A 527,500-nucleotide genomic window follows, 5' to 3' on the forward strand; every position below is an offset into this window, starting at 1 on the left:
AACTGAAATGATCCGAACCTCAATTTTCTTTTTCTTATTTGTGCCCCCTGCCAAGACATAATTCCAGCATCTAACCCTTTGTGAAAAGATTTTTTTTTTTTACAACAACTTAATTAGTAACTAATAGTAATTAATAACTGATCCAGGCTATTATTTTTCCAATTTACAGACGTTATGCTAAGCTAAGCTAACCATCTTCGTACACTGTGCTGAGTGAGTTGACTGTTTCCTGTCATATACACATGGTCAAATCCTACATACCAGAGTACCCTTTTAATATCTAACAGAAGCTTGTTTAGAACTTAAAGTGAATTTGAATTCACTCTTGTTTCTATGCATGTTTTGGCAGTTTATTTTTCTCCTACATTGTTCTTCAGTTGGCCATTAGCTCTCAGTCGTATAAGCCACTAAGGATTTTTCCACTTTATCATTTGGTTTTCTTTTTTATATATAATTTTAGGCTGGTAAAAATCTGAGCTGCGGACTTTAGAGGAGGCTTGCAGTTGAAATCTGCCAAAGGTGAAAAAAACATTAGCTTTCAGTGTAAATGGGTAAGACTGGGTTGGACCAGCTAAACCCTTTTCCTTGATTGTGTAAAATCCTTCATAATTTCTTCTATAATTATTTGAAACCCAAGTAGTTTACTAAATTAGGTTGCACCAGTGAAACATAAGGAAGGTCTTACCTAGTGAAGACCTCAGTAATGATTAAGCATTTGCTAGGAAACAATTTGCTTCATCCAATCAAAAGCAATCGACTGTGTAAACAAGAAGTCGCCTAAATAGTTTTACGGGAAAATGTAACTGCCAATCATTTATAAATGTTATGAGTTGTTTTAATTATGTCTGCATAAGTGGAAACGTTTTTTTGAGTAAGTAGTATTCATGCAGTAGTCTGTATAGTTCACTTTCTCTCCGCAGGGAAATTCAGCGTTTTTCAATATTTTTCATCCATCAGAATAAATATTTCTGTAAAATCAGTGTCAGTCTTGGATGTAACGCAGGCAGAAATGTTGTGAGGCTGTTTTTCCAGTTAAATTGTTTGTAAAAAACCTCACTTAATGACTTCTCCTGTCCTGTAGGAACGTACTACACATTCCAGACTGTTTTTAAAATGAGAACATCTTAAGAAAAAAAACATGTCCTCGACTGTTTCCAGAGTGTCAACAAATAAAATGTTCCTTCTTTACTCCTTGTTATCATTTAACAGCTCACTCCAGAAATGTAACACTACAAATTAATTAAAAAAACACGTCTAATAAAAACATCTAAAAAAAGAAAAATCACAATGCTACATCTTCATGTCCCTCATTATCACTGACAACCTCAATTTGATGAAGGGTGTCATTTGAGACAAATCAACAATCGAAACGGAAACGCAGAGGCGTTCCCGTGCAAATATCGCCTCAGCAGCTCTGAGAAAAACGTCCCATTAAGAGACACTTCTGTGTGAGCTGGACGACATTTCACCACACGCATTCAAAGGGAAGAACAATCTGAGGTAAAAGCTGTGCTCAACTGACCTTACTTCAAACCTATTTTAAAAAATTATAAAATGACAGCTTAAAATGTCAGCTCAGACAAAAACACATTAAACAGGGCGGACCGTCCACGGCTTTTGTGATGAGCTCATCGAAATTGAAATGTTCCATGAAGAATTGTTTGTCTTCACTCCTCAGTGTCTCACAGCAGTAGTTGAATAAGAAAACTAGGCTGCAGGTGAACGTTTAGAGATTGTTTGAAGTTGGCATTTGACAGCCAAGCAAGGAGCAAACTATAAAAAAAGTTTCACCACGGGAGCTGAGGGAAACTCAGATCTCAGCGCTGTGCAGAGCGAGTCAGCTCCAGCGTTTAAGGGGGGGAGCTGTGCGAGGAGGTGGACATCCTCCTGCCGTTCTTGCGCTCATAATTCACCAGACGCTGCCCCACCAGGTATCTGGAGAAACAGGAAAAGTTGTGAGCAAATGCTTTTTTAACATCATTAGTAAAGTACATGCACGTCTTCGCTGGTTGTAAAGCTGAAATGTTGTTTTATTCTTGTTAGAGGGCTTTTTTATTTTCAGATTTTATAGACTGGTAAGATCCCTTTATTTATATTTTTCCCATGGGCCACTCATTTGTTGCCCACATGCCACTTAAAGTTCAACAAAACAGTGTGCTCTGTTGCGTATGCATTATGCAGGGAAAAACTATTTTTCACATCTTCCTATCATAAATGAGCCAAGAGATTCTGCTTCGCAAAAACCAGCAATTAGACCCATCCCCTGCTCTGTCTGGGGAAGGGTCTAATTGCCAGCCCAATAAATACATCCTACGTGCTGATGCTTTTTAGTAACTGATTTTCATTTGGCAACTCCAGATTCCAGGTCATTTGTTCCCTTTTTTTTAACTCGGCCTGACTCGGGAGTCTTTATGGTCAAGAGCAATGCTGACTTTCCCTACATCACGATATATACAAATATGTTGCCATATCACATAGCCTTATTGGCGGAAAATCGTGAATCAAACAGCTCCTTGAGCTTCTTTGCCTTCACTGTTTTTTATATGTTATAAAAAATATACTGACTTGTCGTTCTTAATGTGCTCGTAGAGACGTTTGAACTGTCGTATCTGGAAGAACAGGACGGCCAACAGAATGACCACCATCATCAGGAGGGGATAGATCCTCCGCTCCACCAGCGTCTGCATCTCTGGTGTCACACCTACAGAGGAGGGGAGGGGGGGAGGAATACGAGACGCGTCATTACTCTAGGAACTCATGTTATACAGTAAATGAAAGACAAAACAAATACGAATTAGACTTTAGCTCGTACAGTGGATCAACACAGACGCGTGTACATAAATATAGACTCACCAAGAAGTGGTGTGATGCCTATAGAGATGGTGTAGGGAACACTGAGAGACAGCAGCAGGACGCAGATGACGGGGGCCGCCAGACCCCGCACGATGAAGTGGAGGTCGATGTTGCGGATACCGTTAGCGTACACCTGTAGGAAAAAGTAACGTGATTGGTTGCTTGACTTCATTCCGATGCCAGTTAAAATACTCCTGTGCTTGAAAGTGACATTTCCATCTTAGAATCTGCTTCTATCGACAGTTTTAAACATCTTTGATTAAACAGTGGACTAAATGGATCATGAAAATAAATATTTCCTTTTTTATAATCTGCATAGTGTTTTTAAAGGTCAGTGTTTCAGTTTGTTTCACAATTGAATAAAGCTGAAAGGATGTGAGACGGACCTGCTCGATGACGGTTTTGAGCCACCACTGGGGGCCCATCAGTGTGATGGCAGCGATGATTTTAGCATGAAGCACGCCCAGGGCCCAGTCCTGTCACACACAGACACACAATCAATGAAGCAAGACACAATGAGGGTTGTCCGAACAGTATAGCCTCAGGGCAGTAACACTGCGACTGAGGCCGTCTGAAATGAGCCTAACAGCCTTAAGAAAAAAAAGGTGTCAAACTGGAATGTATTAGGAACATTTTGAAAAAATGAGATCTAGCCTGACATTCATTCACAAATTTGAAGTTTCCATACTCCATACATTGAATTTGAAATGCCAAGATGAGAAAGCAGGAAAAATATAAAATTGATACTATCAGGTGGTTTCATTCCACATATTTAAATGCATACAGACTCCAGCCGTACCTGCCAGGGGTAGAAGAGAGGCGTCTGGTCCAGCTGCACTCTGAGAGGAGCGACGATGACCAGTTCGAACAGCAGACCCAGCAGCAGAGGAATCACCCCGGCCAACAGCACGGCCACAACGAGGGTCTTTAGGATCTGTTTGCACCAAGACATCACATTCAAATAACATCCATTTGCCACATTAGGCCCTGTGTCCACAGAGCGACATTAGCTGGCACAAAGAAAACGACTCGTTGAAAACAGTAAAAGTACAACCAATGCCTGCCCGGCCAATCTCCCCACAAAACAGCTTCTTTGTCTTTGTTACAAAACTCTGTCTAAAAGCAAGTTTGTCCTCCAATTTGTAACGTGACGTCACCAGCACTTTTCTTAATGTTGCGTAGGAACACTCAAAAAAAAGACGCAGGGTGTAACGCTTTTTTTGTGAGACGGCTGCATGTGAGGGCATTCGCTCTCTCCTCATTAAACATGTTTGAAGAGGCGAAGAAAAAGGGCGCTTTGTAGACCCAGCCCCTAATACCGGCAGAGCTTATTTTTTGACATTTTTACCATGAGGCTCCACTCGTGGACCTTGACCAGGATGATGGTGCGCCCCTGGGGCATCCAGGACAGCACCACGGTGGCGGCTCGGATGGACAGCCAGCAGATGTACAGGCCACTGGCCGCCGTGTACAGCTCGTGAACCATGGCGCTGCCCATCCAGAACGACATCAGCCAGCGGCCAGCAAACACTGGGAGAGAGGGGGGGGGGAGACGTGTTAGATAGGAGCTGTGAGGAATTACTTGGAAATGAAATAAAAAAAGGTGGAAGGCAGAGAAACGAACCCGGCAGTGTGAGGCAGAGCAGACTAGCCAGCAGCAGTGTCACACACATGAAGACGACCAGGAGGACGATCTAACAACACAAAGGAACAATGCAAGTCAGAATAGAATTCTGACTATTTATCCAAATGAAGGCCATATTTTTAGATTGATTAATTTTATTTATTTTAAAGGCCTTTTAAGGTTCTGCTGGTATTTGATATTAAATAGTGCTGTGAGTCACCTTGAGGGAGAAGTCAACGGGCCGGTGGTACGCCTGGAAGCCGATAGGACCGCCCTGCTGCAGAATAGCCTGATGGGCAGCGTGAAGCCCCTCCCCCAGGCCAGGGAACCTGTTGTTATGGCGATCGGGAGGGTTGTTGTTTGGATTATCATCTTCATCATCATCTTCATGGTCTCCCAGCAGGTAGGAGTGAAGGTCACTGTGGGGAGCCATTAGATTCTTATTACTATTGGATGTCTTGATTTGCCCCTGTTATATGAACACTGATTGTTCCTCTGTGGCCAATATGTTGTTAACAATTATGGTACACAGAATATAAAGCAAAACTAAAACTAATCACTTTTCTTTATTCAGGCAAAGTCATATTTACTTTCTTCAATGTATTAATCAGAGCAGGCTCCCATTACATGCCATTGTTCTGATTTGTTCCTAAACTACAGTGTGTGTGACCTACAGCATGTATCCAGTTGTGAAGGTCCAGGCGTGGACGAGGCGTTTGAGCCACTGGCGGGTGTGGCCCTGCTCCAGCAGCGCCGGCAGCACCACCTGAAGCAGCAGCAGCTCCAACGACAGCTCGCTGACGGGGGCGTCGCTGTGGAGACGACACATAAACCAAACTTCAGTTTCTCATACACTGTCAATATAACCAGTAACAGCAGAAGCTTATTTCTTCCAGCAGCTTCCTGTTCTTGTTAAGCCTGAATAGACAGGAAATACAACTGTAGCTTTGCAATATTGTGAGTTAAACGACAATGTAGCGTTGTACCTGTAAAGCATGACGTTGTAGGGCAGGAAGTTTGGGAAGAGCAGTTTAATGATTCGTATAGGAAGCCAAAGCATCAGCAGAACTATGGAGCCAAACACCACCTAGGGAAATACACACAGAAAAAACACACATTAATGTTTGCTCATTCTATTCTATTGCACAGAAAACAGAGGAACCAGTCACATTAGGCTGCATTCGTTGCGCGAATCCTATCCTATTTTCATGCTTACTGAGGATGCGTCACATCAATGGATTTTCATTTCTATAGTTTCTGTCAGTCAACCTCAATAAACATCATTTTACACTTTAAATCGATTGCTCCTCTTTGAAATGTGCTTGATTTTGGTCATTTTTGCACTTTAAGTATATTTTGATGGCAATTATTTCCAAATCAAGTAATAAGCGTTATTGGCATTACATTTGTTATCGATTTCAATGTGACTAGAATTGAACAATGCAGACAAAACAAAAACAATGCAGGTGTTGACTACTACTTCCGATTATAACCAAGATACAGTATGTAAGAAGGAATAATACAAGATATCAAATATTGTATGAATAACTTCTACTGATACCATTTTTAATTTTAAATATTTTGTTTTTAAAATGTTCTACTCTATTACAGCATATCAGAGTAAACATAGATCTGGGCCTGGTTAGCCCTCAGTAGGTTTGAGAGTGAGCAGAGCAGGAGGATACTACACTGACCACAGAGAGGATGAACCTGCGCAGGTGTCGGTAGATGGGCAGGTGAATCATCTCCTGCACCGGGTTGAAGTCTGGATCGTTCAGGTTCCTCAGGAACCACAGCACGCCGGGCCGAAGCACCTGCAGCCAAAAAGAAATGTCAAAACATTTCATAAGATATAAAAGGGGTTTTACAGTTAAGACAAGTTGCAACACATGGCCAAGTCCTCCACTGACCTCTCGGAGCAGCAGGATGAAAGAGGCGAAGTAGAAGACGTAGACCATGCCCACCAGCCAGTGGAGGAACATGGTGGTACCGGGGGCCGAGTCGAAACTCTGCTTCCTGTCTTTCAGAGTCGCATCAAACATTTCCTGCAATGAACATAGGTTTAATTATGCTTTCATTACCAAAAGAAAAGTCTGGTATTTGCCAAACAAATGTGATATTGTGAGGTGTTTGTGATCACATTTGTTAAGAGTGCCATGATTGCATTTAATTAGTTTGACTAGTCATCACGGGCCAGCACATATCACGGGGTGTGCTCTGCATGATTGTCTTACCAGTGAGCAAATGTCGAGCCACCAGCCACAAATCAGCGGGAACAAGCCTATCTCCATGACAACCAGCAAGGATACCTGCAACATGAAACAAAAAACTAGGCAATTAAGTTTCTGTTTTCATGATTTGGTTGTGTAATCATAATTATAAATTATGTTTTTTGCCTGAAAGCTTTCCAAATTTCATTAAAAAAGAAGATGTTTGTAAACATCCCAATCTTGCATCTTTAATCTACCTTGACGACGATATAGAAGACACCAACGAGACGTCTGCATCGCTGGAACCTTACTAATGAAGCAAACGCCTGAAGAGGGCGAGTTAAGGTCTAACACCACCATCTTAAGTTAATAACATTTTGTTTATATATCAGACATTCTAATAAGTAAGTATTTTATACAAACTCCTGGAGACAAAACAGACACCTGACATTAGCTGTTGCCTTCCTGTATGGCAACACTCACATTAGAAAGTAGATCAAATAAAGAAATATTGAACAAATATGCACTAAAATCAAACAACAGTTTACCGATCATAAAGTACCTAAAGTGTCTGAGGAATACTTTTGGGTCATTTCCTGAACAAAAGTTATCGTTGTGTTTGAAGAGGATACATGGAAGAGTATGAGATTTCCAGCCAGGAGGATGTACCCCAGTATGGTGGTGACGAGTCCATCGAAGTGTGAAGCTTTGATCTGGAACCATATATCATCATTTTAAAAGAATTCATCACTGCATAGAAAACCTAGTTTCTAGTAGTTCATTTGAATAATATAAATACCCCCCAGATGCACTTACATAATCTTCAAAGCCCAGTCCAACCACGGAGAAATGGCCAATGTGATACGGGCAAAAAGCTAGAGGGAAATACGAAGGCTTTGTTAGGATCTGTGGTTTAGTGGAGAGACAATAAAATCATATTTATTTTTCTTTATAAATACATTTAAGAACAGTACAACATTAATATGATGAATCAGAATGAGAGCATTTGTTATCCCTGTTGAAATTGGTTTTGTGAAAGTATAGGTATAACGAAGTCTCACCAAAAACGAGGATGACGAGGGTGTTGAGAGACACCACCCAGAACACATGCTCCTACAGGAGAAACACACACACAAGCGTCTCAGTCAATGTTAAACAATTCAAACACACAATGAAACCTGTGTATATCAAAATATAATTCCATTGAGGTTGTTGAAAGGAAATTCCAGTATACAGTATTTCAGCTTGGCATGTATGTGGCTAGTGTTACTCTATGGGTTGGTACATGGGTATTTTCAAACTTCTCTGTCCAAGTCCGACCCAAAGTATGAATAGAAAGTAGTTTCCTGGAAAAGGAATTCGAACTTCTAGTATGGCAGTTTTTGAAATATTCATTATAAACACTTTTTGTATTTCTTTCTATATAAATATATTTTTGTTTACTGTATATTGGTATTTCAACATGCATATTTTGTAACTTTTTTTTAAATGCTTTTTTATTTCTATTTTGGTTTTTACATTTTAGAATTCCATATTTCTACTCTTTCAATTTCTCTTGTGTGCAATGCCTTGTCTTTTATGCTGCTCTAACGCAAACATTTCCCAATCGATAAAGTACATCTTATCTTATCTTAAATCTTAAATCAAATCACGATAGACAAAATATTGAGGCAGACTAATTTTATGACTACAATATGTGAAACGAATCAACAATAAAAACTAGCATGTGTTTAAACATTTCCGTAGACCTGATGCTAGAAATAACTATGGTAATGATAATTTGCCTAGACGTGGCAAGTCATGTGGCTACTTCAGGGTGCTACATTTATGGGAAATATTTTAGGTAAAAATGTACCAGAATCTGCCTCTAAGGGTCACTTTAAACTGTGTGTGGAAGAAGAAAGAAAGGGTGAGCACTTACCAAAAAAACTAAAGAGCCATCCAGCCCAAGCATCTGGTACACAAACAGAAAATAATGTCATAATGATGCTTTGAAATACATATACAGTACATAAACATGCTACTAGTTTAACTAACTGCTGCTATTTCTAAAACACTTCTAAACTCTCTCTCAACTTTTTTGTGAAAGAAGACAGCTAAAGACAACATTCCTGGAAGTGGCCAAAATCTGCGAAAGTGCTGCTTAACTGCTCAAGGTTCATATTTCCTGTTACAGAACGTCTTTTTTTATTACGCTAAAATAATTTTGCATAATAAAAGTGTGTGTGGTCCTGCGTCTAGTATAAATTATTCGGTGTGTACATTCTTACGGTTAAAATATAAAAAAACCTGTCTTTCAGGCTGTGGTGCTCAACGCTATTTAACTACCGGTATATTTTATTATAGTGTCCTTAAAGATTTTTTGTTTGATATTAGATTTTTTGTTTTATAATTTATGTATGCACCATGACATCAAGTCAAATTCCTCGTATGTGTGAACCTACCTGGCAATAAACTCGTTTCTGATTCTTTTAATATCATTTAGGATTTGAAAGTCCTGTAGCGCACCAGGCATTATACTTTGCTTTTGTAGTTTTGCTACATTACACAATTTTTTGGGAAGGTGGCTGGAGACATACAGTATGGACAAACAATAGTCTCCCACCCTCTCCCAGGTCAGCTCCTCTGCTGCGCGGTCCCACTCCAGGGCATTCCAGTTCAAATCTTCTGCGAAAGATAATCAGAAACAACTGAAACAGTAAGCAACACCTGTGATGTGCAGTTAAAACAGGTCTGTCAAAAACACTGGTTCCGACATAGTTTACATGTACTCAATCTTAAAACCATGGTTTAGAAGCATTTATCTATTTTCTATCTATTTAAACTGGCCATACAGCTGCATAACATTTCATAAGTTTTACATCTTCTGGGCCTAGTCTATGTTTTTACATCCACACCGACCTTGTCCTCCGTTATTGGCATCAGCAGCGTCCTCCTCCCTGCCTTCCTCATCGTCCTCCTCTTCGTCTTCCTCCCCATCATCGTCCTCATCCTCGTCGTCAAGTTCGGCTTCATCTCTGCCAGCTTCAGGTGGGTCGGCGGGAGGCAGCCCGTCTGGGGCGGGGTCTGCAGGGGCCGGGGCTTCTGCGGCAGCCTCTGCGTTGACGCCAGCGTTCGCACCAGGAACCTGAAGAATCATGAGATAACAAGCAACATTTTTGCTGAGAGGCTGAGGTTGGCTTTATCTGACGCGATCAAATAAGGTTAATAACTAACTCAAACTGACTTATTAAATACAGAAATGAAACTTTCTTTGCCATTGCGTACATCAGCAGTAAACACTAATGATATTAATGTCAATAACAATTTTGTTTTCTCACAAAAAATGCTTAATTAATTTCCGACAAAGCAAATAGTGCCAGTGTTTCCCCTACCATTGTCCTGGCGGGGGACGCTGCACCACCCTAACGGAAACCCGCGCCCCCCCTGAAATTCAAGGTGCTTAATTAATTTGTTTATATATATATAGCGCCAAATCGAAACTGAAATAATCTATCTACGGTCACTTTTCACATTGAACATGTGTTCTTTTATTAAATAAACTAAATGCTTATGTTATTTATCCAATTTATGTGCATGTTTCAGTGTCCACTGCATTGCTTTGCGCATTCTGTCCTCCGTTCTGTTTCTGAAGGGCGGGGCTCCGCTCCTGATTGATTGATTGATTGAAAAGTTTATTAACAGCTTGTATATTGGGTACAGTACAGTACAGCTCAAAACATACAATTGTTAAGGGGATGCAGACCAGAGAAAGACTTTCGTCTTGTTTACATCAGGGTCCCCCATTTCCAATTCATCATATCATTTAAGACATACAAGACATATTTGACATACAGATGGCTTATTTACAATTTACATACAGGTGTTTTTTTACATACAGATGGCTTATTTACAAATTTCATTTTAGATTTCGTTCTAATACATCCTAACCGGACATTCCTCACACTCACGGAGGAAAACAACAAAGTGTAAAAAAGTCAAACAAATCTGCATTATAGCTCCGAGCTCTGCTGTTGGTCATGTAAATCCGGGGCGTAATTTCCACTTGTCCCCCCCACTGTTCAAAATTATGTTTGTGTCCCCCCCACTTTCAAATTCTATTATTATTTTATTTTTTAACGTCAAGCCGTCATCGTCACGGAGGAGCACACAGCCTCTGTGTGTGTGGCACGAGCACATGTTGTGTGAGCGAGCGAGAGAGAGAGAGTTGGAGATAGTTGCAGTGCTTGAATTTGGCCGGTACTCACCGGTACGCAGTACCGGCACTTCTGATTTTTACCCATGTGGTACCGGCACTTCTTACTGAGTACCGGCAAGGTGCCGGTACTCAGTAAAATGCCGGTACTCAGCCGCCGGCAATATACGTACATATTGTAAACGCAACGCAGCGCAAATGTGGGTCTGACTCTGCCTCACAGAGGGTGACTGGCTGTCTACATGACGTGGCCTGCCGACATTGCCACTTTCATACAGATCATACTAATGCCCTCGATTGGTCTCTGTGTGTCATTCAAGCTCGGGAGGGTGTGTGTTGGTGTATGTGTGGCGCGAGCGAGCGAGAAAGCGCGCGCACCGGTTACGTGTATTGGTGTTAGCATCTGGTGCTAGCTAGCTGCGCTAACAGATATAAGGAGCTTTTTCAACAACAAGGTGGAGGGAGAGTCCTTTCTGTCAGACTGAGAGGCTGATAACTACAGCTCTGGTGAGGTAAATTACTCTCTGAGTCTTTAGATAGTTAACTTAGTTTAAGTTATCTCAGTGGGTCTCAAACGGTTCGGTCACCATTTATGTAAACACATATTTCCATTTGAGGGGGTAGTGATTAGTAAAATATGCATGAATAATACAAAAAAAATGTTAACTAGGTGAAAAAAGGTAAGATAAACTTGTTGAGAGCTAAAACTAGTCTTTGCTGTTGCCTCAAAGAGGAGCAGGGGGGAGAGGAGGGAGACAGGAGAGGCCGATTCAGGAGCCCAGACACACTCACAACTATAAATGAACCAAAAACAAATAAATAAACAAGTTTCAATGTTTTTTCATATTGGATATTGTATGTTATTGGTTATGGCCATGTACTTATGATTTTATGATTATTTAAATGTATACATTTTTGTTTCATATGGGTGTAGTCTCTTTATTTCCCCTCAAAATGCACCAGATTGATGCATTTAAGTCCAACATTTAAAAAAAAATCTTACCGGGGGAGCATGCCCCCAGACCCCCCTATAGGATTTGAGGCCCGGCCCCACTGTTCCCAAATAGATTTGCAATTTTTTTGAAATAGTAACCCATCTCCATATGTTTCTTTTTGGGTAGTAGATTTAAACTAGAGGGCTATCACTTTGTGCAGCAACGCTATTGACAAATAAATCCAGCAAAATGGCACAAAAAACTGGTAGTGGCCTCAGGGACGAGGAGTCATTTAACCAGCCAGTAGGAGTCAAGCTTTACTTTCTTTTATATCCATAAAGAAAAAGTAAATCTGTTTACAGTTGTTTCATTATGGATGTTGAGAGGTATCCATATATCTCTTCATTTTGCTCTCAAAGTGCACCAGATTGATGCATCTACCTTCAATATTTTAAAAAAAATGTTCCCGGGGGAGCATGCCCCCGGACCCCCCTAGACTAGAGGGTGTCAGGTCCAATCCCCACTTATAAAAATAGCACTTTACCACTGCACCCCCTCTAATCTCAGATGCACCCTGAGTCATTTTGTTTAATTACAGTGAGCCTTTCTAAAATATACAGTAAAGAGACAAACCCACCAGCATTATAGGATATACTATGACTTTGTGCCAAATACTTGTTGCTGATTTAGAGTACTGGCACCTTTTTTATTCCAATTCAAGCACTGGATAGTTGTACAAAACAAAGTAATAAATCATTCCAATGTGTACTATAGGACAGTAAAAAAAAAAATACAGTTTAAAAACTGACCAGGCACTCCGTCAGAGGAAAAAGGAACATCCCTCCTATAAGAGGGGAAAAGGGCCGCTCTCCGCGTGCCGAGAGGCAGGAGAGAGGCGCACAGCTGGCTCCCTGACGTCACTCACTCCGACAGGACACCCAGTACAGGGTGTGCCAGAGAGGAATGGGAGACATCCCTCAAATAAAAATGAATAAACGAACAGTGGGAAGACCAAGATGCAGCAGTGCAAATATCTTCCACTCCACATTCCTCCGTGCAAAGCCGTGGAGGAGGAAATTCCTCTGGTGGAGTGTGCATTGATGTTCAGCGGGGGCTCCACCCCAGAGGAGACATGCCTGTGACACAGCCTCACACAACCTGTGTGACAGCCGTTGTGCAGACAGAGGCTGCCCGATCGAGCGCTCTCTATAGTGCACAAACAGGCGCTGAGAATGGCGCAAGGCAGCTGTGCGCGCCACTAGCAGGACAGCGCGCGCACAGGACAGAGGAGATTTAGAAAAATAGCGGGGGTAAAAACCGCGCAAGACACTGTTCCTGGGATGACAGGAGTGTTTCTTGTATCCCATGGAACTGCTGGGGGGAGAGGCTTCTCTGTGAAGTGCCGTAATGGTCGTCATGGTGACGAGCCACGCCATCGCCGCCGCTGCCCGTGAGGCAAAAGGGCTGCGAGGGAGTTTCCACACGCTGCCTTTCACTCCGTCTCTCATCATGAGGCGCGTACACGCCCAGGGGATGAGAGGTGTGTGAATGCTGTCCACACGAGGCGTTATAACGGTGCTCGTGGGTTATTATGACCGTGTGTAGGAGGCATATCTGAGACAGAGGAATGCCGCGAGTTCTGCAGTTTATAAACCAATAGGTTAAAACAGCAGGCTTCTGCAGCAAATGAACCACCTCTGGAGTGTCCCCCTGTTGGAAGAGACTCAGGGGGATCATCATGTGACCAGCTGACGCCAACGCAGAGCAGCTGCGTCACGGAGAGGGCTGTGTGAGTTGTGACACGCCGGAGGAGAGCTGTCAGTTCCTCCACTCGCTGCCGCGAGAGCCGCGCTCTCATGCTGGCTGAGTTTAACTCCACTCCCAGATAAACGATTGTCTGAGAGGGAAGAGGACAGCTCTTCTTTCAATTTATTATGAAACCCAGGCTTTGACAGATGCGATACGAGATGTACCGTCTGTAAAGCGACTTCCTCTCTGGAGCGAGCCAGCAAATAGCAGGTCGTCCAGAGAAAACCACACTCTCATCCCTCCTCTGTGTAGTGGCTCCAGCCTTCTCTACACAAAAATGCCAGGAGCCAGGAAATATCTGAACGGCAGACTATTGTCCGGTCTGATATTCCCTGAATGGAAAACGCAGGAATTTCCTGTGTTTCGGGATGATGGGTACGTGGAAGTATGCATCCTTCAGGTGGAAGTGAACCAGTCGTCCTGGTGAAAACATTCCAGCAACTGTTTGATCGTCAGCATGTGGAATACTGACAGATCCAGGATGACTCATTCCCCCAGTCTTTTTCGGGATTAGAAAAATAACGGGAGTGAAAACCCCTGATTTTCCTCCCTTTGAGGAACCCTGGAAATATCCTCTTTCAACAGGAGTTCCAGCAGCTCGGATTGGAGCGCAAGACATAGCTTCTGGGAGGACAGGAGTGTTACCTGTATCCCATTGAACTGTGTGGGGGGGGGGGAGAGAGAGAGAGAGGCGAACTGCAGGACGTATCCTCTGCTGATCAGCCTGCTCATCCATCTGTCCATCAGACACACGCGCTGCTACTCTGAGAAACACTCTAAGAGCGGGCGCACATGCTCGAGATGTTCTGTGATCGTCATGGCAACGAGCCACGCCAGGGAGCCTCCACACGCTGCGTTTCACTCCGGCTCTCATCATGAGGCGTGTACACGCTCAGGGGATGAAAGGAGGTGTGTGCAGTGCTGTCCACACGAGGCGTTATAACAGCGCTCATGGGTTTATTATGACCGTGTGTAGGAGGCGTATCTCGGACAGAGGAATGCCGCGAGCTCTGCAGGTTATTAACCGAGGTTAAAACGGGCAGGCTTCTGCAGCGAGCCCTGCTGTCTACTTAATCAACAGATTAGTGGCAGCCGGCTTAATTAGCGAGCTCTGCAGGTTATTAACCGATAGGTTAAAACCAGCAGGCTTCTTGCAGCGAGCCCTGGCGCCGTGGCGCTGCGGGCGCTTCCGCTGGGGGCACTCAGCCTGGAATACTGCTCATTCCCCCGTTCTGGCTTCTCTGTGATGCCATTGCCCTCGCCGCCACTGTGAGGCGAAAGGGCTGCGAGGAAGCCTCCACACGCTGCGTTTCACTCCGACTCTCATCATGAGGCGTGTACACGCTCAGGGGATGGATGGAGGTGTGTGCAGTGCTGCCCACATGAGGCGTTATAACGGCGCTCATGGGTTTATTAAGGCCGTGTGTACGAGGCGTATCTCGGACAGAGGAATGCCGCGAGCTCTGTAGTTTATTAACCAACAGGTTAAAACCAGGCTTCTGCAGCGAGCCCTGTTGTCTACTAATCAACAGATTAGTGGCAGCTGGCTTAATTAGCGCGCTCTGAAACTTATTAACCCACAGGTTAAAACCAGGCTTTAGCAACAAGACCTGCTGGCTATTAACCGACCGTTATAGGCAGCTGGTTTACACAGGGCGTGAGGCAACCCCAGGTGGGCTTGGACCGAACGGGCTGCGCGGGGGCCTCCACACGCTGCGTCTCACTCCGACTCTCATGAGGCGCGTACACGCTCAGGGGATGGATGGAGGTGTGCTGTCCACATGAGGCGTTATAACGGCGCTCATGGGTTTATTATGACCGTGTGTAGGAGGCGTATCTCAGACAGAGGAATGCCGCAAGCTCTGCAAGTTATTAACCGAGGTTAAAACGGGCAGGCTTCTGCAGCGAGCCCTGCTGGTAATCAACAGATTAGTGGCAGCTGGCTTAATTAGCGAGCTCTGCAGTTAATTAACCGATAGGTTAAAACCAGCAGGCTTCTGCAGCGAGCCCTGGCGACGTGGCGCTGCGGGCGCTTCCGCTGGGGGCACTCAGCCTGGAATACTGTTCATTCCCCCGTTCTGGCTTCTCTGTGATGTGCTGTAATGGTCGTCATGGCGACGAGCCACGCCATTGCCCTCGCCGCCGCTGCCCGTGAGGCGAAAGGGCTGCGAGGAAACCTCCACACGCTGCGTTTCACTCCGGCTGTCATCATGAGGCGTGTACACGCTCAGGGGATGAGTGGAGGTGTGTGCAGTGCTGTCCACATGAGGCGTTACACCGGCGCTCATGGGTTATTATGACCGTGTGTAGGAGGCGTATCTCGGACAGGGGAATGCCGCGAGCTCTGCAGGTTTATTAACCGATAGGTTAAAACCAGCAGGTTTCTGCAGGGAGTCCTGCTGTCTACTTAATCAACAGATTAGTGGCAGCCGGCTTAATTACCGGCTCCGCTTCCTCGGAGGCTCTCGCGGAGCAGACCAGGAGCGGGGGAGCCTCACTCCCCTTTGACTCGCCGCTGGGAGACCCTTTCTCTGGGGTGGCGGGGGAGCGGAGACGTGGGACGGAGCCCCTGCAGCCGTCGGGGCGGTTGCTGTGGGCGTCTCTCCGCTTGCGGCCTCCTGTGGCTGGCGTGAACGCCGCGGCTGCTGCAGGCGTTGGTGCCGCTGTGGCAGCTCAGCCGACTGGAGCCAGCTGTACATGCTGGCGAATGCTGTCCACCTGTTCCGCAGCCGTCTTCATGGACTCCACCATGGTGTGGAACGGGGGTCCGAACAGCCCGTCCGGGCTGATTGGAGCGTCCAGTAGCACTTTTCTGGCCGTCTCCGTAACAGACGCCGCCGCGCTGTGGTGACGGAGAGGGGGAAAGCATGTTCGGCCGCCAAGCTGGCACCCTGCTCCGACTCTGTCTCCCCCGTCCGGGGGAGAGGAGGGAGGGGAGAACCGAACGGTGAACCGTGGAGGGAGGCGGGGCAGGAGTTGCTTCAGACTCCTGCCCGGCACTCTGCCCCAGGGACACGAGGCCCCGTCCGTGGGCTCGCAAGCCTGGACGGGCCAATCGTCCTCCTCGGCCACAGCAGCAAGAGTGTCCGCTCTCCGCTTCCTGTCGCCCGAGGGGAGACGAGCGCAGTGTGTGCATGCTACCTGCTGGTTTAGAGCCGCGTACGCGTGCTCTGACCCCCGGCAGGATTCGCATACTGCTTTTATCTCTGCAGGTCATAACTCATTATGAACCCAGAGCCACATGAGGGACAATCACGGACGCAGTTGTTGCTCATGATGATTCTCAATTGCTGTGCTTCAGTAAAAAAAGAGGGAGCAGATTGCCGGGCCTCCTTCCTATTTATACCGGAAGGAGGCCCGAGGGTGGGGCCCACCTTGCGGGTGGGCGTGGACTACAAGTGTTTCAGTGCTGCGCGGGGGCGCAGGGGGATTACCCAATAGCGATAGCCTTAGAGGGCGAAGCCATATACGAAATAGAACAAGATTTGAACATGATATGGCAATTGCTCCCCCTCGTGTTTTCTCTCTCTCCTCTCCTCTCCTCTCCTCTTTGCTCCCTTAGCCCAGCTGCTCCTGATCTGTTCCTGGCTCTGGCTTGATCAGATGTTCCAGATCTGCCATTATCTCTGATACTAAAGGAAGGCTGGAGGAGAACACGCCCTTTCAGCTTTGAATCAGTATAAAAGGGCCCAGGCTATAGTAAGGAGAACAATAAGAACGCAAAAACGCACTTTTTGGAGGCAATATTGCAATAGTATTGGAAGAGAAGTACAGCTTGCAGATCTTTGGGGCATGATTAGGAGAATGGGGGGAATTCGAAGGAATTATGAGTTGCCAGTTTTGAGCAGAGGGGACAAAATGGCTGTCACAAATTTAGGAAAGGCGGAACTTCTAGCTCAAACATTTAGGAAAGTTCATAGTTCAGATAACCTTACAGAGGAAGCCAGGCAGTGCAGAAATAATACACTCATGGAAAACCCGAGAATATTGGATAGAGTAGAAGTGTTAGGGGATCAGTTGGACCTGCATTTTAGTATGTTTGAGTTGAGAAGAGCAATTATTAGTGCTCATCAAACCACTCCTGGGAAAGATGGTGTTTGTTACAAAATGTTGGAACACATGACAGATAACACTCTAGTCATTGTGTTAAGGTTGTTTAATAGGGTGTGGGATTCTGGCCAACTTCCTTCAGTGTGGAAACAAGCGATAATAGTGCCCATCTTAAAGCCAGGGAAAGACACTTCAGATCCATCTAGCTACAGGCCTATTGCCCTGACATCTCATTTATGCAAAATCATGGAAAGAATGGTTACAGAAAGGTTAACATTAGACTTGGGCGGTATCATTTTTTTCATACCGCCATACCTTGCTGACATCATACCGTGTTATACGGTAAATGACGGTATGACTTGGGTCGACTTGAGCGAGGTGGCGTTCGGCGGCAAATAGATGTTTCGAACGGTATATTATATGTTCGGTGTAAAATGCAGCCCGAGCCGGTAGACGCTCGCAAAGTGCCGCGACATGCGCGCAAGTGCAAAACAAGGACTGCATACATGACACATTGTGCAAATGGCACATTTTGAGATCGGATACAGGACGCGTTTGTAGATGTCCGACGTTGTTTCCATTGTGAGCTAAGTTAACAATATATCATCATACATAAACATTTTCCGGGAGTAAATACTTGACTTATTGAATAAAGTTTGCTATATTCACTAACTAGTTTGGCAATATTATTCCGTGCATGTGTTAAAAACCTTATTTCCATTTGATTCATTGGATTACTTGCGTGAATGTTTAGCACGTTAATACTTTCGTTTTTAAAACCGTCCGACCTCCACTACAAAACCATCAACCAGTTGCATAGGATTAAAAAATGTCAACACTCACTCACCCCGTCTTAAACATTCCCAAAGAAGTGCCTCTGTCTCTCGTTGTGCTGGATGAAGTCACTGGCGACGAGTAAACCCAAAATAGTCCCAAACAGGCGCAGAGGCATTTTTCTTTTTTACTAGTTGTCCGAGTTCGGGGCCGGCAAATGCTGCCGCCATCTTGCTCAGCTCAGCTCTGTGCTGAGCTCTGAGAGCGGGAAAGACGGACTGCCCTCCCCTGCCCTTTGCTGGCGCGTGCTGTGCATTACAACCAATGTCGTCCCTATCAAAACTCCGTGTCAGTGTAATAGAATGAAACGCATCTGTGATTTGGCGCACAATCTGTGACATCACGGTATTGAAAATCATACCGACGGTATTTCGAAATACCCTGGTATACCGTAATACCGTCATACCGCCCAAGCCTAGTTAACATATATCTTAGAAAGTAAAGCTCTGTTGTCCCCATGTCAAAGTGGGTTCCATAGGGGTCAGAATACAATGGATTCTATATTGTGCTTAGAATCAGACATCAGACCAACAAGGAAGTAGTGATTGCAGTCTTCTTTGATATTGAAAAGGCTTATGACATGCTCTGGAAGGAAGGACTACTAATCAAGTTAAAATCATTGGGAATTGGTGGCAATGCATATAATTGGGTTATGAATTTTTTACTGGACAGAAAAATACAAGTAAGAGTAGGTGCAGAATATTCAAGTGTTTATGCTGTGGAAAATGGTACTCCGCAAGGTAGTGTAGTCCGTTGCTGTTCAATATAATGATACATGACATTTTTAATCAAGTTAATCCAAGTATGGGAAAATCTTAGTATGCAGATGATGGGGCTTTGTGGGCAAAAGGCCGCAATGTAGCACATGTTGGAAAGAAAATACAAGCTGCAATAGTGGAAGTGGAGAAATGGACAAATAAATGGGGATTCAAACTGTCAGTAGCTAAGACACAGGTCATTTGTTTTACAAAACGGCATAACATTGCTCCTATATCGTTAAAATTGTATGAGCAACCTCTTGAACAGGTTAATACAATAAGATTTCTTGGTGTTTGGTTTGACAGAAAGCTAACATGGAGCAATCATATAGGAAAAGTTCAAAATAAATGTAAAAAAGTCAACAATGTACTTCGGTGTTTGGCGGGACAGGAGTGGGGAGCAAGTAGGTCATCACCTCTGAATATGTATTGGGCACTCATGAGACCTGTATTCGATTATGGGTGTATAGCGTTCATGGCAGCAGCAGAATCAAACCTTAAAAACTGGATGTCCTACAAGCTCAGGCCCTGAGAATTTGTAGTGGAGCTTTTAAAACATCTCCAGTATCAGCAATACAGGTGGAAATGGGAGAAATGCCTTTAAGGATAAGAAGAGTGAAGTTAATGTTGGCATATTGGGTAAACCTTCTGGGGCACAGTGATAGTCATCCTGCGAAAAATATTTTTGAAAGACTGCTGGGAGCACAATGAGTCACATTTAATACGTTTTGGATGGATTGGCGATGTTAAAGCAGCAAGTATAGGTTTGAATCAAATACAGTATTGCCCCACAGTTCCAATCTCGTCCATTCCATCCTGGTTATTCCCATTGCCAAGTGTAGACCTCAATATACAAAGGGAGTTAAAGGAAAAGAAAGAACTACCAGTATGGCGCATAGTCCAGAATTATTTTTGCAAGATATCACTCAGACTCAACAATCATATTTACAGATGGTTCCAAAGATCCAGAGACAGGGCGTGCAGGGGCAGCAGTTTATATCCCAGTGAGTAATACACATATCAAGAAAAGGGTAACAGACCATGTGTCAGTATACACCACAGAGTTGTTGGCATTGGTACTTTCATTGAAATGGATAGAGGAGAAAGAAATACATAATAGTGTAATTGCATCTGACAGCTTTTCAGCATTATCGAGTATACGATCAGGTAGATCTTCATCTAGAATCGACATAATAAATGAAATATATCTAATTTTATATCAAATGCAAATCAAAGGCATAGCAACTCGTTTCATCTGGGTTCCTGCTCATGTTGGTGTGGAGGGTAATGAACAGGTGGATATTCTGGCCAAACAAACACTCAGAAGTATGAACATAGACATAGAAGTTCCACTCAGTAAAGCGGAGGTTAAAACATTCATACAGAAATATGCACAAACAACATGGCAAGATCATTGGGACCTTAGTGATACAGGAAGACATCTTTATAAAATTCAAAAGGTATGTGGGGGATGGAAGGAAGGTGGGGTTTAAAAGAAGGGAGGAAAATGTCATTTCTCAGATGAGAATAGGTCATACAGGTCTTAATCATACATTAAGTATAATAGGAAAGCATCCAACCGGAAAGTGTATACACTGTAGCCAGCCAGAAACTGTTGAGCATGTTTTAGTGCTTTGCAGGAAATATACAGGACTGTCTCAGAAAATTAGAATATTGTGATAAAGTTCTTTATTTTCTGTAATGCAATTAAAAAAACAAAAATGTCATACATTCTGGATTCATTACAAATCAACTGAAATATTGCAAGCCTTTTATTATTTTAATATTGCTGATTATGGCATACAGCTTAAGAAAACTCAAATATCCTATCTCTGAATATTAGAATATCATGAAAAAGTATACTAGTAGGGTGTTCAACGAATCACTTGAATCGTCTAATTAACTCGAAACACCTGCAAGGGTTTCCTGAGCCTTGAAAAACACTCAGCTTGGTTCAGTAAACTAAATCACAAGTATGGGGAAGACTGCTGATCTGACTGCTGTCCAGAGGACCGTCATTGACACCCTCCATCAGGAGGGTAAGACACAAAAAGAAATTTCTCAAAGAGCAAGCTGTTCACAGAGTGCAGTTTCAAAGCACATCCACAAAAAGTCTGTTGGAAGGGGGAAATGTGGCAGGAAACGCTGCACAACCAAGAGAGATGACCGCAGCCTTAACAGCATTGTGAAGAAGAGTCGCTTCCAGAATTTGGGGGAGCTTCAAAGACAGTGGACTGAAGCTGGAGTCCAGGTATCAAAAGTCACTGTTCACAGACGTGTCCGGGAAATGGGCTACAATAGCCGTATTCCCATGGTCAAGCCACTTCTGAACTCAAGACAACGGAAGAGGCGTCTGACTTGGGCTAAGGAAAAGAAGCACTGGACAGTTGCACAGTGGTCCAAAGTCCTCTTTTCAGACGAAAGCAAGTTTTGTATTTCATTTGGAAGTCAAGGCGCCAGAGTCTGGAGAAAGGCTGGAGAGGAGCAAAATCCAAGTTGCTTGAAATCCAGTGTGAAGTTCCCACAGTCAGCGATGGTTTGGGGAGCCATGTCAGCTGCTGGTGTTGGTCCACTGTGTTTCATCAAGCCCAGAGTAAATGCAGCTGTGTACCAAGAGATTTTAGAGCACTACATGCTTCCGTCTTCTGAAAAGCTCTATGGAGATGAGGAATTCATTTTCCAGCATGATCTGGCACCTGCCCACAGTGCCAAAACCACCAGTAACTGGTGTACTGACCATGGCATTACTGTCCTCGATTGGCCTGCAAATTCCCCTGACCTGAACCCCATAGAGAATATGTGGGGTATTGTGAAGAAGAAGTTGAAAGACACCAGACCCAACAATGCTAATGAGCTAAAGGCCGCTATTGAAGCATCCTGGGCATCCATAACACCTCAGCAATGCCACAGGCTGATTGCCTCCATGCCACGCCGCATTGATGCAGTAATCCGTGCAAAAGGATTCCCAACCAAGTACTGAGTGCATTAATGGACATTTTCAAATGTTTGATTGTGTTTTGCTGTTATAAATCTTTTTTTTTTACTTGGTCTGAGGAACTATTCTAATTTTTTGAGATAGGATTTTTGAGTTTTCTTAAGCTGTATGCCATAATCAGCAATATTAAAATAATAAAAGGCTTGCAATATTTCAGTTGATTTGTAATGAATCCAGAATGTATGACATTTTTGTTTTTTTAATTGCATTACAGAAAATAAAGCACTTTATCACAATATTCTAATTTTCTGAGACAGTCCTGTAGTACTCAGAGAAATGTGTTTTTCCAGACACTGAAGAAAGAATAATTCCATGAGTTGTCGCTATCAGGACTGTTAGGGAAAACATCAGGCAATATATATTGTGAGATTATTAAGTTTCTAAGAGAAATTGATACATTTAAAATAATCTAGAGTTTTGGTTCTTTGTTTTGTTTCTTTTGTTTATTGTTTTCTGCTTAGTCTCTTGTCCACACTCCAGTCCAGTTGGTGGCGGTAATGCACCTACAAGTTGGTTTGCCAACGCCAATAAACATGAAAGAAGAAGAAGAAGAAGAACACGCCCTTTCTTGTTTTGCTGCCAGACACAGTGGAGCTCAGTCGTCCTTAGGTTAGGATCTTTCTCTTTATTTCACCCTTATTTCTTACTGTGGTCCAGTTTTCGTGGCTTTGTTTTTGTATTTCTCTTTAGTTCAGAGGGGGAAGCTTTGGGTCTGACGGCCCCTGGTGTGGCTGGCCTGGACTTCCCTAATGTTGTTACACTAGGAGACGAAACGGGTGTTATCCGCTATAGTTCTTTATCGTATGGACGGTTCGTCTACACGAGGCCGTAACGGAACCGCGGAAACGGAACCCTCAAACGATAACGCATCCCAAAGTGGGAAGGTCTGGTAACTTAACGCTTGCGGTACCGTGCGTGTATGCCCTAAACGATCATAGCCCCGCCTCTCCTCACCTCTCCTGCTCACCCCCGCGTCATTGCTGATGTGTTTCGCCAACAACAACAACAACAACAACAACAAAGGGCGGATCACAGGGTTGCGTTCGTGCTCCAGACACTACTGACCATGATACAGATGTTATCGCAAAATCTACAACTCCTCTACCACAACCATCAGCAACAAGTGAACATGGAGAACTACATGAACTACATGTTGCTAAATCCACCACAGAGAATAAACAGAAGTGCAAACAGGCAACCATACTCGGGGGGTCTTATTCGCTGCTTTTGGTGTATTTTGTGGCGCCACTTACAGGCCCGGCATATGTACTACAGCTGATCGAGCGGTCTCGTGTGGACGGACACGTTTCTTGAGCCGTTTCCGTGTGGACGGAAGAGTTTTTTGATATCGACTTCGGTTCGTTTTCGTCTCCGTGTGGAAGGGGCCTGATATATTTGGTTAAGTTTGTCTCTCAAGTGTAGCGTCTCAAATATATGTTGCGGGTGGCAAACTGAGCCTCTGGCCGTTTCTCAATCGCGAGGATGCTTGCTTGGTGGCACATGTCTTCCGAGTCACTTGCTTCAGAAGCTAGGTAAGAATCCTTCCTGGCATTCGGAAATCGAAGAGTGGAACAGGCTAGCAAGTGTGCAGGTGTGCGTCATATGAGAGGCACCGCCTTACATTTTCCGCCACAGTTTTGGGGAAATTGGTCCGTGCGCAAAGCATTGTGGGGATTTTAAGGACGCGAAGTCTACCCATGTGCAGCCTCGAAATTACCCCCAAACCAAGGACGCGGCCTCGGTGGAATTCCAAGTATGCTGGAGATTGGAACAGTCCTTCGGCGGCACTCGGTGACATAGCATCCTTGAAATATTGGCTTGGAAGCCAGTTTCCTCGAGATTGGGAAATGGCCACTGAGTTTTTGTTGTCTTGTGGCTGTAACACTATAAACTCCGTGCAGCACATCCATGCCAAGCTCTGTGGAACAATGTTCAATTGCATATTCCCTATCAAATAAAAATAAATTAAACATTTTGGAAAGCAGTCCTGAAGCTTAACAATCTGCCTGCAGCAGCAACTGCTAAAAATGAATGTTGCAGCTGCAAATCCAGCATAGAAGAGCTAAATACAACACAGGCGGATTAAAATTCTGTGTATTCAGGTGAAGAACCTTATCTTAAGTCCTATTTTGCTGCAAAGATTTTATAACAAAACTGCATTTTGTCCATAAATGCAATTAATAGTAGTGATAAAATAACAGCGACTCAACACTGAATATAGTAATGATTACCAATTTGGCAATTATTGTGCAACTGAACTCACCTCATTAGCTGCTGCAGGGCCGTTCTGCTGGTTAGGAACCAGAGGCGGTTGATTCTGCTCTAACCACTGAGGAGCGCCACCATGGACAATTTGCTCTCTAAGCCACACCAGGCTGATGAAGGCGCACAGCGTGCAAGTGACCACAAAACAGCCCTGGAGGCAGTCAGCAAGCAGGTTTTGCCTGCAAGGAAGAGAAAAAACATTATGATTTGACCAGTGATATCAAAACTATTTAACAGATTACTTTGTTAGAGTTGAACAAAATAAAATATGGGGGATTGAGTATAGGGAAACTAAGGAAACACCAATCAGATCTTAATCTTCTTGATGGAACTCCATTGTACAAAATATATGGAGACTTACAACATACAGAATACAGTTTTAGAGAGAAGGGGAAAGAAAACGCAAACTTACGTTGAAAGCATATCTAATGGCAGCGTAAGGAGAGAGCTCACAGAGCCGGTAAATAAACACTTGTAGATACGACCTGTTAGAAAGGCAAACGTATACAAAACAACAATCAGAAAAGTATTTCTTACGGTGACATCTACTGTAAAAACTCAAAACTATGATCCAAATTCTCAAATGTTATTGGAATTATCTGTTTGTTTAACACTGAATAAAACCTAAAAAACACAACACAAACAACAAAAAGGAGTCCATTGTTTTTACAATGGACTGGTGTGACTTACATGCTGTCAGAGGCACCACCCCTAGCCAGGCAAAGGCCACCAGTGTATAATGGAACCAGTATCTGATGGCTGTTCCAATACTGGTGACCAGCCCTGCAAAGATGTCCTGGACAGGCAAGCGGGATGGCATGTCTGGAGAGTAAACTGGAGAAAGACAACAGGAGAGGTAAAAGACAGATGGTGAAAGTGAGGGGGAAAAATTTTCATTGTCAAAACCAGAAGTTAATACATGTTTTGTGTAATGATCCAATTCACCACCAAACAACTTACTTGGTGTAAATGCAAACCTGTGTTTGCATAATTCACAGTATTCTTTTCTGCTGTGTTTCAACCACTGCAGTAAGCTGTGAAAAGAAGGAGACATATTGAGTTAACTCGCTTAATCCTATAGAAACAAGAGTGTTGATCACTGCATTAAAGGTGGGGTAGGTAAGTTTGAGAAACCGGCTCGAGATACACTTTTTGTTATATTCCATGAAATGCTCTTCACATCCCAATAGCAATGAATATCTTAAGTGCTTTGACAAAAGATCCATTAAAAAATGTCATCTGTGGAAGCCGTAGTACTGTAAAAAGCACGACCAATCATTTTTGCCGGCCCGGCTAAAATAACTGGATGGCCTACCTGCCTGTCAGCCTTCCATCTGTGCACAAACTTATCTCGTGCCCTCATTGGTCATGTGCACGTTCGTGTGTGTTGGAGGAGGGGCTCTGTAAGGAAGTGGCAGATTTTTTCCGGCTGTGTATTTTCTAATTCTAGCGCACTCAAGCTGGTTTCTCCAAAATTACCTACCCCACCTTTAAAGTCCAACAACTTTTTCATGTTCTTGTGAATATGGTAGTTAATATTGTTTTCAGTTGTGTAACTACTTCTCAATTGTATTCCGGTACATTCCAGTAGAGTTATGTCTTTGTTTGAGTCCCTGCTTATTTCTAACTTGGAGAATGATTTCCTCATGTTGGAATACACTACAACAACATTTTAACAGATTGACAGCTTGGAAATCTAAACAGATAGCAACCTACCTCTAACCTTAAAAAGGTATTTTAGGCAGAGAAAAGGCAAAGGAAAATAAACAAACAATACACTTTTAAATGTAACTTGGGTCACTGGACATACCATTCTTGATGGATAAACTTGATGCTGCCAGTACAGACACAGGGGTGGAAGAGGGGTTTGTCCTGACTACCCTCCGACCGACATACCCGACAGATGTCCGCTGTAGGTACACAACATCATAACATGAAATCATACTCCTGAAATATTTCATTCCATTAACTTGGCATGTTGCATTTTTATCTACAGATGAAGATTTAAAGTTTTTACAGTCATAGGCACATAGCTACAGTGTAGTTGTAATGATAATATTAACGTTTTTACAGTCAAACGCACATAGCTACAGCCAGAGCCATATAATAGAAGAGTTACGACATCTTCGTTCACTCCAGTGGACAAGTTTTTTTACAGCAATGGCGGATCGTGGAGCCCTCAATAGTTCCCTGGAAGTTAGCTTGCCGCTGACTATTGAGGCTATCTGCGGCTAGCAGCGCAGTAGAGTTGTAGCATAATAGACCGTTCGTGTTGGACTTTTAAAGGTAAGAAGACGTTTAAAGATTTATATTGCGGATATTATTGGATTATCCCTAAATCAATATATTTAGGGAACGTTTACAGATAACAGATTAGGCTAGGATACCGGATAAAGTTAGCAACACACTATAACCATGAACAGCCTATTAATCCGTTCTCCTAATGTTATTTCAACCCAACGTTGTGGAATTAGAGAAAAGGGGCTTCTTAACGTGCTTTTATCCGGGATGGAGGGAGTTAAATATTAGTTAAATATAACATTGGGGCGTGTGATTGTAGTGGGTAGAGCTGGTGAAATGAGGATATCCATCTTGGAGTTCAAGCTAGTATAATATAGTTAACGTTACACAATAATAAGGAAGAGAGCTATTTTTGTGATACATCGCTATTGATATGGATTTATAGTGCATATTTGAGACTTCCAAACAGTAAACAAAAACGTAACTTATGGGTGAGTGTTTTTAGCAGAGTCATATAATGTCCTTGTGATTCTGTTTATTATTAGCCTACCTGTCTGTATTATGCTGCAGCTCAGCTGATTTTGGATTGATGGCAAAGGGAGAGGGACTTAAGTGAGAGTGAAAACACAAGGTAAGTTTAAAATAGGTCAGCAATTTCCTATCCTATAGGTTGCTATATAGATGTATCCAACCCTTTCTGCTGTCTTTGTCTCCCTCTTTCATCACAAGAACCCCAGGGGGATTCAATGGAGCCTGAAGACCTGCAATGAGATCCTCACCCTGCACCTGAGTCTCAACTCCCAGAGTTTTGCAAGCCTCTCCCTGTTCCTTATTTTTGATTAAACAGACGTTAAGCTTCCAAATGGTGTGGTCTTCGTTTTGTGAAAAATATGATTATAGATATGTTGTTGTTGCTGTTGCTGTCTTTTGTGATAGTTAAATTGCTCCTGCTGACTTGAGCCAGACATTCTTTCCTCCTCTCTGTGTCAGTGGGGAAGCCGAACATTTGTACTCCTTTCTCTGAGCGATTGGAGCATCCCCCGGCAGCACAGCAAACCATGGGGGAGACGATATGCCAGGACAACACAGAGGAAAAGGCACAGACAACCTGCATGCACGCTATTCAATGTTTATTGAATTCCATTTATTTACAATGGATGTTCCTAAAACAACACATTTAACATCATCATGCTGCTGCTGCTAGTCCTTTGACTCATTGTGCTGTCAGTTGACAATCATTGATAGGCACCTGTCGGTCTCCTGTCCTTTCTGAAAGTCATAGATGACATTACTCATTTTGATTACTTATGTCCTCAATTACCAGGGGATTACTGAAACCACCATGAATTAAAGAAATGGTAGAAATGAATCTAATCTGAATTTTGAAACCTTCCTTCCCATCCCCTCCCTCTAAATATATCAATAAACATTAGGATGTGATGCTCCTGACTACCATACAGGTTTAAGAAGATAATATTTGTTTTAAAGAATTCAAAGCAATAAACAACAGGCTCTTTAACCAAGGCAATGTTAGCCTAACATTTATATGTTAACAGGTAAGATAGCTGTTCACACTTTCTATTTTCTACTTTTTGTAATGCTATTTTATTTCTATTTAAGATGTTTACATTTTCGATTGTTTGATTCTTGTCTTTTAACTGTCTAATATACTATGCCTGCTCTTTTGCTGCTGCAGCGTAAACATTTCCCCAATTGGTATCAATTTCTTTTTTTATCTTAAACCTCAAATATTAGCAAATGTTACTTTAAAAAAAAAATTGATGTAACTACATACACATATCAATATGTTGTATAAATATTGCAAATCAAAACCTTTATTGACCAGTAATTACCAAAAATGCGTTTCTATCCTGTTATTTATGCATTCAAATCGTGATTCAAATTGCCCGCCACGAACTTCCGGGGAACTATTGAGTCTTCCTGAACCACGTGACGATCAAGCATTTTGGACTTCCGCTGTCGCAACTCTTATATCTATATGGCGCCGGCTATAGTATAGTTGTAAGGACAATCTTAAGTCCCAGGCTAACAGTGCCATATGCAATACGCTTAGAACAAAGAAATAAGCAAAATAGTACAATGAATAAAGTGCAAGTGATACCATAGTGCAAGTAAATGTAGTAGTAATTTGCCTTAAACTAAACTCATGACACACCTTTAATGCCAAAAGTTGAAAATAATTTTAAGACCATGCAAGCTTTCTGCATAAACTTTTCTCTCTCAATGGTTTCAGGAGTTGCAACTAAAAACATTTGTGATTGCATTTGTAGGTCAATGACAGTAGGGCAAACTGCAATTCTTGGATTACCTGTGTCACTGGATGACCAAAATAAAATGACTATAATTAGCCCAGGGTAAAGAGCATACGACATGTGGGGATACCCTGAGTATGTACTGACTGACTTATTAAGCTATACTCATATTAACTAGAACACTATATCACAAAGTGTGAGCGCAGAAACGAATGGCTGTAATGCATTTAAAGCATAAATAGTGCTCAGAGTAAATGTGTTGTTTAAAAGTACCAGGAACGACAATAGTAAGATTACAATTGTATGTTTTAGAATGTCAATTACATTGTATTCTACATTGTAACACGAGCATTGGTCAACGTGGCAGGTCAACCCAGTGTGTGAATGTAACGTTAGTTATTATACTGTACGTAATAACGGTTGTTTTTAAACTATACTAATGTGTTGCCGACGTTAATAATAAGCTATTAATTACTTTAATGCAAAACTGCTGTCTTCTAAGATGTCACATCATATATTTGTGGACAATACAACGTAAGTTTAAGTGAACGCAAACAGAAACCTAACGTTGCTGACTTTACAACAGCTGATAGCTAACGGGAGTAAGTTGAAGCTAGTTAGCTGGCTAGCTAATGCTAATTGGCTAGCGGTTTCTAGAATTCTAGTGAACCTCGGTCAAAGTGAAAGGAAATGTAGGAGCATGCATTCCCACTGGCAGCAGTGACATGGTGGTTTGAGTGTGATACAGACAATGTTAGTATCTTTATTGACTAGTTAAAGCGTACATGTTAATCAAGTTTTAACATAGCTACCTTCCTCAGCGGTGTCCATCTTGACTGGCTAATAATGCAGCCCTGCTCCACAAGTCAGGCCAGTCAGTCAGTAAAAAGAAAGCGACAACCGCCTGCTATCTTCATGTAAACATCTTAAGTTATTGTTCAGTTCAAGCTCCGAAGGTCTCGACGAGACCATACGTTTCGTAATTAAATAAAGCTTTTTCTCTTCATAGTACTTCAGCTAGCGGTCAGGACATGTCCAACTCCACATCGTGCTGTTATGTGGTGTTTACACCATTAGGTGGCAGTCAAACGCAGTCCACCAGCTTGGTAATGACCGACTGTATATAATTACATCACTTTATTTCATAAATAAACATGTATAAACATATGACAGTTCAAGAGGTTTTCTGGTTATCATGCAAAATAATGTTTGTACAATACAAACAAAGTTCTACCAGACAGGGTTGCTTTTATTTTCAATCCACTTGACAATATTAGAACTTTGTCTTTCTCTAAAGGAATTACACTTTCTATAAGTAATCAAAGTTACGCAATTAAACATTGCTTAACATAACTTATACTTTCTCATTAATCATAGTTTATGTTATCTTTAATCCAGCACGTATACAAAATTAAAAGCCCAGTTGATCATTCACCCCAAAAGTGAACATGGGAGTAAAATAATCCTGTTATAACTGTAAAATAAGATAATAAATACTTTATTGATCCCAATTTGGGAAATCTTTGCATAGACAACTGACTTTGAGTAAGTGTAACCACCCACCAAGGGCAGTGTCAACCAGTCTTATTTCCTACTTTGCCCAATATCGTACTCTGACATGTGGTGTAAAGACATAACACTTTGTAGCACTTTTTTTTTAATCAGTCCTTCCCAGCATCTTCAGGCCGACCCCACAGTAGTGGATTTAAAATAAAATAAAAGAGATTGTCCCAGTGTTGAAAAGCATGATGACATTTTTCAACAAGATAAGAGTTACATTTATGTGGGTGAATCTGGTTTATCTTTGGGTTCTGGTGTCATTTCCCTTGTCATGCCATTTTGCAACTGTGTTTTAAATGTCTTGGCATCGTACACCCAAACAGTGTCTATGCCCTCTCCGGCGGTGCATTCAGGGACCCAAGTAGGAAAGGGAAAGCGGCATGCCACCACCTTGGCTGTACTAGGTAACTCGCTTGCAAGCTTCACCTCCAGCTGGTCCATCTGCAGATACAGACAGCAACAATTAAAATATCAAGTATAAGAATATCAAGAGTCATACAGGGATTTTAAATATTTATTTGTCAATTCAAATGCAAAGCTTATAGGCGGTAGAGTTATAACTTGGGGTCTTGATAACATTAAAGTAGGGGGAAAATGGGGACTCACCATTTGAGGGACTCCAAATATGACAACATTGGAGTATTGAGCAAAACTGACCTAGAAAAAGAAAGAAAGAATTATGTAGTCAAAATAAATGAATTGTGGTGACGAGTCACAACATAGTATGTTCAAATCATGTCTCACTGACCTTCCATAAGTCAGAGATGTGGAAGGAGGTGGAGCGGTGGACTCCCTCTCTAAAGGCCTTGTAGCGAGAATACCACACCAGCCAGGGGTTCAGCTCAAAGCCTGACGCCTTAAAGCCATGCTTAGCTGCTGCTATCACCTGCAAGAGGAAGGAGGGTGAAGGGAAATTCAATACATCACTAACAATATACAGCAACTGCAGCATCAGTTGGATGTAAAGCAAGTATGGTATTCATTTTGAGAGTATTATCTGATGTATCTTAAATTTGAATTTGCAAGAGGTGGATTTTTTTTTTTTTAAATATATATTAAGATTTCACTGGTTTTTAATGTGAAAACAACTAAACATAAACCAGAAAATATAAGCTTAATATGAACTTTAGGAGAGATATAAAATATGTTTAATAGACATATTTTAGGCTAAAATGGCTCTGGAATAAGGAGATTCCTGCTTTTGTTTGTTTTCATATTAAAAATGAATACATTTGGATTTAGGCCTGACAAAACAAGACATTTAACTTCACCAACTTGGATGGACCTTTGTTATGTATTTCTTTTAATCATTTTCTTGCTTTTATTTGCAGTTGTTTTGCTTCTTTTTGTAGTCTTTATGCATATGTTCCTGTTTGGTATTGTGGGAGTAACACTTTGTAGGTTATTGCTGGTGAGAATGGGGAGATATCTTCAGCACAGTCATCCATGCTGACTAAATCTCACGTTGCCACAGGTTTGCCACTGGTTTACCACAGGTTAAGACAACAAAGCACTTACTATCCTTCCATCTCCACTCCCTATGTCCACCAAGCGACCTGTTCTGACTCGCAGCACCCTGAGGACATTCTCCACCTGAGCCGTGGTGGCAGGGACGAACGGGAGGCAGACTTTCCTCAGGGCAGGGGTGACAAACGGAGTCGCTACTGCATACAGGGCGACCAGTGACCCTCCTAACAACCCAGTGACGATGAGACCAAGGTTACTCCTGCTCTTTTTCTCCGTTACCTGTCCTGCTGCTACTGAGTCCAAAAAAAGCTCCTCTTGTGACATCTTATTGGAAACGCAGTACGTTTAAATCCGTAACTTTAGCCGCACTTGGACTGTATGAATGACAGCTCGGATTCGCCTTAATGTTAGCTGACAATGCTAGCTACCTAACATACATGTCATATATAAAATATATAATTTGTCGTGTCAAAAGCGAAAAACAAATGATTATTTGCCAAAGAATAAGCTAAAGAGAAAGTCCCACAAGTCTTAAAAGATGACCTGTGCGTCGCTCTAATGAGTCCGAGAGGAAGACAAAGATAATCGGACGAAGGTTCCTTTCTGCTTTCGTTCCCTGGTAAGTGCATAAATACAAATAATTGCAAATAAATGCACACACATGCACACATTAAATGACAATGCCATGGTGCCATGCACTGTAAAGGAAAAAGCTGATGTTTAATTAAATAAATAAATAGAGACAGCCATTTAACCAACATGGATAATTCATCCAGAAATAAAACGAGATTACATTTTGAAAAACAAATACACATGAATAATATCAATAAATACTCACAAACAAACACAACTAAATGGCTGTCAAATGAATGAATGTATGACGTATCAATTTCCACAGAAGCGTTTCTAGAACACTGTATATTGGATTTGCAAAACAATATTTTGCTACAGGTTTCTTTGAGTGTAGACTTGACAGTAATGACTAGATAGAATGTTTCCATGAATTGCTGTCCCTGATAATTACAGGCTTTTCCTTTATGGTTCTAAAAATGTTCTTAATTTGGTGGTGCAATGATGTCATCCATGCAAAAAGATGTTCTCATATACAATGCAGTCATTCATATATCCTATTCCAGACTTGAAACAAGGAACAAATAAGGAACAAAAGTGAAGTAGTATTTATATTATAGTACTAGTGTGTTTTTCACAAACTTAAGTCCACTCTACTCATGTTGCAAACTATGTAAAACTTCCGGTTATTCCACTAGAGGGCCATAATGCATTATAAACACAGAGTATACAATAATAATAAATACTATACATTACCCTTGCAAAACATTGTCAGTGATTGACCACGAAGTATTATAATATTTTGCCATAAAATTAATTATAACATGCTTTATAATATGTTTTGATAACTGTTAAAAATAAATAGAAATATATATAGAGCAATAGGCAGACAATAAAACATAATAACTATGTTTATAATGCATTATAGACATGTGCATCTTATGTGCTACCGCACTTCCATTTAATTTGAAGTATGAAAGCCAATAACATTAACAGAAGCTGTTAAGAGGAGCATTAGGTTCTATAAATAAAACTGAAATGTAATTGAACAAAACAAATGTTCCCATCACCAGACTACAAATAAAGGGGGCGGGTTATTTTTTGCCCTTTTTCTTACATTAGAAGTCATTAGACAGTGTACGGTGGACGGTATGGTCCTGCTCTGAAGTGCCATGGTGCATATGATTGTGGTACATGCGTTGCCGGCTGGTGGTGGGACCATCATCCATCATAAAGTCCTCGTCCTCTTCTGCCCTGTAGCCCTCTGCCCCATCCTGAGAGTAGCTATGCTTCATCATCAGGATGCTCCTGTGTCCTGCGGGTGTGGTATGTTGGGAGAGGTGCGGTGACTGTTGGCTGCCCATCCCTGGAGGCAGTGGTGGTGGCAGGAGGCCCCCCCCATCAGCCACTATGGTTGCGTCCCTCATGCTCAGGTTGCTGCGACTACCGTGGACACTGCCATGCATGCTCCCCGGGAAAGAGCCACAATGGTGGTCACGGATGCATTTGGAGGAGGAGCGTCGGAGCTTGTGAAATTTCTCATAGTCCTCGGCCATGGCGGAATCGTTCACGTCGCCAGAGGGGGTGCGGCGCAGAGTGCAGAGCTCGTAATGAGGAGGCTCAAAACCAGGGTGGAGGAGGGCAGGGTCAAAGTCATCTCTGTTAAGATAGTTAAAGGAAAGAACACACACACACACACACACACACACACACACACACACACACACACACACACACACACACACACACACATACACACACATACACAAGTTAATATAGTTAATGTTCAGAAAAGCATTACAAACTGAGAGTATTTCTCAGAACAGCAACAGAAATCTGAATATTAAAGCCAGGTTTAAAATGTTGGCTTCTTTTTCCTAGGGTGCAGGTTTTAAGGGTCAAAGTGTTTTTCTACATAAATAAAAATGTAGGCCACGAATGATTTATCAACAAACCCCTCTGTAAAAATCATTAGAATAGAGATACCTATAAAAACAATCGTTTATAAATATTGAATTTTGAAATAAGATATATGAAAATGTAACCTGCGAATTATGTATTTCTTGCGAGGCTGTTTGACCTGGATGATGACAGAGATGATGAGCAGGATAAGAACCAGGCCACAGGTGACGCCGATAATAGCCATGTTAGTGCCATCCAGTGTGTCCAGAATACTGGCCTGCCTTTTCTCTAGTTAGGAAAATAACATACAAAATAATGACTTTATGTTCAGCTAGAGCCAACGTATAGCTGTATGGCAGCCATTGTGTCAGGGTACCTTTGCAGTGATTCTCGTCCCATGGGAAAACACAGTTCTGGATACCGTTGCAGACCAGCGTTTGGTTGATGCACATGTTGCTATGGCAAAAGAAAGTTTCTCCTTCACATGGAGCTGAAAAAACGGAGGCAGGAGTCATGCCATGGCGCACATAATATTGAAACATAGTCATTTTTAAATGTAGATAATTCTATTATATGCTTGGTCACTTGGGGGAAGGACAACAAGCTAAAAGACAACCTATTATAACCATTTACTGAACAATTGCCTATTGATTTAAACAAACTATAAAAACTGAGCCACATTAATTTGGTTTGGTTAATAAATGAATGCTTGGATCCCTATTTTTCTCGATTCAATAGGCCTTGATCAGATTTTTCTATTCATCATATCCTATTTCATCATTTGTCTTGGTGTAAACATTTATCTTTGTGATTTGGACTAAAACACCTTTTCAATAAATTACAAAAATATTCCGGGGTTGCGATGTTTACTGAATTGGAAGATGGAATCGTTCATCGGGCAACCCAACCCCCAAATAATATTGAGATAAGTATAACCAAAAACGCCACTAGAGAAGCTACAATTAGATTTGTGTGATCATTGTCAAGCATAGCCGGTGCACCGGTAAAAAGAGAGCGTGCAGGTATATAGATTCACTCACGCTCATGGAAAGTTGTAAAGAGGATCCTGAATTTGCTCTTCCTGCTACCCTCATCTGCCCACAGCCTCACCACACCCACAGAAGACACCAGCATGACATCGTTGGCCACCGTGGAGCAGAACTTATTCTTCAGGTGCTCAACCGAACTGCTGCCGTCGTAGATGGCAACGAAGTTACGCTTGCACTCGTTCGAGTTGTGCATCTCATATTCCAGGAAACGCAAGTAGATCTGTGGGCAAAGAGCTTTGATGTCAGTTACTGCTGCTGGCTTCCCAGCTAGCAGGGACCGTTCTCACAACTTTGGCTATAACGTTACCTACAGGTTCTACACCGTTTTAATCTGATGTTCAGAGAACCTTTTGAGGATGTTTATTATTTTTAAATAATGTTCCTATAAGGTTTAAGGTTAACTAAGACATAACGTTTTAACTGCAACATTCAGAGGATGTTTTGAAGATGTAATTGAGGCCTGAGATGACAGAAAGTTTTTTATAATATGTTCTTTTAATGTGATATGTTAACAAAATTGGAGCGTTTTACCTGCAACATTCGGAGGATGTTTTTTGGACGTTGTTGGGGTAACATATTATAGATGTTCTTTTATAAAACATTCTCTCAATGTTACATGATAACAAAAGAAGAACATTTTCAAAGCAACATTCAGAAAATGTTTTCAGGAGGTTATTCTTTTTTATAAAACGTTCCTGTGATGGTATATAAACACGGTCATGGTCAACGTCAGATTTATTTGTAGAGCGCTTTAAAAAACAAAATTGTTGCATTTGTTTGAAAAGGATGTTTTAAAAAATCTGATGTCACCACATTTTCCTTTTGAAAAAAACAAACAAGCACGTAATTCATGATAAGCTGTAAGCAGATATTGCATGTTGGCGGTGGCATGTGTGAGTTCCCAGCTAGACATTTTTGGTTCTCAAAAGATTCTGAGAATGTTACCATTCATTGTTCTAGGAATGTTTTCAGCGGGACATTTTTGTTTGGTTCCCAGAATGTTCTTCTGAAAGGTAGGATAACGTTCTTTCAAAACATTCTTGAAATGTTTGGTGATAACCTTCTTAAGATGTTTTTGATAACATTGTTAGAACATTATGCCCTACTATTCTTAAAATGTTTTCAGCGGGATGTTTTATTTTGGTTACCAGAATGTTCTTCTGAAAGGTAGGATAACGTTCTCTAAAAACATTCTTAACATTTTTGGTGATAACTTTCTTAAGATGTATGAGCGCATTGAGACAATGAATAGGAAGTATAAAAACGAATTTGCATGCCAATATTCACTCACATGCACTTACAATCACACTAAAGGTATGTAGGCCCACAGTATTCATAATATCATATGTGTAAAACATCAGAAAATAATCACACTTTTTTTCTAACTATAAAGGTTGTGTCTCGTATGTACGTTCTAACTGTTGGATAAGCTATCTGGCCGTGTGTGGTTTGGGAGGGTTGCGCATAAATATTGTCCGCTGTTTATGCATAGTGGAGAAAAATCGTTATTGCACCCTTTAGATTTGAGACCGACAGACATATAGAAGAACGGACCGACTGTCACTGCCCGTCCCTGAAACCCCTGTTAGTGTTTGTAACCCCCACCCCCCCCCGCCTGCTGGTCTGCTCTACACGGCTGGGAGCAATCTCCAATCAACCACACCTGCAACCTGCTCATCAGCCACACTATGAAGGCCTGCAGCCTGCACTCATTCCCTGCCGGATTGTTGCCGTGAAAGGTTTGTTGCGTGCCGCTCTAGCTTTTTGCCAGCATATTCTTTGACAACTTTGCCTGCTTTTGCCTCACACTGATTTGTGTGTCTCTCCCAGGAGGAATCCAAGGCCTTCCACACTCCCAAGACCAGCAAGGCCTCTCTACCCACCCTGGAACAACTGTTTCCCACTGCTGCCATAACCAACCTCCACTCCCAGCTCCCCTTTTCTAATAAACAAATGTTAGGCTCACCAGCTGATTCTGAGTCATCCTTTTACATGTGTTAGTAGTCCAATTCCAACAGTAAGTAAACTATCAAAATCATCTTAGTGACAACAATGGTCAGTCCACTTACCCAGGAATTTTGAGTTGAGAAATTAAAGGAATATTATGTCTTTATGTTCTAATAATGTTAAAATATTTCAGTAAATTGTTACCACAGAACATTTGCATAATGTTTTAAAAGTAAAGCACGTTATCCTACTCTAAAATAATAACATTCTGGCAACATAAAAAAATCTAACTTGCAGATGAAAACATTTCATAAAAACAAGAACAGTCCGGCATAATGTTCTAACAATGTTAACAAAAACATTTTAAGAAGGTTATCACCGAATATTTTAAGAATCTTTTTAGAGAACGTTATCCTACCTTTCAGAAGAACATTCTGGGAAGCAAAATAAAACCTCCCGCTGAAAACGCTTTAAGAATAGTAAGGCATAATGTTCTAACAATGTTATCAAAAACATTTTAAGAAGGTTATCACCAAACATTTTAAGAATGTTTTTAGAGAACGTTATCCTACCTTTCAGAAGAAAATTCTGGGAACCAAAAGAAAACATTCATAGAACAGTGAATGGTAACATTTTCAGAATGTTTTTAGAACAAAACATTTCTAGCTGGGTTATCCCTCATAATTTGTTTTTCCACATTTCTAGCAAAAGCTTTGATGATGGACTGATTTTAAAGAATTATAAGACATTTTAACAACGGCCAATCGACATTTACTCTATTACGTTCATCTAGTTCATCTCGAAATCCTTCGCTTCGTGGCTTATGCTAACACTTACGCAAATAAAAACTAGGTTAAGGGCTAAAACTAAATGGAAAAGTTAAATGTTGTAAACAAATAAGAGTTATCAAGAAATGACATGTTCCAGCAATACCATCACCAGCACCACCACATAGCAAGACCAAAACAGTTCAAGACAGATACGGACCCTAGCTCTTGGTGGAGCCTTGATGAACCACCTGCAGTCTACAGCCTCAGTCTGCAGCGCTCGGCTCTCCCCGGCTATCTGGCCTGATTCTACAAAGCCTTCTGGACCGCTCAGCTCAAACTCACAAACTGTGGAATACAATATTTAAAGTAATGTTAGTTTTAAGGCCTAAAAAATAAGGACTCAATCACAAAAAATGTATGCATTTGTATGAACTTATAGTAAGCAGTGTCTATTAAAGCTCTAATTATGTTGTGACTTAATAATACAAGTAAAATCCTTACATGGCAGAGCTGGCAGTTCCCCAGCTCCAGTAAACTCTGGATCTAAAAGCAGAAGATAAACGTGTTAGAAATAAATAAATATTTGGGACATTAATGGAAGTCTTTGAACAGTTAGGGGCAACCTTTAGAAAAAGAGTTGCATGGAAAAAATTGAAACAATTTCACACATTACCTCAAAATGCTTTTTTGATGTATAACGTAATGTCCCAAATCAAACGTATTACTAACTCATTGTTGTTTTAATTTTAAACTAAACATGGAGAAACGATTCATTCAATTAATAATGTATTTTTATCCACATTCCTAGTACAATTAAACCTGATTGAGAATTACCATGTAGATATAATCCATTTATTCCATTTGTTATCTCAAATTATGAAACTTTGTATTTGCAACATGTGAATAGTATACGCAACGAATAGTATCTAAGAATAGACCAACAAAAAGAAATACACAAAACAAAACTGATGAATATATAAAGAAATATTGCAGAGAAAAATAAAAACATCTGGCCAAGGTTTACATAATATACCAGTACATTCCCTCTGCCCCCCACCCCCCCTCCGATGCCCTTCTTTGAAAAGAAAAACACACACTTGGCCTCGGACAGGCAAGAGAAATTGTTTTAAACCTTTGTGCTGATGAATCTACTTGCTAGGTGGATTATAAACCCTGATATACAGGCTTAGTCCAGGACAGATTAGGCCCCGCCAGCAGTGACAACCTGGTAAAAAAATTCTACTCTCTTTATTTTGTTTTCCAAATTCTTCTGGAAGTACAGTTTGCATGTACACCTCAGCAAGCAAATGTGTCAGTCAGTAGGTATAATCTAAAAAAGAAAACAGGTGATGGAGTCCACTGAGGCTCACATCAAGAAGGACTTTTATTAATCCCCACATGTTTACTCCTGACTCTGCTCCAGGCTTGTCCAGATCATTCCCATTCATTCCTCTGTGTGTGTGTGTGTGTGTGTGTGTGTGTGTGTGTGTGTGTGTGTGTGTGTGTGTGTGTGTGTGTGTGTGTGTGTGTGTGTGTGTGTGTGTGTGTGTGTGTGTGTGTGTGTGTGTGTGTGTGTGTGTGTGTGTGTGTGTGTGTGTATGTTGCAATAATGCATTCCCAGAGGATTTATACCCAATATGAGAAAAACATGTAAGATCAGATGAAGGCACAATATAGGATGGTTTGTGTTAATCCTCCCTTAATATAATTCAGCTAGAAGGTATGTGGCACAAACCAGAACATTGTGGATTAAAACAACATGTATACTAAACAAACATGGAATCATATCAAATGGTGTGAACCAAAACCAGACGCCAACAGATGAAACAATTGCAGGCCAAAACAATCAACTGAAAGAAGCTAACATGCTCCGAACTGCAGTTAGATTAAATTAAATGCGTGAGTACACGCACTACAAATAAACCTTTCACGGACAATAGTCATGTGATCCATTGTTTGACACTACTTTACATACAAGGAGGAAAAGATTCTGGACTGATTTATTGAATGAAGCTGAAAAAACACATGACAACAGATATCAAAGATACTGATGAAGTTTAGTTAGTTTACCTCTCGCAACATACATTAACTTAAAAAAACTTCACAGCATACCTTTAAGTTTGGCTTAAATTCTTGTAAACTCACAAAAGTCAGCATAAACAAGAAAAGCATGCAATAACAATACAGTCTCTGCTAAAAGCAAGACACTGTTTGTGACTGCATTGTGTAACTATAATTCACAGAGCCACTGAAAGGTGATATTTTTACTTCTCTTGTGCACACAATGCAATGCCCCTTTCAAATACTACAGTCCTAAATAATGTGTGCAAGCATGTGTATATATCGAATGATGTAATTCTCTCCTGCCAGTAATGAGTAGAATAAGATGGGAGATTAGCACTTGGCAATGGGGACTCATTACATATGATGTAAACGGATAGAAATCAGCTTATCCTGATCTGCCAATAATGAAACAAATCTTCTTAAAGGGGAAATAGTATTTCCTTTAGATTTTCAGCTTCCGAAAAATATAAATGCTTATTCATGATTATAACTTTATAAACACTGGAATGTAGGATGACCTGTAAATTGTGTGAAAAGAATGAGGAAAGTGTGTATGATATTTGCCGAACAATAGCACTGAGTCCCAACATGCACAGACAAACAATATCATTACCAAACAACTTAAAAAGGGAGAGTGCCTGGAAAGGACACCCTTGTTAACACTGGAAGAGTCCTTGCCGAACAAAAAAGATAACGAATAACGGCTCAAGAAAGAAACATAACAAAACAAACAAAGAAATAAATAAACATACGGGTGTAGAAGGATGGACAGAGGGATGCTGATTCATCTTTGCCACCCCTCCCCATTCCATCAGTGTAGGTGGCCTATAAAATCTGCTGCTAATGAAGCCTCTGCCTTAGACTCCCTTAAGCTGCTACTGCGGCTCAGCACTGACAAGCTGTATTCCCCTGAAGACAAGCTTTCATTAACGTGTGTGTGTGTGTGTGTGTGTGTGTCTGTGTGTGTGTGTGTGTGTGTGTGTGTGTGTGTGTGTGTGTGTGTGTGTGTGTGTGTGTGTGTGTGTGTGTGTGTTTGTGTGTGTTTGTGTGTGTGTGTGTGTGTGTGTGTGTGTGTGTGTGTGTGTGTGTGTGTGTGTGTGTGTGAATAAATGCTCCACTCCTCTTCCCTGATCAGCTGGTGTGCTTACACTACAAATGGAAATGGAGGAACATCCCCAGCAGCCAACAAACCACTTTTAAAGTTGCAATATCTACGCACAATTTAAAAAAATTCCAACAACCTTTAATACAATTTAATTATAACAGGCTAAGTGTCCAGTGTCCATCGGTGTCAATGTCTGTTTTAATGGGACTGAAAGGGAAGATCTGTGTCAAAGAGGTTGCAGCCAACAACGTTAAAATTATAGCAGGGTCGGGAGAGCGTGCCAAATAAGGAGTGGAAGGCTTAGAGCAGTATTAATACTCGAAACATGAACCCTGCCAGCCAGACAGAGCGCCAGCTGGCATGATATAAAAACAATAATAAAACAGACAAACAAAATAAATAAACAGAATAATATAATCAATTATTTTCCACTTTTTTCCACTGTGACCTGACTAGGATGTCCTCCCATGAAAAAACATTCATTTGAGAAAATCCTGTTATTCTGCACAGATTACCACTGTTGTCCTTCGTAACCATGAAAACGAAGCTCCTTTAAGACTAACAAAGTAATCATACCCAAACTATGATGTTTTCCAAAATGCATCCCTGTGAGGAAGGGGCCATTCGGTGTGACTGTTAACCTGGACGGATTGTCTTCCATGCTAGGGGAATCCATCGATGTTGAACATGGACCCGTCTCGTCAACAAGGCTTTTTGGGGATAATTTTTCGCGGCCATGAACATTCATAGCTACCAATGTTCATTAAACAAAGTTTATCATTTGCTAACTTTCTTCTGAAAATATACGCATTGAGCTTTTGCCGAGATAAGTTTACCTTAGCTAAGTCATCATGATTGTTAGTTAGGATTCACATTTTAGTGTCAACATTTAAATACTCACGTCAAACTATTAAAGAGTGTTTAAGACACACAGTTGGTGAAGGGATCAGAACAAGGGCTCGCTAACGCCCTAATGCTAACACATGCTAACTGCTATCAATCAAAAAAAACACTGCATCCCTAGCATTATGGGAATATACGAAATGACTCAATATAAAGAGTTTTCAAAACTTAAATTAACACTTTGTACTATCCACCCTCATTAATTTCAATAAGAACACTTAGATAAAGTGCCACAGGTGTCAATGCTAAACTTTTGCCGCAATGGGCCTCACCTGGCAACACTTAATTTACGTATAAGCGTGCATTCCTGTTAGTTCTGTTAACCTTATCACCCATCACTCACCTTGTGTGAAGTTATAATGGGCAGAGAAACCCATGGCCTCCAGTTCCCCATCAGCCACAAACTTGATGTACAGGTACCTCCCACTGGAGCGGACATATGAAGGGCTTTCCGGCCCACAGAAGCGCCCGAGGATTGGAGAGAACACGAATGGCCCATCCCGTACCTCGATGTGGTCGAATTTACACTCCCAGGATGGCTCGATTGAATACTTCTCATCGAAAAACAAGTCGATGCACTGTCGTGGAGAGGCTTGAGAAAGAAGAGGGGTAGAGAAAAAGTGAGATAAAGATGGGACTGTCGGAAATGTCTTAAAAAACAAATATGGAAGCCTCACCTTCAATAATATAGACACATTCTCTCTCAGGAGGGTATTTCTCTGGGTAGTTGGGTGAGGTGAAATACCCTCCCTCAGGCTCCTTAATCCAGGTCCCACACTGCCCAGCTGGTGTCACACCCGAGTTGTTCTTCACTGCAAACACAAGAAAGAAGTGAAAAGACAGCAGGCAGAAGAAAGTGTTTAGCACACCACTATTTTGTCATAATTGATCTTCTTTTAAAGATCTTGTAGTGCAATAGGGGTTTTTAATTGATGGTAAACCTCCACTGGTTGCAAAGAGTAACCTGATTGTATAAAAGTCTATGAGAAATTCATCCTTTGTTAGTAATTGTATCGCTCGAAGTGGAGTCGAAAGAGATGAGTTTTCAGTCTGCGCCGGAAGATGCGGTTTTTATTTTATTTTCAAATCTTATCAAGCATGTTCTTTTTAAAACATGAAATAATGTATTTTAATGTCCCTAAAGCTCCCTTGATGAAAACATTTCGTACTGCACACTTGAGTTTTGTTTTTTACTTTTGCCAAGGATGTTAGATTTGGCCTCGGTTTTCGTCTATCTTTGTTTGTCTTTCTAGAAACTTCTGGAACAATGTTCATGAAACTAATGACGCCTCCCAAGATGACAGCACGTTGATTTGTTTTCTGTCTCTGTTAGTGTTCTAACTAACATCCTCGTTCTTCTTGTGCATACTGACATTTTATCATTTTTATTTAGCTTTTTAGACCCGTTTTTAAATTGGTCTGCTGCGCTTTTAAAAACGTTTTAAAAGCTTGAGTTTTTGGGCTGTTTTGTGCCGGTGCCTCGCTGTGACTGGATTGTTTGCTCTCTGCCTGAGCTTTCGCTCCTTCGGACTCTGGATTGCTGTCTGTCCTGCCGTGCTGTCGGGGGCTGATGCACCTGAGCTGCGGATTCACCTGAGCTGCGGATCCTGAATTGGGTGTGTTAAGGCACTATGTTGCCTAAAGCTACCCTTGTGTTCGCTTTCTTCCTGGGATTAATTGTCAGACCGCATGTCGGCAAAACTGACGGGTTGCCTCCCAGCAATATCTCTATTCACTTCGGACTTTCAGATGGTGGAACCTCTGGAGCGCTGACTCCATCGGATAGTTTTTACCAAAAGCTGATGTTTCATGGCACGAAATGCGCTCTCCCGTTTGCCCTATTTACTCTGGACTAACTAATATCGAAGGATTGGAGCAGCCCCGCCCCCCCGAGGAGCGACGCGTCCAGAGCCCATGTGAAAAAATCATCTTCCAGACTGTTAATATTGTTACTGCTACTACTCTCTGGTAACGTTAACATTAACCCTGGTCCTGAGTGTTTCTCTGCTTCCTTGCATAATTTGCCAACTCCGAATGAGTTTAGCTGTAGGCAAGGATTGGGTTTTCTGCATGTTAATGCTAGAAGCCTAGTGCCCAAATTAGATGTTTTCAAGACCTGGTTTTTAGTTGCTAAACCTGATATTGTTGTAGTTTCTGAAACCTGGTTAAAACCGTCTGTCACTGACACTGTTATTCACATTGATGGATATAATGTATTCAGAACGGATCGTAAGGGCAGAGCTGGTGGTGTTGCAATATACACTGCTGAGAAACTACAGTGCTCAGTCCTTCACTCAATTTCAATTCCAAGGCAATTTGAGTTGCTAGCAGTCCAAATAACTATAGCAAATGCTCCTCTCACTGTTATTGGCTGTTATAGGCCTCCATCGGCCATCATGGATGCAACTACTAGCCTTACTGAATTGTTGTCTATGTTTTCTTCTGAAATCATATTAATTGGTGATTTAAATTGGGACTGGTTGAGTGATAAATCTTCACAGTTTAAGCAGGTTTGTGATTCTTTGAACTTAACTCAGCTTATTGATAGTCCCACTAGAATAAACCCTGCCAAACCCAATAACGATACCCTTATAGATGTCATTCTAACAAATGCAGCTCATAAGTATGTGTCTGTTGGTGTTTTTCCTAATGATATCAGTGACCATTGCACTATTGCTTGCATTAGGAGCACTAAGTTGCCCAAAGCCAAGGGCCTTATTGTCCTCAGGCGCTGCTTCAAACACTTCTCTGAGCAGGCTTTCCTACACGATCTGGCGGAGGTTAAATGGCACTTCATAGCGTTAATTCCATCTGTTGATGTTGCCGTCTAATTTTTTATTGATCACTTTTTATCGATTATTAATAGACATGCCCCCCTTAGAAAATTCAGAGTCAAGAATAGGAACACTCCATGGTTTACTAGAGAACTATCTGATCTAATTCATGATCGAAATAAGCGATGGTCTTTAGCTAGAAAGTCTAACACTAGTGATGACTGGCTTCTTTTTCGTGTCCTCAGAAATAAATGTTCAGCCCTTATTAAAAAAGCTAAAACTGATTACTATCTGAGCTTAACCACTGATTGTTTTAATGACCATTCTAAGTTCTGGAAAACAATTAAATCACTTCAGAACAAGAAAGTTTCTAGTTTCCCACAAAAACTGAAGGTCAGTGATTATTTTATTTCAGATTCAGATGGTATGTCTAATGCTTTCAATGCTCACTTCAAAAAGGCTGGTCACATTTTTGATGAGCAAAGTCATGACTCTCTAAATGGTCGTACTCACAGCCCTAGTCAAGAGATGAGCTCCCCTGTTTTTGATTTTGCTTCTTTCTCGGTCTCTGAAGTCTTACAGGGTTTGCACTCAATTGATCTTAAAAAGTCTGCCGGGCCTGACGGCCTCGACCCATTCTTTTTAAAAATTGCAGCTCAGATTATAGCACAACCAGTAACTGATATTTTTAATCTCTCCCTGTCCACTCACACACTGCCAGCTCTGTGGAAGCAAGCTCTGGTATCGCCCCTCTTGAAAGCTGGTGATCCCACTGAGTTAAATAATTATCGTCCTATCTCAAATCTTTCTGTGTTATCAAAGATTCTTGAGTCCCTAGTTTCTACTCAGCTAAAACTTTTTTTAAATTCACACAACATCCTTAACCCTATGCAATCTGGATTCAGATCAAAGCACAGTACTGTGACTGCCAGTCTGAAAGTCTTAGATGATATCAAGGCTGCTTTGGATAACAAATCTGTTTGTGTTGCATTGTTTATTGACCTAGCCAAAGCATTTGATACTGTAGATCACCACATTATGTCTAATGTTATGTTGGTGTCTCGTTTCGGTCATAATGCCATTTGTTGGTTTCAGAGTTATCTAACCGACCGTACTCAATGCGTCAGGTTGGGTAGCACTGTCTCTGACCCTGTCACCTTGGAGAAGGGCGTTCCACAGGGCTCTATTTTGGGGCCTTTGCTCTTTTTATTATATGTAAACAATATTTGTAATCAGATGCAATTTTCTACCTATCATATGTATGCTGATGACACTATTGTATATTCATGTGCTCCTTCTCTGGACATGGCCGTTTCCAATTTAAAATCTGATTTTATCACGCTGCAGCATGCACTTCTTGATTCCAAACTGCTTTTGAACAGTAAGAAAACCAAAGCAATGCTTTTTGCTCCCAAGTCAGCGTCCTCTTGCCTCTCCATTGACACCCTTGATGGCGTCTCTGTTGAGTTTGTTGATATCTACAAATATCTTGGCTTTTGGTTGGACAGTAATCTGAACTTCAAACACCATATCGAAGTTCTAACAAAGAAATTGAAATTCAGTCTTGGCTTCCTTTACAGACTTAAATGTTGTTTTTCAACTTCATCCCGTAAAAGGTTGGTCTCTGGCTTATTCCTGTCCCAGCTGGACTACGGTGACACCATTTATAGATTTGCCTGTCCCACTGTCTTGGCCAAACTTGACCCACTCTACCATGCTGCACTGCGTTATATATCAAATGCACCCTATAGGACTCATCATTGCACACTGTATAGCCTAACTGGATGGTCCTCACTCACTATGCGTAGGATGCAGCATTGGTTTTTATTAATGTATAAAGCCATTTTAGGAAATCTTCCACTCTACATATGTGCCAGATTTGCTCCAGTTTGTGACTTTTACAACCTCAGATCCAGTGCCTTGATACGGTTCCAGGTTCCTGCTGTGCGGACTGAGGCTGGAAAAAGGAGTCTCTTTTATTATGGTCCTTGGTCTTGGAATGACCTTCAATCACGCCTCAAACTGACGTCACTTGTTTCTATAGCCTGTTTTAAATTGAAGTTGTCAGAAGTCCTTACCACCAGCTGCCCTTGCAGTAATAAGTAGTGCCTTTCTTACTGTCCTAATGTGCACAATGTAGTAACTGCTTTTTTTCGTCTTTTGTTTTCTTAGTTATGTTCTCTGTATTTTATATGTTTGTGTTATGTGTTATGTGTAACGTTGCTGCCTTCTTGGCCAGGTCAGCATTGTAAATGAGATTTTATCTCAATGCTTTTTATCTGGTTAAATAAAGGTTAAATAAAAAAAATAAAAAAAATCCCTTTCCCCCACGTGATTGTCTTAGAACTTGAATCCACTCGCAGGGTATTTATTTGTACAAGTTTTTACATACCTCTTACAAAGTGGTGGTGGCGTTAAGTCATGTGGCTGTGGTGTAGTTGTTTTCAGCCTTACTTTTTTTTACTTTTAGGCAATTCAATTCATCCTTCAAAAATCTTAAAAACACTGTTAAATTACTCTGCTGAACAAGTATCTTGTGAGAAAATAATAAATTAATACCGATTACGAGTTCAGAATGTCTACACATTGTTTGTTTTGTCGGATTAATTAAATTGTATTTAATTTCTCACAAATTCCATTTTAAGTCATTATAATAAATATAATTAAGATATTTATGTTTAAAAATGTACTTCATATTTCTATTCCGCACTTCTCTTCTTTAAGGGGCTTTAGCAGAAAATAGGCCTTTGAATGGTGAATAGTAGGCTACAGAACGATCGGTGTGTCGGGGTGATACCTTGAGTTTTTGTTTTGGTAGCTGAGGCCCCCGGAAGCTCACGTGAGAGGAGACTTGCTGCCAAAGCTGTAAGAAAACAAGAGATTACAAATAAAGTTGCAATGTGTCAGAAATGCACTTAAATGTCCAGTTGTTATAAATACAAAGTGTTTACAACAGAGCAGTTATAACCAGAGGTGGGAGAACTCAGATCTTGTACTTACATGGTGTGGGGTCTTAAAAAGTATTAAAAGTTGATAAATCAATTTAGCGAAAATTAAGGCTATTAAAAAGTATTAAAAAGTATTAAACGGTATTTTCCAAGGTAGGCTATTACATTTTGTAGCTTGTTTTCAATAAGTATATCAATTGTCCAAAGAGGCTGTATTCTACAGTCTGCCTGAATGTAATCATTGCGTAGACCGTGTAGTGCAGTGGTCACCAACTTTTTTAAGCCCAAGATCACCGACCTCTGCCTTGGTGAAAGGCGAGATCTACCTATTGCAAAATTGAGTGGAAAAGACGGCCCAGACAATGCTTCCAATTTGAGGCCTTTTATATAGGCTAATTGCATCTGAATTACTGTTACAATGAAGGCTCCATAATCAGCTCACGGCATATAGGCAGGGGTAAAGTGCTATTGGGGGGCGGACCTCACCTCCTCAAGGGGGGTCCGGGGGATGCTCCCCCGGGAAGATTTTTTTTTAAATATTGAAGTTCAAAGCATCAATCTGGTGCACTTTGAGAGCAACATGAAGAGATCTATGGATACCTCTCTCAGCACCCAGATGAAACAGAACTGTAAACAGATTTACTTTATCTTTATGGATATTTTACAAATCACATTAAACTGTATTCTTGTTTTACTGCCATATAGTAGGCTATGTCATACCTGTTTTTCATTTATTCTCTTATTGTTTGTATAACTATAATGATCATATGAAGGTGTGCCGCGGAAATAATCTTTTGAATAATTTGTGACAAAACTGTTCTAAACACTCAAGAGTCCTTTAGCTCACCTGAGCCCCTCAGTCTGACAGGAGAGGACTCTCTTCCAGCTTGTTGTGGAAACAGCTCCTTATGTCCGTTAGTGCAGCTAGCTAACCAGATGCTAACATCACGGTCCCCGCTAGCACCGGTCCCTCTCTCTCCCTCACTCCCTCTCTATCACACTAAATGCGCTATCGCCACAAACACACAGAGCCGAGTTTGAATGACACAAGCACACGTGTATTTCCATGCAACTCTCTGATTGGTCTGGTGTGTTGCCTCTGTTGCGTTCACTGAACACGGGAAATTACAGTCCTGCCGTCGTCTCTTGTGTCATGATGAGGTTCACGTAAAGCACGGTTAATGTGTTATATTATTGAGGTGTCTCAAATATACGTCAATCAAGTGGCACCTGCTAACGGGGTGGTGGATGATAGGTTTACATCTAAAAACGTATTTTTCGAACATTATTATTTTAATTTGATTTTTCTTTCTTTTGTTACTTTTTTTTTTACGGTCAACGATCTACCCGCAGCACACTCGCGATCGACCGGTCGATCGCGATCGACTGGTTGGCGACCACTGGTGTAGTGTGATTCTGTGTAGTTATGGCATCCCGTGTAGTGTGATTCTGTGTAGTTATGGCATCCCGTTGGATTTGACGTCATCTGAACAGTATATCGCACGCTCACTGCTTGGTAGCGCACGAAGGTCCGTTTACGCCGGTTGTTACACAACATCGTTATGGGGAAATGCAAGTTTGCGTCCAAATGGTTGGAAGATAAGGAGAAAGGACAATCAATACTGGATAGTAAATGTGAGGTAAAACTGTAAATGTAACCGGTTAAAACTCCAAGTGGCGGTGAGGTCTTAAAATGTATGGAAAGGGTCTTAAAACAAGTTCTTAAAAGGTATTACATTTGACTTCAGGATTCCTGCATATACCCGGACTTAAGCAGCACCGGAGTGTAGGAATACTCTGTTACAAGTAAAAAGCCCTACAATCAAAATGTTACTCAAGTAAAAGTAGAAAAGTATTGGCATCAAAATATACTTAAAGTAGGCCTACCAAAAGTGAAAGTACTCTGTATGCAGATTGGCCCATTTCTGAATATTATATAGCGATTCGATTATAATTATTGACGTGGTTATCAAAGCTGGTAAATGTGCAGCTAATATAATGACTTTGTACTGCAGGGTAGCTTTTGATTTGTTGATTTTATTTCACATTATTTATCAAAATCTGCAAAATCTGCAAAGTAACTAGGCTATACATAAATGTTGTGGAGTAAAAGTGCACAATTAACCTCTGAATGGGGTAGAAGTACAAGTATGTTGAAATACTCAAGTAAAGTAAAATTACCTCAAACTTGTAGTTCAGTACAGTACTTCAGTAGATCTACTCAGTTACTTTACACCACTGGTTATAACCATAGACTGTATATATAAAGGTTATAACACAAAAAAACGCAACCAATCGTGTTGAAGTATTTGAGGCACAACATGATGCACATATATAGCCTATACTAACAGGTTTTGAAACGTGTGCAGCTGTAAACTTACCGATGTGCAGCAGAAGTTTGTGCACCATTTCTGTTCCCTGAGGATGAGCAGCTCTGTTACAAATGTTTCAATTAAATAAAGTTGATCAAACGTCCATTCTTTGGGGAAAAATATCCCTCAGTCCGTCGTCCATCAGCTCCTCACAATAAGCGAATAATCCGAGAGCCAATCGACATTTCCATCGCTCTGTCATTCTCCCCGAGAACTCAAAGGATTATTCCCCCGTCCCCTCCAGCACAAACCTTCATGATTTTCGCTCCACCTTTAGGATGCAGTCGCATAATCTTCTCAAAACGTATAGACTCATTGACAATGCTGCGAGTGCGACCCGCAGTGCGTGTGCACGTGCGTATGTGTGTATGCCGGTTTGGGGAGTAACGTATGTAATCAGGAAGGAAGGATACAAAAAAGGTAACAATATTCTTGGTTGGGTGATTTAGCCTATTGTGGGACAATTTTTGCGTTTCAGACTTCTGGAATATTGCGATATGAAGCCAATAAATCCACACCCAGTAGCCTATTCTGAAATCCCCAGGATGTGTCCTAATCAAACTAAAAGAGAAAATGCAGATATCACACTCATAAAAGAAATGGTAGACATATCAGTCTCTTAGTGCCAAGTTGTCTCAGACAATCTGCATTTCCTAATGTGGGACAGTTCTGTCCAAAATGTGGGACAGTGAACAGTCTATTTTGAAAAGCCTCTTTCACCTTCATGTAATAAAAACATCTCACGTCAGTAACACTCAAAGCTAAATGTGCAATACCATGTTCAGCTATTTTACTATTTATAATGTTATTGTTGTTACAAAATCTAGGCTTATAGGTGTGAATGTTACATGGAGAATCAAACATCATCAAACAAACAATAGATTCTAATAGTGTTGATGTATTTATTACAAAGACATTAAGTAGCTATGAATTGCAAAGTTAAAATGTTTAAAATCTATGTTTAAAGTAAAAGATAATTGAAATGTATTTTACAGGGAACACATACAACTGCAGGTGTATTTGAAGGCAACATATCAAACATTGAGGCAGCTCATAAAACCTAAGCTGCGTAAAACAATTGCTTACAACAACATGCTGCTGTGAATTGCAAAGTTAATGTTATTCAAATCTAAAATCTTTCAAATGTATTTCACAGGGAACACATACACCTTTAACAGGTATATTAGGCAACACATACCCACACAACACACACAAATATGAACCTGCCTAAAACAATTGCTTACAACATTACATGTCTGGAAACAAGCAGTCCTTGCATGTCAAGGAGCCATCATTGTTCATAACCCCATTATCCTCTGCACAGCTTTCATGGAACCACTGGACACAGACTGCACACGAAAGCTATTCCTCTGTGGACTTGGGGTTCTTTCTGTCTCCATATGAATGCTGGCAGATTGCACAAGCTTCTTGGACCACTTGTGCAGTTTTCTTCTGCTTAGTTCTTTGCTTTTTCTCCTTTTTCTTTCCCCCTTTCTCTTTGAAGAAAGAAAAATGTCTGTCGCTAGTCAAACTATAGGAAGGAGGGTTGGCCCTCTGGCGGCTGGTGGTTTATGGGATTAGTTTTGTATCATAAAGATAAAGCAACACTTTCTCAGAATAAAGCAAAACTATGAGTTTAAAAGTGAAAAAAAACTGAGTCAAGCAAAATAAAATACATTTCAAAAATAAAACTATAAATTGCAAACAAATCATTTATGTAATCATGTAAACTATAGTCTTTTTTCCTTGTTTTAACATAGGTTTTTGTTTGCAGTTCTTGTTTCTTCTTTCTCAATGATCAGACTTTTGCTCTCGCTGCAGTTCTTCTCTTTTGCGCTCCCTCATTTTTTGTTTTCGACATGAAACATCCCAGATAGGCGGGACTTTCAGGGGTGTGTCCCCATTGGCTACTCCGTTGTTGACCTATCATGCAAAATGCACTTTTGTACATCTTTTATACATGAATATGTGTCCCCGGTGTTCCAGGGAACTCACCAAGTGTCAGAAAACACAACCCTCTCTCCTCCATACCCAAATCTCTTAAAAAGGGTCTGCAACGGATCTGATACAGACTGATACAGATTTGAACACTTCTGTGACGTCACAGAAGTTGCGCTACGGCTATTGGGCCAACTCCACCAATCAGGAGGAGACAGTCACTGACATTGCCGTTTGAAAGCGCTGGAGACGCTGTAGTACATATGCCAGGCCTGTAGATGGTGCTGTTCTCACATAATCAGCCCATGCAAAGACAGTGCCTTATATAGGTATGGTCCTACACTATATTATTCAAATATAGCATGATAGGTCCACTATATACCAAACAGATCACCCATTGTAGCCATACCTCATACTGCTCATCATCATACCCCTCTTTTGCAGCCCTGCTCAAACCTTTCTCTCTCGCAGCGTTTACCACAAGGATATCATGTCACACATATTCTTGCCAACTCTCACGCGTCTGGCGTGTGACACACGCTTTCACTCTCAATCTCACGCTCTCACGCTGCCCAAACTATTCTCAAGCCAAAAACAAGATGAACCGGCGATCGTTTTTGGTTGGTTGTTTACAATGTTGAGTTGACAGCTGCTCAAGCAGATACATTGCTTATCCAGTGATCGCTTTTCGGCGCCTCCCGTTTTTTTAACGCTGATTTGGGTGACTTGTGTAATTCGCGGAGAACCGAAGAGTTTTCGTTCGCTCCAGCTCTTCAAATATTGCAGTACCCATAAGGATACGTACACACCGCAGTGTTTGCGTGGCTGTGTCTTTAGTTGTAAGCACAGTGGCGATCTGTTGTTATTAGCATCTGGTTAGCTAACTATGCTAACGAATTTAAAGAGCTAAAAAAGCCCGAGATTATGGAAATAAACCAATAAATAAACACAAGGATAATTGTGTGTTATTGTTGAGTAAATAACAGTGTGTTATTTTGAAAAGAATAAAATTAGAAGGAAAAAAATATTTTAAAAATACAGATTTCAGTATCCTGAGGCTCTCAGCCCCATTTATTTTCCTCTCAGACGGCAACAAAAGTCGATTATACGATTTAAAATAGTGATAGTATTACTAACAGAGAACTGCTAACAGAGCACTTACATATACTAATAAAGGACCGGCTTATCTATAGCCAGTTGAGTAGCACTTGAAATGTTTGGCTCTATGAAACCTGATGTACTTATATGATTCTGTTTTCTTCAAGGTTGTATCTTTCTGGTCGAATGTACTTATTGTAAGTCGCTTTGGATAAAAGCGTCAGCTAAATGCAATGTAATGTAATAGTCAGGTGGCACGGCTATCTGCATAGTAACATAATGGCACAGCCAGTACAGAGCGGTGTTGGCTGATTGTTTCTTGATTACCAAAGATCTTGATCCTCCTTTAACATTACCATTAGAGCGACAGTGGCTGCGAGGTAGTGCAACCGTCGTCCTTAAATTGGAATGTTTTGCGTTCGAACCTAGTCAACATGTCTTATATTTAACCCCAAGTTGCTTGCAATGGCAACGTTGTGTGTGATTGTGTTCTATGAATGTTAGCATATGAGCAAATGGCACATTACTCTGTATGCATGGAGTATGAATGGGTGAATGATGACTGATGATGAGGGGTCATAAAGACGCTTTAAAAGTACAGTCCATTTACCATTGACTAGAAATGGTCTTAAATTTGTTAATTATCTTTTATTTAAATTTAAATTGGATTTTGTGGATATTTGTCTGGCATTTCAGAGAGCCTTAAAGGTCCCCTATCATGCAAAATGCACTTTTAGATTTTCTAATTTTCTCTTCTTTTTTTTAAGATACGGACCCAGTATAAGCACTTCTCTAACAGGGCTGAAATAGAGGGGTATGAGCAGGGTATGAGGCATGGCTACAATGGTGATCTGTCTGGTGTTTTGAGCAAAACACTTCATAGACATTTTTTTTTAATCTGAGACCTATAATGTGGGCCTATGCCTAAAAATAGTATAATAGGAGACATTTAATTTGAACTGCAGTAGTGCAGCAACATGATACGTTTATGGTCTTATTGCCATGAATCACTTCATGTATTAAAGCTGTCTTAGTCTAAAGTCTACGTAGTTGTAAAGCTGAGGAAACCACAGCAGGCCTGCTTGGGCGGCTGTGGCTCAGTGAATAGAGTGTTGGACTTCCAATCAGGGGGTAGCAAGTTCAAATCAGGAGATAGCAAGTTTGAGTCCCACTGCATTCAGCATGTCGTTGTGTCCCTGGGCAAGACACTTCACCCCAAATTGTTCCTGTGGGGATTGTCCACAGTACTTAATGTATGTAAGTCGCTTTGGATAAAAGCATCTAACAAATGACATGTAATGTAATGTAATGCTTGGTTCAGCTCAAACCACTGATGCATGAATAGCTTGAACTGAAATGATAGTTGACATCCACGAGGTGGCAGCAGATGCTTGTGGAAGAGTTCAAAAATATTGAGGTGCCTTTTTCATTCATGTTGAAAATATCGTCATGTTCATCAAAAGCATATCAATGTCGACTTGAAGTGCACAGAATAATTGCTAAAGATCACTTGAAACAATGAACTGCGGCATTACGTAATTATTAACTAAGTGGAATTCGGGTGTCTAAAACAAGCAGCTAAAACATGGCATGTATATGTACATTTAAGTTACTTATTTGACAAGGAATATTTAAAATTCAAGTTCTGTTAAAATCAACAGGATACAAATATAAAGTATAAAATATGTTAAGACCAGGGGGAAAAAAGGGCTGTTTTTCTTAGTGTTGTTTAAGGTCTTAAAAAGTCTGCAGGTTTTAAACCTTTGTGAAGGACATTGTACAACAAAAATAAGACACTCTACATTCGCTCAGAGACAACAAGAAAGAGGAAAGAAAGGCGAAATAATAATAAAAATAAATATATATATATATATACTATATGCTGTAGTCTGTGCATGTGCTGCCAAACTATAATACTGCAACCAGGAGCACAATTTTCATGTTGCATATATCAAATATGTTTAAAATGAGAATTATAATAGATCAAACTCAGCTGGCAAGACTGCAAGACTACAGTCAGAGAGGAGCAGACAATGGCTGACCATCTGGCTGAACAATAAGCAGTATCCACGCTTAATAAATTGTTAGCATGCTGCCCGTTTTTGACAATGTGCTGACCAATTCCATTCATGACATGTTAGGAGCAAAACTGCAAAACTTTCTCCTGTATCTCACTTTGAATTATTTGGTCAGAATTTGCTCTGGAAAATTTGGATGTACCTTTACTTAATAACAAATTGATGCTTAAAGATTAGTTTAAATATAAATGTTTAACCTATACAATCAAAAGCTACAGATATTTTTGCTAAATAATTAATTATCATTATTATCACTGCTATATACACTATGTTCTGTGTTCACATCGATTTCAGCATGAAAATCCTGTTGGTGTGCAAATTCATTCGTTATTTATTAGCTCTTATTTGCAGTGTTTTTATATATTTCCCCTTTTTTGCGTTACTTTGCAAAACCCATTTTTAAAGGGGCCTTATTATGCTTTTTGGGTTTTTACTTTTCCTTTATTGTGTTTTATAGGTTTTTGTGCATTTAAATGGTCTGCAAAGGCTAAAATCCAAAACTCCCCTACAGAGGGATTTTCTTCCCCACACACTCCCCCCCTGCCTTAAACAGTCTCTTTGTTTACTTCTGTTACATAATGATATCACTATGTAAAACTTGCGCTTCTATTGGCAAGCGCTCCAACCCATTGTACGTGATAGGCCAAGGGATTGGACATCTCTTAGTGGTTGACCAATCACAACAGAGCCGGTCAGCTTACCAATCACAGAAGACTGAGCTCTGGTTTCAGACAGAGGGTGAAAAGAGGTGCATGACGAGTATGAGAAAAACAAGGAGCTTTTTTAACATGAAAGCATGGAAATATGTTATAGTAGAGGCACAAAATACAAATATTAACCTGAAAATGAGCATGATTATGTCCTCTTTAAATAAACTATCTTCTTTATGCTGAAAGACAGTCAGAACAGAGTATGTTGGAGTTGAGGAAGCTTAGAGAGAGAGTAAGAGAGAGCACACACAAAAACACAGCCCCCAAACTTAGCTTCTTAATCTAAAGACTTTGTATTGGCTTTGTAATGTTCTCACCAAGGGGCTTTATAAGGCCCCATAGTTTTTTACCCTGTAGCCTTTTTTCTGGTGCCAATAAGGGCCATGTCTTCCTGTCAAACAAACACAAAATTGAAAAAGCAACATTTGCAATATTTATGACAGGAGTGGGCTGCTCTCATAACATAACACGTTTACCTTCACGTCACATCTAGTGGCGATCAGGTGCCTCCTCAAATAGATCAACACCCAAACAGTGTGTGTCTTAGGTGTGTGAGTGAGTGTGTGTGTGTGTGTGTGTGTGTGTGTGTGTGTGTGTGTGTGTGTGTGTGTGTGTGTGTGTGTGTGTGTGTGTGTGTGTGTGTGTGTGTGTGTGTGTGTGTGTGTGTGTGTGTGTGTGTGTGTGTGTGTGTGTGTGTGTGTGTGTGTGTGTGTGTGTGTGTGTGTGTGTGTGTGTGTGTGTGTGTGTGTGTGTTAGGAGAGAGTTTGTAAGGTGGGGGTGCGGTAAGGCAGTGGGAGCAGCAGCGCTTGAGGAGGCGTGGTCCTCTGCGTTGGACGTTGCTAAACGCGAATTTGGCATATAAACGCAAAATGAGAAGCAGTCCCATGCAGCCAGTAGCGCACTGAGCCAGCTGAGGAATTCAACAGGTACCTATAGACATTTCTGAGCTCTCTCTCTCCCCGCGTGGATGTACCGACTGCCTGCCCTTATGTTGCTTGTTGAATGGAATTAAAGGCTCCATGGTTTGGAAAACTGCAACCCTCTGCCCTAATCTCAGGGAGCTCTTGCATCTGGAGTATCGCACCTGAGATACTCGATTTGAGGGAATTTAAAGGTAAAAGTGCAGTACTGCACTATGAAATTATTTGTATTGTTATGGATATGTGTGTTTTTATTGCTACAGAAATATGTGGTTCTTATCTAACGTTTTTTTTTTTAAATCATTTGTGCAGTATTATCTTTAGTGGAACCTCGTTTTTGTATCAAACAATGACTACGTTTAGTTAATAAAGGGGTTAATAAAGGGAAATATAAAATGAAATGTCTTTTAATAATTAGCTCCAATAGCTGCACCATACCTTCAGTAAATGTTACGGTACAGTACGGAACTGGTCCTACTGTGTGTACTGATGCGTGACCTGTGCACACATACTGCTGAAAGCTGTATCACCCTTACTGTTTGAGGTCCCCTATGATTACAGCATTATTTAAAAAGAGACTGAGGATGGATTTAAGGTGCGTTTGGGGCTATTTTATAAAAATGCTGTAGTGTGAAAAAGCTTGTTTAGAAGAGGGTAAATTAATACCACCAGTGTACACTTATGTGAATTAAGCCATGCATTTGTCAATATTCTCCTATGTTTTACTTCAATTCAAACAAAAGCTATTCTACTCTAAAGAGTTGTGGACTCAAGTCACAAATTCGATTAAGACTCAACATTATAAACATTTACTTGGAATCGAACACCAATGCTTGCGTATTTAGTTGGACTTTAGCCTTTTATCTTTAAAATACCTTTCCAGAGCCAAAACATTGTTTAATATTTAATTAAAAGTCACAAATCGATTCATTTAATGAATTGACTAATGTCAATCCTATTAATTCCAAGCAAATGTACTCTTAATTCACCTGATTTACTTTGTTTGAACCAGTCTGACAGCAAGTTGAAGGAGAGAACCATCAAGGTTTGAGTGGATATAAAATAAATATATATAATTGATTTTGTTTACGTATTAAAACTACACAAGGTCAACAAAAAACGAATTCAATATGCATAATTTGTAGGTAAAAAAAGCATGACATGTTCAAGAGGCAGTCAGTGAAGGACTCAAAATGCAAAGGCTTTTTGGCTTGGTACTTGTGACTTCGGACCTTGACTTGCAACTTGAGACATACTCGTGACCTGCAAATTCCATCTCTGATTCTTTACTACCCTTTTTGTTTTGCAGAAATTAAAAAGTATTCTGGATTCAGCAGTGGGATTAACTCGGTCATGAAGAAGTCTATTCCTCTCCTGGGCTGGGTTAGAGTAGCGAGCCTGTTCCTGTGCTTATCCCAGACTGTCCTGGCTGTGGTCCTCAACAACTCTACAAATCTCGAGTCCATCCTCGACAATTACAGGGACAAGGATGAGGAGTGGTGGAAGGTCAGGTCCAGAGGGAAGAGGGCCATCAGCGAAGGAGACATGCACCTGATCCTGGACCTTCACAACAAGCTGAGGGGTCAGGTCCACCCTCCTGCCTCCAACATGGAGTTCATGGTAGGTCCTAGGGGAAAGCTGCGCCTTATAAACTGTAGGTCAATTTCCTCAAAATCGAATACAAATATTAATTTCATCATGTTTTTATTCAAAGGAAAATGGCACTATCTTACAATGTTAAATGAAACATAAACCATGATTTGTATGCGATCCAGAATCCAATGGGTTCTTTTTTGGCCCTTCCACCAAGTTTCATGAAAATCGGCTAGTATTTATTTTCCGTAATCCAGTTGACAGACAAACATACAATCACACAGACAGAGGTGGCAGGGGTAATGAATAAACCCTACCAGTATTATTCAAACAAAGTGTCAGAATAAAACGGATACAAATTCAGTTCATTTTGATTGACCCTTTACTGAATTCCCGTCCAACCATAAAGGGCCACAGCAGGCTTCTGGCACTGTAGCTGTGTCAGCATAATAGGGAAGGCAATAAGGACAGAACAAGATCTGCATCCAAAGCCCCCATCACGCTAGCTCCTTCCTCCTGCTTGCCCGCCCTTGCTGACCCTGGCCTACATCCAGCTTTCACCCCCGCAGTGTTGTCCTGCCCTCTGCCTCAACCATCCTGCCCTCCCTCCTTCCCTTCCTGCCCCGCGTCTCCTTACTCTATCGCTCCGTTTCTCCTCCAGCTGACTCTATTTCTCCCTGCCTTCTAGATCTTTAGCCTCACATGCTTTCCCTGAGGCTTTTCTTCACCCTGCTCTGCTTTCACGCTTTCCCTTCGCCTCCTCTCTCCTCATCCATTGCAGCTCACTCAAACCCTGGCCGAGACCCATGTTATCTTTTGTTTGATCCTCCACGCATCTCATTTCGGTGCCACAGCGGTGAATCTATTTCAAACATGTTGAGCCTCGCCGTTTGAAGTGCAGGGCATGTTCGTGTAAATGTATGTTATGTACACTTATCTAGTGTTTCTGAAGCGAGGGATACTATTACTGATTATAATGATGTGGTGAGGCAGGAGAATGATGAGGGCCAAGTGTTTGGTTTTCAGATTGCAGGATTTGAAGGCCAGGAGGACTGCAGTTTATTTGCAGCTCTGACTTCTTTATTTCGTTAAAAAAAAAGCCACTCAGCAATTCCTTTAAAGCACTGTTGCATCTTAATCTAAGTCTGTCCCTTCTTGCAAAGCAGATTTTCCAGAAAAACAGAACTCTCTAAAGGTAACCATTACAATAATCTTAAATTATAAGCATTTATGTTAAGCAATTTGCACCTTTTAAATTTCCAAAGGATGGCTCTTGTTTTATTGAGTATTCCCACTGCTGTAAGACATGTGCTTCCCTCTGTAGCAGAGGTGGTCCTCCTGGCAGATGGCTGGAAACAGCTCTGTATTTTTGGAAAATGAATGCTCTTTGGAATGCAAATGGCGACTGTTAGTTGTTACAGTGGCCGTTCCCCAAAGGCCAGCGGGCAGTCCATCTTCCTCTGTGATGGATAATTGAGGATGAAGAATAACAAGATCACAGGAAGAATAATGAGCTGACAGTGATCATTAGTATCCACTGTCGATTCTTTGTAGTAAACTCTATCGTCATTATAACCTGCAGGAGTAGTGACACATGGCCTGTGCAGGTGGGTAATATTTAATTACAAGTAATCTAAGTTATAATGGGTGCTTCAAACATTTCTAATGGCGAAGTTTTTCAATCTGTTCCAAGCGGATTTGTTAAGGTTAAAGGTGGGTTAGGTAATTTTGGAGAAACCAGCTTGAGTGCGCTAGAATTTGAAAATACACAGCCGGAAAAATCTGCCACTTCCTTACAGAGCCCCTCCTCCAACACACACAAACGTGCACATGACCAATGAGGGCACGAGATAAGTTTGTGCACAGATGGAAGGCTGACAGGCAGGTCGGCCATCCAGTTATTTTAGCCGGGCCGGCTAAAATGATTGGTCGTGCTTTTTAAAGTACTACGGCTTCCACAGATGACATTTTTTAATGGATTTTTTGTCAAAGCACTTAAGATATTCATTGCTATCGGGATGTGAAGAGCATTTCATGGAATATAACAAAAAGTGTATCTCGAGCCGGTTTCTCAAACTTACCTACCCCACCTTTAAGTTCTGCTTTTGCATTTATACCTCTCATGCTTCTCGTATGGTTCAATTTCTCTAGCTAGCTTTCTCTAACTTTGATGTGTTAGTGAGCTTTACATCGTAATGTTATAAGATGTGTTGCATCTTATTGCTTAGAGCATTTAAAGAACACGTTGTCTTCCTTTTATCATACATACATTAGTTTTATTATTCGATGACATGAATATACTGTAGCACCAATGCCCTTATAGCAATGTTGGAGAAAGTGACACATCATTACATTTTGTGTTTCCCCGCAGATATTTGGATCCAAACCAAAATGTAATGGATATTCTCTGCAAATTTTAGACGTTCCAATGAAATTCCTAAAAAAACAAACAATTTCTTCCGTAATCCTACAGAGGGAAAAACCAAGACGAAAACGTAACCTCCTTGGCGAAGGTGGAAAAAATTGGAATGATCCAAATTTGACCAAACACTTTAAATATTATGTAATGATCTTGGAAGCATATTGTAAGAAGGGCAAAGCAGAAAACACACAACAACAGTGTTGGCATCTCAGCCACAGCTGGACCATGGCCAAAGGAGTAAAGAGCCAAAGAGTCAAAATGTCTCTTCTCCAATCAGACCTGAACAGTAAGCAGCACCACAGTGAATGAGCAACACTGTGCACAGTGTGCTAGCCTTGCCAAGCATATGGAACACATTATAGTGGTAAATCACAGCAGTTGCAACTCCACACTTGAGCATTATCCTGTTAGTTTTGACGTGTGATAGCTGTAATGCAACCAAACAGTTCAACGACAGAGCACACTGCACCTTTTCTTCTCCCTCACAAACAAAGTCACCATTAAAATACGGTACATTGGAGTACATACTGAATACTCTGCTTTCCTGCTTTGTGGGAAGTTTTTACAGTAAAAATGGCTTCAAGCCCCCAAAACAGAGAGTCTCTGTTTTAGGTAGCTTTTATTTGTCATATTTTTCTGCCTCAGCTTGTTTTATGAGACCAAAACTTACTGGAAACAACCGCAATGAATAGTAGCACAACACTGCAAGTTGATGTGGTGGTAGTGATACCTCTCTGTGTTCCTTCCCTCTCATGTATGTGTCTGTGCGTAGGAGAGTACATGTGTGTGCCTAATAGGAGGGGCCTAGTTTTGACTATACTGTGTTAAATTTGCGAGAGACATACATACAGCCCCTTTACCCTAAAGTAAAGAGCAGGTTCATCTTTCAGGTTCACTTTCACTCAGGTTACTTTCAGATTAAGTACAATGGAATTTAAAGTAGTTTAGTTTACTCGATATCTTAAAAAATGCAATGAGTAGCAATTACAGCCTCAACTATGGTAAGTGGCCACTTAGCCCACTTAAATCATGAAGGTAATCCAGGAGTTCCAGGTCTGCAAACATCAATTGGAGGCAAATAAGCTCTGACCTCAAACAAACTCATTGAGTTTAACCTGGAGCCCAAAAGAAAACTAATATTACTGAACCTAATGCTTTATGTACCAGCTGACAAAAATATGAGCTACCTACCCTAGCGGACCTTTAGAGTAGGGTTATGTTCATCTTTCCAAAGGCACGTAACAACTTAACCCTGGACCTTTTGTGTGTTCGTGTGTGTTCTCCCCAGATATGGGATCATGAATTAGAGAGGAGCGCAGAGCACTGGGCACATACCTGCCGATGGGAACACGGGCCGAGCCACATGTTGACACAAATAGGCCAAAACCTTGGAGCGCATTGGGGCAGGTGTGTATGTACAAAGTGGAGAGAATTTGGACAGTTATATGATTTTTTTATACAGCAGTATTTTAATGATAATGTCTCTTACTCAGGATACCACTGTTCCTGTCTCATGTTTAATTAAACAACTACAGAGAGACTGAATATTGGACTTACCTTAGTAACGGGGTCAGGAACACAACTTCGCATACAGGCTAATGTTGTGCCAGGTCTGCCATCTAAACAATTGTTTGCTTACACATTTGCCTTCATACGGTAATAATATGTAACAGTTTTCTTCAGCCTGTTTTGTTGCCCCCAAATGGGTAAACAAATATAAATGCAACTTTAATGAACCCGACATATTTTCACTAACTGTATGAATGCTTGGTACAAGGAGGCTGGAAATGGCCCATCTCATTCAGAGCAACCTTCTTTAATGTCATCAATAACCCCTGTGTATATTTGTTTTAAAATGTCTTCATTGAAAATGTTAAAAAAGGGAAGACTTTTTCCTTGTAATGCTCCATGATGGCCTTTCATTTTGTTACAGGTGAATTGCCTTGCTAACGGAAACCTAAAACAATGCAGTGTGTCTTTACCAACAAATGAGATGAGAATACGTTCATGGACGTTCGTTCTTCAATATAGTTTTTTGTCACATGTCTTTTTGTTGACGTTATAAAAAGATGCAGTGTAACACTTTTTCTGGGACTTTAGGGACCGTCCCCCTACCTATCATGTGCAGGCATGGTACGATGAGGTGAGGCACTACAGCTATCCCTACTCCCAGGAGTGTAACCCACACTGCCCATTGAGATGTTCAGGACCTGTTTGTACCCACTACACTCAGGTAAGGGCTTTTTTACTTCCATGTATCTATAGTCAGAGTTGCTTTTGGAATACTTTAGGCTTTTTAATTAACAACATTTTTATTTAGAATTAAATATTTGCAAAAAGTTGTTTGTTTTGGCTGAATAGACCTCCTATTTTACCCTCTTTGTCAGCCTTTTTTGTCACAAACACCTCTCTTATCAACCTGTCATATTGGAGGACATTTCTTACCGATTCCTTTATCTGCTTATACTAGTTCAATGTCAATATCATTGTATATCTGTAGTAATTTTCTTTTTTGGTTCCATTGGATTAGCTGAAACCTATCGATTTACCATGTATTCTCATGTGATTGTGAGACCCAGATGTATTATGTAAAATCCTGCTCTACTGCAGATAGTAGAGTACTTGACATCTGCCTTTGGAAAATTCAGTTACAAGCTCCACCAAAGGTGAGAGCACTACTGAACTTTTGACTTTGTTTCTGTGTGTATTTACATTTTTCAGTTGGTGTGGGCAACAAGCAATCGTATTGGTTGTGCCATTAATGTGTGTTACAACATGAACGTGTGGGGAATGATCTGGACTAAAGCTGTCTATCTGGTCTGCAACTACTCTCCACCGTACGTTTTGGCATGTTTCAGCATCCGCAAAATAACTGAGATCAAAACTTAAACCATTAATGTTGTATCTCATTATCATATATATATTTCTTTCCCTTTTTTAACTACGACAAAAACTCTTTTTTTCAGAGGCAACTGGTGGGGTCATGCTCCGTACAAATATGGATCACCCTGTTCTGCATGTCCAGCTAGCTATGCTGGAGGCTGCAGGGACAATCTCTGCTACAAAGGTGAGTTAGGATCAAGAGTCTTACTAATTTTGCCTTATCTTATCACCTTACATACCTTTATACCTACCCTTAAAGTTAATAATAGTTTAACCAAGAGAAAATGGGCTCAAATTAAATACAATACAGTGACAATCTTGTATCCATGTTTTTAGATGGGGGTGTTGACAGGCGTCCAGCTCCTGAGCTTGAGGAGACCAACTACATTGAACCTGAAACAGAACCAGTGAGGGACAGGGAGCCGCAGCCCAGGGCCCAGACACCAGACCCCTCACCCAACGACAACCTGGAGAGAAACCAGGTTCTCAACACAGAGCAGATGTGTAAGCAATGCTCTGAAAATACTACATTTCTCTCTGTGAAGCCGTTTTGAGAGTGTACATCATTACTGGTATTAAAATGAGGTTGTAAAAGCTATTTTTTATTTTGTATTGTAGGTCAACAGGTCGACTGTGAGACTAAACTGAGAGATCGGTGCAAGGGAACAACCTGTAACAGGTAAATGCTTTGGAATATAGTGACACTTGATGCAAATTCTGGAAAATATCATGTGATAAGGTAGGTGGGAATTATCAGGACAACTCAGATGGGAGTAGATCCTAAATAATGTAAAGTAAAATAGTCAACTATAATGTGTTCACTATACTCTTGTTCCTTTCCTTAGATATGAGTGTCCACCTGGCTGCCTCGACAGCCCTGGAAGAGTCATTGGGAGTGGACATTATGACATGGTAAAGGATCACCAGAGACAACTTACATTTTCAATACTTTTTTTAAACCTGCAATTACATTTATGTATCCATGGACAATTAATTGGGGTTGTTTATTTGCAAAAATCTGGGGATACGATACGTATTTTGATCCATGCAGTTATTTTAGATACAGTATCACAAAACATATACACTGAACAAAAATATAAACGCAACACTTTTGTCTTTGCTCCCATTTTTCATGAGATGAACTCAAAGATCTAAAACATTTTCGACATACACAAAATAACCATTTCTCTCAAATATTGTTCACAAATCTGAAAAAATCTGTGATAGTGAGCACTTCTCCTTTGCCGAGATAAACCATCCCACCTCACAGGTGTGGCATATCAAGATGCTGATTACACAGCATGATTATTGCACAGGTGTGCCTTAGGCTGGCCACAATAAAAGGCCACTCTGAAACGTGCAGTTTTGCTTTATTGGGGGGGTCTGGGGGGGTCCGAAAACCAGTCAGTATCTGGTGTGACCACCATTTGCCTCACGCAGTGCAACACATCTCCTTCGCATAGAGTTGATCAGGTTGTTGATTGTGGCCTGTGGAATGTTGGTCCACTCCTCTTCAATGGCTGTGCGAAGTTGCTGGATATTGGCAGGAACTGGAACACGCTGTCGTATACGCCGATCCAGAGCATCCCAAACATGCTCAATGGGTGACATGTTAGGGTTAGGGTTAAACCTGACTGGTTTTCGGACCCCCCCAGACCCCCTCAATAAAGCAAAACTGCACGTTTCAGAGTGGCCTTTTATTGTGGCCAGCCTAAGGCACACCTGTGCAATAATCATGCTGTCTAATCAGCATCTTGATATGCCACACCTGTGAGGTGGGATGGATTATCTCGGCAAAGGAGAAGTGCTCACTATCACAGATTTTTTCAGATTTGTGAACAATATTTGAGATAAATGGTTATTTTGTGTATATAGAAAATGTTTTAGATCTTTGAGTTCATCTCATGAAAAATGGGAGCAAAAACAAAAGTGTTGCATTTATATTTTTGTTCAGTGTATTTATACTTGAGTATCACTATTGTGTTAGTCAAGTGTTTTGATATTTTCTTAAAGCCCTAAAATGTAGGTTGATTTAAAGTTATATTTTGACTTTGTCTTTTATGGCAGCAATCCAGTGTGTGTGGAGCTGGTTTGCACGCTGGTGTTATTGACAATGATGGAGGATGGCTGGATGTGACAAGACTGGGTAGAAAACAACAATTCAGCAAGTCATACAAGAATGGTATCCAATCAATAGGGTATGAAGCAGTCTATTTATTTAGTCTTTTTCTATTCTAGTATTAAGTAAACTTGGAATGATGGATCATGCCCTTTTCTTAAATTTGCAGGAAAAACCGAAGTGCAAATTCCTTCAAAATAGAGACAGTTCCTGGTAAGGAGCATACACTATTTGTATCTCATTGAAGATATATAACAACATGTCATCTGCATACAGAAACACATTCATTGTACGTTGCCTTTTTTTCTTTCAGTCAAGGCAGTAAGATGTGACACCACTGTTGCACTTTTCTGCCCTTACAAGAAACCTGTGCGACACTGTGCCAGGTAACATTCTGCTTTAGATGTATTCCTTAAGGAGACTGAAAATATCTCACTCAATTTAACCACAATCGACTAGACCAATGAGTCACAGTTATTCTAGGTAATAGTAGCTATTTGGCCCATGTGGCATGTAAGATTCAGATCAAAGTATCACCATTAGCCTATAGCCAGAGTATGCTAATATACCATTAGCTAACCTGCTAACGCTTCAGTAACGTCAACGATCAATCCAACAATGACCTATAATTATCAGGCTCTGCATTTAAAACAATAACATACATTAAATCCTGTGTATGCACTGACATTATTTCAGGTACTAAATAAACCTCTGTCTTTTTCTTCAGGTTGTATTGTCCCAGGAACTGTGTGCGGGAGAGTGGAGCACGAGTCATTGGGACAACATACTTCTCAGATGTAAGTTCTTGCATCATTGTCATAAATTGAGTCTTTCATTGACTTCATGTTGACATAATAGTCAGTAAAGCAAATATATAGTATTTAATAACATGAATAGTGTCTTAAATTACTGCAGAGTATCAATAATTTGTTTATTTCTCTTTCAGAAATCCAGTATCTGCAGGGCAGCCATTCATTCTGGAGTTATCCAGAATGAGGCAGGAGGGTACCTCGACGTGATGCCTGTGGAGAAAAGGAGGCAGTACAGCGGCAGCTACCAGAATAGCATCTCCTCAGAGAGGTACTGCAGGGTTCAAAACAAAAGTACACATATATACAGTAAACCCACAATGTTCAAAATACAGTAATGGTAATTCCAGTCAGATTATCCACCAACATTTTCAGAGGGGTTAAACATACAAACCTAGAATTGAGAAGGAGGGTTCTATTTCCCATTTTTTTGTTTTAGATTATGTTAGAAAAATGCCAACCAGAGGGATGCAGTCAATTTCTTAGCCTATTCAAAGGAAAATGTAATAGATCAGTAGATCAGCTGACCTTTGAAAATGTTGCTGTTCCTGGTGCATTCTGGACGGACTAAATTCATTTATAAATATTCAGAAATCATAGTTTAAAAGCAAAGGGGGATGGGGGGGTTCACTGTTGACATCTTTGTTCACTCCTTGTTGTTTTTTTTCCAGCTTAGTGAACCCGACAGTTGGAAAAGCCTTCAGAGTGTTTGCAATCATCTGAAGAACCGCTCCCAATGGACAGAGTACCATCAGACAAGGCCGCTTCACATCCAGAAAGCCCACTCATTATCATCTTTCAACCTGTAATTACATCCAGTCATACAGTAAATTCAGGTTTTCACCTTTTGACCCAAAATATGTAAGAGAGTTGTACTCAATGCTTCTCCTCCAAGTTTGGTGAGAATGATGATCCTGGATGTCTTTTGCCATAATATTATGTCTTACCAAAATATTGATAATAATTACATTGGGGCTGCCGTATATCTTGCTGTTTTTTTTATCACGTTGTATCAAGTTGATGTTGCACCCTACAAAATCCAGTAGAATACAATTGTATATATTTGTAAATAATAATGTAAATAATACTGAACACATTTTGATTAAATGTTTGCTACTGTTATCTTTTGTTTATTCATATTTCTAACACATTACCAAAGAGCAATACCAGCAATAAACAGTAGATGCTGAAACTGATTCTGCATGCGTAACATATATTTGTCACACAAGCTTTTTATTTTATTTTTATAAAGGACAAGCAATAACTATAATAAGTATATTCATGTGTTTGTAAATATTGTGTATGTAACATATTGTTTTATTGTGTGCTGCATTTCCCAGCCTTTGTTTACAGATTTATATGATTGGATCCTGGCTGGCCAGGAATGCGCATCAAAATTAAAACATACAGAGATTACATTCAAATGTTTTTTGTGTAATTTCTCATTGTTATAAAATCAATAAACTATACTTTCCAAAGTCTGCAAACCCCAATTCACAGGCTCGACTGTGCTCCTCAGTTTACATTGTATTATGTAATACTTGTTTTCATCTTTAGCGGACATATGGTTACAGACATATGGTTTGAGTGGCCACACTTTTTAATATCAGTCCCTACAGCGTCCGGATAGCCTGAGGAATCTGGGCATTTCAACAGCGTCTCAAATTCAGCTGCGGGTGAAAGTTTTGAGAGAAATTTCTTTCTAGAAAGCTGTGGGTGTTTCCAGAAACTGTAGGGAACACAGGAAGAGAAAGCTGCTTGTTTCAGGTCCAGGAAGGAGATCTTATTTAGCAGTTGGCTTTGCTCTCTTCAACTTAAGTGCAAAGAAATGCCACTGGTTCAGGCAAAGGTTTTGCCTGAACCAGTTTACATCCTGTCAATTCAATTTGAGATTAAATTTTTGCTAATGCTGTACCCAAATGCCTAAAATATAAGTTGACAACCAGTTTTTATTTGCTTTCTTTTTTTATCAACATTACTCTGTGTGTACATGTTCATGCAGTGTTTTCTATCACTCCTCTTTTCAGCTCAATGTCAGTTAAGAGAGATGTTAAAGGCTGTGCCAAAAGCTGCAGAGACAAAGACCAGCTTTGTGTTTCGCTGATCTCAACTTCCCAGGATGCATTTCCGTTTCCCTCATCTGGATGGGCACAGATGTGTATTCCAGCTAAACATTCCCTGTCAGTCACCTCTCAACTCTCATGAAGAGCCACACACACTCACAGAGTACACACGGACATTAGACACACATCCACATACAGTAAGGCAGACACGCTCTGTTACTTTGCAAGTAAATGGCAAGTAAAAAATTTCCTTTGGAAGCTATTGATATTTTACCTGATCTTTTGTGTACATTTTAAAAGTCTTTGAGCATTTCTATAAGATTCAATTTTTGGAGACGTTACAAAAAGGTGTCTTAAAACACTATCTTCCGACAACAGGTAATTCAAATGTCAACAGAACAAATTACTTGAAAAGTCCAATATTGGTCAATGTTTATACAGTATGTCCAGTCTAACCGTCACATGAGGCAAGTGATGTTGCTCTGAAATAGACATGACCCTTTACATACCACATCAAGAAAATAGAAACCAAGAAAACATATGCTAACTGGGTTTGTGCCAGGTCGCCTGGAGAAAGAAGTCAAGCATCGCAGTGCTGTCAAAATTCACAGGATCTTGTTGCAGAGGCGGCCTTTGGCACAGGACCCCTGTGAACTGCTCCGGGCAGTTGGCCAGCCTGTCAGTCAGAAATTAGTCATTCCGCCATCATGGCAGTCAATTAGAGGCTTTCTCAAGCATTAAGAGTAGGCAAGCAGCATGGAATTTAGTTTGTGCATCATGACTCAATCAGTCAGACAGACAGCTGGTTTGGTCAGATGTGAAGCCACCCACTAAGCCAAGCAGTCCATTACAGTGGGTCGGTAAACCAGGATGCCCTAAAGGCTCTACAGTGGTTTACAGGATACTTATTTAAAATGAGTAGTTTTACATTTTGGGAAATGTGCTATTGGATATCATGCTGAGAGTTATGAGATCTCCTAAAACATACCACTCTCCATATTTACCGTGTAATCCATCCTCAAATCTCATTAATGCCAATGCCGCTGGCAGACATCTACCTTTGTTTGTTTATTTGAAACTGCTTGGTTTGGTGGTCTTGCTATTGCATATGATTTTTACTAACTTTTTTTAAGATGGTGATGCTAAATGAGGGAATTCTTTGATATTTAGCTCATTGCAGACTATTAAATGCACATTTGTCTGGATTAAACGGTAGCCTATTAGCTTGTGTTGTTTAAAGGCCTGTTGGCTGGTTTCTAAATTGTCTTGTTTACGTTAGTGCATCAGTAAAATTAATCAATTGTTCTCTCTCTTACTGGTTTACTGAAAATAATTCATATGCACGTTTTGGAACATTAAAGCTCTCAAAGAGGGAGTTCTATGAAATAAAATCCTCACAGGACCACTGTTTTAGAAAGTGTTAAACTTTTCCTTGGAAGTAGTTTTTCAACTTTATAGTTACAATCTAAGCAGTGTAATAGCTCATACAGATACTCTCTGTATAAGAGAGATCTAACTGTGAACCTTGGACTAGCGTCTTTGTCGTGCCATGACGTTTAGCCTGCAAACATCTTTTAAGAAACAGAAATCATGCCTCACAAAAAATGCCTTTGCAATGAATGATGATAAAGTGGATGAAAGCTATTTCAACACATACAATGAAGACAGTATCAAACAATGTATAACTCTTCCAAAATGTTCTCTAAAACATGACAGAGTGTGCAGTATTTAAAAGGGGCCCAGGTGCACTGCTAGGAATTCTGAGCCCCTGGAGAAAGGAAACATGGCCCCTTGAACTTGATGTGTTGAACTCAGCAGAGTATAACTTGGCATCTTTGAGAGGGCCCCCAACAAGTTCGAGGACCTACTCTCCCCTCTGTGGGCCACACTTCTCAGCAAGCCACTGCATACGTTGAATGCTTCAGTAAATCAGGGCCAAAGCCTTCAAAATGTTCTCTCTAAGACCAAACTAAACCTAGTCACCCTACTTTGGTCCTATATTTTTTAACTTAAAGTCGTAAGTGTCATCTTTTGATTCTGTAAATAGCTCTAGATAGAGGCCTTGAACACTTAATCCATGACATTTAGCTGTAAGGGAAAGTTTAAGTCTTTTCATAGCAAATAGATAAATAGTCGTGACTGATATTTGTGTAAGTCTAACAACACACTCCTGAGTTGCCAGTTATAGCAATTAAACCTTTTTGATTGTTTGTGTTGGTCACTAAAATACCGAAACGTCAAACGGACATGGCAATTATGAGGTTTTTGGAGATATGTTTGAAATTTTGACACAGAAAAACACTGTATGTGTGCGTGTGTTCGTGTGTTCGTGAATACACTTCCGTGAATGAATGTGTAGTTCTGCATGTGTAAAAGTTAGGCACTTTCTAAATGCATCTCATTCAACCACTCTCATGCTATGTAGCCGGCTCCTCAAGCGGTTAGCTCCTGGGTGGACACACACCGTGCATGTGGGCGAACAATCACTGTGGGCAGACTGAGAAGTAACGTGTGTGTGAGTGCTGGTGTTCGAGTGTGTGGTTGGACTTCCTCCTCTCAGCCCTTTTGCTACTCATAGATTTAGACATTGTTATTATTTTAACATAGTTAGCAGCTGTGTTTTGGTGGCGAAACATGGTAATCATCTCCCCATTGCTGGCTTTTCTGTCGGTTGATGTGTATTTATATCTGTCGACTGTTTCACTAAACTTTCTCAGGACTCTACACAGATCTGGAAGCTTCTCAAAGTCACACATTCATATTGAATTAGTCTTTATGTCTGTTCACTTGCGCTAATGTAATCAGACGGTTTTACTCATTCTTTTTGAGGGAATCGATCTATAAGGAGATTTTACGAGTTTATTTATTAACTCACAAACCAGATTAAAAGTAGGCACAGTACCATGACTGCCCTTACTGTACAACCCAGTCTCACGGCATTTCGTGTTATAGTCACAACATTTAATCTATTGATTTGTGTTCACCAACACGATTTTAAAAGCAATGTATTTCTATTGGTAGTGTGTTTTGTGCCTGCACCACATATTTTTGTCTTTTTGAAGACAGGAAGCTGTGTGGTTCATAAAAACATGTTCTTACTCAATATCAAGCCACGATTATTGTAAATGTAAGGGAGGGCCTCTCATATCCTCCTGGGACCCGAGGAAAAAAAGTGTCTTCCAATTTCCTTTTTTTTGTGATTTCCTACCTATTTAGGGTTAAAAAAACATCTTGCAATTTACACTTTTTTTATTTTATTTTATTTTAAAATGTTACAGTATGTCCTCTGTAGAGAACGTCAGGACCATATTAGTTTGAAAAGACAGCCAAAATTAACTGGGCTGGGTCCAAGGAGAATATGACGCACACCTGCACACTTGCTATGTTCCACTCTTCGTTTTCCGAATGCCAGGAAGGATTCTTGCCTAGCTTCTGAAGGAAGTGACTCGGAAGACATGTGCTACCAAGCAAGCATCCTCGCGATTGAGAAACGGCCTTCGTTTTCCGAATGCCAGGAAGGATTCTTGCCTAGCTTCTGAAGCAAGTGACTCGGAAGACATGTGCTACCAAGCAAGCATCCTCGCGATTGAGAAACGGCCACCACTGAACTGATTACCCAAGATCCTCAGCTATGTTTGAAGGTCAGCAATTGGATGTTTTAGCCGCAATGCAAGTTGGTATATGGTGTTTATGCGATATGAAATCCGAAAAACATTTACAAAAAAATAAATAATACTTTAATCCGAGTGTGCTTGCTTTTCTCTTTGAAAGTCATCACATAAATGCATTTTAATACAGGGTTCGGCTGCACTAAATATTACACATCTGCCGTAGTTCTTTATTTATAGAGCCCTGATTAGAAGACTTCTAGACAAACAGGAAGAACTGCCACCAAAACTGAATATGTGACTTGGATCATAAATATATCAGCAATTAAACAACATCTTCAATTTCTCTTCACACAATACGTCACCTTGCAGAATCAACACTAATTCGCCTGACTTTTACATTTCATCCAATTGTTAAATAGGCTATATTTACACCATAACGGTGCACAGCTGATAGACAGGGACTTGTAGTTTTTAAAGATATTGCTTTTCTTCTTATAAGAATGTAAACACTGAGTTGAGAGAATAGTCAGGGGTTTTGGGTGATGGGAGACACATCTATGGATTCAGAATTTCAATAGCTTACCATCAAATGACGGATGTACCTTTCTGTCTGTGATGTTTTACAAAACAGATATTAATGTGTAGACGTAAAACATGTGAAATAGAGCAGTATCCTGTAAAATTATGTGAAAACATGAATAAAACTACACATCTTCAGATGTTATACATACATAAGTGTCCTACAGTAATAATACAAAGTTATTATGGCATTGTATGCTGTGTGTACCTTATTTCTAACATCTTCAGACCTTTCTAACTCCTCAACAGTTGCCTGTCTTTAACTGTTGCAGGTGTAGGTTCAAATATCAAAAAAATACATGTGTGGATAACAAAATACATCCGTCATGAACTAAGCTGGAAACTTACACTGGAAAGTATAATTTATTGTGTTAACACTCAATGTAAACTTGACAGTTTTTTTAACCCGCACCGCCTAGTGTTTAAAGCACCTTATTGAATTTTGTTGTTGAATATGTTATATTTACATACAAAATGGGGGGAAAGTAGAAGATCAATGATAGAAATATAGAATATAAAAAATCAAGAAGATACTGTAAGTGATCTCTACAATAAAACTGTTTAGTGCCGGATGTACAAAGATATTAATAGGAGGATGTGAAAAACAGAAAAACTAATGAACCTTTATTAACACATTAAAGAATACTTAGGTTAAGGTCTTCTTTTAAATAAGAAAAAAACGTTGGAGGTATATACAGATAAATATTAAGCCTGGCAAAGTACTTAACGTCTAATTGCTTTCCTGCAATGTTAACTATGTTGAAGCACTTCTTTTAACTGATAGTATACATATGAATTATACTCTTATGTATGTAGATATTTTTAAGAAATGGGCAGAATATGACAGTTTAATGTTGGAGGTATACACACATATTGATAGATGTCTTGCACTGTTGAGGAACCTGCGACCCAAGTTTTTCCTTGCAAAACTACACCGTAGTTGTGTATATGACAGGTAAATAAACATTAGAAAATCTTGAAATCTTGAAAGGGATGTGCAAAATAGCCATTATATACAGTTTTTAATTAACGAGTAATGAATACTTTATAGGGATCTGCAGATAAATGGATCAAGCACCAACTATCAAATATCTTGCGTGATTGTTGGCATTTGACAATCACCTTCCCTAAATTTTACTCAGGTGTAACTAAAGTCTGATTTAAGTGTTGTTTATATTTCACATCATTAATCCGAATCTGCAAAGTAACTCAAATAAATGTAGTGGAGTAAAAATACCAGGTTAACCTCTGAATTGTAGTGGAGTAGAATTACAAAGAAACAATGAGCTGTCATGTGGGTATATATTAATGCTGCCCATTATGGACACAAGCAATTTTCACCCATTTATTAATTATATGTTTAAGCAATAGCTCATGCCTAAGGGGCGTGGTTCGGCCCGACGCGAAGCGGTTACCAAGTTACCAAGTTACCAAGTGTGGTAATATGAAAGAAAAATACACACTCCAATTTAAATAGTTTTTATTAATAAATAATGATGTTCAAAATAAAATAGTCCCTCCGTTACCTTCTGCATAGTGCGAGGTGGTTACATTTGATAACACCAATGTGTTTCCTATCCCCTAAACCTCCAGGGATGTACACAGTTTAATACTGGCAACTTCTAATTGTGGGAAAAACGTCTTTTAAAACTACAATTCCCAGTAGAGACTTGCCATAGAACATGTTGCGAAACACAATAGCCAGCATGTGTAGTTCTTGGTGGGGGGGGGGCTGGACCCGTTCGAGTCCAGTTTTGGATAGTCTGCCGTAGGTTTCATTCCATTTCAAAGAGCTGTCTGACGCTCAGCGCAATCTTGGCACACTGCCACTCCAACATCCAATCCAAGAGCTTGAAGATTAATCACAGGGTTTATCAAGCAACGGGACTGTAGTCCCACACAATAGCTGAGGATTATGGGTAGTGTCGTGTCTTCGGCCATCCTAAACTCCTAAATGTTTTTTGGATTTCATATCGCATTAACACCATATCCCAACGTGCATTGCGGCTAAAACATCCAACCACAGAGCTTCAACCATAGCTGAGGATCTTGGGTAATTAGTTCAGTGACACAGGCTGTTTCTCAGGCCGTTTCTCAATCTCGAGGAAACTGGCTTCCAAGCCAATATTTCAAGGATGCTACGTCATCGAGTGCCGCCGAAGGACTGTTCCAATATCCAGCATACTTGGAATTCCACCGAGGCCGCGTCCTTGGTTTGGGGGTAATTTCGAGGCTGCACATGGGTAGACTTCGAGTCCTTAAAATCCCCACAATGCTTTGCACACGGACCAATTTCCCCAAATCTGTGGCGGAAAATGTAAGGCGGGGCCTCTCATATGACGCACACCTGCACACTTGCTAGCCTGTTCCACTCTTCGTTTTCCGAATGCCAGGAATGTTTCTAGCCTAGCTTCTGAAGGAAGTGACTCTGAAGACATGTGCTACCAAGCAAGCATCCTCGCGATTGAGAAACGGCCTTTGTATCGCAATGATGCTCGAAATATCCCATATAGTCCTACGTCTGTTTCCTGTGAAAAGAACACACTTATTTAGCTAAATTGTTGACGTTGCCAAAGTCTATTATTTTTCAACACATTCAGATTTGTGAAAAGGTCTACAATTTAGCAATTCAAATGATGGGGCCCAAATTTTCTCCCATTCTTACCATTTTCAACACTTGATACTCAAAACTAAGGATGGAAATTAGCCCAAAGCTAAAATCTGGCATGCTTACGTTTTAAAGCATTATTTGTTTTAAATGTTCATCAATGTGCATTGTCCCTCTTCAAATAAACGATTAAATGAAATAAAAACAAATTTCTGCTCCTTAATTCCCAAACTTATGATGAATATAAATATGCTATCTATTAATTCATTGTAAAACTGCATGAGAGCCTAAAGTGATGTTATTTTATGTGTAGGTGTGTGTTCATGATTCACAGATGATTGTCATTATATATTTAGCTATTTTTATTTTACTTACATAAGTGTACTGAGACATCCATTTACTTTAGTTGAATCAGTATCCAAAACACCATGAGTGTTTTCATTTTGCGCCTGCATGTCGTACCGCACCAGGAAACAGCGTTGCTGCCAATGCTCTGCCCACTCGCCAGGTGAGTGGGTGATGACAGGTGAGATAAATACATTCAAGATACATATTTCACTTAGTTGTATGGTTTCTAAATTTCCCAAAAATTATGATATGAATAATAACAGATAGCCTTTGACACTTTGAGTTGTAATCCCCAAAATTCACCCCTTCCTTTAAAACTTTAAGAATTATTTAATGGTGAAGTACATTGGTGTGTGTTTTATTATAGGAAGAACTGGAGAAAAGTAACCCCTTTTTTACTCCCCATTCGTCATTTTCTACCTACAGACTACATTTGCCTCCATCCTTCATACCCTTTTCCAGCAACCTGTCTTTTCTCCCCTATCCACCCTTTTCAAGGGACAGTGTTTGATACAAGAGTGTTACATGGCATCTGTTTTATTTCCAGAATCTGTGATAAAGAAGATCATTGAAATGATTTCGCCATGATTGCTCAGACACATTTAAAGGATAGTAAATGTTGCCTTCACCAGAGCTCCACAACTTCTGTCCACCAAACACACTAACACACATACAGTACACTCATCCCAAACTCAAATGATGGGCTTGGCAGCTCTCCCTCTCCTCCTGTTTGGTTGGTTTCCCACATGCAGACCTCCATTGCCAGCAGAGTGTGGCAGAGGGTCACTGTTTCCCACAGTCCCACAACATTTACAGATTTTCTTCAAAACCCCCCGCTCCTCTGCTGTTGGTCCCCGGCCACCACCATAGAATGCCCATAGAAATGTTCCACTTGTACCAAAAATAGTTGTCTGACTGCTTGCCACGCTCGCCTGGTGCCCTCCTGTCGCTTACGGCAGACTGAGTACACACATCGTCGACCAGAATTTTTTCATCTTAATAGTGAAATTCATTAATTTGTTGTATTTATTTTTTCAATATGACGAAAAAAGACATCCAATTTTTTTGCAAAAAGGATTGAGAGTTCGAAGAAGAGGGAGATTAAATAAATAAAAATACTACTGGGTGTTCTGGGTATTTAGAGTGGGCATGTCCCTAAAAAAAGAAGACAAGGTAGGCACTGTATATGATCTTCAATGCTACTATACAGTATACCACTTGGCCAACATACCCAATTTATTATTAAATGAAAGGCCAACATTTTAAATTATATGGTTTAAGGATTATATGCCCACAGTGGTGTCTTGCACTCAAGGCGCTGTATCCCAAATACACTCTCATGACATATTTTAATAAGGAACCCCTGGCTTCTGGTCCCTAAAACAAATCATCTCTTGCCAAAAATATGTCCTATATTAGATTTGTAGACAGCCTTTTGTGATTTTTTTGCCGTCCGTGAGGAAAAGAAATGGGGCACAGAGCCTCAGAATACTGAAATCTGTATTTTTTAAATGTTTTTTTCCTTCTAATTTGTTATTCTTTTCTAAATAACACACTGTTAATTACTCAACAATAACAAACAATTATCCTCGTTTTTATTTATTTGTTTGATTCTATAATATCGGGCTTTTTTGCCGTCCGTCAGAAACTGAATTTCAAAATAAAGTCACCGAAAACAGACGTGAGATACACACCCGATAACTGATTACCCAAGATCCTCAGCTATGGTTGAAGCTCTGTAATTGGATGTTTTAGCCGCAATGCACGTTGGGATATGGTGTTAATGCGATATGAAATAACTATCACAGAATTGCGTTGCCAGGCAACAGCTTGGGGTGAAAACAGTATTTCCGGTCTAGAAGTTTGCATAGTAATCTGCAGTACTCATCAACTAAACACATCGGTTTATCATTATTGATTACACAACATTTATTGGTTTAAATCATGGGTGCCCAATACGTCAATCGCGATCGACCGGTCGATCGCAAAGGTAGTGTGGGTAGATCGCACGGCAAAGAAAAAAAAAAAAAAAACATTTATTTATTTTTTTCATCTATCCTTACTAGGGATGTAACGATATACCGAATACCGCGGTATCGCGGTAATGAAACGGCTCAATACCGTCGTGAGACTGAAAAGATCTACCGCGATATTACCGTTCATTCATTTATATCTCGCCCTGTAAATAAAAACTGTAATGTTTTTGTTTGAACAGCAGAGGACGCCATAATACTAATCAAGAATACTCCCATCATCCTTTGCGTGCAAGCCCGCCCTCACACTCAGACCCAACGAGAAAATGGCGAATGGAGTAGACGAACGTGCTGACCAACTAAATAGAAATTGTGAAATTGAGGATGCTCCATCGACTTTTAAAGCTGTTGTGTGGCAGCATTTTGGTTTTCCCGTTTCAAGAAATGACAAAGGTGAAAAGCAAACTAACAAACGCCAAACTATTTGCAAATCCTGCCGGGCGACGGTCGCCTACAATTCGGGAAACACATCGAACATGAGAAGTCATTTGTCACATCACCACCCAGAAAAGCTCCGAACACAACAACCTACTGTGAGGAAAATGCCTAAGCCAGGCCAACTGACTCTGACAGAAATATTTGGAGCGCCACTTCCCCCTAACAGTCCAAGAGCTCAGGAAATAACAAGGTGCATCGGCGAGTACATGGCCAAAGACTTAAGGCCGTTTTCTGTGGTCGACAACAGTGGATTTCGGAGGTTAGTAAACACGCTGGAGCCCAAGTATGCCATTCCATCACGGCCATACTTTAGTCGAACAGTGCTACCCGCTCTGTACCAAGAGACAAAAGCTAAAGTGACACAGAGCCTCAAAGAAGCAGAGTGCATCTCAATAACAACAGATGGGTGGACTTCACGAGCTACACAGAGCTATATTACAGTCACGGCTCATGTTATGACCAGCGAATGGGAAATTAAAAGTTTTGTTTTACAGACGCGGCCTCTTTTCACATCACACACTGGACTAAACATTGCTAAGGTGTTAAAATCTGCTGTTTTGGAGTGGGGACTCGACAATAATCAAGGCATTGCTGTCGTAACAGACAACGCAAGGAATATGGATGTAGCGGTGAGAGAGGCCGGTCTTTCCCCACACATAAAGTGTTTTGCACACACTTTAAACCTCGCTTCAAATGCGGGTTTGAACGTAAACCGGGCAAGTCGTCTGCTTGGTAGAGTGAGGCGTGTAGCTGCGTTTTTTCACCGCAGTTCAACTGCCACAGCTGTGCTGGCCACCAAACAGGGAATGTTAAACCTGCCTGCGCATAAACTCATCATGGATGTGGTCACAAGATGGAACAGCTCGCTTGACATGCTCGAGCGCTACCTGGAGCAACAACAAGCTATCGCTGCAACGCTACTCAGTGCTGAAGTCAGGCGCAACGCACGCGAGATAGACACTCTTGAACCAGCTGACATCACGGACGCCGAGGACATGGTTCGGCTTCTCTCACCGCTGAAAAAAGCAACCACCGTGCTGTGCGATGAGTCTCGACCTACAGTCTCTCTCATTGTGCCCCTCAAGCACATGATAGAGCAAAGCATGGCACAGTGCGATGAGGACTCCTCCACCATCGCCCAAATGAAGAGAGCCATACTGAAGGACTTTACAGACAGATACCAAGGGGAGCAAAACAAGTTTCTGCAAGAGAGCACTGCGTTGGACCCCCGGTTCCGGAGCTTGCACCAGCTAAATGACAGTCAGAGGGAGGACGTTTTCGACAGGCTGAAGTTGAAAGCCACACAGATGCAGAACCAGGTACATATTTAAATATTCTTTTTGTGTCTGTGTAACTTTTTCAGATAACGTAAGGTGGGTTTGCCTCTGTTGTTTTTGTGAAAAGAAAGATAAGACGTTTTTTTTCTACCTCTGCTTGCTTGCATAGAACCCTAGTGAAACAGAAGGGGAAAGAGCACATGACGCTGAGGAACAATCTCCTCCTTCCAAAAAGACAGCACTCGAAGATCTCCTTGGGGAGTCTTTCAGTGAAGAAGTGCACGTCGCACAGCACAACACTGGTATCCAGGCTGAAATTGACTTGTACCGCAAAGCGACCTCTATTTTACTCTCTGACTGTCCTCTCAAGTGGTGGAGAGACAATGCAAAGTGTTACCCACTGCTGTCCCCCATGGCCAAAGCATATCTCTCTGTCCCAGCCACATCAGTGCCGAGTGAGAGAGTTTTTTCCACAGCAGGGGATATTGTAAACGCCCAAAGATCCCAGCTTCTACCTGGAAATGTTGACATGCTCATCTTCCTGAAAAGAAACCTGTCTGATGAGTGAGTGAGAGAGAGTTTGAGTTGAGTTACTTCAAATCTATTTTATTGCAGGGTCTGATTATTGAATGTTCTTGTTTATTTGCACAAAGAAAATGCATACTTTTGTTTGGTAGTACTTGTTCTTGTTCCAGTCTGTTACTGTTTTGACAATTTAAATGTACTACTATACTAAATGCTGTACAAATCAGATTTATTATTTAATAAAGAAAACATTTTGGAGTAAAAAAAAAAAATTTGTATTTTTTTTTTGAATTTTTTTTCCTTCAATATATCTCGATAAATATCGTACCGTGGACTTGTTATCGCGGTATTACCGTACCGTGAGTTTTTGGTATCGTTACATCCCTAATCCTTACTATGGCATATGCCACTTGATTGACGTACAGGTAAGCCAGTCTGAGTTGTATTGTGCCATACGGGTTCATGCAGTTATGAGGGGGCCTCACCTCCTCATCTGAAGCGCAAATGCGGCACACAATTATGCGCTTATGCGGCGCAATTAGTGTAAGTGCGCCACAGTTTATCCGACGTTTAGCGTGGTCATTTTAGAAGTAGCTCCCAAGCTGAAAAAGTGTGGGCACCCCTGATTTAAATTGTGTACAATGCTTTTGTGTTTTCCCCATTCGATTCGGAGAAACAAATAGTTTTTCTGAGTTTAGGACACTACACTACCCATAATCCTCAACTATCATTTGAGACTACAGTCCTTTTGCTTGACAAACCCCGTGATTAATCTTCAAGCTCTGTGATTGGATGTTGGAGTGGCAGTGTGCCAAGGTTACGCTGAGCGTCAAACGGCTCTATGAAATGGAATGAAACCACGGCAGACTATCCAAAACTGGACTCGAACGGGTCCAGCCCCGCCCCAGCCCCCCAAAGAGAAAAGCAAGCACACTCGGAATGAAGTATTATGTTCTTCTTTTTTTTTAAAATGTTTTCGGATTTCATATCGCATAAACACCATATCTCAACGTGCATTGCGGCTAAATCATCCATTCACTAAGCTTCAACCATAGCTGAGGATCTTGGGTAATCAGTTCAGTTGGTGTGCATTGTATGTTTCTGGTGACTTTATTTTGAAATTCAGTTCCTGACTGACGTCAAAAAAGCCCGATTATATAGAGTTAAACAAATAAATAAAAACAAGGATAATTGTGTGTTATTGTTGAGTAAATAACAGTGTGTTATTTAGAAAAGAATAACAAATTAGAAGGAATAAAACATTTAAAAAATACAGATTTCAGTATTCTGAGGCTCTGAGCACCATTTATTTTCCTCACGGACGGCACATAAAGTCCGACATTATACGATTTAAAATAAAAACAATAATCGTGGCTTGATATTGAGTAAGAAAATGTTTTTATGAACCACACAGCTTCCGGTCTTCCAAGACCTGACCGGACAAAAAGACGTGGTCTAGTACCAATAGAAAGCAGCTACGGATAGGTAAGTGAGATTAGCTAGCTTGCTAGCTCTTGTGTTGTTGAATTTGCTTGATATGTGGCTGTGATGCAAGATGGTTGATGATGACTAGCTAGTATTTTTGATTATAAGTATGTAATCATAGCAAATGTTTGTGTACAGTTGTCCATGTTTTAGAGAGAGGTCCATGTGACTTGCTAAATCGGAAAAGTAGCCTACCACATCTGTTTCTTTAGCTTGGAGGGTCACATGGCAAGATATTAGGCTCGTTTAAATGGCTACACAGTTCTCTCTTCATGAAATATATTTTAATTTAAGGAAGTATAGCTTGGCTAACGTGAATGCTACCCAACATTAGCCAAAGTTGTAGGCCAGTTAAACTGAATGTTATTTGGGGTTTCTTTTCTTTTACTAAGATAGCCTAAAGGGTGTAACATTACTTAAAGAGCATCTTGCAGGTTTTTTTTTTCTACATTTATGCTTAAACTTGCTTGAAAATTACAATTAAAAAAAAAGTGAATGTAGGATTTGATATGTTTTACGAGACATAAGGGCAGGAATTCAGAGGGAAAGGAGCAATTTTGAGCTCTGCTCTTAAAAACCGGCTTTTTTTTAAGGTCATACGTCAAACGCTCATATTACATAACAAAGGGGAAACATCTCCGCTCTCTGACCGTGGGTAGAGTTAGTAGTTGCGTTGAGTCGAGCGGTTGTGTTTTAGTGAGCTGGTATTTTTCGGTATTTTTACATTGTATTTCACCATTTCTAATCATGGTGCAGTATTGTGTTTGTGCAGGTTGCACAAATACCAGCCTGTCAGGACATCGACTCCACAGTAAAAAGGACCGGAGCTAGCGTTTGTTCCTGGGTGCGTTGTGCATCCACCTCCCTGCAGCATATACTCTCCACAGCTTTATCAGGAAACCGTATTACTTCTCTCTCCCCCCCCTTCGCTGCTCTCTCTCTCTCTCCCCTCCGGTACACGGCACCGTAAGACGTAGTGTGGAGTTGCATTAGATAACGCTGTGGTGGCTGTACTGCTCCAGCCGTCTCCTTTATGTTTGTTTGTTTCCCCCTGTCTGTGTTGTGTGTGCGTGGTGGCTGTCACTCCTGGCTCCCGGCTCAACCTCCACTCACCTGCTGCAATCAGCTGTGCACCCTCCCCGACTACACACCTGCTTTCCATCAAGCCATTTACAACGGCATATCAACAGAGGCTCCACAACCTTTCTCCGCCAGATCGTCAAGTATCAGCCGTATCTCGCGTCTCTCCTCTGGTACACAGCACCGTAGTGTGGATTTGCATTAGGTAACACGAGATACGGCTGATACTTGCGCATTAGTTTCTGTTATGGATTAGTATCGACAGTCCTGCAAGTAACGTTACTATATTATCAATGCTACGTTAGTTATAGCCTGATACATGATAGCTAACTTCAAAATGTTGTGATGTGACGTTAGCTAACATCCTGTAGCTAAAGGCCCAGATACACCGGCCCGAAATCGGCAGTAAATGGGAGTCGGGCAGAACATGAGCGCGGGCACGCCCTATTCGGAGTGGCGTGCGCCGCACCTTCGGGTCTTTTCTGCCGACCTGACGCCTTTTCTTGCCGATTCAACATGTTGAATCGGTGTCGGGAACACCACCGGAAGTCGGACAAAGGGATAACACTGATTGGCTGTTCAGCTAGCGAATCAGTGCATGAGAAGCGTTAACGGAAGTGAGGGAGGTAAACAAATGATTTAAAATGGAAGATGGAACACACACGGACGGCTATTTCACCTCATCGGTTTATAGAGCTCCTGTTCGTTCATGTTTTCAATGGACGAGAGTGAAAATGGAAAGAAAAACGCTATTTGTTGTTTGTTTATATCACGGAGTCTGTTCTTCTTCTCTGTCTTCCGGTTGTTGCCTCTTTTGAATGATGAATACACACTACCGCCGCCTGCTGGTAAGGAGAGTTATTGCCACTCACGCATACGCAGTTCATACGTGTTCGGCTCGGATTTGCGGTGTGTTCCAGTGCGCAAAGTCGACAAATACGCAGGAGAGTCCGGCGACGCAACAGTCGGCATCGGCGACTTCTCTGGTGACTGGCCGGTGTATCTGGGCCTTAACGCAGGTCACTCACCAAGATAGCTGCCCAGTTCTCCACTGGTTCTCCTCACACCACAGCTCAATTTCTCTCCGATGGCCGTTATTTCTTCTAATCCTTGGCTGCTCCTGGTCTCTTGGACGCCTAGCAGGCTCATAATTATAAGGTTGTGGTCCGTCATATGAATTTGAATATTCATGTTCAACTTCTTCTGTGTCTTCTGTGTCGAAACTAGCATTGGGATCCATGTTTATTAATACGTTAGACCGGCCGCTCTCCCCCTTGTTTCCCCCATGTTACGTCACACGCGGGAGGTCACGTGCCGAGGCTTTTTTATGCGGAAGTGAACATTTCTTACAAAAACAACGCCAGATGTCACTGCAGTGTATATTTCTGTATATTTTTTTGAAAATCTAGTGTATTCATCATTTTCCGACACATTTATTCACAGGTGTCTTTAACCTGGAAGTTGCTCTTTAATTTAGGTAAATGTAGTATTTAATTAATTTGACTGACTTCTGCAATGATATATGGTTAAAGCTTTAAATCAGATGTTGACAAAACTAACATTCAGCCTATAAACAGCAACTAAAATGGTTTGGTGAAGAATCAGCTGTTTTAATTACTTGTAAAGTATCCTACAAAACATTTAAATATTGCTTTATCTAGAACAAACTACAAGGAATTCACTATCTGTATTACAAATTCAAAGTTGTATTTGAATTCTCATAATTATGAGGTTAGGATACTGAAGCCAATCTTCTGAGTGAATAAAATGTACAGCCAAGCCATGATAAACATGAAGCCTTTTGCTCAGATATTGCGTTTTGCAGCAGCACAGTTCAGGCAGTTGAAATGTATTCCCTGTGTGATGACACAAGAGTTCGTCCAAACCCTCCAGTATGTTTGCACAGCTACCTGGTTTTGGACTGGGGGAGTCAGTAAACAGGTAAAAATGCTACAAATAGAATCTACCCACTTAAGAATATAGTCTTGAGGGAGGGCAACCTGTCCCTGAGTCTGCGTCAGCACTGACCTTTTTGCTGTTTGCTAAAGGGATTTGATTTCAACTCGAGCTCTTTCGCTTACCCTTTTTTTTCCTTCAACATTTACACTTAAGCCATTTGAGGAGTATAAAATGGCAAGTTTTTCCGTGAAGGCAAAGCTGAGGTAGTTCAGTCTTGGGCCAAGTGATATCAGGGCAGTGATAAGCTTATTCCAGCTATGAAATGCATTTTGAAGTTTGGATGTTTAAAGGTCTTGCCAAACATAAAATCAAGCTTGAATACAATTCTGACCTCTTAGATATTCATGTCTTTTATTGGGAGGACAGAGGTCAGGGTCAGTACAAAATACTGATTGAGTGACTTCAACAGTGCTTACCTGTTGTCACAAGTCCTCAAGCCACTAATGGATGTATTTCTACTCTTTACTACCTCCTGCTGTGAACCCTTACTAAAAACCATTTGCAGTCATCTCCCCTTGGTTGCTTACAGACTCAAAATATCCATTCCTGTGAGTTGGACATTGACCGAACATCTCTACAACATAAACGTTCAGCCCCCATGAGCCTGCAGCACCCTCTGCTGGCATTACACTGGCACTTGCTGTTGGTATGGGATCAAAATGATTGATATTTTCTGAAGATTATAATAAGAGTCAAAGCAAAACCTAGCACAAACGAAATTGTGGTTACAATCAGAATTGAAACTTAATGCACATTTTTCTATAGCTCAGCTCTTTTCCACTAAACTGAGAAAATAAAAACAATATGTAAAGCTCCACCATGCATTACTTTCTAAACAAAGCTGAACAAATAGCAGATTTCCTTTGTGGGATCCAGTGTGGTTTTTGTGGTTGGGATATCATCTGATATCAGGCCAGCTGTAGAATGGGTGTCTGCAGGTTCAACAAGAGCCATGTTTGCTTTCACTGCTGTTCCAATCCAGTTCTGTTTATTAAGGTCTACATTTCATGGCACACTATATTTCATATTAACTATTACGTGGCTCAGCAGTTTTGATATAAGCCATAGGGACGAACACTCAGTCTTCAAAGACACACATCTGGTCAAACATCTGGGAAGCCTGTATTTTCAAAATGCATGAGACAGTCAGCTGCATTCCAGTTTTTCAAGATCACTCGGCATAATGGACTTTAGTGAAGTTTAGTTAGAAAAACGTGAAGAACAGCGTGCTTGACCCTTTTAAACTGTGTCTTCATTACTCTGTCAAACAAATAAGTATATAAACAAAAAATACATATCCCATCATGAAAGTCACAACAAAAGAGCAGTTTTTTTAGTTACCATCACTTTATTGTAATTGGTCATCCTACTGTATTCTAATGGAATGTCCAACAGAAATGCTAAGGAAAACATATTGTCTGATAAAATACAAAGAAACATACAGTAGACTGCTTACTTTCTACATGTTGCGCTATCATTCTTAAAGAAGTTTTCTGCTAAACTTACAGTTACATTACATCAAGATAAAGGTCCCAACTCCTTAAGTAAAACAACAGTGTGTAAGAGTGCCAATGAAATGATCATTCCCACAATCTGTAAACAATGCATGTTTATTTGAGCCCATTGTTATTTAAAGCTAAATCCTTTCCCCCTGTGACAGTCCATTGTAATCTGCACCGGAGGAAAGTTAAAGTCCAAGGTTTCCATGGTGTTTCCTTTGCTGGGACAATGTCTGTGTGCGCATGTGGTGCTTTGCTATGCTGTACAACAGCATTTCGCACCAATACCCATAATGCACTGTGGGAAAAGGTAACTCCCATTTTGTGTACCTGAAGGAAACCAGAGACGGAAACTACCAGGGAAGGCAGAAGAGGAAACAAAACCACAGCAAGAAGAACAAGAACGTTAAGACTGTGTGTTTGGATTGTCCTTGTTTATAAGGAGCAAGTTGTTTTGTTTTATGGTAAAGTGGATTTTCTGAGATCAATTCAAGACTTTTATAGGTACTTTTAGAGTTTGTTTCTCTACCTTTCTGGCACTTCAAAGGTGAGAGTGAGAGAAGTGGGACAGTCCGAGCAATGGGAGGAGCTGCAGGGTTCACCATGTTTGGAATCCAGCTCTGTTCACATGGTAAATAGAGGGTCACATGGGGCCATAGTCTTGCAGAGTGGGGGGAAACGGGAGGGAAAGGAACAAGGAGAGAGTGAAGAGATACTCTGCAGGACTTTGGCCTGCCTCATGTGCAAGAGGCAGCACTTTCAACCTGAGTTTAGAGGATACTAGATCCTACTACAAAGAGGAATGAACGAAAGATTTAAGAGTGCCATGTTGAGGTCAAACTAAAACTTTGCCTCTACTGGGCCTGGATTTGACTTCCTTTGGATACTTTTCCTCTTCCCTGTGGGGGTGAAAGTTCAACAACTAATGCAATTTTGGTTGATGTAACTGAACACCCCTTACACACTTTATTCCATACGATTGAAGAGCCAAGATGCCCATCAACTTTACAGTAGTACCAGTGGAGGATGCAGAGGGTGACGGCAACAGTGCGGCTGCAGCTGTAAGCAGCAAACCTGTCAGTTTGGGCAACATTTTTGCGAAGGAAGATGACGAAGACAACTTACAAGGACCTCACTCAGGTAAGAATACATTGTAAACATGCTCATTCAGCTACACTAAGGGAGGACAGCTTTTAGCCGGAACTTATCACACCATACACTGGGTAAAAGAGAGGTGTGTATGTGCTTGATCAACTGTATGCTTCATTGGATAATGGAACATGTAAAGAACTGATGAACGCTGACACAAGTTTCAGGATACATGTTTTGGCAGGCACATGATGCACACATAACTGTTAAGTGTGACGTCGTTCAACTAGCAACAACTTGCAGGGCAGCTTGATTGGTGTGGTAGGAAGAGGGGGATTGACTGTTGTTTTTACCTTCTGGTGTTCCTTCTTGTTCTTTATTGGATTTAGCCAAAGTCAATTTAGTTTAAGCTTCAGCTAAAGCTAGGGGACGGTTTGAAACATTGTTATAGAAGATAATATAGGAAATAAAGACAACAACATTATACAGATGATGACACAACACACATGTCAAGGCCCCCCACCTGTTATTTATAAGAGTCACATAAACAGACAGAAAGAGATAAAAAGATCGACAGGGCATAACTTCATCTTCTGTATTTGTTTTGCATCTTGATTTGTGTTTATGTTCAATTTACATCACTCTATTTTTCATACATATTTGTCTGTTTTGCTGTGGTCATTTGGCATCTCTTGTATTTGTTGTATGCCTTGCTCAGCCTCTTGTTTTGCCACTGTTTCGTTATTCTTTCACTTTGAGATATATATTTTTTTGTTATAGATTTGGGACAGTCTCATTCCTTGCCCACTTATTCACTACCTCTTATATTTTAATTTGAAGTATTATTAAAGGAAAGGCACAAAAGCTCTGTGGCTATAAAACATGTCGAACCAAGAACACACATTTTATTTGGAGAAGCACAACATTTTAATACTACAACTTTTATTTTGAAATGTTTCTGTAACTTTCAAGAGGAGACCCATGCTCACACTAAAACATTGATCTTGATTCAGCAGCTTAGCCCACTTGTTGGAACCTAACGCCTAACGCTGTCAGTTTGAAGGTCATAGTCCTGGTAGTCTGTCTCAGATTTACTATTTTGGTTGCTATCAATGGCCTTACAGTTGTCTCTGTTCAAACTTGTCAGTCTTTCTAAGTATTGTGGCACCTGTTGAGTTGCCTAAAATAAAAGGATTATGTCTATAAAAACTGCTGATGTCATAGAAAGTCACATTTCCCAATTATTTCTGCATGGTCACACTCACTTTACATGGACTTTATTACAGGTGGTTATGTATAATAATTTGTTTCAGTAGTATGGTGCATCACTTTGACCATAACTAATTAATAATGACTCACTAACTAACCAAGCACAAACCATAAACAGTCAGAAAACATGATAAAACCAGTTACTAATTTTACAATTATGTTAAATGTGAAAAAAGGTCATACTGACATTATTTCGCAAAATGTTGCTCAAATGCAAAGCCCTGGTTTTTAGCAAATGATACACTGTTCATTTTTATAAATATTTCTTTCAGTGTGATAAATGAAAGGCAAATACTCTATACTGATATATAATACCATCTAGCTTTGTATAGCCTACAATCATGGACATTATGAGGGGGCCCCTGACACAGACATGTAAAAGGCCTGACATCTCAGTCTAATATATATCTGTCTCTCACACACACACACACACACACACACACACACACACAAAAACTGACCCCATTGACCTTCAGTCACTATGGTAATATTGGTGGTAGAAATACCTTCAACGTTCTGCTTGCAGAGACACGCTGTATTTAATGCAGCAGATACAAAGGTATCCTGACGCTTCAAAAGCTCTGGAACCTATACTTTTCCCATAATGCAACTTATCAATAGTTATTTTTCTCAAGATATAGTAAACCCCAGATGAACACCACAGCTGGTTTCATAGCCCTGTAATACTATTTTCTTCATAATGAGTGAGCTGATGGGAAATCTGTAGGATAAACTGACATGTTTTTTCCCACAAATTCCTTAAATCAACCTTTAATGCGACAATAATGCAATCCTTTATCCGTGGCAGTACATTGGGTACTTTCACTTTTGATGTGTTTCATTGTAAAGGTCGAAGTCACAGAACGTTCAGCGCTCAAAAGGTCACAAAGACCCACGTATGCAGACACAGTGCTGATTAGACAAGATGTCATCAAGTAAACAATAACATCTCAGAACCATCATTTTCCAAAGCAGTGTCGTATGACGGGTGTCATGATTTGGGGCATTCAACTATCTGCCTGAAGTAGGATTCACAGGATGCACAACACATTTGTTTCAAGTTCTAAGAAACCGTTTTTTAAAATGCATTTATAGATTTTAATCGAAGTCAAAGATTTGATGTTGGTAAAATATGCTTCATACAATGTTTCCTACCTCAAGATTGCTGTCTTTGACAATGATAGCTGCTTGACAATAAAGGTTCATCGCCATCATCTGAGATCAAATATAGGTAAAAAAATGCAAAAGAAAAAAAGCATACTGACAACTACATAGATGACAACATGTAACAATCAAAGTTATAGTTAAAGGGGACCTTTTGTGCAAAATCCACTTTTTCATGTGAAACTATTCTGAAAGTTTCAGGAAAAAAGCTTCTCTCACTTTTTGTTCTGATCCATTTATATAAAAACCTGTCTGAAAATGAGCTGATCAGATTTTGGCCACTTTGTGATGTCATAACATATTTTTGGGTTGTGTAACCATTAGCCAATCAGCAACCAAGGTAACCCCCCCCCCCCCCCCCCCCCCCCCACACACACACACACACTTTATCACCTGAATCTCCTCCTAGAGCACCATTGTGTTCTTTTTAACCAAATATCTCTCAGAGGAGCGTGGGGGGTGGCTCCTTATTTTCATTCTAAAGTAACAGAATCAGCACTTTGGAAACAGGGGGGATTATGGGATGCTACAATGATCTGTTTGGTATTTGGAGCCAAACACTTCGGAGACATGTTTTGTATATATCTGAGACCTATAATATATTGATGTAAAACGGTATAATAGGGGACCTTTAACAGAGAGGACGGAGTAAAACGTAGAGTAGGTTTATTCATTGTTTTTGGAATATGCTTATCTGCCAGAGAGTGACATGAGCTAACAGTTCTTCATGTTAGCCTCTTAATTTTGTCTCCAAAGTGCACTAGATTGTGGCATTTACTTCATATATGATGTTTCCAAAGTCAATAAGTAATTGCCTTGGATAATTCTCATGTAAATATTGACTAAAATAATAATGATTCTGTCGTTACCATGTGTGATCAGCCCCATGTTAAGGGCCAGTCACTGGGTATTAATCACAGGACTTCTAGCAACAATAGCAAAGTGAGGAAAAGGATGTTGAATAGCATTGATGTCCATGTGTAAACCTGGTAGGGGTGGGCTTACTGCCAAGGGTTGATTGTCTCGAATGGAAGTTTACTTTTAGCCAAAACCCTTGTGACGTTTGTTTTGTTTTCAGTTGTGGAGTGCCAATAAAATGGTATGAATCTCACTCACTCCAAGATGTGCCTGGTTAGCGTATTGGTTTGGTATAATCTTTGACTTCATTATGAAATCTATAATACCCATTTTGCAGCTTTGACTCTTTGCTGCAACATAGTTTTGACACTACTCTCATAATTCAAAATTGCAGCTGGCAGCAGTAACACATTTTTCAGACTATCTTTGGCTCATTATGTTAACCAACCCAATCCAACGTCTTTTGTGCTTTACATAAAAGATGCTGAAAAAAAAAAAAAAAACTAAATCTTCACGGGAAGGAAACACCCTCATAGCAAATGTCTAAAATAGTGCTGGTAAACTAGATTAATCACTTAACTTAATCTTGGCAAATAAAGTTAATCCGAAGCATCTCAATCGGGCTTAAACATTCAGTGATGCCATACCCGTCGACCAAATTCATCTTAGTAATGTATCAACACATGCCAATCAATTTTCAGCATGTTCAAGAATTATTTAGCGTACATGTTGTGATGTGCTTGATTAAACTTAGCATCTTGAACACCCTGCTGTTGGATACAGAGAAAGTTGGACATCTGCTGGTTAACACAATTACTGCATCTGAAGCTTTTCATGATGTTAGATTTTGTGTAAAGCACATTAAAAAAAAAACTGTATGTGAGTAAGAGAGAGATACTCACACCTTTTTTTTATAGCCTATTGTGAATTAATGTAATTGCTGCAAACATTAATAAAGGAAAACCTCTTTCCGGAGCATTAAACAGAAAGATTAGGATGCGACTGAAGTTACAAGTAGATTATGTTAGGGTAGTTAGTTAGTTTGGAAGGTTAATGTTAGCGCTAGGCAATGAATGTTCAATAAAGGTCCACAGTCCAACAGACTGTTCGGAAATATCATGACATTGTTACAAGGAACATGACAATGAACCCACTATACACATTACTATTGACTGAAGATTGTTAACTACATTTTTATGTGTTTGAAAGACCTTCACGCCTAGCGTAGTCAGCCTATGATTCACCAGAAGGCATAAGCATGTATTAATCCATCAAATGACATAGTTTACAACATCTGACTTGACATTAATCAGGTGTTTCTAAATGTTTTTTTCTATTGTATTGCCAATATCTGTCTCAGTGTTCAGTCCTATATGTATATGACCCCCTGCCCCAGGAAGCCCCAGCTGACTTTTGAATTATGCAAATAAGATTTTCTCAGAAGTATCTTGTTCTTTTTAAATAAATACATTGATGAGTGTAACAAACAGTGAGTGACATAGATACAAAATACAACAATTCCCTGTGAGGCAGAGAAGTTGACCTACTTCCTTTGTTCAACCAAATATATTGTATTCTTTCATGGGTACAGAGTAAGTGCAGAATGACACCAAGCTAGCACTGATTACAGAACTAACACTGACATGTCCTTAACCTAATTCACACTGGGGTTTTAGATTTTACATAAAGCTCCTTTCAGTGTGTTTAAAGGACAAACATTTTGGCTTGGAGCCCACCGAGGGACTTCCCAACTAAACATTGCATGCTAGATTTAGTTACAATGCTCACATGTCAGGTGCATCCACAGTACACTATTCTTCTTATAAAATGCCTTTCATTGATTTCTTAACCATTGACAGTTGAGGCAATGAAAATGTGCCATCAACAGTCACAGTGTCATCTAGTGTGATAAAATACCAAACTTAATAAACTTAGACCAATGCATGACGATCGGGGCAAAATATACCAAATTGAGAAGCAGTTGTCTTTACAACATTACATTGCATTTAGCTGATTGTAGCAAAAAATTATAAACTTTGGGAAGAGGCTCCATTTCTCTGTCTTGACTTTGTAATAAAAATGATTTACAAAAAATAGCTAATATAAAATGGATGATACAGGTGTGTAGAGCCAGATGATTAATGCTCATTGGTCCTATTCCTCATGCTGCTTTTCACAAACAAAAATTGCAGATACATGGCTAACACGGGCAAGGGAAATGGTATCTTATGACAGCATCAGAAGAGTTCAAAATAGTAGCTGGATTTATTAACACATTTGCATAGCAAAACACTACATTATCAACGGTACTGATGATTTTTCTTTAGGTTGATATTCTGGTAAAGGTGAAACAAAATGAGTCAAAAGTGCTGGTGTCTCCCTCAAAACGTTATTGAGAATGGGAAAACAATCTACGCAGTGCGCATTTTATAAATATGGCTAATATACAGAAATAACCCCACTGTATGTACTGCTAAAATGCATTTTAATAACACGGACAAATACAACATTTCTGAACTAAAGTTAACTGACATATCTGTACATATACTTTATATCTAATTATTATGTTTTATCTAACGTTAGCTTAATATGTTGTGCTGAGTGACTCACAGCTTTTGTTTCTGGTTTGCTTTGGTTTATTGACAAATTTGCATAGTGTATAAAAGTTAAACATGGAGATTTTGAAACATCTTATTACAGTTTGTATTTATCTGCTGCCAGTTATATGCATTTGAAATGTTAACACTGCCTTGCTAGCGGAAACTAGCTTTAGCTGTGTGAAAATGAGGTAACATTTCTAGCAAATAGCAGGATATTTTTCAACAAAACCATCGGCTCAAAATGGTCTTACCAGACAACAGCAATGACTTTCATTTTTCATGCATGTTTTACCAAACCTCCACAACTTTTCCAGATACAACACAAGAACTGATGATCCTGCCGCTTTTCCTTCGCTGCTCCATCAAAAGACCATCAATCTTACATTTTCCCCATGTTTCCTACTAGGTGATAACAGTCAAAAAGAGTCCACTCCCTTCATCAACTCAGACGATGACGGAGAACAATATTATGATGGAAAGAACATGGCCCTGTTTGAGGTAAGACAAAAAACGTGTTTCTCCATATGTAGTTTCACAGTGTTTAAAAATGTCAAAACATTGGATGTTGTTCAAAATAGTTTTCATTCCATGCATTGTCCACTAAGCTGCTATTTCTAAAGCAAATTCATGTTGCATTTTATCTATGGTATAGGCACAGTATGACACCTGTCCATTTGTGCTTTAATATTTCATTCATGCATGTCCCTCTGTCTCTCCGCAGGAGGAAATGGAGAGTAATCCCATGGTATCATCTCTTCTCAGCAGGCTGGCCAACTACACCAACCTGACCCAGGGTGTTCGGGAGCACGAGGAGTACGATAACGAGGATGGGGTCAGGAGGGTCGCGGTCACGGTATGGACCTGACTTTTGTGCTGGGATAAATTTGAATATTGAAAATGACAGGTGTAACTTTTTTTAAATCCAGACTAGTCTTCCTGTAGTTATACCTGAAAAACATGTCTGATGTAGTTTACATGAGTATCCTTGTTGAGAGTTGTTTTTATTTCCATCTCTGATTTATTGTCTTTACATTGAAATTGGAGTATCTTAGATGCTTTAGTAAAGCGGCATTGGAAAATGTATGGTATTGAACTATTAGTTATCTAATTTTCAGCAATTGTTAAAATTGGCAGTGACTTTAGGTTAAGGAAATAGAATAAGTTTCAGCTAAAATAATTCCTTCTTTTTAGTTTTGCTGACTATCAGAAGTTTGAGAACAGTTAACTGCATACTTGGATCCTGGGGAGGATATCACGAGGAGACGAGGCAGCTCCTTAATATCTTCAAAGAATGGACTTTATTGTGAGAAAGTCGCGCAATGTCCCATAAATATTTCATCTTGTAAGATTTATAGATTTTGTATTGCCTACAAGTACAAAGGGGGCAGCAGAATATCTAACGGGTTAATCTTTATGGTACTAATGTTTACGTATGTCATGGCTGTATGGTAAAAACACAACCTTACAAACTGCTAAAAACATTAAAAAGAGCTTATAGGAGGGTTTTTTTAGTATTTAAGGAAAGTTTTCTTTTAAAAGTCTAGTTCTTTAATAAGCAACCATAAATGATGTTGGCCCTGAACTTTTTGATGATATCAGTAGGCTCCTGCATAAAACCATGTTAATGATTCATCAAATAGAACCAAAAAAAAGCTAATAAGGGGCAAAACTGGGTTACATAGCAAGATAAAGGGGAGGCCGATAGCAAGAGATAAGAGATTCTGCCCTTTTTTAAATATATCCTTTTTGAATCACTTGAGGTTCATGTGACACACTCAGGATCTTTCAGAAAGTGAGAGTGGTTAGCATAACAAAAACAGAATACATTACTAGTTAAACCAAACATACATGAATTAATGTGACACTTTCTTCGAGCCCCAGAACTGTATCCTTATTCACTTTCCGTAGTTTTCTCAAACGTTCGAATCTTGTTTCTTTGATGATACCTCGATAAGGGTAAATCAACCTCTAGCGAAGTCACAAGATTAGTTACACCCCCTTTGTCCTGAGACTGCTATGTGGAGCGAATTGCCCCGCTCTGTGTGGGAAAAAATCCTAGAATTACCAACATTTGACCAGTAATTATGTCAAGGTCATGACCAGGAAGGACACTTTTCTTTTGCTCAAACTTGACTCATCTCAAAGAGAGTGTAACAGAATCTGTCCTCACCTCTAGATTTGTAAAGCAGAAGTTCAGACTGGACAGTAAACTTACCCTCAGCTTAGAGAGGCAAGCTAAGTTTAAACCTTTGTTCCCATTAGACAAAACACCCACTAACACCCACTTACGTCCGTTTTTTTGTCTTCTGTGGGAAATGTTAGAATCTTCCTTTATTCCACCTACTTCAGTTGTCACAGCTACAGTATTTATCTGTTCAAGGAGAAAACTCATTTTCACCCATTTTCAAGCGCAATGCTTTGTGACATTTGTTGTGGATATATAGTAAATAAAATGAAAGAAACTTGGCCAATTATTATCCTTTATTGACATACAAAACATATGATTAATATATTCTGCTTAAATCCACCAGGCTTCTTTGACCGTAACAGTAATTTACATTACTGATCAATGTCAAACACACTTTCACAGAAACAAAATAGACTAATCCAAAACATCTTCAGAACGAAAGACTGAATAAGTAACCACTATAAAAATTGAGTAACCGCTGTTAATCCTGTTTTCCAGCATGTTCACAAAAACAAAAGGCATACTCATCTACTGGCCTACTTTAATTAAAACCTGCACATATCCACTTATTTTGTTGGATAAAGGTTTGTCTGTGGTGTGCATGGAAGAACTGATGATGTTTTAGTGAAACCCGCCCCCTGATTAATAGCTGTGACAGAGATCCGAGACCAAAAGGAAAAAGACAGACCATGCAGGGAGAGTGAGGGGGAGAGAAACAGACACAAGAGGAAGATAGACTTTCTCAAGGGAGAAGATGTGGGATATCTGGAGATCTACATCAGGCACTTCACAGTATTTAGGCACACAACTGAGCGCAGTTGAGAAAGCACAGGACAAAGTATTTGTATCTCGGAAAATGGTATGTACTCTTACGTTTGTTTCAAGTAGTATAGATATATATATGTATGTGATTGTGCAGTGTAATGCACACTTTACTTATTTAAGAATCTAGGGTTAAAGATATTTAAACCGTAGGAGGTTAAACAGTGACTTTATACTTTGAGATGCTCTTTGGACAATATTTCTCTGGAAAGCTGTGGCTCAGTAGCATAGTGTGCTGGTTCAAATCCCGCTGCAGTCGGCATGCCGCTGTGTCCTTGAACAAGACGCTTCAACCCAAATTGCTCTTGTGGGGAGCGCCCGCGGTATTGAATGTGTGTATGTCGCTTTGGATGATAACAAGTGACATGTAATGATTATATTTCATTTCTTATTTTATTTCACAGGAAAAAGTAATATTGTGTCTATTTGTGATTAGATGCGATAATGTGCAAGAAAACTTCAAAGTAATAGTTTGAATGCCAAAATATCAGGCGGCCAGTGGATACAATTGCAGTAGTAAAGGTATTGCAATATATTAATTGATAAAAACTGTATCACAATACATACATTATTGTATTAAAAGATTCGATCTTTTCTTCTTATCAAGTTTGACTTCCATCTTTCCCCCCCACTTTAGTTGAGAGAGCTTGTGGAAATGTAATATTTTTGTCCAGCAGATCAACTTTTTAAAGGGTTACATTTATGTTATTTATAACATCAGTCTTTTTCTTATGTATCTATCCCCAGGTCCCTCAAATGGGAACCTTCATTGGAGTTTACCTGCCCTGCATGCAGAACATCCTGGGCGTGATTCTCTTTCTGCGTCTCACCTGGATCGTCGGCACCGCAGGAATTCTAGGATCCTTCGCCATCGTCTCCATGTGCTGCATCTGTGTAAGTTATTTATAAATAGTTAAACATTGACTTCCTGCTGAAAGTGTTGCAGGAAGTTGGAAGAAATATTGTGTCAAACTTGGGAAAGTTTGAGAAAAGAGCAACCCCCCCCCCCTTCACGGAGAACACAGCAAGCACTAAGAAGTCTTACCAGCTGTGAGAAGGGCTGCGGAGTGCCACTTTCATGTGGCACAGCATATTGTTTGGGTCTATTATCGATGGAAACCAAAATCGGAATCAATTCAGATTTTGTTGCACTAACTACAAAGATGTTTGTAACATACAGTACTCAACGTAAGTTATTAATACTTAATAACGTACTTATTTTAACCATTGCAAATATAATCTTTTCTTAAACGTCAAAAAGGAAGGTTCCCACGGTCATGTACGTAACTCACAGCTGATCTTGTGGAGTCTATTTCACTTCCATGCACATTGACATTTTAAGTTAAGATATGTAAACAGTGATGCCAAAGGTTTCTGATGAACCATCCCTATATGATGGATATGAGAATGTGCTTTCCTTTTCACAGTTTTTCCTCAAAATGTGGCATTACTGTGAATGAAGGAAAGACAAACTAGCAGAGTCTCTCTTGGCCATAAGTGCCTGAACCGGGTAGCGATATACGTCGGAGTTTAAGTCTGAAATTGACGAATGGCTCACCAACTGAAAGCCAATCAATACCCCCTCCTCCGAATGTATGGTGTTGATTTATAACGGCTTTACAGTAATCTGTATGCTTAAACTCAAACGAGGGTCCTCATACAAGCAGGAAATGTGTGTCTTATTTACAACCGAGGTTCGTACGTCAGTAGCTCCACTGCCAAACAGAGAGTTGACTGTTTGCAAAGTTTGAACTTCAAATGCTCAGCACTCATGTGATGTGAACAGTCTGCACTTAACACACTCCTACAATATATATTATATATAGCCACTCTGACTGGCTCTGATGACTTAGACCAGAGACACTGACGGAGGCTATGTGATGTTGGTGCTGCTGTTAGATTTGGCTTCTGGTTAAGGCTGGGTATTTAACAGCAATATTTAGACATATAATGCCTAAAATGAGTTTATTGCACTAGCATTTTGTTCTTGTTCTGGAAAAAATGTGTGATTTTTAAAATTTAAATAGCATAATGAAAACCTTATTTTGAATATAGACATTCAAATAAACTTTCATTTAATTACTTTTATCAAATAATGCTGTTATAAACCATAGTTGTATATAGCATTTTATTCAAACAAATGTCTCGAACAGTAATATTAACTTTTGAAAAGTCCTTCTGTCTCTCCTCTACCTCAGTCATTTATAAAATGACTCAAAGTTAGGTCACCAAACCATAAAAACATAAAATCGCACCCAAAACTATGCTGTAATCAGTGATAAAAATAGACTTTAAAGTGTGAAAAAATAAAAATGTTAATTTTGTAGCAAGTTTAAATAAAGTTATGGCAGTATAAGATCATAATATTCAATGTAAAAACCCAGCTTTTTAAAAGCATGTTCTTCTTGCACAATTAGTACAGGTCATTCTGTACACTAATCTCTTTTGCTTCACCCATTACTTAACGTCGCTCGTCTTTCTTTCCACACAGACCTTGCTTACGGCCATATCAATGAGCGCCATAGCAACCAATGGAGTTGTCCCAGGTACATTTTGAATTCTTACACTCATGATCTTTTACTATTCCACTGCAATTTTTCAAATGCAATGGCTTGCAACTGCAGATGCATACAACGATGCCCTATTTTCCTGTACTGTAATTTATTTGAAAAATGCAAACCCCATAAAAATCTCTTGCATTGCATTCTACCCAGAGTAATTTTTGCCATCAGCCTCTGTAGGCATCACAGAGCTCCAACAACCTTTATCTGTAAGATAACATAACGTGTCGGTTGAGTGAGAGACAAACACAGGACAAAAAGTCTGTCATTCACTCCTAGTTCTGTCACGCTAAATGTATCTGAGAATACAAAATAAAATAAAAATATCAAGGAAAATCTTTTGTAGTAACTAACCAGGATTTATTTTTCCAAAGCCGGTGGCTCGTACTACATGATCTCCAGATCGTTGGGTCCGGAGTTTGGAGGGGCTGTGGGTCTCTGCTTCTATCTGGGAACCACCTTCGCTGGATCTATGTACATACTGGGCACCATAGAGATTCTGCTGGTATGATCAATACTCCACTTCCACACGCTTCCACATATGAAAATCAGTCACATCAGTTATATTGAAATTACATTGACACTCTCTTTCTTCTGTCTTCTGCTGCCAGACATACATTATTCCAACAGCAACGGTGTTTAAAGAGGGCGAAAGTGCAGCGATGTCCAACAACATGCGTGTCTACGGCACGTGCTGCCTGCTCCTCATGGCTCTGGTAGTGTTTGTCGGAGTGAAGTAAGTATTCACTTACACAAATTACGTAGGTTTTATTTCAGTTGACAATTCAAAGAGATGTAATGGCATATTCCGTAAGACTCTCATGCATTCTTTATTCATTTCAATTATTTATGTTCCTATAATATGGCCTTAAAACACAGACTGATGTGTTTCCCTTCTTTTTGCAGGTATGTGAACAAACTGGCTCTGGTGTTTCTGGCCTGTGTCGTTCTTTCCATCATGGCCACTTATGCAGGAGTCATCAAGACATTAATCGAACCACCAGAGTTCAAGTGAGTTCCTGAAATCTAAATAAAAATGTCTCATTAAACACTGACATGTTTTCATGGTGCTGTTTTAATGTCTTTGAAGAGAACAAAGATAAGTGGTGAAGATATCCTGAAAATCAGTAGATTGAATTTGTTTAGGTAGGCGTTTAGTTTGGTTTCTATATTATGCATTTCGCTGCACATTGCTTAGATCGTATAACTCCAGCCTGTTTCTCCAAAACGGAATCGTGCCATCTACTGTAGTTGATACATTAAAGGTAGGGTAGGTAAGAATGGAGAAACCAGCTCGAGTAAGCTAGAATTTTGAAAGTACACAACCGAAAAAAATCTGCCCCTTCCTTCAGACTTCCTTACAGAGCCCCTCCTCCAACACACACACAAATGCGCACATGACCAATGAGGGCACGAGATAAGTTTGTGCACGAGATGGAAGGCTGACAGGCAGGTACTGTAGGCCATCCAGTTATCTGCCGCGGGCCGAGGCAGATAATTGGACTTGCTTTTTACAGCGCCACGGCTTCCACAGATGAAATATTTGTATACATTTATTGTCAACGCATTTAATTTATTCATTGCTATCGGGATGTTAAGAGCATTCCATGGAATATAACAAAGTCTTTCTGAAGTGAATTACCTACCCCACCTTTAACAATAGATTCATACCTAATACAACCCCTTTTGAAGACATCTAACATTTCCCTATAACGCTTACTGTCTAATACATCTTTCATATCATTGCCAAAACTCAAGTATGTGAGGTGCTCTAGAAAAAATATATGTATTAAGTATTCCACATTTCAATGTAGGTCAATTTGTTATTTAATAACACAATAATTTAGGATTTGTTTTACTCTCTGGAAAAATAAAAAAAACAATCTGAGATTTTGGATCATGGTTATTTTTTATCCAATCAAATGTTCTAAATAGCAGCGTTTCATTGTCTGTCCATACTAGGTTCATAGGTACATCAACCTTTTTGAAACCACTCTCAAATGAAAAAAATCCACTTTATCTATTTACACTTCTCAGTAGTTCTAATGCATCTATGTCCCAGAAATGTACCTCAAGATATACAGCTGCTTTTATCTAACTCCACTACACTGTCCTCTCTTCATCAGTGTCTGTCTGCTTGGAAACCGATCTCTGAAGAACGAAATGATTGAAACATGCGCCAAGACAGAGGTTATTAAAAACATCACGGTGATCACTGAGGTGTGGAGCCTCTTCTGTGACAGTGAATATTCAAACGCGACCTGTGACGAATACTTCACCTTAAACAACCTGACGGAGCTACGGGCCATACCCGGGCTCCTGAGCGGAGTCATTAAAGGTGAGGAGGTGGAGAGGAAGGAGCCTCAAGATATGTATTGCCCCTAGAGAAAAAAAGGAACTCTGATGTTCATATGGCTAAAGATATGTTTTCTTTCCATCAGACAACCTGTGGGGCGACTATGGGCCAGCTGGTACATACATAGAGAAGAAAAGCCAGCCTTCCATAGAGGAAACCCAGGACACCACCGATGATGTGTATAAGCCCTACGTCTTCAATGACATCAGCACCTACTTCACTCTGCTGGTGGGAATATACTTCCCCTCTGTGACAGGTACATCAAAAAAGAATAATTAACTAATTATCAATAAGAAATGATTGTGATACAACATTCTATAATATGACCATACTCTGAAATAAGACGTAAAGGATGATGAGCATTTCTATGACATGCATTACATTTTTCTTTTAGTACTCAAGTACATTAACACCTTTCCTTACGTTAATTAAAAAACGTTAACGCCTAGGTGCCATGCATGCACATATGCTGCGTACCCCATCCTCAGTACTCCTTTTGGTAATTGTCTCAAAAGAAACATAGATTTCATCATGTACAAAACACACAACTTGATTTTTATCTTACATATTCTGCTTCATTTCATACTTTTTGCTGTTGAGCCATTCAAAAACAAATCCAAAATTGCTTTTATTGCCGCATACAAAGGGATGCATGCATCTGCATTAATAGGGCTTAGTAACAACATAAGTTATATTCATATGCCAAAAAAAATAAAAATCCCATTTCTTAAATTTTAGGATGATGACAGAGATTTGAAGCTTAACACATAAAAAAACTTGTAACCATCAGTGAAGCTCTGTTTGATTGATGCCTCTGCTTTTTTCCTCTTCCTACTGTGTATTGATACTGTTTTTTTTGTAGGTATAATGGCTGGTTCTAACCGGTCTGGTGATCTCAGAGATGCTCAGAGGTCCATCCCAATCGGAACCATTATGGCTATTCTCACCACCTCTTTCATCTGTATCCTCTTTCTGCACGTGTGCAGCTGATACAGTTTATACAAACTGTAGTGTCAGTTGATGATGGAGAGCAGCCACACGTGTATTTTTCAGCTTTATTTGTATGAATGTGTATTGTAATGTCACAGGTCAGGTTTGATACTGCAAAATGAATAAAACATTTTTTATTTCCATCTTAACTTCATGCTCAGACATCTCCTGTGTGGTCTTGTTTGGAGCATGTATTGAAGGAGTGGTGCTGAGAGACAAGTATGATTTATGTGTTGGTTTTTTTTATGAACTTCTACTTCTATAGTGAAACAAATGATGGCTAGACACTTTGAATCAAATTCAGTCTAAACCTGTCGTCCAAAATGAGCTCTGTAAATACATTCGATTGATTGATTTTGGGTGATTCAGGTTTGGTTACTCCGTAAAGAAGAACCCAGTGATTGGCATTCTGGCCTGGCCGTCACCCTGGGTGATTGTGATTGGCTCGTTTTTCTCCTGCTGTGGGGCGGGGCTTCAGAGCCTCACCGGCGCCCCCCGTCTGCTGCAGGCCATCGCTCGGGACGGCATCATCCCGTTCTTACAGGTCAGTGTTTGAAAGATCTTTGTTTTTCACATGATGCTGTCCTGTGGGCTTTCAAAATTAAGCATCACCCAGACACAAAGAGCGTTTGTTTGACTATTTTTAATTTTAAGCCGTTTACACACTTTCAAATACAGATTTAGACCAATTTCTAACCTCAATTAAAACCTTAAAAAGCTGAAAGAAAGAGGATGTTGTATGCTGTTCAGATTTTAAAGTCCCCTGAAGCAATATTATATGTGATATTGAGCTACACTGAACAAAAATATAAACGCAACACTTTTGTTTTTGCTCCCATTTTTCATGAGATGAACTCAAAGATCTAAAACATTTTCTATATACACAAAATAACCATTTCTCTCAAATATTGTTCACAAATCTGAAAAAATCTGTGATAGTGAGCACTTCTCCTTTGCCGAGATAATCCATCCCACCTCACAGGTGTGGCATATCAAGATGCTGATTAGACAGCATGATTATTGCACAGGTGTGCCTTAGGCTGGCCACAATAAAAGGCCACTCTGAAACGTGCATTTTTGCTTTATTGGGGGGGGGGTCCGAAAACTAGTCAGTATCTGGTGTGAGGGTTAGGGTTAGGGTTAGGGTAATGTTGTGAATCGAGTGGCCTGTGTTCATCGTCCATAACATACGCCTGCCCATACCATAACCACACCACCACCATGGGCCACTCGATTCACAACATTACCCTAAACCTAACCCTAACCCTCACACCAGATACTGACTGGTTTTCGGACCCCCCCAGACCCCCCCCAATAAAGCAAAAATGCACGTTTCAGAGTGGCCTTTTATTGTGGCCAGCCTAAGGCATACCTGTGCAATAATCATGCTGTCTAATCAGCATCTTGGTATGCCACACCTGTGAGGTGGGATGGATTATCTTGGTAAAGGAGAAGTGCTCACTATCACAGATTTTTTTCAGATTTGTGAACAATATTTGAGAGAAATTGTTATTTTGTGTACGTAGAAAATGTTTTAGATCTTTGACTTCATCTCATGAAAAATGGGAGCAAAAACAAAAGTGTTGCGTTTATATTTTTGTTCATTGTATAAAATAAAACGACTTGACTTCATGTGACTACTCTCCAGTTAAAATGTTACATTTGACCTTAAAGTGCAACGTTGAGTTTTCTTGTAAACAAATTACATTCAGTGTTTCTCAGGAGCACACATTGGGCTTCATTCAAGAACCGCTCGTACAAACAGCTGCAGTTGGTAATGTTATTAAAAGTTCCCTCACTTTTTGTCATGTTTGCTGAACCTATCCTGGCAGTATTGCATTCCACAAATGATCTGTAAAATGTAATGTTCCTCTGAGTCTTTAAAGGAACCCTATTATAGTCATTTTCAGATTTCATAATTGTATTTCGTGCCTCTACTGTGACATGTTTACATGCTTTAATGTTCAAAAAGTGCTTTATTTTATGTTATTGCCGTGCTCTGTTGTGATTGGTCAAGCGCTTAAAGATGCCACGCACAATGCATTGGAGCACTAGCCAATAAAAGTGTGAATGTCGCGTAGTGATAAGACAATGTCGCGGAAGTAAATCCGTATTTAGCTTCAATAATTACGCATTTTATATATTTGATCAAATTTAAACTGCATCTTGCAGCTACTATACTGTTTAGAGTGCCAGGGGAGCCCATTACGTCGCAAAGGTAGTGTGGGTAGATCACATGGCATTGAAAAAAAAGTTGGCCTATCATCCATCCTTACTATGGTATTTTTCACTTGATTGACGTACAGGTAAGCCAGTCTCAGTTGTATTGTGCCATACAGGTTCATGCAGTTATGAGGGGGCCTCACCTCCTCATCTGAAGCGCAAATGCGGCGCACTATTCTGCGCTTATGCGGCGAAATTAGTGTAAGCGCGCCACAGTTTATCTGCCATTTACTCCACTAGCATCCCCCCCCCCCCCCCCCCCCTCGCGCTCGTGACACAGATTGGGCCTGTAGGTACATCTTTTGGGCTTGGTCATTTTAAAAGTAGCTCCCAAGCTGAAAAAGTGTGGGCACCCCTGGTTTAGACCATTCTTCTTTCTCTGTCTTCCTCAGGTCTTTGGTCATGGGAAGGATAATGGGGAGCCAACCTGGGCTCTGCTGCTGACCGTTGGGATCTGTGAGATAGGAATCCTCATCGCCTCTCTGGACGCTGTGGCCCCCATCCTCTCCATGTATGTTGTTTAATAATGTAAAACACACTTATAACTGATCTTCTTTCAATGGATTTAGTGACAGACCTATCTCTCTTTGTGTGTGTGTGTGTGTGTGTGTGTGTGTGTGTGTGTGTGTGTGTGTGTGTGTGTGTGTGTGTGTGTGTGTGTGTGTGTGTGTGTGTGTGTGTGTGTGTGTGTGTGTGTGTGTGTGTGTGTGTGTGTGTGTGTGTGTGTGTGTGTGTGTGTGTGTGTGTGTGTGTGTGTGTGTGTGTGTGTGTGTGTGTGTGTGTGTGTGTGTGTGTGTGTGTGTGTGTGTGTGTGTGTGTGTGTGTGTGTGTGTGTGTGTGTGTGTGTGTGTGTGTGTGTGTGTGTGTGTGTACGTGCGCTCAGGTTCTTCCTAATGTGCTACCTGTTTGTGAACCTGGCCTGTGCTGTTCAGACTTTGCTCCGGACCCCCAACTGGAGACCTCGCTTCAAGTTCTATCACTGGTAAAAGCAGCCTCCAACAAAAACCTAATCTAATATTAATCCTGCGCTTTTGATGAAAGATTTAAGCTCTCTAAAGCTTTGATTGAAAACACAGATGTTGGTCCTTATACTTGTACCAATATGTACTGTTTGTGTTCAGGACCCTGTCCTTCTTAGGGATGAGTCTGTGTCTCTCCCTCATGTTCATCTCCTCCTGGTACTACGCCCTGGTTGCCATGGTGATAGCCGGCTGTATCTATAAGTACATTGAGTACAGAGGGTGAGTTAAATAAAAACTGATTTAAACACTCCATTGAAGGCAGTCTTCCAGAACAACTGTGTGTATTTGTTGTTATGTGAAATATAATATAGCTTCATATCTCGCATGCTACCGAGACTGTATGATTAAATATTTAAATGTTACTTTTTTAAATGTCTGGAAAGAGGTATAACTTTTCTATTTGGTTGCAGGGCGGTGAAGGAATGGGGGGACGGGATCAGAGGTCTGTCCTTGAATGCAGCACGATACGCTCTCATCCGGCTAGAGGAAGTACCACTACACACCAAAAATTGGAGGTAAGCCTGTGTGTGTGTATGTTGTGATTAGCTACGGTGAAGGGTTAGGGCAGGGGTCGGCAACCCGCGGCCCACAGGCCGCATGCGGCCCTTTAAGCCCTCTGCTCTGGCTCCCTTGAGTTAAGACAAAAATAAGAAGGAAATAAAATAAAAATATTTGTAGGACTACTTATATTTTGTTGCACGGTTGAAAACGTTTCATATCTTGTATTTTGAGGTGATACTGTGACACATAAATAAAAAACAAAACGGTTTTAATTAGATCAACTAAAATATGCGTCACATCCTGCTACGGTCCCGTGCGAGCGCCTTTCCTTGGAGGCGAATAACCTGACCCCCGGCTCGATGAGCGAACTATGGATAAATCAAAGAAAAGTACCGGAGGAACACAGGATTTAATTCTGTGTGGACAGAGTTATATGCTTTCACAGCAAACGATGCTGGTTTACCGGTATGTTTGATATGTAGAGAGAAGTTGTCAACGGTGCTGCAGCCTTTACGTATCGAGGAACAACAAGGGAGAGGAAGACAGCTGACAATCTTCAGTCATAATTCAATGGGGTATGTAATTTATTTCAGAAAACACTTTTTGTTATATTCCATGTAATGCTCTTAACGTCCCGATAGCAATGAATATATTAAATGCTTTGACAATAAATACATACAAAAATTAATCTCTGGAAGCCGTAGCGCTGTAAAAAGCACGACCAATCATCTGAGCCGGCCCGGCTAAAATAACTGGATGGCCTACCTGCCTGTCAGCCTTCCATCTGTGCACAAATTTATCTCGTGGCCTCATTGATGATGCACGTTCGTCTATGTTGGAGGAGGGACTCTGTAAGAAAGTCTGAAGGAAGAGGCATATTTTTTCCGGTTGTGTATTTTCAAACTCTTGCGCACTCAAGCTGGTTTCTCCATTCTTACCTACCCTACCTTTAACTCTGTTTAGGGTGCAGCTATATGTTTTATTTATTTCAAAGTGGGCCCATTTTAATAATTTTTTTTCCTTCAAATGTGCAGAGGACTCCCCAAGTGCTGTGTTTAATTTATTTTAAGGTAGGCCTGTGTATTATTTTTTAATTCTCCTTATAGGAGTTCTTTGTTTCTTATTAGAGGTTAACAGTTTTATATAATGTTATAAATAGCCTAATAAATGCAAAAAAAACTGTAGTTTTTGTCTGACACAACAATAAATACAACTTTATTAGCTATGAAATATGTTTTGCGGCTCCAGACAAAAAAAGGTTTTGGAAAAAGGAGCAAAATGGCTCTTTTGGTCAAAAAGGTTGCAGACCCCTGGGTTAGGGGATAGTTCTGAAGACATATCATTCAAATTAAAATGTACCTCGGGGGAAATAGGGAGAATATAAATCTAAAAAAACTAATTTTAATTACATTTTTCATTGACGAACAACGCCAGAAAAAAGGATCAAAATAGTTGCAGCTGAAGAAAAGCAGCTGTTTATTTGATGTATGCTTCTTCCTTGACGAAACCTGGCACCTACATTACCCACAATGCAGCTCCAACGCATTTAAATCTGAAATTAAGGTGTGTTTTGGTAGTAATGAATAATGTAATAAGATCTGTTAAGCTCTTAAATCATCTGAACTCTGCACACTCATTTAATACATCGTTTTATTCCAACTTGTTTAATCATATTTTTACAAACAACATACTTTAATTGTTTATATGTCATTCTTAATGTGTCTCTTAAATGTTATTTTCTCTCTCTTAAGGCCCCAGCTGTTGGTGTTGTGTAAGTTGGATTCCGACCTGACGGTGAAGCACCCTCGTCTTATGTCCTTCACCACGCAGCTCAAAGCTGGAAAAGGACTGACCATCGTGTGCTCGGTGCTGGAGGGAACCTTCATGACCCGGGGGAACGAAGCCAAGACTGGAGAGCAGGTCTGTCCTGTGTATTTCTCAGGTGTACTGTGTGTTAAATATTAATGGCTACCCATTTGGAAGGGCCAAAAATAGCTGCACCTATTCACATGGTAAACATATATGCCTGTTCAATCATTATCAATCAGACATTAATGTACAGTATTGTAAAAAGAACATTACACATTATTAAAGTTTGTTGTGCAATACTCACATGGCTAAAGCTTATGACTCTTCAACACAATTCTCTAAATTGCTCTTTCTTTTTATCTTATATAATCCAGCTGTGTAGATGTATCATTTGTTTTCTCATCTTTTTTTACCATAAGCTCTAAATAAGTATATATATATATTTTTTAAAATCTGCATTAATGTATATTTTTTGGACACTTGGGGTAAAGCAGAACATGCTGTAAACATAAAGTGTATTAGCATATCATCAATTTATAAAGGTGTCAAAAGTTAGGATGGTTTGTTATGTGTCATCATTGGTCATGCTTGAGTTTGAGTTTAAGATAAATGATATATAAGTGACGTTGAAGCCAGTGTCAGTTATAACCAGAGTGCTGCTTTTGCTCTCCTTACATTTTCCAGGATTACTTTTATACAGGAAGTTCATTACACAAGTAGAACAATGGCTGCCAGCATGTGATTCAAGCAATGATTCACTCGTAGTATTGCGTAAAATTCTAAATTTAAAGCCTGTTTTACATTCCTCTCCTTTGCACCTCTCACAGAACCTGAAAGCAACGATGGCTGTGGAAAAGATGAAGGGTTTCTCCCATGTGGTGGTGTCGTCCAACCTGAGAGACGGTTTCTCCCTTCTCATCCAGTCAGCCGGCCTGGGAGGAATGAAACACAACGCTGTGCTGATGGCCTGGCCCACAGGCTGGACGCAAGCCCGGGACCCCTCTGCAAGGAGGAACTTCATAGGTAAACTACACAGGAGCGTGTGCCAGGATAAAGTCAAAGGGGAGGATTCTACAGTATTCCAAAAATGACACAAATTTGATATGTATACATGTTAAATATTTAATTCCTTAGGTTCACTTACATTTTATTGAATCTAACAAAAAAACATAATTATGCGCACAATGTAAGTATTTCTATGAAATGTTTCTTGCATCTTATTTTATTCCATAAGTTCAATTTATAGTGTCTCATTAGATGTTTGTCTATCATGTCAGTGTGAATGGCAGTGTCCATAAGGTATTAAGTAAGTGACTTTTTTAAATTCAGTTTATACTAAGCATATCCACTTAATCTTTATTGTTTAACATTTTCCTAATGAACTATTTTTTTCAGATATTTAAAACTTTACCGATCTGGGTTATGTAAAAAAATGATTTAAGCTGTTTAAAGACACACAAAAGCCTTTTTGAGCAACGAGTACAGGGACCTTTGATCTTTTCAAGAGAAAAGAAAGTAAAGACTGAATCAGGGAGATGCACAACTTATGTGGCTGATCCCCACAACCGTGAAAATAAAAGATCTGAAATGCAATTTCTCTCACTATATTTCTCTCTCTCTGAATAGAAACTGTAAGGGAGACCACGTCAGCTCATCTGGCTCTGATGGTTGCCAAGAACATCGACCATTTCCCTAACAACCAGGAGCGTCTGGAGGAGGGAACCATTGATGTGTGGTGGATCGTTCATGACGGAGGACTCCTCATGCTGCTGCCATTTTTACTCAGTCAACACAAGGTGCCCCATCCAAATTCTATTTCCTTCTTTTAATCATCTATTGTGTTTTTATGAACTGCATCACATTTTGACCCTTCTCATAGCTGACTAATTCCTGAGTTTCCTGCTCACATTTCCCTCTTAGATCCAAGATAGATGTAAGTGCTCTTAAATTGACATCCTTATTCCTGCTGATACTGATTCATCTCCTTCCTCTGCAGGTATGGAGGAAGTGTAAAATGCGTATTTTCACGGTGGCCCAGATGGACGACAACTCCATCCAGATGAAAAAAGACCTCCAGATGTTTCTCTACCACCTACGCCTGGATGCAGAGGTGGAGGTAGTGGAATTGGTGAGACTCAGTCGATTCTATTTTGTATCAAATGATGATACCTGCCCTTGAGCAGGATACCGAAAGGCTGAATACTTTAAACTGCTTTAAATTGGAACAAACCCTGCATCAAATGCCTCAAATGTGCAGGTGCTCGAAGACACTTCACAGAGATAAAGAAATAGAATATGTCAAATTTAGAATCAAGCTAATAAAACAAGTTTCTGTTTGAATGACAATCTGTGGTTGCAAATGTTCTTTGTGTCCCCCTAGCATGACAGTGACATCTCCGCTTTCACCTATGAGAAGACGCTGGTGATGGAGCAGCGGTCTCAGATGCTGAAACAGATGCAGCTGTCCCGCACTGAGAGGGAGAGAGAGGTACTGTGACACTCATTATAAATGTAAATATTTGTTGTATCTTACCTCTATTAATCTTTTGGTGTGAGTATGTTAGAGATATCGGCCATAGAAACGCCCTGCTTATGTTGACCTTTAAACTCTCCCCCAACCGGGTTTTATGATTGGACAACGGCTTCAGATTCAGAGCATCACAGATTTATCACGCAGCTCCATAAAGAGGAAGAAGTCTCCAGGTGTGCCTTCCCTCATCACCCAGTGCATACCTGAGGATGAGGTAGCCACAGGACGGCTTGTTATAGCCAACCATTGTTCCAACCATTCATCACGCCATCCTTTATCATATAATAATCCATTCATAACAACTGCAATGCTCGAGGCAGTGCTGTCATCAGGAGCTCAACTCAGGGATTCATCGTTTTCTCTCCTCCCTTTTTTCACTGTCCTGTAAATGCTGACTGGGTAAAGACACAGGCACCACAAGTGGCCACTAGAGGAAGACAACCTGCTCACTGAGAGCCACACTCACATTACTTGAAATTGACATGTTAGTAGTTTTTAGAAACAGGGATCCTGAAGGAACCAAAACTGTCATGTTGTTACTAGCCAATAGTTATTGAGATAAGGGGAACTAAACCCCTGTACAAAATCTTTACATGTTATTCCCATGGATGAAGACAGTCCAACATGTATTAATAAACATGAACATCTCTCTCCTTAATCCAAAAACTCTAATTTAATTTGTAACATCAACAAGTATAATGTCTCGCTGGCACTTTGAGCTTTGATTTTTCTCTGTATATGGGAACATTAGATTATGTTCCACTTTCAGTATGGTTTGGATTGCATTCCCTCTTTTCTCTTAGAGGTATTCATAGAGCCAAATAGACGTCTGTTTAGGAGTTCCGGACAAATGCCACATTTATCCCCCTTGATGTCATTGTGGTCAATATTGACCCACGGAAGGCATGGTCAAATGAGGTGCTAGATATCAGTGATATGGTTAGCTGGTTATCGTTACTCATAGCAACGTCAGGCACAACCTGCCTCAGCGCCGTAGAAAGTTGGCGACCCGGTGCCCTACTCATCGCTTGACTGCAACAACATATAACATCACTGACAACCGATGGAGATCACGTACACAGAGCAGGAGGTTTACTAAGAAAAGACACTCAGTTTGTGTTTCTGTGGTATTTCCTGCATGTACTCTCATCACTATAAGCCTGTCTACCTCACTGCCTTTAAAGTAACAACATCTAAATCATTACTTTGTTTTAACCTCCTCTTCTGATCATAATTTTATATAACAACTTTAAGCAATTACATATTTGCCAAGTTGTGTTGCTTTGTGATTTGGCTAGAGAGTTTGAACATTTTAATTTAGGCCTTTAATAGAAAGGATTTATTTGGAAATCCAATGTTTTATTAAAGGTCCCATGTCATGCTTTTCCGCTTATTACCCGTCCCCTTGTGTGTTATGAAGGTTTTTCTGCATGTAAATGGTCTGCAGAGTCACAAACCCTCAGTACCCTCAAGTACACCCTGTAGTAAAACTCTAACACAGAAAAGACGTGTCTATGCTGCCCCAGAACGCCTCGTTGGAGATTTCTCTTTTTCAATTGTTTTCTTTCTGGGTACAGTAACGTGCCCATACCCAAATGGACCAACCCGTGGAGCCGTTATGTTACTTCCTCGCACACGCACGCTCAATCTTTTCTCAGCTGCAGCTCCGCCGATTTCTCCTCCCTGAGACGGCGGGACGTGGCGAGGCTGTGAGTCGGTGTGTGAGCATACACACAAACTCCCAGCCAGGGTGTGTGTGTGAGTCCGGGCTGGTTTTGCTGTGTCTCGCAGACGGCCATTGGGCTCATAGGAGGGGGGAGGGGCAGGAGCTCCAACAAGCCGTGTAGGACAGAGAGTGAATACACATACTATACAGAGATGCTGTATGAGAAACCAATGCGATTTTGGAACATTGAACAATGTAAATCTATTCTAGTAGACCTCAACAATGGAATTATGATCAGTAGAAACGGCCGTGACATGGGACCTTTAAAATAAATGACACAATAAATATGTTTGTTACATTGCTGAAAAAATCTGATTTGTTATGATCTGACATGTTAAGGCCCAGTTGATCCACGACCGCAACACAGCGTCTCATGCTGCAATGAACGACAAACCTGCAGGTGCCCCTCCAGATCGGGTCCACATGACCTGGACCAAAGACAAACTGGTCAACGAGAGGAACAGACAACGAGAGACCATGGGAGTTAAGGACATGTTCAACATGAAACCGTAAGTTGATTTGAAAGAAAATAAAAAATAAATGCTGTTATAGCGCCCAACACGTCAAACATTCAGTTTTTATTCAACTAAGGGCAAACATAATACATTTTTGAGTCGTATGATTTGACTTATTGTTTTAATATATCGTACTCGTATCAATGTTGTTGAAATCATAAATAAATTCACATATGCTGCTAGTGTGCAACACAGGACCTTCATTTAAAGACATCTGTTTGTGTCCTGTAGTGATATCAAATTCAATAATTACTTATTTTCATTAACATATATAGGCAGACTTGCATAACAGTCTTAACATAACCTGACAAAGTAGTTTTGTTTAAAACTGTGATCATGTGTGGATTGATGTCATTCGCTCATTTCACAGTCGCTTTAATGGGCTGATAACATTAAAAATGGGTTAAACTCTTTTTTCTTTTTTTATGGCTGCTCTTCATCATATTGCCTTTTGTGTCATTCAAGGTTTGCCTTCGATAATGTTGATCTTTTTTTGTATGTTTATACTGCATCAGGACAAACAAGCCCTATTTAATCCATATCTCAAGGTTTAGCCCTTATTATTATGCATTGATGTTGGACATGTTTTGTTTTTTTGCACCTTTTTTTCTAGTGAGTGGGAAAACCTGTAAGTCACTTCTTCAACTTTCGATTCTTTTTTATAAACGTGCATGAGCTATCTGTGAATGTACAGTGTGATGATCAATTGCGTATTGGCATGCCATCAGATCTTTAGTCCACTTTGCATGAGAGTCAGAGTGCATGATCACAACTATGGAGGCTGCATGTGACTGAGTAATGTATTTGCCTTCATGATCACCAGATTTTCAATCACTCATACTGCTGATTGAGAAAATCATACTCACTTAGCTGTGAAAGATATGTGATCCAATGTTGTTATTAACATCTCTGCTCTGATGTAGCAACCAGTCCAACGTACGGAGGATGCACACGGCTGTGAAGCTGAACGGCGTGGTGCTCAAGAAATCCAAAGATTCCCAGCTGGTGTTGCTAAACATGCCGGGCCCCCCGAAGAACAAGAAAGGGGACGAGAACTGTATCCTTTTGGGCAAAATCAGTACATTTATTTTAATTAGCAATGCCATTATTTGGACAGTAAATTGGTCAAAGGATAATGATATTGATATTGTTAAGATATTGAAGGAATAGTTCAAGGCTAGCTGTTTATCCCTACTTTCAGTCCTAATGCTAAGCTAAGCTAACTAGCTGCTGACTGTAGCTGTTACCATACTAAAAAGTGCAATTAATCTTCTTGTCTAACCCTCAGCAAGAATGCAAAGGAGGGTATTACTTAAATTAGTACAACTTTTTAGGATATGCAAGTTGCAAATACTGTATTCACCACTGATCAGAGTACTTTCCAGATGAAGAAATTGAGTTTAAAAGTATACAAATCTGAAAATGGCAGCTTGTGTTGCTGTAATGTACAGTTTGTCTTTAACCAAACTGACTCTCAGATATGGAGTTTCTGGAGGTCCTGATGGACGGCCTAGACCGTGTCCTGTTGGTTCGTGGAGGCGGTCGGGAAGTCATTACCATCTACTCCTAGCACCCAGCTGTTCCTCATTGTTTGAAAGGAATGTATGGACAGTAAGGTCCCAGAAGGATCAATGGGAAATGGACAAAGATGTCGGACAAAGGAAGGACAGTCCATTCCTTCACAGGACAGAAAAGGAGGACCAAGGTCGGTGAAGAACAGGGGAGTGTAGCTGCAGCACAGCCTGATCTCAGTTAATCGTCTGGGGGCACAGCCGGCTTGCTACTCCCCCTTCTCTTGGGGCTTCAACATATTATACACACTAAAAGTGACAACTGTGGGGCGGACCTTCCTTCTCTGAAAAATTGTTTTGTGGATGAGCTGTCATTTTTCATAATCTTTTTGCATTTCTCTGATTGTGGTAGCTGGTTGGAACGAATGATGCTAACATACAGTAGTGCCTTTATTTATTTCAATGCTGTCGATGAAACTTTTCAGTGATCCCTGACATTTTTTTAAGCCATTTTTACAGAGTACAATGTTTGCCCCAAATCACTGTATCAGAAGTGTAAGCCCTTGATTACTATCAGGACAGTTTAAGGGAAAATGTGGCGTTTTGATTGTAATCCAGAGATTGTCTTGTCAACTGTTTGTCACAGAAAACATTAGTGTGTAAAACGATGAGATAGTTTAGATAGCATTTAAGTTGAGTTAATTTGTATTTTATTGACTTGTTGTATTGGAGCAACATTTTAAGGTCCATATGTAGGTTCATGAATATAGGATGCATTGATGAGGGAGTTTTATTAGGTTTTATTATTCTTTTTAAATATAAGTCTGGAAGTCTCATTTTGCAGTTTTTTCTTTTTGTATCGGATACACTTAAAGCCAGTCATGGAATGCCTGTGAGAGAAACCGTACATTATGGTATACTATCTCAGTCTGTCTCTGCTGTTGGTGTCAGACTCTAAAAGAATATGGCAGGAAGTCTAGCTGAGAATAAAATATGTCAAATGTCTGGCTGTGAAAACCCTGAAGACAGCAATTTCCCTGTAACTGCATGAGGCATCTGAGTTTTGCATATTGGGCTGTATTTGCAATGAACAAAAAAATAGCAGAGCAAAAACATTACAAAGAAAGTGGGCAATTTTGCGCCAAATGCATATTATCACATTTAAACATTTGCCAATAGCACAGGACATAAATTGGCCTCAGTCTTTTGTCTGCTTAAAACAGGGGCACCAATGTGATTTGTTTCCTGTGCTCCTGTAAGGACTAATTATGATGGTGCAACATGAACAAATATCAAAAAAAGTTCTTAATGTACTGTTGTACTCAACACGCAGTCCGCTGTCTTTAATTACATTTTATGTAGGCCTATAGTCATATTTATTTCATTCAAGATTCCAGATTTAAAATAACAAGTCAAGTTCTTAAAGTTTCTGTGTGTTGTAAAGTTTTTATTTTCAAGTATAGGGTCACCACTATGATAAGGTTGGATTTCATTCAGAGCTAAACAAAAGTGCACAGTTGTCTTTGTGATTAAAGGCTGAGATAAATAAGAATATTGCTTCATTAATACAAGGTCACTGTATTCTCAGAAGTCAAAAATTACTTTTATTGTGGGTGTTGTGAAAAGTATTTTCTGCATGTCTTAATGTGAGTAATACTTTTAGTTTTTTCTAGTTAAGTTAATTTCTGTATGTGTAGAAATAACTATTTGAATCATACCCCTGATCATTTTACCAGATATGAGATTCTGGATTCTGCCATTGATTATTTAGCAAATGAACAGCATCAACAATAAACTAAAATGTACATATTTAACATAGTTGTCATGTCCTCTATGGACAGATTTTTCCATACTGAGAGTTTTGGTCCAAACTTAGGAAAAATTTAGGAACAATTTGAGCCTATAAAAAATGTCCCACATAATGGGCTGGCCCACAGTCAGAAGTGTTTCTCCAGACTTGGATGGAAACTCCCATAACATGAAATGAAACATCTATGGACATACAAAAGGCAGGAAAAATCAAAGCAGGAAGTCCGTATTCAAGGAAAATAAAAAAGGAAATGAAGCTGACCGACTTGTTACTCAGATGTTGATCGCTGTGATATCTCTGATTGCCCTCATCTCATCAAAGAGAGGGACTTCAGGCACACACTTTCTTATTTTTGAGTGTCGGCTATTTTGCTTCCATAACATGTAGACTGGCAGAAAGAAAACACATAAAATACTTATCAAAGTGTTTATTGTATCATACTTTTTCTATTTGTGGATGGGATCTTTCCAAAATTCACCAAAACAAGCACATATTCAATGTGGCTCATTTGCATATTTGAACATTACATCAGCAAACTTAAAAATAAAAAATAAAGGTGAAATTTAGAGATCTCTTTTAACCCAATTCACCTGTGGTATTTTGTCTCAACATTTGATCGGTTTCATTAACTTAACTTTGGTTAAATGTGTAATTAAATCTCTCATTAAAGATCATTGATATTCTATTGTTATATACACAAGAAGCTGATACATCCTGTCCCACATGAGAGCTGAGCAGGATTGTCGTCATTTCTTACATAACTGGACCGGGCTCAGTATCCAAATACCAAATTAATCCTGGAACATCATTGTCGCTTGGCTCATAAAAGAACAAAGACAATTTTGGAGCTTCAGAAGGAAGCTTTTGGAAGAAAAAAAAACTTGGCCCTGGATGAATGGTTTCCTGTTTGTTCAGTTGTTCAGTTTTCAGATTGGTTAGCTGGGTCAGCGTGCACAAAACAACAACAACAATGATCTCGATCAGATGCTCATATCACTGTCTGAACTACAACTCTGATACATTCTGTGCTGTCTGTAATCCCTACTTTCCCTCACATTAAACATGCTGTATTTGTCCATGATTCAGGACAGTAAACCATATCTGAAACGTTATTGTTTCCCCAATGATAATCTTATATGGTGGTATGGTGGACAATGACCACAAGTGACACTCTATAAAACAATTTAGAGAACTTTTAAAACAAAATAAGTGAAAATGATGGGTTCACAATTCGCTTTCTGAAAATGTAAGAGGTTTTATTATCCAATTGTTTGCCATGTTAGAGCCAAATTGCCTTTGTTGTGTAAGTTAAGTCAAAGTTGCATAAAAGTAAAGCATGCATTTATAATCCTGCATGAGACGTATCTTACATTGGCTCATATACAGTCTATCTATAAATATCTATATCTATATGCAGTATAAATATTATGGTTTTATTAAAGGCACAAGCAATTGTATGCACATGTTGATACATTATTGCGTTCCAGTGTTTTCGCTCTAAAACATGTAGCAACACAAGCAAATATGTATTCAGTTTTGTATGGCATCTTTAAACAATAACAAGGAGGACCATGCATGCATGTGGTGTAACATTTCGAAACAAACATTTAAACAGCCAAAAGCTACCAATGGCACTACATATTAAACAAAACAGGACATTTAATTTAGCAATTAACATAAGCACTACCAAACCTCCCAACTATAAATCCCCAATGCCCCCCATTATTGGGCATGCACTTCGTACAATCCGTTTTGCAAATTCCTATGTTTACAAGCTCTGGCATCTTTTGCTTCTGCCTGCCAAGATGTCCCTCCAGTAGCAGCAACTAGCAGTGAAACCACAGGCAATGGTAACTTAAAGAAACATTTAATAGATTGTCAGAGTCATGTAGAGACAAAGTGTGACTTTTCAGAACTTAAGTTACTACAGAAATGAGTAACGTGACAGGTGTTTGTTTGTTTATCTGTCTGTCACTGATAGTTGTAACCATGCAAAATGAGGTCTAGAAACTTGAGAGTTGTGTGGCTGACACCAAAATGAGGATTGTGTGCAAAGATGGGTTTGGTCTGAGCAAGAGCTCCGGAAGTAGGTTTGATAAGAAGCAGGGAAGAGGCCATGTGCTAGAAATCGAGAAATAGTTTCATAATAATAGGTCCCCTATTATACTCTTTTTCAACAATATATTATAGGTATCAGATATATAAAAACATGTCTCTGAAGTGTTTGGCTTGAAATACTAAACAGATAATTGTAGCATGCCATAAACCGCTTCACATTCTAGCCCAGCTGCAAATTTGGGGCGGGACACAATAAATAAAGCTTCGCCAGTTTGGGTCCTTAGCACAACTGATCAAGATGGCCAAACAATTCTCTGCTCAGAGGGTCTTGCAATTGATTTTGGAAGAGATAGAACAATTTGATGGTGATGTAGAGGAAGAGGAAGAGGTTTCAGAATGTGAGGATCACATTTCTGAAAATTCTGAGTCTGACAGTGACTTTGAAGAAGAGGATGAGATTGAGCATCAGCTAGTTACAAAAAAAAGACGAGTCACAGGACCGGCCGGTCAGCAGGCAAAAAAACCCTGTAGCACTTTAATTCATTAATGTGATCTAACAAATGTAAAAGGGCAAATCATTTTAATATTAAAAAGTGCTGATTCTGCTTTAAATGCAAATGAGCTGCTGCTGGCCACGCCCCACTGCGATATCCATCCATCCATCCATCTTCTCCCGCTTATCCGTGGTCGGGTCGCGGAGGTAGCAGTTCCAGCAGAGAGCCCCAAACTTTATTTTCCCTGGCTACATCAACCAGCTCTGACTGGGGGATCCCAAGGCGCTCCCAGGCCAGCGAAGAGATATAATCCCTCCATCTGGTTCTAGGTCTACCCCTTGGTGTCTTCCCAGCTGGACGTGCCTGGAACACCTCCCTAGGGAGGCGCCCAGGTGGCATCCTAACTAGGTGTCCGAACCACCTCAACTGGCTCCTTTCGATGCGAAGGAGGAGCGGTTCAACTCCGAGTCCCTCCCGGATGACCGAACTTCTCCCCTTATCCCTAAGGGAGACACCAGCCACCCTGCGGAGAAAACCCATCTCGGCCGCTTGTACCCGCGATCTCGTTCTTTCGGTCATGACCCATCCTTCATGACCATAGGTGAGGGTAGGAAAAAAAATGGCGCGGTAGACAGAGAGCTTTGCCTTCTGGCTCAGCTCCCTTTTCGTCACAACGGTGCGGTAAAGCGACTGCAGTACCGCTCCCGCTGCTCCGATTTTCCGACCCATCTCACGCTCCATTGTTCCCTCACTCGAGAACAAGACCCCGAGATACTTGAACTCCTTCACTTGGGGTAAAGACTCATTCCCTACTTGGAGTGGACAGTCCGGTTTCCTGCTGAGAACCATGGCCTCAGATTTGGAGGTGCTGATCCTCATCCCAGCCGCTTCACACTCGGTTGCGAACCGATCCAGTGAGTGCTGAAGGTCGCAGACCGATGAAGCCATCAGAACCACATCATCTGCAAAAAGCAGTGGTACAATCCTTAGTCCACCGAACTGCAGACCCCCTCCCCCACGACTACGCCTCCAAATCCGATCCATGTATATTACAAACAGGATTGGTGACAAAGCGCAGCCCTGGCGGAGGCCAACCCTCACTTGAAATGGGTCCGACTTACTGCCGAGGAACCGGACACAGCTCTCGCTTTGGGAGTACAGAGATTGGATGGCCCTGAGTAGAGACCCCCTCACCCCATACTCCGGCAGCACCTCCCAAAGTGACTCCCTGGGAACCCGGTCATACGCCGTCTCCAAGTCTACAAAACACATGTAGACTGGTAAAGCGTACTCCCAGGCCCCCTCCAGGATCCTTGCGAGAGTAAAAAGCTGATCCGTCGTTCCACGACCAGGACGGAATCCGCATTGTTCCTCCTCAATCTGAGGTTCGACAATCGGCCTGACCCTCCTTTCCAGTACCTTAGAGTAAACTTTCCCGGGTAGGCTGAGTAGTGTGATGCCTCTGTAATTGGCACACACCCTCTGATCCCCCTTTTTAAAAAGGGGAACCACCACCCCGGTCTGCCACTCCTTCGGTACTGTTTCCGACTTCCACACAACGTTGATGAGACGTGTCAACCATGACAGTCCCTCAACACCCAGAGCCTTCAGCATTTCTGGGCGGATCTCATCCACCCCCGGGCTTTGCCACTGTGAAGTTGTTTGACGACCTCAGTGACCTCCCCCCGGGAGATTGGTGTCGATCCCCCGTCATACTCCAGCTCTGCCTCTAACATAGAGGGTGGCGATATGTTTGGTTTAAAAAAAATCACAATGATGCTCAAGTAGGAGATTCAGGTGATAAGGTGGACGGGTCTTACCTTAGTTGGTTATTGGATAATGGTTACACAACCCAAAAAAACATCACAACATGGCCAAAATCTGATCAGCTAATTTTCAGACAGGTTTTTAACTTTTTATATAAATGGATCAAGCTTTTTGGCTGAAACTTTCCGAATCTCTTAACACAGAGGGGACACATATTTATGTATAAAAGACATGAACAATTGGATTTTGCATAATACTGTAGGTTTAGGCGCCTTCCTAGGGAGGTGTTCCAGGCACGTCCAGCTGGGAAGAGACCAAGGGGTAGACCTAGGACCAGGTGGAGGGATTATATCTCTTCGCTGGCCTGGGAGCGCCTTGGAATCCCCCAGTCACAGCTGGTTGATGTGGCCAGGGAAAAGAAAGTTTGGGGCTCTCTGCTGGAACTGTTACCTCCGCGACCCGACCACGGATAAGCGGGAGAAGATGGATGGATGGATGGATGGATGTAGGTTTAGGTGACCTTTAATTTCTAATTTATTTCCCCTTCTAACCCCAACCCAATTGTATGTCTTGCTGAAGATTCTGCCTTGTAATGTACCCTCTGAACAAATACCTGCTTAACGATTGGCATTTCCATCAGCCTCAAGTCTTCTACTTTCATGCTTATTAAGTGTTAGCAAGCATACAGCTAAACAAAGAACATACTGTTAAGTTCAAACTGATAAAGTTCCTTTTTCTTTTACCAAGTGTTATGTTAGTAGTTCTTTATTTATATACTACTAATGTTCTAATATATTGTACTAATATTTTGTGTTCTTAAATATATGCAGCTTTTGTTCACTCGGTCTGACGTTGTCCTATCTTGTTAAGCCATTCTCTTCCCACAGCTTCCAACAATCTTCCAGTAAAATGTGGACATTTCCTCTTTACTTCTCTTATCTGAGAGCTAAAGGAGGAAGGCACAAGTGGCTTAAGGAAAGGAATGTTGTCATTATGGACAAAAAGGGAAAGAGAATGAGGGGGGAAGTTAAGGAAAGGGTGGGTACCTTTATTTTTCTTCAAGCCTTTATCATTCCAGCATCTGCTAATAGTGGGGTATTAACATCACAACATGCATAATTTCACAGAAACACCCTCACATCTTGACCCCTGAAGCCATGTCTCTGCTGACTTGGGACCAGCACTAACTGGACCAGCTGTTTCAGTGTGTTGCTGTGAAATGCGTAATGAAATAAATGTTTGTTTTTAGTGAAGGCGCCTATTTAAAAAAAAAAGTATATATTTTTTTAGGGAATAATGTTAAACTTCTTAAGCAAACAGTCACTATGGCAATGGTGTACCCAAACAACAGCAACAGTCTCCTTTCTAAAAAGCATTACTGTAAGAACTGTAAATCAGAATTGTTATCTTAAAAATCATCACGTCAATCAAAAAAATGCCATCAAAGAATAATCTGATGGTTGCTATCTGGTAGCGTGCTGCCTTGAATTAGGTTTCTGCTCCAGAAAAACCAGCTAACCAAATGTATTTTAAAATGAAGGTCACCAACAGGAACACACGTTTTTCAGTCTTCTGGTCTTAAATATACTTTTGATTTTAATTTTTATTATGGGATTGTCTTTTTTCTTTCTACTCTCGGAAACTGGTAAATCAGTAAGTCCCAACACTAAATACCAGAATTAGACTAATGGGTGTTTTGCTTTTTAAAACATCAGTGTTCATGGCCAGTATGGAATTATCAGGGTGTGACTATAATGATATGAACAATATTTTGTTCTGACTGATTAAAGGGTTACAAACAATGAGAGCAACCAGACAACAATTAGTGAGGCATGGAGTACATGTTTGAGTAAAATGAGCAAATAGTCTTTTTAAGCCATGAATGATTTTGTTCTTGAAAATCAGTATTTCTTTTTAGTTTTGAAAACCATATTATACCTATGAATTTGAGCACATACTGTTGAGAATGTTGTTCAGCTGGCAGGTAGTGTGATTATTTAAGCCAATTATTGTGTGGACAAAATCATATCTCTTTCGCCCAAGGCAGGCTGAATTCTTATTTTAATTTCTTTAAAGAATGATTCACTCTTATTTTCAGCAGGAAGCCACTGGTTGCCAGAAGAAGTCCTCATGTATAGAAGTCTATGAAAAAAGTATCATATTTCAACTTGATTAATTATCTCATACCTCAACATTTAAAAAAAACAAGTTTTGCGAGTCTGATTTAATTTGTTAAATTAAGGTACCATTAAGAGAAAACTGAAAAAGAAAACAGGGTATGATTTAGGGCGTGATATGGTCTGGATGCTCCTTGTTTTTTGTCTTAAACTTTAACACTTTCCAGTGTGTTTTCATGTGAGGAAAGTCAACTTTTACCTCTTGGTCACCTAAACATTTCTTAGTCAGCGCAACTTTGAAAAAATCAGAAGGCAGATTTTGAAAACATTGAAATGCAGAAATCCAAGCCCCTCCCTTTCGGCCTCCCCCAAAGCCACTCCCCCCAACACACATGGACCCTGCTAAAGGAACAGAGAGGAGCCCCATTTGGTTGTATTGGGCCTGATAAACTGTATATTAAAAAAAATCAGGATTACACATTTTATTCAAATATTACCAGAAATGAACTGACACACAGATAAAATGTAGGACTAATATTACTCAACCATAAGTTGTGATGGTTGTTTTCTGGATCTTGAGGCAAATAATGAGGCTGCCATGAGAAATGTCCTGCTTGCACCATACCCAATGGGAACTTAAGGGCTACACAGGGTGCATACATAATACTAATACATGGGAAGTGTCAGCCGTTCCAACAGCATTTATTTGGACCAAGGCTATCTTACACTTTAATTCACCCATGCCATATTTGCTATAAATCACTGTTCATTATTTTTGAATAACTAATTGATAAGCATGTGTTTTTGAAATATTTGTTCTCAGTCTGATATTAGCTACACACAAAACAGTCTGAAAATAGTTTTTTTTTTAAGTAAAAAAATATTATCATAATAAAAATGGATTCAAAGATGGAAACATGTTCCTTATATGATGGTCATCATATTGTCATTATTGAAAATAACTTAACTAAAGCTGCAGGTTAGGAGAGAGGGTCCACCGAGTGAGTAAGGGGGGAGTTGTCTTTCCTCCAAGGGAGTCACATTTCCAACTCTGTGGGTCTGAGAGTCACCCAGCTCAGAACTGAGAGAGCCTTTGTACTGAGAGGGAGGGAGAGAGAGAGCAGCATTAGTGTGACTTCAGGTCTGCACAGTGAGGCAGAGGGATCACGGACTTTGACGGAATTCCATCACACACATGCACTTGAAGTTCACTTCCAAACCTGGATGTGTATTCTTTTACTCACTAAAATGTTTCACGGGTAAGGCAATTAAACATTACTTTACCTTTTCTGAGTGTATGAAAGCATCCTATCTTAAATGTAAGTTGCACCTCAGAGGAGACCTGTGATGTAGCAACACTTCTTCTATGGATAGCCTACTTGCCTCTTCATTTAAACACTTTCCCTCTCTACATCAGCCATTAACGTTATGATAATTGTATTTAACCTTTTTTTATTTGCCTGAACAAAACTTGATTTTGTGAATGATGTGTTTCCTCAGGTGGTCTCTTGCCCTGCATCTACTCCTGCTGTGCTGGCTGGCCACTGCCCTGCAGGTTATAGAAGGTAAGATTCATGCTGCTGTTGCTCTTTCTGCCCTAACACTGTAACTGTAAATAAACACACAAATATAATGGATCAATTTGGCATTGACCAAGCAAATGCTTAATTAAAGGAACTTTTCCTTTTATTGATGATATGGTCCTAACTAATCTATGAACCCTACTAGCAAGGTAAAGACCATGGGAAACAATTAAGTGTGTGTTGTATCATTAAGCAGTAAATACCAGTTTCCATGCAAAGGTAAAAGCTATAGTGTTAACTATGAATAAGTATCTGGGAAAGCTCTAATAAACTAAATGCTTTAGTTTCTCATGTACAACACAGTCACAGCAATTTTGGATAATTTTGATCAGATTCATGGCATCCTGTCCTTTTTACTGTATGCTTTATAATGTGTGTCACAAGGTTAGGTTCCTTTGGCCATTTTGCTACATTACTTTTCTAAGTGCAGGTGTGCATTCCTCTCCAATTACCAAACAACTTATGAAGCTAATGTTCACGTGATTAGCCATCTAGCTAGTGGATAAAATGTGCACGATTCAGTGTTCATTTTAGTAGATGGAGAAATGAGAATCATGCTTTTGTTTATCTCAACCTGAAATCTTGGAGACCTTCTTGCGACATTTACAAATATAATTTGTTAAATCTGAAACTGTTACCATTCTAATCTGCTTATTTGCAACTAAACAGGGCTTCGAAGCTTGTATTACGTATAGGTGTAGTTTATTGGGGTCATAGGTCACACCTATGTGTTTAGGGTCCTCATTGTAAGATATTAGTAAAAGCCATCTTTACAGCTCAAATAGCAGAACAACAAAGGGAGATAGAGCTTTAACATTATGTTTGAATGGTCATGATGCACATAATAATGTCAAATGTCAAGTCTTGCCCGCACACTTGAGGTAATACTGTAGGTTCCCCGGAACATTAGCTGACTTTAAATTGTACGTGGCTGATTTCAAGATATTGATCCCGGGAAAACTATAAAAATAAATAATTGCTATGAACAAAGGTGATCAATTTAGATGAGGAACAAAAGACCCTGAGAACTCTCCTGTTTTTTATCCCATTAATCCCAATGTCTTAGTTATAATCAAGGCTGTTTTGACTTCTTAATCTTTAAAACAAATACAGAGACATGGTGAATATTTGGGAAGAGATGTCGAAATCACTGTTTTGTCGTATTATGTGAAAGAAAATGTTACACGTAGAACTTCACTGAAGACCCATTTGACTTAATGGACTTAGATGACTACATGTAAAAGGTAGAAGCCAACTAGTGATCTGGAGTCATCTACATGTTGTTGGCAGTAAAAACTAAATAATGATTGGGTTTAAGGATATGAGGCATACAATGGGCCTTAATACCTGGCCAAGATTAAAAAAAAAACGGACCAAAAGGTTGCAGTTAAGCAACAATTCTAATGTAAAAGATTAACAGTCAGGAAAGCTTCTAGAGTCAAATTTCACCAGTCATCCACTCTTCATTACAAACCAATAATATGCAGTCAGCCCCTTTCAATTACCATGTTCACACCTTTGTCAGCTGCTGTGGTTTCCGTAGTTACTCCCTGTTGTGAGGATCTTCTTATAGAGCTCTGTAGGAGAGAGACTGTTTGTTTGTTTGTTTGTTTGGTAATAGGCTGGGCTTCCTCTGCCCCCTTTATCCTGAAAGTGTGTGTTTGTCTGTGTACAATGAGGTAGCTGGAAGTGGCAGACGAGTCAAACGCTGCACCAGGGTGAGAAATGAACTGTATAGTTTGTATGGTAATGTTGTGTGAGGGGTTTCATCTGCACTTGCTGTTTGTGTGCTGGAGAACATCAGAGGGGTCGGTGTGGGTTGGTTCACACGGAGCTTTGAAAAGCAATGTTGAGAACACACTTGTCCCTGGGCCAGATTAATGTCAGCACGTTTAAGTATGTGGGTGGTTGATTTTTGACAATGGATGAAGGAAAATAAAATGTTTTTTAACATTTACAGAAGTTCAGAAAGAATCCAGGTTACAGTGTGTCTGCATGATTTAGAAGAAGTACTTTATATACACTGAACACAGCTCATAACATTGCGGAATGCCACAGGCTTGCTGGATAGAAGGACTGTCTTGTGATCATAAAAATATCCACAAACCTGTGTCCCAATTGCACACAATGTCATGACTATATATCAGAGTCCTTCAATGCTTATGCCTGCATACTATTCCGGAGCAACAGTTAATATGAACCCAGTTGAAAAGAGACTGTCAGACAGAATCCACACTTAGGTTGGTCAACACAGGACTTATTTTTCTGTTTTCCAGACTCCAAATTTCACCCTGTCCTCCAAAAAACATTCTTATTCCTGCCTCCAGGAACCTTCACTTTCCATTTAGCATTGGTTGAGTTGCTCTGAAAGGGTTCCATGTTTAGCCAATATAAATGATTGTGAGGTGAACCCAGTGGGAGTCCTTTTTGTACGAGCCGCCCCTCTGTACTGTAAAACCAAATCCCATCATTTACTGTTGAGATCCTCTCTTACAAGCCATACTTTGGTTCCTTTGGTTGTTGTATGTTTTCTGTACGTTTTCTGCTGTCAAAAACATGTTTTCCCCCAACTCCCACCTTTAAGTCTTTGCTTCTTCCGCTCTTGACCTTATTTGGTCTCTGCTGTTCCTGGAATAAAACTCCCAGCAAGCTCCATTTAGTGTTTTATGAGTCTGAAAACCTGGCAGAGAGTGTCATAGCTGTATGAAAGAGCCTATACCTAAATGTCCTCAGTATATTAGAGAACTGAACACCCTCACTGCAGCGGCGTCCTGTCTGGAATGTGCTCAATGAGGCAGATTAACTTTGATTTGAACACAGTTGGGCACAATGGGCCAACTGTAAAAGGTGTCATTGCCGTATGTGTTTCTGAAACTTGAAAATAAGAATGGCTGTTTCTTTTAGGGTCTTATGACTTTCCGTTGAACATGGTCTTGTGTTTTCCATGATGTGATGCACACTGAGATGATGTAGTTACTGACGTTGGTTCCCATTACAGCATAGAGGAAAAGAGTGCTTTGATTTCAAATAAAGACAGAAAAATATGTTTTTGGACGTTAAACTAATAAATGAAGCATTTTTTTGATTGACGTGATGATTTTTAAGATAACAATTCTGATTTACAGCTCTTACAGTAATGCTTTTTAGAAAGGAGACTGTTGCTGTTGTTTGGGTACACCGTTGCCATAGTGACTGTTGAGCATGAATCCTTATCATTGTTCCGCGCTATCTATGCTTCAGGGATAGAAATATACAATGAAGGCTTTTAACTAAGAGTGATACAATCCAAAACTTCTGAGTATTGCCTGCTCTAGGTGTGAATAAGCAAAAACATTTCTACTTAGTAAAACTTAATATCTTTTTGGAGTAGATATATATCGTTCAATTAAGTGAGAATTTTAATCACCAATTCATTTGCCCAATAATTTATCAATTCATCTTTTTCTTTTGTAAAAATGTAAACCCCAGAGCCAAAGGAATGTCCTCAAATGACTTGTTTTGTGCCAAAATCAAAAGGATTCAGCACACTTTTGGATAAGACAAACAAAAGCAGCATTTAGTAATTGTTGTTTTTAACTATAATTGAAATTAAGCCTTGAATTAACCAATTTTTTCAGATTTAGTTTAAAGTTTTTATTTTTAAATTTCAAAGCAACAAATATCATGTTACACATTTTTACCAGTCGTATTTTTACAACATATTTTCTCCTTCTACCTTTACCTGTTTTAAAATAACAGAGATGCTATCGGTAAGTAGTTTGCTCAGTGACAAAAATAAACCTGAACGGCACTCAGGTTCATTTTATGTAGGGCAGATGTTATACCTGTCTTGCTTTGTTTAGTCAGATTGTTTTGGTTTGAACTAAAATAAAGTCACAACCAGAGCCATGTCCTGAATAAAAAATGAATGTGTGACAGAAAAAATCACAAACTCCCACAAAGACTGCTCTGCCTTTTAGAAAGTTGTCATGCTGGTCACTCTAGTCAAATGTAATAAGAGAAATTTAAAATGGCATGTTCACCTTCTTATTTTGAGTTAACTTGCAATACCTTGTTTGAGAGAGGAAGTACAACATTCTTCTGTGTGCCTGTTTATGCTCAGGTATGCTTTTGCATATTTGGGTCAGTGGCTACTAAAATGATGGCCATGTAGCTGTTTGCAGATGGAGAGCACTATAATTAAACACACACATCAACACACTCTTCCTGAAGGACAAATCTGTCAGTCACAAAACTAAATTACTAACATGATAATTGTTTCCTCTGCTCTGTCCTCTTTAAGTAGACTTCAGGAGGAGTATGACAACATTCCATGCGTATTCCCAATTCCTGTGTAATGTATTGAAGAATCAATTGGAAACTGAAATCCTGCACGAACCTGGTGTTTTAGATTGGAAAGAATTGTTATTTGCCCTTGTATTAGACACAACAACATAAATCCTTCTTCTTCTTCACTTCTTTCCCCGAGGCTTTGTGGATGTGCTTCTATTGTTGCTGAACATACCTGTGAAAAAGATGTTGGTCAAACATTGACAATACTATAATATCTCATTCCTTTTCTTATGTATCACTTTAACTGACTGGAGCTTTTTACAAAGGATTACAAATTACTTTTTACAACCTTAAAAATACGCTAATTGCTAAAAAGGTACTTCTGAAATTACACTTCTTTCTGTGGACTTAGTCTCCTTCCACTACCCGGCCTTTGATGAAACATGTTTTTTTATATAAAACATATTCCTTTGTGCATTCAACATCATCTATGATTCCTTAGGACTCCTAGCGGGGCAGGACATTTCTGAAACATTTGTACTCCTATGACTAAAGGAGGACAGAATGTGCCTAGGGAACTTAAGACAAATTGACCACTAGATAAATGTCCCAGGTCCTTCTAGGGGTTTGAGGGGAAATCCAATTTCGGACCAGTTATATAAGCTTTTGAGAAATCAGCCTGAAACCCATGTAAATAAATGACTTGATCCCGTGCCTTATCCAGAATACACTGGGTATTGCAAGAGGGGATGATGGGAAGTGTTTTGCACTCTAACAATACTTCATCTTTGTCTAGTGCTGACATCACATGTGCATTCACCTGCACTTGTCTATAAAAAGTCTTTACAGAGACAGGAATACAAAAATGTAGTTTACTTCCGCAGCTCCAAACAATAGTGAACTTTGTGCTGCGACTTCAGTGGGTGGACGTCAATAGATGGTACTCTGCCAGGGGGGGCTTTAGAGGGAAGATGAGATAATATTTTCCTATCACATTTCTCTAAAGGTTGTCTTTCATTCCAGCCATTTCTCATCACATTTGTCAAAGAATTCCCCCATTACTGTGCCTCCCATGTGTTTCATTAGCATTCGTATTGGAGGAGGAGAAGGGTCGATGCGAGAAGCTCTAAGAGGTTGTTTGCTCTGAGAACAACACTCGCAGCTGAGCAAACACCCGCCAACAAACACAAACACACACTGAGAGTTTTACATTCAATGAACTGTGCCCCATACATGCATAAGCAGGTCATAAACGGATGTAAACAGTCCAGACCAGCTTGTATCTATGATACCGTATCTTTGAAGAAATAGCTCGACTGGCTTGGTTCGTTTGATACTTAACAGCTTATCAGAATTTTCTGCTCCCAGCAGTTCAAATAATGATTACAAGATTGTTTCATAATACATGTACAAATGATTAAATTAAGATTGTTTGAAGACACTCTATGCAATGAATTGTACAGAAACTTTTCTGGAAAATGTTTCTTTAGATGTAAGTGCTTTTTTCTGACATATTTACTTGTTTTTATGAAGTTAAGTTCTTGGAATCTGTTTCCTTGTCTGAGAATAATAACTTTATTGTTAATATGATGTTAATATTATAATAATTATAGCAAGTGTAAATGCAGTTTTTCATGATACAATACAACAAATATTTTGTATCAAATTGTATTACCACAAAAGCAAAAGCAGGCAAAGACACAAAAGCAAATGTTTATCAGAGGTGTGGAGCAAAGTGATTGGGGTCTGTACACCAAATCACACCAGATTTTGCCGCCAATGTAATACCTACCTGTCTTGCTCATGGCACTGTCCTTCTGTCTCAAGCAGTCTATAGGTGCGTTCACACCAAGTACTTTTCCCACAAAGGTTCCTGAGAACTACGATTTAGTTGCGTTCACACCAAAAAGTCCCAGGAACTAAATTAGTTCTAGAGAACCTTTTTTACCCCCTTCGTGGGAGAAAAAGGTTCCTGTGTCTGATTGGCTGGGCAGAATGCAAACCACGCCCGTAAAACTCCCAAAAACTTTTGTGAAGCCGCCATTTTATTATCCTCGCATTGCATTATTAGCATTAGCATTAGCCCAGCGCAGAAACGCAGAGATACTAACTTATAACAACACAAAATAAAACATGGGAGCGGTGGAGATGAGGAGGTGTCGGCGTTCTGGCCGTTTACTCGGAAGGCTTCAGTAGAAGCTGCTGAGAGTCCCAGCAGCTTCTACTGAAGCCAGTCCCCAACTCCGGGGACTTCCGGCCGGGGATTTTGGGCGGCAGTATACGCCGTGAAGTTGTTTGCGGCCTGCCAGTAAACCCAAAGCAGAAGAAGTGACGTCAGCGGCTTCATTTGCCTTATCCAACCCCAGGAGCTAATTTCCGGTGTGAACGCGATCTGTACTTAGTTCATGAGAACTAAAGAGTTCGCAGGAACCTTTGTGGGAAAAGTACTTGGTAAAGTACGTGCCTTATGGTCTCAAGCTGCATCTCAGCTGGCAGTAGCTTTTGGAAGAAAAAAAATACATTGATGAGCTGCAAACTAGAGAGAAGGCTGGTGGGTGGGGGGTAAGGGTGAAAGCCAGGCCACTGGGTGTAATGGAAACAGCCCCTCTGCAGATGTCCGCCGCTGACCTCATAGCAACTCCAAACAGTGCATTCTTTATCATACAGTGTGGCATTGAGAGAACTTCTGTGTATTTGTAATGTGTGTGAGTGTCCAATGTCAGAAGTTCATCCAGATTTGAGTCTTGGTTATTGCTTTAATTACCTGTGGAACGGCAGGCAGCTTGTAAGCCAATAAACTAATCAGCTCCCATGTTGCAAGTCGTGCTGCAATCACATGCCTCCATAGGATTAACTTAACCTTTCTTTTTTATGAAATAATAAAAAATATGCTATTTGCATTGCTTACAGCCACCAAACTAAACAGTTGTATTTTATGATATTTAGAATTGACTTTATGCTGCACAAAAATATGTTTTTACATTAAGAATGGATTCACTGACTTAAACGTGAAAAGTGATGCTGCAGTAACAAACTTTCATAAAAAAGGTTTATAGGGCTTTCATGTTGCAGTGTCTATTGTTTTGGTTTCATGACCCACAATTTGACTCTCGATGCTCTCGTTTGGTTTTCCAGCTGGATGCTCTTTACAGCTTAAAGACATACATAACTTGTATGTGGCCCGCTCAGCAGTTAGCATTGAGCTAACTTTGTCTGTTGTCTGTCGCACAATTAGCGTTTAGCTAGATATTTGGCAGATATTTCTTCCCAGGAGTCGATGGAGACCAAAACAGAGTCAACAGGCAAGTGAATATTGGACTGAAATGTCTGCATCCTGGATGTATAATGAAAATGTTTGCTTACATGCTAATCATAACAACATATGACATGGTGTTTTGTGAGCTTAACATTGCTCTAAAGTCTCAACAAATGTAACTTGAAGGTGGTAACAAAATCTTCCTTTAAAAAAAGAAAAGTTATGTTCCCTAAGACACCTTTGCTCTGTGCATTACATCAAATGCTAAGGCCTTTCTGTGTAGTATATGACAAGTAAGTTATGGTAGCTAATGTTAGTAAACCTTGATTTATAGGCTAACTGAGATCAGTGGCTTACTGCTGACTTGGTAATTGTGACTCCTTTTCTATCATGCAATACAGTTAGATTCATAATGCTGTTGTAATTGTCAGCCACATACGGCTAGTATAATGCTTAGCTGATCAAAGTGAGTGCTGAAATTATACTTTTTTAAATGGGTGTTAAGGGGATTTTATTCCATGCACCACAAAGGAAACATAGTAGCCTATTTGGCTCTGCCTTTTATTCTGCACATGCTTGTGTTGAGCACAATCTGTCCAATAAGTAAGATTTAGACAATCTGTTAACACGTAATGAGAGTAAATACGTGAATTTAATTTAGACTCCTTAAGTGACTTGTCTATTCCGCAGTGTTTCTATGTGAGACTGTGTGATGTTGGCCCCATGACTTCTCTAATGCAATTGGATGGATGTCTGCCCTGGTCATTATCCTAAACTATCCTAATAATAGTTGTCTGCCATCAGTAAGACCAAGCCTGGTTTTTTATTTGATTATTTGATAGGATCTAGCCAACACACAGAACAACATGATTTGTCATTCAGCACGATGCAATCTAAATTCTACTTACATATGCTTCAATGGGTTTAAATGGGATCTCTGACTGGCAAGGGGACACACACAAACACATTCACAAAAGTTTCGATAAGATTGGTGCACACACATTTTTATCCATAACATTAGATCCTGGTTAAAAAGAGTTGAGGTAGCTATAGGATACCAAAGTTTAAGTGCACAGCATTTGTGTCTAGATTTTGTGTGTGTGTGTGTGCGTGCGCGTGTGTGTGTGTGTGTGTGTGTGTGTGTGTGTGTGTGTGTGTGTGTGTGTGTGTGTGTGTGTGTGTGTGTGTGTGTGTGTGTGTGTGTGTGTGTGTGTGTGTGTGTGTGTGTGTGTGTGTGTGTGTGTGTGTGTGTGTGTGTGTGTGTGTGTGTGTGTGTGTTGGCAGGTCAGTTCAGGTTAATCTTACCCTGGGGGTCAACCTCTCCTTCTGATAACCTCTTTGACTCCTAATTCCCTTCTTTTCTTCTCGTCTTATCTTTCTTATTTTCTTTTCTTTTCCTAAAGAAGCTGCTTTCTGGATCGTTTTTCTTTTTCAGTTCATCCCTTCCTCTGCCCATCCTCCCCCTCTTTTCCCGTGCTTAGGAATAATTTGTCACTAGGGTTGTCACAATGTGAGCTATAACTATGGGATTATCAAGGCCGAAGGAATTCACACAAATACCATCATAATATGTATTTATAATTGCTTTCAGTTAATCTTTTACTTTGTTTAGTTTGGGTTTTCTCTCTTTTGAGTGTTGGGAGATAGAGAAACCACAACTGTATAAAAGCGTACAAAATGAAAGAAACTGAAATAGGCACTGGATTATACTCATATTATTATAATATGTGTATAATTCACTTTAGGCATAATAAAGGACTATGTTCCAGGGCTATTTCTATTTATAGTAAGCATAAAAATGACAGGGATGATAAGCATAATTATTGCTCCTATTCCTGCTACCACCCCCGCTGTTTCTACTGCGGACACTTATTAAGCAGAACACTGATGGAGACTGATAGACTGTAACTCACTCCCAGGCCACCTCGCCCCTTTGCCTGCAGGTAGTCCCTTTGTCTTCACTGAATGGTAGGAGGTTGAGTTAGAGGTTCAAAGAGTGTGAGAATGTGTGCGTGCGTGCGTGCGTGCGTGCGTGCGTGCGTGCGTGCGTGTGTGCGTGTGTGCGTGTGTGTGTGTGTGTGTGTGTGTGTGTGTGTGTGTGTGTGTGTGTGTGTGTGTGTGTGTGTGTGTGTGTGTGTGTGTGTGTGTGTGTGTGTGTGTGTACATCTCAAATCATCTCTGACATTCCAGGCATTTTTATGTCTGCCACCTGCAGTCCTGGACACAAAAGGGGATTGGATGAGACGGCCTGGTCCTGTCCCACTTATGCAATCATCACTGAACCTAAATGTTTTCAAACCAACAGCTTACACTGCCTCTCAGTGATGTAGCTGTAAATTACAAGCTAAGATCACCATTTGGTAAACCATTTCTAAAAACTTTAATGTGACAAAAAACAAAAAAAATTGTGATTTCATTTCCTAAGACAAATTAGATAACTTATAATTAAAATATATGATATTTATTTAGTTATTTCTCGCATCATTTATGTCCTTACCTCAAAAATTATTTATTAAGGTAAAAGGATGTAGAACACTTTATTTTCACTAAATCTGGGTCGGCACACTTTCCACTGTATTCATGCTCACAGATATATCTCCCTTCTACCTTCTGTTTCTGGAAATATTCAGAAATGTTTATCTTTTTATATATAAATACATATATATATATATTTCTTCTCAATATTATTTACTATTACTATTATTTATTCCTGTCGGTATCATTCTTCCTTTCCTTTTCAGCATTAGTCACAGATCTATAACACATTGCAGTACATTCCTGAAGCATTTTCTTTAAAGTTCCTGAAGCAGTTTGTTTAAAGAAAGAGCAACCACTTCCAAAAACATTTAACAACTTTATTCTGGTTTTGCTGATGTTTTAGCTTAATAAATTATGTAATGCATATCACTGAATAAATTATATACATTTGATTTCATAATAATAATAATGACTCACCACTCAAAATGATGATAGTGTTTGATTTAGTGATTTTCTTGGCAGGCCTTTACAATCAGAGCTTATAAATGTAGTCCAACATTTCCTGGCTGAACATGGCCTGGAAATATGAAATGAAAACACATCGTAGGCGGAGCGGAAGATGGGGGAGAGGAAAGGAGGTAGGTGCAACACTAGCTTCATTGACTGCTTGCCTAGTGGCTACAGTGAGCATGTGCGTGACTGTCTGAAAATGTGCATGTGTGGTATACCATTACCTGAAAACAGGTCCTCTCTGTTGAGCTGTTGAGCCCGCCCACCGACATTTATTTCGCTTTAGGGTTGGCTTAGAGGATGTTTCAATCAAGACCTACTTGGGTATAGTTAAATAAAAAACACAGTCACACACATAGACAAAACAAAAACAAAGTCCCTTTGAGCAGTCATGCAAAGATGTATGAGCTTAATTAGTCATGAAGAGTTAAACATTCGATACCATCTGTAGTGCTCCATAAATGAGTTCTTGTGTTGTTCTGGCACAAAAACACTAGCGCAGTGAGCCAGAACCTCTTTCGCTCTAATTGGCAGAGATTGTACACTCAAACTCACACGTAGGACTTGTGAACACACAAAAACAGGAAGGAAATTATCCTTGTGTGTCAGCTTCGACCATCGTGAGCCTCGTTTAATTGGACAGCTATCCAGACTGTTGCAGTAATATTTTAAGCTAAATATTTTCAGGTATTAGTTACCAGATTTTTCTATCTGATGTGCCTCTACAGCCCTTTTATGAGTTTGAATAGGTAATTATAAATGTATGCAGTTTATTTATTTTTGTGCAGTGTCAATGAAAGAAACACACAGTATTCTTAAAGGACAACATTGTCCTCTCCCTAAAAGTGTTTTTAAAATACTATATCGTTTTATTATAATTCTTTGACTTCATGAGTTAAATTAGTAAACAAACATCTGCCTTTGTCATAAACAAACCCAATCTTGGTTAATTTTGGAAAATCATGAGGTCATGGAAACTTCTATTTTCAGGTTTGATCTCACTTTTTTTTGTATTTTCATTTATTTGGATCAACTCTTCATTTATACTTCTATTTTATCTATATACTTCTAATTTTAAGCTCTCTCGAAACATGGTTGTTAGACGCTCTTAGTTTAAAGTTAATAAATATGCTGCATATTCAACCAAATTGTATTAAACAAAAACGTTTAAAATGTAAAACATTTTAGTGCGGCAAGTTTTCTAAACATGGACCTAGAAACAGATGTGATAGGAAGATCATTTTTTAACCTACTTTTACTTTTAACTTTTTATTAAGGTAACATGACCGGTATGCCATTTGGATTTACTCAGGTCTGCATTTATTACTGTGTATGACCACTAGGTGCTGCCAGAGTGCCAGTATTTATGAGCAAGGCTATGTTAGAGGTTCCCTTTTTTAAGTCCCCTTTATTGTTATTTGTTGTTAAGTTGTTCATTGTTTATTGAGCTAAGATTGACCATTAAGCCTGACTATTGGACACGTTTCTGATAATAATGTGACACATCACAAAGTTTCCAGCATTTTAAGTGTTCTTGTCCACGTGGTTTCTTCTCTGTCTCCTAAAGAAACCTTAATGTTTCTATGTAAATAAATTCATATAATCTCCATGTGATTGAATTTGACAGTAAACCAATTAGAGTTTATTGTTGGGGAGGTTGCTAGGTAGAGCGGGAACTGAGAGAGAGAGAGGGGTGAAGGGTGATAAGGGTGACTCTTCCAGGAATCCAGAGGCCCTAAACAGGGTCACCATGTTTAGAGAAAAAAGGATAACACACATAAGAATGGGGCAGCAGCTATTGCACATGAACGTTTACACTTTCTTTTTGTCATTTGTTAACACCATAATGCCATAGAGAGGCCATGTTCACCATCCTACGGCACTTGTATTTACATATTATTTACTTGAGGAAGCTGGTTAAAGCTCCACTATTCAAGATTTATTTTTACCAATGGATCAAATGACTATGTGTAATGTAACAGGGGTTCTTTGTAGTGAAGAACCCACATTAAATGCTGTTTGCCAACCGGTGTCTTTAGGGTCTTTTAGCATATTGTTTCACTAACTTTACCGTTTACTCTTATTACTCTCAAAAAGCCTCTAGGAATTCAACAGCAAAAGTTGCTGGAGACCAAAACTAAACTAAAAGGAGGATAAATAATGGACTGACATTTATCAATGGGCCATCTCCCAATGAATACTAATGTTGCTCCATGTCTTCTGGATGTTTTAAAAGCCAGCTGTGTACTAACAATATTGCCAAAACTACTTTATAAGGTTGTAGTATGTTGTACTTTATAACCTGCTGCCCCCTAGTGGCCCACAAAAACAACACATGATACTGCTTTAATTAATATGTTATCCAGGTCTGAAAAGTGAATGCAATGTGGAAGTGCACTACACGTATATTATTTCAGCATGGGGAGACTCCACTGGTTGCAGAAAGAAGTCAGATTGTCTAGAAGTCTAACCACAGAAAATGTTTTCCTAATTTGTTTGTGGTCTCAATTGTTATTTTCAAGTCTTCTTTAACCTGTACATCATTTTAAATATTATGGACCCATTTAGACTCAAATCATTAATAAAGCAGCTTATGCTTTATGAAATGGCTATCTTGTGATTGACAGGTATCTACCACAGTGTGACCTGGTCTTGGTGTTATTCTTATTTTCATCCTAAAACTTCAATCGGTTTTCTGTTCATGAAAGTTAATTTAACCTTTTGGTCGTTTGGAAATCTCTTGTTCAAAGTTCAGATGTACTTTGCTCCACCCTCTTGGTTCGAAAAACCTATATGGCGACGGCTGGTGCCAAACTCAAGTCTTCATATCACATGTTGAACAAATCATTTCTTACAGTTCATAGTTATAGTATGTAAATGTAATTATTACAGTTTGTATTGCTGCCCCCAAGTGGGTAAAACATTGATTGATACGGTTTTAAAAACGTATTTCCCCCTTGATAAAACCTGTATAATTGCCAACCATTATAGTCAGAACACCTCAGCTTAATAGGGTTAGACTAACCCTAACCATAACCCCAGAACTTGGTCCCCCCTTTCTTCCTGACCCCCTCTAACCCATCCTCACCCCTTCCCATTCCACACCACCTTATCCCTGGCTAATCCATGACTAATCAAGCATCTTCCCCTGGGGGGTCTCCTCACTCACCCTCTCTTTAAATCTTAAACCTATCATCTGCTCCGTTAGAGACCGACCCTTTCCCTCCCACAACAGTCTTTATGTCAGTGTGCTCTGACCGGCATGGCTCCCAGGGTCTGATCAAATGTATCAACACCTACAACCCACCACCCCCAGGTAAGGCAGTTAGGAGAAAGAACAAGGATGATGTCACATGGGTAAGAATAAAAAGTGGGAGTGCAACAAATATATAGCATATAAAAGTGCGTTAATCAATGTGTCCAACCCTAAATAGCCTAAATGTGCCATATGCAATGAGTAAAAGCATCTCTGATATCGATGGATACCAAATTGTTATGAGTCTCGTGGTGTTTCCATCATATAAACATGATGGTATTTTTTGTAACGCAAATTGTAAATATGAATACAAATTATTGGAACGCCAAATGCTAGAAATGCCGGTCTACCCTTCCTTCTCTTATGTTATACATTGCCTATATTATGCTGATGTCATCATCTTCATCTATATCCGGCACCCATAAACCCTTGCATATTTCAGTTGTTTCCTGTATTTAGTACAGGTTGCAATTTGATTCCTCCTTAAAAGTGAGGTATTAAAATATAGTCCATCACATATAGTGTTACCCCACCCCTCTTCAGCCTAAACAAACACCTCCACCCAATGATCCTCAGAAGCACTCCATCCCTCGTCCTGGTCCTAACCCAACATGTAGAGAAGCACAATACGACAGAACAGGCATCTCTTTGTCATCACCAATACGGGGCCTCTCTGCCTCTCTCCTTGATCAGTGAGCTGCAGCAGAGAGAAAGTCTACACTTATAAATGCTTCCATTCAACCTTTTGTGTTTATTTTCGAATTTTAGTCATGTGACTTTTGTATTTTATGCCATCAAGGCTTTTTTGTTATTGCTCTGCCATTCAAAGGGGGAGGGTTAGGGTTCTCATTCTTCAATAAAACAAAACAAATCTCTGTTTATAAGCAACTTAAGAACAGTCTCAATATAGAAGTATAGAAAATATATAGAAAATTAGCATTTTCTCTGAAATATGACTAGGTCTTAAGGAAGGAAATTGATGGGATTTCTCTGATATTGGTCTATATATTCCCATTAACACTTGACCCCATTAAAAATAGACTGAATACGTGAAAGTGAATCAAGTTGCATTGTACTGTAAAACCCAGAATAATGAAGGGAAGCTTAATTGTTTGTCTTAGAAACAGTAAGAAATATAAATGCACAAACATGCTTGATACATAAATGAAATGTCAATAGGAAAGAAAAATGTTCTAATATGTAAAAGACAGAGTTTTTAATTTATTAAAGGATATACTAAGCATAATGCATTGCAAAGCTCCAAACCCCACTTTACTACAGAGCTATTTGGCTATGACAAGTTTTTCTTATTTTTTTTTAATGTTTTGAATTTATTTATAAAATGTTACATCTAGCTAGGAAGGAATGCTTTGCCCTAATGTCCTTATAAAGACATCTCCCTGATAATGCTCCTCGAGTGTATTTTAGACTAATTTCAGTTTTGATATGGCCTTTTGTTATCTCACCACATCCTCAGTCCCAAGTACCTCATCCCAAGTTTGTGTGCATGTTTATTAGACTTGACATGCTGTACTGTACATGTAGTGTGAGGGATAGGCTGAAAAAGACCCCAAGTATGACCCAGAGAACACACACACACACACACACACACACACACACACACACACACACACACACACACACACACACACACACACACACACACACACACACACACACACACACACACACACACACACACACACACACACACACACACAGATGGGAAAGTAGGAGGAAGAGGAGGAGGAGGATGGACTAACTAACTCTCTAATCTGCCTGTCTGAGTAAAAAAGGAGAGAAGATGAAGTCTGCTGTGTTGTGTGTGCCAGAGGAGGGGGAGTCGGTAATTACAAAGAGGGAGAGAAGAGGGGCGGGAGGGGGGAAAAAGACAGAGATGTCAGGGAGTCACAAACGACCAAGAGACACAGACGGAGTGAGAAAAAAAGGGCATAACGAAAGGAGAAAAGAAAGGAGCTGTAAGGCCGTTCCTTGAATATTTCTTGCAGCACTGGACCTCGTGGAATACTCAGAGTTACTTAAACACACTCTGCAGGTATTTGCAAGTGCATCCTCTATAGCTGGTGACATAGCACTGTATTGCTTTCATCCCTGTTGGCACGTGGGTTGCAGTTTATAGATGCAGTTAACAGGACCGGCTTATTATTCATGTGAGACAAAGTGAGAGGATGGGAGCCCTTCGCCTCTCTTTTGCTCTGTTCTTCCTCTCATTCTCTCCCGCTCAAGCCCAATGGTGGAATTTCATCTGGGCAAAACCTAAAACCACCACAATTTCTATGACTTCTCCCATTCCTTCCTACATCACTTCTCCATCCATCACCTCCCTGGGTTCTTCTGACACCCCAGGGACAGCAGAATGGATGTTAAAGGAGGACGGGGTGACAAAGAAAGCCCCGGAGATAAGCACTCTGACAGAGGGGTCTGTACTGCCCCCCACACCCACCCCTGGAGTGGAAATCTTTGGTCAAAGCACTGCAGTACCTGGGACTTTACCTCCAAAGGAGAATGCAGGTGCTGGCAGCAAAGCTAGGGCCCAATGCAAACCCCTGAAACACTGGAAAAGTGGTGAGTTTCACTGATGAGTTTAAGAGTGCAATAGTTTATTTTCCCAAGAGTTCCCATTGGCAGATTTCTAGCTAAGAGTGGCTTCATATTTTGGTATTAGAACTTTTATTTAAGGTGACGTATGCCTTTGAGTTACCAGCAATTTAGTCAATGTCTGATTTAAACAATAAAAATAAATAATTTAATAAAAAGTTGTTGGAGAAATGTCTTGTTCAACAGTTGAACAGTTACTATGTAAGACCATTCTGCCCATTCAAAGTGAATGGGCAGAAGCGTTGAAGCTTCAACCCACGCCGCCGTGTGGACGGGCCGTTAGTGTACCCTGATGTGCTTAGCATTAAAACTGTTGGAATCTTTCAAATCTAGAGAAAGAGTGGGGCAGGGAGCTTTTGTCTGTGCCACATCAGGGTCAAGGAGGGTTTAAAAGGTTATACATGGAAACGCTAGGGGTTTTGTTAATATTGGCTTTATAAGTCTCCTCAAGCTGATCAAGCGTCCATGCGGCCAACGTGATGAGGATTAGGTTCTTGAGGAGGGAGTTAGAGTTGAAAAATGTGACGCAAAACTAAGGAGAGATCAGATGACTGAAGTGTTTGATTTGGTGACTGAAGAATTGTATGCAATTAACTTAATGATTGTTTGACGCATGACTGACCACTTAACTTGTCTTTTATTAATAGTTTGCTTAAATAATAAGTGCGGCTGAGTGTTTGCAGATTAAACATTTGTATAAAATATATTTACAATACAATTTTAATTATTACAAAGTCTATTATTTTAAATCCATACCACATGATGTCATGAGAATGCGATTGGACCAATGGCTGTCATGTTCGTTGTTACTAGGTATAGGGGGCATTCTACCGAATTGGACCAAAGTCAGGTCGGAAATGTTTGGACATTTTGTATGTTTTTTTCCAAAAAACTTTGTCCATATATATTTTGTACAATATCTGAATTACACATATCTAGTAAAAGAACCGTATCTTTGCATATCGTATTGTCAGACTGTATTGGAATGTTCTTCCTCTACCAAAAATGGTCACTACCGAAACATAGTACAGTAGTAAAAAAATAATAAAAGTGAATTTTTAATCAAAATTCAAAGTTCAATTTATACAATTCATAAAAATCTCAATGCAATTTCTCTTTGTAAAATGCATAATACTGATCATATTGATTCCAGAGTTGATGATTGTTGAAATTGAACATGTACATTAAACCAATCAGTATCATATCATTTTAGTTGATAACATCTAGTGTTTCGGTAGTGACCACAGTATTTTGTTCTCAAGGTTGTATCATATTCCCTCAACCTTATTGCTTAATCTTAACTCATAACATGCTTTATGTTGAAGTGTGAATGTTTACACACATAAAAACCTAATACTTTGCATAAAACCCCAAAAAAGTTTACTTAATTGAAGATAATATGTGTAAAAAATATTTTTACAAAGGTTTAACATCAGTTTTCCAATCACAAATCATTCACACGATATTTGGTGGATCTTTATCTGTTTTGTTTGTTCATGGGCAGTGAAGGCCTAGATTTGGCTCATCAGCTGCTTAATATGTGTTTTAACATCTAAATGTTTTCATGCCAACTAAAAAAGACAATCACAACTTAATTAAGGAAGCTAAATCCAGTTGTAGCTAATAACATTGGTTAAATATAGTCGCAGCTAGCCTTGGCTAAGGCTAAACTTACTGACTTTCTGCCCCTAGCTTTTTCCTAGAATTTAATTAAATAAATGTTGATCACTGTGTTGGTCATTCAGTTTGTTGTTACATTAGATGAGTGTGCAGTGGAAAAATATGGTCATGAAGAATAAAAACAGTTGGAACTTATCAAACTCGTAGCCTACTGAGAAAAGGTAACTAGCTTAGCAAAGTAATAGTAGCTTAACTGCTATATCAGCTTTGGCTTGAAGTGTAGTTACTTTAAAGTTTAAAATTGATCTAGCTATTATACAATCTGTATTAAATGTAAGTTGTTTATTCAGTTGAGGTATAACAAGACTAGCATATTGTTCCCAAAATGTGCTGATAGAAATTCCTTTCCTTTTTTCTCACAGTCACAAACCAATATTTGGCCCTTCTTTCCTCTTCTTTGTCTGGCCAAAGTGGCTGAGAACTCTTGACAGTAGCAACAATGTGAAATGGCTGCTTTCCAAGTCATGACTGGTAATCACCAACATGTTGCTGCCATCATGTCACTATCAGACCGGATTCACTAAGTTGTATCAAGCGGTACATTCAAATGTGTCTCACAGTCACAGTCAGGGATAAAAAGCTAAACCTTGCAGTCAGTGGCTACCGGACAGCCTGCTGGTTGTATCATGAGCTCCCTCACAGAAGTCTGTTCCTCTCAGTCATTACACAGATAACTAATGACTTCACATCTGGACTAGAGGTGTGTTACCACTTTGGTGTGTGTTTGTGAGTGTTTAATTTGCACCTCTTGAGTGCCCACCTGTTGCAACATTAAGTGTTTAAATGTGCAGAGCTTTACTTGTGTGTGTGCTTCTGTGCTGCACACACATACACACACAGGTGCTTTCAGTGGGCCAGGTTGATGAACAGACCCCAAGATGTTGGCCTTTCTTGTCTATGTGTATGCGTGTATGTTAACGTGGGTGAGGTGTGTATTTGATGTGTGCACAATGTATGCAAAATACTTTCTATCTGTGTGTGTACATATTTTATGTGTGCATGACAGTGGTATAGGTAGCAGGGGTGCTCTCGCCCGGAATGCTAAGGTGAGAGTTAGTCGCCACGGGAGACATAGGCCTACTCTTAGTGGGGGGAATCAAGACAATGTGAAGCCATCTCTTCACATACACACAAAATACTCTAATTACCTGCCATTTCTTTTTCGGAGGATTATGTCCATGTGAGGCAGAGCAGCGAGGCGTGGGCACTGTCTGAATCAAATCAAGTCAAATTAAAGTCATGTCAAGATGATTCCGGTAGCTAGCTCTTTTTTTTTGCTTGTATGAAACAGCAACACACAGGTTGCAGACAAAGAAGACCCGTTTTAATTGGGGTTCAGACACCCGCCAAAGAAGTTTATCTGCATCTTGGTCCACTTATTGAAGGATGTTGAAGTGAAATTATCCCATGTCAAGAAAAACAGGATGCTACATGTTACTCCTTTGTTTCCACTTACACATTTTCTCCTTCTGTGATAGAGCGAGGCTCAGGAGGTCATCTGGACCTGACGGAGTTAATTGGCGTGCCGCTCCCTCCCTCCGTCTCCTTTACTCCTGGCCATGAGGGTTTTCCAGCCTACAACCTCGGGCCTGATGCCAACATCGGTCGGCTCACCAAGACCTTCGTGCCAGGCTCATTCTACAGAGACTTTGCCATCATTGTTACGGTAAGACTAAAAAACTGAATACTTTTCAACCTTTTCAAACCCTATGTATGCCGCATTCTGTTTTAAGGGGTCATACAGTGAGTTACACACAAATTGAACTAAGTATACTATAAGCAACTGTTTACATTGCATGACTTTTCTTCTGAACAATTTTCATGGTAAATATATGTTATGTTGCCACCTTGTGACTGCGGTCAAGCCAGCCTCCACTCGGAAAAACCTAGTCAAGCCAGCCCTCACGTGATATTGCGGTGCGCGAATATCCTATGCATTACGGTAGAGTCCAAAAAAATCATCCCTCTGTGTTTAGATGAGAATAAAACAAAAACTCTCCAGTATCAAAGACTAATTTCACTTCAGGGTGATAGCAGGACATCCCATCTAGTCACTCAGAAAAAATCAGGACATTCTGATGTAGAGTTTCAAAATAAAAGACCTTTGAAATCTCTATTGTATGAGTTATCATCCCTGTTTTTAAATGAGAATAAAACAAAAACTGTCCAGTATCATAGATCCATCTCACTCCAGGGTGATAGCAGGACACCCCATGTAGTCACTCAGAAAAAATCAGGACATTCTGATGTAGAGTTTCAAAATAAAAGACCTTTGGGGACAGGGATGATAGCTCATATATGAGACTTCAAAGGTCTTTTATTTTGAAACTGTACATCAAAATGTCCTGATTTTTTCTGAGTGACGACATGGGGTGTCCTGCTATCACCCTGGAGTGAGATGGATCTATGATACTGGACAGTTTTTGTTTTATTCTCATCTAAAAACAGGGATGATAGCTCATATATGAGACTTCAAAGGTCTTTTATTTTGAAACTGTACATCAGAATGTCCTGATTTTTTCTAAGTGACTACATGGGATGTCCTGCTATCACCCTGAAGTGAAATGAGTCTTTGATACTGGACAGTTTTTGTTTTATTCTCATGTAAACACAGAGGGACGATGTTTTTTTTAGGGCTGGCTTGACTAGGTTTTCCCGAGTGGAGGCTGACTTGACCGCAATCACCTTCTGGCAGTTTGACGATAAAGCAAGAGTCCTATATTTTCAGTGCTAAAAAGTTTCTATTTTCCCCAAACATTTTCTAAATATATGTGTACTGGAATGTCTGTCAATTTCAGTATTGTAAATGACTGTATTTATATGTTAAATGGTACGTCTATAATGTTCCTATAATGTGGGAAAGATGACTCTGAATCCTGCCTTGCGCTTACTCCAGGTGCGTCCAGCCTCTCAGAGAGGAGGGGTCCTCTTCGCCATCACAGATGCCCGTCAGAAGGTGGTGGAGCTGGGTTTGGCCCTCACTCCGGTACGGGGGGGCCTCCAGAGCATCTTACTATACTACACTGATGAGGAACAAGCTTCACACAGCCAAAAAGCTGCTTCCTTTAGTGTCCCTGATATGACCGAGCAGTGGACACGATTCACGGTGAGCATCATGTGCTGTCTGTGTTAATGATAATGTATAAGATCAGGGAGACGTTTTCAGTTGCTTCAAACCTTTAACTCAAACTTTTTATGGTATACCTTCACACCAAAACAGTTAAATGTGCAATTAATGGATTGGTATTATTTTGAAATGTATTTTTTTTTTTGGTTGATTTAAGGATTGTTTTTTTTAGATGATAACAAATTAAGGCATCACATTCATTGAATCCTTACATCCTCACCAATCCATTTTTTACAAAATATTAGAATAATATTTTATCAACAACAATGAACATTTAAATGACTAAACAATTGGTGTATTTTATATAATCCTCCATCAGGTGGTGGTGGAGCAAGATGAGGTCCGTCTCTACATGGACTGTGGCGAGGCAGAGAGGACGACATTCCATCGCAGACCAGAACGACTCAACTTCTCGCACAATTCAGGAGTTTTCGTAGCTAATGCAGGAGGCACGGGGCTCAACAAGTTTGTGGTAGGTTGCAAAATCCTTTAAATGTAGAAATGTCACTGAGTCAGGACAAGAATGCATAAAGGGCAAGGAGAAGGAGGAAGATTGATGCCTGCCTTTGTCAATATCAGTGTGCAGTTTGTCAGTGTAGGCTTCAGATCACATGTGTTCCTGTAGGTGTGTGCCTGTGTGTTCTGGCCTCTCATCAAAAGAGCTGAAATGTCATCTGCCTACAGTCTGTGTCTTCTGAAAAATGTCCAGCATTTTAGAAAAACAGAAATAATTTATGTTTTAACTAAATCCTTGAAGAAAATACTATTTTGCTTTTACAATAAGTATATTTTGTAAGCAACATGCAGAACAACTAAAAACCTTGTCCCTTGTAAAAAAAAAATCTACTATTATACTGTGTCGTAACACTTTATAGTATGGACTATTATGTGATTATAAATTATAAGAAATAACTTTTTAGAAAAATGGTTACAAGTCAATATAAGTGATCAGGGTTGGCTTTATGTGAAGTTGAAAAATATTCAATTAAAAATGATATTAAGGTATTGTGATAATTAACTTTATTGTTCTCTTTAAAAAATAAATTATAATTGTACAGTGCTATTAACCAGTTATAAGGAAACAAGTGCTTATAAAACTTAGTAGCCAGTCTCTGCAAGGTATTTCTTTATAATAAGAACATGCTTACTTGAGGGATCTGTTTTATATTTTATTCTATACAACTATAAAGATCAGAGAGGAAGCAAGAAGAGGAGTACAGCAAAGAGATGGTAAAGAAGGAAGGGAGGGGAGTGAGATGAGGATGGGAGGAGAGGACGGGGGAGTAAGTTGATGGCAGATGAGGAAGTCTGAGATGTCAACAAAGCTTAGTTGTGGTCAGATCAAGGGCTTTTTCTCGGGCCTTTGAGTCTGCCGCCAATTGGGATTGTGTAGTAAGGTCCTCTAAATGAAGCTCTGCTAGTCAATGGGGTGACAGCATAATGTACACCTACAATAAAGTAAACTCTCTTCAAACTGACATTATTACTGGAATCACCCTTGGACCATCGTTAACGACACTTACAAAAGATAAACCCAAGCTGCCAGTCACTTGTTGCCATGGTGAGGGGAAGGCTTTGTTCAGTGTGGCCTGACTTATTGAACGGGTTATCTGAAGCAGGACGACACAATATGTGCATGCTCAGAATTGCTAACATCCAATCGGAAGTGTGTGTGTGTGTGTGTGTGTGTGTGTGTGTGTGTGTGTGTGTGTGTGTGTGTGTGTGTGTGTGTGTGTGTGTGTGTGTGTGTGTGTGTGTGTGTGTGTGTGTGTGTGTGTGTGTGTGTGTGTGTGTGTGTGTGTGTGTGTGTGTGTGTGTGTGTGTGTGTGTGTGTGTGTGTGTGTGTGTGTGTGTGTGTGTGTGTGTCCTTGGTTTGTTGTCATGGGCTTCAAAGTGGAGCAGTCATGGCATGGGGCCCTTTTTAATCAGCATGTGTGTGTATGTGTGAATGTTGTAAATGTAGGACATCTCTCTCCATGTTACCATATAAACTTTATAAACTTGCGCTTTTATCACCATGCTGCGAGTATTAATGTTGTTTAGGTACATTTTTGGAAATCCGGTCTCTTAGGTGATGGCATTACGGAAATGTACTTCATTGTGTGTGCAGTGCTCCTCTGTTCAAACTATATAAAGAGAGAAAGAGAGCACTTGTTTAGGTCACAACACTAAAATGTTCATACAATTTCGGTGCAATGTAAACAGTTGCTTATAGTATACTTAGTTCAATTTGTGTGTAACTCACTGTATGACCCCTTAAAACAGAATGCGGCATACATAGGGTTTGAAAAGGTTGAAAAGTATTCAGTTCTTTAGTCTTACCGTAACATTCTTTTACGAAAGAAGAGTGAGTATTATGGGCAAAATGTACATTCTTATTAACTTTAAAGAGGCCCTATTATGCCTTTTGGGGTTTGGGTGCGTTATATAGGTTTTTGTGCATGTAATTAGTCTGCAAAGGCTAAAATCCCAAAGTTTACACAAGAAGGAGTTTATCCCAGAAACACTCCCCCATGCATGAAACGCATCGTTAGACTCCTTAGTTTATTTCTGTAACATAGTGACATCACTATGCAACACTTGCGCTTCTATTGGCTAGCGCTCCAACCCATTGAGCGCGATAGGCTAAGGGGCGGGACATCTCTGAACCAGGCCTCTGGTTTCACACAGAGGGTGAAAAGAGGGGCTGCAGCACAGGCAGTATGAGAAAAATAAAGCACATTTGAATATTAATGCATGTAAAGATGTCAAAGTACTGTAGAGGCGCAAAATACAATTATGGTTACTAATATGGTTCCTTTAAACGTAAAGTAGTCAATATGCAGAACATTGGCTCCTTTGTTAGGTATTACATATTTTTATATTATGATTAAATTACTATTATGTTGCTTTGATGTGTAAGTCGTATTTAATTGTTGCAGCTGTTGGAGGTAAAGCCAGCATTTAATGTTTAAGATATTGTTGATAGGTTTAAAAAAGTTAATCATTGAACTTTCTGCTCATTCTCATTTCCATAATGTCTGTGTAACGAATGACATGATTGATATTCCGAGGTAAAAGTTTACATTTTCGCTCGTTGATTTTGGGTCCTGTTTTTTTTGTTTTACTTTTCCTCCATGTAACCTGAGTGAATATACATGTAGTATGTAGTTAAGGTGTCAAGATGGCAGTTTTTGAAGGTTTTTCCTAATCCACTCGCTCTCTGTCTCTCCCTTCAGGGATCCATTCAGCAGCTGGTGATAAAAGATGATCCTAGAGCAGCTGAGGAGCAGTGTGAAGATGATGATCCTTATGTGAGAAATGCACACATAAACACAATATAGGTGTTTGACACACAGGAACGTACTATTCATAAGTTATAGTTTAAAATTCTGTACACAAATCACAAATGTATCGACGTTACCCCCTAGTGGTCAGAGATCTTCCCTCAACAAAGTACCTATTAGCTGGATTAATGATCATGAGTAAACCTTTGCTGTAATCAGACAACTATTTGGTTTTTCCTCCTACATGATTGCAATAGGAAGCACTTTATACTTTTTTAACTTATTGTCTGTAACATTATCTTTAACTGGCAAAACGTGGGACACTGCCTAATTATTTGTTTGTCATTTACCTAATTTTTCCCCAAACTAACACACCATGTGATGTTTGATAAAGGCCTCGGGATTCACCAGTGGAGATGATGCATTGGATGACAGAGAGTCAGAGGAGGAAATGATGAAGAACACACACGAGAGAAAACAAGGCACAAAGAAGGTAAGTTAGCTGGATTGGCTGCTGGATAATGAGAACCTGAAAAAGGTCTTGTTGAGTAAATATTTTGTTTTGTTTTGGAGATATCATATCTTTCGAAAGTTTTAGATCTTCATTTGACTGGAAGACATGTCCTGTAAATGAGAACAACTGCGAGAAAGAGTTCTGGTTTCTTTAGAAGCCCACACTTAAGCAGGAAGGGCTCTAAATGCAGTATTTGCTGTTTGAAAAATACACTCGAGTGTGTGTTAGAGTCCCCCCCCCCCCCCTTTCTTATCATCATGACCCTAAACAGCACTCCTCCTGTGCAAGTTGATTTGTGTGTTACTTATTTGTTCCGGGACCACCTTTCATTCCCCCTCAACCAGGAAGTCAGGCTGACCCCAAATATCCCATAATCAACATTGACTTTGAAGCTTCAAAGACACCAGTCCCTCAGAAGCTAAATAATTGTTATGTATGGTTAATGACATGGTAGAGACTTGCATAAACAACAGGGGCACCAAAAGCACAAAATGTCAAATGATTTGGTATTTCTCTCAAATTTCTCTTTTTTCTTTTATTCGAATGACCTTTTGACCTTGTCCTCTTCTTCATCCCTCTGAGGAGGAGGACAGTGTTCCAGTCAGAGCTCCACCCACTGAGGCCCCGGAGATGGAGCTGGAGGAGTTCTCCGGTCAGCAGACTACAACAGAGGCCACTAAAGACATGCTGCTAAAAGGTCAGAATAAAACTGAATATACATTATTATTATTTTCTGTAGGAATTGTACAGAAGCTTAAAGAAGGCAAAAGAGTTTTGCCAGGACCTTTTTTGCAAGTTATTTTTTTTCATCCACTGCTTGAACTGAGAAGCTTAATATAATTACAGGATTTTATTTTGGAGCTCTCCATTATTCAATATTATAACAACAAATACATAACATTTCACAGAGCAAAACTGTTTTCCCCCCTAATTTACAGATGTTTTTTTTGTTATATAGGCTTAGAAACATCAAAAAAGTAAAAAGAATAATTAAGATTATAATGAATAACTGAATCACTTGATTTCTTTTCATTTTCCTTTCAAGGTTTTGATAGATAGAGAATTTATTTATCCCAACATTTTAATTAAATTAAATTTAACAATAAACAACAGCACGTGTATTATATCTACAGTAGAAATGACATGAACCACAAATAATACTAAATATAGAGTGTTCTAGATAAGTTAGACAGTTCTATGAAAGACCAATATATTAACTGTAGTCTTTAAAGTTAATTGAACCTAATCTTTTGACATTGCTTTTACATTTGAACAGTTAATTGGTTGTGTCCATTACTAAAATACTAGATATTTTTGTAGGATTTTGTTCTACTGAAGACCACTATCTAATGTTTTCAATAGCTGCCTCAACAGGGGCAGCGGTGGCCCAAAGCTTAAGGAAAGCAGGCTTGCGATTCTGTCCTTACGGGACTAGCATGATAAATGTTGGTTGGGAAAATGAAAAAGTGGCCCTTATGTCAAGCTACAGCCTAGACAGTGTTACCTTGCCAGACTCTGATTGGTCACACCTGTTGATGATGTCATATGCTGTTTACAGGGCCACACATGACACAGGAGCCAGGGGAGGGACCCAGAGATGTGAGTTGACGTTTTATATTATATTTTTCAAAATGATGACAAATCCAAATTATTTTTGCACAGCAGTATCTTTTTTATAAAAACTTCTCTGCTCTCTACTCATAGACGTTATATTTTGTATGGATGTTTAGGGTCATGTCAGACATGGGATAAAAGGAGAGCGTGGAAGTCCTGGACCCAGAGGCCCACCTGGACACCCAGGCCCCAGCCATCTACCTGTGCAAGCTCAACCCGGGCCGAGAGGGACACAAGGACCAGCCGGAGCCCCCGGGTCCCCAGGACAGCAAGGGAGAGACGGACAGGCGGTGTGTGTGCCAGCGAGATAGGGAGTGTGTGTGTGTGTGTGTGTGTGTGTGTGTGTGTGTGCGTGCGTGCGTGCGTGCGTGCGTGCGTGCGTGTGCCTTTTCATTAAATGTAATACTGATCCTAAATCTTGCTCTACTCTTTACAGGGACACAAGGGTGATAAGGGAGATGCAGTAAGTTGTTTATCTCTTCTGTTTAACGCATGCCATCATTGCTATGCTATATATAACGTGTGATTACTTAAATGTGTGCAGGGTCAAAGAGGAACTCAGGGATTATCAGGTTCTGACGGAGAAGTTGGATCTAAAGGAGAGAAGGTATGACAAAAGCACACAACTTGCAAATAACAACTTATTGCGACTCTTAAAGGTGGGGTAGGTAATTCACTTCAGAAACACTTTTTGTTATATTCCATGGAATGCTCTTAACATCCCGATAGCAATGAATACATTAAATGCTTTGACAATAAATACATAAAAAAAATCCATCTGTGGAAGCCGTGGCGCTGTAAAAAGCACGACCAATCATCTGAGCTGGCCCGGCTTAAATAACTGGATGGCCTACCTGCCTGTCAGCCTTCCATCTCTGCACAAACTTATCTCGTGCCCTCATAGAGTGGCGAAGTCCCTCCCCTTCCGGTGGACCTCCATGGGACCTTATATCGGAAAAATAATGTATTGAAGTCAATGGGGAGAGAAAGATTATCTTTCGATCCCGTTTGAATTGTGCCATGAATTACACATATGATGTTTGTCAATTTAAAAGATAATTTTGCAAGTCAAAAAAGTTAAAATGTGTCGTAAAACTGTGAAGTTACACATTTCTTTGTGTGAAGCGCTCAATGAACTACAACTCTGGTCTTGCACACGTCACCAACACCAAGATGGCCGTCACGTTGGTACATTTCACCTCTTTTTTTCAGATTGAGGCGAAAAGTATTAAAAGAGGTGAAAATCACTACAAGTCTGGGCATGTTGAGAGCTGTACATACGAAAAAGGGGAGTTAGTCGGTTCCGTAAGAGCCAGCATGCGGGACCGGCTTTACAAGGTTTCGGTGAGTAACACGAGTGTAATTTGTAACGTTAATGTCAGCTAGCTAACATTAGCTAACAAGGTACACTCTCGTGTTTTGTTTTAGTTGCTCTTCGAGAACGAGCAAGAGGTACTATTACTGGTATGATAACAACCTGGTACAAGGCACACAGGCATCTTGTTAAAGTAAGTAAGTACAGTAAGTAAATGTATTTTTAGCTATCTGGAGGGAATACATCAGTTATGACAGCACTTACGCGACTCTGGAATTTGTAGTCTTTCTAGTTGCGTATTTTTCATAGTCTTATATTTCAACAGTTTTAAGACAAACTTTGAATGGAAATTATTTTTTAAGATTGACAAACAATTTATGTGTAATTCATGGCACAATTCAAACGGGATCAAAAGATACGTTTTCTCTCTCCATTGACTTCAATTTATTATTTTTTCGGAATAAGGTCCCAAGATGCGGAAGTAAGTGGGCGTGACTTCGCCACTCTATATAGGTCATGTGCGCGTTCGTGTGTTGAAGGAGGAGCTCTGTAAGGAAGTCTGAAGGAAGCGGCTGCGTACTTTCAAATTCTAGCGCACTCGAGCTGGTTTCTCCATTCGTACCTACCCTACCTTTAACTCAAAAATAATATAAATAAATTAAAGTAAACTAATTGAAAGTATCAGTTTTTTATGATTCCTTAGATATGTCAAATATAATATTTGCAATAAAAATAGATAGCAGTTGGATGAGCCATCTTTTCAGGACAAACCTATTCAATATGAACAGTAGCAGCCATACAGCTGAAAGCACATTGTATAAAAGGTGAAAAAAGAGGTGAAAATTAAGCCAATATTTCATCTTTCAATACAACCACGTCTTAGTGTTATTACTTAATGACAAACAATTGGATGCTATGAATTAAGCGGAAAGGCTGTTGTTCAGTAAATCCAATACACATTTTACACCACCTTGTTACTCCTCTTTATATAGACTTTGTTTTCTACCAAACAAATGTTGAGCTGTACTTTGCAAAAACAAATATTTCAAAGTCGGGAAAATCATTGAAATAAAGCTTTCCTCATACTCTCTTGCCTAACAGGGAGACCAAGGAGTTGGTGCTCCAGGCCTCCCTGGGCCTCCTGGACCGCCCAGATCACGCAGTGTGTCGGTCAGTATCATGGTCCATGCTTTTCCTCTGTCTAATTGTTGTTACACATAAAACATACTGTCTTTGGAGATAAGGGTCAAGCCTATAAGCAACCAGAGTGAAGGACAAGATGTCTGTAGCCTCATGTGTTAGACTCTGTGTTGTATCTTTAGTATGGAGCAGATGCCCTGGGTTCTGGCTTTGAAGACCTAGACAGTGACACTGAGCTCATCAGGGTAAGACAGAAGACACATATACTGTACATAATCTAATAGTTTAATTTACTGAAATGAAAACAAATGAAAACATCTCTTTCAACTAGGGTCATCCTGGTCTACCCGGGCCTCCAGGGCCCCCGGGTCCCCCTGGACCCTTACCATCATCCTCAGCTGAGGGCTTCTCTTCAGGATATGCTGGTCTACCCGGCAAAGACGGACCGCAAGGGAAACCTGGATTACCAGTAAGTAACAAAAAAAGATATACTGCGATCTACTTTTAGCAAAATGTTGTTAGAAAAAAAAGCAAGACCTCAATGCATGTGGGTTGATTTTCAACCCCCACTCAAATAATGTTGAAGGGCAGGCACTGAATACTTCATCTAACATTGTGAATATGGCAATAGTCAAATTATATATATTTGTATATTAAATATCAGTTCAGTATCACATTTGCATACTGTATCTTCCAATCTGTATTTGCTTACCAAAGGCATTGTATTTTGGCTAAACCCTTATATTTAAAACTTAAAGGTGACCTATCATGTAAAATGCACTTTTGTACGTATTTTATACATGAATATGTGTCCCCGGTGTTCCAGGGAACTCACCAAGTGTCAGAAAACACAACCCTCTCTATTTTCCTCCATACCTAAATCTCTTAAAAAGGGGCTGCAACGGATCTGATACAGACTGATCCAGATGTGAACACTTCTATGACGTCACAGAAGTGGCGCTACGGCTATTGGGCAAGCTCCACAAATCAGGAGGAGACAGCCACGGACATTGCCGTTCGAAAGCGCTGGAGACGCTGTAGTACATATGCCAGGCCTGTAGATGGTGCTGTTCTCTCAGAATCAGCCCATGCAAAGACAGTGTTGAATTGAGCGAAATGAGGAATGGCTAAAATGCATGATCTGTTTGGTATTTTGAAAAATAAAAAGTATAAATATGCCTTTATATAGGTATGGTCCTACACTATATCATTATTATATAGCATGATAGGTCCACTTTAAGGTTACACTGACTGGTATCTAACATCTATCACTTGTCAAGTTTGACAAGACTGAATTGACCTCACTAGGTCACTCATATATTTCTTATGATTGCCAAATGAATAGCGTGATTTAAAAGTTTGAATCCATAACACATGCTGACATGCTTTGTAAGGCTGCTGTATCTCTGTCTCTATTATCAATGATTTGTCTTTCTTCTTAATGTGTATGTGTGTCCTGGCCAATGATGTGATGAGAGTATCTTTTATCCTCCCTCTGCCTCTGTTCCTGTCACCTCCCTGATATCACCCTCTACCTTCCTCTTATATCTCCTCACCTATATTTCTTCCTCAATCTTCTTCTCCACCTTCTTCCTCCTCTTCCTCCTCTCCACCCTTGTTCCAGATGTATGAGGATTGGTTTAGTGGCTCTGGGTCTGATGCTTCAGGACTGAGCTCAGAGTTTTCCTCTGACCTCGGCTCTGGGTTCAGCTCCGGGTTCAGCTCTGATCCCGGCTTTGCGTCCGGTTCTGGGCTTGACTTTGGGTCTGCTTGGGGTTCAGGCGAGGTATTTGTTTGCAAACGATAAAAGGCAGAACTACAATCAAAAGCCTGAGAATTGAGGAAGGATGTATGATATGAATGTAGACTACATTAAAGGGGGGGCAATTATGGGGCTCTTTTTCAATTGTGCCTCTCAAGAACAATGACGCCATGTTTAATGACAACTTTAGCTGACTGCCTCAATGCTCAGGCTAATGATTATGCAATATCTCCAACCATGTTGTCTTTATTGCTTTCTGGCAGCTGGCTAAATGGATGTTGTTTTCACCTGGCTGAGGTGTGTGTGTGTGTGTGTGTGTGTGTGTGTGTGTGTGTGTGTGTGTGTGTGTGTGTGTGTGTGTGTGTGTGTGTGTGTGTGTGTGTGTGTGTGTGTGTGTGTGTGTGTGTGTGTGTGTGTGTGTGTGTGTGTGTGTGTGTGTGTGTGTGTGTGTGTGTGTGTGTGTGTGTGTGTGTGTGTGTGTGTGTGTGTGTGTGTGTGTGTGTGTGTGTGTGTGCGCGCATGTCACTGCTTCCTTTGCCCCTTGAAATTCCCACTGGCAGCCACTGCTGAAAAACCTGTGTGACCTGCTTTGGAAATTGGTCAATTGCCTCCTATTCATTTCCTTTCAGTTCAAATGTTGTCATTATCACATGGAACATTTCGGCGTTGTATCATTCTGAACTGAAAGGAACTGATCTCAAATGTGCTGTATAACCTGAGCTTGAGCTGCCATTTTTTTTGTGACAACATGGTGTTGGAGCAAATCTGCCTTTTCACTGATCTGTGTTATTTCCCCTTTTTGTATATTGCTGTACGTATATTAGCTATTCTCAGTCAATTACCAAGGTACACTGATGTGCTCAGATCTTGCAAAAATATCTAAAACTGAGTTGGTAAAATTAACTAATAACTTAATTGTATATGGCTCAAACCGTGTGCCCCATGCACGTTTTTGATGAGCAAAACATTGCTGTACTTTGGTTTGATGCTGCTTACTTAAAGGAATACATTGCATTTTTATCAATATCAACTTTCCTTAAGTGATGAGAAATACAGACATCATCCTTCCCTCTAAAGTTGCTGACTCCACCGATTAATACCTTCTCTATCTTTAATATGCTAAGAAAAATTGGATAAATGATACAGTTGGTCTAACTTGACTGTGACTCGAGTAAGTCAACAATCTCCTAATACTCTCTATACTAAAGTGTGAGCGAGGTATATTGAAGTCAACAATGTCTCCTGAAACGATTTTCTCAATAATTAAAATGTAAACAATGTCATAACATAATTTCTCACAGACTACAGTAGCAGTTTTAAATGTGATTAAAGTTGTAAATCAAAACGAAACCTTAAAAAATCCCTATAAAGTTGGGTCTAGGCAAAGATCATGGTATGGGTTAAAATAAGTATGTTTGTTACATTTAACTCACGGACATACATTTCAATAATTGAACTTGACTATTGGTTTAACACAGTCAAATTCCTTTGTTTGTTTCACCCATCCTTCCAACAAAGCCTCCTCTCAAAAGACTTGTATGCACTTTGATTAAAACTGTATTTGTTATCCATAAAAATGTTATTCAGAACCAAATTAGTTCCCATTGAATTCAAATTACAGTTCTCTGTACGAGAATCACAGTTTAAGGAGACAAGGCTGATTCTGCTGAGTCAGACAGATGTTGGCATGGATGATCTCATCACTAAAGGAAAGTTACCCAGTACTCCTTTACAGTGACAGGCTGTATTATTTGGATTTGGCGTTGGTCCCTTTTGGAATGGCTAAAGGGTCAACAATCAGCTTGGCATCATATCACTCTTTCATATACTGCCATACTTTCTCTGACTTATCGCTGCTTTTTACCTCTTCTCGTGTCTGTCTGTATTCCTATGTCCAGGGTCTAGCAGGAAAAGATGGCAGTCCAGGCCTATCAGGAGCTTTGGGAGAGAAGGTATGTTTTATAGGAGCTCAGTGCGCCGTATCATATCAAAGTAAGAAACTATTTTTACCAAATGAAGGCACTGCTGGACCAAAATCACCATGACTTTGAGATGATATAATTAGGTAGATAGTCAGATATTTGGAAGACATACAATTCTGATTACAAGCATTTTTCTTATAATGTACTATACTGTACACAGTACAGTCAAAAGCCTGAGAATTGATGAAGGATATATGAAATGAATGTAAACTACAATAAAGGCCAAGGGAATTATGAGGCTCTTTTTCAATTGTGCCTCTCAAAAACAATGACTTTAGCTAACTGCCTCAATGCTCAGGCTAATGATTGTACATGATCTCTAACCATGTTGTCTTTATTGCTTCAGAAGCTATTTTAACAAATGAAGGCACTGCTGGACTCAGCCAATTGACCATGGTTTTGATAGTTTTTATTAGGTGGATAGTCCGATATTTGACATACAATTCTGAATACAAGAATTTCTCTTATAATGTACGGTAATATACTGGCTCTACAACACACATCTAACAGTTTTGTTTACGTCTATATGTTATGATAAATGGACGGCCTCTACTAATGATGCTATGATATCAGAATAAGTTATACTTTATTTCTTTCTTTTTTTCTTCCTCAGGGTGAACAAGGGTTAGCTGGTCAACCTGGACCAAAGGTAATACACGACTATACACAGAGTACATAGAGACAAAATAAATTCTTTGCTGTGGTTGTTTCTATTTTATTTTATTCCCAACATATATTTTTCTCTCTGCAGGGTGAATGCGGGTCTCTGGGGACAAATGGATCTTCAGGGGCTCCAGGACCTAGTGGACCACCGGGGCAGAGGGGCCCATCTGGTCCCCCAGGACCCCCTGGCCCTCCCTGGCCAACCAAATTCTTTGTAGAGGTGACCCTATTTCAAATCAAAGATCTAAGCATACAATTCATATAGATCGACTTTGTCGTGAACTGAGGAACAGGACACAGGACCCAAATGCATGACTCGGAGACAGTTGTCCAAAAACAGAAAGTAGTTTAATAACGGATAATAAGTCTCACTACACGTGGGAAAAAAAATATTTTCTACAAAATCAAAATCACACATCCAGTGGGAAAAAGGTTTTCCAAAAATCAAAACTCACTTGACAAAAGGTATTTTCTAAATATAAAGTTCAGGAGTCAAAGGGCCAGGTTCTCACAGCATGGAACATAACAAACTGACAAGGGACAAAGAAACACAAGGGCTATTTATAGGTGAGGGGGATGGGCACAGGTGAAAACTATCAGGGCAAGGCCAAGCAATCTCAAGGGCGGGAAACACACAAAGGCAGTGTTTTGATTGATTGAAAAGTTTATTAACAGCTTGTATATTGGGTACAGTACAGTACAGCTCAAAACATACAATTGTTAAGGGGATGCAGACCAGAGAAAGACTTTCGTCTTGTTTACATCAGGGTCCCCAATTTCCAATTCATCATATCATTTAAGACATACAAGACATATTTGACATACAGATGGCTTATTTACAATTTACATACAGGTGTTTTTTTACATACAGATGGCTTACTTACAAATTTCATTTTAGATTTCGTTCTAATACATCCTAACCGGACATTTAAGACATACCAAGTCTACAGATATACAGTTAGTAACAGAGTCTAAAATGCGAGTATACATAGATGGGGGGGGAAGCTGTCCATTGTACGACAGGTTGAGATTTGTACCATTACCGGAGCCAGTTTTGCAATGCTCTCCCCCGAAGGTGCTCTTTAAGAGAGGTTTTGAAGGTAAGTATAGTTTTACTTTCCTTTACAGTAGTGGGAAGAGCGTTCCACCTTGATGTGGCATAATTGCGAAACATGTATTCCCCTTTTTTTGTGCCAAATCTGGGTTTTACATGATTTGTGGAGCTCCCTCTGGTGTTATGATCATGATATTCCTTGACCTTGGGGAAGAATTTTGACATGTACATGGGTACCATAGAGGTGTATTGGATCTTGTAGACCAGGCCCATTGCAAGTAGCTGTACTCTGTCGTCTACTCTAAGCCATCCTAGGTTGTCAAAGTGGGCAGAGGTGAGGTGGGTTCTAGATGAAAGGTCAAGCAGTAGTCTGACCAGTTTATTTTGTGATGTTTGAAGTTTTATTTTTAGCGCCTTGGAGGTGCTATGGTACCATGACGTGCAAGCATAGTCATAGTACCCTTGAATGAGTGCTCCTGCCAGAGTTTTCAGGGTGTTTTTGTTTACCAGAGAGGAGATCCGGTATAGGAATCTAGTTCTTTGATTGACTTTTTTTATTACATTGGATACCATTTTGTCACAGGAGAGGTTTTCCTCAAGAATAGATCCTAGGTATGTAATTTCCTTCTTACTTGTGACAATAATGTCACCCACTGCAACTGAGAAGTCGTCGGATTTGCTGAGATTATGTTTCGAACCGAAGAGAATGGACTCTGTTTTACCCAGGTGTAATGATAATTTATTATCGGCGAGCCAGGTGCAGATTCTGCCAAGCTCGGAGCTGAGGGTTTTTTCAACCTGCAATCTGCTCCTGTCAGAGACCAGCAGGGCTGAGTCGTCCGCGAACAGGAACAAGTTGCAGTCACATGCTGATGACATGTCATTTGCATAAATTAGGAACAGTAACGGACCTAATATGCTTCCTTGTGGAACACCACAGCTCACTGGGAGGGGGGGGGACAGAGTACCGTTTACCTCCACCATCTGTTCTCTCCCCTCCAGGTAGGATTGCATCCAGCTCACCGATAGTTTATCAAAACCAATTGCTTTTAGCTTGTCAATCAGAATGGAGTGATTGACAGTGTCGAAAGCCTTTTGCAGGTCCAGCATCACCATGCCGCAGTATTTTTCCTCGTCCACCTCTTGTTTGATGTGGTCGTTTAAATAAAGAAGGCATGTGTCAGTGGAGTGGGATGTTCTAAAGCCAGATTGAAATTCATAGATTAGTTTCTTGTCCGCGAGGTACTTTTCGACCTGTTCATATACTATTTTTTCCATGACTTTCGAGATGGAGGTAAGTATAGAAACAGGGCGGTAGTTGCCTGGGTCCAATTTGCTGCCCTTTTTGTGCAGGGGGGTTACTCTTGCAATTTTGAAGTCTTTGGGTACTTTTCCCTGTTTTATGGAGAGGTTAATTATGTGAGCTATGACTGGTGAGATGGCGGTTGCTGTGTCTCTGAGGAATTTGGAGGGGATATTGTCGTGGCCAGTGGCCTTGTTAGGTTGGAGGGCGCTCAGTTTAATGAGTACCTCTGCTGATGTTACCCTTGCTAGACTGAAATCATCTTGGCGTACCCCTAGGTTTTTGTAGTAGGTCATGATGTGATCTACTCCAAAAAGCCCTGAGTGGGAGGGTAATTTATTTACAAGAGTTGTGGCTATGTTTGTGAAAAAAATGTTCAAGTACTTGGCCACGTCCAGTTTGTCTGTGATGAGCCTGTTATCTGTCTTTATGTTTAAGTTCGAAAATCTCGTTTTTAGTTTTTTACTGCAGCCAATCTGGAATGAGAGGGAAGGATTACTTTCAAAATAAAAACAGGAAGTGACAAGATCAAAAACACAGGACTAGACTAGAAAACATAACTTAACTTAACATAAAATAACTGTCGAGCCACAACATACTTTAACTAATAAGACAATGAAGAGACAACGCCTCATGTAGGTCAGAGAAGAGCCACATGGGTCGATAAAGAATTCAGTTAAATTGATGTTTAACATCAGACTGTGTTTCTGTTTCAGGATATGGAAGGATCTGGGAAGAGTGACATGCTCATTGGAACCGGAGTCAGAGGCACACAGGTAAGAGATTCCTTACAGATGCTTAAAAAGTCCTAAAATAAATAAAATTCATTATGGTAAAAAAAAAAAAAGGCATTGTTCGGTATTAAAATGTCTTGATTCAATCTTCAAAAAGTCTTAAAATGGGAAGACATGGGAAGTATGAATATTTGTTTATTTTGTTGCATTAGTCATTTTTTTTATTAAATGGTAACATGTATTATTTAAATCATTTAAAAAGATCTAGACTTTTATCTAGATTATGTATATTGTTTCATATACAATAAGTATTTTCTTTTTTTCTTTTTTCAGGGTCCACCTGGTATACATGGTCCAACAGGACCTAAGGTAATATATTCCTTAAAATGGATTGTCTGCTCGCTTTATGCATGCTAAGGGAATTTAGATTTTGAACAGCCAATAATATTTAACGCCTGATTCCTCTGTGAATATTTTTGCCCTTGCTTACTCTCTGCAATATATTCTTTTGCGCTGGAGTTGAACAGTACCTCTTGTTTTTCCTGTAGGGTGAGGATGGAGCCACAGGAGCACCAGGGCTCTCCGTCAAGGTAATTTGATTCTGAAATGGCACTGCTTCAGAAATATTTACCTTTGTTCTTAGTCTTTTTATTGTTTGAGTATGATGATACAGTGAAAAATGCCATTGGAAAGCATTTGATCTATTCTATGAGAGAAACAAGTATAGTATCTAGTTGTTAACGTCACTAAGAAGAAGTGTTGCCTTGCTGTGATTTCAGGGTGAACCCGGGGACAAAGGACCAGAGGGCCGCCAGGGTCCTGCTGGACTACCAGGAGCCAGAGTAAGTAGCGGATGTTTTTACAAACGTGTTTTTTAAAGTTATAATAAAACATAATCATTACAAATCCAAATACTGTTTTGCTTTTCTGAGCTTTTGTAATTTTGTGTGTTTTGGACTTCTAGTCATCAGTTAATTTTCTGAAGCCTAATTCAACAATAACAATATCTTGTTCATCCTACTACTGTCAGTCCTATATTTCATCCATATTCATTGTAAATATTGCTATATTATAATGTTATTATAGTTTTCTTTAAATCGTTTTTTATCACTGTTTTATTTTTATGTATGCACCAAAAACTCTTCGTCTGTTAACCAGGGCCGGCCCTGACCAATTTGCTGACCTAGGCAAGATTTTAGCTGGCGTCCCCCCCCCCCCAAAAAAAACGCAGGCACTCACTATGACTTGCGCATGCATGCATGTGCACGGTTGTGGCATGACCACCAAAACAGAAAGATATGGACACAAGATGTGTGAAAATGTATTTAGTATCCTATCCATTTGAACATGATTTAAGTGGGGGGTGGACCTAACCTCCCCTAGGGGGGTCCGGGGCATGCTCCCCCGGGAAGATTTTTTTTTTTTTATGTTGAAGTTAAAACCATCAATCTGGTGCACTTTGAGAGCAACATGAAGAGATCTATGGATACATCTCTCAACATCAATATGAAACAGAACTGTAAGCAGATTTATTTTTCTTTATGGATATTCCCCATTTAAACTGTATTCTTGTTTATTAATAACATTTTTTTTTACTGTCATATAGTATTTTATACTTTAAGAGAATAGATGAAAATCTATTCTCATATTTTTTATAACTATAATGATCATGTAAACACAAATACAAAATGAAAACCTATAATTGCACACTAAAACCATTATTTCAAAAAAAGAACTATTTCACATAAACCTCTGGTTTATACCGGGGCTGGGGCAGTTCAACTTGATTTTGGGGGGGGGAGGGGAGTGCGCCATAGTTTATTGCCGCTGTATGCAATATAGGCGTAGTTCTGTTAGTATAAGATAATAAGATGTACTTTGTTGATCCAAAATCGAGAAATGGTGTTGTTATGAAATAAAAAAAAAAAATTTTTTAATTTCTAACTTTTTTTATTTATTTATTTTATTTCTGGCGCCCCCCATAGATTGATGCGCCCTTAGCAATTGCCTATACTGCCTATGCCAAGGGCCGGCCCTGGTGTTAACCCACTTGGCAATACAAATGTTTCTGATTCATAAAAGATGTCCAGGCCGTGTTTAGCGTTAGCTTAGCATACAAACGCAAAGTAAAGGTAAACAGCTAGCCCCCACCATTCAAGGACTGAAGAGTCAAAATGATTTAAATACATTCAAACTATCACCCTTAAGCATGATGCACTGCAGTTTGTTGATAACCCATTTATACATTTGTTTTATTTATTTATCTTTATTCTACAAACAGGGGGCTAAAGGAGAAAAAGGAAATCTAGGATCCAAGGTAGAGTTGCTGAAAAAACAAAATGTCAAACTGGTCTAGTTTTATTTCACAATTACATTTCGATAACAGACTGATAACCGTCTGTTTTGTCTTATGAAGGGTGATCAAGGTGTTGATGGACTCAGTATCCCAGGAGCCCCTGGGCCTCCTGGACCTCCTGGACCAACCATTAATCTGCCGGATGTACGCACATACACACACACGCACGCACGCACGCACGCACGCACGCACGCACGCACGCACGCACACACACACACACACACACACACACACACACACACACTGTACTGAAATTACCAAAAGTAGATTTTGCCATACCATTTCTGAATAATTTATATTTTATCATTGGATTAAGATGATAAAGGTTGAGCTAATTATAACTTTTGCTTGCGAGTTGAATCTAAAATTAAGTAACAAAATATATTAATTTAATTATATTTTGTATGTATAATATAGAGCTGTCAGATAAATATATTGGAGTAAAAAGTACAATATTTATTTTGAGATGTAGCAAAATAAAAGTGTAAAGTAGCATAAAATGAAGAAATAAAATTAACTACCTCGAAATTGTATTTAAGTACAGTCTTTTTAGGAGTAAATATAATTTCTGCCACTGTATAGTTATATGTACTATGTAGTGTCATCATCTTTATTTTCTATCTGCAGGGTGTTTTTCTAAACTGTTAATTGTTAACTTAATGCTATTGAACAAAACATTTATTGTACCCACTTGACCCTTGGGCTCCATAGTTTTGAAACTATACTGGTGTAAAGTTGTTGGTGTGGTCCTTCATAAAGAACCTATTGAATGACTTTTACAAATCTCTAAATGTGTTCAACATGCCCACTTTTACTTAATATGTATGTTCTGTCTACAGCTGCTGCTCAACATGACAGATGGGATCTTCAACTTCACAGATATCAGAGGACCACCAGGGCCCGTGGTGCGTAGAACTGAGCTATTTCTTTAAGATGTTACCTTCTGCACAAATGTTTAAATGCTAAACAGAAAACAGCTATTACATTAATAGATAACAAACACACATTTGCAACATGAACAAACTACATTATTAAAGACAAGGAGATAGAACTTAACCGTAACATCATTGATGCAGTCTGAAGTGCTTTGGCTGCTTTTCTGTTTTGTACTGAATGAGCATGTTGTTAACCCAGCCTTACTGGTTTTGCTTGGCTCTGTGTTAATGTTTGTGCATGTTGCTTGTTTGTTTGTTTGTGTTTCGTCTGCGTGTTGCAGGGCCCTGAAGGCTTGCCTGGCAGAGCAGGATTTCCTGTAAGACCATTTTGCAACTTTCTTCTGAATGTCTAAAATTAATGTCTTCATGGGTATTTTGCAATTCATAAACAAAGATGTTAAAATTATAGGATAGTAATGTAACATGTTTTTCTACCAATTTGGTTTTTGCTGTCTTTGGGCTAAACAGGGTAGGTACCCAAAGTATTGCAAATGTTATTGCCTCAGAGGGTGGGTTTTCCTTTGAGGACACAAAGACACATCATTTAGAATACATATCAGAAGGTTTTAGCACTTCGGTAATAAAAAAAAATCATGACACTTATTTTAACAACTGTACAATTCATAAAGCTTCACACCAAGGACCTTACTTTAAAACGGTATCATCATCATCATCACTCAACCTCCTAACTCACTCACCACTCTTTCTTCCTTCTCCAGGGCCCCAGGGGACCAAAGGGAGACGTAGGCCCTGCAGGTGTACAGGGGCCATTAGGGCTCAAGGTGAGAACTATACAGAATGTGGATTAAGATATATGAGTAAATATCTCAAAATGTTGAAAAGGTGTGAACATTTTATGCAGAAACATAATGGACTGGAAAACATTTTGTGTTTGTTTCTTTGCTCAAACAGGGGGAGAAAGGGGAGCCAGGGGTGACCATTGCTGCTGATGGATCCCTCATATCAGCACTAAGAGGTCCCCATGGGCCGAAAGGCCTCAAGGTACCATACAGGAGACCCCTGACCCCTATCTGTTAAAACCATACCTTACTCAGTAACTAACAGTGGTCAAAGACATAGGATGATGAAGTTGTTTTTATGCTGTAGCTGCTCATGCTAGCCCTACACGCTTATCCCTACTATACATATATTTGGTCGAAGTCTAACTAAACAGCACTATATCAACAGCAGTCCATCAGCCAGTCAACACACACATTGAAAGAGGTACACTGGCGATTTGATGTCAATTTTCTACTGATCAGCAGCACAGTCAATTAGCAAGACATGGTAGCGTTTGTGTGGTTGTCGTAAGTCCTTAAACTTCAGAGGCCATCAAAAATGTAATCAACACCGATTGCCTCCAATTTTCTTGCTTTTTAAAGACACTGCAACTTAACTCCTTTTTAGATCTTCAGACCAAATAACTACAATGCATCTCGGGGGTTTGGGTTGATGGGAGTAATCCTTTCACTTATTCTAGATACCTACAGTCAGTGAAACCAATGATGTAAACACAATGCCAATTCCTCATTTCACATTTTGCTGTTCTGCTTTGTGAATTCATAGGGTGACCGTGGTTTCTCTGGACCTGCTGGACTAATGGTGAGTTGACAATGTATCACGTGACACATTTTAATTAAGGACAAGCTACAGTATACACACGTCCATTTATTTCTGTTGTTATAAACGTCTGTGCTTAGTGATATATTTAATTTTTGTTTACATCACTTTGTCTGTTTGTTTCAGGGCCCGATAGGACCAAATGGACAAAAAGGAGAATATGGCTTTCCTGGTCGCCCAGTAAGTACCTTTCAATGCTTGAATAAAGGAAAATGACCATCCAACCAGAAGAGTGATGTTCCCCTAGTCTTCTATATAGTCTGTAAAGAGTTCTTACCTGGAGGATGTCATCAACTCATGCTTTGCAGCTCAAACTGTGCACAATCTTTGTGTGTATGTGTGTGTGTGTGTGTGTGTGTGTGTGTGTGTGTGTGTGTGTGTGTGTGTGTGTGTGTGTGTGTGTGTGTGTGTGTGTGTGTGTGTGTGTGTGTGTGTGTGTGTGTGTGTGTGTGTGTGTGTGTGTGTGTGTGTGTGTGTGTGTGTGTGTGTGTGTGTGTGTGTGTGTGTGTGTGTGTGTGTGGGTGGGTGGGTGGGTGGGTGGGTGGGTGGGTGTGTTTGTGTGTTTCAAAAGTACTGACAAGTTTTCTTTTCTATTCACGTAGGGACGATCTGGTATGCCTGGGAGGAAAGGTGACAAAGGAGATGCTGTGGGTCTATCGGTAAGAGGAAAGGATAGAAAATATCAGATTTGTCTTGTTGTTGAATCCATAAAGCATTTGAACATTTGATAAACAGATACCTAATGTATTACTGAGATGGGTCAGTATCACAAATGTGATAATATTCTCTCTCTCTTTCAGGGACCTCCGGGTCCTCCGGGCCCGCCTGGACTTCCAGGAAGAGTAGTTGGGCTGAAAGGAGTAAGTTTCCAATTTGAGCTTTTTATTTCTCTAATTTGCCGTTTTGAGTTGGATGATTGGGACAATAAAGATGCACAGTCAACAATTTACATTTCAATTTGTTTTTAAAAGGCTTGTTTCACAGATACATGTTAGGCTTATTCCAAAGAACCTGTGTGTAGGATATATGGGGATTTATGAAATAGAACAAATATTTATAAAAAAATATTTTTTTGAGTTAAATATGCATAAGATAACAAAAAAGTAAAGACGTTGGAACCTTTTTGCTTTGGGTCAGCCATTATATTGTTACAATTTGGTTTGCATGTTGCACATTGAAGACCATTAACAGTAATAACAGCAATACAATTCAATCCCATGCAAAGAAGCCGAAGTGAACTCACAAAACACGACTAAGACATGCTATGACAACACTTGAATTATTAAGCTATGCAGCCCCGCAATGGCTTTACATTCAAGCCTTTACTATGTTTACATTAGTGAATAATCACCTTTAGCATTTCTGCGTTACATGGAAATACACTGTAAATTCTATAACACGTTAAGGGAGGGGGGAGCAGAGGATTATTTTGTAGGTTACAATCTGCAACCTGACCACTAGATGCAACTAAATCCTTCCCACTGGTCCTTAAAAACAAGTGCAAAAAATGTGTTTGATTGGTAGAAATCCACTACACTTTTTGTTATTGATGCTTTCATAAAAACACCAGGTTTGGCTTCCAAAGAGACCGTGAATGTGTACTAGAATTAAAGAAATTAGGACCTTGGTTCACTGGAATTTCTCTAAAAGCAATGGGTATCATTTGAGTGTTTGTGTATGTGTTTACTTTTTTGTAATCCTTTCTTTAAAGCTAATCTTTAGCACAGTATTGGACCTGACTAATTTAGTCTGTTGACGCTGCTCTTCTTTGAATTTTAAAGACAGTGTTTCCGGTGCGCCCCAGACCGCACTGCAAAATGGGACGAGTAAGTCTGAATCGGACCATCTGATTGGTCTGTTTCATTTCAAAATGAGGTGGTTCTATTGTTGTGTGGGTGTAGCAGCATGGCAGCTCTCTGCCCCATTCCTCCCCCCTTACTTTACCTCCCTTCATGTGCTCCTCTCCTTTCTCTGTCCTAATGGTCCTTAAAAGGGATAAATGTCTGTGGTTCTGTCCTCATTTCATCAGGCGTTAACATTCCTCTCATAGGAAGTTTGACATGTATTTCACTGTCTTACCTACAGTACACGCATTTGTTGTTGGATGCTAATATTGGATGTTACATGCAACAAATGCTAGATTAAAGTGCACAATCTTTGGTGCATCTTGGGTTCATTAAGATTTTTGGTGAAATCCAAAATGAAAAATGTTAATGCCGGGTTTCAAAGTGGGTCTGACTCTAAATCCTTCTTGCCTTGTCTGTCCTTTCCGGAGAGACAAGGCAAACAAAGAGGGAACTTGGTGAATGGCGTCCTTTTTGAGGTTTTTGGTGTGGTGACGGTTTCCTTCATAACTGTATGAACATTCATTTCAAAATGTTGACCTGACTGATGAGTTTATGTTGTAACAGAATCATGCTGCTAAAAATATTAAATGTATTCTATACATTTAGAATCTCAATAACATTTTATTGACTGATTATTTGAATTTAAAAAGCAACAGTCATGAACAAATAAAATCTCTCACTTCCTATCATTGTCACTCTTCCTATCAAAACAGAGAGAGTTACAAAAGTTTATCTGTAAATTAATCATGATTAACCTACTGTTAAAAACAGTCTCCCCTGATAAAACATGAAAAGTTCACCATCATTTATAAATGTAGAACTTTGTCATAAATAAACCTGATTTAACCCTGTTCCCTAACTTTGTTGTATCTTAACTGCCACTGCAGAGGGTTGTTTGTGCTGCTGTCTCAAGCATGCATCCCCTGATCCCTTGTGTTGTTGCCGTGTTGACAGCAAAGTTTTAACTATTGACATCAGTGTTTTGTCTTTTTTTGCTTTGATTAAGGCCTATATTTTACCTCCCTAAGCATTCTTTACAGATGTTAAAAAAAGTTGAAATGTCGTCACTGGTATCCTTGTTATGTTAAGGGTGTATGTTTGTGTGTGTAGCAGTCAGGTACAGCGAGAGACTCAGTCGGAGCTAAAGGAAACAAAGGAGATATAGGAATACCTGGAGAACCAGGGACACCTGGTAAGAACTTCGCAACAGAAATCTCATTTAAAAAATATATTTTAATGTTAAATGACTACCTGAATGTGTATCACTTATGTTTCATAATTTCTCTTCTCAGCACCCGAGTTTCCAGATGGAGTTGTGGTGAGTGCTGATTCATCATACAATCTGGAGCTATGTTAGAAGACTAAATGATCATGTCATGAATATGTTCATATTAACAATGAATTTAATAAATGGGAATTGGAATCCTAGCAGTGCCAAACCACAGATAATTATAACCTGACTCTACAATAATTCTCAGCATTTCTGACTATTTGAGCTTGTATTTTTATTTATGGCCATCCTCATAACTAATGAAATACACTAAGGTGTTTTCTTATAGATTTCTATCCAACAGATATACAGGCTATTAGAGATAATGTAGGTGAAAGGAACTGGCTTTTTATATCTTGCTAACCTGGGTGAACCCTGGATTTTGATGTAATGTACGTTTGTCTCTCAGGGTGCTAGAGGTGATAAGGGATACCAAGGTCAGAAGGGAGACAAGGGTGACGGCGGTCTGCCTGGTCCTCCTGGACTGCCTGGCAGGTCAGGACTTGTGGTGAGTTCTATTTGCATTAAACTACATCCTGAAAATAAGGTTCCAATAAGTTATTATTTAAGTATTGGGATAATTGGTTATAATCGACACGGATGAACTTTGCTAATGTTGCGAGTTCACTCCCGTTGAATATATTTTAGTTAAAATCTTGTTTCAAATGTTTCTGTAGGGTCCCAAAGGTGAGTCTATCGTGGGAACTCATGGACCTGTTGGTCCTGTGGGCGAGCCTGGAGCTCCTGGTTTTGGACGACCTGGCCCCGGAGGGCCCCCTGGCCCTGCTGGACCCCCAGGACCTGCATCTGGATATGGATCAGGTATGTGTATATGTAAAGGCGAGAGAAAGATGGTGACCTCGGCTTGTTTCCATCAAATTAATCATTGTCAGTTATTACAGGAGGCTGAATGTTGTTGTTGTATCTGTTAATGCATTTCTGACATGTCATGATCAGGTGCCAGTGTCCCTGGCCCCCCCGGTCCCCAAGGCCCGACAGGATCTCCAGGAAATGCCAACGCGGTACGACACCTAAACAAGCCATTTGTGCCTTATCTATAATGAAATGTCTAAATATGGCAGGATATGATAAATGTCCAGAAAAAGGTATCTGTATTGTAAAAAAAGAAAATAATATTGCCAGGTTTATGCTGTGATTTTGTGAATTTCAGATGACTGTTTATAAGACCAGCAACGCTCTAGGCAGAGAGACTCATCGCGCTGCAGAGGGAACATTGGCCTATGTGTCTGAGAAAGGAGGAGAGCTGTTCATCAGAGCACGCAACGGCTGGCGCAAGATCCAGGTGTGTTATTTATTATAGAAATCCAGACATCTACCATGAACGCCTTTTAATTAGAAGATCAAATATGTCAAAAATATCACCTCCTCATAAGACATATGAAGTATTAAAAAAAGCGATATAGGACAGTATAGTATGTTGAACATATCATAAAAACCACAAAGTATGTCGAAAATATTGGAAAAAAACAACTTAATATGTCGAAAATATGTAAAAGAAACGACATGTCAGAAAATACGACAAAGTATAGTATTTTGAAAATATTTAAAAGACGACATAGAATAATATGTCGAAAATATGTTTTAAAAAAAGACATAATATAGTTTATCAAACATATCCGAAAAAATGACATAGTATACTTTAGTATGTCGAAAATATCAGAGAAAATGACATAGTATTTGCCATAGTACTTACTGTACACATGGCATAAACATATCCTCCTGGGACCCGAGGAAAAAGAAGTCTCTTCCAATTTCCTTTTTTTGGTGATTTCCTACCTGTTTAGGGTTAAAAAAACATCTTGCAATTTAGACTTTCTTTATTTTATTTTATTTGTAAATGTTACCGTATGTCCACTGTAGAGGACGTTGGGACCATATTAGTTTGAAAAGACAGCCAAAATTAACAAATAGACTATGTAACGTATTATGGTTATAGAGTGATATTAATACAAGAATACATTCACCTTTATTTAAAACATGAATAAGTTATTGATCTGAACATTGCTGTTTATTTGGTCACTAAAAAACTAGTTTGGTTTTTGGTGAATCTTTCCAGATCTTCAAAGACTTTGTAGTCAATGTAGTGGGAAAAGTACCTAATTGACTCCAGTCGGCACGGGCTGTAGGGTCATCTTGACTAGTTTTATGGATGTGGTCTCCATTTGACCTGCTCATAGAAACAAAGCTCACATTCCTGAGGCAATTCTCATTTTTCATGGCTCCACTTCAAAAATAAAAACAACAATAAGACATACTCTTGGCCCACAGAGGGCCATGTCTTTCCCGCTCGTCCCTATCTGTCTCTATGTCTGTATCTGTGCGCTCATGGAGCCTCCTGCATCTTCCCCCCCCTTCCTATGGACCCTCTTCTATCCCAGGTGTGAAATCCTCATCTCTCTCATCATCTGAGAGCTCAACGTCGTAATCTCCCTTAACTATCTGGTACAGAAAATGTCTGCTTCAGTTCCGTCTCCTGCAACAATATTGAGTCATAAAGTCCATGAAGACGGTCCTGACGTCCACTAGAATGGACATTTATAAAAGGGCTGTTACTTGAATTATTTAATTGCTTCCAGAACTAATTATATAGTTCCTCACATGTTAATAAACAAGAATATATATGATTTTCATGGTAAAAATTACACTTATTCAACAATATTTAACTTCTCCTCCTGCTTCTATAACATTTTGTTTTTGGTATGCCAGCCATTTTGGATGAAAAGAAAGAGGAACTTCCCAGCATGCAATTTTAACCAATGACATATCACTGGAAAGACCAGGATGTCCTCTGTACGGTACATCAGGGATTGATAGAGTAGCTGAAAAGAGTAAAAGGAGATGCATGTTAACAAAATGTCCACTACAGTGGACATTTTGTTCACAGTTCACAGTTCACAGTTGAAACATACATATATAGACACAGCTACTGATAATGGTGAGCCTCATGACCAACATTTACATCCACATTGCATTTGAGTGTTGAGAAGCTAAATGGACATAAGCAGGATGAGTGTGTGTAGTGGTTTCGTAACATCAGATCAGACGAATAAATAAAGAACTATAATTTCACTTTTTTCCTATTTTACGACATACTACTACACTATTACTTTTTTTCTTCAAATTGTTTGGTTTCGCACTCCACTAGGAAATCAACATGGCAGCATAGCACCTAACGGCATTGTTCATGTCTTTCAGCTCGGAGAGTTGATCCAATCTGGACCCTCCTCATCAGTGACGTCTCAGTCCCTCAGCAGAACTGCAGAGAGGAGCCGCCCACACAGAATCCACAGCCAGGTAAACACACAAACACACAGCAACGCATAACAGAAGACCCATAGCAGGAAACTCAGATCCACACAACAAAAAACAATCTGATAAGACCAGCTACAAATGTGTGGAAATGCATTATTTATTATGATTCTACAAGTACTGAAACACAACTACAAAAAAAAAATTAAAAAATCTGGTGATCCATTTTTGTATTCACATCTTAATTGTTTTCTCTTATGTCAAGAAAACCCTGGATCATATTTCTATATTTTTTTTTAATGTTGTAATACTTCCCTTCGTATATTGAGAACAGAGGTGCATTTTAGCCTCTTTTAGCTGAAAAGGTTATCACAACAACAACCCGTATTATAATTTCCCTGAAGAAAATAATGTAACTATCAAAAATGTTTCATATCCAGAGTTAATTTAAAGTGACTTAAATACATATTTATTTGATTATGTTTTTGTTTAACAGGAGCTTCAAGAGAGCAGTAGAGGATATCAGCCCAGCTATAATGTATTACCTCAGACCTTCAACACTGTACCGGGGGTGAGTGTAACAATATGTATGCACTTACACACACCAACTGACAGCCTACCTGCTTGAACCGCCGCTGAGCTCCACATACTTACATGCATACATGTAAAACCAGTTAGTTAAAATACACTGAACAAAAATATAAAAGCAACACTTTTGTTTTTGCTCCCATTTTCATGATATGAACTCAAAGATCTAAAACATTTTCTAACTACACAAAATAACCATTTCTCTCAAATATTGTTCAGAAATCTTAAAAAATCTGTGATAGTGAGCACTTCTCCTTTGCCGAGATAATCCATCCCACCTCACAGGTGCGGCATATCAAGATGCTGATTAGACAGCATGATTATTACACAGGTGTGCCTTAGGCTGGCCACAATAAAAGGCCACTCTGAAACGTGCATTTTTGCTTTATTGGGGGGGTCTGGGGGGGTCCGAAAACCAGTCAGTATCTGGTGTGAGGGTTAGGGTTAGGGTTAGGGTAATGTTGTGAATCGAATGGCCTGTGTTCGTCGTCCATAACATACGCCTGCCCATACCATAACCACACCACCACCATGGGCCACTCGATTCACAACATTACCCTAACCCTAACTCTAACCCTAATCCTAACCCTCACACCAGATACTGACTGGTTTTCGGACCCCCCCAGACCCCCCCAATAAAGCAAAAATGCACGTTTCAGAGTGGCCTTTTATTGTGGCCAGCCTAAGGCACACCTGTGCAATAATCATGCTGTCTAATCAGCATCTTGATATGCCACACCTGTGAGGTGGGATGGATTATCTCGGCAAAGGAGAAGTGCTCACTATCACAGATTTTTTTCAGATTTGTGGACAATATTTGAGAGAAATCATTATTTTGTGTATGTAGAAAATGTTTTAGATCTTTGAGTTCATCTCATGAAAAATGGGAGCAAAAACAAAAGTTTTGCGTTTATATTTTTGTTCAGTGTATTTTGCCGAACACCAGCCCCAATCAGGTGTGGACCAAGTATAACTTCTCCTCATATCTGTGTTTTCACTCTTTCCCAGCTCCATCTGGTGGCCCTGAACGCCCCGCTGAAGGGGGACATGCGTGGCATCCGGGGGGCCGACTTCCAGTGCTACCAGCAGGCCCGCTCCATGGGGCTGACCACCACCTACCGGGCCTTCCTGTCCTCACACCTGCAGGACCTGGCGACCATCGTGAGGAAGGCCGATCGCACTGACATGCCCGTGGTTAACCTCAGGGTGAGGACACTTTTATAGATACAATTATATTTTAGCAACTATAATAGATATTGTTTTTTACCATCAACATCTTCTTTTATATAACATCTCTCCTCTCTTCTCAGGGTGAGGTGTTGTTCAGTAGTTGGATGTCCATCTTCTCTGGGAATGGAGGCACTTTTACCCCGTCCACACCCATCTACTCCTTCGATGGACGCGATGTGATGACTGACTCAGCATGGTGAGTATGTTTCTGTCTGTTGTAGTAAAGTCACCAATTTTCGAGTCCGAGTCACTCTCGAGTCCCCACTCTTAGAATCCAATTCCAAATCTGGGTCACCTAGCAAGAGTCCGAGTTAAGTACGAGTCTGAGTCATCATTACCTGTGCTCGAGTCTGTTTAGAACATTGAGCAGTCATCAGTGTGCGAGTTGGAGTCCGAGTCCATCACTGCGCGCGTCCGAGTCCGAGTCTTCGTGCGCTAGAATTCCCAAGTACGTGTTCGAGCCGATAACTGCGCAAGTCTGAGCCAAGTCCCGAAAATTGGCACTCAAGTCCGACCCAAGACCGATTCCAGAACTCGAGTACTGCAAGTCTGGTGTGAGTAAGTAAGGAAAAGTAATTGTGTGGAGGCAATCATTATCATGTTTGAGTCCGAGTCCATCAGTGCGCGCACCCGAGTCGTAGTCCGAGTCGTAGTCCGAGTCAGAGTCTGAGTCTTCGGGCGCTAGAATTCCCAAGTACGAGTTCAAGCCCATTACTGCGCGAGTCCGAGTCAAGTCACGAATCCGAATCCGAGTCCGGGACTCGAGTACTCCCCTCACTAACCCACCCTGTCTCCCCCCAGGCCAGAGAAGCAGGTTTGGCACGGCTCCAACACGGTGGGCATCCGCCTCACCTCCAACTACTGCGAGGCGTGGAGGACGGGAGATATTGCGGTGACGGGCCAGGCTGCTCTGCTGCAGACGGGACGCCTGCTGGGGCAGCACACGCGCTCCTGCTCCAACCACTACATTGTGCTGTGCATAGAGAACACATACGTGGGGAACACGCATCAAAAGAGGACCTGAAGAACACACACATGCAGGCGTGCTGAAAGTGAAGAGTAGAACATGTGACTAAGTTCACATGCATTTGAATTGAAATGGAAAACACATGCAGGCACATACGTGAAGACATATCACTGCATATAAATGACAGACAGAAGGCACTTTTTGTTAATGCGTTCAGAAAATATACACCCACGTTGACACGCAGCAGGCGCCTAATGAAAACACACATTTGAGTTTCTTTCACTATGTTTAGGTTTGTCTTTAGTGCCGATGTTTAACCCAACATGCGTCCGTCCCAAGTTAGATTTTAATTAACTAAACTTTTTTTAATGACAGCATCACACAGGACATTGATATTAACAGTATGTGTTGTTAAAGTGAGGAATGACTCGGGATATCAGGCACTGACACAGACTGATCTGAGCACAGCTGAATAACAGAACCATTACTGTGCAGGTTCTGTTTTAATAATAATAATAATAATACATTACATTTATAAAGCACTTTTTTTAAGGAATACTTCACCCACAAACTGTCTACTTGTATATCAGTTACTCACCCTGTTAATTAAAATTCTTGAAGAAAATAAATCTTACATGCCTACATGGTGAACAAAGAATAAGAAAACAAAAACAATTCTTGATGAATGGAATTAAATGTGGGCGGCATTTAACAAAAATTATTCAAGGTAACACAGGGTGAGTTACAGATGAAGAAATGGCCATTTTGTGGCTGAGGTACTCCTTTAACTAAAAAATTATAATTGTTGCTTATCATTTTCAGAATTGTAGATCTTTTTTTGTATTTTCCCTACAGTTCAATACAGTCAACAAACCCCATGAATGAAAATATCAACAACAGCTGGTCCCTTTAGTTTTTAGCAAACTTCATGCGAACAAGAGGAAATAGTGCATTTGTTTGGGACTATTTTCAGTGGTGGATTTACACACATTTGACTATCTACCGTCTAATTGTTGGCAGCAGGACAGCGTAAATGGGATTGAGTTGAAATAAACTACAGTGTGTGTGTTCATGGTAATATAGAAACCCAGTGAAAGTTCATGATTAATAAGATCAATCAATTGTTAGTGTTGGTCTTTAAATAGGATGTGGTAACACAGAGAAAAATATAGATTATCACCAGATTTACAGTATAAATATGATGAGCACAATGTGAACCGTTTGAGAAACATACTGCACACATCTAATGACATATTTCTTTGTGTGTGAACCTCTAATGTCAGTGACCATGTCTTCCTGTCGTATTTTAAATGTTAATTCACTGTATGAAAATGACTTCCTGCTAGCAAAGTCAACCAATCACAGCATCACTTCTTATTCATCCATTTTATTTTCAGGCCAAAAAACACTGGCTGGATTTTGCCAAAAACATTTTACCACTAGGATCATCTCTATTTGTTAAAGCTGCGGATTATTAAAGCAACATTCAAGACACTATAAAACAGCCTACGGAAAAGGATTAGAAAAGGTGGGGATTTTTTGTTCTGAGAAAAAAGTCAGAATTCTGATAAACAGAGTCAGAATTCTGACTTTTTTCTCAGATTTTTTGACATCCCCACATTTTTTCACATCTGGCCCTTATCCTCTTCCGTAAAAGCCTAATAGGAAGTTGAGAACAAATATTCTGAAGAAAAAACTAAATAGTTTAAAAAAAAAATGTTTCATCAGGATGTTTAATTAAGTTAGGGTTTTTTGTTTTGTCCGCATTGTGGTTGACAGCGTAGTTGTAATACTTAATTTGCCCACTAAAGGCAGAAGCGCATCACTACCTAATGTTCTAAGCAAGTCTAAAAGCGTCAGATTAGCATCAATTAAAATACATTTCTAGCCGAAAGAAAGACATGAAGGTAATCACTTGCTGACACTATTTAAACAGTTATATTCTGAGGCCAAATTTATTCAAAAGATGTGAGTTTATTTAGAATTTCGAAAGATCATCTTTTTTTTACCCATTTTGAAATCCTGATCACAGGCTAGAGAACTTTCTTTTGCATCTCATGGCTTCCGTAGAATAAGTCGAAATTTGTTATCTAGACTAAAATGTAGGCGAGTACACAAATAATATCAGAGACCTAATCCCCCCTCCCCCCCCCCCCCCCCCACCCAGGAAAAACTTGTTGACTTACTTTGAATTGATCAGTTAATGCATTACCATTTAGCATCTCAATGCAAGTATTAAAGCTTGATTGTCTTTTACAAATTCAAGTCCAAAGCAGCAATTTTTTCTTCCTGTTTTATTTCGTCCTGCTGCTTGCAATAACTCATTAAAAAGTAGTGTCAACACTATCAGAGCTTTAGAGTCAAAATCATCAATGTGTGATTTTTGTATTAATTTATACAGTAGCAGGACACAGTGGGAAAATCTTGCGAGTTCACTTTCAGATTTGTATGAACTTGGAACATGTGTATGTACAGTATATATATATGTGTCTTTGTTATTGTTGTCTTAATGTCTTTGTTTTTTACTCTGTAGAGGTAGGTTTTGTATGACACACACTAAATGAAGTATTTCTCCCACCAAGCTTTAGATGTAGTTCAAGAGTTTTGCCTGTAAAGATGAAGTGTTTGATATGAAATGAAAAGTCCTATTACTGATGTCTGATTTATGATTACAGTGCAAACAAAACTTGAGTCTCTGAGGAAAGCGAACAACTGTACTGCCTGGTGCTCACTGAATAAATGTTTCTTTTTTTTATGTTGTGACTCCTTCACCTTTGTGTTAAGTGCCGTAATTTATTGGCCACGAGGCTGAAGTGCATGAAGCTTTCTCATTTCACTAATTCCCCTCCTCGACTCCCCTACCCTCCTATCCTCGTGTCTTAGTCCCGCCCACAAGAGATGCGAGTGGAGGAGTCGAGGAGGGGAACCGAGGAGAGAGGAGGGGAAGCAGCAGGCGTTTAGAGAAACGAGAAATCCTCTCCTCTGAGCGGTCATTTTAAAGAGACGTCCATTAATGATGACAGTCCGGCACAGCAGCACTCTGTCTGATGGACAGATGTGTTCATGACAACTTATATATTTACTTTAAATTCATTGACAGTGCGGTATAATGAGACAATAACAGGCTACAGATACGGACATATACACACATATATATATATATATATTTATATAAATATATACCATAATAACGTACCACTATCAGAGACTGGATATCCCCCCCTCCCCCCCACACACACACACACAATATATCAGGATACAGCCGTTGTGTATTTTATTATATGAAGCACTAAATCGTTTTAGAAAAATATCGACTCTGTTTGTAGATATCTACTAAACCAAAGCATACAAATAAAGAGAGTAATATAGGCCTGTCATTCTACAGAAAAGGTGGAATCTGGGTGATACAAATCTGCTGAAATGCATTCCTTCTTACACATCTAAAAAGTGTTAAATAGCAATAACTAGCTTCTTAACTTGATGAATCCACAACAAGTAGAGCTTAAAGTATTTTTATTATTATTATTATTTGTATACATTGTACAACGCTTTATATAGGAACGTCACTAGTGTTACTGGTGTTGCCAGGAAGAAGAGTAACACCAGTGACGGTAACACCAGTGACAATTTGGAGAAAGCACTACCATTTTAACAAAATGGCTGCCATGTGTTAGACCACATATGGCTTCAGTCAATATCAAAATTGTTTAACTCTTCAATGCAATACATTTTCCCGTTCAAATGTTCACCCCTAGGGCTATGAAATGAGTAACACTAATGACAGACTTAAAAGCTGCATGTAAAATTCGAAGATAAAATGACATCTTTAACAAACAAAGTAGCCTAAAGTATCTGACTTTCCCTGTCTTAGTCCACTGCACTGCCTCAAATGATCTCTTGTTACAGGAAGCTCTTCAGAAATTTCAAAAATATTTCAAAAATAAAAGCGTTTTTGTAGCAGTAACACCAATGACGTAATTTTGGGTGACTGACATTTATTTGGTATTATTAATAATAATTCACGTTTTATTTTACCATTTCAGTGTTATATTTAATGTAGGTAATGTTATGTAAATGTGACTGAGATTTATTTATAGAAAAATAAATCTTTTAAATGAAAACTATATATTTTGTTTAAATATATTTTTTGTTGTATTTGTCATTAGTTTTACCAAAATAACTTCATTTAATTGTATTTAAAATAAATAATATTTCCAAAGACATAAATCCTTCGAATCTGCCTATTCAGTTTCTGTTTGAATTTGAAGGGTTAAATGAAAGAAGCTCGTCTCTGCGAGTTACTTCTTCTTCTTCGAGTCCGTAGCAATCTCAGATGTCGTTCTGCAAAGGCCACAGCTGATGGGGTAGGTTCTGTCAGGTCTTCTGGACTGCACCGGGGGGCATCGGCACATTCCAGTAGGTGGGACATTGTCTGCACTGATCCACAGCTGCATGTGTCTTCTGTGGTGTAGTTCCACACTTTCATCAGTGCTTTGCACCTCCCCTGTTCCACACGCAGTCTATTAAGTGACTTCGAGGTTGTCCAGCCAAGGTCGTGGCCACTAGCGAGGCTTTCCGTTGGTGTGATTCCTCTGTCCAGCCATTCAAGAGCTTGTGTGTCATTTATTTGCCATTCATCTTCCCAGATGTTGGTCTTTGCTGCTTGTTTGGTTGTCTGCAGGGGCAGGACTGTCTGCAGAAAACTGGCTCTGGATCGGAGCCTGCGTGGGGGTGCTACGTGTCTGATGTCTGTCTCCTGTGTTCTCCGTTCATCTTGAGCGATACCTAGTCGTCTGATGTGCGGGGGAGAGATGCCGGCTAGCGCGTAGGCACAGGAAAGGTGTTGTCTTAACGCATCCCGTGATGATGCAGCAGGTGTCATTTAAGGCTGTGTCGACCAGTTTGGTGTGACGTGATCGGCTCCAGCTTGAGCAGGCATACTCTGCTGTAGAGAAACACAGGGCCATGGCAGTTGCACGGATTGTTGGCGGATCTGCGCCCCACTTGGAGTTCACTAGTTTGCGAAGGATGTTGTTGCGGTTGTTGACCTTGGCTTTGGTGTTCTCCAGGTGTTTCTTGAAAGAGAGTGTCCTATCCAGTGTAACACCAAGATACATGGGATGCGTGTGGTTGGACAGTTTGTGGCCATCCCAGGTGACACTCAGTTCTTTTTTAGCGTCTCGGTTCCTCCGGTGGAAGCTGCATAGTTGGGTTTTTGATGGGTTGGGTTTCAGGTGGTTGTTATTGTAGTAGCTTGACATTTCTTGGAGGGCACTTTCAAGGACAGGCTCAATCTTCTGGAGGTCTACTTGTTGGGTGGTGATGCAGAGGTCATCTGCGTAGATGAAACGCTGGCATTCTGGGGGTAATGGCTGGTCGTTTGTGTATATGTTGAACAGGAGCGGGGCCAGTACGCTACCTTGTGGGAGGCCGTTCTTTTGGGCTTTCCATTTGCTCCTCTGGTCATTTAACTGGACGTAGAAGCGCCTGTTGTTGAAGAGGCTTTTGATGACTTGACAAAGATTCAGGTCATCAGTCATGTCCAGTAGTTTCCTGACCATTGTACGGTGTTGGACAGTGTCATAGGCAGCAGAAAGATCTATGAAGGCTGCTCCAGTTATTTGTTTTCCTTCAAACCCATCCTCAATGTGTTGGGTGAGGTTGAGTAGCTGTCCAGCACAGGAGCGGCCAGGACGGAAACCAGCTTGGTCTTTAGTCAGCTTGGTGTCTATGAGTGGCATGAGGCGTTGGAGTAGCAGCCTCTCGTAGAGCTTGTAAGTGATGCAGAGGAGGGAAATGGGTCGGTAGCTCTTTGGGGATGATGGGTCTTTGCCGGGTTTGGGGATTGCAACAACTTTGGCCTTTCTCCAGACAGAAGGGATGGTTTTTTGTGCCATACATGTGTTCAGCATCTCCAGGAGTCAGGTCTTTGTGTTAGGTCCCAGGTGCTGTATCATTTCTGCTAGTATGTCATCAATCCCTGCTGCTTTTCCGGGTTTCAGCTTATCCATTGCAGTTTTGAGTTCTTCTATATCGAAGGGTTTGGTCAGAGGGCTGGCTGGTTGTGGATGGTCTGATACCACTGTGCGATGGTGTTCTCCTGTGGGTTGGCGGCGGTGTTGGTTACGGCTGTTGACCACCAGCTGTGATGCAACCAAGTTTGCTGTGACCGTGATTATGGGTGGTGTGGTTCAGTCCTCGCCAAGACGGCGGATTGTAGCCCGGGCCTTCCTGCTGTTATTTTTCATATTGGTGTTCTCTATCATTTCCTTCCAGACTTTCATTCGTTCTTCCCCAACTTCACTGATCAGGGTCTCTCCAAGTTCCATGGTGGTAGAGGCGAAAGGATACTTATTATATTCCAGGTCGCTGGATGTTTCTGACGAGTTACTGTGAAGATAGGAGCTGATTGGTGGTCCAGCAATGAATTCACAGAGGGCCCAGCTAGAGGCATAGAGATACTAGCTATAGGCCCAATCCCAAACGACGCCCTACCCCTACACACGACCCCTCCGTTTGCGCGTTCGCGCGGAGGGTCCGCCACATTAAATGCTGTTCCAAACCAACAAGTGTGGAGCGGTTTGGAGGGGGAGTGGGCTATCAAGCCATCAAACGGCGAGTCTGCATCGGTGCTGACTTGAGACCGGTCTCTACCTGACCGGTCTCAACGCTGTGTGTGTCCGTCAGGAAACACGCTGTTTACAAGTTCCAGCAAACATCCACTGATAAATTGTTAACAACCTCATGATAACCTCATATTTGTTTAACTTATACTCATACCTGTGTTTAGTCTAGAACAGCGGTTTTCAAAGTGTGAGGCGCGCCTCCCCTGGGGGGCGCCAGAGAGCTTCAGGGGAGGCGCAGCGTGAGACACAAAAGAACGAGAAAGAGACGAGTAAAGTGACACTTGCCCACTTGTGGCTGTCTGTGGAGACCGAGTTCCCCCACCTAGCCAAAAAGGCTGTAAAAGTGCTCATTCCCTTCACCTCCCCCTATCTGTGTGAGTGCAGGTTTTCCGCATTGACTTTGATCAAAAGCAAGTACCGGTCAAGGCTGCAGCGAGAGGATGATCTGCGTTTTTTCCTCTGTGCATCAAAGACGCAGACTCATTGTTCCCACTAAAGTAGGGGTGAGTGTAATAAGGAGGCAAAGTTGACGTTCAGCGTGTTACCGGGAGCATATAAGGATTTATCCACCATGTTGAAAATGTTAAAAAAAAATATGTCTTGAGAACACGGCGTGCGGAAATATACGGGTCGTGCTGCAGCTAGATGTGCCTGTCCTCTGTAAGAAGGTGTCGGCGACTGACATGCAAGGAAGAACGGCTTTCCACAGGCTGTTCCAACTTTAACAACTGTATTAACTTCCAGGGTAGTGAATTGAACATGCAATTGTAATTGGGTGTGTGGTATTGTTGACAGAGTCACATGTATAGCAATAAACTGGTCATGACGACGAGGTATTCTTTAGCCTTAACTGGCGTGGTTTATTTTCATATGTGCATTGCACCACTTGACCTGCTCTCCATGAGAGCTAGAGAGAGAGAGAGAGATAGAAGGGCAGGGAACAATCCCTTATATCTGATATCTGACGTCAGCTACAATAGCTGCGCCTCCTTACGCCTATAGCGCCCTCTTACTGTGGAACAGTTATAATGCAGTTACATGCAGACATATTAATACTTACACTTAACAGGTATATTTTCATGCACGGACACGCATGTTCCACAACACACAAACTGAACAACACTCAATTTTCCGATCGCGACCAGCGTCCTTGCGATCTTGCTATAATAACAAGTGCACGTTACTGATGCAATATGGTTGAGACCATTCGGGCTTATTCTAGAGGAGTGCAAGGAATAGTCCAAGTAGTGGGGGAGTTTTATACAATATGTTTAAAACATAAAAATAAAAAGGTTTAAAAAAGTTATTGTTTAATGTTTTAAGGAGGTGACGCTACTCAGCCAATCAAATCGGTGCAGTCAGCACGATAGATTCAAACACACACACAGAGACACGACAAGAGGAGAGAAACAGTCGGAGTAATTTCTAATGGCGGAAGGTAGACAGCGAAAACAGAGCATTTAATTACATTTTCTCTTACTGGACCTCTTTGAAATGCAATTGAATACCCCTGCATTAGCAACAACAACAATAATAATAATAATAATAACAGCAATAATAATTGGGAGGGGGGGGCGCGGCTGTTCAATCAATCAATGTTTATTTATATAGCCCAATATCACAAATGTTACATTTGTCTCAGTGGACTTCACAGTTTGTACAGAATATCAGTATGACAATACGACACCCTCTGTCCTTAGACCCTCACATCGTACAAGGAAAAACTTCCAGAGAAAACCCCACAGTTTAAAGGGAAAAATGGGAGAAACCTCAGGGAGAGCAACAGAGGAGGGATCCCTCTCCCAGGACGGACAGACGTGCAATAGATGCCGTGTATAAATTCTGTTCTTATGTTCTCTGAGGGGAGGCTCACCTACCCAAACTTTGAAAACCCCTGGTCTAGAAAAAGGTAAATGTGTGCATTTTATTATAAAGTTGTGTATATTTACAGATTGTTGCAAAAACTAAGAAGCTTAGGTTTAAAACTTAAAGAGCACAATTAAAGATGTTTGGAGTTTCATTTGAGTTATTAATTTAAAAATCTTTGTCTAAGAGATGCTGATTTGAAACCCTTGTTACAAACGGCATTTCGTGTTTCTGCCGGAGAGAGGGGAGTTTGTCCCAAAGCTTGCGGCTGTATTTACTCCCTCCATCTGACAGGAGGGAGCCTCATTGAGCCACGACTCATTGAGTCACTCCACGGAGTTCACTCCGTCACGGAAGGGTAGTGTGTAGGGGTAGGGTGTAGGGCGTGGTTTGGGATTGGGCCATAGAATTTTCTAATCATAAATCTAATCGATAGATTAAGAAGTCAATGGCGATAGAAAGATGATCTTTTGATCCCGTTTAAATTGTGCCACGAATTACTCATATGATGTTTGCCAATTGAAAAGATAATTATGCAACAAAAAAAAAAAACTGTGTCGTAAAACACTTTTTTTTGTGTGAAACCGCTCAATGAACTACATCTCCCGTCTCGCACCACACACCAAGACGGCCGTCACGTTGGCACATTTCACTTCTTTCTTTCAGAATGAGGCGAAAAGTATTAAAAGAGGTGAAAATCACTACAAGTCTGGGCATGTTGATAGCCGTACATACACACAAGGAGAGTTAATCGGTTCCGTAAGAGCCAGCATGCAGGACCGGGATTCTGGGATTTGTAGTCTTTCTATAGTTGCGTATTTTTCATAGTCTTATATTTCAACGGTTTTACGACAAACTGTGACTTTTTTGACATGGAAATTATTTCTTATTATTGACAAACATGATATGTATAATTCTTGGCACAATTCAAACGAGATCGAAAGATAATCTTTCTCTCCCCATTGACTTCAATACATAATTTTTCTGAAATAAGGTCCCATGGGTCGGAAGTAGATGGGCGGGACTCCGCCTCTCTATAGTAACTGAACGAGAGAGTAATGTCAAATGACAGTACAATTGGCCAATCATATCATCCCTCTAAATGGGTGGGTTTTATTATCGCTGACTTTATGACAAGTTCCGCCCGCTGTGAAGCTTTTCTTGTTTCCATAGAGAGGCAAAGTCCCGCCCATCTACTTCCGACCCATGGGACCTTATTTCAGAAGAATTAAAGTGGACCTATCATGCTATATTTGAATAATATAGTGTAGGACCATACCTATATAAGGCATATTTATACTTTTTATTTTTCAAAATACCAAACAGATCATGCATTTTAGCCATTCCTCATTTCGCTCAATTTAACACTGTCTTTGCATGGGCTGATTCTGTGAGAACAGCACCATCTACAGGCCTGGCATATGTACTAGAGCGTCTCCAGCGCTTTCGAACGGCAATGTCCGTGGCTGTCTCCTCCTGATTGGTGGAGTTGGCCCAATCGCCGTAGCACCACTTCTGTGACGTCACAGAAGTGTTCAAATCTGGATCAGTCTGTATCAGATCCGATGCAGCCCCTTTTTAAGAGATTTGGGTATGGAGGAAAATAGAGAGGGTTGTGATTTCTGACACTCGGTGAGTTCCCTGGAACACCGGGGACACATATTCATGTATAAAATGCGTACAAAAGTGTATTTTGCATGATAGGTCACCTTTAAGTATTGAAGTCAATGGGGAGAGAAAACATATCTTTCAATCCCGTTTGAATTGCCATGAGTTACACATATGTTTGTCAATCTTAAAAAATCATTTCCATGTCAAAAAAGTCAGTTTGTCTATGAAAATAAAATACGCAACTAGAAAGACTACAAATCCCAGTCGTGTAAATGAGCACGTTAGTTAGCATTACAGCCTTAGCTTTGTCATTTTTATTAGCCTTAACGTGAAGTAACATTAAGTAACCCAAAAATATTAAACAGTAAGAGTAGTAGTCATATTTCGTGAACCCTTTGAAGAGTACTGTCACACCGGTGTGATCATTCTTAATACACAGTTTAAGCCCGGATGCCCCCGGGGAGACATGCTAACGCTAACGCTACATTAGCATCGGCGATCTTTTCTACTTCATGCTATCTGCACAAATGGTTAACATTGAACAGATCAGGCAGTTCAGGGAGAATTGAAGGAAGGCAGGCAGGCAGGCAGCTTTGCATGACATTCTTCTGGACGTGTTTCATTTGGTGATAGTGAGGGTAGTCAATCCCTTGTTTGGCAAGACAGTATTGACGGCCATCTTGGTGACGTGTGTTGTTGTGCGAGACCAGCGATGTAGTTCATTTCACACAAAAAAAGTCTTACTTCAAAGTTTTACGGCAACCTTTTTTTTAAATTATCTTTTAATTTGACAAACATCATAGTGTAATTCACAGCACAATTCAAACTGACCTTATTTCAGAAAAATTATGTATTGAAGTGAATGGGGAGAGAAAGATTATCTTTCAATCCCGTTTGAATTGTGCCACAAATATGACGTTTGTCAATCTTAAAAAGTAATTTCCATGTCAAAAGAGTCACAGTTTGTCGTAAAACTGTTGAAATATAAGACTATGAAAAATACGCAACTAGAAAGACTATAAATCCCAGAATCCCGGTCCCGCATGCTGGCTCTTACGGAACCGACTAACTCTCCTTTTGTGTATGTACAGCTCTCAACATGCCCAGAATTGTAGTGATTTTCACCTCTTTTATACTTTTCGCCTCATTCTGAAAGAAAGAAGTGAAATGTGCCAACGTGACGGCCGTCTTGGTGTGTGGTGCGAGACGGGAGATGTAGTTAATTGAGCGGTTTCACACAAAAAAAAGTGTTACTTCACAGTTTTACGACACATCTTTTATTTTTTGACTTGCAAAATTATCTTTTAAATTGACAAACATCAAAATGTGTAATTCGTGGCACAATTCAAACGGGATTGAAAGATAATCTTTCTCTCTCCATTGACTTCAATACATACTTTTTCCGAAATAAGGTCCCCCGGAGCCCCGTTCATTCCTATGAGAGTTGCTCATTGGCGCATGAAGACAAAATGGCCCAACTTTTGAGAGAGCGAAACGTCACGACAGTATTCATATAATCATATAATCCGTTCTTATTGTGCATCCATGGGTAAAGGTAAAACTCATGTAGTACTGAACACGTCACATGAACGAGCTGGGCGGCGCGGTCCCGTGTTGGATCCGCGTTCATAATGCAGAGGAAAATAACTCAGAATAACGTTATTAGCACATTTTACAACTTGAGGACGGAATGTTTTAATAAGGGCTATACAAGTGTACTGGGTAGCTTATTTAGTTTTTTTTTTTAAATCAAACGATTTACAGACGTCTCTTTCCCAATGTTAGTCAATGGGAAAAAGTATTTCCGGGCCCAGCGACTGATACGGAAGTGTAGTACCGCCGTTTGGCCACAACGAATATTTTCCTCAGAGTCCGGCGCACATCCGGGTGGCTTGCTTCACTTGGGTAATCTTCCCTCAGGGACTTATTCCGGTGTGAACGCGATCTATTCTTTAGTTCCATGGGGGAACTAAGTGCTGGGAACTAAGTACGACAAAGTACTTGGTTTGAAAGCAGCTATATATACAACTGCAACGAAAGTAACAAACACAATGCAATATCCTTTTCAATTTCAAAGAACACAAATTGGGTTATTTACAGGTGTTGTTTTGTGTGGTAGAGGGTCGCTTTCATTGATGAGTTTTGCACCCCGGGCCGTTGTTTTTGATATTCCGCTGAAGTATACGCTGTGGCGTAATAACTTCTTCTTTTTTTTTTCGAGGGAAGGGGTGGGTCAGAGGGCCTAGGTATAAAAGTCACGGCTCGCTACTGGGTCAACAAAATGTATTTTGGTGTCTGCAAAAGTAAGTGACAGTACTTCCACCATTTTTGTAGAATGACTCAGGCCTGTTATACTGAGAAACACTGTATATATTATACACACTGCTCTGCTTTCTGCACGGACCTCACAGCTGTTCTCACTGTAAAAATCGCGTCTCAATTAAAGCAGTTACTAAAATAATATCCAGGGGATGCATGCAGAGCTGTCATTGGCTGAGATAAATCCGGCCGTGCATCACAACTCTTTTAAACATCACTGTTGCCGGAAATACATTGGCGGAGGACCCATCAGTGTATCCTCGATTATTATCTCCTCGATGCTCGATCCTCGATGTGCATTTAGATAAATGAGATGTGCTTCAACATGGCGCCCTGAAATCTATTTCCGGGTCACTACATACATCCATGGTCACTAGGACCAAGAATTCGAGGAGGGTAAATTAGAGAAATTAGAAAGGCCCCATGACTTCTCAATGTTCTAATCTAAACAAGCCTAAAAGCGTCAATAATAGATTCTCCGTGGTAATGCACTTCAGCCTCTTGTGGTCAATTTAAGTATTACAACTATAATATCTGAGGACAAAAACTGTTTTTTATTTTTGAGGATTAAAAGGACATATTCTTAAATCTTAACACATTTAAAAAAAATGTTAAAACAAAATACATAACCCCTAATAATCAAATACCAAACGTTAGGTAGACTTGTCCAAGGTTTAGAGAGATATCCCATTTTGAAACACACACAAGTGAACTTAACATTCACATTTGGAGTTTTAGTAATGGTCATTTTTATTTTTCTGTGCAAAAAAGAAGCAGTCAAAATGTAACAAAAAAAAGTAATTTATTAAATGGATATGTACAGCACATTCCTAGATCAAAAAAAGCAAATTATTAGCTCTTCATGTTGAAATTTACGTACTTTGTTTCACTTTTTAAAGAGAAATTACATATACAACAGGTGTGCCTTAATTTCCAAATGTTTTAAAACACCCCCTATTGCATCAGAGCCCTACAAACCTTGTAGAGACCTCGGGTCGGCGTAAGGATATCAGATTTAGAATGGCATTCTCACCACATTCACGCCTGTGTGCCTCCATACAAGGACAACGTAAAGACACTTAATTTAAGTAGCTACAGCTGCTTCCAGCACTGCATTTCCAACTCAAACATTATTGAAACAATAACTTCCTTAGAAAAGACCCCAAGACTGTCTTGAAAAAGAGTATCCATAAAATCTGAAGAAAAAAAAAAAGAGATTTCATATGTGTACGTCCCAGAATTTTAAATATCCAAACAGCTTTTAAAAAAACAACAACCAAGCATCGTTTCTAACATTAATCTCAAAGAGAAATTAAGTAGGGACGTATTGTTTTTAATCTATCAATCAGATAACAAGGCTGCATTTACACAGATACAAAAATAATAAGAACTGTAATAACTCAAGTATCTTCATTTTTGGACAAATACTAAAATCTTCCACAATCCATCAAATCCTAACCGTTGTCTTTTATTACCATTTAAGATGTGAAAAGTACATGGAATTATAAACTACGGAAGCTCCCAAATTTACAAGAAAAGTTGTCGGATCTCTTTAAAAAATACACTAGTGGAAGCTAAAAATATATTTTCCCTCTTTTTTTGCACCTGTGTAAAATCTGCCACAATAATCTGCCACTAAATGGAGGTCCAAAAGAGCTTGAGACATCTGACAGACTGCAACATTCAAATAAAAAAGGACTCCATTTATAAAAAAATGTAATTGACAAAAAAGAAAAAGCCTTACATTTTCAACAGTTGGAATCTGACTATGTGCTGCAGTGGCCGTATAATCGGAACATTTTTTTTTTTATTCCAATAATTTATCATGTCATAATTTTGCACTCTACATTTTTACTTTGGCGCTTTACAAACCATTAATAAAAAAGTATAAAAATGCAGCAAAGCTTCAGGAGTCTGAAGGAAATAAAAGACTTGATGGGAGAGGATTACAAAACAACATTAAAACACACCGCTGATCCAAACCTCAAACAACATAAATACCCCCCCTAAAAAGTATCGTATGCAAGTAGTTTTCTCAAGACTTACATGCGGATAACTAAGTATTAGGAAGCAGGAAGTAGTTGACACTTGAGTGCAAGTCTGAAGCTTCAGTGTGCAGAGTAAATGTCCCTGAGAATCCAAAACTAAGGCAAAAGCAACTCAAGTCTGTGAATCCCCCCCGCCTCTCAGCTGTTCAGAGCAGGGTTACACTCACGTAAGGATCTCAGGGGGGGGGGGTTATGTTAGATTGAAGTGGGAATAATGTTGTTTGTGAACTACATACGACTATAAAGTAACACTTTCTTTTACACCAGGTCTATAATGTTATATAACCATACTTGTCATTATAGCATTATATAGCACTGTAGAGTTATAAGGAATTATAAATATCCATAATTTTTCTAATGATAATCAAAACACATTATAAATGATTTCATAATGACTTAAAGGTCATAACTGCTCATTCGAGGGATCATAGTATTTTTTTTGTATTATGGATATTCATAAGTGCTTGTTACTATGATATAGTGCTATAAACAGATTCAATCCCCATACTGAAACATTATAAGTATGTTCATAGACATAGCAAGTGGGAAAAATCTTTCACATTGATGAGGTTTTGATCAGAGATGGTGAGTCAGGCTTTAAAACAGCAGCTTAAAAACACCAGGCACACTTCTCTCTCCTCACACACTCACACACACCAGCTCATCACTCGGACACTTTCGCCGCCTCAAAGTTGACTGCCAGTTTCCTGTGCTTCTTCTTGGAGGAGGAGCTGGGGGTGTGGCCTGTCACCGGGATGTTTTGTCGAGGAGGGGTGTGTGGGACTGCTGTTGTCGTGGAGACGAGGTCTGCTACTTGGCCGACGTTAACGCCCTGGGGTTCGCACTGAGCGAGCTGATCGCCGAAGGGCTGGTTCTGGGGTTTCTGTGATTGGTTCCTGGTCACAGTGTGGGCGGCGCTGTAAAACTCCCGAGTGTCCTGGTTCTTCTTGTTGGCGGAGACTCGCTTCTTGGTCACCTGAAGTGTCAGAGGACGGTCGAGAAGCTGGGTTAAAAAGACTCTACTTTGTCTAAACGAGAACAGAAGGAATTGTGGTTGATCCGTTTTCTAACACTAGGATATAACACAATAAAGTGGTGCAGGAATGAGTCCTGAAACCTGGGAATTAGTCGGCATTTTAAAACTTTGGTTCCCTTGTCTCCAAGTAAAAAGAAAAGTGGCAAGATGCCTGAAATAAGGTCTGTGGTTGGCAGAGGCTTAAGAGTCTTTACATGTTGTTCTACGACAAAAAATAATAGTAAATACCCCACTAATACATGACAGTAGCTTCTATGTATCGTTAAACACAAGCTGCTAACAAGCGCCTGAATAAACTACTCATCATTGCGACATCATGCCGAGCATTAGCCACATTTAACTTAGCGGTTGCGACGCGTAGCCATGCGACCACGGTGTCGTTTATAGCCTAATTTAGGTTTTTGAGTTCTGCAGGGTGGTGTTAATGTGTGGAGAATAAACGTGGGTTTGGGAAATTCTTATTTTCTGCAATATAACAAAATTAAAAAAGGGAAAAATCTTATTTTTATGGAGGGAACCCTAACAATGCTAACGTCCAGGCTCACTTACAAAAAGACATCCTCACTGCCCCACTCTTTGGAAACACAGGGACACTGGTAATTCAAGTGAATGACCCTTCTTGTTGCACAGCAGTGTAATAGTCACAATACGAGTCTTTCTGGAGCCTGTGTGTGAAGACTCAGAGAGTATTACAGTTTTTTATATCACCCACAGTAAAAATGTATTAGACAACGTAGCAACGGACGTTAAATGTTGACTACATGTTTATGTTATGCGAGCGACCCTTAACATATATCAATAGGATTTAGCAGACTCAACAGGAACCAAAACCATAGCATAAAAACAACATCATGGTACAAAGGTTAACCTACATAAACAGATTATTACAGACACAGTAAAGCTCATTCACACAGAATCAGCACAGGAATTAGAAATACAGCAACATTATTTCAAACATATCTCAATCGTTTTCGTACCTGCAGCGGGACAAACTGGTTGTGTGAGCCAATGGGCATTGATGCAGGGTTCTGGTGGCGGGGGGCCCCAGGGAAGGGTCCTGGTGCTCCGAAGAACTGCTGGTTCGGGTGGTGGTGGGGGGGCAGCGGCATCCCCCAGAGGGGGCCGGGGCCGAAGCCCTGGGGAGGCAGCAGCATACCGCCTGGAGGACACGAGGACGCACATGAGATAACAGCCAGAGAAAGGGTCAAATTAATGTATTCATATTTACGATAAAGATTTTGAATTGACTTAGCAGACCGTGAAATATGGTTATTACTAGCCATTCATAAAAACAATGGAAAATAAATCAAATCATAAGTTGAATAATCAATAGGTTGATGGGAATAAAATCATCAACAGGTTATATTTCAAAAGTTTATATTCAAGAAATTAATTTTTAGTTGAATTTGAATGAAAGAAAATGCTGTTGATATCCTTCTTTCCTCACAGACTCGTCATGTAAGATGTAAGGAGAGAAGACAGACCTTGTTGGCTGAAGACGGGGTTCATGCCTAAGGGTGGGGGTCGTATCTGACCCACTCCTGGGAAGAGAGCAGGTGGGAGGGGGAAGCCCGACCCCAAAGAGTTCTACAGGAGAGGACAGAGAGAGAAGCTCTAACTGGAAATCTGAACAACACCAACGTATTCACATTTACACTCCTTTACAGTTTGGATGGCAAGTGATGCTCTCAGTAGACATAAATGACTTGTTTTTCTCTTGTATGGTAAATACCAATAAAACACAGGGTTAACCACCAAAGATGTTGAACACAGCTCAACTTAAACGTAATAAATCATCTGGCTAAATGCTGCTGTGATAAAATCAAATGCACGTTCCCATTGCAATGTGTTAAACGATATGAGGAAAATAATTGCCACTGGAATAACTGGACTTCCCAGATCCTGCGAAAAATAAAATGGCTACTGCATCCAACTAACTACTGCAAGCACATTTAAACCCTTGCGTGCGTGTGTGTGTGCGTGCGTGTGAGATGTACCAGTCTCTGGAGGGCAAAGAAGGCAGCTTTTTCCTTGGCATCATTTTCTGATTGGCACTGGGGACCGTGAACCATGAGCCCATTGGACAGCTTCACCTGACACACTACAGTCTGGGGAGAGAGGACAAAGTTAGTGCAACACAAACAGACCCACTCCTGTAGACTAGGGGGCCATATATCTGCAGCTATTACGCTTTGATATTTAGCAAAACAACAGACCAAATGAGAATACAGAAACGTTACTACTAGGTGTCACACTTCACTTAGCAGCCACTCCCTGATGGAACATAGTGAATCAAGAGAACGCTCATTGTTTTTAGCTCAGCAGTTTAAAGCTTTCATCTTGGCTTCAAATCCTAAATGTTACCTATTGGTGCAGTTTAATCTGTCTTTGAGTTTGTTTCATCAGATAAAATATAATAAAATGACATTTCCAGTAAACTAATAAAGTGCACAGCTCCCTCTCGTGACGATGCCAGCTCCTTCTGGAGTTAATTGGTGAAGGTGAAGGTGTGTAATATGCAGTAAAGCATGAGAGCAAAAACATTCAAACATGAATTCCATGTATGTTTCAAAGCGTCGACTTACCTGTCTGTTGCTTATGAAGCTGAAATCGGGCGGGGCCATCCCTAACCCCACACAGATGCACGCCAGCTCCGACACCTTACTGTTCAGAACGGCGTTGGAGAGATTTGGAGGGGGTAAAACAGGACCGTCACCGTGGGGGGAGGTCATATTGGCTGCTGGAGGGAGTGAACATTGGATGAAAAGGAAAAAACACATTTAAAAAAAGGTCAATAAAGGACAAAGTGGCACAAAGACCCTGATAGTGTGATGTGACCCTGCCTTTGTTAGCCCTCCATGCCTACATATGTATACACGTATGCACATACTGTTGGAGCCTCTAAGGAGAGAAATGTGTATACGATTGTATAGATGTGTGTGAAAGTACGTATTGTATGTATGTATATTATGTATAATATTTTCTACAACATAGTAAGCATTTATTTTGACCCAGGATGACCCTGTCTGCTCTCATATTGTTTGTCTGTTCATTATTGTAACAAAAACGAAAACAAATCTTTAAAGAAAAACATCTGGGTCTATAAATGTGCTCACAGAACATTTGCGTGTGGTGTAGCGACGGTTTTGTACCCAGTTTCTTGTTGGACCGTCTCCTGTTCTGCTGCTGGCCCCCGGCGGCCTCCTGAGGGGGGGGACTTCCTGTTCCAGCGCCGTCAATCTTCAGCATCTCCTTCAGCATCAGGGTTCCCTTCTGCAACAAGAGAGAACACACAGACCCAGTTTAGTTATCCTGAGCTGTCCAAGCAAAGAATGGCTGGATTGAAATAAAAGAAAGGAACACAATACATATGAAAAATGATTAAGACTATTCCAATCTAAAAATAATGATGGAAACAACTTATGGCCACATACGTTTTAAAGGGGTATAAAAGAAAGATCTCATCAAGTCTCCATCAAAATACTAAATATTTGAACCAAACCTTTTTCAGCAACACTCACCATTGCAAAGGACTGAGGGGACAGCGGGCCATCTGATTGGCAGGTGGTTACTTGTTGGGGAGCAGGCGGCGGTGGAGTTTGCTGGTTGCCCTTGGAGATCTGCAGGCTGGCTATCAGGTCCTCGAACTCAGTGGTAGACTAAGCGAGAGGAATATGTAAGGACATGCAAGCCTTTGTCTCTTACAGCTCAAAAATATAATAGATAGAAAATGGGAAAAGGAGATTAAAAGTGTGTGTGTTCGTGCATGTACCTTATTGGCTGTGTTCTGGGGGGGGAAAAGGGAGTTGACGTCTTCATTTTTCTTCAACAGTCTGATGCAACCAACTGGGGCCTGTAAAGTACACATAATATTTAAACCACATATTCACAAAAGTATAAATATAGCAACAAAAAAGCAATGAGAATAACGGTTTACAAATAAATAAACATAACCATCTGTTGATCTTTCCCTTGACCCAAAGCTTCCTTTATATGTTATTATTACTGATATATTCTTCCACATGTCCCTGCTCAGATAAATAAACTGCTTTAAGGATCATTTGTACAAATGCTGCACTCCTGCTGATGACCCGGTATCTTGCAGTGTTGCAAGCTGGGAGAGCATGCATGTGTGTTCAGAGCATGTGTGTACTTACAGCTTTGTTAGCGTGCTGGTTCTTCCCCTGTTGGTTAAGTCCTTCCTAGAGTTGGAAACAGACAATGTTGTTTTTATTAGTCAAAGTTCTCGCTTTAAGATACCGTAAGTTCAATATTAGTCTGTTTCAAAGAATTCTCATACCATGCATACTTTGCCATGTATTAGCTCCGTTGTATTTCGATGTGAAACTGCAACTCTTGAATATGTTTTGGCGTCTTAAGTATCAACATCTTTTTTCATTTTCGTATAAGAGAGCTGTGCCTTACCCTATGCCACTATGAATCTCTAAACTCACATGGAAACTTTAATGTAAAATAACGTACAAAAGGTTGAAAAGCCGCCAGCCCCAAGGTGCCACACTAGACTTTTCCAATCAATGACATTTTAAAAAGCGCCCAAACACACGCTTTCCCAAACAGACGTACATTGTGCCAGTGAGCAGGAGGTTGGAGAGGAGGGCCAGCAGAGTTCTGCAGAGACTGCCACACATTGTTGTACTCCTGAAGAAGAAGAAGAGAGACAGACACAAAGATGCAAAATGTTTAAGAATTCAAGATGCGAGTGCACCGGCTGAAAGAGAGCACATCGGCTACAGTTTGGGTTGAACTCGTGATGCACCGATTGTAGCGTCTTTGCATCGGTAAAAAAACGATTCATTCATATAAAATCCCCTCATCCTGTCAGCACTCAGCAGAGACGATCCTTGATCTCTGCTTCGCACTACGGAGGCTGAGAGTCTCAGTTATCAACACACACGGAAGTTGAGGAGAAAGAGAAACACAGCGCACCGAAAAATACCTACAAATCAAACGCTTGGCAACACTTCGGATTGTTCAAGAAAGACGGTCAACTTGAAACATCGCTCGCAAATTGTTAACGATGCCGAGCCGCTTTAAAGTACACAAATAGTTCGAGGAACTTAGCGACGCACATAAAGAGGCGACGTGGGGTCTGCGGCTGAAAAGAGAAACCTGAAAGTTAGACATGAGTTAAATCACTCAGTGAGGTGTTCTGTCAGAGAGAGGTGTTTAGCTTACAGCAGCCTGTGACGGCCAATAATAATTGAAATGTCTTCCTTACTGTAAGCAGTTATGAAATACCTGTTTGTGAAAGGTTATTTGTTTTCTTTATTGTTCAGATAGAAACCAATGCTTTCTGCTCACTGGTGTGTTAGCCTCTGAGTGTTAAGCACATCAGGCTGGCAGCTGTATGGGCATTGCTCTATGGTAGCTGTTATTTGCACATTGTTAATCATGAGCAATGCATCCTTACATTGTTTAACTGTGAGGTGTTATACAATTGTACTCTGGAGAGCTTTTAAAGGTAAAAAAGGTAAAAAAAATAAACAGCATGATGGGATGCACAGTACTAGTAGAGAGAACCAAATATGTAAAGCACTTTTTGGTTAATGTATGATTTGCTGCATATAAGGAATAAAACAAAAATCCTCTGTCGTACCATATGTGACCTGCTCTATCGAAATCAGTCGCATTGACCCGAAGACACATTTTGAGTTGTATACACTGCTGGAAAGAGGAGATTCCTAGCTTTCTAATGATATCAGGATTGTTTTTGTACTCAAAATATTAAGCGAAATATGTCACATTATATAATGACTGTCACCGAGTCATCATTTTGAGAAAAAGGCCTTCAAAGTTTCCTCTTCTCTGGAATCCATCGATCTGATTGATTATTAGCGGAGCAAATGATCAAAGTAGTACGGAGGGAAGATAATTTCGTTTGGATTACTGGTCTGGGGGAAGCTCGCGAGTGTGTGTGTGTGTGTGTGTGTGTGTGTGTTTGTGTATTTTTGTGTTTGTGTGTATTGCGTTTGTTTTCCGGGGAAAACCCTCACGAGAAACACCGGCTGTTGTTATGCCTGCTGTGACGTTAAGTTACTCCGTTCTCCGCTTGTAATCATGCCGTTACAAGCTTCAAAGTTCTATTTATCATCTGAATTTGCCGAAACAAGTTTAATATTCTGAAAGCCAAGACTTTGTTTGATTGAAATCAGATGAAAACAAACTGTAACGGACCCTGCCATGTTATTTATGATTACTCTACGCTTACATTCATAATGTCAGCCAGAGGGAGGGGGGGCGGCGCTGCGGAAGAGCAGATTGCCTGTCATCTTCCCTTTACAAGCTTAAAGAATGTATTTATCGTGTGAGTTTGGAAATAAAAGTTTCATATTCTGAAAGCCAAGACTTTGTTTATTTAAAATCAAACAAAACCCCCGAAAAAATATTTTTTTACGCAAATCCACGTTTATTTTGAAATGAGCCGTTGCGACTTCCGACTGATTTCGATAGAGCGGGTCACATATTGAAGTATCATTATTTTTCGCATCGTGTTGAATCGCATCGTATCGCCCCGAATCGCATATTGTTGAATCAAATCGTCTCGAACTGTATCCCAACAGGGGTGAATCGTATCGTATCGCATCGCCTGGTGTTTCAAATGTATCGTTAATGTCTGGCATCGTGGCGACGTATGGAGATGCGCATGGCATCGGCCTCAGTGATGGAGATGCACATCCCTATTAAGAATACGTGGTTAAAGCGCCTGGTAAGTTGAGAGAGGGCTTCACTAAGTAACACATGTAACCCAGGTACACTCTGCTTACATTGGCCTGTTGTTTCTGCCCGAGACCTTGGGAGGGAGAGCTCCTGCTGCCCTGGGAGGCTGCTTTCACCACGCCGTGTTTACTGTTATGCTGCAGGGGAGGAGACATGGAATACAGAGAAGAGTTTGAGTGAAAGGGAAGAAGACGGATGTGGAAGTTTTACAATAACAGCTTTTATTTCCTGTCAGAATCTTTCATTTTGGAACTTTGTGTTGGACTCCACCATAACTTCATGTAAATAGTATCCTACTTTTATATTGTGTTAGCTGTAAATGGGCCTTTCAATAGTGTTCTGTTTGTCAGATAGTTTACAGATTGTTATCTTCACGGTCAACCTGTATATTTTCTACTCTTTAGTTCCGTTTTAGTTTAGAAATGTTTATATTTTACAATTGTTTATTTTCTACACTTTTTAATTTCTAATTATGTGCATTGCCTTGTTTTTCTTTATGCTGCTGTCATGAAAAAAAATCAAACATTTTGGGATCAATACAATATATCCTATCTTATCTTTACCTGTGTGGGGGTGAAAGGGGATCGGGGGGAGTGGTTGAGGCTGGACCCCTGGCGTTGGGAGTTGAAGTTGGCGGCGGGCTGAGGTTTGACGATGGCGGTGAGCTTGTGGCAGCTTTGATCCACCCTCAGTCCGTGGGTGAGGTTGATGAGGGCGCAGGGGGGGAGGCGGTAACCACGGGGAGACTTAGTCCTGGGGACACAGGACCATTCAACCGTCAGCACTCACATGTCCGCTCTTAAAACATTCTGGTGAGGAGTGGGAGGCTTTTCCCTACTGTATATTTTACAATTAGATTCTGTGATCACCTGATGTTGAGACCTCCAGCAAACTCATCGTCAAAAAGCACCTCGTAGAGAACCTCGGCCTCACGCTCCGCTGGAAGACAGTCACAATATAAACTTTGAGTATTATAGTTTATATGTATATTCTCTCCTTTATATTCTGGACATGCAGGATTCCCTTAAAAAGGTGAAATGTGTTACATATGACCAGAGTTTTAGCTTAAATAAATGAACCAACATTATTTACAGAATGTGAAGATGTTGACGTTATGTCAAAGACTTCAATGTATTGTGTTGCAGAGATTAATTTAAAAAAAAAATCCTGTTTATCCATTTATAATAGGCATGTTTTTAAAGTCAAACTACAAATGCTACTATTACTTACTATGCTACTACTAAGTATCTGTACCCGAACACAAGTCAAGATCTCAATATTTATCACAGCCAACAATAGACTTGGCCTTTTAAAAGTGCCTTATAAGGTTGATGAAGACAGTGATTGGAGCAAAATCTCCTATATCAGTGATGATGTCGATTGATGATCCCATCGGGCACAGCACAGCTCCTTGTAAAATGCCCAATGTACTCGATAACAACGGTGTGGTCTGACTTTATTAACCTGGGGCAAAATGTCTTTATCGGTGTCATTTCCTTCCCATTTTGCAGGACTAAATCGAGCATTGCCCACCTTTTGTTGATAGCGAGGTGAAAGAAACAATAACATGAGAAGCATGAAAGAAATGACAGTGTGTCCTCACCTCCTTGAATGCCGATGATGGTCCCTCTGCATCCCAGGGGGACGGAGAAGCCCTCCCTGGTGTTGATGATGCGGTCAAACAGGCGGTACTCTGAGTCAGGGTCTGGCACCACACCCTGGTGTTGCTCCATGGGCTACACACAAACACACACATTCATATGTTCAATACAAAACCAACTGGCATTTATATTCACAACTTTCTTTATATTACATTTATTGTTTAGTCAATAATAAGTCATAAAATTGCCTTTGCCATTTCCAGATGCTAAATAAAGCTAAACGCTACATGTGCATTTTTCTAGGAAATTGAGCAATAAGCACATATGCCTTTGAATAATGACACATTCAGACAAAATGCACTCACCCTGAAGAGCAGATGAGGCTTGACTGTCACTCTGACTTTCTTGGTGCTCTTCTTCACCTGAGAGCGGGACGGTGAGAGAGAGGAAGAGAGGAAGAATGTGTGAGTTCACAAAGAGAGCTTCTGATACAGTAACTGTAGGAAGAGAGTGTGTGTGTGTGTGTGTGTGTGTGTGTGTGTGTGTGTGTGTGTGTGTGTGTGTGTGTGTGTGTCACCTTGGCTTTCTCCACCGCCTCCTCGATCCTCTCCACGATGGCGGAGTCCAGCACCTGCAGGTCACATGACGACCTGCTGATGGAGCTCACTGGGTGACTTTTCAGCCATGAGGTGATTTCAGAGACCTTCTCCGCCCTGTGTCCATAGACATAAGAGATTATCAGTAAATACTCCATCAATCCAATTCATTCATGAGATGTGGTCAAACTGTGACTGGGGTTGGGCTGCAACAAACGAGTAATTTTATAATCGATTAATGAAACGATTAATCGATTATTCGGATCGTTAAGGTTTTAACTGTACTACTACTTATATCAATACTGCTTATCGATCCGGTCCTTTTAACGATAGTATTAACGGTTCTTTTGACAAGAAATAAGGTCAACTAACTCAACAAATTGTGAACAAAACTAACATTGCTTTTTATTTTAATTAAATGCATAATATTTCACATCAAAAGAAACAACAATGTTTTAACAAATCACATTAAATAATGTGATGACAGAACTGTAAACAGAATAGCTGAAACTTTAACAAAATAAATAACTCAGTTACCTCTAATCATTAACCCATGTTTGTATAATTGAGTTAACTCCGTGTGTTGCTGCTAGCATACAGTACATAACACCTGACGTGGAAACGTTACTAGTGGACGGGGCTACAGAGCTACTAGAAAGACAGTCGAACCCGGTGCATTCCTCCGTCTGAATGTGGTGCACTTTTGCTAAATGTTTAGACAAATTGCTCGTGTGGCCGCCCTTACATGATAAACTCTTATTGCACTTTTGGTAACGAGCATTGTCCACATCGAGACGGGTAAAGTTTAACCACACCTCGGAGCGCGTTCTCTCCGCCATCTCCTCAGTGTGTGTGTTGCATGCATGTAGCAGCTGCGTGTGTGTAAACTTCACCGCCCCCTCGCAAGCAGGAGGGGGAGAGATCTCTCGTCTGAATTGGGAAGATCGAAAATACATTATCGACGCATTTTGTAGTCATATTGCATATTAGAAACGGAGTTGGCGACACTAAGAGTGCGATATAGTGTTTATGTAGCAATTAGACCCTCCAGAAAAACGCGGGCTAAAATCCTTGATTATGCGATTAAACATGCGGGGTTTTTATGTGATTTTATGCGGTGAAATGGTGGGAAGTTGCGAAATATGCGGGAAAAAAGAATAACAATTTTTTTTTAAATATTGGGCTGTCTTATTTATTCTCTCTCACACACAACCTGCCACTGACGTTAAACCCCTTTACTATTCAATTAAACACATTCAATGTTTATTTATTGTAAAAGCAATTGGGCGCACACACACACACACACACACACACACACACACACACACACACACAGTGTTTTCATTTACTCGTTCGTTATCTGCAGCTTCAATCTTGTAGGCTACTCACTTCGTTTCTTGAAGCCCTCGAAAGGGTTTTGGAGGTTGATGCCTCGGTGAACGTGAGTTGTTTGGCTTTCTTGTCCGCAGCAGCAGAAAGCATTTTCGAATGTTTGAATGAATCAAAGTGGGTCGTCACCGTCGATTTTCTCTTATGCTCCAACACACAGTTGCACGGGGTGCAGAATAGTTTCCCCCCACGTTTTGCCCGGTCTTTAGTATAAATGTTCTTCGGTAAATGAGATGGGTTAGATTTTTTCATCTTGGTGTTTTCTCTATCGTGTGAGCTCCACACGTTCACTCTATACAGTGTTGTTTACATTCTGTGATGCGCGAGCTGATGACGTCACGTCAAGACGAGTTAACTTTTTTTTCTTCTCAACTTTGTTTGGAAAAATGCAGGGATTATGCGGCCTTTTGATAAATATGCGGCCTTTTAAAAAATCTGCGCCATTTTGCTGATTATGCGGTAAATTCTGCGATCGCAGAATCGCGTTTTTCTGGAGGGTCTAAGCAATAATACATATGACCAGTGGTGGCTGGTGGAAAATATTTTTGGTGGGGCTGTTGATATAGTGAGTTAAAACTTTTTTTTGGGAGAAATTACCCCTTAAATCGGGACTTCTGGTGATGTAATGGCCCCATAAAATCGTGGTTCTAGGGCCAGGAACAACCAGGCTGAGTCGGGAATGCTAAACTAACTGCGGTCAAGCCAGCCTCCACTCGGGAAAACCTAGTCAAGCCAGCCCTCACGTGATATTGCGGTGCGCGAATATCCTATGCATTACGGTAGAGTAAAAAAAAATCATCCCTCTGTGTTTAGATGAGAATAAAACAAAAACTGTCCAGTATCAAAGACTCATTTCACTTCAGGGTGATAGCAGGACATCCCATCTAGTCACTCAGAAAAAACCAGGACATTCTGATGTAGAGTTTCAAAATAAAAGACCTTTGAAATCTCTATTGTATGAGCTATCATCCCTGTTTTTAGATGAGAATAAAACCAAAACTATCCAGTATCATAGATCCATCTCACTCCAGGGTGATAGCAGGACACCCCATGAAGTCACTCAGAGAAAATCAGGACATTCTGATGTATAGTTTCAAAATAAAAGACCTTTGAAGTCTCATATATGAGCTATCATCCCTGTCCCCAAAGGTCTTTTATTTTGAAACTGTACATCAGAATGTCCTTTATGAGGGCTGGCTTGACTAGGTTTTTCCGAGTGGAGGCTGGCTTGACCGCAGTCTAAACTAGAGAGAGAATCGCTGTCAAGGGGGCTACAACTACAACAAGATGAACATATTTGACCGTGATTTAATTGTAATACACGTTTCAAAATGATGCCGAAGTACAACATACTGATACCGCTAAGTAAAAACCATGAATTAAGGCTTTGACAAGTCTGCAGACAGACGGCAGGCGAAAAACATTTTAAAATGCGTGTTTTCCAATGGAGATTTGGCTAAGCTAACGTTGTAAATGCTCCGACCGTCCACACTCAAAACAACGGCCTATACAGACATAAATAAACCAGCGACTGTATTTGCCATGACACAGACAGTATGTGGTTTGTACTTGTTTAACTTTTATCTAGTTTCTGAACAGATATGAAGAGCTGTGAGCTCTGAGTGCTAAGAGCTAACAGCTGTGTTGTTTTTCTGGGGAGCTCACTGAAGATGACGTCACGGCTCCCCCTAGACTGCGTTACAGTTCCTCACGAGTCTAAAAAACAACTCACGTCAACGCACGTAAGCAACGTGGGCGCCGAGTGAGCGCCCTCGTGACCAAAATATTTGACGGCGCTGATTGGCTGAAATTATGTTTCGGCGGCACAGTTTACTATTGAGACTTTTGCAACGTGCTGGTTGCTGCTGTTTGGCTCGGGGGCAACGCCCCATAATGATAAACTAATGCCAAGGGCAAGGCCAGGCCGGAAACATGTGACTTATCAGTAACTTTAGACATCGTAACACAATTTTAAACAAGATTTTATTGTAGATTATAGATTTTACTAATACCAATTGTATGATATTTACCTTGTTCATTAAAAATAAAAAATAAATTTTTTAATTTAATATTTTTTTTAATATTTCTTTTTGTTTGTGGGAAGAGGTGGGGCGGCGCCCCTAGCGCCCCTATGGGCCGGCCGCCACTGCATATGACATGTTTTAAATGTCTCCTGTACCGATAAAAAAAGAGCGATAACGTTGGAGCTTAACGGGGTGTAGAATACATGTGATGATGGCCATTTCTTAGTTTTCCATCTGACAGGGCAGACAAACATTCCTCAAGTACTCTGTATGTGCATGTGTATGTGCGTGTGTGTGTGTGCGCACGCGCGTGTGCGTGTGTGCATTTACCCATTGTGGTCCTCTCCAGACCAGATGTCGTCTTCATAGAAAACGTCATCATGACTGTTCCTGGACACCAAGTTGAATACCTCAGAAAATCTAGAAAGACACAAAAAACAACAATAAAAAGTATGAAATAGTAAAAAAAATGTAACCGTTTGAGTCACACTACAATTTCCTTTTATTTTAAACGTATGCTATTTTGAACACTCCCTCTGGAGGGATCTTTGGGATTGTTTGCACACCATAACACCATGAGTGCATAACACACTACAGGAAAGGGAAAACCCCAAAAAGCATAGGTGACCTTTAATCTAGATCTGTAGCAAAAACCCTTTGAAATCTGCCTGCATGTTTTAAGATGTACTTTTTAAACCCATTTCCAATCGATAGGAGTTTTTCAGAGTTTCTAACACAACTGAAGAATGGAGGATTCATGTAACGGCAGCATGGTGATAGATGAATAGGGATGGAACAGTATTCTTTTTCTCACACAGGATTTGTTTGAATGTTTTTTTACCTGTCCAGGTATTCGGCCAGCAGTTCCTCCACAGCATTAGAGTAGAGCCACTCCTTCTCCGTCTTCTTGGTGTACCCAGGAACCTCCTCGTTCTTCTTGTTGAACTTCAGGTTCAGGCCAACGTTTGCTTTCTGCTCGCCACAGGGACTGCAAACAAGGAAGTAGAAAGATATTGGTGCACAGAAAGAGAGAAAGTTATCCTCAATAGAACAAATCTACTTTTAGATTCAGAGTTTGAAGAAGTTAACAGCAGGAGTGGGCGATGTGGAATGGGCTGCTGGGATTTTTATTTTCAGAGATAAGCAGGCCATTGGAGTTTCAATTCTAAACATATTTTCAAGAAAGAACATTGACATTTCAGAATAGCAAAACGTGTGAAAACTACCGTGTATGGTCCATTTCTCCACTTACTTCCTCTTAGAGCCTCGGCCAATGAAGATGCTTCCCGAGAAGCGGGAGACGAGGTAGCTGGTGATGCCGAGACGAGAAGCCAGAATGTATCCGGGACTGTACTTCACACAGTACTTCTACAGAATACAATAGTGCACACGTGAGGAAAGTATTCTTGACACTACATCTCATTTCTTTGGCTTTGCAGGAGTGAAGGTGTTTCTTACATGCTGATTCTGTATTAAGGGCTCCAGCTGTGGTTCGTGTGGCACGTTGAAGACCACTCGTACACGGCCTTCGTTGATGACATCACTAGAGTCCTGCACCTGTTGGATAGTAATAAAAGAGATTTGGGACTTGATATTGAATATTCCTGTACATTTTGTAATCTACAAGAAGAAACTATTGGCCATTAATTTATGAATGTGTATTGTAGAATATTGTGGTATGATGTAGAATGTTTTATTAGAAGAAAGACGGGACAAACGGTTCATACAATTAAATTAAAAAATGTTTTAAAGTAATAAAAGAGATGGCGTGATTCAGGAGGAGACATTGTCAACATGTTGCCTTCCAAAAAGAATTGACGTTACCAAAAGAACATGTTGCAAGATTAAAAGCTATACGATTGGAGTATCACATCATTATCTGAGAGAGGACGTACTTTCTCTACTGACTGAAGCTGAGAAGTGATCACATACCTCGCCCATGGCTCCGTAGTAAGGGTTCCCCACCATGAAGACATTTGTTGCTGGAGGGAAAAGCTCGTCTAGGCTCCTGAAGCAGCTCTCAGACGAGCAAAATGCCTCGATGTCCTGAGGAGAGAAACGCAAGTGAGGAATATGAGTGAGAAAGCAAGAGTATTCAGCATTATCACTTAATAAGATGACAATGTCACTCTAAATTATTCTACCACGTCCGTACATTAAATATCAGGGTTCATACATTTTTACACCAATGATTTTCAATGACTTCTCCATCTTTACCGAATTTTCCATGACCGAAAAAGATGACTCTTTCTCAGCGGTACCACTGAAAATGGTTTATTTGAACATGGAACAGGAAAATAAGGTCTGCATATGAAACATGTTGTGCCTATCTAAAACAAATCAAATAGTAGGCTTACTAGCTTCTACACGCTAAAGCCACTGTAGTCAGGGATGCAAACTCATCAGGTATGAAAAAGGTGACAAGGATCCGAGCCCCCGGCTCCCCCACCCCACGGAATGACAGAGGATTTTAGCAGTCAGAACAACTAAAGCAGCAGTGTTAATAATAACAGAAACACCAAAGAGTCACATCTAATAGAAATATATAAAAGCATTTATTTTAAATTGTGTAGCAGTCAGTTTATAATTTTGGCAGCACTGTTTAGCATTTATAAAATGTATTTTCATGCCTCTGTGCAAGGCTTAAGTCTTTCTATCTTTATAGCCACATGGTGTAAAGTAACTAAGTTCATAAACTCAAGTACTATACTTAAGTAAAGTCAAAAGTATGTCAACATTTTACCCAAGTATTTCAATGTTTTGCTACTTTGTTCTTCTACTCCACTCCAGTTCAGAGGTACATGCTGTACTTTTCCTCCACTCCATGTATTTAATACCTTTAGTTACTTCACAGATCTGGATTAATTAAGTGAAATATAATCAAGTGTTAAATCAGACTTTAGTTCCACCTGGAGTAAATCCACAAGCTACCCTGCAGTATACAAAGTCATTCAAACTAGCTGCACCTTTAGCAGCTTTGAGAACACTTTCATGATCAATCATTATAAAACATATCATATATATTATTCTGAAATGGACCAATCTGCACAATGACTACTTTTACTGTCGCTACTTTCACTATATTTTGATGATAATACTTTTCTACTTTCACTTGAGGAACATTTTGAATGCAGGACTTTTACTGTAACAGAGTATTCCTACACTCTGGTACTTCTACTTTTACTCAAGTACAACCTGAGTACTTCTACTTTTACTCAAGTACAAGACCTGTGTGCTTCTACTTTTACTCAAGTACAAGACCTGTGTGCTTCTACTTTTACTCTAGTACAAGATCTGAGTACTTCTACTTTTTCTCTAGTACAATATATATATATATATATATATATATATATATATATATACTTATACCACCTCTGTTTATAGCCTATGAAAAAAAACTATTAGAAAACAAAGGCTAAAGCTAACGTTAGCAGATAGTGACAATGTATGCTAGCTAGCTAGCTCAAAGATTCCTTAAATAATATTGGGACAGAAAAACTTTTCAGTTCACATCACGCTCTGCCGCTCCGACAGTGAGCTCTGCTCTGAACACCTGAACAGCCCGTTCTAACAGCTGTTCACCAGCGGTCCAGTCTGTGCCACAGTGACTCCGGACCACACAGTTACTGTTAACGAACGCACCCGTAGGTAATGTAGCTGCTGGAGTTAGACCCTTATCGCGGAGCAGCAGAGTTCAGCCGACAGGCAGGAAGACTCGAGCATACAGCTCGCGCTTCATATATTAAAAAATAACACCATGCGCGTCATGATGGCACATAACAGCTCGCCACCGCAGATTATTTCGGCGATTAGATTAAATGTAAATTATATATGACGCAACTTTAGTTATATTTCCATGACTTTGGGAAAAATATTGTTTTCCATAACTTTTCATGGGCCTGGAATTTACATTTTGAATTTCCATGACTTTTCCAGGTTTTCAATGACCGTACGAACCCTGAAATATGCTAGCAAATCACTGCTCACATAACACACACTTGTTCTCATTTTATTTATTTGAAAGTGAAATGTGCTTGTCTGCACTCCTCAGCTCAGGCAGATCTTTCCGCAGTCTCGTCTCCCTGCTGGGAATCACCACATCTCAGCTTAACATCTCACCCTGGCTATCTTTCAAATATCACCTGAGTATTCTTTTCTTGTATGTTTCGGCATGTACCTTAACCACGGTCTGGAAGGCGAAGGGGAGGACCTGCTTGGCCCACTGCTTCTCCAGCTCCACCACCCCGTTGGCTTTGGGGACGTATTTCCTTCCCGCCAGCGTCTGGCCGTACAAAACCACAGATGTCTCGTTCACTATGATGCCTTTCCTCTTATTGAAACTGGAACAAAGAAAATACATTTTAAGAGAGGATTTGGACAATAAGAGAGGAGAGGCCACACGTTATCATAATTTAGGGATGGATAGCTCTTTGACGGTCTATGATGCTGTTTGGTTTAACACTTAGGAGACGTTTAGAAATATCTTAACCACCTAGGCAACATCCAGATCAATGGTGTTTCTCAAATAAGATCTTTAAGGTTATTTACATTCATATTTTCCAGTGATCAGATTGAATTTGAGTGCCAAGACATATTCAACGCATCTGTATGGGCTGTTCTGGAAGCTACATGGCTACAAAGGTTTGTAGCCATGTAGCTTCCAGAACAGCCCACATCATCATATCATCATTGTGGCTTTGCAATGTGGAAGAATAATCCTTGCAGTGTCGAGTCATGGTGCAAATCAGGCAGGTATACATTGTTAGTTTCCATAATATCTTTATGTAATTGTTTATTTTCATTGCACAGTATTGCTATTGTTTATATATTTGTTTAGCTTTTATTTATTTCATTCTAAAATGCAGCAACAGGATGAATACAAAGATATGAGTACTATTAAAACGGTTGTGCTTTGTCTATTCATTCTAAAGTGTCTGTTGTTCACTGTGCCTTACTATTCAGTGAGTCCCTGCACATCCTTCACCCAGTCCTTCTGCTCCTTGTCAGACATGCAGTTGACTTTAGAGGGAGGGGGGGTGGAGGGCCTGTCGTACAGTCTCTGGACACCAGGCGGTTCCTCTAGACAGAACCTGCAAAGCAGAGGGAGAAATTTCACGTGTCAGAGCTTGACTCTTCTTACAGACAGAACTCTCAGCATGCTAACGGGAGAGGAAACACACCCAGTTACGAGAAACAGAAACTTAGCAATGTAATACTGTGGAGCACTAAAGCATATTCTAACCAGATAACTAGGCCCAACTAAAACATATCTGTTCAAGTTAAGAGCGTTTACTTAAAAATATAGTACTTATTTTTAGGTGTGCTTCTTCAAAATGGCTGAAATGTGTGTTGTTGCCGTCATACTTTTATTATTCAAACTCCCTTTGAGAAAAGTCACATGCATGCTACATTAGGTAATTCAGCATGTGTCTCGTTATCACAGGATGTGTCTTTTCCATCAACATAATTATTTGATTTAAGTTGTGATTGGCTGATAAAGGCTTTCCTTCAAAATCACACAGATTCTCCTGAAACACAGCTATACCTACATTCTACTCTATGTTTTTAATAATGTATCCATGTGAAGAATTAGCCAGAGTGTGAAAATGGTGATGAATTAAATAAAGATATACATATTTGAGACATTCAGCCCAGTACTAAATCTTACTTGACGTCTCCATCTGACACTGCGATGATGCGTGCTTCCTCTAGATGCGGCCAGTTGACAAACACAGACTTCCCAAGAACCTTTGCAGACACAGCATCACATAACTAAAGAGGAACAAACAGAAAAGACACAGGGGTCAGTAGGTTTCAGTGGAACGTTTATATACACAGTGTTTAAAAGAGTACGAGCAAAAGTAACTAGCAGAAAAACTAAATATTATATCTGGGTGTTTTAGTATTTATGAAAAATGCCTAAACCAGAACCCTGTTCTCCGACATATTACACCTACACAGTGCAGACACGAGAAGGTCAAGATGACAATACAAAACACTTTTTGTATCCCATTCATCGACCAGAGGAAACCGGCTTCATTGCATTTCTTAGTCAGCACCTATGGCAATAACTAGCAATACATGTGTTCTATTATAAAGCTACGTCTGTCCAAAAAAACATCACTTCATTATTTTTAACCTATTAGACATTTGTGTGCCTGGTATTCTACTAATTATTTTTTTTAATGCTAAAGTCTTTATTTTCAGCAGTGTCTTTATGAAATGAGATTAGTAAATAGCTTACCGCCTCGCTTTCCTCGGTGTGCAGGATCTCCAGTATCATGTTCTCCCCTCGGCTGCTCTGCTGGAACACCATCACTCCACTCTTCTTCTTGAAAAACTAAAAGTGAGCCATGGACAGGAACAGTTAGAGGGGTGAGAGACCATTTCTTAATATTCAATGATAACAAGCTATTAACGCAATGCTAACTTCCGGGTGAGCCTACAACAATACGTCATTCCTTTCTTTTCTAGAAAAGGTGTCCACACACACACACACACACACACACACACACACACACACACACACACACACACACACACACACACACACACACACACACACACACACACACACACACACACACACACACACACACACACACACACACACACACACACACACACACACACACACACACACACACACACACACACACACACACACACACACACACACACACACACACACACACACACACACACACACACACACACACACACACACACACACACACACACCTTGTGCTTGATGTGCTGCAGGGTGGGGAAGCCGCAGAAGTACAGAGCTGAGCGGTCAAGGCGTCTGCTGACGTGGTCCAGAGGAACATACCAAGCATCCATAGGGATGTTTGATTTCCTGTAACAAACAGTAAATGTCATAGGAATGGAGTCTCTCTGAACACTTTAACCAACATTTGATAACCTATTTGTTTCATTATCCGTTTACTCTTGTTCAAGTGAGGTGCAATTGTATTTATAAAAAGGATGTTGACCTGAATCTCTAGTATTATTTTTCATTATTCTGAAAGATAATTCTTTATTAAGCTTTTGTGACAGTCGCAGCATAAACAAACAAATAAAAATATTTATATAGACATAAGAAAAAGGCATTATATATATATGACATTATTATTATTTATACTACTTTCTTCTTATTGTAGCGGGCTATGAAAGATTGTTAGAGAAAGACAACTGTATTTCATGTGTGTGAGTGTGAGTGTGTGTGTGTGCGTGTGTACCCACCTGACTTTGCAGTGCATGATGTCGGGGAAGAGCTGCGGCAGGCTGGAGTTTAAGGGGAAGTCGACCTCTGAGTCGTACGAGTAAACGGCACAATCTGTGTGACAGTTCCTGTCCTTCTCTGCTTTCGTCATCTTGTCGTTATAGGGCTCCATGGCTCCCAGTAAGCACCTCTGTTCAATAAAAACACATACGAGTACGCTTTTTAATAAATGTAGAAGTTTGTCCTCCGTGTGTGTGTGTGTGTGTGTGTGTGTGTGTGTGTGTGTGTGTGTGTGTGTGTGTGTGTGTGTGTGTGTGTGTGTGTGTGTGTGTGTGTACCTCATCTATGAAGGGGATCAGAACCACAGCCTCCCACTCCTGCTGCTTGCCGTTGAGGTCCGTTTTGAAGTCAACAGGGTAGTACTCAATGATGGGCGAGTTTTCACTGCTCATCAGGTGCTGAAACATCAAAAACGATTCATTATCTTTTTTTTATTTTATGTTTATCTTGCATATACGTATATGTGTTTTTAAATTATTCCGAGAGTGCAGACTTAATATTATTGTACATATGATATAGAATCCCTACAATGTTTATATATTTACAGTGGGAAGAAGAGAAAGAAAGAAAGAAACATAAATATTTCAAAAGATATACTGTGTATTTTTACCCCTTAGAGCTGGGCAATATGCTTTACAAATAACATCACAATACTTAAATGCTAAATGCTATATTTAAAAAATATATCTTGATATTTTCTCTAAAATAACACAAATGTTCAATTTAATCTGTGTGTCTAGTAAACTTGTTCTGATCACTCGGAGGTGATGTATTGTTCTGAAGTCAGATTGATCTTCTAAAATGGTACTTAATACTGAGTTTTAGTATACTTGTACAAAGTGAAAACCAATCAGATTAACTCACTGTAAATATTCTGTGCATACTAACTGTTGTATGTGTGTGAGAGTGTGTGCTTGGACAGGAGTGTGTTACCCTGTAACTCTCAGGCAGCAGCTCCATGCTGGCAGCAGGCAGGACGGCCAGCAGCTGCTGGAAGGGCATGAAGGGTCTCCCAAAGTCAAAGGTCAACTTCAACCCGGCTATCTTCCTGATGTCCGACAGGAAGGGAGCGTAGTGGAAGGGGTAGTACCTGAAGGGACATGCACACCATATTAAAACACTGATTTCAATAAAGATCATTTAAAGAGACGAGATGTAAGGAAGGCGAGTCAGGGAAATATGTTGCCATTATTTTTGTGTGCATTACATCATGTTGGCAACATTTGTGGACATTTGTTTTTCTTATTTGTGTATCTTATTAAAAGGCATGGTTGTGAAAGTGTAGATTTAGTTTCTGTACAGAATAATAGGAACAGTCTGAGATATTATACGATAATTCTACATGTTTCAAGATCCTTCAATACATCATCAGACTTCTCCTCAGACCACAGGAAGGTGAAAAAGTGACTTAAGAGAAGAAGCTCACCAGCTCCAGGACTGAACCCCGTGGTAATAGTAGTGAAGAATCCACTGGATACCTTCCACATAACACTTAGCCTGGTTGGCCAGAAAATCACTGCAGATGAGAATACAAACAGATGTTAGGGTGACATAAGAATTAAAGATTGATGTAGGGCATGAAATATGTAAAAGCTGACGAGCTACGGAGGAAAAAACTAAAAAAAAGTACCTGCAAAAAATATGTTTTCAACATTACTAAAACTGAGACAGTGTTACGATACCAATTTACAACAACTTTTAGTTGATTACATCAGGTAGTGTGCAAACCATTACAGGAAACAGCAATCATTCAAAGTAGTAGTGATAAAACCGCTTCTTAAAAAGCACAACCTCAATCCAGAGGTTTTAGCCAACTATAGACCTATTTCTAATCTTCCGTTCTTCTCAAAAATTCTTGAGAAAGCAGTCGCAAAACAGCTGTGTGATTACTTAAAAAACTATGATTTATTTGAAGATTTTCAGTCTGGCTTTAGAACACATCATAGCACAGAGACAGCTCTGGTTAAAGTCACAAATGACATTCTAATAGCCTCAGAAAAGGGACATGTCTCTATTCTTGTCTTGCTCGATCTTAGTGCTGCATTTGATACTATCGACCATGATATCCTATTGCAAAGACTAGAGCACTTAGTTGGCATACAGGGAACTGCTTTAGGGTGGTTTAGGTCCTATCTATCTGAACGCTCTCAGTTTGTACGTGTCAACGATGAATCTTCCATGCAAACCAAAGTTAGCCATGGAGTGCCACAGGGCTCAGTGCTTGGACCTATTTTGTTCACACTATATATGCTTCCGTTAGGCAATATTATAAGGAATCATTCTGTAAACTTTCATTGTTATGCGGATGATACTCAACTATATTTATCAATCAAGCCTGATGAAATTAATCATCTAAATAAAATTCAAGACTGCCTCAAGGACTTAAAAACGTGGATGACCTTAAACGTTTTGATGTTAAACACGACCAAAACTGAAGTTATTGTACTTGGCCCGAAGAATCTACGAAACAAATTATCTAAAGATATACTAACTATGGATGGCATTAATTTGGCCTCCAGTGAGACTGTAAGGAATCTTGGTGTTATATTTGATCAGGATTTATCCAATTTCAAGGCCCGTCTACTTCCATCTACGTAACATTGCAAAAATCAGGCATATCTTGCCTCAAAACGATGCAGAGAAACTAGTCCATGCATTTGTTACTTCAAGGCTGGATTATTGTAACTCCTTATTATCAGGGTGTACAAAGAAGTCAGTCAAGTCGCTTCAGTTGATTCAAAATGCTGCAGCTCGTGTACTAACCAGAGTTAGGAAAAGGGACCACATTACTCCTGTTCTGGCTGCCTTACACTGGCTCCCTATAGAACACAGGATAGAAATGTAAAATTCTTCTTCTCGCCTACAAAGCCCTTAATGGACAGGCTCCATCTTACCTTAAAGAACTCATTATACCCTATTGTCCTACTAGGGCATTGCGTTCCAAGAATGCAGGGTTGTTGGTTGTTCCTAGAGTCTCTAAAAGTACAATGGGAGCCAGAGCCTTTTCTTATCAAGCTCCACTTTTGTGGAATCAGCTTCCAGTTTGTGTTCGGGCGGCAGACACCCTATCCGTTTTTAAGAGTGCGCTTAAGACCTTCCTTTTTGATAAAGCTTATAGTTAGGGCTGATTAGATTCAGCCCCTAGTTTTGCTGATATAGGCTTAGTTTGTCGGGGGACATCTTACTTCTTCCTTCTCTCTGTCTATACCTGTGTACTCTCATGTTCCGATTAACCCAGCTTCCCCAAATGTCTTTCTTTTTGGTGTCTATATACTCCGGGATCCGGAGTCATGGATGAACCTGCGGTCCTGTGTCATGGATTGCGAGTCCTGGATCTTGAGTCGTGGCTGTGGTCCTGGATCATAAGTCCTGGATGGATATCCTCGTGGATTCATCTTCCTATTATACACACATGCATTTCCAAACATTTGGACTACCTATGTTGCAAATGTATTATCTTTTCAATTTACACACGGCATCTATTGCACGTCTGTCCGTCCTGGGAGAGGGATCCCTCCTCTGTTGCTCTCCCTGAGGTTTCTCCCATTTTTCCCTTAAACTGTGGGTTTTCTCTGGAAGTTTTTCCTTGTACGATGTGAGGGTCTAAGGACAGAGGGTGTCGTATTGTCATACTGATATTCTGTACAAACTGTGAAGTCCACTGAGACAAATGTAACATTTGTGATATTGGGCTATATAAATAAACATTGATTGATTGATTGCTGTTCCATGCCCTGTATTTGTGTGCACTCACTCTGACACCACATCCACTTCCATCTTGGTCATATAGTACGTGCGCTTGTACTGTCTGAACTCTGTTTCAAACATATCATCCTCCTCTTCCTCATCGTCGCCTCCCTTTCCTTCTCCGACCAGCCTTCCAGATGAGACAGAGTCCTGAACAAAAAACACACGTTATTAAATTACAAGAATATAAACTCTTTGCATAAGAAATGAAGAAAATATTGGGTTTAATGCCAAAGTGTGTATAGATATATAACGAAAAATATTTGGACATAAGCAGACCTGATTCTTGTCGTTGTCTCTGCTGGCGGCTTCCTCCTCTGCTGCCTTACCGGCCGCCTCGTTCAGATACTTGTTAGCAACTTTACTCTCAAACCACTTCAAGTCCACGAAGACCTCATTGAAATGCTCTCGATCGAACTAGAGAAAAAAGAAGGAGAGAAAGTTAGCAACATATTTAAAATATATTTGTGTGTGTTTTTTCAAATAAATGCTATCATATACCAAATAGTTTCTACTCTGTGTTGCATGCCTACTCGTTGTGTTTAACCCAATATTCCGGCACAGTTGCAGATAAAGATGAGGCTACAGCTATACATAAGATAATTATCATACATATCATATCATGCTATTTGTAGAACTGAATTCCAGCCGTGGCTTCGTAGGATTGTTCAAGACGTGTGTGATCCAAGCATTTTGAATTTGAATTGAGTGTTTTAAAGTTTTGGTCAAAAAACACAGTGCAGTCCGGAACACCATACATATAAATATCAACAAATAGATATATTTTACACATTTGTTAGGGGGATGACATCAGATATTCAAAACTCATTTTGCAAACCTTCATAGAAGTTTTAAATGTAAAATAAAACACAACCATAATAACAGTTACTACTACAATAAATAAAGTATTGTCAAAAACTAAGTATCATAAGCGAATCAGCTTTTGTTGTCTCACCTCAGCGAGCTTCTCCAAGTATTTCTCAAAGTTTCGGAGGTTCAGATGGCCGTTCTCGTTGAGATAGCCTGAGGTAGAAAACAGGATATTTGTATCGATGATATACATCAAATTCACACAAATACTATATATTCTAGTAAAGTAAAGTAACTACCCACACAATTACAAAAAAAACACGTCTAGAGCACGAGAAACTTCTGATATTGCTCGATATTTACATCCAACATCAAATCTCTCCAAGAAAAGCATGTTATGACTGTGTGTGTGTGTGTGTGTGTGTGTGTGTGTGTGTGTGTGTGTGTGTGTGTGTGTGTGTGTGTGTGTGTGTCTCTCACCCCCTATGGTGGGCAGAGCACAGATGTAGGTCCTGTACAGCAGCGGCAAAGCATCATGACTGATGTGAAGATTTGGGAGGTGGGGGATGAAATCGTTCCCCACTAGGAAGCCCATTAGAATCCAGTCGTCTATTATTCGCTCCAGGTCATACTTAGAACCGAGGTGACTCTGTAAGAAAACACACAGAAACATCATCAGAATATAGAGCACAGATAATATGATAAAGCCACATTAAAATGTATTTTAAAACCTGCCCTGTGCATTTGTTTGCAGAATTAGAGTGGGATTTTTCCATGAGGGAAACTGTGTGTGTGTGTGCCAGTGTGTGTGTGTGCGCCAGTGTGTGTGTGTGTGTGTGTGTGTGTGTGCCAGTGTGTGTGTGTGTGCGCCAGTGTGTGTGTGTGTGTGTGTGTGTGTGCCAGTGTGTGTGTGTGTGTGTGCCAGTGTGTGTGTGTGCGCCAGTGTGTGTGTGTGTGTGTGTGTGCCAGTGTGTGTGTGCCAGTGTGTGTGCCAGTGTGTGTGTGTGTGTGTGTGTGTGTGTGTGTGTGTGTGTGTGTGTGTGTGTGTGTGTGTGTGTGTGTGTGTGTGTGTGTGTGCCAGTGTGTGTGCCAGTGTGTGTGTGCCAGTGTGTGTGTGCGCGCGCGTGTGTGCATGTCTCACCCTGAGCCCAGAAAACTCATAATCGATGTATTCCCTCATCAGAGACAAGTGAAGCAAATGAAAGGTAGTCTCCTCTGGAGCCGTTATCCTACAGGAGAGGAAGAGAGAAGCGTTCAGAGTGTGACAGAACTGACAGATGACACGCCACTAGAAAAAACATGGAATACAATTGTGAGCACTTTATTTATCCCAGGGGAAATTGGGTTTTGGTGACGGTGCAGCATTTTAGAATCACATTTAAAATATTTATAAATAAAAGAAACATATAGAATACTCGTATACAGACATTAGAAGTTAAAGTAAAAATATGTAAACAAATACTATTCAAAACTTAGGAAGGAAGTGAACCTTTTCTGGTTTTTCTTTCCTCCAAAGCGGACCTCTTCTCTGAGCAGGGAGAAGTTTGGCTCGTGGCTGGTCAAACCCAACATGATCTAAAACACAGGAGAGCAGGACAGTGTGAGTATCAAACAAATGGTAAGAGGAGGGAAAATATCTTCATCCAAGGGCACAGAAACCGTACCAGGTCAGCATCCAGGCCGTACAGGCAGTGTCGGGTGTTGGGGTTGTGACTTGGCTTTCTGTTCTCAGAGCGAATAAACTCCATGATCTTATGCTCGCCCTCGCCTGGGGTCTGTAAGGGGAGGAAAACTAAATATTAGAATCAAAAAAACTTTATTTATTCCAGGGAAAATGTTGTTTTGTGAGAGTTGCTTGATGTTTGTATACAATTAAAATAAAAGTATGTATCTAAACATAAGAGGTTAAAGTAAGAATGTGCAATAACAAAGTAAAACAATTTAAATAAAATATATGACAATCATCATAAGAAGTTAAAGTAAAAATGTCAAATAAAAGATTAAATAAAATAGAATAAAAATGGGTTTGTAAACATAAGTTAAAGTAAAATAAAAAACGTATATAAACATTAAAAGTTAAAGTGAACATGTCCAATAAAAGATCAGATAAATAGCCTTAAGATATTAATATAAGATAATAAATGAGAGTACACATTTTTACATTGTATTAAGGTAAATAACCAGTACAATCACTGGTGTATGAGTATTAATGAGATATTGATGCTGAATTGCAGTTTAAGGTACTATGGCTGCAGGTGGTAAAGTATGTAGACAACCACTTATTGAAGCAGTGGTCGAATCACAGAGTCTGAAAAGTGTGAAAACAGCTGTTGCCGTACCTCGTGACCCGACAGGTAGACGTTGACGTTCTGCCACAGCTTGTCGGTGGACAGCTTGTTGTGGACAAAATACTTGAGCTGCTCCTGGAGTCTGGCCATAAAGTCAGTGCCTGGAAGAAGGATGCGTGGTTAAAGAGAGCGGCTGACAACCTCTCAGAACTAGGGATGGGAATTTGAAGGCAAATGTATATTCGAATATTCGTCCCCCAAAAAACGGTTAACCGATTAACCGAAATGTAGATATCCCATAAAAAAAAATAAAAAAAATGTGGGAAACATTTTTACAAAAGAAAAGAAAAAATAAATAAAAAAATGTTCAAATAAGTATAGAAACCAAGTCGAATTTGTCAAATGTATTGAGCTGGTGATCACAGTTTGAACAGTTGACAGCTATAGGCCTACAGCTTTCATGCTTAAAACATAACTTGGTTTTCAGATGGATTTGGACATAAACGCGAGTGAACTCTAACCGGACACAAGAGAGAGAGAGAGAGAGAGAGAGAGAGAGCGAGCATCTGCAGCTCTGTCCGCTGTGAGGGACCGGTGAGCGGAGCAAAACACACCTTTAGACCTAACACACTTAGCTATGGCACTGTCGTATACATTTAATTATTCCATTTCATAATATGTAATCAACTTAGGCACCCCTCCCAAAAACAAATTATTTAAAAAGAAAAAAATTACAATAAAGATATTCATAACTCATATTCTCATATTCGAATAACTGAATAATTTCGAATATTCGATTAATCGTTCCCATCACTACTCAGAACTGATACCTCTGACATGTTAGCGTTGTCCAAAATATGTATGAATAATTGATTAATTGTGCCAGTGGTTGCATTGCATTTTCTTGTTGTGGTATTATCTATTATTATTCAGCCAAAGTTTTGAAGCCCCCAAAGATTTCTCCTGGGGAAGTGATCAAAGTCAGCAGGACTCTCAGAACATAGACATTGTCATGTGGCATCAACACATTTTTTATCTTGTTATTTCTGGCTAATTGTCAGATTGACCATGAAAATATGAAGAAACCCTTTCACTTTAAATATGAATGTAGATTGATAAGTACTCAAATATCTCCCTACCCTGAAATGAAGAGGTATCTTTACATGTTCTGCTACAGCTCAATTTAACTGTGTGACGTTTGTCGAGTGTCAAACTGAGGGGCATGCATGCCTACCAGGGGTGATACAGTTGGAGTCGAAGCGAGCCTCTGTGGGAAGCACCTCTCCCTTTTCCAGAGCTTTTTTTATCTTGTCCTCTGCTTCTTTGGCAGACCTATACACAGACAGACACACATATAAAAGAGAGAAGGTCAAACTCACAGTCTGTGTCTCCCTGTAGTCGGGTTTCTGAAATGTTTACTAAGCCAATGTTGCATTTCAGTTCTGTTTGAGCTTCATTCTGCCTTATTATGCAGTACATCAGACAAAGAACTATAACAGTGAATGTATACAAATAAATGTGCAAAAAGACTTTGCGCCTTGATCAGATAACATTAAGAAAACATGCTGTTATTTACACACAGAATCAAGGTGCAGACCTAGGATTCTCATTCTTTACTCTGTATTTTAATTTTTTACGTAGCATCTTTAAAATGTTGAACAATATGGTATCCACACCCTTACACACTCAGTCAAAAAAATTATATATAATAAAAAATAAGATAAGAAACTGAAAATATATTTGTTTTACCACGGTTAGAAGTGTGTTAATACTAAGGGAAAAACATCCCATGCCAAAAAATTATAAAAGTAATTAAATTCTGTAGTTACAAAAGGGGAATGTTTTCCCGATAGCATAACAAAGTCAGCTGCATTGATTTCAGGACGTGTAGCCCATTCTGTGTGTCAGCTACACAACCACAGGAGAAAAGGAGATTCTCCATGTTTCTTCTCATCCATCTCTACCTGAATCTCCGTCCTCTCTGCTGGTTCATCTTCGCCCTTGGTGCCACGCCGTCCACCGCCATGAAGAACACCTTGCGGGGCTTGATGATCCTGAACAGCACCTCCAAGTAATGGAAGATGTCGGCAAAAATCTTCTCCTCGGAAATGCGGAAGTGGACATCCTCATCGTTCGGGTGGGAACATTGGTGGATAATCCCATTCATATCCAGATAGAGATTGTCAAACTCTGGAATCTGAGGAGAGAAAGAAACAAAACTGAGCATAAACTTTTGATATTATACAAAAAAGTTACCAATATTCAAAAATATTTTTATATTTCTTGAATCCTGGAAAACAGCTGTTGGCAACAAAGATATTGTAAGTTGTTTGGTTTTATTTTCAGGTACATTTAATTTGGAAAAAGGGAAAATGTTAGGCATAAGGATAAGGGATAACCTATGGGGATAACAATGTTTCAGTCTCTACTGCTGTTACGTCTGTATTTACAGTTTATTATTATTTATTATTGTATTGTTGTCCATGTGCAATGCCTTGTAAAAATGCTTATGCCGTTACAAAAAAAGGTCAATTTTGTATCAATAAAGTAAAATGGATCTTATGAAATACAATCAAAAGGAGAATATGTATTTTATGTTTTTGAAATCATTAACAGATAATTCCCAGAAAATGAAAACAACAACATATGTTTCGTATCCATTGTCATCCAATATAAAGATGCTAGCATTAATCTACCTTTGTATTGTTTTAACACACATTTCAGAGCTGGCTTACGCAATGAGAGTGACACTAATCAACGTCCAGCTGATGAAACCCTATCTGCCCTACGACACAAGGAACTAGGTCTCTAAAGTCAATTCCAGTGCCGCTAAAGTAGACTAAATAACTTGAATTCATATCACATAAAACGTGGCCATATATGTATTGCATTTTAAACCCCTTCTAGACAACGTGACACAAAGTATATGTAAACCAAATAACTAGCTACATTTAGTTAGCATAAAGTTGGTTAGCCTGACTGTGAGGGGGTTTATTGTTTTTCAAAATCTCAACGAAGACCTAAACAAGTCGGTGGTAACATGTGTATTACTAAGATGTATTTTTGCACTGGTAAATGTGTACACGTAGAACATATACAATGGTAAGCGAGTAAGTGTTGGAATTTGGTATGACGCCAATTTGACTAGCAATATGTTGTATGTTATCAAATGTAAGAGTCAGTCAGAAGTGGCCGGGCAAACACATTGGTGAGCTAACGTAAATGGAATAAAAGTTCCAAGGCCCACTGACGGTGTACTTTGCTGATAGCAAACAGCTAGCTAAGCTAATGCTGCGGCTATGAGCAACAGTGGCTTGCGAAGCTAACGATGTTTCCTACCTGATGTTCCTTGACAACTTCACTAAGGCAGGGATATCGCTCTGAAATCCATCGATAAAATTTCGGTACTCCCATCTTCACCACGAAAGTCTAAATCCCCTGGAGGAAAACAGTTCAATCTGAAATGTGGTTTAGCTAGGTATTTAACTGAATACAGCCAAGGCTTCGCTCGATAACATGAGAACTTGCTTTGAGTGGAGTCTGGTTTTGTTTCCAACGGCCGCTAACTAGCTAGTTGTCCGTAGTCCGTCTGTTAAAACATTCCGCCGCTACTGTGAAAACAGTAGTTCCGTTTTGTTTTCAGTTGTATTTGTGAAGAGCCCATTCCCGCCAGAAAATAGATACATAAACACATTTATAAATAATAATATTTAAATGTACATTCTATTTTTAGTTCAGCTAATTTCATTTCACATGAATACGCATTTACCTACACATTAGTCACTTGCAACAATCTCATTCTCACATTTCTATTTAATTTCTGTTCTGTTTCTATTTGTCATTTTTGTTGCACTGATGAAGGAGCATTAATTGGACTTATGATGTTGCCCTAAACACACTGTAGCTATTGTACATTATGACAATAAAACCTATCAACTTAAAATCAAAGCCGCAGTAGCTCAGTGTGTAACCGGAGGGTCACCGGTTCAAGTCCTGGGCACTGCCAAGGTGCCCTTGAGCAAGACACCGGAACCCCATTTGCCTCCTGGAGCTTGACAGACTGAGTATTTGTGCTGTGTGTTTACTATGTATACAAAAACATATAAACAGAGTAGAGTGGACAAATGAATCCTCTTAACCTTCATCTTAATTAGCAAACCCAGAAGTCATACTTGGGGTAGGCTAGTCATGTTTTGACAGGGCCCTCTCATACAGCCAACAGCTCCTCAGAGCTCCAAACATTGTTGTAAATTGTCAAATATATGTTTTTTTTAATAAAATGATCACATATCGGTAATCAAAATAGTTTATTCAAAAGCGTATAAACCTCATCAAATCAATAGCAATCGTGCTTAAATGGGAGTGTGCCCTAAAGCCAGCAAAGTATAAGGTGAATACGTGCAAAACACATTTATGACACCTACTACTGTCACAAACCCCTTTCCCCTTCTGTCTATTTGGGAGGATTCATATAAAGCATGCCGGGCCCCAAAAATTATTGTTTGTTTTTTTCTTATTGAATTGCAGGACATTTTGCAATTGCTAACTAGTTCGAGTTGTTCGGTGACTAAATAATGGTCCATAACTGTCAGGGTTTGTTAGGCAGGTATTGCGCACCATGCATACTTCAACTAAAAAGTGGTGCGCAGGGTGTGCAACCAAGTCAAGGCAAACTGAAAACTAGTCTTCATGTCTGATTTGTTTTCATTGTCACGACACACATTACTAAAAATACTGATAGAAGATGGTTCTATCTGGTGGTATCTTTTAATATCAATATAAGTATTATCTGGGGAAAATCCGCCTGCCAGTGTCCAGTGCGCGCGCGCGCGTGTGCGCACACACACCCCCCCACCACACCCACACACCCACACACACACACACACACTTAACTTTGCTAAGTCTCCCTGTTCCTGTCAGTACACCTATTCCTTTGTTTTCATCGTTTAACTTGATTTTACAGCCAGATTTTTCCGGATTAAGAGATCTGGAATAGAAAGTGTCTTGCCATAAAAAAAATGTTTAGAGATGGAGAAAGAAGATGTAATGTATTATTTTTACACACAAGATCAAAACATCCCATCTCAAGAATGCTTGAAAGCCAAATAAAAATGACCGAACGCAACAGTATTGTTTTGAAATAATTTATTCAGTTATACAAATACAAAACACCTCTCACTCAATTATCATAAAATAGGTAGGTATTGGCGGTGTTTACCAAATCCTCTCTGTGTCAATGTTGTCAACATGGATCACCCATTAACAGAAACTCACAGGAGTTTGCATTAAAATGCAGATGTTTCAACCCTACAGTACGCGAACAGTAATTCCATTGCTACATTAAAAATAGAACAAAATCAGATACTGCGAGGTTCTCATTTTCAACAAGCAACAAACAGCTGACATACGTGGAAAATAATCCAGTTTGATGTAGCACTGCAGGTCAATGCCTTAAGTTATACAAGTTTCACTGTGATCACAAACAGGTTGTGTCAATAGCAACATAAACAATTGGTCTTCCTTGACTTCTGTACACTACCTCATTCTGCACTCCAATGCCAGAAAAGGAACTGACGATACGCTTGACAGAATGAAATTCAAGTTATATTTATTAAAACTGGTTTCTTCCAATCTGAAAAACTACACATAAAGGGGAAAGAAAACAGGCGGTTGACAAACAATGAGGGCGGGAGAGGGTTTAAAAGCTTCATGTGTAGACATCATTCTTGCATGTCCTCTTGTCTTGTGCTTTGGCCTTTAAAAGGTGAAATGCATCACACAAGTAGCATTTGGCTGGATGTACCCTTGAGAGCAATAGCTTGATTAAAAAGGTACATGTTTTAAATTGACCTAAAACCATAAGGAGGCATTGTATTTTAGTCGATATAACTTTACTGAAAAGAAACAAAAATGCTTTCTGAAGGCTCTTGTTCCGTTGCGTGCCTCGGCCGGGTCCTCGTCTCTGGGCTGTGAAATGACAGTACATCTTCTCCTGCTATGCCGATGTATCCGTCCAAAGTCTTTCTGCAGTAGCTCATTAAAATAAGACGGATTCAATTTATTTCAGCTCTCCGAGGCAGCCTTGGTCTGCATCAGACTGATCCACTGCCCAACGAAGAGAGGCTCATGGGAGTTCTATCACACTGGAGACATGGTGGGCCTTCAGACGAGCTCCAGCACCTGCGAGGAGAGAAGATATAGCTGTTTTGTTATCTGCAGCTCACTGTTACTGGAAAGCAAGATGAACGCAGTCCTTGGGTAACAATGAATGCGCCATATGGAAGTCAATTTATACACAGACTAGGTTAAGACACACTGCTGAAAGATGTCTTATCCGTATACTACATAGACTGGACATATAACCCCGGCAGACGGTGAAACTTTAATACATTACTTTAAAATACATTATTTTCCACTGCAAATTACGACCATTATAGGTAAAATAAATTAATAACAATAAATACAGAACCAGTGGAAGAGAGGTTATAATCAGAGAAACACAAGTTGCACATTTAGAAAAATAATCTGAATTTCAGGATGATTTGAGTTGCAGAATTACGTGGGGAAAAAGCTGAACAGAAGAAAAATAATTGACGTTAATGTTAATCTCGGATCTGTGATTTGAAAGAAAAAAAAAACATATTTTTCTAACACCTTCCTTGTGGTATTTGTTTCAGTCATGCAGATCAGTTATTATTATCCAAAAAGTAGCTAGTTTTCTGTGAATTTACTGATGGATCTCAAACTAAGCATGAGTTTTTGATTAAAATCGCCCGACGATAAAGTTGGACTGTAGTTAAAAGCATGATTTATGTATATTTCAAAACACAAACCTTGATGGTTCCTTGACTGTTTGCAGCAATCAGTACATTTGACTCCTAAAAAAGAAAGCATCATTGTTAAAACCTTATCAGTTACTCATGGATATTTATTCACTTACAGGACAACATCAAACAAAAACAAACAAAATGTGTTGACACCACAAGAGATTTGCATTAACGTGATCTGTTCAGGAAGAGCCGACAGCAATCTTTATTCTAGAACAGAATATGTAAAAAGAACAGAGTAATGAGGTGAACTCACTCCGTCGGGCAGAGCTCTCCAGCAGACAGCACTGACAAACTCATTGGTGTCGTCTTCCTTCTTGTCTTTGTCCAGAACGCTCTTCACCGTGTCAAACTTGAATGTTAACAGTGTCTTGGAAAGGCCTTTGTAGTACAGGTACAGGGAGTTGTTTTCACTGCCTGTACACACAAATAAATAAAAAGGTTACATTGTGATTGTTATTATATCATTTTTAGTTTTGTCACAAGTTTCCAACATGGCCAAGAGTAATAAATATTCAAAACTTTCAGATTTGGTCCTAGAATTTCTTGCAGTAATGCCGCTTCATGGCTGAGCAAATATCAAGGAAATGCCGCATCACAAATACATCTCTTGTTTATCGATGCCTTTTTATTAATTTTTTTAAAGCAAATGACGATTAATATCTTACATTGCAAGTTTGATTCTTGTATTTTCTTACTGTATTTAAAGGTGACCTATCATGCAAAATGCACTTTTGTACGTCTTTGATACATGAATATGTGTCCCCGGTGTTCCAGGGAACTCACCAAGTGTCAGAAAACACAACCCTCTCTATTTTCCTCCATACCCAAATCTCTTAAAAAGGGGCTGCAACGGATCTGATACAGACTGATCCAGATTTGAACACTTCTATGACGTCACAGAAGTGGCGCTACGGCGATTGGGCCAACTCCACCAATCAGGAGGAGACAGCCACGGACATTGCCGTTCCAAAGCGCTGGAGACGCTGTAGTACATATGCCAGGCCTGTAGATGGTGCTGTTCTCAAAGAATCAGCCCATGCAAAGACAGTGTTAAATTGAGTGAAATGAGGAATGGCTAAAATGCATGATCTGTTTGGTATTTTGAAAAATAAAAAGTATAAATATGCCTTTATATAGGTATGGTCCTACACTATATTATTCAAATATAGCATGATAGGTCCACTTTAAGCTTGTTCTAACATGTATAATTTTTGCTTTTTAAATATTATATAATGTATTTCTTTTGCACTGTCTCAATGTTATATGTAAAGCACTTACTGTCAAAATGTGCCATATAAATCAGAGACGTTAAGATTCACCGATTCGCGAATCTCCTTCAGACTATCGCTCCTGATATTCTACCGTTTCTCACCAATCTCATCAACACTTCTCTAACTTCTGGTCAATTTCCAAACAGTCTCAAGGAGGCAAGAGTAAACCCTCTCCTAAAGAAAACCCACTCTCAACCCGTCTGATGTTATAAACTACAGGCCTGTCTCTCTCCTCCCGTTCCTGTCTAAAACACTTGAACGCGCTGTCTTTAAACAACTCTCCTGTTATCTCCATCAGAACAACCTTCTGGATCCGCACCAGTCTGGATTCAAGGTCACTCAACAGAAACTGCTCTCCTTGCTGTCTCTGAGGAACTGCACACTGCTAAAGCAGCATCCCTCTCCTCTGTCATCATCCTTCTGGACCTGTCTGCTGCATTCGACACGGTGAACCATCAGATCTTCCTTCGCACTCGCCAGACCCAGGTCGTCGCACGCATCTCTGCTTATCCAGCAGACATCTCTCAGTGGATGTCTGCTCACCACCTCAAGCTCAACCTTGACAAGACTGAACTGCTTTTCCTTCCGGGAAAAGATTGTCCCACTCCTGACCTAACAATCAACATCGTCCCCTCTATTGTTTCCCCGAGTCAGACTGCAAGGAATCTGGGTGTGACCCTAGATAACAAACTGTCCTTCACTGCAAACATAGCTGCTACAACCCGCTGCTGCAGATACACGCTTTACAACATCAGGAGAATACGTCCCCAGCTGACCCAGAAAGCGACGCAGGTTCTGGTCCAGACTCTTGTCATCACACGCCTAGACTACTGCAACTCCCTCCTGGCTGGTCTACCTGCATGTGCCATCCGACCTCTGCAGCTCATCCAGAATGCAGCGGCTCGTCTGGTCTTCAACCTTCCTAAATTCTCCCACACAACTCCGCTCCTCCGCTCCCTTCACTGGCTTCCAGTAACTGCTAGAATCCACTTCAAGACAATGGTACTTGCGTACCATGCTGCGAATGGTTCTGGCCCTTCCTACATCCAGGACATGGTTAAACCGTACACCCCAGCACGTGCACTCCGCTCTGCATCAGCCAAACAGCTCGCTGCACCCGCACTGCGAGGGGGACCCAAGTTCCCATCAGTAAAAGCACGTGGGTTTGCTATCCTGGCTCCAAAATGGTGGAATGAGCTCCCCATTGAAATCAGGACAGCAGAAAGCTTACTCATCTTCCGGCGCAGACTGAAAACTCATCTCTTTTGACTCCACTTCGAGCGATAGAATCAGTAACAGAGCACTTATATACTAATAAAGGACTGGCTTTTCTAAAGCCAGTTGAGTAGCCCTTGAAATGTTTGGCTCTATGAAACCTGATGTACTTATATGATTCTGTTTTCTTCAAGGTTGTATCTTCTTGGTCGAATGCACTTATTGTAAGTCGCTTTGGATAAAAGCGTCAGCTAAATGCAATGTAATCGCAACAGGGGTGAATCGCATCATATCGCCTGGTGCTTCAAATGTATCGTTAATGTATCGTATCGTTGGCAACCTATCGAGATGCGCATCGCACTCAATGATGGAGATGCACATCCTTAATATAAATACATGTGCCGTGCTTTGCCTAACAACATGGTCAGTATAGGCTTTTTATTTGTCTTACCACAGGCAACATAGTCTCCGTTGGAGGCCAGGCCTACGAAGTTCTTCTCGTTGATGTGACCCTTGAAGGAGCGCAGGCAGTGAGGTTTGTTGACGTTCCACAGCTTCAGCTGACTGTCTGTTGAACTGTTGATTAAAGGGTGTAGATACACGATGACTCAATGCAAAGGTAGGGCACTTTGTAACATGACCTGATAAAACTGCTTTGGAAGGGATAATATTATCAATGTTCAGACACAAAGACAACAACAAAACAAGCCATAAATCAGTGTAAGCATATGTATTTTTGTCAAAGGTAAGAACCACGGTATATGTTTAGTTACAGAGGTTTTCACACATTTCTTGGTCTTATATATTGTAGTACAATGTGCACATTTTTGCTTCACTTCTTTTTGCACCTTATCACTTTTATTGATTGGATTTTAGCTTTGTATTTTATTCTTAAATGGAGCAACAGTCCCAAACCCACATTTTCCTGAGGATGAATGAAGTATTGTGGTTCTGATTTAGATTTTTGTCCACAATGCATGTAATGTGGTTGGTAGAAGGGTTCATTTTGTCAGCTAATCTTTTATGAAGTATTTGTTTAGTCTTGGCTTCTCTAATCTTATATTAGTTGAAGTAAACCATTTTATATCATTTCAGTCAAGGAAACTAACCAAATATCACCTTGTTTTTCCTAAACCACGCTGTTATCATTTATTTTAGCACTCATAATGCACGGCAGCAGCAGAAATAGACTCGGTTTAGCACTAGGCTTTGTTCAATTTTAATAACTTTAATTAATTATGTAAGTTACTCCTGTCTGCTGTGTCTGTATTCATTATATTGATTAACAAAAACAGTCCATTATAAACAATAATATCTTGTCTCCTTATTCGTCAATGGACATAGAGAAACTCGTTTTTATATTCCAAGGTAAATTTGACTCTTGACTTTTCTCGACAGTCAGGGATTAATGACGTGGTCGAAGTCTGGTCTTTGTCTCAGTTATGTCAAGGACACAGGTATAGTTTAACAACACTGCTGGGTACATAGACTACAGTATATATAAATACTACATGGCACAAGAGTATCTTTGCCGAAGAAAAATACATTGGAATGAAAAATAAATAAATACTAGCTGTTTTATACATACACACAGGCTTTTAGCACAATACTACTACAAATAGGCTAGAGTGACTTACGCAGAAACAATTTCCTCTCCATTGACGAACTTAGCGTAAGACACCGCCTTCCTGTGGCCTTTGAACACCATGATTGGCTGCTTAGTGTTGCGTAGATCGTAGTAGTGGACACAGTGGTCTGCGAGCGGAAAAACAAAAAGGGGTGCATTCAGTTAGTATTTTCTTTTTGTACAACCTTTATTTTCTACTGTACTTCGTTTTGGACGTCAATATCATACTTTTAACTGAACTACATTGATTTGACAGCTTAAGTTACAATACAGATTTGTAGCCAAAACAAGATAAAAACTGAGTGACCTAATTATAGGTTAATTCATCGGGCAGCAATTTACAAAGGAAGTCAAATCAAAATCCACCATTACCAGCGGAAAACCCATGGTCACAAATCTGGGCGTCAAAATCAACAGTGCTTTTAAATGAGATAAACAAAAACTCTGTGGTTTAGTCCAGTTTGTATCAACTGAGGCTCCTGTCCAAAATTAAACCGGTTTTATCCTTTTTAGACTTTGAGCGTGTAATTCATGCCTTTGTTTCTACGCGTCTAGATTACTGTAATGCACTCTATGCCGGCCTAAACAAGACCTCGCTGGCACGCCTGCAGCTGGTACAAAACGCTGCGGCTCAGCTGCTTACAGGAACACGCAAGCATGAGCACATCAAACCAATTATGGCTTCCCTCCACTGGGTTCCTGTCCATTTTAGAGTTCATTTTAAGATGTTATTGTTTGTTTTTAAATCACTTAATGGGCTGGCCCCTCGGCTGATCAGCTGCAGCTAGTAGTCCCTAAAACCAAGAAAAAGACCAGGGGAGACAGAGCCTTCTCAACGGTAGCTCCCAGGCTCTGGAACGACCTGCCCCCCCATGTCAAATTGTCGCCCACCCTCCAAACTTTTAAGTCCCGCCTAAAGACCCACCTCTCTTCCGAGTCAGTTTGAGCTATGTGTTTTATCGATGTTATGCTTTTATTGTCTGTCCATAGCATAGGTGTGTATATGTATGTGTGCATATATGTATATCAGTGTATGTATATGTCAATCAACAGATAAAGCCGATTAATAATACTAATAATATCAATAATAATGCGTAAAAATGATAATTATTGCAGATTACAAATGATAAATAAATCATTTAGGGACAAGGGGGTGAGATTAAATAAGTTCTACTTCTTCTCAATCCTTTTCGAACATTAGATGTGGCACTGTTTATGTTGCTAATGCTGCTGTTGTTGTTGTAAATGTCATTTTTTTGTTTTGATTTGTTTTACATGACTATGCACTGCAACATTTGTTTTGTTTTTGTAATTTTACTTGTTCGAAATAAAATGTATCAATCAATCAATAGCCTTTGTGTACCTTGTATTAATTCTTATGTGTGCCTTTTATCTTTTCTTATGTATGCCTTTTATCTATTATAGCATTATATTACAATCATTTATTGTAATATTATATTATGTTATGTTATGTTTGCTGTGAAGCACTTTGGTAAACCCTCTGTTATTAATATGTGCTATAGGAAGTGGATTGGATTGGAGATAAACACATTAATTCATCGCTAATCATAATCCAGTAATTTCATACAAGTGATTTTGAAATGTGCCACATAACTGCTATACATTGTACTGTTCTTGTGTTGCTTGAAGAATACTGAGTACTTCAATTGTAGCTGTATAACAAAAACAGTGGACAAACTGAATCTTCTATTCGGGGATTAATAAAGTAAGTCCTCTTCTTAAATAGGATTTAGAATGCAGCACTTTACTTTGATCTCTGGTTGTTTGGTGAGGTGCGAGACTACGCGTCATTCATATCCCATAACAACCAAGACAGTCAGCCAAGGTGAAACGATGTTGTAAAAGACTGACAGTTTTGTGTTTCATACAAGCTCTGTTTTAAGAAACACTACGCCTACTGGCTTTTACTTCAATGTTCTAGCTTTACTGCAGGCGCTCAACCAACACCTTCAAGGTCAAGGAGGGGCTCGGGGGACTTGGACCTTGGAGACAAAGGGAATGGAGAATATAAGCCAGGGCAATTCACCGCTCGATAAAACGCAGTTTGCTATTTTATCCAATGCTAGGTACTTGAAAGGTTGTTTTGGTGCACAAAATAATTGTTCAGACTCTTATTACTCCCTTGGGAGAAACAGCAGATCAAGTTGTTAGACTGGACCACCTGTGTGTGTGAAACCACAACATAAATATCGTGGTCCACGAGGACGGACTGCTGACTGTGTGAGGTGTTTGCACCCCGTCAGAGTGCAACAATAATAATAAATCACAATGATCTATGAGAATGTTTTTGCCTGGGATTTTAAGCACGGGGAATTCTCATCTTCTTGTTCCCCCCTATGGACTTTTAAAGTGTGAAATAAAACAGATAAACTGCACTCATTGGAGTCTGACCAGATACTGTAACCTGCTTCTAAAATAAACTGCAAGGGAATATTTACGAAAACATGTTTGTGATTGTCTATGTTAGACAGATATTTATTACAATAATTCACAAGAAAAGGAACAATGCGAAGAAAAACCAGATCAAGAAGAAGGAGAAGAATACAAAAAAATGATGAGGAAGAAGAACAAGCAGGAAAAAGATCACGAACAAGGTTTTTTTTAAACCTTCAAGGGTCAATTCTGCTCAATGCTGTTCAAATGCAGTTCTAGAGAAATCGATCCTGATCTCACCTGCGCAGCCGAAGGCCAGATGATACCTGGAGGTCGGACTGAACTTCACACAGCAGACGTTGGCCTTGGCCTCGATGCTGGCCACAGAGTTGTCCAGATTGGTCGACCATAACTTCACTGAAACACAAGAACAAACAAAAACAATTCACCATGACCTGGAAGATGTAAGTCTTGAAAACTGTCAGAAAAAAAGCATTTCTCAGTTACCTTTAGCATCATCAGAACCGGAGGCTAACAGCTTGGGGTCCATCAGATTAAAGTCGACACTCCAACACCTTTTTTCATGTTCCTGGAGAACAAGAGAAAAGAAACCGTATACAAGGGACATGACAGATTGGAAACAGATCAAAAACAAAGGAAATCTATATGATATAATTATCATACCTGGTAGACTTTGGACCTCTGGCCTGTGAACCCGTCCCACAGGATCACAGTCCCCTCATAGTCACTGCTGGCCAGAAGGTTCTTGTGATAGCTGCTCCAGCTGATACAGCTACAACCAAACAAGGTCGGGATTACTTTCACTTTAAGATGTAAGCTCATAACTTGTCACCTTCTTAATAAGGGCTCCATTTCATATTTCTTTAGACTAGGGCCTTGGTTTTTAGAACAACGGGGATTTGGATATTTTAAGTGGGCTTGCATCAGTCTGTCAATGAAGTAAAACAACATTAATCTTATCCCCTTAAAGCCCACCGTAAAATAAAAATATGACATATTGAAAATCAGTACATTTGAGAGCCTGTTTGTGTCGGATTAACCAAACAAATGATCAAATCAGAAGACCAGTATTCATAGTGTTCTGCAATGCAAAATGACCATTCTTGTCCAAAAGGAAGTCCAATAGCTTTGAAGAGACCATAGATAATGGTTTCAGTTGTTCTGTCGGAATAAATGAACATTATCTATAAATAGAAAATACTTAAACGGATATGAGTTTATCACAATATAGGGACATTCTTTTACTTCTATGGGTTATTATTGAAATACAACTCTTTGACATCGTCGAATAGAAAATAACACCATATTTGCAATATGTGTTTACAACCAGAACATCTAAAACATTGTAGGACATTTATTTCCTCTACCTGATTTTGGAATTGCAGGTCATTTCATTAACAGGGTAGTGGATGTCCACGGCGTCCTGGATCACTGTGCCGTACTCAAACACCTTGATCTTCTTGGTCACACCGGCGATGGCAAAGTAGTCACAGTCACGGTCAAACTCAATACTGAAACACAGGATAGAATACTTGTCAGGATGGATAAAAAAAACAGCATAACAACTCTAATATCACACATTGAGCCTTCAAAGATCAAGGCCACAAAGTGCGTCGGACTCGTGTTCAAGGCCATTTTATGTATTTTTTGTACCTGGAGACAATACTGGAGCCGTTGTACAGGTCGCTGGCGTACGAGAGGGTGGCGAGCGGCCGCACAGAGTTGTAGCGGGTGAACTTTGACAGGCACTCCATGAAGTCATCCAGCTGGTTCAGGTTCCTGCCTTCATCTGAACACAGATTATTAAAAAAATTGTTCGATAAGAGCAATAGCCGCATTCACACCGCAGGACTTTCCCTGGTACTTTGGTTCTTTAGTTCCGTTAGTACCAATAATGTTGCGTTCACACCGCCGGGACTACTCAGTGCCGGGAACTCTTTTGGCCATTTTCAGTCCCTCCTAGAGAGGTGGTACGAACCTGGTGATAACGAGTGCCAATTTCTATTCTATTTCTATTGGCTGGTGGAATTGCAAACCACGCCCCGTTAGACTCTGTTTTTTTTTTGTTAGGCAGCCATTTTTTTCCTCGCTACAAAACCACATCCACACCTGAGCGAGTAGTTTTTTTGTACTTTAAAGCAGTTATGACCACACGTACTACAACACCGGAGCGGTGGAATGAGGAGGAAGTGTGGGCGCTTCTGGCAATTTACTCTGAGGAAGGGATGCAGCAGCTTCTACAGAAAGCAGTTCCCAACTCCAAATGTTTTGAGCGATGTTCGCAAAAGCTACTTGAGCTGCGTGATGCATTTATTGTTATGTCTTGACTGTGCAATAAAACAAACAAACTGGTGAAGCTTTATTTATTGTGTCCCACCCCAAATTTGCAGAATAGAAGAATGTGAGAGCAGACAGGTGTCGGTGGTTGAATTTATCTACAATGTTGCAACCTTGTGCAGCAATGGCAGGGGCAGAAACACAAGTCTTACACACATAAACACAAGTCATTTATCATGTCATTTGTTTTATATAAATAAGGGAAAAACACCAAACAACAGTTAATGTCCTTTTCCAAAATCAGCCTGAGGAGGTAATATATAATAAATACATAAAGATAAAGTCCATTGTTATAATGGGGTATTTTATTTGTAAATGACCCTTATAACCCAGCCTCATGGTGCACATGATTCTTTGCTTGGACATTTTGTTGGTTTGAGTCATTTGAGCTCGGATTCTAGTAGGGACATAAAGTAACACGTATCTTAGGAAGATATGAACTTCATCTTGGTGAAGTTGATGCTGAATTCACTATTTAGCAGATAATCATGTGACACTTTATCTTTGCACTACGGTCTGTCTGCTGAGCCTACCTATTATATATATATATATATATATATATATATATATATATATATATATATATATATATATATATATATATATATATATATATATCATGTACAGCGGGTGGGCTTTATACCCCCTCCCCCGTGTAGTTCTTCTTCTCTCGTATTTTTTTTTGTACTCGCCATGAAGTGGTTTTGCAGCCTGCCAGTAAACCCAGAGAAGAAGAAGACGAAGTGACGTCAGCGTAATCTTGCCTCAGGGAAAGTACTGCGGTGTGAATGCGATTGGCACTAGCCCCCTGGCGGATTCAGTGCCGTGGTACTTTAGTGCCGGCACTAAAGTACGGCAAGTCCTGCGGTGTGAAAGCGGCTAATGGCTACATGACCTAAGTACTTTATGCTATAGAAAAGAGGATAAATATAACTAAATCTAAATTGCTAGAGGAGATGTGTCACATGTGTGATATATTGACCAAAAATAATGCAATTTTTGTATTGTGTGACCGCATTTCGTAATTTGTTTACGTTACAAACACTCACTCTGTGACAGCCAGAAGACATGTTTGTGGCAAATGTGGTCTTCAATTTAGCAAAAAGCTACTTAAGGCACTGCCACTCATCCTTTAACAACTGAAGCTTCACTCTGGTTCTTCCTTCATGCAAATATAGTCCAGTTTGTGCAGAATCAAGACATTAGATACATTTCTAGCGATGTTTCTACACTAACTGCATTTGTACTGTGAGAGAAAGATACCCCCTCTACTAAGGACATTTACCTGTGATACGTGACATTTTGTTGGAGAAGTAGCACTGTTCCAGATCCTCAAAATGAGCAGTCAGCCTCTTCCTCCGTGACGCCAGGGTGCTGTTGTACCAGGTCTGTCTCTTGCCCTGGTAAAAACAATTTCAAGTGTTTAAGAGTACAGTCGAGTCAAAGTCATTCTGACATTTATTCTGTTGAAACTCATCCATCAATTGACTGAGCATTTACGAGATGAGCCTACGAATGCATTTTGACCGGTTACATGTGGTAGTTAGTCATCAATTGCCAGAGGAGATTTCTCTTCCAATAATTACATTTGTTAGATTATATGTAGTGGTTAAGGCTAATACAGGGGCAGGATCAGCAAATAAAATGACTAAATCATTGACAGAAGGAACAAAAAAGGCCTGAACAAGTATCAACCTTGTTCGGTCTTTCAGCAGATGGGAAGGATTGTGGGATTTAAAAGAATATAAAAAGACAATCCTGAATTGTCACTTTTCCACATAGACTGTGGTGTGATATGACTTTGTAATTCAAAATATACTTTTTCAGACCGGGTTTTACATCAAGATACACAGTTACGTTGGTGGCTAGAACAAAGCTAGCTAACGTCTTGGCTGTTGCTAGTTAAATGCTTACAATACCTTGGTTTGTCAAGACAAATAACCACAGCAAAGCTTTATCTGATTAGAAGCAACATAAATCAGGCAACCGACAGGTTTTGGAATAAAAGAGAGAGTTGTGTTTTTCTTTCATTTGCTTCTAAAACAAACAAAGGTATTGGCCATGCGGATGAAATCGCTGCTTAAAGAGGCGGTGGTGCTCATGGGAAATGCAGTCTTCATTCCGGTAAAAACCGAAGCATTTTGTCAAGGGGCCGTCAAAATCAACGTGTAATAAAAAGGTCCTTGTATTTGCCATAACAGATTCCAAGCGAGTCTAAATCCAACACAAATAATGATGATAACAGACATAAATATCAAACGAGGGTTTCTAATGGATTTAAAAGCCACTATCCAAACAGCATGTGTTTCTCTCACTCACCTGGGTCGTTCCACCAAATCCTGGAGGCTGGCTGTAGTCTGGTGCCTCAATAATACTGCTGCAGCTACTCGAGAAACAAACAAAAACATAAACAGGCGTGTAAGGCTCTGTGGGGTTGTACAGGAATTAGATACTTGATTCAATTAGATGTGTTTAACAATAGAAAGATATACGTGTCTATAGAGTATCTGTAAAAAACACTGTAAAATATACTCTAATATACGGTGGGTGTAAGTTAGAATACACTATAACAGATGACCAAAAAACAAACATTGAATATCAACCAACTGCTATAAAATAAAAAAGAGAGTCTTAACCAACAGCTAAACAAATTATAAAATTATACTTAGCAACTGCCAAAAAATACAAACAAATATACTGTTTGTTTGTGATGACGAATCCTTTCTTTTACTGATAGCATTTGTAAATAAATCCAGCTGTACCTGGGTGCTGGTGATGGAGCCTCCACATTAGGCACCGTACACTCCGCCTCCATCATTGGACAGTACAGGCCGCTCATTTCCTGGGAAAATGACACAAAGAAACATGTTTTTCTTTTTCAGCTGCTGATGAAAAAGCCCCCGTTGTTGCCATTTCCAAAATATAATATGATTTCATAAACAGATGTGCACAATCTCTACATTCCCATTTACTATGAATGACAGTTATAGATTCTCTGTTTACCTCAACACGTTTAATGTCCTCCTCGAGAAAGTTGAGCTCTTTCTGCAGTTGCTCAAGTTGCTGTTGACAGAGCCAGAAACACAGATAAATATGACGGCATGTGAAAAGCTTTCAGGATCATTTCATGACAGCAGTATAATATTATAAGTATATTAAAACTAAAGTACTTCTCTCTTGTTTCTCCTGGCTTCTTTGAGGAACTCCATAAGGATCTGTCTCTGAGCGGCTTGGGATTCCTAGTGAAGGGACGGAGGGCATACATGATATCGCATAGTAAAAAAAGTGATCGTAAAACAAGCAAAGCTGCAGAGAATAGAATTTTAAAAACATTTTTAGTTGCCAGACAATTGACCAATACAGTTGTTCCTTTGACATGTTTATACTTGTAGAATGTTTATTTATACTGCAATGTTTAGTTGACTAATCAATTGATTGATACAAAATTATAATCACAGACTATTTTGAAAGTCGCAATTGTTATCCATGTTCGTTAAAGTAATTTCATGCAAGCATTCTGTTGTCAGTCTCTCAAATAGGGATATCTCCAGCTCTTATTGTTCATCTTAATAATTATCACAGTTAACGTTAATTACAGATGCTAAGCAGGCTAGCTGTGCTAACAGGACCCAGGCCCATCTCCCATCTCGTCCAAATATGGTCACTTTGGGCTTAAAAAACCAAGATGTCGACTGACAAAAATGCCAAACTCAAGGCTTTCAAATGGTAATCCACCAAACAATGGTCTTATATACAGTCTCTGGTTTGAATTGCCTCTAAGGCAGGAAGGAGAGAACTGAGATCAATGCTTTTTCAGACTTTCAATTGCAGATACCCTGGGCAGGGCTCGAGCTTAAGGACGTCCCGTCGTCGAAAAAAATAGTGTCAGGGAGGATAAAAAATAATTTTGGGACGAATTTGGGACGAGAGTTAAAATAAAAATGCCCTGCTAACTCTACTCCAAACGGCGATGAAAATGAAATCGACTGCACGTTGTGTGTAGCACACAATTATTAAACCTCCTTGTCAACATAAACACACAAAACATTTAGCAACCCGCAAAACACACACACACACTCACTCACTCACACACACACACACAGACAGACAGACAGACAGACAGACAGACAGACAGACAGACAGACAGACAGACAGACAGACAGACAGACAGACAGATACATAAGCTGTGCCCATGTGCTGTCAGCCAGCCGCAAAGCTGGCTGTGCCCGCGAATTCCTGGCCCGCAAATTCGCGGGTCTATCTACAGTAGGCTATGTACTGAGTGTGTGTATTTCGCGGGTTGAGTGATGTAAAATGACAATGGTATCCCGTGGAGGAATTCTGAAATGTTTTGCCGTTACATCACAAAAACGCACAGCAGAACCAGACCCTGGAGCGCCGGCCTCTTTATTTACTTACTCCACTTCATCCCCTATGGGTAATAAGGCTGAGATGAGAACCCTCTATCGTATTTAGTCCTTAGCAATATGCTGCGCCTCTCCCCATGTATGGATGGGTACCGAGCCCCGGTATGAAACGGGCTCCGCCCGGGCCGGAATTATTAAAGACAGTGGTAACGTTAAGCTCCGACGTTATCTGACTTTTTATCGGTACTGGAGACATTTAAAAAATATATGTCATATGTAGTATTGCTACATAAACATTATATCGCAGTTTTAGTTTATCCAACTCTGTTTCTAATATGCAATAAGACTATAACTTGCGTCTATGATGTATTTTCGAGCTTTCCAATCCAGATGAGATCTCTCTCTCCCGTCTGTGTGCGAGGGGGCGGGGCAGTTTGTAAAGGTCTCCTGACTGTGTTACAGACTGTCCTCCTGGTTAGTGGTTACTCTGGGTTCTGTCTTCAGGACAGAGTGTTGGATTTTTTTTGTTAATTGGATGGGACTTGATTTGATTCAATATTAGTAATTTTCTCGTTTGTGTGTTTGTTTAAATATATTTGGCCTTTGTCATGTGATTGACTGATTTACTCAAATAAAAAGGTTGATGAATTATCATCTAATGATTTGTATGATGTTTTATTTATGTTAAAGGTCACTTTGAATGATTTTAACTAATGATAAGTAGTAGAAAAACTAATATTTTAAATTCGGGACGGTCCACATTAATTTCGGGACGGCTTAGATTGTATTTCGGGACGGTTCCGGGAGGATGGTGAAAAAAGTTAGTCGAGAGCCCTGACCCTGGGTTCATTGTGCTGCCCATTTGTCAGTGTAACCAATCAGCATCGATTTGACAGAATCATGTAGTCCCTTCATCGTGGTCAGACGTATCTGTCATGCATTGTTAACTACCACAACTCTGTGTGGATACTGCATTTGGCAAGTGACTTTGTATCCTACTCCCTTGAAGTTACACATCCTACTGGGAAGTATTGTCCAGTACTACGTTTATTATTAGCAGCCAAAAACGGATTCAGAATGCAAGAAAAAGTTGGCACCAAAGAAAAATAAACAACATTTCTGATGCCTGTTAAACTTTTACTCACCGCCTCCAGCTGCTTCTTTTTCTGGACTAGGAGCTCCAGCATCAGGTTGACGTTTGCCAGGTCCAAGTTCTCCTGGTCAGGACTCAAAACATCCTGGAACACCTGCCACCGAGACCCATTCTGTAGTCAGACACACCGATCAGTTGCATGCTTTCTAAAAAAACTAAACTAAAAGTAAAATAGTGTGCAGGAGTTTAACGGGATTCACAGGTAGACAAAAAAGCTAAGCGGTGTGCGTGTTTTGTACTTACAGGATGATCTAGTTTTAGTCTCTTCTCTTCCGACCTCTGTTTCTGTTTAAGAATCAGTTCATTTACTGAAAGAAGAAGAAATGGGGTGGAGCAGGTGGTTGGGATGGGGGGAAAGGAAAGAGTTAGGAAGGCTAGGTACTCAAAAACAGCTGTATATATATGAATGTTTCTTAAATGTATTGTAACAAACACTACGCAAAACGTCAAATCAAGCAATAATGACTATCTTTTATTCTATAATGCATATGCTAAGTGTGACTTGACATGTAAATGTAAACACTCTATAACAGCTCTTGCATTATTGAATTGTTTACTGATCAATGAAAGCAGGATGAACCCAAGCAATACGGTGTTAAGACACAAACAAACATCCACTTTCTTACTCAAAATACCTACCAAGAAAGTTTGGGTAAAGCTGATCAACGTTATCGACAATATAATTACACTTGGGACATCTATTGCTGTCCTCCAGACTCTGGCGGATACACTTGAAACTGCAGAAGGGAGAAATAACAAAATGATGATATGTGGGAATACCTTGCAAATGTATGAGTTGTATACAATTCAGATATACAAGTGTTGAAATGCCAGTATAAAACTGTGCCATGCCAATAAGTTTGGCTTCTCTATTCTCATGTTGCTTTCGTCCATGTTTTTTTCTATTGTTAGACTTTTATGTTTAAATTCCTGATTGATTGTCACTCAGTCTTCCAAAGTCTTTTTTTTCAGAATCTTGCTAAGAACCTTACAAAAGTAAAAGCAAGTGTCTTCTCCCAATGATACAAAGATTGCTCTTGGTTTGTTGAAGTTGGAAACTATAAACCAAACATATTTTAGTTTTTATGAGGTTGAAGTTTTTTAGGTGTTGACTAAACTGGTGGACAGGGGACAAAGAATAACGCATTTGTTATTTTTTTACATGTTGCTCTGCCGTGCGTTTTAACAGCCCAACGGGTGTGTCGTTATTCTAGAACAAAATGGGACACCTGTATCACACTGCCTCATCTACACCTGACAACTTACCAAAAACTGTGCCCACATTTTGTCATGTGTGCCTCTTCTATCATCTCGAAGCAAATTGGGCTGGAAAAAAAGTACAGAAAAAGTGATGTCAAAGTTTAGCTTTCAAACTATTTAAACACTGACAGTGACAAATGAAAACACAACTGCATACTGAAAAAGAACACGTTCTGAAAAAGGTCGTTGCGAAAACTAACCAGACAAAATCGTTGCTTTTATCTTCGTAGGAATTCAAGAGGCCGTTGTAGAGGGGTGCTTGGTGGTGGGATTTCTTTCGGCTGCCTGAAGAGGCAGAGGGTCTGCTCAGGGAAGCAAAGCCGCCCCGAGACGAGGGTACGGCGGCCAAAGTTGGCACTGCCAAGCCGCCCTCGGTGGCTGCTGGTAGGGTCCGGGAGGGCACAACATTTGCAGAATTGTTCCCATTACTTGTGACGGCGTTGCTCCCACCGCTACTGTTTGAGTTACCCGTGCTACTGCTGCTGCTGGTGCTGGGCACTGAGCTCGCCCCACCGGGGCTCTGCTGTGGCCGGTTGCCTGACATCATGCGAGTCCGACTAGAAACTCCCCGAAATCCGCTGCGTTGCTCTTCAAAGCATCCGGACAGTGCTGCTATTTGACTACCTTAGCAGGTTGGCTAGCTAGTTGGCTTGCTTATGTGCTAGCATCCTGGGAGAAAGCAACAGTGGACAAACATCCAGCGTATTTTAAACTTGTCCCTCCGTGTGTGCCTAACTTTTGACACTGACGGCCTATTAGAAACACACTGAAATATAAAGGACAGAAGACATAGGCATTGAAATGGCCAAAAAACAACCCAACTGCGTTGTTCAGGAGATTAGTCGGCTAGCTAGAGTTAGCTACGGAGAGGAATCTCTTGAGTTTCCTCGATTATTTCCCCAGGTACCCGGTGAGCTCCCGGCTTTCAACTACCTCCCTCTAGCGACAGGGAGTTGAACTGCGAGGATGGAAATCAATAGCGTAGTTAATGTGGCTATTTAAAATGTGATTTAAAGTCACTCCAATAGTTTTGTGATGCAGTATTTTGTGGTTATATATTTTTGCATACTTATTGATGCAGTAATGTACTCTTTTGGTCTTTCATTAACATCTGCATCCGATTCAGAGATGAGACGATAGCCTTCCCTAATATTGAGTAGGCCTACACAAGCAAACATTTAAAAAAAGTAGTATCTACAAAATAATTTAAAGTATGGAAGCATTGACATGATTAGCAAAAATATTTTTGGATTGAAAACAAATTATGTACAGTTCCTATTGTGTTGGCTATGTACAGTAACGGATAGTCATTCAACTGTGATTCTCAGCTGAAAACCAGAATGGAAAAAGAAAATGGCATAAATAAACTGTAAAGAACTGTACTTATTTGATCAAAATGTATCCTACTTTAATTATATTGCATGTTCATAAAAGGCCAATATATCAGCAAACTGAAAAGATCAACAGAAAAACACCGGAATATTGAGCTTGAGCTTTACAAGTCTGTAGCTTTATTGGAATTAATGTCATACTTCAGAGTGATGATTTTGCAGTTACATCAAAAACAAGCAGGTAGGTCACTTCCATAAAGTGCAGCCAGCAACCAAGCCAAGAAAAACAGTGTAGTGTCATCCAAGTATCCACCTGCAGCTCCGCAAATAAAACCTAAGGAGCCCTAACTTATTCACACTCACAGTTTATCCAGCCTGCTACTTGCTTTTCCAATTTGACTTCCACGTGGACAAATAAGGGGTCCTCCATGTAGGCACGCACAACATGGATTTTCCCATGTTTTTGTTTGCAGAAGGAGTTTATGAAGCTCAGTTAGGATGTGTATAAGGTTTTTTAGCAAGGGGAAAATTACTGGATACATTGAAAAGTAGATTAATTTCCCTAAAAAGGACCACCATGTACAGTAGGAGGATTTTCTCTGTGTTGGTCAATATAAAAGAAGTATGAGTCTACTTGTATCAGTAATACATATATTTGAGCAGATCTTATTGGATTAAATACATTACATTAAAATCATATACTTCAAAAAAGCTAACACTGTAATTTGGGAAATGTTTTTCTGTGCTGGAAAGTAAATGTATACATTTACTCAATTTAAGTACAATTGTACTTTTCTTTATTTCAATGTTCTGCACTGTTCCACTTCTACTTCATCCTAATTAATTTGAAAATGATGTTGTGTCTTTCATTCATTCAATACCTTAAATTACTTTGAAGATTTATATTTACGATTCAAAATTATAACTATAATACAAATTACCAAACCTTTTTTCAAATTAAAACATTACCTTATTGATCCATTGTTGGAAGAACAATAAAAGAAACAATCCATTAGTATTTATAATCCAATATAATATCTATGCATCTACAATAGTCTGTTGTCATGAATAAGTACCTTTACTTCTTGTATGTTGATACTAACACTTTTGAACCTGTAATTAAGTATTATTTGAATGAAGGACTTTATTGCTACTTAAGTAGCCTAAAAGATCTGAGAACGTTGTCCACCATACTTTGTTTTTTTAAATGATCTTTCCGTATAAAGGATAACAAACTTTTAAGGATAACACAATGCAGATTGATTGGTAAGATTTAAAATAAAAAAATAATGATAAGTGTCTATAAAGTCGGACAGAAATATCAGTAATAGCTTATGATTTGAACACCTGAATTACCCCATGCAACAACGGACTCTGAATAAGACCCTTTGAGCCAAACACCTGCAGTACTGTATGTACATCGTGTTGCATTTGTCCCCCTCAAGCCCTCTCCCTCCCCCCTTTCTATTTTATACCAGTGGTGGTGAAAAGCTTTCCGTCTTTCTTTCCCCCTTTTCTTCTTTCTTCCCCTCCTCATTTGTCCTGCACATCAGCCTGGATTTTCTCACATTGGGTCCCCCTCTTTTGCATGAGGTGTGTGTGTGTGTGCACGCGCGTATTTGGGGAATGTGTGTGTGTGTGGTGGTTGTGGTGGATAGACGGCAATGTTGGTGCGTTGGGAGGTTAGTGAGTGGCAGAGACGTAAAAAAAAGAGAAAGAGTGAGTGACACTTAGAAAATAATGAGGGTGTGTGGAGGAAAGAGAGTGTGTGTGTGTGTGTGTGTGTGTGTGTGTGTGTGTGTGTGTGTGTGTGTGTGTGTGTGTGTGTGTGTGTGTGTGTGTGTGTGTGTGTGTGTGTGTGTGTGTGTGTGTGTGTGTGTGTGTGTGTGTGTGTGTGAGAGTGAGTGAGTGATTGAGTTAGTGGGGAAAACGTGTGTGTGAAACAGAGAGGGGAAGACAGAGAGCGGGCCTCAGGTTCGGTGGGGTCAAGACCGACAAGCTCAGATGAGGGATAATCTGTGGAGGTCTCTTACAGCGGGGGGTGAGGCCCCGGTGGAGCACGCTCATTCAGAGTCTCTCTCAGACACACACACCCCACACCACACACACACACACACACACACACACACACACACACACACACACACACACACACACACACACACACACACACACACACACACACACACACACACACACACACACACACACACACACACACACACACACACACACACACACACACACACACACACACACACACACACACTCACACACACTATGCACATCGCTCTCTTCCTCTCTTTCTCTTCTCCTTCATCCTCCCTTTCTTGTTGCTTTCTCTAAAACCCACCCCTCCTTTTTCTCTTCTTTCGTTTTTTTTCTTCTTCCAACACAGTTGCAGCTGGATTTCAAAGGGCACTTGGCCAGCAGAAAAAGCTGAATGTTTAGCAGGCAGATCCCTCTCAGTCAGGCAGGCTAGGATTGTGGAATTCCTGCCTCCCACTCTTTAGGAACCGTTTTTGCCCCTTCGGGGGCCCCTGCCATAACTGCCAGCGGCCTCCTCCATCTCCATCTCCATTCTAGAGCCAGGCCTCTGTTTGCAAATTGAGTCTGACAAAAATAGTGGGGTCTGGGGGAGAAGAAGGGGCAGCATTTAAAAGGTGTGGAACAACAACAGCTGCCTATAGTGGTCACTTTCTTTCTTAATTATCTCTTAAATAAAGAGTGATTGCATCAAGATGAAATGTGTAAATTATATTTGACATCAACATCCACACAATTGTTTAATTAAACTCGCAAAAGGACACTTAAAAAATCTTCAAGTGGCATAAGTCTACAAACAGCCGATTGCAAATTAAAGCTCTACAGTTTTAAAGCCCCTTCAATATGAGTATAGATTTTGTTAGCAGTGTCTGGAAACCTCACTGTAAGTGCACCTGTCTTTTGAGTTAGGAGGGCCTGCACACATTGCCAAAAGCTATTTTTTTACCCATTTGCATGTTATTGTTCATGAGTCCAAATATTAATCCGTATATCATCTGTTACAAAAACAGAGTTTTTGGTTTGAAGAGACAAAAAGACATACAATGATGGGGTTCCGCAACTTTTTCAGTAAAATGCACTTTTTTTTCCCGCTTGAAAAAGTGGATGAAACAATGGTAGCAAATTAGTGCACACAACTACTGAAGTTAGATTCTCTTATAAAGTGCTCTATACAGCGTTGCCTCTTCTGCTGTATAAACATGACTTAATAGAGAAATAGAGTATTTCTCTCTTAAAAAATCCAATACAAAACGGTGAACAGACTGTTACTGATTGTGAGATTCCAAAATGAGTGGAATCAAACAAACTATTTCTTAGTAGGTAAAAGGAACCAGAATCATTTTCAGACCTTGGAAAAGTTAGTTTGACAGAAGACAATAAAAAGTACCTCAAGGGCTACTAATTTGTTAAATGTATGTTTCAGTGTATCTTGTCTTAAATATTTGTCCTTGTTGATGTTGCAAAAGAAAAATGTCAGACTGGATCTGACAATAAAGTATTATTGCATCTTATTGCATCGTATTATATTGTATCACATTTCGTAGTATCGTATAGTATATTTCATATTATCGTATCATATCTTATTTTGGGAGCTTTTAACCACTTCTCTCAGCCTTCTACAGCAAGGGAGAACATATTGGAGCTACTGAGAACACGAGGAATTCTTTTTAATTTCCGTAAGAGCTACTAAACGAGTTGCATATAATCTGTGGTATTTTTACCTTCAGTTTTGCCATTAATGTCTAAAATCCCTCCATAGTTATCCTGACATTTCCCCTGTTTTTATCCCCTCCCCTCAGCCGATGCTTCCTCACCCTGTTGTTCAGTCAACTTGAGCAGAACAGTACGGCATAAACAGGTAGCATATTTTGATGATAAAAAAGCTTGCAAAAAACCTTTTCATGTGCGAGACAGATGTTGTGCCTGTCCGTGTTGTACTACTGAAGGGTGCCGGAGCATGAGTGAGTGAGAGGGTTTGATCAAGAGAAGAGGGGCGGGAGAAAAAGGAAGAGAAAAAGAGAAACAGGGGTGGAAAAGGGGGAGAGGGAAGAGGGGTTACTCAAATCTCACCTCCTTTACTTTAGAGGGAATATGTGTGTGTGTGTGTGTGTGTGTGTGTGTGTGTGTGTGTGTGTGTGTGTGTGTGTGTGTTTTTGTGTGTGTGTGTGTGTGTGTGTGAGAAAGAGAGAGAGTGAGAGAGTGTGTGTGTGTGTGAGAGAGTGTCAGCCACATCCACCTTCATTCATCTGTTGCCAGCTTGACAGTAGAGCCTCCCATTAAGAAGACATGACACAGTGGTGGAAAGTAACTTAGAACATTTAGTTGAGTACTGTTCTATGTTTTTTTTTTTTTTAAAGTAAGACTTATTTACTACATTTTAGAGGAAAAAAATGTCACATACATTTACTATATTATACATTAATATTTTATACTTAAAACCAATAATGAACTATAACCCCCAATATCTACAAACAGATACACAGATATAAAGAACCATTGAAAAATATATATATTTAAAAAAACACTATATGCTATGTTGTTTACCTTGACTTTTGTTGTGTACATAACTTACTGTACACTATTATGTTTATGCTTAACAGTATTTGACCAATTTTAGGAAGTATTCAAAGTTAAAAGTATAGGTAAAAGTGGGTACTGCAATTTAAAGATAATTCGTTACAAGTAAAAGTCCTCCACTGTAAATGACAAACCAGAAATGTATCATAGTGGTTTAATAGTAGTTGGTTTAATTGAAGCTTAATTTAGCTATATTTTATTCTGTTTAATTTAATCCTAGAAGTGGATATAGTATACATCCTTATGCATGCAGACTCTGCATGTGCAAAGTAACCAAAGCTGTCATGAATGAATTTAAGTTAAAAAAAACAATATCCCTAGTACCTCAAAATTGTAGGTTTCTTGGTTAAAACTTGCCACTGCAGGTTGCTGTTAATAACATTTTAAATGGAAGTTACTTTAATGAAGGTGTTTACGTTCATGTGCTGCTACTTTTACTAAAGTAAGGAAACATCCACTAGAGGTGGATGGATGGATGGATGGATGGATGAGATCAGGACAAGAATAATATACATAAAGTTGATAGCCTCCTTCCTGTGTTGCCCCTATGCAACAAGAGGGATGTTCAGCACAGGACTGGGCAGGGGAAAGAGGAGAGGATTTCCCTTGTAAAACACAAGTGTGAGCCCCCCCCTTGCAACCCTCTCCTCCCTCAACCACCTCCACCGCACTTCCCCTACCGGTGATGTCAGGGCGGGCAGGGGCTCCCTGATAATAAAAAAAACCTTTGGACTCGAGAGAATGAGAGAGAGAGAGAGAGAGAGAGAGAGAGAGAGAGAGAGAGAGAGAGATGGAGGAGTGAATGGAGGAGGATATTACTACTACTGCACGGACCGATGCAGAGGAGCAGCAAGTCACTCTGAGGCGCACACAGACGCACAACAAAAACCAAGAGGAGCTGACGCGCAGACGCCGAGCTATGATTTAATGGACTAATATTAGTGTCCCCTCTTTCAGAAATTATAGGAAAAAGCTTCTGCTCAACAAGTATGGTAGCTAGTTAAGGACTGGCACTTTGCATTGAGTTTGGAGTGACTTTTCTTTTTTCATTATTCTGGTTCACCTTGCAGCCATATTTTGGATCAGGACGCACTGAATGATCCCGCTGTGGTCAGGTAAAAAAGAGGCTTTATTCAAAGTCAGTGTGGATTTAAATGATCATATTTCACCTGATTTATTCCTGGAATTGAAATCAGCCCTCTTAGGTTATAAAAAAAACAATTCTGTTTCTGTTTATTTCAGATTTAAAATCAGCCTGACGTTTAAACATAATTGTTTTGCTTACTAAAACGCAGAAAGGAGTTTTATAAACTAATGGTTTTTTTTCTAGAAGTAAACGGAAACTTAAACACGCTACAGATATTTTGCGGAATACACAGATGTAAAGAAGGCTCGTGCAAAGTGCAGAACTGTGCTGCAGCTGCGTGAAGAAAGGATTTGGATGAACTCAGAATCAGAGAAAAATAATCAGATCTTCAGTTGTTAAACGTCTGCTTTATTCAAAAATCAACACAAAACATACAGAACCTCAATATCCAATAAGTTCAAGAATGTGACAACCTCTTTCTTTAATTGATTCATTTCGAATGCACTGATTTATGTTACATTTGATTATTTTTATAATTTGTTTACCACAATAAATACATTTTCTAATTCGGTAGCCTAAACAGATGTTTCTTTATTACTTAGTAAATATACACAAACAAATCGAATAACCACAGTTTGGCGAATTGGCGTGAGACCTCTTCCTGCTGACCTGGAAACAAGAGGCTGACTTTTTAAGAGCTAAAACGTCCCGTCCCCCCCCCACAATTTGTCTTCAATAAAACAACGACAAAAACCGGTTCCTAACCTGACACAATGTTGTTCATCAGACTACTGGCTATATTCCTTGTTTTCATCACTAACACGTGGCTGCTCAGCCCGGTTCGCTCCGATGCAATGAGCCGGAACAAGCGCAGCATGGCCCGGCGGGCAGACAGTGAGCTCTCCAGGCTAGCAGGTGAACCCTGCACCTCGTCCGGCGTCTGGAGGTCCCTGCGGCAACCCCGCTCCCTCTCCCCGTCCCAATACCGCCCTCCAGCGGTCCGTCCGAGGACACACACGAGCCGGAGAGAGCCGTACAGTGTTAAGAGCGCTCCTTCTGTTTGTGAGGGAGGGTGCAGCAGGTTTGACACCGGGGTCCACCGGGTCGCTGCCGCGGGGAAGGATGTGGCGGAGAGTGCTGGGGACGGATATGATACGGTTACCGGACGGCACTTTGAGAACAGCCACACAAACGACAAGCAAAAGATAAATTATGCCAGTGAAAGCACCACGCAGCAGCCCGGAAAGCCTCTCCTTAAAGACCCCGGGAAAACCGTGTCCTCCTCGGGCCACACGAAGCCCTCCCGCAACACTCGCTCGAGGGTCATTCGCAGCCTCCTCGGCGCGTCTACGTACGAGGAAGACGGTAACTCCAGCTGGGAGAAAGTTTTCCCTGACAGCTCAACAGATTCCAGGGGTCTCCTGGTACTCTCTAGGCTGCAGCAGGAAGATGGAGACCAGCAGTCCTCCACCGGTAACATTGAGGATAGTACCGAGGACTACTCCGGGGAAGTGGTGGAGGAGGAACAGCCCGCGAACATGCCTGTTGGGAGTTCCCTTCCCTGGGGGAGTCCCTTGCCAAGGGTGCCCCCTTCCTGGATGACTGCCCTGTACTTCAGTGGACGCAGGGAGCAGCTGAAGGTGAAACCGGCTGCAGGGGTGGAGCTGCCGAGGGCCAAGTTCAGCCTGGAGCTTTGGGTGAAGCCTGAGGGAGGGCAGAGCAACCCTGCAGTCATAGCAGGTGGGTGAAAACTGAGCATGAGCTGCATGATAGACACGAACTGATGTGGAATGTACAAGTAGCACCAAATTACTCAAATAGACCCACTGTACTTACATACTATACACATTCAAGTTACTTGTAGGCTACTTGTATAGGCATATCTCAATTGTATGCAATTGTATTCCTATTATCCACTACATCACAGAAGCCAATATGAAATGTTGTAGTTTATTACTCTGACAGCTTTAGTTACTTTCCATATTACAATTTTACCTACCCTTTTAGTCCAGTGAATAACAAGTATCTCTATTTGGTATGTCTCCCCTAAACTGAAAGATTTTTAAGTAAGCAATAGTTAAAATTAGCAGAACTTTAAACATCCTTAAACATATAAGGCAACAGTAAAATGAGTCCCAAAATACATCCTTTTAGTAGCCTAGTCACTGTCAGGGAACATTCTACTTTTCTTTTGGTACTTTGGCACATTTGCCTTGTAATATATTTGATACTACGAAAACTAATAACTAAGGTTTGAAAAGTAAGATGTTGACTTTTACTGGGTGTGTTCACACTCTGGTTTTACTACTTAAAATATCTTAAAACTTGTCTGTGTTAGTAAAACTCATATCTTCTTACTAAAGTTCCCCCCTGGAAGATGTAAGCAGAGTCTCATGACCGCACACTGGGTCGGGGATATATGCCCCATGACAGAATTTGGGAGATATATTCATTTATTTTTCTCCAAGAACACTTTCCCAGTCTGAGAACTATACTGATCCAGTATCAGAACTTTTTTCTCCTTGTCTGCTTGTTCTTTCCCAGTTCTCAAGAATCCTAGATTATATTCTGACACTTAATGGTGCTGTATATTATTGCAAATAATTTGTGACAGCTATACTATATCTACTAACCCTAATAACATTTGGGTTTTCTTTTTTAACAGCAATGACTTGTGCTGTGTGACGTTAGTGTTGAATGGCTTCCAAGAAAAAATGAGCCTACTTTTCACCAGAAAGGTCAAACAGAGTTCAACCAGGGTTTAGGGTTTTATTTATATGATTGTCAATTCAATGTGTTTCGGTTTAGGAATCTGACAGGGACAAATCAAGACTTTATAGGGTCGTATTGGTATCTGGGAAATAGTCATCGACTTCTTTTACTCTTTGCTGCAAAAAAACCAATTGTATTTAATTGTGTACAAAAAGGCTTATACTTTCAATTGAACACAGAGCCAGGCTCCAAATGGTTATCCTTTATTAGAAGAATAATATCTGATCACATAACATTATTTTTAAACCAGTTTTTATCATAACATACAATTACATTTTTATTCTTCACTCAAAACTGGAAATTACTGTTTTTCGACATCAAAAGTGAATGTCACATTTGAAAAGCTGCACATTTGACAGGACAACACCTACATCAAACAAATTCAAAAGGATAAAAGCACGACGGTGCAGCATCACAGCTGTCCAGATAGTGAGGGAGACCCCAAACCGTTACGTCGGCTCACATTTACTCTGATCAAAGATCCCAGTCCATTACTCAACTACATTTCCCCCCTCATTGCTTCCTTATGTGAGGGTGGAATTCTGTGGCATGGGCCTTTCTCTTTGTAGTGTTCTGAAGGAATCTGACAAATACAGTGAAAAACAAACTCCTATTGTTTCTGCTAGACATGACATTGATATCGGTTAGACTTCTAAAGGTCACTTGTTGTCTTGTTGTTTGTACATTGCATTCTTTTTTTGTCATGTTATTGTATATGTTACAGTGAGTGCTTGAGAAACAATGATATTAACGAATTTCCTCAGTACTATGTATTAATTAATGTACTTTATTTTGGCCAACATTTATGCTAATGTCTTAAATTATATTATTCGAAAACTGGATTAAAATGAAGGCCCTTGTTGTGATGGGGCGACACATGCTGAGAAAGTAAATAGTCTTAAAAAAGGATTGGTTTTTCAAATGTTGATAAAGGTTAAAACATTTGACAACTTTCCTCAATGTAGAAAATGTTAGAATTCAAACGCATTTCATGCATTAAAATACAGTTATTGTTCAAATATAATATATTTTACTGAGGGCTTCCTGGTAGTGACCAACCTCAGAAAATGATTGCTTAACTCTGGAGTTTTTTTAGCTTTACAAAATATTTGCCTTCAAGCCCATTGTTTTGGTTTTCTGGCCTTGAAATTGGCTTAAGAGGTTTTCTCGATGACTTTCATCAACCTTGTTTCAAGGAAAGAAAAGAAAATCTCTGATACCGCCAAGCGCCAAACTGCAGAAATATTAGCGCCATGCTAATAGCGGAGCAGCTTGACAGCCAGAGGTTTCCCTCCCCTGTTGGGAACAGAAAGAGTCAATATTGGACTTGCATTGGCAGAAACATGGCGCCAAGTGAATGCTAATGTTGCTTCCAGACTGCTTAAGGTGTAACTAGCCAATTGTTTGCTGACATATTTGCAATAACAGTTTTAGAAAGATATTTTATGTTAATATTGTGTTTTCTGCTATTTACGCTGCCCCTAACTGGCCCCCCCAAAAATGTAATGCAGCTTTAAAACATTAGTTCCTAATGGATACCAGGAGAGAGATGAATAGTATCCTCAAACTAATATTTGTGGTATTGCAAATGTCTCACAACCTAAACACCACATCTTCCCATAACCTTGATGTTTCCTCTTGCAAACGCAGTGTTGTCACTTTTTTGGCAGTTTCCCCACGACCATCTGCTGTTGCATGAAACACAGAAAACTTTAGCTCAATTTTGTTTCATTTAAACAACGCCCTCCTCCTGGTTTGTGCCAAACTTCAACAGATTTCCAAGGAGATTAAATTGTGAGACACGTATCACCAAGAAGTGTATGTAACTGTATTTGTGAATTTGTCACCATTGGATGATTGATGGTTTATTAATGACTTACAGTAGTCCAATATTTTAACGTTTAGCATTTTGTGAGTTACTGTGGATTAGTGATGTTGCATGATAAGTCGATTTTAAACGTTGGTACCCTTGCTCGTCTGTGACCCAAATAGAAGTAAGTTATTGGTAGAATTATTATTACTTAATGAATGTACACATTTAAATAACATATTGGCTTAATTTGCACTGAAAAATAAACAATTCTTCATTCAGTTAGCTAGTTAAGATGAACAAAGACGTTTTCAAATGGCTAATACAATTGGCGCAACATTTTAAGTTTATCCTTATATATTATATTGTGCTCAATGTTTCTGAGTATGTATGGATAGATTGGTATACATATATTTGTTTGATTACATTTGGTAGTACAATGTAATCTAATTAACTTGGCCCAGCTACTGTTTAGCCTCCCAACGACAGCTTTCTTTAACTGAATGAATTGCTTAACCATGATCCTGGCTCACTTCAGAAAGGATATTTTGCTTTAGTTTTCCCACTTCTCACACTCGCACACACATAGTCATGTAAACATATACACATGCTCATACAGTAGAGCATTAAGGAGGGTGAAGGGGTTCCCTGACCCCACGCTGTCCCAGTGAAACACATCTGGGGAGCAGATGTGGATCTGTGTGTGTCTGTTGCAACAGCAAATGAAAACACAAGGGCCTTGCCCTGGCTGAGAGAAATACCTCCGTCCTCCCTTCCCTCTCTGTTCTCTCTTACTATATCTGGCTCTGTCTATTCTCTGTATGTCTCAGCCTCTCCTACTCTGGGGTCCCAAGTCCTCAGGACCGCAAACACTTCGAAAGATTGCTTGTTTGTGGGTTTATTTATGTGTTTTCGTAAAGGCTATGAGCTCATTGTGAATTAGTCCTTGGACCCTGCCAGATAATAATTGCTTTATTGATTTTTTTTACTGGTATTCTTATTAAATAATACACATTATAATATATTTTACTTTCCCCCTTTCCCATAGGTGTATTTGACAACTGTTCCCATTCACTAAGTGAGAAGGGCTGGTCGGTAGGTGTCCGCACTGTGGAACCCGCCAGTTCCAAAGACGCACGGTTTTACTTCACGCTTCGCACAGACCGAGCTTTAAAATCCACCACTGTCTTAAGCCACCAGCGTTACCGAGCCAACGCCTGGACTCACCTGATGGCTACTTACAACGGCCACAACATGACCCTGTATGTTGATGGAGCTAAGGTGTGTGATTTGAGTGTTTTGGTGGTCGAACTTTGGCTTACATTTTGGTCATTCACCTCTTAAGTTTCAACTCAACGATCATTGACATCACAATCCAAGCCCAAGGTCCACCTACTAGATTTCTCTGAGTCTTTCACCAACATCACATGGTCTTTATTTTGTTTCCCAAGCTACATAATCGTCTTTATGCTTAAACGTGACATAGATGTATAGAGAACAGCTACTTAGTTTGCTTGTCAACAGATCAGTCTCCATGACAACTGAGCAAACTCAAACTCATGAAGACATAGTTACTTGGTTGAAAGCCTAGAAAAACTAGTATGCAGATCTTTAGTTTGGATTATTTTGTCAAACATGTCTGAGGTCAAGATGACCTTTTTTCTTAAATGCTTATTTATTCATCATCCAATTTATTTCATGCCAGTTTCAGAAAAATTGAAATAGGAGAGCAAGAGACTATATTAGCTTCTAATTTGGCCATTCTCAATTGATCAATAATTTCATTTCATTGTTTTTTGGATAGCTAATCTTATTAATAGCAGGCTGTTGTAGTGTTAACCAATCGGAGCATTAAAGGAATAGAGAAAAAATGTAAAAAGCCTTAACTTTGTTGACAATCAGATGGAGAGCTTCACAAGTGACATGCAAAATCAGCAGCTGCAAACCCTGGGTTATTTAATGCTAAATGTGTACTTTTTAGGAAGTCAAATCATTTTAGGAACTTTTGATTAGAACATAACTCATGGTATTATGTTTGTAACAATGCAAGGGAGAGACATTTATTTTCTGCCCCTTTTGAATTGTTTGGCTGTCATTTCTCCCCTGCTTGTCCTTTCAGGTGGGAGAGAGCAGTCATCAGTCGGGGAATCTCTACAGTCCTTACATGAAGACATGCAGAACCCTATTCCTCGGCAGTAACCAATCGGATCAGGGAAACAGCTTCAGGGGCCACATAGGGGGTGTGGTGCTGTGGGGCTATGACCGCTCCCATGAGGACCTGCTAAAGCGGCCACTTCAAACTGATAAAAGCGAGCCATTGGTGGCAATGTGGGCTGACTTCACTAATGTAATAAACTATATCTCTTTTTTTGCAAAAAAACATTTTCCTCTCAAACTTTTTCCGTGTTTAGTTGTTGCATATTAAAACTGGTCTGGTTTTAGTAATACAATTAATTTATTTTACTTCTTACTTTGAGGTGGAACAGCTATGGACTCCTAACAAAGTTGGCCTCCATCCAACAATCATCACCACTCCTGTCCCTGAACAAGAACTCGTATCCCCATTCCTGCCGCCACCCTGTGGCCTGACACCCTGCGACAACACCGACATCATCTCCGGCTACAACAACAACTGGCAGCTCCGTGCTAACAAGCAAGTTCGCTACCAGATCGTCAACCTCTGCAATGACTCTGGCGGAAATCCCACCGTGTCTGAAGCCCAGATCCAGCTCCAGCACCTGGCTCTAACTGAGGCATTCCGCCCTTACAACATCACCCTGGATCTGAGCGTGCACACTGTCAGAAACTCCAGCTTCAGAGAGCGGTTTATCCTCAGCAACTGTCGGATTGGGAAGATTGGGAACCGCAAATGTGACCCTGAGTGCGACCACCCGAGGACAGGCCATGACGGAGGGGACTGCCTTAGATTGGGACTCTGCTACAACTGGAAGAGACAGGATGGAGTTTGTAACATGGAGTGCAACAGTATACACTATGACTACGATGATGGAGACTGCTGTGACCCGGGGGTCACTGACGTCCTCAAGACCTGCTTCGATCCCGAGTCCCCTGACAGGTGAAGTTCCAAATACTCAAAACTTCTTTTTGGTTTCTGTTAAAGGTCACCTATTATGCACAATTGACTTTTCCATGTCTGTTATACATAAACATGTGTCCCTTCTGTGTAAAGAGATTCTGAAAGTTTCAGGAAAAAAGATTCTCTCTTTTTGTCCTGATTCATTTACATAAAATCCTCTCTGAAAATGAGCTGACCAGATTTTGGCCACTTTATGATGTCATAATGTTTTTTTGGCATATGTAAGCATTAGCCAATCACCAACCAAGGTAACACCCCCCCCCCACCTTATCACCTGAATCTCCTCCTAGAGCACCATAGTGTTCTTTGTAACCAAATATCTCTCAGAGGGGCGTGGGGAGGGGCTCCTTATTTTCATCTAAAGTAACAGACAGAGAATCAGCACTTGGAAACAGGGCTGAAACAGAGGGGATTAGGGGATGCTGCAATGATCTGTTTGGTGTTTCAGCCAAACACTTCAGAGACATGTTTGTATATATCTGAGATCTATAATATATTGAGGAAAAACAGTATAATAGGGGACCTTTAAATTACTTCGAATGAAACTTAACTCTTTCTGCAGATGTGTCACAGTGTTATATTTGTACATAAAAGGAAAATAAACATTAGTTGACAGGGCCACATTTTACTCTACATTGTACGACTTGGCTCAATTTACTTTTGCTATCAACTTTTCTCAACTTCCTTTTTGCATGCAGATAGTACCCCCTCCATTTAGTCAAATTTAGGTTGACTGTATATATAAACAAAATATGCGGTCGCTATTGACTGTAGCTTGGCTATAAAGCAATTGTTGATTTGTACACAATGTCCCTTGTTGTCCAAGTTATGATTTCAGTTTTTATTCTCTCTGACCACTGAGCGGTCTGCAGTGTTATTAGTATCCACACAGCTCACTTGGAACCTCGACTACGTTGGTACCAAACAAGTATCAGGTAAAACCACAAAGTTTGCCAATGGACAACCAAAAGATATGTTCTAAGCTAAAGGAAATCTGACATTACTGTCTTTGAGGATTTTAAGTCAATTTTTTCCAGAAGTATGTTGTTGCATGTCCCATACATTTTTTAGAATATACAGTAAACTGACCGGTCCATTGATATGTATCAATGTATATTAAGACAGGAGAAAAGTGTAAAGGGCTACAATGTAAGATTGACAGAGTGGTGAAAACACCAGGGGGATACGTATATCAGCCAGTCAGGAGAACTTGTTTTTCCAGAGACAAGGAGAGCATAAACGGCCACAAATTTCTCCCCATGAGGTGAATATCTGCTTCAGCACGCTAAATTGTGCTTCAGCAGGGATTTGGAATGAACAGCTCAACATGCTACATCTACAAATTGGTACTCTCACTTTCCCCAGTGGTTTTAAACAGGGCTCTGTGAAGTGGGGACGGCGGGTGAAGAGGCCAAAGTACACACTTATTTTTACTAAACAACTAGAGCGGGAGCCTGCTGTCTTCTATTTGGTCTGACAGACAGGCTCATGCAGAGTTCCAAATAGCATGCATGAAGTCTCGCCATGAAGTCGTCGGCCCAGGCTCTTAAAGACCCCGTTCTTAATCCAAATTGTAACCACAAGCTTTACACTTGGCCACTGGGAAACAGAACATGGGAGGGAGAGCTATTTTTTCAAACGATTTTGCGCTTTGTGTCCAGAGTTGACAGAGTGTGACAGCTTAATGCAAGGATGTATTAATGTTTTTTAAACTAGTAGCTTTTTTAAAGGATTACAACTTCTTTTGTTATAATCCAAATCCCAACATTTCAATTTAAGCGAATGTCTATCTACATAAGACTTATTTAAAATCACAAATAGGATATTTATTCCTTATTCAACCCAATTCCTTTAGCTTCAAATCATGTTTATTTTGAACAAATATGAGAAAACCTTTGTTGTAAAGTAATTTCATCACAATTTGATGACTGACTCTGATGGTTAGGGTTGCTGAGCTATGAATAAAGGACACACAAAACTTGATATATGCTCAAGCGTTGCCTTAGGCAGAGGTCATGACCTTGGGAACATTTGATTTAAGATGAGGAAATGCCTACTGTCTTATTCATAAATAATACCAACAGAAGGTTATTGGTATTTCATTCTGTCAATCAGGAACTTGGTTAACCAATACCCAAGTCCAAGTAACAATTCCAAACTTAAACTGTATACAAATGACTGTTGGGTTTTACAAAAGTGAACTAGTGGAAACACAATTATACTATTGTATGGGAAATTGAAGATTAGCTTCTTATCCAGACTGCCGGTAGCTTTACGTATCATAGATGTCACAGTTCCTGCAGTGATCTCTTTTCCTACATTAAGTAGTATCGTAGTATAACCAAATGCTACATTCCTATGTTATTTCTCCTTGAGAAAATAACAAGGATACATCTAAGTGGGGCCCCAGTCCTAAACAAATCGCTACAATCCGTTATGTCTGTTTGTGCTTTTTGCTGATGTATGCATCAGCCCAAAGATGGCTAAGCATGCTTTTGAACAGAAGATCATAGGCTTACATAATTAAAGTAATCTGAAGTTCATAGCTTTTACCACCATCCTTAGTCAAAAAAGGTGCCATTGAGCAAGGCACTTAACCTCCAACTGTCAAGTTATACTGGACAGCTCTAAAAGGCCAGCATTAGGACTGTGCAGCTTCCAGTTGTAGATTTGAGCAGATTTGTGAGTGCGAAACAGGCTGTTGCTGGAAAATAATCTGGTGCTCTGTTGACTCTCCCTGGAGGACAAAGGCTTCAGTTAGGTCAAAGTTAATCTGTTAATCTGCATCTGTGTGGTCTCTAATGTATGTCTTAACTATCCTCACAAGGTTAGTGGGATAGACCCAGTGAGGCAGACAGGAGAAAAGTAGGTTCGGTACATGTTGTGGTCAGATGTTCCCTCGGCTCAGCCTGGGCTCGGTAACCCACAGAGAGGAGATGGACACTAATGAAAAATATTGGACAGCAGACAGCACTCTACTCTGTTGTTTTGCACAAAACGTCGGTCTGGTCCTTGGCCTGAATTATATAAAATGCTCCGTGATTTATTCTAGATTCACTTTGATGGTTACTGCAAATAATATTCAGAAAAAAACAAAGGAAAACGTATCTACCACACTTACCTTTGGGTAATAGCTGGAATCTGTTTTAGTTTGATATATGACAGGGTACTGGAGAGATCAATGTAATGTGTTGATTTTGATGTGAGCACACTTTTATAAATCATGGCTCTGGATTTGATCTGGTTTCATGCAGAATCTTTTTGCATGAGAGACTTCCATAAATAAGGGCTCTGCTTTTCAGATTTTCAAAAGCAAAGCTCCAAAAGTTAAATCACTTCTAAGCAGTGATGTTACTGCTTCAGTGAATCTTGCCAGAGTTCCTGTCTATACGCCCCTGACCTCCCACTAAAAACAACATGAGCAGCCAATACACAGGAGATCAGAGTGTAGTAAATCTGGGCTCAGTGGACTTACAGTAGTGTAGGTCTTCTGGAAAGGTCCTGACCCCAGCTTGTTGGAAATCCTTATGTGTGAGAGTGCTTCGACATGCTTGCATGCATGTGTGTGTGGGGGTCTGGATCGCAAATTTCTCAGACAGGGAGACAATTAATGTGAGGATGACATTTTGCTGGCATTTACGGAGCACAGGACAATTTTTATGTTCTGGATCTGGGTTTTTGATATCCGACCTCCCTCTTTTCTCTGAGCTCTTGGCCAGGTATTCCGATTGTGGGACCCTATATGTGTGCAGCTGCTGCTGGCCAGTACAAGGCCAGAGGTTTTCCAAGCCAGTTGCTGTCACAACACAAACTTGTTGTTAAGAGCCAGTTCTATATAGCTATGGCCAGGTACACTAATAATTCTGGCATTACAAGAAGGGCCGGGAAGGAAAAGCTAACAGAAAGAAAGAGAGGCAAGGGTTACGCTCATTAATGCTGAGACACATGTTGAGTATTTGCTAACAGTTTGGATTTGTAAAACCTGGACAGTGCATTTGTGTGCAAAGAGGTCCAGGCAACTCCTCTGAAAGAACAATCTTTTTCAGTTTGACAGTTACCGTGAATGTGAATCTCAAGTTTTATTGTGGTCATGTTTTATTCACTAATAAAAACATAACTGCAATGTTTCCCAGAACATAATTCATTATAGAAAGGGTCATTATTTACCTTTTGTTGTCATTTGGGAAATGCTATGCATGTCAAGCTTTCTGTTCTTGCATGACAGTTTAGGAAAGAAATATACCATACATTTGTGGTGTCACATTTACCATCAACATTCTTGGTAAGTTTTTAAACAAGGGGCTTTTGATTTCAGATAAAGGGTAGACAACAACAGATTGGCATGACAACTGACGCTAGCAGATTTAATCAGCTGTAGCTAGCTAATTTATTAAGCTAGCATTTGTTTCACAAGTTGGTTACACATCTCCAGCTAATTTACCTGTGAGTTCTTGTGTTTTCCTCTAGCACTGCATTCATCAAGCCCTTATGAGGAACTGTTTAGATTGTAGATGCTTTTGTTTTCTCTATTTAAACATGTAACATTGCAGTGCACAGTATGTATTGAAGTTAAGTATATTATATATCAAAAGGTTTGATTGCTGTTTATTTTAGAGTCTGTGTCCTGATTCTTGAGGTTTGAAAGTAAAATAGAGCTTAACATGGTGACAGTGCTAATGCTTACACTGCTGTTGATTTACACAGTGTTTGAATTGCCCACAAATGTTTATTTTGGTAAATCATAACTTTGGTTTTGGGCTCACCTAAATGATGGAGAGCCATTGATTTTTTGCCAGGTTAGACATCCACTGAGGCGTCCTCTGAGTCTCAGAAGTTGAAGAGTCAACTCTTTAGTGGTCAGCTTTCTGTCACTTGTAATAGCACAGCAACACGTTGATGGATACTGCACGCAGCCTCAGCTAACCTCAATGCTTTAGTAATGTATTGAGAGCAGGGTTTCCCTGAAGCATCTTACATCTTAAACCTCATTTATTCAGGAAAAGTGCCTGAGAAAACACATGTCTATTTACAGTATAAAACACATGCACTCAGGGAAGGATTGCTTTAGGGGGAGGATTACACACATGCAGGACTCTGGGCTGTCGAGTAACACCTTTGGACCAATTTAGAGGCAGAGTACTTCACTTAATGGTACATTGAATGTAATGTATAGGATAATTGGGATACTTTTTCCTAATTTCATCCATCTATATTTTTCCCAGCTGAAAGCTCAGATTTTCAGTCACAAGCTCACCTGCGTTTCCTGTTACTGTTGGAACAGTATAAGCAGGACTAAGCCAAAGCTAAAGTGTTTAATGAGTAATTCTATGAATTATATTTTGATGGAAAAAAAGCTAAGAAAAGAGCGTGGTTAAGTAATATTATTAAATGAAGCCCTAAAGCTGAGCTTGATCAAAAGCATAAACCTTAACTTATTTTTCAGAAAATCATCAGGATACACTTTAAGTGACTTAGGTAAACATTAAAATATGGCTTTGTAATGTTAACAAAGTAAGCTGAGAGACTAATCCATTACATTATAATAATTGAAAAACACTTAAAACCACAGTTTTGCCGGTGCAAGATGAAAGATTGAGAGGCTTTACAAAAAAAATTATGTATGATTCATAAATTTAACAATATGTATTAGGTATGAACTGACATGACCCAACACTATATTGATGCACCACTGGATGTCTTTGCACCATTGATTTTTATTACCCTGTACATAAAGCATACACTCAGTCCCAAACACTGAGAGCCAGATTAAAGGCTTTTTGATGAAGCAGCTGTAGTGCTCCAAAAAAGCCATAGGAGGCTCAGCTAAAAGCCTAGTGTCTGGCATGTGTACTTTGGGCAGCCGGTGAGACCCCACTGCAAGGCTCTCAGACTCAGCAAGGCTTAATGGTGATGGGTGCAAAAGCTTTTCCAGCTATAAAAGCAAAAGGAGAAAAATGACATGTGACATCACTGCAGCCAGGCAAAAACAAAGTCGGCTTCACACATCAAAGTGCCTCCCGGGTAATTTATCACAGTCAGAGAGGGAAAGAGGTAGGGGGCAGCAGGGTAGTGGTTTGAAGTACCCTGACCAATTCAAACTATTATGATTTGAAAGGTACATAGAGGGCAGGGAGATGTTGATGGATGAAGCAAACTGACGTCTTCTAAGGACGACATAATTACATGTTCTTAAATTCACTCTTACAATACTATGTGAGCAGAAATACTTTTTCACATGCTTAAAGAAAGAAATATTTTGGGGAATACACTCATCATTTTGGATAGATTTTAATTTTTGTATCTCTTTGCATGCAGTAGCATTTGGTATAGCCTAGCATAATAGCTAACATGTCTCCTATGCTAGATATTTAGCTTAACAGAGTCTTAACTCCGAAGCTGCCAAACAAATTGTAGCCTGTACAGTACTGTAGTCTACTTGAACTTGTGATTTAATTTAAAGGACCCAACTATAAACCATAAAGCATCTAAGGTTCAGCAACAAAGCTAACATGAGAAGCTAATCAATCCCAGTATATGATGCCTACAGTGTCCTGAAAAGAAGTCTAATCAGGCAACATAAGTGAACACATGTGTGAGTAGGACATGTCTTTGTGGCTGTAACAGAAAAAAAAACTGTTTTCTTTGGGAAAGCTAACATGGTAGCATAATGTTAGTTTGAGATTAATGACTGTTTGTAGTTTAATCCTGTAGATATAACACCACACTTTACAAGGATTTACAGTTTAATTTAAAGTGCTTTGATGAATGCTTATTGCATATATCTAATATTTTCATGTTTTCTCTCTTTTTTTGCTTCTGCAGGGCCTATATGAGTGTAAAAGAGCTAAAGGAGGCCCTACACCTGAGCGGCACTGACAACCTCAATGTATTCTTTGCCAGCAACTCAGTGCGTGAAGAGCTGGCAGGAGCTGCAACCTGGCCATGGGCAAAAGAGTCTCTAACCCACCAAGGTGAGTAATATGACATCAAAAATACTGTTCAATATCTGTCATATCTTAAAATTCCTTGCTTTTGTCTTTATTAACATTCAAATTGTCCTGTTGTATTATGTTTGCAACTTGTTTTGCCCTTTTCTCCTCTACTGGATTTGACACAGTTTCCGTCTTGCTTTTATTCAGCTTCTCTTTCCCTGCCTATTACTCTTCATATCCATCCCTTGATCTTTTCCCATACCCTCCATTCTTTGTTGCCTGGTTTAGCGATTTCAAAAACGAAATGGGGAGAGCAATTGGGGCTGGCTGAGATTTTCCCGGCACATTGCCTTTTTCCTCCTCCAATTATTAAGTCCTTTCCACTGGAAAAGGCTAATCAACCCAAACAACAACCAAACAAACAAACATCAGTGTGGGCTAGTTAAGTTTGCTTTTGGGAGTGTTTTTCCATATTCAAAGCCTGTCAAAAGGGATAGAGGGTGTCCTATGCTGTACATAATGTAATGCCCCTGAGGCACATTTGTGATAGTGGCCTATATATATAAAATGGACTTGACTAGCATTGGCTCTGTATTATTGTTGCCACCCATGCCCACTTGCCAGCTGTTCTTCATTTATTTTTGAACTTTGTTTCCTGCTTGTGCAAGCAGAAAGGAGTGAGTTGATTCAAAAGTAAGAGACACATGGGTAGGATGTACCTCCAGGTGAAGTATTTATCACATTAAGAAAGTCTTTCACTGGAAAAAATTATATGATCCTGTAACAAACTGTGAAATGCTTCCACTTTAAGCATTTTCAACACCTTGCGAATCCCTGCATCCTTAACAAGTACAGCTGTTATATGGCAAATTGGATCCATATAAACTGGCTGTCAAGTATAATAGTAAATGCATACCGAGTATGTGAATTGTAAGTTAAATAAATAGCATATTTTTCACTTTATTATTACCCAATACAATAATACATGTTGTGTAGATAAATGGGCTTGGATAGCTATTTATTTTAATAGAGATACTTTGATGATACCAGCTTAGACCCTCCAGAAAAACGCGGGCAAAAATCCTTGATTATGCGGGCTAAAATCCTTGATTATGCGGGCTAAAATCCTTGATTATGCGATTAAACATGTGGGGTTTTTATGTGATTTCATGCGGTGAAATTGCGGGACGTTGCGACATATGCGGAAAGTTGCGAAAAAGAATAGATTTTTTTTTAAAATATTGGGCTGTCTTATTTATTCTCTCTCAGACACAACCTGCCACTAACGTTAAACCCCTTTCCTATTCAATCAAACACATTCAATGTTTATTTATTGTAAAAGCAATTGGGCTATTTTAATCACACTCTCTCTCTCTCACACACACACACACACACACACACACTTCTCCCCCTCATTCTGTTTTCATTTACTCGTTCGTTATCTGCAGCTTGAATCTTGTAGGCTACTCACTTCGTTTCTTGTAGCCCTCGAAAGGGTTTTGGAGGTTGATGCCTCGGTGAACGTGAGTTTTTTTGGCTTTCTTGTCCGCAGCAGCAGAAAGCATTTTCGAATATTTGAATGAATCAAAGTGGGTCGTCACCGTCGATTTTCTCTTATGCTCCAACACACAGTTGCACGGGGTGCAGAATAGTTTCCCCCCACTTTCTTGAAAGACATCGGGGTACTGCTTTGCCTGGTCTTTAGCAAAAATGTTCGTCGGTAAATGAGATGGATCAGATTTTTTCATCTTGGTGTTTTCTCTCTCGTGTGAGTTCCACACGTTCACTCTACGGTGTTGTTTACCTTCTGTGATGCGCGAGCTGATGACGTCGCGTCATCATCATCACTACTTCACGTCAAGACGAGTTAACTTTTTTCCCCCTCAACTTTGTGTGGAAAAATGCGGGGATTATGAGGCCTTTTGATAAATATGCAGCCTTTTTAAAATCTGCGCCATTTTGCTGATTATGCGGTAAATTCTGCGATCGCAGAATCGCGTTTTTCTGGAGGGTCTCAGTAATACAGTAGTAGAGTAGATGTTATATTTTCAAAATATACAGTTTGAGTCCTGATACTGAATGTGTTCCACAAGACATTTGGTACAGTTGCCCAGCATCTGTCCCTGTTTAAAACCAAGTTACTGGATGACAAGTCATCTCCGGATGCCCTGTTGTGTAGTCTCTTCGTATTTAATGTCTTCATTGTTCAACGTCTTTACTGAACACTCTGTTCCTAATCATAATCCCAATAACTGTCATGTCTGCTATTGATTCTTCGATTATCATCATTCTTAGGAAACTTGTTTTTGCCTACAGAATGGAGTTATTCTTTCATTTAATAATGCAAATTGGCACAAAACAAGTTTGTTGTTTTGAGCTGTCCACTTCCAATTCAGCCTCTCGTGTCTGTTGACCAATTAGAGGCTGCATGGCTGCTCTGATCTCAAACTCATTGCACAATGGAATAACATTAGATACCTAAATGACTGTATATGGTACGGTGTAGGGTACACACTATTTGTAATTTAGAATGAAGCCTACCTTGTGGACTCCATAAAGCAACAAAGTTTACAAATCCTGTTACCACATCAAAACCAAAACATTTACTTAGTACCACACTTTATTGAAATTGGTTAACAGAATTTGAGCAGAATCCAAGTCATTTTGATCTGTATACTGTATGTATCCAGCCTTCCCACCTACCATTTACACTGCTTTAGCCGTGAGTCATTCACTACCTCTTAACAAAACTCCTTAAATGGTAATGAACTTATAAAGCATATACATATAAATGTATCTCAAACCAACTCATGCATTCAAGTAGTTGGTAACATTGGTAACAATGTTTGTATATTCAATGTTTTCAATTGTATGCACCTTTCTCGGTTGTTTTACTGTGATTTCGTTTTTATGATTTTTCCCCCAATCACATCTTTAGTGGCTGTGGAATTTCGTTGTATATTTTGGTCATGAAACTATATCTGTATTCTAAAGAGAGCGTCGTGAGGTGTCAGTTATGAGCGAAATGAGGAAAAATGGTGAATACAAGGTTTCTGCACTGCAGGGTATTCCTCTATATTCAAAGCTGGCAAAACTGGCGCGCATCCAGCTGTAGCCACCTTACCGTATCGTGTTTCCTGTTTTTGGTTTAGAGTAGTAAAGTTTTACTTTATTCCTAATTGGTTTTAAATATCACAGTGCTTAGTCGTTTTACTATGGAGGTCTGTTTCTCTTTTGGAAATTCCGTAGCAGAGCGTAAAACACAAGTTAAATAGCTTCACAGCTCTAGATTTTCACAGCAATAACACATTTGCTTGCGATCAGTTGTTTTGTTGGGTGCTTCTGACATCTCATTAAAAAACAATCGTAAACGGTTAGTGGATCTGAACATGGTTTAGTGTTTTTAGACATACAACAGTAACCATACCAGGGGATTTCCTCCTATTGATTGTCGTGCCAAAGGGCACTGAAACAGTTCAATTCAATTAAAAACCTTTATTTATCCAGGTGAAATCCCATTGAGATCAATGATCTCTTTTTCAAGGGAAACCTGCAGCAGTAGGCTCCACATGAAGACATAAAAACATAAACAACAGAACAACAAAAGGACATCATACAGTAACATTTACAGGGATTACAATTTACATATCTATCCACATGTACAGGTACCAACAGCATCTGATTGTGTAGCATCCAACCGAGCTTTAAAAACATGTAGTGGTACCAGATTGGTAATTTTCCAATTATTTTCCAAGTTAGTGGAGCTGCACATCTAAAAGCTTTCTTCCCTAAGACAGTCCTAGCACTTGGCACATTTAATAGAACCACAGCATGCGATCTCAGGCAATAACTACCGGTACTTTAAATTTGCCGAGAGATCAGGGAGCAGATATAAGATGGTAGTTTATCCAACATGGCTTTGTTCACCTGCTGAAGGACAATTTTCCAAATCATTACCTCCCATCAACGTGGAGGAATAAGGGGTTACAGTCTTGAATGGCAGTTTTAGATTTGCAACTTGCTTGCAAAACTTCACTAACATGTCACCAGAGATATATTTATGACTCTTATTATGAGTCAGAGATCAACATCAGCTTGTAAGACAAACGGTTCAAGATATAATTGTATTATGACACACACTTTAAATATCATCTTCTGTCCTCAGGTGGGATGGTTCTGAGCCCGTCTTACTTTGGTACCATGGGCCACCAGAACACCATGATTCATGAGATGGGCCACATACTTGGACTTTACCATGTTTTCAAGGGGGTGAGCGAGCGGGACTCTTGTGATGACCCATGTCAGGTAGGACTGATAAATGTTCTCCTCTTGTTCATAATTCTGTATCATACAGTTTATATATAAATTATTTTCTGGGAATGTGTCCTTCTTCAGTCGTTGTAATATTTATTCTCAGAAAAACAATAAATAAATGTTAAAACAATGAATGCAAAAAAGAACAAATAAGTAGTGTAGTAAAATGGGTTAAATTAAGCAAACTAGATTATAGGTTTGCCGTTCTCTTTTAGGCTTAGATATGCCTCCTTGGATAGGGCTTTTCACTCTCCTGTGATCATTTGCTTGTATTTCTGTCTTATGCCCTTGCAGGAGACCACCCCATCCATGGAGACAGGAGATCTGTGTGCTGACACTGCACCAACACCCAAATCAAAAGCCTGCCATGATCCCGGAACCGTCAATGATTCCTGCGGAGTCACCATGTACCACAACACACCTTATAGCAACTACATGAGTTACACAGGTACAGTGATGAAAACATCTCTCCTTACTTGTAGCTATGCTTTTAGACATGTCGAAATAACCAATGACCCGGAGAACAAGTTATTTACATTACATGAAGAATGTACACTGTAGATAGAGGACATGGTATAGACATCATGTATACAGTAACATCCATGCATAATTAGAACCAGGGCTTTTTCTATTCAAGACAAAAGGAGAACAAAAACATGGTTCTTTGTTACTACAGTCTGTCATAAGTCTTCTAAAGGAAAAGTTATGTACCTCTTGACATTTGAATGACACAACCACACAAGCAGGAAGTACAACTACTGTGTAAATTACATTTCGTTTTTAAATGGGTTTTGCAAGGACTAAGTTGGCTAATTGTGCTTGCTTTATACGATAATAAGAGCAACATTGATATTTACAGTCATTATTTTGCTTGTGATTTCACCGAGAATCTATTTTCTTCAATATCTTCCAGTAAGCTAAATATTTGAGTGATTAGAAATTAGGTTAAATGGAGGTTATTGTTTAAAATGATAAACACTGATTTTTTTTATTTCACCACATCAGATGACAACTGCACCAACCATTTCACCCCCAACCAAGTGGCCCGAATGCACTGTTATCTGGATTTGGTCTACCAGAAGTGGCTAATGGACCAGCAGCCGTCTCCCATCCCTCTGGCCCCCATAGTGACAGACCAGAGTCCAGATTCTGTCTCCATCTATTGGCTGCCACCTTTGAGGGGAATGCTTTACCAGAGGTACTGTACGAGTATGACTGCATGGGTTCTTAAAGGTCCCATGTCATGCTTTTCCGGTTATTACCCGTCCCCTTGTGTGTTATGAAGGTTTTTCTGCATGTAAACAGTCTGCAAAGTCACAAACCCTCAAAGTACACCCTCTAACACAGAAAATACCTGTCTATGCTGCCCCAGAACGCCTCGTTGGAGATTTCTCTTTTTCTTCCTTGGTACAGTGACGTGACTATACCCAAATGGACCTATTGGACCAATCCGCGGAGCTCCTCACACACACACACACACACACACACACACACACACACACACACACACACACACACACACACACACACACACACACACACACACACACACACACACACACACACACACACACACACACACACACACACACACACACACACACACTCTCAGCGGCGAAACTGTGACGCACGCGGGGGGGTGCTAGTGGAGCCTCGCAGCGGCGAAATTGTGGCACGCTGTAGGTGCGCCGCGTTTGGGGGGGGGGGGGTGCGGGTGCTAGTGCAGCCCCCTCAGCACCTCCGCCTTCCCGCGTCCATTCGAGATGTCTCGCTGTCCCGCAGATCCCACGCAGCAAGCAGGGAATGAACCCAGCTCACACTGTCCGCTCCTCGCAGCAGCGAGCCTCGCAACGTCCCGCCAACACGGCACACAGACCCCACGCAGTATTCTCATCTGTTTGTCCGTACTGGTGTCATCTCTGGTTGCTAACGCCATTGTAACACATAATGGATGATGTTCAGCTGTAACGGTGGTTGACTCATCAGAACAGAGTGGGCGAGCTGACCAATCAGAGCACAGTGGCCTCATAGGGAGGGGGGGGGGGGGGGGGGCAGGAGCTCCAACAAGCCGTTTACACATACTATATAGAGATGCTGTATGAGAAATCAATGTGTATACCTCAACAATGGAATTATGATCAGTACAAATGGCCATGTCATGGGACCTTTAAGCACAAAGTGTAAAAATACACAATTTTGTATTTATATTTAATCCATCTGGAGTAAAACAAAAAAAGAAGCAAGTTGGTCCAACATTATTATAGGTCTGTTCTAAAAAAAAACATGATATAATATCGCACGCAACTCTTTTTTCTTTTGACCCAGCTCCTCATTCCATGTGTCTGGAATCAACTGCGGAGACTGTGAGAAAGACGGCGTTTTGCACCAATATGCCTCGGAGGCTACATCACCTCGCATCTGTGACACGTCAGGCTACTGGACCCCCGAGGAAGCAGTCGGTCAGTAAAAAAAACAAAAACTGTGTGTTTGTTAAAAAAAATGGTGAATGTATCGGGACTCATTTCCCGTGTGGAGGAGCCAGGTTTGAATCAGGCCTGGAACCATATACACATATCAACACTGTCATCTCCAATAAAGGCTAATCCGGCCCAAAAAAATAGGGTGAATATTTATACCTTTAACCAACAAAAAAAAAAGAATAAAGTTCAGAATAGTGATTTTTTTTTCTTTTTTTTCTTATTGCAACATCCATACAGGCTGCACAACTACATATCAACACTGAGAGTGGAGGGTGTTTCTTTAGTAATCATTTACTCAATCATAGATTATTTGTATGTGCTTCGCCTGATAAACTCTTCCCGATCAATACTTTTTTGTAGTGGTTGTTTCATGTTTGAGTCTGTGTCGTTGATTTCCGCTTCTGTCTCTTGTTTCCCAAAGCAGATCAACCCCCCCCATCCAAACCCCCCCCCCTCCACACACACATACACATCTCTGCCCTGTAAATTTCAGGTGCGTGCAAGGCTAATGGCTCCTGGAAGAGGAAAAAGCAGAAAATCATTAAATGATAATTGCACTGTGCTACAGACCTCTCTCTGTCTCTGTCTTGTTTTAGCCAAAGCGAGAACAAGGATTCTTAACCAACGTCTACTCTGGGTAACGTTTGGGTGCTGTTCAGACATTAAGCCTCCGTCATAAACAAATAAGCCAAAAGAGTTGTATCTCGCAGCGCTTCACTTTGAAACATTATGCTTGGTGTAAGCACATGGTCCTTGTTATTCCAATCATAATCTCTGCAGAAGCCCGGTTTGCTTTGGCATGTAGGATGAGGGGAAAAGAGACAAGAAAAAAAAAAGGACCAAAAGGAAGCAAACAATAACAAAAAAGAGAAGGAAAGAGATATACAGTTAGAGAGAAAGAAATACCTCGCGAACACAATAACATTCCCTTTCTCTTCCGTGGAAACTCGACCCAAATATGTGGAAATCCTCTGCAGGAATTTATGCTTTGAAAACAAGCGGCAAGGAGAAACGGGGGGGATTACGGCTCCCTCTCTTTCGCTGCGGGATCATAATGATGATAAAGAGTCAATTACAGTCTTACTCTAAACAGTGGTATGCACACAGCTGAGGAGACAGCCAGTCTGCTGGCTTCCTTTTCACTTTTTCCCACTTGATGCGCGGGGCTCACTTTGTCAGCCAACGGAGATGGGTAGACAAAGTGAGGGGGGAAATTGGACAAATTCAAAGCGGATATCATGGCTGGCAAGACAACAACACAAGTATAATGGCAACAAACTGTTGGCTAGAATTGTTGACATTGTCTTTTTACATTTCCTGAAAATGTTGCCTTTGCCACAATCTAGACTTGTTCGCGTTTTCCGCCCGTTGAGAAGGATTACATTAGTTTATGTGCTGAATCTAGTAGCTTATTACTCAAAACGCGAGGTGCAGCACAATGTTCAGTGAATTTCAATTTGCTGGGGGTAAAGACAGGGATGAAAGGTAGGTCTTCAACGTCTCTGCCTGTATAGGGGTAATGAAAATCTAATATCACAATTCTAAGCCTACTGTTAGAAGACGATGGAAGTCATGGACATATAAAGAGTATAGCGCATGAGGTGGCAACTTGTTGATTGCTTTAAAAAGTTGCTCCGTGGCACATCAAGCCCCAACGTTTGACTACAGAGTATACAATTAAACGAAAACTCCCGCAAAGTATAACATTAAATGAAAACCTTGGCGCTCAATGTGGCCCAGACACAAATCACTTGCATTTCCTTTTACCGCGCCTCCCAGCTGCTCAGACTCCATTTATTCACATGAGCAGAGATGGAAAAAACAAGTCTGGATTTGGCTATTAGTGCAAGTTACAACTTTTAGGACGTAAGAATTTATTTAAGAAGGGCTATAAGGCAAGACATCGTTTTCCCAATGTAAGTCTATGAGACAGTATTTTTGGGCCAGTACTGGTGCATTTTAAGGCTGTTTTTAACTGGCTGTCTTTGTCTTTCTGTCAGTTTAGCGATCTAGTGTTATTTCTACAGATGGCTAATCACAGTGGTTGTGAAATGTCTAACACCTCAGTAACATCCTGATTTTATTGGGCTCTTTGGGGCAGAGCTGAAAATAACGTAAATTAACGTAATTTGATGCCATTGTGCTAATCACTAACACTGTAACCATTAACACGTCATTTTGCCTTGCGTCATGGTGTTAGTACTAGGTTTTTTTCCTGTTTGAAATAAGGAAGAATGACTCTTTCTTTCTTAACTGGAACTTAAACTCTCTCTCCCTTGTTACAAATGAGAATACGTGTGCTGGTAAAAGCATTGCTCTGGTATTTGTTAAATCAGACCCTACAAGGCAAGGTTATTGCGTGGACCAAATAATTGACAGTTTTTTGCTGTACATGATTACCAATACGTACGTCTGTGCAATGTCATTAAACCCCAGGCCCGCCCGATGTGGAGCAGCCCTGTGACCCCAGCCTCCAGGCCTGGAGTCCTGAACTCAGCCTTTATGACACAAATGTGACCTCGCCGTGTCCCGACACTGAGGGCTGCACCCTCACACTACGGTTCCTCCACCTAATCGTCCCACACGCACTCACCCTTTGGGTCACCTACATTTCATCAAGTAAGTGTCACTCTGTAACTCCTAAGGATTAAGACTTTCCTAAGTGATAACGCTTATAGTTAGGGCTGGCTCAGGCTTGCCTAGAACCAGCCTTTAGTTGTACTTCCTCAGTAGTTTTCTTCGTCAGTATTAAATGTTACATCTGGATCATGAATCGTCCTTAATCGTCCTTTTGGGCAGCACTGGGAAGCTTTTGGCAACCTCCTGGATCATTGATTTATTTATACATTCACATTATTATTTTAGCTATTTGGATTGTCTTTGTTGTAATGTAATGTAATGCATATGTTTTTCATCTGAACAGACTGTAAATCCCCTTGAAATAAATGTGAACTTGTGATATTGGCAATCCAAACTAAATTTGATTCGGATTTTATATCTAAAGCATGGTACCTGAGGCCATGCCGGACATTTGTTTTTGGCCAGTCAGAATGATCTAAGAAAGTTGTTCATTGTGCATAAATATTCAACCATGTGAGAAATACATTTTCCATTGTCTGTGAATACATAAGTAAAACCCAGATATTCTGGCCTCCAGTTAAAACCCAATCCGAGATTGACAATCAAGTTAAAAATGCCAGAAATAACAGCTGACATACGTCTGTAGCTCATATATCTGTATTTCCTTGTCACAGATAACCCAGCTATAGCCAACATAGAGCTGATAACAGACACGGGGAAAAGCATCAATCTCGGACCGCAGCACGTCTTTTGCGACATGCCCCTCACGTTGCGCCTCGACACCAACAATGCTGCCGTTGCCACCATAAAACTCTGCACCTTCGATGAGAAGATGGAGATCGACGCCGCCATGTTGTCTTCAGGCCCCGGCAGCCCTCTGTGTGCCGGCTGCCAACCCCTGGTTTACAGGATTCAGCGGCAGCCGCCCTTCGCCAGCAAATCCCCCCCGCCTCAGACACAGCAGACGTTCACCGACAGGTAGGTTCCAACGTTGACAGGTGTACTTCGAGGAAAAATCATTAATTTATTTGCTTTTACTGCAGTTAAGTCTACCTAAGGTGAATCACATTGTAATACCAGCTGGAGAATTATCTAAACGGGTGGGAGTGATCGCAATATGTCATGGGAATTGACAGTTGGGTTTAAAATACACTTGAATACCGAGGACTGCCTCTGAGGCAAGTTCCCAAATCGTTTTTTTTTTACGTGTAAACTAATATTTATAACATAATGTTTTTGCCAATAACCATTGCTGCGTACACTAACACACGTAGACACACCTACACAAATAAACACACGCTGCCTTGTTAGACATCAGCAGCCTCAGAGGAAAATAACATTTTTTTAGGGGCAACTTGGAGTTTAAGTTTCAGCAGCGTACCTTCGACTGGGTCCTCCGATCTGCTAATCCACAGTTATCTGTCTTTCAAAAGTGTTTGGGTCTGTTTCTGTTTGAAAAGCTCAGAACACAAATGATTCCAACGTGTGGATGTCGAGCTGTGGCTACTGATCCAAAATTTGTTTCAACAAGCATATACTCAATCAAAAGCATGCTGAGGTTTCAGGACCAAGTTGAAAACGTTTGTACAGTGTCCTGTGGGTTGTCCAAATGCAACCAGAATCCAAATGTAAAGCCCCAAGCCAGGATTTTCTTTCAAATTCTAACCAAAGAGTTTCAAGTTTATGACAGTTGTGTCACTTGATTGCAGATCATCTGGGGCTGATTTCAAAAGTTTCAAATGGCACTGATTGTTTCTAAGAAGCTGTTGCTATTCTGCAGAGCAAGGCAGACGTTGGAGGTGGATGCAGCCTCAACAACAGTTTATTTTTCAGGGAACACATCTCCTGTGTTACACAAGCTGTGTCTAAGTGCAAAAAGATGTAAGAACCTGTGGGATTTGAGTTATGTGGGACTGAGGAGGGCAGAGAGGGTTTGATGTTAGGAGAAGAGAGAGTCTGGGAGCAATGAGTTTAGAAAATAAGGTAGCGCGAATAAGGGAGGGTGGGATGATAAAAAAGAAAGTTGGGCGAGACATATAATATTGTAGTTTATACCAGAAAGTCTAAATAAAGATACGGACCCATACAAACACTATTTATCTGCTAGAGTGTCGCATGAATGTCGGGTGAACACTCGAATGCAACGCTAATATCGCAACTCTCGATAGCTCTGTCTTTTCATTATTATTCTGACTCATTGTAACAACAGTGATATGATTGCCTTTACAGGATAGTCATTCCCAAAGTGTGTGCCATTATTAACACTTGCAAATAAATTCTCGCCCTTCTGTCTTACAACAAGCCTGCCAGCAAAAGTGGTCGTTTATAGAGACCGTATAAAATAAAAAACCTTTTCAGACAATTACATAGTTGTTGTTATACTTTAAACAACGGCTATCGAGTGTTTAATCTAATGATCCTATGTTGCTGTGCAGTTTAAACACATTTTTTAACATATCTACATTTTATTGGACATTTCCGATGACGTCATTAAAAAAAGAAAAAAAAGAATTGCCAATGATTTTTGTTAATTAAGATTACTAGTTCAATAGGGAATTAGGCATGTAGGTAGGAAGTGCAGAGTGCAACAAGGGAAAGGGGAAAGGATGACCTAAACCTCGCCATAATTATCATAAAGAGGTCCCTGAGAGCAGCGAGGAGGAATAAGGTTGCAGGATCTAGCCCATTATAGATGGATAGGGGTGGAAGTTGTTTTTCAAGCTTCCTTCTCTGATCCATAATTAATAAAGGACATTTCTTTGGAAATAGACCAGACCTCAGGTACTGAATAATTTCTTATTCTCCTGTTTACATTTTAACACTAGACGACGTAGGAGATCTATGCTGGAAGAAATAGGGAGGATTCTCTTTTTATAGACACAGCCAACAAACATATCAGTAGTCCAGACACTGCAGCCAAAGTATCATAAAACACACTTCCTGCCCGGGGGCTTTAAGGTCATGGGATACAAGGTTACACACTGAAAACTTGCAGAATCTATCAGATTAATGCAGAATCGATTTTTTTAGAGGGACTGGGACACACAACAAATGCAATGTTCTCTCTCTACATAGCACAAAGTAAGAGAACACAACATATTTAGATCCTGATGCACTACATTGGCACCAATTAGTTCTTACTTACGTTGTTTGTGAATGAGTCATTGTATCGATCAAGCCTGTGAAGATTATGTTCTTTTGAGGACCAATACAAACCTTGCCTAATACTCCTCGAAAGAACATAACAAACTCTGGAATTCTGTTTTATAATTTTAGAGTGCCAATATTTTTGTACAATTTCAAGGAATCTCAAAACCATTTGCTTTCCTCTCTTATCTTGTTTTCCTTTCTCTTCTCCTCTTCCTCCCCTACCCACTTTTCTTTTCTCTTTTCTTCTTTCTTTCTTTCTATCTATTCACTCCCTTTTTCTTTCCTCCCCTCCTCTTATCTCCTGTCTTATCTTCTCATCAATTCATCCTCTTTTCTCCTCTCCCGTCTCTTCTCCTCTCTAATATTCTTCTGTCTTCCTCCTCTCCTCTCCTCTCTAGCTCTGTAAGGCAGGGAGTCAGGTACCACTACACAATCCAAGTGGAAGCAGAAGGTCTCCTCAGCGACCCGTCCCCATCTCTCCTCTACACCCACGGGCAATCCTACTGTGGAGACGGCCTCATCCAGGGGTTTGTGCACTTGATGTTAACATGACCAATTGCACATTGTAAATGTACACTGCTTGTGAAATTAAGGTCTTGATAATGATAGTGATGTTAATGATTATTTTCTCATTGTAGGACAGAAGATTGTGACGACACTAATCTTCTGGATGGGGACGGTTGCTCTAAGAAATGCCACAAGGAGATTGGCTTCAACTGTCATGGTGAGTGAGTGGGTTTTCAAACACACATACAGTTTTAAACCAAAAGAGCAACACTTTTATCTGTCTTTCATCAAACACACCAACCCACTTCAATGTGGAACATGAACACCATATAAACGTTTAGTGTGAGAAATCTTTCATTTGTACATGCAGCAGTAATAACAAAAATATTCAAGCCAATCAAATGTTATTTACCAGACATAAAAGCTCCTGGCTTGAATTGATTTCACAAACCATTAATGTAACATCACCGCATCATAAGAGGAAACAGATGAGTGGAGGGATAACAAGATTTTGCTTTGCTAAGTCTTGCTTAGAAATCTGAAACATTTTGACATTAGGCTGGCAGAGAAACACCAGAAAAACATTTTTCAGCTGTAACCGTTCAGTTTCAAAACACATGTCAGGCATGTTTCCTTTTATTAAATAAGTTCTGGCCTTAATCAGATTTCAAGCAATCAATACCTGCTTAGGAACACGAATGAATAAAGTGTATTGATGTGATTGTGTCACAAATTATGTATTGATTTTGAATTAGACCATTTATTTCCGACTTTGCCATTGTTTTCATTTTATTTGATATTTATTAACGGCGTGTAATTGGTTATACCAGGTTTTGAAAATGGGGGCCACCTTGTAGTTCTGATCGCTTGAATCAAATAGTATAGGGTTCATTTTTCCTCATCTTTAAAAAAAAAAGTTGTTGTTTTCTATAAACCCAACAACAAAGCTTAGAACTAGGACACAGCTACTGTTCTACTTTTTAAACCAGGTCCACTTGGTAAGGTTTAGGCAAGAATGCATGATTTGTTCTTAGACCAAAGATTTATGGTTAAGATAAGAAAGCTTAAGTAACAGGTGTGTTTATGGCTCTGTGAGTACTGTGGCTGACACAAGAGAACTTGATGTGTGTTTAGGATTAAAGAGCATCTTGCAGGGGTTTTTTTTTCTACATATAGGCTTAAACTTGCTTGAAAATTACAATTAAAAAAGTGAATGTAGGATTTGATATGTTTTACGAGACATAAGGGCAGGAATTCAGAGGGAAAGGAGCAATTTTGAGCTCAGCTCTTAAAAACGGCTTTTTTTTAAGGTCATACGTCAAACGCGTCATATTACATAACAAAGGGGAAACATCTCCGCTCTCTGACCGCGGGTATAGTTAGTAGTTGCGTTGAGTTGAGCGGTTGTGTTTTAGTGAGCTGGTATTTTTCGGTAGTTTTACATTGTATTTCACCATTTGTAATCATGGTGCAGTATTGTGTTTGTGCAGGTTGCACAAATACCAGCCTGTCAGGACATCGAGTCCACAGTAAAAAGGACCGGAGCTAGCGTTCGTTCCTGGCTGCGTTGTGCATCCACCTCCCTGCAGCACTCTCCACAGCTTTATCAGGAAACCATATTACATCTCTCTCCCCCCCCCTTCGCTGCTCTCTCTCTCTCCCCTCCGGTACACGGCACCGTAAGACGTAGTGTGGAGTTGCATTAGGTAACGCTGTGGTGGCTGTACTGCTCCAGCCGTCTCCTTTGTGTTTGTTTGTTTCCCCCTGTCTGTGTTGTTTGTGTGTGCGTGGTGGCTGTCACTCCTGGCTCCCGGCTCAACCTCCACTCACCTGCTGCAATCAGCTGTGCACCCTCCCCGACTACACACCTGCTTTCCATCAAGCCATTTACAACGGCATATCAACAGAGGCTCCACAACCTTTCTCCGCCAGATCGTCAAGTATCCGCCGTATCTCGCGTCTCCCCTCCGGTACACAGCACCGTAGTGTGGAGTTGCATTAGGTAACGCGAGATACGGCTGATACTTGCGCATTCGTTTCTGTCATGGATCAGTATCAACAGTCCTTCCAGTAACGTTACTATATTATCAATGCTACGTTAGTTATAGCCTGATATATGATAGCTAACTTCACAATGTTGTGATGTGACGTTAGCTAACATTCTGTAGCTAACGCCGGTCACTCACCAAGATAGCTGCCCAGTTCTCCACTGGTTCTCCTCACACCACAGCTCAACTTCTCTCCGATGGCCGTTATTTCTTCTAATCCTTGGCTGCTCCTGGTCTCTTGGACGCCTAGCAGGCTCATAATTATAAGGTCGTGGTCCGTCATATGCATTCGAATATTCATGTTGAATTTCTTCTGTGTCTTCTGTGTCGAAACTAGCATTGGGATCCATGTTCATTAATACTTTACACCGGCCGCTCTCCCCCTTGTGTCCCCCGTGTTACGTCACACGCGGGAGGTCACGTTCCGAGGTTTTTTTATGCGGAAGTGAACATTTCTTACAAAAACGACGCCAGATGTCACTGTAGTGTATATTTCTGTATATTTTTTTGAAAATCTAGTGTATTCATCATTTTCCTACACATTTATTCACAGGTGTCTTTAACCTGGAAGTTGCTCCTTAAGTTAAACAGATTCACCTGGCTTTTGTTGTAGTTCATGCTTTTCAATCAAATCTGTAACCAAATGGTTATAACCTGCCTAATCTACAGTAGTAGTAATGCCAAATTATTGCTGCCACACACAGATAGGGAAAGGTATACATTTGCAATGGGTTGAAAAGTAACTGCAATGGAAAAAACATAAAACATTATATATATATATATAATGTTTATGAGTTCCCAACAAGTGATATATGGATGGCCGGGTCAGGAACCCTTGCATCACTGGCTAGGCCGTAGACTTAAAACTATGGCGGTCTACTACAGTCACAGAAAACGTATGTTTGTTATGTGACGTAACTTTTACAGGACAAAAACAGTAGCCCTCTATGTGACAGTTCTGTGTTTGACCAAGTCATACATCAATTCTCCATTCTACACCAACATTTGGCTCTTTAAAGTCTCTAGGCTCCTGGAGCACCTGCTCTGAGTGTCTAATATTTCCTGGTATTGGTTTATATTGTAGTTACTTGCAAGTCCAGTCATTAAGCCTTTTGGGCCATATCAGTAATGGATGGCTGTGACAAAGCGTTAAATCTCACCCTGGGAATAAACCTTGACTGGATTCATACAATAGAAGACCACAACCAAACGTTCTTCGCTCAACCCATGGCCAGGTGGTTAAAAAAGGGGTGAAAATTCCCCAAAACATGCAACAAAACTTCGCAAAAGACAATCAAAGAAGCCACAGAGAGCGCCCCGACCATTTGTAATTCCAACACAGAACAACAAAACTTTGTTTCTGCGCCACCGCCGAGTCTGAAGCATGCAGACAGGCCACAACAGACACCTCAATATACGATATGGAGTGCAGTCCATTGTAAGCAGAAGGTTAAAGACTTCCTCCTTTAACATGTGTTGCTTGACCTTGACATTCAATACAAAGTTCAATGTGGTAAAGCCAGACATGAAGCGTTCAGAACAAAACCTCATTGATGATTCCATTTCGCCTCATAGTCAGCTGTTTACCCGTGTATACTCGCTTACACACACTTTTATACATTCACTGACACGGACAGAGTTTTCCTAATATCCTCATACAAATCGAAGGATTGTCACGTCTACGTCCATGTGTCTCCAAGACTCTCTGTTTGTTATTGAAAGACTACTGACTCGAGAAATCTTCTCCACTGTTGTGGCTTGTGGTGTCCCTCCACAGCCAAAACTCATCCTCAGTCTAACGGAATGCTCGCCACAAACGCGCCTCAGTCTTCAGACGCTAAATCGAATAAGTATGACTTTTACAATAACTAACTTTTTGGCAATTTCAGGAAAATTCCATAATATTGCTAAGAAGATGTGACAGGTCAGATTTGCTTCCTTTGAAGGCCATGTATTGTATATATGTGGTGTAATGTTAGGTGTTAGGAGAGCTCACGTTTCGATCATCCAGTCAATTTATTTGTCATGGTAAACCGACCTCCACTTACCACGACTAGCCATGCCGTGAGTGAAGCTATTAGATTACTTGTTTAACAATAAAATACATCATTACTAGAGGGAAAATGTTTTGGCAAAAACATATTTTCACAAATTGCTACACTTAAAACCAATTAATCAGTTGTACTTCTTAGTCATAGACAAAATATTAGTTTGGGTTCCCTTGGCACATTTGCTAGGCCCATTTAACTCCTGATCTGCCTCGTCTTTCTCTGTTGTGTTTATTGAACTGACTGTAGTTCGGCAGTAACCACAACATATTCTTTTATAGTCGTCATGTCACAGAAAAGTCATGGGCTGTAATTGGTAAAGAAGTTGTTTTATGCGATTCATTTTTTCAACTGCTGGATTAAATAAGGGTTAAATTGCACATCATCATTAAAGAATGCAGATCTGAAATGAAAAGCAGATGGTGTTAATAGTTAAGTCAGAGATGGTCAAGTCATTCTCTGTTGCGAGGCTTGATAAATACACAGACTTGGAATAAGTTAGACTTCATCATTTTCACAGGTGGTTTTCAAAGCAGGGGCGAGGTGTTTGGTGAGATCACTAAGTGCAGCATTTCCAAAAGAACTCGGGATGACAATACAGCATTCAATTGTGTCGGCTGCCTCATTTGCCTTTTAGCAGAAACATGTTTTCGTCTACTAATTGAAGCCAATTGTGCGGCATTGACCCTCCGACACTGCTCAGTCTGTCGAACTCCTGCAGCTGTCCAGATGTTAATGAGGCCAAACTTCTGAAGTGTATTGATGTTTTCCGCCCTTTTTATGAATAACTGCCGCATTACAAGCTGTCGTTCAGCTAATGCTTCCTACTCTTCTCGTGATGAATGCCTGTAGCGCATTATGTCAGTCCAGTATATTGAATATTCATTGCTAATAGCTCAGGTGCAACTTTTTTACAGGAAGTATAAAAGCCTATTCCATACTGCCTTATTTAATAAAAAAATCATCAATTACATCCTAAGCACATTTTATTAACCTTTATCAGACTTTATTGTCATGTGTTTTTACTCTTTATTTATTGTGTTGAGTCCAAATGAGATCATTACTGCAAGATAACTATTTCAGGCCAAAGAAAGTATGCCAAAAGTGCATCCTGCTATCTGTGGAGACTCTCTTAGGAAAACATCAAAGGTCCTTTACATGTCACATAACACCATTTGGGCCAGGTGATCAAAATAGATCCAATCACTGATCAGATGCCCCCCAATACAGGATGTTGTAAAGGCCCCCAAACAACTTGTTTATTCCTCCCTCTCTTTCCTGTAGTCATAAAACCCTTTATCTTACTTCCGTGAACAAAGACCAAATGTTCTTCTCGTACAAAGCATATTTACAGTATAATATCAGAGCATGTGTTATCTCTAAGGATTTAAAATACGTCCAGGATTACACTTTATTAAGCTTGAATTCCATAATTGCCATGACACAAAACCATGGTTAGAAAAAGTAATGGGGTATCAGAATCAGAATCAGAGGGGAAATGTTACAGCAGAAAAGAGCCAAAGACAGCTTAATGTTAACTAAGAAGCATGCATAATATTCTTTATTAAAGATTATATAAAAGTATACCCTGTATAGCCCTAAAAGGGCAAACAAACTGTTGTTTTGAACTAACAAAAGTCCAGTATGTCAAAGCGTAAGGAGATTGTCAAAGGGCACAATTTGAATTGAAACTTTGACTTTCAAATTGACAAACGCACTCCTGCATCTTGCTGACCTGGCAGATCTACGAATACCATGAACAGCCTTAAAATGTATAATCTTTGTTGCTATAGCCTTTTAACAATCATGCATTACAGTGGAACCCTCATAAACTTGGTATCCTAATATCCTCTCTGTAGATGAATTGAGCCATACAAAAACATCTCAGAAAGAGCTTATTTATCCATCAACACCCTAACAATCATCCGGCTGACAAATCGACTTAGAAGAGGCAGCCCTAGTTTTCTGTCAACTTCTTTCCTGCTTTACTGTCAACCGTCCAATAATGACAGAAATTTCATTAAAAAAAGAGTGTATCATGTTGCATTAGATTAAGTGTTATTACTCCACTGCTACTTTCCACCCCTGTGGACAGGTATTTATTGACATTTTATTTTCCCCTTGCTGTATGCTACAACATTTTTGAGCTCTGATAAGTTGATACATTTATAAGTAGACAAAATAAAAGCAATAGAAATACCTTCCTGTCTGTATTTTTAGACCTGGAACAACTTTTGATCATCGCTTTGACAGTTCTTTGTAACACATACAGTAACGCCACTGTTGATACTTGGTGACTTATAGATACCAATGGGCCCATTGTTGGGCTTTTGGGATTAAACTCACTGGCCAAGTCATTTAATACGTTCTCTTGCTGCCTATTAACATTACAGAATTATTATGATTTTCATAAATTAATTGAAGTCAAAGTTCATTTCTTCTCATAATTTACAGTCTGTTGACAGCACGAGGAGTCAGATGTGGTTGAGTTGACGTGGTTAACATTGTAAGTGGCCAATGAAAATACAAAAAAGATTTGCTCAGATTTGGTTCACTGACAAATAGACTTGGATCGGATTTTCACGGGGGTGGGGGGGGGGTGATTGTATACCCTGCCAGATAAAAAACAGGCTTTATATCCTTTCATAAATGCTCCTGGCTCATTCTCCTATCCCTCTTCCAAGGTGAGCCAAGTCAGTGTTATGTTTTTGACGGTGACGGTGTGTGCGAGGAGTTTGAGAGGGGCTCCAGCGTTCAGGACTGTGGTTACTTCACACCTTTGGGCTACACCGACCAATGGGCATCCACCGCCACTGCTTCTCACCAGGACCCCGACCACTGTTCAGCCAATGCTGCCACCGGAGAGCCATCGCTTACCAAGGTATGACGTATCAACCACAGGGCACATAAAAGACTACCGGATGGCGGATTTGGAAATCGGCAACATTATTAACAGCTGGCTGCATTCCTGAACAATTAAAGACGCATTTGTCTCTTTCCTATTTTAGTCTGGGTAGTACTGTCGGCTTGACATTTTGGCCTTAGTCCAGCCCCAGCTAAGTCATCATAGAAGACAGATTATTGGTTCCCTCCCCTATATTTCACTTATTTTCTATTCACACAGCCAGTTTCTTACAAGACAATTAAACAATTCCTCAAGTTTATTACGTGCTAAGAAAACTGCTTATCAGACCAGAACACATTTTCAACAAGTTTTTAGTTGTGCAGAATAAAGATTAAGTAAAGGTGTGTTAAAGTAAAAAAACAGGAGTATCATTTCTTCATTGCTTCTACTGAACAAGACTATGCTTTAATATCAGTATTTCTTCTAGCTAGTTGTTATACAAACAGCCATTTTACTTGAGACCTCAATAAACTGTACTTTGCCTTGTTTGGCAAGATTATGGATCTGGCCTGATCAATCAATAAGAATCACGTTTTAACACTCAAGAGAAAACAAAGTAACACAACTCTTCAGGTCACACTGACTTACATGACGTAATTGAAATGCAAGCCAGTAATGACTCAATGCATTGGTTAATATTGAACTATTTCTGTTTAAGTGATGGAATCCGAGCAGCAATTGGTAAGGGAAAAAAGACTGAAAAGGAAGGATTTACAAACAAACAAATTAAGTTTAAGCATGGAAACTTCAGAGTAACTGTTAGTCGGCTCCTTTGGGCAAATAACATGATGCAAGCCTGTTTTATCATGGGAGGATTGTTGGTGTCAGACACACTGGTCCAAGCATCTCAGAACTGGCAGATCTCCTGGGATCTTTCAGCATGAATCAGCCTGATATATTACAACATATTACTAGACCGACTGGAAAACTGGGTGGGAATTTCGGCAACAGTTCTATATTGGTTTGAATCCTACTTAAATGACAGGCACAACTACACATCTGAGTTTACAAATATGACATGTGGGGTTCCTCAAGGCTCTATCTTGGGGCCATTCCTCTTTAACATCTACATGCTACCACTGGCTCAGATAATGAAAAACAACAAAATAAGTTACCATAGCTATGCAGATGACACACACATTTACCATTTCACCAGGAGACTATGCTCCAATTCAAACACTGAGTAAATGCATTGAACAAATAAATGACTGGAAGTCTCAGAATTGTTTTCAATTAAACAAAGATAAAACTGATGTAATTGTTTTTGGATCCAAGGAGGAATGACTAAAAGTCAGCTCTGAGCTTCAGTCTGCAATGTTCAAAACAACAGAAAAAGCCAGAAATCTAGGTGTAGTCATGGACTCTGTCCTGAATTTCTGATATCCTGCAAAATTATGAACCTCCCAGAACTCTCAGGTCTCCTGGGATGGGTCTGCTTTCTGTCCCCAGTCAGAACTAAATATTCAAAAGCAGCGTTCAGTTATTATGCTCCAAATATCTGGAACAAACTACCAGATACCTGCAGGTCCGCTGCAAATCGTACTATTTTTAAATCCAGGCTGAAGACTTTTCTTTTTGTTGCTGCTTTTATTTGAGCTTTTCATATCTCACACTGCACTGTAACTTTTATTCATGTATTTAATACCTGTGTTATTCATGTATGATGTTTATTTTATTATCTTTGCTTTTTAATGACTGTTTTTAAATGTGATTTTATAATGTGTTTCCGCTGCACTATTTCTTAATGGTCTTAATGTTTTTCATTTTTGTAAAGCACTTTGAATTGCCCTTTTTGGAAAGGTTCTATAAATAAACGTGCCTTGCCTGGATGTCAAATGCCACACAGAATGTGGGCTTTTCTCAACACACAAAATAATCAAATCAAATGTATTGAATCAGTCAGTCAGATAATATCAAAGTTACATTTTTGTTCCTCCATAATGTGGAATATGTGGCAAAGACACAAATTAAACCATGTGCCAATTCAACAAATGGGATTTTCAACAAGGATTTTAAATGTACACATTAAAAGGTAAGGTCAGGATAACTTTGAAAAGTAAAACAAGATTAGTTAAATTAATGTTAATAATATTCAATTTTCTTTGTTCTGAATATAGCTTTGCAGGTACCAACACCTGGAGGTGAGTGAGAGAATGCCCACGGACGCCTGGTTCCCCTGTGTAGCTCAGTCCGACACAAACAATGACCTGGAACATCCATTTTGGCTAAAGGTACATGTGTGTGTGCGCACTATATACATACTGTATATTTCCCCCCCTCCGCTAAGTGACTGTGGGTGGCTACTCTTTAAGCTTCCAGCACTTTCCAGTATTTTTAAAATTGGGTTGAAAGGCCTCACACAGTCTGCTGACTTTAACCTGCACACATTCCTAACTTTCTCACAATTGCATGATTCATACAATGGATTTTTTTTAACTTGAATTACTCATTTCCCAAGACAACTATAAATCAAGGGTACTAATGATCTGTAGATGATTAATGAATCATGACTTACCCTCTACTTATTCTTGTAGCGTGCATTTTGTGCTATTTTTACCCATTGGATACTAATCCCTCAAATCCTTCAAAAATGACCATTACCAGTTAACTAACAATACAAGATCAAGTGTTATATAATTAACTCATCATTCATAATTAAATTCCCTTAAAGTTCTAAAAGTTATTATAGCACTGGCATCGCAATGAACAATAACAATTTTGTAATCACTACAAGATCATTATGAAAACATCATTTATATTGTCGTTTATTTTGGCCCCAGAGAATGCAAAGCAACCAAAAAGTTAATTACCTATGATACTCCTAATTGTTTAAAACATTTTCAAAAATGACACATCATAAAGTAATGTTATGAATTGTTGATACATGAAATTGTGAGAGGATTACAGAAGCTGCGGCTGCTGTTTAGTTGATATGCTTGCCTAAAGTCCTGCTGTTCTTTGCAGCCCCAACATTCACTAGCCAACAGCGCTTCACATAGACATGCAGGTTTGTGTACTGCATTGTATTTGGACCCGGCTTTCCATTCCAGACCTGTGTATCGTTCTTATATTTATGTTTTGTAAGTCAGACTTTCCACAGCCACAGTTCCCAAAATCCACTCTTCAGGTCCAGACTAAGCACATGATAGCTGTTGATTTGAGTGATAGCCTCATAAACATGTCTGCCGTGCTCTGGATGAAGGTTCCTTTACTATCATGAGCCTGCTTCTTCCTTCCTTTGCATATATTCATTTATTTTTATCTATCACCATTTCCACTACTTTGTTGAGTGACTCATCTTTCTGTCCCTTGCTTTCTCTATGGACACCTCCAATCAGGCACACCTCTGTAACATCTCTGGAAGGCCACTTTCTCTCTAAAGACCCTTTCACTGTCTGAAGGGCCTTCATGATAACCGCCTGTCCTTAAAGTTTTTCTTTCCGTCTCTGAAAGGCACCCTCATTTGAATTACAGTCTTGCTCTCTTTGAAAAGCGTTCCTCAGCCATCGTCAGCTATCATATCCATCTCTGCAAACTCTCTTTAAGGCATCCGTACTATAAAAGAGTTGCACTTAGGAAGCCCTTACTAATTTACTAAACTAAAAGTGATACTCCAAAATCCATCTTTTCAGTATGAGAGACACAGTCTGTGAGCAGGTGGCTCTGAAAAGTTGAATATCCATCATTAGAACACAGGTTAAGGTTCATTTGGAATCAAAGCAGTTACATTGATTTTTAGTCAGAACGCAATTACCGTACTATACGGTTCCTGCCATGCAGCAACATGCACATGCATTGATTAGGACATGTACTGTAACAGCACCCAACCTTTGCTCTTCCTGTGGTGACTTAGTGGTCTCCCAGACAGACCTCTTAGTACTCGTTGTGGCTTGTTTGCTTTTGTGCAATACCCTGTTTTCCTCCTTTTTAATGCCCAGTTCTTGTTATGCTCAGTTCATGTCCTTGCAATCTCTTTTGGAGGACTGCAGACTGACAAGTTTCTACCATGATAATAGACTGTTTATAAGAAATGAACCTAGTCACCGTTACGTCAACCACTGGTTTTTGGCCATTGCCATCTTAGTGCCTTTGAACGTGTAGTGATTCAAAAAAGCAGAGCAGAAACGACCAAATGCTGAACACAACCATTTTAGACCACCAAAAGTCTAAAACTAACTTTCATACACTGAAAACTAACTTTGGAAGTGTTAAGGGTGTTGGAAAAAAATGTTGATGACACACAAGTTAATAAATCAAGTTCGAAGTAGGTACATTTTTTTCATAGAGTTCTACAGATTTTGAAAGCGTCCTTCTGGCCAGAATGTAACTTCAAGGCAATTTCACATTGGCTTCAACTTTTCAGACCAGAGGTGGCCGACTGAACATGACTCGGTGAGTGTGTTACCAGTCAAATGTCTTATCTGCCACATGGAGCTTTACAAGAGCTTAACACAATAATCCAAGTTCCTCCCTAGACTGTTCAGGCCACTGGGCAACCTCGAGGAGTTTCTTGTTCAGTGACAAGGAACAGAACCCTTAGTTTGCCAACCCTAACCCTAACAATTGGAAAGCGCATTGGGTCAATAATCTACCCTTTCCTGACTACCATGGTCTACTGTATAACTGTTTATTGATGTATCATGTAAAGTATTTCATTTGCAGAAAACCCATATTCATGTATGAATAAATCTTTTTTTCCTTATATAAATATTGTAATTTTCGTCATTGATCCAGGTGGGATTTCTCCACCCTGGAGTGGCAGCCTCTGTGATGGTGTACCTGGCTTCAGATGGGTCATGGTCTGGGGAGCAATGCCGGAGGACAGCCACCATCCTCCTGTCTGATACTACTGGCAAAAACCACTCACTAGGTGCCTTTTTATTTGTATTTGAAAACCAATAACTTAACAACACAACAAACTGTTGGCATGGTGAGAAGCTAAAGGACTACTTTGAACTCTTCTACTTAGGCACGCATGACCTCTCATGCAATCGGAACCCGTTGGTGGTGAATGTGACCCATGACCTTTCTCGACCCTTCTTCATCACGGCGTCTGTTATCCTCCTCTTCTCCTCCCCCTTTGTGGCAGTGGGAGGCGTGGCCCTGAGGACCTCCTGCCACTTTAGCACCTTCGCCCTGACCGGGTGCGCATCTGAGGGTGGGCTCTCCCACAACTACCTACTTATCACACACACATGCTTTCACACACATGCGCACACATACACAGCATGTCAGTAGCTCTGTTTTCATTCAATTGCCAAGCAAGTTTGAAGCAAGCTCTAGAAAAGTCTGACAAATAAAACACTAGGCTACCCTTTACACATGACTGTTATCCACCAACAGTAGTAGAAGAACAGACTGTTAAACCGAAAACAGTACGAATCGCCTTGGCCATCTTACCATCTATGATGATATACAAAGAGAGGTATTCAGTAATTTATTCGGCAATTTAGTCTGGGGTTCTAACCAACCCAACTTTAAAAATGTGTTAACACGTACAAAAGAAAAATGTGTGATCTTGGCATTTTTGTGCAAGGCATTGGTATGATATTTGATGATAACATAACAGGTTGATTACCAAAATGACAGCCTCCCCAAATCTTGAAATACTTCTTATATAAAACTAGTGATCAGTTTAGGCCTCCTAGTTGCTCTGTTTCTCCCTGCCTCTCATCCTTCTCCCTTCTCCCTCCATCTCCACCTGTCCTCCATCTCCTGATATAGCTGTTTGCGGCAACCGTGTCAGTTGGACAGCTGCAGGCCTCCCCATTTAGAGCACGCCACTGTCAGGTAGGCCCTTTGCAATGAAACACTGAACAATGAGAGAGCTGACACAGCAAACAAAAGGACTATCTATATATCAGTGTTTCTCTGTAGGTGTACAGGAGGAGGGGAGTCCTCTCACTGCTCAGTTCAATGTCGTCATGGTTTCAGCATCAGTGTCCAAAACAGCAGGGGAACCGTATCCCACCAGGTACACTGAATATTGTATTATCTGTTGAACTGTTTCTATGTGAGGTCATCCAAATTTATACATAGGTAAACACATATGTATTATGCCAGAGATAGTAACATCTTCTTTTGATTAAAAAAAAACATGCTAAGTGAATAATACATTATATAAAACCAAATAGAGTGTATGCAGATGACACCGCATTTCAAAGGAAAAGCTCACGTGTCAAAATTATTCAGAGAGAAGTCTAGGAATTGTATAGGCCATTGTATACCCTAACCAATATGTCATAGGGTTAAAATGAACCAAATCCCTTCTGAATAATACAAACGGTTGAGGCAAATGCTTAAATATTGGCAATGGAATCTACCTAATTAGACTGTGAACGCAATTTCACTTTTAACATGTTTATCAGTTTTTTTTTTGTCATATTTTTTTTTAACAGTTAACTTGAACAAACTCATTGTTATTATGAACAAAACATGTTTTCATTTTTGTCATTATGTGATGTTCCCCTGTCTTTATTTCAGAGAGATGCTCATCTGGAGTGTTTCCATGGTTCCTGGGATCGTGTGGTCAGCTGTCAGCCTGTAGACTGCGCCCTGCCCGATCAGTCTCATGTCTACCACGCTATATTCAGCTGCCCCTGGGGAACCACCTTTGGAAAACAATGCTCCTTCACCTGTGGATCACCAGCTATACTGCAAGGTAAGTCATTGTCTATTCTACTCTATTCTCTCTATTAACTCTAGTCAAGTCTCATCTAAAACATATGCTGTGTCTCAATTTGCATACTTCCGTACTTACATTTGCTATTTTGAGTGCAAAGTATTGCTAAATGCATTAACTGGAGGGTGCACTCATAACAGTCAAAAAGTTGAGTGAGGACACTTCACGCACTCAATGATCGCCATCTTGGATACTTAACAGATGTGGCACCAGACATGATTGCAGGTGCTCGGATGAAAGTAGCTCTAAGCTATTCAAACAAAAGTAAAACATGTGTTTCTTTTCACACAATTTAATAAACCATTGACTAGTTTGGAATAAAAGTCGATTTGCTAGCGCTAACGATAACATTGCTAGCTAACAGCGATAAAGGCACAAGAGCAGTGTGTGATTTGTGATTGTTTATTAAGAGAACAAATTAGTCGTGTATTTTTGGAATGTATCCAAAATGAAACAATGCTATTTTCTTTGTTAAAACCAGTAAATCAGGAACAAAACGACATGGTCATACCTCATAGCATCGGTGTCAGGCTTAACCATGCAAATAATTATTTATTTTTCGTAATTTCAAAAATCATATTGCCTACATTTACAATACTATTAGTTCTCATTGTCTGCTTTTCCCAATAAGGCAAACTAAAATACAATAATTATCTGAGAAACCTCCTTTTATCAACCTCATTTTGAGTTTCTTACAATTAAACACATGTTCTCTGCTGCTACGACCTACCTAATGACAGTTACAGCCCAGTCTCGTGAGCAGACAAAAAACAGCAAGATGCTTCCACTAGTTACAGTCCATAAAATGAAATGGATATTAAACCTTTATTTCACACGATTACAGTTTAAATTGGAGGCCTGGTTTTTCCCATCCTGTTATAATTGACAGTGTTTAAAACAAATTAGTTTAAAAAACAGCTAACAGAAGGGGAACTAATCTACAGAGTTGCAATAAAATCACAGTTGGAATTCCCTTTACAAAATCACAAACATGTCTTCTCTCAATGAAACTTGCTGCTGACTCTTTACTTTATGGCCTTTAAAGTGTTAGTTTGGGTTGCAGTGAATGAAATTCAGGATGAACACTGATAGAGACAGCTACAGTATATGGCATATTTTCTCTTCCCTTTACACACAATTTCCTTATACTCAAATGTCTACAAAGCTTTTAAAAATACAACTAACACCCTAATGAGTCAGAACAAATATTGTGGCCGCAAAAAGGAAAAACCTTTCCCCTCCTTAGTAAAGTTACACAATGTAGTAGATGCATTTTCTTGAAATGATTAGACGGAGCAAGCGTGATGTCCACACACTTGTGTTTGTGGTCGGAAAGCCACAGCTAGCGCTCAAATTTCGTAGTAGAGTCAGCAGTTAGACCCGTGTATCCATGGTCTAAATTCAGATTTTGTAGAAATAATTTGATTTGTGGCTTTTGGTTGAGTGAAATATGTTCGAAGGCCTTCAAGCATCACTCAGCAGGGGAAAAAAGCACACTGTGTAGTTCAGGAGAATATATTCCACACACACACAGCTTTAATGGATTTACATCATCACCACACCAGCGCAATGTTTAAATAGCTCATAAAAATGTGATGCCATGTTAAAGATTCATTACATTTTATAGACCCAATAAAAAATGTGAAAGGTTTAGGGTGTTATGATTCTGCACACACACACACATGCACACCAACGCTCATGCTTCATGTGAGGCCATACAGGCATAGCAAATATTAGCTTTGGGCTATGTTGAAGACATGGTCTCCTTTTCCTCATAACGGTACTAGACAGAGCCATGAAACAAAAGCAGAATGTTTAGCCGGACAGAAATCAATTCATGCTGTTGACCTACTTGTGCCTTTCCCATGTACTTCTTTCTATTTCAGTTATACAGTGCAGCAAATACAACTCTTGTGAAAAATATGTCTGCAAGGCTATGAGGCTATACTTTCAGAAGAAGCAGTCAAACAATCTTCTTATTTCAAATGAAAAGTTGAAACATTAGCTATTCAATAAACACTTGCTGCCAAATCGCAACTTGGTCTGTTACAATCAGTAGCTTATTGATTAGTGTAAGGAAATGTTAAATCCATATCAATATTGCTGTGTAACAAACAATACTTAACGTTATAAGTCACTTACTTATTTTTTTTATCTGCATGTGTTTCATTGAAGTTATGCTGTTTTTCACTCGCCACCTGCCTCGAGTGTGTCGCTTTAATTGTGCATGAATGCGTGCATAAACAAATGATCTGTGTTGTTACAGTAAGAACCTTGACTTTCCCTTGCTGTGGTGGATTTTTAAATTTGAGAGAATTGGGCCATAAAATCTCCTTCAAAAATCTGTTTGATGAAAAGATGTGGGAATCCTGTAGAAAACTCATGTCCAATACAATCTGCACTTTGATTCAGGCAATGGAAAATCTTGTGGAGGTGAAATCGAATCTGCCCAGAAGTTAAAAGTCACTCTATATAACAGAGTTTGAGTTCACTTCTTATGATCATTAAGCTCATCATTTAAAGCAGGCCAGAGGAAGATTCTATGGAGGCCAATTCGAAGGGGAATAAAAACAATCCCCAAAGAAACGTACCACAACCACCAAAGCACATTTAATACATCAACAAGAAGGGGCACTTAGAGAGTGCAGAACTCCGCCAAGGCCATTTCCATAAGTAATACATAATGTCCAGTGTTTCGGACTGCTCCAAAATGTTATGGATCTACCTTGGTTTTTGTTTAATCCTTTCACCAAGTTTCATGAAAATTCGTTTTTGGTAATCCTGCAGATAAACAGACAAACAAACCAATGAATCAAACCTAAAATATAACGTCATTGACGGAGGTTAAAAAGGTTTATGCAGGTTTAGAATAACAGAGAAAATAGCCCATTGTTTACCAAGTATATTTTCCTGCATTGCACCATTGTGTTAGGCACACACTGTATTCTGAATATTACTCCCTCACCTCTCCTCAGGTGACAGTGACCGGTTGGTGTGCTTGGAGGACGGTCTCTGGTCTTTCCCAGAGGCCTACTGCAAGATCGAGTGTGCAGAGGTTCCAGACATACCCAATGCCAAACTGCTTACTGCAGACTGCCTGGCCTCAGGGCACGATGTTGGCTCTGTGTGCCGTTACAAATGCAACACAGGCTTCTATGTAATGGGGAGCATCAAAAAGAAGACACCACGGTAAGTGTTTTGGGACTTTTGGCAGCAGCTCAGTGCACAAAGATACAGCTGCCAGGATTTGGAGGACGTTTTTACATTTATTTAAAATATTATATCACAACTTTATCAGTTCATTTTACCAAGAGGAGTCCAGTGGGCTCCATACGGTGATCTGCCAATGTGCCCCTTATAGTTAAATTCATTTAACAAACTTTCACATAAATAAAACATTTCAACATTTAAAAAGCATAATTTCAATAACCAGTTATGTTTGAATATCATCAGGTCAATCATGTTACATCATCAGATAGAGACTGACGTCTTTCGCAACAGCTAGCTAACCAACATTTCCCCTTTTCATCAACACGTGTTGATATCAAAATGTCGTATTTTTCTGTTCAAGGGCATTAAAGAACCACATGGACAACAGATCATAATGTACTGGGTTGTGCAGTGCTTTTAAGTAAAATCTGTTTAGATAACAGACTGAAGTAAATGTATGGTTGTTATCACACATGCCTGTCAGGTAATTAAGGAAATGCCTTCTTTCCAACAGCGTAACAATGGACTACATGAACACCGTAACCTCGATAGTAAAGTCTTAAATATAGACGGGTACAATTTAAAGAGGCTGTGGTCCATCACTTGCAAAACTATGTTCTGTTTCAAAACAAGCTCAAATTAGGGTCCAATAAAATAGTACCGCAGCTGGGCCTTGTTGTAACTTTGCCAATTGTATTCATTGGGCAACTGCTCATTACTGAACACCTTTCTACGGTGGCCTTGAAGTGCAAGACACCACAGCATTTCAGAAAACACCACAGCATTTCACAAAACGCTACAGCATTTCAGAAAACACAACAGCATTTCAGAAAACGCTACAGCATTTCACAAAACACAACAGAATTTCACAAAACACAACAGCATTTCAGAAAACGCTGCAGCATTTCACAAAACGCCACAGCATTTCACAAAACACAACAGCATTTCAGAAAACGCCGCAGCATTTCACAAAACGCTACAGCATTTCACAAAACGCCGCAGCATTTCAGAAAACACCACAGCATTTCACATTGGACGGAAAGGGTATTCCTTTAGGGCAGGGGTTCCCAAAGTGGGAGATGATTACAAAATAAAAATGGAAAATAAAAAAAATAAAAATGTATTAAAAAATGTTTATTAATTTTTTTAATTATTTATTTATTATTAATAATAAAGAGGCTCCCCCTTTGACAATCCACTAGCGCAGTGTTTCTCAAACTTTTTCATACCAAGGACCACTTAACCAATAAAAAACACTCATGGACCCCCGCCCAACCCCCTGCCGCCCCGTCGACAGGGGGTCGCCAGTCTCTGGCGCTGTTATTTTGGGGGTCGCGGGCTGAAAAGTTTGGGAACCCCTGCTTTAGGGAGAACACTGTCTTGTTGTTTGTGATTGGACAGAGCCAGCCAGCGCAATATGTCCCAACCATGGTCCCAACACATTAGCCGTTAGCACAAACTCAGAGCTCCTCATATCCTTTCAGAAACTGGACAAAATGTAAACATGTACAAACCACAGACTGTCTATGTCATGGCGAATACAGTCGCTGCTTTATTTATGTCTGCATGACGTTGTTGTGAGTGTGAACGGAGCAGCTAAAGGTTAGTTTAGCCTGATGGATCCGATTCCATTCAGAAAACACGCATTTTAAAAGCGTTTCACCTGCCGTCTTGTCGGCAGACTTGTCAAAGCGTTAATTCATGGTTTTTACTAACCGTTATCAGTATGTAGTTACTTCGGCATGACTTTGAAACGTGTATTACAATTACATAACGGTCAAATATGTTCATTTGGTTGTAGTTGGTACCTCCCATAGGATTTACATGGAGATACGCCCCGGCCCCTCCCCAGCGCGACTTGTTTGAATGACAGGAGCAAACACAGCTGACAGCCGCGCGGTGAAACCTGGGTGAAACTCAAGTGATTAGAGCGATGCGAATATTGGGTAGTCTACCATAGTATTTACATGGAGATAAGCCCCTTAAAAACCATTTAATAAAGCATTAATTCTGTGTTTACTGCTGTCATTCAAACAAGACGCTGGAGAGGGGGCGGGGCGTATCTCCATGTAAATCCTATCGGGATCGGATCCATCAGGCTAAACTAACCTGTAGCTGCTCCGTCCACACTCACAACAACGTCATACAGACATAAATAAAGCAGCGACTGTATTCGCCATGACGTAGACAGTCTGTGTTTTGTATATGTTTAACTTTTGTCCAGTTATGAGGAGCTGTGAGCTCTGAGTGTGTACTAACAGCTAACAGCTGATGTGTTGGGCCAAGCGTCATTTCTTGACTGGCAGCAAAAACAACCAATCACAGCAGTGTTTCTCTGGCTGGGTCTATCCAATCACAAACAATAAGTGTTCTCCCTAAGGAATACCCTTTCCGTCCAATGTGAAATGCTGTGGCGTTTTGTGAAAGGCTGCGGCGTTTTGTGAAAGGCTGTGGCGTTTTGTGAAAGGCTGCGGCGTTTTGTGAAATGCTGTTGTGTTTTGTGAAATGCTGTGGTGTCTTGCACTTCAGGGCCACGGTACATTTCACATGTTGGTAATGAGTTTCAAATAGGAAGAGACACAACCTCTGTGGTGATTTTATATCCTGCATAAAATGGAGTCAGATAGCTCTTTCACACTTTTCTGTATGTAATAGCAACCATCAACCAACGTTAATTTAACGTAAAATACAGATGCACTATTTTTCTGGCTTATTGTATTTAAAATGCATTATGTGTAAAAAATATAACAAGCTGACTTTTACCATCATATAAGACCAATCAAATATATACACTTTATAGTGTTGTATACATGTAATTTCCACCTAATATGGTGAAAAACTATCTCCATTAGCAGCTGTGTTTCTTTATGAGTAATGCCTTCTCAAACATGCAGTATGCGTAAACATTTTAATAACCTGATGCTTTATTAGTCCAACATGTGAACGTGAACAGCAGCAGCGAAATAGGACTTTCACTTTTACCTTTGACACATGTTCCCACATAAATCTTCATTGTTACACAAACGGTTGCATTTAAACACAACATGCAACATACATTTGATTAGTGCACTGTAGAATTGGCAGTCTTCTGCACTCTGTATATGTTTGGTTATCGAAACAGTAAAAGTGAATTGAAAAAGTTGAGGTGTAAAGAGTGCATGTTGGAGAAGGAGTTTGTTATAAGGGACCTCAATACAACCAAATATTTTTAATAACAATAATATCTATCACAGCTTTCTCTTTGTCCTAGGCTCATGGTCCAAATTTACAGCAATAAGCTAAGGTTGATTTTGGAATGACTCCCTCGTGTTTGTATGCCTCCACCAGTTGGTCAAGTCTGTCCAAAATGTCATTACTCATATATTTTATTCTTTCAGAAACTTGTGAGCAATTGTCAATATTAGCATATCCATCCTTGAGTTATGGCTGTTACGGGTTGAGTGAGGTCTCAGTGGCATTTGATATTTTTACCAATTAAATATTACCAGTACAGCGTTAGCCCAAGTGGACATTTGTCTCAAAATTGAAAATAATGATCTCAAACATTTGGGAGGTATGGCATTCAAGAAAAATAGGACAGACATGAAGTCACAGTGACCAACAAAATTAAATGATGTCATTCTTTAGTCCAAATGGAGAGTTTGTGCCAAATTAGAAGAAATTCCCTCCTGAGATATTATTTTAACGAGAATGTGACAAATGGACAACCAGAAAACCTAAAACAACACAAAGAACTGAACATTAACGAGCAATAAACGAGAAATAAATAATTCTCTGAAACTCTGATGAAACTAAAACTACTTAACAGGACTGGTCAAACGACACCAGTTTTTGTTTACTTTAAAGGCCTTTATTTTTCTCATACTGCCTGTGCTGCAGCACCTCCTTCCACCCTCTGTCTGAAACCAGAGCCCAGTTGGCTCTGTTGGGATTGGTCAACTGCTTACACATGTCCCACCCCTTGGCCCATCACTTAATATGTTGAAACGCTAGCCAATAGAAGCTCTAATGATACAAAGTGATGTCACCATGTTATTGAAGTAAACTTTGATATTTTAGCCTTTGCAGACAATGTACATGCACAAACACGTATGTAATACGCGACTGAAGAGGTGAACCCCCAAAAAGTACAATAAAAAGTTGTTTTATACACATTTTATGTAAATCAAAAAAATGTTCACCAAGAGTTGAGATCACTCAGAGATGTGCCAATTGTCGACTGTTGTCTCTAGGAAGTTTTTAAAGATGGAGTGCCTGGAGGGGGGGCAGTGGGAGACAAGTACCTGTGAGCCCATATCCTGTGCAGCCCTGCCCGATGTATTCCAGGGCATGTACAGCTGCACCAATGGCCTGTACTATGACTCCCTCTGCGCCCTGAGGTGCCCAGATACCACAGAGAATGTAAGTAAATACTGAAACTAAGGCATTATTTATATCGCATGATAAAACAATAATTATGGTTGAAACTAAACTGACTGAATAACTGTTTTCCCATACTGAGCTGTGTAAAGACAGAAGTGTAGGCCAACCATAGGCCATTAATGACCACAATGAGTTTAATTTGTGTTTGTTTCCAGAGGGAGATCCGCTGCTCTAAGGGTGGTGAATGGACTGCAGAGTTCACCATGTGCTCCACGCTACAGGGATCGTGCTCTCCTCCTCCCAATCTCAACTCGGTAGAGTACAGCTGTGAACAGGGGATGGATGTCGGTGAGTGTAACCAATCTGGGACTAGAGTGTAACCCATCCAAAAACCAACAGTCCTGATTATATTCTGTCAAACAACAAAGATACCTATGCCTGAATGGTTTTTGGCTTGGCAGGTTACACACCAAGCAAACAATACATTTATGACGGTAGTGCATCTTTCTTTCTTAAAAATAAAATAATAATAATAATTAATGGTGTTTATTTGAGCTCTTTACCAAGTGCTCAAAGTGCTTTACATTACATATATTAGACATATTAGCCGTTTCTCAATCACGAGGATACTGGCTTGGAAGTTGCATACTTCCAAGTCACTTCCTTCAGAAACGAAGCAAGTATACTTCCAAGCCACGGCTTCGGAAAACAAAGAAGAATGGAACAGGCTAACAAGAGTGCCACTCTCTCTAACGGTTTCAACATAAACTGTACCGAAAATAAATACCTCACGATGTCTATCTAATTATGAACTTGCTTTACTTTCACGGAACACATTTTTGGTGATAACAAATGCAACAAAGTAACATATTTACCAACACATGTTCTACGCCACTACATACTTACATTTAAATGTGTGCTGCGCTGCATGGGTTCAGCCATTCTCCGCAAGGATTTTTGAAATTGGTCCGTGCGCAAAGCATTGTGGGGATTTGAAGGACGCGAAGTCTACCCATGTGCAGCCTCAAAATTACCCCCAAACCAAGGACGCGGCCTCGGTGGAATTCCAAGTATGCTGGAGATTGGAACAGTCATTCGGCGGCACTCGATGACGTAGTATCCTTGAAATATTGGCTTGGAAGCCAGTTTCCTCGCGGCCATTGATTACTGTGGACAAAACCCACAGGAGCAATTTAGAGCTAACCTGTACTGGAGAGCATGTGTGTGAAGAAGCTGGATATCAAAAGGAACTCACCTTGTGGTATAACCGGCAAGAGAAAAATCCTTTGAGCTCCATACTGTTTCAGAAATAATCCTTGATAATCCATGATATGGCGTTTCATCACCAGAGTATTTAGTTTAGACAGCTCTGCCAGGTCCCGCATGAGCTCAGCCCCCTCCTTTTTTATTTTTTATCAATTTTAATTTTTTTAAAGCTTTATACCCAAAATCAGCACTTTTGAAAAAGGAAGTGAAATAGAGGGATATGAGGCATGGTTAGAATGGGCGATCTGTTTGGTATTTTGAGGAAAACACTTCATAGACATGTTTTTTATATATTTTTATATATCTGAGACCTATGCTATTGCCTAAAAATAGCATGATAGGTCCACTTTAATGTTTGAACATGAATACATTCAACAGATGCTAATGACTGTTAAAGATAAGTGTTATTTGACTTGTGTTTTTTTCTTCTTTTTCCTTTCAGATGCTGTTTGCTACCCAACATGCATTGTGGCTCTGGACATGGATCTGCGTGATCCGGTGGTTCTACCCAATGACAATACAGTTGAGTCTTTAAAGCACTGGATGCTACCAACCACAGTCCAGGTAAGAACATCATCACAAATTAAATAAGAAATAAATTATAATGATAAGACAGTAATGTGGGTTTCTCTATAACCCATTCATAGTTTAAGAAATCTAAATATATATGGACTAATTCCAACACATCTTCATTCTACAAATTGAGAGTAAAAACAGCAGCCAATCAAGTGGAATGCTTTCTAGTACAGTTACACAAATAACAAACACATACGTAAACATATACTTGGAACACTACAAGTTACAAGTACTGTACCAACAGACCTTCTGGTCTCTTCACTGACTCTTGTTGATGTGTTTAACAACACTAGTAAGAGGTTAGGTACCTTTTTTGGATTAATCTCATCCCTACAAGGCAACCACTTTTTTATGTTAGTACAAGGGGTAACTCTAGCCATTTGCTATTTAATATCCTAAAGTTTGGACACACAAATAATTAAATTCAAATCTACAGAGGCAGCGATATCATTTAAGCTACTAGTATGGCTCAAGTTCAAACAACGCATCACCTATGGTGGCATTGATGATTATTCCTGAAGAATGTTTCAATCCCATCCTTCTCCTATTGCTTTTCAGAGCATTTTTCAAGTATGTCATTTTTGAAATAAACTGTTTGGCATGAAACTATATTTAATATATCTACCAATGGCAGCTTATTGTGCAGTTATTAAATGCGGGGTTACTGAGTCATTATGGAAAACACTAACTTATTTTATTATTATTTATTATTTTATTGACTGGCTTTTCGTACAGTGTATAATGCTTTAACTCAATGTCAATTTGACCCAGTTCAGTAAAACAGAGAGCTTATAAGTGCTGTACAGATCAGCTTGCACCTGTTGCTAAGCTGCTTCACGTTGCATAATGAGGCATGATACAGGGTGAACAACAAGATTGTTTGATGAGTTAAATAACCACCACTGAGCAGGGTGTTGTGGTTCAGTACTATTTGAGAACTCTTGGCAGGTTTCTTTAACAGTTGTTGTTTTGTTCGCTTACTGAAATGACAAACCGTGCTGAGATTTTTTTTTACATAAAACACATATCAGAATGAATAATGCATCTGAACATCTGGTGGTCGGAACAACAGCTTGGAGTGCACCAAGCTACAGCTCCAGAGTGACTCAATAAAGCACAAAGCTAAGAGTTCACTACCGTTTGAGACAAATACGGCTCAGTCGACCTACAAAATAAAAAACATGGAGTATTTTTGCTACATTATAATTATCATCTCATCACTTTCTTATTAAGATGTAAGATTCTAAATTAATATTTACATCACTAACCTCTTCAAACAGAGATATCATACTTAAATCACATGATTTTACTTATACTGTCTGTCTGAGTAAACCTGTGTTCAACCTCAAACTGAAAGCTCCGTTGTAGCGCCTGTCTCTTTAAGACCCTGTTCCACAAAAGCAAAAAGTGCACTAATGAAAATAATTACACAAATGCTTTGCACTTCATTAGTTAAGAGCTTATTCTGTGTGAAAGGAAATAGGAAGGGATATGATGACTTTTGACTTTGAATGTAATGCAAATTAAACTACAAAGTGTTAGCTGCAACACCAGGCATCCATATAGTTTAACGGACCAATTATACTGAAAAATAAATAACTACCACATTCACAATTTAAGGTAAAATGTTTGTTTAAGACAATTTGTCTGGCTTTTTCATAATACATATAAATAATTACCCTTGTTTGGACTCAGATAATGTTCTTTAGTCTATTGAAGGCATCCGGCACATGGTCAGTACAGACTTCAGAAAATTGCAGGAGAAATTTAAATTATCTCATCACTATTAGCATTTTCAAATATATATATATTTTAACAACACCAAATACCAGTAACATTTTTAAATCTCTAGAACAGTGGTTCCCAACCTTTTTTGTCTTGTGTACCCCGTGAGCCTTTTGTCATACCATGAGTACCCTCTCACTCATACGTGCTGATGATCCTTCACAAGTAGAACGTAACTGATTATTGAATGAAAATAACTTTATTTCATTTCCTTAATTTGAACATCTAATTCTCAGGCATTTTCTTAATTTTAACTTAAATCACTCAATAAAAATAAATACAAATGAATTTGTTGCCTTGAAAATAAATAATATAATCAAATAAATACATATGAAATCAAAAAGATCAACTTATTTTTGCTATATATATCTTGTAACATTTAGGCTTAAACCTGGAGCCCCTTTGAATAAGTCCCCTTTAAACAGGCATTTAAACTTTAATTCAGGAACAAAACACTTAGCAAAATAATATCCAGAATCAGTATAGGCCTAGCAGTTTCTTTTCACCAGTCATGTGAGCTTTAATGAGACACTTGAGCTTGCTTGTCTTTCATAAGCTTTGATAGTTCTGGAGGCAGTGTGGAAACAGCTGTGACAGGCTGGTCTCCACATCCAGTCTGTTCCTCTGCTTGGTTTTGATGTGTGTTAAAGCTGAGAAGGTCACCTCACACAAATAAGTAGAACCAAACGGCAAAAGTTCAATCAGTTCATGTTTTCCCAGTTCAGGATATTCCTTCTCCACATCACACCAAAACTCAGTCAATGACTTCTCAGCATATGCCATCTTCAGACCAGATGATAATTCCATCAGTGGCTCCTGGAGCATTGCTGGAAGGCTGTTGCTGCTCTCACTCACAATGAATGGGTTCCTCACCCAATCCAGTCTTTCTGACTTATTTTCAATGTCCTGAAAATAATGGCTGAAATCAGTGCAGAGTTTGGACAGGTGTGCTTGCACCAGTTTGACCACTGGACCCATGGCAACAGCAGTGGTGGCAAGATGGGCATTGAGTAGTGGGAAACAGATCACGTCTCCCTCATCACATTTCCTCTCCCATAGTTTGAGCTTTTTTGTGAATCCTTGAACTTTGTCATACAATTTCAGGATATGTGACTCCTTGCCCTGAAGTGATAGGTTGAGCTTGTTGAGTTTGGTAAACACATCAGCAAGATATGCCAGGCGCGCCACCCACTTGTCATCCTCAAGCTGCACAGCAAGAGGATGCAGATGCTCCGACAAGAACACAAAAACTTCATTGCAAAGTTCATAAAGTCTCAGTAGCGTTTTCCCACAAGACAACCAGCGCACGTCTGTGTGAAGCAATAGCTGATCGTGCTCTGTGCCGTTCTCATGACAAAGAGTTTCAAACAGCCTGTGATTCAATGGCCGAGATTGGATGAAATGTATCATCTTCACAGCATCATCCATAACAGCTCTTAAATCAGCTCTTAAATCATCCTCTTGCTAGCTAGTGCTTCACGATGAATAATACAATGCATCCATTTAATGTCGGGATTTACCTTTCTTACGTGCCCAAAAAGTCCCTTTACGCGCCCCGTCATCGCAGCTCTGCTCCATCAGTACATATGTGGCTTCAGGTTTTCCACTGCAGATCATGTTCTCTGAAGAAGCTGTCGATAACCTGGAACAATTCTTCCCCAGTTGTCTTTCCTGGCAGCGTTTTGCAAAATAAAATATGCTCGTTTATGTCCGACGCATCTTTGTAACGCACGAAGGACAGGAGCTGCGCTTCTCCCCTCACATCTGTCATTTCATCCAGCTGCAAAGTGAACTGACCGGCTAGTTTTATTTTGTTCACCACTTGTCCAATTATATTAACAGACATATCATTGATACGACGGGATACCGTGTTATTCGACAGGGGAACTTTCTTGAGTGCTTCGGCTGCTTTCTTGTCTATCATAATTTCGGCCAACGCAGTCGCTGCAGGGAGAATGAGCTCCTCAACAATAGAGTGAGGTTTTTTTTATTTAGCCACAAGCAGGGACACGGCGTAAGATGCCTCGAGTGCTTTCATTGACACATTCGTGGCTTTCATCATTACTGTCTGGCTCGACTTAAATTCCGACAGCTTTCGTCTGTAAAATTCTTCACTTTTATCGACACTTCCCGAGTGTTTGGTGCTCTGGTGTCTCTGTAAATGCGCTGGCTTCATCGCACTATTAGCCAGGACTTCACCGCAAAAGAAGCACTGAGGCTGCGGTGGGTCCGCAGAAGTAGAAATGAATCCAAATAATATATATATGTTTCACTGTACTGCCTTGGTTTCAGTTTGGCCTCTTTCTTACGTTTCTCGGCGGGCTACTCTGAACCCTGGCCTGAATCCAGAGCAAGCGGACGTTTCAGCCATTTATCCATAGCGCAGACCTACCAGTATTTTTCTGGCTGCAGGTAAACAGCTGTTTTCATTGTGAGATTTTGGCACGGTTGTGCCACAGACTATTGTCTCCCTAGGGAAACTAATCGTGCACTATCATTTTTGACGGGATTATTTACTTTTTTTTACTTGTCACCTTGGAATTCCACGTACCCCCTGCAGTTCCCTCGCGTAGTTGGGAAACACTGCTCTAGAAGACCAAACCTTTCTTCAATAGAACATAATTTATTTAAAACAAGACAATAATCTCAGATTCAAAACTCAGCAAGAATGCTTAAAAATGAATCTCACTGTCAAATGGAATTTTTCCATCCATCAAAGTATTTGAAATGTATTTCATATCAGATGTTTTACTGAATCTCTGTCGAGACAGTATCTTTCAATTCCATTTTAAATTCCAATCTGCGCCAGCTAATCACAACGAATCACACAACAAAATCCACCTCACGTGTATGCCTTTGTTATCATTTAAGTGCTTTTGCATTACTGGAAATCACAGGCAGATAGCAAGAGTAAAGGTTCCTGTTGACGTCAAAGCCTTTTTAGGTAGTACACAGCCCTCACACACAGTGTATAAAGGTCACCCTGAACAAACTTTAGGAATGTCAGTTCTTAGGTTGAGTTAGAGCTCTGTTGTTTTTTGCTTTAAAGGTGGGTAATGTTACCCAATATCATACCTCAGTTATCGCTTCTACGTTAATGCTGTCGCAAACACTGCTCCAGTTTCGCCTAACTTTTGGGTGGTCAGTGAGCCAGCCAGTTAATCCATCATTGCCAAGGTCAAATAGTTGGCTGGAGGTCTGGTTACTTACGCCATAGCTCTGGCACTGCCTGATGATTTTCAAGGCATTGTGTTATCTAACATTTCAGAATCTGGTCTCCCTTGCTGGGGAGGGAGGCTGGACACAGGGGAGGTTTCACTTTCTCTCTCCATATTTGTTAGTCAATCAGCTATCTGTATATTCCCGGGGTCAAATAAATGACAGAAGACCACAGCCTCATCCAAATCTCCCCATGCAATTGTTTAGTCATCCACTTACGTTTTTTCCTTTCAAAACAGGTTTTCATCAAAGCAAACACTGCAAAAAGGAAGCAAAAGTACAAGATAAACTTCATATTTTGGATTACAGTTCATGAAAGGCAAGGCAGGTCCAAGTAGATTATTGGCAAACAATTACAATAACAGTTAACTCTAGAACTACTTCTAAAGTAATTTTTTGTTACTTTATGCAGGTCAAATTAGTTTTTTCTTCCACACAACTGTCAGGCCCAAAAGCAAAAGTAATAATAATAATATTATTAACAAAATATATAATAATAATAATTATGATGATCTATTAGAAATATTGACAAGAAATATGTTTCGCGAATGTATCCTCCCATAGAATAAAGTAGCTACCCTAATTTTGAGCATATCAAACATTTGACTGAATTTGAAACTGGCATGGAGCCATATTTGGTAAACAATAGACATCACAAAGTCTGTAAGTAGAAGTCCTGCACCTTTGGTTATCTTCAAAGTGGATATTGAAAATAGTACAATGTAACCCAGCTTCCAAGTTCCATCTTAAATGATCTACAACATAAAGTAGAGTTTAATAAATACGTTTAGCCATCAATTCATGTACTTTAAATCTTAAGTTTACAAAAAACCAACAAAAATGCTTTTGTGAATGATTATGATATTGTTTTTCATAGCCTTAACACTAGTTGTTCCTGTCCTGTGACTGCCTAGCTCAATCGTTCTCATGTTCTTTGTTTTCCAGAGCATAGTCTGCACAGGGATGATGAAGTGGTACCCTGACCCGCAACACATCCATTGCATCCAGTCATGTGAGGTAAGAGCCAAACAGCCAAGCAGCAAACACAGGAGTATTTTCAAATACTTTCCATCGAGGTATCAGTCTAATGGAGGTTTCAGAAACCGTTAAATCAGTGACATTTCTATTTTAGTCTGACTGATAATGTATACGGCCAAGAGCTGCAAACTGAGTGCCTGACCTTTCTCCCTGCGAAATATCTGCTGTTTTTACTGTGGTGAGAAGGGGAAAAAGTCAAAGTCAACAAAGTTGTTATGGCTGCTTGTAGCTTTTGTAACACACTTTTGGTGGTTTCCATGATAAAAATCATTGTTGTCATTTGGTTTCGATTGTAGCTGACACCCCTTATGTAAAGGGGCTTTATGAACTGATTGTTTTGTAGCTCTTGTTTAACCATCTTGCACCTGTTTTCCCAACAAACAAAAAAAGTGTAGTGTATTTCATTTATTGCATACCAAATCTACTACGTGAATATTTGTACTTACAAAGCCTTTAAGGTCAGAAATATATCAGTTTGGCGTTCACCCCTTTGTTATCACAGCATATTATTATATTATATTAATATATTATTATTGTCAAGAAAAGTCCACGAGAATACCCTAACAATTACACCATTTCAGGGCAAAACCACATTAAATTGATTGCCCCAAGCGAGACCTTCCAATAATCAAACGTAATCAAAAAGCAAAACCCAGTGTATACCTTTTGTCATCAGTGCGAGAGATACCAGAACCAGTGTGTAATGTGCTTTACATTTCATGATGACGAGTTTAAGAAAGAAATTTATATTCTCACACTTCAAACTTTACAAGGATCCTTTTCAAATATGTCCAAAGAGCCTTTACGTCTGCCAAGACTAATGTATTATCTGATAAAGACACTAAATCAATCATTGCATTTTGTTAGATTGAGATGAGTTATTAATGCTGACAGCCTTTTAAATGTGTCTGCCAAGTTTGAAAAAGATTACCCTAGCGTGTGCTGAAACTCTTACTGTTATACATAGGTAGCCGTGGCCGGATTCTTTATATGAAAACTAAATCTGTCACTCTTACTTGGTTGAACTGATGAAAGATGACAAAACTTGACCTATTGTGTTATCATTGCATTTCGTCACTATCTACACAATTGGAAAAGCTGTATGATTTTAAAAAAGGTATATGCCCAAGTGATGTTATCGTACCTGTACATAAAAAAGGGCTCTGAGAGCACATAGTAATCTTGGAACAAGTCTCGGAGAGAAGTTTATTACATTTCATTCTTCCCCTGTTTGTCGGAGGCTTGCTGATATAGTCCAGTAGGTCAGTCGGTCCGTACAACATTTTAGGTCAACATCCATTTACACAACAACCGGCCTTATGATAACAGTGACATGTTGAAAGATCTTAAAAAAAAGCTGGTCAATTTATAAGAATACTGTTGCTAGGCAAAGGCAACATTGATGTCATGAACTACTTAGGCTAACAATCTAGCTATTTAGAGAATGCTTACCGTTATTCAGGAAATGCAAAAGCATAATGACATGAGAAAAAGATGAGGCCGATGGGAATATCCTAATTTTCTTGATGACATCATGATCTTCCTATCCTATCTTCAAAGTTATTTTCCCATTATTCTGACCGCAAATAATGGCAGAGTAATGTCAAGATATTCTTGGTTCATTCCTACACCATCATATTTTGGAGTATAATAAAAATTGTGACCTCGAGAGGCGGCAATATTTCAATTTCATAATTCTAAGTGTGCTGTAGTTTGTATCATAATTGGAAGTTAATTGCAATTAAATGTTAATCTCTGCTCAGATTTGAAGCTGTGACAGTAAACCAACTATAATCCTAAAGCCGGATAGTTTTTATTTTGGCATTCATACGTTGGGTTCAGAAAAGGCTGGAACTCCCGATGGAACACATAAACTGTTGATGTCTCACGGTATTAAAATATTCTTCTTACCTGCCAGCACAACATTTTCCCCTTCCACCTTTCCGTGAATGTTGCTAGGCAAAACAGTTTCTTATAACCCGCACCTCCATGACAACATTGTAAATTACACCAGACCACATGTGCTTCATATGCACTATGCCGAATCTCATCCAGATGCCATCGCTCCCAATCTTTCTCTTTCTGTGCCTCTCTTTTCATTCTTTTTTAACTGCCAGGCACTGTAATGGTTTCATCTACTTTATAACCTCAGAAGAAAAAGTGGCATCAGTCAATAATTACTGAATTGTTTTAATGTTGTTTTTAGAAAGTTCTCAGCGTGATCGAAATGTTTGCTGAACTAATAAGGACAAATAATTTAATAATGTTGTGTAACAGAAAGCCAATTAAAAGCATTGACACATGCATCACTTAGTACGAGGCATTTAGGCAAAGAAGACAGAATCTATTTGGACCGTCTGATTGGTGGATGCTGTGTTAATCCCCTTGATCAAATCACAAAAAACTGTATAGTATCTTTCCAGTCCAAAGCAAGTAATAATAATAACTTCCACATTGAGGATCAAGCATAGTTGTGTTTCCATCACAATAATTCTGCATCAGGCCGGATATACACACATTTTTCTGACCCTAACTTCTGCCAAACAACTAACATATAAAGATCTTTACTGGCAGAATCCATTAACACCACTTTGTCATTACTGTTGAAATACTTCAAGACTATTTCTAAGAAATATTTTCGTCTAGACATGGCTCTATTTCTTCCCATTTCTTCAGAAACACATGATGTACAGTCGGTGCTTAATTAGAAAAACACACAGGGCCGTCCCTGGCCAACTTGGGGCCCCAAGCGACATTGTGAGATGAGGCCCCCCCCCCCCCCCCAACCGACAGTGAAACATTTTTTTTAAAAAACAACACAGTTACTTTTTTATACAGTGGGGTAAATGGTAAATTTGCATGTGTGTCGTTCAGTATGCGTTTACAGGTGAATACGTCTGCATTTCCTGCCAAATACTAGCCTCAAAAAGATTAGAATATAATTAATGCAAACAAACTACTTCTACTAATAATAATAATCATAATCAATTCAATACTATAAATACTTTATTATTTTATTATAATATAGTTGTAATATAGTCAAGACAAAACATGCTCAAAAACTGATATTTCTTAAATCTGTATTCAAATGTAGTTTCCTCTGTCAGCAATGTATCAACAACTACACATTTCTATCAGTATTTCTCTGTGTTGTGGTTGACATGATGATGACTGTTAGGAGTTAAGGGGAGAGGCTGAGCATCACCATGAAATGTGCAAATTGACATAAAAATGAATAAAAGGGGAAAACTTTAACTGTTATGTAAGCCAACTAGACAGACAGTTTATCACTCTTCCTCCTGTACATTAACAGATAATAGGCATAAAATACTTGAATGAATGTTAAATGAAGAATGCTGGAAATAACTGCATCTCCATTAGCCTATATGCTATGCAGAGACTGCCTTCTTGTCGTGAATTGCAGCTGATGTTTTAATATGGCAATTGACAAAAGTTTGACATTTGACTTGTACAACATTTGCAATTTGTACATTTGACTCATACAATAACCCACCTTCTAGTGATGCTCTGCATGATCGGCCTGTAGGGAGGGACGGCCCTGCAAACACAACCAAAGTAAATAAACTGAATCAGACTCGTTAAAGGCAGTCAGAGGAGTAGATCTTTTTACTCCAGACAACAGACACTTGTTCGAGAGCTGAATCATTTATGGTTTTAAGGCTACATTTGCAATACATGGATTCCATTTGTCCAAATGTAGTAAAACAGGTTTCTTCACAGAGGAAATATTTTGGGATAGCCTTTCTTAGCATTCCAAATACAAAGAATCAAGGAGGATTTTTGCTGGAAAATTGGAATTAGACTGGTAGTGATTGTCATTTTAAAATGCGGGTATCAGACTTCAACACTAGAACAAACAACGGGTCAATTTTACCCGCAGCTGTATTTTGATTGTAACTTTTTTCTTCAATAAAGTATTAACGTATCCCAGTCCATGACTTTTCCTGAAAGTGTGTTATGCACCCTCTGTTGTAAAAAATTGTCATTTATACCTATATCTGCCAGCGGGTAATATTTACCTCATAGAAAATGCAGCGTAAACATGACGTGTTGCTATAGCAACGCCTTTTGTCTACTGCGGTTCCTTATAGATTGAGAGAGAGATAGAGAGAGAGAGAGAGAGAGAGAGAGAGAGAGATAGATAGAGAGAGAGATAGCCAGATATATAGTTATAGATAGATCGATAGATAGTTATGATAGATTAATAGAGAGATAGAGAGATTTGTACCTAAACAATACACAAGTCTAACACCAAGCGTTTAAATCAGCACTGGTAGCGATATTTTATACTTCATGCTATCTGCACAAACTATATTATATGAAAAGATGAGAGTCCACAGATTCTATTGGTATAAGTTTCATCCCTGTGCGATCAAAACTCATTGTTCTGTATGATAAATAAAAGAACATTGTACCTTGTTTTTACCCGTTGGCGGTTTGAGGTATACAGCGACCTCTGGCGGTTCTAGTGTTAAGTATGTGTTTATGTGCACTTGTGTCATCGGACACATTTTGGCTGCAAAATTACTTCTTAAACTTGTAAACAAGAAACATTTTACTTTTAAAAGGTTAAGGGATTAGGGTAAATACAGCTACATGTGTTAAATGTGACAGATTTCTAAAGTTTGTCTGTGCTTGATATAGACCCTGAATAACGAGACCTTTACTTTGACACATTGCATTAGGAGGTAAGCCAAGAATACTTGTTGTTAGGATTTTTTTTTACTCCAAAACAGTTTAATACACATGACCACAATTTAAAAAAACTAAACTGGACATTTTGACCATTGAAAAATGTGGTTTCCACAAACAGTAGGCTATTTGTACAACAAACACAAACACAGCAGAAACTGCTCCCCAAAGTCCTGTCCTGTTACTGTGTCTTCAGTTCATTGCTCCAGCGATAAATATGGTTTAAAATATCTTAAAGAGGCTGATTCAGTTTAATAAACAGGTTTCACCCATTTACCTTGGTTCTTATAGTCTATATATCTTAAGAACTTATAATACAAATCTGACAATCTTGTTCCAGAAAGATGGTAAGTCACAGAGCGACTGCACTTAAAATTGCTTTTTTGGGGTAACCTTTATTTGTCTACGGCACGATGTATACTTTAAACTTCTTCTGACAACATGTTTATTTTAGTTACTTCTGAGAATATAAAAAAATTGCCAATAATTCACCAAGTAGTTACATCATATATTGCAGGGTAGACTACAGGTGACTGGGTTTAACAATACACACACACACACACACACACACACACACACACACACACACACACACACACACACACACACACACACACACACACACACACACACACACACACACACACACACACACACACACACACACACACACACACACACACACACACACACACACACACACACACACACACACACACACATACATACACATACACATACACATACACACACACACACACACAGACTTCCTCTGAACTCCCCGAACTGTCTTTCCTATCAGAAGGGAACACACACATGGAGAAGAGAAACGAGAAAAAGGCAAACCTCAAACTCCCCTAACAACCCATTTCTGAGAGCTTTGGGCAAGTGGGGGCAAAGCTGGCAAAGGAGGAGGAGATGATAAAAGATCTGCTATTAAAAGGAATGATACAGGTACTTGGAAGGAAGTGATAAATGAATGTAGTGCCGTTCGACATATCTGTCTTTTATAATGTTCTGACTGAGAGCTTTGCTGTTTCTGATGACGGCATATTCTCCCTTTTAAAATGCCAATGTCTGGAAGTGGAATATTTCTGTTTGCCAGGTGGAGGGTTTATTACTGCCATTTTGTAAGTCTCTTTTACACTTGTTTGAAGTTATTGTATAACACACCGTTATACACTTTTCACTTGACCTTTCCATTTCCTCTGGGAGAATAATGTGCATCTAAGCCTGGCAGGCCTAATCCTCTTTATGGATTTGTGCATTTCTACTGAAATGAGCATGCAAACCTGGCCCTGGCTGTCCTGTCTTGTAATACCACTTTTTCCTCTTGGGTCACTGTAGTGTCCTGTCTGCCCAAAGTCCAACACGAAAAGTAGAACAAAGTAAAATTCCCCTGAGAAAGACTCTGTGTACGATTTGACAAGTTCGTTTAGAATTCTTTGATTTTCTTTATTCTTTGATTTTCTTTGTACAGCATTGGGCGAACAGACCTTTAGCTAGCAGTTAGCTCAAATGTTGCCAATGCGAACCAAAGCTAGAGTTTAATCCTGGGGGACAGCTCTAACCCTCCTCTACATCAGCAAACTTTTTGTCGCTGCCGTTACATTGCTTAGACCCAGCGCTCAATCAGCCTGCTCTTTCTCGCAGTGCCTGGGTTTTGCTAGCCAAATCTGAGACGCCTTGGCTAAGCTAAGCTAAGTTGTTCCAACATCCCTGCTGACCTGGACCCAAACCAATAAACAAACTATCAAAACATACACTTTATGCATTAACCCTAATCCTAACCCTACTCCGGTTATGTATGGAATAGCCAAAGATGCCTAACATAAACATTAGTCCAATTGTGTATTCTTGCCCTATTGTTAGTTAGTTGCTTCTTTTTTTTTAATAGTGAAGTCTTTTTCTCACGCTGTTCTGGCCAGGCTGTACACATTGCATCTTTAAATCTCAGCAACAGAAATATGTAAGACTCAAATAAAACTGACAGCCGGCTTAGAAGGTCTGTATTATGCATGACTGCCCTATAAAGGTAATTTACGTTCTAGTATTGAATTGGGTGAGGCATCTGTTGCAATTCTGGTAAAGTAGTTACTCAGCAAAAGAACGATTAAATAGATTTATTTACGCAACAGCAGTTTAGTTGGGATAGGCAAGGGGATTCGTCAAGTAAGAAGTTCTTTGAAGTGATGAGAAAACTGCAGAAATCTTCTCTGCAGCTGCTCTCTCCCCTTGCACAGGTTAGGCAGAACCTTAAGTCTTTGAAATGACTCCATCAGCTCATCACAGAGAGCCAAAAGTATCTTTGGCACTCAGCACCTTTTTTTTCATATTTTTGGCACTTGGTGAAACCCTTAAGGTTTTGCCTAAAACATTAATACGGTTTTCATCATGACATGTTTGAGATTCTATGTAACTTAAATTCCACACATTTGAGTGCCACTGCAGAGTTTCTCCAGAAGGACTTTCACACTGGCCAGAGCATTGACAGTTGGAGGAATTGTCATTAACGGGTACTCAAAGTAAGGTGAAGCATACGGTAACAGTCCTCAAATAACATCTGTCTGTCTACTCTATCGGTCATAGTTTTTTTTAAAGTTGTCTAAATGAGATGTCGAAAAGTACACCTCTATTGTTTGCTTACTTTAATAGATTTGTATGTCAGTTTATCCTATTGTTTATTTCTATAAAGCAAAAAAAGATTTTTTTTTACATAACTTCATGGCTTCCAAAAGTGAAAGCAGTTTCTACTTGGGCGGTGGATTGGGTATTGGATCGTTTATCAGTACATTCATTATATTCCAACTACCTGTGACATAAAGCAGTTAGGACTTTAAACAAATGGTATTACATCATCTAAATGACAACCATAGTTATGAAGGTAGATATGGTGCAAAATGCGAGAGCATACATTTACACTTGTATACAATATCCATGCATCTGTGAACCAAATTTGAAGTTACAGAAGAAAAAATAAAGTTTTGTAGCTTGTAAAAAAAAGAAGAACTTAGTGATGAAATGTTCACTTGCAGAAAAAAAAATATTTTTAAATAATGAATTGGGACACAGCAAGCTGTGACTGTTGCCCCTTTCACACGGAGCTAGAGCGGGAGCTGTGTTGGTGTGAAAGGGGCAACAGCAGACTATGGCTGTAACTTGTGTGTGACTGACCTGAGCTTGCGCCTCGTCGTTCTGATAGCTCCGCCCCTTCGCTCCAATCCCCCTTCTTCCCCCCACATCTACAGGTGAAAATTACTTTAGCGACACATTCATTGCAAGAAGTGTAGCAAAAGTCAAGGCCGCAGATTCGTCGATTTATACTGCCACAGAGCAGATTCGTGAAGTTGTAATGACTGATTTGAGAGGTTGTATTAACCAAGTTGCAGTTACAGTTATTGGAAAATATATTTTAAAAATATGTATTTTTCTACAAGTGAACATTTCATCAGTAAGTTAATTTTTTTTCTACAAGATACAAAACTTACATTTTTTCATGTGACTTCAAATTTGGTTCACAGATGCGTGGATATTTTATACAAGTGTAAATGTATGCACACAAGCTCAGATTTTTTTTCTGCAAGTGCTCACAACAGGTTTTACAAGCTCTCGCATTTTGCACCATATCTACCTTCATACAACGTCATGCTAGAAAGTCGTATTTGTTAAGCAGCCAAATGTACCCTTCCCTACCATCAGGTTTATCAGACACCTAACATCTTAAATAGCTGGAATTAGCATTTTACTATTTAAGGCCTGAAGAGACAGAAGAAGTCAATGTTGATTCTTAAATTAGGTTAATGTGAACTATTTGCTTTAAAAATCACTGGGTGGAAGATTCCCCTTAATATTGTTCAATAGATAGAAGTTGCCCTCTCATTGGCTGTTGTGTAAGCTTTGTCAGACACACTTATAAACATGTAACCTACTCTCTGGTATGACTAAACAAACAACATGAATCATACTTGGATTATACTGCAAGAATGTTTATTTTGATTTGTTTCATGGGTATTTGTTCAAAACAACTTCATTACGGGAATATGTCTTCCACTTAGTGAAATGTGTTTCTGGGAAAAGTTCATTTTTTTCCCTTCCTTCTTTTATTTGTTTGGCCTTCTCTGCCTTCCATGCTGTGCAAGGTCAAATTATAGTTTTGGGGAGTACATTAATACTGTTTCTTGTTGTAATTTGTGTCTAGCCTTTTGGAGGGGATGGCTGGTGTGACACCATCAACAATCGGGCCTACTGCCAGTATGATGGAGGAGACTGCTGCCCGTCCACACTCTCCACCAGAAAGGTACAATAACAGACATGTCCAATCTGTCGTATTTACATAGGAACATTGATTTTTATCACTTTTACACCATCTGTTTTTGTTTTAATGTATAATGGGTTTAGTCTTTCAAAAGATAAAATATGCCCTATATCTGTCCGCCTTGTTTAAAAGGTAGCAAAGTGTTGTTTTGGCTCACTCCTTGCTTGCAATCAAGATTGAGCTCAGAAGCTGTAGCTGGATTCAAAGTCAGATTCTTCCTGTTTACACTAGTAGAAATCTGTCTCTTTTGGCACCAATGCTGTGCCACTACGCAGGAGACTTCCACTAAGCAAACAAACACAGATCCCTGCTACTTTCCCCTCTCTCGTGTTAACGACTTCGCCTATTTGGTCTCCCTCATCTGTACTTAAAACAACAGAGGAGACCTGTGCCCTCCAGCTTTTCCACTCAAATGGTAAATAAGCAGGTTTTCACCACCCCATGCTGCTGTACACTTTCTCACCTCTCAAATTAAGCCATTGCTTTGCCGCAGAAGTCAGGACTTCAGAACACACTCAAGCCACGTTTACACGGAGACGAAAACGGAATCGGCTCAAGAAACGTGTCCGCCCACATGAGACCGCTTGACCCGCTGGAGATGCTGTAGTACATATGCCGGGCCTGTAAGTGGCGCTGTACTTCCGCTAGTGACTTATCCGACCGGCCCACCTCGGTGCCGAAAGTAAATACCGCTAGTAAATTGTCGACGGGGGGGGGGGGCAATTTACTAGCGGGATCCGCAGATCTACCCACCTTGGGAGGCGTTATCATTTGAGGGCTCCATTTCCGCTGCTCCTTTATGGCCCCGTGTGGACGAACCGTCCATACAATAGAGAACTGTAGCGGATACAACCCGTTTCGTCTCCGTGTAAACGTGGCCTTATAGTAGTTATAGACATAATATAACTGATATACTGTATATCCATTACCCAATACTACTTTTAGCTGACATAACTGTATCCCTTTGGTTAAGTCCCCATAAAACACATAAACATGTTTTATTTCGTCTCTGCAGTGCACATTTCCAAATAAACAACATTTAATGCAGGGCTAATCATTTTGACAAATATGTTGGATACCTTTGTTTATCAATCCTAACACCATCTCCCTGGTGATAGCTTGTTCGTGCTCGCTACAAAAATGCAAATGCATCACATTACACTAATTGCTCTAAATGATTGCTGTGTATAGTGGGTGGCTAAGAGGAATGGTATGAATAATAATGAGCAAGCCCAGGTTGGGCCGGTGGTGGAAACCAGGCCGCTCATTCCCTCAACTGCTTCTACATAAACACGTCTTTTTTTCTGTGCTTTCATGAGAACTTCACTCCTGTGTGGACATTTGGGAAGTAGCTCCCCCCACCCCTGCCCTCACTATACCCTATTTGGCTACTGTACAGCCACATATTCATGACACTCATTCAGGGGGCCCTGCCTGTTAATTCCTATGGCCTACAGTTGGCCGAGGCTCCGCTGTCTCCTTCATGTCCGCGACACGCCATGACTCACTGGCAGCTCCTTCCTAAACGGAGAAGGAGTTCAGCGAGTCTGTAGCTGCCATCGTAATAAATGAGCTGCCAGACTGCCACTAAATGCTCTTTTACAGGGGGGGGTGGGGGTGGCGGGGGGAAAGGGTATGAGGGGGGGAGCTACGAGGTGTCTGATGGTCTGCGGTTGAGTCGGCCACCGTAAAACAGCAGCTCAGCGAGCAAGGGTCGTTCCGGGGAAGTCAACTAAACCGCCGTGAGAGTCAGCATCCTGACTGCCACTCCGGCTCGAACAGAGCGAGGCTGCATGGGGGGGGGGCATGAATGAGGTTGGATGGTAGTGATGGTGGGTTTGTTTGCAGAACTCTCACTTTCTACGTGGCTGAACTTTTGCTGGTGTAGGAAATTACAGAGTTTTAGTGCGACCCACATCAAATGTTTTCTCCGCTGCCAACACCAGAAAAAAAACTTTGAGAGTTGGAATTTTTCTACTACAACTTGCTACACTTTCAGTACACAAACACCGATGGCCATGGTTTTGATCTTGACCATATTCTGCAAGTAACTTCAAAGAATGCTCCAGTATCTGCATAAATAGTTACCTGCATCAGCTTCATGATTGAACAAACCTATTAGTGTCTGGATCAGTCTCATCAGGCCAGCTGCATCCTTTTAATGGAGCTCAGGCACTATTGGTTTTATTTACAGGGTTGCCGCAATGACAAGGGAGTATGGATACACGAGAGATGTTTCAGGTGGGATTCATTCATCGGCCAACAGATGAAAACTCAAAAAGAAAAGATCAGAGCTGCCACACCATCTATGGAAACACCGAATCATCCTTTGATTTGTTAACTGGAGCAAGAAACTTTAATCCAACAAAAAGCAGCCAAAGCAGTAAACACAGCAAAGAGCCAACAAAAAGGAAATGCACAGTTGTCACTTTGAACCCTTTTTGTCACATGGATTCTAATCACAAACATGTTGCTGTTAACAGCAGCAAATCCAAAAGACTTGGCTTGGTTTTTTTGTGGGTGAGGCAAAAACAAACCCCTTGGAACCAACTTCGAAAGGAAGCCAGAAGGCATCCAAAGAAGGAAACATTTAATGGCTGCACCAATTTGTCTGAAATAGGACTGCTCGCATTTTAAGTGAAGCTCAGACCTTCTGGACCTCGGCGAAACTCTAACACTGCCGTCAAACCCTTCTGCAATCAGCAGCGAAGGCCGACAAGCTGCTACCTCCCACTCTCCTTCTCGTCATCCTTATTTTCCTTCTCTGCCTCCCACTCTCCTTTGCCCCCCTCTCCCTTTTTTCTTTCTCTCAATCTTCCTCTCACTCCTTCTCTCCAGGAGCAAATGTTTACATTTCTTGCAACAGACTGCTTCGCGGGGCACTAGAGTTTATTTTGCAACCTGTGGTGATGGCTCGCTTCCTAGACAAGAGCTGGCAGCCTCTTGTTGTTGATTCTTAACATGTGTTCATCCGTTCACCTCCACGGCGGTGCGTTCCTCCCTCCTTTCCTCCCTCCCCTCGAGACCCTGAAGGTTTCTCGCCATTCAAAGGCCACGTTGAACCATTTGACATCACGCGCTTTATCGGCCTCTGGGGGGTCGTTGGAGTTCTCTTTGAAAGCTGTGAGGAAATTCAACAAGGCTACTAAGATCACGCTCGGGTTACTAAGCGGTACTCGCTTTTCAGCGCAAACGCACTGCAGGAGTGGGTGTGGGGGGGGGGGGGGGGGGGGTTGTTCACTAGCTGCTAAGTCAGTTCAAGCAAATTGACTTTTTATTGTCTGTTTTTGCCATTCAAAGTCGAACTATTTGCTACAGTTGAAATGTAACAACCCTATTGGGAAGCCTCCTCAACCAGTGAATTTTTCAGTGATGCAGCTTTTTCTGTCCTGATGTAATATTTCCTCTTGCCCTGCTGTTTTTAATCCTTCTTTTTAAGGCCTTTTTTCCACCTTCTTACACTGGAATAGACCATTTGATCAATCGGTCCTACTCCTAACCGGGGTAAACGACCAAATGGACTGTAGGTTTTCTTAGTTTAGTCATCCATAAAAAAAGACATCTGCACTAGTCTTGTGTTTTTGTCTGAATTCAGCCATTGATTGAAAGATGTATGGTGGCTCCGGGAAGCCAAGCGCTGAATGTTGTGCTTGTTTATTGACAGGTCATTCAGTTTGGGGCGGACTGCAACCAGGATGAGTGCACTTGCCGTGATCCGGACGCCGAGGAGAATAAGAGCAAAGCCAAGCACTTGGAAGGAGGAGGAGGAGGAGGAGGAGGAGCCGGAGCAGCCGGAGGAGGAGGAGGAGGAGGAGGAGGAGGAGGAGGAGGAGGAGCCGGAGCCGGAGCTGGAGCCGGAGGAGGAGGAATGCAATAAGATGTAGGGACAGAAAGTGGCTGAACTTGTGCTACACAGTCAAACCACAGACTATACACTGCAACAAACCAACAACAAGTATTACAATTTTTGAAACATTTGTAATGCAAAGAACGCAGCTGAAGTCAGACTTCATTAAATGAATGGCTTATTTTTTTATTTTATATTTTTTTAAGTGATCTCGCTGTTAAAAAGCATCACATGAGTCATGTTGGTTTAAAAAATGTAATTCTTCTTCAGCACATCGTGAATATATTGTTTTCGTTTTTTAAGTTAAGGTTCATATTTACTGCTGTGTATGTTTATTTTTTTATTGTATTCAAATGTTAAAAATATATTCAATGTTGAAATGAGAGCCTAACAGAAAACGCTGAGATATAGGGTTGAAATAGGGTTAAAATGCAGCTGCACAACAAAAAAGCTCATCATAATTGGATCAAATCACTATTGTAAATGGATTCAAGTGCTTTTCTGGACTTGATTAGTGACGGGATAAAGAACCCAAAAGAACTGACTGTGCCTGAAGAATATTTCAGTACATGCAAAGCCCTTACTGTAAGGGCTACTGCTACTAACTGTGTTTACTGTAGAAAAAAAATTAGCATTCCATGGAATTAAAGAACCAAACTTCTAAACTATACTGAAAACAATTCAGATGTTGCAAGTTGTCTGATGGCTATTCAAAAACAAATGAGAACAAGTTAAGTGAAATTGGACAAAGAAAAAAAGGTTGCCTGGTCATTATTATACAAGTTTACTCTACAAAAGAACAACCTAATCCCCATTGTCCTCATAGCAGAACAAAACAAAACCTCCCAAATACTTAAATTAGTTTCAACCTCATTACCAGATGCTTTAGGAATGTGAAAGGATACACATCTGTAAAGACTAACATGTATAGACTAATATATTTTCATCTAACATATCTAACGGATCACATACTAGTCACACGTCAACACTATTTATATCACAGATCCAGTGACACACATTATATTCAGCATTTGCACAGGTCTTCCCAAACCTTTATTTTTCATTTTTTTCAGTTGAATTTACAAAAAGAAATGTCCTAAATTAGGTCTACTGATTGTAAACAATTACACCCAAAGCTGGAAGTCAGATATTGACTTTCCAATCCAAAAAAGTGTTGGAGGTGGCACAATGGTGGATAAACTACATAGACTTGGGAAGCTTGGGTTTAAGTTTGGCTCAACACAGCCTTCAAACGTCTCCGCTGCTTGCATGTTAGCTTCTGGTATCCATTAGCCAGATAAAGAACCCCATATTGTATCTATACAAGTGTAATCATGTTCTTTGTGATATTCTAAAGTCCTTTATACTCTATATTAAATAAATAGCAACTTTATATCGACCCTAATAATGTCTCTGTTGATTTGGGTTACGGTCGTTCACACAGGATGTGTCTATTGTGGGTTCTTTCTTACCATCTACAAATGATATGTTATAATAAAATGTGGCTGACTCGACAGTTGACACACACACACACACACACACACACACACACACACACACACACACACACACACACACACACACACACACACACACACACACACACACACACACACACACACACACACACACACACACACACACACACACAGTGTCTTTTCAGATTTCATAATGGGCTCAACTGCAAAATAACTTAACAGTGTTTACTATCCTTCTTAGTTGCATGGAAAGTAACAAAATAAGTCAATTGACCAACAATTGTATTTGTTTTAAATGCTGCGCCACGGATTGCTTACAAAACAGTAAACCTCCCTTTCTCTGCAGGCTTTTGCCAATTCAACAAATCTCTAAGGACTTTAATAGATCCTAGAATCTGATCTAGAGAAGCAAATAAACAAGCTTCTCGGCTCTTAGTCTAGTTTCATATGCAGAATGCCGTCAGAGATCAGATACATGTGGATATCTGCAATGGTTCAACCATGGACATTATCCATTGTCTTACAGATATTAGACTTGGCCCTACAGTGGACTGATTTCCACATGATTCTCATACAAATTCCTAGTAGGCCACATTTTTATGAAGCTCGTTTACTAGATCAATAATTTCAGAAAGTGAAATACTATAAAAAACATAGTAAAAACCGGAATGCTTACAGTTTCAATAAAATGTCATTGGTTGCGATCAGAGATCTGTTTATGGGGCAAATATTTCTGTATACTACGCTTCCCATAATTCATGTTTCTAAACTGTATTGTATAAAAAGTGAACATAGTTACCAATTTACGCCATTTTTCTTTCGTTGCCAAAATACTGTGTGGTAGACCAGTGATTCAACGGTAGCAATGCATGTAAAGCGTGCGTTGCTATAGCATCTATTTTTAGACTAAATGGAACCATCATTAACTGAATAAACATCATGTTATACTAAACAACACATAAAACTAGCGATTTGGGCCATAAACTTGTAAGGAAAATGATTACTAAAGTAATATATTAAGTGATAAGTAGAACTTTTCCTCATAGACACTACACAATCTGACTTGTTTTTTCAACCAGTGAAAAATGTATGCATGTTAAGCGAACTTGTCTTTACTTTTCAGAACTGGGGGTTTCCACTTGACACTCACACATCTTCACTATCTCTGACTGTGCCCAATTCCATACTCCTAGGGCAGGGGTGACCAAACTACGGCCTGGGGGCCGAATGCGGCCCGTTTCCCACTTTTAATTGGCCCGCAGCAAATGCTAAAAGTATGAATGAATATGGCCCATACCAGAAACTTGTGCTTGTCTTATGTAAACTACACAGCATTCATGTGTTAATAGAACCAATTTTCAAATATATTCCGTCAATTAAAGTTGAAAAGATGTTCCAACAAATCTTACTTATTTGCATAACAGGCTTGAAATACATCCTTCCTATTTCCCCCTTATTATAAGCAATCTGTTTTAAGGAATGAGCTGCGAACAAAATAAAGGAAACACTATGGAAATGTGTGATTTAGGCTGTTCTTTTCTTAAAGCATTGTCAAGTATCAACCATAATTTACCTACATTTGATTGATTTTGCTTCCTTATAACTTAACTTATGAGGCAATACCTATACTTCACCTCTATGAGGGGCCCAGGCCTTCGTATTTTTTTCTTTATGTGGCCCTCAGTGAAAACAGTTTGGACACCCCTGTCCTACGGCACAGACTGTGGATGCCATAGAGTGAGAATGTGTTTGCGGTCACACCGACCGACCGAAAGGGCGAGCTAAAGAGCTGCTAGTCACAGCCATGAAAAAAAAGCCAGCCAGTACGTTGGAAGAGGGTCAGTTAATATTACCATTATGGAATGAATTCAGTACTTTCACACACCTGCCGCTCAAAGTCTGAGTTCTCATCCCCATGTGACCCAGGCAGTAACAACAACAAGAACAACAACCTGTATACCCTTTCCAGTTCCTATTGCTAAAGAAACTTGACATTACTTGTCATACAGAGGCTTTCCTCAATCTGCATCCTCTCTGCACTTGTGTTCTGGTCAACTTGTGAAACGTCCTCACCCTCAGCCCAAATACTATTCCAAGTTCAACATCTGCATCTAGCCAAGTAGCAATAGTCCAAATGACTGGAAGTAGTCCTGCTTACTTGTTTGGACTTCAGGTAGCCAAGTACCCCAGAATGCATTTCACGCCTGTGATATTTTGAGCCAAGTTCCAAACTATTTTGAAAAAAAAGATCCACATTGCTCTGAAGTTCAAACATGTATAAAGAAGGCGCTCTTTGGTGGGGACACACACACATTCAAAACAGAAGAAAGGTCCAAGCATTTGAACATAAAACAGCCATCTTTTTTCCAGAGTGCCCTCTGGCAAAAAGATGGCTATTTTATGGTCAAAGTCTAAAAACAGAGAAAATATTTTTTAAATAAAGCTTTGGTAACAACCCACACGTAACCTCAAAACCGGTCTTTTTCAGGGGATTTTAACATTTACAAGCATATTCTTCTTTTGTGTGTTTTATGATTTTGTCAGACATCTGACGATTTTAAGAATATCAATACAGCCACGTTTCATAATATATTCTTTATTGTTCTTTGAAGTAGCAAAGATCAAGGTGAAAAAAGTTTATGATGGCCAAAGACATTTTAGACAGAATAAAATCATGCAGATAGTATATGATTGGTTTACATTTTTCACAAGGGTCAAGTGCCTTAATATCCCACTTAATAAGTATGTCAAATGTCCCATTTTTCTACGACAGAATCTCATTTCGTAGATCTTTAATGAACCAATCACAGGTTATTACAAAGGTCCAATCCAATTTCAGCAAAGAAAGTAAAGCCTGTTGCATTATCATCACAACAGCACCAAGTGGATTCATCCAATTAGTAAGCTACAGAGCAGATATGAACATACAATATTGTATCTACTAAAGCACACGTAAAATGTTATACATTTATATACAGAAGAAAAAACACTGTACTGCGTTATGTGATGCATTTCTGAAATACTTTGCTGCCTATACAAAAATCTACAAGTGTCCATTTTAGTATTCACATATGAGATTTGTTAAAAATCATAAACTAATATACATTAGTTGACATCAATCTCCAACATGGCCACTGCACACAAATAAAATAAGAACATAACAAATAGAAACTAAAGTTAAAATATACTCACAAGAAACAAACAGTTTTAGTAGAGATGACAGATAAATCTCTCTTACTTTGAATGATGTGAAAACGATAAAAGCAAAGGTTTTATTGAACATGTGGAGAAACAAAGCTGATGTTTGTGCCTGTTATTTAGTCAAACTCTTTTGAAAGCAGCTTTACCTTTAAATGCAAACTAGCAATACTACATTCAGAAGGATATATCACAAAAACGTTATGATAATGTTATGTACAAGGTTAGTTTTCATACTAAAATAACTTCCTGCTGACAATTATCTCTTATCTTTCTTTTACTTTTCTTGTAAAATCTCTTTATCTGCTTTAATGCCACCTCAGTTTTCTTACAGAAACATGGATAACTTTCTAAAATACTGGCATTTCCTTAAAACGTTGCACAGCATTCCCTTTTCAATGTGTGAGAATGTCAAAACAAGACTTGTGGGTACTAGTTAATGAGGCTGACTTAATTTAAAGTATGTATACAACATACAGCCACCAATACCAAATCATAGCTGGCATACATGATGGTTCAGCCCATGATGTGTTCACTTGCTGCGTGTGTTACAGTTATTCATACTTAATACAAGCATCAGAAGCTTCACAATATTAACGATGTTCAGGATGTACCAATGAAACCGAAGCTGGATCCATTTTCATGTACATTTTACGAGAAAAGGACCTGCTGTATTACCCTTTAAAACAAAGATCTGACCTTTTCATTTCAGACTGAATATAAAGAACCCAAAGGAAATTGCACTTCACAATATAGACTGCACCATCAAGATGACATATTTATTTCAACAAAGATTAAAAAAGAATGTGCCCTCTTTATATATCCCTCCTTTAAATGAAGATTGTTCAATCCAACAAAGAAATATAGTGAAATAAAAGGCAAGGTGTTACGTTTAGTTTATCTAAGATAAATGCATTTACTGTAGAAGTCCAGGTTGGCTCCCCAATGAAATTACATTTCATGGTGACATGGAATGTTTCGTGGTATTCTGCCTTTAACTTACCAAGCAACGAAACAAAGGGGTCTTCTTTGTGAAGCATCTGCAGATGTGTCAAGTTTGAATTTGGATTCCACTTTATCATTGCAAGGGAAGAATATAATTCAGAGAGCTGTCTGGATCAAAAGAGCCACAGATATTTAGGTGAATGTATCTATCTTGAAGCTCTGATTAGACTTTGAATATATTACCAATAATGTGGTAAAGCTAAATATAACATTTGGCATTTCAAATGATATTAAAGGTCACCTATTATGCAAAATCCACTTGTTCATGTCTTTTATACATAAACATGTGTCCCCTATGTGTAAAGAGATTCTGAAAGTTTCAGGAAATAGATTCGCTCACTTTTTTATCCATTTATATAAAAACCTGTCTGAAAATGAGCTGATCACATTTTGGCCATTTTTTGATGTCATAACGATGTTTTGGCTTGTGTAACCATTAGCCAATCAGCAACCAAGGTCACCCCCCCACCTTATCACCTGAATCTCCTCCTAGAGCACCACTGTGTTGTTTTTAACCAAATCTCTCTCAGAGGGGCGTGGGGAGGGGCTCCTTATTTTCATCTAAAGTAACAGACAGAGAATCACCACTTTTGAAGCAGGGCTGAAACAGAGGGGATTATGGGATGCTACAATGCATGATCTGTTTGGTGTTTCAAGCCAAAAACTTCATAGACATGTTTGTATATATCTGAGATCTATAATATATTGATGAAAAACAGTATAATAGGGGACCTTTAAGAATTTGCTTATGACACTATACATCCATTAAGCTAAGGGAAACAAATGTAAAATCTGCATTCTATTTCTTTCTTTGTTGGGTTTGACACATTTCCCATATTCCTGTACACATTGCAACAGAAACCTTTAATAGTTTCACAGCTCCTTGGGCTCGCCGTAGTCGTTGTACATGACGGTAAGTGTCTGCTCGTCGCATGCCTTGTGGACGTCTTGGCCCATGTGGGACCAGTTCAGCCCGAAGGCCTTGGTGTCAGTGTAGCGGCAGGACAGGAACTTGAGGGACATCCTGCGGAGGCCGATCTTCGGCTCCTGAAGAAGACCCTTACACCACGGGTTGAGCTCCCCTAACTGGGAGAGGATGAGGCCGGCCTTCCTGTTGGGACAAAGCAAATAATAACTCATTAAGTTTGCTTTGGATGCTTTAATCCGTAAACATGTCAGAAGTAGGAGACAATGAGCAATTATTGTTCAAAAAATAATATAAATGGGGAACACAATACAGTAGTGCCCATGACTGAACTTCCAGTCTATGTTATCAACCTGGTCGACATTTCCGAACACCAACATGTTTTCCAAGAGAAACACATTTCCCGCCCCCCAAAAATGCATCTTAAAGACTTATGTGACAAAATTGACAAGGAAAATTAAAAGAGTTGACTGACTGTCTCTTTTACAAGTCTATTGGTGCTTATACTGTGTTGTAGAAGTGTCTTGCCATAACTAATATTACAAATCCTACAACATTCCTGTTCTTTATGTAGTATCTTGGCATAAAAAGGTCACGATTACAGGTAGTTTTAAGCAACAAAACTACTCAGTGTTAGAAAAAAGAGACCGTTGTTGAGGTTGAAATAACTACGTTTGTTAAATAATTTAAGTTACTGACTTCACCTTTCAAGTAAATATATGTAAACTTTTAGTTTCACACCTGATAGAAATATCAACGCCTTAGGGGAAATTCCTGTTTGACACCATCACTAACTCTTGTCCTTAGCATACTTTCTCATGTCTCATTGTAAACGTTCCTTTGCTCTGAGCATCTATTAAAGAATGATAACATTGGAGTTCATTGAAAGCCCGGTGCATCTCCTACAGCAGATACCTACATACACATCCCAAGCGTCTGTAATGGACGCCCTAGCATTGAGACCATTTTGTGGCAGCATAACGAAGGGAAAAGTAGTCGAAATGCAATGAACTGTGAGAAACACTTGTTGCAAAGTATTTGAAGGAAGGTGGAATCTCAGCGTTGATGCACATCAGCCTTCAGAAACATTAGACTGTCCACAGTTCATAAATCACAGCGTGGCTCCGCTGTTGTTCTAGAATGACATCACTGTGTGACAGAACCTAAAATCTACCCATCTACCACTGCTTCCCGAAGGGTAAGGTGCACTGTTACTGAGACATTCCGACTTTGACCCAAAGCACACACTGGCTTCTGAAGCTCTGTATCAGAATTATGAAAGTAAAACAGTGGAAAAACGAATAAATGAAGGAATGAATGGCTGTGGCAGGTAAAGAGCTGTAATCCTGGCTGGAATACCGCTGGGAGAGCCTATTAATGCCTTATTTCATCCTGTGGCCAAACCAGGCCAGCTGAAAAATCATCTTTGTGAGTAACATAATGCACAGAGGTCACATAAATACATCTCATAGCGCAATAAATAATCATTAAGTCTAATGCAGCCTGTTCAGCACTTGAAGGGAAATCCTGTCAAGTGTGTGTCTGTGGCAGCAGTAGGAGATTTCATTCATTCCACACACATTTTCTCCTCGTTCTGAAGCCAAAGTAGCACTTCTACAGCATGTCCCCATTCTGCCAAGCCACAAGTCTGCTGGACGCAGCCGAGTCACCAGAGCCACATTATCCTGATGAACTGATGACACGTCAGAGCGCCTGGCTACACATTCAATAACACTAGTTAGACAAAATGAATGACCCTACTGATAGATTCAACAAAGAGAAAGTATGTATTTGAAGGGTTTTTAACAAACTGTGGACTTAATGCTCTACACTCATCTTACAAAATGGTTAAACTTAGAAGCAAAAGTTTGTCTTTGCTTTAATAAAACTTGAGGAAAATCAGGTATACGAATGATTTGTTTGCAAAGAGACACATTGTTTAACGAGTTTAACAATTGTTGTACAAATAAAAAATAAACATTGATTGATTGTGTGAACATGATAATGCACGTTAAAACAACTGACTTAGTTAAATTATCCATTATCAGTAAAGTTTTTCAGCTATCGTCATACAAATTGAAAAGGACTAATGTCTTCATTTTGTGCTTCTACTTATATGTATTCCTTGTATTGTATTGTATTGCATCAAAGTGACTTCACAAACATGGAGTGTTCCCCAATTCATCATGGGCTCTCACCTGGAAGTGAGATCTGATGCAGGTGTGATGATGACAATGATGATGATGGTCATGCAAATGATGATGATGATGATGATGATGAAAAGGGAGTTGATGTTGGAAGGGAAAGTTAAGGAGTTGATGAACACTGGTTCTCACTTGTGATTTCAAAGGGACTAATAATACTAAGATACATATATTGGTGAATTTAATGTCAGCGACAAGTATCTCAAATCAACTGAGGTTGTACTGTTTTAAAATCTGAGTTTACAAAACATGTTTTTTTCCAAATGATAATCATAAGGTGAACACCTAAGTTAAAATAGTTTAAAACTTGTTTTTGTCTTTCTTTAATTCACGTTAAAATCAGCACAGGTACATTGCGAATAAAGAAAAAAAGAAGAAAGAAAGATAAAGAAATAACAATAAAAACCAAAAAGTCATATTTCAAATAAAATATTTGTCATATACAAATTTGATTTTTGTTGCCTTCTTATTCCTAATATTATTAATAGTGGTGCCATATTGCTGTAATTCTAAGTCAGTTCATCTCATGTTTTGAGTGTGAAATGTTCCCCTTGATAACATTTCCTAAATTTAAATTGAGGGTCTCAGTCCTTCAGGTGCTCTAAAAAAGGTAGGATTGAAAGCTTCAGAACAGTTACAAAATGGCCTTTAAGGTGAGTTTTCACATACTACGAAATATATTTTTCTGCACAATATTTCATGATCTGCCACTAGGGCTCTCTCGATCAAAACAATGCCGTAAGATGGAGTTTGTAGAATTAGTGTAGAACTATATTAGGCCCCGGCCCCACGAGGACGCATACGGCTAAACGCATAGGATTAACGCAAGCGCAATCGCAAAAAAGCTTCCGTCCACGCAATATTCACCGGATAGTGTCTGTCCACACCACGAGACAGCTCCGTTTAGCTCCAACCGCTGGAGAAGCTGCAGTACATATGCAGGAGCCTGTACGTGGCGCTGTAACTTCCTCCAAAAAAGCAGCGAAGAAGCATGGTTGTCATGGTTGCTCTTCTGTTTATTCTCAGCGGTGGGGGCCGAGGGAACCGGGTTATGGCTAGAAAGGATCCGTCTAATGTAAATATGACGTCACGTTCTTGTTCTAACTCTCGTTGTAATTGGAGCGGCTCGGCTGTAATCGGAAAGGGTCGGGGTGGGCGGGACGCGGGAAGATCGCGGGAACATCGAGAAGAGACGTCGTTCTAACTCTCGTTGTAATCAGAGCAGTGGTAACCACTCAAAGTCCTCAAGAGATAGGAAACGACAGCAGTGTGGGACCTTATTGCGGGAAATTACTGAGCACACATACCACCTACAGGATGAGACGTTCATGTGTACAGTGATATCAAGACTAAATTATCTTTTGGAGGACGTAAAGCAACACACCCCACATGACAGTAGTCTTCCTCTCACCTTCACGCCCCCCAAACACAAAAAGCAGAAGAGGACCATAACACCTCTCAGTACCAGCCATCGTAGACACCCTTTTTCAGGCCGGGTGGGTCATAAAGCTGAGGTCATGAGATCCAACTACAGAGTGGACAGCTTGAACAAGATTTTAAAAGCTAAGTCCCCAGAGTCTAATGCGGGAGGAGCAGGCAGGGGTACGAAGAGGAGGATAGATGCTTTAGCTAAGAACAAAGTATATTTACTTTTGCCATCTCCTCTATATTCACAAAACACAGCCAATCATCCATTCCAATCCTATGTGACATGGCACAGATCATTCCACTCCAATAGAAATTGGTATAAAAGAGACCATTAGTCTTCTCATTGTGCTTATTGCTGTGGATAGGTGTTAACTATTGTTGTTGTATTGTATCATATCAAAAGTTGTTTTCATCCAAGGCACCACCGCCAGGTGAATGTTGGAAGCTTGGAGCTGTAAAGAGGTGCTAAGTAAAACCACCTTTTGAATCCATTGCATGTGATTGATGTAGTTATAAAAAGTATATCATAAGCTGTCATTACAGTCTAAATATCTAACAGCAAAAGGAGGAGAGGAGATGAGGAGAACAGAGGAGAGGAGACAGCAAAAGGAGGAGAGTATGAGGAGAGGAGAACAGGAGAGGAGAGGATACAGCAAAAGGAGGATAGTCTGAGGAGAAGATGAGGAGAGGAGAACAGAGGAAACAGGGAAAGCAGAGTAAAGAGCAGAGTTGAAAGAGAAGTTGAAAGCAGAGCAAACAGTAGCAGGAGAAGTAGAGCAAATGTCAAATTAACTTTGAAAAGTATCAGCAAGAAGATCAGATTTGCATAATGTTATTTTGTTTTATTCGTTACTGTTATATTAATGTTGTATGTTCATTTTTGTACATAGGATAATAAAGATGATCTTAACCTTGAACTCGATTCATGACCTCATTTCATTATTAAAACCTTAATATCAAATTACAGACTGGATTCAAATTAGGATCTCCAAATGTGTTGATGTAATGTTTGTGATAACTGAAGGATAAAGTGTTCCTTTATGTGTTGAGAAAATTCCCCTCCCTCTTAAGCCAAGTAAGGTGTTTAAAAAGCCTCTTGGATCAGCTGGAAAATACATCATCACAAAGCTGAAAACAGCTGTTTCACTTTACTTTTGAAAGATACGACAGAGACAAAGCTACACATATATGATGGTATTATAGAATATGGTGCATTGCTGCAGATTAAACTACCCAACGGGATATAAAAGAGGTAAACACATCTACAGCAGTAACATGCAACATACATTTTATTGCACCAGGAGCTATCTTGGGACTTTTAATGCAACAACGTTGACTTGCCTGTGAATACAAAATAAACCATAGTGTTGCTGATCTACAGTGTTGTCATTCTTCTTTCAACAGCAAGACCGCTAACAAGTATTTACATATTTAATATAGTTTAGTTTCTCGCCATCCCAAACGTAAACATTCAGCCACGTGACTGCGCTTCCGAGCCGCTCCGATTACAACCGAGTCGCTCCGATTACAACGAGAGTTAGAACGAGAACGTGACGTCATATTTACATTAGACGGATCATTTCTAGCCATAACCAGGGAACCGGGCAGAGTTTTTCGCCAGTTAACGTGTGTTAAAGTTTCTTCCGGACAAAATGATAAAAGTGCCGGTCAAAGGTCTTCTTTGTTATTTATTGAGCTTTAAAACAAATGAATAACGAATCTATATAATATAATAATAAAATACATGGAGCCTCTCTTTTTCCTCCCTCTCTTCGGATAGCGTCAGTGTCTGTCTCATGCAGCAGCTGATCCAGTAATGAGTGACCCGGCCGACAGTAAAAATAAACATATTTATAACTAGTGTAGGTAGTTTGAGAGGTAATTAAAATAGCTAAGGGTGATGATCTGACTTGAAGTGTGTGTTTTGCTCCGTTCACCGCTGCATCACAGCGGGAGGAGCTGCAGGTGAGCAGAGCTGCGTGTCTCGGTCCTGTCAGATTAGACTTCACTCGCGTTTATGTCCATATCGAGAGAAAGATAAATAATCTGAATTCAGCAGGGCCGTGGGAAGTAGGGGTGCTGAGGGTGCTGCAGCACCCCCTGGTGGAGGACAGGGGATCTGCACTTCCACAAGATTACATTTAAAAAAAAGAATTTTCAGCCTTGATGTAACAACATTAATAATTAAGTAAAGATAACACCCTTTTCACCCCGGTTAGATTTTCCATTTGCCCTGTACGATGGGCGCTGTAAGTGATGAAAGTGGAGTATGTTGGCTTATCAGGCGCCCGCAGCTCACAGCCAGCGTGAGAGAGAGAGAGATAGATAGAGAGAGGGGGTGTACCGGTACTGGCGGGGAATGTTGTTAGCTTCTGCTGCGCTAACGGATATAAGAAGCTGTTTCTACAACCAGCGTGGAGGAGAGCTCTCCTGTCAGACTGAGAGGCTCAGTGAGGTAAAGGACTCTGAGTGTTTAGATAGTTCACTTTAGTCTAAGTTGTCTCAGTGGGTCTCAAACGTTTTGATCACAATTTATGTAAACAAATATTTCCAAAGCACTCCTTTATAATTATTAGGATGAATAAAAACAGGTTTGAAATCATTCCAATGTATACTATAGGACAGTAAACCAAAAATATGCATAAATAAATAAATGTTAACTGATAAAATAAGATATAAATGAACCACAAAAATAAAACAAGTTAGCCTACATTTATTTTGTATTGGCTATGGTAGGTTATCGATTATGTTCACATACTTATTTGATTATTAAAATGCAAACCGATCTTTTTCATATGGGTGTTTTAGAGTTGTATCCCCTAGATCAGTCTCTAGTAATTGGGCGCTCAAAGTGCACCAGATTGAAGCATTTTACTTTAAAATGTTAAAAACAAATCTTACGGGGGGGCACCCCCCGACCCGCCTAGAGGATGTGAAGTCCACCCACCAATTAAAAAAATGTCATGCAATACTAAATACATTTGAAGCTTTTCTATATAAGCTGTCCACCATATCAATACGTTTCTCTGTTTGTAGTGTAGTGGTCTTTTGTAGAGGTTTTTCATTGCCAGCTAAAATCTTGCCTAGGGCAGCAAATTGGTCAAAACCGGCCCTGGTGTCATCCCCACAGCACCCCCCATTTGAAACATGTTCCCACGGCTATGGAATTCAGTGTGCAGTTTACTTTGACGCGGGGGTGAGCAGCAGGTGGGGAGAGGCGGGGCTATTGAGTCATCATTATCAGAAAATAGGGCGCACACACAGAGCCGTTGGACCCCCCAGAGCGTTGTGTATGCCGTTCTATCCACCTTGGGACCCGTTATTGTTTCCGCAGTTGTTTACTGTCATATTCGGTCGTCCTCGTGTGGCCGAACGGTCTATATGACACTAAACAGAAACGCAAACGACCGTTTTTGTCCTCGTGGGGCCGGGGCCTTAATTTGTCACGACTGGTTAGGATTCCTTCATTGTTTATCTTTCAGGAGGATGTAACCGTGGGAGATGAATTATCCTCAGAGATCTCCCTTCACTTAAACAAATGGACTTGGTGAGTAATAATGTTAAAAACACTAAATAAAGCATTTTCAAAAAGATACAAATCAGTATCTCGCCATTGCTGTTTGGCTGTCGCAAAAGTTTGCTCTGCTTGTGTCTATAATCACTTTTGATAAAAAATACAATAACTATGATCCACCATCGGGTAAAAAAAATTGCTTGAAACTGGAAAATCTACATATCCATGTATAAAATACATCAAAAATGCATTTTGCATAATAGGGGACCTTTAAAGATAAAAATGTGAGTTCTATGATAAAGTTAGAGTCTGGAACTACAAGCACCAATAAGTGTGTTGGCCGTTTAATTATACAAGCAATCAAACCAAAAAGTAAAAATCATTATATAAATGTTAGAAATAGCACTAGTCTGTGGCCCTGGATAAAACCAATAGAAATAGAAGTAAGGAAATATGTTTTTATTTTATTTGTAAGTTTTGAGTTTCAGTCTCCTTGGAAAATAAATATCCTCTTTTCAAACACTCTTTCAAATGATGACCCACACATATTTATTATTCTGTTAATACGCTGCATTTCTTTGGTGTTTTGAACCTAAAGTTAGCACAGACAAACACATTGTAATAATACAGACATGTGTGGTCTGTGATTCCTACAGTATTTCATCCCCCCTCTTATACTGACCCCGAATCAACTGCTGCTCCGTAAACATATAGCCCATCACCATATTTCCTGGTATGTGCTCATGTTATTTCTGGACAATGAGTATGTTCTGTATGCCATAATAGGCCACAATTCATTTCAGACAGTCAAGGAACTTTCTATCAAACATATTTCTGTATTATTGTTGGCATTCCTCTCTAATTTGCAAACCATTTGACCTATAATGATACGTGAGAAGCAACATCCTTTAGAAGTACTTTCCATATGTTATTGAATTGTTTTTGGAATTGGAGTGTATTTTCAGTGTGATATGTACATATGGATGCTCAGCAGGAAGGCATATCCACAGAGCTATAACAGCAACCTCTGTGGCCTCAGTAATGATTTTTGCTCTGGAAACTTCATAGAGAGAAATAACAATTCAAATGATGTCAGTCTTCACAGTCAGCCTGTCTGCAGACAAGAATGCGTGTGTTGGTACTGCCATACTGCCATTCATATCATTTTTCTGAAACCTCTTTATGTTCCCAATATTTTGCCACAGATTTCAGCGGTTTGAGGAAATCGGGGTATTTATTTGCTTTGAATAAAGAAAAAAAAGTGTGGTTTGTTTTGCTTTCATTTTTCAGGAGAGCAGAGGAACGTTTCACAGGTTCCAAATAGCAACGGTTGTCACCGTAAATCCTTTTGAACATAAAGGAGTGGAAAACAGCTCAAAGTAAAATCCTTAAAGAGCAACTTGCAGGGTTTTTTTTTTTCTACATTTATGCTTAAACTTGCTTGAAAATTACAATTAAAAAAGTGAATGCAGGATTTTATATGTTTTACGAGACATAAGGGCAGGAATTCAGAGGGAAAGGAGCAATTTTGAGCTCTGCTCTTAAAAACGGCTTTTTTTAAAGGACATACGTCGAATGCGTCATATTACATCACAACCCCTTTGTCTCTCTGACCGCGGGAATAGTTAGTAGTTGCGTTGAGCAGTTGTGTTGAGCGGTTGTGTTTTAGTGAGCTGGTATTTTTCGGTAGTTTTACATTGTATTTCACCATTTGTAATCATGGTGCAGTATTGTGTGTGTGCAGGTTGCACAAATACCAGCCTGTCAGGACATCCAGTCCACTATTTCCCTAACAGGAAAAGAAAGCTAGCTAGCTTTCGGTCCTGGGTTCGTTTTGTGCAGACAAAGAGACGGGACTTCCTGCGTCTGTGACGAAATTTATATTGATATTCTAATGTAGTTATGTTTAGCTCATCAACAGTCCTGCAAATAACGTTACTATATTATCAATGCTACTTTAGTTATAGCCTGATATATGATAGCTAACTTTACAATGTTTTGATGTGACGTTAGCTAACATTCTGTAGCTAACGTCGATCACTCACCAAGATAGCTGCCCCTTCCCTGCTCTCTCTCTCCGGTACAGCTCCGAAGGTAGTGTGGAGTTGCATTAGGTAACGTTTATCAGGAAACCGTATTACATCTCTCTCCCCCCCTTCCCTGCTCTCTCTCTCCCCTCCGGTACAGCACCGTAACATAGTGTGGATTTGCATTAGGTAACGCGAGATACGGCTGATACTTGCGCATTAGTTTCTGTTATGGATCAGTATCAACAGTCCTGCCAGTAACGTTGCTATATTATCAATACTACTTTAGTTATAGCCTGATATATGATAGCTAACTTCACAATGTTGTGATGTGACGTTAGCTAACATTCTGTAGCTAACGCCGATTGCTCACCAAGATAGCTGCCCAGTTCTCCACTGGTTCTCCTCACACCACAGCTCAATTTCTCTCCGATGGCCATTATTTCTTCTAATCCTTGGCTGCTCCTGGTCTCTTGGACGCCTAGCAGGCTCATACTTATAAGGTTGTGGTCCGTCATATGCATTCGAATATTCATGTTCAACTTCTTCTGTGTCTTCTGTGTCGAAACTAGCATTGGGATCCATGTTTATTAATACGTTACACCGGCCGCTCTCCCCCTTGTTTCCCCTTTGTTACGTCACACGGGAGGTCACGTGGGGAGGCTTTTTTGACGCGGAAGTAAAAATATCTTACAAAAACGACGCCAGATGTCACTGTAATGTATATTTATGTATATATTTTTTTGAAAATCTAGTGTATACATCATTTTCCTACACATTTATTCACAGGTGTCTTTAACCTGGAAGTTGCTCTTTAAGAAGGCCCCTTAAGAATCTCCCCCTAGCCAAAACGTAAAGGTCCCCTATTATACTGTTTTTCATCAATATATTATAGTTCTCAGATATATACAAAACATGTCTCTGAAGTGTTTGGCTCCAAACACCAAACAGATCATGCATTGTAGCATCCCACAAACCCCTCTGTTTCAGCCCTGTTTCAAAAGTGCTGATTCTCTGTCTGTTACTTTAGATGAAAAATAAGGAGCCCCTCCCCACGCCCCTCTGAGAGATATTTGGTTAAAAAGAACACAATGGTGCTCTAGTAGGAGATTCAGGTGATAAGGGGGGGGGGGGTGTTACCTTGGTTGGTGATTGGCTAATGGTTACACAAGCCAAAACATCGTTACGACATCATAAAGTTCCGGGTTTTTATATAAATGGATCAGGAAGAAAAAGGTAGAGAATCTTTTTTCCTGAAACTTTCAGAATGTCTTTTCACAGAGGGGACACATGCTGATGTATAAAAGACAGGAAAAAGTGGGTTTTACATAATAGGTGACCTTTAAGTGGGATTTTGACATGGTTATAAGCGGTTATATGTGAATAGAAATATGAATACAGACATGATCAAACGTTAAGGCACACACCCACCCACCCACCCACCCACCCACACACACACACACACACACACACACACACACACACACACACACACACACACACACACACACACACACACACACACACACACACACACACACACACACACACACACACACACACACACACACACACACACACACACACACACACACACACACACACACACACACACACACACACACACACACACACACACACACACACACACACACACACACACACAACCACCGGATGGGCCGCCAGCTCTAACCGCTGAGTTACACGGCAGCCCATCTGGTGGTTGTTGTACATTTTGTCTAACACATTTTGTTTTTGTACTGGGGCCCAGTGTCTGCTACGGCGGAAGCAGACTTGAATCCGACCTGCAGCGCCTTTCCATGTGTCATCCCAACACTGTCAGTCTCTAAACAAAGGCCAAAGGCCCAAAAAATACATTCATTAAAAAACACCGGACAACACCAAGGTTATTTACAAGGTAGCCCTGCCTTAAATCATGTCTGAGGTTAGGGCATTAAAACACTCAAGTCAAGCAGACATTGAAGTCCAATTTTAGCCCCAAATTAATCGAGCCACAAATTTTTCTAGGAAACATTTCTGCCAGATCGTCCTAAATCTGGCAAATCTGAAATGTTATGATGCATGTGCCATCTCCCACATGGCTGCTATCAAAATATCTGTTATAAACTGTGATGAGCTGTTATTGGAGGAGCTGAATTGTACATGTTGTGGCTAAACTGTAGTCTTGGCTAAAACTGTGCTGATATAAAACTGAAGCTCAGTAAACACCACACAGTCATCATCTTTCAGCCATCTGCTGCTCCATTTGATCTTTTATTTTCAAACAATATTTTCGTGAAAAAAAACTTAAATCGGGGGATAAATCATTAAAGTACTTACTTCCATCGTCATCAATTAGGTTTATTTGATCTATTTAAATGTGCGTGTTGATATTGAGTGTTAAAGCAATGCATTTTCTAGGAGACAGGGAAATAAAGTCTTACATAGACATAAAAATGTAGAACACCAACACCACACATCTTTTTTTCTGTTTTACTATATTTAGCTGCAGGGATTGACTTCTTACTCTAGCATTCTTGATTAGGAAGAGCAGAGAGCAAATATACTTAACAGAGACATGAGAAAAACGTCCCTACGTGTCGTCATATCTGCACTAAAAATATCCCTTGGCACAATAAATTAGAAAATCATTGTTTTTTGGTCTCATTATTAATTACTAACAAATACTCAGTTTCACAGTAACCACTAAATCTGTGCTGGAAGAGGAGCTGAAAGGCATTTCTACTTTGGTAGAGTAAAAGAGCAAAGCAAACAGTCTGCTGTGATTATGATTATGAAGTCCTGAAGGAAATTCCAACCATAACAATACGTATTATCACAAGAACTCCTCTGATTAGAGGAACTGTCATGTAAAAATAGAGAGAAAATAAGTTCATCAAAGTCCACAGAGTCTAACCAAGGACACTGTCAGATCTGAAACTTCCATAATGGAGCATTTTCTTTCAGCCAAGCCAAAACATGTTTAGAAGTTTAGAAGTCAACAGCCATGCGGCGAGCCTAAAAAAAGATGGGTACTCTTCTGGCGATGACAAGATCTGGCCCTCAGGAGGAGAAGTGTCAAACCTCGGAGACAAAGCCTTTCGGTGAGTTTATGGTTTGAGTTAAATCGTCCTGCGATGTTGCATGAAAAAGGCAACAAATATGTCCTCCGCAGGATGCCAAAGTGTCTCGTCAGTGAGATTTGATATGTTTTTAAAGACAATATCTGCAGCCACACGAGAGATAAAGCCACAGTGGTTCATTCAGTTGTTTCCAGATATTGCTTACTTGGCTGATAGGAGTTTACATTGAATCAGAGCCTGAGCCTGTTATCTGTATTTTGACTAAGTTAATGAAAATCTTATTTAGGCCTCATTGTTTGTGACAGGGAGAGAGAGGAATTCCCTTCATAAAACATTAAGCTGATTTTAGGAAGGGATGAAACTCTCTGTCTGTGGTCTGCACATCTACAGTGTGTGTGTGTGTGTGCGTGTGCTAGAGGGGAGTATGTCTGCTCTATTGTTTACTGTTGGCGCTAACAAAGATTGTTTGGGTGAAAGAGGTATATTCCTTCTCAAATGGCCAAAGAAAGGGATTTAAGACTAATCCGGATTTAAAGTGAACATTTGGATTATTTCAAATGGGGTTGTATGAGGTACTTATTTATGTTGTCTAAAGTTGGAGTCCCAGGATGGAAGTCAAGCAATGTACCTATGCGAACACTGGCAGCAACAACATTTATTTAAAAAAAAAAAAATGCTCACTTAAAAAAAAAAATGAGTATCTTTTTTGGGAGGTGCTGCCGGGTCACGATCAAGATGGCAATTTATTTGCTTCCAGACTGTTAAGTAAAATCACAACTCTAATTATTACACTGTGAGTATGGTACTTTCAAATATTATGTTGAGCAAAAACGTGTCAATGAAAGATGATGTCAACAAACATCAACTAAATTCGACCCAGGAGATGCTAGTGGACGAAGACAGACTAGGAGATGCTAGTCACTAAGTTTACCAGGTAACATCAAGGACTTCATACCTGATAATAAACAACAACAACTAACATAAATATTTGGAACATTTCCACCTCTTCACCGTGACAGCTGAGACATGAAGCCTTTATCTACGCTCTCTTTTAAACCACTGGAAGCCTTTAACAAGAGGAGTCCTGTTTGCGTTCTTAGCATTGGAATATACAATGAGCTTCCGACAGTGAAAATACAAGGCCCTCTCAATCCAAATACAATCCAAACTATCAACATGTTTTAGCAAGACGATACAAAACAACTTTTCAAAAGCTTCAATGTTGTTTCACCATTACACCTTACAGCTCAATAACACACCAAACGTGTTACCAATTTGGAAATTGAGACCTGGTGAGAATGTACATCCATTGGTCTTATCAGAAGACTACACTCTCCTATTGCCATTCTAGTTTGGTCGAGGGAGCAACTTCCATGTGCTGCAACAGCAAATGAAAGTTTTTCTTTAAAAAGGAGTCTTTAAAGCTTGCCAGCTGCCAAGGATTAACTAAAGAACCTCATACAACCCCACTTCTAAATGTACTCTTAAAAGAGAACACTCTCTGCACACATACATCAATATTTACCAGCCTGAACATACTGTGATACTTAGACCAACAAACCATTGGCTCAGACCAGGGGTCGGCAACCCACGTTTCTTTAAGCCCTCTACTCTGGCTCCCTTAGACAAAAATAAGAAGGAAATAAAATTAACATATTTGTAGGAATATTTATATTTTGTTGCACGGTTGAAAATATTTCGTATCTTGTATTTTGAGGTGATACTGTGACACATAAAATGTTTTTAAAAAACGGTTTTAATTAGGTCAACTAAAATATGCGTCACATCCTGCTACGGTCCCGCACCAGCGCCTTTGCTTGCAGGCGAATAACCTGACCCCGGCTCGATGAGCGAACTATGGATAAATCAAAGAAAATAAAAGTATCGGAGGAACACGGAGGGTTTAATAATGCGTGGACAGAGTTATATGCTTTCACAGCAAACGACGCTGGCTTACCGGTATGTTTGACATGTGGAGAGAAGTTATCAAAGGTGGTGCAGCCTTTACGTATCGAGGAAAAAAACGGGAGAGGAAGACAGCTGACGATCTTCAGTCATAATTCAATCAGTAAACTCTTTTTAGGGTGCAGCTATATGTTTTATTTATTTCAAAGTGGGCCCATTTGAATTATATTCATTTTCTTCAAATGTGCAGAGGACTCCCCAAGTGCTGTGTTGATTTATCTTAAAGTAGGCCTGTGTATTCTTTTTAATTCTCGTTATAAGAGTTCTTTGTTTATTATTAGAGGTAAACAGTTTTCTATAATGTAATAAATAATAAATGCAAAACAACTGTAGTTTTTGTCTATGATGTAACAATATATACAACTTTATAAGCTATCAAGCTATCAAATATGTTTTGTGGCTCCAGACAAACACAATTGGTGGAAAAGGGGGCAAAATGGCTATTTTGGTCTAAAAGGTTGCAGATCCCTGGCTCAGACAATTGTTATAGATATAATCTTTATACGAATAATCACATATGATTTATTCATGTTAAGGCACAAATACAAAGAGAAAAATCTAAATCAGACCCAACCGTTAGAGTCAACCTTTGTTCAACTGAATGACAATGATCACAATGATCTTAGGTCCTATAGCAGAAGCTGGCCAACATCAACACTTGAGGCTTGGAGAGTTGAAGACTTTGGCTGACCATTATTGTGGTTCGCTAAAGAGGATATTGGTATTATTTTTATCCTGGCAGCCATTTATCTGCTGCATCTGTTTTTCCCAACGGTCGGATAACGTCAGAGAGAGAAAGTGTTTGACGCCACGGGCAAGTTCTAAGCACACTTAGACACACAGCAGTGTTGCTGTAAGACAATTAACTTCGCTGCTTGCCTTCTCACTTTGTAACAAGAGTCAGCATCCAGCGCTGCGTCAGTGATTCCTTTCTCACACCAAACCAGAGACATAGGAAAGTCTAATGCTCATTTGGTGAACCTGGCGAAAGAAAACAAGTTTATACTTCCTTTCCCCCGGTTGCTAGGCCTCACCTGGAATGCACTTCTCTCCTGCTTTCCCAGCTCTGAGGTACCTTTTATTAACATTAATCACCCCTCCCTTTATCTAAATTGGGGGGCTGTTAATCTAAGTGTATTTTAATGGAACACTTCAGAAGCAACTCCCTCAATTACATTGACTCTTTCCAGCGTGATCCCGATTAAAAACAACCTTCCATTTAGGGCGAGGGGAACCCACAGACAAAGAGGGAACCAGAGAGGATTAGGGGAAGCTTGGTTAATCAGTTTCACCTGCCAGAGTGAAAGCACGTCCCACAGACTGCCGTTTATAAGTATAATTTACATTGGACACATGGCTCTGTTTATAAAACATTAAGCCACAATTTTACATTACGGGTACTTATCCGTAGTTTTTTTGGGGGAAAACGGCGGGCCCTCCCTGGTTGTGCGTTACTAAATGGCCTCGATGATGTCACAGGTTAAGCTCACTCGGCTTCCCAGTCACATTGAATTAATTTCCCCCTGTAACTGTAATTCACACAAACAACCGCTTACAATCAAAGACAGCGCTTTGGAAGCTGGGAGCAGAACATCTGCCTACCTCGGAGAATAAAAACAAAAGTCGGACGCAGCCAACATTTCAATGGGCTGATCCCATGGACACTAGTCTGGGTAGGCCGCTGAAGGACAGGTTTGTATTGAGTTTTGTTCGAAAGACGTGTGAAGAAAATGCGGCTATGTTTGCTAGGTTTCGTTTAGAGTCATTGGGTTTTACGAAGAAGGGCTTCACATACACACACATCTCTGTAATTTCAGAGGCTAATCACAGGCAACACATCGTTAAAACAGCTATTTTGGTTTTCAGTAAAAGTCTCAGGGTAGAGCTGAAGTGCAAGTGAACGATCAATTTACTTGAAGCAATGCATGTTTGAGGGCACTTCTGAAATACAACCGACTCCAACATTTTTTCCTTCCTTGTGTACCGCAGTATCAAAGCAAAAGGTCTGCTTATAAGACGCTCAATCCATTTCCAAATTCTAAAAGGAAACATCGTTTGCCTTGCTTTAAAAGCTAAGATTTGCATTTGATCTCGGATAAAAGCGGTCTGTACCTGGGTCCCAGCTCATCCTCACACCTCCAGGTGAATTCCCCAAAGCTCTCATAGCGCTGGTTGTAGTGGTAGAGCACGCGGTGGAGTGTGGGGGCCCCCAGGTCCATTAGAGTGTTGTAGGCCGTCTGCTGCTCCTTCCCACTGGTGTAACCATTGAACAGGTTGTAGATCTTATCTGAGATTTCTGGAAGGCCAAACACAGTCATAGGTCAACAACTTAAAGGGGCCCTATTATGCTTTTTGGGGTTTGCTCTTTCCTGTAGTGTGTTATTTAGGTTTTGTTGCATGTAATTGGTCGACAAAGTTCCCTCCAGAGGGAGTTTCTCTCCTGCACACCGCCCCCCCGCCTCCATTGGACTACTTTGTTTACTTCTGTAACATATTGACATCACTATGTTAAACTCGTGCTTCTATTGGCTTGCACTACTATTGGCAACATCTCTAAGCGGTTGATTTATCAAAAGCTAACCAATAAGAGAAGACTGGGCTCTGGTTTCAGACATAGTGTGAAAAGAGGTGCAGCAGCACAGGCAGGATGAGAACAATAAAGACACAGAATTAAAGAAATATATATCAAATAGAATATTTTCAAAAATGTGGTTGAATTTTTGCTTCCAATGGGTGATTTGGGTGAATGGGTGCATTTGTTCCCCAGGTAAGGAACTTATCCACCTGTCATGAGGCGCGTTCACACCAAGTACTTTTCCCACAAAGGTTCCTGAGAACTACGATTTAGTTGCGTTCACACCAAAAAGTCCCAGGAACTAAATTAATTATAGAGAACCTTTTTTACCCCCTTTTCAGTCCCTGCTAGAGAGCAGGGACTTTCGTGGGAGAAAAAGGTTCCTGTGTCTGATTGGCTGGGCTGAATGCAAACCACGCTGCTGGGAGTCCCAGCAGCTTCTACTGAAGCCAGTCCCTAACTCCGGGGACTTCTGGCCAGGGATTTTGGGCGGCAGTATACGCCGTGAAGTTGTTTGCGGCCTACCAGTAAACCCAAAGCAGAAGAAGAAGAAGTGACGTCAGCGGCCTCATTTTCCTAATCCACAATCCACCCCCATGAACTAATTTCCGGTGTGAACGCGATCTGTACTTAGTTCATGAGAACTAAAGAGTTCTCAGGAACCTTTGTGGGAAAAGTACTTGGTGTGAACGCGCCTATGGTTTACAATGCATATCAAATCTATCCTAAGTAGAACCTATTGTATTTCCCACCGTTATTTTATTTCCATTACATTTAAGCCAGTAGTTTTAAAATGACCTGGATGGAGCATCTTAAGCATTGACCGATTTAAATGAGCAGCAGGATCCACAGTGACTATAAATCTCAGGCTGGTACGGAGAGTGGCAAAAATATTTCAGCATTTCTTTAAAGTCAATTTCCTCATGGAATTGCAGTTTACCGTGTCCATAAACAGTGCAACTGCAGAGAGGGAAACTATCTCTCTGTGACTTTATTGCTCGCTTTATGATCTGATCTTTAACATCTGTTTTGTGAGGCCTTGAAATAAAACAGCAAAATGTCTGTCCTTCAAGTTAGCTACTCGAGTACTAAAAAAAGATGGAGCATCTCCTTTATTAAATGACTGACTAAGCCTGTACATAAATGAAGCTGTTTCAGACGTTGTTTTTCACAATCACCTCCAGCATATTTAAAGTGTTGGAACATTACATCTCTGTGAGCCACCTGTGATCACTAATAAAGATGATTCACCCCTCTTGACTCCTGCCCTTGTCTTTCCTCACCTTGTGCTTTGACGTCATCCACAGTTGGACACGGAGTTTTGATGGTGACCTCACTGGGGCTGGAGCGGCGGCCTGTGTTGTCTACTGCCCACAGCCGGAACCTAGACACATAAACACACGTGAAGCGGATTATAGAACCTGCTGCTAATTGTGAGTGATACATCGTTTGCTTCAAATCTAAATCTAAATCTGCTGTAGCAACATCACATCATCATTTCCCAGTGAGATCAAATAAAAAGGCTCCCTTTGTTTATAATGAGACTTTCACTAGTGCCAGACTGACAATAAGCACTTCTTTACAGAGCTAATAACCTGTCACTTCACTGAATGACTATCTCCACCTAGTGAGCTTCCTACAGACTGCACCCACCTGCAGCACCACAGGCTTAAAAGAGTGGCAGAGAAGACCATTGAATAAAAAAAAAGAAGGATATTTTTACTATCCGCCTGGAGATGTGTTTCTCTTATATTGCAGGTAAAGATAAAACAGTTGACTACACACATGCATAGTTCACTGAAAAAGAGAGAGACTTGGTTCGTTTCCAGCTTCAGACTCTAAACGTTTAAACATTTCCAACATGTCTTAGCGTTTTGGGCTTAACTTTTTATGCAGCTGCGGAGTATGTTTTCTGTGTCATGCTTACATAATGTGAATACTTCTCCCCCCACACAATGCATCCCCCCCCCCCACACACACACAAGGCACTGATCCAAGGCTTTGTAAGTGCTCTGTCTGTACAGAAAACATGAGGAGTGGGTTGCAGCCTGAAGGGAGAGACGTCGCCGTGGCTTGAAAGATGAATGAGCTGCCAGACAGGACGGAGAGAGTCCCGCTGATGTCAGGATTAAAAGGGCATGTGTAGTGTAGCTGCTTATCCAGCCCACATACATCCAAACTCTTGATCTTTTTTTCTCATTCTTTTCTCTTTCTCTTCCAACCCAAACTTTCCCTCTGCTTCTCCATTTCTTTCTCTTCACCCTAATCTGCCTTTTGTCTCTCAGAGATGTCCGTGTGGCTTCCCTCCTGGCAGGCTGTCTGTGAGATAAATGTCAGCATGTGCATGAGAGCATCTGGTGTGTGTATCTGTGTGTGTGCAACACATTGTTAAACTGCATACACACATAAAGACAGAATAAAGACCTATATGATTGTAGATTACATAGAGTAAACATTTCTTTATTAAACAGTTTTTATTGTATTTATCTAAAATATTTGTGGGGACTGTGAAATTAATTAATATATCAATAATGTTTTTAACACCAACCTTAAATAAAAATTACAAGAATTATCACAATTCAGATTCAACTAGCTTATATTAAACCAAAACCGTACCTTAGCCAGCCTTAAGTGTTTGATGCCAATCAGTCACAATAATGGTATGCTAAGGTCAAAGTGAAATGTTAGAGCTAGGATGGAGGCTAATAGCTACATATCTCTTATTGAATGCTTGTTGGCCCTTAGCGACTTGTCATTCACAAGGTTGCCACGCTGTAAAGAATTCACTGCTTTATCATATATTTGGAGTCCCAATTGGATAATAGCGAAGTATGTCATCTTTTCAGGCTTCTATGGAGCCCCTTCCTGAACATTTACAAAAATGAAGGTTTAGGGATTTAATTCACTCTTCAGTTGTTTTGATTCACGTTGCAAGGGCTGGTAGGTTGCTATTTGTCTTTATATAGCTCAAATGTTCATAAACCACAACATGTATGTTGCTATTTCTACATGAGTTTATAACACAAACTGTTGTAAAGTAACTTTGATGGAGCTTCTGTACTTCCCACTGCTTACTTTGTACCAACTTTGGCTAGACTAAACACCTCAAAGCATCATAAATGTTGCTAACTACAGCTACTATTTGTTAGTACAAGTTGTTTGTGCAGGGTATATGCAGGAATCCTGAAGTCAAATTTAATACCTTTTAAGACCTTTTTTAAGACCCTTTCCATACATTTTAAGACCTCATCGCCACTTTGAGTTCTAACCGGTTACATTGGCAACACACTTTACCTCACATTTACTATATTGATTGAAAGATAGCAAAACTAAACAGAGTGCAGACAGACTACTGAAGCCTCCTCTCCACATGAACTTCAACCTCTCTGTGAAGGTCAGGTTTAATGCAGTATGCTGCTTTGTTGCTTCTGTACTCTGTGCTCTTTCATTCCAGTAAAACTCCTCAGAAACCAGTATTTGACCAATAAACAAAACAATTGACAAAACTTTGAACTATGAAATATGTTAAAGTTTGGTGAGCTTCAGCGGGGTAATGCCATATGGGCTCCCTCACAAATACCCAGGGGTTAAATTGGGCTGGGGCTGTCCGGGGCTAAGCCCTGGCACATAGGACGATGCTCTGACGTCATCACCCTCACACATTTGTCATATGTTTACAAAAAAGGATATATAGGCTATGTTAAGACTTTTCTCGTTCTTAATATAGACTATATTTAGGGTCTATATGTGTTGACTTTACTTTAAAATAGCAGATCTCTGTGACCGGATATAGTTTGGCTTAGACCCCGGCCCCGAGGACGCATACGGTAAAACGCATACGCAAGCGCAAAAAAGGCTTCCGTTCACACGCATTCGATTCATTAACGTGTCCGTTCACACTAGATCGCTGGAAATGCTGGAAACGATGTAGTACATATGTCAGGCCTGTAAATGGCGCTGCTGCCGCCCGAAATACACCAAAAGCAGCGAAGAAGACCCCGGAGCATGGTTGCCATGGTTGCCCTTCTGTTTATTCTCCGCGGTGGGCGGCGTGTTCTCCTGCTGTATCTCTCAGGTAGTCCACCAGCAGATGAAAAACACCCACCTCTCCGCCTCTTCCGAGGAACGAGGGGACCGTGCGGCTGAGTTTCCGTAAAGAAAATGTTCCGCCGGTCAACATGTCCATTAAAGTTTAAATCTTCCGTACAAAATTAGAAGAGTGCCGGTCAGAGGTCTTCTTTGTTATTTATTGAGCTTTAAAACAAATTGATAACGACTCTGTTCTCTGTATAATAATATAATATTATTTAATAAACGGTGGCTGCCTCTCCTTTCCTCCCCCTCTTCTGACAGCCCAGCAGCAGCAGGAGACGTGGGGAGAGGGAGGCGGGCTATTTCATCGTTATCAGAAAATGATCATAACGGGCTTACACACGGAGCCGTTGGACCCCCAGAGCGTTGCGTATGCCGGTCTACCCACCTTGGGACCCGTTACCGTAGTCGTTTAGTTCCCCCCCCCCCACACACAGAGCGGAGCAAGGCAACGAAACTTAAAATAATAAGCAGCATTTTACGGCGCGCTATGCATGGGGCCGCCTTAGGGGGTTTCCCGACATGTCGTTTCAGTAAATTAAAGGGTGTTTCATGTTGTCGTTGCTGTGAACCTTCTTAATACCTTGGAAAATGCCGTTTAATACTTTTTAATAGCCTTAATTTTCGCTAAATTGATTTATCAACTTTTAATACTTTTTAAGACCCCGCGGACACCCTGTTGTGGCAAATAAAGCATTTTTCATTCCTATTATAATTACTACTAATCTCATAGTATACTATCTTTGCAGTAAGTATACCAAATCAGCATGGTTAACCGTTTCATTATGACAGGAAATGATACAATTTGTGCAACGTAAGACGTCAATAAAACTATGACTTTGAATGACGCTAACAATTAAACAACACTGAGAGAAAAGCTAATATTTTTCCAAAGATTATTTCTTGTTTGTTCTTTCTGGAGCTGTCTCACCACATTTGCAATTACTCTAATCTTTTCCAGCTGTGAATGGCTTCTCCATGTCCAATGGGCAATGCATTGTGGGACAATTGTTTTCACCAGCAGCATACTCAAAAATGAAAGTTTTTCAGTCAGAATAGTGGATTTTGTGAGGACACCTAATTCAATTACATTTTTTTTATTGGAATTGTGAACATAATCCATATTAAAGGTCACCTATTATGCAACATCCACTTTTGTATGTATTTTATACATAAATATGTGTCCCCTCTGTGTAAAGAGATTCTAAACATTTTAGGAAAAAAGCCCCCCTCTCTTTTTGTCCTGATCCATTTATATAAAAACCTGTCTGAAATTGAGCTGATAAGATTTTGGTCACTTTATGATGTCATAAGGATTTTTTGGCTTCTTACCATGTAACCATTAGCCAATCACCATCCAAGGTAACACCCCCCACCTTATCACCTGAATCTCCTCCTATACCCCTTTCACACCAACGCGGTTCCAGGGCCGGTTCGGAGCTGGAGCTTGAAAATCACCGGTTTTTCCTGATCACAACTAAGCTCCGGAATCCGGTTCGTTTCAAGCACCAAAAAGTTATCGGTCTAGAAAGCAAGCCCCGCATACGTCACGCTTACGTTGGAGGCTGGGGCAGGGGCGAGATCAACCTGTAACAACAACAAAAAGCCTAACTCTGTGTAATGTTGTTTTTATAGGCAATCATTTAAGCTTTGTTAGTTCCAGTTTTAATATGTGCAATAAGTTCATTTCAATACGTTTTGCAATAAACATTGAACCAGTCCGGCCCTCGACTAGTACAGATTAATTTTTTATTTGTTTTGCCCACTGTGTAACTGTGTAAGAACTTTTGAATGTAGCATGTAACTACTGTAGAGTTGGTAGTAAAGTTTCTTCCATTTCGCTTCGACAGAGCAAAACGAGTAGCGCTTCAATACAATCGGCCATTGTTGTTGTTGTCGATGTGAGGGGTTTCCGCGCGGTTTGGCTTTATGAAGCAGGCACGCAAACGATGACGCAATGACGCAGCATCAGTCGGGCTCTGAGCAGTGTGAACAGAGCGGGATGATTAAAAGCAACACGATCATCGAACCGACACAGTCCCCCGTTGTTGTTGTGAGCACCGTTGGGGAGAAAATCAGCGACGTAAACGGTGACGTCATGACGCAGCAGCGGCAGCACCAGTCGGGCTCTGGGCGGTGTGAACAAAACAGGGGCGGAAAAGAAAAAACGGTTCTGAACCGGAAAAGCTCTAGCATGGAGCTAGAACGGGAACCGCGTTGGTGTGAAAGGGACATCAGAGGGACGTGGGGAGGGGCACCTTATTTTCACCTAAAGCAACAGACACAGATTCAGCACTTTTGAAACAGGGCTGAAACAGAGGGGTTTATGGGATGCTGTTTGGTATTTCGAGCCAAACCCTTCAGAGACATGTTTTGTATATATCAGAGACATATCATATATTGATGAAAAATAGGATAATAGGGGACCTTTAAAAATGTGCATAGGATTGGTACATTGTTTAGAAATCAAACTGTGCAAATCACACTGCTCAGAGCCCGACTGGTGCTGCGTCATTGCGTCATTGCGTCATCGTTTGCGTGCCTGCTTCATAAAGCCAAACCGCGCGGAAACCCCTCACATCGACAACAACAACAATGGCCGATTGTATTGAAGCGCTACTCGTTTTGCTCTGTCGAAGCGAAATGGAAGAAATGGGTCGACTTTACTACCAACTTTACAGTAGTTACATGCTACATTCAAAAGTTCTTACACAGTTACACAGTGGGCAAAAAAATAAAATAATTAATCTATACTAGTCGAGGGCCGGACTGGTTCAATGTTTATTGCAAAACGTATTGAAATGAACTTATTGCACATATTAAAACTGGAACTAACAAAGCTTAAATGATTGCCTATAAAAACAACATTACACAGAGTTAGGCTTTTTGTTGTTGTTACAGGTTGATCTCGCCCCTGCCCCAGCCTCCAACGTAAGCGTGACGTATGCGGGGCTTGCTTTCTAGACCGACAACTTTTTGGTGCTTGAAACGAACCGGATTCCGGAGCTTAGGTGTGATCAGGAAAAACCGGTGATTTTCAAGCTCCAGCTCCGAACCGGCCCTGGAACCGCGTTGGTGTGAAAGGGGTATAGGAGGAGATTCAGGTGATAAGGTGGGGGGTGTTACCTTGGATGGTGATTGGCTAATGGTTACATGGTAAGAAGCCAAAAAATCCTTATGACATCATAAAGTGACCAAAATCTTATCAGCTCAATTTCAGACAGGTTTTTATATAAATTGTGCAAAATAAAAAAGGCAAAATGTGCTTTATCTTAACATCTGACAGTGAGAGTGAGATCTGGTTCCCAAATCAGTTTAGTTTCCCGGTTGTTTAGTCGTTTTTTTTTAAGCATGACAAATAGAAAGTGACTTACATGTAGGTGGTGTCCGGCTCTAGGCAGCGGATGATCATGCTGATGGAGGAGGACAGGAGGTCGGGGATGTCCCCTAACATCACACAAGGAGACCTGGCCCCAGACAAGATGTCATCGACAAAGCTCAAAAGGGTTTCTGCAGAAGGGAGAAAGACACATTTGTGTTCAGAAGTCATCATTCAACCAACGATTTCACTCCCATTTGATTCATGGACAGTACAGTTTGAGATGAGACTACTGGAAATGTAATGATTACTGTATACATGTTTCTACTGTATAGGTTTTGTCCCAATAACAATGTTTGATTTCTTCTTTAAATAAGGAAGAACTTGTGTTTAAAAAAAATGCATTCATTCAAAACTCCTGGGTTGACTTGACAACAGTACACTTATCAGTTTTACAGGATCTTATAAAATCAGAAGGTTGAGCAAATGTAAACGTGGTGCATGATTTAGTGAATTTAAACAATTTTTTTTTTGGTACTTTGAGGTAACATGAGGGCAGCTCTGCTGAACCTCCCTCAGGCTTAATAAAATATATACGGTACAGGGATAACTCACTGCTGAACTGTAAACAGACATCTTAACAAAATGTAGAACTTATGCTTAGCTCCACCACAACACACGCTTTCAGGACAGTATGTACCTGTAGGGCCTGTCTATGAAAGTGAAACAATTAGGTGCTGTTTAACAGAGCTCTGGTGCTGATTTTTATTTATTTTTTAAGGGTAGGGAATCTGCCAACCATTAGTGAACCCTGTGAACCCCCACTGATGTCAACATGTGTGACAACAACGGGAAAGAAACTCCCTCTGGAGGGAACTTTTGGATTTTAGCCTTTGCTGACCATTTACATGCACACAAACCGCTACCACTTTACAATAAGACTACCCTTATAAAGGGTTTACGAATAGTTTGTAATTCATGTATTAATTAGGTTGTGAACACTTTATAAATCATTAATAAGCTTTTATAAGACATGAGATAAACAGGGCAACTGTGACCGGTTGCTTGCCAAATAGTGAGCCCACATGTATCTGTACTGCTAAGCCTTATATTGGCTACCTAGCTTACTTCGTCTTCTTCATCAGCCAGCATCCTTGGTATCTGTTGTTCACTGAGTTGATTCTCGCTAAGTAGCCAATATAAGGCTTAGTCATCTTGCCAAATAGTCAATCTTGTAGTTACAGGCTGCAGCCAGTTATTTAAAAATATTTCAACGATATGGCATTATGGCATTTACGGCGCAAACGTGTTTTTTTTCCACTGATGTTTGCCTTAAAAGCATTCCTTGCTGGCAATAGGTGAACTACCCTGGGGAGTCCCAGCATCATAACAATAACTAAAACAATTCCATCCCTTCATATTGATCAATACATACAAGCTTGTGTTTCTTGCTAATAGTGCAGATTCCTAAGAAAATGTGTAAAAAAACCTCCTTGGCACATTATTTAACTTTGTCAATAACAACACCAACAACAGCTGCAAGCAAACTACAGACATCCCCAGATGTAGAGGAACAGTCTGACATGTTTGGCAGCCAGGGCATCACAGTGATGGTCGACACAATCCAGACCACCGCTCACTCAACAGGTGCAATGATTTCATGCTTTGTTAATAAACAATGTTGCCTGTCCCATGTGTTTTGGTGTGTCCTCTTTGTTAGGGCACCCACTCTTTGGAACAACCTTCACAAGGAGGTCAGCCTGGCAAGCTCTTTATATTTTTGAACTCCCTCAAAAACGATTTAATTTTATAATAGTGTTTTCACACAGCCTATGGCCTAAAGCTTTCCCTTTTTTATATGTTATATTATTATTATTTGTTCTCATTACACTAGTTCGGATATGTAGAATCACTGACTTAAAAAAAAAAGAATGTAATCATTGTTTTATTGCTCTTTGATTAATAATTAAAGATTGATTATTTATAACATGTATCACAAATATAATCAAATGCAAAATAGTCATAATAATATATCTGTAAAATAAAATAAATATTAGCTGTTAAATCTTAACTGTGACATTTTGAATGCATTATTTTTCTGGGTAATGGAGTATTTTCAATCTTGTGTTACTATACTTAAGATAAGATAATACTTTATTTATCCCGAAGGAAATTGTTGTGCCAGTTACAAAAATACAATAAACACAGCAGCATAATAGTAAAACTGTACACTAAAAGTGCAATAAAAAGAACAATTACATATCTACAGGAAACATGACACATAGACAGTCACATAATGAATGTAAATATTACCAGTGTTTAGTAGTGCAAAAAAATATACGTAATTGCACGTTATCATAGCACATTATCAATAATAATAATAATAATATTGCAATATATATACTTAAGTTCAATGTGTGGATGGGTACAGTAGATACCTACCAATAAACCCCTGAATCTGGGAAAACACCTGTATCCACCTCAGACTCTCACATGGGAAAGAAGCAACCCCTTTGACCCCCCCTCCCCCTCCTCCGCTTCACGGCCATTTTCCTGCTGCCCAGGCTGCTGGTGAAACATGCAGCGAGCGATGTTTTCCCAGCTGGCAGTGAGTACGTCAAAAGGGCATTTGGCCACCGAGTTGTGTTTCACCGTAAGGGGAAAAACCCTCTGCTTGGAAAAGCCAAGTCTCTGTGTGTGTGTGTGTGTGTGTGTGTGTGTGTGTGCGTGCGTGTGTGTGTGTGTAAAGGTGTGTGAAGTGATGGCTGCTCTGAGGTGGTCATCTGTGACCCTCCGCTATACAAGCAGTGCCTGTCTGTGTGTGTTTATACTCCATGTGTGTGAAGTGATGGGCGCACTCGAGGTGGTCACCTGTCCCTTTCCTCTACAAGAGCTTTCCCTCACCATAAGCCTGTGCATGTGTGTAAATACGTGTATGTGTGAGTGATGGATGCTCCGCGGTGGTCACCTATGTCTTCCCTGTGGACGCCGGCCCGTGTCACCAGCTAGTAAACAGCAGGCCAAATGCCACGGAGTCATGAAGACAGAGAGAGACGTAGAGCTTGAGGGTATAAAGAAAAGGTGCGCAGCAGCTGTCAGAGCGAGGTGTTTACCCAGCGTGAGAGACTGACACACGAGTGAAATATATAAACAGAGCCGGAGATGTAAATGAAAAGTGACATTGTGAGGCTTTGCACCACTTAGCATATTAATTGCAAAAAACGGTCGGAATGTCTGTCTAGCGTGTAAAGAGGCGTAGAAAAAGGAAACAGTGTTTAAACTCTCGCTGGAGAAGGCTGTGTGGAAATATGCTGAATAATTCTCTCAGTATCTAATGGGTTGAGCTCTAAAAGGCAAATTGCGACTAACATGAATCTTTGCATATAGCTCTGTCTTAACAAGATAAGCTATTCAGTTTGGCTATGCAAATATAACAAACTGTATTTTGCACACAACTTTCCCATACTGGAGGCCTACTTGAGCATACTTAAAGCTCTTGTAAAAACAATATTGTTTTTTTTCAATCTATTATTTTAACAAACTCAATGATGTTTGTGGTCAGAAATAGAGGGGAAAACAACACGGAGCTATTTATAATTAGTTTTATTTTCTGAGAGCAAAAAAGGACGGTAAAGAGGCCATATTATGCTTTCGTGTAGTGTGTTAAATAGCTTTCAATGAATATCAATGGTCTGCAAAGGCTAAAATCCCAAAAGTTCACCCCAGAGGGAATTTCTCACCGTCATATCCAACCGCCCCCCGCCCCAATTGGACTGCTTTGTTTATCACAATGTAACACTCAAGGTCTGGTTTCGGACAGAGGGTGGAAAGAGGTTCTGCAGCAGCGGCAGGATGAGAAACATGTTAAAGCTAAAGTAAAGGCACAAAATACAATACAACAATACAAATATGAACAGAACATTAGCATAATACAGTAAGTGATCTTTCAACAATTTTCCTATGATTGCTTTTCTGTCACGTCTCGCTGCCTTTTCTTTAAAGTCACCTTGTGACCAATGCACCATAACATTTAGTTTTTTATGAAAACGGCTTTAATGAGTGAAATGGCTGTGCTGTATTTCTTCTTTATATTGAACTCAACCAATCTTATACTTCACTGATATTTAACATGACCCATACAGTACAGCAGGAGCATTTTCTAAACACGTGCCCCTATAAAAACACATATGTCCTTCATAAATACTTTCTAGTTGTTTAGGCCATGAGTTCTGTTTCTGTTAAGGTCTACCTTATGAACATGCCTTATGAATGACATTTGTTATCCGTAGGGCAATTAGATCATAAGGGGCTTTTTTAAGAGGGGGCTTAAAGAGACAGGTGCTTAAACTATGGGTGAAAACCGGTGAAAACAGGTTTATTGGGATGAACTTCATGAGAAAAATAACACTTTAACATTAAAGCCAGTAATCATGTTCTTGTAGAAACATAATATATCCCCTTCAAGTTGTGTTGATTTGGAAAACTGTTGACCAAGATGATATGCTTACCCTAACCCTAAATTGTTCCCCAGATCTTAACATTGCACAGTTCAAGTACAAATCAACTACGATTTGGTATCATTGACTGAATTAAATTATAATCCAACACAAACTGGTGTAAACATCTGTCACACTTTACAGACTCTTACAAATTTGACCTCCTTGTTTTATCCTGACCGCAGCTTTTCTTTAGCTCTTTTTGACATACAATACTTGTGTGTTCAGATATTTAACAAGTAAAACTTTTGGTTCCCAGATTGATGACGAAAGCTATCAAACAAATCCAACATGTTGATACACAGGGATTTGCATACTGTAATGAAAACCTATTATATTGTGTTATTGAATTGTTTTTCACGTTTGGCCTCACCACAATCACTGATGTTAAGGCACATATTTTGCCATTGGCAGGCATGAATGTACTTTGAATATAAAGGTGTTAGCCACAGATGGGTGATCCATTCTCACAACACTGGCTGCTCTTAACCCCAAACCACCTTCCTTAATGTTGTAAAGTGTGCAGGAGGAGGAAACTGGCTTAATACTGATTATTAACAAGCCTTTGCTCATAGTCATGCTCATTAAAACACAGCAATGTTGCACATGTGGATGCTTGAAATCGCCTTTGGATCACTTTAGACTTCGGTGGGCTAAGACACATACTGTTATTACTCTGTGTGCTTTAGAGCTGCCATGCATTCCTCATCTGTCCAATCTTTCCTTTCAATACAAATCATTCCTGGCAATTACATCTGATAACTACCTGATGTATCAAAAAGTTGTGAGGTACCCCGCTGTGCAATGTCATGTTGAGGCTTGCTTTATGTGGGTGGCCCGCTGGATTTAAAAACAGAATGTACCCCTAACTTGAATAAAATAAATATCTAAGGCGAAGTACGTAACGTAGTGAACACGGTGTGCTGCCATGGTATTTATTGACATGACTCAAGACCAGGTGAATGCAAAAACCCTACATAGCAACAATTGTTTCTCTAGTGCGTTGATTGACATCTTTTGAAATAAAGAAAATCCTTATTCTGGAATGGAATAAGAGCAAATCTTCACATTTAATGGCTGCTGAATTGGCCGGCTTGTGACAGGCATGAATTTGTGGATTTATAAGAAAGCAGCATGTGAAATATTTTTGAATTTGTGAGGATTAATTTTTTTACAATAAATCCTGGGATTATTTTTCATAATAATCTGCAGCCAACTAGTTTCCTTGTGTTATCATGATGCCCATTCTTCATATATATATTGATTTATTAAATTGATTAACGGCCGCTAAAGTACAGAAAAGGTTTTACAGAAAATGTTTTACGCAATTATCCTCTATCAAATTCTTTACATTATAGAAAAAACCGGAAAGAAACATGATAGAGAAACATGTCTTTTATATAAAATATATTATTGATTGTGGGAAAAAAGCAGCTAAATAACTTTGAGTCAAATATCAAAAAATTGCATACCAGATTATTTATCCCAAGTGGCTCTTTGAGCAGCTCTATTTTGAATATCATACTGAAATGTATTTCCATTTACAGTAGTTGGTGTTACAGGCAGTTCTTCACCTTCAGAGCAACAGGATCCTGCATCTCATTTCTAAACTCATAGGCCAGCGGACTCCTGCGGATTGACGTTCATAGACTGTTAAGGTTCAGTTCAGTTGGGAACTGTTGTAAATCTGTCTTTTTAGTGAAATCAGTAAATCAGTTTCAGGCAGGATATTCAAGCGTGATAGAGCCTGGTTAAGCAGCAAAAATGTCAGGAGGCACTACAGGAGATACCATTAATGTGTAACTACAAGTATGATACTTAAATAGACATTTCATTTTACAGCTATAGTACATATCAATTTCTTTCACAGACTTTAAACCTACACATATTTAGGAAATAAGACAAATATCAGTGACATTTCACACACATGGATATAGTCAGGAATTAATTTTGGGTAACACTTTATATTAAGGTACACAAATTCACCATCAACTAGTTGTTAATTAACATGCATATTAGCAGTATATTGGCTGTTTAATAGTCATTATAAAACACTCATTAATGCTTATTCTACATGACCATATTCTACAAGCAGAGTTGGGTGTAACGCGTGACAAAGTAACAAAGTAAGGCGTTACTGTAATAATAATACTTTTGTCAGTAACGGAGTAGTGTAACGCATATAATTCAGTAATCATACAGTTATTAACATTGCCCGACATGTGTTACTTCGTTACTTTTATAAAATCAGTAATCACACTACAGTTAGCCTACTATAATAAAGAATTACTAGATTCTCCCAGAGCCGTGGATCCTCCCTTTGACAGACAAGAGGGATTTCCGCCTCAGGTTTATATTTACGTAACATTTGCGCGACTTGTGCATCCACATGCAGTGCATAAACATTGGCCGAGTCAACAGCGATAACTTTCGAGGGGTGGAGGTATGCCCATTATTTTTGAATTCTTCCGAAGAAAAGACAGGAATGTTACGGTGAGGTGCAACGGTGTACGGTGAGTACACAGGCCAGAAGGTGCTTCTGGCCTGTGTCCAGGCCACTGAAGCTTTTATCCACTGCTGCAAACACAACGTCAAACCTCAATAAGCACCTGCAAAGATAACATGCTAACGTGAAGCTAATAGCTAAGGAGGACCTCCTAATCCGGAGTGAGGATGTAGACAGGGCCGCCCTAAACCCCCAGGAAGTGCGCCGGACTCAGATGAAAATATTTGTGGTGGCCAAACGGCGGTACTACACTTCCGTTTGGTTGCCAGGCCTGGAAACACTTTTTCCCATTGTATTACATGGGGAAAGAGTGGTCTGTAAATCGTTGGATAATTTTTTTTAAACTAAATAAACTACCCAGTATGAACATGTATAGCCCTTATTAAAAACATTCGTTCCTCAAGTTGTAAAAATGTGCTAATAACATTATTGTGAGAGTTATTTCCCTCTGCATTATGAACGCGCATCTTACCCACGGGACCGCGCCAAGCACGTTCTTGTTACGTGTTCAGCATGGTCCTGACCAATCAGAGTACACTGTGCTCACAGGGAGGTTGGGGGCTGGGGCTACAACGAGCCGTTAAAGGCAGAGTGAAATTCAGTGAATACAATACACGTAGTTTACAGAGATGCTGTATGAGAAACCAATGTGAGTTGCGTTTTACCCATGGATGCACAATAAGAACGGACCCATATCGTCTTACTGCCATCCCACGGAGCTGTAATAATGGATATATTGCACATGTTTGCTGTAATTCATTATTATACTACATGGGCTTTATGATTAAATATTGTACCGTAAATGTTGTATTAAATAAAGTTACTATTACCAACGTTAGATTAACGTCCCTGTAGCTTCTTATTGCACTAAGAAGCTTATTGCACTGTATATATATATATATATATATATATATATGTGGGGGCCGGGACTCGATTAAAACAATTTATCTAATTAATTAGAGGTTTTGTAATTAATTAATTGAAATTAATCACATTTTTAATCACATATAAATATTTGACCTGAGAACAGTGAGAAGATGTCAATAAAGTGTGCCGTCACACAGAGGTAATTTGAATTGCTTACCGAGGTCCAATGATCCCCAGTCAGGGCAACACATTCGGCTTTCTCCAATAAATTCCCTTTATCTTCCTTTTCATTGTCATAAAGCTGCTGGATTCTTTTTGTCACTGTCTTTCTGCATGGCAGCTCATATGTTGTGTCAGACGATGCAATCTGCAGTAGCTTTTGCAGCCCCTTATCTTCTACCACTCCAAGTGGTCTACAGTCGAGTGCAATCCAGTGAGCTGGTTATTTTTTCAGACGTGGACTTATCCTGGCCCTGAAACCAGTCATCTGGTTGAGTTTGGGTTGGGTGTGGGTCATACTTGTCAACCCTCCCGATTTTCGCGGGAGACTCCCGATTTCATTGCCCTCTCCCGGTTTCCTCCCGGGGACATATTTCTCCCGCATTTCTCCCGATTTCTGACAAAATCAGATTTACACACGACTGTTTCCACTCGGACTTTAATACAGCTACACCATTGTTTGGTTTCCATGGTAACACGTCTCTTTAGTAGCGCGCGCAACTCAAAGTCTGAGAGGATGAGGCAGATATTCACAGAAAACAGAACGAGAATCGACAACTACTCTACTCTCTGCTCACTCCTTTCCTATAAAATGCAGGTCCAGTCCAAACATATGCTCCATCAAGGACGGTGCTACAGGCCGCAAGGCAGTGCACTTACAACTACAATAAGCATGTTAATGTTAATCTAACAGCTCTGGCGATCCACTAGCACCGGCCCTAATATATGTGTAATATATATGTGCGAAGAACATGTTCCCTATTTTAAAGTGAAGTCTTGTTCATAACAAGGGCGCCGGAAGCAGGGGGGCCAGGGGGCCATTGGCCCCCCCACTTTTCAGCCCTGCCCCACATTTTCGCAGCAGCAGATGCCGCGGAAAACTGTACAAATCCCGTTTCAATAATTCCCCTCTACTCTAAAGTCGCATCTAAAACGCGATCTGATCTAGCTGTGTACATTTTGTTATTTTTGATTGTTATATTCAGTCTCACTAGCTTCAGGCATGTTTGAAGCTTGTAAAGGGAAGATGACAGCTCTCACTCGCCACTCTGCTGTTCCTCAGCGCCGCTCCCCCTCCCTCCCGCTGAAATTATGAATGTAAGGTGTATAGTAATCATAGATAACACGGCAGGGTCCGTTACAGTTTGTTTTTATCTGATTTCAAATAAGCAAAGTCTTGGCTTTCAGTACATTAAACTTGTTTCGGCAAATTCAGATGATAAATAGGCCTACAACTTTGAAGCTTGTAACGGAATAATTACAAGCGGAGAACGGAGTGATTTAACGTCACTGCAGGCATAACAACAGCCGGTGTTTCTCGTGAGTCTTTTCCCCGGGAAACAAACACAATACACACAAACGCAAAAATACACAAACACACACGTATATACACGCGGCGCGGAACACTGTACAAATCCCGTTTCAATAATTCCCCTCTACTCTAAAGTCGCATCTAAAACGCGATCTGATCTAGCTGTGTATATTTTGTTATTTTGTATTGTTATATATATTCAATCTCATTAGCTACACGCATTTTTTAAGCTTGTAAAGGGAAGACCACAGCTCGCCTCTCACTGGCCACTCTGCTCTTCCGCAGCGCCGCTCCCCCTCCCTCCCGCTGAAATTATGAATGTAAGGCATAGTAATCATAGATAACACGGCAGGGTCCGTTACAGTTCGTTTTCATCTGATTTCAAATAAACAAAGTCTTGGCTTTCAGAATATTAAACTTGTTTCGGCAAATGCAGATGATAAATACAGGTTTGAAGTTTGTAATGGCATAATTACAAGCGGAGAACTGAGTAATTTAACGTCACAACAGGCATAACAACAGCCGGTGTTTCCCGTGAGTGCAGTAATCCAAACGAAAATATCTTCCCTCCGTAGTATTTTTGATCATTTGCTCCGCTAATAATCAATCAGATCGATGGATTCCAGAGAAGAGAAACACTTTAAAGGCCTTTTTCTCAAAACGATGACTCTGTAACAGTCATTATATAATGTGACATATTTTGCTTAATATTTGGAGTACAAAAACAATCCTGATCTCATTAGAAAGCTAGGAATCAAAATGTGTCTTCGGGTCAATGCGAACGATTTCGATGGAGCAGGTCACTTTGCATTAGGTAAAATAAAGCAGGCAGACATAACAGGAAGAATATGTACATTTTAACCCAATCAAATAGGACATTGTCACACCATTCAAATGTATCCATGTAAATTACAACCAATAAAAAAGCTTAGATTTGTTTATTTGTTACGTTGTTAACCTAGAGATATAAAGAATATATACACTTGCAAACATGTCAGAAGAACCAGCGCAGAAGAAAACTAAATACGGTCAATCTAAACTTAAATTTAACAACTGGAAGGTCACATCCCTGACTACCACATCTCCGGAGGCTGGACCTTCTTCAAACAGCGAAGCCAGATGAACCCAAAAGCAGCAGCTCTAGTCTGCGGCCGCAGAAACTGTCAAAACCGCCGCCGACCCCACCGCCGCCGTTGTTGAACCGAAACAGGCTGGTTCCAACTGCATGGAGGTTTGCTGTCGGGACATTGAGGCGGTTAAAGCTGTACAGCTAACTATCAGAAAAAAGGAGACCGCTAGTAGATTATTTGGGCAAAGAGAAGGTACTTCAACGCAGAATGGTACAAAAACAGAGTGGTTAATTCTTTGCAAAACCACTAAACGATAGTGATAAATTGCGATGTTAACAACCTCATGATAACCTCTTTTTTTTTTTTACTTAGGATCATACCTGTGTTTAGTCTAGAAAAAGGTGAATGTGTGCATTTTATTATAAAATTGTGTATATTTACAGACTGTTGCAAACACTAAGAAGCTTATAAACATCAGGTTTAAAACTAAGAGCTTTACAAAAAAGTAACACAATTAAAGATGTTTGGAGTTTTATTTGAGTTATTCATTTACATTTTTTGTCAAAGAGATGCTGATTTGAAACCGTTGTAGCCGTTACGGCATTTCCTGTTTCTGCCGGAGAGAGGGGAGTTTGTCCCAAAGCTTGCCGCTGTATTTACTCCCTCCATCTGACAGGAGGGAGCCTCATGTGTCACTCCACGGAGTTCACTCCGTCACGGAGGGGGAGTGTCTAGGGCGTAGTTTGGGATTGGGCCATACACACGCACTTTTTTTGGCCCCCCCAATTCTAAAATGAATCCGGCGCGCCTGGTTCATAACCAATAAGCTAGTAGTTTGACTCTAATTGACCTGAACAGGTTCCCTATTCTAAAGTTGCCTCCTCTTCACACTTTGTTAATACATTATAGCACACAACTACTGAAATTAACCTCAACAGTACATGAACAAAGTAGGCACAAGTTGAAATATCTGTTTTATTAATGAACCACTAAAGAGAGGTTCAGACACATGCACATGTTAAGTTTCTCCAAGGCTGAGAACACATATACTTTATACATATACTACTTTTCAATGAAAACTGATATTTAACAGAGTGTATGTATTTGTGATCATATTGTGTGACCTGCTTTTTTGTACTTACACAATAGGTGTACTGTTCTCTCTATGTGTTGTAGTGTCTCAGTGTGAACATCTAGTTCAAAATCCCGTCAGGAACCCCACCACTAGTGTGCCCTTGAGTAAGGCACTTAGCCCTTAGTTACTCCAGGGAGAATGTCTGTGTAATCGGTAATTGTAAGTCGCTTTGGATAAAAGCGTCAGCTAAATGAAATGTAATGTAAATTAAACAGCCAGCCAAACTCTTTTGAGAGCCATGGAATGAGCAGCCATGCTCCTTTAATAGGCAGGCGCTTTCACACCGGAGCAGGGACTTTTGAGAAAAAGGTTCCAATTTCTGATTGGCTGGGCGAATTGCAAACCACGCCCGTAACACTCTGAGAGGTTTTTGTGAAGCCGCCATTGTATTTGCTTGCATTAGCATTATTAGCATTAGCCCATCGCACCAATGGACTAACTTATGGCAACACAAAAGGAAACATGGGAGCGGTGGAGTGATGAGGAGGTGTCGGCACTTCTTGCGATTTACTGGGAAGGCTTGAGTAGAAGCTGCTGGGAAGACTCCCAGCAGCTTCTACTGAAGCTTCTACTGAAGCCAGTCCCCAACTCCGGGGACTTCCGGCCGGGGACTTTGGGAGGCAGTATATGCCGTGAAGTTGTTTGATGCCTGCCAGTAAACCCAAAGCAGAAGAAGAAGAAGTGACGTCAGCGGCTCCCTCAGGGACTTGTTCCGGTGTGAACGTGATTTACTAGATAGTTCCAGGAAATAAAAGTTCCGGGGAAAAGTTCCGGGAACTATTCCTGTGAAAGTGCCTAATTCACTTATTTGCAGTCCACCTCAAATGGTGTGAAAACTATAAAAAAAGAAGTTACAAGGCACTTAATGATCTCATACAAGCAAGTGCAACAGATTAACACATAGGACCGCTAAGTGTAAACAAGGTAAATATAGCTAATGTTAGCTGTGCAATAATCATGTATACAGGCTAGTATTGCTAATGCTAGTGTGTATGCTAATGCTAGCACATTTTCTCATTGGGTTTAAACATCTCCAAATGTCATCGCATAAACACTGTTAGAGCCACAATGAAGTCAAAGTTATTATTTAGATTCATAATTTGATAAATGAATTAATGATAGAAAATGATTTATATTGCCATGGTGAATATCTTTTGATGAAATTATTGTTTATTTTAAATCGTAAATATGATATGTTTTCTTGTACCTTCCGGTGTTTATTTAAGTGAGGCAATTGAGGACAGCCGCTGTATTTGATCAGGGGTCGTATGAGCAGGAACTGTAGGAAAAGGCTGACATGTCAAGAGTATCAAAAGAGTCACCCAACAACACTTCACATTGACAGTCCATTCTACAAAGGCCTCCCCCAACAGTGCACTTGTCTTGGCTGGTGAAGCTACTGGGGCTGGTAGGGATTGTGCCCTAGCCATAGTGCCTGTTCGAGTAAAGGTTGACAAAGGAGATAAGTGTATCTCAACCTATGCTTTTCTTGATCCCGGCAGTTCAGCGTCATTCTGCACAGAGAATCTAATGAGACAGCTGACGAAAAGAAGACAGTCGTTCTACGATGGGTCAGGAAAGACTTGTAAAGAGTTACGAACGCAAAGGATTGGAGATAGAAAATGTAGATGGCAGCACTTACCTTGACCTACCTCAGGTGTACACACAGAGAAAGATTCCTGTCTCAAAATAAAATGTAACTACCCAAAAGGATCTGGAAAGATGGCCTTATCTAAGTGACATACAGCTGAAATAAATTGATGCTGACATAGAGCTTCTAATAGGAGTTGATGTTTCTAAGGCAATGGAACCTTGGGACATAATAAGAAGTCAAGGAAATGGACCATATGCAGTCAGGACAGTGTTTGGATCGGTGGTAAATGGACCACTCAACGCTTGTACTGCTGTGGAATCCGGACCTGTGATGACAATGGTCAACAGAATATCAGTAGCTAACCTAAATGATCTCCTCATCACACAATACAATCAGGACTTCTCCGAAAAAGATTATGAAGAGAAGAAAGAAATGTCAGGTGAAGACAAAAGGTTCATGGAGATAGCATCAAGCTCAGTGATCAAGAACCTGTCTCAGGAGAAGCAGTGGAGGCATGTGAGCTCCATGGACAACCCTGCCGACAACGCATCCCGTGGGCTGCATGTAGAAGACTTTCTAAAGACATCAAGGTGGATAACAGGACCTAAGTATCTTGAAAAGGAAAAAGAATATTGGCCAAAAACACCTGGGCCTTATTCCATCAGAGGACCCAGAGGTTAGAAAGGACGTAGCAGTTAACAGTTTGAGTGTACACGTTTGAGTATTACTCATCATGGAGCAGACTCCAGAGAGGGGTTGCTTGGATACTTAAATTAAGAGGAATTATTCTTCTGCTAAATCAAAGAAGGAAATCTGCAAAAGCTGACCTTGCCCCAGATTGGAATCTTTCAAAAATCCTTAAAAGACTAAATGAACAAGCTAAAGTTGACATTGGGATCACAACATCTGTCTGTGGAGGACATTAGAGAAGCTGAAAAGTCAATAATTCACTCTAAGCAAAGACGCCACTTCTCTCAGGAACTTGCACTTTTGGAGAAAAGAAGGCAAGTAAGAGCAAGCAGCTCTATCAGGGAGCTGGACCCAATCTTAGTTGAAGGCATGTTAAGAGTGGGAGGACGAATAAGCAAATCAGCAATGCCAATGGATCGGAAGAACCCCATTATCCTGCCCAAAGACTCTACTATATCCAAACTGATCCTGCGCCACATCCGTCAGCAGATTGGACACTCAGGGAGAAGCCAAATGCTCTCAAGACTAAATCAAAGATTCGGGTTGCCTCGTGCCAACTCGGCAGCCAGAAAAATAGTCAAAGCCTGTGTTTTCTGCCAAAGAATGCTAGCCACAGTTGGAGAGCAGAAAATGGCTGACCTCCCAGAGGATCGGGTGTCTCCAGATCTACCACCCTTTACTCATGTTGGTATTGACTTCTTTGGACCCCTGGAGCAGGGTTTCCGTTAGCCGGTAATTACTGGTTTTTAACTGGTAAAATGTATTAAAAACCGGTAAATTCAAAAACTGCCGGTCAAAATGTCCGGTACTAATTAGGGATGATCCGATCGATCAGTCGCCGGTCATTATCGGCCGATATTCACTCTTAATAGTTTGATCGGTGCTCTCTACAAAGGCCGATCAGGAGAGCTGGATCTGATCGATATGGACATAAACGAGAGTGAAGTGTAACCGGACGCGAGAGAGGGATCAGATCAGCTGCTGAGTCTGACGGAGAGACGCAGCTCTGCATGATCACCTGAAGCCCCGCCCAAGGAAACCTTTGATGCCACTACAAACACAATACATGTTACTAATCCTTACTTAATAAATAATACTAACAGTCATTGCTTTCTGACGGACTTGACCTTTTTACAATTCAGGTTGCATAGGGAAGATGAGTAGTAGTCTACTGACATGCTATTCAGTTCACTTTCTCCTACTTCCTGTACCCGGTATCCTGTCTAACCTTCAGTACACATTTTACAAAAATATAAATGTGCAAATATGAAACATACAGGTCAATATCACCTTGCTATAGGTAGCTGAACTGTCAATACCCCCCAAAAAATTCTCAGATAGAAATACCAATTTTGTTGTTATTTAAACACAATTAACACTTCTATAAGTGTTAATTACATTACATGTTACTTGTTAGACACTTTTATCCAAAGCGACTTACATACTCAATACTTTGGCCAATCCCCACAGGAACCATTTGCCCAGGGACTCAAAACATGCTGACTGCAGTGGGACTTAAACTTGCTATCCTCTGATTCGAAGAAGCGCACCAACCCAGACCCAGCGCCAGAACAAATCTAAAGGGAGGGCATATGATTTTCATGGGAGGGCACACAAAACCGTCATGTGCTGCGGGCCTGCGGCACAATATCAAACAGCAAGGCCAACAGCATTGCGTAAAGACGCACACTTATTGCAAATACATACAGTGGGGCAAAAAAGTATTTAGTCAGCCACCAATTGTGCAAGTTCTCCCACTTAAAAAGATGAGAGAGGCCTGTAATTTTCATCCTAGGTATACCTCAACTATGAGACAAAATGAGAATTTTTTTCCCCAGAAAGTCTGATTTTTAAAGAATTGATTTGCAAATTATGGTGGAAAATAAGTATTTGGTCAATAACAAAAGTTCATCTCAATACTTTGTTATATGCCCTTTGTTGGCAATGACAGAGGTCAAACGATTTCTGTAAGTCTTCTTTGAACTCCCTCCAAAGATTTTCTATGGGGTTGAGATCTGGAGACTGGCTAGGCCACTCCAGGACCTTGAAATGCTTCTTACGAAGCCACTCCTTTGTTGCCCGGGCGGTGTGTTTGGGATAATTGTCATGCTGAAAGACCCAGCCACGTTTCATCTTCAATGCCCTTGCTGATGGGAGGTTGTCACTCAAAATCTCACGATACATGGCCCCATTCATTCTTTCCTTCACACGAATCAGTCGTCCTGGTCCCTTTGCAGAAAAACAGCCCCAAAGCATGATGTTTCCACCCCCATGTTTCACAGTAGGTATGGTGTTCTTTGGATGTAACTCAGCATTCTTTCTCCTCCAAACACGTCTAGTTGAGTTTTTACCAAAAAGTTATATTTTGTTTTCATCTGACCATATGACATTCTCCCAATCCTCTTCTGGATCATCTAAATGCTCTCTAGCAAACTTCAGACGGGCCTGGACATGTACTGGCTTAAGCATGGGGACACGTCTGGCACTGCAGGATTTGATTCCCTGGTGTGTTACTGATGATAGCCTTTGTTACTTTGGTCCCAGCTCTCTGCAGGTCATTGACTAGGTCCTCCCGTGTGGTTCTGGGATTTTTGCTCACCGTTCTTGTGATCATTTTGACCCCACGGGGTGAGATCTTGCGTGGAGCCCCAGATCGAGGGATATTATCAGTGTCTTCCATTTTATAATAATTGCTCCCACAGTTGATTTCTTCACACCAAGCTGCTTACCTATTGCAGATTCAGTTTTCCCAGCCTGGTGCAGGTCTACAATTTTGTTTCTGGTGTCCTTTGACAGCTCTTTGGTCTTGGCCATAGTGGAGTTTGGAGTGTGACTGTTTGAGGTTGTGGACAGGTGTCTTTTATACTGATAACGAGTTCAAACAGGTGCCATTAATACAGTTAACAAGTGGAGGACAGAGGAGGCTCTTAAAGAAGAAGCTACAGATCTGTGAGAGCCAGAAATCTTGTTTTTTTGTAGGTGACCAAATACTTATTTTCCACCATAATTTGCAAATAAATTCTTTAAAAATGAGACAATGTGATTTTCTGGATTTTTTTTCTTCTCATTTTGTCTCTCATAGTTGAGGTATACCTAGGATGAAAATGACAGGCCTCTCTCATCTTTTTAAGTGGGAGAACTTGCACAATTGGTGGCTGACTAAATACTTTTTTGCCCCACTGTACACAAATAAAGGGCAACATAAAAACCACTTTTGAAACATTGTGTGCGTGGCAGCACAAACACTGGTAAATCACGAGCAAGGCACACTGGTTAAGGATGGCAGCTTCCTCATCGTTGCACTTGGACAGAAATAGTAGAGACGGAGACGATGAACTGTTTAGTCCGCCTTGGGCATGGTTTATTTTCCTATGCACTGCATGCTAACATGAATGAACATGAACATGAACGTGAATCGTGGTCACCTCTGAGAGGGAGTTGGTTGACAGCTTAAAAAGCTATAATATCAACGACAGCTGACACTTAATAACAGTTCCGTGCCAGCTGATCTGCACCAAAGTACTATTTTCCTTATTTGTTTCCTCGTGTATCTGTCTCTCTCTCCACAAACACTCACATGAAATGTGTTCTTTTGATGCAGCATGTCTTAGGATACCTTTATCAGTCTGTAATGCGTGATTCCAGTCGCAAAAACCTTTGACAGTGAAAACGGCATCAGATGAAGGCAAGGCAAGGCAAGGCAATTTTATTTATATAGCACTTTTCAGCATGTGGCGATTCAAAATGCTTTACAGATTAAAAGCAAACGACATTTAAGAACAAATACAGAACAAATACATTATTAAAAAGGCATTTAAAAACAGGCATAATAAGCAAAGGTAATTAAATAAATTAAATAAATAAACACAGCAGGTACAGAATACATGACTGAAAAGGCATACTGTAGTGTGAGTATTGGCAGCTCAATTAAAAGCAGCGGCAAATAGTTGCGTTTTTAGTCAGTATTTAAAAATAGGAAGTGTTTCGGCAGACGTGCATGATTTGGGCAGTTTGTTCCAAATTGTTGGGGCATAATAACTAAAAGCTGCTTTTCCATGTTTAGTGCTTATTCTCGGAACAGAGAGCAGACCTGAACCAGAAGACCTGAGACTCCTGGATGCTTCATAGTGATGGAGTAGTTTGTCTATATACCTCGGTCCTAAGCCATTTAGAGATTTAAAAACTAGCAGTAGTATTTTAAAATCAATTCTTTGGAAGACTGGAAGCCAGTGTAATGACCTCAGAACAGGAGTGATGTGATCCACTTTTCTAGTGTCAGTGAGTACTCGAGCAGCAGCGTTCTGAATCAGCTGCAGCTTTCTGATATTTTTTTGTGAGCCCTGTGAATACACTATTGCAGTAGTCGAGTCTACTGAAAATAAAAGCAAGGACAAGTTTTTCTAAATCCTGTTGCGACATTAGTTTTTTAATCCTTGATATATTCTTCAGGTGGTAGTATGCAGACCTAATATCTGTTGCAATGTGACTGTTCAAATTCAGGTCTGAGTCCATCACTACACCCAGATTTCTTGCTTTGTGAGTTACTTTGTAGTCTGCCGACTGAAGCTCTGTGATTACTTTTAATCAGTCCTTCTTTGCTCCAAAAACAATAATCTCAGTTTTTTGTTTTTTCAATTGGAGAAAGTTCTGAGTCATCCAGTAAGTGATGTGCTCAATGCACTTGCTCAGTGTTCTAATCGGAGAATAGTCTCCCGGTGTAATTTTTAAATAAATCTGGGTGTCGTCTGCATAGATGTGATAGATTAGATCGCTCTTTTTAATAATTTCAGCCAGAGGTAGCATATACATATTAAAAAGCAAAGGTCCTAAGATGGAGCCTTGAGGAACCCCGCATGACATATTTATCAGGGTTCATTTGTAATTACCTATTGAGACAAAGTTTGTTCTGTCCTTCAAGTAGGAGCTAAACCAGTTTAGAGCTGTTGCTGAAACTCCCACCCAGTTTTCAAGACGGTCTAACAATATGTTGTGGTCAACAGTATCAAAGGCAGCGCTGAGATCTAATAAATGAAGACATATTTACTTTAAACTGTCTACAGGGGAAACAAAAGGCTGCGTCTGCTTTTAACGAATATTCAAGCCATGGTCTGTTGTTGCACCATGCAGTGACAAAAGTGCGCTTTCTTTCCTGAAAACAATTTCCCTGGATAAAAATCCAGTTTCACCTGGTTGGGTTTATTTACCCCAAGATCATCTGGGGCTGTTGGTCTTTGAGCGGTTGCTGGCCCAATAGTACCTGTTTATGTGCTGCAAGGTAGCGTCTGTAGTGGAGGCACCGGAACGGAGGAGGAGGATGCTGGCGGGTGTGGTACAGTGTGTGGCAACGCAAGTGGTGATGGTCGGGGCACAAGGAGCTGTGCATCGGAGGACAGTGTTGGCGGCGGCCGCCTTGATGAGTCAAGGCTTGGGCTCGCTAACTCAGCCCCGGGGTTTGCCGAGGTCAAGCTTGTGACATTAAGGCATGCTGCTGCAACGGCAGGTGCAGGGTCGCCAGACGCCAGCAGCAGCATCGGCTGCAGTTCTTTCATCGCTATTTCGTTTGAATAAATCCTTAGACCTTTTAAGCCAATTTCTGATGTCCATTTTGTAATTCAAACAGAAATGGGAGTCTACAGAATGCACAATAAACAAATCCAGAATAGGCGGCAGAGTGTGACGCTGTGATTGGTCTAAATGTGGACATTACATTACATTTAGCTGAAGCTTTTATCCAAAGCGACTTACAATAAGTGCGTTCGACCAACAAGATACAAACTTGAAGAAAACAGAATCATATAAGTACATCAGGTTTCATAGAGCTAAAACATTTCAAGTGCTACTCAACTGGTTGTACATAAGCCAGCCCTTTATTAGTATATACTAAGTGCTTTTTTAGCAATTCTTTGTTAGTAATTCTATCGATCGAAGTGGAGTCGAAAGAGATGAGTTTTCAGTATACATAAGCACTAATTAGAGGGTTATTGAGGAAAAACTCTCAACTAATGGCCTATTACTTGTAGAATATGGTCATGTAGAATAAGGCATTATGTTTTATAATGACTAATAAAGAGCCAATATACTGCTAATATGCTTATTAATTAACAACTAGCTGATCGTGAATTTGTGTACCTTAATATAAAGTGTTACCGAATGTTGTTATTGATTGGTTTGGCTTTGGGAAGCATTGGATGATTATTATTATAAAAATCATTCCTCACCAAAGAAGTGTGCTAATAGGAGTTATACTTACTAAAGAGGCAAGGATAGGATCCTTTTTTACATTTACACAGCCAAAACAACAAGCGCACAAAAGTAAGGAATTGATTAGACAGTGTGTTTATGAGCTCTACCTTAAGCTAAAAAGGTTAGCATGTCCAATTCTAGCTTACAACTCACAGTGGGTATCTAATGGAATTTCTGAAGGGTTAATCAAGAATAACAAATTCACGCTGTCCAGTGCCTTGCTCAAGGGCACAAATACCTAACTTGGCCACACGTATCACCTATTTAATTGTCTCTTTAAAGATGAGATGCATTGGACAGTCATGTTTTATAAAGAGGTAGAAGATGATGGAGACGCAGTTTTAGAGGGGAAAGCCACAACTCTGAGGAACTTGTCATTCAGCTGGAGTTGTTTACCCTCAGCATTCTTAAAGTATGATTTGTAGGAAAAATCATGGATTGCCAGGAGACTGATGTGAGTTATGGGATGTCTCACCTTTTGAAGTCCTGCCTGCTGTCGTCAGTTCAGTTGTGCAGGCCTGGACCCTGAATATGCATATGTGTGTGTGTGTGTGTGTGTGTGTGTGTGTGTGTGTGTGTGTGTGTGTGTGTGTGTGTGTGTGTGTGTGTGTGTGTGTGTGTGTGTGTGTGTGTGTGTGTGTGTGTGTGTGTGTGTGTGTGTGTGTGCGTGCGTGCGTGTGTATGTGTGTCTTTTTGTGTGTATTTAGACCCTTCAAGCCAATCCACTGCTGTTTTTCTCTTCCTAATGGAAAGAGCAGGTGCTTTAAGATGCTAATGTTTTTACTTTGGAACATTTTAATTCTGAAATAAAATAAATAACCTGTAAGAACACTTAAATAAAAGTGTCAATGAACTCACTTTCATTTGTTTAAGGTCAAGAGTGTTGTTTTATCAAGGCAAATGGCATTTTTGGAAATTAATAGAAAAATAATCCTTATGATTTTGACATGGAATTGAATGACTAAATTGAAAAACACACACTCATGCTAGAAATTGAAACGCACTCTTCCCCTAAAACAGTGAATTTATTTCTCAGAAATGTTAAAAATACATTTTAAACATGTAGGAAAATACATTAAAATACTTTCTTTCTAACTTCATGTCTGTTTGTTAAATACAGAGCCTGAGCCATGCATAATGAGTTTAGTTTAGCATTTAGCCTGAGGGACACGGCTAGCAGGTAGGCTAGCATATGAAAAATACTTTAGGCTGTCAACATAATTAATTGAATCTTGTTAGGTTTACCCATTCAGATGAAAATAATGTGATTTTATGTAATACATATTACATATACATATACATATCTGAGATTATTTTGAGAAACAACAATTATTCTGCCCAGCTGCCTGACAGCTTTTTGAAGCCAAGTTGCAGTTTTGCTAACTCTACAGGAGCAATGCTACCAACATTGGCATCCTGGCTGTCGTTCAACAAGAGGTGTTAAATCATGGTACTCCAACACCCAAATTGACATTTGTGAAGATATATTAATGATAATTAAAGTGACTCTAGTTGTTTTAAAAATGTTGGATAACAAACATTTAAGGCTAACATCAAGTCATATGATTTTTTCAATCGTACAATAAGCCTTAGAACAAAAGCAAATAATGATAAAAAAACATATTCAATTCGGTAACCCTGCAATGCATTTGTAAGACATCAAATGGAATGTAAATGTATAAAATATAAACATAATATAAAAGTCATGTTAAGCCTACCCGATTGTAAATGCAATAGGCAGCCTTATAAGTTTATACCTTTTTATATTTAACTTTACATAAACAGTCCCTAAAGCAGAAAACAGCTTCAGAGGCATCATGAACCCGATGAACTGAGATGAGTTGGCAAAACAAAAAAAAGCAAAGAGTGAGAGCTAATAAGGAGTTGTGAGCGAGTGAGTGCGAGCGCGCGCGCGCGCGCACACACACACACACACACACACACACACACACACACACACACACACACACACACACACACACACACACACACACACACACACACACACACACACACACACACACACACACACACACACACACACACACACACACACACACACACACACACACACACACACACACACACACACACACACACACACACACACACACACACACACACACACACACACACACACACACACACGTGTATGTGTGTGTTTTTGTGTGTATTTAGACCCTTCAAGCCAATCCACTGCTGTTTTTCTCTTCCTAATGGAAAGAGCAGGTGCTTTAAGATGCTAATGTTTTTACTTTGGAACATTTTAATTCTGAAATAAAATAAATAACCTGTAAGACTAGAACACTTAAATAAAAGTGTCAATGAACTCACTTTCATTTGTTTAAGGTCAAGAGTGTTGTTTTATCAAGGCAAATGGCATTTTTGGAAATTAATAGAAAAATAATCCTTATGATTTTGGCATGGAATTGAATGACTAAATTTAAAAACACACACTCATGCTAGAAATTGAAACACACTCTTCCCCTAAAACAGTGAATTTATTTCTCAGAAATGTTAAAAATACATTTTAAACATGTAGGAAAATACATTAAAATACTTTCTTTCTAACTTCATGTCTGTTTGTTAAATACAGAGCCTGAGCCATGCATAATGAGTTTAGTTTAGCATTTAGCCTGAGGGACACGGCTAGCAGGTAGGCTAGCATATGAAAAATACTTTAGGCTGTCAACATAATTAATTGAATCTTGTTAAGTTTACCCATTCAGATGAAAATAATGTGATTTTATGTAATACATATTACATATACATATACATATCTGAGATTATTTTGAGAAACAACAATTATTCTGCCCAGCTGCCTGACAGCTTGTTGAAGCCAGGTTGCAGTTTTGCTAACTCTACAGGAGCAATGGTACCAACATTGGCATCCTGGCTGTCGTTCAACAAGATGTGTTAAATATCATGGTACTCCAACACCCAAATTGACATTTGTGAAGATATATTAATGATAATTAAAGTGACTCTAGTTGTTTTAAAAATGTTGGATAACAGACATTTAAGGCTAACATCAAATCATATGATTTTTTCAATCGTACTATAAGCCTTAGAACAAAAGCAAATAATGATAAAAAAACATATTCAATTCAGTAACCCTGCAATGCATTTGTAAGACATCAAATGGAATGTAAATGTATAAAATATAAACATAATATAAAAGTCATGTTAAGCCTACCCGATTGTAAATGCAATAGGCAGCCTTATAAGTTTATACCTTTTTATATTTAACTTTACATAAACAGTCCCTAAAGCAGAAAACAGCTTCAGAGGCATCATGAACCCGATGAACTGAGATGAGTTGGCAAAACAAAAAAAAGCAAAGAGTGAGAGCTAATAAGGAGTTGTGAGCGAGTGAGTGAGCGAGTGAGTGCGCACGCACGCACGCACACACACACACACACACACACACACACACACACACACACACACACACACACACACACACACACACACACACACACACACACACACACACACACACACACACACACACACACACACACACACACACACACACACACACACACACACACACACACACACACACACACACACACACACACACACACACACACACACACACACACACAATAACATCTGGTCTTAGTTGTCTACCTTTCCATTGAATAAAAAGCAAAGAGACCAGCAACACAACAACATCAGATCATGACAAACCATTCACTGTTATTTCTTGGCACTCCAGCACTGGTAACAACCACTACCAGACCATGATGATTGGCCACACAGAGACAATTGTTTTTAACTTGAAAAACAACATCCCATTGGATATAACAGGCATAATTGTGGAGTAATACGCAGATAAGGAAGATGAGTATAAAGAGGGTGGGATGCCCCAAGGTCTCTCAAAAAACGGCCTTGCGTGAATGAGGAAGAATCACCAATTTGTGATTGATGTGTGCGTTGCCGAGCTGCCATTTGCGTCACGGCAGTGTAATTCATAGAACTTTATATCTTTAGAGAGGCGAGAAATTGTTTTATAATTTGACAGAAGTGCGTCTGAATAAATTGATAGCAGTTGCTGTGAGAGCGCTTTGCACGCTAATCGTGAATTTAGCCAATTGCGTCAATAACAGAATGAAACACCTTGTACAATGGCTGATGCAAAACACATCAGCAGCCCTTGAGGAGGGAAAATACGGCATATCTAATTTGACCATAAACAAATAGTCAAGTTTAGGCATTCTATTTATTTGTTTTCAATATAAGCAGCCCAAAATCATGTAGCACACATTTGCTTCAGGGGGCTTCAAAACCTATAGAGTCTAGACCATATGTCTAAACCTGTAAGACCAGAAATTAATATTTGTGGTTCATATAGGAAAGGCCAAGATTTTGACATTTCTAATTACTTTCATCTCATATATTTTCTTTCCTTTTTGACATTTCTCCTTATAATTGTCCATAATTAAGGCCCCCTTTCCTATAAGCAATTGTCACTGACAACATTTTGTAAGTGCTTCTGGAGGGTTAAGGCTGTCAGACGTCTCACGCAACCAACTTATTTTTCAAAATGTTTCAGTTCACACCGACTTGAACCTTCTATGAACTACAATGGTCCATCAAGGCCAACAGTTTCACTATCACATTTTCTGTTTGACAGAGGCGTCAAAAAAAAAAAAAACAATGCCTGTAAAAAAAATGTTTTGTGTATTGACTTGATCAGTAGTTTTGGTGGTATTCCTCATAATAGACAAGTGAGGGTCAACACGTGTCTTTTCAGCGCAAAGAAATAGGGCTGGACTTGGTATAATGGCCAGTTTGGCTCTGTTGTGATTACACGTGTTACTTTTCTTCTTTTTTACAATCCATTCTTTCCTTACTCACTCGCAATTAGGGACAACTTAAAATTCTCGGTTAAGATTGGTTTTGATGGAATAGCCTACTGTCCAGTGACTGTTTGCATTGAACGATGGCGCTCTGCTTGACTCACATTGTTTCCGATGTACCATCGTGCCAGTGTAACAACACTGGCACGTTGAATCTCCCTCAAATTAAAGTGCTATAAAATTGTTTTTAGGACTCTATTTTCTCAGAATGTTTCGGCGCACCACAGTGCTAGACTGACCAACCAGCATTGCCATCCCTAGACCAAGGTGCCACTACTGTAGCTGAAAACACCAGCCTTTGTAGTGTGTTCTTTATTTCAATCATATATCCCACTTCTGACCATATGCTGTATGGAGAAAATGAAATGTAGCGATCAGTGGTGTTAAGTAACTAAGTAGATTTACTCAAGTAATGTACTTCAGTACAATGTTGAGATACTTGTACTTGAGCATTTCAATATTTTGCTACTTTGTACTTCTACAACTACTACGCTACAATTCAGAGGTAAATGGTGTACATTTACTCCACTACATTTATTTAACACCTTTAGTTACTTTACAGATTTGGATTAATGATGTGAAATATTATTAACACTTAAATAAGATTTAAGTAATACATGTAATTTATATTATACTAAAATGTGCCAATCTCCACAAATGCATTAATGTATATTTTGATGCCAATACTGTTGTACTTTTACTTGAGTAACATTTTGAATGCAGTACTTTTACTTGTAAGTATTCCTACACTCTACATTGCTACTTTTACTAATGTACAATATCTGAGAACTTCTTTCACCTCTGGTAGCAACAGACTTATGATTTATATTCTACATTCATGGATTTTTTGGATTCTATTCTACATAAAATCGAGCCCTTACACTCTATGCTTCCCTTTTATCTTCATTGAATATCGTAAATAATGTACGGTAGCACACCAATCTCATCTGGTTTATATTGCAGAACTGGCTACAGTGAGGCCATCAATTCTAACACTTTTGGAAATTTCAATCCAAAGAGTTCAGGATAGATTGTGAGGGAAAGTGGTGACATTGACCGGACAATAACTAGAAAAAGGGTTTGTTTGCTTGAATCCAATTAAACTGTTTCAACTAACTTGAATGCATGTACTATAAATGCAATGCAAAGGCCTTCCTTTGCAGAGCATGCAAGATGTAAGCGCCTGTCAAATGAAAATGCAGAGAGCAACAGGTTGAAGGTTGTGTGTGGTATTCACATGAAGAGTAACACATCGACATGGTGAAGGATAAAAGCGGAGGTGGAGGTGATGAGACGGTACTGGAATGCTATTACAGATTTTGTTTTTGCACTAATTCCCTGCCAGATGATTTACCGGCAGAGATTAGCCTCTGACACATACATTAATCGTCTTTTTGACAATGCCCAAAGAGGCTCATCAGCTTTTCAATCAAAGTTTCAGCAAAAGAAGCTTTGAATTTTAATCGGCAGATCAAAGCTGTGATCAGAAATTACTACGGTATCCGCAGTGGCGTAACAAGGTTGTGATTGGCCCCTGTGCAAATATTGTTTTGGCCCCAACCCCCAGACGAGACGGGACTAAGGTGTTAATGGTGGACTATCGGACATTCAAATTGCAGCATATTTTCCCCCAAGTTTCCATCTTGTCTGTCAAAATGCATCTTATGTTTCTAACTTGCAATATCATTATTTCCGCTCTCTTCACTCCAGAATAGCGATCTCCCTGTGTCTCTCTGTGTACGGGGAGCGGGGCATAACAGACATGCTGCAGCGGACATAGAGATCTGCCGGGGACGGAGCGTTCAAAGAGTATAGAGACACATTTTGACTAAAAGTTGACTAAAATGTAATTTTTCATCGACTAAAAGTTGACTAAAACGTTTTGAGTTTTCGTCGACTAAAACTAGACTAACACGTTTTGAGTTTTCGTCAACTAAAACTAGACTAAAACTACGAAGGATAGGAATGACTAACATGTGACTAAAACTAATAACCATTTTCGTCTAAAGACTAAGACTAAATCAAAAACAGCTGCCAAAATTAACTTGCGTCACACAAGGTATCACATGACATGAAAGGGAGCAAGGTCATTGCACCGGCTGCACCGTCGATAGTTACGCCACTGGGTATCCGTATTCGCCCCGTTCCGTCACGGTTCGGACGTCAGGGTTCGGCACATGCAGTCACACGACGAATACGCCTTTTTTTTTACGAGTGGGAAAAAAGTCTGTCATTCAGGGCAGTATCCACTACACTATATATAATCCAGGGGGCGGTATTGCGCTTAAAAGGTGTTTGCCAGCCGCCCTTAAACAACAAATGAAGAACAAGAAGAAAACACAGCAAAACGAACAAAATACAAGAACAAAAGTTAGTACGGCGATTTCAGGAGCTTGAACCCACCTGCTTCTTTTAAATCAGCTGTGTGGGAACATTTCGTGTTCCCTGTGGACTACAATAACGATGGAGTGCGAGTGGTGGATCGGACGAGGACGGTGTGTCGGCGTTGTTCGATAGCGGTGCGGTATGCTAATGGTAACACACGCCAAACATGCTAAATCATATCAGAAGGCATCACCCAGATTTGCCAATCACCGGAGCCCGGCAAAAGACAACAGCAGTTCAACAGCTTATCCCTGCTGTTTTTAAGAAGCCAATAGAGCCGAGAGACCAAAATAAATAACGGAAGCTATTGGCAAAAATATTTCAACAGCTATGCGCTCTTGAAACACTTTCTTATTATTTATGATGTAATATTTTCAAGACATTCTTTTTAGTTTTACAGCTTATTGAACCTTTTTGTTTGACATCAGCCATCATAGATAATCTGGGCATCTGAGTGTGTGTGGTACTGTTTGTGGTTTGTTTTTAACAGTGTAATACAGTTAATTATTCAAAAATATTAGAGTTCCTTATCTTTAAACTGAAACTTGCACTACTGTTCAAAAATAAATAACAACAAACTTGGAATTATGCATTTGGGATTTTTTTTTGCTTTTTCTTGTACCAAACCCGTACCGAACCGCGACCCCCAAAACCGAGGTACGTAACGAACCGTGAAATTCTGTGAACCGTTACACCCCTAGAAATTACCCAGCTGATGAGTAATAAAAACAATAAGAGCTTATTGTTTACCCTAACTCTAACCCTACTTATTCTATGGGGTTGGTGCAAGATGTCACTGAAGTTTGAATGTAGATTCCTTTCATATCTATTCAAGTCTTTTAGTACAGCTGTTTCCTGATTATAATTCTCCAATCATACGATCCATGTGGTTTGGCTATTCAAGCCCAACTCAGGGGAAAGTGTACATCTGAGTAGCTTGGCATTGTCAGTGACCAGCAGAAGAAACAGATACACAAAAGAGTGTGTTCGCACATGTTTCTTTGTATGTATTAGGTCATTTCTTCATCCCGAAGGCCAGCAGACAAAGTGAGACGTTCACAGGAAAGCATTCTATAGAGATGAGGTGTTTTCTATTTCAACACCCAAGAAACGCATCGCCATTACTGGCTTCAAAGGGAGAGACAGACTGAAGCCCCGGCCACACGAGGACGATAACGGTCGTATCTGCTACAGTTCTCTATCAGATAGACGGTTCGGCCACACAAGGTCGACAAGGAAACGCAGAAAACGATAACGATAACGGGTCCCTTGGTGGGTAGATAGGTATAGGCTTCGTGTTTACGCCTATACGATCATGTCCTGATAACGATGACGCAATAGCCCCGCCTCTTCTCACTTCTCCTGCTCAGAGATCAGCTGCTGGGCTCTCAGAAGAGGGGGAGGAAAAGAGAGGCTCCGCTTTTTATTATTATATAGAGTCGTTATTCATTTGTTTTAAAGCTCAATAAATAACAAAGAAGACCTTTGACCAGCACTTTTCTAATTTTGTCGGGAAGATTTAAACTTTAACGGACATGTTGACCGGCGAAAAAAAATCTAACTGAAACTCTGCTGCACGGTCCCCTCGTCCCTTGGAAGAGGCGGAGAGATTGGTGTTTTTCAGCTGCTGGTGGACTACCGGAGAGATATACAGCAGCAGCACACGCTTGCATTGGGGAGGGAGAAAAAGAGCCAGAGCGTCCACAGCGGAGAACAAACAGAAGGGCAACCATGGCAACCAAGCGGGAAGTCTTCTTCGCTGCTTTTGTTGTAGGAGTACAGCGCCACTTACAGGCCTGGCATATGTACTACAGGTCTCGTGTGAACGGACACATTTCTGATGCCTGTTGCATGTGGACGGAATACTTTTTTGATAACGATTGCGGTCCGTTTGCGTTATTGTCCTCGTGTGGCTGGGGTCTGACTGTGGGCACCCTGGAGAGGGCCAACAAGCTCAACACTTAAATAGTTTTAGCTCTCCGCCCGCTGCTGTCTCCTCCACCTCACACCTACCACTCAGCCTGGCTTCAGCATCCCTCCTCTGCTCACCTTACCTCTGATCCCCCCCTCCCCCCTCAATCCCCCCTGCCGAGCACACTGGACTTTACCACCTCACCTTTGATGTGCCTCCCCTCCACTGAGCCACTGAGCCATCAAGCCCCCCTCCCCCCGCTTCACTGTGAGCACAGGACAGGTCCAGAGACAGATGGAAAAACTCCACCAAGGCCCGCCAGCTGTCTCCTGTTCTCCAACACCTGTTCAACCTGAGCCTGTACCTGGAGACCATCCCGGTGGTTTGGAAGACGTCCTGCGTTGTTCCTGTCCCTAAAAAGACGACTCCTTCTGGGCTGAACGACTATCGCCCAGTAGCTCTCACATCTCATGTGATGAAGGCTTTCCTGCTTAAATGAAGTTTCAATGAAGAGAATTCAAATTTAAATTTCAATGAAATTCAAAAATGAGCAGGAAGGGACTAGTGCTAGTCCCAGGCCAGCAATGTTCGTGGCACCTGTCGCTGAGCAGGTGACTGGGCGTTTAGACGGTGAGTTGAAACCACAGGGGTCTAGCTCAGAACTGCAGTCTTATTTGCCTTTCTTGACTGAGGGTTTTGTTTCTCTGGTGGGGAGCGATGAGAAGATGCGGGTGAAGATATTACGCGACACCGGATCATTTGATTCGTTCACTTTAGCATCTGCCTTGCCGTTTTCAGAGGACACATACATGGGGTTGTTCATTCCAATGCTTGGAATGGGATTAAATGTTCTTCAGGTACCTCTCCATAAAATGATGCTGTTTTCGGGTATGTTTCAGGGTGAAGTAGCGGTTGGCGTGCGGCCAGCTCTATCCATAAATGGGGTCACGATGATCCTGGGTAATGACATTGCGGGTAGTCAAGTGTGGGCTGATGGGGCACCTCCTGCTATCGTGGTGCCAGTGCCCCTGGTTAGTATTAAGCCAGAAAAGAGTGAAACAGAGTGCCCTGACGGGTTTACAGCATGCGCTTTGACACGGGCAATGAAACTTGGGCAGGCGGAGGACATGACCTCAGCTGACATTGAGGAGGCCTCACCGCAGCATGGGGTGACATGTCTGATGGAGAGTGTTCTGCCTGGTGGGGAGGCGAGCAATCATGCTCGGGGGTATTCGCTTCAGGAGAATATTCAAATGGGAAACTGAATACCTCAGTGGGAGCATTTTGCTGGTGAACCTCTTTACTAGGTTGGGGGGCATTCCAGGTTCCGTGGCATGGCGAAAAAGAAAAAGAGGAAAAAAACACATATAACACGCTAATCAGCTGAACTATTCAGTGTTGTTTTCTCTCTGAAAGTTGTGTTGTGGGCACTAGGTTTTTGGTTAGGTGGTTGATTTGGGTGCCAGGGTTCTGTTGGGGACCCTGACTTTATGGGGGGGGGGGCTGTGACAGCCCCAGAGCCTGGGGCCTCTGAGTGTGTTGCAGGTCCTGCGACGGGTTGGAGCTGAAGAGGCCAATCAGCGGGATCAGGGACACCTGACCGGAGCCGAGGTGCTATTTAAGCCCAGCTGCCCGGAGTCACATGGCCAGCAGTACTCTCTCCAAGGCGGCTGCAGAAGGACTCCCTCCGTGATCCTTTCCCATCATCTATCCTCTCCTGTTTTTCGTGTTGCAAATAAAGTGCCTTGATTTTTTGAAACTTTTTGCATCTCTTTTTGAACTTTCCTGTTGCGGCCAACGGGCCGGTCGTAACAATATATATATTTGTATATATAATATATTGTCAAATTCAACATGTATATTTTCTATTTTCTTTTCTTTCTTTTCTTGTTTATTTCTAGTTTTGTTTTATTGTAAAATGCCTTGTCTTTTATGCTGCTGCAACACATTTTTTCCCAAATTGGGATCAATAAAGTACCATCTTATCTTATCTTATCTTATTATTTAAAAAAAAAGTTAACAAATCCCCTTATATGCCTTTTAATCTATGGTTTAGCAAATAAATAGTTGTGATCCATCTCAAAAGATGACATCAAGGAACAAAAATGAGAGACAAATAATCTCTTTTTTTGGGGCAAGTGCATGTTCGGTTCTGACTTCATACTGGTGTGTACACCTGCATACACAGCACTGGTTCTGGACCTAAACTACATCATAATAACTTGTATCTGAAAAGAGAATGAAAGCTCTGGGTGCTTTGAGGATACCCTTTTTCCCTAGTGTATGAGAGGATCCCCGGCATTGATTGTTGCAGAGATAAAAGCTCTGACTCCCATTTGTTCATGTTTTGCCAGGAGTTCAAATAACTCTGTGTTCTTGAAAGCCCTGGGTGGGGTCCTGGAGGGGGCTCCAACTTGAGACTTCACAGGGAGACCCTTCATAGAGTTGGCAACAATAGAGAAACCTGGGATTAATAAAGTGGGATTTTGTTATCAAAAGGCACTAATGATGGATTAACAAACACCATGTACAATTGTGAGGTAATGTTACTTCAAACGTGTACGTGGCAGCAGAGCATCAAGCCAAAGATCGATGATGAACTAAACATCAGATCTGAAGCGTGTGTCTTGGACACTCAAGTGAAGAGAAATGCAGGGCTGTCAACGGTTGACCACCTGTAGTAAATTTGATCAGATGATTGGGGAAGCTGCCAGACTTCATGAACGTCAATGTGCCATAAGGGTGAATTGGGCCCATGTTCAGAGGATCATCAAGTTCTAAGAACCTTCCCTGAAATGCAGGGTTGGCTCAGGACATTTCTGTATTTGGGAGGGTCAGCACATCCGTGTTCAAGTTCATGGTATTCTGTGTTTGACTGCCACCTCTGGGTCAAACGTGATTTGCTGTTCCATTGGAAAGGTTTTCCAATCTTGGGGTATTGATTTTATTGATGGGGATGATCCTGGCATTATATTGCTATACAGGTATTGCCCCAGATATAGGTATATAGATATACAGGTATGTTTTTCCCCCGGTGTTGCCCCCCATAGAGACGAGGTAAGGAGTACACATTTTAGAGAGAGCTAGAGAAGAATATCTCCATGCAATGAAAAAAGCCAGCTGAGGTGGTCCAGACTTCTACTTTGAATGCAGGATGCCGACTTCCCGTGGAAGTATTTTTGAGGGCATCTGAGTAGAAAGGCACCCAGGGGCATGCTTAAAGTGCTACATATCTTGCCTAGCATGAGAATGCCTCTGGATTCCTGAGTCTAAGCTACAGTGTGGTTAGTTAAAGGGCCACTTGAGCTGCTGCTTCCTTCACATACCAGACTCAGAAAAGCAGCGAAAATAGCTGGGTTTAGAAACTCTATGTATGCAAATTAAACTGCCAGACTATGCAATAATTGAAAAAACAACTTTTGATTGCTCAATATGAAGTGCCATGCTCAATGCAGTCAAGAGGAAGCAGGTGGTAAGGGTGAAGCAGTCACAGCTTAGAGGAAGCGACTGGTGCTAAGAGTAGGCTCAGCCTGGTTTAGGTTTGGGGTTGAGAAACACATGTTCCGGTCAGCCCCAGTGTCTGTATGTGTGATGTAGATAGGTGAGTAATGTGTTTATTGATTGGAATCCGTGTTCCACTGACCCTTGAGCAAACCTTGCCCTCACTGGGGGATCAAAGCTGTTACATCATCGGATTGCTCACAGCTCAGGGGAGGTTTGTTTTCACAGCGAGACTGGACTTTAAGCAGACTTCCTATTCATGAGGCTTCCACACATCTGCTGGGGACCGTGCATATGCGTGTGTGTCTTTGTGCACTATGATCTCACCTTGTGTGCCTGAAGCTTGTTAAGGAAGAGATTACTGCACAAACAATCTGTTGTCAGCTCCAGATCTAGACGATTCCTGGATGCTATAATCATCAGCTGTATATATGTGGATTTATCTAACACTACATAACCACGAGTGAGATTAAAAATACACAAATGCAACCGTGAAGCCGTCAAAAAGTTTATGATCTGAGTATAAACAACACAGCTTTAGGGAGGTTTGGTAGAAATCACAGGGATATTCCGACATGTGTTTCTGATGAAGCCTTCGGAGAAAGTAAAGGGCAGATATATTTGTATTTTTTTGTTTCTTTCACAGATGATCAGTAGTGTCCGTTCAGATGTTTTCCCGTAAATGGTTGCTCTGTTTTTTTTTTACTGTATTTCTGGAATTCATAACCCAAGCAGTTTGGGGATAAACTTCTGGGAAGAAATAATACTTCAGATATCAAAGAAGCATCGAGCAGTTTCCAAGAGCACAAGTGTGAAAACAAATAATTTATTAAGGGTTAGTGTGAACAATTGATGAAGACATTCTACTTTTATGTAATACTCTTATACATCAATTTAACTTTGCCTACTACTCACCACACACTTCAGCCTGTGTGGGAGGTGGAGAAGGGAGAGATACAGCAGTAAGAGGAAAAATATACGGGGGGAAAAAAACCATTATAATGATTACAACTCTGGGTGTATACAACAACAGTCTCCGCGTGCCACACAATCACACATTTGGACTGTGTTTTAGAAAGTTGTCCTAATTTTGATGTCTTTGTTTTAAAAGAATAAGTTCAACATCTACTTTTAAAGAAGATTTTAAACAATGACAAACCACTTTACCATAGTGTGGGGGAGACTTCTGTGTAGCAATGCAGAAGGAGTCACCGACTCAAAGGAGACACGGGGAGAGCTGGAGCTTTGATGTCAAACACTGATGGGTTTATTTGGAGCTTCGGCCAGAGAATTCACAAAACGAGTCAAAGGGTCAGAGGTTCTGACTTCACGGTAGGGTTGCCACTAGAGTTGAACTCTACCCCAGACCCATGTATTTAGCTAGTTCAGAGAGAATAATCAACACTGCATAACAAGATAGAATCAGAACAGCTAGTCTATCAGCTGACGCCAACAGGCAGGAACAGGGAGACAAAACACTGAGAGCACAGCAGCCAAGGTTACAGGTGCGTGTGCTCAGTCAGGCAGTTTGGACTGATACACTGGGTCAAAGTTATGGGCCTTGGAAAATATTTCTCAAACACATAGCTGATTATCGTAAAGTTTAGGATGGTTGAAGGCAGTAACTTATACACCATTATAATCCTGAGGCGCACTTTCAGACGAGACATGTATTGATCAAAATCCCTTGCATGCTGATATATTTCCACAATAAAGCACAGTGAAAACATGTCCATGTGTTCTGGTTGATAGACTTCCCTTGTAAATACTCTGGTGATGATTTTTCATCACACAAATACAGTTTGACCCTTGTTTACCCCTGTGTAAATGCCTTTTGGAACAAAATAAAATCTTTGATGAAAGGAAACAAGATGAATTAGGGAAAGAAAATGAAATGAAAAGGACGTTTAAAAAGGGGCCAGCTGGATGAAGTAGAGAAGGAATGAGAAAGAGGTGGTCAGAAAAGGATTAACAAAGAAAGGAGATAAGAATTTGAGGAGGAGAAAGGCAAGAAAGAGGAGGAGATGAGAGCAAAGATGAGGGAATGGTGAAGGAAAAGCAAAGCGAGGGGAAGAGAGGCAGCCAAGGGGAGATCTGTGAAGGATTATACATCAGCTCATGTCAGCCTGATACTCCGAGATGACAGAAGACTGACAGCTGAATTCAAAACCACGCCATACAGCTGGGTTTTAAGATCTTTCCATATTTTCTGACCTCGCTCCTGTCTTTCTGTTTCCTTCTCTCTTTTCCTCCCTCCTCTTCTCTCCTTGGTGGTCTTTTTCTCTCCTTCTCTCCCCTTTTTGTAACTCAACACAGCATCCAAGCCTGGCCACTTTTTGCCTGTGTGTTCACATCGGGGAGTAGTCGCCAAAGTAATCAATCATCTGCATACGTAGGAAGCTCCAGTCCTACAATATGTGTGTTTTTCTATGTTCCTTTAATGGAGCTCTGGATAACTTTCACTCAGTGTAATTAGAGCTCTGCCAGACAATTTCACACATCGGAGAGTCCATAAGGCTCCGAGGGGGAGCTGTTCAAAGTTTCAACAGCCAGAAATTGTGGAATGTGATCTTAGTAAACTGTGTTATCCTCTGACCTATGTGTTATCTTCTTGGTGTCTGGCGCATGTAAAGGAGGTGGTTCAAGTATATCTGCAAGTCATCACTTTCTCTGTATGCCCTTCTCGTAGCTCTTAAGGAAAAGTTTTGTTTGTTTGGATATAAATGTGTCTCTCACAGTGGTTGGAAATGATTTGTAATCCATCAGCAAACCTTTATTTGCATGCAGAGGGGTCACATCTGTTTAAGTCTTTATCAAGACTTAAATATAGTGACAAATGTATACAATTCCTTAGCTTGACTGAGAGTTAAGTGGCTTTTATCTTGTTGTTTTGGTTTTGCAGCCTGCAAGTTAAATTGAGTCTTGTGGCTCTCATCTGCCATGATTCCATCTGAACAAAACAGGTCTATTCAATCTTTTCAATCAATCAATCAAGCTGATTTATATAGCCCAATATCACACATTTGTCTCAGTGGACTTTACAGTTTGTACAGAATATGAATATGATACGACACCCTCTGTCCTTGGACCCTTGGGACAAGGAAAAACTCCCAAAAGAACCCAACAGTTAATGGAAAAATTGAAGAAACCTCTGGGAGAACAACAGAGGAGGGATACCTCTCCCAGGACGGACAGACTGCCACGATTTGTATGTTATGTCACGGTTTTAGTTTTGTATGTCTAGGTTTGGGTTTATTTTGCTGTAATGTCCTCCCTGTCGTTAGTTTCCCTGGTGTGTCTAATTGTCTGATTGTGTTCACGGTTTGCCCTTGTGTTTCTCCCTCTTTTACCCAGCTGTTTCTTGTTTCTTGATTACCCTTCTGTGTATTTAGTCTTGTCTTCCCCTGTGCTCCATGTCTGTTCGTCGTCATTTCATGTCCCTGTCACCTATGCTTGTCCGTGTCTCCTGCCTGTTCCCGTCTGTAAGTTTGTTCCTGTCTGTCGTGCTCCCCGGTTTTGTTTCTGTTAATTTTCTTGTTTTTTCATGCCTTCAGCTTTTTTTGATAATAAAGCTCGCTTTTTGTTACCTTACCCTTTTTAGTCCTTTTTTAAACTGCACAGTTTTTTCATTTAGCCAAGAGCTCTATGAGCTTAAATACAATCTGGAGTGTATTTTCAATGACTGGAGGAGGGTGTCATCCAGAGAGGCCAAAGAGGCTGCCCTTAACGAGGCACGCAGGGAGGTTGACAGCAGGCCCTGGCTTAGGAGCTTGTTGCCTGAGAAGCTAAGAATTTTTACTAGCAGCCCTGAGTGCCAGCCTCAAGTCTCAAACCCCTTCTTGGGATCCCGCCCTTGCCTTAGGAGGTCCACGGAGCCTCCAAAAGGTCTCTAGGAGACGCAAGGCCAGGATTCCAGCCGTGCCCCCAGCAGCCATGGTTCCGTGCTCCAGTGCCGGCCCACACAGTCATGGTACCGTGCTCCAGTACCATCCCACACAGCCATGGATCCGTTTTCCGGTTCCTTGCCCAGCAGCCATGGTTCCGGCTCCAGTGGCGGCCCCAGCAGCCATGGTTCCGGCTCCAGAACCGGCCCATACAGCCATGGTTCCGGCCCCAGTTCCAGCCATGGTTCCGGCTCAAGTACCGGGCCCAGCAGCCTTGGTCCCGACTCCGGCTCCTCGTCACCTGTTGACTCTTCGGCTGACGCCAGCTACCCGTGTCCTGTCGGCGTACTGGCCGACTCCAGCACCTCGTCTCCTGTTGGCTCTCCGGCCGATGCCAGCTCCCCAAGTCCTGTCGACGTACCGGCCGACGCCAGCTCCCCGTGTCCTGTCGGCGTACCGGCCGTCTCAAGTCATCTCTCCAGTTCCCTCTCAAGTCTCCTCTCAAGTCCCCTCTCGAGTTCCTTCTCGAGTCCCCTCTCGAGTTCCTTCTCGAGTTCCCTCTCAAGTCACCTCTCGAGTCACCTCTCGAGTCCCCTCTCAAGTCCCCTCTGAAGTCCCTTCTCAGGTCTCCTCTCGAGTTCTCTCTCGAGTCTCCTCTCGAGTCCCCTCTCAAGTTCCTTCTCAGGTCCCCTCTCGATTTCCTTCTCAAGTCACCGCTCGAGTCCCCTCTCAAGTCACCTCTCAAGTCACCTCTCGAGTCTCCTCTCGAGTCTTCTCTCGAGTTCCCTCTCAAGTCTCTTCTCGAGTTCCCTCTCAAGCCTCCTTTCAAGTCACCTCTCGAGTCCCCTCTCAAGTCACGTCTCGAGTCCCCTCTCAAGTCACCTCTCGAGTTTCCTCTCAAGCCTCCTTTCAAGTCACCTCTCGAGTTCCCTCTTAAGTCACCTCTCAAGTCTCCTCTCGAGTGCCCTCTTGAGTTCCCTCTCGAGTCCCCTCTTGAGTCACCTCTCGAGTTCCCTCTCAAGTCTCCTTTCGAGTCACCTCTCAAGTCACCTCTCGAGTTCCATCTCAAGTCCCCTCTCCAATCCCTACTCAAGTCCCTTCTCTAGTCCCTACTCAAGTCCCTACCCAAGTGCCATTGGAGGTTCCACTGGGGGTCCTGCCAACTCCATGTCCTGTCCCGTTGGGGGTCCCGCCGACTACTCTTCTGCCGGGGGTCCTGCCAACCCTATCTCCTGTGTCGTTGGAGGCCCCAGACGCGGCCTTCGCCCTCGAGCCCGGCCCCCTGAGTGCTGCGGTCTTCGCCCTCGAGCCCGGCCTTCTGACTCTTCCAGCCGCTGCCTTCGCCCTCAAGCCCGGCCTCCTGAGTTCCCCAGCCATGGTCTTCGCCCTCGAGCCCGGCCCCCTGACTCCCCCCTCCATGGACTCTGCCTTGCCCCCGGGCTGTCCGCCCGAGACCCCTTCCTCAAACTCTGCCTTACCCCCCGGGCCGTCCGCCCGAGATCCCCTCCATGGATTATGCTTTGCCCCGGGATGTACCCTTCTGTGTATTTATTCTTGTCTTCCCCTGTGCTCCATGTCTGTTCGTCGTCATTTCATGTCCCTGTCACCTATGCTTGTCCGTGTCTCCTGCCTGTTCCCGTCTGTAAGTTTGTTCCTGTCTGTCGTGCTCCCTGGTTTTGTTTCTGTTAATTAGTTTCTTGTTTTTTCATGCATTCGGCTTTTTTTGATAATTTTAAAGCTCGCTTTTTGTTACCTTACCCTTTTTAGTCCTTTTTTAAACTGCACTTGGGTCCCATTTTTCACACACCCTGACACAGACGTGCAATAGATGTTGTGCGTTAAGTAAATATATAATACATTTACAACATAAGTAGTCCACATACTTGAAAATGAATGTTTCTTTGATGTGAAATCATTACTTGTACATTATATGCCCAGAACCAAACTGCAATAGGGATGCAAATTTAGATCACACATTTATAACTGATAAGATTAGGGTCTTGGATGCAGGCAAGCTGTTGGTGAAGTGCTTAACAAGCTGTCCAGTTGCAACAATATCCAATGAACAAACATTTGAACCCATTAGATAGTGGTGGTCTAATGGATAGTGAGGTGGTCGGAAAATCTGAAGGTTGAGAGTTCAAATCCCGCCAGGAACACCACCACTGGTGTGCCCTTGAGTAAGGCACTTAGTCCTTAGTTACTCCAGGGAGAATGTCCCTGTAATTGGTAATTGTAAGTCGCTTTGGATAAAAGCGTCAGCTTAATGTAATTATCAACCTTCAGCTGTAGTGCACAGAATGCACAAAACAAGCATCTGAGTCCCCAGTTGACCTGTCTGGAAGGCCAAGCAGGCCTAGAAAGTTATATCTATGAAGATATTTGCAACTGTAAAGCAACAGATGTTTTCACATTTTCTGTTTTGTGGCATATCAAAAACTCTTTTAGTAAGAAAATAATGAGTATTGATGTTCAAGATGTTTTTTTTTTAGCAAGAAGCACCTCATATAAACGTTTTTTTCCCTTAAGAGTGGCTTTGATGTACTTCAACTCCTTCCAAAGTGAACTTGGAACATTGGATTCTCACGTAGTGCAACCAACAGCACAACAACAAATATCCCCGAATGACCCCAAAGTCAAAACAGCTGCCCTGCACTTTGAGAGCCCTGATCTGATGTGGAGGTCTTTTGCAAGACTGGGTGGACTCCATTCATTGCCAGCATCAATGTGCTGCAGAAGGAAGGTACAGGACTTTTGTATTCATTGGACCAGATTCTAATCTCTCACGTACTGCATCTAACAATACTCCAGGCATAGCCCAGTATTATAAACTACCGGTAATAGGAGTGACTGTGACCAACACTGTTTCATAAGATAGAAACACGTATATCTTTAGGCTTGAAATGCGCTATAGAGCCAGAGTTGGTCCTATTTGAGCTACCGTAGACATGGTGGTGCAATAAACAGTAGTGTAACTCATGAAATACCTGCTCCCCATTCATAGTTTCATTTGATTACATACTCATAAAAAAACACAGTTACGAATATTATATTCGGTTTCTGCAAACAAAATACTACACTGGTATTTACATACTTGCTGGCATTAGGTCAAAAAAATAATCTTAGTAGGCAAAACAAATACAGACATATTGAAGAGCATATTATAATGGGGTGTGAATAAGCCTTTTTATATATTATATAAAAAGGCATATTCACACCCCAAAACTGCCCAACTACCTAAACTAGAGTAGTTGTTTACTCAGCTATTTTAACAGTGCAATGTCATGTACATGTATGTTCTAAAGAGGAGAATGTACAAAAAGGGGCTGAAGGCAACAAACAAGTAGAGACTGATACATTCTTCCTCTGCTTCAACTCTGCGGTGATGAATTACATCTCCCCGGTAAAAATGGTGTCTCAGAGAGTTTGTTATGAAGCAATTAATGAAGTGAATGGGGTCTGTTTTCCACTGAGTATGGGACATAATAACTGTGCCATCCTTTAGGGCTAATGATTAGCTAAAGAACTGTCCGGACAATTTTCAAAAATGATCCTTGTGGAGCTGGGGGATATTAGGACATTGTGCAAGAAAGTAACCTCCATTAGTTTAATGAGGACGGTGCTTGACACCATGGAAATGCACATCTTATTGTGCAATGGAACCGGTAAACTGGAAAAGATCAGCACAAAAGAAACAAACCAGTAAGTGGAATATTCCTGTGCCCCATTTCCCTCGTTTGTTGCCCAGTACCAATGCAGATTTCCATGAAAACACTGCCATAACTTCCATGAGAATTACAGCATCTTGATAGATACAAGACCTTTTGCTGTAAGACTGTTTATCTGATTGGAATATGCCTCACTGTATCTGTTATACCAACCACTAACTAACAGAGGGACATCAGATGGTTATTTTAGAAGTAATGACTTCATATTTATTTGAGATTGCAGTTGTTGTTTCACAAAGAAAATATGTTGTTTCCCTTTGTCTGATCATGAGTAACTCTTTCCAAAAGCTGTAAACTTTGATGTAGAACCACAGGTCTTTTTATTTGGTTTTATGATAAGAACTCTTTTTAAAAACTTTGTAAACATGATATCAAGGCACTGCAGCGCTAAAATGCTCCCTCCACCACAGAAAGTCACGCTGGATCCAAGAGCCTCCACTGATTTTATTTTCTCTGTTTATCGCTCCGACAGCACAGATTAGGGGATGGGACAAACATTTGTTTTGTTGGAAGATGGAGCACAGTGGTTAGGGCGAGCTGACAGAGATAATTTGTTCAAAGGGCACAGGAAGAAATGATGTTCCAGATTCCAATACAGAAGCTGAAAGGTCAGGTTTGCCATTAAAGCGATATTTCATTTTGACTCGCCAAAATGTTTCTCTGCATTTAGGTAAAAGCCACTATAGTTCCACTGATGAATGGTTCCATTTCTTTCTTGAAAATAAGCCGACATTAAACGTTCCAAAGTGGGTATCTGTCACTGGGCCTCAAATCTGGAAGGGCCTCAAAAGCCCTCCAAAAAACAGTAAATGTATATCACTTTGGACAAATGAAAATACTACTAAAGCAATAAGAGCCTGTAGGTTTGTCATGAGGCCATGACCTGAAGAGACTTGTTTGAAGATGATGAAGTGCTTCTACTTTCTTTTGTGTTTAAAGGTCACCTATTATGCAAAATCTACTTTTTCAAGCTATTTATAAATAAATATGTGTCCCGGAAAGTTTATAAAGGTTATCCCTCTTTTTGTCCTGACTCATTTACATAAAAACCAGAAAATTAGTGATGTAATTTTGTGATGTCACAATGATTTATTGGGTTGTGTAACCATTAGCCAATAACCAACCAAGGTAACACTTTCCCACCTCATCACCTGGATCTTGTCCTATATTTAAATGTTGTAATATATATTTTGATATAAAACTAAATAATATATTTTGATACAAAATGAAATATAATGGCTTCTTATTAGCTAATCTCAATTGCGGAATGTACTGTATGTTAGCACCTGGTGCTCGCACTACTTTAAAAAAATGATTTGGTAACTTTATCAGTAAAATATTTTTAACTAGATATGCATAGATCCTGAACGTTCATCCCCAATGCCCGTAGTATATAATATTAAAATTCCATCTGATCATGGTTTTACCTGTTTCATGCCTTTGCATCCCCGACATATGAAATATACTTTACTGCTAACAATACAAGACGTGAGGGAGAGTGCCTCTTATTCCCTTATTTACAGAGTTCCAAACACAGCTCCATTGAAATGAGAGGTAAATCGTTTTTTTTATATAAGTCTGAGGCTGGAACTTTAAAAAATCAGACGTTATGGTTCAAGTTTATTCTCCTAAGAGTATGAAATCCCGTAAAGCTGCTGAACCTATAGCTCATTCTCTCTATAATAACACGATTGAAGAAAATGCTCATCTGCTTTCCTCTCCCTTCTGAATCTGCTGCATTGATTAATGATCCTCAGTGTTCTGACTAATGCCGTTTATTCTCTCATTAAGCTACAACAAACGTTGGTGCTCACAGGGAACTGTAACAGTCTGCATTATGGATTGGGTCATTAGTGCTAAAATAAACTGGCCCTGTTTTGCCAGCTTCCTCTCGTATATGTCCAGTTTAATAAGCTATGCTCTCCGTTATGGATGACAAAGCTACACACTCCTGCTGCTCCTGTGGCTGCGTATATGATTTCCTGCTTTTAGTGAAAACACGAGGGAAAACATAGCTTAGCAAGAAAATCACTATTAACCTTAAAAACACATTAAAAAAAAATGCTTTGAAAACCATAAAATCCAGTGTTGTGTGAAACAAAGCAAGGTTTTTTACACTTTTTTGTTGAAAAATGTTGTCAATTACTGTACAAAAATTCACATATTTATATATATGTATATATCGTACTGTCATTTACCAATTTGAATTTTTTTATTTTCATTCATTTATTTTTTCATTTTGTGAAAATCTGTTTCAGAAATCAGTCTAACGAATGTATCAAATCATTTAAAATAAATTATTCAGTTTTCCATTATTATCATTACTGGTGAACACCATCTTGTGGAGGCCTTCAAAACTACAACTGAATAAGGCCTATAACAAGAGATATAAAAAGCAGGGCATGTATGTAAAGTTGTATTGAATATATTTGTTTAAGATGACCCCTGGTAATGTTGAGCTAATGTATTGCTAACTTCTCTAGAAGTTTCCCAGATCACAGGGCTCACTCACTCTTATGATATACAAAAAGAAAAACGTTTGACTTCCAATAGTTTCATGTGACAACAGCAACATAAGGGGGTTGATGCAATGTCCTTTTTCAACATTGGACGGAGCTTTCTTCCAGGTGGCTGACTAGATAAAACAAATTAGGCGTATGTGGCCACATGGTGCTGACAAATTGGCGGGTTTATGGTTCAAGCCAGAATAAATAATGAACACTGGCCAGCAGCTGCCCATACAAATCGAGGCCAAGCGACTTACTCATTACCCATCTCAAAGTGGTACACAACCAAAACATCAACACTCCCACTTACTGGTTCAGTGACAGTTGCTGACAACAACAAAAGACATATTTTTGCACTTTCTGCAAGCTGACGGTCAGGATTTGTATCTAAAACGCATAAGTGAAGACATCCGAATAGTTATATATATATGACTGATCTTTTTCACTAATCAAACTGGCATTAATGGTTACCTGGCAACATTACCCTTTCTCACGATTTTCCAACTGTGGCTTGTTTGTAGTCAACTGCCAAACCCATAATGTGTGTAGTTGTATGCGGACGTACCTGTCTCGACTTTGGAGTGATCCATCCTCTCCGTCACCTTCTCCTGGCTAATGAGGTAATCAACGATGCGCACGCCGATTGGTGGCTCAGTGTGGTTCCATTCCATGATGACCAATGAGCTGCTGGGCTCGTAGGTGTAGGACAGCTTCAGTCTGGCACAGGAATGACAGAGATGCAGAACCACTGAGTGAAGCAAAAGTGGTCTCATCACAGTAATTAGGTGCTAACGTTTTCCCTTGTGTTTTGCACAACCTAATAAAAACACATTCTGCAATGTCACAAACACTTTCATTAACAGAAAATAAAGCTATTGTACTCATTGACGTCTGACTTGGCTTACTGTAGAGCTGTGAAGTGAAGTATAACACTAGTGGTGTTGATACAAATTGAACCCCAATAATAATCATGATTAATTACATGTTTATATTACTTGTATTTTCGGGGGAAACAAAATAAATACACGTGTAGTGGTGTAATAAATAAACGTAGGCAAAACTGGTAAGCAAAATCAGAGGGTTTTTTACCGAATTAAGTCATAAAGAAATCTGACAAAGTGGCTTTTACAGAGAGCCACTGTGATTCCTCTAATGTGCACAGGGCATATTACCTCTAATGCTTAACAAGCACTATGCTTCTACATTGGTTTCAGAGATGCATGTTGATCTTTGGTCGTCTCCAGTCACTTTTTTGCTGCTGTGCAATTCATGTTAAAAATGTGCTTTGGAATTATAAGAAGTTATCAATTGTGGGGGTTTACATGTTAACATTGACAGCCCCAATGAACACCCATGTATGCAGAGGTTTTCATGCCAACCATTCAATAAAACAGCTCATTTAATTGATTAGCACTCCCAATACTGACAGGATAAATACATCAGCCACCACTGAAATCATAGAAACATTATCACTCGATGAACCCCAGTACGTGGCCAACCTATCAACCCCTGACTCCCCCCACCCCATCCCGCATTCAGTATTATCACCATGGCTGTAATATTAGATTGTCTGTATACACATGGATCACAATGGCACATTACTTGACACCATGAGATAGAGTTCTGCCAGTGAAACTATGGATGGTCTGTGTTTGAGAAATGTTAGAGTTACTTACAAAGGATGTGGCAGTGGGGCGCAGGTGGGGAGTCCGTCTGTGCCAAATGCGCTGGAATCACAGCGACACCAGTCATCGATGACATCACCTTTTCCCGAACACCACAGCATGCTCATCATCGCCTCCTGGAGAGACTACGAAGAGAGACACAAAAAGTGGAATCCCAGTTCAAATCAAATTGTAAATTGGAGGAGTGTTAAATGAATGAATAACTATGACTTTCTATTCTAAATTAACAATTTTATTTTAAGTTTATACTTCAAATTCGGTGACAAAAATCCTTTCTTTGTCCATAGCAGACGTTTGTTTGCCATTTTCTTCAGAGCATTTATTATGGATTTGTTCTGGGTATATGATTTCAACAAATATAACTAAACTAAATGTATGTTAAAATGTCGTCCTGTTGTACATGAATGCATCTTCTTATTTGGGAGCATCACAATTTTCCCTGCAATAGTCTTTGTATTGTTGTATGCAAAACTAATACTTTCATTTTATGAAGTATACACATGTATTTACGCCCCTTTGTATAATATCACAATACTTTTCAAAGCCATAAGAAAGAAAACATTATTCAAAATGTTGCTGGTGCATTGTGTCTATACCAGCAGTAACACAACCAACAAACAGCCCTTTCCGATAACAGTATCAACACTGTGAGGTTCAGATAAAAGCCTGCCCCCCCAGGAGCGTGGACAGCACCGTATCGACATCACTTCCTGCTAGACGAGCAGAAACTGTAACAACATAAGCTATCGATGGACTTAAATAAGTCACAGCACAGTATGGTAGATTATGGCACAGCATGCTGCCAGCAGAGTAAGACATAATACTCAAAAAGGAAAGGACTTTCACTTTCTGTGACCTCTTCCATAATGAGGCCAGGGTGGTTTTTGGCCATGAAGGGTCACCCACAGACAGGCACAGAACACCTGTAGAGTTACTGTGGAATGAATATTCCACAGTAACTCTACAGGTGAATTAATTAATTTTCCCCTTTAAACTGTGGGTTTTCTCTGGACGTTTTTGCTTGTACGATGTGAGGGTCTAAGGACAGAGGGTGTGGTGTTGTCATACTGATATTCTGTACAAACTGTGAAGTCCACTGAGACAAATGTAACATTTGTGATATTGGGCTATATAAATAAACATTGATTGATTGATTGATATTCATTTATTCAAATGCTGCAAATGTTAATATTATTAGCTGCGAAGAAGGCAGTTTAGATGACGAACAATTCTGGGAAGGTTTTCAATCTAGGTGAACAAACAAAGGTTGCTGAAAGGCCGAAGACAAAACTTCTTCGATTATATCTTAATATAATGAAAAATGTTTAACATATAATAATGTGCACAGAAATAATACATGAATACTCACAGCTAACAAAAAGGGTCTGTCAACTCAATATAGCAACCCTCTCTGATTTGCACTATGCCACGTAATGATGTAATGATTTGTTGCCCCCACACTATTGTAGTCAATAAATGCTTCCTTTAATATTTCACTGTTCAGGAGAAAGATAAAACATGTCACATCAATTACTATATTGGATTCTGTCTGACATGTTCAGGCATTGGACTGTCTTGTTAAGGATGAACACAGTACCTGGTAGGTCTCATTGTTGGACACCAGTTCATAGATGGGTGCAGCCTTGGTGATCTGCAGCAGGACGGGCTCAGACTGCTGCCTCCCCTGGGACATCCTGGGGCTCATGTGGCAGAGGTGGCAGGAGCGCGGGCACTGGCCCTGGCTGTTGCAGTCCATGCGGACGCCGGCGGCCATGCGCTTTGCCCCTGTGTCCAGCAGGCTGGCGATGTAGGCGGGGTAGGTCAGCGTCCTCGACTCCTTCTCGCGCTCTTCTGACTCCTCGGAAGGAGAGTTACCTGATAGACAGAAGGATACATTTAAATAAGATTATGTTGCTTCTGGCTAAAGATGGCTTCATAGATCAAATAAATGGGGATTTATTCAACTCATGTTGTTGCTGACTTAAGTGTAACAAAACACATCAGGTATGATATTAATTGGCAGATGCTTTAGTCCAAAATTAGACCTAATCTTCCTATGAATGTCTGTTTTTGAGCCACGATAAAGGCTCAAATGTGGAATGCAAGGCTTGTTTTTACAGTATAGTCAGCTGATTGCTTGAAATGCCTGTTAATACTGATACAGTTATTGAACATTTGCATTGATAGTATTAATCAATACAATAAAAAGTTTTTTTCATATATACCCACACACACATTTGCACACAACAACATTAATTTCAACATCTCCCCAAAGGATCACGCTTATAGTTGACATACAAATGTAAGCAAATGTATAAAGGCAACTCAAACTAAATTAAACTATAACAAACAAAACTAAAACATCATGTTTAAAACTATGACAACAACGATGATGTCCATGTTCCTCATTAAGGTACTAGGGTGCAGAGAATCAAAAATAAAGCTTAACTGAGATTTTTCCCCTTCATTAGAATTATGGCAAACCAACAAAGCAGTAATGTGTTCCCAAATGTCCCATGTTGAGACTTCCTTACTTATGTTTTTGGATACATAAACAGGAACCAAAGCTAAAAAATACAAACAGTTTAATGTTCCCTGTAGCAAAGAAGGTGAATGGGAAGGCCTCTAATGAACTATGAAACATTTACTATTGCTTTTATGGGCTATTATTGACCTTAAGGATTTGTTTCCCTCTCACTTTATGGGACTTGATTTAAACCCTAATATTTATTACAGTAAAATGATTTTGCTAAGAATGGAATATTTCAGTGAAAGCTGAAATATATACTTGACCAACATGCTTAGATGTGTATTGAGGTTAGAGACACTATGTCTAGGTCAAAGACCTTTGTCTGGCTCATGTTTCAGGGCAAAATATTCTCTCTCTTTTTTCCAGATCCATCTATTTGAAAATCTGTCTAAAAAAGGAGCTGATCAGATTTAGGCAACTTGATGTCACAACAGTTTTTTAGGTTGGGCAACCATTAGGCACTAACCAAACAAGAGCCGCTTTCACACCAAGTACTTTGCCGTACTTAGTGCCCCGGCACTTAGTACCCCAGGGCACTAAGTACCAATCGCGTTCACACCGGAGTACTTTTCCCTGAGGGAAGATTACGCAAATGAGCGGCTGATGTCACTTCGTCTTCTTCTGCTTTGGGTTTAATGGCAGGCTGCAAACAACTTCACGGCGTATACTGCCACCCGGAGTCCCCGGCCGGAAGTCCCCGGAGTTGGGGACTGGCTTCAGTAGAAGCTGCTGGGATTCCCAGCAGCTTCTACTGAAGCCTTCCGAGTAAATCGCCAGAATGCCGACACCTCCTCATCTCCACCGCTCCCATGTTTTATTTTTGTGTTACCATAAGTTATTCTCTCTCCGTTGGTACGCGGGGCTAATGCTAATGCTAATAATGCTAATGCCAGCAAATACAATGGCGGCTTCAAAACACTTTTCAGTTTTACGGGGCGTGGTTTGCAATTCGCCCAGCCAATAGAAATTGGTACTTTTTTGGTACCACCTCTCTAGCAGGCACTACAAATGGGGGTAAAAGTTCCCAGCACTAAGTACTCTTTTTGGTGTGAACGCAACATAAGGGGTACTAACGGAACTAAAGGTAACACGCGCCTAAGGTAACACGCGACCACCTTATCACCTGATTCTCCTCCCAGAGCAACATTGTGCTTTATTATATCAATCACTTCTCAGAGGGGCGTGGCCAGCAGCAGCTCATTTGCATTTACAGGTACAGACACAGATAATCGACACTTTTGAACAGGGTTGAAACAGAGGGGTTTATGGCATGCTACAATGATCTGTTTAGTGTTTCAAGCCAAACACTTCAGAGACATGTTTTGTGTATTTCTGATAATATATTGTTGAAAAAGAGTATTACTTGCGAGAAGCTTGAGAGCACGGAGAGAGGGAAACATGCTTAATGAAGCACTTTGGTGCCATTTTTCTTTTTTAAGATGGGGAATTTTTCCAATTACTTAATTTGGGGAGACTGCTTGGCTGTGAGAAAATAGAGGCAATTTAAAAGCTCAAGCACCAATTAGGGAATAGGCTGGTTGTGCGAGCTGCCTTTGATGGAATACATCTCCGGTTTATGAACCATGGGCGAGAACAGGAGCTCAGGGACCGACACGTGTGCGGTATCAAGGCAATTCTTCTAAGAATAATGTAATATTTGTTTCACAACACTTTCAAAGTGATCTTCTGCACTTTACTTTTATTTTTATCCAAGGAAACAGATGTATGATTCCGTGTTTCCTTTGTGTGTTTTGAGCTTTGTAAATATAGCAATCGACCGAATAAAGGTCATTGTATTTATGTAAATTGGGATAAACATACAAATCCTCATTTAATACCCAAAACAAACTGCATTTCTCAGACACCCACATGCACACCCTCACTCAGCGTTTGTAATAACAAATAGTTTAGCACATACATTCCTGCATTTAAGAATTTAACAAAAACAACATTTCTGACTTTGATAATTAAAGAAAATAAGCAGAACAATGTGAAAGCCATGCAAAGAGTATTATACTATCTCCATGTATTACCATAATGATTGTTTTTAAAGGTAAACAAGTTTTGTGTGTGTGTTTGTGTGTGTGTGTGTGTGTGTGTGTGTGTGTGTGTGTGTGTGTGTGTGTGTGTGTGTGTGTGTGTATACTTGAGTGTAGGTGACGTGCCATTAAAAAGAGATTAAGAATCGTGGTGCTAAAATAACAATTGTCAGTGATTAACGCCTTGGTGATTATACCTCATAGCACACAGATCTGAAATATACACACTTTAATTTGTAGGACAGCTGTTTATTCTCACAGATTTTCAAAAACCGCTTAGATGACCGATTTTCTGATATTTTAAATCATATAAAACGTAACATAAAAAGTTATTCAGGTTTTTCTGACTATTTTCTGACATTCATTTGACAAAGGGTGATAATTAGTGTCAACCATATTACAAATTATACGGATGGTGTCAGTTGGTGTTTGTGTGTACAACAACTATTATAATTAGTTGAATTAATGTTAAAACCCCTGGGTTAGATTATCTTTATGATTCTATATTGGAGCACATATTGGCACACTAGATCACTCCCCCTAAAGCACCAAAACATACACAACATAAAAAAAGCCAAGAAAAAAAAGATACTCATTGTTCAGAATATAAATCAGCAACATAGACCACTGGTTCCTTTGTGTTTCTGCAGATACAGGCCATGATGCACCTTGGCTCTTTATGTAAATTGACTATCACAGCAAACCAATGAGAGCAGGGGGGGCACATAACAACCCATAATGAACCACTAGTGCAAACAAAGACAAACAACTCCCAACCTAGGAAACATAAATCAGGTGTAGTGAATAGATGTCTCCTTTGATAACACGGCCACGGTAGCCTCCAGCAATAGTAATGGACTGGAAACCAAACATATATTTCCGTTTGCGAGTATCTTTACCAAAATCCCACAGAATATCAATATTCGAGGTCTTATAAAATTGCACATTTGTAATCCTCTCGCTATTTGGGAGTCTATTTGCATGCCGGTGGTTGTTGTTTACGTCCTTGACGATGTAAGCATGCAGATCGAGGCCTTTTGAATGGGTCACTGAGACAAATCGACTGATAAGCCCTTACCGATCAGAGGAGTGTGAAGGTAAATGAGGTCTGATAGAGGGGGCGGGTCACGTAGATAGAGGGTGAACAATATAAACCGGTTCATCTCGATCCCTTGGTGGCATTGGTGTGTGCAAGCATAACATGTCTGAGTGGAGGCACTGTGAAGAAGATTAGGCTTTTAAGTTGAAGAAAATCAATGAGAAACCGAAAACACCTAGGAAGAAAGAACGCTATCTAAACCCTGCGATTGTGTCTGGATGCAGGAAAACAAAATATTTGTATTCACATACTGCTTCTTCCGAATGTTGCCAAGGATGTCAATGACCTTGCAATCCTGACCGGCCAGACTTTAATCTGTCAAACTGGCTCTCTTCCCACTAATCAGCTCCCATCATTCTATCTTTACTTGCCACCTCCCGGCAGATGGAAATTAAAAGTGGCAGTTACATTGGGACAGCTGGATGCCTTTCAGGGCAGAGAAGATTGTCAATGATTAGTTCAGTTTAGTTTTGGTTTAGTTCAGTGTCAGCTGGGACCGCAGGGGGGATATTGAAATGGATGAGCAGCCCGAGCTAAAGACACCTGATGGCTAAATATACACCATATAATATCACACACTGAAATTCCCTCCAAATGTACATGTTATGGGCTAAACAGATATATCATCTTATTATTTTTTAAAGAAAAAAGGGCACATTAATTAACTTGCATTAAAAACCTTCCTTTTTAATGCAGCCTTTCCTGAGATCCTTTAACCATGCCTTATCATTGCACTTTTAGCTGCAGCCAGTATTTTATCGCTTTTATGAATTGTCTTTTTTTAGTGTGTTGTTTGTTTTGTTTTGAATTATTATGTGTTAAATGGCTACTGTATGTGAAGCACTTTGAATTGCCTCTGTGTCTTGAAATGTGCTATACAAATAACCTAACCTTGAACCTTACAAAACAAAAGTTAAACTCATAAGCAATAAAATGCACACGCTTAATTCAATACACTCGACTACATTACATTACATTGCATTTAGCTGACGCTTTTATCTAAAGCTTACAATAAGTGTATTCGACCAAGAAGATACAAACTTGAAGAAAACAGAATCATATAGTACATCAGGTTTCATAGAGCCAAAACATTTCAAATACTAGGACTGCTTTAACTTGATCAGGTATAACCCATAGGTGTTTGTGGCTAATATATTAGCAACATTATGTTAGATATGACTGTTTTAAAGAGATCAAGCCTAGTGAAAACATAACGGTTTTATAACAAATATTTCGACATACAACTTCTATGATGTCATAATGGAAATCACTAAGTGGGTCTGCCCTCCACCTGTTTTACAACATGTCAGTGCATTATATTTGAGAATTAAATATAAATATTAGGGATGCACCGAATATTCGGCCACCGAAAATTATCGGCCGAAAATGGTTAAAAAGGCCATTTCGGCTTTCGGACGAAAGGGTTTTAGCACCGAAAAAATATCACCAAATGTCAGAGAACAGGGTTACGTTGATCATACTCCGCATATTTGTCCGGGTGTTATGATTTCAAGTGGTGGAGTAATCCGGAAGTGGTGAAAGTCTTTGCAGTTACACCCCCTCGAGAAATGTCAGCTGAACACGTTTTACAAATCGCAATCCGCACCTCTCTCTCTGATATTTTTAAATATCTCCAAGCGGCAGACATGTTGGCTGTGAGCCAGCCGCGAGCATGGTCGCGCGCCGTGCTTGTCGCCGCGTTTTGATTACGTCATCACAACAACACTTTAGGTTACCAAATGTATAGGTGCATTTGTTGTTGTTGAAGGCCTGGCTGTTACAGTCTTTATTTACACTATTTTGTTGTGGGCCTACTGGCCTAGATGTTTATGCAGTTTTAAAGCACCTTGGCTTTGTTCTGAATGCAATTTGTTGTAGTTATCCTACAGAGAAAAGAAAATGCACTTGACTTGGAATTAATGTACTGTATGCATTCAAAAGTGCTGAATAAATGTTTTATGGACCCATAATAGTGATTATTATTTAAGTTAAGTTTTACCATAATCATGTCTTTTTCCATAATCAGGTAGCTGAACAACATTGGTAAAAAATGTATACAATATATATATATATATATTTCTATTAATCATTTTCGGCCTTTCGGCATTCGATTTTCGGCCAACTGTTTCCTATTTTCGGTATCGGTTTCGGCCAAGAATTTCCCATTCGGTGCACCCCTAATAAATATAGTTAGTATAAAGGCTTGTGGTCATGGTGGATGCAATTAAGCAAGGCTTGCTCAAACACTTGATTTGTTCCTGTGATCCTTAAATTGATGTGTTTGAAGATGACAGAGATAAAAGGATATAACGGTTACATAACTTGTGTCCTATATGCTTATTCTTTTGTACTGTCAATCTTGAATAACAATACATTCTGACTTTGATTGTATTCCTAGTTTCCAAGGAAGGGCTCACTGGGTTCTTTACAAATCCAAACATGACCACCATTTGTAACTTAAAAAAAGAACAGGACAATTTTAAAACAGGAAAGGATTAACGAAATTCGCTAACACAACGACTACAATACCCATTCAAACCACACATAATCGGTATATACATGTTTCATAAATGGATGCAACTGCAGTCATTTTGCAAGAAAACAGTTTTTCCTAGAGGTAAAATGGCCTTCCAGAACTCTTGCTAAAGCCTCTTTTGAGCACTTATCGAATCACAGACACACTTCAGGAATCGATGACTGCTTTATTTATTGACAGGCCACCTCCATTACTAGGATAAAGCTTGTCTCAGGTAGTTATATGATAAGAAGTGGCCTTTTAAGTCCTTATCTGACTCTCACAAACCATAAAGAATCCCAGTACACATGCATCTTCCTGTAAATGAAAGTGTGCTCAGGGACACAGGTGCACGATGTTGCAGGACAATATATGTTTTTGTATATAAATGTTTCCAATCCAACTACTTGTCTTCCCAAGGTGAACCACAGGTTGTTGCTGCAAGGTAAACATGTTCTTCTCTCAAATACTCATTCTGTATTTTTCTGTCACACAAAAGAAAACAAGCGAGCACCTACACTTCTTCTTTGAACTTAACATCTTTCTCCTTGTGTGATTCTTAGCTTTCCTTTGTGTCTTTTAGCGTCTCATCTCCTCGATTCACTCACACTCCTATCCAGTTAAAAGCACAATCACACATCTTTCACAATGCAAATACTTGTGTGGTAGGTGTGATGCAGGAGAGCTGTAATATAATTATCCTTTTTTGCTTCCCCCTGCTAAAAAAAACGAGTAAACTATCGCTTTCATCTCACATTTCCCGACACTTTCTCTGCTTTTGCATTCTCCCAATTACTTTCCTTTACTCACTTCATCACATCCCCCATTTCCCTTATGTCATTCTTTGGTTCTCTTAATGTCTACACGGTGAATTCGCACATTTAATCATCAAAGCATCTAAACTGCTGTTAACTTCCACCCTCGCACACAACACAAACCTGCTTTAAGGGGAGCATAATGACTGGAAGTGTATTGGTTTGAAATGAATACATCACAAAGAAAATGCACACACATGCGAGCACACCAACACAAAGCTCATTACATAATCTGAGTCTGATATATCACAAAGAGAAATGAGGACAAGATCAAATGCAGAAACAGAACATCCATATCCTCCTTCTTCCACTTCCTAAACTTTTAGAAATACAAATTTGGTTCCAAGCGCTGCTCGACGCCTCCAAGTTTGATCTATTCATGACCAATCAGCTGATCCCAGGTTTGCCTACACAAACATATTTCAGAGAGTCCTTACTGGTTTTGCTTAAACCTCAGATTTATATATATTTTAGAATTATAACTCCACTCATCAATATATTTTAATATCACCAACTGCTTAATGATCACATCTTTTTTTTTATATCATTTTGCTAATTGTTCTGCATTCATGGCCCTATAAACATGTTTTTCCACAAACAAAGTCTAAATATTAGTGTTTTTGGAAAAAATATAATAAACCAACTGTAGTAACTTTGTTTTTTTGGACAACACTAGTTTCTGATAGATTTTTTGTGTGAGTTTGACGTTTAATGCTAAATTGAGAGAGTAATCTTTCAAAGGGGCCCTAGTATGCACATTGTCAGGTTCATATGTATGTATTGTGACTACTGTGACATGCACATGCTCTCATGTTCAAAACGTTTTTCTCATACTGCTTGTGCTGCAGCACCTCTTTTCACCCTCTGTCTGAAACCAGAGCCCAGTCTGCTCTGATTGGTTAGCTGGCCGGCTCTGACGTGATTAGTGAAACACTTATAGATCTCCCGCCCCTATCACAAACAATGAATTGGAGCGCTAGTGTTAAATAGTGATGGCACTATACTACTTAAGTAACATCATAATAGGGCCCCTTTGGTGGCTTCTGCTGATGAAGTAGAGCAGGTTGTACACCAATTGGAAGGTACTGAATCCCAAATGCTACATGAAGGCACAGCCATGTGTGTGGGGGTGTGTGGGGTAATTAGATTGTATCCTGATAGCTAGTATAGCAATCATTTTTCAGTGTATACATGTGTAGGATGATAGGTTAATATTGTTATTGGGGTACCACTTTACAATAAGACCCTTATAAAGGGTTTATAATTAGGTTGTAAACACTTTATTAATCATTAAGAACCATTTATAAACCAGTTCTAACAGTTTTCATACATGAACACAGGCTCACTATTTGGCAAGATGACTAAGCCTTATATTGGCACTAGCTTACTTCATCTTCTTCATCAGCCAGCATCCTTGGTATCTGTTGATCACTGAGTTGATTCTCACCCCCTTCCATCTTGATGTATCTTGGCATCTCTTTATGACCATTTATTTATGAGTTACTAACATTTATAACTGCCAAAAGGGAGCCTTGTAAAATGTAAAACACATTCCCATTTATTAATGAGTTACTACCATTTATAATGTGTTAAAATTATATTAAGCCTTAAAGTTATGCATAAATTAAGGCGTGGTCACATTGAGTGACAGGTCCTGAAAACCAATCTTTCAAACAAGCTGAGCCCTAATAGTATTTCCTAAACTGTAGAGGCACGACAGATGCACCATGGGAAACTTGCAGCAGGAGCATATATTAAGATATTTCTTAATCATTCGATTTGTGTATGAGTGTGTCGGGATGAAGCCGGGGGATTTGGTGCTTCTTTGACCCGGGCTGTACCAAGTGGAGTGACTCATCATCTCTGTAGCACACAACAGATGGAGCTCAGAGCGATCTAGATTCATATGAATGATCCATCTACCCCTTCCTCCCACACTCTCCAATGACAGCTAACTCATGCACGCTGACTCAAGTCGGCCCTCCTGTTTACAGAAATATACTTTCAAGTGTTTATTGGGGAGAGAGAGGAGAGGACGGTCCGCTTAAAGATGTTTGTGTTAAGGGGGTACAGGTTTTAGGAGTGGAAGCCTTCATTTACTATTTCTCACAAGCACCGCAGATCCTCTCTATTATATCGCCTTTCATCATACTTCTTTGTGAAGCGATGACTCATTTCACCACTATTCATCTTTGTGATCAAAGTGAAATGATTTAAGCCTCTGACACCATCAGCCTCCCTTTTGAATCGAGGCTCTTAAACTAAACGCCTCGCTCCGTGCTCCTGCATTTCCCACCGTGAACCCATTTCTGTGCAGAATACCATTAACTGTGACTCCACTGACTTCAGTTATGGAGAAATACTCGGTTATCGGCACTAGATGGCGCTAGTGGATCACGGCAAGTTTTAGGAAAGAGATATCAGAGTACATGCTACAAGACAAAAAGCAGGCCAAATCCTACCTAACCTTTTAAATGTGCTCGGCCGAGATGAACATTATATGGTTATGGAACACAATCAGGAGCTCCTGCTGAGCTGAGAATGTCTGAAATAAAAGCAGGCACTTGTAAATGGGAACACAGTGAGATGGAAAACGGCATTTAAACATTTTGGAGATCACGCCTTTTTTATGTAGAGGCAAATGATAAACAGAATTAGAGGCAGCAAAGCGACCAATGATAAACAATACTCTCTTTCTGTCTCTGTGACACATTCAAAACTCCAAACCTGTGCTGTAAGAGCCGCATTTAAGTTTATTTTGTTTTGATTTATTTGGAACCTTTATTAATGCATTTTTTCTGTTTCAGTGAGAGGTGTGCTTTGCTCAGGTGAAGGGGGCGGGGCTAAGGCTTTAAGTTGGAGGTGCGGTGTGTGACGGGAGGGCAGCAGCAATACCGTCATTGACACGCAGACACAACCTTATACTTAGTAAAAGACAGATTATTAGGATCTGCTGTTTAAGTTTATGTTACATATTGTTTTCCCATTTTGTTTTATAATAGAACACATCAGGGTGTTTAAACAAATGTGTGTGACAGGCAAATCTTCTTAGGTGTGTTTTTCTCTGGGTGTGAGGAATTGTGCGTGCAGGTTTGAAGCTGCAGCATCTACCTTTGAATACACAGCAGCGGTGCATTGCTCTGCCTGTATCAAACCGAAGCAGATTGTAAACACAAAGTGTGTGTGTTTCCCTCTACTGCAAGGCCCCACTGAGATCTGCATGATTGCATCAGTGTGGAGGATATGAGGGAAAGAAGTGAGGCAAAGGGAAGACATTTGTTTGTCATTGTTGGTGCGTGTGCCTGTGTGTATGAAGAGGGAGGAAGTCGCAGGGCAGGGGCAGGGTGAATTTGTTTTTTTGTATGCAAGTGAGAAACTGATAGTGAGATGGGTGAGGAATAAGTGTGAGTAGTGCTGCAGGATATGCATTAGCATGTGCATGCTCTACACTTGAACTCCCATGTGAATCCATGTCAGCAGCACGATCAGCCACTTCAACAACACACTCGACACTAACACACACACTCCCAGGAAGCTGAATGTATCGAATATATGTATGACCTAATGTGTGCAAGTGTGTAGACATTTCCCATGCACTGTATTACCATTGTCTGCAATGATTTTCCACATTGAAAGAGACACAAAAACCGCATAAAACTGAAAAGACTCATAAATAATAAAGTACAAAAGACATCTTCTGACATAATGTCACATAACTTAAATCAATATAGTAATTACAATTATTTACACATAATGGTAATGATACAAATACAAATGAAGAGTAATCATCCAATTTAATCAAACAAAATACTATCATTTACGTATTAAATTAATACTTCTCTTTGTTGTACAATGCTTCAGGATTATCCTCATTTTCCATCACACACTTTAAAGACTTTAAAGGCTTAAAGGTGTTGGCTTTGGTAAATATAAGCACATGAAATGGGCATTATACAGGTCAACATTTACCCATAGACCTAAGTTTGATCCCTATGTCTCCACGTCTGTTGAAATATACTCGACAAAGAAACACGTTCCTGATTCTCCTTGGCTGACCTGACCATCAACCAAAGAGCATAACACATTCCCCATCGTATCAATTTCCAAATCGCTAATTTACTGTTGGAGCAGATAATTAACCCAGGATTTATCACTAACCTCGCATTAAGGACTCAGCCGTGGGGAAAGACTAATGCTGAGGAAAACATATTATAGTCATTCGCCTGATAATCTGCTGTTAATTACTAATCTGTTTACTGGTGAATAATGGTGACTCTGCATCACCTTCTAGTCATAGTAACTCAAGAGTAGTTACATTTTAAAAACCTGTCACTTAATATGACATGTTGTCTGTGTTAGACCCTGTTAGGATAAATAAAATACATGAGAAGAAAAGAGAATATTTCAATGTTTAGACAACTAACAGATTCTTTCAACTACAGGGCATGCTGCACTACATTATTCCTTGTTTTGCTGCTGGGTGTTTTCAATAGTTTTCAAAAGGATGCACCACAGTTGGTCTAGGCTTTATGTGTGAATGGTGCTGTCTGATGCGTCTCACACCATCAGGAGGTCCAGTGTGTTAGCTGCAGGCCAGATATGCTTAGCGATCTTCTGAGCTCAGTGCTGTGCCACCTGAACTGCTGGTGCAACACTCAAAGGGAGAGATGCTTCCGCTGGCACCGCTTAATGCTGCACACATGAATACTATTAACCATGAAACATCACTGAGATTATTCTTAAAAAGCCCCTGGATGAATATTTTCTCAATCAGCTTCTGACTATGTGCAGAGAGATGTTGCGTGAACAGGCATTTTATGCATTTGTGTGAATTAGAAGATTTTTCTTTAATTTACAAAATGACTATCTTTATTTGTGTTTACGTGTGGGCTATTTGAAACTGATTTCAAGAGGCTTAGTTGGAAAAAGGTGACCATGTGACGCAAAGTAAACATCTTGGGGTTGTTCGCCATGTTGCCATTTTTAAACAAAAGGGATGAAGCTATTACGTGTCCTCTCAATATTTTTATATTTCTGGTCTGGATCTGCGGAGTAACTGTCATAAAGGCAAAATGCAACAAAACCATACCGCTGCAGTCCCTAGCATTAGCTTTGTTGTTTTTCTTAAATGCAACTTTGATTTTTGCTTATTTTAATTATGCAAATGAGGGAACTGGACAAATATATAAGTTTGAATCCTCTTTTTAAGAGACTTCACTGTATATCAAATCTAAATCTCAAAGGAACAGATCACTGTTTGTTCATTTGAACATTTTGAAATACAGTGCTACAAAAAAAGCCCAGGGGTTCTTTCCATCATGGTCCCCTTACAACAAGCACCACACAACCAAAGCACATGCTACCACAACAAGTAACTTACAGATAAGAAATATGATAGAGTTCTGCTAATACTTAATTTTACGAGGCAGTTTATTCCACTTCATCCAAAAGAAACCTTACCAATCATGCTTTTGTACACATTAGGGTTCAGATTAGCTACCCTAGCTCTGATGATTAAAACATATCTTTCTGTTTTTTTTACTCTGCAACAGTATTTCATACAGGAACCACCTGGCTCTTCATGCATTGCAATACAGAACCGGATGATACGGTTCATATGAGCTGACAATTGCAAATAAAATGTCCTCAAGACACCTCCAACCACTACTGTATGAATGTGATAAGCAATATCTTTGTGCAAAACAAAAAATAATACGTAGGGAACACATGGTGTGATATTTTGATGTTGAAGAATATGATATTGTATCACTGTCTGGCTGTGACATGTCTCCACACACCGGCTTTTATGACTATCTGAAAACTTGGTATAAAGAAAAATGAATTGCAATGCCAAGAAAATCAAAAAATACCAACAAGTATAAAAGTTGGCATATGAGTAAAAAAAAAGGTGCTACGTATAAAGGCTGATGGAAAGGATTTAAACATGATTTTAGACACGTTTTGGCATTTAATATGGAATGGTTTGCGGTATAAAAAAAGGAATGGATGAACGGATAAAGAAGATGGGAAATATTTAGCCTTCCATCATAGATAGGGAGCTACATAACCCAAAGTTATCTTAAAGTTCAAAATGGCTTTAATGCAGCGATGCATCTGGAGCATTACCCTGCACCTAAACCTGTTTTACCTTTGCAGGCTTTCACAGTCAATCCTTAGCCGAGCAAGGCCCTTCAATCTGTTTTACCCAGCCTCATCAAACCCACCTACATAACCAGCCATTGAACGGTAATCTACAGCAGCATCAGCAGACAGGGCTCGCTAAGCTATGATGGAAGCTTTATGTTGAAAGCAGTATGTGGAGCATGGCGTGCTGAGCAGACGCTGTTTGTCTAAGTGCTGATGAGGGCAGCTGACCGCGGCCCGACAGGCCCATTAGGGATGTCTCCTTCATGAGTACTCAAGGGCCCGTAGTGCTATTCGTCTGTCAGAATGTTTCATAACACGTTCATCAGCTCCACTTCTGTAACCTTTCACTTTGTATCCTCACCTTTTCTCATGCACACTGTGTATGTTTTCTAGCGAGCTGTAATGTAACATGGATGAACTCTCAACTGACAGCACAGGTTTGTTATGGGACTCAGGAATAAGGTACATGTGTGGATGTTCTGATATTGACAAAACATGTTTTCATTAGTTTTCACTGTATTTGCAGGTGGCATCTTATGGGAAATGATCAAGTGTGCATTGGCATTAGTCTTAAGGAGAAATAGCATTCCATAATCTTTCAAAATGGTCAAAGCTAGTCTAATACATAATTATCTGGAGCGACCATTTCCATTTCCTTGAGGCTTGCTCTAAAAGCGAGTGGTACAATGTCTAATTTACTGTAACACCAGAAATACACCATTTGAAAGAGTCACGCATAACTAAGGTAATGAACGTTTTGGGTGACAAGTGGATGCCATCACAAGTTTGTAGCCCCTACCCGTCTGCTCTTCTGAGTCAACTCCATCAACACTCGTCCTTTGAGTCGTCACTGCCAACATGAAAAGGCTGAAGCCGCCCTCTTTGCGTTTTGTTTATGCTTTCAAAAAACCTATGGATGACGTCCCTATTATTATTATAACGTCAGCAGGTTGTTTACAACATAAAGAGGAACAGGTAATACATGTTTAAGCCAAGTCGCACAACGTTGATTCATAACATTTCAGGGACATTTGATTCATTTGATTTGGTTTTCCCATGTTTCCGCTCTAAAAAGAAATCTGCTTGTATCATGATTCCTGTTTGTACTGTCACACACCACATGCTAACTTGATTATAATTCACCCAAAAGCCATTGTCACTGATTGCTGGGAAAGTTAATAGCTACCAACTTATCTTAACACAAGCAACTTGGGTTAATGTCACAAGCGGTTTGGCTTCAGAGTAAATCATTTCAACAAATTGGGCCTCTTAAACCTATAGATCCAATACATTCAGTATGGTAAGCCAGTATCCACAGTGTTGTGTTATGTCTGCCTTTTTCTATACTACTTATCTTTCTATCCGCCATATCTGCTATTCAACCAACATCACGGTGGGTTTGTTGAGAGATCTTGGCCAAGAGCGATTTATCACTTTTCCCCCTGCATGCTTCACAGTCAAACATTACGCCACAGGCTCTTTTCCCTTACATATGTGTGGATTGTTGTGGGCTAAAATGCAGAGCGGTGTGAGCTCGCCTGCAGCGAGAGGCCAGAGTAATGTAGTGTAGCAAAATGTTTCTTAGCTGATGGTGGTCTGCAGTCTCTTTCTGTTGCATCCCTGTATGGAAGCAGGGCTTTCAGGCTGTAATGAACCTCAGATCCAGTAGAAAGACAACTTAATGAGGTTTAATGAAGTTAGAAACTGCTGGTGGTTGAGTAAAAAAATTATTAAGCCTGACCAGAAAAAGACAGGTTTTAGGAATAGTGCTGCCAAAGACCTTACAAGTTAGAATATAAGTCAAACAAATATATAACTCTACTTATACTTTTCTCAGTGCTTTATAGTGGACCTGGTCATTTAATTTACATTGCTCTCTTAAAAAGACATACTTGAAATATCTAAATACATTTTCCCATCCATCAGCATCACTTGCATATCAGTAAAGAAACTATAGGTTACTTACGTAACCCCAGTTCTCAGAGTAACATGAAGTGAGATGTCTCACTATGGGATGCGCCTCATCGCGGAGCAAACAGAAGCATCAATCTCATTACGCCAATCCTGATTGGCTGGTGATCATGACGTCAGCGTCAGGGAATCTAACCCCTATAAGTAGCTTGCGCTACGCTGCATGCATCATTCAAAATAAGCACCTCTTCTTGCTTCACCATAGCAAGGAGGGCCGTCTGGTGAGACATCTCACTTCATGTTACTCTGAGAACTGGGGTTACGTAAGTAACCTATAGTTCTCATTCGTAACACTCCGTCCGATGTCTCACTATGGGATATTGTAGCTCCGGTATTGCCAGACGAGCTTATCTCGAAAATCACCAAACCCAACCCGAATTTAACAGTTAGAGCTCTAACTCAGCAGGGGGCCCAGCACTGCATGGGCCACACTGGGAGCAGAGACGTCTAATCTGTAAAAGCGGACAAAAGTGAGCGGCGAGGACCAGCTCGCTGTTGCACAAATGTCTTGGATGGAAACACCCTTGAACAAAGCCCAGGATGTAGCCAGACCACGAGTCGAATGAGCACGCAAACCCGAAGGTGCCTGCAGACCCTGACTCGTGTAAGCCAAAGCAATTGCCTCCACAATCCAGTGAGAGAGCCGTTGCTTAGTAACAGGCTTGCCCTTCTGAGGGTTAGCCCAGGAAACAAAGAGTTGGTCATTATGACGAAACTCTTTTGATCTGTCCATATAAGTGCGTAAAGCACGGACTGGACATAGCAAATTCGGCTGCTGTTCCCCGGAGGGACACAGCGGCGGAGGGAATGCCTCAATGTCAATGGGGGTACATGAATCAACCACCTTAGGTATAAAGGCAGGGTTGGGCTTCAGCAACACTCTCGTTAACCCTCGGGCGAACTGAGTGCATGAAGGATGTACAGATAGCGCATGAATGTCACTGACTCGCTTGGCGGATGCCAGGGCCAGTAACAGCACTGTCTTGAGTGACTGGTGCTTCATGTCAGCTTCTTCCAGGGGTTCAAATGGGGCTCGAGTGAGCCCATCTAAAACCACTGTCAAGTCCTATAAGGGCACCAGTGACCTGGAAACAGGAAGGAGCCTGCGAGCTCCCTTCATAAAACGGCAGACCAGAGGATGCTGGCCGGCCGTCTTACCCTCAAAACCCACATGGCATGCAGCAATAGCAGCCAGGTAGACTTTGATCGTGGAGAAAGCTCTGTGCTTATCAATTAGATCCTGTAGAAATGATAAAATCACTCCCACAGGGCATTGAAAAGAGGTGTGCCCTTTTTGAAGGCACCACTCCTCAAACACCCTCCACTTACAGTCATAAAGAGACCTACTGGAGGAAGCTCTCGCACTCTGAATAGTGTTTATCACCTTCTGCGGGAGACCCACTGCATTCAGATTATACCACTCACGGGCCAGGCCCATAGGGCCATGCGCTCCGGGTGTGGGTGAAAGATCGCCCCCCCCGCCTGAGAAAGTATGTCTCTGCGTAGGGGGAGCTGCCACGGCTGACCGCACAGCAGCTGATATATCTCCGCCAGCCAGTACGTTGCAGGCCAGTGCGGAGCTATCAGGATCATTGTGTGGCGCCGTTCCCTCACTCTGGCCAGAGTTGGGGGTATCAGCGCCAGGGGTGGAAACGCGTACAGGAGGACCGGAGGCCAAATGTGCGCGAGCGCGTCCACGCCTAATGGTGCGTTTTGATCGCGCATTGAAAAGAAAAGCTGACAGTGAGCATTTTCTTTTGATGCGAACAGATCTACCGCGGCTCGGCCATAACGCACCCACAGCTGGCTCACAACCATTGGATGTAGAGTCCAGTCTGCATATAGTGGTACGCCTCTGGACAGCAGGTCTGCCCCGAGGTTCATCACACCCGGTACGTGCGTCGCTCTCAGAGAGAGGAGACGGCCGCAGCTCCACAAGATCAGTTTGCGTGCCAGCATGTGTAACTGGAGAGAGCGCAAACCCCCTCGTTGGTTTATATACGATATTGTGGTCGTATTGTCCGTCCTCACGAGGACATGGTGTCCTCTGAGAAAAGGCAGAAAGCGTTTTAGGGTGAGGAACACCGCTAAAAGCTCCAGGTAATTTATGTGCGACCGCTGGAGGTCTCTGCTCCAGAGACCCCTCACCGGACGACCTTCGTAAATACCTCCCCAGCTTGTCAGACATGCGTCTGTGGTGACCACCTTCCGTGTAAGGACAGCACCCATAAGCACGCCCCGTACCAGAAAAGTCGGGTGCAGCCAGTGGCGCAGTGCCATTACGCATTTCACAGTAACCATCACTCTCCGCGCGCCATGACGCGCGGGGTTTAGTTTTAGAGTGGCTACCCAGCGCTGAAACTCCCTCATGTGTAACCGTCCCAGTCGTACGACCAAGATGGCTGACGCCATGAGCCTCAGTAACCGCAGGCATGATCTGAAAAGAACATGTTTGCGCAGCTGGAAATGAGCGAGGCAAGCTCTGAAAGCTTTCACTCTTTCCGCTGACAGGCGGGCTGTAAAGGGCACCGAGTTCAGGTGTAAACCCAGGAAGAGTACAGTCTGTGCCGGGCACAACATGCTCTTTTCTGTGTTTATTATGAAACCCAGGTTGAGCAGGTGCTTTACGAGGACATTTGTCTGCGTAATAGCCTCCTGTTCCGACTGTGCGAGAAGCAGCCAGTCGTCTAGGTAGGTTGCCAGGCGAATACCCTGTTGTCTTAACGGGGCTATCGCGGCTTCCGTACATCATACAAACACTCTTGGACTGAGAGACAGACCGAAGGGAAGTACTCTGTATTCGTAACAGATCCCCTGAAATGCGAACCTCAGATATTTCCTGTGTGGATAATATACTGGGATGTGGAAATACGCATCTTTCAGGTCGACTGATGTAAACCAGTCGTTTTGTCGCACGAGACGCAGCATAGATGTGTGAGTGAGCATTCTGAATTTGTATCTTTTTAGATATTTGTTCAGAGCCCTCAAATCTAGTATTGGCCGAATTCCGTTCCCTCCCCGTTTGGGAACGAGGAAATACTTGGAATAAAAGCCGCTCTGACTCTGCTCGGCGGGTATTATAGATATAGCCTTCTTTTCTAGAAGTGAGAGAATCTCTCTCTCCAGAATATGGGCTGACTCTCCTCGGGCTTGTGAATACAGAACGCCCGAGAAGCGAGGGGGGGTGACAGCGAATTGGAGTCTGTAGCCCCGTGTAACTGTCTTGAAAACCCAAGCAGACGTTGTGAGCATCTCCCACTGTTTGCTCCTTAGAGCCAGCGGAGATGTCACGTCTCTTACCCTCTGAGTCTCTATTTGTTGTGTTATGGGGCCCTCTAGTGTCTGAACACGATGGTACCCCATTTCGACAATCCACACCGAGACTGCGCATGCGCGTGACGGTGGTGCCTTCACAACCCCAGCTGGCACTGCGCATGCGCGTGACGGTAGCGACTCTATAACCCCAGTCGTCACTGCGCATGCGCATGGCGGTGGTGCCTTCACAGACCCGTCTATTATCCGCCTTTTGAGAGAGGCCGTAGCTGCTCTCAAAAGAGGGACAGGCGACAGACTGTTTATTGTTTTTATTGTCTTTCTTTTCATTTTTTTGGACTGCGCCCTCGGCTTGAAGCCTGGATGCGACAGTGAAAAATGGTTCATTTGAAAACAACAACAATTGTGACATGTGTTTTTGTGACTTAGGCAGAAAGCAGAACTCGCTGTCTCTGGTATTAAGTCTGTTTCCCTTCTGGCGCGAACTTGAGGATGGCGTTGCGGCATCACTCGAGGCGGCGGGAAGATGGAGGCCTGGTGGCACCCCGAAAACACATCTGGAGCTGGGGAACAGGGAACTTCCAGCTCTGTCACTGAGGAGAGGAGAGGAGGCTGTCAGGCCGCCTGCTTCTTCTTCCTCGACTGGTGACCGAAAATCTGAGTCGGCTGTGCCTGAACAGCAGCTGCCGAAACCGGAGATTTCCTCGGCCAGCTCGTCCTCGTCTCCTGCCTGGGCTGGGGACTCTGGGCGGGCTGTGGCCTCTGCTGCCTCGGTACCTTGAACCGGGCAGGACGTGAGGCAACTTGGGCGAAGGACTGCCGCGAGACCATCGCAGGTAGCGGCTGGACCCTTCGGGGGAGACAGAGGTGGAGGGCCTCGTCTTCCTTCTTTTTCGACTCACATCTCCGCTGCATCGAGACTAAAGCGGAGCCGAAAATACCCTTGGGAACGATAGGCATGTCAAGAACATCCTCCTTTTCCCGGTCTGGGAGGTTGGTCAGGTTGAGCCACCTGGCTCTCTCCTGTACCACCATTATGCCCATGACTTTGCCCGTGGCCTGGACTGCACAGCGCTGCACACGGAGGCAAATGTCCTTGATCGCTGCGATCTCGTCCCATACGGCCGGCCCAGGTTTGCTCGATAGGTCCTCGCAGAGCTCCGCTTGGTAGGCGGTCAGCAGTGAGGAGACATTGAGTGCCCTGGCGGACAACGCTGCGGCTTTATAGGCCCGTTCCGTCATCGCTGACTGGAACCGGTCTGCTTTCACCGGTAGCGTGGGGGTTCCTGCTTGGTGTCAGAGCCAGCGGTTCCATGGCCTGGATTGGGGCCTTATTACTGAAGGGGCGGTCTCTCCACGAGACCGACACCTCGTCCAGCATCTCCGGGAAGACTGGAAGGAGCTGCCTCTTTGTCCTCGCTGCTTGGGGCAAGGTCTTCCCCTCGTAGCGAGACCTGGAGGTCTTCTTGGCCATTTCAGGCCATGGGATGTCCAGCCTGGACGCGGCACGTTGACACACGGCCTGCAGGTCCATGCTCAGACAGGGCGAAGCTGGTGCGCTATCGCCCGGGAGAGCAGCCATCGCTCCCGGCTTTGCAGCCTGAGCTGATGACACGAAGACATCATCGTCTTGCTCATCCGAGTCGGACAGGAGGAACTCAGAGGTATCCTCTTCGTCCTCCATGTAGTCCAACTCCAGGACATCATCCGCGGGCGAGACCATGGTGAGGTCCAGTTGGGAGCCCCAGCTTGACACAGCGCGGGGCTCCGCTCTCGCAGCTGTTGCCGCCAACGGGCCCCAGCCTGACACGGCGCGGGACTCCGGTTCAGCAGCTGCCGCTGTTATTGGGCCCCAGCCTGACACAACGCGGGGCTCAATCTCCGCGGCGGACGCCCCCATGTCTTGATTGTCGGCCGGCGAAACAGCGGACATGAGGGGGTCCTGTCCCGACAAGCTAGCTTGGCGTGCTAGCCGTCGGCGGAGGCTCTTGATGGTGAAGCGGGCACAATCCCCGCACGAGCCGGGGTTGTCGATAGCCTCCTGGGCGTGTTCCAGCCCGAGGCAGGACGAGCAGACCTGGTGTGAGTCTGTGCCTGATATCTTCAACCCGCAGCCGCAGAGCCGAGCCTCCGAGTCCCTGACTCCTCTGGTGTGAGGGAGAGAAGAGTCCATCTCGGTCGCCGTGGTGTTGGCGTGGAGAGGACCCGCTCGTAACAGGTACGTTGCTGAGAAAAAATCCTTCCCCACCTGTCCTTAATCCGGAGAAAAAACGACGGTGTAGAATTTTATTCTCAAAGAATATTAACTGGTGTGTTAATACCCTTTTTATCTTCCCCTCCTCTGGTGTGAGAGAGAAAAATAAAAAACTGTCCCCGCTACCTTGGTGTCGGTAGTGAGGAAAGGCAAGTTAGTAACAGGTGTGTTACCAGCTTGAAAAATCAAAACCTTACCTTTAATTCCGAAGAAAGAAACGGCGTGGTAGATTGCAACACTAACTGGTGTGTTAGTATTAACAGTCTTCTTGCAGAAGTATATATAGAAGTAGCCGGCGAGCGCCCGTCGACCGAAGTTAGCTTGGATAGCTTGGTTCCGTCTGTGGACTGTGTGAGCTAGCCCGGCTACCAATAGAGATGTGCTCTGAAGCGAGAAGAGATGTTTGAATGATGCATGCGGCGTAGCGCAAGCTACTTATAGGGGTTAGATTCCCTGACGCTGACGTCAAGATCACCAGCCAATCAGGATTGGCGTAATGAAATTGATGCTTCGGTTTGCTCCGCGATGAGGCGCATCCCATAGTGAGACATCAAACGGGGTGTTACGAATGAGAACACTAATGCTAAGAGGAAATCTTCTCCTCTTCTTGCACTGTTTCCATTGTATTTGAGTTTACTTGCACTATTGTATCTGTTTTATTTGTTCTATGTCCTATATATATGTTGCACTGATGGAGGAGCCTGTGACCTACATTTTTCATTGAAATATCTACACTGTAGCTAATGTACAAATGACAATAAAGCCTTGAATATCGAATTGAATTGAAATAGATAAAGAGAATCTAGCCAGAAGAAAAAAGCCAATGTATTTAATTGTATTAATTCCATTCCATGATATATGCTAGACATCTGAGTATAGGTCATGTAATGTTGAAGAATTAAATAATATAACATACAGGGGAGACAAAGGAAATTATAAATAATATTTTATTGATTTCTAAAACCTTACTAAACATAAATAATGATAAAGTCAAACGCATCCATGCCCCATGGGAGCACTGTACTGTTAAAAGCCATAGTTATTAACTTATAATGAGCACAGATTTGTATTACCTCCCACTTATCGCTAACAAACTGAGCACACATGAAAGGTCACTGAGCTTCTGTGAAGATCGCTGCTGAAAGGTGGAATGAAAAGGTCACATTACATTAGAAAACTCAAATTGCTTCTAAATGAATATTACAATATGGATATGAATTATAAACGGCCTCTCAAATGATTCCCCAAATATGAAAGTACGCGAAAAGTTGAACAAAATAAAAGAAACATAAGATAATTTCCATTATAAAATGCAGGCCTACCCAATTTTACATTGCACCAATAAGGATGTCAGCATCCAGTTATTCAATATGACCTCACCGTGTGAATACATTGGCATTAATGAAGATCCAAAAACACACAGCTCTAACAAGGTACTGCTTGAGACAGATCGACTAGGAAATGCCCAAAGCAATCTCTTTCATAGTGGTGAGGCGGAGCATAACAGATTAGTTATTCAAAAAGTCTAATTCCCATAATGACTACATTTATGACGGTCACTTAATACAGGTGGCTGATCTTTGCAGATTCTCTTAAAGGGACGGATCCCCTCTACACGTGTATGTGGACCCATCAAGTGACAAGGGAAAGATAAGAAAAAGGCAATTAACTCCAGAGCCATGTGGAAGACAAGATATTATCGCATACAAATGAGTAAAACTAGAGGAAGTACAAGGGTATCATTATAGTGATATCTTTTAGAAGAAACAGCAGGATGTTTAAGTTCCCCAAAACCTGAGAACAAATGTTTTCTCCACGAATCATCTGGATCTACAAAAAGTAATTTGGCTGTCAACATAAGTACAATTTCTCCTCTTAAGCGACAAAAAGCACATGACAGTGACAACACCTCGATGTTAATGATAGTTTTTAAGGAGGAAGATTTGTCAGATGCAACTTAGCGTGAAGTTTCCGATCTCTTTCCGACCCGAGTACAACTTGAGAGCCATCACCTTGGACATGCTTACTACAGTGGCTGCTTCAGAAATACCTCCTACAGTTACCACTCGCATTGGACACACACACACACAACACTCACAGGAGAAAAAAATTACGAATGAAAGGTGAGAACCATAAAGGTCGAAGATGCCACGGGGGATTCAATTTTTTTTCCACACCGATAAAGATCAATTTGAGCATCTGAGGCTGTTGGTAATAAGATATAAGATGGTTGTAGGGGGACTTGTCTGCCAAAAATCTATAGCAGGGGCCATCCATTTTACCCTGCCAACTGGGAGTTACAGTGAAGATTTGACACAAACACACACACACACACACACACACACACACACACACACACACACACACACACACACACACACACACACACACACACACACACACACACACACACACACACACACACACACACACACACACACACACACACACACACACACACACACACACACACACACACACACACACACACACACACACTATAATATAATAATGGGTTTACACCTGGTTCTAGTTTCCCTGGGATCTGGCAGAGCTGTGTACTGCAATGTTTCTCATCTAAAAACCTTTTCCTCAATTTTTTTTCTACATTTATTCTCTCCCTGTAATTCTGCTGTGGGCAGCCAAGGTGCATTTGGGGCCAGGACCTTATCTCTCCAAATGAGACTGGCAGCTGGCATTTTCTTCTCACGGAGATTACAGAGAGGCCGAGGGAGGGAAAGTTTTCCTAGCAGTTCTTTTATCGGACACGGCGTTGACCTTCACGGTGGGCTGTGACACCGCCCCACCAATAAAACTCATCCAAACAAGCGAAAAGAGAGATTGAAAAAAGTTCTGTGAAAGGCATCTTTACTTAATCATCCACATATTAATGAACATTGAAGAGGACTTGTTATGCTTTTTAGGGAGTTATTCTCCCAAACACTGCCCCCCCCACCTGAAACGCCTCGATTGAACTCCTTAGTTTACTCTCGTAACATAGTGACATCACTAACACTCACACTTCCCTTTTATTGGCGAGCACTGCAACACATTGTACCTAATAGGCTAAGGGGGGGTACGTCCCTAAGCTGTTGACCAATCACAGCAGAGCCGGCCAGCTAACCAATCAGAGCAGACTGGGCTCTGGTTTCAGGGTGAAAAGAGGTGCTGCAGCACAGGCAGTATGAGAGAAATAAAGAGCTTTTTGAACATGAAAGCAGGAACAACATACAGATATGAACCTGAAAATGAGTAGAATAAGGCCCCTTTAAGAGTCGGTATAACTGTCAGACATTTCTGGAAATATATATGTTATCAGTTAGATAATCGCATTTTTAGATAAAAAATCTAGTGTGGTTTGTCTTAAAAAAAAAGATATTTATATTGGTTTATATTATCGATACAAGAGAAGTGACAGATCATCCAGAATGGTTCAACCTGTATTTCAAGCTCAGAAGATAAAAACATTATATTTGAATAAATAATTTTAGCTTAAGTATTTTGGACCAAGCGATTTGGATCAGCTTTATAATTAGTCGGGGCAGCCAACTCTCATGCATTAACACTTCTCGTAGGCTTTAACACACCACGTCCATTTTTATCTCTGGTGAAAAACTGATTAGATGAAGTTGCGGCACGAAAAGAGGATACCGACACAGCACACAAGAAAGAGCATGATGATTATGAATTGGTCATTGGTAGAGAAGAATAGCCTTTAAGATTTTATTTTAGAGACATAATGCTGGACATCCCCACGCCTGAATCCTATCTCAATCGTACAGCATTGACAGCCAGATTTGCTTATTTCAAGCAAAAATAATGCTCAATGTTTTCACTCGTGGCATTTTAACATTGATAGCTTTGAATAAGTGGCATTAGTTGAGTCTGCAGTGTGTGAAAAGAAGCAATAAAAAATAAAAATAAAACGAGTGGGTTGAACATATTGAATTATCGAGTGCCTCATGTCCTGGCTTACATAGAGAAAATCTGTGTAAAGTTCACATCAGAAGGAGAGGAAAATCACTTTTATCCAGGGTGCGTTTCAATCACTTTTAATTACAGAGGCTCAGCAGCAGAGGCTTATTGAAAGCCGTTGACAAGCTAAAGGGTTGAACATAAAATCTCTCGCCGTGTAGGTAGAATCAAAGCAAGATGAAAACACACCTCTCCTGGGACCCAACTTCTCCAGCAATTGTACAATTTTAGAATAATGGACTCACTACCTGTCACTGTTAATTTGTGCATATGTGTGCATCAAGTCAAATGAATTGTTATAGTTTTATGTCGGAAATAATTTACAGGTTTGAGTTAATGCGCCTGCTTGATCTCAGTTTGTACAGATTTAGTGCATGAAGAGGTTACCATTTTTTTATTTTCCAATATGTATTATCTCTGGAGAGGCTCCATATGAGGATGCTCTAGTTGAGTGTGTAAGAACACTGGTACGTTCAATTAAATGTGTTATTTCATACCAGTTTAGCTATTGATTCGACACGAAGCAGCATGGTGTGATTTGTCTGGCACTTTGGCTGGAAAGTCATTCCAATAGCAGGACATAATTGTATTTCTGTGTCCTAGTAAAGATTTGCAATGATTCTGAATTGCAGCTTTTAAATATCTTAAATGTTGTTTTTCTGAATCTCTCATCTAAATATTTTTTACACATTTTGAATGGAAACATGTAAATCTACAGAAAAGTGTGAGGAGCAAAAAAAAATAAAGGGGAATAATATTAGAAATATAATTTAATAGCCTTCAGTCTATTCTCAAAATGCTTTACCATGAAATACATTTGGGGAAAATGTTAAATAAAGTGCCGTAAACCTTACCAATATGGATTTTCCTTTCACATTTTTCCTGTATTTTCCGTTTTTCTTATTGGTTTGTCATGAAAGGGCAAAATGAGTTAAAAAATGTTGAAAGGAAATGATAAAGGAAGGAAGAAAAAACTATACAGCGCTGAGGTATTGATGATAAATTGATCCGACGTAGGACGGCTTGAGAGGTTAAAAGGGGCCACAGAGGCTAAGTTGCCAGACCTTTCTCCCTCACACACACACACACACACACACACACACACACACACACACACACACACACACACACACACACACACACACACACACACACACACACACACACACACACACACACACACACACACACACACACACACACACACACACACGTGTCACACAGACGTGTCACACACAAGTGTCACACCCACCCACCCACCCACCCACACACACCCCCCCCCCCCACACACACCCCCCCCCACACACACACACACACACACACACACACACACACACACACACACACACACACACACACACACACACACACACACACACACACACACACACACACACACACACACACACTCCTCCACCGTACTGTACCGTAGCTCTTTTCTCTCTGCCTCTCGTTCAATACATTCTCTTTCTCCACCACTTCTGAGTGATTATAAATAAACTATGGAAGACGTTTCAAGGAGTGCAGCCTTGCCGCAGGAGTGTCCCAGCAAATAGAATATAATAACCCCCCCCACACACACCACCACCAGCCTATTGGTGCAGCGGGGAAATATCAGTAATTAGGCAGATAGAAGATTCTCCCTGCAATTACTGCCCGATATCCGAGACATTCGTTTGGCTTGTTAGCGCAGAATGGTAGCTTCATTAGCAGAGGAGTGAGTGCTAGATACAGCAATAAGGTTGATTTATATCCAGCATGCTGGTGACCTTTGTTGCACATCACCCTCCATCCTGTTTTTCTCTGGTTTTCATCAAACGGAATTTCATACAGAAACAATAATGAACACAATCTGCAGAGAAATTTGTTTTTGTTCATGGTAGGATACTTACAGTATAGAATGATAGGAAATGTCAAGCTTCATTCACATGATGATAGATGAAGATACATCTGTTCCATGGCATAGTGGTATGTCATTGTTCAAAGACAGTCGTAAAAATATGTGTTGGCATTAATATGTCAGTGTATTTGAGAAGCCGAAAATTAGAAAAATGTGTCAAAATTGTCATTGTCAATTTCAGGGTCAGTATGTTTGCAAATGTTGTTGAGAAGTTGTTGACAATCTGGCTTTGATATGAACTTTCTTTAGCCATCAAACTCAATACTAGATTTTCTTACCTCCACTTTTGACAAAGCATGAGAAGGCTTTCTAAGACACCACACACAACTTTCAGTCCTTCCACTGAGCTTAGACTGCATTCATGATCAAGGGACGCTGTGTGTTCCAGATAAGAGAGCTAGTAGTGAATAGTGAAGGCACGTTGTCTTTTAAATGGCCACTGTTTGCAAGTATCGATTAGGTCGTTGTAAGTGTTTCAAATGAATGCAAATACAGATTCCACACTTAACAGCTGTTGGGACACACTACTTTGATTTTGCTCCTTTGGATATTTAGAATTCTAAATTTTACAGAATACAAAATAACAAGGATTAAATGAAGGAATGATCTGCAAACAAAGCATTGCAGTGAGGGTGAGTTGATGATTTGTATGCCCTTTAGGCAGCAAACTTTAAAATGGTTAAAAGCCAGTGTGGGTATGAACACTGTAAGCTGGGGGTAATATATGAAAAGTGAATTTGATATACCATTTTTTCAAGAATACAGATTGTGTGGAAGGGAATCACTTAAACAAAGGTGAAATAGATTTCATATTTTTCAAATCCAAAGGCCTTCTTACGCAAGCACCTGAAGACTTATTTAAAGCATACCTGCAGACTGCCTTGTCCTCCATTACCTATAAAAGCAGCAACCTAGTTAAAGTGTTAACATTTAACACTTACCTTTTGGAATGAATATTTAACTGTTGTCATTTGTGGTTTGAGAGCCAATTTTGCTGAGATTTCTGACACTCGGTCACTGCGAGCAGCCTGCTGATAACTCTGTGTTCCAGCATTTTGTCAAACAGCATGTAGAGCGACTGCAACAAGGAGCAAACACTGTTTCCGAAGCTTAGATGACACCTCTCAAACATTATGCAAGTAAACACGGCTGCAGTCCTCTGCATACAAATGCACAAACAAAATACACGCTTTCACATTGAGCCTGTCTCTCTGCCTGCTCTCTTTTATACTAATAATTGTCAGTGATAAGGTACGCAGAGGTAATATGCAGAGGCCTTGGCAGCCAGACAGGATCAATATTCAGTACACGGACAACACAACAAAGCATCCGCATAGTTCTAGTGTACTACAGAAGTCTACAGAGTGTTTAAAGATGGTTTGCTCGTAGATGTATTAATGAACATTTCATTTTGTCCAAGTTTAAAGATAGTGAAAGGCTATTTTTTCGCAAAACGAGATAATTCTTACTGTTAATTACAACAAAACACACTAATTGAATTGCTAGACTTTAGTTATTTCATAAAAGAGATTTCTCAAATTACGTTTTCTCCGTGCTCTTGTTACGGGTTTGAAGTGGGCGGGGCCCTGTTAAAGGTGACAACGTATTTCCATGCACCAATCAGAATCTAGCGGTATTGAACAAAAAGACTGGCTACTTAGGGTAGCATGATGGGCCACTGATATAGCAGACTATTTGCATTTTAGACTGTCTAACTCAATTTCATTGCGGGCCACATTCTTATAAAGGTTGCACTCAAAGGGCCAGTTGTAACTATATAAATATATATAATATATATATAAAATAATGTATTATATTACATCATTGCCTCTGAATTTGATTATTATCGGATAGGATAATAACTTAGTAATTAACTACGTCTGAAAGCAGAAGTCCAGGGCAAATAATTGCAAGTCTCTTCAGTGTGCATGTCACAAAACGAGATGCATTGTGGGACATGTAGTTTATGGGCAACCTGCTTCTGTAAAGTGGCATGTAACCGTATAATAAACATATTATATGCTTTGCAAGCTCTTGCGGGGCCACATAAAATGAAGTTGCAGGCCGGATTTGGCCCCCGGGCCTTGAGTTTGAGACCCCTGGTCTAACCCTTTTATAATAACTCATACTCATGTGTATTGAATCTTCTAGAGAACTACTTAAATAATTAAATCAAGTATTTATGGACTTTCAAGTTTACTCACCAAATTATTTATTATATAAGGCAGTGGTTCCCAACCTTTTTCAGTCAGGCCCCCCTTGGGTAATTGGAAATATTTCCGAGCCCCCCTTAACCCGGTTCCCACCGAGATTGGTATAATTAATTGTATATATTTGTACAAACATTACTTTTCTCTGCCAATGATATCAAGATAATAATTGTAAATTTGATTATGGATTGAACATGAACAAAAGTGCTTGTATTGTTAGATGATCCTGTGCCACTGTGAAATAATGAGGCCTAATTGAAACAATTACAAATACGTTTTATCGATCCGGTTCTTTAACACTATTTTTATAGGTTATTTTTTAGGGGAAAAACTAAACAAATTAGAAACATAATTCACATTGATTTATGTTATGTATAGTGCGGATTATGACATACCTGCAGTGGTAGCAAGTAGATTTACTAAAGTACTGTATTACATCAGAGCAGTATGATCTCTTTAATGATTAGAATATGCATGACGTGTGTAATGCATGTGAGATGCATACGCTGAAGATATACGACATGAGGTTATATTTAATTAGGTGATTCAGTACACACACTATTTTGGGAATTTCCTGGGTTAATACTGCCCCTGAAGTAATGGGCAACATCTGTAAAACATTATCCAGAACACACTCAGCATATGTCTATACAGAGAATGCAGACCAAGGGTAAATACTTTCTTCCTAAAAAAATGTAAGACTTTGAATATCAACAACTTAAATTGAACACCTTCTAAGACTCTTTTTAAGGACCCTGCTGATGCCTCTGCCTGGAGTTGAGGGTGTCTTATTGGAGCAATTTTAGAAATAGCGTGGGATGTGAAAAGTCACAGGCCGACCACAAATAAGTCACACTTTATTTGGAAGTGTCCAGTTCAATTGTGAAACCTTTCAGCCTTCATCTCTGCAGACTCATCATTAGCAGCTATTCCTGTGGGTGTTAACCTTTGAGGTGTCAAATGTGCTGCTTTTAAAAAATGATGAAGATCCCTATCCACAGCTTTTATCCCAAGATGATGTGCAATGGGTCTGGCACTCAATATTAAAAATACCTTCATCCCTCAGACCGATACAAACTCTCAAAACTAATTTAAATGCAAAGGTAAACATTTGTTATTTAAGAATAATTATCAACCAGTTGAAATTATTTATTTTGACTGGATTTTTGGCATATAAAATACTTACTTTTTCAGTAAGTGGTTGGCGTAATTAACAGAGGTTATACAGAGGATTCCATTCAACTTTATCCAACAAAATGCTGCACACAGAGTGGACTAAGCTGATGTCATTTAGTCAGAAATACTTACAAAGGGATGTTTTCCTTTTCCATGATGTCATTGGAACAGGGATATCTATCTGGGTAAAGATAGTAACCATAGTAACCAGATTTGTGCGACTCAATTCAGTGCAGATATCTTTTTATAAGATTTTAATATTAAACTTCAATAGCCGCAATTTATGTCTAGAGAAATAATAGAAATATTTGGATATTATGGACGATTGGTTGCAAATTATTTTGAGAAAATAAGATTTGTTTATTAAATATAATTTCATAAAATGTTTATCGTTTTAAAGTGAGAAGATGGCGGTTCATTTTTTTCCCACTTTATTTGGCAACTAAAAAACTAGGAGTAGGAGTCACTAGGAGTCACATTCATCCCTCGCTGGCTTCCTACCCACTCACTGTCAGTTATGCAAAACACAATATTCATTCATGTCCTATGTCTGTACTGTTTTGGGAACATTTTGATTTGGTTAAAGATGATGAGAATAGTCAGTCTATCGTGATTTGATCATCAGCCCTATTTAAATGCTTTATTCAGTGTTTGTAATGTCAAGTGATTAACTGAGCTCAGTGATTCAATTTCAGTAACCTCTCAGTTTAAACACCATAATTGAGTGACCTCAGTCAAATAATCTGAATTGTGCAAAGATCATTTGTCAGCTGTTTGGATTTTCAGATATTTGTAGAGTCCAGAATAAAATATGTTAAGTAACCAAAACAAGCCAGGAGAGTTTTCAGCCTTCCTTACACAGTTTGACACTGTCCACAATACAGAGCCAGTCTGACAGTCAGGCACAAATTAGACAGCCACAGGTTTAGAAGCATATCCACATAAGCAGACCCAGAAGAAGCATACAAATAATGAGGGTAAAGACACATATATATTTTATCTTAGGTTATCCTGTATGTATATTATATATATATATATATATATATACATTATATGTATGTAATCGAGAATAACTGCACTGAGGGCAACATTGGCAAATATTTTGTTAACATGTTGCTTTTTTACAAGAATATCTCGTCGCGGTGCGTGTATGGAGTTCACAGTACACTGAGTACAAATAGTCAGAAATAGGCATGGGCCAATCTGTACTACTTACAGGTATGTAGCTATCAGAGGAACAGGAAGAAGGCCAACATTAAATACATGTATTTATCTTTGTGAGAAAGAGGGTGGTGAGGTGTAATAGGCCTCTTCCCAATGTTGCTGCTGTTGTATAATGTCTCACATACACACATGTTTATATCTAAATATAAAACAAATCCATATTTAGTTTGGACATTTTCTGTATACATTACATTACATTTATTATTTGATGTAATGCTTCCGTTTTTCATTAATTCATGCGTACGGCCTCATACACATCAATGTAGGTAAATTCATTCAGACCAGATATGCCTCCAAAAACAGCAGCAAAGCCTCGAGCTACATCACAGAAATAGAACTCATAGAATATGTAAGGAAAAGGGGGGCAGGGCAGAAATGAGCTCCTGGTGAAAATGTCTATTTCCAAAAATTGTCAGGTTCCCATATTAGCCTTAAACCAGTGTGAGCTTGCTTGCCATTAATAAATCCCTTACTAATACACCTTTTCTTGTTAAATGCATTATTCCCTCCTATCTCTGTACTGTCAACAGTTTGCTAAAATGGAATAACACCTGGCTTGGATCTGCTGCCACTCAGGCTTTAATCTGACCTTTCATGAGCCTAGTTTTAGCTTTCCTGTTTTATTTTTGAAGTTTGATCAATCGTTGTCATGTCTGTTCTTACTTCCTTTGTCTTTGTGTGTTTTCCCACCCGTTTTGATTGTCTGTCGTGGCCTTATCAGTTTCACCTGTTCCCACTAGCCGTGCAACAACCTGACCTTCCGTAAACGTGTAAGGTCTTTTTAAGTCCTCTTTTTCTGTTAAGTCATCGTCAACCGTTGAAATAAACCCTGAAATAAAGGTATTTTTGGTTCAATGTAGGGTGACCACGTGCCAACAAGAAACATGTGGGACAAAGACGACATTTTTGCGGGACAATACGGGACATGTTACTGCGTTGCTAAGAGCTAGATTAGACCCTTAAGAATAAATATTTCTATTAAACTAAATTAGGTTATAAATATTAATAACAACGCTTTACTTTGGTTTAATGTTTGCACAAACTATGCAAGTGAAGGAATTACTATTTGTTTTGAATGGAATTAACATAACAAATTATTATGACCAGAAAAAAATTAACAGAGCTAATTTACTGCCATAGTCTGTTGACTAAACGTGGATTAAATCAGCTGTTGTTACCTCATCTTTTTTGGTTTCAGGAGGAATGAATCCATAGATCGATATTTTCTTTATGAGCCAGGCGTTTCTTGTGAGTTTCGGGGAAGCGTCGTTTCAAAACATATTCAACTCCGTGCGCAGTTTTAAAAAGATCTGGCAAATCTGACAATAACTCTCTGGGAATCGCCCTCCACCGGCTCCACCCAGGTTAATACATGTTTATGTTGATCGATTGACATCTGACACAGCTAATGGTGATAGCCCTCTCTTGTTTTCTCAACACCTTTGGATAAAAGCCTTGTTGTAGACGGGCGACTGTCAATCAAATGCGGGGAAATCTGCTAAATGTGCGGGACAAATTATAAACATACTGTGCAGTCACGCACAAAGCGGAATACCTGGTCACCCTAGTTAAATGTTACAATGACTTTCTGTATCAGAGATACAAACAGAAAACAGATCAACTGAAAAATAGGATCACGACGCTTACCGTCACCAGTGGAGTGGCCTTCAGTGGAACTCTGACGTAGTAATGGGCAGCTACCAAGTGTGCAGATGACTAGCATCTGGAAGAGGTTTATTGAGCACGGACACTCTGCAACACCCGACTAGACATTCAATCGGAGGAAAACCTGTACCCATCACACACACTAAAATGATGGAAGTTGTTGGGTTTTCATGGCACAAATGAAGGCCTCTTGAGAAAAAAAAAGAACACATTCAGATGCTGATGGGCCATAAATATGTCTCGAAAATGACAGTCAAATCAGTTCAGTTTTGTGACCTCTCCAGTCACATGACATAAGTCCAACTGAGCGATGAGATGGAAAAGAGGTACTTGAAGTAGAGATGCACTGAAAGCCTAGCTGGTTGGAATAACGGAAAGTCCCTGAATAAAAATGGGCTTACATCTCTTTTGAAGGACCCCATCTCTGCTGCCCTGCTAGCAAAACACGATAAACTCAGTATTAGTCAGTTTATGTGGAGTCTACATGTCTTCATATTTCATCACAATCTGTATTTATGTTCCATATTTCCCTGGACTAGCTGTCCACATTTTTTTTTATCAAATTCCATATGTTTTCTCCTCCGCAGTGTACTTATTTGTCAAGGTCTCTACTTTTGCAATGCGTGAAATGTCCTTGCTGTCGCTATCAGCTGTACACCACTTTGGGCTGGGACAGGAGCAAGAGGCTCTGGGGTTATCTTGTGCACGCACGCGCACGTTCACACACACACATGGTTGGCAGCAAGGCAAGGAGAGAGTGACTATAGCTGTTATCTCAGACACATTTCCAGACAGCGGTTATCCAAATCTGTGCACTCGGCTTGGCACGGCACAACCCAGAGACTTTTAGACACACTAGTCTGGACAGATGGAAAGGTTACAGACAGAGAGGAAGAGAGGGAGGGTTTTAGATGCATTACCACAGAGAGACAGATCAAACCACGGCGAATACATTGTAATAGAAAGGGGTGAGGGGGAGCGAAAGTCAGACCATTCAGATGTGCCAAGATGGCGAGAAAAAGAGAGATATGGCAAATGAAAGAAGAATTCCTGTCGTGCGAGCAAGCAGAGAGGACCAGAGAGATGATGGCCTCTCTTTATCAGGAAATTGGCCACCAACTGACAAGCCATGAAACTATCCGTCACAACATCCACGTTAACAAGACATTTAGTCTATTGCTGAGTGGTAGACCTCTTGATTTACTTATCACAAGTGTAGAAGAGCCATTGGAGTTTAATGTCACCATTTTTCACCACTTGATCTGGAGGTGTGGTGCCAGTGTGTTGACCTAAAACAGATAATTACATTCCTGGGACAAGCCAATAAGAAGTGGAAACAGGTGAAGTTTAGTAGAAATGGGTCTCTTATAGACTTATTCTTTTATAGGGTTGCACCACTAACATCCAGTACACCAATACTTGCCATGTATTAGAAAATGATGAGAAACCATTGATTTAGAAGTGGGTTGGAACATACTGCACTTAGGGCAGGGAAATATAATAATGCTATATGGACATCCTGATATATATCTTCACGTTTTTGATACCATTGATATTGTATAATGGCTTGGTTTGAAAGAGTGCATAACTGAGATTAAATGTTCTGAGTTGTATTCATTGTCTTTACCCAAGTCATTATATTTACATTACTGATGATTGTTTATCAAACATCTCATTGTGAATATTTTATGAAAGCACCAATAGTAAACCAATGCGGTTGTTATTCAGGTATTTGCTTAAAAATATTGTGATATTTGATGTCATTAATATTTCTGAGCTCAGTTTTTCAAGGAAAGTTAAACTTGAGTAATCTGTATTTCCAATAAAAACCTGTATGATTAAATGGTTTTGCAGTATTATAACATGTTGTGGTAGCAGGTGGCAGCGGTTGTGAAACATGTATGCAGACGGCTACAAACAGCTTGTTCATATTTAACACGCTAGTCATTTGTCGCTTGCTACCAAGTAGAGCTGATTTAATTAAAGCTACAGAGCAGGCAATACTTCAACATTGCACTACCAAATATGATATGGCCCAGGTAAAGGCCAGCATAACACATTCACCCAGGTATGATAATGTGATGCTTAATATAAAACTAATGCATACAGTACTTCTTAAATTCGCTGCAGCTCCCACTGCAGATGGAGAACAAATGTGCTTCATTACAAATGAATAAAACCTATCTTAAGCCAACAGACTGACATAGTTAGTGTGGACAAGGTGTGAGACAGCAGAGGACAATGAGAGGAAGCAGAGCCTGGCTGATTATTTCCCCTGCATATAGTTCTGTTGCTATTTGTGCATTCTGTGACATCCTTGTCCACTTATATGATTGGATGCCTGAGGTGTCCTTTTCCACATTTCAATACTTGGTTTGAATTTTATCACTTTTGTATTAATATTATATTCCACAATTTGAGTTTATCCATCACAATAACACACAATTTGTAGTTAAAGTCTGATTAGTCTTTTTTTGTATATAAGGTAATGGTACTTATGGTGCTACATCTAAACTGGAGACAGTCACCTGATACCTCAGTGTTAATGTTATTGTTATTGTTGTTAGTTAAGTCCTCAAATTGGGTAAGAAATGATTCAATAATTATTTTTGTCTCTCACTCTCTCTCTCACTCTCACTCACTCACTCACTCACTCACACACCACTTCAAAGTCTGGAAGACAGAGATCTATAATACATCTGGAGGAGTTGGTCAGAAACTTTCCACTTTGTAAAGGCATAGATGGATGCTGGCCTAGTAATGACTACACCCACACACCCACCCACCCCCACACCCACACCCACACACACACACACACACAGGTTCAGTGTGGCAGGAGAAGAGCTATGCTGGTTAAAAGACACTGTTCAGAGCCCTGCTGGAGCTCCATGTGTCTATGTATGTGTGTGTGTGTGTGTGTGTGTGTGTGTGTGTGTGTGTGTGTGTGTGTGTGTGTGTGTGTGTGTGTGTGTGTGTGTGTGTGTGTGTGTGTGTGTGTGTGTGTGTGTGTGTGTGTGTGTGTGTGTGTGTGTGTGTGTGTGTGTGTGTGTGAGAGAGAGAGACAGAGTGACAGGAAGAGTGAGGGGAGACAGACAAAGCAATCCTGTGCAAATGGGTACACCAAGTTGAATTCAGTACCTTAATGTTTATTTGTACACATACACTATCACTTTACGCCAATGACTGACACATTAAACACTTCCCTTCACCATACTGTCTTATCATGCCAGAACTACTCCTCCCATTGTCACAGTGGATAGACAATGGAGATGAGTCTCACATAAACACACGCACGCACGCACACACACACACACACACACACACACACACACACACACACACACACACACACACACACACACACACACACACACACACACACACACACACACACACACACACACACACACACACACACACACACACACACACACACACACACACACACACACACACACACACACACACACACACACACACACACACACACACACACACACACACACACACACACACACACACACACACACACACACACACACACACACACACACACACACACACACACACACACACAGCAGAGAGCAGAAGGTAGTGAACATGCTTGGACTCAGAAATCCATTTTCTGTTTTCATCTGCTTCTCCTTCCCGTCATCTATCCATCCTGTCTATCCTGTCACCATCACTCACTGAAACTCCACTCACTGATTTACTCCACGGCCCCTGTGAGACCGAGCATATGTGTGTGTCTACGAGTATATTTGATGATGAGAAATGGATTTCTGGGTGCAAGTGTGTTCGTGTGTGTGTTTATGAGAGAGCAAGCAAGTTAGCGTGTGTGCATGTGTGGTGTCGAACATCCTTTTGTATGCACTAATCATCACACTGTATGGTCATGATTTTTTATTACACGTTTGTGTGCTTGTCATTTAAGAATCACATGGAAGGCGAACATCACATGCAACCGGAGCTGCACATGACAAGGTGCTGACATCGTGTCATATTTCACGCTGTCAGACATGTTGGGTGTGGAGCGATGAATTCTGGGTACTTTAAAGTTTGCTTTCTGAGCGGAGCGAGTCACAGCACAGTGTGCCGCTGACCCGAGAAGGAATGCAGACACGCACAAAATCACTCAAAATTATTTTGTTTATTTTGAACTTCAATAAATATGTCTAAATGCTACTTTTTTCTTCATAATTGTATTTTACATTTTTCTTCATCTACAGATGTTTTACTTTTACTTTTTTTCTTTTTTAAATACCTGCACTTTTTTACCTGGTGACCTGACACTAACAAAGCATGATAGGAGTGCATATTATGCTTATTTGAGGTATTGTTACGCTCTCCACAAGCTTACGAGATTGAACTCACAATGCTGAACACCAGGAAGAGGAGACAGAGTTTATGTGGTAAAAAAGGTTTATTAACCAAAAAACCCTTCAGGAGACAAAAAGAGGGATTAGATGTCCACTTAATCCTGGGCCAGGGTTTATCACCAGCGGAGGTGCGGAGATGCATGGAGGTACGCTGGCGAGATGAGCCGAGGATTCTGAGCTGGCGAGAGTTGACAGGCTTGAGCTGGTGTGCGTGGAAGCACGGAGTAACACAGGCGAGGGGTTGATGGCTGGACGTGGCAGGCAGAGGAGTAGGCAGACGGATACAGCGTGGTGAAACGACAAACTGGTGAATACTGGATGGAGGAACCGGGTATATATGCAGGTGAAGGTGAGTAGTTGTAATCCGGATGATGAGCAGCAGCTGAGGAGCAGAGTTGGCGGGAAACAGAAGTGGGGCAGCCAGGCCCAGCCAGGAAGACTGACAGACAATAACAAACACAAAACAAAGGGAATAAGAAGGAGGGAGAACTGCAAATCCTCACAGGTATAGTGTATCCTTAATTCCTAGATAGCCTTTCATCTGCAGAAACACAGGAACTTTAAGAGGCAGACATATACTTTATATTCCTTTTGCCTGCATTATATAATAATAATAATAATAATACATGGGACTTTTATAGCGCTTTTCATGAAACTCAAAGACACTTTGACAGAGAATTAAGAAAAGACAACAAAAAAAAAGACAAAGAAATACAAAAAATAGATAATAGGGGGGGAGGGGGGTGGTCAGTGGTTGAATGCAGTGTTGAACAGGTGGGTTTTGAGTGATGTTTTGAATGCTGTGAGGGAGGAAGAATCTCTGATGGATTGGGGTAGTGAGTTCCAGAGGGTGGGTGCAGCAACGGAGAAGTCTCTGTCGCCCCAAGACTTGAGGTTGGTCCGGGTGGGGAGGGACAGGAGGTTGGCAGTGGCAGAGCGGAGGGAGCGAGTGGGAGTGTGTCTGTGGAGGAGGTCAGTCAGGTAGGATGGGGCCAGGTTATGGAGGGCTTTGTACGTCATTAGGAGGATCTTGTACTGAATTCTCTGGGGGATGGGGAGCCAGTGGAGCTTGATGAGGACGGGTATGTATGGGTATATGTTTTCCTCACCTCAATAGGGTATGCAGCGATGACTGTTTTTGGGTTGGAATGTGGCTTGTTTCCTGTTGGCGTTCTTAGGGTTGAATATAGCCTTATTAGCATCAACATACTCACTATTTTTGACCAGAGAAAAATAAATTACATAACTTTAAATGTCAACCTCAACCATTATAGTAATTTAGGAAGAAGTCTCCAGTTTCTTGATCTAATGTTCGCTAATTGTTTAACCTTTGGAAGCACTCTTCAACAATGTAGAATAAGCCATGAACACACTAATGTTTTAATGCTCACTGGGGGTGTCAGATTTTAAAATAGCAACCGGGTTATTAAATCATCCTTCAGCAAGGTGTTGATTCCAGTCTGCCATCATTTGTAGCCCTTGAATGATAAAGCTGTGTGATAGTCTGTGCCCACAGTAATGACATCACAGTGGAGGTCTGGAACAGACAGTACCTCTGGGGCTCAGAGATAAGCCTTGGGGTGTATGGCAGATCATCTGCCTCAAAGGTTAACCATGAGGGTGATAAAAGCGTTATTTGGGTCACGCAGGGAGGGCACCAAGCACCAGAGTGCAGTCAGTCAGACAGTCAGAGAGCTGCGGAACAAGCAGAGGGTGTATTTGGACTCCAACATCCTGAACAGACAGTGGTGATTATATTGTTTGAAATATCTCCTTTACAATTACTAGAGGATTGTTCCATAAAATGTGGCATGATTGCTTATTTCTTGTTTTAAAAACCATGATAGGCTGTTATTCTTATTCTCAGCATGCTTTGTCCTTAGATGAGATATCCAAGAAGTGTGGAAGGATGTTGATTATTCTTAGAGACGGTAGTGTATATATATTTAAATGTAGGTGTATATGTTGGGAAGTGAACAGAGTGTATTGTTTCATGTTAACATTGGTTAGTTTAAGCAAGAGAAATAAAGCCTGTACAATGTTTGTTTCCTGTCTCTTTAAATAATGTGTTAAGGTTGATTCCAGTGCAGTACATTCTGGGTCTTATTTGAATAGTGTTTGGCCATCCTTTTCATGGAGATAATAATATTCACAAACATAAAAACACATTTCTGAGATCTAGGAAGGGGTAACGTCACAAAAAGGTCTGATGGGGAAAATAACCCAAGCACTCAGCTGTTTGCATTGAAAGGAAACAACCAGTTAAGCCAAATTATCCATTACAGAAACATACTTTTGTGTCTTCCTCTACGATGTGATTTGTAATTTCAAATTGGTGATTCTTTCTTCAAGCAAAAGGGAAAACAAAATAAATGGTTTCAGCTTCTGGAATGTTAAATTTTTTTGAATATCTTACCCTCTTATGATAGTACATTTACAATATTTGGGATTTGAATTTGGTTGTGAAAAACAAGCCACATTCAGATATTTCCATGGTTGAGCCTTTATCTCTTAAATAAGTTAAGCTAAATTGTTTGTTATGCTCAAATGCCTCACAGTTGGTGTTTCTTATTCTGTCGCCATTTCTTTAAGCAGTATCTTTGTGTTGCTACAGTACATCTCACAGAACAACACACTGTAAATGTAACTGCATATATTAAATCACACATATATTTGAGTTAATATATGCAAATGGTTTTGCTTTGGGTGTTAGAGCGTGGAGGCAGATGTGAATATGTGAGATTTGATATGAGTGTTTCTTCACTCAGTATTTTCATTAAAGGATTTATTTCATAAAATATCAGCTCACGATCCGATCACTCTCCCTCTGTAATCAGTAAAGGTCACAGACATCTATCTAAACTACATTCCCCTATTTGCTGTGTACATAACTGCATAATTAAAAGGTCCCTCATTTCAACATATTAGAATTGACTTTGGGCTAGAAGGCACCAAGGTTATCACCACAGCAACCCTGTCGTTTATCATACATGCCTTATTTGTAAATGCCAGAACTAACAGTTCTGACAACCTTTTCCCAGGTTTTTCATCATTGGGAGGGAGTTGGTCTCATTTAACCCCATGGTACAAGCTTTCCAGAGCTTTTAAAGTGTGAACATTGACTAACGGTGTCAACAAGAATCCCAAATTCATCCCCTCATGTACTGGGCAGATTTTGAGAGAAACTCATGGAAACATGTTTGCGATTTAACCTTTCATATTCCCAGGAAAGCTTGAATGTGCAACCCATTCACACTTATTCACAGGTGGCAACTCCCCATTACAGCCCCCATCATTTTCTATTGGATAGATCCATTGGAGGGTAATTGCCTCACTCAAAGGGCCACCAGCAGTATTTCTATAGGGAAGGTCATTTGAGCAGCACCACTATTTCCTTTTTATACTCCATTCTCAACTCTGTCATGACTAGTGGCTTTAAAGCAAAGACCATTGGATACAGAACCCAAACATAACATTTCCCCCCAGCATCCTGCCCTGTCAACCCCTAAAATAACACAGAGCATGTGGCAAGGGAGTGCATTAAGGGAATTCATAAAAGCTCCAGACTGAAGACTGTATGGTAAGTAACAGTTCTCCAAATGTGTAATTTGCTGCAGGACATTTATAGCATAGCCGTTTGAAGAATGAAGTAGTTGGGTGCAGTCAACACTGATAGGTAGACTTTAAAGGTGAGAAGCTCTTTCATCAAAAAGGGGAGAAAACCAAGCTGTTTCTTTTCCTGATGCCACCCACTGATCTGTCCAAACTGTATTAGCAGCTGGTAAGTGTCTTCTGACACCTGCCTGTCTTCCAGGACGTCAGCCCCTTAGATCCTTCCCTGTGAAGCAAGTTCCTAAAGGGGAGGATTACACTTCGGAGCCAGAGTTTCTGTTACATGCTGGTTACCGTTTTGTGACCGGACACTAAGTCTGACATCTGACAACTGATAATAATCCCCTGTAGTGTCCGTTTAAAGCAGGGACGTCCAAACTTTTTTCACTTAGGGCCACATCCAGAAAAATATACGAAGGGCTGGGCCACTCACTAGAGGTGAGGTACACAGCCTTATCAGTTAAGTTATACTGTAAGTTAGCACAATAAATCAAATTTAAGAAAATTGTGATTGATACTTGAATATGCTTTAAGAAAAAAACAGCCTTCACCACAGCTCACCATCACGATTCATTTATTTTGTTGGCAGCTCATTTCTTAAAATAGAAACCTCAGATTGCTTGTAATAAGAGGAAATATGAAGGGTGTGTTTCAAAATTGTTATGGAAATAAGTTATTTTTTCTCATCAATTTGAAAATAAAATGTTTTCAACTTGAATTGTCTGAATTTATTTGGAAAGTGGGATGACATGAATACTGTGTAATATATTTTTACATATTTAGGAAGTAGAATATAAAACAAGCACAAGTTTCATTTGTGGGCCATATTTCATTATACTTTATTGAATTTGCTGAGGGCCGATTCAAAATGGTCTGTGCATCGCATTTGACCCCTGGGCCGTAGTTAGGACACCCCTAGTTTAAAGGCTTATTCCGCAACTAGCAGCCAACATTAAGCAGAACATTAACAAATGGTTCATTATGAACTTGTGGTGGTGATAAGCCTTGATGCAAGCAATTACATTTTGAAGTTGCAGAGACCACTGATGGCCTATCAAGGTTTTTTTATGTATTGTAAAAAACACTTATGCGTATTGTATCTGTTCGCTATCAGATTCCTAAAAAGCAAATGTAAATGGATCCGACAAGCATTCGAGTGTTCAAAGAGACCAATCTTTAACTCACCCAAGTGAAAGTAAATCCGGAGACGGACTGTAAAAATACCAGCTCATGGGTTTTTCACAACTCAATTACATGTATTTCTCCTCATTCTATTTATCCATGTGTTTTTTTTCTTGGTCAATGAAACCTCCATAATGGTTTGGATAACAACAAGTGTCTGTCTCTGATTCCATTCCTTTTTTTTTTTTAATTACTAGATACATTATACTTGATCACATTAAAGTCAATTAGCCAATGCTCCGGAGACTCCTATAATGAGTGCATAATGAGGCTACAGTTTAAAATCAATGAATTATCTGCAAACAAAATTAACAAGGGCAAAGGTCTTGGCTAAAGTGTTGCACAATGCTCCTGTGACTAAAGATACATTTTTTAACAGCCTCAGAGAAGCAAGGATAAAAGCGTTCCATTTTCTTTTATCAGCTTTTTATTATAATATACACTGAATTTGAACGTACCCTTTAAAGACCAAAGTCACGAAAAAGCTCTGTAATCAAAGCTGCGGTAAACCAGCAAATTGTGTGTTCTGCGATGGAAAATTACAGTTTTTTTCAAAGGAGTCTGGTGGCTTTGAAGAGAGCGTAGATAACAGCTTCAGTTCCCTTCAGGAAATAGCTGTCTTACGGCAAACTGAAGGGTGAAATTATTCTAAATATAACAAACAGTTAAACTGATATTAATATTTTTTAAGGTCTAAACTTCCATGCTGCTCCAACCGCCATCTACAACACTGCCTATGGATAAGTATCTCATACAACCCCCCTTTAAAAAAAGGCTATGCATTAAAATCCCCATCATGCATGTTAAACTGTTTGGTAAAGAGTAAGAGACACACACTAGACAAGGGTTGGTCCAAGGAAACATTGGTGAATCAGAATAGATGACTGACCATTTCCTAACGTAGTGCTATTGATTTACATGCCCACCTTAAAAGAGAACCTTAAAGTGTTGAAGTAGGCTAATGCTCTTTATTTTTCACACTTCCTTTTCACCTCAGTCTGGGCAAAAAGGTGCATAATTCACCGCGGGGCGAAGGCAAACATGACGCATGCCGCCTTGTTGCTGTTCGTTCCTTTCAAGACGGCTGTCTCGCGTACCTAAAGATGTCAAGGGCCATAAATCAGCAATGCGCGGATGTGGCTGTGCTTTAATGTACATTTGGCTGTCAAGGTGGGATGAAGAACTACAGTCGGAAAGACCACTGGAATAACAAAGTAGGAAGAAAAGTGAGAGAGAGAAAAAGGGAGGGGGGCAAGGCGGTGAAATATCCCCATGAAGTAGAAATGAGAGAAGGGAGAATTATTTGAAAGAAAGGGAGGTTATATTGGGAAGTGCGAAATGAAGGTGAGGCAGGGGTGGGAGGAAAGGTGAAAATGGGAATCACGAGCAGGGTTCTATAACGGAATACAATGAGGATGAAGCCACAAGTTAATGGAGAGAGGGAGGGAGAAAAGGAGGGAGGGGAAGCGAGTGTCTCCCGAAAGCAGGCCAGTGTGTAAGTGAGGCAGACTCAATTACCCCGGGGCTTCCTTTACTCGCATGCCTCCCTAGAGAAGCAATTAACAAAGAAATGATGGCGGAACAATTCACCCCAAAGGCAGGGGGTGTCTCCCGTGCCGTTTAAGTGTGCTAATCACTTTTCCCATTACAGTATAGAAAGAGAAATAGAGAAGCAGTGTGTGACAGAGGTGGACATCATCTAAGATAAAAACAGAGAAGATGTACAGATTATGTACGATCCAATGATGCATTTATGGCGATGACATCATACGTGAAACATCACGTAATTTGCGGTAATCCTAGCTATCAAGCTACGTTCATTCCTCCTGTACATAATACATTACATTTAGGCTTCATCCAGTTTAAGTGTGAGCAACTTAGCTGAAGGACACTGTGGGTAAGGCCTATAGCATAACTGACAAAAAGTGTTCCTTGTACTGTATATACTGTAAAATAATGGAGTTGAAATGAAGCGTACGTATATGCTGGCCCCTTTAGGTTTAAATGTGGTTTGTTTTTATATATAAATATATATATTATGTGGTACTGTTATAATAAACTGTGTGACGACTTCGTCACTATGGACTGACGGCTTTGGGCCGGGTGATATTGCACTTTATTAGCGTGATTGAACAGTACAGTTAACATTGCGTATTTGCACATAACTTATACTAATTATTGAAGTAGTATTTTTTTAACTGATTAAACCGTATTTATTGAAATGTCGTCTGGATGCTGGGATAAGGATGACAGCGGTTGAGAGTAATCAGGGTGCAAATAATATGTTGAATGTCTGTGGCTGATGATTGTGTGCACCTGGGGTCTTCCCCTCACCTGTGTTTAATTGCTCCCCCTCACCTGTGTCTAATTAGTCTGTATATTTAAGTGCTGTTTCTTGTATTGCTGAGGGGTGTGTGTGTGAGATCCTGGTGGCTGCAGGCTGGGCTCGCGTGAACAGCAGCAGGATTGATTAAAAAAATAATGTGCAGCATAAGTTCACCTTGTCTATCATTTGAGGCCTCTAAAAAAATCAAGAGGGAAAACTCACAATAGAGGATGCTTTTGGTTCACTTGTCTGTCCGTTGTATAACTACTCATCATCCGTGTAGTTATAAAACCTCCTGTGCAACATTATTTTCCACTTACGGAAACAACCTTGTAAGCGCACTAACGTCACACTTAATACAAACATAATTCCATTACTTATTTAGTCAGTATTATGATTATTGACTTTATTTACAGTTATAATAATATTATGTATTCCAGTGATGCTAACATCAGTTCAGGGCTGCCAGTCAGTCACACATTTATCACCATAAAACTTTAGGGACAAGAGTATGTGGAAAAGCTTCTTTAACAATATTAATTGGACAAAATAACATTCACTATTTAAACACACCGGACATATTGGAATCAATTTTGTCATAATCATAACTAAAAAGTATAACAATTAAGTTTTTTTTTCAAGTGTGATATTTAGAAAATATACAGGCAATAAGCCGCTATGAATACAAACATACACATAGTATGTTTGATCATAATTCATTATTTTGTTGTGTTGGTTCCAGACAACTTATTTGGGTATTGATTACGGGAACTGTACTGATTATACAAGACAATGTGTTGTGTAAAATAAACTTTAAAAGTTAATAACAAATGTGAAAATGTAGTAATACTTGTTTACTCAAACATAGGAGTATACCATCCCATATAAAATGGAAAGTTCTTCACCAAAGTGAACTTGTTTTTATCAGCCACCTACAGTACAGCTCAACAAAGCGCCGAATAGATTTGGATAAATTGACTTTGTCGGCCTCTGCTTTAATAAAGATGCCTGAGCTGCTGAGACTTGGATTTATCTTCGGCCTCTGGCAACGTCTGCTGTCAGAGAGAATGAGTTTTTTTACAATCTGGAAATTGACTTCACCACACTTTTGATAACGTCTCACATAGACTAGCAAAAATACTTCTTGCTTCTTGAAGGGATTATGGCTCAGGAAATGAACATCAGTGTACAACACAACGACACAAATACCTTGCAGGTGCCGCCGCATGTTATGACTGCTCTGTACAACCTGATGAAGCAGATCTCATCCCACTCACCCTTATCCCCATACTCCTCTAACAAACATCCACATTCGAATTAAACCAAACCAGACCAAGCACATCTAACATTTACACTAAATGAAGCTCTATAAATAAGAAGGATCTCTTCTAATTTAGGCATTCAGGCATGAAAGGCTTTGCGGCAGAACCTGAACTCATTTCCACCTTGATGGAAGAAACAAACAAATTATCCAACTTATATTAAAGCACGCCCGCTGTGCACGACAGGAAACTATTTTCAGGTTGAATTCTTGTCTCTGATCTGAAGCGGGAGATGGCATCTCTCAGAGGAGTCGTGCAGATTTTATTTGACTGTAAGGAGTTTTTGGTGTACTCACATAATCCTCTGAAGAACTTTCATTTCAAGGGAGGAAATTGGCTGTCGACTTTTTTTGGGACGTCTTTGCCGGTCACAGCTTAAAATAAAGGTCTTTATTTTCAAAATGTGCGAAGGTGCAACAGCAAGCTCATAAGGACAGCCATATATTCTCAATCCAGGATATTCATAACAAAGAAGGGCTGTCTTTGTCGATTCAAGGTGGGTTTTTAAATCAGAAAATAGGGTACTAATTTCACGATGGACTCCAGTCTAAAAGGAAAAATAATATGGCATGGTAAAGTGTATTTAAGATTGTGGATGTTTAATATTGGAGAAAAAGTTAGAAAAACGGAATGAAACATGTATTCATGCTAAACACTTGGTTGGTATTTCTTAATTCTTATTGACTGAAACAAGAACTAGTTTAAGTTGTGCAAAAACTAAAAACGCTGCCTGTTACATCAGTATAATTGGCGAGCTGCCTATTGTTCAGATAATTGACGATGCCATGATGATGATCTCAAAAAAATAATTGTTTGTACAAATCACACTAAAACGTGTTTTTTAACAAATCACACAACCCTGTCTGACATAATTTTTAAATTGGTATGTATTGGAACTTGTGATTCAAATAGGAATGTGAAGATAAGAATCCTGATTTAACTTTAGTCTTTCATCAGTATTAAAAAGGAACAGCCAATCGGAGAAAAACATATAATAATTTGTGTGTTTTTAACAAGACAGAAAGTTGATTTACTCCATTTGTAATAAATTAATTTTAATGGGTGGATGGGAATGTACTTTTATTGGACAAAAAATAAGACAAAGGAACAACATGGTCTCTCTTATCTCATGGTGTGACTGATGCATCATTTACCCAACATAATCTGTGATTGTCATGGCATTGACGATAACATCTCAGGTCTTGATTTGTGTGTATGCACATAACTTGTGTGGGAGGATGTGTTTTTTCCCCCTTACCCCCAGGAGACTTCTGGAGTGTGAAATGGCTGAATGCAGCCTGACAGACACCACCCTTGAGACAGATATGAATATGTAAACAAGCACACACATTGAAACATTCACACCCAAACAGTCTCTTACCTGTTTAGGTATTGAGTTGTTCCATACACGTGGGGGAATACCTTCGAAAGAGGAATATATTTATCCGTCCTGCAACCACGTATCTGTCCATACACCTTTGGCAGCATCATGTATACTGCTCGCTCTGTCCTAATGGGTAAACACCACTATGGAATGGATATTACCGTACAACATTTGTTGTTATTTCCATTCTGGCTTCCATTGCTGCTTATTTGATACAATATAATCCAATAAACTGAATTGAATGGTGAAAGACGGAAGCGTTTCTTCAGACTGAATAAAGCTTTATAGTTTCTTTAAACGAATAAACAGCATCTACTTATAGGTGTCTGTTGTACAAAGAGTATTGCCTGCGTCTATGTCTTTACCTCCAGGTAAGTTTAAGAAATTACATTTGTTTCTTTAGAAGCCTGATACTTAATCTTACTTTGTCGCTGAAACAAGGCACTACATTTGAATTTCTTTTGTTTAGTTTTAAATTTATAACCCCGGAATTGGAAAACTGCTTGGCTCCCTCAAGGGCTCAACACTCAGGAAACTCTTGAACGCAATCTCATTGTAAAAGTACAACACTTTTCGAGCCTTAATTCTAGTCTTGGCTAGGGATTGAACAGTTAAATCACAAGTCTCTAAACCATGGCGTCTTTTGATTGAAACGGTCGTTTCCAAATGAGAGCGGAGACCGGTTTTCCCTTTGTCGGCCTTGTCCATCCATCCTCGTTATAACCCCCCTCTTGCCTCTTTGGCGACCCGCGCCTCAACACTACTCCACTCCTGAAACCTGCCGGTATTAAGACTGACTCTTCAATCCCAGACGATCGATGCCGTCACTTACCAACTGAGTCACACCGCTGATTACAGCGTCCCTCAATTTACAATGCTGTTGGTGGAAGGTGAGGGGGGGAGAGAGAGAGGGGAAGGGAGTGGGCGAAATGCTAGATGAGCTGGACTCCATGCTGAGCAAGTGCGGGCATATTAAGGCTCTGCTGCCTCCAGGTGTAAATTGTTGCAAGAAAATAACTGTATTGCCTACAGTAGCTCTGTAATGGCAAAAAAAAAAAAAATGAATCCTGAAATGACCTGGAAAATAACCCCGCCAGGAACGCTGCACACTCTGCTACTTTCTTGGAAACCAGCTGAGACTGTGAAAACTAGGGTTTAAAAAAAAAAACAGATGCAACTTTACGTGGCATTATAAACCAATACGGTGATGTTTTGTTCAACTGAAAATACGACTCCCTGCAGATCGTGCAGGTCCCACTTACACACATGGCCCATAACCTGCTGTCAAACTGCCATTTAAAGACAAATCAAAAAGACATTTTGCTGAGGTTCAAGAGACAAAAGGCAGCCTTTTCCCGACACTCCTCATGTTGGATTACAGAGCTGAGATGGTGCCAGAACTTCTACTGAGAAAAAAAAACAAACAATGCTATTCATTCTGTGCTCCGCCTGACATGCCTCTGTGAATACATGGAAAAACATGAGTGGGAAGGCATTTAAATAAGTGTTTTATATCGTGCACCTGTACACACACGCCTATCTATCTATCTATCTATCTATCTATCTATCTATCTATCTATCTATCTATCTATCTGGGCTGATCTTAATGAGTCCCATTGGAGCTCATTTGAGGCAGCAATTACTGTAGATTAGTTTATGAATTATTTGTGTTCTCAGCAGGTTGCATTCTTCAAGCAGGCCACCACTCACTGTGTGTTAGCGTCTTTTTGTAAGTTAATGAGCCTATTGTTATATTTCCTGGGGATTGAACAGAAGCAGGGTCAAAATCTGCTTTAAAGCCCTTTTCATTGCCTAGCATAGTGCTCCATGTAAATGTATGCAAGTGTGTGGGTGTTTCTCAATGTCGAGTACGCTTGCTTGGTAGCACATGTCTTCCGAGCGTCTTGCTTCAGAAGCGAGGCAAGACTACTTCCTGGCATTCGGAAAACAAAGAGTGGAACAGGCTAGCAAGTGTGCAGGTCTGCTTCATATGAGAGGCCCCGCCTTACATTTTCCGCCACAGATTTGGGGAAATGTGTCCCTGCGCAAAGCATTGTGGGGATTTTAAGACAGGGGAGTCTACACATGTGCAGCCTCTAAATTTCTCCAAACGAAGTACGCCGGGCTCGGTAGAATTCCAAGTATAATTAAGGTACTCGATGACGTAGTATGCTTGAAATAGTGGCTCTGGAGCAGCTTTCCTCACGATTGAGAAACACCCTGTGTGTGTGTTGTTCGACATGCCTCCACGCTTCCTGCCAACAGACACATGACATCTGGTCTCTTTTTGGTGTTGATTAGACGGGATGACCAGTGTGTTGGATGGTGTTATGAGGGTTGATCAGTAAAACATTCTGTACCACTATTGTACAACCAATTAGCTGCTTCAAATGAAGACTTTTCACCCCGGTCCACACAAAGACAAGGATTTTACATCTCAGTATCGCAAAAAACAACCTCCATATAGGACAAATTCACAGCTCACAATGCAAATATATTGGCAACATTTAGGGCTTATGAAGGAAGTTGTGTGCTATCTAAAATAAATTGGAAAGACGAACATTCCTGCATCTTTGTTGGTCACTTTTCAGAGTATAAAGACAGCAACAGAACATAGAGGGAAACCCAACATCTAAACACTCTGTTTAACCATGTATGCCACCAATTCTGACTAAAATAACAAACAATCAACTGTAGGGAAAAAAACACTATAGAACTTGAAACGCATCAATTCCAGGAACAATGCAAAACCAATTTTCCCGATATATGTTCAAGGTTCAAGGTTCTTTATTTGTCATACGAACATAGCTAGTAGTTATGTAGTTATGCCGATGAAAATCTTAGGTTACAGGCTTCTCCAACAGTGCAACACAATAATAAAGATAAACAGAAACATATAGTACAAGACAGTAAATATTAAAAAGTAAATACAAAAAGAAAAATTGTTTTAAAAAAATGAAATAAGAAATAAGAGTCTATATGCAAGCTATTAGAATGATAGATAAATAAATACATAATTACTAAGTAGCAGATTAATGTTATGGATGTTGTTTCAGCAGTTGAGTTGTTTAGCAGTCTTATTGCCTGTGGAATGAAACTGTCTCTGAATCTGGTGGTTTTTGTCCGGATGCTGCGGTTCCGCCTGCCAGATGGCAGCAGACTGAACAGTTAGCGGATCTCTAATAGATCTTAGCTTCCAGGACAATGCAATATAGGCTACAGACAAAATGTTAAAATATGCAAAGAGTGGTACATTTGGGCCGTGTCTTAAGAAATGAAATAAGCTCTTATACCAAAATGACCAAATATGTTCTTTGTGAGTGCCTTCTGTTACTTCTGTATTTGCTTCTGAAAAGGGATAGCCAGTATTTGCATGAAGTAGCCTTGAAGGAAACGAAAAACTGTTTAATTAATCGTTGACACCTTCAGTCATAGTAATGTGTACTTTAAAGATTGTTAGAAACTGCAGCATTACAAAAAGACAAGATGGAGGACAGTCAACAATGAAACGATCATAATGTAAGCCCTAGCCCACCAAATGTCCCATAAGCTGCTTATCTTCCTTCTTTTAAACAACACAACATAATCACGAACAATGCAAACCTGCTTCCTTCAAAACCTATTGGAAACACACCATCCTATAAATGTCATCATACTGAAGTACATGGGACTGGGATGCTCAAGGCTGGGACCCGTTTTCATTCAAACATCAAAGAAACATAAGAGAATGAGAGAATGAAACACATATACACACCCTCTCAGTATCCTACCGAGTTGCCAAATCCCATCATACTTGACTCAACCTGAGAATACTTTCTTAGCATACAATCCCCTAAAATCCAACATACATGACATGACAATACTATGTGTTGAGCACTTCTGCCTGTTTGCAGTATTTACAAAGAGAGAATTTTAAGTGTCCACTGCAAAGTGGCCACTGACTGTAATATCAAAGGGAGTGAAAGGGCTGGTATGAAGTTAGAGCAGAACTTTTGTATAAGCCTCGACACAGCAGCAGGGTGCCTTCAGATGGACAAAAAACATTCTACCAATAAATGTATAATGAAAGAGTTTCTGCAAAGCCGCTATAAAGGTAAAAAGATGAAAAAGGGAAGTCTATTTGGAATGCTTTACAGACACCAAGATACTCCAAAGCACTGTGTAACATTTTGAGTAGATGCTAGTAGAACTAGCACAATGCTCCAAGGTCTTCTTCCCCTCATAGGGCTATCATGATGTCAGATTTTCACTAAAGGATTATTGCAAAAACAAATATTATTGTGATATTCATGGGAACAGATGCATTATAATGAATGATTCATGTTGTTTATTGTGTTTTTCTGGCCATTTAATTAATTGGAGGAAGATCTGTGAGCATAACAGTACAAAAGCATGATTTATGATGCATTGGATCATTTACAAGGCATTATCATATGTGTATTATTAACATGAAATTAATATGTAATATATAATATTTGAGTTTTCAATGTTGTAATTTCGCAACCTCCCTACACCCAAACCTAAAATCAGATGCAAAAGCAACTACAACTGTTGGATGGTCCAACTTTTAAATTAGTTTTTTTACCATCAGTTTATTGCCATATCAAAACGTGATTACTATCACTACGATAGTGGTAATGCTTAATTTATGACACAATAATATGTCTGTCACACAATCCAAATCTATATTATATCCTTTCCGACATGACAAGAGCAATTTACTGATGAATAGATAAAGTTTTAGTTCGTAATTTTGTGACATGCTATGTACAGTAAGCTTAAAAAGAAAATGTTGGGATAAGCTTTGTGACATTGAGTTCATTTTAATGAAAGGGACTTTATGTATTACATGTGCATCATGGATGAACATATGTCTTAATTAACATTTCTCTCCTGCACATCTACGTCTCTCCTGCACACTGGAGTGGTAAAGAGGACACCAAAGCTTAGTTTACACTTGAGATTCATATAATGAGTCTTTCAAAAATAGCATGCCATATTGCTAAAGTGCTCCGACAGAATTACGTCACCATTAAACATTACGTTATCATCAGTTATAACTAAACAGCTGTTTGTGTTCTAATACATGGAGGGCTTGCTTTGAAAGTGAATACATTAATGAAACAATTCCACTGTTGATTAGCCCAGATTCATATATTTTGCTTCCAAAAAATATCCAAGCATCCCTCATGGTGATAAGCATACTGCACACATCTCCATTTTCAATATTTAATACCTACTGAGACCACTGCACAGCTGCAGAGGAACTCTGTAATGTTGCTATGCATGGGGTTGAGACAGCGGGAGTATCTGTTCAGCGCACTCTTATTTATTTACAGCAAAATTATACAATTTTCTAGTTTGTTTATATCAGTTTGCATTAGTAGATACTTTCAAGAGTAAAAGACGTTGCTGAATGCAATATGAACTGTGGGCTGTGTTCATATCATCACCACAGCACAATGAGGCCTTTTCTCCTGAGCCTGATCATTGTCAGGCTGTGAAACCCATCCTCACTAACACTATGCTGCTAGATGGTGTATTATTTCATAATGTGTCATCTTCTGCAATATCATTCTCAGTACCATATTATGTTTATCTGCTTTATTGTGATGAAGAAATGTTTCTTTGTGTTTTTGTTAAAGCCCGCGTCACACTGTCCCGAAATTGACACCCGATGGACACACGAATATGGAATTGTGAATTTCGCACGAAGATGGCCCCGAACCACAAACGAAGGCAACATTTACATTACATTTAAGACATGCAACTGCAACGAAAGTAACAAAAACATGTTAAAGTACTATGATACTGTACTAATATTTTCAGACTTTGTTCTTTACTTTATCCTTCTTTATATGTAAGGCTATTAAGTTTTCTCCGTAATGTTGCTGCCATAGCAACAACAACTTCTTGTCAACTTGCCTTCAAAATAATATATTATATCCTTTTCAGTTTCACAGAACACAAATTGGGTTATTTACATAATATGTTTACATTATTTTGTTGTGCAATAAAAAACCTGATGGACTGACATGATAAAGGAAATGTTCAAATTCGGCTCTGATCGTAGCAACATCGGGCCATTCGTGAGGGCATCTTAAGCCATGACCGCCGGTGGAGTTTCTCAGGCTCCGGCAGCAACTTCATGAGCGGTGGCAAAATCTTTGGCATGCCAAAAAATTGCCCGAAGGACCTTGTGAAGGTTCATCTTGGTATCATCGGTGCCATCGGGCATTCGCCCCGATCAGAGTGAGGGTGAATGCCCGATGGCACCGATGATAACACGAAGATGACACGATTTGACAAGATGCCCTCACGACGAGTGCCTTACGAAGTTGCCGCTCACGAAGTTGCTGCCGGAGCCTGAGAAACTCCACCGGCGGTCATACGATGGCTTAAGATGCCCTCACGAATGGCCCGATGTTGTTACGATCAGAGCCGAATTTGAACATTTCCATTATCGTGTGTCCATCGGGTGTCAATTTCGGGACAGTGTGACGCGGGGCTAACCAGAACCATTGTAGTAGAATCTGCTTTGAATCATTTTGCATTTACTGTATATTGTATGTCGTTTAAGCAAATAGCTGGAGTACATTGTTAACAAGCTTCCCTAAAGCTAAATTGGTTGGGAAAAGATACTTCAATTTTTTTTTCATTGCTTGCTTATTGTTGTAATTAAAAGAAAAAGAAAAACAATTGGACAACAACTGTATTTGTAAGGGTTACGTCTTTTTACACGTATGGCTTCTTAGTGTAGAAGGTAAATCATGGCTTGAAAAGGGTACATTGCTAAAAATAAATAAGCAATGTGTACTCCTTTTTCATTATTTGCTACAGGTTATGGGCAATTTACTTAAAGGCTTATGTCATTTTTGGGGGTATTATTAGTATTTATGGATTTGTGTTATTATCTGTTGTAGTGTGCTATTTGTTTGTTTGTATACTATATTACTATCTAATCATCCTGGGTGATTTGCATATATAATCTTAATGTAATGTAAAAAGTATATGTAAACTAGCAATAGAAAAAAGTTTGTATGGACTTATTGCATAATTGTATGGAACATCACACCATTATTATGTGGCAAAGGGATTCTTAATACAGCTTCCGACAGCTTTCATGTTGCTTTGCTCTGTATGATCCCATTATTTACAGTACAGTATATCTTGTGACAAAGACATTATTTTACAATTACTGACCATAGCGAACAAAGATATCTCCAGATATTAAACTAGAACAACCACAGATTTGTTCTCTGGCTACTCAATTATCTTTGCTGTTGGTGTGACAACCGGGCTCGCTATTTGGGAGCATGAGATACAACATCTCTTTCATCTCTTAATAGTCAACTGAACAAAACGTTTGGAACTTTTCTTAAAAGTTAAACCATTCTGTAAACCTTTGACAATTATTTGTTCTGCCACAGAGTCAGTAATCAGCTTTTCTGAACTTCATGGCAGCTTGCCATTTCTTTTAAGGTTAATCTAACCTTAAAGGTCCCATGACATGCTTTTCTGGCTATTACCCATCCCCTTGTGTATTATGTAGCTTGTTCTGCATGTAAACGGTCTGCAAAGTCACAAACCCTCAAAGTACACCCTTTAGCGAGTAAAACTCTAACACAGAAGATACCTGTCTATGCTGCACCAGAACACCTCGTTGGAGATTTTTCTTTTTCCATTTTGTCTTCCTGGTCATAGTGACGTAACGGTCATAGTGACGTAACGGACACACACTCACTCAGCCTTATCTTTTCTCAGCCGTGGCACCCAGACCCCACGCAGCATTCTCATCTGTTTGTCATTGCTGGTGTCATTTTCTGGTTGATAACAAACGCCATTGTAACACATAAACACTGATGTTCCGCTGTAACGGTGGTTGACTCATCAGAACAGAGTGGGCGAGCTGACCAATCAGAGCACAGTGGGCTCATAGGGAGGAGCTGCAACAAGCCGTTTAAGACAGAGATTGAATACACATACAGAGATGCTGTATGAGAAACCAATGTGAGTTTGGAAAATTGCACAATGTAAATCTATTCTAGTAGAACTCAACAATGGAATCATGATCAGTAGAAATGGCCATGACTTGGGACCTTTAAACTTTTATATCTACTTTCTAGTGACATCCAAATGATGATCCATCTCTTCTGTATTTATTTCTAAACAACAGGAGAACCATTGTTCTGCCAGGAAACCTCCCTAGGTTCTTTAAAAAAAAGTGTATAAGTGAATAAGGTGTGAAAATAAATGATTGTTATTCTTATATTATTGTATGGCCACAAGAGGCTGTAGTGCACCACTACCCTTTTGTTTGAAACAACGTTAGGATAAAATAAGTGGACATAGTCACCATGAAGTCACCTATCTGTATATGTACCAATGTTGATAGGGTTGGAAGCCTTGATTTGGGCGTGTTTGTCGTCGCCATCTTGGATTTTTTTTACTGTAGCGACCTTAGTTTTTAGCTTCCAGCAGCAACACAAGGCGGTGGAGCAAAGTAAAACCAATCACTGAACATGACATTTTTAGGCGACAAAACTGTTAAAAATACATTTAACTATAGAAAACACACTATGGGAAGTTATAAGATTAAACACTGACCACCACTCAAACCAGATTGAAACACACAAACACAAACATTGAAAACACTGTTGTAGCAACCTGTCAATAACAAGATAGACACACCCTTAAAGTCCTTATCTTGCGTAATTTACTGTAGCTGAAAGATCATAGAACTGTTTCAAAATGCATTAACTTGTTGGGTCTTATTCCAGTAACACGTGATATAGATCGAATATCGTTTCCTATTTGCTGTAAATCACTTGTTAATATCGGGAAAATGGGTCAAATTCAGAGGTATCCAGAAAAGTCTGGATTCAAACTTGCCGCTGCTTGGTGCTGTGTCGTGACGTCACGTGTGGTTCCGCGAATCCTGGTGAGTTCAGCCCGTCCCAGCATCACACAGTGTAGCATTGCTGGTATAGCCGCATGTCAACTTTGTGTATCAGTGTTTATCTCCGAGTTTGTCTTGTTTTTTCCGGATCATGGTGAAGAGGTGTGTCGTTGGCGGGTGTAGCAACACCAATCGGGATGGTTTTACCGTTCATTTGTTCCCGAAAGAGAAGGTTTTACGGGAGAAATGGGAGCGATTTGTGCGGAACACAAGAAAAAATTGGCAGTGCGCCAGTGAAACCAGCGTTATTTGTGGGGCACATTTTGTTGTCCCTGATGATTTTGAAGGCTACCAACAATGGAAGATGGGTTTCAAAAAACAGTTGGACATAAGAAAGGGTGCAATTCCATCAATTAGGACATCAACAATATTTGACGCCATTTTTCGTTGTGAACTCTCGCTGGCTGCGCGCATTGGCTGTCGATCCGGACGGCAGCAGGGAGCCAGACAGCGGCAGCCGGGAACCACACGTGACGTCACGAAATTACCTGCTTCCAGAAGCAAAGTTTTTTTATTGGACCTAATATTTTTCCTTTTTTTACATATTATTCAGTATGAAATAAAGAAACATACATTGACTATCTGTTGCATACACCCCCCAGAAATCAACTGCCCAAAAAAGTTTTTAATGTAAGATAAGGACTTTAAACAAGAACATAGTTTACAAAATGAACATCGTGCTGGTCTGAAGACTTAAACCAAGAGATTGAGACTTCAAAACCATGTTTACAATGTTAACTGAGGTAATACATTAAGTAACAAATAGGGTCATTTTTCTCGTAGACTTCTATACAAGCATACTTCCTTTTGCAATCTGTGGAGTCGACCCCTGCTAGATATTAGAGAGAATCCAAGATGAGGGCAAGTCTTCTGCCTCTCCCTTGATGGATATGATTTATCTCACAGTAAATATAAAAGTTAGTTACCCACAGCTGAGAGTCAAACAACAAACCTTTGATCAATGTACTGTATGCACGGTCACGTACTGCAACACATGCACACTCGCAGACTCAAGGTTTCTAAATGACTTTCAAAATAGGCTGTCAAAATCATTAATCATGATGTGCTAATCAGGCCTGTTTGTGTTTGTTTGTGTCTCCCTCTGAGACTCATGCTGTTTCTGACAAATTAATCCCCAGGTATGTGTGTGTGTAAATAAACCAAATGGTTGATGTTTTGCAAGTTGTTGCTCTGTGTGATTTCTTCACTTTCTGTTGAGATCTGAAAATATGTCAGTGTTTCCCTAAAGAGTGCTAATACAAACAGAGCTCTGATCTTCGTGACTTTTGAAATGTCATCTCACGCAGACTCCAACTCGTCTCTTCGTGAGAGCATTTGTTATCCTGTCATCAGCACAACAAATACTACACCTATATCATACATCTGTTGTGCTACATTTGATTTTACATTTACTATTTTGGAGATGTCCTACACAGCTCTCCAAAACTAGAATCAACCATCCTCAACTAAAGAAAAAACTAAAATAAATATATAAATACAGCATATATAATATAAAAGTATCAAACCAACCAAAAACATTAACAAAAGGTTTGTCCTAAAGGTTTTTCAGTCTGGCAAAAATAATTCCGTATCCTCTTTTTTTTTAGTATTCATTTTCATGTTTTATTGCTTTATTGTTTTATGGCTCTGTGATATAACTCTTTCTGTTTGTGTATACCTTGTTTTTAATATGTTCCTCATTAGTTATTGTCATTTTCTGTCATACTCTGTAAAACACTTTGGGCTGTCTCAAGCATGAAAGGTGCTACAGTATATCAATTAAGTTTATTACTATTATTAACCAATTTGCAAACATTTAGGCTATTAATATGCTCTTCTATAAACTACTGTTATGTTACAAGGTGCTGTTATTCAAGTACTGTATGTGTTGCTAACAACAGATTGCAACCTATTAATGCTCATGTTTATCACTACATCCAAACTCATGAAGGAAAGAGGCTAAAATACAATAATACAGTGTCAAAAAATAGCTTTATCTTCCATTTTGAAATATTGAAACATAAGCACAATAAGTAGAGTATCATTATTGCATTTAATTCCTTAAAGAACATTGGGATGAATGCAAGTTTAGATATAATCATTCTCTAACAACATTAAACTTCCTTTTGATCTTTTGAAATAAATGGAGTCCCCCCTTAAGCCTCTATCCACGGCTTCAGAACATGCTTGTCCAAAGGTGCAATGCCATAAGTACAGTGTGTACAGAAGTGGTGCATGTGTGTTCGCTCATGCACTTAAGTTGAGTCTAAGTAACTGCCTCCGAGCTGCAGGGCGCACCGTTGAAAGGCAGACTTCCTGCAGATACTCTGCCGGATCTGGCTAGGGAGTTATAGAGGTAGTGCTTTTTAAATGAGTGATGTTTCCAAGGTCAGAAACGATAGATTTGTCCCTCAATGAAGCTGAGAGCACTTGATGTGGAAATAGAAAAAGACTAACAAGAAAGCACTCACGTTGATAGGAAAAAAAGAGGCTAGAATTGCCCATGTTATTTTGGGTCGAATTCCCATTTTAGTATTAGTTAGCACACAAGTGAAAAATATATCATAAGGATCTCATTGATTTGTATTATAATACAGCATTTAGTGTTTGTTTTTGTATAGGTTTGTAGGTAAAAAATACATTGTTTAAAGAATTCTTTATGACAGGCACCACATCAACCTCCACCTTTAATTGCCATCCAAACTACTACTTGTTTATGTCACATATGATTAGGCCTCCCTTTATATCTCCATCTATATACTATATTAAATTCATGAAATCTCAAATGAGACAAATCTTAAAAAATATATCACAATGGCTAATGTATTATAGTAAGCAATAGCATACGAAAACAGATGAGGTCAGAGAGGTTTCAATATGTTATGCTTACAAATAGTTTTAGTATGCTCTCGGTGCATACAGATATGTTTGTTTGTCACAACATTCGCCACAATGGCACATTTCATTTTTTTCTGGTAGACATTCTGCCACTCGTCTGTTTTGAGAAATGATTTGTCTCACTAGAAAATCAACAATACATGCATCCTACTGACACATATTGTCTGGTTATCCAACGCCTTAAACATCATATTCCTGTTTCATTGTTGTCCAAATAGTAATACACTCAAATTTTGCCCCCATGTTGCACCTTATTTTATCTTGAGTCAAACCAACATACATTGTCAAACTGTTTGTTATCACTTAGTGTTCTGTTAGGGGTCCATCAATACAAAAATAAATAACTTATATGTATGGGAAACAACCACAATCACAAAAAACATTCTGATGTGACTGAGGCAGAAAGCAGGTTCACATACGCGGGTATCAACGTTTGAATAATTATAAGTTAAATATGCTTTTCTAAAGATCATTTTGGGTAAGGTATAGAACAGCTATCAAGATAAATGGGTTGCCTGCCATAACATGAGATAACAGCCTCACCATTGAGCTAAAAATATGCCCCATCCAGGGAAGACACATATTGTAGAATACAACATATTGCTGCCAAGATAATGACAGGGTTTTTTTTACATGCATGATACATAGTTATAGAGCATTACAATACTATACACCTCAGTGTCACATAGGGATTTTTTAAAATTGTTACGGTTCCTTTAGCATTGTCATTTTCTCCGCTAATGCACACCAAATGAGGCGTTCAGGTTTGCAACATTTATGGAAGGACCTTCCTTTGAGGACGACAGTAACATCTGCTCTCATGATGCGTGGGAGCTTCAGAGGTCGTGGAAGTAAACTGGATGTTAATGGTTCAATTCAGAGCCCGCCCTTCTGAGACCGAATGTTGAGAATTGAGTTATAATTAGGTGAGATTGACAGCATATTTGAGGTAATTAAGCAGAAAAGGCTGATGAAATTCCCCAAGGAGGGAAAGGCATGGAGAGGTGGCAGGCAGGAAGCACTTTCAAATTAAAAATGATTATTGGGGGATGATGAGTTAGAAGATAGAGGACACAGAGGGAGAGAGAGAGGGAGTCATGGCTGTTTGCTTCCATGTCAGTGCTGCTCGTGCGACCTCAGAGCAGCACCACTCTCGTCTTTATGATGCTATAACAGTTAGCCATGACAATATGCATCCAATTAAGAGGCTTTATGCAATTAGTCAGCCTATCCATTCATCTAATGTGATTCGCCTCATTACCTGATTACTTCGGGAAGATGATCTGTCTGCACACACACACACACACACACACACACACACACACACACACACACACACACACACACACACACACACACACACACACACACACACACACACACACACACACACACACACACACACACACACACACACACACACACACACACACACACACACACACACACACACACACACACACACACACACACACACACACACAATGTGTGGAGGAGATGATGAAATCTCATTTAATCAGAGAGCCAATCCATATGATGAGGGACCCAATGTTTCCTCCTTTCAGTGATAATGATTTGAAAGGACAAAGCCATCCAGCCTGATATTGTAGGATGTCAAAAGTCCTTGTTAATGTATAGAATATATGATATTGTCGCTTCTTGAAAGGAAGGACTGTAAATAAGCATACGGTTGAGACTCTGGCTGCACGTGATACATTTCAGCTTTTGAGTAGCTTTTAGGATTGACAAGCTAAGTGAGGCAGATGGAGCCAAGGGATTAGAGAACTGGGATTTTTATTGGAAGAGTGAACACCTTAACCTGTGGAGGAAAACGTGAAAACGACCACACTAAAGTGGCAAGATCTGTGATACCTTGCCTACAATTTCCTCAGAGATGAATGTGTACAGAGTGTGATGTAAAAAAGAGCCTGTACGCTCAGTCAGCGTTGGCTGTGTAAAAGCAACTGAAGGCTACCATGTAAAGAAAGCTTTTTTACTGGCTTTAAAAAGCCTGTGAGGTAAGCTGCTACAGCACGTAGAACCAGGCCTGCCAGACATAATACTGGATGATTCTGAAGATGTTAAGTAACAGCATTTTGTTAAGCGACGCTTGAAAAGCTACTCTACATATTTGACAGGCACTCACTTTGTCTATTTCTTCTGTCCTGACTGCAAATATTACACAATTCTGTAAACACATTCCAAATGAATCATTTGCTGACGCCTTGATTTGCTACCAAGCGTCCTGCAAGTTGACATATTTTTGTTCATTGTGAAATATCTTGACAAATTGCAAAGACTTCAATACTTTGCTTTAAATACATACAACACATTTCCATCGGCCTCAGATGCAAATGTTGTTGCATAGAGAATCAGCCAGTAAAATCTCATAAATGTCCTTTGATACAAACAACAGGCTAAGTTATGATAAATGATGGATCATTTTGCACTCCGGCAGACACATTTTTGGCTCATCCAGCCTAGGAAATACACACAATATAATAAATTAGTATGGTTCAAATATACAGTATACAAAGCAGGGAATGTCAGACCTTGAACAGAGATGGGAAACTGGTTTGTGTGCTGATGGGCTCCGGTTATAGCCAGCATGGGCAGTTGAATATTACTAATTAATGCAAGGGCACACCCCAGGGATATGACACGGGCGAAAAATACAGAAAAACATCCCAGGGCAAGGTGAAAGCAATAAACATACACATGCATGAATACTTTGAGACATGCTGGGCCTTCAAGTCAGTTACAGCCTATATATCTATTATTGTTTACCTATCAGAGTGATAGTAGTAAGGCCTGTGGATGTGTTAACAGAGCCCAGCCTTTAGCTACTTCCCTTCACTCTTTGACAGTCACTTTCAAGCCCGTTCTCTCATTCTGTCTCTAACATCTTTTCCTCTCTGTCCCATTGTTCTTCTGGAGCTCTGTCCTGCTGTTTCGGCCTCCGTCTCGTCTTTCTCGCTGTCCTTCCACACAGCCTTTGGGTGTGCCTATGTGCCATGCCATTGAAACACTTTTTCTGATAAATATTCATTCGCCCCCACCGATGCCCCACACCCCCCGCAGCCTACTGTGTCTGTTTGAATGCTAATCAATTTCTCTGAAATTTCCACTGGCCTACTTATGTTTTCAGAGACACTCCTCCATCCCTTGGTATTATTTCACGTCCCTCGCCTCCGCTCATCTTTCCTTTCCTCAGCTTTCCTTTCCTTATCTTTTCACTTATCTTTTTTCCATTCCCTGCGCTTTACTTTCATGCCCATACCTTTTCTTTCTTTATCTCTTCAACAATCATCTTTCATTTCCTATACTTTCATTTACACCTGTCATCTTTCCTTTCCTATACTTTCATTTACACCTGTCATCTTTCCTTTCATACCCTCTCCTTTCCTTTCCTTATCTCTCCACTTATCATCCACCTTTTCCCAATCTTCACTTTCCTCTTATTTTTCCTCCTTTCCCTTTCCCATCTTTCCTCTCGACACCTTTCCTTTCCTTTGATTACATTTGTTTCTGTTTTTTATTTTTTATACCACCACCTTTCACATCCTCATCTCCATTCCTTCCCTTCTGTCTCATTCCCTCTGTTGTTTCCTATTCCCTTTCTCAGTTTTTTCTCCACTGCTTCTCGTCCGACATATTTCAAATCCTCTTGTATTTTTCTCATTTTAATTTTCTTTCTGTCTGGGCGCTCCTCTTTCTCAACACAAATCCTTTTGTGTCTCCAAATGATTTGCTCTTTTCTGCTCTCCTATTGTCTCTTTTCTGTCTCACACAGTATGTATTGAACCAGTGTGAACTCGCAGGCACACACACAGGTGAGGGAAGATATAATCCTCTACCTTTCTCACACTCTGTCTCTCATGCCCGTGGCATTCAGATGTAATCGCTCAGTGGACAGGAGCTTGTGGGAGTACATCTCGTGTGGAGGTTAGAGCAACTCTGAAACCTTCAATGGGAGCTTAGGTGAAATGAAGAAAGGGAGGAAGGTGAGAGGATAGAAGGATAGAAGAGTAATGCCTTTGGTGTGAATCAATGCTGTGGAATAGTTACCCCTTCCCACTGTGATTAGAAACTGCTGAGCGTCTCATCTCTACGAGGCTCGAAATGATCCCGATACATGGTCGCTTGGGAAATGGCAGCAAATGGAGGATGGATACAAGAGGAAAGGAAGGAAGGAAGGAAAGAAGGACGTGATGCAATTGAGATAGAAAAAGAAAGAGAAATGGTTGAAAAAACAAAATCTATGGGATGGAGAGAAGGAAGGAAAGTCAGTTGCAGGACAGATTTCTTGAAATATAAACATTGAGAAGTAAAAAATGGCATACAGTTTAGCATCAGAAATAAACGAGCGCAGAGATCAAGTGAGCTTACACACCTGGGATATGCAAATGTAGAAAGTGAAGAAAGAAAGGAGGGAGGGGAAGGGGGAGATGGGGAAGAACGGGAGAAGGAAGGATGCACGTTAGGGAAGATAGAAGGAATAAAAGATTAAAGCCTTGGGGGGAATAAACGGCAGCGTGGTTGTGTGTAGAGAAAAAAGACCTCGGTGGGCTCTATATGGGGTCAATGTGAGCAAAGTATGCAAATGTGTGGAGATAGGTAAAGAAGGTTGGAAGGAAGGATTGATAGGACGAGGAGGGAAGCTAGGATTAATGAGGTAATTCAATGACCTGACCTGTGTAAGCGTTCCAATTCGCTCACAACGAGTAATAAAGGCTACCAGCAGTTTTTCAGGTGGCTAGAGGAGGGATTTTCTTCACTCGTAATATGATAAGATTTCATTGGAAATGTGATTTTTGAAATGGAATTTAGATTGTGAACTTACGTCTTTGACATTTTGGATGACCCTTGGGGAAGAGGCTAGTTTTGCTTGCTGACATATTCTAAGCTGCTCTGTGAAAGGCTAGGATAAAAATGTCTAAAGGTATTTTTAATCACAATTACAGTATGGACAGTGGTGAAAAGTAAAGAAATATGGTAAAGGGATTGGATAATAACGGTACAAAAGTAAATTATTGAGGCTTATTAGCATTATTATATCATTAGAATGACTTCATAGCGTTTTCACTGGGTATCAACATGGATAAATATTAAAGTACATCTTAGGCAGTTTAGAGTGAGTATACATTTGGAAAAGAGGACCGTGAAGTCCTGGAAGATGTATGCAGCATTGGATATAAGAGAGTGTCTTTTTATGGAAATCCATCCATCAATGATCTACTGTATACCTGCAGTACTTGTCCTGTGCTGGATCCCATCCAAGCTTAAATCAGGCAGCATTCTAGTCTACCACAGCTGAGGTTATTTAGAGTGATACAAAACCGCTGTCTTAGGAGGGAAGACAGCTGGAGCACCTGGCAGAAACATTGTATTCTTGTAACTCTTTGATGTACAGTAATTTTGTGGTTCATACATATGTCAGTGTCGGGTATGGACCTACACTGTCTACCTTGTCTTGTAAAAGTTGCTAATTACAGGATAAGGGAACAACACATCTCTTGAATTAGTTTCTTTAAAGGCAATATTTGGTGATTTGAGAGACAACGATAGAAATTAAGACTCAAGCTCAAACATAGTGTAACAAAAACGTTGGGTTGAAGAGTAATATAATCTTCAAACAGATCACATTAGTCTTCACACCAATCAGGATACAGCAATATTTAAAAACATAATCTGATCAATTGTGTCATTGTTTTCTTAATTGTCAATGAAATTGGATGAATCTACAACCATGCAGTCCCAATTAATTAAGGCACCGTTTTTGAGAGTTAAGCTCTTAATAACTAATGGGAAAAAACTGTGATTGTTTTCCAATAACTTTAACTTTGATTGTTGTTTACTTGTTCATGAATATTTTATGTAAGGGAGATATCCTTTGGAATTGAAACCACGTTTTCACGGCTAAAGGTAAGATGGTACAGTGTCATACAAATGATGGTACAATGTCATACAAATGATGGTACAATGTCATACAAATGACAAATCACTAGGCAGGTTTTTTTTTTTACCACTGTATTATTAAAATATGATAGAACATTTAATTATGGTATGCCAGCCTGCTCTGTTTCATAAGTGCTCTTCTGGCTTCACCCAAAACCAGAAAGCTGACACAAGCATGCATCTATTGCACCTTTGTGTTTTTAGTTCAAACACAAAGGATCAGCAGGCTATGCTGTAATTACTGACCTTGCAAAGATCTTTACATACATAATTGCATGCATCATATGGAGATACATTACATATTAATGCCCGCACATTTACATACCCGATAGTGCGGCTCAATTATTCAACATCAAATGGCCTCCGACTTTATCTCACAGCAGACTGTGTTGCATACAGCCTTTGCATAGGTCATTACACACCAACTCTACATTCTGTTTATTCATGCAAATTGTATGACAATGCACATAGTTTAATATCACAATGTGCCAGGCAGGAACAAAGGCAGAAGTAAAGGTTAATATGGAAGGCTGGCCTAGAATTGTAAGATATAATCCTCTGTCTTGTGTAGTTTAACAATAAAAACAAATGAATCGTGTTGCCACAGAAAAAGATGATCCCATTCAATTAAATGTTGTTAGTACGTGTGTTATGCGGAGGTAGAAACCACAGGGGATTTTGAAAATAATTGAACAGCCTGACATATTCTAAGGAATTACCTTTTGGAGATACGCAACTAAACTTCATGCTGCTATGGCCAATATTGTAACAAGCTAAGGCCTATCAAATAAGTGTTGGCCTACACATTCACACAGTTAAACGTGCCATTTGAGTGGAACTCCCACACAAATGTACAACAACTGATTTGGGAGGAATGAAATAGAATATTCTATATAAATGTTTAATCACTTGAAACTATGAGTTGTGTTCTTGTTTGGAATTCACAGCTACAACGAGCGCGGGTCCTAACCACGTGGTTGTGTCTTGATGGTGTCTTATATTTGTCTAAACCTCATTAAGGTCAAGGTAAGACATTGACATTGAATGGTTAAAATTGGGAAAGGTCATCAAGCACCCATACCGTCAACACTGGTCCGCCATGTTTCTACAGTAGCCCATCATTGAAATCGAGCAAAACAAAAACAGGCTTGAGGGAGGGGTATGGAGTTAGTTGTAATCTGGACAATCACCACTAGAGGTCACTTTCATTCTACACACTGCACCTTTGACATACATATTTAATAGAGCACTTAATTAAGATAAATGTCTACATGGTTAATATGAGGCAATCCAAACTAAAGCACATATTTACAAAAAAACACAGCGTTGTTTTTATGATGCTGTTCTGGTAATGTTATGAATTGTTATGGTTTTCCATCTAGTTATCATTTCCCTCATCAGGACAGTGGGTGGGTGTCAAAGCTGGCCGGCGCTCTGCTCATTTACATTCCTGTCTATCCTTCTCCCAGCGTTTGTCCAATCACTGGCCCTGTAGCTGTGTTCTGATTCATAGGCTGGCAGAGTGCTGCGAGAAGGCGATTAATCACACTGCTTATTAGGCAAGATGTGGAGGATGAACACAAGGTGTAGGTCTCTGTGTTGCACAGATAGACTGTTAGATAATTCAAGAGTTTTATGTACTACCCTGTGTTGGGATGGGATTTGCATCTCTGAGTCCCTTTTGCTGAATTTATTCTCGAAAGAACATTCAGTCCAGGAAAGACACATTTCTTAATTTTTTATTTTCTCAATTTCTCAAACATAATGCGTTGGCTCCTAACTGACATATCGCAATGGACGGTTTAATGAAAACGAAGACTGGAAAATCAACTTTGGTCCCATTTGTCTAGGGAACAGGTGTTCTCTGGAAAGTTTATTTTTGCAGTAATAAACAGTGACAACTTACCCTGAGCATTGAACACGCTGCTAAGTTTTTCAGGCAGTTTCCCTATAAAAAGCAGCAAGGAACTTTTCAGAAGCCAATACTGGGTGAAGGCAATGACAGCAACCAAAGCTTCAAAGTCCAGGCAAGCGTACTGCAGATTTATCAGGTTTCTTGTCAGACACAACCTCTTTTTAATGGAACAGACCCATAGGGTTTTGCTAAAGAAATGTGCAAACAGTTTACCAAGGTAACAAAGGCTGTTCTTAGGATTACACCTATATTTTAGAAAATTTGAGGGAGAATAATTGAATTTAACGTTCTTCTTAGACTGTGTATTCCAGTTGGTTTCGCCTTCTATCTGGGGTGACAACCATAAAAAAGGTTCTACATATCCTTTTGTCTACATGGGTTCACTCTACACGTAAATTATTAAAGGTGACCTATCATGCAACATGCACTTTTGTACATCTTTTATACATGAATATGTGTCCCCGGTGTTCCAGGGAACTCACCAAGTGTCAGAAAACACAACCCTCTCTATTTTCCTCCATACCGAAATCTCTTAAAAAGGGGCTGCAACGGATCTGATACTGATCCAGATTTGAACACTTCTGTGACGTCACAGAAGTGGCGCTACGGCTATTGGGCGAACTCCACCAATCAGGAGGAGACAGCCACGGACATTGCCGTTCGAAAGCGCTGGAGACACTGTAGTACATATGCCAGGCCTGTAGATGGTGCTGTTCTCACAGAATCAGCCCATGCAAAGACAGTGTTAAATTGAGCGAAATGAGGAATGACTAAAATGCATGATCTGCTTGGTATTTTGAAAAATAAAAAGTATAAATATGCCTTATATAGGTATGGTCCTACACTATATTATTCAAATATAGCATGATAGGTCCACTTTAAAGAAGACCCATGAGTTGGAGAGTTTCTCACATGCTTACAAAGGCGTATAAAAAGCAACGTCTTTGGATACAATACAAGAAGTTCTCTCAAATTTACAGCTGATGACATCATACCATATCATACTGCCAGCAAGCATGCAGTGAACAGCTCATTCATCAGGAAATATCCATATATAGACTATGTTTTAGCTTTCACAATGAGATATTGAAAAGAGTGTAGAGGGAACATAGCCAGAGATGCACCATGAAACTTGTAAATAAATAAATAACTTCATGAATAAGAAATGTAGAGAAGGGAGATATTTTCTCCAACCGTCAACATGGTATAGCATGTATACAACTCAGCAAACTACTGACGAGTTACTGATCTTTAAAGGGGAAGGGGGGAGGTAAAGGTCAAATAAACTACACAATTGGGACATAAAAGCGTGGAATGACTTCAGATTGAAAAAAGAGTAGGAGATGTTCATATAAAAAGCAAAGGTCTACTGAAGGTCTTCTGACAGATCTCACTACTGCATCCTATAGCTTGAGGGCTGAAAACATTCACTGGTACTCTACAGTTGGTGCAAACGGACACAGTCTAAAAGGCATGGTTGTGTTTTAAAGTTGGAAAAGCAGCAATTTGAACTAATAGATACACTTATTGAAATTCAATGTGGGAAACTTTTGACAGGTCTGAAAACTAGATATTTTCTCTGTGTTTCACAATGTTTGGAGGTTTGTGTCCATGTTCTGGAGGCTGAATCCTCCACTATTTATATTTAGCTCTGACACATGCTTAATCAACAGGACTGGGCAGACTGGGATTCAGATCAAGGCACTGTGAGCACTCTGAACACCAACTGGTATTGTGCTGGCTGCCACGCTCTAAAGCCTTGACAAGCTGTGACTGTCAGTTCTAGACCTTCTGGTCATTTTAAGCATCACACTCTAACATGAACATCGGCACTGGTACTCTCTTACTACGTATAATTTAATAATTGTACACAAAGTGTATGTGAAGGGACAAAAGGGAAAGAAAATATACAGCCACAAGGTTCAATTTACCTGAATGCCAGAAGTTATTCTAGTTCAGCCGCTGATTTGATCCATTTGACAACTGGTACTTTAAAACCTTGCTGCCTGATTGCTACAATTGACATAAAAGGTATACTTCTTTGCGAGGTCATAACTCCAAACGTATTATATAGACTTTCTGAAAAGGTCGATATGGAATTGTTCTCTATATTGTGAATAAATGGAAATGGAAAAAAAACAAGGTAAACATTATTCAGTGTGCATTAAAGATGCTCTAGAACTGGCCTGAACATCTGAATGTTTTTAATAGTCATTCAGTATTTAAAGTTATCCATTGAAAGATGTCTGTACATCCATTGGTACAGTGCACAAATAAAGTACCACTAGCTATTTTTTATAATAAGCAATACAGTTGTATCCCACAGCATGACTCACTAAATCCATGGCAACATAATACTTCCTGTTTATATCCCTCAAAGCTTCAGAACTTTACTTCCAAAACTTTGACAATGATTATCCTCCGAATAATATCTACATTTTGTGTGAGGGGGGGGGGCTCACAGTGTCAGCCTTTGAACCCCTCTGAGGTACATCATTTGCGATGTGCCAAATGTGATTAAGTCTTGAGCAATAACGTGTGCCATATGCTGGGAGATCGAAGAGTGCCATTACTTCACACGGTAACATGAATATTGATGTCACTGGCATGTGGGTTTTATGGAAACAAATAGGTGCAGGTGTTTTGACGTGCGTCATACTGTCCACCACCTGTGTTGATTTCTCTTCAACGTTAATGAGTATGCAACACTGAAGCATTCGCTGCATTACAGTTATAATGGCAAATTAATTGAGAAAATTAGATTAGAGGTCCCCTATTATACTGTTTTTCATCAATATATTATAGGTCTTAGATATATACAAAACTTGTCTCTGAAGTGTTTGGCCTCAAAACACGACACAGATCATTGCAGCATCCCATAAACCCCTCTGTTTCAGCCCTGTTTCAATAGTGCTGATTCTCTGTCTGTTACTTTAGATGAAAAATAAGGAGCCACTCCCCACGCCCCTCTGAGAGATATTTGGTTAATAAGAACACAATAGTGCTCTAGGAGGAGATTCAGGTGATAAGGTGGGCGGGTGTTACCTTGGTTGGTGATTGGCTAATGGTTACACAAGCCAAACAATCGTTATGACATCATAAACAGGCCAAAACTGATCAGCTCATTTTCAGACAGGTTTTTATATAAATGGATCAGGACAAAATATTAGAGAATCTTTTTTCCTGAAACTTTCAGAATCTCTTTTCACAGAGGGCAAACATGTTGACGTATAAAAGACATGAAAAAGTGGATTTTGCATAATAGGTGGCCTTTAAGGTACAGGATAAATTAATAAAGTAACTAATTAATGAGTGACATGACAAGAACATATTATGGAAATGTGAAGTATTCCAACATTCACTAGTCCTATATTTCAAGAGCTAAGGTCAGCTTGTGTGGCTTTTCCCGCCCTTTCACTCCAGTGCAGTCTATATGTCTAACAGTTTCTCCGACTGTGTACACATGGAGAGGTTTGATCTTCACAGTGTAACAGAACCCTGTGGACCTCATCACAATTCAGGTGGCGGGAAGGAAAGGCATGAAATATGTATGGCTCAGTTGTTGATGTTGCACAGAAACCCTCAGAAATATCAAACAGCCAGAGTCCTACTTTCAAACAAATGTGTGGTGATACGGAGCCATGCCTCTGGAGGCTGCACTGCTGCATATGTGCATTTTCAGCATTAAGTGTAGCGTGAATGGCTTACTGCTGTAACTAGCACATTTCTAAACACAATGCATCTTTTATACTGATTAATTATTCCTGTATTGTTTCTAGTGCCTTAACTTTCACATATTACTTAATTCATTGTTTAAATGATTGGTTTTCATTGTTTAAATGGATTTGTAAATGCTGCACATATTGTAAACTTGTATGGTGAACTAGTGCTCGGACTTTCAGCAATGCATGTCACATATTGCTATGTTAATTGCTTTTATATTGTTTGTTATTAAGGTTTTCTTCATCATTATTTTCTGGTTCGGAATCTTCAGAAACTGTATTTTATCACAGGTGCAAAAAAGGTCTGAATACAGCATTGTGTTTCATGTGTGATAGACAGTAATTAGTCTACTAGAGTCGCATATAATTCCAATCTTTGTGAAGTGTTGAAAAATGCATAGAACTTTAAAAGGAGCAACTTTTTGAAAGCACTGTTTTAACTCAATACAAAACAGACACCATTTAAAGGTCACCTATCATGCTATTTTTAGGCAATAGCATAGGTCTCAGATATATACAAAATATATAAAAAACATGTCTATGAAGTGTTTTGGTAAAACAAAAAACAGATCATCCATTCTAGCCATGCCCCATATCCCTCTATTTCTCTTCCTGTTACACCATTGCTGATTCTGGGCATAAACAGGTCTCTCTTGAGAACGAGACCCTGTGTCTGATTTTCACCTGTATAAATAAAGGCTAAATAAAAAATAAAAAAATAAACTAAACTGAAAAATAAATAAATAAGAGGGCTCATGCGGGACCTGGCAGATACTGTCTAAAATGCTGCGGTGATGAAACACAAGGATTATTAGATCGAGGATTATTTCAGAAACAGTGGAGCTCAAAGGCTCCATACTGGATACACCGGGGACACATATTTATGTATAAAATACATCAAAAAGTGCATTTTGCATTATAGGTCCACTTTTATACATTGAGGAGGCATTATATTCCTAGGAGCATTTTTTCCATAATGCAATGGCAGCATTTTACATGTACCTACATACCGTTGTTTTTCACCCGCCATTACTTGAACTGTCTGAATACACTATGCAGTGAACTAAAATTGTTAAAGTTCAGCTTTAAAATGGAATGTGGGAACAATCATTTATTCAATGATTCTGACACCACATTAACACAGTACTAATGTTCTTCCTTCCTATGTTAACAAATGCAAAACACAATATCGAAATCAGTCGCATTGACCCGAAGACACATTTTGAGTTGTATACACTGCTGGAAAGAGGACATTCCTAGCTTTCTAATGATATCAGGATTGTTTTTGTACTCCAAATATTAAGCGAAATATGTCACATTATATAATGACTGTCACCGAGTCATCATTTTGAGAAAAAGGCCTTCAAAGTTTTCTCTTCTCTGGAATCCATCAATCTGATTGATTATTAGCGGAGCAAATGATAAAAATACTACGGAGGGAAGATATTTTCATTTGGATTACTGGTCTGGGAGAAGCTCGCGAGTGTGTGTGTATACGTGTGTGTGTGTGTGTTTGTGTATTTTTGTGTTTGTGTGTATTGCGTTTGTTTTCCGGGGAAAACCCTCACGAGAAACACCGGCTGTTGTTATGCCTGCTGTGACGTTAAGTTACTCCGTTCTCCGCTTGTAATCATGCCGTTACAAGCTTCAAAGTTCTATTTATCATCTGAATTTGACGAAACAAGTTTAATATTCTGAAAGCCAAGACTTTGTTTAATTGAAATCAGATGAAAACAAACTGTAACGGACCCTGCCATGTTATTTATGATTACTCTACGCTTACATTCATAATGTCAGCCAGAGGGAGGGGGGGCGGCGCTGCGGAAGAGCAGATTGCCTGTCATCTTCCCTTTACAAGCTTAAAGAATGTATTTATCGTGTGAGTTTGGAAATAAAAGTTTCATATTATGAAAGCCAAGACTTTGTTTATTTAAAATCAAACACAACCCCCGAACCCCGAAAAATAGTTTTTTACGCAAATCCACGTTTATTTTGAAATGAGCCGTTGCGACTTCCGACTGATTTCGATAGAGCGGGTCACATATAATACAGTATATGGGGTTGTTATTTGGCCCATGCTACATCTTTCCATCAAGTTCCGGTCTAGTAATTTTCTGTACTTCTTCTGACAGACAAACATTCAGTTTCCTCAAAAAGAACATGAACATGTGTGTAGCTAAAAGGAGTTTCTGAAAATACAAACATCAATATGTAAAGCCAAAGAAGACTGTGGAAGGACAGACACAATGACATAGACAAGCAGAATTCGATTTCGTCGATGCAGGTGCTTCTTTCACCTCGGTGAAACCACAGCGCTATTTGTCATAGTTGGCAGCAGTTTGTCACACTGAAAGTGTGTTTGCATGAAAACGCCATTCACAGCGTAATCTGTGTCTTGATTCATCAAATGATCTTCTCACACTCTTTCGGAAAGATTGCTTTGTATAAGAGTTTGATTCTGACCAAATCAATGTCTATGTTTACACAGGTGCAGAGGGAGTAGTTCTCTTTGTTTTTGTTTTTATCATGCCGATCACTGTCACATAGTGGAAAGTACAAGTACCATAAAACAAGTTTCAGTCAATGACAAACTCCAAACTTAATCAAAACACATCACACACACACACACACACACACACACACACACACACACACACACACACACACACACACACACACACACACACACACACACACACACACACACACACACACACACACACACACACACACACACACACACACACACACACACACACACACACACACACACACACACACACACACACACACACACACACACACACACACACACACACACACACACACACACACACACACACACACACACACACATCTCAGGCAGCATCTCTCAGCTTAAAAGTTTCAGCATTCCGTCCAAGGCCAGACAGCTTGTTGGGATTCAGCGAGGGGACTCTTATCTAAAAGAGATTGAAAGCATGCTGATAGACACCTTGGCTTAGGTAGGAAACATTTTAGATTGTCATAAATCATGGAGCTAGATACACACCAGGTGTGAAACTTCTTTTTAGTGTTTACCTGACATAATAAAAAAGTACAATTTATTTTTGATCAGAGCAATGCCGAGAAAAAGTTCAAAATATAATGTTCCATCAAGATCAGGTCACATCCGTAGAATATTAAACTGCATATTTGTATGAACAATATATCAGAATATAATATCAGATTATTCGACTCAAACCGCCTCAAGACGTTGCATTTTTGTCAAACTAAAAATATCTACATTATAACCCATGCGGAAATAATTACCATTAGCCAAAGCTTTTGACACTAATGTTTCTTCACTCGGCACACATTGTGAATGAAAACAAGGCTTCTTACTGTTAAAATAGCCTTTAAATATCCGAGGCGAAGGCACTCTACAGTTTGGATGTGTTTACTTTCCATATCAGCTTTTGAAAGTCAAATGTATATTGTGTAGGGCAGACTATGAAATGGTATTTAGTGTCTATGATGTTTTAAGTGGATTGAGGTTAAATAACAGCTATGTTTGAGCATGTGTTTTATGTCTATCTTTTTGCTCAGTGAGGAAACCATTGCATCAGATGGGCAGCTCTTCGCTCCGCAGCATGTGGTGGAAATCCATTCTGAATGGGGCGGCAGTAGTTTTTGTAAAGTGGTAAATTACAACATCTTCTGAGGTGGTTTTGGATACTGATTGCTAAAACGTACTTCCTTCAGACAGCTGTCAGACATATAACACAGAGCAACGTGCAGTGTCAGTGATTTGTGTCTAAACAGATGACAATCTTTCATGTTGAGATGGATTTACACCGGCTGTTAAAGTAATTGAAAAAATAACCTTGCTGTCAGAGGATGGCTAACAGAACCACAAGACTTCTTTTCTATTGGAATGTCGTTTTCTGTAGCCCAAGATACACAGAAACAATTGTGTGTAAGAGCAAAGAAAGCAAACATAATTATTACTGAAGGAATTTCTCATAAGAAATGTACTTACAGTACAATACATGTAGCTTTTGCACCAACAAAACAACCACCCACAGATACAATACATAAGTGTATGGTTACCATACGCTTGTAGTGTAGAAGGAGAGGTGAACGAGGCAACTGCTAGTTTTTTCATACATATTTAACAATTTATCTGGATCAAGAAAGCCTTTGTTATATATACAACATTCCAAACATCCCACAAAAGGCCGACCAATACTAGGATACTGTATAAAACTAAATATAAACCGGTATATGAAAAATCTTAGAACTGTAAAATGTGTTGATCAGAACGTGTAACCGGTTTAAGGTAACGGTTGTGTTAAATACATTGATTTTATTTAACAATAAGGTAGCATTAATGCATGATATACTATTATGTAATATTATCTCATTCATGTAAGGGATAATGTTCAGCGAGGCGGTCATTATGGGGAAAAGAACACCCGAAAGGCTCACCAGCGGTCTGTCTGTCCTGGATTAACAACGTGTCACGTGGTCTGAATTGACCAATCATAATCGAGTATTCAACTAAGCCATGTAATAAAAATCAATATCTTTGGGTGATCTTGTTGGAATTAATTAAAAAAAACATTATATATTTGTATTTGTCATGTATATGCTTTGTGTATAGCCCTTTCCCAAGATGCAGTGGGGTGCATCAAACAGTGCACCTGTTTGGTATTTAATGTCAAGACTCACTTAGTTTTCAACGCATACATACTTTATGCAGTTAAATATTGTACCGCACAAGTACATAAATACTCTATTAACTCAAGGATAATTTATGATAATTAATTCCTACTAATTTCATCATGCCCCATATGCTCTCTGGGGTGCAGCATGACTAAAATAGATGCAGGGTATGTACATCACTGATCCCCCGTTTTACTGTTCTAATCAGTTTGTAGTTTTGTCAAGACATTTGGACACATTGGGCTAAAGTACTTTTTTTAGTCCTACGTAGTGTGTGCAGGTCTTCTTGTTATTCTCAACGCAACTGTTACAAGCTCTAGCAATATGTTAGTGCAGGCCTACAGTATAGCCTGTGGGGAGAAACCCAGGGCAAAAAAGTCTGGGTAGCTCTCGCAGCTGCTTGTTAAAGGGGCCCGGTGGAGTTTTCTTAGTTATATTTACATTCAGTGTTACTCACAAAATGCATTATGTACAGTATGTGCCTGAGCTCTAACACATGTATTGACTGTACTTCCATCCCTATATAACATGAGCACTGCATATTTCTTACGTATTACATTGAGCAGTGTTTATATGTATTTTTACTAACTCATATAGTCTTTGTGTTTTTAGTGTCTTCATTTCAGTCCTCCTTTCTCTCTAAGATAAGATGAGATGTACTTTATTGATCCTAAAATGGGATTTTTTTGTGTTGCAAAGGCATCAGAAACAAAACAAGGTATTGCACATAAGTAGAAAATAAAGAGTATAAATAAACAATAAAACAGCATTAAAAAGTAGAAAATATACATTTTGAAGATAAAAATCGATGAACTCTGACAAAAAACACTATTGAAGCGGCAATTTTCAGTTAACACAATAGAAAGCAGGATATTATTTACATTAAGAGTCTAGAGAATGGAATATTACATTAAATATGAATGTACAATCTAGTCATTTAGTTAAGGATTTGTTGATGTCTTTAAAAGCTACTTTCAGATAGGAATAATTACAGATACCTGTGGTTCCTGTATGAAAATAATGCCACACATTATATCATCTGCAACATTTTTCGCTTTGTTTTTCTGACAATTTGTCTTTCAGATAGAAAAACAGAACTTAGTGGTCCAAGTGCCATGGAACTTGGTGGAAGGGGGTAGCATGGGACAAGGAAGAAACTATTTAATGTCTAAGCAAATCTGAATCACTGGGCAGATACATCTATCTAGATATATTTCACCTTGGTAAACATTGCGAGACAGGGTATTTGGGCAGATATCAACGTTAGAAATAAGAAACAAAACACATTATTTTCATGGTCTATGTTGTTTTCACATCACGACTCATGAACACAGCCAAGCCGGGAGAACACATTCCCTTGGGTTGTGCTCTTCGAGTGCTATTCTAGGTATTCAATGAAAAAAAAAAAGGGACATAATGTAACTGTGCCTGATTCAGACTGAGAGTGTGTGATGCATGCCCCTTTTGTATAGAGTGTGTGCCCTCCCCTCCCGTTCCTCATCTTCAGACTTAATTGAACAAAAGAATAGGATGGAGAGTCTCGGCTCTTATTGCATTCTGCAGAGTTAATTAGACGGGAGAATAAACTAGGGGGACTGATACAGCTCAGTTAGCAAACAAAAGCAGGGAGGGAGGGAACGGGGAGGTCTCCGGCTGCTTCCATATTTAATATTCTTAATTCCATTGAAATGAATTTGGCTGAGGCCCCCCAGGCTCTGTTACAGTACATTCAGTCACACTGCTGAGACTCGCTCTGTTACTAAAGGTGCTGTGTTGTTTTCGGCCTGTAGGGGGCAATTTAGTAGCGTGGCACCATGGTTGTACTACAGGGGTTTACTTTATTGTGTGTATGTGTGTGACAGTGAAAGCTTCTGTGTTCAACCCAAAATCAATTCAGTTTAAGTCGATTTCCTGGAAAATCCAGATACTGAGCAGCAGGAGGAGGTTGACACATCCAGGCTAACAAGACATAATTAAAGATGAATGGTTTTTCATCAACACATTAATTGCTGCCTCAATTTACATATGGAAATTAAAGTTTATTTACCGGTGTGTTTGTGTGTGTGTGTGTGTGTGCCTCTTTCTGCTTTTAAATGGCACCACGTGGTGAGGATTAGCGATGGCGTCTTATTTAGTGTTTTAATTGAAAGGCCGGTGCAAAACGAAGTGCTCTATATCCTAATCACACGTACTTAACCTCGTGAAAGAGTTTTCAGTTTGTGACGCGTCCGCTTTGATGAAAAATAAATATGAGTTGGAGTTACTGTACAGCTTCTCAATGGGAATGCTGGCACAGCTGCAGCAACAAAGAAGCCAGGATGAAATGTTACTGGAGTCAAACAGATTTTATCATCACTCTTTCTGTATCCCACTGAGGAGTTTTTTTTTTTTTGCTTCCATGCTTATGTTTGGAGAAAATGAACTAACAGAATTACCTATAAAGCAGGCCCCCGGCGCAGGAGCATGAGACCGCTGAGATATGTTAATCAAGATGTTTTTCATTCCACATGCCAGCTGAATTAGCCTCCCTCCACCGAGTGTTGATAAGTGAGAGTGGAGAGAAATGTGTACTGGTTTGAATACTCTCTTTTTCAATCATTCACTTTTGCCTGAATCTTTTTTCCCCCCCCTTAAGATTATGCAAAGCACTAAACAAACAACGGAGGTCATTTTCCAATCCAACCCAATTCTTTCACCAATCTCGCAGCCCATTTGACAAGTTATGAAGTGTTGGTGATGATTAGTCACGACTCAACATCAACACACACTGAAATGGAACTGCAAGAAATCCCAGGTTGTATAATCCCTTTTAAGCAGTTATTTAAAGCTATACTTAGTTTATTATTTATTTAGCTGTCAACACACGCTGAAGATAGAATCAGCACAAATCAATAACCGCATGCTATGAAACTGTAAGGTCTTGTTTGTCTCATTGATGAAAAAATCTTCATATTTTATGTGATATATAATAACTACTGCATCTACAGTAATTACTTGGAATATAATACAACATCATTAAAAATGTAAATATGGCGTAACAGCAATGTTTCACTGCTTGAATTCTAACTAAAGCCCACTTGGGATTAGCATTAACAAATGCCCAATACTATTGAATGTTTCAGTAATACACGTCAGTAAGTAGGCATGAAAAGGCTTGAAATTGGCTCACATAGAAGGAATGGAGCCATCAATTATACTGTAGGCATTTCCAGGCTTCTGGGAACTACCTTCCTTTAAAGGCTTTTTTTCAGTTTTTCTGTTAGTATTCACACCGCCAATAGGAACTCTTAAGGGAAGTTTTTCCTACTTGCCCAACTCGTAGACATCTCCAGATGGGAAATAAGTGAGTGCCTCTATTTCTACAAATCCTCAAGCTCTATTGACGATATAAATAATAAAAACAACAATTATTTCACATGCAAAAATTATATGAACATCATCGTAAAGAAGTACCTTTCGTGATTTCAGTTCAGATTGGATATTGTTCTTCGGCTCAGTGTGTGTGACCATGTGGCATCACAAATGTGTGTGTTACAAAATACAATCATCTTCCCCCATTTCATAAAGCCAGATGAACTCTTGTTAAACTACATGTAGCTAACATAGTTGGCTGTGTTTTCCTGAAACAGATTTGTCCACAGCAGTTTCAGGGCAAAAAATGAAAAACAAATTCAAATTACAACTACACTATGAGTCATTGTATCTCGTCTTTACTTGTTTGGTAGCTTAAGACCTGTTGGTAGTATGTAATGTAAAACAAATGTAAACGTTCACCCCGGGCCGGTTCTAGCCAATTTGATGCCCTTGGCGAGCTTTTAGCCTATGTGCATTCTGTACAAACTGTGAAGTCCACTGAGACAAATGTAACATTTGTGATATTGGGCTATATAAATAAACATTGATTGATTGATTGATTGATTATGATATCTTATTTTACCTAGTTAACATTTATTTATTCATGCATTTAACAATATCTTTTTATCTCTCCAGTTTTAAACGATATTTTTGGTTTACTGTCCTATAGCATACATTGAAATGTTTTCAAACCTGTTTATCCCAATAATTATAAAGGATTGCCTTGGAAATATTTGTTTACATAAATTGTGATCAAAATGTTTGAGACCCACTGAGATAACTTAGACTAAAGTTAACTAGTTATCTAAACATTCAGTCCTTTACCTCACTGAGCCTCTCAGCTTCCACCCTTGTGGTACAAACATCTTCTTCTTATATCCGTTAGAGCAGCTAGCACCAGATGCTAATAACAACAGCGCCGGTACCGGTGCACCCCCTCTCTCTCTCCCTCGCTCGCTCGCTCCCACGGACTTTGGCTGTGAGTTGATAAGCCAACATCCCCCACTTTCATCACTTACAGCGCCCATCGTACAGGGCAAATGAAACGTGTAACCGGGATGAAAAGGGTGTTACATTTACTTAATTATGAATGTTGTTACATCTAGGCCGAAAATTAGGATGAGCCCCAACGGTCAAACATGTTTTTTTCCCTCCCAGAGCTACCAGCACAGCGCCCCCCCAGATCTGGCGCCCCAAGCGACCGCCTATGCCAAAAATCGGCCCTGCGTTCATCCATTGCATAGATGATGGTGAAAATGCCAAGGAAGATTCCGTGTTGATGAAACAAAGTGGCCATCTGCTCTGCATCGTAATATATTTTACTCTTGGAAGGAATTTGCTTTGCTATTCACACAACTTTGCCGTGATACATGGCTTTGCATTATGAATACATTTCAATATATTTGTAGAACGTGTGCCTTAAACATGAAACGTGAACCTCCTCGGTTCCATCTGCTTCATAAGCACACCTGATTTTCCTCAGCCCCGGCTTATCCAACAACACAGCATGGGATGCGATAAAACACCCCATGTGTGTGTGAGCGGCCATGAGAGTGTATGTGAAATATGTGACATCTCAAAAGTGTCACAGCCTTGCATACACACACATTTATGTATGTCACTTTTTGAGGCTCTTAGGATTCCTTTCTGTGGCACACACACACACACACACACACACACACACACACACACACACACACACACACACACACACACACACACACACACACACACACACACACACACACACACACACACACACACACACACACACACACACACACACACACACACACACACACACACACACACACACACACACACACACACACACACACACACACACACACACACACACACACACACACACACACAGTCCCCATGATAGTAAACTAATTATTCCCTTTATTCAATAATGCAGGAGGAAGAGAGAGATTTTTCCCCTTATTTTATGGGAAACAGGATACTATCAACTTGCATCAGTGACAAACAGAGAAGGAACAATTAGTCTCAAGTTTAAATAAAGGATTACACTATCTGTCCTGTACTTTGAACCAACGCAATTCAGAATAAGGAGAGTCAATTTTCTGCATCTGTGTCACATTGGTTTCACGACTGCCACGCCTCTTTGTGATACGTTGGCACCAAGGTAAGTACTGGACCTTTTACTAATATGGCAGTTTTTCGTCATACATTTGAGGAGAAAAAAAAGTTAGTTTGAGACCAATTTTATCCGGCTGAGCACCAAACTCTTGCAAGATCTGGCCACTAAATCATTAACGGTAGTTAGTCAACTGTGTTTTGAAGTTAAAGGTCCCATGTCATAGCCATTTCTACTGATCATGATTCCATTGTTGAGGTATACTAGAATAGACTTGACTTGTTTGAGCTACTGCCCCCCCCCCCCCCCCCCCCTGTACTCTGATTGGTCAGCTCTCCCATTCTGTTCTGATGAGTCCACCACCGTTACAGCGGAACATCAGTGATTATGAGTTACAATGGCGTTAGCAACCAGAAAATGACACAAACAGATGAGAATGCTGTGTTGGGTCTTGGTGCTGTGCTGCTGTGAGGAGCGGACAGTGTGAGCTGGGTTGGTGTCATTTCGTGCTTGCTGTGAGACAACGAGACATCGCACATGGCCGCGGGAAGGGGGGTGCTGAGGGGGCTGCAGCACCCCCATCTGCGAGGCTCCACTAGCACCCGTATATTCTTTAACTTTTTAAAATGTTAATGCTATTTTATTTCCGAAATATTTTAGACTGTTTATTTCTTGTGTCTTAATTTCTCTTATGTACATTGCCTTGTGTTTTTTATGCTGCTGCAACGCAAATATTTCCCAAATTGGGATCAATACAGTATCTATCTATCTATCTATCTATCTATCTATCTATCTATCTACTGAGACAAATGTAACATTTGTGATATTGGGCAATATAAATAAACATTGATTGATTGATTGATCGATCTATCAATGACCCTAGATAATAATTGTTTGCATTGCTAGATAAGTCGGTTGAAATCGCAAAAATAAGACAGGAAGTGTAGAACCATTGGTGTAGCTTGCTGTGTCACCTTCACTATAGAGCAATTTCAACACAAAAAAATATATTAGTGAATAAAAAACTAGAGAATACACACACACACACACACACACACACACACACACACACACACACACACACACACACACACACACACACACTAGGAAACCTTCCAAGAAGCTGTGTCATCACTCTTCATTTGCGCTGTGGATCGCCAGCACCATCCATTTTTTTCTACCACCGTGCATATGCTCACACAGATAGCTGCAGACATAAACATCATCATAATCAACTATCTCATCATATTTCCATTTGATTCTCCCATTATATCACGTTCCATAACTTCAGCAATTGTTCATCTGTGACCAGCTCAATCTTCAGCAACAAAAACCTTGCTGGAGCGTGAAGGCTTCGCCATATGAGCACTAATTAAAATATTTAAAGAGCCAATCTGCACTCAAACATTACTTAACACGTGGGCGGAAATGTTTTGTTCTCGGTTTAATTACATCCAAAACCTGGAGATATAGACAGTTCAATTTGAGGTTTAAATATTTGTATCTGCTGTCAATAATCTGTTAATATCAGTTAGTAGCAGATTAGAGTTTGGGTGAGCCAGAGAATAGAAAAAAGGAAACCCTGCCCTTTTCAACTTGATGATTTCAAATGGAAAAAGTTGAGTTTGAAGTATGATTGACAGTAAAGTTGACATTGGTTTAACTCAAAAGTAGTCGAATGGTTGGATGATACGTATATGTGTTATAAACGTCAAAATACCTAATCATGAAAAAGAGTACACAAATATTGTTATGATCCAGGTCTAGATTTATGCAAACGAGCATTTTATCCAATCCGTACACCTGCAATTAACATCTTGTTTACCACGGCAACCTGTAATTATACAATCTGCGACTGGGAGTGTGTGACTTGCAGGTTCTGTCACAGAGCATTTCCCTGAAATCAGAAATAAAATGTGTCTCTGCCATGCCAGCGGCTCTAAGCAAAGTACTGCTTTGTAAATAAATCCAAACCGGAGGAGTTGTATTGCTCTCCAATGGACCTATATTGTCTTAGTTGCCATGCTCACGATAACAGAGGTGATCTCATTTCGGCAGGTCAAATTTATCATGATGCTATTTTTACTTAGTATGATTCCATTGTTGTGTTTGGTGACATGCATAAACACTAAACAGCCGAGGAAGATTATGCAAGGTATTAGAACAAATGGAAGGACAACGGAACAATAACACATTAGGCGATGATTTAGGATAATTTATTAGATTACTGCCTACCTTAGAGCCAAATGTGTAGCAAGGCTTATAGAAACCCTCATTAGTTAAATTGAAATATTTATGAAGAAAGGTTAGTGATTAAACTCTATTGGTTATATATTGTTTAATAATTACATTTAAAAAACATATCATTAGGGGCTTAGTAAACATCAAGTTCACGTTCAGTGACCAAGGAACCAGAGCCCTGATCACCTCTTGTGTTGCACTTATCGGTACAGCTCTTCTGAAACACTTATGTATTTTTATTTACAAATAACTAATTAAATGACCCGTCCACACCACAACTTCCCTTTACTGAATCTGCTCATCTGTGTCCCCTCTGTGTAAAGAGATTATGAAAGTTTCAGGAAAAAGATTCTCTCTCTTTTTGTCCTGATCCATTTATATAAAAACCTGTCTGAAAATGAGCTGATCAGATTTTGGCCACTATATGGTGTCATAACGATGTTTTGGCTTGTGTAACCATTAGCCAATAACCAACCAAGGTAACCCCCCCCCCCCCCCCCCCCCACCCCAACCACCTTATAAACCTCAATCTCCTCCTAGAGCACCATTGTGTTCTTTCTAACCAAATATCTCTCAGAGGGACGTGGGGAGGGGCTCCTTATCTTCCTCTAAAAGTAAAAGACAGATAATCAGCACTTTTGAAACAGGGCTGAAACAGAGGGGATTATGGGATGCTACAATGATCTGTTTGGTATTTCGAGCCAAACACTTTAGAGACATGTTTGTATATATCTGAGACCTGTAATATATTGATGAAAAACAGTATAATAGGGGACCTTTAAGCCCATGGCTGCTGGATGGCGGGACAGCGTGTGTGCTGTTCCCTGACTTGGCAATATTTTCAACTATGACACACACCAACTATGCCGCTAATGGAAAGGGCTGCAAAAATCTAATTATATTATGCAAAATGGATTGAAAAGCCTGTGAAATTATGTTGTAATACATTTAATGTTTCACAGTTGATGAATCAGCCTAAAGGAAGTCCGCTTACACAATAGCTCAGAAGGAAATGTTTCTCTAATTGTATTAGGTTCTCTCTATAAAGAACTTTTCTATTCATAGCAACTGCTTTTTCCCTTACAAGCCAGCCTTTAAAACTTCACTCATTTATACAAGGTTGGAAGAGGCTACCATACAAGGTGCCCTCTGCTCATCAGGAGCAATGGACATTCACACTCGCAAACTGATGGCTGTGCCATTGGGAGCAATTTGGAGTTAAGCATCTTGCCAAGGACACTTTGACATGTAGGCTACATGGGCCATGGATCAACAGCCGCTCCACCTGCTCAGCCACAACAGTAATGCCAAAGTATTGCACTGTAATCCCTGTAAATCCTATAAAATCAATGTCAATGTATTCTACGTAATTGTGAAAGCATAAAGAGCGATCAGTCGGCATGATAGGGGGTTGTGTTGTCTCAAAACACCAGCAACTGAGACAAAAACTGTTTCTAGATTTTCTTTTAAACTTCTATCATTTAGTATTGCCATTACTTGAAGTACAACATATTTTCTTTGACCTAACACATTTCCTTTGCTGCCTAATTCTTACCAAGTTGACAAAAGGTTTTTTATAAAAAAATATTATGCAAGTAATTAGCAGATTTTGACACATGTTGCTTGACATAGTAGAATGCATGGAAAATGAGGAATTCCTTTTTTTAAATAATTTGTTATTGTTAAATTATAAATGATATGAGGATAATATGTTAGTTAAGGGGGCCTTCTATCTAACTCAAGTCATTCTTGTTATCTTGGTGACATTTGCAGGACTTGATCTGACTTAAGTTGGACTTACTAAGTATGACTTGACATACTTGTGAAACGATGTTCTATCATTTTTCTTACAAATATATCATACTGGTATTTGATGATATATTGTATAACTAGATGCTTCATAGTACAAGTATTTTCTTATTTATAACTAAACAGCTCCACCGGTTTAAAGACCTTGTTCAAACACATTCTGACAGCAATAATAATAATAATAATAATAATATATTCAATTTGTATAGCGTCTTTCTATGGAGTCAAGGTAGCTTTACACGGTGAACAAACAAACAAACAAACAAACAGAGGGGCAAATAATAAAGTAAAACAAATGGTGAACAGGTGAGTTTTTAATGATGACTTGAAGATGTCCATGCTAACACACACACAGTCCACAGGATTCAAACAGGCATCTCCTGGCAACCTTTTACTGCCAGGCAATGCCTCTCATCTCCATGCAGAATGTGAAACAAGGTCTAATTAATTCCAGTTGCCAATTTGTCTGTATAACAGCGCATATGAGGTCTTCTGTTGAATCACTGCAGGGTTTAAAGCATAAAGTGAGGAATGTGTTTAACAGCGGGGTCAAGTTCCTCATACATGCTGCGTGCTGACGGAAAAGAGAGGAGAATACAAAAGCCTATTTTAATATTTACTCAGTCTCAATTCTAAATGTGCCTGACGCTGTAGACAACACCATGCACAAATGTAAGAAACACGTTTTTCCATTATATGGCAATTTGTTAATAATTACTGTATGTATTGCTCGTTGGATTGATACACAATTGTAATCTCCGTCGTGCAAACACTTGCAAAGTTCATGCCAGATCATGCTCAATAATAAATCATTTTTACCCTGTTCTTATGTGGGGAACCTTTGTATCAAAGTGTTTGCAAAGCTTTTTCTGATGTGCTGCCATCTGTTGATAATTATGTTTATGATATACTTTGAAGGGTTGTAGATGCTTTATGTTCTATGGATAAGCTGGTTACATTGCCCTAGGTAACGTCTTACAATTGTTCCTGTATTTTTTTTAAAGCATGATAGTAAATACTTTGAGTTAAGCTTTAAAAAGCACACCCTTTTTCTTTTCTTTGTTTTTATTGTATTCATGGAATTGTTTCTCACTTTTGACAGGGGGAAAACACAATTATTTGGTTGTTTGACTTGCTTACATTAAATCTACACAATTTTATATCGTATATACTTGTCATATTGTCTTTTGTTCAAAGAGAAAATGAAGCTAACACACTGACACACAGTGTTTACTGGATACCGATCTGCTTACTTTGACAAAGCCACTTCCCGGTTATTTACCACCCGGCTTAAAGGTTTTAGAGAGCAAGGGTATCAGAAGTATTACATTATTATTGTGTGTGGACATTTTCACTGTACCCTTTTATTTTATTCTTGAGTCACTATTCATCGTGTGCTCTTACAAAGCATGCAAAGTGTTATTTTCTTCTTTAAAATCCTCCAAGCTTCTCAGTGGGCGTGCTGCTGTCTGTCATGGGGGATGTTTGTAAGGTAGCTTATTCAAGAAACAAAGACATACATTTGTGTGTTTCTTTAACGATAAGGACACATGGTACGACTTGGAGTCAGATAACTGCAGCATCATCACCGGTTTGATTCCAGGATTGGGAACTTTGTTGCATCTCATACCTCTGTCCATCTCTGGACCACTCCCAATTGCTATCTTTCTTTTGTCAAAAAAGGGTAAAAATGCAGCAAATTAGCTAGAAAGTGATGATGGCGGTAATGTCTAGCTGCCACATAACCTAGATAAATTACTTTTCCAGACAGCTAAGTGCAGTTGATAATGTCAAGCTTAACACATTAGCAGTAAAGTTAAGGTGATGGTATGATTTTTCATCAGGAAATGTAATTTACAGATTCAATTAATGAATAAAAAGATAAAAACATCTGATTTCACCCTCATTTTCAAAATCCATTTTTGTCTCCCTCACTTTTACAGCTTAAGGTTAATTAAACAGTGATACACCCTCTCTGAAAAATGACGCACCGCCATATCCCAGATTTTACAGGATGTGAGTTTACACAAATATTGACACCCTCATCTGTAGTTATTACATATTTACCATGCGATCAAAGCAATAACTTCAGCAGTGAGTGGTGTGATGAGTCATGAGGTGACTTGTTTGTCCCTGATTTCACCTGTCAGTCTACACACAGGCTGTCTTATCCATATATGTATAAAGATAACTGGTTAAATTATTAATTTCTATTAAAGTTGCTTAGTGACGCATGAAGCCAAAATGGCCTGACTACAGAGAGCTATACCGGTATGTGGGCCAATAGAGAGTGCGCGCTGGTGTTGTGCTTAAGCCCCGCCCCCGTTATCCCACTTCAGTCAAATTAATGGAGATTGGCTTTCAGTTCATTTTAATACTTTTAGACCCTTATGATGTGTGTTCATACTAGGTTGATTCAGATAAACAAAAATGATCAGCTAATTTACAGACATCTCTTTCTTAATGTAAGTCAAAGAGAAAAAAGTATGTTTGGGCCCAATGACGTCACGGACTGACAGTTGTAATACCACCGTTTGGCCACTACACAAACTTGCCCCAAAGTCGGGGCAAATGGGGACTTAAGCTGCGTATGACTTCTCCTAACTTCCATCCTGGCGTCTCTCACTTGCGTCTTTTCCAAGGAAACCACGAGAAGGGAGAAGAAGCAAGGAAATGTGTTTTAAGAGCAATGGGAAGTACTTTCCTTGGAGCGTCAGGTGAAGCGACGTCCGTTTGTGGCACAGCTGATCTTCTGACAGCAGCCAGATCTGTCCCCTTTATTCACACACAAACATCCGTCTCTCTTTTTATTTTAATGTATTCATAATAAAAATGAATTGTTCATGAGATCATGAAAAATGTTTCCATTAAATGAATACAATTATTTTTGTCGACTTTGTTGTTCAGATATATCACATATTTTTAACTGAATGATACATTAATGAGGCCGGCGTACTTCGTTGCGGGACATTTCGAGTCTGCACATGTGTAGACTCCGCGGTCTTAAAATCCCCACAATGCTTTGCGCACGGACCAATTTCCAAAATCTTTGGCGAAAAATGTAAGGCGGGACCTCTCATATGACGCACACCTGCACACTTGCACACTTGCTAGCCGGTTCCATTCTTCGTTTTCCGAGGCTATAGGAGGTATTCTTGCCTCGCTTCTTAAGGAACTCACTCGGAGGTACATGTGCTAGCCTCCTCGACATTGAGAAACACCACGAGGAGGGAGGAAATGAAAAATAAGTAACTTGAGATCCACCCAGGGTCTTATGTTAATAGGGAAAGTTGTCCTGAAAACATGCAGACAAAACTGAGGGCTAAATACAGCTCTGACAACTCAGTTGTTACACTGATAATTACATCCACAGTTAACACTCTCAGTTAAAGGTGACATTCAAGACCAAAGCACGGAAGTCTTTTTAAAATGAGGAAGTATTATTTCTATTAATAACAGCAGGAATTGTATCTTGTATGAAAGTGACTGAGTCCTGCTTTAATAATCCTTCTGTTCTGAAGGAGAACAGCATGCAGGAGATGCTTTTGATAACTGATCATTTTTACAATAAGATCTAAAATAACCAGGTTCACTTGTGTGCGGGTACACACACATCTGATACAGAAAGATAGACACACACACAGCTCAGTAATGTGCCTTGATTGCAAATTAAAATTGACTCAAGTCAAAATGAAGACTACAAAGCTGACACTGGGGAAATTGATTGATTTAGCAGTAAGAACGCCCAGCTGACTTTAGAGATATTCCTCCAACTGTCCTTCATATCTCTTTATCCCTCCTCTCCCTCACTCTGTGCTTCTTTTTTTCCAGTCTTTCTGTGGAAAACATATTTATGTCGCATATCCTCATTAAATTACAAACCAGTTAGACTCAGCAAGTTGAGGACATTTCTTCAAAGGGGCTCACAAACACACAGTAGCGTAAAGGAACGGGCATGCTGTCGGCACAGTACACATAAGGGGCTTGCCTAATCCCCAGTTAATGAAAGCAAGAGAAAGGCTGGGTCCAATAAACTCTTGTGGTTTTCCAGCCTTTATAAATCCACTGTGAAATTAACGCTTTTTGTAGGAAAGGTCAATTCTACGATAAGACTGCTTCTCATCAAAATCCATCAAACACTTTTATTTTCCAATTATTATGAATGAGAAAAACAGCAACGACACAATTATATGGTTAAGGAATTGTGTTTTTAAATGAAAGAGGTCAACAAACAGCCATTCAAGTTATAATGATCCGTCTCCACAATGCAGCAAGTTTTGTTCTTATTATTATTATAAAGCAAACCACGATGTGTACGGTAAATATACACAACTAGGTGCTGAGATGAAAAAGACGAGTCTAAATAAGCTCAGAGACGGGTGGACGGGCCATGACACTAAAAACAAACTGTCTGCTTGCTCATCAAATTAACAGATTTTTCTAGAAGCTGGTAGATTGTTCTAGAAGCTGGTGATAGGGAACATTGCTCTGGCTAATAGGCTGTGGTTTGGTACTGTTACATCTTAGCAGAGAAACAGACAAAGGATTTCTTTTTGTCAAGTAAGTCCACATACTGTAGCATGGATCAGGCATTTTAATATGCAGACCACACTGTAGTCTTCTATGTAGATGTATACGCAGTTAGGTATATATTACCTGCAGCGTTATTGACATTTCATTACCTCAGTCAGCAAGAAACTTTACTCTTTATGCGGTTTGTGTCAGCACAACTCCAAATAAGCAGCATGTGACACCTTTGCCAGCATCAATGAAGAACCTATTGGTCAAGGTAACTGTCACGCTTTCACTGTCTGAAACCATTTTGGTCATGGACACTTCAATGACCTGGATTCGAAATCTCAAATATTATTACGATGCAAATCCTTTTGCTTCAACTACTAAAGCGCTGTATATTTAGGAGAGGTACCGTATCTTTATGGGACAGACTAGTAATTTGTTTTGGAGCACAGTTTTGCTTAACAAAGACGCTAAAGACTTATTTGAAACATTATCAGCATTACTTGTAGCAATTAGAGTATGGGAGGACATTTCAATTAGGAATAATTGGTTTGATCTAGTTTAGAGTTAGTAAACACCGCTTCATTGACGAGACACAAGACCTCTCCCTATCCTCTGAAAATGCCCTGACCGTCAGCCACGGGCCTATTTTATTTTGAAGCTGGTGGTAATGACGAAAAGAAAAAAAACACGCTGCAGTAAATTGTTTCTGTGTGGCAGAGAGTGACTAATGCCCTTCATAAGACAGTATTCACAACTTGAAATAATTTGTATTAAAAACTGAACGGTGAACCCTTATATTATAAAGGGATATAAATATGAAGACACACACTGAAAATCTGAAACATTTACTTGAATTAAATGTATTATGTCAACACATTTTACATAACTGTATTAGGTGAGTTGCAAATAATACCATAGCGTTGAACCTAATATATTTGAGTTAAACTCATGTTATTGCCTTCAACTAACTTAATACAGTTATGTGAAATCTGTTGGCATAATACATAGAAGTTAAATCAACATCTCCATTTTTTCATTGCCTATTTGGATTTTATTACCACTTCAAAGACAGGAAGTCACCACATTTGTTGATGTCTCTTCAGTTAACCATGCTAGTAAACCTGAATGAATTATAATCTAACCTAACTAGTGTGTAACATACATACTGTAGTGACAAAAGCTAACCCCTGTCTAATTAATCTAATCATTATGATGCTGTCAAATCCTTGTCTCAGTACTGTAGAATACCAGTCACCTCTGTGGAAACATTGACATAACAGCCTTTTTTTATTTATATTTGAGTGTTGTATGTCATTTAAAAAATTGACCTTGAGTGTAAAAGGGACTAAACATGTTTATTTGTGGTTCTGCTTTAAATTGAAGTGTTCCTGTATTCTACAATACTACATAAGGCACCATCACAGGTGTTTTCACATGTTGTATCATTAGACCTTCTCTCTGCACTCTGTGGACATGTACACACTCTGTGGACAAGGACACAATCTGGACAAGGACACACTCTGTGGACAAGGACTCACTCTTCCTCATTGACCTCTGCCTCACATCTTTCCACTTTACTTTAACCTGAGTGGAGGTCTATTTCATATAATGGTGTGCTCTTAGTTAAATTCACAATCAATGTAAACATAACCTGTAAACAACGCTCTGACTCATATCAATTTATAATTTCTCAAAAGCTGACACAGTATTTATTTATGACATAAGGTAATATATATATATATATATATATATGATGTTTACAGAGGAACAATTCAGTTATTCTGTATAGACTTCCTGGAAATCTTTCAGAAATGGTTGTCCAGTACACAATGTCCCTACATTACAGGCAATGTCATCACTTCATTTGTACTCTAAAGGTAGTTCGGGAGCACTTCAATTCCAAAAGTACATTCATCAAATTATCTAAATCACATTAAATGTGTGAAAGAGTTCAATCTTTCACCACCCCCTATAAAAGTACCAACAACGATCAGGTACACACGGACAAAAGTTTCCCCTACGGTCTAATCCGTCCTGAACGAAAAAACAAAAAGAGAGAAAAACAGACACAAAAAGATGACAGAAACATTCAGGAGTGTGAAGAATGTCAGAACATGTGTCACTTCCCTGCAGGCAGGACATAAAGAGGGAAGGAAGAAAAATTGGAAAAGAAAAGAAAGAGAATGGGTCAATATGTTTTTTTAAAGAAAGAGCAAAACCCAAAAAAGATAATAAGAGCAAGAGGGAAAGTTCAAAAAGAGGGAGAGTGATGACCCTCCTCTCCGTGTCCCCGCCAAGGAGAATCAAATGTAATCTGTAGGACGACCTTGACTGGCTGAGAGTAGAATTAAATATATGTGGAGAAGAGAGGATGTTGGAGTGGCTGGACTGAAACAGATCATGTGGGACATGATTAGAAAGTAGCGAACAACACAGAAGGCTACGATACACAATGAATCACCACTGGAGCGCTGCATGTTCTTCAGGGAGGAGTGTGTTCCAGATGACAGGAGGTGAGGGGTGTCGGGATGCTTCTGACGGCTTCATTTCATCACGTTTAAGAGAAACAGTGTGTAATGCTAACAAAAGCCAAATCACTAAACTAGTGGCTGCTTCAGTGGATTTTATTGATATTATGTAAAGGTATATGTTAATGCAACTGTAAACATACACTGTTTATTATAATCAGCATGTTTAATAATCATGTAATTATGTATGTATTATACAATATATGGATGGAGGCACATACTGTAGTGAGTAGTTGAAAATGATTACCAAATGATTAAGACATGGCTTGGAAAGCAATTATTAGTAGAAAGTATTTAACTATTATTTTGTAAATACTTTAATATTTATTTAATTGTTAATTATCTGAATAAACCTAAATATAGCCATACACATATTATTTTAGTTTTTAAAGGATTAACGATGTACACACATCTGCTACATTGTTGTGTCTCGTCAAATGTGTTCGTTATGTTTATGTATTTTGTCTGTCATTTCCTGTTTTATTTTGTACTTACCTCTTGCCTTTCATTTCAGGCCCTGTTTCTTCCTCCCCTTGTGTGTTTTTCCCGCCATCATCAGCGCCTGCCCTGCCCCTGATTGTTTCCACCTGTTCCCACTCACCTCATGTTTAAATAGTCCCGTCTCTCCCCTGTCCTGTGTCAGTTTGTCTTGTTTGTTTTCCCGAATGGTCGTGCCAGGCCTCAGCTCAGAAAGGATCGCTTTCTCTCATGTCAGGTTTTGTTTTGTTGTTCATTTTGTAGGCTTAAGTTTTTCTTAAGTTTCTTTTGTTATGCTTAGTTTTGTCCTCCTTGCGAGCGCCTTGTGTTTAGGCCAGTACCTACTCTGTTAAGAGGGATTACCTGATCTTTGGAATCAAAAATACATGTTGTTACATTCAAGACCTTGTCTCTGGGTCGTGCATTTGGGTTCATCAGTTTGTATCGAGGTCGTGACATACATCTATGACATATGTACTGTATAGATGTTGAGAACAAATGTGTTGATTTTAACAAATGATTAATACATTTTATTCAATGTTATTTGTACAACAATACATTGTGACAATACTATGGCATTATACATTAGCACATATTATTGATTATCATTTATTTGTTAACAGTTAAAGGAACTACAGTTTCAATCACTATCAATTCACAATGTATTACAGTTGGTTATTAAACATTAACCTACTTTAACTGAAATGTTTCTTGCTGGTTTCATTTGGAAGGTAACATCATTTCTGCCAGAATAACATTCAGCAGGGTGTTTATGTGTATTTATGTTAAACTGCAGAGAAGTCAATGTCAAGTCAAGTCAGTGCTTCAAGTCAATATATTTTATTTTTCAACTGAGTGCACAATCGTTCCTTTAACCTTGACCAAGTGCTGCCAGGGCCTAAACATAACCATAAAAAGTGATATAATGCTGTAACATCTTGGAGTGGATATTGCTATGCAAATATTGTGTGTAGGAAAACAAATTAAATATCTCCAGTGAACATTGAATCGAGATGTCAACATTTGGTGACCCGTCAAATACATCAAAAAACTATATTCACTTATTATGCTCATGAAAAACATCATCTGGAAGGCATTATATTGGTGTTTATTTACATCAATATTCTATTCAATATTCTATTCTGAGTATTACATTATTAAAACATATTGTCCTTAAAGGCAGGGATATATCTTGTTTAAAAAAATTTGGACAACTATATCAATTGCATGATATATAAATTGTGACAAAAATATGACTTGTACGTATATACAGACATATGGTTTCAATATACAAGATAACTTGAAAGAGTTTATTAGAGTTTATAGAGTGCAAAAACAACATTTTATGACCCTAAAATACTTTTCTCCTTTCTCTCAGAACTTAAAATGCCCCCAGATATCAAAGACTGCGCTGACTCAGACTGACTGTTCATTCCCTATGATATCTTCTTAGGCTTCCACTTTTGATGAAATAAACCTGTCTAAAATGGCTGTTTTGCTGAGCAAGGTAAAATGACTCACAGCTGCCTGGTAGAAAGCAGATTCAAGGCTGCCTGCCCTTCCTTGTTCTGTCTCTCAATGTGTGTGTACGTCAGTGTGTGAGCGCACAAGCATATGGGATAACTAGCCATGCTTGTCCGCGGAACTGTAGCAGCCTGTATGGATTTTTTACAATCTGATCAAATCATTTCATGAGGATCTGATGATTTATGCTGCAAGTCTGACTCCAAACATTAATTTGATGGTTGGTGAACGCTCTTAAAAAGTATAGTTCACTACCTAGGGGCAACAGAAAACACTCAAATGCAAAATACTTTGTTTAAACATGCGATAAAAATATATTCTGGTCCATACAAAGGGTTTTTCAATGATTATGTGATTTTTTTTCAAATAAACTTTTCTGACCCTTTAGCAAACCTGTTGCTTTGAGAATCAGATACTAACGAATAATAAACATGTTTTTCTCTAACATAGCGTGTGTATGCTACGACTATTTATGCTACATTTGCTCTGCTTTTCCACCTGTATAAGATGACTTCACAAAATTGTTGTATTTTTTTTTTTATTCTGACAATTGAACCCTGATGGGACCAAACAACTGACCGCAAAAAGAAGGATCTTGGTCAACTTTCAAAACTACATTTGTTTGTGGTGTCAAAACAACCAACACAATTCAGGATTTTACGAAAGCTGATATGTGATTTTAGCATAATTTATAATAATTAATTAAGACTTCTTTACTAGTTAAGTCATTGCTGATCATGAAATATGTTATTTGTGTGTAACAGTGGTACAGTACCACAGTGATAAGCTTTGGTTAATTGCTGTCTCTTCCATTGGGGCATTATTGATTGTTAGTGACATGCTTTCATTTGTGTCCTGATGATAAAATATGACAATAGCCAAAAGGTTCCAATCAACAGTTAGCCTTCAGTTGGTAAAACAACAACTATACTCCTCTTGATTTTAAGATAAATCATTGACCTTACAGCAGTGACGAACCGTCAGGGCCTTCAGAGAATACCATGGAACACGAAATAAATCCCTTTAATTATATAAATAAAATGTATATAACATGAATAAATGAGAATTGTATCTGTGTTGTTGATCTGTAATATTACAGTGTTAAGTTGATTTGTTTGTCCTTTTCGGACCATGCACTACGCATTTCAGTGGTTTTGTGTTCGAAAAGAAAAGCAACCAATCAGATATTTTTCTGGGTCTCTGGGTAGAATATCCTTCAACCAAGGTATTCTACATCCTTTATAGAATGCCCTGGCCATTGCACTGAATGAGAGCGTACGTTTGGACTGACAGTTTGATCAACCAATCATATATTGATTTGTAGCCAATGGGCGTATTCTTTCAGAGTTTCCCTCGGTTCCAGGGTACTCTAGAACTGGTCAGGCCTCGGGACCCACTTTTTACTTTGTCAATAAATCGCGACCCACCATTTTGAACCACTCAAATCTATTCAACAAAAAATGGTGCTGTAATATATACGCTTTTCAGCGTACCATGCTAATTAAAGTGAAGCACAGTGCATATATCCCTTATATCCCTTCACAGAACTAAAGTATTAAAAAGGTTTAATATTAAGATTTTTAGAAATACTAAGATATAAACTACGCATTATGGTACGCTCTGAGAAGAAAATAAATAGATGTATTACTACCCGACATATTAATAATATGTTATGCCATTGTTTGTTGTTGACTTTGTTTTGACAGCTGAACTTGCTGCTCCACACAGAGAAGAGCGGGTGTGTGTGTGTCTACAGAAGGTCCAGTTGTGATAGACACAGTTCGCCACTGCCTTACAGACTCCATCAACTAACAAAAGTAACACAGTATCTTCTTTCCTTTGATCCAGACTAAATGTCGAAACTGAACTGAATGTTTGAAAGCACCGCCACCTCTTAAAGTATTTCCAACGTGATTATTGACTCCTCAGACCCACTCGCATGTTTCTCCATTCGTCTTTATTTACAGATAAACCTGTATTAATTTCATTTCCTGTGATCCTGCTGCATGAAAACCGATACACTTTAGGCTCTGTCTTTTCTTGAAGGCAAAATGTCTGAGAAAGTGCTGACGAGGCTCATATCAACCAGTTTTGTTGCAGAGCAGACGGACAATCTATTTCTCATCTCCAACTTCAACTTTCGCTGCTGGAGCACTTCCACGCTTCGTTAGACTTGACGAGTTGGAGGATACCCTTTTTTTCTGTCCGTCTGCTGCTGAATCACTTCACCACACACTTTATCATAATTACTGTTCTCACACACACACACACACACTTGAGAACTCACAAACACATGTAGAAACAGATTCATTTGAAAATGCACTCCGACACACACTTGCAGAAAAAACGTTTTTGGGGTTAGCAGACATCCGCTCCATGTCCGTCTGTAATCGTCTGGTGAACTCCACAAGCAGAGGACATTTATCACCCCACCTACGCCTCGGAGAATCACATGACATCTCCTCCAACACCTCCACCCACACCTCCTTAGATCCTCTCCGCTGCCTCCGTATCACAGCTGCTCCACAACATCTCTACTCTTCCTTCTCCACCTCCTTCTTGTCAAACTTATTCTCTGGTCTATTTGCTTTTGATCTGCTCCTTTTTCCTCCTTCACTGTCAACTCTTCTTTCTTTTGTAACTCATACTTCTCATTTTTTGGGGAAGTTTACAGTTTCTTCATCCAGCTCTTCAGTCCATTTTTTGTGTAACAACTTAATTCTTTGTCCTCACCTCTTTCACCTTTTTCTCCACACTCCCCCACCCCCCTGAGGGCCTGACTGGACTCATGCTTTACTGTCACTCCTTGACCTCATCTGTCTCTCATAAATACAGTTCAGTTTTTCAGGAGAAGAAAAAGGAGGTCAGAAAGAAACAATACCATACCAAGGCTCTAAAATGCTTCCACAGACCGTACAAATCCCGGAATATTAACCCTAGCTGGGAGTAACGCCCCGTCCACACAGCAGCTTTAAAAAAATCTTCCAACGCTTCCAACGCTTCTCTGCCCATTGACTTTGAATGGGGGTGACGTCACTTTGCCTCGCTTTTTGCCGAACTGCATTGTGGGGAAGCAAAGCGAAGATTTCCAGGATTTTCAGGATTCAAAAGTTGAGCAATGTTCAACTTTTGAAGCTGAGCTGGAAGCGTCAGCCAATCAAATCCTGTTTATGCAAATCTGACAGTACAAGCGCTAGCCAATCAAACCGCGTGCAAGCTGGGAGAGCCAGACCGCAGTTCATTTCCTCATATTCCAAACGAGAAATTACGTTAGCAAATCACCCGGTTCTTTACAACCAGTACTATTTACCGGGATACAAACCGGAGGAACCAGGCATGGAGGGAGGTGGCAGAGACTGTGGGTGAAACTGGTAGGTTTTTCGCCTGTCTGGGGAGTTTATATCCAGTTTACTTCGTTTTAACATTGCTATTGCTTTGTATGTCGGGGTGGGAGATTCATGTGATTGGTTGTTGGTCGCAAAAAATCCCCAAGCTTTCAGACACGCCCACCTCCAAGATTTTCAAGATTTTTTCAAAGCTGCTGTGTGGACGGGCCGTAAAGGTGTAAGGATAAGTTATTACTTGTTCTACCTTATTATTTCTAATCTCAAGTAGCCAGACAATCTTCAAAGGTTGGTGGAAAACCTTATCATTATTCATTATTATGTTCTTTAGTATCCCGATGCAGCAGTTCCAATATGTGTGATTTAAAAAATGCTTGCCTCCAGCTAAGAAAACTCACTGCTTCTATGCTCTTTATAACAAGCCATTTATCCAACCAATTTACTTCAGACCTTTGTAGCAGCCGCCCCTAACAACTGTTTTACCAACCCAGTTATTCAAGGATCATTTGTAGTCTTTCTGCAACACAGGGTTGCTCAATTTAATGTAGTTTCAAACCATGACAAAACTAAAGAGAACAAAAACTGTAGTGCGTTTGTTTTTCTACTTGCATTTGCCTTCTGGGTAGTGGTACAGCCTTCCGAATCCTAGAACCTTTTAATCAATTAAATTAATCAGGTGTTTCATTATTTGCTAGACCTAATAATCAGCTTCTTAATAAATGTTGCAACAGATGAGCCAATGTCCCCGTCCTCTTCTCATCCTCTGTAGCACATGCTGTGCTTCTCACTTAGCACAGAGTGGACACTTCTATATAGTGGCAATGCTTTTAAACCTCGTACACACTTATTGTGAGTGTCTGGGATAGAAGGGTATTAAGAATGTAGCAATTTTTAACGGAGAGCTACACTGACATTGACTCATTACAGAATGATAGGAATACACAGTCTAGGGCTGCAACTACTGTTTAATGTATTATTGATAATCGGCTGATAATATTTTAGATTAACATATTTTTGGGGTATAAAAAATGTAAAATAACAGCGGAAAATGTCCATACCAGAAGTCCAAGCAACCAGCAAATCTCCATATTTCAGAAGTTTACAAATCATTAAAAAAATTCAAAAATACATACTAAATATAGATATATATAAATAAATCCATACAGTAATGAACTTTAATATAACTAACATATGTCAACTTTGTTGCCTGCAACTGATATAAAGTCACAAGGCAGCACACTGTCTGTGAGTACAATAGGTATCATTGTGCTCCAGAGGGTTTATTAATCATCTCATTTAGAATTCCATCAGTCATGATCTGATAAAGATTCTATTAAAAACATCAGAGGAAGAAGTTCTCCTGCAGATGAGATTATGTTCGTGTTTGTATTGTGTGTTTATGAAACTCATTATATAAATGCCATGTTTGGGTCATAAGGCATGTTTTTGACCTCTTCTTGTTATCGTTTACATTCATAATTACATTGATATGGGAATTAAAAGTTGCTAGTGTATCGGCTATACAGTAGTTGAGTATTCTGGCAGCCTGTCAAGATATACACCAGCGATAAAGAAAATGTAATATTAGAGTGTACAAATACTGGCACAGTATGGTACAGTGGGGGCAAAAAAGTATTTAGTCAGCCACCAATTGTGCAAGTTCTCCCACTTAAAAAGATGAGAGGCCTGTAATTTTCATCCTAGGTATACCTCAACTATGACAGACAAAATGAGAAAAAAAAATCCAGAAAATCACATTGTCTGATTTTTAAAGAATTTATTTGCAAATTATGGTGGAAAATAAGTATCTGGTCAATAACAAAAGTTCATCTCAATACTTTGTTATATACCCTTTGTTGGCAATGACAGAGGTCAAATGTTTTCTGTAAGTCTTCACAAGGTTTTCACACACTGTTGCTGGTATTTTGGCCCATTCATCCATGCAGATCTCCTCTAGAGCAGTGATGTTTTGGGGCTGTCGCTGGGCAACACAGACTTTCAACTCCCTCCAAAGATTTTCTATGGGGTTGAGATCTGGAGACTGGCTAGGCCACTCCAGGACCTTGAAATGCTTCTTACGAAGCCACTCCTTCGTTGCCCGGGCATTGTGTTTGGGATCATTGTCATGCTGAAAGACCCAGCCACGTTTCATCTTCAGTGCCCTTGCTGATGGAAGGAGGTTGTCACTCAAAATCTCACGATACATGGCCCCATTCATTCTTTCCTTTACACGGATCAGTCGTCCTGGTCCCTTTGCAGGAAAACAGCCCCAAAGCATGATGTTTCCACCCCCATGTTTCACAGTAGGTATGGTGTTCTTTGGATGCAACTCAGCATTCTTTCTCCTCCAAACACATCTAGTTGAGTTTTTACCAAACAGTTATATTTTGGTTTCATCTGACCATATGACATTCTCCCAATCCTCTTCTGGATCATCTAAATGCTCTCTAGCAAACTTCAGACGGGCCTGGACATGTACTGGCTTAAGCAGGGGGACACGTCTGGCACTGCAGGATTTGAGTCCCTGGCGGCGTAGTGTGTTACTGATGGTAGCCTTTGTTACTTTGGTCCCAGCTCTCTGCAGGTCATTGACTAGGTCTTCCCGTGTGGTTCTGGGATTTTTGCTCACCGTTCTTGTGATCATTTTGACCCCACGGGGTGAGATCTTGCGTGGAGCCCCAGATCAAGGGAGATTATCAGTGGTCTTGTATGTCTTCCATTTTCTAATAATTGCTCCCACAGTTGATTTCTTCACACCAAGCTGCTTACCTATTGCAGATTCAGTCTTCCCAGCCAGGTGCAGGTCTACAATTGTGTTTCTGATGTCCTTTGACAGCTCTTTGGTCTTAGCCATAGTGGAGTTTGGAGTGTGACTGTTTGAGGTTGTGGACAGATGTCTTTTATACTGATAACGAGTTCAAACAGGTACCATTAATACAGTTAACAAGTGGAGGACAGAGGAGGCTCTTAAAGAAGAACTTACAGGTCTGTGAGAGTCAGAAATCTTGTTTGTTTGTAGGTGACCAAATACTTATTTTGCCGAGGAATTTACCAATTAACTCATTAACAATCCTACAATGTCTCTCATAGTTGAGGTATACCTAGGATGAAAATTACAGGCCTCTCTCATCTTTTTAAGTGGGAGAACTTGCACAATTGGTGGCTGACTAAATACTTTTTTGCCCCACTGTACGTATATAACCTCCAAACTTATAAGCAATGACATATTCCTTAACATTCCTCCCTGCTGAAAAGGTATATCGGTGGAATGTTGTTTGTTGGCTTTGATATGGAAAGACAAGGTCTGTTTTTATTTGTTTACTCCATGGTTGCAGGCTACTTTGTTGAAAGAAAGATATATACAGAAATATTCTATGAAGAGTTTATCTATGGCGACTGAGATCTACTTTGCAGAAAAGTGCAAGACTCCAACGACCAACCTTTGGAGACCAAGAGCGCGTGTTGAATGTGTAAAATATTTATAGCACATTGCATAGCCTTAGGATAAGAGCATACATCATGACATTTGGTCAGAAAACATTTCCGAGTTTCTCAGTGTTATTTCTGTCGTGACATGGGAACAGTGAAAGCCCTTGAAGAGCATCCAGCAAACAGAGCATCACACTGAGAGTCTCTCCAACAATACATAATTTGATCATATACTCTGTTTTATTATAAAGGGAAGAGCTCCATATTATCTTATCTTAAAATGTATCTGAAACTTAACTGAATAACGTGTGGTTGTCTGATGTGTTTTTGAAGATAAATACATTGTTTCCTATGGTTACGCTTACTAAAAGTCTCCCTTTTTAGCATTCAATAGTAGCATGAGCAGATTGAAAGGGATACTGTGTAGCAATGTGAATAAACAATGTGTTTTATTTGTATTTAATTATTATTCACTATGCAATGTTAAACATATAACTGTTTTAATATACATATATAAATGAACCTTCATATCTGCTGGCAAAAACATTATAATGGGTGGAAAAACATGTAATAATGAACAGATGAATGGGGAACTTAACATTAGCCTTATCTGGAGACTTAGCAATAGTGTACATCTTTGTAAAGTTTTCATCAAATATTTGTGTTGCATGCTAGTAAACTGTATATGGTCCATGTTAAAATATGAGTTTCTGCCCTTATCTGTTTTTTAGAAAAAGGTAGGTGTGAGGAAGAACAGGGGAATTATATATCAGAACATAACTCTTGAATCACCACTACTTCAGTCAAAATTGCAAATATTACATGTACTTCTTCTGGCTTATGAAAAGGTAAAAGCAAATGAAAAATGACAGCAAAGTGACGGATACGCCAGTCTCTGCTGATTGATCAATTGGTCCAAACATTACTGCCTTTCAGTCAGACTACAGTGGTAACCATTCCAAAGTATACACTTTTATCTTTATCCCCTCGTATACAAAGCCTTTATATAACCCAGTGTTCACTTACCATTCATAATTAACATTGTTACCAATGTTCTCCTAGGTTCATTATATATTTATTTTATTATGTTTATTTGAGCATCATTGACACATACATTCCCTTTAAAATATTAACTTATCTTAACATGAAATGAAATGCCAGTGTGTTCTGGCACACAATCTTATACCCGTAACCATTTAAATAATCCATAGAAACATGTGAAGCTATCGAAAAATGGAAATGCCAAGTATTCATTTATTTAAAATAACGCTATCATATTGTTATGTGCTTGCATCAATTAATTGATAGAGATGTTAGACTACATAACTCAGCCTTATGTCTTAACAAACATAATTTACTATAAAATGTTGAATCCTCTAAAAATACCGCAATATGCTTATTCACAGGACAAAGAGACACACACACATGAATCTGTAAAGCTGGTGTTGCATTATTCCCAGCTGGTAACCAGGCAGGTGGTGCTTCTCTGAGGTGTGTGTGTGTGTGTGTGTGTGTGTGTGTGTGTGTGTGTGTGTGTGTGTGTGTGTGTGTGTGTGTGTGTGTGTGTGTGTGTGTGTGTGTGTGTGTGTGTGTGTGTGTGTGTGTGTGTGTGTGTGTGTGCGTGTGTGTGTTGCGTGCGAGTGTGGAGGGGTTACTGGGGTCATTACTCTCCTCCCCCCCTGCTCCTATCTCCTGCCCCGGAGCGAGACTTTCTCCGCTGCTTCTTTGTTAATATGACAGGCCCTAATAGAATAAATAAGGTGCCTATTTTTACCTGGCTGCTGGCAGGGTGATCACACTTTACACACATACCAGCACGCAACACTGCGCTGTAGGTTGGTGGAGGGCTGAAACCTGACTCTGTGGGCGCCGAGGTTGAAGAAGGAGGTCACAGTGATTTAATTGAGAGAGAAGGTAAGTAGGGAAGCTGGGGAGCCAGATACAGAGAGATAAAAAAACAAAACAAAGCTGTAGATACAAAAAGAACGAAACAATAGGAAGTTATTAAAGTCTGGCTTTCTGTTTACTGCAGACGCACCTTTGCTTTTTCTCAATATTTTCAATTTGATCTGACATTTAACGATTTAACAAGCTCCATAATGTCACCTTTAGGTGCTTTTGAAGCACATTCATTTTTTAATTGGTGTTGGAGTGCTTTGAAAGGACTCCAAAGCAAGTCATTATTGGAAACAGTTTTTCAAGCAAGCTGGGCTTCAACAAAACTTCCTGTGTGATAGTTCAGTAAGTGAACGTCAGATGAGGGAAGCTGAATGCGGCTAATCATATTCACATCCGTATATGGTGATACAAATGAGGTTTTAATTGTGGAAACATGACCTTCAAAATGTGTATGGTATCGGAGGCAGTTTTGAAGGCATATTTGGTTGAATTAACATCTTAATATGATATGCAATTAGAAAACTACAGACACATGAGTAACATTTAAGAAAATACCAGCATACAGATTCTTGGTTATGTAGTAGAGAAGTAGAGCAATGAGCCCAAAGTCACTCACCTTATATTTCCACATACTTCATAATGCTGGCTTTTAACATGTTGGGTGTAGGGGGTCACCTACAGTACATAATTTGGAGATTAACGTATTAACTGAACCTCACCTGCTAAATAAAGCTGATGCAACAACCTTTAAAGGGGTCTTTATATTTCCAATCAATTGGATTTACTTGATGTAATAAAGTGTTGCAACATGAACAGAGTTGAGCCTGCTTTCTCTCCGTTCGTGTCTGATCTCTGGCGTGGTAATTGAGGTCATTTGTCTGACAATAGGAAAGTTGTATCACAACCAAGTGCAGGGAAGAAGTGCTATTAATCACCCCGACGGCGACATGGCATGGTCGTTAAAAACACACTGCACACAGACTGACCACGGTTAATGAGCTATGGCCCCGTCTCTACAAACATGGCGGATACAGCAATGACAATCAATGCATGGCGTGTCCGAGTACAAATATCTGTGTGTGGGTGGGTGTGTTTTGCCTTAAAGTTTCTGGGTCATTAGGAAACAACTGGTGTAAGTCTTCAATTATCTTTACAGACGGTGGCGTACTATGTGCTTCTTCCACCTACTGAGCTCTGGTCTGCTGATTTTAATTCACACTGGATGCACATCTGCCACAACATATCAACGTTCCCCGGGATTTTTTTATCAATTTTGGATTAAAGGGAAAATCTTCGCTCAAAGAGTGACTGTTTTATGTAACTGTGTAATTTTTGTATTCATGATTATTCACAAAAGCAGATATCAAAGTATTAGATTTTGTAAATTAGATGTTGCTCATCTTATAAACCACCTTGAAGCTTTCCCATGACACACATAAGGTGAATGAAAATGTTTCTCTCTTGATGCAATACAAAACATCGTGTGCAGTATTGAAAAACATACCGTATCCATTTTATATATCAGTAAAGGTGGGGTAGGTAAGTTTGAGAAACCGGCTAGAGATACACTTTTTGTTATATTCCATGGAATGCTCTTAACATCCCGATAGCAATGAATATATTAACTGCTTTGACAAAAACACCATTAACAAATGTCATCTGTGGAAGCCGTAGTACTGTAAAAAGCACGAACAATCATTTTAGCCGGCCCGGCTAAAATAACTGGATGGCCTACCTGCCTGTCAGCCTTCCATCTGTGCACAAACTCATCTCGTGCCCTCATTGGTCATGTGCGCATTTGTGTGTGTTGGAGGAGGGGCTCTGTAAGGAAGTGGCAGATTTTTTCCGGTTGTGTATTTTCAAATTATAGCGCACCGGTTTCTCAAACTTACCCCAGCTTTAACCATACACATAAATAAGCCTTTACACTGCAGGTGCAGAAAATGATCGGCCCGGCTTCACACTGAATATGGAATACGTTGGATATGTGGAGCAAAGGGCGAGGACATGGATCATCAAACTCTCCTGTGAGCTCATTACTCCCTCCAAAAGGCCAGGACGTTTCCATGAAGCCAGGAAGAGATTAAGAAAGATGACTCTGATTTTGAGTTCTTGCCAATGGAATCTATTAGCTTTCCTCGTAAACGAATTGTCTTCAGCCAGGCTGAGACTAGCCTTTATTGAATCATCTGAAACCTTCACAGGCCAATGTAATCACCTTGCTCTCTTTGTCCGTTTGTCAGGAAAATACATTCTGGATAGATCTCACACTACTTCAGTGTTTTTATCGTGGGGGCTGATAAAAACAGGAATGTTTGCTGAGGGAAATAATGTATGACCTCCTGTTACTGTAACCTGGTCTATAGCAAAGGTAGAAATAGTTGTAAATGGGAATTGAATTAAATACAAAAGTCTAACAAAAATCCTGAGACATTTGAGAAAGGCAATTATTTTTTATTTTTACATGTCCGCAATTTTCTAATTTAGTGAAATTATGTCAAAAATCAGGTAACTTTTTTCTTTTTCTTTTTTAAACAAGTCTATTATTTTCCATTAAACAGGGTTCCTGTAGGTTTCACCAACTCAAATGTAAGACTTTTTAAGACCACTTTGAATATAATTTAAGACCTATTTCACGGCAATAAACTATGAAGGAACATTTCTATGAAAGAAGAAATACGTACATGTATTCATGTTCAACATAAGAACGATGACTGAACATAACAGCATAACAGTACACAGCACTGGGTTAGCGTGTTAGACAAAAAGTGTGTGTGTCTGTGTGTGTGTGTGTGTGTGTGTGTGTGTGTGTGTGTGTGTGTGTGTGTGTGTGTGTGTGTGTGTGTGTGTGTGTGTGTGTGTGTGTGTGTGTGTGTGTGTGTGTGTGTGTGTGTGTGTGTGTGTGTGTGTGTGTGTGTGTGTAGTGCTAGGTCGTATACCTCCTGGGTTTTAGGCGGCAGAAGTGACGTAATTATGGATGAGAAGTCGGCAACTTTTGTATTAAAAGTTTATCGTTCACCCTAAATAGAGGAGAGTTCCGCTCACGCATGTCTTGTCACACATATGAGATTCATAAATGAATAGTGAGATCATACTCTATAACAACATTAACATTTGTGAAATATACTTACATTTCAATAATAATGGTTTGATTGTTAAATAATAACTTACAGTTCTTATTTGTGTTGCATTTGTGGATAAAATCCAAAGAACATTTAGGATATAAATACTGGTCAGATATCCACCAGATCTTTTAGTGATTGTTGTCTCTCTTGGAGAAATGAAATTGCAACATCAAATACAGAAGTTAATCTGAAACAAACTTAAATACCATAATGAAATTAATCCACCAATTATGATTGTTGTTATAACTTAAATGTTATACCTGGAAACACAAATACACAACCGAATGCTCGTCTCTTGTCCTGGGACCCAGGAGTGTACTATACATTTGTCTGGTATCAGTAATTTAATTCACTACTTATTTTTCAGACAACTTTTTACTTTTACTTCTTACATTTTGAACACAAATACCTGTACTTTCTACTTCTAACATTTTCAAAACAGGCTCGCTATTTTAGTTTAGAATAAAGAAGTTTAATCAGAACTTCTACTTTTACCAGAGTATTTTTAAACACAAGTATCTGTACTTCTACTTGAGTAAAGGATGTGTGTACTTTTGCCATCTCTGCTCATGGCATCCGTCTTACAATTAAGTCCAAACAGAAGCAGCTATACATGAACCTTGAAAATCAAGCATCTTTGTATTGCTACAGGTGTGTTGAAAATCAGCCATCATTCAAATCCACCATGTCCTGTAAAAGCTCTGCCAAAGCGATCTACAAGAAGTATTTCCGTTTAGAATGCAGACCAAAAACTGAATAGTTTAAACCATTGTTTGGATGGCCACACACACATAGGAATTCATGAAAGACTGCCACCCTGGGATCCCAGTCAAATCTCTTCCCAACAGGGTACAACCAAAAATAAAGGGAATGTAATAGGGGCTTTGTAAAAAAATAGTTCCCATGTGATGATTTCTCCAGGCATGAATTTATTAAATTATTGAAGTATCCTCAAGAGCCCTGCCAATTCTAGAATTTTAACATAATAATCCAGAACACCCTACACCCACACACACTGCAATAATCGACTGTGTTCCTGTATATTATACACAGTCACAAACACAGACCTCACCCTTGATACTCAGGCCAAAACAATTACGCTCCATTTTTTATAAATATCATTCCTTGTGTGTGTCCTACCTTTGCTGATGTCCTGGTACTCGAGCCACAGCTGTCTCTGGACCTGTTTGTTGGGGTACCAGATGGTGCAGGACTCCTGGAAGCCGTACACCGCCTCCTGAACATAATGGTTCCCAAACTCCCTGAGGATGGAGACAAAGTCGCTCCGCTGCGTTGCCCCGTCCAGGGAATGGATGGCCGAGCTGAAAGCTGGGTAGAAGAAAAAAAAGGTATCCAAATGAGAAACAAAAAATATAACCGGATGCAAAGATATATGCGTTTTGTTTACTCAGCTGTATCTGGCACACAAATGCCTCTTTTCAAAATGTAAGGGTTTTATCACTAAGGCGAATAAAGCTGTTGAGCCTCACAGGATCTTCATGGATCATATACAGTATAAATGCAGCTGAGAACTTGGTATGGATTATTGGTAAACCTGACTATAACTACTAGTGATACCTACTGTTCATATTCTGCAATATGCTTATGGGGGCGGGGGAAATAATCGATACAGCATAGTATGGCAATACTTTGCGTGGCGATATTGTATTGATACATGGATGGCAAGTATTGATATTTTATTATATAAACTGTAGCATATCCCTCCGAAAGATGGTCGTACACTTGACGTGATGATTTCTAATTTATTGAAAACTCAAAAAACCAACGTAAAGCTATACAACGACACAAAACAACAAATACATTCAAGCTACATCCATATGAGCATTACTTTAGAATACCATTAAACAAGTGAACTTAAAATAGTTAATAAAGTTATAATACAGTATATAAATAAATTAAGACACAAAGCACATTTAGTATATAGTTAACACTAATAGTGTGCCTCTTCGGGGGGTGCTAATACATAATTAGCATATCGTAAAATTGCAATACTATCGTATCAAGGCTTAAGTATCGCCATGGTATCATATCGTGGGGAGCCTGGTGGTTCCCACCCCTAATGCCTATTCTCATCTTTATTTATCATCATTTTAGTTGACTAATTATTATTAGTTATCCATTTAAATGTACTTGAGATAAGAATAGAAGAAGCCTATAATGTGTAATAAAGGATGTCAGACAAATGTCTTGCAGGAGATATAGGGTAAATTATTGTATGATATGAGGGATGAGGTATATGGGATTACTTTGAGCTAGTATGACCAAAACAATCAAGGAATTTGCATGACTATTTCAACATTCTATTTTAAAATGGAAATGGAAATAAATACATTTAAACTCTTTAATACTGCACTTCACTATTAAAAAGCTTAGTTTTTCCTGTTTTAATCCATGTTTGTCACACTTTTTAAAAAGGCATATACTGTATTTGAATTACCAGCATGCAGTAGCAGTTTCGTCTGGTGTCTGGCACAAAGTGTCTTAAACAGGTTTAGTGGATATGTGAGCCCACTGCTTACTATTCATGAAACCTTTCAACCACACAGTGCGGATCTAAAGTGACCACACACAGACCGGGAGCACAGGCTCACAAAAAACGAATTATTTTGTGTGTAAGGTAAAATAGCCCAAACACTTTGAAGATGTTTCATAATGCCGGATGAAGGGTCAGAATCAGAATACCTGATGAAAACAGATGATAGCAAAATGTGTAGATAATACAGCTTGCAAGACTAGGCAACAAAAATGTTGATCATCCAGTTGCAAACGTTGTACTGTAGCTCTGTCTTTATATTCATATTAGTAATATAGATAGAGTATGAAAAATAAGGTGATATGATATTACCTTATTTTTCATACTCTATCAGTTGATATTCACTCATAGAAAAAGTGCATTTAAAGTTTGCTGTCGATCACAAAAAGAGTTACAGCTAATAATGGCCAGAGTAACGTGTGGTGCCAATATTGGGCTTTATATATAATTATATTTTAATATAAGATAGCCAAGTAAGGTTGTGTGATAACCATCAAAACTGTTGAGTTTATTGAATAGGACACAGCACTTTCTTTTATACATAGTGACAAGGAAGCTAAGCGCACACCATTAGACACATGTCCATTCGACTCATTTCCATTAGACACTTGTCCATTAGACACACGTGCACTTCTACGTACTGTATGTTGTCGGCCAACATGCCATCTGAATCATTTTAGCCTGAGTCTGTTAGTGTTTATAATGGTATCTTGTACCATTGACATTACCTGGTTGAAATAGACCCATATTGCTAAGTTCAGTTATTATTCATTGATTTCCTCTTTAGTTTTGTTGTGAAATGTTATAGTTGCCTTCAGACAGCAAATACATATCACACTGTCTCTATATTTGACATTCTTACCATGTTTTTAATGAAGCTCAGCGCAAGTTCAGGCAGGAAGACCTATCACTTCGTACTGCACGTCATGGCAATACTCGCTCCCTTCACTAAATGATGGGGAGCGGCACTCCTCAAGCTAACCTATCACTTCCCTCCATTCACAAGCCTAATTATCGCACCTGTTAATCCCTCTATATATGCTCTCCCCTTTTCCATCAGCTGTCTTCCAGGTGTCAACGCGCAAGCAGCAGCAGGGCTTCGTCCCAGCTCCAGGTATATATTCATCAGCTCCGCAGTCTTGCGGATTAAGCTACAGGCGGCGTTCCCCAGTTGGCTAGCGGTTCTAGCCGGCCACCCCGCAAACCCGGACGCGGAAGGAAAAGACAAGGACATCGGGCTCCGCAGAAGTTCCTCCGGCTTAATGGAAAGGGGCTACTTCAGGCAAACAATTGACGCACGAATTCAGTCGAGAGAGAGCATCACTGGCATCAGGGCCGCTCTAATGCGGCGCTTCCGGCTTCACGCGGAACGGGCCCTCATTGCTCGCGAAGCTTCACCCATTTTTGGCTTCAACTACAACCCCTCTTGCAGGCAGGCAGGGCTTAAGCTACATCCCATCGAAGCTACTTCTCCTCCCGGCTCAGTAGCCAGTACTGGAGACTAAGTGCGTCATAGACGGCTAGCAGGTTCAGTGCACAGCAGGCTTGCCTCTTTTCCCTGAGTCTCACCGCTAAAACAGGCAAGAAAAGAGAAGAAGAAAAAGAGAGGAAGAAAAGAAAAGAGAAGAAGAAGAGCAAAGAAGAAGAACAAGGAAGAGAAAAGCAAAAGAAGAGAAGAACGAAGAAAAAAGGAGAGAGAAAAAGAAAAGAACGGAAGAAAGAGAAAAGAAAGAAAAGAGAGGAGGAAAGAGAAGAAGAATAAGGAGAGAGAAAAAGAGAGAAGTTCGTTTATGCATTGTTGCCTTTAGTTCAGGGTTAAGGTGAGTTTCAGGCAGCTTCGGGTGTAACGCGTTACAGCATGGAGTTATGCAGTTCGGGTAACTACTACCCGTCACAATGCTCAGTAAGTACCGCAGTTTCAAGCTTCAACACAGCCACGGATGCTGCCCACCCGTGTTTTTTTTGGGGGGGGGGTTATTTCAGGGAGAAAGAGAAGTTCATGTAAGATGATAGAAGACAGTCTAATCACCCAACCAGCACATCAGCATCTACGTCTCACCGTGGCGTAATTAAACTGCTAATTAAGCTAGTCCTATATCAGGGCTCGTCAGTAACGGTTGCCATTGGCAACCATTCAGAAAAATGTCAACCACTTCTTGGACTTTGGTTGCCATCAGTGGCAACCAGTTTTTAACATAAGAAATAAGGACAGCAAAACGTGCACCCCAAAATAGATAAATGTTCATATTTGTTTTAAGAGTGATATGTAATTGTTGTGACCAGTCGGAACCTGATACTTAAATTGCACGTGCATTGGCGTGATTACGGAGCCAGAAAGCGATGCACGTTTACTCGCGTGCGCTTCTCATCCTACATTCGTCTGAACCTCAGTGCCGTGCTGGCTATCCAAAGGTCTCTCCAACCTTAAAATTGGTACGTATGCATATAACTGGTGGTGGTTCTTAGCATGTCAGCACGTATATTCGCCCCGCGGCTCATGTTTATCCTTGCATGTCTAACCCTGTACGTCCAGGTTGTAACCTTCGGGTCTGTATAAAATGTGTCCCTGCGAAGTCAGGTTGCCCCGTACGTCCGGGATGCCCCGTACGTCCGGGAAGCCCTGCATGTCTGGGATACCCTGTACGTCCGGGATGCCCTGTACGTCCGGGAAGCCCCGTACGTCCGGGAAGCCCCGTACGTCCGGGAAGCCCCGCATGTCCGGGATGCCCTGCACGTCCGGGATGCCCTGTACGTCCGGGATGCCCTGCACGTCCGGGATGCCCTGTATGTCCGGGATGCCCTGTACGTCCGGGATGCCCTGTACGTCCGGGAAGCCCTGTACGTCCGGGATGCCCTGTATGTCCGGGATGCCCTGTACGTCCGGGATGCCCTGTACGTCCGGGATGCCCTGGACGTCCGGACGAAGCCCTGTACGTCCAGGGAGGATGCCTAGGAGGCATCAGTATGTCTAAATCCCCACATGTATTAACCTCTCATTTCATCCATAGATTTCCACTGCATCCCACAAGGTAAGATTTCATCACGTTCAGTACTTCATACTTTCACTTCTTTCGGGGGTTCATTGGAAACGGTTCTTCCCTTCCCGAATGACATCCTATCAAACCTGGGCCTAATCGCCAAACACCATTTCATTCACTTGTTATAAACTGTCATCATTATGTTTCATTTATATAATGTGACCCGATAATAAACATGTATTTCATACATCACGTCTCTCCTGATTGAAATGAAGCTCAGCGCAAGTTCAGGCAGGAAGACCTATCACTTCGTACTGCACGTCATGGCAATACTCGCTCCCTTCACTAAATGATGGGGAGCGCCACTCCTCAAGCTAACCTATCACTTCCCTCCATTCACAAGCCTAATTATCGCACCTGTTAATCCCTCTATATATGCTCTCCCCTTTTCCATCAGCTGTCTTCCAGGTGTCAACGCACAACCCTCCTCCACCCCTTCGCCTCCTGCTTCCAACTCAGGGCCAAGCCCAACCTTCTCCCTTCCAACCGGACCTAACCACTTATCACCACCACCAGTGTCTAGACCCGGGGGGGTTCATCGGAAACGGTTCTTCCCTTCCCGAATGACATCCTACCAAACCTGGGCCTAATCGCCAAACACCATTTCATTCACTTGTTATAAACTGTCATCATTATGTTTCATTTATATAATGTGACCCGATAATAAACATGTATTTCATACATCACGTCTCTCCTGACTGAACTATAGTCGTAAGGAAGAAGAAGAAGATGGACCTTTATTGATCCCTGAGGGGGACATTCAGTTTCCAAAACAAAACCCTACCCACTGTGAGTTGTATTGTGTGGATTTGCTATTGTTGTTTGAATGTTTTCCTTAAAAAAACAAAGGAATTCTCGCTTTCAATCACTGTATACTTATTTCGAAATAAGGTTTCGAATGCACTTGCATCACATACAGCTTAATCTCTGACTGGATAGGACAACCCCATCGGCAGTAGTGTGGCAGGGGGATGTCACAAAGACTCAAAGGTTAAAGATTACTGTTTTCCTCTTTATTTAGACCTGGATAAGTGGTGGTAAAAACCTCGGGGTCAAGGATATTTGTATAGCTCATAGACAGAAAATCTCCCTTGGGGTTTTAATGTCCTAGCAGAGACCTAAACTGAAATGACAGCTTTTTTTTTACCCACAATGGTGAAATAAAGCAATACTACTGCTGCATTCACATTATGCGCGGTAAAACAGCTCTGTGCTGACGTTGCATTTCTATGGAGACGGAGGTGCCGCTAGTTTAATGTGAAACAAATCAGATGACAGCTGTATGTAGCAGCTCAAGCTAGCAGCGGATGTAACCATATAATTGAAACTAACTAGCTTTTTTCCCTGTAAGGCGCCCAACCGCACGTTGAGCAAAGGGCAAATCCTGTATCAGCAACTATAGGGTAAGGTAATGGGTACATACTTGAAAACAAACAGGATAAACATCTCTCTAATGTGGATTCAACACACTATGCCACATAATTAAATCATGACATTTAGGAGAAAGTATGTTTGATATGTCACATTGACCATCATTTAGAAAATAGGATCCTTTCTTAGTAAATAGTGGAAAACAAAAGTGCAATAGCAATTAATCATTATCATTTCCATGCAATATTAATATCTCAGCAATCACGCTCTGCTTGTTTTTACTTCTCCTCCAAAATTAAATTAGGAGGCCACTGAAGTGAGAGACAGAAAGCGCTGTGAGGATGAGCGATGGGGGCTTGGCTATCAGACGTAAAAAAAACAGTAGCATCAACCATTTGGTGGAATTATGATGAGCTAAAGTGGTAAATGGGAGTGAAAATATATATATATATATGCGGAGGGTGCCGAGTTGCTTCAGAGTGAAAACAGAAAGCCTACATGGCAGCCACTTTCAAACCACAGCATCACCATTGGAAATGCATTGGAGGTGTCATGGCTGTATTTACGGCACTTATCAAAATGGAAACTATTTATGATGGATTTATGAATAATGCATGCACCTGAAACATGATACAAATCCAAATTATCAGATGACACGTCCAGCCAGGCAGAATGAATAAATGTGATATTTCAACAGATTTTAACTTCACCCTTTACTTCACACTGCCAACAGGACAATGCAAGTTATCTAGTGAGGCAAATAAAATAAAAACAAGGCGGATATATTTTTATAGAATAAAACATTTAGTACTGAGAAACCCATGGGGAATAGTCAGTAAAATCCTCTGTGTCAGCAACAAGGAGCGGCCTTCAGAAGAAGTGTTGCTTTACTAAATACCTATCCACAGTTATCTTATTCTGTGAAGTTTCCATGGCAGGCGCTGTCAGAACGTCTTGGTCTTGCCATGGATACAAAGCTTTGTGATAAATGAAAGGCTATCAGAGGGACAGAGACAAAACAAGAGGAATGAAGTGACATACATGTCTCCGAATCAGAACTACTATCTATCTATCTGTGTTTATCTGTCATCATACGGGCATGCAGCAGTCACTTTTTAACTCTAAACACGGCTCTATGACATTTAAACTAAACCCTTTTCAGCTTATTTTACACACCAATCAAAATATGAGGGATTAGGTATGCCGGTTGATAGACCTATTGTCCAAATATCGTTACAAATTAGTTGTATAATATGAATAAAAGTCAGTGGCACATGAAAACTCTTCCAACAAGTGCCACTATCACATACCTTCTACATCTATTATACAATTTGTTTAGTAGTCTATTTCACATTAATTACAGGGAACTTCAATTTATTCATGTACTGACACAAAATACTATGTTATTATTTGTTATGTGAAGTATAAACATAACTATATAGCACCCCATTATAATGCTATGGGTTTAGCTGCTCCCTTAAACAGACTGCAAAAAAATAGCGACCCTTCCTGTCATTACTGTAAGAAAATCATTGTTATGCAGTTTATTCACATTTTGTTTAGAAACATCCGTCTTCATTAGCACCCAGGGCCTATGTGTGCTTCTGGATGTATCGTCTATTAAAACAATAATGAGTTATTATTCAATTAAGCAGTGAGTTTAAGCCGTAATAATAATAGTCAGAGGGCATTGTGTCTCACAGCACTCAGGGCCTCTTGTTTGCTTGTGCTTGTTGAGCAGCTTTCTTTTTTTATTCCGTGCCCTTTTGAAGTGACATTTCACTTATTTGCGATTAGAGGGAACTTGACCCTGGCCCATTTATTGCTTTTCAGGGTTTTCTCTAAGTACTGCCGCCGAGCAGCACCACCACAATCCAAAAATAATTTACTGTTTCGGAAACAGTCAATTATTTTTGGATTTGGTTTCCACAAGGGTTTAATTCAATGTAATGGACCCAACTCGAACCTTTTAGCAGCACATTACAAAATTGCCTGCGGTGCGTCCTTTGGTGCTGGTCTTTATATGTTGGAGAACTTTATTACCACACAACTGCTGCTGATAAGAACAGATTAAGAAACATTTATTAATCCTTGGACAACTTTATGTCTACTGTTAAAGTACATTTTTCCACTGCGTATACAGCATCGAAGATTTGTAATGAAAATAAACAAATACACATATTCAAGTACTGCACTGAAGTACCATTTTAAAGTACTTTATTTGAGTATTACTTTACACTTTCTACAAGCATTGTGCGTTTACTAAATGGATTTGATACCTTTACTTATGACTTACTTCGCAGAATGAGAGACAAATATAAAACAGCATACAGGGAGGCTGTGGCTCAGTGGAATAGTGCGCTGAACTTTGAATCAGGGCATAGCAATTTCGAGTCCCACTGCAGTCAGCATGTTGTTGTTTCCCTGGGCAAGACACTTTACCCCAAATTGCTCCTGTGGGGATTGTCCACATTACTGAATGTATGTAAGTCGCTTTGGATAAAATCATCTAACAAGTGACATATAATTTAATGTAAAGCATACAAATAATTATGATGTATTACTACGGATAAAGGTAATACCTAACAAGGCAGGGTTTATAGTGAAAATGATAATTTAAAAATATCCCATATTTATCAGCTTCAACATTAAAGCAATTGACTTCAATAGTATGATATGATTTAATAAAATATAAAACAATAAATTATAATACAACATTTATTTGTTGATAATTGACCGTTTTACATAATGACTGCTTTTACTTTTAGTTGATGCAATTACTATTTTACATTTCGTTTAGTAATATTTTGAATAACAACATTTTACTTGTAATATTATATTACTGTAAATAATAATACTATATAGTAATTATAGACGATGGTTTTACTATTTTAAAGGTCCCATGTCTTGGCCATTTCCACTGATCATAATTCCATTGTTGAGGTCTACTAGAATTTATATTGTGCAATTTTCCAAAATCCCTTTAGTTTCTCATACAGCATCTCTGTAAACTATGTGTACTCACTGAATTTCACTCTCTGCCTTTAACGGCTCGTTGTAGCTCCAGTAGCTCCAGCCCCCACCCTCCCTGTGAGCACAGTGTGCTCTGATTGGTCGGGACGTTGTGAATCGCGCTGAGCTCCGTGGAGGTGTGGTTTCCTTGTTTAGCGACAGCGAAACACAGCCAAACTCACCCTGAGCACACACAAAGTCACAGCCGAAGTGAAAACCAATAAGTGTGGCTTGATATTGAGTAAGAAAAAGGTTGATAAACGCTGTGAGAATGGGTCTGCAGAGAGAATTTTGCCGCGATCCCAACTGTCTGTTATCAGCCTGCAGTCAGGGAGGAGAGATCAGCAGAGCTGCCTGCACTGAGTGTTTGTGAGGAAGTCCGTGGATTGGTCAATTTGGACCAATCAGCGGGGGCTTAACGTAACGGCTCCGCGGACGTAATGTAACGGCTACACGGACGTAAAGTAACGGCTCCACGGATTGGTCCATTTGGTTCCGGGTAACGCATGACATCATGCGGTACCCGGAAGAATCAATGGACAGTGACGTATCTCCAACGAGGCGTTTTGGCGAGGTATTTTCTGTGTTAGAGTTTTACTCGCTACAGGGTGTACTTTGAGGGTTTTGAATCTGCAGACCGTTTACATGCATAAAAACCTTCATAACACACAAGGGGACGGGTAATAACCGGAAAAGCATGACAAGGGACCTTTAAAGTAAGTTAAATATCTTAGGATCTTCCTCAACCTACAAAAACAATGCTATAAATCTATCTTTGTGGATTCATGTAGGCTACAATGCTAATGTTATTCATTTCCAATTCAATTACATGTTAATGAACTGTAAAAGTAAATAGGCTAGCTTAAATATGGGCTAGCTATCAAAGATCACAGCATGCTGCTAACCACATAGCTGATCAAATGAAAACTAAACAAAGTATTCAAGCTGTTATGATGAGCGGCTAACCTTGATGTGTCACATTAATTACAATGTGATTAATAATTGATAGCCGATGGGGCTGTAATTCACCGTCTAGACCGTGAAAGTTTAAGCCACAGAGACCCAAGCGTGGTCTCCTACAGCATAAATAAACAATCTGGAATAACACATGATGAATATATAATATTTTATGAATTACCTTGAGAGAGGACCCACTGATTGAGTTTGACGTGGTACAGCACAGAGCGAAGACTCCAGTGCTGAACCAGGGGGTAGCCAGACACCTCGCTGAAGTTCACCATGCCTGCAACAACACACGCAAAACACATGTTTTAATATGGATGCAGTCCCAGGGTATATGCAGGAATCCTGAAGTTAATGTAATACCTTTTAAGACCTTTTTTAAGAACCTTTCCATACATTTTATGACCTCATCGCCACTTAGAGTTCTAACCGGTTACATTGGCGACACACTTTGACTCACATTTACTATATACAGTATTGATTGTCCTTCCTCCTTATCGTCCAACCATTTGGATGCAAACTTGCATTTCCGCATAATGATGTTTTAACAATCAGCGTAAACGGACCTTCGCGCGCTATCAAGCAGTAAGCGTGCGATGTCCTGTTCAGATGACGTCAAATCCAACGGGATGCCATAAATAAACTACACAGAATCACACTACAGACCTACGCAATGATTACGTTCAGGCAAACTGTAGAGTACAACCTCTTTGGACAATTTATATACCGTAATTTTCGGACTATAAGCCACGCCTTTTTTCGACGCTGCGGCTTATATAACGGTGCGGCTAATCTATGGATTTTTACAGCTAACGGCCACTAGGGGACCTCCTAAATCTATGGATTTTACAGGTTACAGTCCACCACCTTTAACTCTATGGGCTCTATGGCCGGTCCGCGGACCCCCACCTTTAAGCAGCGGGTTCCAGCAGGAAAAGCTGGAGGCCGGAAAAGAGTGAGACAGGTAGCGCGCAAAAGTAAAAGTGGAACCGAGAGTGGTACGAGAGACAGAACGAGAGCAAGACAGACAAACATTACGAGAGCGAGACAGTTTTTCCCCGTACCACTGGTTGAAAACCGCTGCTGTAGATCACTGCCGGTACGTGCGCTGGGAGCGCACCGTTTAAGTTTGAAAGTTGAAAAGTTTGTGTGTCTGAAACGCTATGTGATACAGTACAGTTTACACAGCACATGTTCTGTAGCTACTATTGCACTAAATGGTAACACTTGAATACGTTATGCAAATATGCAACTTGTTTGTTGAAATGTTAATAAATGGGAGCTTCCTCAAACAGCCATCTCTTTCCCGACAATCCCCTCTGTGCACGAACCCTTACATATGGTAATTAAACATTAAAACACCTGCGGTTTATAGTCCAGTGCGGCTTATATATGTACACATCATTCAATTTGGCTGCTGCGGCTTATATTCAGGTGCGCCTTATAGTCCGAAAATTACGGTACTTATTGAAAACAAGCTACCAAAAGTAATACCTTGGAAAATGCCGTTTAATACTTTTCTTACTTTTAAGACCCCACGGACACCCTGATTCCTTGGTGCTTGATGGAAGCGTATTAAAAATCTACTATCAATGTGTTATTTACTCCTATAGCGGAGGAGATTGAAGATCAAAAGGCTGCTCTACATCTTATTCTTGTTTACTTTACATGAAGATTTGTGAAGAATATTTGATCAATATGAAATATTATATTAGATGACAGGAGAAGCAAGCTAAGTCTCCCGTGTTAGATCAAAGTGTTGCCTGATCTACAGAAAAAAGGCATAAAACAATACATACAATATATATATATAGTGGTATATTAAAAGGAAGGTATAATTCTTAAATGTTTGAGGAAAGCCAACATATCACTTTTATATCAGACATGCATATCACAAGCATACAAATACCTTGTCCTTTTTAAGAAAGCATTTTCTGAATCTGGTGTTGATAAATAAACTGTTAATAAATACAAACTATAAAATACAAATAAATGTATCTTTCATTCTTCTTCAACATTTCACAGAGATCATGAAGTGATCAGCAAAGGAAAACACTGTGAGACAGTAAACCGGCATAATAACTTCTTCACAAAAAGGGATGGTGTTTTGTAAGTATTCAATTGTAATAATGTGTCACTATGACAGTGAGAGAATTGTGATGAATTCATTATGAGTAGTAATTAACTTTTTGTCGCAGCTTAGAACAACAATTTATACTCAGAGAAAAAACGCCAACAAGGCACAATCAGCACTTTTGAAACAATATTAGAAAGTTTTCTGATATGTCACTTGCTTCAGATTTGATAAATGCCATCAATCCCCCACGTTAGGCAAGGCACATTTCTCGTTATAAAACATTTCATGCAGTACACAAAGTTATGTACATGTATATAATTCAGCTGAGAAAAGACAATTATAGTGGTCTAACCTAGTGGAAATGAAAGCATGGATTACTTTCTCTAAGTCCTGCCTAGACATTAATCATCCAATCCTTGCTATGTTTGGAAAAATTGGTAGAATGCAGACCATGTAATTGATTTAACATGGCTGTTACAATTTAAAACTGAGTCCAAGATTATAGTAATATTCCTGACTTGTACTTTTAGTTTTTAACCCTCAGCCCTTCAATTTTGTCTGCATCTAGCTTCAAAACTTGTTGCAACTTACACATTATGTATCGCTTGTGGACTCTTATGGCACTACTTATATTCTATTTTATTGTATTTACTTGCACTATTTGATCCGTTTTATTGTGTTGCACTGTTGGAGGAGCCTGTGACCTAAGATTTTCATCGACATAACTACACATGTAGCTATGTACGAATCACAATAAAAGCCTTGAATCTTGTAAAAGGTCTGGGCGGATGCAATTATCCATTTGTTCAAATCCCTTGCAAAGAGACTCGGTGGGACTGTGTAGTTGCTTGTTGAAAGAAGGTAATGTGGCTTATTGAAAGTAATCATGTGAGGTCAACTGACATAATGGCTGGTGGGCAACTTTTATAAATACTTTAATTTCCAAAGGGAAGGTTTGGCCTTGATCTGTGTTTGGTAATCACACAAGTGTCCAGTCTACTCTTCTAGGATTGGTGTGTGGTTTTCAAGGCTTCAGGAAAATTACCTGATGAAAGGGAGCTATATGGCAGTTCATCTGTTGGCAAAAACGTTTTGCAAAGGAGTGTGTTGGTAAAGCATCAACACAGTAGGTCTGCTGCTTAAGATTGATGAATAATGTCCCATGGAGTTCTGCCGTCAAAGGTATTACATTTTACCCAATGCCTTTAACGTAACAATGGATGGGAATTCATTTTTTCTACATGACATTGAACTATTACCGGCTAATTTAAAGTAAGAATGGAGAAACCAGCTCGAGTGCTCTAGAATTTGAAAGTAAAGTTCCTTCAGACTTCCTTAGAGAGCCCCTCCTCCAGCACACATGGACGCGCACATGACCAATGACGGCACGAGATAAGTTTGTGCACGAGATGGAAGGCTGACAGGCAGGTAGGCCATCCAGTTATTTTAGCCGTGCCGGCTTAGATGATTGGTCGTGCTTTTTACAGCGCCACGGCTTACACAGATGAAATGTTTTTATGTATTTATTGTGAAAGCATTTAATTTATTCATTGCTATCGGGATGTTAAGAGCATTCCATGGAATATAACAAAAAGTGTCTCTGAAGAGAATTACCTACCCCACCTTTAATATCATGAATTATGTAACTTGAGAAAGTGAACACATTGGTATTTAAAGGGGACCTATCATGCAAAATGCACTTTTTGATGTATTTTATACATAAATATGTGTCCACGGTGTGTCGGGGAACTCATGCAGCGTCAGAAAATAAAACTCTCTTTTCCTCTGTACCCCAAACTTAAAAAAATGGGGGTACAACGAGCCAATACAGATTTGCTGCCGATGACGTCAAATTGGCGGTGGACCCACAGAATGTTGCAATCAGAAACAATGCCTGACGTGTTTTGGACGTAATCTCGTCTTGGTTTGCATTAGCAAGCCTCGCTAACACTCAGAGCTAACCTGTACTGTAGAGCATATGTGTTTAAAAAGCAGGAAATAAAAAAAGGAACTCACCTTGTGATAAACCCGCAAGAGAAAAAGCATTTGAGCTCCATACTGTTTCAGAGATAATCCTTGATGTGGTTTATAACAGAATGGCGTTTTATCAAAGCATAATATAACTTTATCTCCGGTAGATTTCTGATCAGGCATTAGCTCTGCCTTCTCTTTTTTTTTTTTTAGCTAAGGAACCACAATCCGTGTTTCTCTAACAGGGCGTCAAAACAGGGGTATGAGCAGTATGAGGCATGGCTAGAATGGGCAATCTGTTTGCCATTTTAAGCAAAACACTTCATAGACATGTTTTTATATATTTGTATATATCTGAGACCCATAATACAGTATATGCCTAAAAATAGCACGATAGGTGCGCTTTAAGGGGAAAGGAGTTCAGATATTTTTGGTGTAGAGGTAATTGATTTGGCTAGTATTGGCACTAAAAAGACTATGTGTATTATTGGTATTTTTGCTAAATATGTTAGAAAATAAATAATGATGTGTCTTTCTTTTTTCTTAAGGTGGAATCTCTCTATATTAATTTCAGGGTGTATTTGGAGTTGTGTTTTTCACCATTTGAGGTTGCTTTTACGGTACCAGAGGAAGAATAAACACTAGCAGGTGCAATGACGATGGTATACAAGCAAGTTTTATTTCATGCCACTTTAACATATTGTTCCTTTAAAGCTCGGTAAATTGATTTAGCCCCATTTACCAACCCTGCTGAAATCAATAACGGCCATCTCCTCCTCCTGGGGAAGTCACTCACATATGAATGTTTTTCATTCACTGCACGCTCTACCCAACGTTACACACACATCCTTCTCCAGCGACCATTGACCTGCCACGTGTGGCAGATAAAACACACCATGTGGACATGTAAATGAACCTGCAATTGGACACATAAGGAAGAGGAAACATTCATCACACACTGAAGTGAGAGACCTAGCTGTTCTAAGACGGCATTGAAGGACCAATCCGACTCCTTCTTCAACAGGTTAATTAAAGAAAAAACACATGCAGTGATAGAGCAATGATTGTCAATGAACCTGAATTGGAGGGAATCAATAATCCCTCACCTTCTCCTTAGTGAGTCCTGCACACACATATTGATTTATTTATTACATTTATCTTCACTTGTTTCAATTAGTAGCAGGACCCCCTTCATTTCTCCATGAGAATGCAGGATCAGGATCAACATTAACATCAGTTATATTGGGCCGTTAGCAGAGTCGCAAAATATAAATCATCTCGTCTCCCATAGCAACTGACAGCCGTGTCATGCTGCAGCGTTGGGATTACAGCAATACATCACTGTGACTGCCCCCTCCCCACCCGGTTCACAAGTACATCCAGAAGGTCTATGGGTAATGCTTGTGACAGACACGTTTTCACAAACCACGACACGGAAGAGGGAAACGAATATATATACGTACGTATGTGTGTGTGTGTGTGTGTGTGTGTGTGTGTGTGTGTGTGTGTGTGTGTGTGTGTGTGTGTGTGTGTGTGTGTGTGTGTGTGTGCGCGTGCATGCGTGCGTGTGATATTTTCTTGTGCTTGTATGAGACAAGATACATTGAGACATACAAGTCAGTTAATAAAAAGGTGAATGCAGCTCTGTACACGTAGCTAAAACTTAATGCATAACACTAAAGTTAAAACTCTGCTTATAGATATTATTTTATACTACTATTTTAACATCCATATAGCAATGAAATGAACACAGAAAGGATTTTTAGATCGTTCACCGTTTACTTATCATATTCACTTAAGAGTAGTTTTTTGACTTTTTTTTCAGTATTGTAAAGGATACAGTCATTCGACAGGATGTGCCAATGTGTAACCAGGGTGTAATATAAATGCAATGTTGATGTCAAATATGTGTAATAACAGTGTACTTTGGGTGTAATGAAGGTGTAACAACAGTGCAATATGGGTGTAATATTAATAATATAATGTATACACAATGCGCAATGTCCAAATAGATACATACAGTATATTCATTGGGAATGTATTCTAAAAATATAATAAATGCATTTTCTAAATGATTAATTATGTGGTTGTCCATCTAAGGGTTAAGACAAGATTTAGATGGAGTCTGTTGTCGATAACTCAAAAATAACATTAAAATAGATTGGTAAATTCAAACCTGAATGATCTATTTTAAGCAACTGTGATTAACTTTCTACTTTCACAGTTATAATTTATAAACTAATTGTACTTCCATTTTCTGTATATGTATATTTCTTGTACACATGCTTTGACTTAAGTAGTTTATTCAGCTTATTTGACATTGGAATGCATTCTTACTGTGTTTATGTTTGCATCATAATACACCGAAGCAAATGCCTACTGTACTTGGCAATACACCAAATGATGATCCTTATTCATATCATGAGGGCACAAATTGGATATGAAGTATGAGCACGAAAGGCCAGTAACAGTTCCCTTACAAGCATGGTGAGAAAAGGCCTGGCACCACCTCTGCTCTTGATGAATAAGCCTCTAAAATGTGATGTTCCTGCATTGTCCTCACCTTCAGCTACATCCATTTATCCCCTCTTATGGGAAATGGCTCCCCGGAACGATAGATATATTCCCCGGCGCAGAGAGAGCGAGAGCACACCACTGCCTCTCTTAGTGAAAATGAATAACAAGCCCAAAACATATACAGTAGCGCAGCGTATTCTTCTTCTTGCTGAAAGGCCTTGTCTCCCTTTTAGCCCTGGGGTTCTCTGCTCTCATTGTCTGACAGAATGATTAATTTGACTGAACTTCACTTTGCAAACATCCCAAGTTCACATTCATTCTCTTTCTGTGCAGTCGGCGCCAGAGCCTTTAAGAGAAGCAGCCTGGTCAGGGATGCGCTATGTATTACAGCTGATTGCCTTTAGGAAAAATACTGGGCATAAAAATCTCTTTCATACCAAAACATAATTTGCCTAAAAGCAGTTAATGGTGGAGCAAATAAGGCTGTCGGACAGCGCTGCCATGACAATAAATGTAATACATCATTTGATTACAAAGAGGAACTTTTTTAGTATAGTATTTTTTACTTCTACTGCTACATGGCTACATCTCATACATGTAATGTTGTATTACAACTCAATTTGGCAATGTTGTGATGCAAGTGAAAACAACATTGCCGTGTAGTTTGGAAACCATACATTTTACACAGTTGTCTAAAGCAGGGGTCCCCAACCTTTATTGTGCCAAGGACCGGTAGATACATTAAAACAAATGTGCGGACTGGTTGTCAATTTTAACTGATTTGAATATTTACTCACCAGCAGGTGGCAACAGAGGCTAATTGTATTTAACAGCCTGAAGAAATACCAATATGCATCCAAAACATATTAACAACGTTTAAAACCAGGATACAATTAAAACAAAAAATTAGGACCGCTTCACAAATATTAATATAATATATCATATAATATAGCCTAATATAGGTGGCAACAGAGGCTAATTGTATGTAACAGCCTGAACAAATAATAGAACAATATGCATCCAAAACCTATTAACACAGTTTAAAACCAGGATACAATTAAAACAAATTAGGACCCCTGTACACATATTGATATAACTGAAATGTCAGAGAGACCCCTGGGCTTGTTAGCTAGCCATAATAACGTCATACCGGGGCGTTTGTTCCGGTGCACTCCGAGAGCATTTAGCACTACATCGAGATTAAGATTAAACTAACTTCTTTTGGGAACACCCACATACCTATGGAGTTGGCCAGATGTGTGTAAATTACTGTTCATGGTAATTTGAAAACAAATGCCGTTGTTGGACACACACAAACACACCGAACATACACACACACAGCGGAGCTGAGCAGAGCACATACACACACACATCATGCGCCTTTGTGACCGGACATTTCCTTCATACAACGAGTAATAGGGGGAATAATCGTGCCGTTCGATGTGTGTGTGTTTAGAGGTGTGTGTGGTTGAAACGTAGCAGCCTGCAGTGGGGAACACAGTGAGTACGCGCTGGTGCTGCACTTCTCAGAGGCTGCCTCCTGATGCTGCAGCCATTTCATGAAGTGAAGGAGCCTTTACAAATAAAAAAGTAGCTCTACACCCATGGCCGCAATGTCCTTAAAATGAAGTCTGAGTTCGAAATATATCTAAAATAATGTATGCACTGCCATTCCCCCACAAACATAACAGTCTGCGATGAAACGGTTGTCTCCTGTGTGCTCCACTTCCTATTGGCGCACCACCTGTAACTTTCTCTGCGCACGAGAGGCTGAGACCTTATGCTAACCAATTATGATTTATGTTGTATGTTTTGGATGAAATAATATGACTGGTATAAAATAAAACAAAAAATAAAAATTGAATTTGTTTTGTTAAAATATTTGTATAAACTTATAATTCTGCAAATATTACGATAAACCCAGAGCTATTTCGCGGCCCCCGCAGTAACACCTGGGGTTGGGGACCCCTGGTCTAAAGGACATAATAACTGCTTTAGTTCTGCAAAAAGAAAATACCTTCTGTTTTAGGGCCCATGATAAATGAATAGTGTACTGGGGAGTAAAATATGGATTTGGGGTTTGATGTGCTGATCCAAAGGAAAATAAATAAACATTATATATTATTTACTTACTGAAAATGTGAATTATTTGGTTAATATAAATAAAAAATGCCCAAAAGGACCAGTAAACATGGTTACACCTGTATGATGCAATGTGATACAATACAACAGCTACATATGTTATTGTACTTGTGTGTGTACGGAGCCCTGGAGGGTTCATAGAGAGAAAAATAAATAAAATGTGGCCACGTTTTACTTTCTCGTTCGCACAAGATACCTTCTCGTGCACACGAGTTAATAAAGCGTGCGTTTCATGAATGAATAGTGTAAATAGCAAATCCTGCTTCGTAGTACAGGCCACGTAACACTTTTAACGAGTTAATAAAGCATGGCCTCATTGTATTTAAAACGTGGACACGCTTTACATCTTGTGCGCACAAATTAATAAAGTGTGGCCACGTTTTATTTATTTTTCTCTCTGTGAACCCTCCAGGACTCCGTATGTGTGTGCTGGCATGTGGTGTTTTATTGCATTATATTGAGCATTCCGTATTTCATATATACAAACATATTGTCCAATATATTATGTAATGTATACAAAGGAGCTTAGTTTTGAAAGTGGGATATATTATAATGCAATGACAACTGACAACAGTATACAACATCTAAAAACATTTGAATCTATCGCAGCGCAGTTGTTTTGATACCTTACTGGGTTCCTTGTAACTCAGTGTGCTTTTTTATCATATACATTTTATATCAAATATGTTTGCCTGTTAGATTTGGGGAAGGTTATATTTGTTAAATTATTTTAATCAGAATGAAAGGTATGTATGGCTCATGTGTCTTTAAAATAAACCTCTAACAGCTTCCAGAAATTCCAGACACTGATTTAGTGGAAATATATAATTATGAATATAAGATAACTGTCAGGGTTTGAGTTTTTGTGTGTCTAGTTTTGGGGTTATTTTGCTGTTCTGTCCTCCCTGTCATTAGTTTCCCTGGTGTGTCTAATTGTCTGATTGTGTTCACCTGTGGCCCTTGTGTTTCTCCTCCCCTGCTCGGCTGTTTCGTCTTGTGATTACCCCTCCCTGTATTTAGTCTTGTCTCTTCCTGTGTTCAGTGTTGGTTAATTTTTCGTCGTTCATGTCTCCCTTCATGTTGGTCACAGTCCCTTTTTGTTTTGGATGCTACCTTGTACCTTTTCTTGGATTCTTGTTTTTTCAGCTTTTTGTGATTAAAGCTCGCCTTTTGTTCCATTTTGAAACCTGCTTCCCTCCTCATTCTGCATTTGGGTCCTATTTTTCCCCACCCCTGACAATAACTTTACTGTGACCTAAAATGCTGAGCTGCATGTCTTTACATTTTGTTCATGGAACATTTATATAGTAATTGGTTTACATTTGGCAAATGTGCTTTGTGTCAACTGATGAGACTGATTTAATTAATGAAGCATTCTCTAATTATTTTGGCTTTACACTTAATGCATTGTGTTAAAAGGATTCTTCTTCCTCTCCTGTCAGGGTTTAACATTTCTACACTCAGAATGACTCAGAGAAGAACATTTCCTCAGCTGGGGAATCTGACAACAAATGGGTCACACTTGTCACAGTTATACTAATGCAGATTAAATGCATAATGTTGGAATCTAATAAGGCTAACTGTGTGACTAATGGCAATATTAAACGCAAAACTCATGAAGGGCAAAGCGCGGCATGTTATACATAGGAGCTGAAAATTAATTTAAAAAGTAGTTTTATGTCCTGCGGTGACTGTATCGTCACAGAATAAAACCAGAGCTGTCTTCAAGCCTAATATATTAAACTTGTATTAGCGGGACACTGGGGTTCACAGTAGTTACATTAAAGTAAAATCAAATCAATATTCCAGCTCTGTGAGAGACTGTGTGAAGTAGTCTGTGAGGATGTAAACTCACAAGTACTTCTATGAATCCCCAAACAAGGACCAGGGTTCTTTTGCCCAGTGATCCATATACAGTATGTTAGCCTGTCTTTGCTTTGTCATTGTCTAAATAGAAAGATAAAACACCCAGGTTAAGCTGCATGTAGGTAAGATCGTTTTATTCCCTCATTGAAAACAAAGTCCAAAAGTACAAGTGTTCAACACAAAATATCTATACAATTTATTTTAAATTAACCAATTTTCAAAAATATATATATGAAATATCAATCTTGTCCACATTTCCAACATAATCCCTATTAGCAGCCATATGTTATGTTGACAACAACAAACTATATTTTAAGCAAAGGCTTCACTATTGGTTTTCATGCTATTCTGCCCATGAGAGGGTTTAATGCAGAAGATCAAGTAAAGGAAAAGTGATTTTAAATGACACAGCACATAGCAAGGTGTCTTTTATTTCTTGAGGACACCGAGGTTTGATTATTTGGAACAAGAAGCATTTGCAATGCAATTGGCAATAACACAAGAAAGCAGAAAAATGGGCCAGAAAACCAGTTTTTGGAGTTCAGTCTGGCCCAGGCAGTCCTGACCACACAGTCGCTGGGGCACTGTGACATTGGGGGCTGCTAAGAAGTCCAACAGTTGATGATAATGTGGGAGGACATTTTTTTAAGATTGCCAACACACTTTCTCAGAAGCAGCACGGTGATGTAGTTGTGGTTGACATTTTTGGAATCCGACAAAGGAAGAAAATCGATGAAAAGTAAACAAATATAATGTATCTCTGTCATTTAAAACCTTGGTTATTTGGTCAAAGTTATTTTATCTGCATATGTTGAATACAGTTTTATTGACACCTATACAATGTGTACATATAAATAGGTTTTGGTAAAGCACAACATCATCTGAAATACAATCCTATTTTAAAGTAGAACATTACAATATGTTTTTTTGAAGTGTAGTGGAATTATAAAATGGCCTGACAAAACTGGACAAATTACAAATAACGGAGTTGTTGGATATAAACCAAAATGTCAGCCTAAAAACTCAATATAACTTTTGATTTCCGTTGAGAGAATCAGGAGAAAACTCCTGCCGTCTTTATTCCAGCTCCAATCGGATTTCTTGGCAAATGTAAATCGAGTTGTTAACAATTGTGACTCTATCCCTTCGGGAAATAGGGCAGAGAATATCAGAGAAGTGCAGGGCTCGCTGACGTTTGACACCGAGATCACAACGCTGTCTCAACACCCAACAGTCCTCCTGAAACTTTGCTGTACAGCTGGAAGTTGTTTGTTATTTTACTCGCTTCTCTAAGGAAGATTCATAGGAATGAGCTCAGGTAGGAAAGTAATCTTATGGCTCATAGAACTCCATTAACTAGCCGGGCTAGTGCTCCATTTCACTCTTGGATAAGTCTGGGAATGAATGATTTAGTGGAAAAGAGAGGAGGAAGAGTGAGTGAGTGAGGAAAACGTGAGGATCCAACAGAAGGGGTTATCCAAAGGGCCCATTTTCTTATCTAATGGGGAAAAAAATGTAATACAACAATGTCCAGATGTCTTCCCTTTTAGTTTTTTACAAAAGCTGCACCGTACTTCGAGTTGATTGTGATTTATAAAGGGAAACCGGCGTAGGACGTGCGTGCGCAGTGTTTTATAAATCGGAATATTTTTCGTGTGTATTTATTTGCTTTGTCCTATGTAAGCCACCTTCCCACGTGAATCTTATACAAAGCTTTATAAATGAGGCCCCTGGTAATTTTAGATCATTATCATTGGGCGTATGTAAGTAAAGACTACTATGGACTATGGCAGGTGTGCATTGTCCATCAAGCCATTCTTTCTGACGAACACATCTAACAAACCCAACTACCAAATTATAATTCTACATCACACTATCAATAATCCATAGCTTGTGGTAATTAGGCTGGCAGATGTGGTTTGTGACATCTCAAGGTGACACGCTTTTCATTTCCGCGGCGCTGAAGGAAGGCTGAAGGGACCCTCGTTGCCAGCGACTCAAAATAAGATGCCAGGAAAGTTCAGCAGATACCTTTGTGCTTGCGTGGTCACAAGGCCATATGCTTAGACTTTAATTATGAGGGACTTGGGGACAGAGGGACTCTGGGTTGAACTATGAATCACTGCCACACCGCCTGCCGCAACATCCCCCTTCTACTGGATTTAACACTGCCCACGCATGTGTACCCCGCTCTTTAAAAATAAACCATGGTCTGATGCGTGTGTCAAATAAACAGCTGACATACTAGTTTGCTTTCTTTTACACCTCGTTCTGTGCCTAATTAAAATCTGAAAATATACAACGTCAACTGGTATGAGTAAATGAAAAGGAAATGAGTGTTGACAGAGCACACAAAGACGTACTGAACCCAGCGAACCCCATCTGCGACCACTGAAGCATTTCGTGATTATTACTGAGAAACGCACACAATAAAGAATACAGTAGCATGTTTGAGTTATAGAAAAAGTCAATGATTTAACACACATCATTTACATATACACTTAACTTTTATTATGGACAGAACCATTCCACTGGAATTAAAACTAGGCTTTGAATTGTAACATGTATTAGTACATTTATGAAATCAAAATCCCAACTTCATTGACTAAATAATCAAGGATTGTTGAACTAAAAACTAGAAACATTGTTAACTTATTTGTATATAATGTTCCCAGAATGTATAGTATTAATGTTGATAATATATACTGAGGTGGTTGAATGTATTTTGTATACAATTGCATCACTGCTACCAACAATGACGATACAGTAGGTCTGCACTTCATACACTTACAGCACCATAACTGTGTGTGTCGGGCACTTCAGTCATTGTGGGATTTATTGAGTAAATGTTGTTTCTAAATTGATTGTGACTGCTGATAAAAAGGCTTAAGCTGTCATACAGGATACATCTCTTGACATAATAATGTTCAGAAAATGAATGGAATATGGAGTATTTTATAGAAAGTTGTGAATATAATAAATAATAATAAAATAATAATAATACATGTAATAAATTAGGTTACATCTCCAAACTCAATTTAATGTAAGTTTATTCCCCTGATATATCCGTTGTATTTATTTTTTGCGTTTTGTAAACTTTCAGTTTTTATACTGCTGTAAGTATTTATATGTATAGGATTCAAAAGCAATAAGTGTTCAGTTGAATTGACAGTATGTTTGTGAAAGTATACTGAAACTTTGGGACCATTTTATAAATGCTATTTAACACTGACTTTACAGAAAGACCATCACTTACGGATGAACCCGCATGAGGATTTAAAGAAAATCAAAGAAACATAAGGGGTACATAACTTTATGACCCAGGAGAAATTAGGCCTCTCTCCATCAGCTTCAGGAAGGGAATCGAAGCTTCAGCCGTATGTGTGTGTGTGCGTGCGTGTGTGCGTGTGTGTGTGTGTGTGTGTGTGTGTGTGTGTGTGTGGCGAGACAAAACAGGTGTAAGTGATGGGCTCCAGATGCCCTTCACCTACCTCAAAAGACAAACAGCTCATACTCTGAAGCCTTTGATAGAGAGGCTTGCTCCACAGTGCATCAGGGGTCATTATTTATCCACCCAGCATTGTGCTGCTGCAGCACTCGAGCGTCCACTGCGGCCCTTTTCAAATATTAAAATCGAGGTCTGAAGAGGGACATTCTGACTGAAACCCAGGGTCTCATTACGGTCAAAAACAAGCCTCCTGCTTACACCGGCTGCAGGTGGCTAAGAGGAACGCAGGTGTGTGTCACTGGGTGTATGCTGTGACCCCCAGTTGAATTAATTATCCCATCTAATGTTGTCAGCTAATTAACTGACGTTTAACACAGGAAATGGCTGGAGCAATTCCAAGCAATTAATCAGCGTCGAGGAATAAATTACAAACCCTTTCCTAAACCTGATTACCATGGAGGGTCTGCATTCAAAATTGAATTTTAATAGAGCTTTGGATGTTATACTTGAGTTACGGTTAAAAACAAAAATGTCTGCAGACACAGCTGAAGTATTTACACTAAAACATATTTATAATACAATCCCTGTTAATTGAAAGGCCTTATGAAAGCAGATAAGAGCTTAACATACAGACCAGTCCAAGTTACTAATAGAACATGGGATGATGTTATGAAGGGCAGAAACAATAAAGGCTAAACTTGCTTTACGTGATGGTCAGAGGACGATAACAGCTCAATAACTAAGCAGGACATTGTGGAGAAAATGGGCCCAGAAAATGGCCTGTTTTTTCCAACTTCTTCATTGAGACAGAAAAAACATACAAACGGAAGGACATACATCTATTGTAATGGTGCTTGCACGTCAACAGTTACGTTGTCTGCTTTTTAAATTGTAAAGAAACGGCAAGACGGAGAGAAGACCTCTGGGCAAATGAGCTTTTAGCATTACTGAACAAGGGAGAGCGAAGTGGACCAGTGTGACTGAACAAGAGAAACTAAACTTAATTTGCTATTAAGTTTAAAGTAAATGACCAAAAGCACTCAGCAGCTTGTTAAGTTTTCCACCTCTGCATTCATTCATTACATCCATTCAAGCGTCAAAGCCATTTCTCCAACCTTATCTCCCAGAAATTACCTCTACACGACTAGTTCTCATCAGTGAATACATTTTGGAGAAACAGAATGCCTACCGGATAATGCTTTTTTCATCAATTTAATCGGCACATTTTTTTAATGATAAATAGTCACACTGAGCGTGGCACAAAAACACTTTTTTTTGTTCTCCCTGCAATAGTGGCTAACATCTTAAAACATGTTAGGGTTCCATTAAGTCACTCAAAGCACTTGTTTAAACTTAAGGGAAAGATTGTCATTTTATGTAGTTGGTAATTGGTGGCCCATTTTGTAAGATTCTTGTGTACATACTGTAGTAGTTTTGTCTGTTGCCTTAAATGATTTGTTCAGCTTAGTTTCACTGTTATTTGCTGTTTAGTGCCTTCTTTGTTTGCACAAAAAGCCTGATTTAAGGTTAATATTGGAAGTTTATTCCAAAATGCAATAACAAAGAATTATGAAATGTGATTTCTAGGTGACACGGTTAAATTGTAAAATAACTTTTAGGTTCCAGTTTACATCCAAACAAACAACTTGCTGGACCAGGTGGAAGAAGAAATTAAATGATATAGCGGTAACTATGTGAATATTTAATGTACCATGCATGCAGTACTTTCTTATTGAAAAAATATCATTAGGCTGCACAAAAAAAAGAAAATAAATATACAAATGATGTCTTCAGCGGGTTAGTTGATTGATTCACCCATGTATTCTTTATCTTGAAACTTGGGATATTCAGTAAATATTGCAGTAACATTATGCAACCTTGTTGCTATGCCAAATATTATATAATAAATTGTATCCACAGGGAAAGTACAACTTCAGATTTCCTTGTCATACATATCCAAGTGTCCCTTCTATATACATTAATGAATGCCTGGCAAAATAATAATGTCAACACACTGAAGACAGTGAGAGAGACATAGAGAGAGAGGGGGGGCCTTTGAGAGGAGGGCAGAAAAGTACTTAGGAAAAGAGACCCATGACGCTGACAAGACACTAAACTACTCCAGTAGCAAGAGTGAAGTGACTAAGAAAGTGTTGCACTGTTGCAACCCCCTTGGCGGGGGGAAGTGTGGCTAAAGTGCGCAAACATCATCGGGTCAAAGCACAGCACAGTCAGGGTGTGACGGCCACAGCAGTCTGAAGTCATTCCACAATTGTGCTTGTGTTAAAGAAGTGTGTATGTTCATGTCTGACTATACTGTATGCATGTCAGGCTGATTGATAAAGCCTGTAGAAACATACAAAAGATATAGAAGCTACTGTGGCAGTACATTTGTTGACCCCTATTGGGAAATGATGGGCTTTAGATGCCCTTCACTAACCTCTGAAGATGAATTGCCGGTACCAGGAGCATATGATAAAGAGACTTGTTCTGCACAGGATCAGAATAATGTGTCATCGTTTATCCTGCTTCTGCCCTGAATTAGTACTCCAGGTGTCACTGGAGAGGATTTTTCAGTATGAATGTAATCTTAAATCAAGTTTCATGAGTCTAAAAAACACTTACACAAAAGCATACTGATCGGTCCTATCGACTGCCAGGAAGGACCATATATTAGTAGAAACAACCGATTATGTGGCCGAAGATAAAACTGTCCCATTCATAACATAGGGATGCTTGGTCTTCACTTGGTGTCACTTTTTAAACACACTCAGTAGATACATATGCGTAAAAAAAATTATGCTTTGCTTTGCACAAAAATACATGGGTAACCTTGTTAATTAAAACAAAAGGCCATGGTAAAGTTTAGGTATTGTGGTTTGGGTTAAAGCAAGTTTGTAATATAATATTGAGTATTGGTTCTACGAGAGACACTAACATCGACCTTCAGGGTTAGGGTTAGGCTTGGGTTAGTAATTAATTACCCACCATCCCTGAACAGAGATGATTTGTCTTCATACAACATCTCTTGCATTTCTAATTACTTTGACTAAGACTCTAAGCATCTAGAATTGCTGTGGATGTGTTGACATAAAGGTTAGTAGAAAGCCCCAGTGAAAAAGGCTGGCATCTGACACCTTGGGAACAAGACCGGGCTGATTGTACTGTGTTTTCAATGGTATTTTTTCCTGTTCATATCAAAACAAAGCCATCAAACTAAATTATAATGGCATTGCAATATTCTCACTGCACTAAAGGGACAACTAGCCAACAATGTATATTAATACTGTTTCACAATACTACAATTTGGAGCTTATGTTGAGGCTGGAATAAATGTGTACTTTGGAGGTTTTATTCTTTAAGGACACTAGAGGGGCTAATATCATCAAAACAATCTTAGCATTATGTTAACTCTTTTAAAATGGACCCAAGATGCATTTCTCTACAGCCACTTATACAAATACTCCACAACTGAGAACAAGATGTACTGTGGGTATGAATTAGAATTGTATGGGGAAATGGTTTAAGCAATAATGTAACAGTGTTCAATTCTATCCCATAAAAGTATCTGATGAAACTGTTTCAGTTGCTTAAGGTTTCTTCAAAAGAAGCAGTTTTAGACATACATATTATGTATATGCTATGTATGTACAATTGTCTTATATTGTATGTTGCTCAGTCTGTTTGATGCTGGCTCTTTGCATGCTTCATCTATGGTTGCTCATTTAAAATAATTACCGGTA

At 40.0% G+C, this 527,500-nt stretch overlaps 11 protein-coding genes and 1 long non-coding RNA gene across 32 annotated transcripts in view; 5 read left to right on the plus strand and 7 right to left on the minus strand.

The window, feature by feature from the left end:
• Nucleotides 1-30,122, minus strand: part of LOC307020144 (E3 ubiquitin-protein ligase MARCHF6-like) — a 30,890-nt gene extending 768 nt beyond the window's left edge. The window contains exons 1-26 of one of the 2 annotated variants that reach the window (XM_079651309.1): nt 29,855-30,122; nt 26,339-26,438; nt 25,489-25,562; nt 25,219-25,362; nt 24,941-25,013; nt 24,527-24,707; nt 9,589-9,814; nt 9,293-9,351; nt 8,609-8,641; nt 7,749-7,800; nt 7,504-7,562; nt 7,320-7,400; nt 6,945-7,013; nt 6,712-6,786; nt 6,388-6,522; nt 6,172-6,291; nt 5,464-5,564; nt 5,152-5,289; nt 4,698-4,896; nt 4,478-4,547; nt 4,202-4,383; nt 3,653-3,787; nt 3,240-3,329; nt 2,854-2,986; nt 2,566-2,701; nt 1-1,935 (exon numbers count right to left, since the gene is read on the minus strand). The exon at nt 1-1,935 is cut by the window's left edge and continues 768 nt beyond it. In XM_079651309.1, the coding sequence (XP_079507435.1) occupies nt 1,851-1,935; nt 2,566-2,701; nt 2,854-2,986; nt 3,240-3,329; nt 3,653-3,787; nt 4,202-4,383; nt 4,478-4,547; nt 4,698-4,896; nt 5,152-5,289; nt 5,464-5,564; nt 6,172-6,291; nt 6,388-6,522; nt 6,712-6,786; nt 6,945-7,013; nt 7,320-7,400; nt 7,504-7,562; nt 7,749-7,800; nt 8,609-8,641; nt 9,293-9,351; nt 9,589-9,814; nt 24,527-24,707; nt 24,941-25,013; nt 25,219-25,362; nt 25,489-25,562; nt 26,339-26,438; nt 29,855-29,873 (2,769 nt within the window). In that variant the 5' untranslated portion in view covers nt 29,874-30,122 and the 3' untranslated portion in view covers nt 1-1,850. Of the gene's footprint in view, nt 1,936-2,565; nt 2,702-2,853; nt 2,987-3,239; nt 3,330-3,652; nt 3,788-4,201; nt 4,384-4,477; nt 4,548-4,697; nt 4,897-5,151; nt 5,290-5,463; nt 5,565-6,171; nt 6,292-6,387; nt 6,523-6,711; nt 6,787-6,944; nt 7,014-7,319; nt 7,401-7,503; nt 7,563-7,748; nt 7,801-8,608; nt 8,642-9,292; nt 9,355-9,588; nt 9,815-24,526; nt 24,708-24,940; nt 25,014-25,218; nt 25,363-25,488; nt 25,563-26,338; nt 26,439-29,854 lie in introns of both variants that reach the window. The other variant, XM_079651308.1, reaches the window with a different exon arrangement.
• A 148-nt stretch (nt 30,123-30,270) lies between these two features.
• atpsckmt (fATP synthase c subunit lysine N-methyltransferase) lies at nt 30,271-32,615 on the minus strand. The gene is made up of 4 exons (XM_079651311.1): nt 32,121-32,615; nt 31,351-31,488; nt 31,209-31,259; nt 30,271-31,043 (listed from the first exon to the last, which is right to left on the minus strand). Exons 1-4 carry the CDS (start codon nt 32,391-32,393, stop codon nt 30,822-30,824), a joined length of 684 nt encoding a protein of 227 aa, XP_079507437.1. The 5' UTR covers nt 32,394-32,615; the 3' UTR covers nt 30,271-30,821.
• Nucleotides 32,616-32,747: 132 nt separating this feature from the next.
• Nucleotides 32,748-50,651, minus strand: LOC307020145 (neuropilin and tolloid-like protein 1). The gene is made up of 10 exons (XM_079651310.1): nt 50,483-50,651; nt 47,951-48,016; nt 43,057-43,191; nt 42,723-42,971; nt 38,809-38,850; nt 38,525-38,652; nt 35,582-35,810; nt 34,918-35,031; nt 34,685-34,829; nt 32,748-34,298 (listed from the first exon to the last, which is right to left on the minus strand). The coding sequence occupies exons 1-10, from the start codon at nt 50,508-50,510 to the stop codon at nt 33,758-33,760; spliced, it is 1,677 nt and encodes a 558-aa protein (XP_079507436.1). The 5' UTR covers nt 50,511-50,651; the 3' UTR covers nt 32,748-33,757.
• Nucleotides 50,652-57,173: 6,522 nt separating this feature from the next.
• Nucleotides 57,174-68,521, plus strand: LOC307019585 (cysteine-rich secretory protein LCCL domain-containing 1-like). Its single transcript, XM_079650592.1, has 15 exons — nt 57,174-57,411; nt 58,527-58,837; nt 62,521-62,639; nt 63,333-63,465; nt 63,954-64,069; nt 64,199-64,299; nt 64,452-64,619; nt 64,734-64,794; nt 64,961-65,027; nt 66,183-66,313; nt 66,404-66,447; nt 66,548-66,620; nt 66,962-67,031; nt 67,181-67,314; nt 67,715-68,521. Exons 1-15 carry the CDS (start codon nt 57,300-57,302, stop codon nt 67,764-67,766), a joined length of 1,692 nt encoding a protein of 563 aa, XP_079506718.1. The 5' UTR covers nt 57,174-57,299; the 3' UTR covers nt 67,767-68,521.
• Nucleotides 68,522-78,318: 9,797 nt separating this feature from the next.
• Nucleotides 78,319-80,798, plus strand: LOC307019818 (E3 SUMO-protein ligase ZBED1-like). Its single transcript, XM_079650923.1, has 2 exons — nt 78,319-80,042; nt 80,170-80,798. Exons 1-2 carry the CDS (start codon nt 78,552-78,554, stop codon nt 80,566-80,568), a joined length of 1,890 nt encoding a protein of 629 aa, XP_079507049.1. The 5' UTR covers nt 78,319-78,551; the 3' UTR covers nt 80,569-80,798.
• A 1,095-nt stretch (nt 80,799-81,893) lies between these two features.
• Nucleotides 81,894-117,190, plus strand: LOC307018590 (solute carrier family 12 member 7-like). Of its 5 annotated transcripts, XM_079648895.1 has the most exons (28): nt 81,894-82,010; nt 87,534-87,688; nt 93,935-94,026; nt 94,250-94,381; nt 97,286-97,432; nt 99,030-99,084; nt 99,474-99,604; nt 99,711-99,835; nt 100,006-100,110; nt 101,226-101,437; nt 101,541-101,711; nt 102,318-102,416; nt 102,607-102,664; nt 102,815-102,989; nt 105,061-105,179; nt 105,552-105,650; nt 105,790-105,909; nt 106,101-106,205; nt 107,943-108,111; nt 108,828-109,023; nt 109,627-109,796; nt 109,997-110,128; nt 110,381-110,488; nt 110,649-110,744; nt 112,596-112,765; nt 113,385-113,399; nt 113,695-113,828; nt 114,250-117,190. In XM_079648895.1, the coding sequence occupies exons 2-28, from the start codon at nt 87,541-87,543 to the stop codon at nt 114,339-114,341; spliced, it is 3,375 nt and encodes a 1,124-aa protein (XP_079505021.1). In that variant the 5' UTR covers nt 81,894-82,010; nt 87,534-87,540; the 3' UTR covers nt 114,342-117,190. The 5 variants fall into 5 exon arrangements, with proteins under 5 accessions (XP_079505021.1, XP_079505025.1, XP_079505022.1 ...); XM_079648899.1 differs by lacking the exon at nt 87,534-87,688 and having other exon boundaries at nt 81,958-82,010; XM_079648896.1 differs by lacking the exons at nt 81,894-82,010; nt 113,385-113,399 and having other exon boundaries at nt 85,899-87,688.
• A 6,435-nt stretch (nt 117,191-123,625) lies between these two features.
• Nucleotides 123,626-177,494, plus strand: col15a1b (collagen, type XV, alpha 1b). 5 transcript variants are annotated; one of them, XM_079650480.1, is made up of 45 exons: nt 123,626-123,787; nt 124,029-124,093; nt 143,661-143,848; nt 145,079-145,288; nt 145,629-145,781; nt 148,528-148,602; nt 148,970-149,068; nt 149,672-149,786; nt 150,648-150,688; nt 150,820-150,993; nt 151,140-151,166; nt 151,248-151,310; nt 153,120-153,188; nt 153,341-153,403; nt 153,490-153,627; nt 154,783-154,944; nt 156,819-156,872; nt 157,516-157,551; nt 157,654-157,785; nt 160,639-160,698; nt 160,990-161,025; nt 161,205-161,246; nt 161,436-161,498; nt 162,938-162,973; nt 163,073-163,156; nt 163,852-163,917; nt 164,229-164,264; nt 164,667-164,729; nt 164,860-164,949; nt 165,514-165,549; nt 165,694-165,747; nt 166,170-166,226; nt 166,368-166,427; nt 167,349-167,393; nt 168,525-168,606; nt 168,707-168,732; nt 169,094-169,192; nt 169,362-169,506; nt 169,642-169,706; nt 169,856-169,987; nt 171,901-171,999; nt 172,451-172,525; nt 173,551-173,748; nt 173,853-173,968; nt 174,574-177,494. In XM_079650480.1, the coding sequence occupies exons 1-45, from the start codon at nt 123,753-123,755 to the stop codon at nt 174,794-174,796; spliced, it is 3,987 nt and encodes a 1,328-aa protein (XP_079506606.1). In that variant the 5' UTR covers nt 123,626-123,752; the 3' UTR covers nt 174,797-177,494. The 5 variants fall into 5 exon arrangements, with proteins under 5 accessions (XP_079506606.1, XP_079506602.1, XP_079506603.1 ...); XM_079650476.1 differs by lacking the exons at nt 123,626-123,787; nt 124,029-124,093 and adding an exon at nt 139,834-140,469; XM_079650477.1 differs by lacking the exons at nt 123,626-123,787; nt 124,029-124,093 and adding an exon at nt 139,834-140,469 and having other exon boundaries at nt 168,528-168,606.
• Nucleotides 177,495-187,946: 10,452 nt separating this feature from the next.
• xrn1 (5'-3' exoribonuclease 1) lies at nt 187,947-220,320 on the minus strand. The gene is made up of 41 exons (XM_079647736.1): nt 220,063-220,320; nt 218,688-218,920; nt 217,958-218,055; nt 216,775-216,884; nt 216,100-216,210; nt 215,925-216,010; nt 215,577-215,664; nt 214,916-215,084; nt 214,581-214,648; nt 213,905-214,042; nt 213,633-213,775; nt 211,305-211,394; nt 210,812-210,968; nt 210,157-210,276; nt 209,839-210,008; nt 209,335-209,452; nt 208,838-208,933; nt 208,262-208,365; nt 207,549-207,683; nt 206,771-206,933; nt 204,526-204,639; nt 204,052-204,150; nt 203,846-203,961; nt 203,435-203,581; nt 202,924-203,013; nt 199,162-199,297; nt 198,950-199,006; nt 198,587-198,719; nt 197,853-197,922; nt 197,547-197,736; nt 197,031-197,120; nt 194,830-194,904; nt 194,403-194,447; nt 194,018-194,098; nt 193,767-193,904; nt 193,398-193,518; nt 192,831-192,985; nt 192,243-192,353; nt 191,730-191,832; nt 191,223-191,404; nt 187,947-190,185 (listed from the first exon to the last, which is right to left on the minus strand). Exons 1-41 carry the CDS (start codon nt 220,135-220,137, stop codon nt 189,874-189,876), a joined length of 5,037 nt encoding a protein of 1,678 aa, XP_079503862.1. The 5' UTR covers nt 220,138-220,320; the 3' UTR covers nt 187,947-189,873.
• Nucleotides 220,321-221,853: 1,533 nt separating this feature from the next.
• On the minus strand, nt 221,854-240,131 carry cop1 (COP1 E3 ubiquitin ligase). 2 transcript variants are annotated; one of them, XM_079648901.1, is made up of 20 exons: nt 239,399-240,131; nt 239,205-239,264; nt 238,578-238,675; nt 238,182-238,246; nt 237,931-238,032; nt 235,589-235,657; nt 235,422-235,481; nt 235,181-235,260; nt 234,738-234,801; nt 233,704-233,818; nt 231,735-231,870; nt 231,449-231,592; nt 230,745-230,853; nt 230,568-230,649; nt 230,361-230,477; nt 227,677-227,794; nt 226,491-226,615; nt 223,807-223,967; nt 223,557-223,601; nt 221,854-222,903 (listed from the first exon to the last, which is right to left on the minus strand). In XM_079648901.1, exons 1-20 carry the CDS (start codon nt 239,743-239,745, stop codon nt 222,886-222,888), a joined length of 2,115 nt encoding a protein of 704 aa, XP_079505027.1. In that variant the 5' UTR covers nt 239,746-240,131; the 3' UTR covers nt 221,854-222,885. The 2 variants fall into 2 exon arrangements, with proteins under 2 accessions (XP_079505027.1, XP_079505026.1); XM_079648900.1 differs by having other exon boundaries at nt 237,931-238,050; nt 239,399-240,130.
• Nucleotides 240,132-246,071: 5,940 nt separating this feature from the next.
• On the plus strand, nt 246,072-317,339 carry pappa2 (pappalysin 2). 2 transcript variants are annotated; one of them, XM_079648513.1, is made up of 27 exons: nt 246,072-247,979; nt 251,870-252,102; nt 252,941-253,168; nt 253,308-253,897; nt 260,741-260,889; nt 265,016-265,155; nt 265,459-265,612; nt 266,170-266,362; nt 267,490-267,623; nt 270,081-270,263; nt 270,899-271,202; nt 273,773-273,901; nt 274,013-274,098; nt 280,662-280,858; nt 283,000-283,113; nt 285,617-285,752; nt 285,852-286,026; nt 286,607-286,672; nt 286,760-286,856; nt 287,366-287,543; nt 290,540-290,753; nt 295,007-295,175; nt 295,352-295,484; nt 296,845-296,966; nt 302,928-302,999; nt 311,932-312,030; nt 315,713-317,339. In XM_079648513.1, the coding sequence occupies exons 1-27, from the start codon at nt 247,013-247,015 to the stop codon at nt 315,923-315,925; spliced, it is 5,475 nt and encodes a 1,824-aa protein (XP_079504639.1). In that variant the 5' UTR covers nt 246,072-247,012; the 3' UTR covers nt 315,926-317,339. The 2 variants fall into 2 exon arrangements, with proteins under 2 accessions (XP_079504639.1, XP_079504638.1); XM_079648512.1 differs by having other exon boundaries at nt 246,073-247,979; nt 253,299-253,897.
• Nucleotides 288,429-308,148, minus strand: LOC307018317. Its single transcript, XR_013802410.1, has 3 exons — nt 306,535-308,148; nt 290,530-290,717; nt 288,429-290,345 (listed from the first exon to the last, which is right to left on the minus strand). It is a non-coding gene; the product is annotated as an uncharacterized lncRNA (long non-coding RNA).
• Nucleotides 317,340-319,953: 2,614 nt separating the features above from the next.
• Nucleotides 319,954-527,500, minus strand: part of astn1 (astrotactin 1) — a 474,928-nt gene continuing 267,381 nt past the window's right edge. For all 10 annotated transcript variants that reach the window (XM_079652095.1, XM_079652090.1, XM_079652093.1 and 7 more), the window contains 9 exons: nt 509,912-510,016; nt 499,939-500,127; nt 392,908-393,185; nt 391,302-391,435; nt 390,191-390,342; nt 346,764-346,899; nt 340,581-340,681; nt 338,835-339,018; nt 319,954-322,687 (listed from right to left, as the gene is read on the minus strand). In XM_079652095.1, coding sequence (XP_079508221.1) covers nt 322,450-322,687; nt 338,835-339,018; nt 340,581-340,681; nt 346,764-346,899; nt 390,191-390,342; nt 391,302-391,435; nt 392,908-393,185; nt 499,939-500,127; nt 509,912-510,016 — 1,517 coding nt within the window. In that variant the 3' untranslated portion in view covers nt 319,954-322,449. The remainder of the gene's footprint in view (nt 322,688-338,834; nt 339,019-340,580; nt 340,682-346,763; nt 346,900-390,190; nt 390,343-391,301; nt 391,436-392,907; nt 393,186-499,938; nt 500,128-509,911; nt 510,017-527,500) is intronic.

This window comes from Notothenia rossii (genome assembly GCF_949606895.1).
Source record: "Notothenia rossii genome assembly, chromosome: 9".
Taxonomy (NCBI): Eukaryota; Metazoa; Chordata; class Actinopteri; order Perciformes; family Nototheniidae; genus Notothenia; species Notothenia rossii.

Excerpts from the sequence above, each read along its gene's own strand:
- atpsckmt (XM_079651311.1), bottom strand. The coding sequence starts at position 32,393 with ATGTCACAAGAGGAGCTTTTTTTGGACTCAGTAGCAGCAGGACAGGTA. Across the intron at positions 31,260-31,350 it reads ACATCTCTGACTTATGGAAG|GTCAGTTTTGCTCAATACTC; the intron begins GTCAGTGAGACA and ends TTCTTTTTCTAG. Across the intron at positions 31,044-31,208 it reads TATTTGGAGTCCCTCAAATG|ATGGACCAGCTGGAGGTGAA; the intron begins GTGAGTCCCCAT and ends CTGTATCTGCAG.
- LOC307020145 (XM_079651310.1), bottom strand. The coding sequence starts at position 50,510 with ATGGTGCACAAACTTCTGCTGCACATCG. Across the intron at positions 43,192-47,950 it reads TACCAAAACAAAAACTCAAG|TGAAGAACAACTCGGGTGTG; the intron begins GTATCACCCCGA and ends TTGTGTTTGCAG. Across the intron at positions 38,653-38,808 it reads GGAACTGCCAGCTCTGCCAT|TTTGTGAGTTTGAGCTGAGC; the intron begins GTAAGGATTTTA and ends TGTATTCCACAG.
- LOC307019585 (XM_079650592.1), top strand. The coding sequence starts at position 57,300 with ATGGAATTAAAGGCTCCATGGTTTGGAAAACTGCAACCCTCTGCCCTA. Across the intron at positions 66,314-66,403 it reads AATGGTATCCAATCAATAGG|GAAAAACCGAAGTGCAAATT; the intron begins GTATGAAGCAGT and ends TTAAATTTGCAG. Across the intron at positions 67,315-67,714 it reads AATAGCATCTCCTCAGAGAG|CTTAGTGAACCCGACAGTTG; the intron begins GTACTGCAGGGT and ends TTTTTTTTCCAG.
- LOC307019818 (XM_079650923.1), top strand. The coding sequence starts at position 78,552 with ATGGCGAATGGAGTAGACGAACGTGCTGACCAACTAAATAGAAATTGT. Across the intron at positions 80,043-80,169 it reads CCACACAGATGCAGAACCAG|AACCCTAGTGAAACAGAAGG; the intron begins GTACATATTTAA and ends TTGCTTGCATAG.
- LOC307018590 (XM_079648895.1), top strand. The coding sequence starts at position 87,541 with ATGCCCATCAACTTTACAGTAGTACCAGTGGAGGATGCAGAGGGTGAC. Across the intron at positions 99,605-99,710 it reads GCACCATAGAGATTCTGCTG|ACATACATTATTCCAACAGC; the intron begins GTATGATCAATA and ends TTCTGCTGCCAG. Across the intron at positions 102,417-102,606 it reads TCTCACCACCTCTTTCATCT|ACATCTCCTGTGTGGTCTTG; the intron begins GTATCCTCTTTC and ends CTTCATGCTCAG.
- col15a1b (XM_079650476.1), top strand. The coding sequence starts at position 140,073 with ATGGGAGCCCTTCGCCTCTCTTTTGCTCTGTTCTTCCTCTCATTCTCT. Across the intron at positions 156,873-157,515 it reads CAGGAGCTTTGGGAGAGAAG|GGTGAACAAGGGTTAGCTGG; the intron begins GTATGTTTTATA and ends TTTCTTCCTCAG. Across the intron at positions 166,428-167,348 it reads GAGTAGTTGGGCTGAAAGGA|ACAGTGTTTCCGGTGCGCCC; the intron begins GTAAGTTTCCAA and ends TGAATTTTAAAG.
- xrn1 (XM_079647736.1), bottom strand. The coding sequence starts at position 220,137 with ATGGGAGTACCGAAATTTTATCGATGGATTTCAGAGCGATATCCCTGC. Across the intron at positions 211,395-213,632 it reads GAAGTGGATGTGGTGTCAGA|TGATTTTCTGGCCAACCAGG; the intron begins GTGAGTGCACAC and ends TCTCATCTGCAG. Across the intron at positions 207,684-208,261 it reads GTGTCAGATGGAGACGTCAA|GTTCTGTCTAGAGGAACCGC; the intron begins GTAAGATTTAGT and ends TCTGCTTTGCAG.
- cop1 (XM_079648900.1), bottom strand. The coding sequence starts at position 239,745 with ATGATGTCAGGCAACCGGCCACAGCAGAGCCCCGGTGGGGCGAGCTCA. Across the intron at positions 231,871-233,703 it reads CAAAATGTCACGTATCACAG|ATGAAGGCAGGAACCTGAAC; the intron begins GTAAATGTCCTT and ends ATCTGTGTTCAG. Across the intron at positions 231,593-231,734 it reads GGCTCCAGTATTGTCTCCAG|TATTGAGTTTGACCGTGACT; the intron begins GTACAAAAAATA and ends CCTGTGTTTCAG.
- pappa2 (XM_079648512.1), top strand. The coding sequence starts at position 247,013 with ATGTTGTTCATCAGACTACTGGCTATATTCCTTGTTTTCATCACTAAC. Across the intron at positions 287,544-290,539 it reads ATCACCAGCTATACTGCAAG|GTGACAGTGACCGGTTGGTG; the intron begins GTAAGTCATTGT and ends ACCTCTCCTCAG. Across the intron at positions 296,967-302,927 it reads TGCTACCAACCACAGTCCAG|AGCATAGTCTGCACAGGGAT; the intron begins GTAAGAACATCA and ends TTTGTTTTCCAG.